This window comes from Schistocerca cancellata, chromosome 6 (assembly GCF_023864275.1).
Source record: "Schistocerca cancellata isolate TAMUIC-IGC-003103 chromosome 6, iqSchCanc2.1, whole genome shotgun sequence".
NCBI classification, from domain to species: Eukaryota; Metazoa; Arthropoda; class Insecta; order Orthoptera; family Acrididae; genus Schistocerca; species Schistocerca cancellata.
The window spans coordinates 484763815-485252165 of NC_064631.1; the positions used below are offsets into that span (position 1 = coordinate 484763815).

A 488351-nucleotide genomic window follows, 5' to 3' on the forward strand; every position below is an offset into this window, starting at 1 on the left:
CATTAGGGAACCATGGAAATCAGACCTGGTTCAGTAATGAAATGAAGTCTAATGCGGATTGTAAAGATCAGTCATCTTTACATGGAGCAGATACTCATTGCTATGCAGCTTCATTAGTGTTGCCGTCCAGTTTAGACGTAAAGTACAACACCTAGTTGCATTTTAGGTGATTCTTAAGTCGATCAGTAATTCTTAAATTGTACTATAAGACAAATAGCAAGCGAAGAATCGATAGTCGATGCTCACTGCGGGTATGAGCAGTAGGATTGTAGCTTCAGTGTGTCCAACATCGACGTAACTTTCCGTGCCTTTTGGTGATCGATAGTGATGCTACGATGAAACGACAGAATGCAGTGTTTTGTCAGAGACTAGTTTTGTTCAAGAGACACAACTTTCACAGCCAAGTGTCATACAAGTCAGCATAGCAGTCACCTCTAAAAACCGTCTGAGGCCAAAATTAGGATCCAAATAGTATAAAAGCTTTAAATAGCAGTTGCACTATGAAGACCTCCTGAGTTTCATTACGGATGGTTTCCTTCCTCTTACAGCACGCCGAACATAGTGAACAAAATGGCAGGATGACAAAGATAATGCTTTCCTTAACAAATTTCTCATGCTCTTTAAGAGTCGCTTTCCATTAGAACGTTCTAAACGGGGTATTAGCAGTAAAATGCAGTCTCTGTGGCTGACTAATAAGAGAAGGAATCAGGTAGATCAAAGTGGGAATTATATCAAAATGTTAGAAGTAATCACAATCAAGCTACAGTAACCCATTACAAACAGTATTGTAAGGTGCTTAAAAATGTTATTAGGAAGGCAAAGGGTATGAGGTACACAAATAGCATAGATACTTCACCGGATAAAATTAAAACCATATGATCTGTTTTGAAGGAAGTGTCTTGTCAGCAGCATAAGGTCGATGATAGAAAGTCAATTCGTAGTAAAAATATTTCTGTTACTGATAAGTCAGATATATTTAACAATCATTTTTGAGCATTGCTGCTGAATTAAATAAAAACTTAGTTTCTATAGGAAATCATATAACTCTCCTAGAAAATGCCTTTCCAAGATTGTTGCCTGAAATACTCCTTTGTGATAGTGACAAGAGGGAGATTGAGTCAATAATTAAATCACTGAAGACTAAGGACTCTCATGGATATGATGGCGTGCCTATCAGAATACCAAAGTACTGTGCTGCTCATCGTAGCCCAGTACTTAGCCATATTTGTAATTTTTCCTTTAGGAATTGTCAATTTCCTGAACGATTAAAGTACTCCATAGTAAATCTGCTTTATAAGAAGGAGAGAGGGATAATGTGGACGATTTTAGACCTATTTCTATGCCATCAGTGTTTGCTACAGTTATTGAAAAGTCTTTGTATGTATGGATAATTGATCATTTTATATTCCATAATTTGCTATCAAATGTACAGTTCGGCTTTAGAAGTGGTTTAACGACTGAAAATGCTACATTCTCTTTTCGCTATGAGGTACTGGGTGGATTAAACAAAAGGTTTCGAATGCCAGGTATTTTTTTATTTAACTAGGGCATTTGATTGTGTTGATCACAAACTATTGCTCCAGAAATTGGGCCTTTATGGACTACAGGGAGTAGCTCACAACTGGTTGACCTCTAACTTTAACAGCAAACAGGAAAAGATCATTATTCACAGTGTTGAGTATAGCTGTGACATGGGGTCTGAGTAGGACATTGTCAAACGGGCTGGGAGGGGAGGGGGATGCCGCAGGGATCAGTGCTGCGGCCACTCCTGTTCTTTATTTATGCTAATGATATGCCTTCCAGTGTTATATGTAATTCTAAAATATTTCTGTTTGCTGCTGACACAAGCTTGTAGTAAAGATGTCGTGTGCAACACTGACACTGTTTCAAATAGTGCAGTTCATGACCTAAGTTCATGGCTTGTAGAAAATAAACTAATGCTAAATCACAGTAAGACTCAGTTTTTACAGTTTCTAACACACAATCCAACAAAACCCGACGTTTTTATTTCACAGAATGAGCGTATGATTAGTGAAACTGAACAGTTCAAATTTCTAGGTGTTCAGATAGAAAACTGTTGTGGAAAGCCTATGTTTTGGATCTTGTTCAAAGACTTAGTGTTGACATTTTTTACTATTTGAGTAATGTTTGAAGTAAGTGATTGTTAGACACAAAAAGTAGCTTACTTTGCGTATTTTTTGCATTCGCCTATGTCGTATGGTATTCTATTTTGGGATAACTCTTCCCATTTTCAAAGGATATATTTGGCTCAGAAATGGGCAGTTTGTGTGATAAGTGGTGTAAGTTCGCGAACCTCTTGTAGACACCTGTTCAAATAAATAAATTTTGACTAACTAATTCGTAGTTTAACTGCTGCCTCATCACCCTCGGAGACTATTTCTCACATATACTCCACAATTTATACAGTGCTTGCTCTCACAATACACATTTATATGCCTCGTTTTCTTGGTTTCTAATACTAAGTTTATTTATTTATTCACCCTAAAAAAGTCAAGGTTCCACAATAGACCTAAATCATTGGTTTGCACACACACACACACACACACACACACACACACACACACACACACACACATGGTAATCAATAAATAAGTAAACTTTTATTTTCGCTTGGTTGTTACAGCAATATATATATATATATATATATATATATATATATATATATATATATATATATATATATATACAAGAAACATTAGTTCAGAAAAGCTAAAACCACAATAAATTACAACAAATTTCCAATAAAGTAGAATATTAAGCTAAAACAATGTGAATAAAGCATCTAGCACTAACAATGTTAAAGAAATTGTGGTACACTCTCCAATACTACACCATCACATTTTCATATTCATAAAATTCATTAACTGAGTAAAAAGGATTAGTGAACAATTAACTGCACATTCTGTGCTTAAATAAGTCGAATGGAGCTTCTACCCATTCTATAGGCAGGTTTTTTGAACATATTCACACCCACCACTTCATAGCTGTTCAGTGATTTACACAGTCTACAGTAAGCTACGTCAACATGTCTATTATTTCTAGCAGTACTAGAGTGCACATCCTGCCAAAGTTGGTATTCTGATTAGTTATTCTTTGTATACTCTGGAACAGTGTAAATGTAAAAGTTTGTTACAATTAATATTTTTAGGTCAATAAACAATGGTGTGCGGTTGGCAAGTATTTCTAATCGTAATAACATTCTACTGAAGTACTAAATTATCTGGAACATCGGCGCTATTGCTCAAAAATAAAAGCCCATAGAATACACCGTACAAAGTAACATAATCTGACCTTACAAAAGCCAAAGGTAAATGCTTTTCAAATTTCTTAACAAGCACCTGTCACATTCTATATGGAATCTGCAGCTGAATTAGCCACTCTTCTAGCTATAATTGGTCCTAGATCCCTTGAACAAAAAAACCCTGTTCAATTATTGGAAAAAGGCACAGGTCACACCTGTCTACAAGAAGGATAGTAGAAGTTATCTGCAAAATTACTGTGCAACATCCTTGACATCGATTTGTTGTAGAATCTTAGAACATATTCTGTGCTCAAATATAATGAGGAATCTTGAACAGAATGATCTCCTCAACACCATCCAACATGGTTTTCGGAAACATCGATCATGTGAAACCCAACTCTCACTTTTCTCACTTGACATACTGAAAGCTTTGCATCATGGCAACCAGGTAGACGCAATGTTTTTTGAATTCGGAAATGCATTTGACTCAGCACTGCACCTACACTTATTGTTAAAAGTACGATCATAAGGTTTATCAAGTGAAAATTTTGACTGGGTTGAGGTCTTTTTGGTAGGAAGGAAACAGCATATTATTTGGGACGGACTGTCATCATCATATTTAGAAATAACTTCGGGTGTGCCCAGGGAAGTGTATTAGGACCCTTGCGGTTCATGTTGTATATTAATGACCTTGCACATAATATCAATAGTAAAATCAGGTTTTTTTTTGCTGATGATGCAGTTATTTATAATGAAGTACTGAGAGAAGCTGCATAGTTATTTGTCAGATCTTGACAAGATTTCATCACGGTGTAGGTATTGGAAACTTGCTCTAAATGCTCAGAAATGTAAAATTTTGCACTTCACGAAATGAAAAACGTAGTTTCTTATGTCTATAATATCAATGAGTCACTGTTGGAATCGGTACAAATACCTTGGAGTAACACTTTGTAGGGATATGAAATGGAATGATGACATAGGTTCAGAACTGCAGAAGTGCAATCAGTCTATAAATGAGATCGCTTGCAAATCACTTGTGCAACCCATGCTACAATATTGCTCAAGTGTGTGAGACCCATACCACATAGGACTAACTGGTAATATTGAATGTATACACAGAAGGATAGCACTAAGGGCCACAGGTTTGTTTAATTCATTGGAGAATGTCACAGGGATTCAAGAGGAACTGAAATGGCAGACTCTGGAAGCCACACATAAACTATCCTGGAAAATTCTATAAACAAAGTTTCAAGAACTGCTTTAAATGATTACTCTAGGGACATACTACAACCCCCTATGTATCACTCACACAGGGATCGTGAGTATAAGATTAGAATAATTACTGCACACAAAGAGGCGTTCAAACAATCATTCTTCCTGTACTCCAAGCGTGAATGAACATGAAGAAACTCTAATAACTGGTGCGATGGGATATACTCCCTGCAATGCACCTCATGGTGATTTGCAGAGCATAGATGTACAGTCGTGCTCAAAAGTATCCGAACGACCTGAATTGCATTTCGCCTGATTGGCATGCAACTAGCATAACGCAGCTGTCTAGCAGGTCCTCTAATTGCTCCTTGGTACAGTCGTTTGACTATTGAAAATGGCTCCAACAAGTCACCCCTAGAAAACTCGGCTCTGTAACGCAATAACTCAAACTGCAAAGTCATACCACGATACTACAAATATCAGGGAACACCTTATCACAGATATGACTGTCCTTAAGGCTTGTAAGCTCACAGTTATTGCAATAAATGACATACCTGAAATGTTACCACTCTCATTATTACGTCAGATAGGTAATGCACGTAGTAAGTTCGTCGTATTCATGATTTCCTCTTCAAAGTAACATACAGTACTTGTTATTTAACACAAAATGACATTAAAAATTTAAGTTTTTCAGGAGCATCTAGTTGAGAATATGTATGAACTTCAAATGACATAACTAATCGTCTCGTTCTGCATATGGATTCAAACACAGGTCATGCAGACTAAGATTTCGTGACTTACGGAAACTAACAGTCATTCCTGACTAGGCATACAGAGAGTGATAGACCTCGATTTTAGACAGTATCAGTTAGCAAATATCAACTTTAAATTACATAACGTAAAAATTTTAACGGACGCAAATTCCTACTGAGCATCTATTGTCCCTGTTAACGAACTACGAGAGATGTTAAATATTGCTTCTTCACAGGTAATGTACTTGAAATGCCGTGAGGTACAGCTTTGTGTTGGGCAGGGATTTGAACCCTGAACCTAATCGGATTGTTATCAAAGCACAATCAACTGTGAAATATCGGATTTTTTCGGCAGTAGCTAGATGTTTTAACTGAAATGACGAGACGAAACATTAATCTTTTGCTTCCCAGGACTCCAACCCAGAACCTATTGCTGTTATATTCTAGAGAAAACGAACGTTAAATATGGGTTTGTTACATCAGCAGTGATATGTGAGCATGTTTTAACTAGAAATAATATGACGAAGAGATCAGTGCTGACTGGGAATCGAACCCCACATATACCGTTGTTGACTACACACAAAGAGACGATAGCTACCGAATTTTTCTCCACCAGCAGCTCGAATAACATCCTTGAACTTACAGTGGTCTCTCAAATAGTCCTGAGTCTCACTGGGAGTCAAAACTGTTGGATATCGTTAGTGTTAACAACGAATGAAAATTCATAAAAAATCAAAATTATTATCCACCAGCAGACAGGTAATCTCATGCTAGAGCCTGATAATACATAATGAAAACTTTAGTGCCGGGCCAGCATTCGAACCCATTCACGCTCAATATGTAGTCGAGCTGTGTTGTCACGAAGGGATCAAATTCCGCATTAAGGGCGGTCTGAGTTGCATTCCAAGTTCAGAACCAATTTTCAAAAAATGATTCAAATGGCTCTGAGCACTATGGGATTTAACATCTGTCGTCGTCAGTCCCCTAGAACTACTTAAACCTAACTAACCTAAGGACATCACACACATCCATGCCCGAGGCAAGATTCGAACCTGTGACCATAGCAGTTACGTGGTTCCAGACTGAAGCGCCTAGAACCGCACGGCCACGCCGTCCGGCAGAACCAATTTTATCGACATACACAAGCTCAAATAAAAGATGGAATAAGAGTCCTGTGACCCTACATAGCGTTAGTTTCGTCGCTAGAAATAAATAACTAGTATAAGAAAAGTTACTGGTGATAGAGTTCCCACATTTCGCCAGTCCTGACTTTATTGTGGTTCAACCTTACGTCTACTTGGCAGAGAAGGAATATCGTGTTTAATGTGAATTTCAGACCACAATTCCATTATACCTTCTTCACTTGGTGTAGCCAGAAGAGATTAGAATCAGTCTCTCCCTATTAAAAATCTTTGGCAGAAGCTGGATTCTAACCCAGACCATCATCATAGGAACCTATCACCAATCCAACAGACCACCAACACCTCTTCTGTATGACTCATTTTCTATCATAACACCGCTGCGGCACACTCGATAAGAATTCTGACACACAGGCTCCCTGTAGTGGTTTGCAGCATGTTCAGTACATTCATTTACTTGGTTGACCGAATCGCCATGAACTAGCTGCCTCGGATACCCAGTGCATACCTTCGACTCTATTTTGTAATCACCGAAATAAAATCACGCAACTGCCACCTATACAGAACGTCCAACAGTGTAGGATGCAGAAATTTAAATAGGACTTGTTCCTTTCCAGTTGAGCTACTCTATTGCGCTATCTGTTTGTTGAAAACGTCCTGCAGTGCAAAAGAAAAGCTGTAACTGTCTGTCTCTCAGAAGTCTAGATCCGGCCATATGGGTTATCTCACAGCACTGTGGAATGCGGAAGTTCTGGAGTAACTGTTCTTGACTTCTGGAGGGGCTCAAGCTAGGTGACAGCTCGTAGCGTCTTGGGAAGTGTCGCGCACTGTAGCTAAGACGTCGCGAGTTCTATTGCATTCGCTGCTACATTTTTTACAACGCAATTCTGCTGTCTGCTGAAGTTACCAATTTAATGGAACTTTGAACAAAATTCCCTTCACTTCTCAAACCAAAATAGCTGCATGTGGAAAAAGGGCTAATTTCTGCGACATTTTGTTCTTTTCAGGTTTAATAGATGGCCAGGCAGCAGATGCATCTCGAAGCTTTTGTATTATGTATGGGGAGAGCGCATCGTGCCAAAATAGTCAGAAAAGTATTTTCTACCTTAGCTGTCGTCTGGAAGTGGCATTTTATTCTTCTTCAAAACTTGTTTGACAGCTTTAACTCAGAACAAGTTTTCTACATGCATGTAATCAATAAACTGCATGTGCATTGTCAGACTGTCATAGATAACATCAGGGAATTCGCATATATCGTTGATGATTAATTTGTCTCTCATGTTTAGTATTGTTTTAACAACACTAAAAGAAACCTTACGAAACTGCAAATGTGGCATTTCATAAATAAAGTTACATATTCCTAGAGACCCAAAATTTGCTTGTCAGCAGCGGAACGAGACGTTAACTGTTGTGCAGCATTGTAAGTTTTTCACCATTGCACTATGAGCTGAAAGAATTTTCTTGCGATTTCCTTCTTATCGATGTTTGATCTGACTGCTTGTAGCTCTTTCACAGAAGAAATAAAAACGTTACATTCAGCGAGAATGGAACCACGAACCATAACAGACGCTTTTTCAGAGGTCAGCACGCCACCACAGAGCTAGTGAAGAGGTATCTGTTTTGCAATCCTCTTACGAGGCTAATAGTGGCTAGAAGTCGTAAACCGCTATTTAAAGGACGAGTTTAGTTGCGATTTCCACACGTAACGACTTTCCTGGGCTCAAAACCGTAAATTTACAATCTTTTGTTACACCTCAAGCGATAATAACTCAGATTATTCAATGGAAATGACAGGAAAAATCAAGTGAACTTTGAGGCTTAATTCCGTGCACACCAGGAAGTAACTCGTCGACCACAGAGTTGCCAAATATACCTTGCCTTGTTGCCAAATCTGTTACAGTACTAGCAGGAAGAAGACGAACCAACGTGATCCAACTGCGGGCTGGGAAGTGACCATAGCTGGCCTCTGAAAGACGCGGCTGCTACGGCCTGGAATATGTAATGCGTCTGATTCGCATTTCTGTGACCAGGTTTAGGGACTGGAGCGTAGTTACAAATAATACTCAGAACTGACTGCAAACTAAGCACAGTGTGGCCGTGCAGTTCTAGGCGCTTCAGTCTGGAACCACGTAACTGCTATGGTCACAGGTTCGAATCCTGCCTCGGGCATGGATGTGTGTGATGCCCTTAGGTTAGTTAGGTTTAAGTAGTTGTAGGTGACTGACGACGACAGATGTTAAGTCCCATAGTGCTCAGAGCCATTTGAATCATTTTTTGAAAATTGGTTCTGTTCTTGAAATGCGACTCGGACCGCCCTTAATGCGGAATTTGATCCCTTCGTGACAACACAGCTCGACTACATATTGAGCGTGAATGGGTTCGAATGCTGGCCCGGCACTAAAGTTTTCATTATGTATTATCAGGCTCTAGCATGAGATTACCTGTCTGCTGGTGGATAATAATTTTGATTTTTTATGAATTTTCATTCGTTGTTAACACTAACAATATCCAACAGTTTTGACTCCCAGTGAGACTCAGGACTATTTGAGAGACCACTGTAAGTTCAAGGATGTTATTCGAGCTGCTGGTGGAGAAAAATTCGGTAGCTATCGTCTCTTTGTGTGTAGTCAACAACGGTATATGTGGGGTTCGATTCCCAGTCAGCACTGATCTCTTCGTCATATTATTTCTAGTTAAAACATGCTCACATGTCACTGCTGATGTAACAAACCCATATTCAACGTTCGTTTTCTCTAGAATATAACAGCAATAGGTTCTGGGTTGGAGTCGTGGGAAGCAAAAGATTAATGTTTCGTCTCGTCATTTCAGTTAAAACATCTAGCTACTGCCGAAAAAATCCGATATTTCACAGTTGATTGTGCTTCGATAACAATCCGATTAGGTTCTGGGTTCGAATCCCTGCCCAACACAAAGCTATATCTCATGGCATTTCAAGTACATTATCTGTGAAGAAGCAATATTTAACATCTCTCGTAGTTCGTTAACAGGGACAATAGATGCTCGGTAGGAATTCGCGTCCGTTAAAAATGTTTATGTTATGTAATTTAAAGTTGATATTTGCCAACTGATGCTGTCTAAAATCGAGGTCTATCACTCTCTGTATGCCTAGTCAGGAATGACTGTTAGTTTCCGTAAGTCACGAAATCTTAGTCTGCATGACCTGTGTTTGAATCCACACTCCTGGAAATTGAAATAAGAACACCGTGAATTCATTGTCCCAGGAAGGGGAAACTTTATTGACACATTCCTGGGGTCAGATACATCACATGATCACACTGACAGAACCACAGGCACATAGACACAGGCAACAGAGCATGCACAATGTCGGCACTAGTACAGTGTATATCCACCTTTCGCAGCAATGCAGGCTGCTATTCTCCCATGGAGACGATCGTAGAGATGCTGGATGTAGTCCTGTGGAACGGCTTGCCATGCCATTTCCACCTGGCGCCTCAGTTGGACCAGCGTTCGTGCTGGACGTGCAGACCGCGTGAGACGACGCTTCATCCAGTCCCAAACATGCTGAATGGGGGACAGATCCGGAGATCTTGCTGGCCAGGGTAGTTGACTTACACCTTCTAGAGCACGTTGGGTCGCATGGGATACATGCGGACGTGCATTGTCCTGTTGGAACAGCAAGTTCCCTTGCCGGTCTAGGAATGGTAGAACGATGGGTTCGATGACGGTTTGGATGTACCATGCACTATTCAGTGTCCCCTCGACGATCACCAGTGGTGTACGGGCAGTGTAGGAGATCGCTCCCCACACCATGATGCCGGGTGTTGGCCCTGTGTGCCTCGGTCGTATGCAGTCCTGATTGTGGCGCTCACCTGCACGGCGCCAAACACGCATATGACCATCATTGGCACCAAGGCAGAAGCGACTCTCATCGCTGAAGACGACACGTCTCCATTCGTCCCTCCATTCACGCCTGTCGCGACACCACTGGAGGCGGGCTGCACGATGTTGGGGCATGATCGGAAGACGGCCTAACGGTGTGCGGGACCGTAGCCCGGCTTCATGGAGACGGTTGCGAATGGTCCTCGCCGATACCCCAGGAGCAACAGTGTCCCTAATTTGCTGGGAAGTGGCGGTGCGGTCCCCTATGGCACTGCGTAGGATCCTCCGGTCTTGGCGTGCATCCGTGCGTCGCTGCGGTCCGGTCCCAGGTCGACGGGCACGTGCACCTTCCGCCGACCACTGGCGACAACATCGATGTACTGTGGAGACCTCACGCCCCACGTGTTGAGCAATTCGGCGGTACGTCCACCCGGCCTCCCGCATGCCCACTATACCCCCTCGCTCAAAGTCCGTCAACTGCACATACGGTTCACGTCCACGCTGTCGCGGCATGCTACCAGTGTTAAAGACTGCGATGGAGTTCTTTGAAGGGGAAATAATGAATACGACAAACTTACTAGGTGCGTTACCTTATTGGAGCCATTTTCAATACTCAAACGACTGCACCAAGGAGCAATTACAGGACCTGCTAGACAGCTGCATTATGTGGGTTGCATGCGAATCAGGCGAAATGTAATTCAGGTCGTTCGGATACTTTTGACCACGACTGTACATGTAGATGTTGATGCACACCAGTCTAGACAATCTTGCACTAACATACATAATGTTTGGATCCCATGACAATTTACTACCAATGATCATAACTAAAACTTTAACACTGTCTAAATGCCCACTAATGCTGTTCATCATGGCACTGTCACATCGTAGTACCGTCACGTCAAGATGTATTCACACTGTCCGTCACGTCACGTCACATCAAGTCAAGTCAATTCAAGTCATGTGACCTCAACTCGCATTGCTGTCCTCAACTGTTCTTTTTGCAGGAAATACAATCTTCGTAAAATGATTTTAATCTGCTTTTAAGCGTGAAGTGCACATACCCATTGTGGTAGCTTACATATGTAGATGCTGGACATGACATTTATTGTACTCAAATCGTTGGCAGCTTGTGGGGGTAGCTTGTGTATTAGAGAAGGGAGAAAGAAATGCAAAACAACAGAAAGAAAGTGAGTGAATCCGAAAAACTGTCATTACTTGGTACAGAAGGGGAATTCAACACACTATACAAGGAGCTTGAGGAAGAGGAATCTGCATTTTATATTTTGGAAAGTCAAAGCATCAGTTTTTCATTTGTTACATCAAACTGGATCCAGAATTGCTAAAAGGACCACAGTGTTATGAGCTGCCATCACATCCCACGAAAATCTGGTTTGTTCTAAGGTTAACTTAAGTTCCTAGTCCACTGCAAAATTTGGCCAATAGTCATATCTTCCTCTGTACCTTTCTCTTCAAGATATATGTGTTTTCATTGCATGTTGTATTTGGCTTTTAATAGTTCAAGTGCCTTATTTGTACTGGAGTTAGCTAGTGAATCCACATAAATACTGACCACCAATGCTTCCAAAACTGTTTCACTCCAGTTCAGAGAGCTACTCAACATAAATAGGCCTGCCGCAAATACATACTTAAACAAACAACTTGCAGTGTCTGAAGGTTACGGTGCATTTCTTTATGTAACACTACAGATGCCTGACAACATAAAATAAATTCCACACCTACTAATCAATCTGACTCTACCCACAATGCTTTCCTCACTCCAGGTTGCAGCCATGTTGCAATCCATCTCATTTTAAAATATTTAATAGGTAACTGCTATCTAAAAAAATTCACTTTACAAATGTAATAGATGGCAAGTAATTTTGTACGCTCACGTTGTACAATTCAAACTTCACAGCTTCAATTAATGTGTCATCATTAATTTTAATTTTTAACAAAAGAAATAGCGCAACGAAACAATGTGTAGCAAAAAACGAACAACAAACAACTGCTATCAGCCACAAAAACCACATCGAAACAAAATCTGGGTATCTACACATGGCCGTGTGTCAGGAGGAAATGAGATGGCTAATGTGGATGCTGCAACTTGAAATGCATTACAGAATATTTTGATGAGACAGTACATAATGTGGCATGATGGCCAGTCTGAATTGTCCTTAAACAGTCTTCTACTTGCAAATCTCTTAAACTAAATACAATTCATTGAGTTTCACTCTCACTGAGCAGGAATCCATTAACCCAAAACCAGACTGATACTTCTGATAGGATGTCTTCAGTCATAGTTTAAAAGGTAGCAAAGGCTGAACTGAACTGAAAAGTGATGTATCATCAGTATAGAGAATGGAGTGAGCATTCATGTAAAATGGCAAATCATTTATCATTAGAAAAAATAGCAGAGGTCTAAACACTCAATATTGTGGCACACCACTCTTAATTTTGGCTATTTGCAATCTCTCTTTCTCAATACACACAGTTTGTTAACAGTTATTAATAAATGATTCAAAATTGTTATTTATATTTTTGTTAATGATTTTGTAGTAAATTAATTCATTGAGAAAGGAATCATGATCTACACAGTTGAAGGCCTTTTTAAGGTAGCAACATGTACAAAAGTACAAAAAGCATAACTGAGGTGAATTTTCAGTAGCATAACAAACGTTGCATCTCTTATGTTGGGCCACTAGTTCACACATGCAACTGCATGGCAACTGCAATATGACACTAGCTGTGGCTGCACTTTTGTTATGCATGTGAACCTGAGGATAGCTTAGGGGCTGGTTTGATCAAGCTGCACTACTACCGGTATATCTCTGGAGGCTTTTCCATCTCTGTGTAATAGCCATGACAGAAACCCATCTGAACCCAGTTACTGCAGTCAAGTCTTAGCCTTCCCCTTAAATTTTATGCTCCACAGTTACTGGAATTACCAAGCTGGCATTTTATTGATGCTTCTAGATGTATCAACATCAATATTTATACTCAATGACCCACTGTGAGGTGCGAGACAGTGAGTAATTAGGCTTTTTCCACTCACTGGCGCTACATCCTACGTCTTTCATGTGTTGAATTATTCACTGAATGCCTCTGTGAGCTTTGTGATTAGTCTAATCTTGTCTTTACAGCCCCTATAACAGCGATTTTTAGTAGGCTGTGGCATCTACTTCTACATCAGTACTCTGCAAATCACCTCACAGTATGTGGTGAAGGGTACCTCTGGTACCACACCTACTCCTAGCTACAGCCCAAACAAAATCTAGTTCTTGAAAGTTTGAAAGCATGCTTTTGTGCAATGGCATCTATCTTAAAGTGTCAACTTGTTCAGAGATTTCAACATTTTCATAAAGCTCATGTGTAAAATAAACCTGTCATCAATAATGTTACCCTTCTCTGTATACATCCAATGTCCTCTCTTGGATCTACTTGGTACTGATCCACAATGTGTCATATTAGGGACTTCTAAACATTCCTATCGGTAGGCTGATTGTATTTACACAGATCCTAACAATGAACCAAAACTTGGCACCACCTTTACCAGTGACTGAGATTATGTGTTCATTCCATTTCACATCTCTGCAATTTTGTACATCCAGGTATGTACATAAATTGACTGATTCCAGTTGTGACTCAATGACATTGTAAATGAAGGTTACTACATTTTTACCCATTTTGTGAAGTGTGTAGTTTCACATTTCTCAGCATTTAAAGCAAATCTCCAAATTCAGCACCACTTTCAAATCTATTTAAATACATGTACAGATAATAGTAACATCTGTCAAAACTCTGAGGTTCTGTTAATATCTTCTACCACACCACTAATGTGCAGTAGATTCGTGGTTCTCTTCTGTTACCCTCCTAGTACACACAATTAGTGTACTGCATGGACAGCATGGAACACACTTCCCTGGTCTGCTTTCTTCCAACTTTCGGACACAGTTTTTTTTTCATTAACTGGCCTTCATTATATTATGGCTAAAAGAGGACGTAACTCAGCAGCGTATTCTCTATATGGACTCCATTGGGCCCTAGTGCTTTGTCTAGTTTTGGCTATTTCTGCTGCCTCTCAATGCCACTGATAATAACATTTATACCAGTAATTTTTACAGTATTAGGAGTATTAAAATGTATCTTCCTTTGTAAAGGAATAATGGAAAATAGTTAAGTACCAATGTCTCTGCTTTTATGCAATATTACATTGGTACTTAGAGGGACATAATATTAAAAACTGAAATACACAGCATTAATGTTCCACAATAAAATTTATTTTACATTTTATTGCCTGGCTTTCTAGCTGTAGAAATCTAAAAGCCAGTTCACAATGAAATAAAAATTAATTATTTTGTGAAACATTAATACTGTGTTTTTCAGTTCTTAATATTTCTACTTTTGCTTTTCTAATATCAATTTCAGTTCCTGTGTCTTTCATGAGTGTTCAAACACTAACTTTGATGCCACTGACAAACATTACATATGATCAGGATTTCTTTGGGTATTGTGAGAAGCCTTCCTACAAGATTTTGCTAAAGTCTTCATTGAACATGTCACACCTTTCCCTTTTGATGGCCAAATGCATTCCTTTCAACATTTTCTTGTAATAGACATATACCTTGTTTTAACATATTGTGCAATACTTGCTGATTCTAGAGATATTTCTTTACACAGGTTGTATTCCAAGGACTGTCTCTGCCAATATGACCTGTTGTACTGGGTTCACATCTACCCAATGCCTGGTCAGCTATTCTTCTAAACTTCACCTACAGTTCCTCTATGTGCTCCTGTCCTGAGTTAAATGTTTTGAGTTTCTCTTTGGTGTATGACATGACAATCTCTTTTCCTAGATTACTGACCATGGAAATTTTCCCGCTTTCTGTAGTCATTCTTGGCACAGGTGCCTCATGATAACTGATACCAGTTTCAATATGGATGTCCTCAAAGAGGTCAGATCTATTTATAGCCAATAGGTCTAATATATTTCCATCATGAGTGGATTTGTGTACAATCTGTTATAAGTAGTTTCAGAGAAGGTATTTACTATTGTTTTGCAAGATATTTTGCCACACCAAACTTTATTATCCCAGTCGATGGTTGGCTGATTAACAACTCCCCATATGATGACAGTATGACTGAGAAACATACACAGGGGGTTTTAAAAATAGTTTTCCAAACCTTGCTGACAGGTTCCTTACACCAAAACAAGACAATTTTCATATGTACATATGTCTGAAAATCGTTTGTTTTCGAGTTATCAGTGAAATCTGACGTTCATTTGCATCATTGTATCCTAGATGTTGGTATGTTGCCCAGGAGACTTGTTTATATTCATTGTTTGCAAGTCTTCATTGTGTCCATTGTGTACATGTTCATACTGGTGTTGAGTTTACTGAAAGTGTTCTGTTCAAACATGGTAAAATATTCGTTTCATAGAAAGGCAGACACGATTTTTATGTAACGCCTTCCGAATGGTAGTGGACACGAGACACCACGGCTATATCAAATGGTGTTTCCAGATCTAAGACAACTGAGTCATCAAACCTTTGGTACAGTGTATCATTGTGTTGCCAAGGCAGTATCCACACCACCATAGACTATTGACCAAGAAAGACCACTTCTTGCTCATACACCTGATAAGGAAGAAAGAATCTACCATTTGTTGAAGAAGAGCTAGTTATCAATGCAGGATAAATGGTGCTGGTATGTGGTGGATACAGAAGTTCAACTTGGAGGATACAGCATGATCAACTCATGTATCCATATCATCTTCAGCGTGTGTAAGGTGTTTCACCTGCTGATCACCCACCATGGGAGAACTTTTCCCAATGATTTGTTGCATAAACTGCCAATTCATTGTTTGTCTCTGTAATTTTGTTACAGACAAGGTAACGTTTGGAAGAGATGAAATAACAAATTCTACAACCAACACATACAGGACGATCGCAATCATCATGCTACAGTACAGGTTGGACATCAGAATCTGTTTAAGAGTTATGTGTGGGCTGGAATTGAAGGAATTTTCCAGCACATCTTACAGATTATGTCTACAAGGACACCCGCACATAAGAAGAAACATGTGGTTTACACATGATGGAGCTCCAGCACATTTCAGTCTCATTGTTTGAAATGCACTGGCTGGTCCTCTATCCTTTGGATTATCATCTCTGTGAGCACATTACTATGCAGTAGACCACCAGGCTGCAGAAACTCTTCTCTGATGTGCCATGGATGCCTGTAAAACAGTACGAAACTGTCAGAGAGTATTTGAAAAGATGCAAAAGTTCATGATTCGTTGAGTGCATGTATGTTTAGAAGCAAGAGAACGACATCTCGAGCATTTGTTATGAGTTTATGTGTTAATAAGCTCCAATAATCCAAATTGTAAACTCTCATTAATAACTCGAAAATGAAGGATTTTAGGAGATAAGTATATTTGAACGTTTTTCCTCGTCTTGGTGTAAGGAACATGTTTCCCATTACGCTCCTTTCGCTAATGTCAACATTAACCAGGTTTTCTAACATCTTTAGAACAAAGGACAAGTTGATTGTTCTCATATCCTTAATCTTGTTTTGATCAGTTCATCATGTCTTTGGAATGAAAGACGTTAGAAAACCTGATTAATGTTGACATTAGCGAAAGGATCGTAATGGGAAACATGTTCCTTACACCAAGACGAGGAAAAACGTTGAAATATACTTATCTCCTAAAACCCTCCGACCATTAGGAATGACTCCTGTAGTTGGACTGAATCTAAACAGTTTGTTAAGAGTCTAATTAATCCTTCTCCTGTTTATTACAGCAGAGCCTGGAACCATCTGGGCCTAGGGACTTTAAGATTTGAAACATTCTGCCTCCCACTGGATTTTCTTGTAATTAACACATACTTTGGCGGATTCACGGTTCTTCTGTTAGTTACCAGTACATTAGTACCTCACAGGGGCTGAATCTTGGCCTGGATTATCTGCCAGAGTGCAATGAGAGAAGCGAATCTTGAGGTACCCATCCAGCATCTCATGTGCTCAGTTAGTATACTCACCATCCTGCTTTCTTAGTGTGCCTCTTAGTTTAGTTGGTGTTCTTGTAAGGATTCTGTGAAGTCTGTCTCTTCCTCACAGAATATTTTCCGGGATGACTGTTTCACTTTTCTAATAGCAAGATTTATCAAGGGTGTTCCTACATTTTGTCCATTGACCTTTCCTCCCTGTAAAGAAAAACAGTCTGGTTACTTTCCTTCTCTGCAATTAAAGATCGTTGTTCCACCAAGATAAGTTCCTGTTAGTGCACCTTTGGTGGTTGAATAGTTTTGTAGTATGAGGTCATGGTGGCAGGTGTTATTTCACCAGTCATTTCCTTTAAGTTTAGGGGATTTATTGTCGAAGTTTTGACTTAAGATGAACGTGTGTTTAGGTCTTTCCTATGAGTCCAAGTCTCTTTTCCTAGGATTCCTTTAGGCTACAGTCTGTTTAACACCAATTTTCGCCTCAAATTTAATAGACATGTGGTCAGGTAGGGATGATTACATTGCAATCTGCTACTATCTAACATAAGTAGTCATTAAGATGGACACAAAAGTTATGTCTGTTACTTCTTTCCTTCGCCCTTCCCTGAAGGTAGGTTCCTGACTCAAGACCTCTAGGTACTTTCCAACAGATATTAAAGTATGTACTCACCTCTGCTGTTGGTGTTGCTGCTTCTCCACACAGGGTTGTTGGCATTGACATCACTGTCAGTCAGCAGTTGTTCATTCAGTTGCAAGCAGCTCTCTGTCAGTTTCCTAACTTCCCAAGGTGGAGCTGCTCTGTCCTTGTAAGGAAGGCATACTGAGGCCAATACCATTTTCCTCATACTGCTTCGTGTTGATGATCTCTAATAAGTTCCTGGTACAAAAGTTTGCCATTGGCATGAATGAAATTCCATTTTGTAAATAAATGCATGTCCTTGGGATTTTTACATTTCTAGCGTAAATCAACTTACCTCCAGTTCCTCCAAAGTCTGTAACGCCCACTTTATTTTTTTTATATATGGATAGGATTCCTGGCTCAGGGACATGTCCACCTCCTGTCTTCCTATAAGATGATTCATGGCGATATTTGCCCCTTCACAGATGCAGTCTCTGTCAACTTACCTCCAGTTCCTCCAAGGCCTAAAATGCCCCTTTTCTATAGAAAGTTTTCTTGGATGAGGGCCATATTTATTTCCTGTATTACCAGAAGGCGACTCGAGGTGGTAGTTGCCCGCTTTCTATGCTTCAAGTTATCTGTAACACTTCCAGCCACCAACTTGCTACCATTGTCGCCTCTGATGTTCTTGGTCACCTTGCCAGTAATCTGGAAGAACCCTTAATACAGTTTTAAGTCTCGCTCTCGCATTGTATTTAGGAATTTTACTTTGACTTCCCCCAAAAGGCATTGGCCATCAGTTCAAAGCTTCTGGTTAACAATCATCCAATCCTTTGTCGAGACTTTCTGGTTCTAAACCTGTGCTTCATCTAACAAATCCTTTAGATTTGTAGTAGTTTTGGTCTCCAGATTGATAGCTTAGCAGTGGAATTGTTTCACTGCTCAGTTCACCATGCAATATATGAAGGTGAAAAATGATTTTTGTGTGGGGAAGTTTGGGATGTGTATCGTTGCTTAACACAAGAAAACAGTATATCACGTCAGACTATGGGTATCCTCCACCAAATAAATATGATGCATCTTGTGTAATACACAGTGCTGCGTCTTCAGCATATCCAGAACTTTCCTTCACTGTGCCACAGACAAAGCTTTAGTCTTCATTAGGTGTAGACAGACAAAATCAAAGGAGCACACTGATATAACATATATGCCCCTCTTTGGGAGAGTGGGGATGAGGCTGGTAAGAGGCTATAGAATCCCAAAGGGTTATGGTATTACAACCAGCAACTTCACTTCATCTCATAGAGATATCTTGCCACCATCTCCATCAGCCAATCCACTGTTCCCATCCCCTCATAGACAAAGATTGGAGCGCACTTATCCATATAGACCTCCTGAATTCTGGGTGTTGAATTGTGTTCTCCACAATGTTTCCAAAGAGAGCTATCTAGACTAGTAACCGCTGCAGCAAGGTGATGGAAACCAGAGGGTATCGTTGTTAGATTACCACCATCCTGAAATCCAAGACTGCAATATTTTTAAGTCAGTTTGCATGTTTCCTGCCTCAGCTTCTTTTGGGTTTGGTTATCAAGTGAACTGCGAGTATCAGGCTCCTTCCTTGTTCGCTCACTCCTTGTCTTAGAAGTAGAAAGCATTCGTTTACTCCTTTCACGTTGTGCCAGTCTTTTCTTAGAGATCTTAGGTTCAAGACTGTTTAATTCCCTCCATTTGTTCTTAGGAAGCCATTCGTTACCTTCCTTTGTTTTTGAAGAACTTTCCTTCACTGTGCCACAGACAAAGCTTTAGTCTTCATTAGGTGTAGCTTCTCAGTAACACTTTCCACTTCTGCGACGTGTCTATCCCTCGATCCAGTTGCAGAACCATCTTCAATCGCTCCAATGCCCAATGTCCGGGTTTTTTATTTGTATAGTACTTGAAGTCCCTCGGTTTCTTATTTTCTTCAGTTTTCTCCAGTTTGGTCCCATAAGTATTTGGGAAGTATTGGTCCACATTAGGCTAACCACTAGCATAAGGCTAGTTATTAATGGAGGTCAGCTAGTATCTCTGAGGCTCTATTTATGACAGATCATCCCATGTCCCTTGCACCTATTGGCAACGATCAGGTCACAAAAGGGTTTGGCGAGTGCTTTCACTTCATCCTACTTTTTCCATCTGAGCCACTTATTGGTGTGAATCAGGTGGACAATTAGGGTATACTTACATTGCCCCCTCCCACTTCTAAAGCATCTACGTTTGCATGTGATCAAACTCCCCAGAAAAAACAACAATAATTTATTTTAATTCATAATGATTCAGAGTTAGCGACAATGAATGGTAGAATCATCTTGCAATTGTTGGATGTATGTAAACAGTTGTGGTGGCCAACTCACTGTCTATGGCAGCTCCTGCATAGACCCCACATTTGGCATGTTCTGTTGCTCACTCTCTACATGAAACAGAAAAACATAGACATTTATGAAACACATGTTCCCTATGATGTTACATTATATAAATAAAATAATTTAAATACACACAAAATTTCTTACCATATATTTAATTACTAGTGACTTCTCACGTGTAATCACTTTTCAAGTCTTCTCAAGGGTAACCACTTAGGTGCAAAGTACGAGGGTTGACTGAAAAGTAATGCTCCACCTTCATAACTCTTCAACAAATCTTCAAATGTGTGTGAAATCTTATGGGACTTAACTGCTAAGGTCATCAGTCCCTAAGCTTACACACTACTTATCCTAAATTATCCTAAGGACAAACACACACACACACACACACACCCATGCCCGAGGGAGGACTCGAACCTCCGCCGGGACCAGCGCACAGTCCATGACTGCAGCTCCATAGACCCCTCGGCTAATCCCGCGCGGCTAACTCTTGAACAATGGCAGCATTGGTATGTTCCGCAGCCTCTTCTCTACAGCTCCAGTTAGCGGAAGCCTTAACAATGAACTGTTGTGTTGTTACAGTGTAAAGTATAGAACCCTGCGCAGACGCTCTGCCAATGCGATTTAAGCAACGTGCATTCATTGAATTCTGGACAGCAGAAGGTGTCACCCCGAAGGAGATTCATCAGAGAATGTAAGCAGTTTATGGTGATTGTGTTGATGTGAGTACTGTGTGTCGTTAGGCGAGTATGTTTAAAGATGTTGAGGCGGGAACATCTGACCTGCGTGACAAACAAAGAGTTGGACGTCCTGTGACAGCAACCACCGAGTTTCACAAGCAAAATGTTGACAGATTGAGTCATGACTATAGTCGTATCACTCGTAGAGAAATTGCAAGCACAATTGGCGTTTCAGAGGAACGTGTGGGTCACATTATTGCTTTGCTTGGCTATTGGAAGATCTGTGCATGACGGGCACCCAGGATCTGACTCCTGAAATGAAAGTGCACAGACTTGAAATTTGCCAGGAACTCCTCTCGCGTTACGAGAATGAAGGTGACGCCTTTCTCCATTCAACTGTGACTGGAGACGAAACGTGGATACACCATTACGACCTGAAGACGAAAGTTCAGTCTATGGATATCGACACAAATACTCGTCCTGGAAAAAAGAAATTCAAGATGCAGCCCTCAGCGGCAAAAATCATGGACACAGTGTTCTGGGACGCAGTTAGTGTTATCCATGTTGATTTCCTTGATCGTGGAACAACAATAAATTCAGAGTGTTACATTACAAAGCTGCGCACACTGAAACGACGGCTAACAAGGGTCCGAAGGAAAAGGGAAATGTTTTTCTGCAGTATGACAATGTCAAACCACACACTTCACGTGCCACCATAGCACAACATCAGAGAATGAATCTCATCACTCTATGGCATCCTCCATACAGTTCAGATTTAGCACCATCGGACTTCCGTCTGTTCCCAAGACGATCTGCAGGGACATCATTATGCTTCTGATGAAGACGCTGAGAGAACTGTGAGATTATGGTTGCGAAAACAAAGTGTCGACTTCTTCCATGACGGCTTCAGAAAACTTGTTCATCGTTGACAGAAATGTATCCAATTGGCTGGTGATTATGTGGAAAAGTGAATATTGGTAATTAAAGATCACATTCTAAGGATTATTTCTGCGTTTGATTTATTAAAAAAATCCTATCCAAACCCAATTAAAAAAGGTGGAGGCATTACTTGTCATTCAACCCCTGTACTACAGCGTGAAAGCTCCAATATCTTGTCACACTACAAAGTCTAAAAAGAGCCTTGAAAACCTCTTATTCGAAACTTCCATTCGATTCAGAACGAGGAGGCCGTGGTCTCTTCTGGGAATGGACTTGGTGGTCTAGTGATAAAGCACATAAGTGAAAATGGCGAGGTCACAGGATTGAATACCATCCTGACCATGGAAATTTTCAGCCTACTGTCGTGTCCCAAACGTGGGTTTTGCCTGGGACTGAGTGACATGGTTCGTAATAAAAGGCTTAGCTGGTTGGCCATAATGAGTGGGAGACTTTGACCTGTCTGTTACAACCTCTCTGGTGTGAAAGGTAAAAGGCTTAGAGGTAACTGAAATAATTCTCCGAAAACTTTTAACAACCTGAGATTTATTCAGAAATAAAGCAAGTAAATCCCAACTGCTGTGGCTGAGATGCTTCCACTAAGTGGCCAAGTCTGATACAGACATGGTGAGTGACAAAACACCGTTCCACCTGTTCTAACATATGTGACCCACATGTCTGAGCTCAGAGTCCCACAGCTAATGCCTGAATGCCCATCAGCTCCGGTTGTTAGCTCTGCAACGAACTCTAACTAAATACACACGCTGCCTGCCTGCAGCTCCTGTCTACTACAGATTCTGTCCTCTCACGTTTCTCCCTCAGAGCGTCCTGATCCTGAGTTTTGTTACATTTTCCCCTTCGACTCCGCCTGTGCCTGTAGCGACTTGCCACCTTATTGGCTGTATTTTTGCACTATTGTTCAGCAGCTCTTCGGAGTTTGGATGGAGGCATAGAGACGCTTCTCGCAATATGGCCACAAACTGTGGCCTAAACCCTTCATTGGCTTTAGATGACGCTGTGCTTTCCCCACCAGAAGGCTATCTCTCTTTTTCCTTCTCATTCACACTCTGTCTTTAACCAGAAGTTATGACTTGCTATTAATTTTAGTTGCGGTCTGTATTAACAGTTCCACCGTCAGAATAAATAAGACCCCCTTTTATGTGCTGATACGTTGTAGCTCTTTAGCTGCCCATCTGCCTGGCATATGACCAGCCAGCTTTCAGTGCAGTGGCTATGCCTTACGAGGGGCGTTTGAAAAGTCCATGCAAAATCCCAGAGATGGCACCACCGGCGAGGTCATGTTTAGTTAGTGGCATCTTTGGAAAGAACGCACACCAAGTTTCAGTCTTATTGGTCTATTTCTTTGTGTTTGGCATTCGTGTGAATCAAGGAAGACGCGTGATTGTCAAAAAATGGACGAAAAAGAATCTCATGTGGAGACTAAACATTGCTTTATGAAAGGCAAAACGCCTCAGGAGACTAAAGAGAAGCTTGATAAACATTTAGGTGACTCTGCACCTTCGAAGAGAACAGTTTATATGTGGTTTCAAAATTCTTGGAGTGGCCAGATGAGCAGAAGTGATGCTGAACGTTCTGGACGCCCTGTGTAGGTTACGACTTCAGAAATGATTGATAAAATCTGTTACATGGTGATGGACGACAGAAGAGTTAAAGTGCGTGAAATTGCTAGTGCTGTGTGCATCTCGAATGAAAGGGCACATAATATTTTGCATAAACATTTGGACATGAGAAAGTTATCCGCAAGATGAGTTCCGCGATTGCTCATGCTTGACCAAAAATGGAATGGTGTGAAGTGTTGCAAGGATGGTTTGCAGCTGTTCAGGAATAATCTGCAGGACTTTAAGCGTCGTTTCGTCACTGTGAATGAAACATAGATACATTAATATACTCCTGAGACCAAACAACAATATAAACAATGGTTTACCAAGGGAGAATCCGCACCAAAAAAAGGCGGAGACCATTCCTTCGGCCGGTAAGGTTATGGCGACTGTCTTTTCGGATTCGCAAGGGATAATCCTCATTGACTACCTGGAAAAGGGTAAAACTATTACAGGGGAATATTATTCATCGCTATTGGATCGTTTAAAAACCGAGCTGCAAGGAAAACGCTGGTGATTGGACTGCAAAAAAGTCCTTTTCCATCACAACAATGCACCAGCACACATCTCACCAGTTGTGGTCGCAAAATTAATGGAAATAGGATTCCAACTCGTTTCACATCCCCCCTATTATCCAGACTTGGCTCTCCAATTTGAAGAAATGGCTGGTGGGAAAAAGATTTTGTTCAAACAAGAAAGTGATTGCAGCAACTAATAGCTATTCTGCAGACCTGGACAATTCCTATTATTCGGAAGGGATCCACAAATTAGAACAGCGTTGGACAAAGTGTATAAGTCTAAAAGGAGACTATGTCGAAAAATAAAAAAGGTTTATCCCAAATACGTAAGTAGTTTTTATTTTGTACAGACTTTTCAAACGCCCCTTATATACTTTCATTGCTGCCCAGTTACCAATATCTTCCCTGGTTTTTCCTTGACATTTTACTGTCTGACTTGACTTGCCTCATGCATGTAACACCTCCTCTGCCAGGGAAATTGCCGTAACTCTTCATAGTAGCATCAATTCTGATTTTTTTATTTACATTTCATATAGTTAAATTACAGATTTTGTATTTTCTTTCATTTGTTTCGCTTCTTTTACATATGTTTATTGAGTTACACTTCATCCATTATCTTAACACACTCATGGTATTACTTTTACATTACCACATTGACATTAACATGTTTACATTAAACATTGATATTAAAACATTCACATTTGATGTTAACACATTGGCCTTAACAGAATGCCATTAAAACATTGACATTGACATTTCATTTCATAAGCTACACTTGTCTATTTCACAAGTACATTTATTTCAATTTTGGTTAACTTTTGCTGTTGTTTTCCTTTTTTCTTTTAAACAACACCTTTTATTCACATATTTTAAATTTCTTTTAATCTTAATGTCTGTTTCTAAATGATTTGACTCACTTTGGTCCTTTGTATACCTTTTACAAATAACTACGTCTTCAGTCTCTCTACTGAGAGCATTCATTCACAATAGTGTTGCATATATAACAATCAGTATCATTGAAATATTTCCACATACTCTTGAAATATTCTTTAAACATTTACTCTATCTACAACATGTACTATAACTAATATAATTAATATCATGCTTACATATGTAGTGATTGAGTAATGTGTAAGATATCTTGTGTGTTTCAACTCTTCCTCCTGTATGTCAGCTATTCTGAGGACATCGTCCAGGCGTTTCCCTGTGATTTTTAAATCGTCCAGTTGTGTTACTACGTGTTCTAATAGTAAATCTAAGTTGAACATGGAAATGTTTTTCTTTTCCTCATTTGCGATACAACAATCAAATTCCAAGTTTATTTACAATATTATATCTTTTTTGGCTGTGTTACTGTGGTTCACTCAGTCTGTTTGTATTAATACCCTTGTTCCATAACCCCTACATTTACTACAGAAGCTTATTTTACCTATACCCTTCATTTCTAGATCATAGGAGCTTCTTTCCCATATAAAACGTTTAATGTTTCTTCCTTGAGAGCTATGTATAGCTATTCATTACTGTTCATATGCGTCCAATTGCTCTGACTCAGGGCAACTATTCTTCACATGCAGTCTTCCCGAATTTCTCTCACCAGTTGCAATAATTCTGCTTCACACTCCTTACGATCAAAAGTTGATAACAATGCAAAGGACTGTCTGCATAGTTCACTATTCTTACTTAATTATTTTCATTTAAACTGCTCCATTGAAAGTTTCACTTACTGGCTTTTGGACTCATCTATCAGCAAGAACTCTTTCTCTGGCTGTATGTAAATATACTTTCCTTTCGTTTCCAGGATCTCTCTTGGTATTGGAAGTACTCTATACAAATTAAAATTATTATTATCTGTCAATGCAATGTTGATTGTTGTTGTTGTTGTTGTGGTCTTCAGTCCTGAGACTGGTTTGATGCAGCTCTCCATGCTACTCTATCCTGTGCAAGCTTCTTCATCTCCCAGTACCTACTGCAACCTACATCCTTCTGAATCTGCTTAGTGTATTCATCTCTTGGTCTCCCCCTACGATTTTTACCCTCCACGCTGCCCTCCAATACTAAATTGGTGATCCCTTGATGCCTCAGAACATGTCCTACTAACCGATCCCTTCTTCTGGTCAAGTTGTGCCACAAACTTCTCTTCTCCCCAATCCTATTCAATACTTCCTCATTAGTTATGTGGTTTACCCATCTAATCTTCAGCATTCTTCTGTAGCACCACACTTCGAAAGCTTCTATTATCTTCTTGTCCAAACTATTTACCATCCATGTTTCACTTCCATACATGGCTACACTCCATACAAATACTTTCAGAAATGACTTCCTGGCACTTAAATCTATACTCGATGTTAACAAATTTCTCTTCTTCAGAAACGCTTTCCTTGCCATTGCTAGTCTACATTTTATATCCTCTCTACTTCGACCATCATCAGTTATTTTGCTCCCCAAATAGCAAAACTCCTTTACTACTTTAAGTGTCTCATTTCCTAATCTAATACCCTCAACATCACCCAACTTAATTCGACTACATTCCATTATCCTCGTTTTGCTTTTGTTGATGTTCATCTTATATCCTCCCTTCAAGACACCATCCATTCCGTTCAACTGCTCTTCCAAGTCCTTTGCTGTCTCTGACAGAATTACGATGTCATCGGCGAACCTCAACGTTTTTATTTCTTCTCCCTGGATTTTAATACCTACTCCGAATTTTTCTTTTGTTTCCCTTACTGCTTGTTCAATATACAGATTGATTACATATCATAATATACTCCAGAAATGAAACATCTAAGTCAATTATTCTTAATAGTAAATAATCAGATACTCAGCTAGAGGAACAAGAAACTTAACGTCTCTTAGCTCATCACATATCAAACTTAAATACCTTATAATTTGGACAGGATTGATTATGTGAGGGTGTAGAATGCTCTTTCATGCGTTACAATGACATTATTCATCTGCTCATATTCCTTCTCAATCTGACCAAATACTGCTGACAGTCGCAATACCTTTTCTGTTATTGTTACAAAAGAAGCTACCTGTTCAAATCTCATGTCAGTTTCTTTCACATGAATCGCTCTAGTCTTTCCATACCCATCTTTAAGACATTTTCATTTCATTCGAAAATATAAACAGTCCTGTTAAATCCTGCCAATGTGGCCCTTCCCACTGCCACTAGCTCTCCCATCAACCTCAGTAGCCCTTCTGAGCTCCCTACCGTAACATCTATTCATTCCTTGTAGTATACTCTGTCTGCTTCATCTGATATGCCAAAAAGTATTTTATTTAATTGGCCTACAAAGTTAAAGACTCCTTCTTTTCTTCTTGTCTCATGCTTTGTCAGCTGTTGTGCTAATCGCTTCAAACCTGTGATTTTCTCTACATGGTATGTTACCTGTTGATATAATCAATTACACTCTATGAAACTACCATTTAATTGTTGAAACATGTCTCTGCGCCACTGCGCCGCTGCTTTGCCATATCGTTCTGCTTTCTGAAACCTTTCTATTATTGAATCCAGACTTACGCTTCTCCAATTCTCCAGGTGGTGCTGTATATCTCTACTTGTCATACGTTATCATAGTATGACCCTGAAGAAGTTGGAAACTGTTTTACTTGGAAGTCAAAGTCATTCAGTGCATATGCTGATGCAGAGTTGGTGTATGTTGCTGTCACTATGAGGAGTTGGACTGTTCTCCAGCTGAATGCATACCTGAAATTTAAGAGAACTGTTTCAGTCTTTTTTCAAGACCTTTGTTTCTTTTAATCTTTATTACTACATTCGAAGTATCAACCTTTATTTCTTCATTTGCCCCTTGCCATTGGTCAACGTAGCTTTATAGATCTACCACATCTTACTGATTCATCATGAAGTAACACTTTATCGCCTGCACTGAATTGTTTTACATTTGATACTGCTCCTTGCTGGGTTCCTAATGTTTTACTATTGATTCTCTTGCTGTTCTGTGTGCCTCTTGAATTCTCGCTTTTAGCCTAGTGACATATGATTCGTAATCGTAACTTACTTGCGTGAATTCCTTTTACAGGACTCCAGGTATATTTACTTTCCTCCCATGCAGTAATTCAAATGTATTTCTGTGTGGTATACTGTCAAATACGAAAATTGCGAATGGTACCCACTCGTCCCAAGAACTTTGATCACCTGTTATAAAGTGTCTTAAATACTCAAAAAGTGTATGTGACTTCTTTCCAAAGCACCATTGGATTCTGGGTGGTAAGCTGTGTTCTGTATACACTTAATCCTTAACAATTTACACACACTTCAAAAAACACCACTTAAGGAGTTTGACCCTTGGTCTGTTAAAAGAATTGATGGAATTCCATATCTTAATAAATGTGCTTCACAAATGCTTGAGCTACTCTTTCGGCGTCTTGCCTTGAAATTGGAACTACTAGAGTAAATTTACTTAAATCTTCCTGAAATGTTAATATGTACCTCTTATCTATACCTCATACCGCTAAAGGACCTACAGTATCCACCAAACGTTTCTTATACATTGTCTTAGCTGTGTCAGTAATTTATAAAGGCATTCTTGTTGTTGCTTGCGTGTGCTTATTTTTTTGGCAGCACTGACTCATCCGGATATGATCTTCAATATCGATCGTCATTCTGTTCTACTGCTTGAAAGCCTTTATTCTTTCCAACGTCCTATGCATTCGCTGGTGCTCTCCCAAGGAATTATCATGCATATCTTTCAATATGTTCTCCTTCTCCTCGAGACTAATTTCCTCTTCGCTATCTGTTTCTTTTTCTGTATTTGCAATACTTGTGCTTGTCGCACATTCACGGGATTACGTTCCCTACTCGCTTTTGCTAAAGAGTTCTTCTCTGTCTCCACGTTCTGTTTCACGTCTATGTCTTCATACTCTCTCGGTCTTATTCTGCTCAGAACATCTGTGACACTGTTTATCCCTCCTGGTTTGGATGTGACCTCATAATCGTTTTCTTCGAGCTTCAGTCTCCACTTCAGGAGTCTCAAACTCGAATCCTTTCCACTAAATATCTAAGCTAATGGCCTATGGTCTTTTACTACTGTAAACCTTCATCCATAGATGTATGGTTGGAACTGTTTCACAGCATATACTACAGCCAACAATTCCCTTTCAGCAGTGCTATAGTTAAGTTCCGTCTTGTTCAGCGCTCTTGATGCGTGTGCAATGGGCAAGTCTTCACCAGCTTCCTTCCTTTGCGAAAATATTGCCCCCAAGGCTGCGTTCCTAGCATCGGTGGTGACAATAAACGACTTCGTACATGCTGGGTATTGAAGTAGTGGAGGCCTTATCAGTTTCTCCTTCAGCTCTTCAAATGCATTGTTAGTAGTAGGACTAAGTATGCATCACAACACCCTGCATTGTTGCCAAATTTATTCAAGATGGCGGCGATGACGTCATCCAAGATGATGGCATGTATACTTGGCAACAGCGCAAGACGTCATCCAAGATGGCGGCTTTTGGTGGGAAAATAGGCCAATTGTGCTACATCCACTAACCTAACTTCCAGAAAAATGGCGGGAAGTTTGAATTTTGGCGGGAAAATAGACCAGTTGTGCTATGTCCACCAACCTAAGCCTCCAGAAGAAAAAATTGCGGAAGTTTGAATTCCAACAGGATAATGCATGCAAAACTTTACTTGTCTTTATTATTATTCATTATTATTGATTATCATTTATTAACATTCATTATCGTTTATTATTATTGAAATAGTTCAATTGGGCTACGTCCACTAACCTAACCTCCAGAAAAAATGGCGGGAATTTTGAATTTTGCCGTCAAAATAGACCAATTGTGCTATGTCCACTAACCTAAGCTTCCAGAAGAAAAAAATGGCTTTAAGTTTGAATTCCAACAGGATATTGCATGCAAAACCGTACTTGTCTTTATTATCATTTATTATCATTCATTATCATTTATTATTATTTACCTGCCTCCACAAGAAAATTCCCTCCAAATTCAAATTCCATCACGATAATGGCTGCAAAACCGTACTTTTGTTTCTTATTATTCATTATTATTCATTATCATTTATTAACATTCATTATCATTCATTCTCATTTATTATCATTCATTCTCATTCATTATCATCGTTATCATTTATTGTTATTATTATTATTAGTATTATTATTATTTATTGTTATAGGCCCACCTCCACTAGAAAATTGCCCCAAATTCAAATTCCAATACGATAATGTGTCGAAAACTGTACTTGTATTTATTATTATCATTTGTTATTTATTCTAGATGTCCCATTTTCTCAGCGAGAAAGCCATTTTCCTTACATCCAAAACAAAATCTATCACAAGTTCAAATCCCAACACCATAATCGATGACACATACGAACTTTCTCTGTCACTTATCTTTTTTCACTGGTAACCTATCAGAATTGCGTCAAATAATAAACTGCACTTATATTAACCTAAGTCACATCCTTTGATTTTGCAGGGGGTAAGGGACTGAAGACTTTATTTCAAGCAGTACGGTCATCACTTGTTCTCCAACACAATCAGCACATATCTTTGATATCGCAGTGCAGTCACCACGACGTCCGCACTCCAACTGAATTTGTTCAGATCCTCGCCACCCCCGAGCCAGCGCGCGGAGCCACTGCCGACGCCTGACACGTGAGGCGGCCGCTGGATTGCCAGTACGCTGGGGGGCGAGCCCAGCGATCGCTCCCATGTCGTAAACATGTTTATGCTGGACACACTGGAACATGCCGAGTTTGACGTCACAGCTGTGCCTTGTCCGCTCACCACGTTTATTCGTCGTCTCCGCACGTTTCCCGCCAAAATTGTTTGCCTCGGAGCTGAATCACACAGCGGTCGGCTGCTCCCTGCCACACTTTTGGCGCCAAAGTTGTTTTCCTGGGCACTTTCAAACCAGTCGATGCCGACCGCTCACTGTCCACCACGTGTCCTTGTGCGAGCGAGAACGCAGTGCTTCACTTTTGGCGGCAAAGTTTGCTCGACAGTGGAATCCTCCGTGACTGTATAACAGCACGTTTGGTCGGCACTAGAACGCTCGCTAATTGACCCTCTCTCGCGCGCGTGTTACAACTGCACAATCGCTGCGCCGCCTCCCCACTTATGCCACACACCCTCCATACACGTGACGGACATAGTCTTCTGTAAATATGCTAACTCCCACATTGCTGATATAACCTATCAATTACCTAAGTACTTAATTCCATTTTGGTTTTAATCATATTAAATAATTCAATTTACAATTTCATATACGTATGCAAAGGTGTTCATCTACCTAATTTCAACTACTTTTCGAGGACCAGACAGCCACCTCTTCCTAGGAACCAGCGCCGAGTTTGAATTCTGGCAGTAAAGAAAGGTCACTTCTGCTTTCCCTACCAACCTAACAAAATTGTTGGAAAGAAAGGCCACTTGTACTAACTTCAGCCACCCGACCGCCACTTCCTCGTAGGAACCAGCGCCAAGTTTGAAATCTGTCAGTAAACAAAGCTCACTTGCGCTTCCGCCACCAACCTAAGAAAATTGTTGCAAACGATGCTCATCACCACTAAACTAAGACACCAGCACTCAACCTCTTCCTACATGTTTCGGGTAAAAGGACTCACCCTGCACTAGGCCCATGGATGGAGGAAGCAGTTTACTTTATTTAGGAATGGTGTATATGAATCACACCGACATGTTCCACACCATACAGACCTGCAAAACACTCCTACATAACTCATTTATAATGCTCTAGACACAAGATTGCTAATTGTAAACAGTTAAAAATAACTCATAGAACAGCCTACAGACATGCGAACCACTCATAAATAATGCAAAACATTTACGTCCAAATAGCCAAACAACTCCTAATTTTCGGAAATAATTTCAGTCCATAGGCTGATGGAAGGTGGAAAGAGTGTACTTTATTTATTTGGGACATATCTTTTTCAAACTTTTGCATCTCATAGGTTTCGATATGTAAGGGTGACATAAGGCAGGTTCTGAACTCCAGTAGTGCACTAAATGTGGCAACACAACCACACCCATCAAGATAATCATTCCAATCCAGGTGTCTAACTCCTCTACAGATAAATTTGTCCAGTTATTTGTTGACTCACTCATAGTCTGACTAGACTGCAGTTTTTGTGCAAAAACCACTCAGACTGCGCTGTGCTGCTCAGAGAAGTAAGGAAGGACTGCACTCTATTTATTTGGAGCCCTTTTATTTAGTCGTGGAGTATATTTGTCACAAACCACCCGCACTGATCCGACTGTAGTCATCTGACACGGGCCACAAACACGTAAACAACTCCTAATTTCACCACACAATAGCAAACAGCTCGTAAATAATGCAGTACATAATATCAGCAGACGAGCTCTGTACTCTTAAACTCTCCAAATAAAGCACAGCACAGTGCACAGACATGCTCGCAAAATAATGCAACAGACGCGCCCAAACACCCCCAGCTGCCAAACCGACCAAAAGTCTCTGCTCGTCCTCCCCCAAACATGACCTCAACACAGTCGCACCGGAGAAATTGATATCGCCTATGCGCCTTAGATTACGCTCCAAGGCAGGCCGCGCGCGCGTGTGGTCGGCTGGGGGAGGGGGTTCCAGAGCCTCCAGCCAAGTTCAGCTTCCGAGCGCTCGTGACAGCCGACCAGAGAGGTCACTCTCCTCTGACACATGTCAAAGCTGCATTGTTCTTCTCCTGTATACCGCCAGCGTCTCAGGTCTGGACCTGCCTTCACGTCTATTGTCAGAATAGCCCATAGCTCGTTGACACACACGATTAATGCGGCCGGGAAAGCATTTACTACTCGCATGCAACCGAGATAGTGACTGAAATCCAATCACTCTAATCTGCGCTGCAGGCGCGTGTAATTATTGAGAACACTCTATTTATTTTTTCGAACAACTTATTTAACCATACAGTATATCTATCACGCTATCACAAAACACCCACCCAGATGTGCCCTGGGCCATGTTGCACAGCCCACAGACAAGCACCCAATCATAATTTCAGTACATACTATAGCAAACTGCTACTAAATAATTCTTCACACAGATATGTAGAAAGGCTCAGTACTCGTAAACTATCCTAATAACGCGTAGCAGAGCCTGCAGATCCGCTCGCAAAATAACTCAGCAGACGCGCGCAGGTTACCCCCCTGCCCCGCACCGCGCCTACAGGATCGTGAAGTGAAGTCACCCATCCGTCTGATTTCAGACCTCGCATAGCCCCTGCTCGGCTTCCGCAAGCGTGAGTTGGCGCCGTCAATGCGCTCGTCAGCGGTCAAAGCACACACATACGTCCGTCCAGGACTGCGATCCGTCACAACCCCAAGCCGCCACCACCGAACGAGGGTGAAAGTCAACTTTAAATCAGCGCAGCATAATTACAAAGTGCAGCCTCCATACGCTAGACACATCATAGCAGCACATGTCTTTACCTCCTATGACACAGTAGCACACTGCGCAGGGCTCCTGACACATTACATGGCCCTTTAAGTAAACATAACTACACATCTCTGCTCTCGCCTTGTCGCGTGACCAGCCATCTAAAACCTTCTCAATATTATTCTTACTTTACAACATTTTTTAAAAAAAATAAGATCTAATTTACTCCTCCCACCGCACCTAACCTCACACCCGTCCCGCCATCAACATACGCAAACGTCCTCAACCCTACCTTGACCCTCATATCTCACCCCACAAACCAAGTCCGTCAATGAATTTACCATTCTCATCTCCTCTTTTCGAATTACAAACGTAGCCTCTATCTAAACACAAATCAACTCATCTTTCTCGCACTTTCAACACTAAAATTAATTTTACACACACCCAGAAATGCCAAACGCAATTGAACAGTCAAACTTTTATACTAAGCATCAAGCACATACGACGCTCACACCAATATTCAAAGCCTGGTCCATATTTACCACATCCACCTTGAATTAAATATTATTACCATTGCCTCAACATTCTGCCAGCGCTCGATTTGGACCTATTTTTCCGCTCTTAACTGTTGTCACTAGCGGTCGAATATCACTATCTATAGATTGCATAAATTTCCACATAAAAAAAATCTCTCACCGCCGTTTAGAGACTCCTATATCCGAACACATAGCAGGATGGCAGGGACAAAGAATCCAGTGAAATTTTTTTTAAGTGCTTTATCTGAAAACTACCTTGAGCAGTTAAACAGAGAACCGACTCGTGGCGATAACATATTAGACCTTCTGGTGACAAACAGACCCGAACTATTTGAAAAAGTTAACGCAGAACAGGGAATCAGCGATCATAAAGCGGTTACGGCATCGATGATTTCAGCCGTAAATAGGAATATTAAAAAGGGTAGGAAGATTTTTCTGTTTAGAAAAAGTGACAAAAAGCAGATTTCAGAGTACGTGTTGGCTCAACACAAAAGTTTTGTCTCAAGTACAGATAGTGTTGAGGATCAGTGGACAAAGTTCAAAACCGTCGTACATAATGCGTTAGATGAGTATGTGCCAAGCAAGATCGTAAGAGATGGAAAAGAGCCACCGTGGTACAACAACCGAGTTAGAAAACTGCTGCGGAAGCAAAGGGAACTTCACAGCAAACATAAACATAGCCAAAGCCTTGCACACAAACAAAAATTACGCAAAGCGAAATGTAGTGTGAGGAGGGCTATGCGAGAGGCGATCAATGAATTCGAAAGTAAAGTTCTATGTACTGACTTGGCAGAAAATCCTAAGAAATTTTGGTCTTATGTCAAAGCGGTAGGTGGATCAAAACAAAATGTCCAGACACTCTGTGACCAAAATGGTACTGAAACAGAGGATGACAGACTAAAGGCCGAAATACTAAATGTCTTTTTCCAAAGTTGTTTCACAGAGGAAGATTGCACTGTAGTTCCTTCTCTAGATTGTCGCACAGATGACAAAATGGTAGATATCGAAATAGACGACAGAGGGATAGAGAAACAATTAAAATCGCTCAAAAGAGGAAAGGCCTCCGGACCTGATGGGAAACCAGTTCAATTTTACATAGAGTACGCGAAGGAACTTGCCCCCCTTCTTGCAGCGGTGTACCGTAGGTCTCTAGAAGAGCGTAGCGTTCCAAAGGATTGGAAAAGGGCACAGGTCATCCCCGTTTTCAAGAAGGGACGTCGAACAGATGTGCAGAACTATAGACCTATATCTCTAACGTCGATCAGTTGTAGAATTTTGGAACACGTATTGTGTTCGAGTATAATGACTTTTCTGGAGACTAGAAATCTACTCTGTAGGAATCAGCATGGGTTTCGAAAAAGACAGTCATGCGAAACCCAGCTCGCGCTATTCGTCCACGAGACTCAGAGGGCCATAGACACGGGTTCACAGGTAGATGCCGTGTTTCTTGACTTCCGCAAGGCGTTCGATACAGTTCCCCACAGTCGTTTAATGAACAAAGTAAGAGCATATGGACTATCAGACCAATTGTGTGATTGGATTGAGGAGTTCCTAGCTAACAGGACGCAGCAAGTCATTCTCAATGGAGAGAAGTCCTCCGAAGTAAGAGTGATTTCAGGTGTGCCGCAGGAGAGTGTCATAGGACCGTTGCTATTCACAATATACATAAATGACATGGTGGATGACATCGGAAGTTCACTGAGGCTTTTTGCAGATGATGCTGTGGTGTATCGAGAGGTTGTAACAATGAAAAATTGTACTGAAATGCAGGAGGATCTGCAGCGAATTGACGCATGGTGCAGGGAATGGCAATTGAATCTCAATGTAGACAAGTGTAATGTGCTGCGAATACACAGAAAGATAGATCCTTTATCATTTAGCTACAAAATAGCAGGTCAGCAACTGGAAGCAGTTAATACCATAAATTATCTGGGAGTACGCATTAGGAGTGATTTAAAATGGAATGATCATATAATGTTGATCGTCGGTTAAGCAGATGCCAGACTGAGATTCATTGGAAGAATCCTAAGGAAATGCAATCCGAAAACAAAGGAAGTAGGTTACAGTACGCTTGTTCGCCCACTGCTTGAATACTGCTCAGTAGTGTGGGATCCGTACCAGATAGGGTTGATAGAAGATATAGAGAAGATCCAACGGAGAGCAGCGCGCTTCGTTACAGGATCATTTAGTAATCGCGAAAGCGTTACGGAGATGATAGATAAACTCCAGTGGAAGACTCTGCAGGAGAGACGCTCAGTAGCTCGGTACGGGCTTTTGTCAAAAGTTTCGAGAACATACCTTCACCGAAGAGTCAAGCAGTATATTGCTCCCTCCTACGTATATCTCGCGAAGAGACCATGAGGATAAAATCAGAGAGATTAGAGCCCACACAGAGGCATACCGACAATCCTTTCCACGAACAATACGAGACTGGAATAGAAGGGAGAACCGATAGAGGTACTCAAGGTACCCTCCGCCACACACCGTCAGGTGGCTTGCGGAGTATGGATGTAGATGTAGATGTAGATCATTCAGCAACTGTCACTTGCTCTTATCTAATAACTCATCCATCAGGTCTGGGAGAAAGGTCACCCATTTCTTTCTTTCTTTCTTTCAGCAGCAGACAGAAATTTTTTTACAGTGGTAGCTAAATTGCGCCATCAACTTAACATCACCAATCGCGAAACATATCTTCAAATACGTAAACACTCTTACTCAATTACACAGCTGTCCCGCTGAGGACATGACCATCAATATTACAGTTCTTAATCCAATAACCACCAAAAGAAGAACTAAACGCTCAAACTAATCCCTCAGCGCGTTACAAAGCGAGTGTCCGAGCGCCGGCGGCGGCATATCAAAGCCACATGGCTGTCCATCTAAACAGTCGTCCACTCAGCCCCAGGACCAGCATGCTGAAGTGGGCTCTCTCTATACCTGCTCTCCAGCTATTGTCTAACGACATACAGGGCACAAATGGATTCCTGAATAGCGCAGATCTCTATCTCCCCCTTGTGTCTCCAACAGGACATGTAAACAATTTCTCCCCCAGCCAGCGAACCCGACGTCATTCACCCTTCGCTGACAATTTCCACTCATAAATCTTAAACACTCGCATATATAAAACCATATTCACTCCTACCAAAACTCACTTAATAATAAAAAAAGCATTCTCCCTTTCTAAGCATAACATGAGAATGCATTTATCTTCACCCATCTGATCTCTGCAATTTAAGTCGGAGAAAGACATATCTATTACCTTCTGCAGCATGTCTATAAACAAAACGATCTGAGTTACTACAACAGGACCTTGTTTTGACCATTCACCTGAAATGCGCGTGATGTTGTACGCTACAAACTAGGTACAAGTACAACAGATCCTCAACACCCTATCATCTATATCCTCTACCATCAAACAGTGAAAAAGTCACGAAGGCACCAATGCGATCCACCTCCAGCGAGGACAAACCGAATTCACAATACTCTCCCCAAATAACTCAGAGTGCGACCATCCAAGAATTCCTAACAGCTCACCAAGTCAGACACTTCAAACTGCAGCTGCCTATACGAACAAGATCATATTAAATATACATACGCTGCACAGACCACTTTAAAGTTTGATCACCCATACTCTAAGCGAATGAGAAGCTACCTCTGACCCTTGTTCAAACAGAGTTTTCTAACATGCTTTTGGACACTGACGAACATCTCGTCTTTCTGCCGCGACTTCGAAGTCAGTGTTTGATTCTAAACAGACATTTATACGGACTGAATCATGGCCTCTCACAGGAAACTATACCTTGCAACTTGTAAATCATATTCTTACAGTCGATAGCATAACATTGAATGATTTTACATAAAGGACACCCACAACACAAGGAAACTAGAAGAGCCTGGTGGCGTTGTGGCGACTTCCCTCGAAAGTGATTGACCACCTGTACATTTAAACTCATATGTCGCAGTGACCGAATAGCTTATAACTCTGCGTTCTGTTTCTAGTGATTGGTCATTTTTGCACACAAGTACGGGATTACCGTTTTCGGTGCTAGCAACACTGGAAGTTGCGGTCCATTAACCAAATTTTTTTTTTCCAGCCCCATGAACCATGGACCTTGCCGTTGGTGGGGAGGCTTGCGTGCCTCAGCGATACAGATGGCCGTACCGTAGGTGCAACCACAACGGAGGGGTATCTGTTGAGAGGCCAGACAAACATGTGGTTCCTGAAGAGGGGCAGCAGGCTTTTCAGTAGTTGCAGGGGCAACAGTCTGGATGATTAACTGATCTGGCCTTGTAACATTAACCAAAACGGCCTTGCTGTGCTGGTACTGCGAACGGCTGAAAGCAAGGGGAAACTACAGCCGTAATTTTTCCTGAGGACATGCAGCTCTACTGTATGATTAAATGATGATGGCGTCCTCTTGGGTAAAATATTCTGGAGGTAAAATAGTCCCCCATTCGGATCTCCGGGCGGGGACTACTCAGGAGGATGTCGTTATCAGGAGAAAGAAAACTGGCGTTCTAGGGATCGGAGCGTGGAATGTCAGATCCCTTAATCGGGCAGGTAGGTTAGAAAATTTAAAAAGGGAAATGGATAGGTTAAAGTTAGATATAGTGGGAATTAGTGCAGTTCGGTGGCAGGAGGAACAAGACTTTTGGTCAGGTGATTACAGGGTTATAAATACAAAATCAAAATAGGGGTAATGCAGGAGTAGGTTTAATAATGAATAAAAAAATAGGAGTGCGGGTTAGCTACTACAAACAGCATAGTGAACGCATTATTGTGGCCAAGATAGACACAAAGCCCATGCCTACTACAGTAGTACAAGTTTATATGCCAACTACCTCTGCAGATGATGAAGAAATAGATGAAATGTATGACGAGATAAAAGAAATTATTCGGGTAGTGAAGGGAGACGAAAATTTAATAGTCATAGGTGACTGGAATTCGTCAGTAGGAAAATGGAGAGAAGGAAACATAGTAGGTGAATATGGATTGGGGGGAAGGAATGAAAGAGGAAGCCGCCTTGTAGAATTTTGCACAGAGCATAATTTAATCATAGCCAACACTTGGTTCAAGAATCATAAAAGAAGGTTGTATACCTGGAAGCATCCTGGAGATACTAAAAGGTATCAGATAGATTATATAATGGTAAGACAGAGATTTAGGAACCAGGTTTTAAATTGTAAGACATTTCCTGGGGCAGATGTGGATTCTGACCACAATCTATTGGTTATGAACTGCAAATTGAAACTGAAGAAACTGCAAAAAGGTGGGAATTTAAGGGGATGGGACCTGGATAAACTGAAAGAACCAGAGGTTGTAGAGAGTTTCAGGGAGAGCATAAGGGAACAATTGACAGGAATGGGGGAAAGAAATACAGTAGAAGAAGAATGGGTAGCTCTCAGGGATGAAGTAGTGAAGGCAGCAGAGGATCAAGTAGGTAAAAAGACGAGGGCTAATAGAAAACCTTGGGTAACAGAAGAAATATTGAATTTAATTGATGAAAGGAGAAAATATAAAAATGCAGCAAATGAAGCAGGCAAAAAGGAATACAAACGTCTCAAAAATGATATCGACAGAAAGTGCAAAATGGCTAAGCAGGGATGGCTAGAGGACAAATGTAAGGATGTAGAGGCTTGTCTCACTAGGGGTAAGATAGATACTGCCTACAGGAAAATTAAAGAGACCTTTGGAGAGAAGAGAACCACTTGTATTAATGTCAAGAGCTCAGATGGAAACCCAGTTCTAAGCAAAGAAGGGAAGGCAGAAAGGTGGAAGAAGTATATAGAGGGTTTATACAAGGGCGATGTACTTGAGGACAATATTATGGAAATGGAAGAGGATGTAGATGAAGATGAAATGGGAGATAAGATACTGCGTGAAGAGTTTGACAGAGCACTGAAAGACCTGAGTCGAAACAAGGCCCCGGGAGTAGACAACATTCCATTTGAACTACTGATGGCCTCGGGAGAGCCAGTCATGACAAAACTCTACCATCTGGTGAGCACGATGTATGAGACAGGCGAAATACCCTCAGACTTCAAGAAGAATATAATAATTCCAATCCCAAAGAAAGCAGGTGTTGACAGATGTGAAAATTATCGAACAATCAGTTTAATAAGCCACAGCTGCAAAATACTAACGCGAATTCTTTACAGACGAATGGAAAAACTGGTAGAAGCCGACCTCGGGGAAGATCAGTTTGGATTCCGTAGAAATGTTGGAACACGTGAGGCAATACTGACCTTACGACTTAACTTAGAAGAAAGATTAAGGAAAGGCAAACCTACGATTCTAGCATTTGTAGATTTAGAGAAAGCTTTTGACCAATGTTGACTGGAATACTCTCTTTCAAATTCTGAAGGTGGCAGGGGTAAAATACAGGGAGCGAAAGGCTATTTACAGTTTGTACATAAACCAGATGGCAGTTATAAGAATCGTGGGGCATGAAAGGGAAGCAGTGGTTGGGAAAGGAGTAAGACAGGGTTATAGCCTCTCCCCGATGTTATTCATCCTGTATGTTGAGCAAGCAGTAAAGGAAACAAAAGAAAAATTCAGAGTAGGTATTAAAATTCATGGAGAAGAAGTAAAAACTTTGAGGTTTGCCGATGACATTGTAATTCTGTCAGAGACAGCAAAGGACTTGGAAGAGCAGTTGAACGGAATGGACAGTGTCTTGAAAGGAGGATATAAGATGAACATCAACAAAAGCAAAACGAGGATAATGGAATGTAGTCAAATTAAGTCGGGTGATGCTGAGGGAATTAGATTAGGAAATGAGAAACTTAAAGTAGTAAAGGACTTTTGCTATTTAGGGAGTAAAATAACCGATGATGGTCGAAGTAGAGAGGATATAAAATGTAGACTGGCAATGGCAAGGAAAGCGTTTCTCAAGAAGAGGACTTTGTTAACATCGAGTATAGATTTAAGTGTCAGGAAGTCGTTTCTGAAAGTATTTGTATGGAGTGTAGCCATGTATGGAAGTGAAACATGGACGGTAACTAGTTTGGACAAGAAGAGAATAGAAGCTTTCGAAATGCGGTGCTACAGAAGAATGCTGAAGATCAGATGGTTAGATCACGTAACTAATGAGGAGGTATTGAATAGGATTGGGGAGAAGAGAAGTTTGTGGCACAACTTGACTAGAAGAAGGGATTGGTTGGTAGGACATGTTTTGAGGCATCAAGGGATCACAAATTTAGCATTGGAGGGCAGTGTGGAGGGTAAAAATCGTAGAGGGAGACCAAGAGATGAATACACTAAGCAGATTCAGAAGGATGTAGGTTGCAGTAGATACTGGGAGATGAAGAAGCTTGCACAGGATAGAGTAGCATGGAGAGCTGCATCAAACCAGTCTCTGGACTGAAGACCACAACAACAACAACAACCAAAATTTGTCCCGAAACTCAAACAAGCGTTGTCAGTCAATCAATATGTCCTACCCAATGCACAGATGCGATGGATAAGACACCACCGATCTACTGTAATATTATACATCACAGCTGATATCGAGAAAAATTTTACAGTAAGTCCAACACTGGCCAATCATGTGACAGCTTGTTTTCCTAATTTCAGTATCATAGCTAAACCATACATCTTCTACTTTGCAAGTATCATTGCGAACATTCGTAGATGACTGCTCAGCATGTCCATTCACACTTAATTCTCGAACACATAAAGACGTTCAAATTATACCAGACAACACTATAAATATTTCTAAGACCTCGCACATAGTACTCGATCAATCTCTCTGTGTATGGCGGTCACAGAGCTATCTAGCCCTCTTATGTTAAAAGACCATCCTCACCTCGGCATTGACCAACCTGCCCGACAACATCGCTACCCAATTATTCCTCAACCGAGCAGACGAATACAGCTACACTCTACCTCTCTTGACTGAATAGAGCTTTCCTAGTCCTAACCCCACCAAGTGCACCACGTTTCTCGAAATGTAACCAAGTCTTGGAGCTTAGCACACCATATTGATCTATAGTAACATATCTCAAAGTGCCTTAATTTAATAGCATCCAGTTAAGAAGAACAAGAACGGAGCGATATTTATACACAACGTAGTTCGACACATTTTTAAGTAAATCATCCAATCTATCATGTGTAAAATATTGTTCTAGAGTCCAGGATCAGTGCATCGAAGGTTCCGGAAGGAGAGAGAGAAAGAGAGAGAGAGAGAGAGAACATAAACACACACACACACTCCTAAGACTAGAACGTTCAGCACATAAAAAACGGGCGATAACCTAAGATCGCTTACTTTTCCATCCTGTCAGACATACATCCTTCTCCCCGGTTCCCCTACGCTGAGCTATCTCTCTCCCCAATCGTAAAACTCTCCTTTCTATGATACGAGCCCAATATAGCCCTGTGGACACGTCTAGTGCCCAATGATCACATCCGATCACGAGTCAGAAATAATACTATTGCTCCATCAGGTCTATATAAAAATGATACTTATTAGGAGCCGGTACATGCTAAAAGCAAACAGATACGCATAAGAGCAGTGTCCAACATGTGAGAATTCTAAGTCATCCATTCACCAACTCTGTAGACACCCGTCTGTCAGGTAAGTGTGAACACAATGATTACAGCCCCTCACAAGTACCCACAGCTAACTTAGTCATGACAATGAATTCTCGATTTTACACCAAGCATGTGACAGGGTGGGGATCGCGTAAATCAAAGTGCGTTTACAGGCATGTGTCAATTTTCATCAGACATGACATGGAAGTCCTCTGATGGCCGACGGGTACACCATTAACGATCGCAAGTAGACAGTGCATTAAACCACATACTGAAATTAGTCTCGAGGAGAAGGAGAACATATTGAAAGATATGCATGATAAATCCTTGGGAGAGCACCAGTGAATGCATAGGACGTTGGAAAGAATAAAGGCTTTCAAGCAGTAGAACAGAGTGATGATCGATATTGAAGATCATATCCGGATGAGTCAGTGCTGCCAGAAAAATAAGCACACGCAAGCAACAACAAGAATGCCTTTATAAATTACTGACACAGCTAAGACAATGTATAAGAAACGTTTGGTGGATACTGTAGGTCCTCTAGCGGTATGAGGTATAGATAAGAGGTATATATTAACATTTCAGGAAGATTTAAGTAAATTTACTCTAGCAGTTCCAATTTCAAGGCAAGACGCCGAAAGAGTAGCTCAAGCATTTGTGAAGCACAATAAAGATATGGAATTCCATCAATTCTTTTAACGGACCAAGGGTCAAACTCCTTAAGTGGTGTTTTTTGAAGTGTGTGTAAATTGTTAAGGATTAAGTGTATACAGAATACAGCTTACCACCCAGAATCCAATGGTGCTTTGGAAAGAAGTCACATACACTTTTTGAGTATTTAAGACACTTTATAACAGGTGATCAAAGTTCTTGGGACGAGTGGGTACCATTCGCAATTTTCGTATTTGACAGTATACCACACAGAAATACATTTGAATTACTGCATGGGAGGAAAGTAAATATACCAGGAGTCCTGTAAAAGGAATTCCTGCAAGTAAGTTAGATTACGAATCGTATGTCACTAGGCTAAAAGCGAGAATTCAAGAGGCACACAGAACAGTAAGAGAATCAATAGTAAAACATTAGGAACCCAGCAAGGAGCAGTATGATAGGAAATCAAATGTAAAACAATTCAATGTAGGCGATAAAGTGTTACTTCATGATGAATCGGTAAGATGTGGTAGATCTATAAAGTCCCGGTTTTGCATGTGTTATCCTGCTGGAATTGAAACTTTCCGCCATATTATCTTCTGGAGGCTTAGGTTAGTGGACATAGCACAACTGGTCTATGTTTTCGCCAAAATTCAAACTTCCCGCCATTTTCCTGGAGGTTAGATTAGTGGACGTAGCACAATTGGCCTATTTTCCCGCCAAAAGCCGCAAACTTGGATGACGTGTTGCGCTGTTGCCAAGTCTACATGCCGCCATCTTGGATGACGCCATCGCCGCCATCTTGAATAAATTTGGCAACATGCAGCGTGTCGTGACGCATACTTAGTCCTACTACTATTGATTTGTCGTTTGCCCCAGAGGTACTCCACTCTCTTCTGTAACAACTCATAGAACGGATTTGCATTTTTGCTAAAGTTTGCAATAAATCTTCGGTAGTATCCAATCAACCCTAGAAACCCTTTCAACTCCTTCGTTGCTCTTGGCTGTGGAAAGACCTTTACCTTCTCCACCTTTGCCATATCCAGTGAGATTTCCTTTTCAGTGATACAATGGCCTAGGAAGATCACTTCTTGCTTCAGAAACTCACAATTATCCAGTACCAGTTTCAAGTTATGCTCTCACAACCTATCAAAGATTTCATGGAGCTTCTCCTTACACTCCTGTAGGTTTCTTCCATAGGACGCTATATCTTCTAGATATACAAAACATTTTACACGTTGAAAATCTGCCAAGACTGTATTCATCGATCACTGAAACATCGAGGCTCCTTTCAGTCCCGTTGCCATTCTTTTATATTCATAACGCTGATTATTCGAACTGAACACGGTTTTTCTCTCTGTTCTTTTCGATTGATGGTATATGCTTGCAAGATCAAGTGTCGAGAAGTACTTTTCTTGTCTTAATTGATCTAAAACATCAGAGGTATACGGCACGATTCAACTGCGTGATTATGATTATCTACTTTTGTTTGCCACTGGTGTCTATCTTTTTCGGAATTAGGAGTAATGATGCGTTCCATGCACCCTTGCATACGAAATTTATATCATCTTTCAGTATTCGTTCAATTTTCTCCTTTAAAACTTCTTTTTGAGCTTCAGGGATTTGTTACAGTCTAGCATTCACTACCTTCCCTGCATGTTCCAGTGTTTTTTTTTTTTTTCTGGACTGCGGTTATGTATGTTATTTTGTCACCTGGTAGATGGAACACGTCTCCATACTCAGTACACACTTATACTAAAGCGCTCTTTTCTTCAGTATTTAAATGCTCTACTCTTAGCTGCTTCTGTAAGGTTCAAATGGTTCAAATGGCTCTGAGCACTATGGGACTCAACACCTTAGGTCATAAGTCCCCTAGAACTTAGAACTACTTAAACCTAACTAACCTAAGGACATCACACACACCCATGCCCGAGGCAGGATTCGAACCTGCGACCGTAGCAGTCCCGTGTAAGGAACTAACACGACTTCCTGTTTTCTTCATGGCTTCCTAGCTGCCTTTTACTTCGGGTAGTTTTACTAGTGGTTCTGTTTACTATGTCAGTAATCTGACATTCTGCAGCTGAACTCTGTTCCCTTACTCATTAAATGTACTCATTAGGCATTTCCTCTGTCTGGACACAAGCTCTATGGACTTCCGTCCCCAAGAATATCGCTCCAAGAATAGCCTGTCTGGACCTGGGGCAGTGTGCTCTGATTGTGAGACACCAAGTGTTTAGGTTGCATTTGTCCGTATAATGTTTATAAATAAATATTTTGTATGTGAATCAGTAACGTCGGCATTACACATCATGAATATCGTGTTCGTTACCCGAATGTCAAGCCCCTCTGGAACTGTCAGGTATATACACACCTTGTGCAATTTCCTCAATTTCCTGTCTTAGGGTAACCATTTTAATTTCGTTCTCTCCTGGCACCTTGCCTTTCACCCTCAACAACATTACTTTTTCTTCTTGAGGACCTATTTCTCCGTCGGATTCTTGATCTGCCTCGAACTCATAACCATGCGATTCCTCTTCTACTATCGACCGTATGTCTCGCCCTTGTAGTCTTGTAACTTTCCCCACAGAGTCTAACTTGACTTTATTCTCTGTTCGGAATTCTGTGCCTATCAATCCATCGTATGGAATGTCTAGTCCTGACCCATGGACATGAAACTTCTGCCCGACTTTTCCGACACCTTCCACACTTAAATGTCTTTACGCTGTACCTATTGTACTTACCGCTTCACTCGTTATGCCTTTCAACCGTAGCCTTTCTGCTTCATTTACTCTAATTATACACTTAACTGGAATACTTGTTTTCTTTAACAAAGTCAGCTGTGCTCCTGTATCTGTCAATAACTTTAAGTGCTTCCTTAACTCTACACAGTATAATACTAGAACATCATTCTCTGTTGCGTAGTCTATCACCCTAACTAAGGGTCCAATTACTGCGACAATGCCGGACTGTGCAGCTTTGTGGTCTTTTAGTTTCCCTGCGGTTTTGCCGGTTTTGTTGGCATCTGCACTCTGCACTTCCTCTGTGCATGTCATGGGCCTTCATATCAATCTTTTGTGTAATGCTCCGATCGCTTACACTTGAAGCAACAAATATTTTTTACTCTTGTGCACAGGAACTTACAATTACCTGGTCGGTTACATTGTGGAAATCACCATTGACGTAAACCTCCATCGGTTTCTCTGTGACTTCCGCTAAATTTTCTGACGTCTATAAGAGTTACTTTCCTCAATTTCGCCCAACATTCATCGTCAGTGCGACCCTGCTTGTCACATCTGTAACAAAATTTAGTGAACTCTTTACCAGTCATTACCCTTACTCTGCCCTGTTGGCTTATTCATCCTACATTTACTTGCAATATGCTCTCTCAAATCACATGTAAAACGTTTTAAATCCTTAATTTCTTTTGAGCCCTTTACTGTCTCCATTCCGCAGTTAAGCTATACCATCGAGGTCAGTCCCAGCTCTTTCATTGATGATATAGTACTTTCTTCTTGCAGTGTAAAATGGCACCCTTAAATGTGTAAGAGGAGGGAGCATTTTAATTGCCACTGACGCTGAATGAGAAAAAAGTTGCCATCATCCTGCACAGTGCGATAGTGCATTACGTATGTTACTTCATAGAGCACATGTGGTATTTGATTCTGAAAGCCTGTCGAGTGAAATACAACATTTGAGGACATTATTCCAACAAAACGGTTATCCTGAGTGACGGATACGTAGCGCATTCAGGCCCAAGCGAGTTTAATCTGTGGAGCAGAATGAAGATACGTAGACACCCACCAATTTGGCCTTTTTGCCGTCAAGGATCGGAAGAGTCCTCGGATGATATGGCATTAACTTTGTTTTTCAACCATCTGCAAAGCTGATAAATCTGTTGGGTTCGGTTAAGGATGATCTGGGCCTGAGGAAATATGGTGTGTACAAGATTCCTTGTCAATGTGGAGCAGCGTATATATGCCAGACATGTTGCACTGTACAAGAATTCTGCGATGAACATCAGCGTCATACACGCCTTCGTCAACCGGAAAAGTCGGCAACTGCAGAACACTGTCTGAATACAGGACATCGCATGATTTATGAAAAGACGGATGTTTCATCCCCGGTATCATCTTTCTGGGATTGCGTCATTAAGGAAGCAATATCCGTACATCCGATAATCTCATCAACAGCCTGGAATCCTGCATTGGCTGCTATTAAATGACAACACGAAAATCAAGATTTTTCGATAGCAGACCCGTCATAACATTGGTCTAGTACTGTCTTAAGTGAGTAACGTCTGGCCGCACTGTTAGTTAATGTAGCATACAGTGCATGCGCAGGAGACCCACTCTGCATTCTTCGGCAGACGGCGTTTGAGTATGGCGCCATCTATCTGCAAATCACTGCGCTTGCGTGATTTCCGCGCCTGTGCGTTCTTCGCGCGTGTTCTAGAAATGGGGCGTCGACGTGCGGATACAGTCAGTTGTATCTAGCCACCAGCAAGGAAGAACCACCTGAAGATGGCGGACAGTTGCTCTGAGGAAATGTTGTGGAATTTGCACAATGTGAACCAGCGGCAAACACGTATATATATATATATATATATATATTTTTGTAACCTCCCCACAAAAAAATAATAAAATAAATATTACACTACAGAAATTCATTCACATTTAACCTCCACATAAAATTTTTTTCCCATTTAATGTAAGCTCGAAACAGAAAAATTCCTAAACCTCGTAATAAAAAATAAATTCAGTAACCCGATAGAATTTGGACGACAGCAGTGCTGCGTCATGGCCCTGTAAGATCATTCTGAATAAAAAAAGGAAAAATTCTTACCTCAATAAAAACGGCGAATATATCTGCTCTTATATAAAATTTTTCCAGGACAGCTCTGTGCAATGCTGGCCGATAGATTTGTCATTTATGAAAGGAAGCAACTGATTTTTCTTTTGTAACAATAGGAATGATCATGGATTGAAGAAATTAGTAAATTCTTTACATTGAAATGAATGTTTTTTAGAAATTACTTTATATCACGAAGATTATTATTAGGACATTTTTAAAAGATTTACATGGGACTTTACATAACATTACTAGATATGTGCGAGGCTGCTTTTTACCTTATACAATAATACTCAGGCTCCGGCATCGCTGCACTGCGACCGGCCAAGCCAACATGATACACCAGACTAGAGCAGACAGGCGACTGCTCGCTAGCAACAACTTACTACTACTGCTACACAGTTCGTACTGCAGTCAACACTGCTCTTTGGTCTCAGATTCTCATAGCTTACATATCGCAGGCAGCACATACCTCTTACATAACCCTCCACTGGGGGGGGGGGGGGGGGGGCAAAAATTTGGCAGCGGTGGTGAGTCAATTGGACTTGCCATGAGCAACAAATTTTTCTAAAATCTACTTAATCAACTAAGTTGACCATCACAGAGTATATACATATATATAAGTACAGAACATAAAATGAAATAGAGTGCACATGCACTGAGTACCGAACACATCAAGAAATCACAAAATATATAGGCAATTTTTCTTAATTAACTAAGTTTACAGTCACAGAGTATATACATATATATAAGTGCATAACATGAAATGAAATATAGTGCACATGCACTGAGTACAGAACACATCAAGCAATTACAAAATGTATACGCAATGAGTACAAATCATATTAACAAATGACATAAAGTGCATACACACTGTAGTACAGAACATATCAAGCAATGACAAAATGTATACGCAATGAGTACAAAACATATTAACAAATGACATAAAGTGCATACACACTGTAGTACAGAACATATCAAGCAATGACAAAATGTATACGGAATGAGTACAAAACATATTAACAAATGACATAAAGTGCATAAGCACTGTAGTTTTTTTTACCATTTTACTAGAAATAGGATAGGAAAGGGAAGGATTGCATCATGGTTGTAGCACATTAGGTTGCACGTAGCTGCACTGAAAGTCCATATCTTTCTACAGAAGCACAACACCAAGTGAGACAATCTTAAGTTCTCTTCCCTGAAGTATTAATCAGTGTAGCCAAGACACTGAAATGTCGTATTAATATTCCATGTTATCATTTTGGTAGTACATTAGGTTCACCAAACAGTGGAACCATAATAACATCTCCATTGTTCAAGGTGGTGGACACCATGATGTGTCAACACCACACTCATTCACCAACGTAGACTTAGTGCAGAAACCAAATATAGTGCTCCATGATCATAAAGATAGACAGGACATACGTATATTGCAGTAATTTCTGGTAATTAGGTCAGAAGGTGAAGGACATTAAGTCTCATGCTAGTCATCATTGAGAATTACACTAGTCTATCAACCGATTTGACTAATTGTTGGCACTCTTCGCCTAGTTACTGAACATTTCTGTACTATGTATGAAGTATTACAGAATAATGTTCATAAATCATCTGATTACAGTGAACATTGGCACTCATTGGCCAGTTACAAACCATTTTTATACATCATTAATGGCATACCATTTACATAATTCATCTAGTTATAGTAATCATTGGCACTCATTGGCCAGTTACAAACAATCAGAAGTCATCATTCAAAACAGGAGCTAATGAATGGCATAGTATTAACATAATTCACCTAGTTATAGTAATCATTGGCACTCATTGGCCCATTACTAAACGTATAGCAAGTATTGAATATTACAAAACATTTTTCATCATTCAAGTGACATATGACATATTTAAAATAATTATTGGCACTCATTGGCCAGTTACAAACCATCAGAAGTCATCATTCAAAACAGGAGCTAACGAGTGTAGCATCAAGCTACTGGTATTCATATATAATAGCAAGTAGGTAACGTAATACAAATTTAAAATATATGAAACAGTGGCATTCATCAGCCAGTTACTAAACGTATAGGAAGTATTGAATATTACAAAACATTTTTCATCATTCAAGTGACATATGACATATTTAAAATAATTATTGGCACTCTTTGGCCAGTGACTAAACATATAGCAAGTATTGAATATTACAAAACATTTTTCATCATTCAAGTGACATATGACATATTTAAAATGTAACATACTGTAACTATTACTTAAGGTCTGTGGTTAGAAAACATTACTCAGAACTCATGTTTCAAGTGACATAGGACATATTTAAAATGTAACACACTGTAACTATTACTCAAGGTCTGTGGTTAGAAAACATCATTCAGTATTACTCAGAACTCTCTTAAACTGGTAGCATTATTTGGGACTGGTAGTACATTTTTTTTTTTTGTGCTAGCAATGCATTGCGTTGGGATCGATAATTAATTGCTGGGGCATGAAAATATTTGCTTTTGACTTATTGCTACAAATGTGGATAGGTAACGTCATTTGTCATGAGTCAGCTGTAGCAAAGCTATGAAACAAGTAGAGTATATGTGATCACATTCATGAATGACACACACAAATGGGTAAAAAAAATGCAAGTACTAGAACAGGTTTAATGACTAACTGCTTATAGCACATTAATTTCATGAATAGCTTCTCCTAGAAAATATACAAAATGGATTATTAAGCTGAAAGAAGAAACATATATTATGCTGAAAAGTAGTGAACTTCGAATTAACAGGTAATGAAATGTGTACTCAATATGTATGTATTCTAGCTGTCCTTTCCAAAACATTCAGTCATTATACCATGCAATATAAGACATACTGTCAAAATGAACTCCAACAAATACTTAAATAACTACATAGCATCTCTTAACTAATAGTAAATATATAAACTTTATCATTATTCTCATCTGCAAGGAAAAACTTCATTATTCATATTACCATAACTTCATTACTATCATCACCTGCAAAGAAAAACTTCATTATTCATATTAGCATATTCTTCAAATAACTATTCATCACCATTCATTATCATCTGCAAAAAGGACACTCCATTATCCATTATTCATATTACCATTTACTTCATATAACTATTCATAGTCTAGAGTTTCTTATTTCTAGCATATTTCATCACTAAAACTAAGATGTGTTGTTCCGTCTGACAGCCTGCATCAATCGCCTCGTATTCTGAAAGAAAAAATTAGTTAAGACTGCTATCATACGATGTGTATAGTATATTCTTGTTATTGCTTGTTAATTCTGATCCATTTACTCTTCATGACGAGGTATTGCATCTTCTTTCGTTCATTCCGAAGGTGAAATTCCCATTTCATAGTAATTTATTTCTTTTACACGTTATTGCTCTCTGAAAATGATGAACAATGATTAATGTCTTGCATTTAAATCATATACCCATTAAATAAAAACTGGTTTCTAGTGATATAATTAAGCATACAGCATAGCATGACAGAAAACGTATTATGTCAAAAACATAGACAGTTTTCAAGTGCAAAAAAATGTACACAGAGTATCGTAATGTAGTAGCAAAAAAAAAAATGTAAAATAGTCACGATGTTGAGATATGATAAGACAAAATGTCAAAGTCAACTGGTGTTTGTTACATCTTAAACATTTCATAGTGCATACAAACAAACAGGAAAACAATCATACAAACATGAAAAATGTTCACGGTATGATGTGTAATGACAAGAAAAGCGACCTGCTAACCTTATCTTGCCGGGCACTTGCCAAGAAAAAATACGATAATCATCAGTATGTGTTCATGTCAATATAATTGCATAAGTGGTCATAAAAAAATTAGGAAATGGCATTACAGTGTGATAAACCATAAAGTATGTTCATTCAATAAAGGGTTTAATATTGGAGACATGGTGATTGCCCTTGCTTTTTCTGGTTCTCAAAGTTTCGACGTGTACTACATTGAGGTGAGGAATGCTGCGAATTCGATATGGACCTGCGTATAGAAGCTCAAATTTACTGCATCTACTCTTTCCTCTGTTGGATAAATAGTGTGTACGTACTAATATCTTCTCTCCAATGTGAAAGTCACGGCGTGTACAAACCTGTTTTTGCTGTCTTCTCCGGCGCTCTGCGGCACGTTTGATGTTGTTCAGCGCAATGTCAATTATTTCATGGTGTCGTAGTCGACGAGATGTAGGAAAGGTTACTAATTTTTTAATTTTGTTAGGTGGTTCAACATTTTTCAGTATAACAGACGGAGATAGCATAGTAGATTCATTTGGTATGGAATTAATTACATCCTGGAATGAGAGTATGTATGTGTCCCAATCAATATGTCTTTTATGGCAGTATATTCTACACAGTTTACCAATTTCTTTCATTAATCGTTCACAAGGGTTCGAAGAAGCATGGTGCCTTATATATAGATCGGAGAAATGTTTCTAGCTCCTAACATACGTGTCCATATACCAGGTCGAAACTGTGGTCCATTGTCGGAAATTACTTTCAATACATGCCGTACATGAAATAGAAAATGTTTTACAAATGCTTTCGAAACAGTTTTAGCAGTAGTTTTGCGTAACAGAGTGAAGGTAACAAATTTTGAAGTGAGTTCAACAGCGACAAAGATGTAGCAAAAACCTCATTAGTTCTGGTAATCGGACCAAAAATGTCTACAGCGGCCATGTGTCTCAATTTAACAGGTACAATGGGATGTAATGGAGGAATATGTGAAGTCGTATCTGACTTAGCTTTCTGGCAGATTTTACATGACGCTAAAACTCGTCAAATACGTTTCTCCATGTTGGCAAAGTAACAGTTCTGTCTCAGTATAAGAAAACATTTTCTGGCTCCGTAATGTGCGTAACTTAAATGAGTATACCAAATTAATTTGTTAACAAGTTCGTCAGGAATGCATGGTAACCAGCTGTTGCTGTCAGGGTGAGAGCGGCGAAACAGAATATTATTGCGTACAGTGTAATGGTTTCTAATGGTAACATTATTCCTATCTTGCCAAAGGTGTTTAATTTCTTTCCATACGTTGTCTTTACTCTGCTCTTGTGCTATGTCTCGTAATGACGACGAAATGAAATTTTCAAATGCAACTTGTTGAATATACATGACGCTGAAATTTGCTTTGCAGAAGTTGGTTGCGATGTCTTGCTGATTGTTGCTGAGAGAACGGGATAGTGCGTCTGCAACAATATTTCGTGTACCGGAAATGTGAACAATTGTAAAATTAAATTCATGTAAATAAAGTTTCCATCTGCTTAACCTGTCGTGTGTAAATTTTGCGGAAAGTAAAAACTGTATAGCTCTATGATCTGTGTAAACGGTAGTGTGTCTTCCATAAAGAAAATGCCGAAATCTCGTAAATGCCCATACAACACATAATGTTTCAAGTTCTGTAACAGAATAATTGCGTTCAGCAGGTGACAGAATGCGACTCGCAAAGGCGATGTTTTTAATTACTGTACAACCATCTTCTTCAATTTTCTGAAAAATGCGTACGCCTAAAGCGGTGTTAGAACTATCGGTGGCAATGTAAAAATTTCTAGTAAGATCTGGATGTGATAAAGTGGTGCATTCAACAAAGCTTCTTTCAGATTAGCAAATTCAGACTATTGGTTTTTCGTGTAAAAGTGTGTCTCAGATGTCGTCAAAAGTAATAAAATTTTCGTGAACAAGATTCTGCGTATCTGAAGTATTGCTTGCGTTGCTGGAAGATGCAACCTGTACTGTATCTAGTCAAATTCTATATGACGTGCTATTATTTTCGGAAGGATGCTGTGGCATTTCCACTATTTGTACTGTTCTGTTATTTCTTCCTGACGTATTACGTTCGGGATGATATTTACTGTCTGGTTCATTCATGATAATATGTTGTTGCGGATGATCTTGCTGCTGGTAAGACCGACTGTTATAAACGTACGCTGAAAATTGTGCTCATTCTTTTTACGTCTGTCATGATAGTCATTACTATACGGTGCATTGCGATAGGAATTGAAATGATGTGTTTTCTGTACGTAGTGGTTTCCTTGCCGTCTGTGCGGTACTATTTGGTGTGGCCGACGCTATACGTGTAGGCGGCGAAACATTAAAGCTTGGTTGACCTTGCAGACTGCATTGTTGGTTAGGTATGCTAACCGGTTGGTTTTGTTGCTGTTGCGTGGAAAAGCCTCTATTGTTAACAAAATGTGGCTCCTGTTGCTGATAATTTTGACGATACTGATAATTAAAATTTTGTTTGTTATTAAAATTACGCTGGTAGTTCTTGTCGCTTCAAGAGTGTCTAAAGAAATTGTTACTTTCGGTAAAATTTGTCATATCGGGTTTTCTTTACACGTTTCTAACTCTAGATAGGTCGATAGTTGAAGAGCTGTTTTGATACATATAAAGGATAGTAGAAGAGAAGGCAGCAGTGCAGAAAACTAAAGATGAAATAGCACTACTATGGCTCGGGGCCCTGTGCACGCTACGGCACATATTCATCGAAGCGTAATGAATCGTCTGAGGTCTCTTACGCGTGCAAATAAATTTTAATTTCTGCATTACACGTAATGTGGGGTGAAAATTCAAAAGCAAGTTGTGGTATCCAATCCAATGCTAGTTTCTGCATTACAGGCCAAGCTGATGAAAATATAAAACCAAATTGTCGTATCCAGTCCAAAGCGTGACTCTGTGTTCTGTCATTATTAAGCACTTTAAATTTCCAAACAGATAGAAAGTGTTTGTAATAAAAATTATCGTCTCTGTATGTCTTAGGAGGTTCAGGATAGCATGAGAATCTGTTTGTGTCTCTTCGGATTCTAAGTCGCGTGGTCTCTGTAAATTACTTAAGTTATACTGGCTGTGTGAGTGTGACAAATGTTCGAAATGTGGCGTATGCTGTGACGTGTTAGTGACTGAAACATTTTTCATTTCTGTCACTTTAATACGTTCGTCAATTTGGCTGATCTGTTGTTCAAATTTCTTATCGACTTCCGTATCCAGAGTGCGTGAAACTTCTGCTGCCATTCATTTAAACTCGTCGCGTATCTGTGTTGCGTTTTCTGAACATTGTTCAGTGACTTCATTAATTTCATCTCTAAGTGATTCTGTTGTGGCTGCATGTGTATTATTTAATTCTTGTGCAACAGATCTAATTTCTTCACTACTGTTCCTAGCACAAGCCTTTATTTCCTCACGTAATTATTCTTTAGTATCATGACATTGCGCGGCAACGGCTGCAATCTGTTCACTAAGTTGTTTGTTCTGTTCATATAGGTTGTCGTGTTTTTCATTCAACTGTTTGAAATTTTCATTAATTTGTTGTTTGAGATTTTCATTCAACTGTTTGTTCGATTCATTGAGTCGTTTGTAATTGTCATCTTGTTCTTTCTTCAACTGTTTGGAATTTTCATTAAGTTGTAGCAATAATGCCATAACTTGATCCATGCAAATATTACCTACTCTATTCTGTGTGCGGTTTAATAGCGTACCTGCAATTGTCACGTTTTGTGTAACCATTTGGTCATTCTGTGATTCTTGAAAAGGTTTGCCAATCAGATGTGCACTGTGGGTCACTACCTCGGAATCAAATAAATCTGACATATTTTGACTACATTATTCATCTTTGTGAGAAAAATTTATCTGTTCACTATGCAAATTTTGCAAACCGGGTGTGTCAAACTGGGCAGCGTTCATTGTAACGGAACGTGTCGCGTCATCAATTGTTACATTTACTGTGGACATCATTGAATTTGTTTGCTCATCATTAGCATTAAAATTATTATTAGTGATCGGTAGGCACTGATTATCTGTAATTATCACTATTACACTGAGTGTCGCAAATATTATCGGTCAAACTATTCGAGTGGGCTATTTCACTCATTGCACATCGCGATGTACTGTTAACAGTTTTTCGCGGCATTTTTCACAAATCAAAATTAAGCACAAAGATGAAACAAAGACAAAGCAAAAATGGAACAAACACAATTACAACAAAGAGCAACAAATTGCCGATGATCTGTGAAAGAAAGAGTGACAAATTAGTAAATGCGTTGCGCCAGATGCAAACTACATTTAAGTAAATAAGAGCAGATATATGACTACTTCTCAGAGATTCACAAAGAAATACGATCCTGGCTGGTTGTCGCCAAGTGTAACCTCCCCACAAAAAAAATAATAAAATAAATATTATGGATAGTGATTCTAATTTTAGTGTAAGCTCAGAACAAAATTGGTTCCCATTTATAACCTCACTACAAAAATTCATTCACATTTAACCTCCACATAAAATTTTTTTCCCATTTAATGTAAGCTCAAAACAGAAAAATTCCTAAACCTCGTAATAAAAAATAAATTCAGTAACCTGGTAGAATTTGGACGACAGCAGTGCTGCGTCATGGCCCTGTAAGATCATTCTGAATAAAAAAAGGAAAAATTCTTACCTCAATAAAAACGGCGAATATATCTGCTCTTATATAAAATTTTTCCGGGACAGCTCTGTGCAATGCTGGCCGATAGATTTGTCATTTATGAAAGGAAGCAACTGATTTTTCTTTTGCAACAATAGGAATGATCATGGATTAAAGAAATTAGTAAATTCTTTAAATTGAAATGAATGTTTTTTAGAAATTACTTTATATCACGAAGATTATTATTAGGACATTTTTAAAAGATTTACATGGGACTTTACATAACATTACTAGATATGTGCGAGGCTGCTTTTTACCTTATACAATAATACTCAGGCTCCGGCATCGCTGCACCGCGACCGGCCAAGCCAACATGATACACCAGACTAGAGCAGACAGGCGACTGCTCGCTAGCAACAACTTACTACTACTGCTACACAGTTCGTACTGCAGTCAACACTGCTCTTTGGTCTCAGATTTTCTTATAGCTTACATATCGCAGGCAGCACATACCTCTTACAATATATATATATATATATATATATATATATATATATATATTGGTAATATCAGAGCAACTTAATAGTTTGGTCCTCTACCATTCACAAGTACAAAGACGAGTGAAAACTAGAAAATTTCAGTCACAGTTAATGAAATTTCGCATTAAAAATTTCGCTGCTCCATACTGCTGATGTACTAATTTTTAAATAAAACACCAAATTATGAGGGGGTAGTTTGTATTGTTTCCCCTGATGGTTATTACACGAATATTTTGTCAGTATTTATAAGCGGTGGGTCTTTGAGGTACGGCAATACTCGAACACGAGAAATAAGTTTAAACAGTTTTATTAACAAATGCCGGACGCGCATCTACTGACCAAGCAAATTGTCAGCATTCCAGACAGGTCGGCTGGCGAGCGCGTGTTAATGTACTGTATGGCTGTGCGCAATCCGTAGACCCTTACATCACTCTCCCCAGAGAAAAAGAGCAACCATAGGTGACTCAAAACGACCTCTTGGGCGTTATGAATCTATTTTGCCATTTGTGGCGTCAGAAGGCATTGCAACATGTATTTCATTTGCAGACACAGTAACGTTTGGTACAGAAAAGCGTGCCTTCAAGATGCCAATTCCATACATGACAAATGCTGTTGACAAAAGACAAATTAATAAAAGCAATAAAAACACAATGTTGACGATCAAGTATGCATTAACATTACTTGAGGAATTGAAGGACTTAATTCTATTTGCTGCTTCAAAGAAATTTAACTCATTATTGGAAGAGATTACATTTTCATGGACGTCCTTAATTAAATTATTGTCTTGAGAAAAACTTGATAAGGAATGCTTTCTATATGTTAATGTGTATGAATCATTCTAATAAACACATCACATTCTTGTTAATGGCGAATGTCCAGTTGCATGAAATGTAGTTGGCAAAACACTAGGCATATCAAATAGTTCACATGATAAATCACAATGTGTGGCATTCAAGATTAATCCACTATTGTTCAATTTTAGTGTAAAGGGTAGCTCAGGTGTATCATAGTTTTCACAGGTAAATGTGACATCAAGGGTGGAGTTAAATGAGAAAATTGTACCTTCAGAACATCGTTTAAGAAATGGATGATAAAGATGCGTTAAAATTCTAGGGCAATCATCTCTTGGGGGATGATTCATATACAATTCTTTCTCACAGCTGTACACTCTTCTATCTAAGAATACTGCTGATTCAGGGCAAATTAACTTATGACTACAATTACATATATGCAAATCATTTTAATTTAGGGACACAAAATATCTTCAATCCTTGCTGCTCAGTAGATAATCATTCAGTAAGTACTTTACATGAATACCTGCCTGTCTCCATTTCACAGGGTAAGTATAAATCTTATACATTTCAAAATTATGCTTTGATCTAGCAATGGGAATAGAAACAATAACAGTTAATTCATCTCAGTCATTAAGGACTGTGTGGTGGTTAACTTAAAGTAAGCATATAAATTGTAAGAGTTAACAGGGTAAATCATAGTATATATTGCATCTAGCTTTCATTCAATTGATAGCAGGATCTGTAAAAATTGTTCTGGATGTAGTAGTACACTGCTCAAACAATCATTTGAACTACTCTCTAAGGCTGTTCTTAAGTCAAGAGCATCAATTCTAGCATTTGATAAACTATCAGCAATCCTTAACAAAAGAGTATTTAAATGCATGTACTCACAGCATTTAATCCTTGGAATAGTTGTTGGATATTTGCGTTCGTTTCATTACGAAGTACATGGAAATGTGAGATAAATTGCTTTACAATCTGTTCAATGAAAGCTGTGTGGTTAGTAATGGTTCTTTGCATATTTTTTAATATGATAATTTCATTAGAGAGGTTAGTTGAATCTGTACTGGACTGTTGTTCAAGAGCTAATATTTTGCCTTTTCAGTAGATCTTGAATAGTTAAAGTACCAAATATAGTACGAAGGATACTCCCTCCAAAATCAAACCAGGCACGTTTATGCCTAATTAAACTTTCGTGTGGCAAAAGCTTTAAAAAACAGTAAATCTCTTGTTCATATTTAACAAATGTAGACTCTACCTGCGTTTTGGCTGTGATCCAGTTATTATACCAAGATGTATGCATTTCCTAAATTGTATCATTGCCCTTAACAGAACGAATGAGATCAATTTGCTTCTTTACAGAATTGGACTGTTCCTGGATTTCACTCAGATTGTACTTGAGGACAAGTTTTGTATTACTTGTTGAAACTACCATGTCTGATCGTGCTTCAAACAAAACACCTGTACTCTGTGGTACTATTACTACAGCATTAGTAGAATACGCTATCATAGCAAGCATTAGAATAAAAATGAACATGGTTGATTAGTTCTAAATACTAGAGTTAACAATGAACATAAAATAAATGAGTTTCTTGTGGTAACCTGTGGAATAAAAGGTTTAGTTTCACTTGTGCACTTGTGCAATAACTTTAATACTAAATTTTCACAGACATTCACATACGCACAAGACTGGAATAAACACACACACTGCACTCTCACACACTACACAGGTTTACACAGATTCTAGGGGTGTTTAGAACAGGATCGCTCGGAACGTGGCTATGCTTCGGCCTCGAAGTCCAGACTGCGACCTCGCGATTCTCGCTTCCTGGATTTGAGAACAGCAGGTCTGCCTCTAGGTCAGTTCTCGTCGTCTTGCGATACTACAGGAAATCTACCTAGAAATGGCTTTACACGATTGGCATGAATGACAATGTAAGGAAAGGGCAGTTGGAGCTTAAGAGTGACTGGTGACAACACCTCCAAGATTGGATATGGCCCATTCAAAAACTTCTTAAAGTTTTTGACTTGACTCTTCTTTAACACCACGTTGCTCAGATACACAAGATCTCCAACTCGATGCTGTGGGCACTGCTGCTTGGCGGTCATGTTGTCTTGCTTGCTGAAGAAAAGATTGGTGATTCCGCTGTTTCACTCCCCTCCATGATTCCTTAAGCTTGCGTGCTAGATCCCTTCCGTGTTCATTGCTGATTCTGGCAGTCGATCGTGCAAAGTCCAAGGGTGAATGCATTCTTCTTCCGTAGACGATTTTATATAGACTTAGGCCAGTTGAGCTGTGCATTTTGGCATTGTAAAAGCTTACGAAGTATGGTAAACAGACATCCCATTTGTCGTGTTTGCTGCTCACATAATGGCTAACCATTTTAATAATTGAAACTTGAAACTTCCTGGCAGATTGTTCTGTGGACTCGCTCCACTCTTCCATTTCCTTCAGGGTGTACTGGTGTAGTCCTTAACTGAGTTATTTGCATGAACTTACAAATCTGTTTAAGTAATTCACTCATAAAATTCGTTCAATGATCACTAATTATACTTAATGGTGATCCAAACTTAAGAATCCATTTTTTGACAAAAACTTTAGCTATAGTCTCAGCGCTCTGATCAGGTATTGGTATCATGAGAAGGTATCTAGGGAAATGATCTAACATTGTCAATACGTATTTGTTTCCATTTTTAGTCTTAGGCAACAGTCCTACGACATCTAGTCCTACTCGTTCAAATGGTTCACTTGTTTCTGGCAGTTCTTGCAATGGCGCGCTACTTTTTCCTACATTATTCCGTCTGTTAATGAAATCACATTGCGAAACAAACTCGAAAACGTCAGCTTTGCGGCTCGGCCACCAAAACATTTGAGCTGTTTTAATGTTTGTTGCCCTTTTACCACAATGTCCTAATAATAAAGAATCGTGTTGGTCTCTCATGATTTGCTCTTTCATGCTTTCTGGAATAACTAGGCGGTTTCCTTTATTAGTGATATTGTAGAATAATCCATCTATTTCGACAAAACGTTGATCATTTTTTCATAATTTGCATTGTGGATCTTCTTCCTGAGCTGCCTTTAACTCTTCTTCTTGACTCATTGTAACACAAACATTGACTTTTTGACGCATTGCATCAGCATTCACATGTTGTTTAGCAGGTCGGTGAATAACCTTAAATTGGCACTCACTCAGTCTTAATGGCCATCTTGTTAATCTGCAACTTGGATCCTTTAGGCTCAATAACCACTTAAGTGCAGCATGATCTGTAATAACTGTAAATTCTCTTTCTGTTAAGAAACATCTGTTATGTGTTATACCAAAAACCAAAGTACAAAGCTCTTTCTCATTAGTAGTATAATTACATTCTGCTTTGTTTAATTGTCTGGAAGCAAATGAGATTGGATGCTCATGACCATCAACTTCTTGAGACAAGATTGCACCTATGGCAAAATTGGATGCATCCGTTGGAAGAATAAAAGGTTTACTGAAATCTGGATAAGCTAACACTGGGGCTGTGGTTAGAGCAGTTTTAAGTTCTTCCATTGCCTTTTTGCATTCTGTTGACCAATTAAATGTGGCTCCTTTCTTCAGTAGCTGTATCATTAGACGTGCTATATTCGCATAACCGGATATAAATCATCTGAAGAAATTTGACAACCCCAAGAACGATTGTAGTTCTTTCAAATTCTGTGGTTCAGGAAAATTCTTTACATCTTCAATTAATTTTGGATCAGGTCGAACACATTCACTGGTTATAACATGACCAAGGTAGTTAACTTTTATTTGTGCAAAATTACATTTATCTGTTGATAAAGACAGGTTTGCGCTTCTTATACGCTCAAAAACAGTTTGTAGTATCTCCGTATGCTGCTTCAAGTTTTCACCAATAATTATTACATCATCAAGGTAAACAAGTGCTTGTGTTGGGGTGAGCCCTCGTAAAACTGAATCCATCAGGCGTTGAAATGTAGCTGGAGCATTACGAAGTCCAAACAGCATACAAAGATACTTGTATACTCCTGTTGCTGTTACAAATGAAGTTTTTGCTTGATCATCTGGATGCACTGTTAACTGGTGATTACCACTTGTTAAATCACATACTGAAAAAACTCGCCATCTGCCCAAGTAATTCAAAGTTTCTACTAAATTTGGTAAGGGGTAAATGTCGGGTGTGGTCACTGCATTCAAAGATTGGTAATCAACACAAAAACGGAAATGTGATTCTCCAGAAATTGATTTCTTCTTTACAATTACCACAGGCGAACACAACGGTGGGTCTGAAGGATCTCTTAGTTTTATAATTGCGGCTTCTTAACCATGTCTTCTGCCAACTCTCTTTGACTAAATTGTATTCGGTAAGGTTTCTGTGTGATTGGGGCTGCATTCCCTGTATGAATACGATGCTGAACTAAATGAGTGGCAGGTAAATTTGCACGTTCTCGGAATAAGTCTGCATACTCCAACAAAACAGGCGCCAAAATCTTCTGTTTATCAGCTGTCAAATGTTCTGTCTTCTTCCAAATCTTGCGCTTCAGTTCATTATTAACTTCGTCGCCCCATTGCAATTTTGCGGTACTGTTACAAAAAACTGTGTTTAGAACTGCAGCATTTGTTATCTCATCTGGAATCTGTATTACGTCACTTTGACTTATATTCGACACTTCAGCAACTTTTGCTCCTCGTGGCAAAACAACATCCTCATTGCTCATATTTGCTATTGTAACCGGGACTTTTGCAACATTCTGTCTCACCACTGTAGCGACACCTACACTTCTAGCAACTAACAATGCATTGTATCCAATAACTCACTTTTCTCGGATCGCTCACTTAATAACAAAGTTCCTTCATTGCAAAGGGGTGACTTAACTTCAACGTAGATTGTCTTTCCTGCTCCCTTGGGAATTTGCTGAGGCTTATCAATTTGAACAACGATTTTGGTGGTTTGAACTGATGCATCGTTTGGGCGGTCCATTCGCATGACGTCAGTATTGCTGCTCCTTTGAGTACGATCTGAAGAACGATTTCCTAGGTTGTAGTTACTATGACCTAGTCTGATCCTTCTTTCTGCGAGAAATATCTCTGCCTCGTTAGAGAACAGGAAATCAAATCCAAGTACAGCATCATAATGCATTTCGTTATTTGAAACTACTTGCACCTTTGCTGTGTATTTATCTTTATTTTCACCTTCATCTTGGCCTTGACCAAGAATTAATTCTACGTCAACTTCTCCATAGTTACGTAGCTTTCCTCCGTTTAACCCTTGTACTTTTAATAGCGGCGGTTTCAATTTTCCCCATTTATCTAAGCAGCACCACATTAATGAGGTCTGTACTCCTTTGTCAATAAGTGGTTTGATGTTTCTCCCACGATCCTATCACGAAGTCATTTTCGGTCTGTTTTTCGCTGGAACTAACAGGAATCACTGTCTCTGGCAAGGAACGGACGGAGTGGTGGCCCGTACGTCCCCGTACTCGTTTAAAGATCTGGCAGATTGTCTGTTGTTCGCATTACCTTTCCTCTTGTTGCGTCAATCTCTCGAAACATGACCCTGCATTCCGCAGTGATAGCAGATTCGATTCTCTTTACAATCCTTACGCTTGTGACCCAGCTTATTGCATGTGTAGCATTGTACTGTTGTGTTGAAAACTCTGCGTTCTTGTTTCTGCATCTCATTCGGTCGTCTTAGTGCTTCAACGAAACCAACAGTTGATTCTACTGATTCTTCCTGATCGCGCCGATCTAACAGCGTTGCTTACTTCCTCTCCGTGCAACCCATGAATGAATGTGTCCAAGGCTCTTTGCTCGGCTTCGAACAACTGAATGCGATTTTCATTTTCATCTTTTACTAACTCGTACGTTTGAGCGTTGATATTTCGAATTCTGTCGGCAAACTGCTCGATAGATTCGTCTCGTCGCATTCGCAAACTGTGAAGATGCTCTCTGTAAAATCTGATCGCGTTTTTACATTTAAATCTCTGAACAACAATTTTTCTAAACTCATTGTAATCTTGTGTTTTCACGCAAGTAGGCTCCATGCTAATGAAATCTTGTGCTGCTCCCTGATTTCTTAATTTGGCAACCACTAGCTTATCGGAATCTGTCCGTGATCCTAACAGGGCGGCACCTTCAAGTTTACGAAAAAACACTTTCACATCATCTTCGGGTTTCCCGCTAAACACTGGTACTGATGGCAATAATGAGAAATTCTTTATTGTAGTTGTACCTGTACTGCATGAACTATCATTTGACAAGTCTCTCGGAATGTTACGCTCGCTTCTTTCTGCTTTTAACTGCCGAATCTCTTCTTGCGGTTCATTAATAATAGTTTGTAGATCGACAACGTTACTCTGACTGGGTTGCGACATTTCGTCTACTTTAACGCCAATGAGTCACTCAAATGTAAAATAAAAATCCATCACTGCCTTTCGTATTCTAGCCAAGCTGGAGTAGACCAACCTGAATTCCAGCGTTGGATGTCCCCGCGTAGTTGGAAGATGTTCACGCTGCTGCTGCTCGAAGTTCACATTGTACTGTGCCTCTTCAGGACTGTAGATTTTCCATAATTATCCCCATGCTGACACCACTTCTATAACGGAGTAGTTTGTGTTGTTGCTCCGGATGATGATTATACGAATATTTTGTCAGGATTTGTAAGCAGTGGGTCTTTGAGATACGACAATACGCGAACACGAGAAGTAAGTTTAAACAGTTTTATTAACAAAGGAGGATTATAAAACACGCACGAGACACGCAACCATCATCACTGTGTCTGACATCCTAACACCGGCTAATTACGGTCGTATCTAAAGGCTCCTTGGTTAGCTGAGGAAAGAGACATATTCGCGCCCGAAGCCGCGCTAGTTAATACTGCCCGCTGCAGACAGTGGCCAGTCGCGGACTCCCAGTGGCAGTGTGGCCGGACGCGCGTCTGCTGACCAAGCAAATTGTCAGCATTCCAGACAGGTCGACATGTGAGCACGTGAGCAGCTGTACGGCTGCGCGCAATCCGTAGACCCTTACAGAATACATCACTTTTCTTGTCTTATATTGTGCCTGATTATTATATACATTGGTGGAATATACGCTCCTGGAAATTGAAATAAGAACACCGTGAATTCATTGTCCCAGGAAGGGGAAACTTTATTGACACATTCCTGGGGTCAGATACATCACATGATCACACTGACAGAACCACAGGCACATAGACACAGGAAACAGAGCATGCACAATGTCGGCACTAGTACAGTGTATATCCACCTTTCGCAGCAATGCAGGCTGCTATTCTCCCATGGAGACGATCGTAGAGATGCTGGATGTAGTCCTGTGGAACGGCTTGCCATGCCATTTCCACCTGGCGCCTCAGTTGGACCAGCGTTCGTGCTGGACGTGCAGACCGCGTGAGACGACGCTTCATCCAGTCCCAAACATGCTCAATGGGGGACAGATCCGGAGATCTTGCTGGCCAGGGTAGTTGACTTACACCTTCTAGAGAACGTTGGGTGGCACGGGATACATGCGGACGTGCATTGTCCTGTTGGAACAGCAAGTTCCCTTGCCGGTCTAGGAATGGTAGAACGATGGGTTCGATGACGGTTTGGATGTACCGTGCACTATTCAGTGTCCCCTCGACGATCACCAGTGGTGTACGGCCAGTGTAGGAGATCGCTCCCCACACCATGATGCCGGGTGTTGGCGCTGTGTGCCTCGGTCGTATGCAGTCCTGATTGTGGCGCTCACCTGCACGGCGCCAAACACGCATACGACCATCATTGGCACCAAGGCAGAAGCGACTCTCATCGCTGAAGACGACACGTCTCCATTCGTCCCTCCATTCGCGCCTGTCGCGACACCACTGGAGGCGGGCTGCACGATGTTGGGGCGTGAGCGGAAGACGGCCTAACGGTGTGCGGGACCGTAGCCCAGCTTCATGGAGACGGTTGCGAATGGTCCTCGCCGATACCCCAGGAGCAACAGTGTCCCTAATTTGCTGGGAAGTGGCGGTGCGGTCCCCTACGGCACTGCGTAGGATCCTACGGTCTTGGCGTGCATCCGTGCGTCGCTGCGGTCCGGTCCCAGGTCGACGGGCACGTGCACCTTCCGCCGACCACTGGCGACAACATCGATGTACTGTGGAGACCTCACGCCCCACGTGTTGAGCAATTCGGCGGTACGTCCACCCGGCCTCCCGCATGCCCACTATACGCCCTCGCTCAAAGTCCGTCAACTGCACATACGGTTCACGTCCACGCTGTCGCGGCATGCTACCAGTGTTAAAGACTGCGATGGAGCTCCGTATGCCACGGCAAACTGGCTGACACTGACGGCGGCGGTGCACAAATGCTGTGCAGCTAGCGCCATTCGACGGCCAACACCGCGGTTCCTGGTGTGTCCGCTGTGCCGTGCGTGTGATCATTGCTTGTACAGCCCTCTCGCAGTGTCCGGAGCAAGTTTGGTGGGTCTGACACACCGGTGTCAATGTGTTCTTTTCTCCCATTTCCAGGAGTGTAGATTGGTCATCTGACAGCATCCGAAAGACTCTCACACAAACAGCTTCTGAAAGGCAATAATGTAGACTGACATCGTGACTCATGCACAAGTTCCTTTTATATAAAACTAAACAATCGAAAACATTGTTAAATGTAAGATTTACAAAATAACAACTAAAAGTCATTACATGATTTTAGTTACTTACATCAAAGAATGGGCCACATATTGCCCTACATATCCTGATACTCAGTTTGGAAAAGTTTACTTAATTTTATATACAATTCAATAAATTTTATAGTACTGGTACAAATGGTTCAAATGGCTCTGAGCACTATGGGACTTAACATCTGTGGTCATCAGTCCCCTAGAACTTAGAACTACTTAAACCTAACTAACCTAAGGACATCACATACATCCATGCCCGAGGCAGGATTCGAACCTGCGACCGTAGCGGTCACGCGGTTCCAGGCTGAAGCGCCTAGAACCGCACGGCCACACTGGCCAGCAGTACTGGTACAACAATTTAAATTACATTTTAGTTAATTATAAGCAAATCACTTTGAATAAAATATTGTTAAGAGTATTTTGGTTTGCTCTCCAGTAGAGCTATCAAAAAACGATCATAATGAATAAACATCATAACTTTTCAGAAATAGTGGAGAAGTAAATTTTCAAGAACATGTGGTGCAACATGACTGCACAGCTCATATCACGAAATTTCGAAGTTGGATTATTAACAAAAGGCTTACTCCCCTTAATTGCTAATATAAATCACATAGCGTATTAAAATTAAATTTAATCTGATATAGAAAACGCATTTGTACTAATTTTTTAAAGGGCAGTTTAGTACTGGACCTGGAATAGACATAACAGTATAAAGTCCAGAAAGTTAAAAATTCGAGCTAAAATGACCTCTTCAGAGAATGTTGACATGAGGAAGGATGGTTCAAATGGCTCTGAGAACTATGGGACTTAACATCTGAGGTCATCAGTCCCCTAGAACTTAGAACTACTTAAACCTCACTAATCTAAGGACATCACACACATCCATCCCCGAGGCAGGATTCGAACCTGCGACCGTAGCGGTCGCGCGGTATGAGGAAGGAATTTTAGGTAGGGATGGGAAGGTAGTCCCATTTCAAGTGCTAACTCCACTGCCATTGCCAAACCGATTTCACCTCCTCGGCTTCGCACTATTGTATGATTTCTATCATTGCTTAGGTCCTGAATAAAACAAGCTCTTTCCAATGAGTCTACCAACTTCATGGCACCTTTCACATTCTCCTGACTTTTAACCCAACTTATGGCTTCTTTGAAATCTCTTTGCACCTTGTCAGTTCTGCTTGCCCAAAATGAGATCAGGTCACCTTGTCCTTTCCTTGCTTGGAATATTTTACATGTATAGTAATCTATATTTAGTTTACTTGCAAAACTCTCTTCCAGACCGCACTTTACTTCTTCCCATGTACCTGTTCTTTCACACACTTGCAGTCTTGACCAGTTATTTTAGCTTTAACAAATTTCAGTAATGTTTCATGTGCCTCCAGCTTAACTAGTACAAACGCCTCATCTACATTCTCGATACTCTCCTGAATGTCTTGTTTTCTCCCCTCGAATACTTGTGAAATAAAACACATAGCCTCGCTGGTACGAACGCCTCATCTACATTCTCAATAACCTTCCTAAGGTTTCGTTTGCTCCCCTCGAATACTTTTGATATGATACATATCGCCTCTTTAACTGACATTCTGCCACTAGTGGTGGACAAAGAAGTTTCATTATTTTGGAGCATTTAACGAAATTTAAGTCTTAACACTATGAAGATAAAATACAATTAGAACAAGTTTTGATATTAACCACTTTTCTTGTGGTGCGTAGAGTCGTTCTGTGCTGCGTCGCTCAGTGCTTGCGCGATGTCCGTATGCCCATGATGTCCTGCTTGGCTGCACCAACCTCGTCACTCACCTCAGCTGCTGCTTCTGTTATGGCTGTTTCTGCTGCTACAGAGCCCAGACCCACAGTCTCAAATCCGAGAACCACTGGCTGCTGAGGAACCCCTGTGCCTCGTGGATCTGCACTGCGCTGTCATTTTCGCTTATTGCTGTGCACCTGCTTCGACTTCTTTTCAGACTCTGCTATCAAGAAAAGGCTTCGCCCATTGGCCATAATGTGATGGAGACTTTGACCTGGCTAAGATGTTACAGTCTCTGGTGTGAAATGTAAAAGGCTGGGATGTACCTGAAGCAGCTTTCTGAAAACGTTTAACAACCTGAGATTTATTCAGAAATAAGACAAGTAAATCCTAACTGCTCTAGCTGAGATGCTTCCACTAAGCGGCCAAATCTGATACAGAGATGGTGACTGACAAACACCGTTCCACTTGTTCTAACAAAACGTGACCCACATAACTAAATTCGCCGGCCGGAGTGGCCGACGGTTCTAGGCGCTACAGTCAGGAACCGCGCGACCGCTACGGTCGCAGGTTCGAATCCTGCCTCGGGCATGGATGTGTGTGATGTCCTTAGGTTAGTTAGGTTTAAGTAGTTATACGTTCTAGGGGACTGATGACCTCTGAAGTTAAGTTCCATAATGCTCAGAACTATTTGATTCGACTAAATTCAGAGTCCTTCAGCTACAGCGTCTGTGCCCATAAGATCCTGTTGCTAACTCTGCTACGAACTCTGCCTAGATACACCCACTGCCTGCCTGCAACTCCTGCCTACTATAGCTTCTGTCCTCTCACACTTCTCTACCTCAGAGCGTCCTGCTCCCAAGTTTTGTCACATTTCCCCTTCGACTCCGCCTGTGCTTAGCATGATGTAGAGTCGAGGGCCATTTGTCACCTTATTGGCTGTATTTTTGCACTATAGTTCAGCAGTACTTCAAAGTCTGGGTGAAGAGGTAGACACGCTTCTCTCAATATTGTCACACATTGTGGTATAAACCATTCACTGGTTTTAGATGATGCAGTGCTGTTTCCACGAGAAGACTATCTCTGTTCGTCCCTATCATCCATACTCTGTCTTTAACCGAAAGTACTATCTTTCTATATTTTTCATTGCAGTCCATGTCAACTGCTCTGCCGTCAGAATATACAAGGCCCCGTTTTGTATGTTATGTCTTACATCTCTTTAGCTCATTATCCCACGCAGCTGCCTCTCTGCCTGGTACAAGACCAGCTGGCTTCCAATACTGTGGCTACACATTTATGCTCTCACTGCTGGACCAGTTACTAATATTTTGCCCGGTTTGTTCTTAACATTTGACTGTCAGACTTGGCTTGCCTCATGGATGTAACACTATATTTAACCTAGCATTCACCTCTCATGGCTATCAGTGATCCGAGAAGTTGTCAGGAATGGTACATGATTTAGATTACATGTTAAACTGTAGGTCTCCTTTCCCCAGGTGCATAACTGGGGTAGCTTAGGAACACACAGTCGTCGAAGTGGCACCCAACAGAAAGATTTGCATTCAGGCATTGAGCCAAAAGAAATCAATTATCAATTTTTGGGACAGCACTGCAGATTCTGAACTTTGATGAAATTCCATGACCAAGACTGATATCAGCCTTCTCTGCCAGTCATTGGAATGAGTCAAGTGTGAGTTTGGATTGTGCATTGTTTGTTCCAAAGTGTACCATTATATTTTCCCTGAATGGTTGCTGGAATAACCTCTTCAATGTGCTGAGTAAAGCCTGCAGGCATACATATGCACTACACAAAGTGATACATTTCATCCCTTGCTTCCATTTCCCTACTGAGTACCCTTACTCGCTATATGTTCAAACTGCTGGCAATTACAGGCCTCTACCCTTTTGCATTTGCCTCCTCCTGATACATGACAAACCAGGCTCTCCAACAGGTGAAATATATCTTACTGGGTTGTTTATAGTTTCCTGGAAAAATGCTCCTCAAACTTCTTGATTAGGGGTATGGGTGAGTAGGATAATAGACTTCGTGCTGGCACTGTCTGCATTGTTGCCAAACTTATCCGAGATGGTGGCTCATTTTGATTGGTCCTCCAACCTCCTCTTCCTGGAGTGTAGATATGGCAACATCGTAATTAAACTGATATGCAAATTGATTAAATTGATGAGTAAATTAATTAAATTTGAAGTGGCGGTAAATTCAAAAATGGCATAAATTTCAAAAAATTCTGAAAATTTCAAATTTTGGAGCCTTAGTCCTCAATACCACCACCTGTGGGCACTATCGGACTCCACCCTCTCCCCTCCCCCACTTCCCCACTTGTGAAATGGGGGGAAAAAGATGTAGTCTGTGATGCACTGCTGGAGAGGAAGGCACAATCTTTATTTACTTGCCAGGAAAGGTGTTCTTGGTGGCGCTTTCCAGCTCCTGGATTGTCCTGCAGTTGCCTCCACACTCTGCCGCCCTCTGTCCCCATTTTCTGCAGCCCCTCGCCTCCACCTTCCGCCGCTCCCACCCCGCCCTAAACTTTTCTGACCGCGTGTGTATATGTTCACTTGAAGTTCGAAGACTGACTCCCCTAGTTCGCCGGCCAGTGTGGCCAAGGGGTTCTAGGCGCGTCAGTCTGGAACGGCGCGACCGCTACGGTCGCAGGTCCGAATCCTGCTTCGGGCATGGATGTGTGTGATGTCCTTAGGTTAATTAGGTTTAAGTAATTCTAAGTTCTAGAGTACTGATGACCTCAGATGTTAAGTCCCATAGTGCTCAGAGCCATTTGAACCATTTTTTTGAACTCCACTAGTTCACAATACAGCCACCATAGTGACTTCAAACCGTTATACAATCACCCCCATACTCCACTACTCACTGCCCCCACTTTCTACCACCCCTGTGTTCACTCTTTGCCGATCCCGTGCGTGACTTAGGCAGAAACCACTCGAAACTGTTCTACAGCCGCCCCACTGAAAAAAAAGCTCAGCTGTTGGTGGACGTATTACTACATGTCCTAATTACGTAATTACATTGCTATAGACTGGTGGAAAATGCTGTGTGTGTGCTTGTCCGAGATGCACCTCCAAAATTTTCACCCTCAGTTCATTCACTTGCAGTACTGTATAACTCCCCTTGCACTCATACAGCGTTCAAGGCAATTAATAGAAAAGGATGGGACAGCAAACTATTACTGGAGTGCAGGAAGCGTTGTCTCCTACCAAACTACATAAGAACAGCTGCGGGGGATAGAACATATTCATAATTTCACATGTACCAGCATACTCATACATCGTTCAGGGCGAAGCACAGGAAGATTTGCATCCTGCCAATCTACATATGAATAGCTGCTGGGAGTGGAACATATTCATAATTTCATACATACCATCACCCTCACACATCGTTGAGAGCACTTGAGATGAAAGGAATGGGTAGCAATTGACTGGAAACTGTCCTCCTGCCACCCTTCCTTGAAAGATAGCTCAGCCAGATAGAAGTTAGCAGTCATAATTTCAGTAGCAGAAGCACCAAAGATTTACCCTGGCTTGTCTACATGCCACTGAGAAAAGAAACCGTAACAGATCTATTAGAATAACACATATAAAAGTTAGTAGCCATAGTTTCGGTAGCAGAAGCACCAGAAATTTGCCTGGCTTTTCTACAGGCTACTGAGAAAATAAACCCTAATAACCAGACAAACAGCAACAACTAGTAGAACAGTAATTGAAAGAATCATCAATTTAAAAAAAAATCATGTAATCCAACAACTAAACACCACTCCAAACTAAAGAGTCTTGTTGCTTCAAATAACACAGAGGCGCACACATACTCATAATGGTAAATGCTTCACTGTGCCCAGAAAAACAAACATCGAAACAAACGTGGAAAACCACCACCTGCCCTCCACTACTCGTAAACAACGAACCATGATGCAAAATACCTCGGAAGTTAACGAAAAAGCATTGTAATAACGTCACGCAGCCACTGAAAAGAATTTCCTTCCCACCTTAACGATGTTTCCTCTCTGGTGTGTGTTAGCTGACTAAGCACGCCAGTGTAATCTGGTGTTGCCACGAGGTGGGCAGTGGAAAGACAATGCATGCTTTTGTATCCTAACATCTACATCTACGTGATTACTCTGCTATTCACAATAAAGCGCCTGGCAGAGGGTTCAATGAACCACCTTCAAGCTGTCTCTCCACCATTCCCCGCGGGAAAAACGAGCACTTAAATTTTTCTGTGCGAGACCTGATTTCTCTTATTTTATCGTGTTGATCATTTCTCCGTATGTAGGTGGATGCCAACAGAATGTTTTCGCAGTTGGGCGAGAAAATTGGTGTTTGAAGCTTCATGGGAAGATCCCATGGGAACGAAAAACGCTTTTGTTTTATTGATTGCCACTCCAATTCACGTAACATGTCCGTGGCACTGTCTTCCTCCATTTTGCGATAATACAAAACGTGCTGCATTTCTTTGAACTTTTGCGATGTCATCCGTCAGTCCCACCTGACGCGGATCCCACACCGCATGCAATACTCCAGAAGCTCTATTATGTTGTTTATTTTGATGCTAACTGTCCCACCCCTACAATGGTGGTGGTTTCAAAGGTCCCCTAAGAGATGTAATGGTGAACACGGCCAAACAATGTTTTTTCAAAGGCATCCTAGCAGCAAAATACCAGGACTCTGGCTTGCCAGCAACGGGCGAGAGTAAACAGAAACTGTCTCACCCTAAAACCAGTGTCAGCTTCCTAGAAAACAAAAAAGTATGGCGAGCACAGACAAACAACGATAATTCTGTTCTTCAAAGTCGTTCATCGATCTGAGGAAAGCTGTAAAAGCCAACTGAAGTAGACATCAACAGCCTCTCTTGGGAAAATATCCAGAATTTCATGTATTTTCACATGGTTCGCGGAAATATCATAGTAGCAGGGCAAAGAGAGCACATCCCTACTCTGCATTGTTACCAAATATATTCAAGACTGTGGATCAAAGATAGCGGCCACAGATGTGGCAATGTCGCAATGATGTCATGGCAGGAAGTTCAAATTTTGGCTGGAAAAGTCAACTGTGCTAGAAGCTAAACCCCTCCTCTACTCTGTTCCAGAAGAAAATGTCGGGAAAATTCTGACGGGTAAAAATTGTGGGAAAATAGGTCAAACGGGCTACCTCCACTAATATGTTACCCAAACACTACCTCTTCCTTGGAATTAGGCAGGAAACGGTCAGTCTCCTTCCAGCTGCTGGAGAGGAAGGAGTGTACTTTTTTTATTTTATTTATATTGGGGGGCTGTAACAATTTCTTTATGGGGTGGATTTCCCATAGTTTATTTTTTATGCTGATACAAAACACTCGCCCTAATGTGCAGAGATCACATTACATAGCCTGCAGACCCAGAATCAGGATAGCAAGGTCTGTACTTTATTTATTTTCAGTTGGAAGGCTGCAAAAATGTATTTAGGTGGTGGATTTCATGTAGTTTATTTTATATGCTGATACAAAAGACGGGTCCTGACGTGCTTTGGGCCACAATAGCCTAAGAAGTGCAAACTACTAGTAAACTGCCAAAATAATGCAATACACTGATGTACAGAAATGCAAACAACTTGTAAATTGTTAAAATAATGCATGTAAAACCCTCTGCAAACACACAATGCTTAAACAGCCGGAATAATGCAGTGCACAAACACTCATTGCATGTAAAAACGCTTTCGAACCGTCATTAAGAAATTCGACCACAGCATTATCAGCGATCTATTTACTACAGAGGTGCAAGGCGGAATAATGATCGGCTGTGTTGGGCACGTACACCGCTCCAGCCTGTCCCACAGGTAAGATGCCTGTGGGCGTGCACGCCTGGAGAGGTTGGTAACGTGTTTACCTGGCTGGTGTGCTGACAATACGCCTTTGTACCAGCAAGTCCAGTACTGGCCTAATTGCCGAGTGAGATGTTTTCCTAGCGACCCACATTTGCAGGTGCGGCTAAAAGGTTGTCAGTGTTATACTGATGTCTCATGTCTATGTAAATGAAAGCCAAGGCTCCCTCTGGACATACTATAGAATCCTTCTGCACTGCTTTCAGAAACTGTTTACGAAAATACCCTAGAATAGCACAGGATGCATTCTTCCTAGCGATCCTAACGAGTCAGTACATCCATTACATATCACTTCTTCCTGGAAATTGTAAAGTGCTGCAGAAATAGTTAACGATCACTTATGCTGTAGGAGCTTTCGTGATGTCTCAGCTGGTCTGCATGGAAATTCTTGTCCTAACAGGACAGCTTGTTCAAAACATGGGTCAGAACATGTTATTAAATTCTGTGGCAACCTGCCTTTGCGGAACAATAGCATGGCACAGCTAAATGATTGTCAGTGTTATGCAGATGTCTCATATCGATGTGGCGCACAGCCAAATCTCCCTCATACTAAAGAAATCTTTTGCACTGTTTACAGAAGAAGTTTGCGAAAATATCCCAGAATAACAATGAATGCATTATTCCTGATGGTCCTAACAAGGCACCCCACCCATCACGTGCTACCCTTCCGGGAAATCATGAAGTCCTATTTTAACAAACGTCTCAGAAATGGTAAACTTTCGCCCTTGTTCTCACCACTAAAAGCCTTCATCATGTCTGTGCATGCTTGCGAAAACACCATTAATCATAAAAGCAACAAGAAACGTTGCTTGGAAAGAGAGATGAGGGTCACATCAAGCCCTTCCAGGAAATAACGACCTGTTTTTGTCTCTGAACACTCAAGCAAATAAGACATCACGTTCCTCTCAGAGCTTTCCGCAGATACCTTGCCTGCATCTTGTTCGAACCAGTCTGTAGAAGCTACTATCCCTCGCACAAAGAATGTCTTGTGAATGAGTAGAGCATTATGATTGGCTCTTATTGAATTTACCTGCCAAACTGCTGCTGTTGCTGGTGTGAGAGCACTGTCTTCCATTTTCTATAGACAATACTTTCATCAGCAGAACTATTTTGTACAGATCGATATATTGCAATGACAGTTAAGCCCTACAAAAGTGATCTACAGATGATGAAACATGGAATGACCCTTCCTCATACCATACTGATGTAGTTGACAATTCATATCCTGCGCCATACAAAATCATCACTTCTGCATTCTGCATTTAGAACCACGAGACACTAACACACTGGTAAGACATGAGAATCCCAAACACGAACATAAGCACATGTACCAAATATACTCCTTGCAGCACTAGATATTTCTCATGAGGTCGGGCAGTCTCCACCACAGCCATTGGTCATGAGGTAACTGTTCCTGCACACACGCTGGCTCGAGGTACGACCAGAACACCCTTCACAAACAGCGGACACTCTCCGAACTGTTGTACAAAGGCTTGGCTGGTTCTGTTTGGCACAGAGACGTTACTGTTTCTGGTCCCAACTTGCTTGCTTTCTTCGTCCATCTCCAGACTCTAAGATTACAAGAACATATGTATTTTCACATGGTTTGCCAGAATATCACACCATTTACGTGATAGTTCTCGATATCAAGCACATAGCAGTATGCTACCGATCACCTGCACAGTATAGTTCCGAAGATGAAGGCTGCAAATTATATTTCTAGAAAACTGAAATTTTAGCGAGGTGCATTGAGGTCGAACGTGCTGTAAACCACTGAGTAACAATAAACTTATATCGTCAGCGAAGAGCTTTACACGAAAGCCGGCCGGTGTGGCCATGCGGTTCTAGGCGCTTCAGTCTGGAACTGCGTGACCGCTACGGTCGCAGGTTCGAATCCTGCCTCAGGCATGGATGTGTGTGATGTCCTTAGGTTAGTTCGGTTTAAGTACACTACTGGAAATTGAAATAAGAACACCGTGAATTCATTGTCCCAGGAAGGGGAAACTTTATTGACACATTCCTGGGGTCAGATACATCACATGATCACACTGACAGAACCACAGGCACATAGACACAGGCAACAGAGCATGCACAATGTCGGCACTAGTACAGTGTATATCCACCTTTCGCAGCAATGCAGGCTGCTATTCTCCCATGGAGACGATCGTAGAGATGCTGGATGTAGTCCTGTGGAACGGCTTGCCATGCCATTTCCACCTGGCGCCTCAGTTGGACCAGCGTTCGTGCTGGACGTGCAGACCGCGTGAGACGACGCTTCATCCAGTCCCAAACATGCTCAATGGGGGACAGATCCGGAGATCTTGCTGGCCAGGGTAGTTGACTTACACCTTCTAGAGAACGTTGGGTGGCACGGGATACATGCGGACGTGCATTGTCCTGTTGGAACAGCAAGTTCCCTTGCCGGTCTAGGAATGGTAGAACGATGGGTTCGATGACGGTTTGGATGTACCGTGCACTATTCAGTGTCCCCTCGACGATCACCAGTGGTGTACGGCCAGTGTAGGAGATCGCTCCCCACACCATGATGCCGGGTGTTGGCCCTGTGTGCCTCGGTCGTATGCAGTCCTGATTGTGGCGCTCACCTGCACGGCACCAAACACGCATACGACCATCATTGGCACCAAGGCAGAAGCGACTCTCATTGCTGAAGACGACACGTCTCCATTCGTCCCTCCATTCACGCCTGTCGCGACACCACTGGAGGCGGGCTGCACGATGTTGGGGCGTGAGCGGAAGACGGCCTAACGGTGTGCGGGACTGTAGCCCAGCTTCATGGAGACGGTTGCGAATGGTCCTCGCCGATACCCCAGGAGCAACAGTGTCCCTAATTTGCTGGGAAGTGGCGGTGCGGTCCCCTACGGCACTGCGTAGGATCCTACGGTCTTGGCGTGCATCCGTGCATCGCTGCGGTCCGGTCCCAGGTCGACGGGCACGTGCACCTTCCGCCGACCACTGGCGACAACATTGATGTACTGTGGAGACCTCACGCCCCACGTGTTGAGCATTTCGGCGGTACGTCCACCCGGCCTCCCGCATGCCCACTATACGCCCTCGCTCAAAGTCCGTCAACTGCACATACGGTTCACGTCCACGCTGTCGCGGCATGCTACCAGTGTTAAAGACTGCGATGGAGCTCCGTATGCCACGGCAAACTGGCTGACACTGATGGCGGCGGTGCACAAATGCTGCGCAGCTAGCGCCATTCGACGGCCAACACCGCGGTTCCTGGTGTGTCCGCTGTGCCGTGCGTGTGATCATTGCTTGTACAGCCCTCTCGCAGTGTCCGGAGCAAGTATGGTGGGTCTGACACACCGGTGTCAATGTGTTCTTTTTTCCATTTCCAGGAGTGTAGTTCTAAGTTCTAGGGGACTGATGACCATAGATGTTAAGTCCCATAGTGCTCAGAGCCATTTGAATTTTTACACGAAAGTAGTGAGACTAGGCTGTCGTCAGCACACTCTCCATTGTTGCCAAATTTATTCAAGATGCTGGATCCAAGATGGCGGCAATAGATATGGCTACATCGCAATGACGTCATGGTGGGGGGTTAAAATTTTAGCGGGAAAATAGGGCAATTGGGCTACCTCCACTAACCTAACCCCCTCCCTTCCCTCCCTACCCCAAAAAATGGCGGGAAGTTCAAATTTTGGCAGAAAAAAGGTCACTCCACTAACCTAAGAAAATGGCGGGAAAAATGTCACTTGGACTACCTCCTCTAACCTAAGTCATCCGACCGCCACCTCTTCCTAGGAATTGGTGGGGAAAGGACTCAGGCTCTGCTGGGCTGCTGGATAGGATGGATATAAGTCTACTTTGCACGCAGTGTTTATTTAAAGAATTTGAGGCAGTTGCTCCATCCAGTGTGTTCACCATGAGGTCTGGAGTCCAACTGACCTAGTACATAGCACTACCACCAGAGGACACTGTCGTCCCTTCAGTGACATAATCCAAGATGGCGGTCTGGGCGGAAAAATAGCGGGAAAAGGACTCAGCCTGTGCTGGGCTGCCGGAGAGAGGAAGGAGTGTATTTTGGAGCAATTTATTTAGGGATGGATTTCACGTAGTTCATTTACTACATTGATACAAAACACTCACTTTGATGTGTTTGGGGTGACGTTACAGAGCCTACATATTTGCAAACTACTCGTAAACTATCGTAATAATGTAGTACATTGATGTACAGACACGCAAACAACTCGAAAATGGTCAAAATAATGCATGTAAAAGGTTCTGCAAACATGCTCACAACGCTTAAACAGCCGAAAAATAATGCAGTGCACAAACACTCATTGCACATAAAAAACACTTTCGAACAATCATCAACTGCAGTGGCCGGCCGGTATGGCAGTGCGGTTCTAGGCGCGTTAGTCTGGAACCGCGAGACCGCTACGGTCTCATGTTCGAATCCTGCCTCGAGCATGGATGTGTGTGATGTCCTTAGGTTAGTTAGGCTTAATTAGTTCTAAGTTCTAGGCGACTGATGACCTCAGAAGTTAAGTCGCATAGTGCTCAGAGCCATTTTCAACTGCAGCGTCTCAGAGACTAATGCACACACATGCAGTCACTGCCGACCCCACACAGGCGCTTTGCAGGGCCAGCCGCTGAAGAGACAAACACAAGAGCGAGTGCTATTGCTCTCAGGCTGCTACTACATACAACCAGTAGGTGAAAGTCGCATCTGTTTTCAGGTGTACAGTTAGAATTCTCCAAGTATTATACTGACATCACATGTGTATGTAAATAAGAGCCAAGTCACCCTCTGGATGCGCACGTTTACTGTTGCTGGCCCAATGCCTCTCTACCTGCAGTCCAGTGAAGACCTGATTGCTGAGCAACTTACCACCTTAGGTGCAGATAAAAGGTTCTCAATGTTATACTGACGTCACAGGTCGCGCTATAGAAATCTGTTGCAATGCTTCCCAGAATAGCACATGGTGCATTCTTCCTAGCGATCCTAACGGGACATGTGAGACACTATCTAGCTGCCCACATGTTTACTGTGACTGACGTCTACCTGCAAGTCCAGCGTCAAGCGGCTCACTCGTGCAGGTGCAGCTAAAAGGTTCTCAATGTTATACTGATGTCACATGTCTATATAAATGAAAGCCAAGTATACCTCTCGGAAATAGTAAAGTTCCACAGAAATAGTTAACTATCGCATTTGTAGGAGCTTCGTGATGTCTCAGCTTGTCTGTATGGAAATTCTTGTCCTAAGAGGAGTTCTTTACCAAAATAGCCCAGAATAACACCGATTGCATTCTTCCTGATGGTCCTAACGAGGCACCCAGTCTGTCACATGTTACCCTTCCTCAAAATCGCGATGTCCTGCTTTCAAGATACGTATCAGAAATGGTAAACGTTCTCGCCACTAAGCAGAGGCTCCTAAGTCCCAGCACAAAGAATGAATAGAGCATTCTGATCGGCTCTTACTGAATTTACCCACCAAATGACTGCTACTGCCACTGTGGAGGCACTGTCTGCCTTTTTCTTTCTTACTGCAGGCGAGACTTTCAGCGACAAAACTATTTTGTACAGATCGCCATATTGCACTGACAGTTAAACCCTGAAAAAGTGGCCTAATGGTCGTCAAATATGGAAAGGCACTTGCTCAATTACGCTGCTCTGCCACTGAGAACGGAAGATTGAATATTAGAGCGTGAAACTGATCTCCAACCTGGCAGTATATCGCTATGTCGATTTAGTAAACATGCAATTCATATCCTGCACCACACAAAATCACTCCTTTTGCATCATTGATACAGCTATCGACCGCCAGACACTAGTACATATACTACAAAGACAGACAGCAGAAGCACATGCACCATAGGTATACTCCTTGCGGCACTAGATATTCCCCACAAGGTACGGTGGTCATCCACTGCAGCTGACGGTCACAAATCATCTGCTTCTGACATGTGACCAGAGCGCCCCCAGCGGACCAAAGTCACTTCCAAAACTGTTGTACAAAGTCAGGGTCAGTTCCTCTCGGGACACAGGCATTACTGTTTCTGGCCCCGACCTGCTTGATTGCTTTCTTTCTTCACCCATCTCCAGACTCTGTAATTACAAGAACATATGTAATTTCACATGGTTTGCCATAATATCATTCCATTTTCGCAAGAGACTCGTACATATACCACAAAGACTGTTGTACAAAGGCTGGGTCGGTTCCCCTCGGCACAAAGGTGTCACTGTTTCTGGTCCCAACCTGCTTGCTTGCATGTTTTCTACACCAATCTCCAGACTCTGGGATTACAAGAACACTTGTATTTTCACATTGTTTGCCAGAATATTATACCATTTACACGATGCTTCTCGATATCAAGCACATAGCAATATCACTCGTGTAACATAATTCTGAAGATACAGACTGGAAAATACTTCTATAGAAACCCGAAACTTTAGCGAGGTGGAGCGTGCTGTAAACCACTGAGTAACTAGAAACTTATCCCGTCTGTGAAGACCTTTACGTGAAAACTCGAGAAAAATAGAGGAAACTGATATTTCCACTTGCGAATACCGATATCAGTGCTGTAACAGGTTCCAAATCATCCCTACAATTTATAAAGTCAACTAAGGTGTTTCTCATGTCTAGAGAACCAGCAAACGTGTCTTCCACCCATCTTTCACCTGCTTGATGCACATACCACAATCGATGTTCTCTCAACTAAATAAAGACAGGAAATGTGAAGAAGCAGTCAATCGAACAATTTACATGAGAGGGAATAATGATCCAGCACATACGCATGTCCATATTGAATCTTCTCAAATTTCCACGCAATCACGAAAGCTGTCCAACACATACTACGTATTAGTTCGCTATTCGGCCGCTTAGAGGACGACACAGTTAAGTCAGCTACATTCCTGCATCCCAACAGGCCTCTCCATTCGGACAGCTCCTACCGTTAGCCGGTAACGTGAATCATTGCCGCCACAAGCCACCGCGCCACACATCCCTAGACAGAATTATCGTATTAAACCAGTCACATACATATTTGATTGCTATTCTTACAATGAAATGTTACGATCGCAGTCTCAATTAGACGACATTCGACAATGAGCGAAGTATCAGAAATACGCCCTGGTGACGGCTGTGGCCCTGGAAATAGAAATATCTGTACCATGCTTATGACTTGACATACTTTTCACTTTGCTATCACAGTATTCCACGTGATATCCGTACCATCCTTACGACTGGACTTAGTCATTTCCTATGCACATGTCGGAACACACACACGTACTTTATAAGCCTGATGTTCATGGTGAAACTATCATGCACCCCCTACTACTAAGTATAATACTTCGCCAATAACTGATTGTTGGTGGTACGAAATAATACTGAGAGAAAATCAGCGATGGGTGGACATGTCTGATACGTTTTTCTTGCGAGTGGTATCACTGTGTCTTAGTGGCATAATCGTATTACAAATAGTCAGCTATTAAAAAAACACCATCGCAACGACCATATTACTATCCATGTTAAAAGCTATATTGGCTTTATATGTGGCATTACCTCCAAATGAAGTGGTTTTTCCAGACAAATACTGCGACACTGAACATAGATGGTGAGCTTTGGAGTGTATATTATCAGACCAACAGTTCGGTTCCACGTCGCCGATGGTGCAACCTCGTGATAAAATCACTGAATTTATAAAGTGATTCGGCTAAGGAATGTGGTATGAAGACAGTATTTCAAACTCTCTCACGCCACTGCTAGATATTTCTCCAGTATTTGTGACACATTCTGTCTCGATGCCACATCAGAGATTCGGTGATATATCGACTGGGTTATAAGCGATGGTTGATTGAGAAGGATAACAAACCGTAGATGGTGTGCTGATTGAGATCTTAAGAAATGTACCCCAGCTTTTCAGATCTCTAGTGCTACGCTTCCCAGTAGAAATAATGTCCATGATTTGGGATCAACTCTTTCCATTCAGCCACATACCTGCTTTGTATCCAAAGGTAATTCGTTTAATGATTACAGCCACTAGTGAATCATATTTCTGGCACTCTCATATCTCGAAACGAGTCACCTTTTTCGAAGCTACCTGCTACAGTAAAATTGTAGATAGTCGCTATGCCTTTTGCAACGGCTACCATTTCTGCAGCTTTGCTCATGTATCGTTCCAATACGAACTATAAAAGCTCCACTATCTTCATCCAACAGAGAACTTGATAAGATCTATACTGCATCTCTCTCCTCCTGTATATAAAAAACAAATACTGTCTACATGCCGGCATTGAGCACATGTGACGATCCTAATAAATATATGGGTATTGATCCATTGCACAGTCCAGTGTAAAGCTGCATCATCGATATTGTAGGAGGATGACTGTAACCCACAAACTATACTGTAAGTCACAAGAGACGCCCCCTGTGACCCTGCGTCATTTGAAACATTGTTTCTTTCTGCTGTAACACGCTTTGTACAGTGCCGTACATTTTTTTTTTTTTTCTCACATGACTTCGTGGTCTGTGTCAGGTTCTAAACTGACATTAACACGTTCTGACCCATTGCTCCTCACAGAAAACTAGACGTCGCACAATGTAAATCATATTGTTACTGCTGCTACCATAACACACCACACAAACTGGATGATTTTAAATAAAAGACAGTTACAACATAAGCAAACTGGAAAGGTTTGGCAGCGTTTTGGAGCGCTTCCAAACTGCTTTCCGAAGGTGACGGACGACCTCCACATTTACATCTACATCTACATCTACATGACTACTCTGCAATTCACATTTAAGTGCTTGGCAGAGGGTTCATAGAACCACAATCATACTATCTCTCTAACATTCCACTCCCGAACAGCGCGCGGGAAAAACGAACACCTAAACCTTTCTGTTCGAGCTCTGATTTCTCTTATTTTATTTTGATGATCATTCCTACCTATGTAGCTTGGGCTCAACAAAATATTTTCGCATTCGGAAGAGAAAGTTGCTGACTGAAATTTCGTAAATAGATCTCGCCGCGACGAAAAACGTGTTTGCTTTAATGACTTCCATCCCAACTCGCGTATCATATCTGCCACACTCTCTCCACTATTACGTGATAATAAAAAACGAGCTGCCCCTCTTTGCACCCTTTCGATGTCCTCCGTCAATCCCACCTGGTAAGGATCCCACACCACGCAGCAATATTCTAACAGAGGACGAACGAGTGTAGTGTAAGCTGTCCCTTTAGTGGACTTGTTGCATCTTCTAAGTGTCCTGCCAATGAAACGCAACCTTTGGCTCGCCTTCCCCACAATATTATCTATGTGGTCTTTCCAACTGAAGTTGTTCGTAATTTTAACACCCGGGTACTTAGTTGAATTGACAGCCTTGAGAATTGTACTATTTATCAAGTAGTCGAATTCCAACGGGTTTCTTTTGGAACTCATGTGGATCACCTCACACTTTTCGTTATTTAGCGTCAACTGCCACCTGCCACACCATACAGCAATCTTTTCTAAATCGCTTTGCAACTGATACTGGTCTTCGGTTGACCTTACTAGACGGTAAATTACAGCATCATCTGCGAACAACCTAAGAGAACTGCTCAGATTGTCACCTAGGTCATTTATATAGATCAGGAACAGCAGAGGTCCCAGGACGCTTCCCTGGGGAACACCTGATATCACTTCAGTTTTACTCGATGATTTGCCGTCTATTACTACGAACTGCGACCTTCCTGACAGGAAATCACGAATCCAGTCACACGACTGAGACGATACGGCCCGCAGCTTGATTAGAAGTCGCTTGTGAGGAACGCTGTCAAAAGCTTTCCGGAAATCCAGAAATACGGAATCAACCTGAGATCCCCTGTCGATAGCGGCCATTACTTCGTGCGAATAAAGAGCTAGCTGCTTTGCACAAGAACGATGTTTTCTGAAACCATGCTGATTACGTATTATCTGATACAGTGACGGAATAGCTGATGGCTCTGCCTTCCATTTTGACTTATTCCTCATATCACAGTCATCTACGCTATCACTGTCGGTACTAGCCATCCCCAGAAGGTGTTGCCGCTCCACCAAACCTCTTTCTCCAACTCAAACAGGCGACGTCAGTCAATTATTATCGGGTAACCAACAGTGTACCAGTGGACGGATGGGATGGAAAAGACACCGTCGATGTACTACAATAATAAGCACCACAGTTGACAGTGCGATCAGTTTTAGCAATTTTACAGTAATTTCAACACTGACCAGTGATGCGACAGCATGTTTCCCAATTTCAGTATCATAGAACTGCCCCTTATCTACTTTTCAAGTATCATTGCGAATACAGATAGATGACTGTGCAGTATATCCATTAATTTTTAATTCTCAAACATATACATCATCAAAGTATACCAGAAATTGCTCCACATATTTTTAGCATCTCGAGCATAGTGCTTAATTTCTGATCTATCTCTATGCGGATGGGAGTCACAGAGCATTCTTGCAGTCTTAGGATAATATTAGGGACTGAAAGACTCCCTCGCACTGTCTTTGACCAGCCCGTCCTGCAGCACAGTTACCGATTTAATCTGCAACCAACCAGAAGTAGAGCACTACATTCCACATACCGTGAATGAATGGAGCTTGCCGAGTCCTTGCCCATCCAAGTGCACAAGATTTCTCCAGATGCGCCCATGTCGAGGAGGTTAGCAACCCTTATCGGTGTATAGTAACAGATTTGCGGTGTAATAGCAGACGTTCAAGAAGAGCAAGAAAAAGTGATTATAATGCATGAAGGAGCTCCAGACGGATGGAGTTCGAAACATTTGACGTAAATCAACTACACTATCAATTTTAAAGTATTATTCTAGTGTCTGAGATCAGTACCAGGAGGGTATTGGTAAGAGATAACATAAACATACGCACTCCTAAGGCTACACGGTTCTGCACTTACAACAGGCTATAATGTTAGATCGCTTGAGTTTTTGAGCTATCAATTGCGTGGAATGCACCACTGTTAATATTCAAATGTAAGAAATATATTTCCAGCGCGTGACATACATCTTTCTTGCAGGTTTTTTTCCGATAAACTATGGTAACAAACTGTAAAACGAAAAAACTACTTCCTTAAAACATTGGGAGGAAGGGGGGAGGAGGGAGGAGAGGAGGGGTTTAGGTTAGTGGAGGTAGCCCAATTGACCTATTTCCCCGCTAAAATTTGAAACTCCCACCAAGATGTCATTGTGATATTGTCATATCTATCGCCGCCATCTTGGATCCGCCATCTTGAATAACTTTGGCAACAATAGGGAGTAGGGTGACAGCGGCCTTGTACCACTACTCATGAAAACTTATACAGGAAACTGATATTTCCACTCATGAATACCTATGTCAATGATATAACAGATTCCAAACCACCCTTCTGCTTTACAGTCAACTAAGGTGTTTTTCATGCCTACAGGACCAGCAAACGGGTCTTCCAGCTGTCTTTCACCATCTAGATGCACACAATACACACTACAATCGGTGTTCTCTCAACCAAATAATGATAGGAAATGTGCATAAACAGTCAGACAATGTACATGGGAGGAAATAATGGTTCAGCGCAAACGCCTGTTCATATTGAATCTTCACAAATTTTCATAGAGAACACGCGTGATCACCAAGGCTGCCCAACAAATACTGAGTATTAGTTTGCTATTCAGCTGTCTAGAGGGCGACACGGTCAGGTGAACTACATCCCTGTACACTAGCCGGCTCTCCAGTCAAGATGGCTCCCACCGTAAACCAGAAACGTCAATCGCTCCCGTCACAGGCTACCGCCACCATGTACTCCCCGCACACCAGCAAGAACCGTCCTAGGAAACCGGACTAATATATTTTATCTCTGTGCTTACAATTAACTATTACGTTTGCAACCTCAATTGGACAACACTCAAAAAGACTGAATTATCAGAAATCCCCTCTCCTGACAGCTGTGGCTCTGGAAATAGAATTATCTGTACCATTATTATCACTGGACATAATTTTTCCAAGTAAAATATAGAATCTCTCATTTTCCTTAAGGCTATCACAGTTTTCCACGTCAAATTCATACCTTCCTTACGACAGGACATCGTCAACTACTTTGCATATGTCGGAACACACACAGACATTATAAACCAGCTGACAGCAGCAAACCTGTCACGCACCCTTTACGACTGAGTATAATACTTCACCAGTAAATGAACCCTGGCGATACCAAACAATACTGAGCGAAAATCCGCGATGGATGGATATGTCTTACCTGCGTGGCTTAGAAAGAATGAGATAATCGTCTTATAAGTCACCCGATGTTAAAAACACGATCGCAACGACTATGTTACTGTCACAATCGGTCTTGGTTCTAACAGCACACACAAGTATACATGTTAAAAACCATACTGGCTTTCTAAATCGAGATATGTTATTGCATCCGAATGAAGTGGTTTTCCACACAAATACTGCGACATTGAATGTAGACGGTAATCACTGGGGTGTATATTAAGAAACCAACAGTGCAGGAACACGTCACCGGCGGTCCAAGTCATATAAAAAAATATCACCGGCTTTAGAAAGTGATTCAGCTAATGAACATAGTATGAAGGTGATATTTGCAACTCCCTCGCGCCGCCACTAGATATTTCTCCAATGGTTGTAACACATTCTTTCTCGATATCGGGTCAGAGGTGTTGTGATATATCCAATGGGTTATAGGCGTTGATTGATTGAGAATAATCACTTATAGTATATGGTGTGTTATCTGAGGAATCACTTTTAAAAAATGCAGTGCTAGACTGAGGTCGTAAGAAATGTACACTAGCTTTTCAGATCTGTGCTGTTATGCTTTCTGGTAGATATGCTGTCTGCAATTTAAAATCAAGTCTCTCCTTTCAACCACATACCTGCGTTGGGTCCTATGGAGAAGTCTTTTAATGATTAAGGCCATTAGTGCATCGTCTTTGTGGCACTCTTCATATCTCGGAATGAGTCACGTTTTTCGAATTGATCTGCTACAATGAAACTTCAACGTGTTTTTTTCAGGCAATCCGTATGCATCGTGCAACTGTTCCTCAGGCTCTGTCCTGCCATCTTTGCAGCTTTGTGCATGTGATAGTTCCAATTTACATCGGAACTGAGCGGAAGTCGGAGAGCCTCATATCTACCACCTTCTGCAACCTGTGCAGGAACAGGATAGGCTGAGTTAGTGCAGCAGGACCGTGTTTTGACCATTCGGTATAAATGGGAACATGTTCTCGTAGCTCTGCCAACTGTGTACGATGTGGAAGACCAGCGCTAAATGGAACTTTCTCCTGCAACACGAAGTCATAGTATAAAAAGAAAGTACGGGACGAGGATTTTGCTACTGCATTTTGGTGCGTCCCCAAACTACATACAGGTACTGCAGTCTGAAGGAGGTCTGCCTCTCTCAGGGTGCATCCACGTCTGTCACCCAAACATTCTCTCTATTATGTGTGCATGTGCCATGGATGGTAAGATCCGTTCTTCCCACTGGTGGATCCAGCTTAGAACATAGAACACATCTCTGGACGTAACGCCGACAGATCCATTTTCAAATCCTATCCCAGATGTGGTATATTGTGGATCTGCATTCCATCGTCACTCTGGATACAATGCGCGCGGATCCACATTCAAACCTAACTCGGGTCCACTCTGGGTCATTGGAGCCTTCCGCGACATATGCACAGACACAAACATACAGAAAACAGAGAAAACGCACTGCGACCGTAGAATAAGTGGTTGGAGGTGACTGGATGCATTCGAGTACAGTGCCAGAAAAAATAGTGCATTTGCGCTAGGTGTTGGGAACTGTGCTACAATTTTTAGAATTCGGAACGAGATGTCACGATCGCATGGGTAGAAGTGACATAAAATCGATAAAATTACGAAAAAGACGGAAAATACGTATAAATGAGGGAAAATACACCGAAATATGGGGAAATCGAGGGAGAACGTGCATGTCTTCTGGTTGGCGCAGAACAGTTCTTGTGCATGGGGCCGAATATGTGACAGCTAAAGGAATATGAGGAAACGTTGACATGGAAGCACCGGGAATCAGAGAAACAATATTTTTCTCGTCGAGACAACATTCTACTGCACACCTATTGAGGTAATAGTGATACACGAGAGTTGCCTGCTGTCTTTGATGCTTTCCTGGAAGAAAGAGAACCATCTGCCTTATTTTCAGCTGCATTAAAGGATGACAGAGAATGAATGAGTAGTCCGTCTGCTTGGTTGGGTGGAAACGTGCTTGCCTCCCATGCAAGCAGGCCTGGGTGCGATTCCCGGCCAGGTTGAAGATTTTCTCCACTCGTGGACTGGGTGTTGTCTTGTCCGCATCCTCAACATCTTCATTCGAGTCGCCCAATGGGGCGTCGACTGAAATAAGACTTGCACTCGGCGGGCGAACTTCTCCAGATGGGGCCTTGCGGCCAACGATGCGACACGCTCGTTTCAGTAGCTGAGTGGTCGGTTGAGTTGGAGTTGTAACGAGGCACGATTTAATGGTAGACTGATTATGCATCCTAGAAAGAGGGAGATGTTGCTACAGGTCATTTGATCATTTTTTCCGTTGTTCTTTCGGCATGCATCAATTTCGTGACATAATCTGCATTCGACTCATGTTCAACTGCATGTTCTGCGTGCAACTTAAGAGTACTAACTACCCGCGATCGTTAACAGCAGACCTGTCAGTCATCAGAGGACTTCCATCTCATGTGTGATGAAACATGACCATCCCGTTTCGACACGTTCCTCTAGAGAAACGAAGATTCATGCAATGTACTCCATTTCCATGCCGCATCTGTCCTGTTTACATAGTGATTGCATGGCGTGTAATTTCACATGTCCAACACCGCTGATATGCATTTATCTGTTTCCTTGTAGGAGGTATTCTCCGTTACTAACAATCATTTTATAGGAGTAATGCGACCATAGTGTAATTTCTGAACCAATATCGGATATTAACAGTGGGCGCTATACACCTCTGGAAAGCTATATTGTTCATGTATCACAAAGAATCGATGTTTTAGGGAAGTAATTTTTTCATTTTACGGTTTGTCACCGTAGAGAAACCTGCAAGGAGAATGTATGTCATGCGCTGGAAATATATTTCTTGCACCGCTCTAACATTATTGTGTGCTGTTAAGTGCAGGATCGTGTAGCCTTAGGAATGTGTGTGTTTATGTTCTCTCTTACCAATATCTTCTTAGTACTGATCCCAGACACTCGAACAATAGTTAAGCATTGATGGCGCAGTTGATGTACGTAAAATGCTTCAAACTCCATCCATCTGAAGCTCCAGTATGCATAAAAACTACATGTTTCTTCCTCTTCTTCTTAACCGTCTGCTATTACGTCACTACACTTTCGTATCTACTACTGCGCACCAATAAGGGGTGCTAACCTCCTCGACAAGTGCGCACCTGGAGAGATCTTGTGCTCTTGGACTGGCGCGGAAGAACAGTTATGAACTCGGCTTGCTCTATTACTTCACAAAACATGGAATGTAGCGGTCTAGTTATGGACAGTTGCAGAAACATGGAATGTAGCGGTCTAGTTCTGGACAGTTGCAGATGATGCTGTGGCAACATACTTTGTAGGTAGTGGCTTAATTAGTCCTTGTTTCCAGGTCTCAGGGAAAACACTTGTGGTCTAAAAGTGGTTGAAGGTATCTGTTATTGTGGACAGTAATGTGTCAGCAATAATAAGCTTTATCATTTGGTCTGTGATGTCATCACATCCAGTAAATGCTTATCAGATATGCATGTCGGTTTTTGACGGCACTGCATGTAACATATTTTAAATAGAGAGAGAATTTTTCATGGTTACAATAGTTTACCACTATGAAGTAAATAATGAAACACTGTTTCGTTTGTGGTTGTAGGTAATGTGAAATACCGATTCTGTTCTTTAGTTGGGACAATGGGACCAGCTGCAGCCTATGCCTAGAGGCAGCTGGTCTGTTTCTTTTGTTGGTTAATGTATAGGCATGCCCTGAGATTTGCATTTCTCACAGCTTGACTAACTCTGTTCTGCTTCTGCTTGTAAGCAATATAACTTCCAGACATGGGGCGTAGTTTCTATACCTTATGTGCAGTGTCTCTTAGATTCATGAGCTGTTTCAGTTTTCCAGTTAGCCAAGGTGCAGGTTTCTTTTTCCCTTTTCTTGTCTTTACGGGAGCATGTTTGTCATGTAGCTGAGTAACTTTGTTAGTAAATCCACGAATTTTTTCGTTTAGGTCCTTTACAAGTTCAGATAAACTAATGTATTTGAAGTCTTGCTATTAGTCAGTTGCGGTTTGTTTCTGGGACGCACTAGCAAGTACATCAATGAAAATTATGTCATGAGGAGACTTGTCAGATACAGATATTTGAAAGATATGAATTACTCTGTTGGGGATTTCATTGGAAATATATCTATGAGAGTGTGACTACTGTTCGTATGATGGGCAGGAGCAAGCTGAAGGACACATTTGAAGAAGAAAGCTTCCTCAGCAAATTTATGTTGGTGTCATCAGTTGTAATTACATGCTCGTATGTCGGTTCAGGACTTGAAAAAGCAGTTTCAAAACAGGCAAACATACCTACTTTAGATTTATAGTGGACACCTATCAGGCATTTTCTTTTAAAGGATTTGATCTCTATGAGCGTATATTCCGCTTGTTTACCTTCATGATCGTGCGATGTGTGTAGCACAGTATACGATAAATCAGAGCGTTTGTATGTCCCTAATCCACCCCCTCATCAGTTACATTTGTTGTGTCTCAGAAAGATGTAGCCTTCTAAATTTACCGAACTTATGGGAACACTTTGTTTAAGCCAAATCTTTGATAGAAGTATTACATGAATGCCTAAGTCTTGAAATATATGACGGAACTCGTCGATATGAGTTGGCAAAGGTTGAACATTTCTGTGTGCCATATGAAGCTTAGTGCATTCAGATGCAAAACGCAGAATGATGCCACTGGTGAACATTAGCGACTTTGGACCAGCGACAACAGGAACAGCGCATAACTGGGCGCTCTGCCGGTAGGGGAGCATACGTCCTGGAAGTGAAAGTGGCAAATAGACTATGCGATCAGAAGTATCCGGACACCCCAAAGACATACATTTTTCATATTAGATGCATTGTGCTACCACCTACTGCCAGGTACTCCATATCAGCGACCTTATTAGTCATCAGACATCGTGAGACAGCAGAATCGGGCGCTCTGCAGAACTCACAGACTTCGAATGTGATCAGGCGATTGGGTGTCACTTGTGTCATACGTCTGTACGCGAGATTTCCACACTCCTAAATATCCCTAAGCCCATTGTTTCCGATGTGATAGTGAAGTGGAAACGTGGAGGGACATGTACAGCACAAAAGCGTAGAGGCCGACCTCATCTGTTGACTGACAGAGACCGCCGACAGTTGACGAGGGTCTAATGTGTAATAGGCAGACATCTATCCACACCATCACACATGAATTCCAAATTGCATCAGGACACATTGCAAGTACTATGACAGTTAGGCGAGAGGTGAGAAAACTTGGATTCCATGGTCGAGTGGCTTCTCATAAGCCACACATCACACCGGTAAATGCAAAACGACACCTCGCTTGGTGTAAGGAGTGTAAACATTGGACGATTGAACCGTGGAAAAACGTTGTGTGCAGTGACAGATCACGGTACACAATGTGGCGATCCGATTGCAGGGTGTGGGTATGGCGAATGCCCGGTGAACGTCATCTGCTATCGTGGGTAGTGCCGACAGTAAAATTCGCAGGCGGTGGTGTTATGGTATGGCCGTGTTTTTCATGGAGGAACCTTGCACCCCTTGTTATTTTGCGTGGAAATATCACAGCAAAGGCCTACATTGATGTTCTAAGCACCTTCTTGCTTCCCACTGTTGAAGAGCAATTCGGGGATGGCAGTTGCGTCTTTCAACACTATCGAACACCTATTCATAACGGACGGTCGGTGGCGGAGTGGTTGCACGACAATAACATCCCTGTAATGGCCTGGCCTGCACAGAGTCCTCACCTGAATCCTGCAGAACAACTTAGAGATGTTTTGGAACGCCGACTTCGTTCCAGCCCTCACTGATCGACATCGATACCTCTCCTTAGTGCAGCACTCCCTGAAGAATGGGCTGCCATTCCCCAAGAAACATTCCAACACCTGACTGAACAGAAAATTTGTAATTAGTACTAAATAGAAAGTAAACCTAAACATGCGACAGATAATAACACGAAACTATTTTAAGGAACATATTACAACATAAATTATTTCTTTACAGAATAAAAACACAAAAATAAACACACAAACTAGCGGCAGTAAGTGTCGGCTAGTTCTTAGCTCCTTAAACACAGGCATTAGATTTAATTTGCATTGTAGACTGACCTTTTACCATTTCTGGTCTTCACCATTATCCTGCCGTAGTTTGTCCAAATGTTTTGTAGCCCACATCTCGAGCTCGCTCTGTTTAAATTTTCATTCTTTCAAGGGTGAGATCCTTTTGTATTGTCAGACCTGACTACGGAACTTTCTGCTTGACTTAACACTTCATACATTTGCAGTGTCAGAATTAAGTTGTTGCTGTATCGAAGACACTTAGCACATTTATGGCCTTTTCGTCACATACTGTTCAGATGACAATACACTTGTTGCTTTAGGACTAGCAACCATTACTGATCCCCGAAGTTAAATGTTAGATGCATCCTTTGGTACAATTAATAAGTCTTAGTACTAACATATAGAACCTATAAAGAATATTTTCATGAAATTTGCTTCTATGGCATTCGTATAGGCAAGAAACGTGGTTTACTATACTTTTGGCTATCTATGTTGCGACTAATTTTCATTCAAGAGGTCCTATTCACGATATATGTACATAATTTCGAAATCTGTGGCAGGGGCTAAGCCTACATTAATATGCTTTTATCTGTTAGCAGTCAACTGATTAGTGTTGAACAACAGCGCTGTAAAAACTTATCTGAGGCTTGAGGAGCGGTGTAAGTGTTGTACATAGTGGGAGCTTAATGTCTGGAAACAATTCCATGTCCCACTCCAATATATCGGTCGCTGCATCAGAGAAATTGTCTCCATGCTGACTTGGTTTCTGCCGCCGTTCAGATGAACTTGATTTCCACTCCAACGTGTTGGGAGCTGCATCAGGGAGCATGTCTGCATGTTGGTTTGAAATCTGTTGATGCTGCTGCTTTTGCTCCTGTACAAATGTTCCAGGCACTGCATACTACTGAACTGAGAGAAGAATAAAAGAAAACCACAGATAGAGGCCAACAGCCTTGCCACAGTGGTAACACCGGTTCCCCGTCAGATCACCAAAGTTAAGCGCTCTCGGTCTGGGCTAGCACTTGGATGGGTGACCATCTGGTCTGCCGAGCACTGTTGGCAAGTGGGGTGAACTCAGCCCCTGTGAGGTAGACTGAGGAGCTACTTGACTAAGTAGTAGCGGCTCCAGTCTTGTAAACTGACATACAGCTGGGAGAGCAGTGTGCTGACCACATGCCCCTACATATCCGCATCCACTGACACCTGTAGTCTGAGGATGACACGGCGGCCGGGCGATACCCTTGGGCCTTCCAAGGCCTGTACAGATGGAGTTTAGTTTAGTTTTTTAATCATAGAGAGAGAGGAATGTTTTAATACTTACAATCAAGTGTGCGAGTCAGTTTCTTCTGCCTTGTGTTGGTAGATCTCTGATGACTCTTCATGATGTTGATCAGTCTTTCAGTATGGATTATAGGGCACAAGTGATGCGTCTCCTTGATGGCTAATAAGCCTGGACACTGAGGATTGGAGTTAGGCGTGTTTGATGAATGCAGCACCATGGGAATAGGAACAAAAATTTTGGACTGCACTCATATCCCCAACTCAACAATCCTGGATTCTGATATCATTGAAGACTTGATGGATCGCCGTCTTGGATTCTAAATTTGGAACCATGCAGGTTAGTACCTGTAGGGCGACGTTATATAAATACCATTATACTGCTCAGTGGTTTACTGTGTTGGAATGTCACCTGTGAATGAAATGCTAAAAACTGTTATCAGAGGCATGTTCTGAAGATTTCTGATGGGTGAGCTCTATAAATTTTCTCCAACCAATTCCATAAAATCTGTACACGTAAGGATATCACACACTGGACTGATTTGCTCAAATGTGTCGTATTTCTGAAAGTGAGTGCACTGTATGGTAAGCGAGTTGTTGATGCATACTTTGGTGGTTATTGGATAACTACACACTGTAATCCAGTAACACTATCAGCACTTAAGAACTGAACATTGCAGTTAGTTATGCCTAGAACCATTGTAATTGATATCAATCATAATCTGACAGTGTTACATTAGGACTACACTGGTGACAATCCAATAACAACATATTTAACGTTGTGTAGAGCAGCACCACATTAATTTCTCTATTACAATGATAGTGGACTCAGTGATGGACATACTCGACACCAAAAGTCTGGAAACAGTTGTGTGTGTGTGTGTGTGTGTGTGTATCATGGATCTTGTCTGAAAGCAGTTCTTCATGTCTCCTCAAAATGTTGTTGATGGAAGTAACCCTGGACGCTGCAGGTGAGTGGCGGATAGAGATCTGCTGAATATGTTATATGTCCTATACAATGCGAAATGCATACAGTTTGTATGAGGAGATACTTAAAAATGCTGTGCCAGCTGGGATATTAGATCACATTCTGTTTATAGGAAGGATGGTTGGAGTATAACAAGTCGTCACCATCGACTTCATATTTCCATCATACCAAGGAATATCTACAGCAGAAATGAATAACAGTTAAAAAATGATACTGTCGTACATCAAAAGAGTGTGTGGATCACTACAATACAGTAGGCTTAGAATCCTACAGCTAGTTGGAAACCTGCTGCTATCTGAATTATCCAAGGCACCTGCTGTATGAATCTATTTCTACTACTGCTACAGTACCTAGTACTATGCCATTTGACCTATAGTGTTCCACACATCATTATTAACTTTTATAGCACAATCTCCTGTACAGGAAGGATGAATGAATTTTGTGTGTCCTAAAGAACAACTCAGTACTGCTGTCCTAGTTGTTGTGGTTTTGGATCTGTAGCAGAGATGGGAATACCTTAAAGTGATAATTCAGTGGATAGTACTGCCACATGTTATCTGAAATACATTTGATGATTTTTTATGTGCCTGCATGTTACTTCCATCTGCAAATCCTATAGAGATGTCTGACGTCATGTGTGCATCTTGGATGGTGAGGTGGGAACCGTTCGATGTGGAATTCAGTCACATGGTTCTTGTCATGTGTAATTTTCTGGATGTTTAACTATATTTGATTCTTCGATGCACACATCCAACAGTAGGGTGGGTCGATTTGACGCGTAAATTCTATGATTTATGTCGAAAAGTAGATACTGTAATGCAGTAGCGATCCATCGATTTCACTTTAATATATGAACCTAAAGACTCTTGGATAGCGTCGAACCATCGTCAGCATGTTCACATTGTGTTTTCCCCATTTTCACATTAAGTGCTTTTACCTGATTTAGTAGGATGCCTTTTCAACTTAATATATTTCCCTGAAGAAAGACGGTAAAAAATCGAGAGCTTGTCCAGTTCATGTTACACAGAATCGCGACACTGTATTGGGTGCGAAAGGAGGTGGACCAACACGTCAGTTAAATAGGTATTTCCACGTTTCAAGAACTGTTATCTACTTGACGCACGTAGCTAAATGTCTATATTCCTAGCGCTAGCTGTCTGTCCAATTTGGAACATGTCTTATACCCTTTCTAGGGACAGAACAACAATATCCGTTCCATAAACATTGACTGTATGTAGAACTCAGCTCGCTCGCTTCGTCCACTCGATCTTTTCGGGGCGGTCTGAATGATTGAAAAAATCTGGGTACCAATGGATATTCACTGTTTTGAATGCAACATTCAGTGTTGTTGCTACAATATTCGTTTTAAAATCGTAAGACAACTGAAAAGGTGCATAATACTTATTTAGGTGGGAATTTCTTTTTATCTCTATACATTATTCATTCATTTCACCATGAAACTGATGAGAAAATTCGATGATTGCTGTATGTTTATTTCCGGTCGCAATTTAAACATGCTAAGGAGACCTCTCATGTTTAGTATGCACTATAAAACACATAGTGAGGTGGCGCCCTTAGATGTGAAGTTCTGTTGCTTGGTTCTGTCATGTGTCGTTTGCTGGGAGGGTAATTCTATTTGATACTTCGTTGTGTAAGTTCAACCATAGGGACAAGATAGATTTGATATGGAGATTGATTATTTTGTGGTATGTTCGTTGATCTGAACACGATATTTATTACTGTCAATACGATATTCGTTGTAGCACTACGCCTAGAGAGGAGCTTTACCCATGTGTAGGTATAAATTTCATTGATTTCGGTGCAATATTCGCTGCTTTAACGCAAAACTGATGTGAAACTTCGATAGTGCCGTTTACAGCGATGTTTTGCTAAGTGAGGCATTGTTGTGTACAGTACAGGGAATAGCATACAAAACTTTTTTTCTTTATTGTAATTTCATGCCCCTGCCCAATATGGGCAGGGGAGAGCTGGCAGTGGCACAGTTCGCCGCTCTTCAGCTGAGTGGCTTTACAGAAACATATAAAAAGAGGAACTCATACAAAAAAAGAGGGGAAAATGGGGGACATAACAACACTGAAAATGAAGATAATGGAATTTAAAATATACACTAATATGGGGACATGCACTGGGGGCCAGTGAAAAAGTCAACATAAAGTTAAAAGAACACAGCTGGCAATTCATTGGGCACTTAAGATATACTGGAGTCAAATACAAGTTAAAAGTCAGCCACACTATAAAAAACACAGAGAGCGAGACACCTTAAAAAACCATTGGAAATGATGGAGCACTCATGAAGAATAAAAACCAGTGGTAGGGACCTGCTGAGGGATGGGAGGCTGGAGAGGAAGCAAAAAAGAAGGGAGGAAAGTGTGGTGGGAGCACTGGGGGAAGGAAGAGGAAAAAGGGGGGCAGGGAGTGCAACAAGGGGCAGGAGATGGGCGGGGTGGTAGATGAAGAGGGAAGACAAGGCAGGAGGGAGTGCAGAGACACAGAAAAGGGGCATGGGAAAGGGAGGGGGTGTAGGAAGGAGGAAAACCGCTCAGGGGAAGGGAAGGGGAGGGGAGAGGGAACCCTGAGGAGTATGGGGGAGGTGGGTAGGGTTAGAGGTGATAGGAGGGGTAAATGTCAGGGTTGAAACTCATCATCCAGGAGGAGTAGGTGCTGGAAGTTGCTGTGGGAAAGCAGGTGGAGGGTGTGGAGATGAAGAGAGGGTGGGACACAGTGGTAAAGGCATGGCAATGGGCTGGGGGTGGAGAGGAAGTGGAACACCAGGGGGTGGGGGGATTGAGTTGGCAAACAATGTACAGGGTGTGGATGTGTTCGTGGAAAAGAAGAAGGTGGAGAAAGGGGATGAGGTCGTAGAGGATGCGCATGGGGGACAGAAGGTGAGGTGGAGTGCATGGCGTTCCAGGATTTGGAGAGCTTTATAAAATCAGGGATTGGCGGAAATCCAAGTGACACTCACATAACAAAGGATGGGGTGGATTTGTAGGTGTAAAGGATGTAGTCCACATGTCCAGCCTGACAGGAATTTCAGGAGGCAGAGTCTATTGTAGGCTTTGTGTTGGATCGTAAGGAGATGGGGTTCCAGGTCAGGTGGATTCAAGGGTGAGGCCAAGGTACTTTAGGGTAGGAGTGAGGTGGATAGGACAACCATAAATGGTTAGGTACAAATCATGGAGATGGAAGGAGTGGGTGGCGAGGCATGTGATGTTTGTCTGGGTCTTGGAGGGGTTGATACGAAGGAACCAGTGGTTGCACCAAGTGGTGAACTGGTCAAGGTGGGTTTGGAGGGTGCATTGGGACCACTGAAGGTAGGATAAAGGGCCAGGAAGGCCATGTCATCAGCAAATTGGAAGAGATGGAGGAGATGAACAGGCTGGGGAGGGGTGGCTTGGGCTTATCGGCAGTATACAGGAGATAGAGGAGAGGGGAAAGAATGGAGCCTTGGGGTACACCGGTGGTGGGATAGAAAGCACAGGAGTTGGAATTGGTGATAGTGACATAGGAGGGACGATGGGAGAGGAAGGAAGCAACGAGATGGACGAAATTTATAGGGAGAGCATAGGTTTGGAGTTTGAAGAGGAGGCCAGGATGCCAGACACGGTCGTAGGCATTCTGGTTGTTGAGGGAAACAAAGATAGCGAAGATATGGGAGTTAAGATGTCAGGAAAGAAAATTGGTAAGGTTAAGGATCTGGTCATCAGCTGAGGAGGAGGGCTGGAAGCCACACTGGGTAAGGGGAAGAAGGTGGTGCTGGTTAAGGTGGAGATGAAATGGTGGGAGAGGATGGACTCAAAGACCTTAATGAACATGGAGGTGAGGCAGATGGGACGATAGAAAGAGGTGTCAGAGAGGGGTCTGCTGGGTTTAGGGAACACCAGGACACAGGCCAGTGGAGAGGAGGGCGTTGTACAGGGTAGCAAGGGCAGCCAGGAAGGATGGGGGATTCCTTGAGGTGGCGGTAGATGATACCATTGTGACCAGAGTCAGTGTTGCATTTAGAGCGGAGGACGAGTGTGATGTCGTGTGCAGTGATGGGTGTGTTTATGTCTGAGGGGGTAACTGATCCAAGTACCGGAAATTGGGGGCGAGTGGTGGGACAGAAGTATCAGTGCATTCAAGAATGATGGGGAAGAGGGAGTAATCAAAATGGGATCGTTAGGAACGGAGAAGACCCCAGATAGGTGGGAATCAAAATGGTTAGCCTTACTGAGAACGTCATGGAAGGGTCAGTTGTTGTGGAGAAGAGGGTAATGCAGGGTGGACTGGCTGCCAGTAAGGTAGTGGAAGGCTGACCAGTACTTGGAGGAGTTGACAAGGAGGGTGGAGTTGAGGCATGTGCATCTCTGGCGCCAGTCCTGGCATTTCTTTGCTGTAAGCAGATTCCGGATGTGTTGCTGTAATTGCCAGTGGCGGACGAGTGTATCCCAGCCACAGGCACAGAGGAAGGAGCGGTAGAGCCTGTGGGATTCATGAAGGAGGATGGCCTGTGGAAGAAGTGCAGGGCAGTGAGGGTGGATGAGTTTGGTACGAACGGGGCCTCAACAGCGTCAGTGATGTTCTTCTGAAGGAAAGAAGAGGCAGGATGATGTCAGTGGGAAGGTGAAAGGTAAGGGTTTGGCTTTCGACCTATGAGGCAATGGAGCCCCCGTAGGCATCCCAGTCAGCATGGCGGAAGTCATGGACGGACTTCAGAGGGGCTGCAGGGTGGGGGGCAGGAGGAGGGCCACAGGGAGAGGAGATGGTGATAATGACAGGGAGGAGGACATTCGCTATGATATGACTAAGGAGGTTGGGGAAAATGAGGATAACATCTGGGGTGGTGTTACTTTCAGGATGGGTATGTTGTGGGAGAGGAATGAGGTCACCATGGAGGGTGGCAAGGAACTGATGTCACTGCTGAGGGGTGGCAGAGTCACGGCTGTGGATTTTGAGGTCAGCGGCAATCACATAGGTGGAGAAGGTACAGTCAACATGGGAAATGAAGTTGTATAGAAGGGGAGCTGCGAGATGGCTACAGATAGTGGTACAGGTGATGGTGAGGGAGGGAAAAAAGATGCTGAGGAGGAGTTGTTCAGTCAGGTCATTGAGCAGGGGTTGTGGCCAGGTAGGGAGATGCTTGAGGTGGCCAATAGTGACCCTGGGTCGGGTGAGGGGAAGGGGATTGTCAGTTTGGTGAAAGTGATAGGAAGGTGTGCGGACAACATGGTTAGGTTCTAGGAAGGTTTCATTAAGGATGAAGGAGTCAACCTGGTGCTGGGATAGGGTACGCATGAAGAGGTATTTGTTGGCAGGAAGGGAATGAATGTTTAGGTAGAGGAGACAATGCTGTTGATGCACCAGGAGGTGGGTGGGGGAAGGAGATGGGGCAGGAGAGGGGGCTTCAATGAGGCTGTCCAGGTGTGTGAAGGTAAAGTGGGCCTGGTTGTGGGAGTAGGTGGCATAAGTATTCAAATGGAAAACAGAGTGGGTGGCAAGGGAAATCTGCTGGAGGGTGTGGGGGCATTGGAAGGGGTGGATGTTCAGGAGGACGATGGGTCGGGAACTGGATGATGTCTTCAGCCATAGAGGAGGGCAGAGGGAATTGCTGGGGTGGATGGGCAGGACGATTGGGCGAATGGGGACAGTGAGTTCAGGGTTGGTGGGAGGGGGTTTGGCTTTGCATTTGGAGGAGTTAGTGGGGTTGGGTTCATTGCAAGTGCTGCAGGAAGAGGTGAGGTTAGGACACTGTTTAAGGAAGTGGGAGGCTTTACAATGGGGGCAGGTAGGGGGGGTCTTGCAATTTTTTGAGTGAGATGGTCATTGTACATGATACAGCACTGGCAGCAGTAGGATTGAAGAGGTGAACGGGACGTGTCAATGGGCAGTTGAAAATCAGGGCTCCCTATGTGAGGAGATTATCTATGGAGGAGGTGGACTCAGTAAAGAAACACATGAGGAAGATAGGGCCAGAGAAGTTGTAAATACAGCAGGCCGAGTGGATTTCCAGAGTGTGGTAGGCGTTCGGTTCCACCAGCACCTCCACCTCCATGCCAATCCCTTAAGAACACAATTCGCAATTGGCGACAGCTGTGGCTATTGGGAGCATGGGCAGTTGAAAATCAAGGCTCCCTGTGTGAGGAAATTATCTATGGAGGAGGTGGACTCAGTAAAGAAACACATGAGGAAGATTGGGCCAGAGAAGTTGTAAATACAGCAGGCCGAGTGGATTTCCAGAGTGTGGTGGGCGTTCGGTTCCACCAGCACCTCCACCTCCATGATAACAGGACTGTTTTGTGAGCACGGTGGGTGAGGGATGGTGGATGATGAATGGGTTGGGGCTGATGAGGAGAGGAGGATGTAAGGAAAGGGGTGAGAATGCATGGGGCCAAAGTTGATGTGGGGAAGGCTCTACAGGAGATCAGTATGGAAAGAGGGAGAGGAGCATTTGATGAGGACAAAGTCTCTGTGGGGCATAAATTGGGTAATGGGAGCTCTGGGGATTTATTCTCGGATTTCAAGGCTGAGGGCGCGGATATTTAGGAATTTTGGATCAGGATTGGCAAGGACAAAGGTATACAGGGCGGGGGCTGGGGAGATGGGATCAGAGGGAGGAGGGGTGGATAGTGGCTTTTTTTGAGGAGGGGTTGGAGGTGAGGTCGCCACTTGGGCGCTTGGGAGGTTTTTTGGAGGGTGTGGCATGGGAGGAGGGGTGAACGACTGGATGGATGAGGAGGTGATGGGATGCAGGCAGCACTGGGAATGGAGGTGGGGCACTCTGTGGTGGTGACTGTGGCACAGCAGGTGGAGACTCTAGTGGGAGAAGCAATAGTAGTTGTAGCAGGGCAGGTAGGGAGGGAGGAAAGTTAAGACGTTATTGCGATCAATATTGTGTGTATATTCTACATTGCTAGTAGAAATACCACTCTATGCCAACCCCTTAAGAACACAATTCGCAATTGGCGACAGCTGTGGCTATTGGGAGCATGAGTTGTCAGCACTTGTAGGGTGCAGCAAGTCTGGTGAATCATATTAGTGCAGTGTTTTTATGGACATGCGACGCTTTCCCTTGTACTGAGCATACCTGTGAGATCTTCCATTAGGTCTCCGGCTGCACTCTTGAAGTACTGAGTTTATAGTCCTTCTGTCAGATCGAGGTAGTGGTTGTGTTGTGTCACTGGCGATAGCTACAGTCATCTGCCATCAGTTGGTGTTGCACTCCTTTTTGAAGGTAGTTGAGTTTTTTCGTCATGAAATATCTTGCACAAAAATCGTTAAGACCGCTACTCTCATAAAATAGTTTCCTTCCCCATGACACGTATTTGGCACGTTTTTGTTAGCTACAATTCGACTTGTAATTAAGTACAGGCATGTTTTGTTCACAAATGTTATTGCAACGTGCCTGGTACATGTTCACATGATTGACGGCTCTGTGGTGAATGGCTATGTTGCTGTTGATGAAATAGACACCATTGCACACTAATTTTTTGTGGTGAATTTACAAGCACAGTACGTGATCTTAATTCTTTGGTCAATGAGCCACTGCACAAGTGTCCACAGCCAGGAGGAAGAATATGCATCTCACGATTTTTCATTTTCCTAGCAGACCATACATGTGTGTGCTCATAGCTACACCCACTTCAGTGGAAAGCATCTTGTCTCTGTAAATACACTGTAGTTACATGCCCCCCAACACCAGCAGCTGGTAGCAGCTACAAATCGTGGGTGCACATGTCTGGTGATTAAGAACTTTGCCACTATGGAAAGGAGACTATCCTAGTGTGGACATCAGTTGCAGACTGGTGGCCTACAAGAGGCAATGTGGGATGGCAGCAGCAGTGTGGGTTGGGGGGCCCTTTCCCTCGCACAGTGTTAGTTTAAATAATGATGCAAGTGGAGAGATCCAAACTTAAGAGTTAGAAGAAGCAGTATGTGGTGGCCATACATCTCAGAGCGAATAGCAACTTGGGGAAAACATGTTAAGTAGGACATCCTTTTCCTAACAAACAATCCTGGATGTGGAGGGGAGACAAACATCCTTTGTCTAATACAGCAATCTGACATCATAGTACTGGTATTTGATGTTTGGATTCTGATGTCATAGAGGCTGTCCCAATATTCCATGTTGGACATCTTCGATTCTGACTTTATAGAACCTGTGCCAGTGTTTCAGGTGAGCCAGTATTACAATATGCCATTTTGGATGTTTGAATTTCCTGCCAATTTATACTTAGGACAACAGCTCTACTTTCATTGGAGAGAGGGAAGACCCCCCCCCCTAAAAAAAAAAAATTCCAAAAATTGAATTTCCCATCATTTAATACATAGGGAAATTGGCTATTGACAGTTGGTAGGGGAGGGGGGGGTGGGAACCCATGGCTCGTCTATGACGTCATCGATTACTCTGTGCTCATTCTCTCCTTGTCTGCCTACTGGGAGCAAGCCCATGACTGACTAAAATCCAGAAGTTCCAAGCCTATACTGACGAACACGACTTTTGTCACTGGAAAATTGCGAATCAGACCTTTCCTTTTATCATCCATTTTGATTTAAGCACAGAGTAGAGGCAGTTGTCAATTTCACGTACAGATTTTAGTCAAAATTTTTCATATGAAATTTCATTATTGCGCGTCAGTTTCGCTATAGTGCCTGATGGCGGCAGAACGACACTTGTAACTTCGAGAAGATGAAGCTCTTTGAGATTGTATGTGTTCATTGGCAGCCATTAAGAGCCAGTTTTAACAGGAGATACTTGATTTTTGATAGCATGGCTTTAGTAGTTTTGTAGATTTTTGCTTCAGTATTCAGTAAAGCGATTAAGTTGTAGATTAGACGTAGGTGAGAATGCCCCTGGTAGAATAATGGAGACCACAGACATCAATGATCTACACTTCACTGCAAGACGAAGACATCGGCCACACATGCAAACGCATCTTTAGTCAGTAACGAACTGAGTCCAAGATTGTCATAGAGCCTTAGTGCTGGCCAAAGATGTTTCTCGCTGAATCTCACGATTACTGATAGGCGCCACAAATTAAAGTGATAACGGTTTGAAGTAAAACATATGAAACATTTCATTATACAAATGCAAACGCATAATATCCAAAACTCAGATACACGAACATGGAAACTGACAGCAAAGAACAAATGTATCAGCAGAGGCACAGATTCTCATTTCTAACAACACCACTAGAATCAATGCTCTTTAAAAAAATCTTCATACTATCAGTCCACATTCCTCAATCTTGTTCTTGCAAATGATTTGTTCCACTATAACTTGAATTAAGCCTATCTTTTCTCTAAAAAATGATGTCTGATATCAATGCATTTTGTTTTTCCACTGTAGTCACTTGTTTTGGATAGGTCAGTGGCACCTTTGTGGTAGCAATAAAGGTTATTGGTGTCATTTTGAGGGCATATTGAGATGTCTGTTTTTAACCTTGTCGCCAAAGTGCTCTTGACAATCAGAGGGCAGGGCCATACATTGAGCTCCAGTAGTTGATGAAGCTGCTGTGGGTTTTTTCTTGCTGCTCCAGAAAATAACAGCTCTTTGTGATTTAAAAGGAAAAACAGTGAGAAACCTCTTATCCTGTTTGCCTTGTCCCCAGTCTGCATCACTAAATCCTGTGACGTTTCGGTTCTCTTCCACAGTAAATGTTGCTTGAGATCCTTAGTTCATTTCCGGTACTTTATGAGTCTTTTAACTGCCTGCCAATGGGGCAAGCCTGGATCGTTGCTGAAGTGACTTACAATTGCGACTGCCTGTGCGAGATCAGGTCTGGTTCACAACTGCACATGCATCAAACTGTCTGTAGCTTTTCCATAGGCAGACTTCTCAAGGCTTTTCTCTCTAATTGTCTTGGGGTTTTCATATGTACTTGACTACTGTCCAAAGGAGTAGATATTGTTTTTCAACCTTTCAAACTGTATTAATTTAATATTTGTTCTATATAATGAGTAGATCCATTCATAATAGTTACCTTTTGCAATCTCTTGTGATCCTGGGGCGCAATTAGTTTTACCCTTCTCCTAGCTCTTTCAGTTTAATTGCTCTTTGAGTTTCTTTTGAAGCTTTCCTGCTCATATGGGTTATTATTGTAAATTAACCTGCTGTCAACATAAAGTTATCAGTAACTATGTTAAATCCATTATTCTTCTGATAAACACGTGGATCTTCTATACTACTGGCAAAGTTCAAGTTTAAGATTGCTTCATTTTGCTTAATATTCCAGTTACGACTACCTTGTTTTAATCTGTAAACTGCTTTCTGAAGCCTCATGATGTATCTGTCCTTAATTGTTTAGCGTTACACTCAGTCTCTGGGATTTTGACCTAAATTTCCTGTTTCAAATTCGTATGTAGGAATGCTGGAACAACGCCCAAGTGATCTACGTGTAGGTCATATTCAGTAGCTAAACCAAACAGGTACGTTAAAGAACTACAGAGGATCACTTGTGCATACACCTCTACATAGTTTAAATCCTTTGTTTGTGTTCATCCCTTGACTACTACCCGCACTTTGTATCTAACAAGGTATCCTTGGAGATTCTTTTTAGTTCTGAAAATACTTTTGGTGCCTATTAGCTTTGTATCTGAGGGTAAAATTAGCTTTTCCCATGTCTGATTTTTCAGCATGTTTATGCAATTCTTCTTTACTTGCCTGAAGCCATTTATGTGATTCTCCTCCAGTGATGACGGATCTGAATTACCTATGTCGATAGAGTAATAGTTCACATAATCATTGATCCTTATTAGTTTCGGAATTATTGATATTATTTTGAGCGATTCTCTTTGCCGAATTTTTATTTACATCTGATGAATTTGAATCTTCTGAGCTGCTTTGATTGGAGCTACTTTGATCGTCAGGTAAAATAAATCACTATTCTCAATAATACTAGGCTCAGAGTCAACTATTCCTGATTCATCTTTTTTAATTTCGGGAATAATTCCTTCACATGCGTCTTTTTAGGAATTGAAAGCCGGCAAAAGGGAATGCAAACATCTGAGAAATGAGACTTACAATAACTATTAACTGGATAAACAGGAATGGCTACAGGCCAAATCTAAGGATTTAGAAGCATAGTTCACTAGGGGAAAGAAACATACAGCCTACAGGAAAGGTAAAGAGGCCTTTGGAGAAAAGTGAAGCAGCTGTGTGAATATCAAGAGATCAGATGGAAAACCAGTCCTAAGCGAAGAAGGGAAAGCTGCAAGGTGGAAGGAGTATGTAGAGGGTCTCTACAGTGGATATGAACATGAAAGCAATATTAAATAACCGGAAGAAGACATAGATGAAGATGTGATGAGAGATATGATACTGTGAAAAGAGTGACGGAGCACCGAAAGATCTAAATCGAAACATAGTCCTGGGAGTAGATGATTTTCTATCAGAACTACCGCTAGCCTTGGGAGAACCATCCATGACAAAACTCATCCGTCTGGTGTAAAAGATGTTTGACAGAGGCGAAATATCCTCAGACTTCAAGAAGTATGTATAATTCCATTACCGAAGAAAGCAGTTGCTGACAGGTGTGAATATTACCAAAATGTCAGTTTAATAAGTCATGGCTGCAAAATACTAACGCGAATTCTGTACAGAGGAATGGAAAAACAGGTAGAGGCCGACCTCGGAAAAGGTCAGTTTGGATTCTAGAGAAATGTAGGGACACACAAGGCAGTAGTAACCCTACGACCTATCTTAAAAGGTAGATTAAGGAAAGACAAACTTCTGCTTACAGCATTTCCAGACTTAGAGATAACTTTTGACCATGTTGACTGGAATACACTCTTTGAAATTCTGAAGGTAACAGAGGTAAAATACAGGAAGTGAAAGACTATTTGCAATTGTACAGAAGCCACATGGCAGATGTAAGAGTCGGGGAGCATGAAAGGGAAGCAGTGGTTGAAAAGGCAGTGAGTCAGGATTGTATCCTATCCTCAACGGTATCCTTTCTGTACGCCAAGCAAGCAGCGAAGTAAACCAAAGTTTAGAAAGAAGAAGTAAAAACTTGGTTTGCCGATGCCGTTGAAATTGCGCCAGAGACAGCAATGGAATTGGAAAAGCAGTTGAATGGAATGGACAGTGTCTAGAAAGGAAGATTTAAGATGAACATCAATAAAATCAAAACAAGGGGAATGTAATCGAATTAAATCAATTGATGCTGAGGGAATCAGATTAGGAAACGAGACACTTAAAGTGATAAACGAGTTTTGCTATTTTCGCAACAAAATAACTGATGATGGCCGAAGTGCTGAGGATATAAAATGTAGATGGCACTTGCAAGGAAAGCGTTTCTATAGAAGAGAAATTTGTTAACATCGAATATAGACTTAAGCGTTAAGAAGCCTTTTCTGAAGGTATTTGTCTGGAATTAACCATGTATGGATGTGAAACATGGACTATAAACAATTTAGAGCAGGAGAGAATAGAAGCTTTTGAAATGTGGTGCTTCAGAAGAATGCTGAAGATTACATGGGTAGATCACTAAAGTAATGAGAAGATACTGAATAATAGAATTAGGGTGTTAGGGAGACAAGAAATTTGTGGCCCAACTTTAGTAAAAGAAGGGATCGGCTGATAAGACACATTCTGAGATATCAATGGTTCAGCTTTTCAGTGCTGGAGTATAGTGTGGCGATTGAAAGTCGTAGAGGAATATCAATAGGTGAGCACTGTAAGCAGCTTCAGAAGGATGTTGGTTGCAGTAGTTATTTGGAGATGAAGAGGTTTGCACGTGATAAAGTAGCATGGAGAGCAGCATCAAACCGGTCTTCAGAATGAAGAGCACAGCAACTAAAATATCATTATTATTTTGAACAGTATTTTATTTAAACGCTGTATTTCTCGCTTTTATTAGTTTTCTTTGGTTGGACTGAAATAGCCGATGTGCATTGCTCTGTTCGCAATATTCTGCCAGAATGCATTCATTGTCCTTCTTATCCCATTTATGGCTGCTTATTTAGGTAGATGTACAGAGAACTTGCTGCTGAATGTTCTTAAATGTCGAAGGTTCTGTTTTGCTGCAACAGTTTCTTGCAATATAGCCATACTTATTCACGATTATTAGATCTCGGACCCTTGGAGAAATTTTCTGCAAAATTCTGTTATTTTTCTGGTTAAGTTGAAGTGCATCACTATTCATATAGTGGCGATATTTTTCGTACTTCACTTCCTGCAACAATTTAGTTTTCACAGATCTCCAGTTACATCTACATCTACATCTACATCCATACTCCGCAAGCCACCTGACGGTGTGTGGCGGAGGGTACCTTGAGTACCTCTATCGGTTCTCCCTTCTATTCCAGTCTCGTATTGTTTGTGGAAAGAAGGATTGTCGGTATGCCTCTGTGTGGGCTCTAATCTCTCTGATTTTATCCTCATGGTCTCTTCGCGAGATATACGTAGGAGGGAGCAATATACTGCTTGACTCTTCGGCGAAGGTATGTTCTCGAAACTTTGACAAAAGCCCGTACCGAGCTACTGAGCGTCTCTCCTGCAGAATCTTCCACTGGAGTTTATCTATCATCTCCGTAACGCTTTCGTGATTAATAAATGATCCTGTAACGAAGCGCGCTGCTCTCCGTTGGATCTTCTCTATGTCTTGTATCAACCCTATCTGGTACGGATCCCACACTGCTGAGCAGTATTCAAGCAGTGGGCGAACAAGCGTACTGTAACCTACTTCCTTTGTTTTCGGATTGCATTTCCTTAGGATTCTTCCAATGAATCTCAGTCTGGCATCTGCTTTACCGACAATCAACATTATATGATCATTCCATTTTAAATCACTCCTAATGCGTACTCCCAGATAATTTATGGTATTAACTGCTTCCAGTTGCTGACCTGCTATTTTGTAGCTAAATGATAAAGGATCTATCTTTCTGTGTATTCGCAGCACATTACACTTGTCTACATTGAGATTCAGTTGCCATTCCCTGCACCATGCGTCAATTCGCTGCAGATCCTCCTGCATTTCAGTACAATTTTCCATTGTTACAACCTCTCGATACACCACAGCATCATCTGCAAAAAGCCTCAGTGAACTTCCGATGTCATCCACCAGGTCATCCGTTACTGTTTTGCTGGAATTCATTAGGCTCAGAATCACTTATTTGTAGTCATCCAGTAACTGTGCCGGTGGAACGCGCCATACGCACTCATATTTCACTTCAAAATCCAAAGACTTTAATTTATTAAAAGTGGAAATTATTGTGGATACAAACGGTTCTATTGATCTACAATTCCCCAGTCGAGTTCTGAGGAGCGTAGTCAGCGAACCAATTCTTCTGTGAAGTTCTGAATCTTCATACATCTGTTTTAACTTGTCCTTGCCTTTTTTGGGGAGGTTGTATTTTGTAGGTACACGTAAATTGCTGGATCAACTGAGAATATTACTTTTGCTCTAATATCACACACTTTGGAGATGTTCTGTACTTCACCTCAGAGACATTCTCATAGCTTTTTAATGTTGAAGATACTTTTAGGTAGGATACTGCCATGTATGTAGATCTCTTCGTTTCCTTTTATCTATCAGTGGTGGAATTGGAACGTAATGCCATAATTCCGGCTGCAAATACTCTGCTGAACTTAGTTATTTTAAATTTCATTTGAATCAGTGTGATCCCGCTGTGTGCAGCGATCTATGGATACAGACAATGGGGAAAAGAACAGAAGTAGATCGCCAAATCCGTCGTTTTATTACAACAGATCTAGATTTGAACTATCATATAGTCACCTTCAGTGCTAAAAATTTTGAAACGGGACTCACAAACAAATATAAGATAAAATACAAGATAGTTAAGAACGAATCATAACTGCAAACATAAGCACACAGTTACAAGCTACACTGAAGAATCAAAGAAAGTGGTACACCAGCCTAATACCGTATAGGCCCCCCGTGAACACGCAGAACTGCAGCAACGCGACGTGGCATGGACTCGACTAATGTCGGAAGTAGTGCTGGAGGGAACTGACACCATAAGTTTTGCATGACTGTCCATAAATCCGTAAGAACAAGAGGGGATGGAGATCTCTCCTGAACAGCACGTTGCAAGGCATCCCACGCATGCTCAATAATGTTCATGTCTGGGGATTTGGGGGATAATATTTAAACTCAGAAGAGTGTTCCTGGAGCCACTCTGTAGCAATTCTGGACGTGTGGGGGAGGGGGGCGGGGCGGTCGCATTGGCCTGCTGGGATTGCCCAAGTCCGTGAGAATGCACAATGCACATGAATGGATGCAGGTGATCGGAGTGGATGCTTATGTATGAGTCACCTGTAAGAGTCGTTTCTAGACGTATCAAGGGTCTCATATCACTCCAACTACACATACCCAACACCATTACAGACCCTCCACCAGCTTGAACAGTCCCCTACTGACACGCAAGATCCATGGAGTCGTGAAGTTTTCTCCATACCCATACACGTCCAACTGCTCAAAACAATTTGAAAGGAGTCTCATCCGATCAGGCAACATGTTTCTATTCATCAACAGTCCAATGTCAGTGTTGACAGGCCCAGACGAGGCGCAAAGCTTTGTGTCGCGCAGTCATCAAGGGTACACAAGTGAGCCTTCGGCTCCAAAAGCTCATATCGATGATATTTCGTTGAATGGTTCGCACACTGCCACTTGTTGATGGCCCAGCATTGGAATCTGCAGCAATTTGCAGAACCGTTGCACTTCTGTGACGTTGAACGATTCTCTTCAGTCGTCGTTGGTCTCGTTCCTGCAGGATCTTTTTCCGGCCGCAGCGATGTCGGAGATTTTACGTTTTACCGGACTCCTGAAATTCATGGTACACTCGTGAAATTATCGTACGGGAAAATCCCCACTTCATCGCTACCTCGGAGATGCTGTGTCCGAACGCTCGTGCGCCGACTATAACGGCACGTTCAAACTCACTTAAATCTTGATAACCTGCCATTGTAGCAGCCGTAACCGATCTAACAACTGCACCAGACACTTGTTGTCTTATATAGGCGTTGCCGACCGCAGCACCGTGCTCTTACTGTTTACATATCTCTGCATTTGAATATGCATGCCTATACCAGTTTCTTTGGCGCTTCAGTGTATTTAACAACAGGTGACATTCGGGCTAAGTGCCACATAGTAAATAGTATTAGCTTATGTAGAAATACAGGAGCCTAAGATGAACTGAAGCTGTTGCTCACATGGTTGAACGGGAGGAATACAAGTATGCGACGTCATAGATGAGTGATGTCCTCTATTAAGGTATTAGTGAGTAATTAAGTAATACTGAAGTTATATAGTTTAAAACAAAGTTTTTAAATTACTGATCAATAAAACCACAATTAATGGTTAAAACACAGAAAACAAATCACATGTGTGGGGACAAGGTGTAAAACGCTCAATAACAGTAGGTACAGGACAGTATGTAATGTACTTTTGCACTACAAACTAATGAAATAAGATCTATTTACAATGCCATACAACAGCAAAAAGTACAATATTATAGTAATGTACCAAAATAATTGAAATATAGAGAAATGAAAATAGTATAATACAATATGGTATACTCTCTGTGGGCATAAACTAAAGTAATACATTTTTTTTAAATGGGCCCTTGGCCATTTCACTGCATTTTTGTTTATTTCTTTACGACCCAGGTTTCGGCCTTTTATGCCACTCAAGTGATTGAGTTTATGCCATTAACATATATCACAGGACATCAAGCTCGAAATAGTTCATAAATAAAGAAAAAATATTGGCTCCCCATGAAATGCCAGATGTAAAATCACCTTCTTGTAAAAAGATCATAAATAATAGTTGGAGCACGTCATATTTAGTGAAAAACAGGTTTACTTTGGTATATACTATAATTACAACTCGAGGATATGTTTTCATTTTTTATATACCGAAGTATACGTGGTATACTTTGGTATATACGTTGTATGTAGCCTACTATCATTACGACTCAAGGACATGTGTTCATCTTGTATATTTCACAGTAAACGTGTTTTTACTAAATATGACGTGCGGCCGCAATCTGGGTCGTAGCTAAATAAACATAGATACAGTGAAATGGCGGTTGTAAAGAAACTTAACGCTTTTTATTGATAAATGTATAGATATTTATTTGACTCTCATAACAAAGATTCATTTGAAAAATATTTAACGCTGACGGACGAAAGAAGATTTACGCTCTACGTTTATTAGTTTTAGTAATAGTTAACTTTCGTTGTTCTCATGTCCTGGTGATAAGATGTATAAAAGAAATGCTGTGTAATTTCAAGTGAAATTGTGCTAAATAATGAAAGCAATTTCTGAAAGAATACGATCTTATTTACAATGCCATGGATCCCAGCTCCTGCAACTCTGGAAGATTATTATTATTTTAATTTTGTGTGGAGAATTTAGATGGAGTCGACGATCTTCATCACGACGGCGCTGCTTAACAGCAGAGGTACGTGAATGTGTTCAATTTTACCCTTCGTGGCCGCCAATGTCAGTTTCAATATTTTGGTCATATTTGCCGCGACATCCGGAACCTGCATACTTTCTTTTCATTTAATTACGAAGTCCGATTATTTTCTTTCTCATATGAATAAATGCATTTTAACAACAATTGTTTTTACCCCGGCCATGTGGAATGATAGTACTTAACCCATTAAGTCCCAAATTATTTTTTTAAATTGAATTTTTTATTCCTTAATTATAATGTAGATAGTGTATGAACCACAATAAGTACAAAAATAGCCAAAGAATATTTATACATGCTGATATAATGGCCGTCCTCAAAATAGGACACTGGGATCTAACATATCGTATAGCATACTAAACTGTATTCTAGTCTCAACTATTTATTTCTTGTGAAATGGTAGAATCCACTTCACACACAATGTTACACGGCATTTAACACAATATGTTTTTGGTTTCCAATTGCATTTAGCTCTTACACATCTTCTTTGCGTGCTTCTTTTGTCAATCATATGACCAATTCCATCAAACCTGATGTCTGGTATCACTCTCAACTGCCTTGATGGGTATTCCATTGGACGTCCAATATTCGGTGTTCCAGTGTCCAATTTCAAGTATGTAACTGTAACAGCACGTCTGAAATCCAGTAAATCCTGTGCATTTTTCCCATGGACTAGGCTGTAGAAGAGTCAGGCATTTACGAGGGCCATTTCCAGCAAACGTGTAATATGACCCAGTACCATTTTTCCCTCTAATTACAGTCGCATATTTTCCAACTAACCAGTCATGGTGGTCAACACCTCCCATGTACGCGTTGTACGACTTCAAAACGGCAGGTTGTTGCACTTGTGTCTTCTAACTTGCTTGTCTACTGTACCGCGTAGCTGCTCCCAAAGGTTCAACATGATCAAAATTTGTATCAATTGTAACGCATCTGTTGTCGTGCCATCGAACAAATAAGACTTCACCATTCCTATCGAACTGGTAGTCATAGTTTCCTCGAGCTGTCTTTTTCAGTTCATTGCTGCTCAGTAGTGGACATATTTCTCAGATGAATCAGAAGATCTCTATTAGTGAAGAAATTGTCAAAGTACACACAATGATTCTCGGGTTTTTCAATGCAGTCCAACATGTTTAGGACTACTCTTGATCGCAATAGTAGGTCATCCCTTGCAGTATCTTCTGGACCCTTTCCACAGTATAAATCAAATTTGAAACAGTAGCCACTTGCTCCACAAAGAGACCACAACTTATAGCCAAATCTAATAGGCTAAACTGTCCATCTGGAACTGTATTATTTACTAATGGGTAAGATATTCATAAATATACTTACATAATACACTGTAAATTTCAAAGTAGCTTCATATCCTGTAATTTATATGTAGAAGAGGGGTCGTTACTTACCTCAGCAATAAATCTGGTAAAATTACCACGTTCTAAAAAGAAAATACATCAGCAGTAGCAGAGTTTCATATTGGAACGTGCAGCAATACAAATAACTGAAATGATAACACCAAGTCCCAGTGTCCTATTTCGAGTACACCAAATTTTATAACAATGGAAAACAATGAATATAACTCCAATTGAGCTAACAATGCAAGTAGTTTAAAATACACAATGTTGACTATAAACAGTCGCAAAAAGATCTTTGCCACATATTTCAAATATTAGTACATTGTCGATAAAGCAAATACCTGTAATAACGAAAAGTGTGCCTTAGTATTCAATAATCAATTAATGGTAGAATTTATTGCTTTTAATTTCCTCTACGCATAAATTTGTTATAAAAAGCATCAACAAATGACGTAGAACAGTAATAGATGCAAACTAATAATTTATTGTGTATTTATAAATAAATATGTGCTCTGTCCTCAAAATAGGACACTGGTACTTAATGGATTAAGAACGTACGTGCCTCTATCCCGATCGTACGTTCGCATACAACTAAGTGTGTATTGGCGTCACTATACTTATGACCCATTTCCCTTAAGTACAGGGTGTACATAAAGTCTGGCAACACTTGCGATTATTTATTGCACAAGAACCAAACAGTGTATAGATATTGAAGAGAAACTCTGAAAGTTTTTTTTTTTTTTTCATGTATACCGCTACAGCGCTAGTCGCAAACATGAAGGGGTTCAGGTGCGGAGCGAGCTTTCTGTATGTTGGAGTTCGATAAAAACAATTGTTACCAACATAACTATACTTATGGTCCATTTCCCTTACAGTACTAATTCTTATTTTGAACCCTCGCTCGCGAATGTATGTGCCCTCTTATTTTGCATAGTCAGCCGGGTGTATTCCTTAATATCATGACTTTTAATATTCAATGGCTTAGTTTGCAGAATTGACTTTCGCCTCCTCGGCGCTTCAACCGAAATATTTATTACGCGACATTTCAAAATTACGACACTAATCAGCTGTTTCTGTTACATTTTACGCCAGCTGCATACCAGACAAGAAAATTATTACTGAAATCAGTCCATAAAATAGACAAACATTTATCCTAAATATTTGGAAAAGAAGGATGTTGTGGAACATTAAACCTGCTACCAAGAAAACCGACCGGCAAAAGAAAATACGCAAGGTAAGAGCAACAGCGCTACAACGCTTTTGGTTGATCGTAAATGTGGTATAGAACTGCATTTTTGCGACCCCCACTGCGCAGCACGCATTTTTTTCTAAATTTCTGTTTCAGATATTTTTGTAGATTTTTGTAAATATATTTCGCGTGAATGTACCGCAAGGTGACGGAAAATTTTAAGTAGTTGCGCGCGGTATTCTGGATCATCAGTCTGTTGTTTGAGAAGAGAGATATTTTACTGCTTTAATTGATACGAATATCGCTACGTCATCTGTGATGTATTACGTGTTATGCGAATTACTGCAATAGTGAAGCTTGTTTATACATTGACTAAAGAGTACAGATAACGTTGGTGAAACTTAAGCATCAAACTAACACAAGGATAGTTCACCGGACGACGAATCTGTTGCTCAACCTTTAATAAATCCTGAGGTAGGAAATGTACACTAAATCAATACCACGGTCGCAGCGACTAGTGGGGCTGTGTCGCAAGCGGCAGGCGATAATACGCTAGAAACCATACCACACTCAGCACATACGCAGGTTCCAGGAGAGCCTAACTTATTCAAATTGTTGAAAGCTCTGCAAACTGACCTGTTGACGCAGTTTGCAAGTCAGATAACAACACAAAGGACTACACGGATGAGCAGTTTGGAAACTAACGCCAATACGCAGATGAGCAGTTTAGAAACTGATGTAAAGTATCTTACAGAAATGCAAAACAACTGTCAACACAGTTAAAAACCGGTGGCCGATCAGGTGATTGAAGTAATACGGGAAGATTTAAGTAATACGAATCAGAACATTGACAAATGAAAAACAACCGTAAAAGATGCACCTGACTAAATAAGAAAGCTAACTGAAGACTTTAATGCTATGCACAACAAACAACACTTTACACAAAAATGCAGCAAGCTGTCACTCTAACTGAGGAGGTAACTAAAAAAACAGGAGCGGCAGTTTGATGAATTTTTGCAGGAGAAAGACATTCATTTCAACCGCACTTCACGGTCGCAGGTTCGAATCCTGCCTCGGACATGAATGTGTGTGATGCACTTATGTTAGTTAGGTTTAAGTAGTTCTAAGTTATAGGGGATTGATGACCTCAGCAGTTATGTCCCAGAGCGCTCAGAGCCATTTGAACCAACCGCACTTTAGAAAGAGAATTACAGAAAGCTATAAATAACACAATGGGACAAGTTTACACTAAACAGAACATATCTTTTACAAAATTACTGACGGACATAGAGAAAATTAACAAGCAACTTCATGACTTAAGGCGAAAAGTAGAGACGCAGAAGAAGAGGAAGAACCTGAAAACACGCATGCAGGTAAGGACGACAGCGCACATAGTGACTGTCTCAGTACCAATGTTAATGTGTATTCGCGTAACTACGAGGGGTATGGCAATCAACGACACTAGAATGTGAACAGGAAACAGACAATAGTAGAACGAAATTTGTCGACTGTATTGCTCGAAGAGGGTCTCACAAAACATGGGCAGTTTCAGGCGTTTATCTCTGAACTCAAGTCAGTACATCCTGTTAGTTTTATTAAGGCATTCAGGGATGTGTTGCCTAAGGCATGGTCCGAACAGAAAAAGTCTCAGCATGTTTCGGGATACATTCAAGGCGATGGCGCGCTGTGGGCGACCGAAATGTCAGAAACTTGTCAACCATTAGAGCAATTCTAAAATGCTTTTCTTTCTAAGTACTGGTCGCGTTCTGTACAGTAACGATTGAGGAAATCGGTGTTCGCTCCTGAACAATACAATCCAAAGGTTGTATCTTTACGAAAATATTTCGAAAAGTATTTCGCGTGTCTGGGACGAACCGGTTGATGTTACACGGATTTTGAAAACCTACCTGCCCATTCACATTAGAGAAAAACTTGTACAGGTACTTGAGAGCAATTTGGAATACGTCTTATCGATCTTAGATTCCACAGATTTGATTTATGAAGACGCGAGGTACACCGGCAATAGCCATAATACACTCCTGGAAATGGAAAAAAGAACACATTGACACCGGTGTGTCAGACCCACCATACTTGCTCCGGACACTGGAAGAGGGCTGTACAAGCAATGATCACACGCACGGCACAGCGGACACACCAGGAACCGCGGTGTTGGCCGTCGAATGGCGCTAGCTGCGCAGCATTTGTGCACCGCCGCCGTCAGTGTCAGCCAGTTTGCCGTGGCATACGGAGCTCCATCGCAGTTTTTTAACACAGGTAGCATGCCGCGACAGCGTGGACGTGAACCGTATGTGCAGTTGACGGACTTTGAGCGAGGGCGTATAGTGGGCATGCGGGAGGCCGGGTGGACGTACCGCCGAATTGCTCAACACGTGGGGCGTGAGGTCTCCACAGTACATCGATGTTGTCGCCAGTGGTCGGCGGAAGGTGCACGTGCCCGTCGACCTGGGACCGGACCGCAGCGACGCACGGATGCACGCCAAGACCGTAGGATCCTACGCAGTGCCGTAGGGGACCGCACCGCCACTTCCCAGCAAATTAGGGACACTGTTGCTCCTGGGGTATCGGCGAGGACCATTCGCAACCGTCTCCATGAAGCTGGGCTATGGTCCCGCACACCGTTAGGCCGTCTTCCGCTCACGCCCCAACATCGTGCAGCCCGCCTCCAGTGGTGTCGCGACAGGCGTGAATGGAGGGACGAATGGAGACGTGTTGTCTTCAGCGATGAGATTCGCTTCTGCCTTGGTGCCAATGATGGTCGTATGCGTGTTTGGCGCCGTGCAGGTGAGCGCCACAATCAGGACTGCATACGACCGAGGCACACAGGGCTAACACCCGGTATCATGGTGTGGGGAGTGATCTCCTACACTGGCCGTACACCACTGGTGATCGTCGAGGGGACACTGAATAGTGCACGGTACATCCAAACCGTCACCGAACCCATCGTTCTACCATTCCTAGACCGGCAAGGGAACTTGCTGTTCCAACAGGACAATGCACGTCCGCATGTATCCCGTGCCACCCAACGTGCTCTAGAAGGTGTAAGTCAACTACCCTGGCCAGCAAGATCTCCGGATCTGTCCCCCATTGAGCATGTTTGGGACTGGATGAAGCGTCGTCTCACGCGGTCTGCACGTCCAGCACGAACGCTGGTCCAACTGAGGCGCCAGGTGGAAATGGCATGGCAAGCCGTTCCACAGGACTACATCCAGCATCTCTACGATCGTCTCCATGGGAGAATAGCAGCCTGCATTGCTGCGAAAGGTGGATATACACTGTACTAGTGCCGACATTGTGCATGCTCTGTTGCCTGTGTCTATGTGCCTGTGGTTCTGTCAGTGTGATCATGTGATGTATCTGACCCCAGGAATGTGTCAATAAAGTTTCCCCTTACTGGGACAATGAATTCACGGTGTTCTTATTTCAATTTCCAGGAGTGTAGTTATCGTAACGGTGGCGGAAATCCGTCTCCGCCGCAGCAAGCGCAATACGGCGTCAACAATGCCGAGCGCGCGGCTGAGCCACGATCGGCTTTTGTAGAGCCAGCCTCTGCAGCGCAAATGCAAAACCCGAATTCGGGAGGCAATTTTAATTCCAATTAGAATTCTAATTACAACCAAGGCTTTAAAAAAAAGAGGAAGAATGATGATAGGAATTACTCTGGCTATTCATGCAACGGAAATAGAAAATAGAATAGGCAGGTTGGAAGAAATCAGTGTGGAAACGCTTACAACCAGTGTCAACCACATCACAATAGCAATAACAACTTAAACGATCCGAGAAATACGCAATGACAATATGTTCAAACGAACCAACCGTTTCAATTGAGAGAAGATCTTGCTTAAAACTCATGTCAAATCATCTTTATTAGCTAAGAGAAGCGCTAATATACTGGCTCTTACACCATTGTACATATTCCACACGACGGATGTTATTTAATTTCGTAACCTCACAACGGCAAAGTCAAAGCACTTTACGCATACCGAGACTTAAAGAAGTTTTACCATATTTAAAATCACACGTTACACTTCTTTATGCAGCTAAATACGCAATGTACTCTATAATGAGGGAAAGAAAATCTGGCCAAGGTAAGTTACGTCAATTTTGTTTTCACGCATGTGGGCACGATACGTAATGTAATTAAACTAGGACACACAGACAGGAATTAGTGACTAGCGACGTAAGCACAGAATGTACTTGTAAGGTTTTGACTGATTTTTTTTTTTTTTTTCACGGTGGTTCTAATTTTAAGCTATGAATACAGGGTCCTGGAGCGAACAATTAGCACAGGCCGGTCTTAAAATGAAGTAGTTTTTTTCACTACTTGTGTATCAGGATAATGATCTGGGTAAGTTACGTAAAAAATTCGGGCTCCCTAATGCACGGTATTAGTATATGGCTATACAAGTACATGACATGGTGCATAGAAACTTTAACGAGTTATCCACACCACTACGCAACTTCGGTGCATCTTTGATTAGAACTGAATTAATTATGAAATGTTTTACGAGGATCAATTGATTTCGAGCTGCTGAAGAAAGTTTCTCACATCATCTACTATTTACTCTGCAACCTAGCCTAAATTATGTGCATCAAGAGAGAATACTTATGATAGAGAATTACGTAAACTGGCAAGGATATATTTATCTTTATCTGTTTATGTGAGAGGATAACTACGCCAATGAGATACGAATTGTAAACTGAAATAAGGTAAATACGACACTATCTACAACTAAGAACAAGGTAAGTTACCAACGCATACCTGGGGGAAATACTAGCTAACACCGAGTCACACACAATTATTTACGGGTGGTGCCCGTCTAAATTCTACAAGATTTCATCCGGCGATAAAAAAAACAGTAATGTTATACAGAAGGCACAACTATTTCAGGCAATGTTGTAAAGTTTATCACGAACATTGGCTGCACACAACATACCGCTCAGTAACGCCAGTCGAAACACGAGTTTTATGTCATGAAAACATGATATGATTACTATTTATTAAAAAAAAAACATGTACACACTTTGAGTTTTCTTATATTTATAGTATTTTACTCAACATAGGTGGGAGATATTTTATGTGTGATAAGAGTTGAGAGGTGGCAGAGGTCACAATGATTATTAATACATGCACATTCGAGTGCAGAGAAGAAGTAAATACAACATGAGAGACACTCAGAAGCAGTCCAGCGCACGGCGACCAAGCTCATTATTACTAATGTTATTCCTACTACTTGTCAGGTTATTCTTGTTTTTTTTTGAATTTATATGTGATTTTAGGTGTAGAGATTTGTTCTGTTTGTGTGTATTTATTATTTTCTTTCTTTGGTGCTTGTATCATGCGTTGTTGGTAGGTTTGGGTGACGTAAACATGAGATTCTTCCCCCCCCCCCCCCTCCCCACAGTAACTACGGGTAGTTAAAGCACAGATTTTGCCTCATTTGGGGACAATATCCATAAGCACTTTTGGTGCATTAATTTTTTGATACTCGTTTCGATGTAGAAGTGCATTTGTAGCACGATCCTAACATACTGTTGTTCTCGAAAACGTGTTTTCTTATGCCCTGTGAGATGTAAGATAGTATCGTGATCACGAAATGTAGTACTACAGTCACGTATTTTCTACGAGCACATTCACCCACCAACTTGCGTAATAAAATATTTTGAGCAGTATGTGAACAGTTAAAGTTTTGAAAGAGGATACAGGAGCAAACAACGAAAGTGGGGATAAACTACTAAAACCTAGCCAGTGGTCTCATGAGCTACAATTTTTTTAGCGGTAAAAATGAACGGAGCACTGTATAGTTACCCAATGACAGTGAGTTATTCAGTGATAGTGATTTATTCAATGACATGTTATACGCATAGAGGCAAGTAAGAGCAAGTTTCATACCATGAGCCTTCTACTTCAAAATAAATGAGACTTGGTGAATCGAGGATGTCTGCTACGGTACGGGTGTTTGTGCAGTACGACACAGTTCCGTTAGCAAGCTAAATAATAAAGTCCAGTAATTACCTTCGTGCAGTGAACGAAGGAGGTGCCCTGTGGTGCCTTCTCACAGCCAAGGTAAGGTGTACGACGAGTTGAAGCAGGTGCAGTAGATTCGTAAGTGTTGCGAACGCTGCCCAAAACACTTTATAAAAATGCATTGACCGTCACGCGCGGTATCGCTTCCCGGCGATGGGTGCGCGGCTACTGGTCTCCAAATAGTGCGTAGCGTGGTCCCACACTACTTGTAGCGTGTTTGACGCATTATTGACTGATGGCTTAATGCAGGAGGACAATTTGAATGGTAAGCAAAATCTAACTGCAAATGGACACACACCATACTGCAAAGAGATGTAGAAACACGATTTCCTGACCCACTAAATAAAATTAATTGCGAAGTCCAATTACTTTCTTTCTCAGATGAATAAATGCATTTTAACCACAATTCTTTTTACCCCAGCCACGGGGAGTGATAGTACTTAGAACGTATGTACCTCTATCCCGATTGTACGTTCGCATACAACTATTTGTGTGTACCGACATAACTATACTTATGACCCATTTCCCTTACAGTACATGGTGTACATAAAGGCTGGGAGCACTTGCTATTATTTATTGCACAAGAACCAAACATTGTACAGATATCATACATATATCATTTTGAAGATAAAACCTGAAAGTTTTTTTTTTTCATGTATACCGCCACAGCGTAGTTTGGTAATTTGCCGATAGTCAGCGCTAGGCGCAAACATGGCAAGTTCAGGTGCGGAGCGAGCTTTCTGTGTGTTGGAGTTCGACAAAAACAGATGTGCTACAGCTGTTCAGCTGTTCAACGGATGTTTAGAACCAAGTACGGTAATCAGCCATCAACAAGGAAGGCCACTTACCACTGGCACAACAATTTCGTTACGACGGGTTGCTTGTGCCCAGCAAAGAGAAGCGGTCGTCCCAGTGTGAGTGAAGTGAAGTACGAGAGACATACATAAGGAGTCCAAAGAAATCGGTACGTCGTCCATCCCGTGAACTCGAAATGGCTCCAATGACAGTGTGGAAAGTCCTGCGACAGGAGCTGTCTATGACACTATTCAAATTGGAGCTAGTGCAGAAGCTCAATAACGACGACAAAGACAAGCGTTTTCAGTTTTGTTCGCAGTTGGGATGGGGATGGCATTGTTTATCGCTTAATTTTTAGCGACGAAGCCACTTTTCACACTAATGGAAAATAGAACAGGCGTAATTGACGAATCTGTGGTACAAAGAAGCCACACGAATGCACTGAATTTGAGCGTGATTCCCCAGAGGTAAATGTTTTTTGTGCCTTGTCACTTCCAAAACTATACGGACCATTCTTCTTCGCCGGGAACACTGTCACTGGATATTCCTGCTTGGAATGTTACAGCAATTGCTGATGCCTCATATGCAATTGGACTCTCCGCTCATCTTTCAGCAGGATGGGTCTCCATTCCACTTTCATCGTAAGTTCGTGGGTACTTGAATACGGAGTTGCCGCATTGATGGATCAGCCGTGCTACAGAATGGGACAGCTGTTTCATGAAATGGCCTCCACGGTCACCAGATCTCACTCTGTGTAACTTTTTTCTGTGGGGACACATTAAAGTTCTGGTGTATGTACCGCCTCTACCACGTGATGTAGCAGAGCTCTGGGAGAGAATAAGGGAAGCGACTGCCACAGTCGACGATGCCATGCTGGGACGGGTATGGCAAGTATTCGATTATCGTATTGACATCTGCCGGGTCACTCCTTGGTTCGCATATTGAACGTTTGTAAAAGAAAAAAAAAACTTTCAGAGTTTCTCTTCAAAATGCAATATATATGACATCTGTACAGTGTTTAGTTCTCGTGCAATAAATAATTGAGTGTTCCCGGACTTTAAGTACGCCCTGTATTAATTCTTATTTTGAACCACTCACTCGTGAACGCATGTGCCCTCTAATTTTGTGCAGCCAGTCAGGCGTATTCCTTAATAATGATACTTTAAATATTCATTGGTTTAGTTTCCTCAATTGATCTTTGCCTCCATTGCAACGGCGCTTCATGCAAAATATTTATTACGCGACATTCATATTAACTCTCATTTCAAAATTACGACACTGGCTGACTAAGTTTTTAACAATTTAATAGGGCGGTAACACAGTGTGTTCATTTAAAAATTATTGTATGACTGTTGCTCAACAACATCAAAAACTGTTTAAAATAATACAGATCATAAAAATACATTAACGTCATATCCAGGCTTCAGTATATACATGAGGAATAAAGCAGCATTGCAATTTGGAAAGGTATGAAGCCAGCCAGTGGCGCATAAGAATGAACAAATAAGTTTAAATAAAGGAATGAAAATAATACACTAAAACGTGGGGCCTAAACTAAACTCATACTGATTGTAAAAATATATTAATGTCAACGTGTAACGCCGGAAATGCATATCCTCCTATTTCCATCTGTTGTACTATTTTTTTTCCTTGCTTTGTTACCTCAAGATATGACATTTCTGTCTCTTTGTATATTGTAATTGTTTTACTATTTGTATATTTATGCATTTATGTCGATGTATAATTGGTTTGTTTCGTAAATATTATTTGTATTTTTACGCTGGGTCTTGCCTAGGGAAAACTGCTATCGAACGATTACGTCGATAGGTCGTGTGAAGAATCAAAGTGTGTAGGATCTTTGGTAGTGTTAACTCTGCCGCGTGGAGCGCGGGCGGAGAGGAGTCTGGCTGGAGTAGCGAGTGGAGCAGGTGTGTTGTGCGAAGCTCCCGCGAGTTGCCGCGCTTTCGGGGTTTGGCAGCATGTAATTGCGCTCGACTTGCGATGATAGTTTCAGACATGGTGTCGCGGATGGGAAACATTAACTAGCGCACATCAAGGGCCCGTTTCGTCTGGTGACCGTGTCGAGAAGAAGGCGCGCCAACATCCAGCTTCTGCAACAGCGACGGCCGACAATGAGTGACTGTCGCCACCTCCTCGATCGACGGCTTCAAACCTTCAATCCACCAACAAGGAAGACTGGAAGCAAGTAAAGTTTTAGAACTGTATGGCAGACCTCAGCTTTTAATCTTGTTCCATTTGCCTCGCAAAATTACAGCAACTTAGCATGAACCTTTGTTGCTCATTGTCCCAATTGCATTACCAAGCAGGGTCCCTTCCTTTTCCGGAATGAACCCGAGTGTCGTTGAAATTCAGACGCCAGCATTAAAGTAACATCATTTCACTGCTTCAATCTCAAAGGTATTCATAGCTGGCTTCAATATTCAGATTACACAAGCACAAATTAAGAGTGCGAGTTTTGTTATCGTATTTTAGCTTACCTGTGACTGCAGCTCAGCTTGGTACGTACTAAATTTTACTATTGTTAATTGTTCAGAATCATTTAATTCAAGTTCAAAGTTAAATCTCTTATTTCTAAATTGCGTAGATTCAAGTAGCTTTTGAAATGATTGTTGAGGTAGTCCAAGACTAACCGTGTTTTACTGAATTTCGATGTGCTTCAGAAAGAAAGCTCACTATTAACTTCAGTCACTAAATTAACTTTCGATTTTCCTGTTTTATTAATTCTTTTGCTAAATTAAGTCAGAGTGTAGCGAAATTTATTACTTCTGACAAACTTTCAGTTTTCACACTACACGTGTCAACCTTCAGTTGCCACGCTTCTAGTGCTAATTATATGTGTAATAACCTTTCTTTTTCAGTTACTATAGTAATTGTCCTTAGGACTGGCAACCGTGATTTCCCCCAAATCTCAAATACCTAATTACCACTAGTTAATTGTTAACGTAACGGCTGCACATTTACTTTCTTTATTAACTTTACCCCTTTTCAAAATTAATTTCCACCAGTTTCATTAGCACTTTTCCTTTCATTAAGATGTAACCCTTTCCTCCCTCTTTACCGACAGGTTAACTTCGGTGACGATTGCTTTTCCAAAACTCCCATTAGGTACACGCGGTTTCATTTTTCATTGTCATTAAGGTCGGTAAGTGAGGGGGAGGTTACACGTGGCGACCTGGTGACAGGACAATCTTCGGATTTGAGGTTATTCTGGACACGAATTTTGCATTGTGCAAATCTCGTAACAAAGTACTGGTTACGTACAGGCCGTTACGTCAGCGAGAATAAGTAGTGGGAGTAATCCTAATTATATTTGAGGTTTGGCATTTATATTGAAAATTATTAAAATGAGTGAAGGCAACAATTGCCAAAATTTGGTAGACTTGGATACGGAACAATCGGTCGAACAGTGGGAAACGCGCACCGCGGTACCCATTGTTCAGGGGCAGGCGGCTAGCATGAAAGACGCGACCGCCGAAACGCAACAAAGAGCAGAAATGGAATTCCACACTTTAGAAAATGTTTCGGAATCGGAAGTGAAAATCAAATGTGAATCCCTTGATGACGAATACGGGGGGACAATTAAAGAGGAAGCCGCTACGGAAGTAAAACCGGTAGTTTCCGGGAATTTAACTGATTTATTGAATGTTTTGATTAACGAAATCAAGAGTCAATCGGCAGAAATTAAAGCTCTGTCTGCCAAGCAAGAAGATCAGGCCGCCAAGCAAGAAGCTCAGGCTGCCAAGCAAGAAGCTCAGGCTGTCAAGCAAGAGGCTCGGGCTGCCAAGCAAGAAGCTCAGGCTGCCAAGCAAGAAGCTCAGTCTGAAAAAATTGAACGGATGCTAGACAATCAGAACAAAGCTATTAACGTTGTTAACAACAATGTTGGAGTTGTTAATACAAAAGTCGATAAAATCAAAGAAGATATTGTTGTAATTAATACCGAAATCGGTAATCTTAAACAGGAAATGATAGGCGTTCAGGCGGAAATTGCGAGCATAAATACTCGTTTTGATTCCGAAATTAGCAGAATCGAGAAAAGTGTAGGAGAAGCAGTTGCTCCGATCATCGAGAATAAGGTGACGGAACAAATTCAATTAGTGAAAAAAGAGGATCAACAGAAGGTGGAAACTTTAAAGGCTTTAGTGTCCGAAGTAGACACTAAAGTGAGGGAGCAGGCTAATACCTGCGAAGAGAAAAAGAGGGAAGTGGAAACGCTTGCGACAACCACTTGCCAAGTAATTACGAGAGTGTCGGAATTAGAAAAGAAACTTGACGAAAAACAGAGCTATGTGCCAATCTGTGCACATAGTTCGGAATTGTTGACGAAAGAGGAGCGGTTCGACCCCTTGAAAAAAGGCGGTATACACGCGACGGATTTCATTAAAAATTGTGAAAGAGTTTTACTCAGATCATGGACTAATGATAGAAAAATTAATGCGGTTATTGATGTGCTGGCTGGTGATGCCAAGCGTTGGGGCTTAAACCTCAACATTACGAACCTGACTTTTGACGAGTTTAAAAATTTGTTTCTGGCTGAATACTGGTCAGAGCAAAAACAGCAAAGTGTCTGGCGCGAATTTGTCGTATCGAGGCCTTTCGATGCGAATTCGCGCGGCCCGATGAAGGAGTTATGTGAGGGCTGGATCCGCAAGTTGGAATATTTGCGTGATCGCCGCACGGAATCCGAAATAGTCTGGGAACTCTACAAGAAGCTTCCAGATGATACAAAACGCTACGTAGGAAGCAATTATAGGACAGTGAATGATTTCCTGGAAAGAGTTGAGGACGAGGACAATTGGCGCAATAATCGCGACATTGGTAGAGGCCGTGGTAACAACAACGAGTACCACAGCAACCACAACAATGATAACCATGGGAATAATGCATACCGCAGCAATAACAATAATGGTTCGGACCGTAATAACAATCGGTACAATGCAAATAATAACAGGAATGACAGAAACCAGTATCATACTAACGTGATACGGGCTTCACAGAATAGTAATAACGCCAGAGGGTGTGATCAGCCGCCTCAGCAGCATCCGGGGAGCGTATCTGCTGGGACGAGACAGGGAAACCATTAGCCGCGCCGGTGAGGGGCCGAGCGGGCGTGGAGAAATTTTGGCGACCCAATAACAAGAGAAAACCCAGGTGTCGCCGTTATGAAAATTCCGTATGGAATAATCAACGGCGGGAGAGTGTGCCAGTGTTAAGAGAAAAGAGTGCGCCCACAAGTAGTAGATCAGCTGTATACACGGCAGTAGAAAATACATTCGCTGTCAGTGAGAACAATTTAAGTAGTGTTCCGGAAATCGATCATAAAGTGGCAGCTGTAATACCCACAGCGGAACTGGAGATTGAGTTTAATAATGATTCACAAGAGTTGAGAGAAGATCAGATGTCGGATAAAACGTCCGTCATCGAGCGAGGGGATGCAGATAGGGATGAGGTCTGGTTAAGGCAGTTCGGTCGCTTATACGAGGAACTAAGAGATTATAGGGGTCTGTATGGGAGAAGCGTTTGTGGGGAGCGCGTGCAGGATTTTCCGCGTCTCGTCCCGCAGGAAGATAGTGTTTGTGAAATGATAGAAAGTTCTGGCCCTAATCGGCCGACTTTACTAGAAATAGTTGATGTTAAGGGGGAGCACGAGCAAGATTCGTCGTGTTTCGTCCCGCAGGAGTTAGATGTTGAAGTAGTAACGGAAAGTTCTGGCCCTAACCGGCAGACCTTACCGAAAGTTTCAGTGGTAGAAGTAACCGACCCATCCGACGCAAACCTCCAGTTCAAACATTGCGAGAGTATTAAGGAGAAAGATTGCGAAAATTTTAGTGATAGCCGGACACGATTGGTAGAAAAGCACATAGATTACAACGTGTATGAGGTTAGAGCTGACATTATACGGTCAGACGATAGCAGTGTGGGTTGTGCAGATCTAGCGGAAGAAATTGCAGGAACTACTGGACACATTCCTCCAGGTAGATTGGCGGATGAGATTAATCTGACCCAAGTGGAATCAACGAAGGTGACAATTAATGAATTGATAGCAAAGCAACACTCACTAGTTGACGAGTTACAGGAAAAGGTTTCGGTATTGGAGGCGAAGCTACAGGCTAAGCCTCAGGACAAACGTGTTGAAATTAAAACTGTATGTGAACAGAGGCTGAAAAAGCCGCCAGATAAGTCGGATTTAGGGTCAAAGCCGGATGGTTTTTTCTGGAATGACCTGGATATAGACGAGGATTTACTGTGGGAAAATAAAGAAACAGTCGAGGACAAGTGTAGACAGATAGTAGTGTCTGCTAATATGCACGGCCTACAACTAAACGTGTTGATTGACACCGGTGCAGAATTGAGTGCTGTATCTGGGAAAATATTTGAGTTACTGAAAGACAGACCTGGCATCGTAGTTATGCCAGTAAGAGGAGTGAAAATTATCGGTGCTACTGGGAAGGCCAGTAAACCGGTCACAAAACAGAATTTTGTCCACTTCGAGATATGTGGGGCACGATTTGAACAAGAGTTTGTCGTCGTGCCAGACTTGACTACGGAAGTAATTATCGGGTTAGATTGGCTATTAAAGTACCGTGCAGTGATTAATTGCGAAAGTAAAACTTTGACATGTACGTCACAAAATAAAACAATAGTAGTTAGTTTTGACGAGGCAGGAGACGGTGTGCATAGGCAATACCAGCCTATACACATTGTTAACTGGCCGGATGGTATTGATGTAGGTATGAATTTGAACTACTGTAATGTGAGGAATCTCGGCAGTGACAAAAGTGTAGAAAGTGAATTGGAAGAGATAATCAAATTCCCTCCACGGATTGACATTAGTATTGGTGTGAAAAAAGATCGTTCGCGAGAAGTAATGAAGCTAAAAGCCGATGCTCGCATACGTCGTCATGACGCAAAAGCGCGTTTTGCTAAGTTTGCAATCGGAGACTTAGTACTTGTAAAAGCTCATGAGAAATCGAGCGAGATAGACAATGAAATCTCTAAATTTAAGTTTGTTTATAATGGACCATATAAAGTCATTGGTATACCTCACACAAATGCTTATTGCTTAGAGTATCCAAGCTCTGGAAAACGATTAGGTATACGGAATATTGTAGACTTGAAATTGTACCAACCTAGGATCGATTAATACCACACAATGGGTAATTTGTACAGTATGTAAATATAGAGTGTAAGATTTAAGGATGTGCCATGTTACAATGCTTTTGCCTGACCTAGAGGTCATTAAAGAAGTTGTAATTAATAAGTAATTAATTTTGACTAAATGATTTAAGAGTAACTGACTAGTAATCATCTGAAAAATCCAAGCTGCTAGTTTAAGTTTTCAGCTGAGTCACAGTAGATTAAGCAATGTAAATATGATTTTGTAACTTTCTGTAATATTTCATGAATGTGTGTTTTTATTAGTCATTGCCGATGTACTTAGACGCTGTTTTAAGTTTCAGGCTAGTACATGCGTGTGATGATGGACAGTGTTGAGTTATCCACTGTGATAGTATTAAGGGACTCCTTGAGATTACTCGGGAGTGAGTTTTTCCTAAAGAATTCAGTGAAACGGACGTTCTGGAAATGCCGTCACACAGGCAGGTGAGATCAAGCGTGCCGCACAGGCGGGCGCAACAATACTTGCGAGGCGAAGCCGCTGTCGGCTCTGTGCCGCTGTCGGCTCTTGTGCCGCTGTCGGCATTCTTTGTACTTGCGGGTACGGAAGGCGGAACTGTTTTTCTTCCTGGACACCTGAAAGAATTCTACTGTCAATATTTATGTTTTATTTTATCTGCTGTATATTATTTTCTTGTTTAGCGTTAATTGGACATGACGAGAATATTAATTATGAAAAGGTTACATAAAATTGTGTATTCTATGTAATTAATTATTAGTTTGCGTATTTTGATATACCTGTTTTTTATGACCATGTACTCTGATCAATTTTGCAAATAGTATTCCATTTCTTATAGTGTTACGAATTTTAATGATTTTGGAATAGCTAAACCATTTTCTATGTTTTCTATGAATTTTGATATGTTGTCAACCTGTTTTATTTTGTGCAAGATGACAGAGTGGAATAAGATTAGGAGTGTCTCCACTCAATTATTATTGTCTAAAAAATTGGGTTATGGTTAATTAGACGAATGCTATATTTTTTGGATGTTTTGAGCATATGCATTTCCGCTGTTTCTTTTTTGGGACATTTTCTGAGTCTGTTTACGTTACACGAACATCCTCAGACAATGTGGGGCACGTGTAGCGCCGGAAATGCATATCCTCCTATTTCCATCTGTTGTACTATTTTTTTTCCTTGCTTTGTTACCTCAAGATATGACATTTCTGTCTCTTTGTATATTGTAATTGTTTTACTATTTGTATATTTACGCATTTATGTCGATGTATAATTGATTTGTTTCGTAAATATTATTTGTATTTTTACACTGGGTCTTGCCTAGGGAAAACTGCTATCGAACGATTACGTCGATAGGTCGTGTGAAGAATCAAAGTGTGTAGGATCTTTGGTAGTGTTAACTCTGCCGCGTGGAGCGCGGGCGGAGAGAAGGAGTCTGGCTGGAGTAGCGATTGGAGCAGGTGTGTTGTGCGAAGCTCCCGCGAGTTGCCGCGCTTTCGGGGTTTGGCAGCATGTAATTGCGCTCGACTTGCGATGATAGTTTCTGACATGGTGTCGCGGATGGGAAACATTAACTAGCGCACATCAAGGGCCCGTTTCGTCTGGTGACCGTGTCGAGAAGAAGGCGCGCCAACATCCAGCTTCTGCAACAGCGACGGCCGACAATGAGTGACTGTCGCCACCTCCTCGATCGACGGCTTCAAACCTTCAATCCACCAACAAGGAAGACTGGAAGCAAGTAAAGTTTTAGAACTGTATGGCAGACCTCAGCTTTTAATCTTGTTCCATTTGCCTCGCAAAATTACAGCAACTTAGCATGAACCTTTGTTGCTCATTGTCCCAATTGCATTACCAAGCAGGGTCCCTTCCTTTTCCGGAATGAACCCGAGTGTCGTTGAAATTCAGACGCCAGCATTAAAGTAACATCATTTCACTGCTTCAATCTCAAAGGTATTCATAGCTGGCTTCAATATTCAGATTACACAAGCACAAATTAAGAGTGCGAGTTTTGTTATCGTATTTTAGCTTACCTGTGACTGCAGCTCAGCTTGGTACGTACTAAATTTTACTATTGTTAATTGTTCAGAATCATTTAATTCAAGTTCAAAGTTAAATCTCTTATTTCTAAATTGCGTAGATTCAAGTAGCTTTTGAAATGATTGTTGAGGTAGTCCAAGACTAACCGTGTTTTACTGAATTTCGATGTGCTTCAGAAAGAAAGCTCACTATTAACTTCAGTCACTAAATTAACTTTCGATTTTCCTGTTTTATTAATTCTTTTGCTAAATTAAGTCAGAGTGTAGCGAAATTTATTACTTCTGACAAACTTTCAGTTTTCACACTACACGTGTCAACCTTCAGTTGCCACGCTTCTAGTGCTAATTATATGTGTAATAACCTTTCTTTTTCAGTTACTATAGTAATTGTCCTTAGGACTGGCAACCGTGATTTCCCCCAAATCTCAAATACCTAATTACCACTAGTTAATTGTTAACGTAATGGCTGCACATTTACTTTCTTTATTAACTTTACCCCTTTTCAAAATTAATTTCCACCAGTTTCATTAGCACTTTTCCTTTCATTAAGATGTAACCCTTTCCTCCCTCTTTACCGACAGGTTAACTTCGGTGACGATTGCTTTTCCAAAACTCCCATTAGGTACACGCGGTTTCATTTTTCATTGTCATTAAGGTCGGTAAGTGAGGGGGAGGTTACAAACGCTGAGTTTACAGTATTAAAATGTGAAATAAAACAGCAGTACAATGGCTAAAGGTATGAAGATAGACAGTGGCGCACCACACTCAACACTGTTATTCTCGGAGTCAGACTTAGTAAGTCAAAATGAATATTTTACGAACTGGTTGCATTACGAACACTGTCAGTATTAGTGAGTATTGTACTTTTTCATACGATATCGATTATGGCATCATTCTTTCTTAAATGTTGATTATTTTTGTTATAACTTACTTCATCGAAGTATGCAACGACTAGAGATGTTATATCTATCCTTTCTGTAGAAATCAAGATTCTTGATCATTTTCTTTTCTTTAAATCTCTAATTTGCACTTTATTAGGCAGGATACTTTGTTAGAAATTCAAAAGTGCAGGACGATATTCACTTACATAAAAATCCACTTGCAAAATATTTTTCATCACACCAAAAGTTCCAATTGATTTATTATAACTTAGCATACATAATTGCATACGATATCTCCCACAATAAAATTTTAATTTCATTCAGCAAGTGAGTTCTTTGAGATTCGAAGAAAAACTAATTTTAGTTTCTGATGTGACCAACTCTGAAACCGAACAAACATACATGAGGTCACCTACAGCAATACAAAATATGCACATAGACAACCGACATGGCATTATGGAAGATGTATCAAGGGAAGATGAGCAATGTGCTAATGATGCCGTTAAATCGATCGTTACTAAACGTATGGGGAATTCATGTTGATATCTTATTGGCCTCACGATCAGAGGCCAGAAAAATAACAGAGAAATTATTTAAAGCCCTCAATGATAATGTATAATTGGATATTTTCCCAGCAAAAGGACTAACACCACAGTTCAGAATCGAAGCAAGCAGAGAGCAACTTCTGTTCAAATCATATTTCAGGAAAAGATTTTCAGTAGCTTGAGTTTATTATTATGTTTTTGAGTGTCGAGTCACATTTGGTACAGAACAGATGACAGAAAGATGTCGCTAATTACGTTTTGTAGGAGGAAGTACTTATGTGAAGAACCGGGAAGAAGAGATGAGGATTTGCTTGCATTGTGAACATGAGATTTCATTTTATTTGCGTGAAAGCAGAAATGGAAATGCAATTCCGCAGTTTCAAGGGAAAGATAACGACGTGAAGACACAGAAATATATGAATGGCACCACTGCAGATATTCAAGCAGAACTAGATAAATTAACAACACTTGCAAAACATTAAAAGGAAGAGCTGAGAGATGTATTGTGGTATCACCAGCCTGGGCTAATGAAAGAATGTGTTTGCAAAGTATTTTGTATAAAATCTTACTCTGTGCCATCTGCCAAGAAACCGGGTGTTGACAAAGATATTCAGAGAATAAGGTATAGGAAACATCCAGTAATCACAATGTGCATACAGCAGTCCTATTCACACAGTAATGAAGAAAAACGAGACTTTCAGAATTGTACTGGATGCCTGAGCAATTAAAAGAACATTCTTCCACAAAGGGAACATCCTGAGAATTTATAGGAGCCATTATAGTGGTTTAATTGTGTCAAGTAATTGAGAAGATTAGAACTCACAGGAGGTAACTGGCAACTTTTGTTATACCCAGAAAGCCGAAAATACACTGCATTTTCACACAGTGGTGGGAACTATAAATTTATGAGAACCATATTTGGTTTTAATGTATCTTCGGCGTATTTATGAGAACATTTGATCACGTATTACGGGCAGGACTACTTAAGTCCCTTACTGCATGTGTCGATGATGTATCTTCAGCGCATTTAACGGAGCTAAGGTTATGTTAAAGTTGGTAAAGTCAGAGTTTGAAAAGAAATAAAAGCTTTTCTCCGACATTTGAATACTAACTACAGAAGATGAACACAACTGAGATCTTCCCTGTACCGATATCTCGAAAGCAGCTTAAAGAATATTTAGGATTCAATGTTACAATCGCTTCCTTCCTAGACACAGTCTTCCATCACCTCACCTACTGAAATTACTAAGGAAACACGCACTGTGGGTCAGCAGAGGGGAGTAGTAGAAACGTTTTGAAGGTATTCAATCCGATTTGTTATCAGCTCTAATCCTCTACCACCTATATTTGACAACAATTATACCCACACACAGATGGTTAGCAAGCATGCGAATGATTTCTATCTATTTCCACTCTACGAAATCAACGATCGAAGTGAGCACTGTGTGACTCCCTTTGCCAGCAAAGCATTAACTGTATAGGAAAGAAACTACGCTCGAACTGAACACATTTTCTTGTATTTGTTTTTATAGTGCACTTTTTAGTACCTGGTCAGTGTTACAAAGAAACTAACGTATAGATGAAGTGCGACCTGTCTTTACTTTTTCAGATTTTGTGTTTTTTTCTTTTATGTTGTTTTCTTTTGGCACTGTCATAAGTCCCATTCCCTCAAGTAACTGTTTTCCTGTAACTAAAAATTCCGTTAAGATAACATTTCAGATATTCTATGATTTTGAACCACTGCCACAAGATTCAACATCGATTTTCAAATCGATTACTGTAATGAGGAAAAAACATCGTTTTTCTGCTGACGCACAATGTGTAGGATAACACATAATATAAAGCCCCACAGTTTGTTTCATAATCTAATCATTTTGGGTTACAGAAGAAATAAAGATTAAATAGGGGCACTTTCAAAATGTTTCGCCATCTGGCTGGCTATAAAACTGCAATAAATAATTAAAAACAGCACTTAAATTTGTTCTTCCTCTTAATGACAAGACATGTAATTGAAGGTTGGCTTATTGATAAAATGACATAATTGTACTTATTACTGGTTGAGGAAAAATCAGACTTCGATATTTAGATGATACAGGTTGCTGATCTGAAAGGACACATACTAAAATACGAGACAGCTGATAAAATGTAAGTTAAGCACCATAATGCTACATCAACGACCTTGGATGATTGCTACGAAATATTGATGTACAATGCAAATTCTTGATGACAGAAGCAAATAGAGTCGTCATACTTTCTTTTTAAATAAAACACGATGTTTTCGATGAATTGCTTTATCATTTAAAATATGTAAATCGTCTGCTAAATTACGGTAATACCTTCCTCTCCAAACTTTGACAGAAGAATAATTATTGCAGTTTTTTTTTGCTTTTAGAAACAAAAATTACCTGATATGCTATCTCATACACTTGTCTCATGTGTATACATTAATCTTTGTCGCTACTCGTCATATTTATAGAATTTTTTAAAAAATGATCTACTATGTAATGCAGGAAATAATTAATTTTAGCTTAGTACAGCTAGTTTGTACTAACTTTGGAAGATTCTCATTGATGAGTTCTTCTACACTATTAGTTTTGTTCGTCATATTATTAACAAAAGTATCTGACTTTTCAGCTGCTTCTTTATGCCATTCGGAATTCATAAGAATTTTTGCAGATTCGTGAAACTGAAATTAATGAATGGGCAGTCGTGATGACTGCCATGTGTTATACGTGGATAATTAACACACACAGCTCATAAACTGCAACTTTAACTGCTTTAGAATAAGCCAAATATAGATGTAATGACAGCTAGACCAATATAAATGTTTCGTTTATGCCACTTATGTCATTTTTGAAATTATAATTTTTGTCAAGTTATCATGTATTCAGTAAAATCTTATACTAGGGATCTGTCAGTCTCTCAACGTAATTTACATCAGAAATACTGGACAGGAGACTACTATACTTGAGCTCAAAGCTCTTGAAGCCAGCAGAGGTACTGGCTAGATCTGTATTTTCTTCATCAGCACAATTGCTGGGATTTGTAATAGAGATATCTGAGTTTGACTTGTTGTGGCTCATGAGAAATTAACTTCAAAGGAACATTTATTGCATAACATGTTCATACAACACAATCCGAGAATATATCAACATGAATAATCAGTAACAGAATAATTACATAAAAAACGAATAAACTGTGTCAAATGTGTCACGTTTAAGTTAATCACTGTACGGCTTGCACTCTTCCACACCTTGATGCAAAACCACATAACCACATCACTCCTCCCTCCCTCCTCCAAGTGCTAACCAATGCGTAGCTAAGGAAGGGGGGGGGGCGGTGGGGGAGGCCCGCCCCGTGCCCTCAAGTACTCGTATTAGAGTGACACCCATATGCGAGTAATTTTTTTATATACGTAATAACTAGAGACCGGATTATATGTATCATAAAAAAACTTAAAATATGCATGAAAAATGCTTATAAATGCATGGAAAGTGTCGAAATATGCAACATCAAGTAATAGAGAAACGTGGTAGTTTCTGAGTGCATTATATCTCAAGTCGAAGCTGTGCTTATCAAGAGAGCCAGCCATGTGAAAATCGGTACATTTAGAATGCTGATATCATTTTCTGAATACTATATGGTAGAGATTAGGAAGGAGGCCCTTCTGGGATTATTTTCTAAAAATTTTGAAAATGGGGACGCATACCGTGTTTCAAGAATTGTTCCTTCTTTGCTGTTGTTGTTGGTAACAAGCAGATGCGATGCGAGTGAGTCGCAGCGAAACAATCGATATGTACAAGACCAATTTCGATATATATCGCTCTCAGGGAGGCACGCTCGAAAACTGCATAATATTTTATTTAAAAAAATAACATACAGTCATGATTTTTTTGAACGGCATTAACTTTTAATTAATACTATTGGACCAAAGCATCATTTACAATTTATTTTACAATTTTCTACTGTTGTAAACATAAACAACAAAGTGCTGTTCCAAATGTTCAGTAGTAAGATTGTGTCTTCGAGCACTCAAAACATTTTTATAAGTCGAAAAGTACCGTTCAACAACAACTGAGTTAACTGGACAGTATTTGAATTACGGTGCTAGCTTGGCACTTATTGTTTCTGGTAAAAGTTCACCTATCCCATTAATAAAACTACCAATTTTGCACAAGGTTTCAAAGCCTGGGTTAGTGTTTAAAATGTTTTGAAACTTTTCTTTAAGTTTTCTTGGGAATACCTCTGGCAGTGAGTTCACTATTATAATTTTATTCGTTAACTGAATAGATCCACTCAGCGCCAAACCTTGAGTTTCAAGCTTTTTAATACTTGCAGTTATAGGGGAAAATGAGTGTTAATCACAGCAATGTCTTTTTTAATACCGGAATCATTAAAAGCTTCCTTGCACTGGCAAACTGCCAAAGCCTCGAAATGTTCATTGTAAAACAACACAGCTTCGACTCACGTACCCCAACGAGTTACCACTGGTTCTGGAGGTTAAGGCCCATTTGGTGGTTTTTCTTTGTAGGTCGTGATGCGAGCTTGAGACTTTAAAAACACTTTCTTTGTGGATGAAATTATTTACATTCACAAACGTGAAACGTACTTCTTCAGCAAGTCCATGTGCTCCATGAGCAAAGCACGTCACATGAATGAGATTGGGATAAAATACTTGGAGGACTTTTCCTGCTTTGATTATATAGGGAGCAGAATCTGAAATAAACACAAACACCCTTTAATCTGCAAAAGATTTTGGAAATATTTTTCTAATACTCTCATTCACAAATCTGGTGATCGTAGAATGATTTACTTTTTCAAGTTCTTTGCAGGCCGCCAAATAGGAAGGGGAAGGCTATTCTTTTAAAGCATCAACAATTAAATTTGCACTGTAACTGCCACAAGTATCTGCAGTTTTGTCAACTGAAGTCCAGATAATGCTGTCCTTCAGTTCATTGCGTATTTCTTCCAGAACATTTACGTAAACTGTCAGTATGTAATTTTTACGCAATGTTGATTCATCTGGTATCTTTTGATTTAAGCAATATTCGCGTAGGAAGCCTTTGAGGATAGGGTTTGTAAGTTTGTGAAGAAGAATATTGCTTGCAATGAATGCTTTACATAGATCCATGTTAGCCGACTTTTTTGGTTACCTTAGGACTTGTCTTGACATGCAGTTATTTTTGACACTTTTTTTTGCACGAAACGTTTTTCTCGCAAACTCGACGATATAAAACAATTCCGTCATGTGTAAATTTTCCGGGATGGTCAGCTATCCACGAAACTACGTTCTTTTGCCGGGCGGCATGACGTACAACACTTTACACACCACACGTCATAAACACGTTCAGCTGTGTATAAATAAATAGAAAGTTAAACTGAAATAATAGACGGGCGACTGAAAGCTTGCGTAGTTTAAATTAATTGTTGTCGCTACGACAGCGGAGGGGATAAACCGGGGGCGCGGGCGCTGGAGCATCGACTCTGTCTGCCTGTTCCTCTTCTGTAATCACTTCGCTATGCAATGGCCTCTCCGTTAGCGATTGCACGCAGTTCTAGGTCGCGGTCAATCTATGAGACATCAAAACTAAATCGAGCTAGAGACCGCCAACTAAATTTTTAAAATACTGTAAATATATCTCGAAAATATGCATCGTCACTATTTTTTAGTTAAAATATGCAATAACCGTTGAAAAGGAACCAAATAGGCAAATACATATGCAACATGCAAATGCATACAATCCGGTCTCTAGTAATAACTAAACATCGTTTTTTATTTCTTTTGATTAAAATTCTGTTCATGACTTCGAGAGTAGGTAGAATAAAAAAGCCACTACGTCTACAGGCCGCAAGCGGCCCATCGGGACCATCCGACCGCCGTGTTATCCTCCGAGGAGGATGCGGATAGGAGGGGCATGGGGTCACCACACCGCTCTCCTGGTCGTAATTATGGTATTCTTGACCGAAGCCGCTACTATTCGGTCGAGTAGCTCCTCAATTGGCATCACGAGGCTGAGTGCACCCCGAAAGAGTAGGTAGAATACTGACACAAATATATAGTCAGTGTATCTATAATGAGCGCACCACATTGAATTTTGCAGAGAGAGGGGAAGACTACTTCCAGGCGAGGATTGGCAATGCAGGGTACTGCCAACTCAGTTACAGGAATGTAGCAGCAGTGTGTGATGTTACAGGGTTGCACAACTCCCAATAATTTACGCTTCGTATGTTTATTTGTATATATCTGTGTCATTTAGGGGGAAATATAAATTCAGAGGCAGACTTGACTAATTTAGGACCCCTCCCCATCCCCTTAACCAACTGTTCTGTTAAGCAGTTTATGTTGCCCTCAGGGTTGACTTATGACCTTGTGGGGATAATACATCTTTCTGAGAAGCCTCTACCTCTCTCCCCTCTCCCTCTACGATACACACTTCTGATATAAAATTAATTGATTAATTAACTAAATCGGCCAATTAATTAACCCCTCCCCCTCTTGGAAATCCCACAGCCCTTCCCTCCTATCCCTCAGTCACCCTCCTCTCCTCCATCTGGAAGTTGGTAGGAGAAGGACTATCTGTGCTGGAGAGGAAGTATCTCATAACACAAAATTCAAGTCAATGTCAATTACATAGCAGAGGGTATACTGTTTGTTTATAAAATTCAATTCTCAGCGAATGAGTCTCTTTATTTGGCAAGAAAAGCTCACATCCAGTAACTACATGTCCTAATTATGTAATTACACTGCTACAGATTGAAGGTGCTGTCATGTTGGAAAATTTTCGTATGTGTGCTCACCTTGGAATGCAGGAACCGACTGAGCTAGTGGACAGTGCTAGTGCTGGAGAATGTCCCAATCCCCCACCCCTAGTCCTCTCCCTCCCCATCCCTCCCTGAAAAAGCTGATTGGAGATAGTCTGTGTTGGAGCGGAAATTCAAATTAATATCAATAATATATTGATGCATATTCTCTATTTAATCAGTCTGTAGGAGACAGGGCTCCCCTATTTGGATAGAGGCCACGTCTGTACCTTCTGTCCCCCTTCCCCATGATGTAATAACCGTAAGCACCAAGGAATGGAATAAAGTGTGATATAGTAGCCGTTGATTTGGGTCTTCCATCCAGGAGGTGCCACGGATGTCAAAAAGACCCAGTGTCCTAGTTACAGATCATGATACTAAATACCACCGATCACAGACCAGATATTGGCTGCTTTTGATCTCACATCCCTGAACAAAGCATCAAGTGGTGACATCCTGTAGATCGGGAAATTCCAGACTCACTTCCTGTCGCTGTCCACTCAAGCGACTACTTTCTGTCTGTATGCATGAACCAACGTCTCGAAACATGCAGGCAGAGGGTTTCATATCTCCTATTGGCTAATGCTGGGGATAAAGGAAGAGCTGACGCAATTTCGATATTAAAATAGAATGGAACAGCCCATTTTCACTACCCTATCAAATTAATTTTTTGCAAACTTTCAGGAGTCAAATAGATCTCTTTAAATATTCACCATCACTTTATGATAATCCTTCTTCATAATAAAAACATATTCTCAACGTTTGAATATCACACACAAACATTATGCAAGTCAAGTAATGAAATATCCGCCACAAATAGACTATATCGCTAAATAACTCTAAGGGTTTTTTATGCACTGCCATTTGAGAGCACAAGCACCCTCCTCCACCCCAACGCTTCCACTAAACATATCTGGTGAAAAAAATCCACAACAGATCACGAGGAAAAACGACACAGACACACAGCATTTGGATGTCTAGAAGATTCTCCTAGAATTCGAGACACTGTCCTACAGACGAGAAAAACGGCTGCAATTTTCGGTGACTTTTCGATTCCACAACTGTTGGTATGGAGATGTTCTAAATCCACAATGGCAAGTGGGAGACATCATTCCACATGTCTGAAACAGAGGAGGCTGGTCTGCTTGGACTTGTCTCTGAACACTCAAACAAAGAAATCGCGTGACTCTCAGACGTCACGGAATTTTCCATAGATACCTCGCTTCTGTTTTGTTGGAACCAGTTTGTAGAAGTTCCTACGCCCCACACAAAGCATGTCTTGTGACTCTCAGACGTCATGGAGCTCCCTGTGAATGGAACATTCTGATTGGGTCTCAGAGAATTTACGCGTCAAATTGCTACTGCTGGTGTGGGAGCACTGTTAAATGAACAGTTAACTGGAATTTTAGCAGCAAACTATTTTTAGCAAATCAAAAACACAGATCATGAAATACGGAACTATCGCCAACGACATTTCCACAATTACACTGGTCTGCTACTGTCGAGGAAAGCTTGAATTTTTCGGCGTGAGCATGAAACCTATTTCCAACCACGCTACATCACCAAAAACTATTGTACCACCATACCATAACGTTGAAGTAAAACACATTTCGTATCCTGCAGCATACAAAATCATTGCTTCTGCGTCCTGCATATATAGCTATCGACGACCAGACATTCATACATGCACCGCAGAGACATGCAGATCCCAAAAATATAAGCACTTGCACCGAGTACAGTCACAGCACTAAATATTTTCCGTGAGGTCGATTGGTCTTTCACCGCTGCCAGCAGACACGAGGCAACTGCCCTCGCACGCGCTGGCCTTCCGCGTGATCTGAGCGCCGTCTGTGGACAGAGGTCGCTCTCTGAACTGGTGTTCAAAGGCTGGGATGGTTCCCTGGCATGAAGGCGTCCACTAACGGTACTGTTTCCGATCAGACCTGCTTGCTGCTGTGGTTTCTGCAACGAGTTGCTTTCATCTCCAGACTCTGAGATTACAAGAACATTTACTGTTTGAGCACTGTCAGTGAAAAATGCTTCGTAAATCACGAATCAATTTACCGATTTAGAAACCGATATTAGCTGAAATATCCGATTTTACAAGCCAAAAAACAACGTATTTATGACACTTTTATGCTGAAATCATCGAGCAGCAAATAAAAATTTGCAGAATTTCGTGTATTGTCACGTGGTTTGCCAGAATAACATGCCATTTTCGCAATTCTTGTCGATATCAACCACATAGCAGTGTGCTACCGATCGCTTGCACAGTATAATTCCGAAGATAAAGAGTGGAAATTATACTCCTAGAAACCAGAAACTTTAGTGATGTCATTTACGTCGGATGTGCGGCAAACCAATGACTAACTAGAAAATTATCTGGTCTGCGAAAATCTTGACGTGAAAACTCAAAAATAGAAGAAACTGGTAGTTCTACTCGTATTTTTAATGATTACTGATGTCAATGATAAAACAGATTCCAGATCATCTGCGTACTTTACAAAGTCTATTAAGGTTGTAATGCATATACTCTTATGTCTTTCTTATGTCTAGAGAACCAGCAATGTCTCTTCCACCAGTTTTTACCATCTAGATGCAGACAACATACATCACAATCGATGCTCTCTCAACCAAATAAAGATGGGAAATGTGTAGAATGGCAGTACAAACAGTCAACTGGTCAATTTACACGGGAGGGAGTAATTGTCCAGCGCAAACACTCGTGTCCGCCGCTCGTGGTCTCGCGGTAGCGTTCTCGCTTCCCGAGCACGGGGTCCCGGGTTCGATTCCCGGCGGGGTCAGGGATTTTCACCTGCCTCGAGATGACTGGGTGTTTGTGTTGTCCTCATCATTTCATCATCATCCAGGAAAGTGGCGAAATTGGACTGAGCAACGGTTGGGAAATTGTACGGGTGCTGATAACCACGCAGTTGAGCGCCCCACAAACCAAACATCATCATCATCATCATCAAACACTCGCCATATCTTCTCAAATTTCCACGTAAAAGTCAGGTAATACTCGCAACACGGACAGCAGCAATTTGACGGCTAAATTCGGTAAGAACCAATCAGAATGTTCCATTCACAGGAAGTTCCATGCCATCTGAAAGTCACAAGACATCCTTTGTCCAGGTTGTAGGAACCTCTAAGACTGGTTCGAACAAGACAGAAGCAAGGTATCTACGGAATGTTCAGTGATGTCTGGGAGTTACGTATAGTCTTCTTTGTTTGAGTGTTCAGAGACAAGTCCAAGCAGAACAGTCTCCTCTGTTTCGGACAGATGGAATCCTCTCCACCACCCTCCATTGTGGCTTTAGAGCATCTGCAGAGCACCCGTTATAGTACACTGAAAATTCACCAAAAATTCCAGCCAGTTTTCTCGTTTGTAGGACAGTACTTCGAATTCTGTCTGTGGTCTTTATTTCACGATCTGCTGCGGGTTTCGAACTGTGTCATGAACTATTAGATATGTAATGGTTCTGATTTTCCCGTCTGTACTAAGACACCAGTGTACTTCGAGAAGTGAGGAAAAGAAAAAGTAAGAGCTTTAACATCCTTGACTCCAGCAGCCCTAGATCTTAGAAATTTTTCTCATCCTGGCAATGCGTTCAAATAAGCAGCTAAAACTCGGAAAGCGGTGAGCGTCCTATTTAGTGTTACAGAGATATTTATTTCGACTTCCAAATATCATCGTTTTGGTGTGTAAAATCAGATATTGCAGCTGGGTTTCGGTATCGCTAAATTGATTCTCAGCTGACGAATCATTTCTCACTGACATAGCTTAAAAAGTAAATTATTCATGTTGTCCCAGAATCTGGATGGCCACAGCTCCAACTACAGCTCTCACCATGCTTTGTGTACAAGTGTGGTTTGAGTAGTAGTTTTGTGATATATATTCGGTTTGTGAAGTGAACTGTTTAATTAACATTTTCTGTCACACATCTTCTGAAGCAACATTTGCATAGTTTTGTGACATCTTCAGGATATGTATGTTACAATATTTTGCAGACTTCATAAGCAGCAGATTTAATAACTCCTATAACAGTGTGTGTTCAATGTCAAGGGGTATGCAAGTGCCACAAGAAAGGGTGCCAGGGAGGAGGAGGAAGGCTGGGGTATTTTCCGGCTCTGCAGCTGCTGAGTGTCGGACCATGGCCAATGCTGTGAGCCCCTCACATGGCTCATTCCAGCAGGTGCAACTTTGGTGGATAGCGATTTGCGATCACCAGATATATTTTGCATAATCTATGTCAGTTTAACTACATGGTTCCTTTTGCTATCAGAATAAAAAAAAATGCCACATTTTTTATCGTCGTCTAAATTGTTTAAACACCAGTGTCAATTTCGAGGTGTAATGCGATTTCAGAAATAAATAAACAATATTTTTGAACAAATTGTTTATACAATGCCTTAGGCTTGCTGTATTAGCCTACCGTCATGAGCTTCTCCCAGATCAGCAGCTCAACACAGGCAGAGCGAATTTACCGCCATTTTTCTCTGGGCCGCCATCTTGGGTTACGTCATGGAAGGGTAGGGGGAATGAGGAGGGAGGGGCAACAGTGCCCTATGGTGCTGGTGTTGCAAACTAGGTCAGTTAGTCTCGGCACCTCGTATTGAGTACATAAAATTAGATATTCCTGCCAATAAATTTCGATTTCCCGACATAGATTTTAATTTCCCGACATTTTCAGTAGTGGGAGTGTGTGGTGTTAAGTTGGTGGAGATAGCCTAATTAACCTGTTTTCCACCATTGCATTTTCCACCATGATATCAGTGCAATGTTGCAATATCTATGGCTGCCATCTTGGATCATCCATCTTGAATAAATTTGGCAACAACGCAGAGTGGGGTGATGCTTCCTTTACCCTATTACTCACAGCAATACAGAAGAAAGGAAATAGAAATATTCGCTAAATAGCAGACCTATATCACTGACAGCCGATTTGCAGCAGGATTTTTTAACATACATTGTGATCCAACAATAAGAATTACCTCGAAGAAAACGATTGGCCAACACATAGCAAAATTTCAGAAAATATTGTTCTTGTATAACACAACTGCTTCTTTATTCACACGATATAGGGAGTGCTGTCAATAGGGGATCTCACACTGATTCTATATGTCTGGATTTCCAAAACGTTTTTGGCATCATTCCTCATAAGTTGTTTCTAATCAGATTGCTTGCCATCGTCTCAGTTGTGCTACTGAATTCGTGACTTCCCATTGGAGAGGTCATAGTTCATAGTAATCGACAGAAAGTTATTGAGTGAAAAAAGTGATATCTGGGACTACCCAAGGAAATATTATAGGTCCTCTGCTGTTAGTGATCTATATAAATAATTAAGGAAATAATTTGAGTAGCCCTCGTAGATTGTCTGCGGAGGATGCCGCCTTTTATCGTCTAGTAAAGTCATCAGAAGATCGAAACCACTTGCAAAATAATGTAGACAATATAGCTGTATGATGTGAGAAGTGGCAATTGACTATCAACAACAAAAAGTGTGAGGTTATCCATATGAGTACTAAAAGGAATCCGTTAAATTTCGCTCATAAGCAAACTGCACAGATTCAAAGGCTGTCAGTACAACTCAATACCTAGAGATTACAATTATGAAAAACTTGAATTTGAACGATCATATAGATAATTCTGTGTGGAAGGTAAACCAAAGACTGCGATGGGATCCTTTCCACATAGGGTTGACAGAGGAATCGGAAACGTTCGAAAAAGGGCAGCTCGTTTCTTATTATCGCGAAATAACAGAGAGAGTGTCATGCAGACGATATGTGGGTTGTGATGGCAGTCATTAAAATAAACAGGGATTTCGTTGCAGAGTGATCTTTTCATAAAATTTGAATCAACAGCTCTCTCCTCCGAATGCGAAAATATTTTGTTGATGTCCACCTCCATAGGGAGTAATGATCATCGTTATAAAACTAGAGAAATCGGAGCCCACAGGGGAAGATTTAAGTGTTTTCCTCACACATGAATGGAGCAGCAGAGAAACACTCTGAAGGTGGTTTGATGAACCCCTTCCAAGCACTTAAGCGTGAATTGCGGAGTATTAATGTAGATGTAGATAGTCGTTGTCACATCATTTACTGTTGTTAATTTGCGACAGCTAAAGGTTCTGAAACAAAAGTATCGATATTTTTATACTGTGTCAAATGTAAGACAATTTGTAAAATATCTATGCTCATGTGTCCATTTTTTTAGATTTGTTTTTCTGAGCTAAAGGAAAAACGGAGTTGCACACTCCAGTTGTTTCGTTAAATGTTGAAAGTTTTTCCACCAAAAAGCAAGTGTTGTGTGGCAATGTACATTCCCTCACTTTCGAGAACCTCTGCATGTTGACTATAATACATTACAACTGCTATAAGGTGGTTTTACGACATTTGTAGTTCATCTTCAAATAATGAGATTTCTTTTTTTAAAAAAAAGCAATTTAATTTAACTAACATTCCTTTTTGTAATTCCAGTTTCTAACACCTAAAAAGTTTTTCATTTTATAACTCTCTTTACACATGTTTTACATCATTTTTGCGTCATTTTATCGATATTTTCAACTGATTTTAGTGCAAATTTTCTGGATACTTTAAGTCATTAAATTTTGGGCCCTGTGGCTATAGGTCCTTTTTCATATTTGTAAACAAAATAAATTCTCAGTAGGGGCAGTTGTCCCCATTGGCCCTCACAGCAGGTGCCTCTAGTACTGAAAGAGAAGCATTGGCTATCACATGTAGTTTTAGTAAATTTTGGTTCTATCTGCTTGGAAGACATGTCATTCTATGCAGAGGCTGCAAAGCATTATCATTTTTTATGAAATGTGAACTGACACAAACTCTCTGACAAAATGAGCACTTCTACTTCAACAATACGACTTTTAAATTGAATATATATCAGGAAAAAATATTATTCTCACTACACTGTCACGATTACCGAAAAATCTACAGGAAGTAAATACAACACAGTCAATGATGAAATAATTTTTTGTGAACTATATGAAGAATGTGGCAACTGAGAGTGGCCTTAAGAAATTACTGAGGAACTTTAAGATAGAACGAGATGCAGATGAGATCTTGAAGATGATCAAAGACAAGCGTGTTGAGCCCTTAGAGGTGTACTCATATTTTTGTAAGCATGAGGAGGTTGCATGTGAATTCAGGTCACTGGAGATTACACTTCTACAGTACTGCAATGGATGATTTAATTAAACATATACACATCAACAATGCACATTTTGAACAAAAAAATAAAGTTGCAAGAACACATGATTTCTTAATAACATTGATCATAGAGTGTGTGCAGTGCTCAAAACCTTTGATCTCTGACAAAAACTAAATTCCGATTTTCACAACACAAGGGATATATGTATCATTTGACACCTGATAAACCAGGTCTGTTAATAGTATTGGATATCTATGGTCTTCGCTGAAGTCTAAGGAAATTTTCATAAGTGCTAGTAGTCTTAGAGTTTTTCTCATAACATCAAACTCTACCCATTGTGAAAAGTCACCAGTAAGCTAATGATCAAGAATTAATGGAAGATTATTTTGAGCATACTATTAAGGCAGACAGTATTTTTATGGGCAATGCCTCAATGGTCCAATCATGTGAATGGTAAACAATTCAAAAAGAATAATGTCAAACAAATCCTAATCTCTGCTTATTGTCTTGGATGCAAGCCAATAGATCATGCATTTCGTGAACTTGTATGGTTGTGTAAGGCACATAGTGACAAAATCATAAAAACTAGACTGAAAAATTACTTGATTTAGAAACTGTAAGTAATAACACAATGCATATTGGCAAACCAGTACTAGACTTGTTTAGGTTATTAAGTACCTATGCCAGTCTAATACTGGTTTCCCACCATATATCGTGTTATTTGGAAGAAAACCAAGCATTACTTTTTCACAGCACTTTCAGTTTCCACCTGTTCTGAAATTCATGCAAGAAGGACATCAGAAAACGGCTTTTGATGCTATGAATCAGGAAACGATTTAATACAGACGTGTCCTTGATAAATTAGTGCAGCTTATTAAGTATGTAGCTGACAATTTGATTCTAGTTAAGTCACATGCCGAATCAAAGGACCAGGAAGAAATCTGAAAATTCATCATATTACATTGGTCAGTTTTGGATTAGAGAAAATGTGCATCCAAATTTCATAAGAGTAGTGCATATTCATACTGGGAAAAATTATGGAGTGTACCATTGGGGAGCGCTGGTTGGTGAGTGGAACACTGAGTTAAAAGAATACTTCATATGTTCAAGAACTTCCTACTTTGACTGTAGTATACTTTATGTTCATTTACATGTGGACAGAGTGGTTGCAGTAGCTCCCGCGAGTTTAAAAAAGGGAATGCTGTACCATATAAAAAGCTAGTACATGTGGAGAACACACTAAGTGTTAAGAATAGTGACCGCCTTGCAATAGGAATGCAATGACCTCTGTCAGTGTGCTATGAATGAGTGTATTGTTTATGTGTATCTGTTGTTGTCAAAACATGTCTGTTTGGGTCGATATGACGGAGTGCTGCTGTTGCTGGCTCACTTCTGTCTCCTGCACTGAAATTTAGCCACTTAACCGTCGCTGGTCTCCATGTGCTGGGACTGATGCGTTGCTATCACATGGAGGAAGGTCACCTTCACCCATTATCCATCAAGAGTACACCTCCACTTGTGTCTTGCACAAAGTGGATTGGCCTGTTACATCACACCACAGGTGGGGTGCAGTACAAGGATGCCACCACATCCCTCTGTCTGTCAAGCATGGACACACGTCTCATAGTTACACAGATCCCATATTGCTCCATGTCCTCATGCTTGATTAGTGATTGTGTGTGGCATTGCTGTGTGAAAACACTGGAAATAGTTGTACTTCGCTAAATCAGAACTCAGTGTGATCTGTGTTTTCTCAGTGCTTCGAGAAAATGCTCCATATATGGTGAGGCAAAAGGATTTTAAGGATAAATGAGTATTACATTTTTGCTTTCTCGCGGGGTAAGCTATGAAGACGCGATATTCCGTAGAGGAAAAAAAGGAAGATAGCTGTCTGGATGGATGTCTTTCAGTCCTCAAGCATCACACATGAAAAATTCAAGACCGCAGCCTGACAGGATCCACCATCATGCCTGACAATTGGTAGGATCTATGAGAAGTTTGTACGGAAGGGGTCCATTCGAGACAATTGCAAGGAAACAGTGGTAGAAAGAGATCTGCCCGAATTGAGCAGAATATCATTCTCGTCCAAGGAGCACTGATAGCCTGCCCAACCAACTCCTAGTGCAGACTTTCTGTAGAGATTAACTTTCGTCAAATATCAGTCGTTAGAATTTTTCACCATGATTCAGGAATTGAGCTGTACCACTTGTAGATAGTTCAGTAACTCACTAACATAGTCGGCAAGCACATGTAAGGTTGCGCAAAGTATCATGGAAATGGTGACATGAGACCTGACATTCTGTACTTGTTTTCTGATGAAGCAACATTCCCTATCAACAACCTGTGCACAAGCGCAGCTATGTCATCTGGCCAACCAAAGATCCCTGAAAGCTCGAAGGCACATGTGGGATTCCCCCAGGGTGAATGCTTGCTATGCAGTGAGTAAATGTGGAGTGACTGGATTCTCCTTTTTCAAAGAACAAACTGTCAGGGGAAAGAATTACACTGCCATGTGTGACCAAACCATCACGATTTTAAATATAATCTTTAATTCAGCAAATGCCATAATCTAAATATCCATGTGCTTAGCATATTAAATTTGAACAACTATTTAAAACCGTTCCCCTTCTCACTTGCACAGTAGCTGACACTTCTCTTTGCAACACTAAATAATATGTTCCTTTGTTAAATAACTTTGCTTTGTACTCCATGTTCAGTGTGACAGCCTACTAAAAGCGTTTCCGCGCCTTGCTGTGCATAAGGGCGTCCCATAGCTCGACCCCAGATGCATACACACAAAAAAAACATGCAGCACTGCGCCACAGCCCCCAGCGGCAACCGGCTGCTACCATTTTCACTGTTCTGTAGCTCACGTTTAAAACTGTCACTTAACACAGACAAAATCACTGCTCCATAGTTTATTAGATATTGTCTACCCTCTTTTGTGTACGATTGTGGTGTATTTTTTTAAACAACTTCTAACAGCATATATTTCGTAAGGTGTAAACAGGTTCACAGGTGAAATTTTCTTTACTCCTGATAAAAAGCTCATCATTTTCTTTGTAATGCAGAAAAGTATATATTTTACTGTACCTAAATTCATAAGCTTACTGTTCAGTTACCATTATGATTTACGTTATTATTAGTATTTCTTTCTGTGTTGTTGCACGAGATTTGATTGTGAGTTGGCTGACATTCTGTGTTGCATTACTGATAATACTAGACACTGCGAGCTAACATCCCAAAGTCATTCAGGCTCACATGCAGTTCCTCTTCGTTGAAATGTCTTGGCTCATATTCGTCTAGGGGTTGAACTGCATGTGTCGCATTACACGCCCTAAATTAGACACTTGTGACTCTTTGGTTAAATTTGTCTGGCTGATGGCAAGTTTGCAAAATTGTATTAAGTTAATATAACATATAATAACAGTAATAGTAATATTAGTAAGTAAATTAACGACCCATAAATGATGTAGGCCACATAGTTGCGATTTGGTTAGAATAATGTTTATTCAGAAAACAAACTAATAGCGAAATTGGTCGTATTTAGAATTACTATTACACTTGAGCGCATATCCATTTGACACAGTTCGATCATTCACAATCTCATCGTGAAACACAAGTCCAATACTCCACCTCGATATTCACACGAAAAGTTAGGGTTCACACCAGGCATGCAGTTGCTCACTGCTCAGAGACTAAGTACTGCGATACCACACAACAAGAAATTTTCTAAGTTGTTTCACTTCCTAGCTACCTAAAGGCCAACTGTCCACTTTCGTGTCTCCATCTTTGGTGTCTAGACCAGAACTGTCCCTCTGCCCGTGTCCGGCCGCGTCCCCTGCGTGCCAAACATCGTCGCTCAACTGACTAGTGGAGTTACTTTTCCAGAAGCCGTCCATCTGATTGGCTGCAGCTTATTCTACATTATTTTACATTTTAACATATTTAAATAATCAAAGTTTGACCACTTTCAGGTTCTAAATAAAGTAACAGTAATATCCATTAATAAAAAACGTAAAATTGTTTTACATAAAACCAATACAACTTCCTTCTTAACTTTGAATGTCACAGCCAATAGCCCTGCACCGATTTTATGAAGGATGGTAGATTAAAATTACTGAGACCACATTCCCAGAATTACTTCAGAATTAGATAGTTTTAATAAATGTCTCCCTTTATGGACAATCTTAGGTCCGCCATATTTAAGACCGCTACGTCTCTCTGGCCACAAATGGCACCTCGTCTGTCTCACTCACACACTACAGTACAATAGACGCCTGTGAATTTTCCCATCTCGAGGTGAATCTGCGCTCTTTGAGGCACGCGGTCCTGGACGACAGGGTTCGTTTCACAATTCCTGAAGGCTGACTCTTTTGGCCATACACCTAAATGAGAGCGAAATGCTCGTTAACTCACAACACATTCACCCTTGAACAATGGTTTGTTATGCTTAGGTAGAGTATAACCATTACATGCTGATTACTGCTAAAACGAAATGCATTCATCCATATGCTAAAAGACTGATGCAAATGAGGATTTCACTACCACTCCCTGCAACAAAATATTCACATTCTGTAAGCACCACAACTTGTATTATCACTTACATCAATACACTGTTTAGACTTAGGCACACCAAATATTAGTTATAGATGTGACATATTGTTAACATTAATTGAACTTTGTTACAGTTGTTTGATCTTTCTTGGACGGTTTCGATATTTTCGGTCGTGGCTTTGTTTCAGCCTTTTTACCTTGGAGTTTTCATTCACATGAAATATCAGATACGAAAGTTTGAGAGTCCCTATCATAGTGACATAGTCACATTGTTAATGTTGTCTCCTGTCCTTGTTGAGAACGGCTTGTTTCATCATTAGTATTACTTGATGATCATTTTGATGAAGTTCATTGATAACAATGGATTAAGACACCACTTTTAGTTTACTCTGTATTTTGTAGAAGATGTCATTCACTTACTAATTCAATCATGCCAAGGGATTCGAAAAAACTTCGAGTTATGTGCATTCCCTGCTTGCAAATTGTTGTTCAATATTCTTTTGACAAGTGACCATAAAATACAGTGCAGTACTTGGTTTTTCTGTTCAGTACCTCCTCTGACTAAATAACCATGACCGACCACATCTAAAAACTCCATATTAATTACTGCTGCACTGACATGTGCTCAAAAACAAGCAGCTGTAACACTTGTGTTGAGCCCAGAGGTGCTAACCATGCATAGCCACATCTCATGGAGGTTATATTTGTTCTCGTATTGATCGAGATACAGCTGGGTGACCTCATAACTTGATAGTAATGTCCAACTATTATGTTGTGAGATTTGTTTGCAGCTAGGAAGCAGCCTATCTGCTTTGATTTTGATATCTGAGTGGCACCTGCGCTTTCAGCTGAAATAATTCTGTGCTTTTATCAATATTTGTTCTCAAATCGTAGCTGATATAGGGGTAAAGAACACTTCTGTCTGGAATGAACTCGGCATTAATTACAAAAATACTTATTGTCCTCAGGAAACCATGCTCTGAAACACGTGTGGGTGTTCGTTGACAATCCAGATTTGCTCAACTTCTTACAGAAACATTCACTCAATCAGGGCATTTTGTTAGAGAACAAGGCAGTGTCTAAAGCTGCGTTCGAGAAACTTTTAATTTTGGACAGTAGGAGATGAAAATACGCCCCCCCCCCAAGTTAACTCAGTAATATATTACAGTGAAGGGAAAGGAACGATAGTGACTTCACTCAACAGTTCAACTGCTATCTCACACATCAGCTCACACAGTTCGCTGATTAATGGCAGAAGAAGGACGTGGTAATGATTTCATGTAGTTGATGGATTAGATCTTTGATACATTCAATTCGTGAGAGTACCAAGTCATTCACCTGTGGTTCGGCATTCATTTCTAATGCCCAAGAACATTAAATATTATAAACACTGTGAAGACATGCATGTTGGATCCTCAAAGCATATTCCACCTTTGAGGAAAGATTTTTGAAAACTATTCGTTCAATTTTGTGTCTGTTCGAAGAATTAGTGGCTTATGATATTGAATGTACTCTCACTGCAAGCCTAAATGTAGACATATTTGAGATCTTCTTGTTCCCTGTATATTTTTGTGATCCTCCCTCATCTGTCGATGTAAAAATCTGTGTAAAGGTGCGTTTACACTGCCATTTGTATCGGCACATGTATGAGATACATGTATATGCGACTTTTCGACATGTATCGCGACTTGTATGAGTTGACAAGTATCAACCCCATACATGTATGAGCGTATGTTTACACTGGTTGATATGTATCACTGTGCGATAGCTTTCGACGACGATTTGGAAGATTTCACATTTTTATGTGCTGGTACACTTGCTCTTTTGGAAGATGATAGGAAGAAAAGGCGGAGGAAGCGCAGATGGTGGGAGAGAGAGTTTCTCGCGAATTAACGCTAAAGGATGGCGCATATTTTAGAAATTATGTTAGGATGAGTATGGACGATTTCCGCGGTTTGTTATCACTTGTGGCTCCTCTTGTTTCCAAAACCAACACAAACTTTCGGGAAGCGATTCCACCAGAGGATCAGTTGGCAGTAACACTCCGTTTTTTGGCCACTGGGGATTCCTCTTGAAATGAAGATTTCATTGCAAAACATTTGCATTGTCGCGCGATTGCTAATGCCAACGTCTCACACACGATTATCGGCATCCGTTGTCAACATTATCACGCGAGGCCGCCGGAATAATAGCAAAAAATTGATATACGTGCCAGATGCATGAAAAAATTATAGAATGTATTACATACTCTGATATACACTCCTGGAAATTGAAATAAGAACACCGTGAATTCATTGTCCCAGGAAGGGGAAACTTTATTGACACATTCCTGGGGTCAGATACATCACATGATCACACTGGCAGAACCACAGGCACATAGACACAGGCAACAGAGCATGCACAATGACGGCACTAGTACAGTGTATATCCACCTTTCGCAGCAATGCAGGCTGCTATTCTCCCATGGAGACGATCGTAGAGATGCTGGATGTAGTCCTGTGGAACGGCTTGCCATGCCATTTCCACCTGGCGCCTCGGTTGGACCAGCGTTCGTGCTGGACGTGCAGACCGCGTGAGACGACGCTTCATCCAGTCCCAAACATGCTCAATGGGGGACAGATCCGGAGATCTTGCTGGCCAGGGTAGTTGACTTACACCTTCTAGAGCACGTTGGGTGGCACGGGATACATGCGGACGTGCATTGTCCTGTTGGAACAGCAAGTTCCCTTGCCGGTCTAGGAATGGTAGAACGATGGGTTCGATGACGGTTTGGATGTACCGTGCACTATTCAGTGTCCCCTCGACGATCACCAGTGGTGTACGGCCAGTGTAGGAGATCGCTCCCCACACCATGATGCCGGGTGTTGGCCCTGTGTGCCTCGGTCGTATGCAGTCCTGATTGTGGCGCTCACCTGCACGGCGCCAAACACGCATACGACCATCATTGGCACCAAGGCAGAAGCGACTCTCATTGCTGAAGACGACACGTCTCCATTCGTCCCTCCATTCACGCCTGTCGCGACACCACTGGAGGCGGGCTGCACGATGTTGGGGCGTGAGCGGAAGACGGCCTAACGGTGTGCGGGACCGTAGCCCAGCTTCATGGAGACGGTTGCGAATGGTCCTCGCCGATACCCCAGGAGCAACAGTGTCCCTAATTTGCTGGGAAGTGGCGGTGCGGTCCCCTACGGCACTGCGTAGGATCCTATGGTCTTGGCGTGCATCCGTGCGTCGCTGCGGTCCGGTCCCAGGTCGACGGGCACGTGCACCTTCCGCCGACCACTGGCGACAACATCGATGTACTGTGGAGACCTCACGCCCCACGTGTTGAGCAATTCGGCGGTACGTCCACCCGGCCTCCCGCATGCCCACTATACGCCCTCTCTCAAAGTCCGTCAACTGCACATACGGTTCACGCCCACGCTGTCGCGGCATGCTACCAGTGTTAAAGACTGCGATGGAGCTCCGTATGCCACGGCAAACTGGCTGACATTGACGGCGGCGGTGCACAAATGCTGCGCAGCTAGCGCCATTCGACGGCCAACACCGCGGTTCCTGGTGTGTCCGCTGTGCCGTGCGTGTGATCATTGCTTGTACAGCCCTCTCGCAGTGTCCGGAGCAAGTATGGTGGGTCTGACACACCGGTGTCAATGTGTTCTTTTTTCCATTTCCAGGAGTGTATATAAAACTTTTACCTTCACTTCTTGGAATAAAACTTGCACAATGGCATCGCAAACACGAAGAATAATGTTGCATATGGCGCTTTTTGATGTTCTATGCAGATACATTAACGTCGAAACGATAGTCGGCACCTCCAAAACTCAAACAGCTGCCAAAGAGCCTGGTACTACGCATGCGCTAATCGTCAAAATAAGCGGCAGGCGACAAGACGACAGGAAATGATAGTACTGCGCATGCGCGAGTTCAAATGTCTCTCATACATGTCGCGTATATGGCCAAAAAGCGATATACAAAATGCATACGCGACATGTATGAGCTCGAGGGTCCGCATACAAGTTCCGTGAATTTTTGTATGAGGTGATGTATCGCGACATGTCAAATTGATATGTCGCTCATACATGTCGCGATACATGTATCCCAGTGTAAACGTACCTTAACACTGTTTTTGCTGGGCATTAAAGGTTCACAATATTGCTCTTCCCAGTGCATCGTACGTTGTGGGAGGTGAAGAACGAAAAATTGTAATTTCAATGGTGTTTGGCAGCATCCAGGTCGATATGTCTGAGGCACTGGCAATGCCGAAGGAGAGAAGGATATCGAAAACCTAGAATTCGCCCAGCAGATTCCATTATCCTATCAGTGTCATTGGGCCGACTTTCTAGATTGGAAGGAATTAAATACTTTGCTGAATATATAATGTACAGTGGAACCTCACTTAACAAGCACCTCCTATAAGGCGAAATTCGCATAAATTGTAAAAAAATTGCAAAAAATTGTAAAAATAAGACTCGTTTAAATAGCGATATTTCGCATAACGAGTGACGACGATTTAGTGTGACGTCACCAGCCGTCCCGCAAGGCTAGGAAAACGTTCAACAATATGAACACCTTCGATTGTTCACAGTGGCTTATGAACATTGTCTTAAATAAATACTGCAGTCTGGGTTTAGCGATCTTTCTGCTACCACCTTAGTGCAGCTTGTGATGATACATTTTTCTAAATCTGCGTTCACACAGTGTTTTTTTGAGTGCAAATTTTAATAACCTTCGTAGAAATGTCCCTGAAGATAAAGCCGCAAGAGAAAGAAAACGATCTTAGAAATGAAACGTAAAACTGAAAAACAAGAACGTCACACTGCTCTTCTGTGCCAGTGCAAATGGCGATTTGAAAACTAAACCGCTGCTTGTTTAGCACTCAGAGACTCCACGTGCCTTTACGACGTCTAAATTCTAGAAGACCAGAATAAATGTCGTATGAAGGTCCAACAACAAGGCTTGGGTGACATGTGATCTTTTTTGTGATTGGATCAATGAAGTGTTTGGTCCTTTGGTGAAAAAATATTTACTTGAGATGAATCTGCCAGTCCATGTCTTGCTTGTTACGGATAACGCTTCTGCCCATTCTCCAGGCCTACAAGACCACCTCCTCGAATGATTTCATTTCATCGAAATCCAATTTCTGCCTCTCAACACTACTCTGTCACTCCAACCTATGGACCAGCAGATTATTTCTAACTTTAAGAAGCTCTACACTAAAGCACTCTTCGAGCATTGCTTTGGGGTGAACTGAAGCTACCAATCTCACTCTCAGAGAGTTTTAGAAATACCAGTTCAACATCACTGCCTGCATGAAGGTGATGAAAAGGCTTGGGAAGGGGTTACCAAGAGAACTCACTTCCGCTTAGAACAAGCTTTGGCCAGAGTGTGTCGTCGAATGTGACTCTGAGGCATTTGAGCCAGTACCTGTGGAGCCTGTAGTCAACGAGATTGTGTCTTTGGCCAAGGGCATGGAACTAGAAGTGGATAACAATTATATCGATGAGCTGGTGGAAGATCACAGCCTAGAAATGACCATCAAAGAGCTTATGGAGTTGCAGTGTGTTTCACAGCAGGAAGTTGTGGAGAGGGGTTCAGAGGAGGAGGAGGAGGAGGAAGAGGAGGCAGTAACAGTAAAACAGCAATCTTCTGATGCAATAAGAGAAATGCTGAAAGCAATGGAATTGGTCATCGTACATTGAAAATCATCACCCCAATAAAGTAGTGGCCAATGCACTACAAATTTTTTTGATGATAATGCTGTGTCACATTTTTGCCAAGTGCTGAAGCGTCAGCAGTAGCAAATGACTATAGATAGCTTCATACTAAAAAAGAATTAGTTGTGTATTGTGAATAATAAAGTATACAGTACTGAATGTATGATTTTCTTTAAATAAATGGCATGAATAACATAAAACATTTATTACTTTTTCTGCATGGAATGTATTATCATATTTTACATTATTTTATATGGGATGAATGGTTTCGCTAACGAGTGTTTCGTACTATGAGTAAGATTCTGGAACGAATTATGCTCGCTTTGCGAAGTTCTACAGTACTAGTGCAGACAGTATGACAGATCACAGACCATACCTACTGTAGACTAACTAGCAGCTGCTGGTGATATGTAATTAGATGGATGGACATAGTTTATCGCAGGAGTTTGCTTCTTTTCTGAGAATAGTAAGGGTTAAGAGTCAACAATGAGCTGTGACTCTGCCCAGAACTGGATGCCGGATCTCTGCCTGTGTAGTTATCTGATATTACCCAACTGGAACTGCAGCATACTTTTTGGTATACAATAACTACTTTATTCATATTACTTATCATAAACACAAGCACTCTTTTGTGTTAACAAAGCAGAACTCTCCTCCCAAGACAATTCACTTCCCTGTCTCTTTGCATGGGAAGATCTTGTTTTTTCCATACGTTTATCCTAATTAGTTCGATTATCTTTAAATTTTAATATTATTATTGTTACTGTAATTGCTACATAGCTGCCCCCTGACAGTGCAGAGCACTAGGGCAGTGGAATGGGTGATATAATATCGAACATGTAGCGTTTTCATCACACATTGTAAGAAAGGTTAGTGGAACAATAAAACATGAAATGCATGAAGGCCCATCAAAACAATTATATATACAAGTTCAACTATTCTGCAGTCCAATTAATATGAGATGAAAGATAGACACTGTATATTATATAATTGTTACACACTTCACTGACAAGTTAAAGTTTGACAGTACTGGCAACAGAATCAGTCCATTAGTTGTGGCAAAGCCAGCGACATCATCTAGATGATTGTTCCCCTAAGAATCTGTATCCTCTGCCTGAATAATGTCGAAATAATTATACAATAAATACATAAATATAAGTTAACTACACCTTATTTAAAAACTTCATCTTGAAGAGTAGAAGGAAATATATATGTGTAAGAGAAAATAAAGGAACAAGAATGATAGCTATTATAATATGCTTTAAAATGTCTCTTCGCTATTTTGATAACAAAAATTTGAGGAATAAATTGACAACATATGCACTGGTAATTGGTGCACAATTTTGCCCTGTGAATAATAATTCTTCAACCCATTTGATGAAATAGTCCTCCAAGTGGGCCGGTGGTCTGCGCTAGTGCCCATAGCATGACTGTTGCATCAGGGGTTGTAGTGGTAAGCATGTAGTCTAGGGCAGTCAGCTGCTATGGTGTATAGTGTGAATCATCTAACTCCTGTAAGGCAGTCGTGGCTGATGAATCTTGCTCATGTCTCCACCTTGCAGTATTCAATCGATATACTGAAACTGTTGATGATGTTCTGTAAATCATAGTGTTTCAGCTCTTTAAGTGCAAACATCGTGGAGAAACGTGAGATTGGGGGTGGGAGGGGTTGGGGAGGAATGTGACGTTCGGCAATATGATGTTGAACACATTGTACTAATTCTGGCAGGTCGATGGAATCTGGTAAGGCTGCTGGTTTGACGAATTCTGCCAGTATGTTTAGCGCTTGTCCATACAGAATTTCCATCAAATATGGCTTGCAGGTCCTCCTTGAAAGCAGATCTCATGCCCACTATCACCTGAGGAAAATATCCATGCTGCTTTCCCCCTATGACAGTAACAGAGCTTTTAATGTGTGGTGCCACTACATCCATTGCTTTAGTGATGGTAGGTAGTGATTCTAAAACATTTCACTCCACATATTTTACAAAGGTTCAAAAACAGGGACAACTCAGAGTGTATCTGTGGTCTGCTGTGGTAGCTGTGGGGCATCCAAAATGTGCAGTCCACATCTCTACAAGTGCTTTTTCTGCTGATTCTGCTGTGAGTCAGGCCTATTCTGACACTCTGTGAGTATCTGATAAGATATGTCTAACCCCCCCCCCCTCCCCCACGAAAAAGGAAGAGGTTCAATAAAATGCAGATGTACATGCAGTAATCGGCCAACTGAGATGTTGAACGTGTGTAAAACTGGGCTCAAGTGACATCCTATTCTTCTCCTTTGACATTCCACACATGTCAGTGTCCAAAGTTTGCAATCATTTTTTATATCTGGCTACAAAAACGCTCTATCACCATCCTGATTGAGCCAGTTTGTGCATATTCTTGAAGATGGTTTTTCTGTATACTTTGGGTACAAATAGTCTGATGTGTCCCTGTAATATGTCAAATCACATGTTGTTTACTGTACCATTCATCTTCTAATGTTCTGCTTTTAGACTCCTTGTATTGTTTTTTTTAACAATGTTGAAGTTCCTTATCATTCTCTTGTACTGCTGCAAGGCAACCTGATGGAGAATTGATTCTGAAAAAGCAGTTGGCAGCAATATTATCCACCCCTTTAATGTGTACTACATCCATGGAGAATTAGCTGATGAAATTCAAGTTCCTAAAGTGTCGAGGTGAACAACCTTTACCGTGAGTCTTGATTACCTCCACCAGGGGACGATGATCTGTAAATATTTAAAACTCTGCCCTTTAATGTGTGCCTTAAAGCGTCGATTACACTCATAAACTACTGTCAAATGTGAACAATTTGAGTTGTGCTGTAATTAATATTTTTGAAAAGTATCTCAATGGATATTGTTTTCCCACTGTTATCTTGTGCAATACAGCACGAATCATCACATCACTCACATCAGGTATCAGAGATAATGAGGCACTTTCTACTGTGTTCACTAGTGTAACAACCAGTTCTGAGCTGAGTTAAATCTTATCAAATACTTGCTGCATGTCGTTTGTCCATTTACGCACATGTTTCCCCTGATTATCTATTCCCATCAGTGTATCAGTCACTGGGGATTTGCAATTGCACTGCAAGTGGCAGATATCTACAATAAAACTTGATTGTGTACAGAATTCAGCGCAGTTCCTGAAAGATTGTAGGTCTAGGCATGGATTGTTTCAATTTGTTCAGCTGTGGGTTTAATTTCGGTACTGCTTACAGAATGATCTAAGAAGATTACTTCATTTTCCCTAATTCAGCACTTCTCTTCATTGACTATAATTCCATGTTTCTGAAGAGTTTAAAAAAATATTAGGTGTCTACTGAGCTTTTCAGCAGTGTTTGAGAAAACCTGTATATCTTCCAACTGGCAAAAAGAGAACGAAAAATCCTCTTAGTATTTAGTCGACAAAACGCTGCTATATCTGAGCAGTATTTTTTAACACATAACACATGTCCACAAATTCAAATAGCTTGAAGAGGGTGATGATCGTCATTTTTGGTATGCCGTCTGAAGCCATTGGTAGTTAGTAGTAGGGCTTCTTGGAGTCTATCACACTAAACATGTTCGCACCTGCCAGAGCATGTGAAAAATACTGTCACTTTGGAATAGGATATCTGTCTGGTACAGTATGGGAGTTACACGATCGGTAATCTACATATAATCTAAAAGAAATGCCCTTCTTAGACACTAAGTGAATCGGCTGTGTTCATTAGCTGGCTGTAGGCTGTACTTCTCCTGTCTGCAAAAGCTCCTATACAATTTGTTTAGATGCTTGACGTCCTGCTTTTGTGTAGACTGGGGGGCCTTGCGACATGTGAATGTAACGCCTTGTCCCTCATCTGACTTCCCCAAACTGTACGTCGCTTTCCAATCGTGTGACTGAGTGTATCACAGTTATCCTTCACTCAACTAAAGCTATCTGCTCAGCATCTGTTGACTTGGTGTGTGGTATCATCTGTGGTTGAGGCAGCTGCTCCCATTGCTGCAGATCTTGACGATGCTTTATTTTATTCCATATTTCCGTATTTTCCAGACTTAATAACAATTTGTGTTGTACCACCTCCTGTAATTTGTTGTTAGTAGTTGCAATATCATGTTTCATATTACTTATCAGCCTCTTAATTTTTTCTTTTACTTTTCATCTGGGTATCAGATAGATTATATAATGGTAAGACAGAGATTTAGGAACCAGGTTTTAAATTGTAAGACATTTCCAGGGGCAGATGTGGACTCTGACCACAATCTATTGGTTATGAACTGTAGATTAAAACTGAAGAAACTGCAAAAAGGTGGGAACTTAAGGAGATGGGACCTGGATAAACTGAAAGAACCAGAGGTTGTACAGAGTTTCAGGGACAGCATAAGGGAACAAATGGCAGGAATGGGGGAAAGAAATACAGTAGAAGAAGAATGGGTAACTTTGAGGGATGAAGTAGTGAAGGCAGCAGAGGATCAAGTAGGTAAAAAGACGAGGGCTAGTAGAAAAACTTGGGTAACAGAAGAAATATTGAGTTTAATTGATGAAAGGAGAAAATATAAAAATGCAGTAAATGAAGCAGGCAATAAGGAATACTAACGTCTCAAAAATGAGATCGACAGGAAGTGCAAAATGGCTAAGCAGGGATGGCTAGAGGACAAATGTAAGGATGTAGAGGCTTAAATGTAAGGATGTAGAGGCATATATCACTAGGGGTAAGATAGATACTGCCTACAGGAAAATTAGAGAGACCTTTGGAGAAATGAGAACCACTTGTATGAATATCAAGAGCTCAGATGGAAACCCAGATCTAAGCAAAGAAGCGAAAGCAGATAGGTCGAAGGAGTATATAGAGGGTCTATACAAGGTCGATGTACTTGAGGACAATGTTATGGAAATGGAAGAGGATGTAGATGAAGATGAAATGGGAGATATGATACTGCGTGAAGAGTTCGACAGAGCACTGAAAGACCTGAGGCGAAACAAGGCCCCGGGAGTAGACAACATTCCATTAGAACTACTGACGGCCTTGGGAGAGCCAGTCCTGACAAAACTCTACCATCTGGTGAGCAAGATGTATGAGACAGGCGAAATACCCTCAGACTTCAAGAAGAATATAATAATCCCAATCCCAAAGAAAGCAGGTGTTGACAGATGTGAAAATTACCGAACTATCAGTTTAATAAGTCATGGCTGCAAAATACTAACGCGAATTCTTTACAGACGAATGGAAAAATTAGCAGAAGCGGACCTTGGGGAAGATCAGTTTGGATTCCGTAGAAATATTGGAACACGTGAGGCAATACTGACCCTACGGCTTATCTTAGAAGCTAGATTAAGGAAAGGCAAACCTACGTTTCTAGCATTTGTAGACTTAGAGAAAGCTTTTGACAATGTTGACTGGAATACTCTCTTTCAAATTCTGAAGGTGGCAGGGGTAAAATATAGGGAGCGAAAGGCTATTTACAATTTGTACAGAAAGCAGATGGCATTTACAACAGTCAAGGGGCATGAAAGGGAAGCAGTGGTTGGGAAGGGAGTGAGACAGGGTTGTAGCCTCTCCCCGATGTTATTCAATCTGTATATTGAGCAAGCAGTGAAGGAAACAAAAGAAAAATTCGAAGTAGGTATTAAAATCCATGAAGAAGAAATAAAAACTTTGAGGTTCGTCCATGACGTTGTAATTCTGTCAGAGATAGCTAAGGACTTGGAAGAGCAGTTGAACGGAATGGATGGTGTCTTGGAGGGAGGATATAAGATGAACATCAACAAAAGCAAAACGAGGATAATGGAATGTAGACGAATTAAGTCGGGTGATGCTGAGGGAATTAGATTAGCAAACGAGACACTTAAAGTAGTAAAGGAGTTCTGCTATTTGGGGATCAAAATAACTGATGATGGTCGAAGTAGAGAGGATATAAAATGTAGACTAGCAATGGCAAGGAAAGCGTTTCTGAAGAAGAGAAATTTGTTAACATCGAGTATTGATTTAAGTGGTAGGAAGTCGTTTCTGAAAGTATTTGTATGGAGTGTAGCCATGTATAGAAGTGAAACATGGGCGATAAATAGTTTAGACAAGAAGAGAATAGAAGCTTTCGAAATGTGGTGCTACAGAAGAATGCTGAAGATTAGATGGGTAGATCACATAACTAATGAGGAGGTGTTGAATAGGATTGGGGAGAAGAGGAGCTTGTGGCACAACTTGACTAGAAGAAGGGATCGGTTGGTAGGACATGTTCTGAGGCATCAAGGGATCACCAATTTAGTATCGGAGGGCAGTGTGGAGGGAGACCAAGAGATGAATATACCAAGCAGATTCAAAAGGATGTAGGTTGCAGTAGGTACTGGGAGATGAAGAAGCTTGCGCAGGCTAGAGTAGCATGGAGAGCTGCATCAAACCAGTCTCGGGACTGAAGACCACAACAATTGCGATCGTATCCCTATAGCGTCTGTGTCCTTTGTTATCTGCTCTGTTGTCCCATAACAGTACATCTAATCACTGCCATACAATAGTCTAGTGAAAGTTTGTGATGGCGAAGAAAATCCATCCCCAATGTCGGCACTGTCATATCCCCTACCACAAACTCCCAGCTGAAGTTGCGGTGAAGACTGAAACCTACTGTCAGGGGTCTTATTCCACAGTGATGAATAGGTTCACAATTAATAGCACATAGAAAAGTCTTTGTTAATTTGCTGCCTAGACGAGATTGCTCTCACAGTATGGTGCTAACTGCCAAGCCAGTGTCTACCAGGAACTGGTAGCCTGACACCCGATTCCACATGAAAAGATTGGGTCTGTAAGCTGATAGAACATAATATTGTTCGGAATCTTCACCTTGTAGCCTGCTCGCATCTTGCCCTGCCTTACATCGTCCAGCACCCATATTGTAGGCTGTTGTTGGTGATATTTGAAACTGTAAGGTGAAATACATTTGCGCGCCTTCTGCCAAAATTCTCATAACACCAACATAGTTCTCAAAAAGGTAAGTCGACAGTGCATGATATTTTGTTGTGATCCATTTATTAGACCAACAACCTCAGGGCAATGTGCTTCAGTCGGGAGGGATCGGTTGTTTCTGCGATAGCTTGATCAACTGTCGTTCCACGTTGTCACTATGGGTGCCATGAGCATTCGGTCTCGCACGACTGGCTTTGGGTGGGTTCGTAAGTGTTCGTATTTCACGAGGGCCTCACCCTTCTTGAGTTATTGCAGTAGAAAGATGATTGACTGCGTAGCATGAGGAATATATCTGATTCTCGAATCTGGCTTGGTACATTACTGTATGGATTCTACTGGCCAGCTTCACCTCTAAAGGTTCCTGCACTCTTGAAAAAAACGTGGCCTGTCGTGAAGATGGAAGTTCGAGTATCCATACTCCACAAGGTGACACCTGAAAAGATGTCGGATCCTACAGCTCATCTACGGCTCTTCCATATCCGAGAAGGGATTCTGTTGCTGATTTCTTCGTCATACAAGACCTGGAGTATTTGTCGTTCTAGTGTCTTCGACAAACGTAGCAGTAACCCTTTTTTGTTGTATCAGTCTTGTTTGATGTAAGTGGAAAGCCAATGATATCACTAATGAGGTGAGAACATTCAGTTCAGCACCGCAATGAACTTTTGTGTATCGTCTATCATTCTTTAACTTTGTAGAATTATGTGGTTGCTGTGCTGGGGTGCTGTTAATTCTGAAGAGAATCTGATCACAGTGCCTTGTCGCTAATCACTTTAAATGGCATCATTCTGCCAGATTTAGACTACGAAGTTTCCTGGCACACTCACGACATGATAGTACACCCAGTGCACAGGTCGTGGGGCTGTGCAGCTGTTTCTGGTGATTAGTAAAATCGAAGCACACATCATGCGGCTCCAACGGTTAAGCAGTGTGGTCTGAGGCGAGTGGAAACGTTAAGTTATGATGTGGCGGGTAAATCCGGTGGGACTTTTCCAACAAACTGACTTATCGCAGAAGTGTCCCAAATGTGAGATTTTGTAGAATATTTAACGGTCCGTGGCACCATTTAACGTGTTGTGTCCATATTATATGAGAATTGATAGAATGATAATGATGTACAGTTCGGCATTTGAGTCTTTTGCCATTGCGGGCAAATGTTCAGTGTTGTACATCACGCTATTCGTACACCTGTCTGCTGTCTTAGGATCATAACTGTAGTTTTCAGCTATTAGCGAATCGGAACTAATGACGGCACACAACAATTACTTTATTTATATTACTTATCAGAAGCACAAGATACTTTCTCACTCTTTCGTGTTAACAAAGGTGATACAACTTCTCTTCTTTCAAGACAGTCCACTTCCCAGTCACTTTATACAGGAAATTTTCGTTTGTTTCCACATATCGATCCTAATCTGTTCGATTATCTTTGATTTTAAATATTTTGGTTATTGTTGCTGCTACGCCTGCTCTTGAGTGACATTACTTTTGTTGCAGTTTATCCTTAACAGTCACAGCAGTAAATGAATTTGTACACGTTATTTAGTTGTATAACTTTTCATAGGAGTGGTTGAATCATGCTTCTTGTATCCCATTGTAATTAGGCGTGATTTTCACGCTCAATTAGTATTTACGCAAGCAATGACATAATAATTTTTGTTCTTTTGCCGGAGATGCCATTTGCAGTGTTTCCCTGAGAGCAGGCTTTCTTTCAGGTAGTTTTCGGTAACGTTGATTCCAGTCAGAACCGAATAAATTTTTATCAGTTGACAGTATCCAGACGAGAACTCATGAACAACGCAGCATCAATCTGAGGCTACTACGTACCGAGTACCTGCGGCAACGAAAATTACGAACTGTCATCTTTAGTGATGTAATGTCTAATATATTTTCACTATTGTATAGTAATTTAGAATGAATTTCTTCGTTGGCTTCCAGTTCAGAGAAAAATCGCGGCAAAGCACAACAGTTGAAAAATTTAAATCGTTGTAATAAATCGTTATGCGAAGTTGGAGAATATCTGTGGTCATGCGCTATCATATCGTTGAAAGATAATGGACCTAGCTTATCTTAGGTTTTGTAGTTGATGGTTTGGGCAGGTGGTTGTGTGTTTGTTTGTGATAAGTTCTTTTTTTTTTTTCGAACAGTAGTGTTGTGGTTAAAGTGATTGCTCTGTATAACGGCGGCCTGCAGTATTAATGTTTTGACTGACCCATTACTCAGCGGTCAATGTCATTGAGCGTTTGAAAACAATAGAAAAATGAATAAAGCTATGTGTTCAGCAGAAGTCAAATGGCAATTTGTATCGTAGTCGTGTGATGACAGTATATAAATATTTTTTGTGCGAAATTTCGTGAAATATAAAAGCAGAATGGATGCGAATTTGAGCAAATTGAATCACTTGCGCATCAGTGACAATACGATTAGCGCCCCTCAAGAAATTGACAGAAGCACTCATAGGGTTGTGGCATCTGAGTCTGGTTATGGACGTATTGTGCCAAAGTCGGTCGACAGTCAAGGGAAGTCCCTGTCTAGTTCGGCAATGTGTGGTGTTGGTGTTTCTGGAACGCCTGCCGGCTATGAAGTGATGACATCGGGATCAAGATCTCTTCCTTCTAGTTCTGTGGCGTCGCCAATCAAGAGTGCTGGACGTCACCATGATGCTGGTAAACAACGTTCTGTCGGTGCCATAGAAAGTTTTGTTGTTGAAGGCTCTGGGAATACAAATGTTAAGGCACAGCCAACAGACTATAAAATATATGAAAGAGGCAACATCATTGCAGCATCAAAATTTGCAACTCCAAAACAGGTTGAGACAATAGCCTCACTCTCAGGTACCAAGACAGAAAATTCGGCTCCCATGCGAACTCCCCAGATTACTGATAATACTCCATCTGATTCTTGCAAGTATTATACAACTAATAAATTGACTAATAGCCCAACCCATAGTCATAGTGGTTCTAGTAAGGATTCACAACAGTCAAACAGCCCTCGCAGTAGCATGGTATGCCCTGGACAAGGATTTGCTAATGTGTCCACACCTTTGTATGAAAATTTGGAATACTACACTTCTGGCCGGAATGTGCCAGCAGGACCTTATTACCATCAGATGTCTCCACACGTAGGAAGTTCTCATTCCAGTTTTGGCTCTCAGGACTCGAAGCATTCCAGCCCAAGGGCTAGTATAGCGGAAGGTGTTTTACAGTATGAATCAAATTACCGAAAAGCCCAACCCCAGGTTCCAACTGGTGGTAGGTATGCATCTCTTTCTGGGGTGTCAAATAAGGAGTATCCTCCCTATGAAGCACCCCCAGTTTATGAGAATATCCAAGACCTCGGTCTGTCAAACGCACCCTCATTAAGTAAATCTGCTTTAAATTATGAACCAGCAAAGCCGGGGCCTCAAGTGGCAGTTTCTGCAGATCAGAGATTGCATGGAAACCCTTCAACAAAACATTCCTTGAACTTTGTTCCTCCTATGACAGTTGCAAGGCCAGGAGCAACTAGTCCAGCAACATCACAACCCGTTTCACCTAGAACGAACAATCTCCCTCCACCACCACCATACCCTGGTAGTGCAGCATCCAATGTGGGTGGTGCCATGACCTTAAATTCTCCAGCAGGTCAATCGCAACCATCAGGTAATGCCAATGTTCCACCTTATTCCAGCAATTCATCAGAGGGTTCTCATAACAATCGTGCCAATATTCCTTCTCGAAACTATGGAAGTAATGCTGCTAATGCTCCACTATCTTCAGGCGAAGCAATTCGTACTATGTCACCAAACACAACATATGTCCCTGCAACATCAAACATTCCATTAGGTGTTCCATCAGCATTGAAATCTAATTTGAAAAATCATACTGGAAATTCTTATTCTGCAACTAGCAAACCAAATGTAAATGGTAACGGTGATTATGTTGTAATGACTGGGAACAGTGGTCAGGTGGCACCGGTACAGCTTGCAACTAGTTATCAGAGGGGCACGTCATCTGGTGTTGCGAATGCAGTGTATGTCAGTATGGGACCCTCACCACCAGCTGAAGTTCAGTCTTCAGGCCCACAGAAGCAGCAGAGTAATTCACCAGCAACAAATAAAACAAAACCGCTGATGGGAAAGACACTTTTGCCTTACAGTGTCACACCACCACGACCAATGGTTAGTTATGTTTGTAAAGTGCAGGTGATTTTGTCTTGTAACTACTTTCGTTCAGGGAATGAGACATTTTATTAGATACAGTGATGGGAAGTATTTTGTTTGTGATTGCATACCATGGTTTTGTTAAAGGGTCCAACAGAAGCTGAGAAGAAAATTGAAGAGTTGACACGCCAGTTAGAGGAAGAGATGGAGAAACAAGAAGAAGAAGGGGAGTATTTTGGTAAGTATTAATGCAAAGAGTATTTTGTGCATCTAGAACAAGTAAGAGGTATTTCATCATAATGAACTGTAAAACTTTTTGTTACAAACTTTCTTTGTGTAATGGTGAATGGTCGAAAGATCATTCAGTTTTGGCAATCCCCCTATGACGATCTTGTTTTACTCAGTGTAAGTCTGTTCTTAGCAGACTTTTATGATAAACGTAAATATGATGGAAGTGATTAGCAGTGTAGATAACAGTTGTGTTACCTACCCTGGGTAACATGATTGCTTCTGGGTGCAGGGTTACACCGGCTCTGTATCAAATCTGCCCAGCAAATTAATGATGAGAGTCTGTGTGCTGGCCAGTTCCATCTCAGGCAAAAGTTGCACAAAAATTTAGAACACCTTATACTTGCGCACAGAATTTAGTCTACACACAGACAGGTTGGGGTACACTGCTTCTGCCCTTGGGGGTGAGTAGGAGACTTATGATCTTAGTTGCATGGGATCCTTAAACACTGAACCAGCTCAGCTGACATTTGTGCTGATGATATTGGAGTATTAACAGAAGGATGAGATGCCTGTTTATGATAGTTGCTGGTCAGGTTACCACTTCCCCACATATCATTTAACTAATGGAAAGATTTGTTTTGTGTGTAATACAATTGTCAGCATGTGATACATTTAAAAAAATACACTGCTCAGTATGCAGGGCGTAGTATTGAAAGCTATGGTCTGATGCAGTTTATACCAGTACTTTTCCAAGTATGCCTGTCAGCTTTGCAGTTGAAGACTGAAGAGCTGGGGAAATAACATTAGTGATGTGCTCTTGTATAACAAAATATTTTCTCTACTCTTAGCTAACACGATTACTGTAATTACATGGTCTGTGTGGAAATTATTCACTTGATGCTTATCAGGAAGGAAAAGATGTTTCCCCTTAAGAGCATGTATCTAGTATAAGACCAATGTTTTTGCATTATATACCTTGGTGGTAAAGACAATTTGCGTGCATTATCACTATAGTATGGAAGGGAGGATATGCTTGCTATTAAAACAGAGAAAGAGAGAGAGAGAGTGAGTGAGTGACTCTCTCTTGTGTGTCTGTGTTTATTGGGCAGCAGAGTAGTTGTAATCGTAGTTTATTTGGCCAGAGGTCTGATGTAGGATCTGTCACCTCAATATGGAGAAAACATAAGTCATACACACAGATATACACACATATTTAATGAGGCAAGGACAGGTAATAGATTGTGATGTGCTTGAGAGAACTATCCTGGCATTTGGTTGAAGTGATTTAGGAAAACATAAACTATGCTGGCTGAGCAGAGCATGAGCCTCAAGCCTCCCAAAACAGAGACTGTTATCTTAACAAATCCCCTAGCTCATTCAGTTAGACCTAACATACAAGTTTCTTAAATTTGTAAATGAGGTGGGTCAAAAGACACTACCCATTATAACCCAATGAAAACAACTTGTTTGTTTGTGATAATTATAAACACCAGAGTTCACTGTTAAATGTTTTTCAGATAATTACTGATAGAAACACCAGATTGCACTGCTATTAAATCAGATATCTGTGGCATTGTTCATCGTTGATTCTAATCTGTTGTGAAGGTGTTTCCTAATGAAAAAAAGAGGTATTTGTGGGCAAGTTATTAGATAATCAGGGCCAACAAAAATGCCATCCAGATCTCCTGACCTTACACCAATGGATTTCTTCTTTTATGATTATGTTATAAAGTGTATGCTACCCAAAATCACAAATTGAGGATTTGAAGGAAGCAATCTACAAACCTTTTTAAGTGTCCCGATTCCATCCATCTGCTTTGACCCACAATGTCATCAGTATGGTGGAAATGACTGTACTAAACATCTCCAATATAGTGGCTATGACATCACTACATACACACGGCAACAAACATGAAAATACCTGTAAATAAGAGAATAACATTTCCCTCCAAAAATACAATTAAACTAACGAGAAAACTGCGGGATATTGGGGGTTTTTAGGGTGAGGACAAGCTAAATATAAGCATGCACACACCATGATCCCAAAACACAACATGACGAACAAAAAGAGAGATAGAGAGAGAGAGAGAGAGAGAGAGAAAGAAAGAATTACAACTTTCTGCTACACCAACTAAATCTGCAGGAATGGGACTTCCATTGACCTATATAAGTCAACCACAGATGACAGTACCATAACACCAATACCTACAACTAAAACTACGAAAATTGGAATCTGACATTTTCCTTGACCTATCGATTCTAATAAAGTACTGTGTAAACAAATTGCTTAAGTGCCCCAGGTCATCTAAATAATCCTGTAGCTTCAATAAAGTGTTCAGCTATTTCAGAATTCCAGTTGTTTGTTTCGTATTAAGGTAGTTTACGATGGGGTAGGGACTCTTGGCCCACTCTGAATACTTGTAACAAGTTAGCTTAATGGCATGAAAATTAATTACTCTCCTTTCTTATTTTCCCTCCATACTTTCCCACAAATGTCTTTAAGGACGTGACCATGCTGTCACACTTCAGTTACATTTCCATTTCTTCACTTCGATCTGTTTGAAAACAGAGGCAACTTCGCCTCATTATGATCATAAAAATTGTGAGACATTAGTATTGTACAACAGCAATCCCATTTTTATTATTATTAATTCCTGTCTGAGTTCTCCTGGTAAATTTTAATTTTATAGTATGTATTAACTAAAAGAACAACAAAAACAATCAATTATTGATAAAAAAAAGTCTACTCACCAAGCAGCAGCAGAACACACATATAAAAAACTGTTGTGATTGGAAAGCTTTCGGAGCTCATGGCTCCTTCTTCAGGCAGAAAAGCTGAAGGGGAAGGACGTCAGGGGAGACTTACCATACAGGACAAGAAGATGGTAAGTCTCCCCTGATCTGCAGTTCTGGGTGACTTTCCCAAAATCTACCCCTTTTCCTAGACCTCTCCAGTCCTTTTCCTTCACCCTTCTTCCTTCCCCTTCAACCTTTCTGCCTGAAGGAGAAACCGCTGGCTCCAAAAGCTTGCCAATTACAACAATCTTATATGTATGTGTTCTGCCGCCATTGGTGAGTAGATTTTTTATCTATCCAATCAAGTAATTGTATTAACTAAGAGATATGCTTTAAGTGCCTTTTTAAGTAAATGTGTTTTAGATCTCTTGTGACTCCTTGGGAAAATTATAACACACCTTTAATCTCTAGAAGAAAATGCTGTTTAGAACTTTTCATTTGGCTTTTGTTGACAAATCTAAGTCCAAACTGACTCTTGTTCCATGATCATGCAGAGAACTATTTGTGATTTACTTACTAATGTTTTCTTGATGTGCGCCGGCCGAAGTGGCCGTGCGGTTCTAGCTCTGCAGTCTGGAACCGCGAGACCGCTACGGTCGCAGGTTCGAATCCTGCCTCGGGCATGGATGTGTGTGATGTCCTTAGGTTAGTTAGGTTTAACTAGTTCTAAGTTCTAGGGGACTAATGACCGCAGAAGTTGAGTCCCATAGTGCTCAGAGCCATTTGAACCTTTTTTTTTTTTTCTTGATGTGCACTACAGGGTGGTAAATGCACGTCAAGAATACCTACCAAACTTTTTAAAAATAATTTCTTGCAATGGGCTCAGCTACAACTTTTAGTTATTATTCTTATGGATATTTTCTGCTTTTTGAAAATTACCTCCATATTTTTTTGCACTTTATCCTCAGAAAAGAATTCTATTTGCTGAGAATTGAGTGTACGTAGGAGTAATGTCACCAAGAGGCACTGATGATATGTTCCTAAGGGCATGACATGCTGATGAGTCACTTCCCAGTATCTTCACCCTGTTTGTACATAGCCTATAGATTTATAAGTTATGTTTAATGTCATGGTGTTTTTTTTTCCCTCTTAAAGCTGAAATTTATGCTATTTTTCTTTATGTTCAATGTTAATGTATTACATATGGCCCAATATATGGGAATGCAAGATTTTTGGCAAATTTGTTTGATGGAATATTCTCATATTGTCAGCTGTGTCGTGGCATTGTCTTGTTGCACTGTTTCGAGTTTCCTACTCTTCATTGTTTTAGGTTTATGTCCCATTTGTTCCTTTGTAGCCACTGGACCACAGACTCATCCTGAGAGCCCAATGGGTGGACTAGTTGTGTGCCTCCAGTAGAGATGTTGCAGCCAGTCATGACCATTATGTAGAGGCACATCATAAGAACTAAATAACTTTTTTTGCTAAATGATTAAAAACAAAAACATGCTTTGATTAGTCAAAGACCAACTAGGAGTATGGGCATGTGACATCTATAGCATCTCTTGTGAGTGTGGCACTTAGTACATCAGCCAGACACTGCAGTGTGTCTCGCAGCACTGTTCAGAACATTTTAGGAGCATTTCCCTCAGCCATACCAACAAGTCTGCAAAGTTGTAACAGAGCATCTGCATACGTCCTCCACAAACCACTGTATGGTGCATGCTGGAGGGCATCAAGCACCACTACCAGTCATTTCCTTTCATTCTCCACTCGCAGGTAGAGTGAGGGAAAAGTGGCTATCCGTAAGCCTCCGTATGAGCCCTGATTTCGTATATTTGTGATCATTATGGGAAATGCATGTTGGTTCAGTAGAATCGACCTGCACTTGGCCTCAAATGCCAGTTCTCTAAGTTTCACAAAAGTGCCTCATGAAAAAGAGTGTCATCTCCACTCTGATAACTCTTACTTGAGTTCATGAGGCATCTCCATAATACTTGTGCACTGATTGAACCTACCAGTAACAAATCTAGCAGAACCCCTCTTAATTCATTTCATGTTTTCCTTTAGTCAAGCAATACTCGAGAATAGGTGACAGTAGTGTTCTATAAGCTGTCTCAGATATAGAGCGCTACACTTTCCTAAAGTTCTCCTAAAAAAATGAAGTTGTGCATTCGCCTTCCTTACTACCAACCTGAGGTGCTCATTCCATTTCATATCTGTTTGCAACACTATGCCTAGGTATTTAGTCAACATGACTGTGTCAAGCAGCACACTACTAATGCTGTATTTGAACATTACAGGATTGTTTTTCCTACTCACCTGAATTAATTTATATTTTTCTACATTTAGAGTAAGCTGTGATTCACCACAACAACTAGTCATTCAACGAAGACACCTTCCTGTAAAATATAGCATTATCAGCAAACAGCAGTAAATTGCTGATCACACTGTATGTTGGATTATTTGTGTATATAGAGAATAAAAGTGGTACTATCACACACCCCTGGGGCACTCCTGATGATACCTTTGTCTCTGGTGAACATGCGCTGTCGAGGACAATGTACTCAATTCTAGTACTTAAAAAGCCTTCAAGCCACTCCATATCTGGGGCCCTAATTCATGTGCTGGGACTTTGTCCTCAGTTTGCAGTGGAGCACTATGTCAAATGTTTTCTGGAAATGTAGGAATATGGAATCTGCCTGTTGCCCTCCATAAACAAGAGGTCATATGTTTGGTTTCGAAAAGACAGGGGTTCATATGGGTTCTGGAATTCAGTCATCAAAGACGCTGCGGAAATAAGAGTACATGATGATCTTGTCAATCAGTGCAGTGATTTCCAGTGAAGCTCCATATGACATGCGGCATTAGCAGAAATATGTTAGGAATGCTCTGATGTGAAAGCGGTGGTGGCAGAGAGCGGGACAGACAGGCAGTGCCAGTGCTTGGCGCCTAGACTCTCTCCACCCAACCAAGGGACCCTGCACCATCGGCTATGAAATCTATTCTGCAGGCACATAATTTGCCCTACTGGTGGGCCCTTGGCAGAAGAGTCTGTGATCCACTAGCAATAAAGGAACAAATTGAACACTTTTGCCGAAGGTGACAATTGGGCAACTCATTGAAACATTGCAGCAAGACAATGCCACAAATTTGGTGATGACCTAAGACATTTAATCAATACTCCCCACTTTTACACATCATTGAGGTTTTCAGATGCCTTTTCAGCTAGGAGTTCTCATTTTGTATCAGTGGCTATGATGTTGCTGTCATCAGCAAAGAGAAGTTGTCACTGTGTCTTATTTTGCCTTGAATATCAGTGACATATATATAAAGAACAAAATTGGTCCTAATATACTTCCCTGAAGAACACCAAGTTAATGTTTTGAGTATGATAATTGTTTATTTAAACATTTGGCTTCATCACGTGATGGCTATTTCTACTTTTTGCACTCATTTTTAACTGTGCATTAACAGAACTTTACAGACAATTGCACCAGTAACCTTAGATAGTTCTAAAAATGTGCCTGTAATGCAGTCATCCCTATGAAAAGCTTAATTTACCACTTTTGTGTAGTTCTTTCTTCCATCCTTCTTGAAATGGAAGTGATATTGCTTCTGACTAAAACAGGAGATACGTGAATTTTACAAGTGTTCAGGGGTGATAGAAGATGGGTAAATCTCAATTTGAGATAAGGGATCCTGGTCTGGGAATGATTGATGCAAAAGTTATAAGTGAAAAACGTTCTGATACCTCTGACAGTGGAGCTCTTCTATTGCAAATCCTTTAATTTCCATATTTTGGGAGGAGGTAGTATGGACCAAAACTAGAAGAAAAAAAAAAGCCCAGTAAACATGAGCTGTAAAATGCATACTTTAAGAGCTACAAGCACTTGTTTGTCTTTGCTGCAGTGTAACACAGTTCTCTTATTGAAACAGATGCTTACAGCTCTTAAAGTATGCATTTTAGAACCCATGTTTACTGGACAATTTTTTCTTGTTTTGGTCCATACTACCTTCTCCCAAAGTTCGGAAATCAAAATGCTTATAGTAAAAGAGGTACTCTGTCAGAGGTATGAGAATTATTGTCGCTTATAACTTTCGACTCGGTCACTTCTGGACTAAAGTTCCTTACCTCACGTTGTTACATTTACTCTTCTCTGTCATCCCTGAAATTTTGTTTAGTCATTGTGGAGTCACCCTGTATGTCACTATGAAGAAGAATTCACATTAGTGATCAAACTTATTACTTCTGGATTGTTGAGACTAATTTTGTGCAGTTAAATGACTGTAGGTCTTTCATCTGGCTATGTGTGTGCTCAGATTCATTCATATTAATTCAAATTTACAGACGTGTTGGCAGCAACATGAGATTGAGTATACAACAGTTCCCAGAAGAAAATATATCTAGTCCTGGGGGAAAATTATGAACTTACACAAAAGAGTGAAACTAGGCTGAGAAATTATGAAATGTGCCTTACTGAAGTTGAACACAGAAATAAAGGAAGAATTTCTCACTAGCATATGTTCTTTTTATGTTTCCTGTGTGAGTCTGGACAACTAACACCAAGTGAGATGACTTGTTGATCAAGACCTAACTAATATTCAGGAGAAATGTCTGGTCATCCAGGTACTACCTTTGCTGGTTCTACTGAAGTGATCCCAGACAGATGATCCAATTGTTCTTTCGCTGGAGCTACCATAATGCAGAACCCTTATACCGTGTGATGAAAGATGTAATTGGAGGCTTAAAGCTGGAAGCCAGAAAGTGTGATGAAGCGGAACATGGAGATTGGTGGAAAACAGTGTTGTGGAATATAAGAATGTTTCTAGTTTTGTCCACTAAAAGGGATGGCAGTGGGGGAAAGAAAGAGAAGAATCAGTGATACTGTAAGAGAGAGGACTCTAAAGGTGAAAGTAATCTAAGGAAAGTTTTTCAAAGAAGTTTTATAAGAAAGAAAAAGTGGGGAGAATCTGAAGTTCAGAAAAAACTACGAATAGAATAGCAACAGAAAAGGCTGCTGCTGCTGCTGACGACGACGACTGTGATGATGGAGGAGCAGAGGAAGAAAGACAAGAGATAGTGAAGGATCAAACTGTAAAAATTGCAGGAGCATATAGTAGGCTGGAGACTTGGTTCTCATCTGTGCATACCAGAGCATCTTATATAAGAGCAGTGTACATACGCACATCTCTTCCACCAGAAGTTGAGGGTATTGATAGTGTTCTAAGCAGTGTGCTCTCCAATTTGGTGCTGACATTTGGCCATTCATCTGAGTTAATAATTGGTTGTTTGTCATCCTCCTTGTAATAGTGCCTAGAGGTTGCTTTAGAGATTTTCTCAGCCTGCAAACATTTTGGTTGAATATGTTTAAGAAGGCATTGTCATAAATTTGATATTCTATAAGAATTTTTATTGTTAAATGTGGTCATTTCCACATGAAACTGTCAAATTATTTAAATTTTATTTATGGCAATTTTATATAGTACCTTGTTTGATAATTATGTGAAGCTTTGGCCCCATCCCCCATCAAATATTTTTATTTTGTTTGTGGCACAGTTAGCTGAATGGTCAGCTTGTCTGTCATATCAAGGACCCAGGTTTAATTTTCATTACTGCCAAGAATTTTTCTGTGGTGGGAGGAGTAAATGGGACACCCTCTGTCATGTGAGGACAATTGAGCAGTTGCTTGAATAAGAAGTAGTGGTTGAATGGTTTGGAAAGCTGACAGTGACTGGATGATCAAAGACCTGAAAAACTGCCCTTCTATCTCTTGTGGTATTTTATGCTTTCAAGAATGCTAAGTATGGCAGAGCACGTGCTCGCGTTTCCTTTTGGCAATTCTGTATAGGTCGGAGGAGGAGATCCATCTATTGTATTGGAATCTGGCTTTTTTATTCTATGACATACCACCTTTTAGCAGTGTTTTGTTCTGATGGACAATGAAAGTCGGGTAAAAAGTTTCCACGCTTTTCTCCTCTAATGTTTTAGTTATAATACCCAAAATTCGAAGTTACTCTGTTGGTTCTTGTTGATATGTTGGTACTCCCTCAACACCTGTGTCACACACTGCCACCAGTACTTCAATAAGTCAATGAATTATTAAGGCCAGAGCCTATGTTATTCACCTATGGAAAATTTAATTCTGTGTGTAGAAAAGTTCCTTTCAGCCTCTGTAGTACCCATTTCAATTTTTGTTTCTTTTGCTGCCAAAAAGGAGTACTAGTAGGGGAGCTAGCCACATTTCACTTACTTTGAATACTTTGATTTAATAGCAGCAGAATTTTTAGCTCAGCTGTTAACAAGTTTGGCATTCTCTGGTTTACATTGTTTGTAACATTGGTAGTTACAAAATTCTTGTTGAAATTTTATTTAAAATTGTTGACAAGATTATTGTTTTAGGGTTTGTATGTCTGTAATTGCCAATTGGTCACAGAATGCCGAGACTGCCAGACACAGTGCTCGTGTGAGTGTGAGTAGAGTTTGCATGAGTGTGTGTGTGTGTGTGTGTGTGTGTGTGTGTTTAATGCAGGAGGAGGCCTTTTGGCCAAAAGCTTAACTTGTCAGCAGTCTTTTTGTTGTGCCTGTCTGTAACCCAGCATCTCCGCTATATGGTAAGTAGCAATCTATTCTTTTCATAATATTGCCATTATTCCATACTGGATTTTCCACTGTTTGAGTGAATGGAAGTCAGACATTTGGCTTCATTGCAAAATTCGCTTGAGCATTGCTGCATATGTTATTTTGAATGGACGTAACAATACACTTGACTGATATGAATAGATGTGTTAAGTAACTCACTCTCTATGTGTTTCTCATATGGTTCTACACATCAGTTTTCTTTGCTTATATTTAGGGTTAGTGTCACTATTCCAAATACGGACTTGTTAGGAACATTTTGGAATGTGCTAATAATAATGATAAGTACTCCGAATACTGATTTTGTAAGAGTATTTTGGAATGTGATAATATTAACGACAGACTTTTTTCACACAACTTATGATTGTGTCTTATTGTAACAGTAAAATTGATAGTAAAAGTATAAAAATAATTTGTGAATGAGGATATGTCATACTTCTCTGAAGCACAACTAAAAATGGCTCTGATACAATATACAGTGGTAGAAGCAAAGGTAACGTAGACCAGCAACAGGAGTTGAATGGTTGGTGCTTGATAGACATGCGGGGGCAACTTTTGCACCTTAGTGTTTCACAAGGCCCTTCAGGCAAGGTTCTGAGAGCAGCAGTGGTATAGGAACAGACAAGAACACTTCGTGGATTGTGCAAAGAATACCACTTTAAAGGGTTTTGAGGTGGATTTTTCTTATCTCAGTGTGAATGTGGGTAATATTTCCTATAGAAGCACCAGCAGTGTCATCTCCCAACTTCTCAGGCTTAAAATGATGGACTGTGTGTCACTCAGATATCAGACATCAATTTTCGCCCTTTGCTGAAGCCTGCAGTCATCTATTTATTTTTCCGACACTGCTGTTGTCGGAACACATTGCTTCGCTTCTGCAATATACAATATTTTGACCTGTATCAGCTCATACCTTTATTGTATGATAAAGTTTCAAGGTTTGTTTTCGCAGTGTGGTAAGTGAACTTTAATATCAATAACAAATATTTTTTAAATAATGTAAAAGAAAACATAAAATAGAAACAGGAAACACTGTTCTTTTTATGTGTAATGGCAACACATAACAGCTCGCAAAAGGGAAGCGGGAAATCCATTTACCACCATATTTGTAATACCTCACAAATGTGCTGTGCTTGGTGATATATGTACCACCATAGTCTTTGGTCCTAAATCACAAAAATACAGTTATCAAAAAATAAAGTAAGTCAGTGAATTGCTACAAAAAATGTGCCTGCAAAAGGGTTAAGCAGAGGTACTGGCTACACCTTAATACACTTTGTTGTCTCATTAACACCAGCTGAGATGCAGACTGCACTACCCTTCTGCAGCTTTACAAAGCCCTGAGCCTGTCCCGTCTTGATTATGGGAGTCTGGCATATGGTTCGGCATTCCCCTGAGCATTATGGTCACTGGACCCAATAGACCACTGTAGAATATGACTTGTAACAGTAGCCTTTCGAACTATACCTGTGAACAGCCTACTTATGGAGGTTGGGGTCCTTCCACTACGGATCAGCTGCCAGCAACAGCTACTCAATTATGCTATACATGGTCGCAGCTCCACTAAGCATCCAAACTACCATGCCCTTTTTCCTAGTAGGGAGGTCCGCCTACCAAAACAGAAACCCAGAACTGGGGTCAAAATTACAGTTCAACAATAGTGTCTCTGCTATGAACTCCAACTTTCCCCACTGTCTCCTCTTCTCAGGGAGCAATCGCGTATGCCTCCATGGCATGTACCTCAACCTTAGATCAGTCTCGATTTATCCTTTGGACTGAAAGATTCAGTTGACCCCATGGTGTTTCGTCACCTGTTTTTGGCTGTGCTCAATGCATTTTCATGTTTGGAAGTGGTTTACATTTTCATGTTTGGAAGTGGTATACATTGACGGCTCAATGGTCAAAGTACGAACTGGTTTTACACACACCCGTGCCCTTAGCTATACTCACTGTTGCACTGGCAAGATGCTTCTAATAAGCAGCGAGTCCCTGAGCAGTCTTAAGGCTTTAGACCAGTGCTACCCTTGTCATCCATTAGTCACGACTATCCAGGATCTTCTTTCTGACCTCCATCAGCCTGAATAGCCAGTCATCTTTGTTTGGAACCCTGGACATGTTGGGATATCAGAAAATGAACATTGTGTCCACTAGGCAAAGTTGGCTACCAGGATTGGGGGTTCCAGTATGAGCTTTATTCGAATAATTCCGGAACTTTGTCCACAAAATTTTTCTTCACTCACCTTTTACTTATTGTGCGTGGTCTCCTTTGAAATTCTCCCCTCCACAACTGATAAACCTCCCAATGCCGTTTCCACGTTTGGAGGCAGTCTTGGAATGCCTCTTGCTGGATCGTTCAAAGTGCTGTCTGTGAATTTTCTTTTATCTTGTCTATCATTGCAAATCTTCATCATTTCAACAAGGTTTCAACTTAGGAAGTAAAAAAAAAGTCCACAGGAGCCAGATCTGGAGAGTACGGAGATGAGGCAGCACAGTGATTTCGTTTTTTATGCAGCAGTCACGCACTAACAGGGATGAATGCGTGGGTGCATTATTGTGATGCAGAAGCCATGAGTTGTCCCACCACATTTCAGGTTGTTTCCTTCTTACATTTCTCGCAGGCATCGCAGCATGTCCCAATAGTATCATTCATTAACAGTTTGTCCCTATGGCAAGAATTCATGATGATCTAATTCTTCAGAGTCAAAGAAAACTATCAGCATGACTTCGACATTTGACCTCACCTGGTGAGCTTTTTTTAGTCCTGGATAACCTTTCCCAACCCATTGTGAAGACTGAATCTGGGTCTCAACATCATAACCGTAGACCCTCGTCTCATCACCAGTTACGATTCTCTTGAACATCTCGTTCTCATTTTTTCGATCCAAAAGTTCTTCACAGACTGCGAGGCGAAGGTCTTTCTAAAGGTTTTCTCAGGTTTCATGCAAAGTTTAATGCAGACGCGTTGTTCCTCTGACTCTGCCATCTTGAAATTCGCAAATTGTGCGACACAATGTTCTACTCAATACAGCACTGAACAATAACTAACAGACATACAACAATCTAACTTCTGACAGTTACACATTGAACATAGGTGTGTGCGGGAATTCCAACCACATTTTGCTCCAACACACCATTGGTGCGAAATTATGAATGTTCCAGAATTTTTTGAACAGACCTCGTACTGGACCTTAGGTCATCTCTACACCATCAATTGTTGGGTGTCTGGAACTTGGAATGGTTTGCACTGGACATTCCAAACAGATTGAAGGCAATAAAGGAGACCACAACAACGTTGCAGTCTTCCCTTCATGTTTCTCGCAGGGAATCTACTTTCCTTTGTCGGCTATGTATTGGCCCCACTTGGCTCACCCACAACCACATTCTCCAACACGAGGACCCACTTTACTATTGATGTGGTGCCAGCCTGATGGTGTCCCACAACCTACTAGACTGCTGCAGTTTTGCTACTTTGCAGCAATATCTTAAACTTCCTGACACACTATGTCTGGTGCTAGTGGTCAGTACCAAAGTGGCTGACCTGGTTTAATCAGGGTGAGTCACCTAACATTACCGCTGGATATATTTCGTAAACCACATCAAATACTGACGAATCGATTCCACAGAACGTGAGGAGAGGGGCTAGTGTAATTGGTTAATACAAACCATAAAAAAATGCACGGAAGTATGTTTTTTAACACAAACCTACATTTTTTAAATGGAACAACGTTAGTTTTGTTAGCACATCTGAACATATAAACAATTACGTAATCAGTGCCGTTTGTTGCATTGTAAAATGTTAATTACATCCGGAGATATTGTAACCTAAAGTTGACGCTTGAGTACCACTCCTCCGCTGTTTGATCGCGTGTATCGGAGAGCAACGAATTACATAGGGATCCAAAGGGAACGGTGATGGACCTTAGGTACAGAAGAGACTGGAACAGCACATTACGTCCACATGCTAACACCTTTTTATTGGTCTTTTTCACTGATGCACATGTACATTACCATGAGGGGTGAGGTACACATACACATGTGGTTTCCGTTTTCAATTACGGAGTGGAATAGAGTGTGTCCCGACATGTCAGGCCAATAGATGTTAAATGTGGTGGCCATCATTTGCCGCACACAATTGCAAACTCTGGCGTAATGAATGTCGTACACGCCGCAGTACATCAGGTGTAATGTCGCCGCAGGCTGCCACAATATGTTGTTTCATATCCTCTGGGGTTGTAGGCACATCACGGTACAGATTCTCCTTTAATGTACCCCACAGAAAGAAGTCCAGAGGCGTAAGATCAGGAGAACTGGCTGGCCAATTTGTGTGTCCTCCACGTCCTATGAAACGCCCGTCGAACATCTTGTCAAGGGTCAGCCTAGTGTTAATTGCGGAATGTGCAGGTGCACCATCATGCTGATACTACATACGTCGACGCATTTCCAGTGGGACATTTTCGAGCAACGTTGGCAGATCATTCTGTAGAAACGTGATGTATGTTGCAGTTGTTTGGGCCCGTGCAATGAAGTGAGGACCAATGAGGTGGTCGCCAATGATTACGCACCATACATTTACAGTCCATGCTCGCTGTCGCTCTACCTGTCTGAGCCAGCGAGGATTGTCCACGGACCAGTAATGCATGTTCTGTAGATTCACTGCGCCATGGTTTGTGAAACCCGCTTCATCGGTAAACAGGTAGAACTGCAACGCATTCTCTGTTAATGCCCATTGACAGAATTGCACTCGATGATTAAAGTCATCACCATGTAATTGCTGATGTAGCGACACATGAAACGGGTGAAAGCGGTGACGATGCAGTATGCGCATGACACTACTTTCACTCAGTCCACCGGCTCTCGCAATGTCCCGTGTACTCATGTGTGGGTTCATGGCAACAGCAGCTGACACACCAACTGCACCCGCTTCTCCTGTGATGGGCCTGTTACGGACCCATTTGCGTGCTACGACCATACCTGTTGCATACAGTTGGCGGTAGATGTTTTGCAATGTGCGGCACATTGGATGCTCTCTGTCCGGGTACCGTTATGCATACACCCTGCAGGCTTCAGCTGCATTTCGTCGACACTCGCCATAGACGAGTATCATCTCCGCCTTTTCAGAGTTCGAATACACCATGCTCACAGTTCCTACAACACTACACTATCACAGAAGTCTGGTAACACGGTGTACTACTGTTGGTCTGCGTGCGGAGACGAATGCAGAATAACAATAGCAGCAAGTGCTACATGTGGACACTGCGACAGCTAGACCAAACCACAACAGCGCACCACAGCCACACTCGTAAACACGGTCGTCATTGTAAACATGTCCCTGCAGATGCTGCTCGCCGACCGTGGCCCATGTTTGTTAAAACACGCAACTGAACGTCGGAGGTTTCAAGCGTCAACTTTAGGTTACAATATCTCTGAATGTAATTAACATTTTACAATGCAACAAACGGCACTGATTACGTATTTGTTTATATGTTCAGATGTGCTAACAAAACTAACGTTGTTCCATTTAAAAAAACGTAGGTTTGTGTTAAAAAACATACTTCCGTGCATTTTTGTATGGTTTGTATTAAACAATTACACTAGCCCCTCTCCTCACGTTCGGTCTGTGGAATCGGTTCGTCAGTATTTGATGTGGTTTACGAAATATATCAAGCGGTAACGTTAGGTGACTCACCCTGTATTTCACCCACGAAGGTGGTTTCTACTCGTCTCTGTGAGGTGGATGCTTTGGCCTCATTGGGTGCCTGAGGGGTTGGAGAGGCGCCCCTCACCTGCTCTGTATTTCCAACTGCATTCTGGGCAGAGCAGCGTGCCCACCTTATCCCCTCTTTCTCTCCTCATCTACTCCCTGATTTTATCTCTGTATCTTGCTTACAATCTGGATTCCCACGATTTGCTTTTTCTATTCTTCTTCTGAGGGTTATTCCTGGTTTTATACGTATGGGATGAAGGGACTGATGACCTCTTAGGTTGGTCCCTTTTACTCCATCAACCAACCAAATAGCTGAACTCTCGATCACAAGTCAACAGATTAGTACCCCAGATGACAATCAGACTGTGACTTCTGAGCAAGGAAACAGTTCTTGCTCCCAGTTAGATATCGGTAAACAGACAAAAATTAGTTAGGAGTCAAGAAGTAGCATTCGTTCTTTAGATAATATGAGTTCCCCTAATGTGTCCAACATTTCACTTGGAAAGCTGTGATCTGTTTGTGTATCTGCCATACATCACAGATACTGCCCCACCTAAGCTTTGGTATTGCTCCCGTTCATGTTTAAGTCTTGTCCAGACAGTGGGATGTGCCACAAGCATCGCCATTGTCTGCATTTTTTCGACACATGCTGTGCATGTGCCAAGTAAGGCCACTTAACAGTGGTGTGCCAGGGCAGGAGAAAGGTACGGTGGGGCAATATGCCAGTGTTCATCAGTACACTATGGGTAATAGAAAATGACCAAACATCAATGTTTGCGTAAACTCCGTTCTCAGCAGGACCTGTCCAGGTCTCTAATAAACTCTTGATTGAGTTGATTATCAGTAGTATTACAATATCAGTTTCAGATTGTCACGGTGGCAATACTTTAACAAGGAAAACTATTAACATTTGGGCTCCCCCCGTCCATAGCTGCTCCAGTGGGAGGTTATTTCATAAACCGAGCAAAGATTCCTTTGAGAGGACAAATTACTGTATGGGCGAAATACAAGAATGTGGAACTGTAAATTGCCTTGTTGGTTGTAAGTTTGCGGGCAGCTGTAAGTGTTTTTGGTTTAGGTGCATTCATGGCATTTGGTTTCCAAGTATTGGGTAAGAAGATAGTGGTGTCAAGCTCGATATCGTTCCAGGAATTATTAGCAATTATTCTAGTTGACATTGGTATGTCTAAAGAGTTTGAAGCTCGTATTTCAGTCAAGTAGACTGCTGTGCCTAAATTTTTTCTTGCACAGCCAGTCCCGTTTGCAATGCAGGATGCAGTAAAGGCTTAATTAAACAGGTTACAGGAATTAGAGGTAACTGCACCAATCTCTACTAGTCAGTGGGTGACACCCACAGTTATCATAAAGAAAGAAAACAGGTCTGTAAGAATTGTGGTGATTTTAAGATTGTGATTAACACACTAAGTGAAATCTACATTTACCCAATTCCTTGGTCAGAGGAGCTTTTAGCAAAATTAGCCGGGGGAAATAATTTTTAAAGATTGACTTGGTGGATGCATATTTTACAGCTACCTCTGGATGCTGCCACACAGAAAATTTGGTAATAAAGATGTCTTTTCGAATTTATCAATACAGGAAATTACCATTTAGATCGCATCAGCACCAGGAATTTTTCAAAGATATGCAGAACAACTAACTCAAGGTGTGTAAAGAACTTGGATGACAGGTGCAACCAAGGAAGAACATATGCAAAACTTACAAACGCTATTCCATTGGCTGCTAGAGAAAACGGGCTCTGTTGTAATCTGGAGAAATGCATGTTCTTTGCACTTTCTGTGCAGTATTTGAGGCATATGTTACCTACCAAAGAGGTCACACTGACGGCAGAGAACATTAAGGTGGTTGAGAAACTGTCAGCTCCAAAACTTCAAAGCAACTGCAGTCTTTCCAGGGGAAAATGAACTATTATGCATTTTTCGTTCCAGGTAGCTCTCCTCACATTCCTCAGTTACTACATACATCCCACTGGGTGATGTCAAGGGAAAGAGCTTTAGCTCAGTGTCACATTTATAGGCCAGAGAGAGACAGCACAGTCAAGCATGAAGTGCTCGAGTGGCTGGCTTGCACTTGCAAAAAACATCCTTAGGCACATCGACATCGTTGACCCTTTTTGATGTGCAGCGTGTTTGCCGGTAGTGGATGCGCTCTCCAGTTTTCTTTATATGGTGCAAGTCACTTCTATGACCACATATGCTACAGTTGGAGCTCTGGCTACAGCTTTGGCCATAGTGCCTGACCCCCACACCTTGGTATCTGGCAATGCGTTTTTTATTTATTTATTTATTTTTTTCCTAGGCAGAATTTGAGCCATTCCATCAAAGCAGTGGAATACAGCACCTGACCACTGCTCCTTTCCTCCCAACATCAAACTTGGAAGCTGAGCGAACTGTCAGAACTTTCAAGGCATGAATGAGGAATACACTGACATTGATGCCTGTTGAAGAAGTCCTACCAGAGTTTCTTGCAACACACTGATCTATCCCAATAAATAACCAACTGTGCGTGGGCACAGTCTGCACCTGTTGAGACCACCCAGAGCCTCGAGCCTAAGTTACACATGCTGCTACCAGCAGCATGCTGCTGTGTGGGGTCACACTTTCTGGTGGAAGCTGGGTTGGGGAAAGAGTGTTGTTCTCCTTGAGCCAGTGCAACCTCCAACCCCACCACCTCCCCACTGACTGCTAGTGCAGCTAGGTTTTCACTCTGGCTGCAACCACTGTGCCATTACAACTTGCACTCATACCATTGATATTAGCAGTGACTGCAGCTGACGGTTGAGCCAATGCAGGACTGGCAACCCAAGGAGATTGAATCACTCTCTCCACCCCTGCAATCACTGACTGTCTCTATACATCAGCAACAACCACAGCAAGAAGTGGGCGAGTCAGCAAACAAAGAGGATACCACAGGGGTGGAAGCCGCAGAATTTGAAATGTTACTGGAGCAGCCAACGGCAGGGCTACCAGGACAATGCTCCCTTTTGCCCCAGTGTGTAAAACACAGTTTTGGTAACTTTTTACCCTGCGTGTCTGTTATAGGGAAGAAGTGTGAAGTATCCTCGCCAGACTCTGACATCCAGATCAAGGCGAATGCACCAATGTAGGTCATTCAGAATTGTTCACTTTTGAATCAGTACAATGGACAGAGTTGATTTTGCTTCAGTTTGCAAGACTCTCTGGTGGTGTAAGCCAGGAGGAAAGTGTGTGTTCTGCCCAGTTGTGTTGATGTTTCCGAAGCTTTCTGATTGCCAGTGTTACATTCTCTCACAACTACTCACTTGCTAATGATTTTCTCTTGGTTTGCAGTCGTCGCATTGTACAATGTCGACTGTTCACATTTGGGTTTACTCTTGGGTTGTCTTTTTAGATTTGTGTATGGTTTTTGCCATTGACCCCTCTGTCCTTTCTCAGAAACCATCTTGGGGCACTCCCGCACTAGATTTGTGTGTCACTGAAGTACTGTTATATCATAGTAACAGAACCCCCAGAAAGCATTAGTCATAACTTCTCTGCTTGATGAACTCAACTTTGTCATTATATTGTATGGGATCATGGGCTTCGACCCACTGATTTAATTAGTATTATGTTTCTAGTCTGAACTGGAAGGAAAATTGGTTGAATTACTTGATGTTGTGTATGCATTGCTCAGTAATCTACCTCGCCCAAAGCTTTCTCATAGTTTGTTTCACATGTAACATGGATAGCAGACTGTCTTCTTATACACCTGTTTGATTTGCCTTAAGTCTCACTTCATATCATATCACCTAGTCTTATATTTTACAATTCTTCAATGTTTCTTCAGCTGTTGCTTCATTTGTAGGGTGTCCTTTACATGTTATTTCCAAGAGTAATATGTCACATTTGAATTAAGAAGTCTGTGTCGCAACTATTTTCACAGGAGGTGCAGACTACAAATAAAGTTTCAACAAATGTAATTGTATCCCCACTGCTGATAAGTTATCCAGAAAAAAATTATAATTATATGGTATTCCAGTTTATCCATTTGAAAACACGCACACACACACGCACGCACGCACACGCGCACACACACACACACACACACACACACACACACACACACACACACACACACACACAAAAAAAAGCAACTCTCACACACGACTGCAGTCTCAGGCAAAAAAGCATTTACTTAACTCAATGAGTTGCTGAATACAAATGCAGTCAGATCAACAGTGCAGTTTGGAGAGTCCTGTTCCATTGCCAAGTCCATTATAGTGTAGTCACTGACAGAGAGAGGCTGTATACTTGTAGGCATCATTCACGTTCCAGAAGGGAACTGATAAAAGCCTGAGGCAGCCTCTTATCCACTTTGATAGGGGCACTGCCAGTGCTGGCCAAGGGGGGCACATTTGTAGGGTGGTTGTTGGTTGGTGGCTGCAGTTGCTGTGTGGCTGCCTCTCGCAGCAGTACTTGTAGCATCTGGTGCCAAACTCAGAACTATGAATTGACATGTCTGGCGTGGTGTCTGTGATGAAAACCACCACACACTCTGTACTTGAAAAAACTTAGAGACAGGATTATTCTGCAGGCCATGTTGACAATGGGCATTTGTTACTGGGTGTATAGTACATAACAACATTTGAAGCAGTAGTACCAATCACCACTAACTGTCCTCTGGTGGTTTAGAACTGGGATCACTTCCAAACTACCAGAGGGCAATTAAGTGCTTATTGGCAGATTTGACAAGTAAAACACTAATAATCATACAGACAGAGAGTAATAGTGGCCACTATGGGTGCTTATCTTCTCTGAAACATAACATCTACACTCCTGGAAATGGAAAAAAGAACACATTGACACCGGTGTGTCAGACCCACCATACTTGCTCCGGACACTGCGAGAGGGCTGTACAAGCAATGATCACACGCACGGCACAGTGGACACACCAGGAACCGCGGTGTTGGCCGTCGAATGGCGCTAGCTGCGCAGCATTTGTGCACCGCCGCCGTCAGTGTCAGCCAGTTTGCCGTGGCATACGGAGCTCCATCGCAGTCTTTAACACTGGTAGCATGCCGCGACAGCGTGGATGTGAACCGTATGTGCAGTTGACGGACTTTGAGCGAGGGCGTATAGTGGGCATGCGGGAGGCCGGGTGGACGTACCGCCGAATTGCTCAACACGTGGGGCGTGAGGTCTCCACAGTACATCGATGTTGTCGCCAGTGGTCGGCGGAAGGTGCACGTGCCCGTCGACCTGGGACCGGACCGCAGCGACGCACGGATGCACGCCAAGACCGTAGGATCCTACGCAGTGCCGTAGGGGACCGCACCGCCACTTCCCAGCAAATTAGGGACACTGTTGCTCCTGGGGTATCGGCGAGGACCATTCGCAACCGTCTCCATGAAGCTGGGCTACGGTCTCGCACACCGTTAGGCCGTCTTCCGCTCACGCCCCAACATCGTGCAGCCCGCCTCCAGTGGTGTCGCGACAGGCGTGAATGGAGGGACGAATGGAGACGTGTCGTCTTCAGTGATGAGAGTCGCTTCTGCCTTGGTGCCAATGATGGTCGTATGCGTGTTTGGCGCCGTGCAGGTGAGCGCCACAATCAGGACTGCATACGACCGAGGCACACAGGGCCAACACCCGGCATCATGGTGTGGGGAGCGATCTCCTACACTGGCCGTACACCACTGGTGATCGTCGAGGGGACATCCAAACCGTCATCGAACCCATCGTTCTACCATTCCTAGACCGGCAAGGGAACTTGCTGTTCCAACAGGACAATGCACGTCCGCATGTATCCCGTGCCACCCAACGTGCTCTAGAAGGTGTAAGTCAACTACCCTGGCCAGCAAGATCTCCGGATCTGTCCCCCATTGAGCATGTTTGGGACTGGATGAAGCGTCGTCTCACGCGGTCTGCACGTCCAGCACGAACGCTGGTCCAACCGAGGCGCCAGGTGGAAATGGCATGGCAAGCCGTTCCACAGGACTACATCCAGCATCTCTACGATCGTCTCCATGGGAGAATAGCAGCCTGCATTGCTGCGAAAGGTGGATATACACTGTACTAGTGCCGACATTGTGCATGCTCTGTTGCCTGTGTGTATGTGCCTGTGGTTCTGTCAGTGTGATCATGTGATGTATCTGACCCCAGGAATGTGTCAATAAAGTTTCCCCTTCCTGGGACAATGAATTCACGGTGTTCTTATTTCAATTTCCAGGAGTGTATGAAGACAGAGAAGCTTTTAAAGTGATCTTTAGTGCTGACAACAGTCCAGTGTACTGTAATGTGGTTAGTCAAATAGAGCTGTTATAGAAATGTCAGTTGTACAGAGGAGTGTACTGCCTCAAAATTAAGCTTATTAATGATACTTTGTGTACTGCATCATCAAGAACCATGGTAGTAGTGTCTGTATCTTGCTATCTAAAAATTCATTAGCATGTATTAGATGAAAGTGTGACTTGGATCGTTTTGTAAGAGCAGCTAGAATATTTCTATTCATTCTCATTTACAATAGAAATGTGATAATTGTTAACCCTTAACTACTATCGACTGTCTCTCAGACCGCTACTAATTTTTGTGTCGAGATATTTCTCACACCCCTGCAAAGCCAAATGGACTCTTCCGTGTACCTTCCTATTGGCTGTCAAGCTACACATGCCAGCATTCTTGCATTGTTGCTGCTCTTTGTTTCGTAATTATTAGCCTTCAGAGGTCTCACAGACGTACCATAGTGTTTGCGTGCCGCATTTTTATTGCATGCTACTGTTTCTCCATGGCGGGGAAAGCTGGGCCTTCTGTGCAACGTGTGCTATGTGAGACAGATGTCTTCACTTGCAAGATGAGCCTCAGACACCGAAAGAAGAATTTGAAAATCGAAAAACGTGTACCTTTTGCCCTCCTTGTCTGAAGAGAAAAACAAGGTATCCATGTCAACACTGTGGTGGTCCGATTTGTTTGGAGTGTTCCAGGAAGGTCTGCGTGAAGTGATTGCAGGTGGAAATTGACTAAAGTATGATTCAGTGGCACATGAGAACAAGTATTTAGTTTTTTTACTTGTAATTTTAGAAGTAAAATGTGGCAAAGTTTCTCCATTCATAGACTTATGGACTGAAATATTCGCTCTACATCGCAAAGTGACTTACAATAAATTGTGTGCAAAGTCAACTTTCAATTTTGTAGGTCATGTTGGATTTTTCCACCCAGTTATATTGCCAATTTGTAATATAATCCCTCTGATGAAAATCTGTATGTGAGTAAAGAGCTAACTATTTATTTGCTGTTATTTTCGTAACTCATAAAATAAAAATATACCCCAGATTTCGCTTTGTTTTAATTGTCGGAGTGTTTAAAATATAGTAGTGTTTAAAGAAAATCAAATTTCTACTAAGTCCACCTCTAAGAAGTGTAATGAATGACTGGAACTCAAGAAACTATATATATTCTGCAAAATTCTGGTTTGATATATAAAATAGAAAAATGCGGTCTGCAAGACCCCTCCATAGTAATTGTGTTCCTGTGAATGACCATAGTAGTTAAGGGTTAAATAATATTTACATAATTTCAATAGGTTGTTGACCACGATATGTTAAAGGATATTGACAGAAATAACCTGACAGATTCAGGGTTTCTTGATTTATGAAGAGCTTCTTTTACCCTGACATGTACTAAAGAAAATGTTTGCTTGGCTTACCTAGTTGTTTGAGTCTTGGTTGACATCATCTTGACAGGCTGAAGATAGCATATTCTCCTCAACAAAGATGCCCACATACGAGTTAATTTTGATGTGCCCCAAGAAAGACTAATGGAGTCATTAGTTTTAATTATATATTAATTATTTTGCAGATTGTGTTCGTTTGGAGTTCGCATGTTTCACCCGTACGCAGCTCTCATTGAGAAAGAGTTGCCTCATAGAAATTGAAATTGTCATGTCTGTGAAACATCATTGTGCAGGCACATGTAGTTACTCATTTCTTTTTCAGCAAAATGTTATGCTGTTAACGTCAAGACACTTAAAAATGGAATATGTTTTAACTGAACAATAATTAATCGCACCTGGAGTCAGGTCATTTTGTAGAAATTTCTGGTAGTAACATTGAGAATTCTTGCATATGTTTGTGAAGACCGAACAACTCCTGTGAAATATTTAGTGCTGTTCTCAAAAGTGCCAATCCTGTGAAACTCAGTTTGGTCTGTTCATTTGTGAAATAGAGCAAGCAGTAGAGAGTATATTTCTGGTTGATTCCGTGTTTGTTGATTTTTCAGAAAGCCTTTGATACAGTTCTGCACCGTTGTCTAGTGAACAAGATATGTGTATTCAGAATCTCATAACAGTTAAGCACTTGTGTTGAATTTGTTTGGGGACAGATCTTCTTAGTCATTCGTAATAGGGAGGCCTTGTCAGAAGGGAACTTAGCTTGTGGAGTGCCTAAAAGTAGTGTTTTAAGGTTGTTGCTGTTCATGATGCATTGTGATGTGATGTAAATTGAATTGTAGTTCTTGCGCAGGTATGCAGTCTGATGTAAGTAAACCAATAGGAGTTGTTTATTAGCTTATAGAAATTAATATACAGCATACAAATCTCACGTTTTTAACAGTGAAAATACACAACTTTTATAGCATAAATTCAATGACAGTGTACTGAAGCATTTATTTGACTAAACCCATTGTTATGATCCCCAGATGTGATGCCTTGTTTACTGCAAAGAATAAGTCGTCTTACATCATATATCCCCCCATGAACCATGAACCATGAACCATGGACCTTGCCGTTGGTGGGGAGTCTTGCATGCCTCAACGATACAGATAGCCATACCGTAGGTGCAACCACAACGGAGGGGTATCTATTGAGAGGCCAGACTAACGTGTGGTTCCTGAGGAGGGGCAGCAGCCTTTTCAGTAGTTGCAGGGGCAACAGTCTGGATGATTGACTGATCTGGCCTTGTAACACTAACCAAAATGGCCTTGCTGTTCTGGTACTGCAAACGGCTGAAAGCAAGGGGAAACTACAGCCGTAATTTTTCCCGAGGGCATGCAGCTTTACTGTATGATTAAATGATGATGGCGTCGTCTTGGGTAAAATATTCCGGAGGTAAAATAGTCCCCCATTCGGATCTCCGGGCGGGGACTACTCAAGAGGATGTCGTTATCAGGAGAAAGAAAACTGGCGTTCTACGGATCGGATCGTGGAATGTCAGATCCCTTAATCGGGCAGGTAGGTTAGAAAATTTAAAAAGGGAAATGGATAGGTTAAAGTTAGATATAGTGGGAATTAGTGAAGTTCGGTGGCAGGAGGAACAAGACTTTTGGTCAGGTGAATACAGGGTTATAAATACAAAAGCAAATAGGGATAATGCATGTAATGCAGGTGTAGGTTTAATAATGAATAAAAAAATAGGAGTGCCGGTAAGCTACTACAAACAGCATAGTGAACGCATTATTGTGGCCAAGATAGACACAAAGCCCATGCCTATTACAGTAGTACAAGTTTATATGCCAACTAGCTCTGCAGATGACGAAGAAATTGATGAAATGTATGATGAGATAAAAGAAATTATTCAGGTAGTGAAGGGAGACGAAAATTTAATAGTCATGGGTGACTGGAATTCGTCAGTAGGAAAAGGGAGAGAACAAAACATAGTAGGTGAATATGGATTGGGGCTAAGAAATGAAAGAGGAAACCGTCTGGTAGAATTTTGCGCAGAGCATAACTTAATCATAGCTAACACTTGGTTCAAGAATAATGAAAGAAGGTTGTATACATGGAAGAACCCTGGAGATAATAAAAGGTATCAGATACATTATATAATGGTAAGACAGAGATTTGTGAACCAGGTTTTAAGTTGTAAGACATTTCCAGGGGCAGCTGTGGACTCTGACCTCAATCTATTGGTTATGAACTGTAGATTAAAACTGAAGAAACTGCAAAAAGGCTGGAATTTAAGGAGATGGGACCTGGATAAACTGAAAGAACCAGAAGTTGTAGAGAGTTTGAGAGAGAGCATAAAGGAACAATTGACAGGAATGGGGGAAAGAAATAAAGTAGAACAAGAATGGGTAGCACTGAGAGATGAAATAGTGAAGGCAGCACAGGATCAAGTAGGTAAAAAGACGAGGGCCAGTAGAAGTGCTTGGGTAACAGAAGAAATATTGAATTTAATTGATGAAAGGAGAAAATACAAAAATGCAGTAAATGAAGCAAGCAAAAAGGAATACAAACGTCTAAAAAATGAGATCGACAGGAAGCCCAAAATGGCTAAGCAGACATGGCTAGAGGACAAATGTAAGGATGTAGAGGCTTATCTCACTAGGGGTAAAATAGATACTGCTTACAGGAAAATTAAAGAGACCTTTGGAGAAAAGAGAACCACTTGCATGAATATCAAGAGCTTAGATGGAAACCCAGTTCTAAGCAAAGAAGGGAAAGCAGAACGGTGGAAGGAGTATATAGAGGGTCTATACAAGGGCGCCGTACTTGAGGACAATGTTATGGAAACGGAAGAGGATGTAGATGAAGGTGAAATGGGAGATATGATACTGCGTAAAGAGTTTGACAGAGCACTCAAAGATCTGAGTCGAAACAAGGCCTCTGGAGTAGACAACATTCCATTAGAACTACTGACAGGCTTGGGAGAGCCAGTCCTGACAAAACTCTACCATCTGGTGAGCAAGATGTATGAGACAGGCGAAATACCCTCAGACTTCAAGAAGAATATAATAATTCCAATTCCAAAGAAAGCAGGTGCTGACAGATGTGAAAATTACCGAACTATCAGTTTAATAAGTCACAGCTGCAAAATACTAACATGAATTCTTTACAGACGAATGGAAAATCTGATAGAAGCCGACCTCGGGGAAGATCAGTTTGGATTTGTAGAAATGTTGGAACATGTGAGGCAATACTGACCCTATGACTTATCTTAGAAGAAAGATTAAGGAAAGGCAAACCTACGTTTCTAGCATTTGTAGACTTAGAGAAAGCTTTTGACAATGTTGATTGGAACACTCTCTTTAAAATTCTAAAGGTGGTAGGGGTAAAATACAGGGAGCGAAAGGCTATTTACAATTTGTACAGAAAGCAGATGGCAGTTATAAGAGTCGAGGGGCATGAAAGGGAAGCAGTGGTTGGGAAGGGAGTGAGACAGGGTTGTAGCCTATCCCCGATATTATTCAATCTGTGTATTGAGCAGGCAATAAAGGAAACAAAAGAAAAGTTCGGAGTAGGTATTAAAATCCATGGAGAAGAAATAAAAATATTGAGGTTCGCCAATGACATTGTAATTCTGTCAGAGACAGCAAAGGACTTGGAAGAGCAGTTGAACGGAATGGACAGTGTCTTGAAAGGAGGGTATAAGATGAACATCAACAAAAGCAAAACGAATGTAATGGAATGTAGTCGAATTAAGTCGGGTGATGCTGAGGGAATTAGATTAGGAAATGAGACACTTAAAGTAGTAAAGGAGTTTTGCTATTTGGGGATCAATAACCGACAATGGTCGAAGTAGAGAGGATATAAAATGTAGACTGGCAATGGCAAGGAAAGAGTTTCTGAAGAAGAAAAATTTGTTAACATCGAGTATAGATTTAAATGTCAGGAAGTCGTTTTTGAAAGTATTTGTATGGAGTGTAGCCATGTATGGAAGTGAAACGTGGACGACAAATAGTTTAGACAAGAAGAGAATAGAAGCTTTCGAAATGTGGTGCTACAGACGAATGCTGAAGATTAGATGGGTAGGTCACATAACTAATGAGGAGGTATTGAATAGAATTGGGGAGAAGAGGAGCTTGTGGCACAACTTGACTAGAAGAAGGGATCGGTTGGTAGGACATGTTTTGAGACATCGAAGGATCACAAATTTAGTATTGGAGGGTAGCGTGGAGTGTAAAAATCATAGAGGGAGATCAAGAGTTGAATACACTAAGCAGATTCAGAAGGATGTAGGCTGCAGTAGGTACTGGGAGATGAAGAAGCTTGCACAGGATAGAGTAGCATGGAGAGCTGCATCAAACCAGTCTCAGGACTGAAGACCACAACAACAACAACAACAACAACAACATCATATATATATGCTACTTGAACACTGTTACATATTTCTGATGAATTTATGTAAGAAAAATTTCAGCTGTTTTATAACTTAAAGTTTACTATGTTTGCAAATGTACCAAAATATGCAGATTAACCAAAATTTGTTCACATCTTTAATGCAATATTGAAAAATACACTACTGCTCAAAAGTATCTGGACACCTGTTAGTAGACATTCATATGAGTTGTGTCCACCCTTCGCCTTTGTGATGGCTTGAACTCTGGTGGGGACACTTTCAGTGCGACGTCTGAATGTGTATGGAGGAATGACAGCCCATTCTTTCTCAAGACAGCCTATTATCTAGAAAGCTAACAAGGTCATATAGTCACATTTTTGTGGATAGTGATAAATGAGTGTATTAAGTATTTGTTTCTGGTACTGATAAATATTTTTAGAAAACTACTAATTCTGCAAAAAAATGCTGCTGCTGATACTACTACTACTACTACTACTACTACTACTACTACTAGAGTGCTTGTCGCTGGTGCAGCTATTTTTAATTTGCCTTTTAATTTACGGAGCATATGGGCCGTGACCAGTCAGGTAATGTATCAGCCCTCTTGACAGCTGAAGAAATTTAATTTTTAGTCTCTCTTTGATGTTAGGGAGAAGTCAGTATGCTCTCCTTTAGGATCCTGAAGAGTCCCATTTATTTAGTTACTGTTGCAATATACGATCTTGTATTAACTTTTTCATACTGAACTCAGTTCCAAGTATCCTTCATTTGATTACCTTTCTTTAACCAATTAAGTACTCCCTTTTTCCTAATTTCCACATCCAGTGGGCATATTCCTGTGCAGGATAGTGATGCATCATTTGGGGTAGTGAAGTAGGTGCCCATTAATCTTAGTAGCACTTCTCATTGAACTCTTCCGACTGATAAAAGTTGGCTTCACGAGCTGCAATCTGTGAGCCCAAATGCTCGAGCCGTATCGCACGAAAGCTGGTATACTCTGATTGTGTTCAAGGGGAGTCAGAATGCCCTATTTGTGATGGTTATAATTTTGTTTGTCGTGTTTGTACCTTTTCTGTCTGCCTCCTCTATATGACGTGCAAAGTTAGACGTTCATCCATGAATACCCCTGGATAACTCCTTACTACACATCTTGTAATAGTTATGTTGTTTAATTTTATCTCGGGATTTCTTGCTACATTCTCTTTCAGCAAAAGATACATTGTTTTGTGAGGTGCCAATGACAATGTGCCATTTCTGTGCTATTCTCCTGGCTCATGGAGTGCTGCATTAAATTTTCTTCTATAACTCTTACGGAGTCACCGCTTACAGTGAACAGCACACCATGTACAAATGCTACCAGTCCGCGTATGCTGCCGGTGCCGTGTAACTACTGTAGTATGGATTCCAGTGCTACATGTCAAAGCTCCAGATCATACACTGATCCCTGCAGGCAGCCTTTTGTTATGGACTTTGTTATCTCCTTTCCTGGGCATATTAAAAGTTGCAGGCCTCCCACAGCAGTAGCTCTTCAGGAAGATGTACAGAGACTCGGGACACTCCAACTCCCTAAGATGACCGAAGAAACACGGACACCGTAAGTTATCGAAAGGGCCAGTAACATTGATCATCGTTGTTAGAGTGTACATAAAATTAGTATCTGCTGTCACTAAGTCAACTTAAGTTGACTTGCCTCTTCTAAAGCCGTACTTGTGAGGGCTCAACCCTTGCAGTAGTCTGTGATCTTATAATTTTTTGTATAATATTTTTTCAGATATCTTCCAGGAATGTTCAGAAAACAAATTGATTTGTAGGATTTTGGTGTTATTGGATCACTGTCTTCCCTTTTAATGATATTCATTACCTTTTTGGCATTATCCCAAGGTGCAGGGGCCTTTCCTTGTGAGGAACACTCATTGTACAGTTCACACAAACCACACACACACACACACACACACACACACACACACACACACACAGTCCTTGAGATTTTTTTCTTTTTCAGCTTGAGAATTATTGCCTAATTTATTCCTGTGTGGAGGAGTACAAAAGCTTATTGTTTCTAAAATTTTGTTAAACTTACTGGTTCTGTAGTCTTCCTCTAACATAGTTTGTAATGTATACTGGTCTTCTGTCTCACCTCCTTCTTCATTGTCAGGAAGCAGTTTTTCCATTAGCAGGGCTGCTGACTGTTCACAACTTTGTTACCATCTCATCATTTCTTTTGAATGTGGACAAGATTGTCGGTGATAATATTTTTGCACAGAATTCCATTTTTCCATTGTTCCATTTTTGTTTTCTATAACTCTTCCTCGAAACATTTTTCGACATGTCTGTATCTGTGCAGCCCCCGTATTCTTTCTTCTTGGGTCGTATTGCTCTGTCATAGCTTCCTAGCTCTCCTTGTTTCACATTTTTATTTTTTGCAGTGTGTCAATCCAGATGCGGGTACTCCATTAGAAGGATCTCTCCTAATAGGTATGCAGTATGTAAAATGGTGATGTTGGATGCTGGGATCTGGAGTGAAGTTGACATTCTAATACATCACAAAGGTATTCCATTGGGTTCAGACGGGGCCTCTGGCCAGGTCAGTCGATTTTGGGAATGTTTTTGGGGTCCACAAACCATTTCCTCGCAGCTACTGCTTTATGACTGGGTGAATTGTCATGCTGATACAATAATACATAATTGATTGACCATTCGTACAGTATAACACAGGTGTTTCCATACAGGTGTTAAAATATAAAACTGAGAACTTCAATTGTCTGCAATAGCTGTATTCATTGAAATAAATTACACTTACACAACAGGTTTCACAATCTTTAAGTTGCTTCTTCTGGTGGTGTACATCTGTACAGATTTTTTTTTATATATAAATTAATGCTTTGATAATGGGGAAATAAAGTTGTGAGGTATCTTTAGAGTACTAGATTTAAATAAGGAAGAAAATATTATGCAACTGGTTATTATGTAAATTACATGTGCCCCACAAAGAATGGGTCCATTTGTATATAATAAATAGGATATGTAATTTCATACCAAAAGAAGGCTACTCACAATCCTATTTCACTTGATATAGGGAGCTATTACAGAATGCTGGAGAATAGCAGTTGGCATGGCTCGGTGAAGTCCTCTGCCTATTGGGGACTATCTCAGCCTATTGTGGACTGACAAACTGCCTATTGGCTTCTGTCTCGGGTTCTTCGGCCGACGTTCATCTAATGATTTTTCTGACGTTTCGCCAGCACGAGTGGCTGGCATTGTCAAAGCTTCACCCTCCATTGCCGGTGGTGAACTGGAGGCGAGCTCGCGGCCGCAGACTATATGTACCTGGCGCGCCAACGTCCGAGGGCTTCTCCGCGGTCATTTCCGGTGCGGTTCTCCTCTTGCTATCTGCGACGGTCGTTCGCTGCAGTACGGGAAGCCAGGATCCGTTTACCTTAAGGCTTTCCTCTTTCTTGTTGAAACTGTTCGCGTGTTTTTGGATTTCTACAGCTTCTCTGAACAAGCGCGTGTGATAGTGCTTCTCTACAGCCAGAACTTCCGTGTCGGCGAATTTTATTACGTGGTCGGTCTCATTCAGTGCGTGCTCTGCCACGGCCGATTTCTCCACCTGCCCCAACCTGCAATGTCGCTTATGCTCTTTGATCCTGGTGTTAATGGATCGCCCAGTCATTCCGTCCATGGAGCCATGGTGAAGAACAGCTCGGTGAATTCCTGAGACACTTGAACAGCCTCCATGCCAACATAACATTTACCATGGAAGTAGAAAAGGACAAGAAACTGCCATTTCTAGATGTGCTGGTCACAAGGGACGGCGAAAACCTGGGGCACAGCGTGTATCGAAAACCGACACACACGGACCGATATCTGCACAAACTGTCAAACCACCACCCGAGCCAGAAAAGAGGCATGATTAGTACGCTCGTAACGAGAGCAGGACGAATATGTGAGCCTCAACACCTCAAACGAGAAATTCAACACCTGGAAACTGTTCTGAGGAGCAATGGGTACTCCACAAATTACATTTGAAGTGTAACAGAGCCAAACACTCGGCGAAGTAAGGAACCAGAAAAAGAAATATCGGGTACGGCCTTTCTGCCATACATTCCCAGAGTGACGGACAGAATCGGCCGTATATTGCACAAACACGGCCTAAAGACGATTTTCAAACTGACAAGGAAGATCAAAGAGTGTCTTAGATCGGCGAAGGAGAAAAGAGACCCACTTGCAATGTCGGGAATATACCGCATACCATGCACATGCGGAAAAGTTTATGTCGGAATGACTGGACGATCCATTAACACCAGGATCAAAGAGCATAAGCGACATTGCAGGTTGGGGCAGGTGGAGAAATCGGCCGTGGCAGAGCACGCACTGAATGAGACCGACCACGTAATAAAATTCGCCGACACGGAAGTTCTGGCTGTAGAGAAGCACTATCACACGCGCTTGTTCAGAGAAGCTGTAGAAATCCAAAAACACGCGAACAGTTTCAACAAGAAAGAGGAAAGCCCTAAGGTAAACGGATCCTGGCTTCCCGTACTGCAGCGAACGACCGTCGCAGATAGCAAGAGGAGAACCGCACCGGAAATGACCGCGGAGAAGCCCTCGGACGTTGGCGCGCCAGGTACATACAGTCTGCGATCGCGAGCTCGCCTCCAGTTCACCACCGGCAATGGAGGGTGAAGCTTTGACAATGCCAGCCACTCGTGCTGGCGAAACGTCAGAAAAATCATTAGATGAACGTCGACCGAAGAACCCGAGACAGAAGCCAATAGGCAGTTTGTCAACAAGTGGCCACGAAAGCCTTAACAATTTTCTATTGTGGACTACTGGACTTTTCATTCAGTTTCATATTTAACACTTTTAACACCTGTATGTAAATATCGGTGCTATTCTGTATGAATGGCTAATCAGTTGTGTATAATTACTTTAGCTGTGACTGCTGTAGTTTTAAAATTATCTGATACAATCGGTCGTCGTCTCCGAACTGTTCTTCTACTGTACTCAGTACCCAAAGCTGTAAAATTTCTTCGTATCCTCCCGCACGCAGCAGCAAGGGAACAACATCCTAACCACGGAAAACATCCTCATACTGTAACACCAGTTCTCCGTACTGCACTGTTGGCAGTAAACGTGATCACTGGTAGTGTTCTCCAGGCATCCAAACTCTCACCCTTCCATTGTGATTCATCACTCCAAATCACTCTTTTCTAGAGGCAACATTGCTTAGCATTGGCACAGTAATGTGTGACTTATGAGGAGCTGCTCAACCCTTGTATCTCTTTGTTTATAACTTGCTGTGGTCTGTTATTGTGCTACCTGGAATGCTGGTAGCTGTATGGAACTCGGGAGTGATTGCTTCTACTCATTTTATAAGATTTTTTACTATCATCACCCTCGGCAATGCATGATGCTACCTGTCTGTCAGTACATGAGGTATACCTTATCTAGGAGCAGCCATGTTTCCACTTCACTTGGGCAGCTTTAGAAGGGTTGAATGGCTCTGATATATTTGTTACTCAAGTGACATCCAATGACTAGTCCGTATTCGAAGTCACTGAGTTCTCTTGACCGACCCATTCTGCCGTTACTGCCTCTCTGCTGGTAACACAATACTTTCTGCCTCATTTTTATACTAGTAATCTGCCTCTCGTGACACCTAGTGGATCTTTTCTGCTTTACATAGGAGTGTCCGGACTCGTGTTCCCAGCTCCAAGAATGGGAAAGCCAGACTAAGCACTGTATTTGGTCGGAAATTTTGTCCTAAAAACGGGACTACCCATCTTAAATAGAAACGGAGTCAGCCGGATATTTTTAATCATTTATTAACAGTCAGTTTTTGCGAGATCGACCTTACATTTGCTTAAACTAAAAACTAGTCAGCAAACGTTCTTATAATTTGGCTAATTTGGTGCTCAGTCTTCTTAATAGCTCAGTTTTCTTTGTGTGCCAAAATAACCTGAATGTTTCTCGTTATACAAAATAAATACCTATCTATTCTTCTGGGGTGGAAAGCGAAAATGTATTCAATAACTTTAGTCATTTCAGTTAGACTTATTTAAGACGTAGGACACGGACATAACAATAATACTGGAAGGTATATCTATATATCCTGATTGTAGGAGGGACGTTCAGTAATGTGTTTTTTTCTGAAAGCAATTTTGTTCTATTCAGGATTCTAATACACCATTAATTCCCCAGTCTTGTGGCTACAAAACCCTATTTTTCAACATAATCTCCGTTCAGTGCCACGGCCTTACTCCACATTACTGGACTGGCCTGTATGCCCGTGTGGTAACACTACTGGACGACGTCGAAGCCAGTTCTTTCTCCATCTGTAAGCTTCCCACCATCCGCCTACTGCTTCCCGCGGAGTGCATCCGTCATTGTGTCAAACCGATGGAAGTCGGTAAGTGCGAGATCCAGGCTGTAGGTTGGATGAGGAAGAACAGTCTAGTGAAGTTTTGTGAGCTCCTTTCTGGTGTGCAGATTTGCGTGAGGCCTTGCAAGGCCTTGCGTTGTCATGGAGAAGTAGTTTGTTTGTATCGGTCGATCACCTCGCCTGAGTGTGACCGCACATCCAACATTGCAGGAGTCACAGATGTGTGCGGCCAACCGGCACGCGGGAAATTGGACAGGTTTGCGCGCCTCGTTGCGATGATGACAGATGTACCACCCAACAACTCATTGGCAGCTCTCCGTAGATATCCTGCAAATGCCTATGAATACCTGAGATGCCCTGGCTTACTGCCAAAAGAAACTCAATGACATCTTTGCTTGGAACGCATCTCCGTTACGAAGCCATTTTGAGTATGTATAGCGCCATCACCTATCGGAATTTTACGAAACTTCCAAAGCGGGAATATTCCACGAAGCCCCACAACAAATTCCACATTTTTTCAACCGAAATTGGCCAGGAAAAAAAATTGTTGCCTTACATATTGAATTCCCCTTATAAATCTTCTTAGGCTGTGGTTACGGTAGCACCGACATCGCTGGGGTCTGCCGATGACCGAATTCGGCCGAAATCAGCGTATCTTTTCAAATCAGTACACCAGTATATGCACGGTCGCAGTACAATCGTTCTTCTCACCTGAACGTACAGACTTTGGTAGACGGCCTGTGAATTTCAAATCAGTTTTTTTTTTTATTTCTTTGGGTGAATCGGTCATCATTCCCACAAGCAAAACATGTATTGTAAGGAAATTTTAAGTTTGGTACAAGAAAGAAGTTTGTAGCTTTCTAAGGATGAGAACAGTCCTGTTCTTCTTACCACAACACTTCACAAATTCCCAGTATATCTAACTTAACCTGTCCATTTCCCTTCTCAAATTCTGTGATGTACCTACCAGATCGAACGTTCTGCGTGCTACTCGTAGAATCCAAGTCGTGATGAGGTTATTATCCTGAATAACCCAAACGGGGAATATTTGATCCAAGAGGATGCCATCCTCTTGAAGCCAGACAGTAGTGCCATCCTCTTGAAGCCATACAGTAGAGCTACATGCCTTCGGAAAGATAGGGACGGCTATAGTTTCCCTCATTTATTGTATCATCTCAGAGAGGCCATCTTGGCTAATGTTAAAAGGCTATGCAATCATTCAGACTGTTGCCCCTGCAAGTACTGAAAAGGCTGCTTTACCCTCTTCAGAACCCACGGGTTAGTTTGACCCCTCTATATGTGCCACCCTGAAATGGTTGCACCTATGGTGCGGTAGTCTGTATCGTTCAGGCATGCTAGCCACACCCCATCTCTGCACGGAGCGAAGTAGCGCAGTGGTTAGCGCACTGGACTCGCAATCGCAAGAACGACAGTTCAAATCCGCGTCCGGCATCTTGATTTAGGTTTTCCGTGATTTCCCCAAATCGTATCAGGCAATTGCCAGGATGGTTCCTTTGAAAGGGCACAGCCGACTTCCTTCCCTGCCCTTTCCTAATCTGATTGGACCGATGACAACACTGATTGGTCCCCTCTCCCAAACCAACCATCTCTGCAACGTCCGGCCGCGCGGGATTAGGCGAGCGGTCTAAGGCGCTGGGCGCTGCAGTCATGGACTGTGCGGCTGGTCCCGGCGGAGACTCGAGTCCTCCCTTGGGCATGTGTGTGTGTGTTTGTCCTTACGATAATTTAGGTTAATTAGTGTGTAAGCTTAGGGACTGATGACCTTAGCAGCTAAGTCCCATAAGATTTCACGCACATTCTGCAACGTCCCTTTCTCTGTAACGATGGGGTAGGAGGGGGAAGGACGATGGTCGCAGAGAAATGGCGATAATAATGGTATTGTTAGGGTCGGCACCGTACTCGCATGAGAATGATTCAGTCCCTTGAAAGGGAGGACGTACTATTTAAATCCTTACATGATTTAAGCTGAGGAATAACAGTGCCACAGGGAATTTCTGTGATACGTGTCAGAGTCATAACACGGTGGTGATGGGACGGGGTGGACTATTTCTGCGTAATTCCGTGGTAAAGTGCCAGACTACAAATCCAAAGGTCTCTGGTTCGATCCCCCGTCAATCCTGGGACTTCCGTCTATCACTTTTTTCTCCTCAGGCAGTGTTTGTTGATGTGACAAATTCCGAGTTACATCGTGGTTCGGAATCCACGTTAAATTGAAGGCTCCCCCTGTAACTGACAGGGTCAGTCAATTCAAAGGCCTGCGCTAAGTAAAGGCGTACTGCTTCTTGCAAGACAATGCCTCGTAAAGCACTGTGGTCGTCAAATCAATTGTCGGATTGATGATAGCTTTACTTATTGGTACGAAAGGCGGGTATTAATGCACAACGCGATCCTTGTTTAGCCACCTATGTTTTCAGTTGATTAAAAATCTTCCAGTATGGCTGTAAGTCGTGCTGGTAACACAAAGGCTTGGTCCCCGCTGTGCTGTTTGTTGGAGACCTGTGCTAGGAGAGAAGCGGGGACGACGAGGCTGGCTGTTACGGCAGAGGGCGCGGCCCGGCACGGCTGCCTGTGGGCGGCGTGCCCCGCGCCGCTCGGTTTGAATATTCAGCGCCGGCCGCCGCCTACTCAGTTGCCGCTGTCCCTTCACTTCAGTCGCGGTCTCCCTTCTTCCTGCCGGCCGATTCTGACGCTGCCTGCGGAATAATGGCCGGTTCCCGTGTTGCCGGCAGTGGAAGATGCTCTGTAGGCGGATGTGGGCTCAGCCAACTAAAAGATCCGCAATTGTCGATTGGATCTAAATCAGTAGAAGTATTACTGCTCTCAAGTATGTAAGAGCTTCTGTTGGGAGCAATTTAAAGTGGAATTACCAGATACATTTATTTAATCGTTGGGAAGGCAGGTGTCGGATTATGATTGATTGCAAAAATACAGGATGTTTCAAAGAATGACCTGATTTCAGTACTCCATATTTATTGATAAAAACCTACTACAAACATGGGGTGAGTAGCAAAATACAGTATTTTAAAGTTGTAGCTGTGGTATTGCAAATGCTCTATGTGTCCACCACCACCATCACGGACATCATGTAGACAATAGCTTCATCATGAACTTCACAAATGTATCTGCAGTTACAGAAGTTATGGCGGCTGTTACTCTATTATTCTCTTCTTCTATGTCACGAGGTAAGAGGGAGATGAACAGTTTTTCCTTCACATATACCCACAAGAAAAATTCGCATAGGGTCTTGTCTGGCGATCTTGGAGGCCAAGAACGCAGAGCAGTGTCTCGGGGTCCCGTGCGCTCTGCCCAGCGTTGAACTGTCTCCAGGAGGACTCTGGTGACTTCATTTTCCAACAGGATGGAGCTGCACCACACTGGCACAACATACGTAATTTTCTCAATGACACTCACAAGGGGAAGCCACGACGTTCGGATTTACTGCAAACTTCGTACACTCGTAGTACTCCATGAGGACTAAAAAATGTGTAAGCAGTAGCGCGTACTTCTCAAGCGTTATTGAGAAAATCGCAAGATAATTTCGGTCGTCAAATACATACCTGCGCGTGGCCATTTTCACCATGAAGCTGCGATAGCCGAGTGGTTAGCGTTCAAGCACCGTAATCAGTGTATCGCTGGATCGAGTCCCGATCGTAATTTTTTTTTATTTTCAACACAGTCATTTTCTTTACTATTTACATTACAATTGATATAATGGGAAAAATTTATGTTTTCCATGTTTTGACGAAAAATACCATCCTGCAACTTGTAATGTCGAAAGCGACGATTAATTGTACATCTTTCGAAAGCCGTGTGTGCCGGTCAAAACTTGCAGGTAACAGGTAGTTTCGGACTCCTTCCAGGTATAAGGGATTTCTCAAATCACGAACAAGCGTAAATTTTCAGTATCGCTGTATGCGTTTGGTCGTTTACTAGTCGATAGTTATGAATATTATATTATTTGTGTTGATAAAAATTTGTAGACAGCCGAATAACATTGGCAGTTTAATAAAAGTTCATTCGATTACACGTATTTTCCCATTATATCAATTGTAATATAAATAGTACAGAAAATGACTGTGTTGAAAATAAAAAAAGAAACTGATGAACGGGACTCGCTCCATCGATCCAACCATTACGGGGCTTGAATGCTAACCAGTCGGCTGCCGCCGCTTCACGGTAAAAACGGCCACGCGCAGTTATATATATTTGACGACCGAAATCATCTTGCGATTTTCTCAATAATGCATGAGAAGAATGCGCTACTGCTTACTCATTTTGTTGTCCTCATGGAGTACTACGCGCGTACGAAGTTTGCAGTAAGTTCGCGTTCCAAAAGTCGTGGCCTTCCCTTGTCAGCCTCAGCACTGGATAGGCCATACGGAGACGCTGACCTTCATTCTTGACCTCCAAGATCGCCATACATAACTTCATGCGATTTTTTTCTTGTGGGGATATGTAAAGGAATGTGTGTTCATCTTTCCTAGAATACATCACAACTCCTGTAAAAGCAGGTGCATTGTGTAAAGTTTGACGTAATTAGCAATCGTCTACTCGTAGATGTTGTTCATGCTGCTGCTGGTGGTGGGAACACAGAGTATGTGTAATAGCATAGCTAAAAAAGATTTTTTGAGTATTTTGCAATTCATTCCATGTTTGTAAAATGTTTTTTATAAATATATGTGGAGTTTTGAAATAAGGTCATTCATTTTTGAAACACTCTTTACTATTGTGTTCTTCAGTCTGAAAACTGGTGCGATGTAACATTCCACCCTAGTCTATCATTTCCAAGTGTCTTTCTCTCTGCGTAAGAACTGCAACATACATTTATCTGACCTGTTTGCTGCAGTCAAGCCTTGGCCTCCCTATAAAATTCCAAGCATTCCCCCCTCCCCTCCCCCCACATACACATTCTCTCTTCTCTCCCACTCCCCCTCCCTCCCTATTACCATACTGATCATTCCTTGATGTTACAGGATGTGTCATGGTAATCGATCCCTATTTTCTAGTGAAGATATGTCATCTGATCATTCCTTGATGTTACAGGATGTGTCATGTTAATCGATCCCTATCTTCTAGTGAAGATATGACATACATTTCATATCTTCCAGTTCCGGTTTTGGAAAGAACAGATAAGCAGTTTTTAGCATCCAGCTTAGACAACGAATGGACATCATTTCGTTCCATTATGATAAACATAGACGAATTATGGACAAAGTTTGAAATGATTGTAAATCGAGCACAGGAGAAGTATTTGTCGAGTTGAGACTCATCGTGCTTTAATATCAACATTGAGAAAATGCTGGGGTGGCAGAGATTGTTGCACCTTTTTTCTAAAAAAAAAAGATAAAAAACCACGAGTCGACAAAAATTCGTGCGTCTATAAAAAGATCGATGCGTGAAGCATACAAAAACTTCCACAGTCATCCCTTAGCAAAAGATCTGCCGATTACCCGAGAAAATTCTGATCATACGTAAAATCACTAAGCAGATCGAAGGCTTCCGTCGACCAGTCTGGGATGATGATAAAAGACAGCAAAAGGAAAGCTGAAGTTTCAAATTTCGCTTTTAAAAAATTATACACGTTTGAGAATAGTGGAGACATACTATTGTTTGACTATCGCATAGAATCATATGGAGGCATTGAGAAGCAACTGAAAGAGTTGAAACAAATATTTCGCGTCCGCATGGAGTCCCAACGCGGTTTTACGCAGAGTGTTCTACTTGGCTTGCTTTTTATCTCCAACCTCTCTTCCACCCTACAACACCTTCGGAATCTGCGGAATGTTTTCGTGGTATTCCTTGAATGATCTCGTCATTCTGGAAGGCGCAGGGGAGTAACACACAAGTATGCATCTATCCTTGGGGACCACGTCTATTCCTACATGCAGTTTGTTTTTGCTCAGCACGGTGGCATCAACCAGCAGGACAATGCAACGTGTCATACAGTTCGCAGTGTACGTGCGTGGTTCGAAGAGCACCAGAATGAGTTTACCGTACGCTGCTGGCCACCAAACTCTGCGGATTTAAACCCATTCGAGAATCTGTGCAACCACTTCGTTTGGGCTGTTCGCGCCCTTGATCCTCAACCGAAAACCCAGTGCAACTGGCCACGACACTAGATTCCGTAAGGCTCCTCACCACAGTTGGTATCTTCCAGAACCTCATTGACTACTGTACGCCACGCAGCCGTCCTCGCTGTAAAGGGGAGTTACTCCCCTTTTTGACAGGTGGTGACACTAATATGACGGGACAGTGTATTACAGTTAGATTAAAACTCTGTGTATCTTGAGGCTGGCGTAACTCATGGCGCGCAAATTACCTACACTATATTCATCCAGTATTTGAGAATGAGAGCAAATAGCGACTTCCAACAACATTTACGAAACTGTTTCTCGCTGCACTCCCGACAAAATGATGAAATGAAAAAAAGTTTATCGCATACACATTTTGTTGTTCATGCAGTAAAAGTACAGCATCTGGCATGACGTTTGAGTTCGGTGAAAAACGCAAGTTTTCTTACAACGAAACGCAAATTATCAAACTTATACTCAACTGTAGTTTGATGATGAGAGCATGTAGACTCTTACTGTAAACTTCAATTTCAAACGTTTCTAAACTTTTCTCGTTTGAATGCTTAGTCAAATATTTAAGACATTAACTCATCTGTAAAGTAATCAGATGTTTGAAGCTGTTTTTTACATGGAGTTCGCTTATTTGAAGAAAAGGGGTGGGAGGTTTACTGGTGATAGAGCATCCCACTGTCCATTACACTCTATGCGGGGCTCATGGAATACAAACATGGATATAGATGCTCGAGCATGCAGCTCCCAGAGCACTGGGGAGCATGGAAGTGGTTGAACGTTCTTTCACCAGTTCGCTGATTGGTCCAGAACTATTTGTACTGTCCGCATTGCTTATGTGACCAATTGAAGAATACATCAGGAACAAAATAATTTCCTGACATCGCTTCTGCGGTTTTGTTTCGGACTATGTAATGTTCCTTCAGCCTCTCGGAACTACCAGTCCCAAGATATTACGAGGAAACAGGTTAGTGACAATAGCCGTTTTTTAAGGCGTTTATAACCACGCTATAAAATAAACGTAAATTCTTAACAACCGGCCACGTTTGAGACTACCGTATAGTCGAAAGTCGTGCGGCGACAGCTGCAGCATGTGAACAGGGCCTGCTGTATCTGCGCATGGGGCTGAAATACCTAGTGGACCCACCCACACGTAAGAATTATCGATGATCTCACTGGAAAAAATACCATAATAGAAGACGGTGTGAATTTATTTTCCTGAATACTAAACCTTGCACTATGATTGTATATTGACATAGATCCTTCGTTTGCAAATGTTCACCGTCTTATTGTCGTTCTTCTCACAGATCTCCATCCTCAAAAATGGTTCAAATGGCTCTAAGCGCTATGGAACTTAACATCTGAGGTCATCAGTCCCCTAGAACTTAGAACTACTTAAACCTAACTAACCTAAGGACATCACACACATCCATGCCCGAGGCAAGATTCTAACCTGCGACCGTAGCAGCAGCGCGGTTCCGGACTGAAGCTCCCAGAACCGCTCGGCGACAGCAGCCGGCTTCTCCAAATTCTTACAATGGAATATTTACTCTGGGTGTCCGGCATTAATTGATTGTCGTGTCCATTTAGTGTCTTTGCGCTTAGTATCATTCATGTTATTGACAGGACACCTAGTTGAAACGGTGTGCCAGACTGGGCCTGGCATCCAGATGTTAGCCGTTCGCGGGTAATACTTCTTCTATCACAGATATCTTAACTTTTTTCTGCCAGTACTGCGTTACCGAAATACCTCTCGACCTTTCTTTTCTTAAATATAATTGCTTTTCACCGGGCATGATGCTTAGATTTTTCTTCCTTCCAAAAGGGGTCTCCACTTGGGCGGAAGACTCCAATTATTGTTATGACTTCGCTTCCCCGCACCTTTCTCCACTAATTTTTTTTCTGTACCACGATCTTTTCATTTAGCTACTTTTATATAAATTTTCAGCTGGCACCTTTTCGCAAGCCACGAAATAAAATACACAAAATGTCATCAACGATTACCACACAAGATTAAATTTTTTTGCCAATAATCCTGTAACCGCATCAAGTTTCCATGAGGGGTGCCTGCATGTATAACAAAAGAAACCTAGATTATTGCGCGCAATCTGCCTGTGTTAATCTCAAAAATCAGAGGAAGCTTTTTCTGTTCAGCTTGGGACCGCTAGCAATATGGGCATAACAGAGAGTTACGGGATGTTACAGACGTATAATCACTTAATTTCCTAAACTTGTTTGACGTTGTTTTCTGTCCTCTCAGTGTATCGAAACCTCTGGGAGAGTGTTTATCTTGCAAGTACTACTTAAATCGACTTTGTGTTATGTGGATCTGTGGTCGGATATTACAGATTTCCAACGAAGGGAAAATGTTGTGGCCTTCGCGTCCATGACGACAGTCACAGAAATCTCCTATGGGTCACAACTAGAGGTGCTCTGTCTAGTGTCAGGATTACCGATAAAATTCGTGGGAATTCCGTCTGCTAAACATAGTATTGGAAGAGAAACAAAGCTTAATGCTGGAAACAGCCGTGATTTCTGCCTAAACTGGATGTTGTAATGAAGCTGTCTGAATGTTGCTGCTAAAGAAGTTCGTACATTGTAGCTGCCATGTTGTAATGAGACAAGTAACGAAATGTGACCTGAGATCAATGTTGTTACTAGAAGATACCTTCCGATTCTTTGCTCATATGAATCAATTACTTTGGAGTTCAAGATTTCTGGACCTAGGTTATACATTGATAGACTGACCATAAATTTAAATTAAGCTTGATTGTCACTGTCATTCCGTTGTGTAAAACAGTGCCGTGAGATTAAATGGAAATCTATAAATTAGATTTTTTATTATCCAAAACCTTGAAGCGTGCATATTTTTAAAATCTAATGGCCCTTACTTGAACAAAACGGATTTTACTTATCTGGGGAAGGTGCGTGGCCGGCCCTAAGTAGCCGAGCGGTTCTAGGCGCGTCAGTCTGGAGCCGCGCGACCGCTACGGTCGCAGGTTCGAATCCTGCCTCGGGCATGGATGTGTGTAATGTTCTTAGGTTAGTTAGGTTTAAGTAGATCTAAGTTCTAGGAGACTGATGACCTCAGATGTAAAATCCCATAGTGCTCAGAGCCATTTGAACCATTTTTGAAGGTGCGTGGGAGAAGGGAAAGGGGGCGGGGCGGACGTCACTATTCAGGTAGTGTAAATATAAATGGAAACATCACTAAGAGAAAGATAGGGGGGAAGGGGAGAGAAAGGATTGTTACCTCTAGTAAGAAGAGAACTACGGTGATAGTGGATATACGTCTAAGGAATAGTGTACCAGCAAAAAAAATTGTCATGGGAATTGCGAAAATAGAACATTCATGGGGTTACTAGACTTCTTTTAAGTAAAGTAAATGCAGAAAAAGCTTCTGTGGTGCAACAGCCTCCAAACCCGCGACCGGCGGGAACAAAAAAATCCGGGCGAACAAATGTACACTGTTCTCTTCCATAAGAACAACAAAAACTAGGACAAGTATGCCGTCCGAAATCTCGTCTTCCAGTTGTGCAGCGTATGGCAACTTCTGCAATGGCCTGGACGGGACATATCGTCGTTTACAGTGAATAACGTGCTCATACTTCAAGGTATCTGCCCCCGGTAGCTGAGTGGTCAGAGCGACAATGTGTCAATCCTAAAGGGCCCGGGTTCGATTCCCGACTGGGTCGGAGAGTTTCTCCGCTCAGGGACTGGGTGTTGTGTTGTCCTAATCATCATCATGATTTCATCCCCATCGACGCGAAAGTCGCCGAAGTGGCGTCAAATCGAAAGACTTGCACCCGGCGAACGGTCTGCCCGACGGGAGGTCCTAGTCACACGGTACCGACCTACTGCAAGGAAAGCTGACTGGTAAGGTTTGGAAGTCCATGTTAGGTAGCAAAGTTTATGCTGTTGTGTAGCTCGTAGCATTGGAGTGGTCGTCTAATAGGCTGATGCAGTATCCCCTACCCCCCCCCCCTTCCCCAAACCCTCTCTACATCACATCCCACCTCTCACACAACTGGAAATATTTGTTTCGTGGGGTGATGATAAGAAAATAACACATCATTCTTGGTCTTTACAATTGCCAGCTAGATCTGAATATAATGTAAGCATAAAGTGCCCATTATAGTCGTATTCATCAAGCATCCCTAGAGGAAAGGAGTTGATCTCGATGCCGAAGGTGACCCGCCAACATGAAATGTCTGGTCATATAGATATGAACAACTCATTCAAGACTGCAAAGACAACAGTGCACTTCAGTAGGGCTGTAGGAAGAATTAAATTTTCTTAAGGTTCCATATGGCTGCCTGACGTCGCCGATGCTAGGACTCCGTTTCCCGACATCTCCATTGTTGCTTAACTAAACTGTTAGCTCAGTTTTGCCATTATGAGCAAGCGCCAGAAGACCATGGAGCCTTGTGTTCCTTGTTTAGATGTCTTATATGCCAGATAATGATTCGAAAGTCACCTTTTTCGTTTTAGACTGGAATTCCATGGGCATTGCGAATCGCAGACACCCCTTCTCCCTCTCCCTCATCCCTCTGCCTCTCCCTCTCCATCCGTCCCCCTCCCTCCCTCCCCCCACCCCTTCTGCCTCTCCCCCTCTCCTCTCTCCCTTCCCGCCCCACTGCCTCTGAGCTGTGTCCACGCCCGCACCTTTAGTTGAAATCAGCTGTCTACCACTTTTTCGTGTAGAAAGACACTCTCTGTCCTGGAATTCTCGGTAAGAGGGCACGGATACGTTATCATTTCTTTCTGAGAATCAACCTACACTGTGACACCGTAGATTCCAGAACGCCTTTTGCAGAGAAGTCGCTTATTCGTAGCGAAATACGCACTTCGTGAGCCAGTGCTGTCTTGGATGAGGGACTCCATTTGTAGCCTGAGCCGCATTGCTCTTCTAAGACACAAATTAAGAGGATTTTTTTCTATAGAAACACGTGAGTTGCCTCTATAGAAACACGTGAGTTGCCTTAATGAACAGTGAATTTTCTTAATAAATATGGCTCCCTGAAATTGGCTATTTTATTTCGAACAGCCGGATGTTACTCTCTTCTACTCATTGTTGGTCTATATTGCCTTCTTGTTGGCAGAGATTTGAATGTTCCAGTCTGTCGAGGATGTCCAGCTTGTGATACCTCACAGAAACAAGTCAACTGGGGGGCTGTTAACGCCATTTGTGTTCCGTCAGTTTTGTTGTTGTTTGAGATACTCTCTACGGTGTTCGACAATAACTGGACAGCGTTGATATAGATACAACTACCACAGTGGCAGTGTTCAGTATACTCGCTCCATCTTACTGTATACCAGCAGTGTGTCCTCGTTGAAACACGTTGCTATCTCTCATTTTCGCTTCAGGTATGCTGTGTATTCAGATGGCCAATTCAATTTGTTCCAAAGACGCGGGCTGTTAATTGGTAGCTCATTAGAGTTGCTTCTGTTCAGATTACTGCGTTAATGTCGCGGAAGGCTTTTTACTTACTGCCGGTATACTGAAGGCTGTGTTCATTTACATTCTTCATGGATCACGGTAAACTGTAATTACTGTCCGCTTGAGTGAAATATTCTGGCACGTAACCGACGCTGTGTTTTATCCCAATGATATTCTGAGCCGGCCGGCCGCTGTGGCTGAGCGGTTCCACACGCCTCAGTCCGGAACCGTGCTGCTGCTACGGTCGCAGCTTCGAATCCTGCCTCGGGCATGGGTGTGTGTGATGTCCTTAGGTTGGTTAGGTTTAAGTAGTTCTAAGTCTAGGGGACTGATGACCTCAGATGGTAAGTCCCATAGTGCTTAGAGCCATTTGAACCATTCTGAGCCGACCACTCTAGCAAATCTGATTTCCTTCGCACAACGACACAACTCTTGCTTTGCAAACTGTTACTGCCACAGGAAAGATCCAATTATTATCTAAAAATGTTTTCATTAACAGTTAACCGTAGATCACCAGAGAAAAGGAGTGTTGCAAGTGATTGAAGAAAAGTGCAGATTGTTCACAATTTCTAGAAGACTTGTAGGACATACGCATAAAATTAGAGTACTATAATACTGAAAGCAATTTGTTGTAAAATTATGGAGTACGTTATATGATCGCATAATATTAACCGTTTGGAAAACAAAAATCTCCTCTAAGAATCAACATGGATTACTCAGAGATCTTGTGAAACTCAGATCGACTTATTCGTCCATGAGATCCAGAGAGTCGGAGATATCAGCTACGAGATCTGTTTCGTGTTCCTGGTCTTCGGGAAGGCATTCAATACGAACAAACTACGATCTTACGGAATATCGAAACGGCTTTATAACTGGATAATGACCTTCCCACCAAATAGAATTCCCAGTACGTTGTTCTTAAAAAGGGCGAAATTTTTAGGACTGGGACACACGTGAGAGTTTTTTGCCCTCAGACAGTTGCTATTCTCAGATAGTACTCGCATAATTGTTTACATAAGGGGCGAATTTTCGCTGATGGTCACTGTATGATAGCTCTTTGCGAGTACTTTCTGTAAGTTTCTGAGAATCCTGCGAAAGCAAGTGTCGGAAGCGATTACACACAGCAGGATGAGGGTGTTTGTGAGAGCTATCACTTCCCGCGAGATTCTTTTGTCGTAGTTCTGTGCGTGAAGGAAGAGGTTGCGATGGAAGAGCGTCGGGCTGTAGCTGCACTTCTAATGCTTTGTGTCAAAGAAAAAACTTGGATGGCCGTATTCGTGTTGGATAAGAGAGCGGATTAGGCGGCGATATGATTTTGCAACAGGCAAGAGTCTCATTGTAGAGTTTGTGATGGAAAATGCACAACAGTATCGAAATTTTTCTCGAACAGCAGCGATAGAGGTGGAAGAAATGTTCTTTTTAATTGGACCTATAATTGTCAATCTAGATACTATGTAAATCCTTGATACCCATAGACACTCAAAACGAAATAGTGCTGGTATCTGGTAAATGAAGCATTTCCGGACATACATTTATTTTAAAGTTTTTGCTTGTATTGACTTCAGGAACTACTCGTAAATTATGAGGTTTGATCTTAAACACCCAGTTTAGTAATATAATCAATAAATACCGCGACATGTAAAATTATGGAGACAGCCGTATGACTTAAAATTTTCCGAGCTCCAAAAGGTTTACTTTCAAATAAAACTTCACTTGACAAACTGCCTGTTCGATTCTGTCTCGATTTCGACGGTCGTCTGATGATTTTTCTGACGTTTCGCCAGCACGAATGGCTGACATTGTCAAAGTTTCACCCTCCATTGCTGGTAGTGGACTGGAGCCGAGCTCGCGGCCGCAGACTATTTGTAACTGGCGCGCCAGCGTCCAACGGCTCCAGTCCACCACCAGCAATGGAGGGTGAAACTTTGACAATGCCACCCACTCGTGCTGCCGAAACGTCAGAAAAATCACCAGGCGAACGTCGGCCGAAGAACCCGGGACAGAAGCCAACAGGCCGTTTGTCAACAAGTGGCCCCGAAAGCCTTAACGATTTTGTTCAACCTCATTTGTTTTTCTATACTTTTTATTGTCATAAAACTGTTTTGTCGGAGTCCTTGAATTGTGGATATTTTGGTAGATTTCTTCTGCGGAGGCGTTAAAAACTGTAGCCATTTCAGTTAACAAACGTTGCTTTTTATCTCAGTTCCTGTAGTCCAGTTACTGTACTTCCCGTAACTCTGGTCTCCCCTTGTACAAACTAATCATATCCACAACTTCGTCTTGAGTGCACTTCGTGACAGCTTTCTTCATTATTTTTTCCCTGATCCATCGTGATAGTAGTCTCAATTGTCATGACAATATTGTTTGAAGTGTATAGAGTGGCTTGTTGCAATGTTGATGTAGTGCAGTGGGTAGTGCGCCAGTCTTCATTCATATTTTCGTGTAACGTGGGCTCTAGTCTCTTCTGTATAATATGTCTATGATGTTTTTGTATGTTATTTACTGCGTAGCATTTTTTAAATCTAGAACTTTCGAAATAGGCGAACTGCTCGTGCCCTTCATTTAGAGGTAAAACGGGAGATTTCCTGGCTCAGAAACATGTCACGGCCACATATTACGGCTCAAAACACGCTGTTTCGTGTGTGCCGGACCGAGACTCGAAATGGGGACCTTTGCCTTTCGCGGGCAAGTGCGCTACCATCTGAGCTACCCAAGCACGACCTACGCCCCGTCTCGGTCCGGCACACAGTTTTAATCTGCCAGGAAGTTTCATATCAGCGCACACTCCGCTGCAGAGTGGAAACCTCATTCTGGAAACATCCCCTAGGCTATGGCTAAGCCATGTCTCTGCAATACCCTTTCTTTCAGGAGTACTAGTCCTGCAAGGTTCGCAGGAGAGGTTTTGTAAAGTTTGGAAGGTTCGGAGACGAGGTACTGGCAGAATTAAAGCTGTGAGGACGGGGCGTGAGTCGTGCTTGGGTAGCTCAGATGGTAGAGCACTTGCCCGCGAAAGGCAAAGGTCCCGAGTTCGATTCTCGGTCCGGCACACAGTTTTAATCTACCAGGAAGTTTCATAAAATATGTCGTTCTTGTACCTCCTTAGTTTAAAAGAGAAAATTTGCTTCTCCTCGATTATAGGAAATGTGTTACTACCAGTCCAATCCAATAGTACTACAAGTACATTCTCATTATTCCACACAAAATTACGTCGTCCTGTCCGCCTTCTTAGCGTAGCGGTAGCGTTTCCGCCTATTACGCAGGGGGCCCGGGCTCGATTCCCGGCAGGGGACTGGGTGTTGTGCGTCCTTCATCATCATTTTCATTATCATTGACCCGCAAGCCGCCGAAGTGGCGTCAACTAAAAAGGACTTGCAATACGGAGGCCGAACTCCCCCGCATGGGGCCTCCCGGCCAACAATGCCATACGCTCATTTCATTTTTTACGCCGTCCTCGGTAGCTAATGTGTTACGAAATAAATGGTAACGTGAGAATCCGATCACTACTGAAGTGGGTTAGACCTTTTACATGAGGTGCATACCTATTGTGGGTGCCGAAATCCGGCAACCAAACCTGCTTTTCACAACCGGTGTCTGAGAGTTCACAGAACTACTCATAAGCGGTCATGGGAAACTGACTTCCAGAACTCATGTAAACACGACACCTCTGCGCGGCGGTTGTGTGTGTCGCAGCGCTGCCCGGTCTGCCCACGGCCCCTGCTGCTGGCGTGGGCTCGGCCAAGGCTGGCTGGAGAGGCTGCAGGCTGCAGTTACTGGCTTCCGCCCTCCGTGCCCAGCTCAAGGCTTCTTGTGTCGAGACTTCGTCCAACACAACTTAAAACTGAACAGGCTACTACTTTAAAAAACTGAATCGTCATTTCTGTAATGCAGCTGCGCTTTACTGATTTCATAGCGCTAATTCTTTCGAATATGCGACATGAATATATTTTTTAACGTTGTTTAAAAAGGAGAGTTAAAATTTTTTCTCGCAGAATTTAACAGTACTGCCTCATGAGCAGGTGTTCGATTTTATTCGTACTTACGGGATTTGATCGCCAGTGCTCGGTTATGGATTTCCTGAAGCATTAAGACGTAGTTCCCAAACAAACTCGAAAAAATAACCTCCGAAAATGAAGGTTCTGTGGCACTGTCAAATACAAAACATTGCGAGTATTTCCCGTTAGCCGCACGTGTAACGTAGTAATCATGTAATTGCGAAGTTCCTGGCTCGATTCTCAGTGTTAGTAACATTTTGTTTTACTTTTATTTGAATTCAGATTTATTTTGTTTGGAAATGTTAATTATCAAATATTGAATCATATTTTTGGTAAAATTCTCTTATTTTTAAGTACTGATCGCATGAAAATAAATTAAAATTTTGTACAGAAATGCAGAATGTCTTATTTTAAACGATAAAATTGTACTTTTTTAATATACTGTTCAGCATCTATGAATAAAGTATTTTGTTCTCGGTGAATGGCAATATTAAATATTTTATTGTTTTTGTTGCACACTGGTTTTATTAGCACGTTATTTACATACGAAGAGTCTGGTTTCGACAGTTTTCCATTTTCAAGCAATCCTACAGCATACAATGTAAAGTATCTTCGTATAAAATTATAAGTTTGATAACTTACATTTAGTGTGTGACAATAAAGTCGTTTGGTGTGTGTGTGTGCGTGTGTGTGTGTGTGTGTGTGTGTGTGTGTGTGTGTGTGTTGATTATTTCTCGGGTTTCGTGCTGCTGAAATTAGTCAGAACTATTGTGCGCACTTAAACTCGTTTGACAGCACAGTTCACTCCAGTATCACATATATGTTCACAATAATTTACAGTTTATGTTCGCGGTATTTCGATGATAATAGCTACATAAAAAGATCGTGTTATTCTGTGCTTTCATGTCATAAGGGTATCATATACCGTAAACACAAAGCGAAACAAATAGAAAATGTAATGAAAATTCTATATCTTGTACCAAAAGGAACCATAACGAATATTTTGAAATATCTTGTAATTTATGCCCAGACAAAATCGTTAATGAGCAAACAGAACTAAAGCACAGTCAATATTTCGAAAACTTTATTAACTTCCTACAAGAGAAAGCGTCTCACGGTGTCAGTAAATAAAACAGTACAACTCTCAACATAAATTATATTCTTGCACAATAAATGAAAACCATGTAGGTAATAATATTTTTACCTCCATGATGTAAACATAGAGTTGTACGATCTTTGTATTTAGCTACTATCGCTGAAATTCCGCGAACAATATTGTAAAATAGTGAACATATATCAGACACTGGAGTGGATTACGCTGTCAAACCACTGACGTACCATACTAGGCTGGTAAAAGAGCATCTTTTACTGAAGCCTGACGTTTGGTGAGGTAAGATGGCGGCGTCAGGAAGTTTTATGTATAGTACGACAACGATTTTCGGAAACGAAATGACGTTGTAGTCTTTACGAGGTTGCCTAACAAGTTCTGCAGTTGAGCAGATATTTGCATACTAGTTCAGTTTAACACATACATTCTAGAATCGCATTATGAAAAGAACGTGAAGTTTTATAAAGCAGACTGTAGTTTTCGTAAGAATACTCAAATGAATAAAGATGCTTGTTAACAACAACTAGCACGTTCTAGCTATAGGAGCAATTTCCCAACGAGATTACTATTAGAAGAAAAGTTAAAGTTGATCAAAACTGGTTAAAAACATAATCATTATGGTAAACTATTTAATGCCATTCTTTGGCCTAATGCGTGCAGCGGGCCCATATCAAAAGAAAATATTTTGTTTCCCATTTGATATTTCGCATTTTTGTACCAAATTTTAATTGATTGTGAATATTCCCATTTTATGCGATTAGTAACTAAAGCTAAAAAAGTTGCTTTATTAAAATTTAATTCAATATTTGTAAGCTAAACATTTCCATCTGAAAATAAATATGGACTTTATTTAAAGTAAAAAAAGTCTGTTACCTAGAATCGAACAAACAACTTCACGACTAACAGGCTACACACTCAACTAATGGCGGCTGTGTTAAAATATTTGAAGTATTTGGTAATTACCAGTGCTCAAAAATATTCAAAGGCGATATTTTAGAGTTTGAGAATTGCATGGTGCTGCTTTGATGTCTAGGTACTGATTTCAAATCTTATAGGTACGAAGACAATCGAAGAGTTCAGAGCAGCTCTTTTAAGGTCCCCTTGTTACATGGATCTTACGTATCGACCAAATACATGGCGAGGTTTTATACATTTTTCTCGGTTTCCTTGCCGCCTCATTACGACGTAAATGTGGTATTAATTTAATAAGCAAGCAAAACACGTAGAAATATTTACGACATAAGTTGTGGGAACAAGTAAACTATAGCTAAAAACAGAAGTTCTCTTCGTTTTTGAAAAGTAGAATTATAATGACGATAAATTACAGGCAAGTAGAAGTAAGCTGTGGGCACTGGCAGCAATGTACTTGAGAAGGGCGGGGGACGGAGAGAAAGAGGAACGTGATAGAGCACAAGTAATGCAGAGCGGGGGAAGGAAAATGGCGTGGACGGCTGGGAAATAAGTGTAACTTCGAAAATAAGTAAGCACTTCCTTCACCATGCAATTCGCAAGTCTAAAATATCGCCTCTGAATATTTTTGAGCACTGGTAAGTACAAAATACTTCACGTATTAACAAGGACGTCAGGGGTGCTTCACTATTTTTCTTAAATGCAGGACAGGACATTGAAGTGTGCGTGGAGTGCATGGTAGCTTGTTCCAGAGGCGAACAGCTTCAGTGGAAAGATAGTTTGCGAATATTTGTGTTCACTGGATACAGGTAAGATACTAGATAAGCGAGACGTTGTGTTTCTATTACGATGAGATGACAAGTACTTGATCTCTGATGCAAGGTACTGGGGCGCATGCACCCTGAGGAGCAGATGAAGACGAGGGAGCGTTTGGTAGTCAGGTACCTTATTTGGCCACAGTGATCCCATCGGGGGGTATGGAGCACTGACGTCGGTGGTTACGACCCTGACTCGTATTCGGGAGAACGGCTGTTAAGATCTCCGTCTGGCCATTGCGGGGTATGAGATTTTTTAGATGTTTCGTAGCCAAAGTTTTTGGAAATAAATCATTTCGCTGATTGGGGGTGAAATCTCGTACTAATTTTGAATGTAAATGAACTAGCTTTATTAGCTGAAGATCTGTTAGTTTTCTATTCAGAAAGGCTGACAGGAACCTAAAAGTTTAATTATCAAGTAAGAGGACTTACTAAGGAGCAAGTCTTGTTTCGTATGTTCCACTAGCTTAGCGCCCGCTGCATCGTTGCATATTCTGTAAGATCTAGAGTAATTTTTTTTTTTTTTTTGTTTAATCAAGTGTTTATGTTGATCACAAACTACACCACCTTCTAAACTTTTCACGCTAATTAATGCCATAGGAGCATGGGCTTTTCCGAATGTACTTCTGACCAAACACTTATTCTAGTAGCTGGGGTCCAAGGTTTTTATTAATCATGGCTTTTGCTTTCTTGTGGTGATATTTACATTCTTTATATGTAACCGGGAAGAGAAATACCAATTTTTATAAATTAAGCTAAACAGTTTTTAATATAAAGAAATATTTCTTAATTTTCAACCCCCTTTTTGCCCCACAAGGGTTTCTATTTCCAGAAACATTGAAACGCGTATTTTCTTATTTCTGACAGAGAAGCCAAATACAAATTTTCATAGATTTAGCTTTGAAAATGTTTTCATAATGAAATAATTTCATAATAAAATAATTTCATAAAATTTTTCACCCGCTATTTCAGTCCCTTAGGGGACAGAATTGCCAAAACCACCGGAATACAAATTTGTTTTGTTTCTAAGCGAGAAGTCAAATACTAATTCTCACAGATGTAGCTTTAAAAATGCTGTATTGGTTTTTTAATTATGATTTATTTCTAAAAAAACTTTCACCCACTTGATGATAAAATCTCGGGTTGACAGCCGAGTCAGTTCGTTGTTCTCCAGCAACGTTTAGCAAGTTTCTTTCTTGCCACCTTCAGGCGAAGTGTCGGGTTCACGTCTCGTCCGGATCTTTATAGCCGCTAGACCACGGGCTTCTGTGCATCCTCGGCGCCGTGGTCCAGCGGCTATCAAGATCCGGACGAGACGTGAACCAGACACTTCGCCTGAAAGTGGCAAGAAAGAAACTTGCTAAACGTTGCTGGAGAACAACGAACTGACTCGGCTGTCAACCCGAGAAGCTTTTATCATCGAGATTCGCCGAGAAATCCTGCATTCTCATTTTATCCTCTAGTGGTTGAATTTTCAAAAATGTTGAAACACGTATTTACTTATTTCTGACTGAGAAACCAAATATAAATTTTTCGTAGGCTGGCTTCAAAATTACCTCAACAGCGAGATAACCTCAAAAAAGACATTTCATTCCCTGTTAACCCCTTAGGGGTGGAATTTCGGAAAATCCCGTCTTAAGCCACGCGTACATTATAATATCAACACCCTCTCCAAAATTAGCAGTTTGGGCTGAGCAATGACGGAGTCAGTGAGTGACTCAGTCTGTCGGGACATTGCCTTTTATATGTAGAAATTTTGCTGTCTGCGGTATTACACGTGGGCTCTGTGCCGTTCTAAGAGCCTTAAAGCTATACTTGGCATCATGATGTGCAAAGTAATCGAAGGAGGCAAAGAATCTTCTGCGCGAACCATGGGGTTAAGGAATACCAGTGACCAGAATATTATAACATTGACAACGTATTGAATCTCTTGCTTTTTTTCGGAAGTTTGGAGTTTGTTCAAACGAGTTGTAATTAGATGATTAACTTCTGATCACATCTTATAATCAAAGGGGCAATAAGAGCCTTCTTATAAATGAGAGAGAGACTTCGCAGACTTCTCGAAGCGAAGACTAGCAACGAGGAAATTTATAAATTAGCTGAACCCTCGCGGCATCTAGGTTTAGGTTTTCCGTGATTTCACTAAAAGACTTAAGATGAATGCTGGGATGGTTTCTTGTAAATGCACGGCCGATTTCCTTCCCCAGTCAGATCTAATGCCTAATATCTAATGACCTCATCGCCGAAGAGTCGTTAAACCGTAATCTTTCTACCTTCTTCAGTTCCAACTGTCTAATTTTCACTGTTATTGTCGGATTACATCACAATAGTGGACATTGAGCTGCAAGAGATCGTGTCGACGTCTGCGTTGCTATTCCCACCTGCTGGCACGTAAGCTGCTCAGAGAATTTATCTGTAGCCTCTCAACATGAGAGCTCGCTTTGTTCCATCACGAAGACTAACGTGAAAGACGGAAGCGTTCGAAGGAGGCAGTGACCGGTAAGGAGCAATATGGATGTGGCTGTAGTCTCATAGACTATATCTGTCCAGTAAAGACTACTTTTATGCTTCTCGTTAATGGTTATTGGCTCCCATACTATCCCTCTTTTCAAGTTAATTTGGCCAAGGTTCGTAAACTAGTTGCTATTTGTACCGTAAAGATTGCAATTGCTTCCCTAGAATCTTCCTGCCTGTTGATGTTGACTAACGCCAATTGTCGGCTGATTCTCGCAACTGATTTCTGCAGTTCCCGTTAGTGGAAATTTCCACGACTGTAAAGTCACTTAAAATTGTTCTTAGTGCGCGTCCTTCTGTTGATGACAGTAATAACCTCTTCACAAACTTTTTAAACCGCTTTCAGATTACCACCGTAAGAGGAACTCGAAGTCCGCATCTCCGTCTAAGCACTATTTGTATGGAGTGTAGCTATGTATGGAAGTGAAACATGGACGATAAATAGTTTGAATAGACATGTTCTGAGGCATCAAGGGATCACCAATTTAGTATTGGAGGGCAGCGTGGAGGGAAAAAATCGTAGAGGGAGAGCAAGAGATGAATACACGAAGCAGATTCAGAAGGATGTAGGTTGCAGTAGGTACTGGGAGATGAAGAAGCTTGCACAGGATAGAGTAACATGGAGAGCTGCATCAAACCAGTCTCAGGACTGAAGACCACACAACAACAAGAGTGACGTCTTTTTAAGTTTTTAGTATCAGCCGCTGTATGACCCTGCTGAAATTTGACATAAATATTGTTTAAAATTTGTAATTTCTTATTGTTAAAACAGCCTACGAGGGGCCCACATGGCAATCGGTGTTTCGTAATTTTTTAAATATATTTATGTTACCTGATGTACAGAACTCAGATAGCAATCGCCCAAAGCTGTTGATGATGCTCTCAAAAATTCTTGAGCAAATCGACTTTGAGGTTTTCAGAAGGTCGTTGAATGCCCTAAAGCAGTGCTCGTCAAACTACGTAAGGCCCGAATCGAGTGTTAGAGCGGGCCGCGATTCTCAGCCGTATTTCGTAATAACATGCTTATTATAGCAACTAATAGCAGACTCCATAAAGTCAACTAACGTTAAGTTATTCTTAAGATTATATTTTCTCGCTTAGTAAAAAATAAAAAAGTTCAGTAATATTGTAGGATGTAGTTAATTTTAATCGACGTTGGTGAATTCGGCCGAGCTTACCTCAGGCGCAGCGCGGCCACTGCAGGGTAAGTAAGAGGCGGGATATTTTAATGTTTTTCAGTGCTGACAGCTCATCATCAGCTCCGCAACTAGCGCCGATCAGCTGCTTTGGCGTAAATGCCAGACAGAAGTAATGTGGATTCGTGCATGTGCATTATAGGGACGTTCATCTTCAAATGTGGTACGTAACGTGAAATAAAATTAAGGCTGTTGTACTACAATGCAGTGAGGAAAAGGAAAACAACAAACAAAACATTTAGTAAACGTTTGTGATCATGTTTCATATTAATTAATTCATTAATCTAACATACCAATTTATGTAGGTTCACAATTAAAATTAAGATCGATAGGGGAAGGTATGGTAAAGAGACCAGGACGGGAAAAGCGGTCTCTGCATATATTTTGTCCTGAACAACGCTGCTGCCTGCCGAGAAGTGATCAGACTATTCCCAGTATACATCGCCATTGTCTGTGAGATTAGCCAAGGAAGCTTGTTCCATTAGTTTTCAGTAAAAACTTTTTTAATCGTCTAATGTAAGATAAGTCATTTATATTATTCTTGTTACCTCACTAGCATGGAGAGTAATGATTTTTTATAATATCGACGTATAAACAACGTCTTTTGACCTACAAATGGAGTTCTCTGTTATTTATTTCGCTTTGATAACTTGTGCTGTGGACCACTGACGCCGAAATGGCCAAAGTATTCACCCCAAAAAGAGTTAGTTACTTCCAAAAAACGCGCATTACGCAACAGATAAAACTGACTCTTAAATCCTTAATACACAAAGCTATCATCCGCCATTCTGTCCCCTTGTGACAACTTTGAAGTACTGGTGATTAAATTATAATATTTAAAACCATCCCCGTTTTATTTGGCCTAAAATAAGACTAATTGAAAACGGACTGCTGCAAGCGCTTGGCGCTCTTTCAGATACTATGGTGTGAAGGTGCATAGAAAATGTGTCAGAAAAATAATCATGGGATCCTGTTGCCGTGGCACTGACCACAGTCACAGTATCCGATTAGGAATAGAAAATTAGTCACTATGTAAGTTTTCAGAAAAATGCAGTTCCAATATATTACTTTCTTTTTCAATTATTAATATTTGGTGTTTTACCTTTTAATAGGTAGATTCAAAATTATTTAAGTGGTAAGCTTCCGTCGATAACCATGGTTTGATGAAAATTAAATTTTTCTTTGAATGGCCATTTTACTCCTCCATTCCCCCCTCTCCTTCCTATGGGGCTAGAGCTGTCGCTCTACAATGTCAGTATTGACTCTTAAGCTAAAAAGTCTGGCGACCGCCGCCTGAAAACAAGGGTTTTTTTGTCGCGTGGCTGTGTAGTAGAATGCTCGCCTACCACGTGTGAGGCCTGGGTTCAATTCTCAGCCGATGCAAATTTTTAAACAAAAGTGCATGTTCTAAGAACATTTCCCTGAAACGTAAAATAAATAAAAATGGAGAAAAAACCAGTAGCACTCGAGTCTGGTATCACAGGTTCGAATCTCCTTTCGGTCATTATTTTCATTCACTTAGATTGCCTGTTTCATTTAAATATAAAATTCATCAATTATGTAATAATTAACACACATCTGTCTGGTTTCTAACTGCAGCTCGCACACAATAATCTATTTCTAACTGAAAATATAAATTTTTAATTATCAATTTTTCATGAAACATTGTTAATAAAGATTGTTCAACCTAAAAACACATTTCAGATTAAATTTTTTCACATTTGTGTATTTTACACTTCATGGAAATGCTCGTAGAACATGCACCTTCGCTCAAAAATTTACTACAGCCAGGAATCGAACCCTGGCCACTCTCTTAACAGGGGAGTATTCTACCGCAGATCCACGTGACCCGTTGTCAAAACAACCCAACTTCAGAGTATTAAACACGTTCGGCAAATTTCAAAGTCGATTTTTCTCGAGAATTTTTGAGATTTGTTTTTAACTGCTTTTGGGGACTTACTTGAGTTCTGTACTACACGTACCATAATTATAAAAAAAAATTACAAAAATCGATTGCCGTGTTGTATCCTTGTTAGAAACTGGCCGAATAGTTTGTTCACAGTGAAAGTTTGAGGAATCATTTATTTGAAAAATGGGATTTCGCATGAGTATTTTCGCTGGATAACTGTTTTGCTCTTTCATAAAGGTTTACCTCAACAAAAATCCCTCGAATCGCTACATTCAGCTATTGGCCATAGATGATCTTCGGAAATGTATTTAGTGAAGATCGACAAAACTCGATCGTTACAAAACAAAAACTGATGCCATGAGCTACATGATGCTCGGCGTGTGACTTACCACCTCGAGACCGAAGCACCGTTAGCCAGTACATTCGATTGTGCATCAACTTGCAGCTGCGGAGAACATCCGTTCCAGACGGATTTCGCACAATTTGATCGAGGCTCGAAAGCTACTTCGTGTCAGATGGTGTAAGACAATGCTCAAATGGTTTCGACCAAGGAAATGTAACTTCCGTATACATCATCTTAACAGGAAGCGAAACTTGGATATGTGTATGCCCTATAAACAATAGTTAGCTCTTATGTCGCCCCAAGATAAAACTGAAAACTTAACAAAAGTGGTCCACGATGCACCTCCGACAAAGTGAACACTCTTTTCTTTGGTTACATCGGCCAAATCGCAACCATTGCTCTAAAGGATCAAACAATAGTTAATTTTTAATGATACGCAAGTCACTTATTAAACCAGGAAGAACAGCAAAAAACGTCACTTTCATTATCGTGATATTAGCTGCTAACACCGCTTCAGACAGTTAATTATTTGACGGAGAAAAACTTGGAATTAATGTCTCATAGCCCGATTTCACCAGATTTTTAGTGTAGTGACTTTTTTATTCCGCTTATGCTAAAGAAAAAAAGCTTGGGGCTAGAGAGTTTTGTCACCTACAGAACTGCTGAAACCTCCCAATATTAGAATGAAAAAAAGTCCTGAATTGTACAGAAAGCATGCAGAAGTGTATAAATTTTAAAGGCGAATATTTTTGTGAACAATAATACTTTTTTGTAGTTTTAAAATCGTAATGCAATTGCGTACCTTCGTCCAAATTTCTGACTTTCCTCTTTGGGAAATGCGTAGGAGTACTTGGGTTTAGTGTTGGTGAAAATTTGACCTTACACAATTAACCAATAATTTATATTCACCCTGTAGTTTGACTTCGTAGTATGTGTGAACTTATCAAAGACGTCTGTGACAACTGCTTCGTACGTAAAATTTTTGTCTCCAGAAGATACTCAAAGCGAAATAACGTGATTCGTTGTCAAGAGATAATATTAGGATGAAGAATGTGGCTGCCTCTCTTTCTGCAAGCCTTTTGGTTTTCATCACAAGGGGCTTCATATTATCGTGGCGTGCTAAATTCCGCTGACCAGTTAGGCTACGTAACACATCATCCAGAAGAATGTAATGTATCTCTGTAGTCTCGTACAAAATGCCATCATTATTTTTTTTGGATTGGAAATATTTCGGTGTCTTCGGCACCGCATAAACTCTTGTACAGCATCTCCACTCTTGATGTACTTGATAGTGCCGACAAACTCTGTAATAATGATAGTGTTGTCTCTCTATCGTTTGGAGAGTGTGTATTTGCTTTCATCATCGATGCCAATGCAGGTCCTTGCCACCGTCTTTCATCTCATATTACTTTTCTTCATTATCGGTGCCAAGTAACAGTTTCGTGTTGGTATGTTCCTGGTTCCATCACCTGCTTCGTGATCTAGTTTTAATTCATGATGAAAGAGCAGGAGTATTTGACGCAACATGCGTACTCTACTCTTATGAACTGGTGTATGGACGGCAGTCAGCTGACTGCTTGTCCATTTGCGAAGTCAGGGATCGTTTGCTTTCCTGCTCATGCTGCCCCACGAAACAAAGGCTCCCTTAAATACTTCATAATAGGATCACTATTCGATTTCGTGGTTCAACATAACACACGACAGGCAATTTATATTCTGTGCTTGTTTATGAAACTTACTTTTTGTTGCGGTACTGAAGCATCGAAGTTTTCTTCTGTAATGAAATGATATACTTTTAACGATTTTAAATAACCCCAAAAAGAGGCGTAACGTGAGGTAGCAGTGGTAAATGTTTACAGGGAAACGCCAAGCAAAAGCAGCTGTCAAATTTGCTAAACGTGAGATGGAAGTCTGTCGGCACAGGGCATATTCATCCCCTCTATGCAACGTCTATGTGGTAACTGAGCTGATTCATCATATGTGGTTGTCATTTCTAGAACACCACCGTCCACATGACTTTTGCGGAAGGTTTCACTTAAGACTTTGTGCGCTATATCCCTGTACTACTCCTTTCAGATAACGTAAAAGACAGGACGCCATTCGATTTAAAAGAAGTCTTGGTTGCTTCAATATGATAATGGGAAATTTATACAAGTTTATAATGCAAAATATTCGCATCTTTGAGTATGATATGGAAACATTAATACCCTCTTTTCATTTGCATCAGGTTCTCATTGGATTTCGGTTATCGGTTATGTTTACAAGGAAATGAGAAAGGCGCATTCCTCAGCTGAATTTCGGGCGCTTACGGCTTTTTATCTTCCCTGTTTGAGAACATGTGCTCCACCCCAATTCTGTCGACTTGTGAAGTGGAACCTGGTGAGATCTTTGAACTGCTATCAGAGCAGTGGTTTCGATGTGCGAAGTTATTTTACAGCAACCGCTATTGCTAAGTAGCTATATTAAAACGTTTCTTCCCAACTCCTTCCTCTCGCAGACTCTGTGAGGCTATGTTCTTTTTCATATGTAAAGCGCATAAAGTGAAATTAGTGGGTCATAAAGTAACGTGTGATTACCCAGAAAAAATACGGAATGATCTCCTTGGTGCTATGTATTTGAACTGTAATATAGCTTGCTGGAGCCATTTTGTTGTACGTCGAATATTTTTGACGAAGCTGGAGGTTCTCTATAGACGGACCATAAAAGTGAGCTTCACAAATTTCTTAAGACGCCCGTTTGAAGGTCTCGGCGCGAACTGCTGAGAGACGCTACGCTACGAGGAATAGGGGCCGAGAAATGAGTTTCGAGACACGAACGTGACAGCGTGACTCACTGGAGATAAGCTTGCAGCCACTGAGAAAGTTGTCGCCCAGATACACATCCGTAGGCCTTTGTAACACTGGACAGACCGACAGTCACACTGTGTTAATCAGAAATAGCGTTGTAGTGTTTATTACCCTTTCTGACAACTTGATAATATTGTCATCAATAACTTCTAATGTGCGATTCTACAGAACTTTAAGGTCTTATTGAAGGACTGAAAGTTGCTAAACCAGTGAGGTGGTGGCCTTGCACCAGTTTTCAGGCCCGCAGTTTGCGTGATATGAAAGGTGCATCTCAACATCTTTAGGTCTTCGTTAAGGTGCAGCGTAGTTAACTATGCTTTTACATGTTTTGGTTATAGTAATGGAGTCCCCTTTTGACGAATGCGATTTTTTGTGAGCTTATTACATTGCTACACCAAACAGAAATTTCATTGCAGCGGCAGTTTGGAGAAAGTCCTAGGCCCGTAATGAGATGCTTTTACAAACGTATTCAAACAACAAATTTCTTTAGATGTGGGATAGGTTGAAACCCGATGTCACCAAATTGCGTGATTAGTATAAATGTACCGATGATTCGTCTTTCAAATTATTCAGTTTTTCCCGTTGCCAAATCAGCATTGTGAGCAAGTGTCTTCATATGGCAAAAAATATTGTTTTTCCAATCCAATTTTCACTTTGCATTAATTTTTCATTAACTTGGGCCAGTTATTATTTTCTTCGTAGCAAGGCAGCCCACAGGGTAAGTTTCCCAGCGAGCACCCGCTGATACAATCGACTTAGTCATTTTTAGAGCGGGGTCACAGTTTTCGCACCACTGTATTGCTGTATCGTTTCTGTTGTGATGTGGTGTACCCATGTCTCGTCCACATCAATCGGGCAGCGACCATAGTCAGAGGGATTCTCTCTATAGTGTGCCGAACGTTATTTTCCGCATTTGATTTTTGTCAGCATTCAACAAATGCTTCACCCATCTCGTATAGAACTTTCTCATGAAAACTGTTAATGTAAAATATACAGTACTATTTCTTGGCGTGTCTTTGGCGTCGTCTATGTGACACAGTTTTAATCACCGATGCTGCTGTATCATCTTCCGGAGTTACTCACTGTTTTCAGCTGTGTTCGAAGTTTTGGGATGTCGTTTATGTGGTTTATGTATGGACGAGTATTAAGTTGCCACCACTTTTTTCACTGTTGACTTTTCGTTCGCTGTAAGTCGCCGAAAACAAATTATATGAAGGTATGTCTTTGTTTGCAGTTTTGAACTAAATGCGCAGAATACAAGTACATTAAAAATCTGTTTGAAAAACAGCTCCCCTTCTCTGGTTAATACGCGACTGCAGTTAGAATCGACATAACAAAAATTAACCTTCTTTTGTATCAACTCTGTCATCTTGATAATTATGTCCCCAACAAAACCGTACAACTTGTGGTTCTTGTTTTTACTGAAGATCAGATAACGTGGAAGACAACGCTATACACTCAGAAAGCCGTAAGAGGAGTGCGAAAAATGAGAAGTAAGTGTGAGGCAAACAGAACCATTGACATATCAGATTTGACGCACGCAGCATTGAAAGTTGTGGGAGCGCTTAAGTACTTGAGAGGCACTGAGCCATCAAACTGTGAAAGTATGTGTGGGGTAAAAAAATCTATGAGACATGTAAAGGTATAATACGTGAAATATATTTTGTGCTTTGGATCACCAGTTGAACAGGAGACATGTGGCACATTATCCATGCTCTACTAGACAAGCATTCAGACTACAAGCACTTAAGGAGCAGAAACTTGAAAGTTGGAGGAGGAGCAGCACTGAAGATTATTCACGTTGGAAATGGGGTTGAGGCAGGAGCTGTAGGATCTCTGTGATGAATTATTTGTGTGTAATTACCCAGTAAGAGCTTGTATTTGGTAAAGGGAGACAATGACAAGATATTTATTTTGATATAGATCATTTTCACCAAATTTAGTTCGCATGTCCTATTGTCTGGAAAGAAGTGCTGAAGGGGTGAGACCTAGCTCCCTTAGTGCTGGGAGTGGGAAGAAAAGGCTTGGTAACTCCTGACATCTTGTCTACCCTGCAGGACTGGCGTATTGTGTGGGTGCATACCAGGCGGTCTACGTGCAGACAGACATGGCTGAGCTGAGATGTGGGAGGTAGAGGTGAACAGTGAGAGGAGGAAGGAGGAGATAAACAGAGAGGTGGGAGGATAGGCTGTACAGATAAGCAAATTGAGAGGGAAGTGCAGCAGTCAGATGGAAGATGGAGAGTAGTAGTGGACAGGTGGAAGTGGAGGAGCGTTTGAAGACAGAGGTGGAAGAGGGACACGGTGTGGGGCGGTAGGCGGAATAGGACCAAGAGAAATAAAAGTGAGAAGATACATTGGGGGAGAGATTTAAATTTTTCGTAATTATTTTCACCAGACAGCAGAGAATCAACATACAATGAAGAGCAAAAAAAAAAAAAAAAAAAAAAAAAAAAAAAAAAAAAAAGGGTACACCTGCCTAATATGTAGGACATCCGCGAGCACGCAGAAGTGCCACAACATGACGTGGCACGGACTCGACTAATGTCTGAAGTAGTGCCGGAGGGAATTGATACTATGAATCCTGAAGGGCTGTCCATAAATTCGTAAGAGTATGAGAGGGTGGAGATCTCCTATGAACAGCATGTTGCAAGACAACCCAGATATGCTAGTAATGCTCATATTTGGGGAGTTTTGTGGCCAGCGGAAGTGTTGAAACTGAGAAGAGTCCTCCTAGAGTCATTCCGTAGCAATTCTGGACGTGTGGGGTGTCGCACTGACCTACTGGAATTGCCCAAGTCCGTCGGAATGCAGAATCGACACGAATGGATGCAGGTGATCAGACAGGATGCTTACGTACATGTCACCTTTCAGAGTCGTATCTAGACATATCAGGGCCCCATATCACTCCAACCGCACATTACAGAGCCTCCTCCAGCTTGAACAGTCCCCCGCTGACATGCAGGGTCCATGGAGTCATGAATTTGTCTCCATACCCGTACACGTCCATCTGCTCGATACAATTTGAAACGAGGCTCGTCCGACCAGACATCTCTCCAGTCATCTACTGTCGGTGTTGACGGGCCCAGGCGAGGCGTAAAGCTTTGTGTCGTGCAGTCATCAAGGGTATACGAGTGGGCTTTCGGCTCCGAAAGCCCATGTAAATGATGTTTCGTTGAATGGTTCGCACACCGACACATTTTGTTGGCCCGGCATTTAAATTTTGCGGAAGGGTTGGACTTCTGTCACGTTGAACGATTCTCTTCAGTCTCGTTGGTCCCTTTCTTGCAGGACCTTTTTCCGGCCGCAGTGACGTCGGAGATCTGATGTTTTACCAGATTCCTGATATCCACGGTACACTCGTGAAATGGTCTTACGGGAAAATCCCCATTTCATCGCTACTTCGGAAGTGCTGTGTCCCATCGCTCGTGCGCAGACTATGACACCACATTCAGACTCACTTAAATGTTGATAGCCTACTATTTTAGCAACAGTAACCGATCTAACAACTGCACCAGACACTTGTCTTATATAGATAGGCATTGCCGACCGCAGCGCCGTATTCTGCCTGTCTACACATATCTCTGTTTGAATACGCATGCCTACACCAATTTCTTTGACGCTTTAGTTTGTGTGTGTGCAATATATAAGATATAAGCGTTCGCGGGAAAGACATAGGCAAAAGGCTAGTACATTATAAAAATGCGTGTATGTATGTCCCACATCTCTTCGTAAGCCAATGGATCGATTTCAACCAAATTGTGTACACATACTACTTACTATCTGGAAAAAGTATTGTAACATTAAGAACCACCTTCCATTGGGGGTGGGATGAGGGAAAAATGGGATGACGTCGATGGACAGAGAGAGGGTAGAGGAGGAGATGGACAAAAAGAAGAAATGTGTAGGATTCAGTTGGAAGATGGAGAGAGATTGTAGGCAGGTGGAAAAAGAAGGAAGATATTGTGGAGAGGCAATTGGAAGAGGGAGAGAAAGTGAAATGCAAGAGGGATGGGTTGTTATGAAGCAGGTGCAAGGGGGGGGGAATAACACAGGGAAAGAGGGAATATACGTTAGAAGGATCAGACATATATATATGTGTGTGTGTGTGTGTGTGTGTGTGTGTGTGAAATATATGTGACTTGTACATACACAGATGAAGCTACAGGTAAAGATATAAAAATGTTATTTATGTGTATAGGTACATATGTTCCACCTGTCTTCTTAAATCACTTAATAGATTACAACCAAACTTAGTACACATATCACTTACTGTCTGGAAAGAAGTTCTGTTGAGAAAATTCCATCTATTATCATTGCAGTGGGGATGAGGTGAAAATGGGGTGATATAGTAGATGGACAGAGAGTGGTGAAGAGGAGATGGACATGGAGGGGGGGGGGGGGGAGAGTGAAGGAGTAAATGAAAGTTGGAGAGGGGTTTGGAGGCAGGAGGCAGGTGGAAGATGGAGACTATGTGAGGAGACAAGTGGAAGATGGATATGGTGTGAGGAGGTAGGTGGAAGACAAAATGGAGATAGTGTGAGAAGGTAGGTGGAAGATAGAGACATTGTGATGTGGCTGATGGATGACGGACGAGGTGTAAGGAGGCAGGTGGAACGAAGATTGATGTAGCGAGAGGAAGAGGGAAGAGAGAAATAGATGAGGGAAGAAGATATTTTAGGCGGGACGCTTCGATTTTTGCTGATTATTTTGTTGAAAACATAGCTAACATTTACCATCATATAGACAACTGGCCGTGCCCCCCCTCTCTCTCTTTCTTTCTTTCTTTCTGTGTGTGTGTGTGTGTGTGTGTGTGTGTGTGTGTGTGTGTGTGTGTGTGTGTGTGTTTGTTTGTGTTTGGGAGGGAAGTATGGTGAAAAACTCTGTGATGCATTAGCCTGACTGAAATAATTCATATCAAACTTAGCTCACATATCACTCACAACATGGAGAAATATTACTGTGGCAGTAAAACTCCTCGTAGCGCCCCTACAGCTGAGGATGAAAGTAAAAAAGGTGAGAGGCAAAAGCTCCAGGGACGCCTGGAGCAATTTCAACTAAAATTCCTTCATGCGTGACTCAACATTTGTACAAAAGTACTTTGGGAGTAAGATACCCCACGATCTTTTTCCCTTGCTTTTGCTTGCTCGAGATGAGCTCATACAAGAATTTATTCATCGTAGCTCGTGTGGGTGAAACTACAAATATTGTTTAAAATCAAGTTTTGAGTTAAATCAATATTACGGTGACCTGTGTAATTTGCGTACCATGTTTCTCGGTTTGGGTACTGCACTTGTCAATTTATACATATATATATTTATATTTCTTTATTCGAATGTTTCATATTTTTATGCTGTTTTCCTGAGTACATGTAATACCACAAAACAATTATTTATTTCCTTCGTAATAAAAGATTAGAATAGATAAATACCCAGCCAGTGCCAGGTATTGAGCTAGTCGAGAAAAAGAAACAGTACTGAATAGCGATTCCGAGGGAGAAGAGAGCGAGGACGTTGGGCGATGACCCCAAGAAGGGGACTGTCACGTTGTTCATAGTTTTCAACTTGGCTACGTACAGCAGGACTCGGGATAAGTCAGTTCCGGTTTAACCTGAATTTGACTGATTGCATATCATACGAATCTGCAAATGTCACATGCAGTTTCAATTTGTTTCCGTTATGCCAGAAGAACACATCAATAACAGCAAATGATACAGCCACTTGATTTTGAGATAACTCGTGAGATGAATCACATGGAAAGGGGAAGTCCATTTCTCGATCCTTATGGTGAGTGACTGTTGCTGGTTATGTATTCTGTGAAAGATAAGTTGAAAAAAGAAATGCCTATGCTAATTTTTTTTCAAAAACTTAAGATAAAGTCGGAATACCGAGTCAACAAGCTGCATCGGTGCAGCCGCCCGTAAAGCCGTGCTTGCTTGCGCGCCGATTCAGGGATTCGCGACAGACGGCCCGTCCCGGATCGAATCTGTCCGGCGGATTAGGAGGGTCGATGTGCCGGCCACCCTAGAAGTAGTTTTTAGGCGGTTTCCCACATCCAACCAGCTGAAAACCTGGCTGGTACCCACGTACCGAGTCTGGTGCACGATTCGCAAATGTTTAGAAAATGTTCTCGCACTTTCACGAATAGAGAGTAGGGATACACAAATTCCGACCAGGGGGTGAAGAGGTGGCGCTAGGAAGGGCAGCCGACCACCATCTAACAATAAGAAAGCCAAATCCGATAATAACCATGCCTACACCCATGCAGATAAAAGATAAAGGTAAAAGAAAAAAGATTCTGCATTGATGTAGCAGTTGCGTGTGTCTGTTTATATCCTTTTAGCACTGCAACGACTAGAATTTAGGGAGAAAGAAAGTATTTCCAAGGTAATTTTTTATTGTTGTAAATTTCATTTTCACATATACAATTTATTTTCGGATCTGTCTTTTACAGAGCGAGCTCTTTTGCCTTGTTTCTCCCAATAAAAAAATCATCAAGAAGCCAATTCTGCTTTGGTTTTTAAAAATTGTTTCAGGGCCTAAAAATCGTCTCTAAAATGACACAAATTTCATTCTGTTGCAGTTCATACCAGTAAACAGGAATGTTAATATACAGAACAATAAAACTATTTCACATTCAAAAAAATCAAAATTTTGTGAACCGACTTTGCGTTTAGGTAGTCTCTCGACATCGCAGCGTGGTTTGTCGGGTGTTGAGGGCCCCAGGGGAACAACATCCCATGTAGTTTCTTTTTTCAGAGTTTTGGTGTATCGATTGTTGGTAGAAGAGCATTACTGAAATACAGACCTTTGATGTTCCAGGCATGTTTAAGGGGTGACATGTCTGTCGTTAGAACGGAGCAGATAGTAGTGATCTCTGCCGCGTAGAATATTACTTGTCAAGTGTAGAGAGGTATTATCGCGAGGGAATACAGGATGTTAAAAAAACTCTTGGTGTGTTGTGCAGGACTACCGACTGATTATTTTTTCAAGGGAGACTCCAAGAGAACATCGTATGGGCGCTGTGCGGCGTTCAAGGTTCATCCGCTTATCTGATGTCGTAGTTAGTTGCGCAGTGTAAAGTGAACATAAGAATTTCGCCTGGGTAACGCTTATTATGTTGAGGCGGAGAGGCAATTCATTAGTTTTCAAGACAGAATTCGTATCTTGAAACGTACACGGTAAAAAAAATTGGTGCTTTGTGTTCAGTGTTTCAGTCACAGCATAGATCTGTGCTGTAAGTTTCCTCTGATGTTCCTGGAGCAGCATACAGCATAGACGTCATAGTCACCACAGAAAATAGCAGATCCGTAAGATCTGTTGTCATGCAACAGGTCCGCCCTCCATCAGTCCAAAAATTAGTGTCTGTGTCGTTCATGTGGTGTTGCTCATTTGCACCCAAGTGAGCTGGAGCTCCATCGTCTTGCCAGTTCGTAGTGGCATCTCATCCAAAACGCACGGAAGAACGTTTTTGTGAGAAAGAAGGTAGATCGATCCTACTAGTCTGGTTGGCATTACATATGTCCCTGTGGACAGATCAAAAATATTCCAGATCATACATTGATGTTCAACTATAGTTGCACGCCAAAATGTGGATATTGTGCAGGTTCACAACGCTGTCTCCGGTGAACGTTCATTCATCAGTAAATAGAAGCAATGTCCAGAATTGTGGATGGAGTATTCAACGCTTGAAATACCATTGGGCAAACTTCTCATCGTGCGTAGTCTTCCATTACAATGCCTGAACTTTTTGCAGATGATATGGGTATAGCTTTTGTTCAGACAACTCTCCATACGCCACCATGTGTATGCTGTCTTCGAAGTGTTGCAGATGCCTACTTCAAAGACAACTGAACCTGGACGGCTGGCATCCGACTTTGATATCTAACACATGCAGAATAGTTGTTGCAGTATTGAAACGGCGTACCGTACGGGCAGTAAATTTGTCACTATCACACAGTGCTTTTCTGCATACAAGAAAACACTGAACACAGAAATCATTTCTAGAAAGGGATTACATCTTGAAAATTACCTGTTTGCCGTACCGCACAACATGCTGAGTGTTGTCGGTAGTATTTTGTTATAATGTGCAAAAGGAACGGTACCACTTCGATCTCTGTAAATTCCAGGATGCATTAAATGCTCATGTATAGCCATTCGGACCTGCTAGTACTGACCGATTGCGAAGCAGTTGCCGCTCCAGGCATTCGTTCGACACGCCATCGCTATTTTTGTTTTTAACCGCCTTTACTTACTTTGTTACGTGTGATACGATAGTAAATACAGGCTGTTGTTACTCCAATTTCTAGAAGTAATCTTAACAAATTTAATATTATTGCGTTTCTGTTCACTTTGATGCATCCATTATTAATTAAAAAAAAAACTAAATTTCGAATTCAACCATCTGTGAATCTTTCGCCAGACAACCAGCACCGCTGTGTAGTCACTACCTCGTCTGTCGAAACATATGGCGCACATACCCAAAGGCTGGTTCGTAATAATTGCGCCCATCAAGAATTATGTACTACGTAAGTCATTGTGAAGCGGGGGACGGCCTCGAACTTTACTTCTCTGACGCTATAACTCATATGACGTCAGCACCATCCGGCGCTAAGTAGTAAAATAATCAACTGTCGCGTTTGCAGCGTGTACTACGAACCTCTGGCCACTTTTTTCCGGCGTTTCTACCTATAGAGACCTAAGCAGACAAGTACTGAGATTTTTGGGACCGATGACCACAGCAATTTGGTCTTTAGGAGTTCACACACACACACACACACACACACACACACACACACACACACACACACAAGCGCGCGCGCGCGCTCGCTAAGATTTTGGATTTTCCTGTTGTCAGTTGCGGAACGACCACATTAGGCGAATAGTATTACTGTACTTGGGAGATAAGATACTAATATAGAACGACGAGAGGAAAATATTCTTTGAATGTGGTTACATTAGGATCTGTGAAGATAGATGACAGCAGATCATAGCAGTATGTTTCCTGCTAGTGTTAGTATTAGGTTACGTTGAATTATTCGAATGCCAAATCTCCTGATTTTTATGTTAAGCTCTTTGGTAGAATCACATGTGACGATTTTTTGATGCGACCACGGTGCTTGTATACAGACGTAGGCCTAGGCACCATTGTGACCTCTGTAGTTTCTCAAAGCAAGAGCTATGGTGGCAGGCGTACCCATTCTTGAAAAAGAGCTGTGCGGGGTTGTCGAAAAGCTATTGGTATCTGCTTCCCAACGCATCCCGTGTTTCTATAGGTTTCAGGTGTGGAGACCTCGCTGGCTAGTCCATGTGGTAGTTTCACTTGGGATAAAGTCATTCACTAATGCTGCTAGGTACAGGCAGGCATTATCTTCCACGAAGAGGAAGCCTGGACTAATTGCACATTGGACAGCCACTCATATCTTTGCAATACGTTCTCTCTGTACATTTGGGCTTTACAATAATTTTTCGAATCTGCATCCCCTCGGAGAGGTCACCACCACCACCACCACCACCACTATCGACATAAACCCGTCCAAGCGATAGCAGAGTCACCTGGCGAGAAATGACTGCTAGTCTCACACACACACACACACACACACACACACACACACGGTGCAACGATGCATGTAGTATCAATGAGCTTGCTGTCAGTGTGTAGAATGGGGAAGGCGCGTAATCTGAGTTTGACCGAGGGCAGATTGTGATGACCTGGAGGCTCCGCACGAGAATTTCGCAAACTTCACGACTTGTCGGGTGTTCGAGGAGAGCTGTGGTTAGTGTCTTCAACACGTGACGAAACCAAGATGGGGCGGCGAACTGTGTCGGAACTAACATCAGACTTTAGTGCTGGGCAGAGTACAAGTGCGTGTGAACACACAGTGCACCGAACACTCCTAACGATGGGCCTCTGCAGCCGACCCATGCGTGTTCCAATGTTTACACTACGAATCGGCAACTACGACTGAAATAGACACGCGACCATCAGCACTGTAAGTTGACGCAGTGGCAGAGCGTTGCATGGTCTGATGAATCCTGATGGGAGAGCGCGCATCCGTCGTTCGTCTTTGAGGGAACGGGTCCTTGATATCTGTGCCGCGGGACGGAGAAAAGTTGCGGTGGTTCCATTATGCTCTGGCGAACATTCCCGTTGGCGTCCATGGGTCCAGTGGAGCTCGTGCAAGGCACCATGACGGCCAAGGTGTATCGCACACTGGTTGCAGATAATGTACATCCCTTCATGACGATCATGTTTCCCGATGCAGTGACATTTTTTCATCAAGATACTGCGCCGTGTCACAAAGGCAGGGATGTGATGGAGTGGTTCGAGGAACACAGTGACGACTCCTAATTGGTGTGGTGGCCCCCCAGATCAGAACGTGATCGAACATGTCTGGGATGTGATTGAAGGTGGCGTTAGAGCTCATCGCCCCCTCCCCGGAAGTTTCGGAAATTAAGTGACTGGTGTGTGCAGATGTGGTGCCCTCCAGCGACCTACCAAGGCCTCATTGCTTCCATGCCACGACGTACTGCCGCTGTTATCCGAGCCAAAGGTGGACGTACCGGCTATTAGGTAGGTGTTCATAATTTTCCTGGGTGATCAGAATACATATTGCTGGACACGTGACCTGCAGACCAACTTCTCTTTCTCCCGTACAGCGTTTGTTGGGAAACTGCAACTAAGGCAGCTGCCGGCTCTGCAGATGTCGTTGGATTTCGCCTTTGAGTTAGGCCAAATATCGGTCCTATACTGGGGTGGTCGTTTTCTGTCGACCTTATACTGATGTACAATCAACATTTCCTGATTTGGAACAATAAGCGATCATTGAATTGCACTTCATGGACAAGCCAGCGTTAGTGAGCCAGCGATCTGTTTTCGACTTGCTTAGAGACGTTTGAAGGTACCATTCCGCAAGGGTCCAAATAGTGTTCATGTGCCAATTGCAAGCAGAGATTACTCCATTCCTAACCAGCCAATGCAGTTCTGGTTCGTGGGGAAATCTTCACTGCAATTTACAGTGATGGCTCAGCTTTCTGTTTTGCCCTTTTTCTTAATCATACTTAACATTTGGACGCTAATGTTGGTCGCAACCGTTTTTTCCCCTCGTTATTTATGTTCCTTCGCCAAATAGGGACGTTAAGTCTTCAGGCGGCTTGGGTGTTCTCTTAATAGGGTTAGTTCTGTATTGGGCTATGTCTGAACTTGAAAGTACTAACCTCAGTACCGTTGACAAATTGAATGACAATTATGGGTTTAGTTTGTTGCATCACAAGCCGTTATAATGAGAACTACGTGAACGTGGAACCAAGTAAAAAGAAACAGATACACTTTAAAAGTGCTCCAGTGGTTACCTGCCAACACAGTTGTACTTAGACTATTTATTTTGTAAGTTATGCCGACTGAATTTTCCATTGTTGATAAGTTTCTCTACCCACTGCCTAAACACACACACGCACGCGCGCGCAGGTTTAATTGATTTTTGCGATTATTATTATTTTTGAGCTTCCAGATTAAGTAACGATCTGTTTTTTTTATGGCTGCACGCAATCACTTTTTTTACTAATAGTTCTGTGGTGTCACCGCCAGACACCACACTTGCTAGGTGGTAGCTTTAAATCGGCCGCGGTCCATTAGTACATGTCGGACCCGCGTGTCGCCACTGTCAGTAATTGCAGACTGAGCGCCACCACAAGGCAGGTCTAGAGAGACGTACTAGCACTCGTCCCCAGTTGTACGACGACTTTGCTAGCGACTACACTGACGAAGCCTTTCTCTCATTTGCCGAGAGACAGTTAGAATAGCCTTCAGCTAAGTCCATGGTTACGACCTAGCAAGGTGCCATTAGCCTTACAGTGCTTGTAGTTAAAGACTCTCAATTGTATCGTCAAGAGCGATGTACCACAATGATGGAATAAAGTTAAGTATTCGAGGAGCTACGTACTTTCCTTTATAGCATTCATGAAGTATCCTGTTTCAGACCTCACGCCAGCCGGCGTGTGTGTACGCGTGCCTTTCGGTTACCCGTCACTGTGGACTGGCTGTCTTGTCAGTCCACAACAGTTTGGCGACGAGGATGGGATCAAACTGTTGTGGACTGACAAGACAGCCAGTCCACAGTGACGGGTAACCGAAAGGCACGCGTACACACACGCCGGCTGGCGTGAGGTCTGAAACAGGATACTTAATGAATGCTATAAAGAAAAGTACGTAGCTCCTCGAATACTTAACTTTATTCCATCATTGTGGTACATCGCTCTTGACGATACAATTGAGAGTCTTTAACTACAAGCACTGTAAGGCTAATGGCGCCTTGCTAGGTCGTAACCATGGACTTAGCTGAAGGCTATTCTAACTGTCTCTCGGCAAATGAGAGAAAGGCTTCGTCAGTGTAGTCGCTAGCAAAGTCGTCGTACAACTGGGGACGAGTGCTAGTACGTCTCTCTAGACCTGCCTTGTGGTGGCGCTCAGTCTGCAATTACTGACAGTGGCGACACGCGGGTCCGACATGTACTAATGGACCGCGGCCGATTTAAAGCTACCACCTAGCAAGTGTGGTGTCTGGCGGTGACACCACATGTTCAGTGAAACTCAGAAAAAAGCCTGTACCTTGCAAAAGGTGGGGTAGAAGATTTCATTTTTTTAACTCGTTCATATTGTTGGAAAGGTTAGAAAACAAAGTTTTGCCAACAAAATTTCTCTTGGGAAAACTTTCTGCAGTCAAAAAACCTCGAAAAATTCGGACTTTTTCAGTTTTTTCAAAATATCTCAGTTTCATTTGCTCCTATCGCTTTGACGTCTATTTTCTTTTTTAAAGAGCACAAAATTCTTTACAAATTTGATTCTTACCATTTTTTTCTACTCCCAGTATCAAAGGCGCTACAGCGCGTCAAAAAATACCAATTTTTCAAATTTCGAGCAAAGAATAGTTGGTGACAATTTCCACGATGTAAAGTTCGGTAGAAAAGATAAAGTTGTGACTCTCCTTTCTGCTTTCAATTCTGTAAAAGCTGGGAGCACTAAAATTACTCCTGTTGATCCTTTAACTCTCTTCCAAAGGATTTGTTTAATGAAACAAAGTGAAGAAGTGTTAAAAGCCTTTCTGAAATATGAACTTGCTCCTTACCCAATGTCCCTATTCTCAGAAAAAGGCATGCGAAAAGGAACAAAATCTTCATTCAACAATGCCTTCGTTCCAGTGGAAGATGTGAAGTCAGGTGGACCGAGTAAATTTTTTGTCATTGATGGAGGGTACCTTATCCACAAAGTGACTTTGACTCGAAATGTTTGCTTCAAATCAATAGCCCAAAGCTATGTTTCTTACCTGCAACGTCCTTTTGGATCTCAATTTGCTATTGTATTTGATGGGTATCCATGTCAGGGAGACAAATGTAGCACAAAGAGTGCTGAGACGATTCGTAGGTCCAAATAACATTCTTCGGTTGACGTCGTGGTTGAATCAGAAATGGTGAACCGGGTCCCTCAGGACAAGTTCTTGTACAACGAACGAAACAAGATGCATTTGATCACACTTCTTAAAATGGAATTTCTGGAGTGTAGCATTGAAGTGCACCAGGCACAAGAAGATGCTGACGTTATGATTGTAACATCTGCCAGTTCAAGAACAAAAGATTTTGGAAGTGTTGTCATTGTAGGAGAAGATGTTGACTTGCTTGTGCTCATGACCCGTTTGGGGCAAGGCGTTGAAAACTTATTTTTCTTAAAGCCAGGAGGAGGAAATGCAGAAGACAAGTGGTTTTCCACTGCATCTTACAAGTTTGACAGTGAAAATATTCTGTTCACTTACGCCTTTAGTGGATGTGATACAACATCTGCTTTTTTTGGTCAAGAAAAAATTAAGTGCTGCAATATTGTTGCGAAAAATGAACACCTACCTTCAGCGCTTTGCACGTTCAATAAACCACATGCTACCCGTGAAGAAATAACTGCAGGAGAACAGGTTACTATCGCATTGTATACTGGAGGTGTCAGCAGTTCCCACACACTAGACCATCTGCGGTACCAGCTATTCGCCAAGTCTGCCACAAAAGCAAACTGAATCTTGCACGGTTGCCACCTACACAAAATGCTGCACAACATCGTTCGTTGCGGACTTACCAACAAGTCCGAAGTTGGATGGGAAACTGGGAACCTCCTGAGAAATGGGGCTGGAATCACAGTGACCACGGTCCAATATCCGTTATAATGAGCCAAGATCCAGCACCTGAAGCACTTCTTCACATTTTCTTGCTCATGCAAGCTGAACTGTGGCGGAGCGTGCTCCTGCAGAAAAGTGGATTTGAAATGTGCTTCAATTTGCAAGAAATGTATTGGGGTCGACTTTGAAAACGTGCCAAAATTTTTATATGAAGACAGTGAAGAAGATGTTATGGAGGATGTTGAGGAAACCGCTGACGAAACCAACGAATTTGCTGAGGCTGACTCGCTGTTTAAAGAAGAGGTCAATCTGGGATCAACTCTATGTACAGACCCTGAATCGGTAACTCAAGGTATTTCTGGTGACACTAAGGAACCTGGCCCATCAAAACGTTGGAAGTGATGCTCATATCTGTCTCAAGTGCGCTTAAGTGCAATATTACAAGTATTACACACCCAGAACTGTCAACATTTTTTAGTAACTGACAATGCATTTTAATTGTAATAAAGCTGCTTATTTTTAATGTCAACTGTGTGGCTTTTATACACGAGAATAATTACCTACCTAATTAGGTAGCCTATTGCAGCTAATAATAGTTCAGTTTCCTGAGACAATTTATTGTGTGTGTGTGTGTGTGTGTGTGTGTGTGTGTGTGTGTGTGTGTGTTAATGATGTATTTTTATATTTATAGTTTTACAAATACCAGGGCTGAGGTGGCCCATTGTGAACTTCAGGTAGTGATGTAAGAATCACAATAGTTGGGTGCCCAGCAATCCTCATGTTGCATACAGAGAAATTGAATACCTGAAAGTGAGGTGGTAAATTCCAACTTATAAGATGATGTATAATATATTTATACTACAAAAATAGAAACTGAAAAAATAGTGTTCAAAAATTAGGTATCTTGCCACTATGCTCAAAATTTGAAAATTGATATTTTTTGAGGCACTGTAGCGCCTTAGATATTGGAAGTAGAAAAAAATGGCAAGAATCAAATTTGTAGAGAATTTTGTGCTCTTTAAAAAAGAAAATAGACGTTAAAGCGATAGGAGCAAATGAAACTGAGATATTTTGAAAAAAACTGAAAAAGTCCGAAATGTTTGAAGTTTTTTGACTGCAGAAAGTTTTTCCAAGCGAAATTTTGTTGGCAAAACTCAGCTTTCTAATCTTTCCAACTATATCAATGAGGTGAAAATATAAACTCTTCTACCCCACCTTTTGCAATGTATATCTACTATTTGACTGGACTATAAATGCTGGAGAAAGTCCTTGTTCCTTCTAATGTTATTTTTATTGTAAAGTAACTGAACTGTTGCAATTGTACGTCTACCCAGTTGTCTAAGGAGTTGTGTACGTCTGCTTAAACAATAACTTTTTTACACACTTTAAATCGCCATAGCGACATGCCATCGGCTGGAGTACATTCTTAATCCCAGAGAAAGCATATTATTTCCCTTCTTGATATCACGTTTATTTTCGGAGTTACTGTTATTAGAGCGGAAGGTGGTAAATGGTTTGTGGCTATTTTTGTAATGTCTGATTTATGGGAGAAACGATGCTGCACAGTGAAATTTTGGAAGGAAGCTTGTAGCTCTAAGTCGAACGCATTGTTAGTGTTGGGTCTCGCCGACAATCAGTTGATGACCTCAGTAAGGCCTAGGTGACGCTCCACAAATCAACGAATTAGTTGTACGCTAACTGATCTCTTGTCACATCGCTTCCAGAAGGGGTGGGACCTAAAGTGCAGTTAGTGTAATGAATTATTACCGGAAAATTTTTTCCTCATTTGACGGCAGAAGAGCAGAAGGATCATAAAGTGAACATTTGCAAGGAATTCCTTGAACAAGCGGACGATGAAGAAACGTTCACGCAACGGATCATCAAAGCAGACGAGACAGTTCGAGACCCCAAAATCATTCAGAGTGCTTTCGTAGAGTATCTTCACGCCCTAAAAAAGCACAGCAATCTTGAATCATAGTTCAAGTGATGCTCACAGCTTTGTTTTTTGATGTCAGTCGAATTGTGCATTTCGAATCGTCGCAAGGTTAGTCAAGAGTCATTATTTTACACGCGCATTGCAAACGTAGTACGAGAAAACTGGCAAAATCAGGCTATGGTGACAAAGCAAACGTTTCATTCACTGTGACAGCGCTTTTGGCCTGTTTTGGCAATTTTCTTGTTTTGTGCCAAAGCCAGATACCTGATCTTCTTCAGTCACTCACTCTACTTCACAGATCACACTTCACGTAATTTATTTCCAACATGATGTTTGTTGACCAATTATGGCACTAAGAACTTTTTAGGATAGTAGAGTGCATTTTTGGAGTTTTCCAGAAATACGTGCTGAAGTGCAAACAGCGGTGTACAAGAGTGTAAATAGAGAAAGGTGGGGAAGGGGGAGGAGAGACGAGAGGAGATTGGCTGTTTTCAACAGACCTCATGAAGTCAAGGAACGGAAGCTAAATATTACCCATATCATAACGCGTTTCTGAGGAGCTAATACTGCCCCACCCCTCGATGTTGAGATTCGACAAAATATGCTAACACACTTTTCAGCCCTAATTTCTTCTGTTATTTGCAGTATAAAAGTTTGTATGGGATTACAGCGTTCGGCTCTGTTATATTCATCTGATTCACCATATACTCTTAAGTTTACAGGTGTCGGAAGCGGTAGCCGTCACTGAGGTTTTTACGTGGAGGTAAAATACACCATCTCCAACAAAATCAAGAAGTCATATCAGAAATGGGAATTCGTAACGAAAATATTTTCACAGCGATAATCCAGTTATGGTTTATTCCCTTGACTGGTACTTACTCCTAACTAAAAAGGCGGAATTGGCCGCGGAAAGGGTAAATGTGAGCTGTAAACAGAGAGGACGGATGAGGGAGCGACCGGCGTCTGTTTATTTTGGTTACTGCGCTCATCACTGGGGCCGGCTTGTCACAGCGCGCGTGACGTCATGCCCACCTTCACTTGTCATGCTTTGTGCTGCAGCTGCAGCCGCAGCCGCAGCATCTTACTTCCCACAAGACTTGGCACAGCTTTGCGGCAGAATTATTACGGGTGTTACAGAATAATTGTAAACGTGAAGGTCACATGTATCATTTATTTCACGTCTTTTGTTACAATGGCTAAGGCCCAGCCGTATAATTATTCAAAATCGCTCACTTCTTTTCAAAGATCTTCAGTGAAATACACGTCAGCTATACCCTTTGTGAATGTTGATTCTTCGACTAAAATAACATCGCTTATTTTTGATGGTTGACTACCGGAGAGTGACGAAAAATCGTAATTTCGATAGTGTTCCAATTCTGTTTTACACGGTAGTAGATTGGAAGCGTCAAAATTGGATAAATCCAGTTTTAAAGCTGTGTAATAATGTTTATTTTGTGTGTGTGTGTGTGTGTGTGTGTGTGTGTGTGTGTGTGTGTGTGTGTGTGTGTGTAAAAAAACACTTATTCCAACCGAATCGACAGCATAAATTATTTTTCATTGTGTAATCCGCACGTGGATTTTTCTTCGACATTCAGTACTTTCCTGTGTCAGAAGTATATCTGCCTGAATCTGTGAAATCATTTTGATGGCGTGTAGAATTGTTCAGCATAATCAATGGCTTTTTTTCCCTTCCGACAGATGCGGGATTGTAATCGCAGCTGGTCATAGCATGCAAAGCAGGTAAAGATTTTGCTAGAGCAATTAGATTATTTCATTCAGACGCAAAACGTCAATATAACGGCGGGAATTACCGAAGCCAACAACGATCCAAACTTTTATGGAACGTTTTACAGGTTCCATGTTTCCAAACATTATAGTTACAATGTCAGTGTTGACATTGACCTTGTTAACTGATTTGACATGCATAATAAATAACCTTAGTATCCGCTTCCATATTCAACCCAATATTCGTAGCATATGTGATTAATATGCATGGTTCTGTCCACAATAATACGTGTCTTGTCTTGTTGTGACAAACTTTTAATTAAAAATTCGACCAGAGATTCTTTAAATTTTATGCTTTTCAATTCTTTTGCGAAATCCAAAGGCCTCACACCAGACCAAAATTCTCAACTTATCCACACTACGAATGTAGTACCCTTTGCCCAAAAATATCGTCATTGCTCGCGGCGTCTCGCCTATTCCCGTAGGAGTTCGAGCCTGGTGTGCATGTGCACTGAAGAGATCATAGATCATTGGCCGTCTTATATATATACAATTCACAATTTCCACAGTTTTTGGTCTTGCAAACCACACGTTTTATACGACTTGCTGTTTTTGATTGAATATTTTATTTATTTATTCATCCAAAACTTCTCAGAGATTGTGGAATAAGGCGCATTATGAATGAATTAAAAGGTCATTGCAAGTCGATCCTTCTATAAACATACAGAAATTACGAAACTGTCGCTATGAGCACTTTTTGTACCTATTTTGTGTAGGAAAACTACGAAATTGTCACTGATGATCACATTTTACACATCTTTTTGCAAGAAGAAGAAAATACTCTAAAATTACACAAAACTGGGGCAGAAGGCTGGTGTTTCGAAATACAACGACCAGGGAGCAGTCGAATAATGTTATTCAGAAATAGGAGGAGGTTAACATAACCGATTATAACTTTTAATGGGACGGCAGAAGGCAACATTGCAGTATTCACACATGCAACTGTAGTGTCACTGTATTATGCCACGGGCAGTGGCGTTGCTTTAGTTGGGTAAAATGCAAGAGCTAGAATATACGCCCTAAAGATAACCGAAAACGTGGTCATTCCTGTTGAATCTTTGGATGCTGTCGCAAGTATATTCTCCTAAGTATTCGGGGCATACAAATCAACGACGAGAGAGGCAAATGGGACTTGCTTTGTGCTTCATAGTAAGAACAACGTACAAAGATATCATATATCGAGGTAACGAAGACTTGGGTTTCGTAGAACAACTGAAGCTGAAGTCACTTCACATAATTATATGTTAATTATAAATATTAAAACAAGGTCTGCTCGTGCGTGCAGCATCATTATTTGATAGTTTAGGTGGGTAGGAGGAAACAGAAAAAAGGTAATGTGTCTGAAGTGTTAAGACTTCTGCAGTTTCTGAAGACAATAAAGCTTAGGCCCAATGTACGCACATTGTAATTAAAATGTGTGGCGAAAAAAGGGGTTTTTAAATGCAACCCGTTGACAGACAAGGCGACATTTGTGCTACACAGGCGCGGCATTTTCACCCGTGAGACAATTTTTATTTCTACTTTTGGTTCGATGAACCACACAAACACTCCGATGGAGAGCGTACGAGCATATGAGGAACAGACAGATTCACGAAGCATACTCGATAGGTGTCATATTGAATTAAGTCCGGTTCGTTGGGCTTTTCATACGGTGACTGGTCTTTCCCCAGGCTGGCGATCGATGTTGCCTGCTCGTTGAGTTCGGCTGTGAAATTTCTTTAGATACCTCACCTCACACAGGTATGTGGCTACATCGTTCATTTTTAGCTTATACAACAGCCTTGGGCACAGCTTGGCGCTGCCAGTCGCAGTGAGTGAGTTGGAGATGACCACCTCGTCCGATGCACATGTAGGTGGAAAAATATAGGATTGTTTTGTTACTTTGTTAGAGAAAGATTGTAGAAACTTTTCTGAAGAGTATAACACAGTCGCCGGCACAAAACCATTTCTCGCTCATGTATTTGCTAATGACGTTATGGCTTGGCAGCGATGCTAAAATTTCATAGTGAGCTTTCGAGCTTAGGGCAACTGTGTTGGAACTCTGCAACTAGTTCTTTCTGGAAGGGTAGACAATTCCCTCCTTGGCACCAGGGCGCGGTTGCAGAGTTAGGATCGGGGAAGTCGCTATTTGTTCACGATTAGAATGATTTTCAAAATATGTTTTGTGATCTGTTGGGGCGTATATAAATGAGATCGACTCCTACACGCCCTCCAGATCTGTAGCAGCCGCCGTCGTCGATACCGATGTTGTTATCGTTTGGTAGTAGATTTCCGAAGTCCACGTGTACCACAACAAGCACAAATGAAAGTATAACATGCCGTCACAAACCCCCCCCCCCCCTCCCTATTTTAATGTGCCACAGAAGGCTAAGATTTTAGTAATAACAGTAAAATATATAAAGATTTTGTAATATAATTTGTTTACACCAGTGGTTTTCCATAAATTTAGCCTAACTTCCAAGAAATTGCAATTTAAAGAAATGTCATTTGAAAAACATTCGTTCGAAATTTTGAAAAGTCCTTGCATCATGCAACTAATTTAAGAACTAAATTGCAACAAATTATCACACCAGTGACAAGTTATAATTTATTCGATATAACATCGAAATGTCCATTTATTATAATCAGAATTCCACTTCACTCTAGCACCATCGTGGACACAGGTCTGGTCTGCAGACTATGGCTGTGAAAGCATGTCATGGTGGGTGGGTGGGGGGGGGAGAAAGAGGCGCCATAGTAAGGGATTTTACTATTCTGGTTTGCCTTCCCTGTTCACTCACGATACGTGTCAGATTTGTTGTTGGCAGTGGGTATGGAAATCTTGCGAACAGGTGCGTTTTAACTAGCTTGAAAGTTTTCTACACACTGTCTGGTCGGAAGCACACCAACGTGAGCTCAGGCAGTCAGCTGAAAAGTCTCCTGCGTTAAAAAATTTTTTCAGAGTTCTTTGCTATTTTTGTACCCATTGTATTGTATTGAACAGGGGACCTAGAAACGACGGAGAGCCTTAGTCCTGCAGTAGCCCGCAGCGGTACACCACCCCACAACAGGCCACAGCAGTCTACCCACCCCACCCCACCCCACCCCGCGCCGGGAACGTTTCACACAAGACGAGTGTAACCCCCAAATGTTTGCGTGGTAGAGTAATGATGGTCCACGCCGACTTGGAGACAGTGTTTGCACAGCAATCGCCGACATAATGTAATTGAGGCGGAATAAGGGGAACCACCCAGCATTCGCCGAGATAGAAGGAAAACCGTCTTAAAAACCATCCACAGGCTGGCCGGCACACCGGGCCTCGACACTAATCCGCCGGGCGTATTCGTACCGGCGACCGGCACGCCTTCCCTCCCGGAAAGCAGTGCGTTAGACTGCACGGGCAACCCTGCGGGCTTTTGTACCCATAGTTCCCATCCTACATTATTCTCCGGAAATTGACTGAAAAAAATTTGAATTTCAAAGTTGTAAAAATATTGTTTTAGGTGAAAGTATCTTTTGGGGGTGGAAGGGGTTGATGCCATGGAGCTGCGCCTGCCTCAACTGCGGATCGAGTTCGGTGCAGATTCAAAAATTATACGGCGAGGAAGTAGTTTTGTGAAGTTCGACGTAACTGAAAATATTTAAGTAAAACCATTGTTCATGTATCTTGATGGAATGTTATCTTGCGAAATTACCTGAATTTTGAGAATTAATGTACCCTACAACCCTTTTAAATGAACGTGGAGCAAGGCGGGGGTCTTGGATTTAACTGAGGAATAAAGCTTGTTTGTTGATATAGTTCTTCCTTTTATGGAGCTAGATTATTCAAGTTCTTGGGTCTATAGCGATTCTATTAGAAACTTTCTTTCTTTGCAGAACTATAAGCGGTTTTGAAGGTTTCCGATACTGGTTTGTTTTTACGGAGACGCCAGTTCCCTGTAAAGTTGGAAGGTGTTGGGAGAAACAAGCGAGAAGCTGAAACGTTGAGACTGTACGCCACGCATTGAAGTCCAAACTCCCAGCCCGGCACACAGCGTTAAATTGTGACGAATGCAATGTCCTTTTTGTTATCAGGTCGATACGTGCTGCTTTCCTAATACTGTACCCACAAGTCGTAGGGCATGATGGGGTTGATAACTTTCTGCTCCACGTTCTGTGCAGCTAGGCACGTGCTGTTGTGGGGATGAGATGAGGAAGGTGAAATGGTGCAGGTCAGAGGCGGACCAGACTGGCCGGCCCACGGCACCAGGGCGTAGAAACTTCCCTCGTCAGCATGTTAGTCCCTCCCAGAATATCCTCTCTGTTGAAATTATGAACAGGAAACTGGATACAGCTATGAGTGGAAGAGCCAGGCGATATTTTGTTGTAATCTGAATAGACGAGAATTCGCAGAGATAGAGCGCTTCTACACGAAGCTTGCCGCAGCTTGCAGTGCCTGACCTTTGCAGCGCTTGGGTTCTGTTCCCTCAGCGTCCCCTGGGGCATAACTGGGACTCCTACGCGCTGCCGCGGCCTGCGCCTCGCCGCTCCGCCGTAATTGGCTGCCAAAATAGCGCGCTTCACTTCTCACTCCCTGCAGCCTTGTTAATGTTCTCTTCCTGCGTGTCGTCACCGCGTCACCCTTCAATTGCGACCTCTGCCGGCTGTGTCGGAGCAGGAGAGACCACGGTGAGGGACGTCGGATCTTTCTTCATGCCGGATTTACAAGATTTGCCCTAGGTAACGTGAGATTATAATCTGTCATAACGCACACACACACACACACACACACACACACACACACACACACACACACACACACATATACACACACGAATCCTTAAACCAATCAAGGAATCATGATCTGGTCTTTAATGATCAAACACAGTTCCATTACTCACCTCTGCTAAGGTAGTAGCAGCCGTTTAATATTTCTGTCATCATTATATAATACGCTTGTTACAGCTGCTCCACACCCACATTCCATAGACTCCTTTGGCCCCTCTGCTCCTCCCTCCCTCCTCCTTTTTGATCTGTTCTTCAGAGAGAGAGAGAGAGAGAGAGAGAGAGAGAGAGAGAGAGAGAGAGTCATACACACTAACGGTATAAACATCGTGAATAGAAGTTAGTCTTGAACATATACTTCATACTTCGTTAGGTTGGCAACAAGTAGGTAAACACGGCAAAGAGGAGGAAACATGTAATGGAATCGCAATACTTACATTGTGAAAAATAGTGTCCGGCGAAATAGTTATATCGAGTGACAAAAAAAGCAATAGAACACCACAAAAAGAGTGAGAAACATGGTGAACAGTATGAAGGAGGTCAGAACGCAAAGTTGTGCTTGTATGGAAGTAATAAAAGTGGCAGCGGGACCTTCAGACCAGATATGAGGAAACGCAGATCAGCAAATCGTAAGTAATTACTTTTTTACAAAAAAATCGGGACGTGAACTGTCAAATAATCTAAAACCAACCAAACTGTATCTTTATAGATCCCTCTGATGATGACTTAGAACACGATAAGGCGAAACGCGTATGGGGTAAATAATAGGTAGCAGCAGGAAAAGGCGGTTTTATTTACAAAACACGTATTTATATGCTTGCTGCGGAGGATGGCCACACAGAGGAACGTGTGATTTTAAATTGGGTTTAAAACTTGCTTCACTACCAGTCAGATATTTTATCACCAACTGCGACATAATCGCGTATACAAACAGTGATTCCAGTCTCTGATCACAATATGAATTCTTTAGACGATGACCGGTTTCAGTCTGTAATGACCATCCTCAGATCTTTTTCACACCATGTCCTAAAGTGATACGGCCATAATGACATCGTCAAAACATATAAATTTAATCAGCATATCATATTTTATGTTATTGGGCAATTGACCAAAAATTTCTCGTATCAAATTGTGATGGATTATTTATGACGAATTTCATTAGCGAAGTCTGTCAGAGTTAAAATCCATAACTCCTTGAAGATGTACCTACATGATGTCCGTGAATGTAACACCGGATATTATTCTATACATTAAATGCATTCCCAACTGCCAATAATTACAACCATTAGCTGTAGAATGGCATGACGACACTGAAAATTTTTGCCGGAGCGGGACTCGGACTCGGATTTCCCGCTTATCGCGAGCGGTCGCCCTACGTTTGGCTATCCATGCACGACCCATGGCCAGATCCAAACTTCCCCACGCCTTCAGCCATGCCTCTACGACCTGTACTCGTACATCCATTACGTATATTCCCGCACAGGTCAGACATCGTACTTGAAATCAGTTGCCGGTGTCGGCAGATAAATACGATATTACAGTGTCTGCAAAGGCGCCTTGGACATGCATGCATGTCCCTGTCCGGCACATATTTTCATTGTCGTCGTTTCATTCTACAGCATTGTTGTCCTTATTCGCAGTTGCGAATACATTTAATATATTTCATAACGGCTAAAGTCGCCGCAGTGCCTGTTCCTTTGGATATTCATTCATGTCCAAAGGACTTTTGCATCGTAATCCGAATAACACAGGCACTGCAATTTCATACATATTATTCTTGCCGCTTTTTCGTGCAATTAGTACTTTCTTTCTAAGTCATGAGTTATCCCAGAAAATTATTCCATGCAACATTATTAAATGGAAATATGCAAATACGTCAGGCGGTTGATACGTTTGTTTCTGAGATTGGCAGTTATACGAAGAGCAAAAGTAGCTGGACTTAACTATTTGAGAAGCTTAATCATACACTTCTTCCAGTTCGTGTGTTCATGACTATGTACAGAAAAACATTTTGAGCATTCTGCCTTACTTACTGACTCTTGCTCATGTGCTTTATCAGTTGGTGGTATGACTGTTTGTTGTACAGAACTGAATGTAATATATTTTTTTCAAAATTTAGGAAGAGTCAGTTTTCGGACAACCACTTAATACTTCTTTGAGAAATAGCATGTACCAACTCTTATGTCGATTTCTCTCTAATGGGATTTATTGCAACATTAGTATTTACTGCAAAAAATAATTTTGCTTGTTGAATGTTGACCGAAAGTTGCATATTTTAACAAGACTGGAAAAATTTCCTTTGCCAGTGGTGCATTGCATATGTCACAGAGGACATTCTTATTAAGTTGGTACAACCTTTCTGAATTCTGTTTGAAATTTCATCAACTCTACAAGAGCTTTTGTTTTTTAGAATTTTTATGGTTGTATTAATTTCAGTGAAGGATGTTTGTGCTACTTCTGATTGCTTAAAGTTTTGTGGAATGACGTTAACATATTCCCTCGCTTCTTCAACTTATCTACAGAATACTCACTGAATTAAAGAGGTCGAGGAACTCAAACTCAAAGAATAGAATGTACGAAAGATGTCGCCCAGCCTGGTGTGTCTTCTGCTAAAAGATATTAGGGTTCCGCAGAAATCTTATTTGAATAAAATGGTTTATTTGTCACTGTTGACCAGTTGTCTCCACGTGCTGCTTATCGGGTGCCTTTTACACGTTTCGCTTAATTAGATTGGGATGAAAGCTGTGCACCAGTATATCGTCAGAGATAATCTGGAATTCTTGCTATTTGAAACAAGAGACACTATGCCATGAGCCTCGATTCGGGCTAAACCACCGACACCCAAGCGCGACTACCGCGGCTATCAACGTGCGTATGGCGCGAGTCGGTAGATAGTAACGGAGAGCAGCTAATAACTAGTTAACTCAATGCTTAAAAACAACAGTTATACTTTATCATTACTACAGTCCAGAAACACCTTCTCACAGATAGGTCTAGCCGCAGGGAACAGAAATCAGCATGATTGAAAAGTTGTTGTCTACTTGCTGTGGCACACCGTAGCAGCGAAGCAGAAGTACGTCGAAATCTCTTCTCGGCTTAGGCTAGTGGTCGTTTTAACATTATGAGAATTTTTACGTGGGGGAGATTGAAACCTCCAGTATAACTGCTGTCCCTCGCAGGTCAACATTGCAGGCAACTGCTAAAAGACTTTCATCTATTTGATGTTTACGGCATCTAATTGTTCGTCCAACTATAACCGTCATTAAACCATCCATTAGTCCGAAATGGCAGAGTTTTTATGGGCGTGAAGGTGCTAACCAGGCACATAAAATCACGTAGTCCCCATTCCTGTTGAACATAGCTGGGATACATGCGTCTGTGGGATATAGGTCCAATTTCTGTGAATGGGGCGGCCCTGGATCAGTTTATTCACACAACGCTTACCGTCTTTTGTAGAATCAATGCCACGAGAATGGAGTGGCGTCATTAGTGTTAACGACGTGCTAACTGCCAACGGAGATGTGCGTCTCGTTCAGTTTTACTCCAACGGTGAGGACAGCTGGGAAAACGACACAAATGTGTCTTCAGTAACTGTCGGTTTTGTGACAAGTTTGGTTCTGCTTGTTTGAAACTAACTTAGAGTAACATCCAGACATATTAATCGAAGTAACTGATCTGTTCTTCTCATGTGTGTCCTCACTACTTCAATGCTTTGACTTTGTGGTACTAGCGTGATTGCTGTGTTTTGTGAAATGCGGCATTTGCGAACATTTGCTGATACATGGTTTCGAAATTTTAAAACATCCTCATGTTAAGCAAAATACGAATCAGAAGATGAGTGGCATCAAAAACGATTTGGCCTTAACAGCTATTTCGAAAATATCTATTTGTCGGTGATTGGCACAGAAAATACGCTGTCACTACGTCACGCAAGCTAGTTTGAAGTTGTACCGCGATCCTAAATTACCAAAACGATTTATGGAAAGATACATACCATAAGTCTCTTTCTACGACTATAATCTAATTCAATTTTTAATGTCACTGTTGTCAGCAGTCATTAGTGTGTATTAACCATACTGTGACAGCCTAGAAAGGCTTATATTCAGACTGACTGTGGTTACCTTTCTTTTCTGCATATATTCAGCGCTGCCAGTTCTCAAAATAAAAGTTAATGCTGAAATTTGAAAATCCTTGAAGTTTTCTCCGCGTAGTTAGCAACGCTAATACTAGACAATCATAACCAAAAACATACACAAACAGAAAGTTACACATCGTTTCATTTAAGCAACATTTGTGAATATAAATTAGTGTGATATTTACGACTTTTGTCTTTCCGTAAATTCGTTAATGCAGTGAACAGGCCATTGACCAAGTATTGTGCTTCTGGTAATCTTTTCATATTCTTGGGCTATAGACATGTAATTATGTTTGAATAATACTTCCGCCATTTGATTATACAATCTATTTTATATTACTATCATGATTTCGGCCTTAATCCATTATCAAGTACAACTGTATTTGGTGTAATTACACTATGTTGAATAAAGTCATTGTCAAGATCTACTGAACTGATGACTTCACTTAACATAGTGTAATTATGCCCAACATTCTAGTACTTTATGACGGCTTAAGGACGAAATCGTTATAGGAATATGAAATACAGAAGTATGTACAGTCATACGGCGGTAATATGATTCAAATATTGTGATTTTATAGTACGACGTATAGGCCTAAAAACAAATATTGTCGGTATATTGTTAAGTGTGCGTTTACAAGTTTCGCGCTCATTAACATCGTACATTGTTAATAACAATACATATACTGATTTTGAAGTGTCTTAACTGCTGTAGACAGTCTTTTTCTGTGTATTTGTATTGTGTAGAAAGGGAAGCAGCGGTTGGGAAAGGAGTGAGACAGGGTTGTAGCCTCTCCCCGATGTTATTCAATCTGTATATTGAGCAAGCAGTATAGGAAACAAAAGAAAAATTCGGAGTAGGTATTAAAATCCATGGAGAAGAAATAAAAACTTTGAGGTTCGCCGATGACATTGTAATTCTGTCAGAGACAGCAAAGGACTTGGAAGAGCAGTTGAATGGAATGGACAGTGTCTTGAAAGGAGGATATAAGATGAACATCAACAAAAGCAAAACGAGGATAATGGAATGTAGTCTGGTGATGCTGAGGGAATTAGATTAGGAAATGAGACACTTAAAGTAGTAAAGGAGTTTTGCTATTTGGGGAGCAAAATAACTGATGATGGTCGAAGTAGAGAGGATATAAAATGTAGACTGGCAATGGCAAGAAAACCGTTTCTGAAGAAGAGAAATTTGTTAACATCGAGTATAGATTTAAATGTCAGGAAGTCGTTTCTGAAATTATTTGTATGGAGTGTAGCCATGTATGGAAGTTAAACGTGGACGACAAATAGTTTAGACAAGAAGAGAATAGAAGCTTTCTAAATGTGGTGCTACAGACGAATGCTGAAGATTAGAAGGGTAGGTCACATAACTTATGAGGAGGTATTGAATAGAATTGGGGAGAAGAGAAGTTTGTGGCACAACTTGACTAGAAGAAGGGACCGGTTGGTAGGACATTTTCTGATGCATCAAGGGATCACAAATTTAGCATTGGAGGGCAGTGTGGAGGGTAAAAATCATAGAGGGAGACCAAGAGATGAATACACTAAGCAGATTCAGAAGGACGTAGATTGCATTAAGTACTGGGAGATGAAGAAGCTTGCACAGGATAGAGTAGCATGGAGAGCAGCATCAAACCAGGCTCAGGACTGAAGACCACAACAACAACAGCTACTGTTTACAGTAATGAACACAGCAGCAAAATATTTTGAAAAGTCTGTGCTTTAAAACATCCATTGCACCTTTCACAACGAATCAAGATCGTGCCACAACAGTAGAACGTATGTATAAGTACTACTATTTATATTGTAATACGCATCCTAGGAAGGTTTATGAAAAATTTCCTACCTTAAGAGTAGGAGGTGTTGCATTCGGTTGTCCACATGCTTCAGCGCAAATCTTCGGATGTTTCTGGCTGGAGTTAAGATGGCGGCTTCGATTAATAACGTTAGAAGTCCAGATTGTGCACCTATAGTTCAACTAATCCCGTAGTGATTAAGAGCCACTAACCTAAGCAACACTGCTGCTGCACTGTGTGTCTCACCGTATTTGTAAAAGGAGGTATTAAGACCGCAAACGGACAGACTCAGGGCTATTTTCAGCGTTTTAAATAGTTCACCTTCGATCGTTAACTTTCATCGTGCAGCACATCTCTTTTCTTGTGGTTATTCTACACCCATCGCTTCAGGACATTTCTTCAAATTCAGGCAGTTTTGTATGGACTCTATCAAAGACGAAACTTTCTAATTCTGAATACCGGCAAACAGTCGCCTACGTTCATTTCACGTTGCACGGTCGTCTGTCTTTATAGATCAACGTTAGTCACGTATATAACTTGGCTTAATTCATTGGTCTTTGATTTACATTAATTTTCAAAGGAAAATAGTCATGTCCGCAAAGTAATACTGTATATACAAAAATTTATTTCATAAGAAACGAAAAATTTCATCTCTGATTTGAAAAGTTGATAATAAAATGCCTTAAATATGTGATTCAACACTTTTTAACAGGTACCTTAAATTTATGACATTGTACGCATTTCTGTTACATCGTTCTGTTCGCGAACAGAGCCTCAGAAGAATGAATCTTCTTGCATCCGTGGCGAGTCAGTAATATGATTTAATCGTAACAATGTCTACAAGACAATACGAGAAAAAGAAAGTTGCTACTCACCATATAGCGGAAATGCTGAGTAGCGATAGGCACAATTTTTGGTCAATGTCTACAAGAGTGGTTTATTGGGGACGGAAGACTATTTACTAGTGTCGCAGTGAAAAACATGATTGGATTTTGTAAATAAGTTTCTGCGAGATATGTCCTCTTTCCTAAAGTCTCTGCCTGATCCAATGTTTACGAATTTTGGAATCATTCGTGTCTGTTGTTTCCTAAACGCTGGATGTGCCCTTTAAATCCAAGATGACATCGGTCTCCCAGCCTTGATCAAGGCTGTAGTATTTGTTGTACAAGTGTTCTGTAAACAAGACCTTTCGGAGAAAAATTTCAGTTTCATAATATCCTACCAAGAAACCTCTGCCTGCAGTTGCATTGTGTGCACGTGAACTTGTGTGATCATTTGTTTTACTTCATATTTTCATGAGATGAGATCGACAGCTATTTTAGGTCTTGATAAACTCATGTAAAACAGAAAAAGAAGAAAAAAGTAGCAGCCTTGACTACAAGATTAAGCTGTTACAATATATTTCTTGGAGGTAGTCTACACCTCTGTATATTATTTGTATATCTGCGCTTCTGTGACGCAGATATTTTGTCGATGTATGATTGAATTTTATCAAAACTTGTATCAGGTAATAATTCCTCTACTATACTCATTCATTTGAATTTTAAAGTGTTTAAATAATACCCTTCTCCCCCGCCCCCCGCCCCCTCTGTCCCGCGCCAGACCCACCCACCACACCATCACACACACTGCCCCTACATATGCGAAATATCGCCGTATTAGTATTTGATTTTAAATGCTATACAACGATACTTCGCATATGTAGGGGCAGTGTGTTTGACGGTGTGGTGGGTAGGTCAGGTTTGCGGTAAGGGACGGGGAGGAAAGGAAAAATTCCATCGTCCTGGAAGTAACTGTTCCAAGTTGTCAGTATGCCTCAACATCACTAGAAACGCATCTGTTAGTCTATTAATTTCCAGTGGTGTTATCTGCAAGAAACTGCGACTTATGCAGATACCGCCAGATGACATTGTTCCGTAAGCGTCTAACGTTTCCTGCAAGTCATGGCAACGATTTTCCGAGCATCATTAATTAGAGTTTCGCCCGTCCGCTAGTTCTCTCAGCGTGCGTGTGCTTACATCTGGGCATATAGTGCTATAAAATTAATTGGGGTGAGTGTTGTACTTAACACGCATTAACTTAACACTATTGTAGTTCTCTGTCTGGATCATGTCTCGACAAACCACACGTCGGACGTAAAATGTTAACATTGCGGTACGCTGAATTATCGGAAGCATAGTGTCTGAATATTCCGATGTCGTAGTACTTTGGCTTTGTTTCACAGTGAGAAACACACTAAACATTGAGATCGGCCACAGACTGACCGTGCATTTGGTTTTAATCTTACAATTATAAATAACCGCGTGCTAGAGTGGAAGCGACATGGGAGTAGTTCCTCAGTTCACATCGAACAGCGCTGACACCACTTAGCAACTCAGTTTTGAGGCAGATATTCTTTCTTCTTTGTTTAAGATCACGATACGGACTTCGTCGTGGTCTTTCTGCCGTCGCGTCTTAGAGTTGGCGAAAGATCGCTGACAGCTGGCAGCACTGTTGCCAGCTTCCTACTGCGAAGCGCAAACGGCTGCAGGCGAAAACAAGTCGTCTGTAACAGCTGCGATAATACTGAAGCTGTGCAATAGAAAAAAATACAAAATTATACGAATATTCTCGTGTTTCGTGATTAGCCGAGGTAGACGCGTGAAGCAGCGCGCCAAGCCCATTCTAATTTTCAGGATTTCTTTCGCCGACCTAGCTGTAGCAAGCCTCTTTTACTGTTGTTGTCGGTGTTGTTTTCAGTCCAAAGACTGGTTTGATGGAACTATCGATACTAGTCTATCCGCCGCAAGCTTCATCTCCTTACAGCTACTTTCACCATTAACATAATTATACCATTATTGGACTTCTTCCAATCCACATGTGGCATACAGCAAACCAGTGCTTAAGAGTATTGGTTAAAAACAGTCTTGGTTGCAATTTTAGTTTTTTTTATTTTTCAACGACGCGTTTCGCCTTATTTAGGCATCTTCAGGTTATCTACATAGAACAAAATAGATGTATATCTATTTAAGGATCGCGATCGCTTTGTGCAGACTTGGATAACCTATAAGCATGTATAAACAGATCACCTATTGAAAGAGCACAAATACCTTAATTTGGTATTTCTTAGAAGAAACCTTTAGTCAGTGTAGCCAAAGGGCATCGTCAAATATATCAGGCCAACATCGCCTTCGTTAAACTCCGTAAAAACTAGAAATATAAAATAGTAAAATCATTACCTTTTCTAGATGGACGCGAGAGGCACCAAGATCTGCATAACGCGTTCTCGTTCACAGGAGCGAGCAACACGACGCTGTGGCGCATTATGCTTACTACCTGAGCCCCCATCTTACTCTGTTATTCGCTCCTGTGAACGAGAACGCGTTACGCAGATCTTGGTGCCTCTCGCGTCCATCTAGAAAAGGTAATGATTTTACTATTTTATATTTCTAGTTTTTACGGAGTTTAACGAAGGCGATGTTGGCCTGATATATTTGACGATGCCCTTTGGCTACACTGACTAAAGGTTTCTTCTAAGAAATACCAAATTAAGGTACTTGCTCTTTCAATAGGTGATCTGTTTATACATGCTTATAGGTTACCCAAGTGTGTACAACGCGATCGCGATTCTTAAATAGATGTATTTGTTCTCTGTTTTCTATGTAGATAACCTGAAGACGCCTAAATAAGGCGAAACGCGTCGTTGAAAAATAAAAAAACTAAAATTGCAACCAAGACTGTTTTTAACCAATACTATACTATTATTGTTCAAAATACGTTTCTTTTCTTGTTTGATGTGAGTGTGAAGTAACATTTTACACACACACACAGACACAGAAAATAAATTATTCAATCAATAAATCATTTTATTTATCGCGCAAATTCATTGCATTTAATATCTAGCCTCGTAAATTTAATTTTTTCGAAGAACGCTATAACATGTTCTCGTATTCTTTCGGCATTGTTTCTCCTTGCTACTTTTTCTTCTACGGCGGGAAATGAGTTGAAATAGCTTAAAGGGAAGTCAGAGTGTCGTAAGAGTTAAACCCTCTCTGATCTTACTACCAGCTGCTGTTACTGTCAGTAACTGTATCACGTAGAGTGCCTTTTCGTGTGGTAGAAGGACTAGCTGAACATTGGAGGTGACTCTGCTTTAGAAGTGACGTTGTATTTCCAATTTTGTGGCTCCAAATTACTTGATATTTATGTGCCGACGCGCTGAATAAACGGAATGTCCGGGAACCACCCTGCCCTTATTAGGCAGCCTCTCGCGAGCTCGGTCAACTGGACAAGAACCGCGAAAGAGCAGACTGAATTTAAAATATCACTTGGAAACTTCAGGAAACTGGCGTATATCGCAGTGTATTAAACTTCCCAGTAATGGAAGTTTCGCAGCATCTAATATGTAATTAAACATTGATGCACACTTCACATTTTGTCACTTCGCAAGGTCGAGGAAAGTGCTCTTTGCCTTGCACCTGAAGGCTATTGGTATAGCACACAAGGTACAGTATTACGTGACAATGTACAGTACCTTCTTTGTTACACTGCTATTACGGAACAGATAAAGGTCAGCCACTATAGGCCGATTTAAATTATTTGGCACTTTACTACCAGTGATCTGGACTGCTCCCGCCAGCAATACGTCAGGAGCATCGAATTATTAGCTCCCTCTGTTTTCCCACTTCCGCGGCGCAAAGCATTGTGCCTGGTGTTTCTGAAGTAGGAAACTTTTCCTGATGCGAAATTTTCACCTTTACAAAACAGAGAAAAAAACTCTGGTCGTAATTAAAATGCAGAATACTTTTTTTGGTACAGATACAGAACCATACTGATAGCACACTTTTACTTCGCCCCTTAGCGTAGGATGCTGGGAGCGGGAGCTAGCATGCGGCTCGTAGCGCGTTGGCTTTGGGATAATCGCCGCCGCCTTGCAGCCAGCTTACAGCATGAATTCGGTTTGAATAACAGCCCTCCTTTTTCCCAATGGTGTCCTCGGAGTATGTGAAATTGGCGGCGAGCCTCTAGGTAGCATGACGAACTACAGCCTCTTCGCTCATTTTCGTAAATGCGAATAAACAGTAGATTAACAGTGGTTACGGTGCACCATACTTTTACGTAGCTGATGATGGCAAAGAGCATGAACATACCGGAACCGCAAAATGTCAGCCGACTTCCACCGATCACAGAGGTCCAAAATATAGTGTCTGACCAGTACGTGATTCATAGCTTTTACGTGATTTTTGGAGGAAATTGACTTTTAAACTGTTCTGTATCGCAGCGGAGAGCGAAGCTTGGCTATTTGCAGACAGTACTCGTCACAACGACACAACTTAGGAAGTTAAACGCAACAAGCTAATTTAAATCAGACTATAGTGTGTTTTATCGAAAAGTTGAAACGTCATGACTGCTAACCGCATCTTCCATACGTCTTGTTACGGTGTTTCAAAACCCTTAATGGTGCTTCAAGATTTTTGAACCTGTGCTACTCAATTGTTCGGAAGTTGTTGTGGCAGGTTTGTAGATGGTGGAATAAAGATAGCACACAAAAATAATCATTTTTCAGTTAGCGATACGTCTGGCTTATTGGAGTAGCGCAGATGGAAGTTCCGGTCTGGAAAGATAAAAGCAGGGTGTCTGAACGTGAAGCTAATATTTTAGAAAGGAAGAGAAGAAAGATTGAGAAGGGAGATTCATAATGGGAGAAGAATTTGACGTAGAACTGAAAGTCCTAAACCGAAACAAGGCCCCTGGAGCCGACAACATTCTCTCAGTTATTGAGATCATTGGCAGGTGCCAGGCGTGATAAAGCTATTCCTCCTGGTGTGCAAGATATGAGACAGGCAAAATACCCTCAAACTTCGAGAATAATGTAATAACTCCAATTCCAAAGAAAGCAGTTGCTGATAGATGTGAATACTATCGACATAGTAGTTTAATAAAATATACTTGCGAAGTACTGACTCGAATTATTTGCAGAAGACTGGAAAAAGTGGTAGAACCTGATCTGGATTCCAAAGAAATGTAGGAACTCGCGAGGCAATACTGTCTCGACTCCTTATCCTAGAAGCTAGGATGAAGAAAGGCAAACCTACGTTTATAGCGCTTGAAGGTTTAGGGAAAGCTTTGGACAATGTTCACCGGACCACGCTCTTTGAAATTTTGAAAGTAGGTAGGGTGAAATTAAGGACTGGAAGGATATTTACAACCTGTACAGAAACCACACTGCAGATATACTGTATAGGCGTCGGAGAACGTGAAAGGATAGCCGTTGTTGAGAAGGAAGCAAGGCAGAGTTGCAGCCTATCCGCGACATTTTTCAATCTGTACATTGAGCGAGCTGTGAGGGCAAGGAGGAGATACTTCAAAAGGGAATTAAAGTTCGGGGAGAAGGCATATAAACGTTGAGGTTTGCCGATAATATTGTAGTTCTGCCAGAGAAGGCGAAGGAGTTGAAAGAACATTTGAAATGACTGGGTAGTGTCTTGACTAGGAATAAGATGAACATCAACAAAAATAATTCAAGGATAATCTAATGTAGTTGGATTAAATCAGGCGATACCGAAGGAATTATATTAGGAAATGAGATACTAAGACCAGTTGAGAAGGTTTGTTGTTTGGGCACCAAAATTATTGATAACGACCAAAGTATAGAACATACAAAAGGCAGACTGGCTGTAGCGCGGAAAGCATTTTTGAAAAGGAGGAATTTCTTAACATCAAATACAAACTTAAACGTTAGGAACCTTTTGGAAGTGTTTGTGTGGAGTGTATCCTACTACAGAAGTGAAACATGGACGACAAGCAGTCAAGGCAAGAACAGAATAGAAGCTTTTGAAATGTGGTTGTATAGAATAATGCTTAAGATTAGCTTTGTAGATCGAGTAAATAATGAGGAGGTACTGAATCGAATTGAAGAAAAAATAAATTTATGGCACTACTTGATTAAAAGAAGGGATCAGTAAGTACGACACTTCTTGAAGCGCGAAGGAATCATGAACGCGTAAAGGAATTGTGAACTTGTTAATGGAGAGAAGTGTGGAAGGCAAAAATTGTAGAGGGAGATGAAGGGATGGATACTCTAAGCAAGTTCAAATTGATGTAGATTTTGGGGGATGAAGAGGTGTGCACAGGACAGAGTAACATGGAGAGCTGTGTGACGGGACTGAAGACAACACCTGGAGGAGTTCGAGCGGTGTATTACGTCGCCTAGTTGGACAGGTTTTCTTTCTTACACGTTGGCACCATTCTTTAGCCTAATATGAGTGTTGAGTTTAGGTGACTATGGAGTGCCGCCGTCGTATTTGTATTGTTGTTGGCGATGGGAGAGGGACGGCCACCATGCGAAGACGAAGTCAATATGCCTGCTCGCGGCAGTTTGAGCTATCCGCATTGGCCACATATCCCGTCTGTCCCTTGTCCCTGTGGATTATGGAGGTCGACCGGACTGTGCGTGTTGTGTGCGAACATCCGTCGTTTGACTGCCAACAGTGCGGTGCTGTCCTCGATCTTGTGGCAAACAGTGTGGAAGAATATCTTTCCGACCTGCCGCAGCAGTAGGATGCGACTCCTGTGTAACACGCCGAACAGATTGAGTAGCTGTCAGAATTTTCTATCTCATTGCATGTTATTGGTGCGATTACGGACGTCACTGTGGGAACACGCTCTCAAATAACGATAGGCCCTTCTGCTCAGACGCAGTGTGTACTGTCTTGTGAGATACGAATCATCACGATGATATTCTTCTCCAAAAAATTTGACTCGCTTCTGATGCTTCCGTGCTTATGAAGTGAAAGTACAATGGATGAAATTTCAGTTTATGAGTGTCGCTTATGTCTTTTTTTCTGTTGATGACAGTCTTATTTCTGTTGAGGTTGAGGGAGAATGCAACTATATACTCATTTGGTGTATTCTATACAATTTTGAAGTACCTGTGCTGATGAGCGAGTGAGAAACTACCGTACGAGTGGGAAACGACCGTAATAAATCTGTCTTACGCTCGCATAGACTAATTGATCACTGAAGTATGATCTGGAGTTCCTTACCGTCACATTACAGCGCTCACTTAGGAAGCTGTTATTTGACAAGGAAAATACTGTTCTACCAGCTAGCATCGTCTTCTATTCGATAATTCGGTTACCACACAAGGAAAGTATTATGTACACAACTTTTTTCAATCGTTACTGCCTCAAGAACGGCTTATAACATCTTCAGGCCGCACGTTTGGCTCCTTCCTCCATTGACTGACACTTTAAGCGACGTGATCGCGTGGAGATACTTCATATCATATATATGGCTCGGTATCTGATACTACATGGTTAGATTTTCGCTCCCATGTAAACGGGCAACCATTTTTGAAACGTGTTTGGGTTGACAGGTTACATTTACGTCTTGGTTTTAAAAGTTTTAACCTAATCTGGGGAGTGAATTTTGTGCAGTGACGGGGCAATTTTAGACTGAACATGAAGTTGTCAATCTGAGATATTTGAGGACAAGCAGCCATTGTGCTGAGACTAAACCAGAAACCGCAACATTCTAGAGGCAATTTGTATAAAACAGCTGGCGATCAGAAATCTGATATTTAAAAGGTCTAGCAAAACCGTTTCAGGCCTTAACATGTAAAAATGACAGCGAAATATGGTGTCCGAAATTCGGTTTCCGTGATCCGGAAGTTGTCTCGTGTCGTGTAAACGTACCGTGTATGTATTTGTGTGTGTGTGTGTGTGTGTGTGTGTGTGTGTGTGTCAGCCGCCTACCACACGTTATTTTCGCGTGGCGACTACTGGACACACACTGTTAGCCGACACTCAGGGCATACAGTAACCTGATACAGCAGATGCGCAGATAGCGGCAGGCTGATGTATGTGCGCATTATTGTCCGTCACTAGCTACTTTTTACACATGCCTCAGCAGGCCGTGAGTACCATGAGTATCCTAACCTTCTTGGTACCGGAGATTTGTGTCACGTCCTGTCAGTGATGATCGTTTTCAATCCCTGTAGGAATACCTGTTGGTAGTGAATGTGATGCCTCCTCGATCAGTTTCCGGACGAACATTGCGAAGGGAATTGCATGCAGCGAACATTTGTAGTCGGGTGCTCCTTTATATTCGCCCCATCACATAAAGTTATACCACTGCAGTAGGACAAAAAACACGAAATTGGTTATTTTTCAGAAAGGCGTGCAATATGGCCCGACCAGTGCTTGTTTTCAGATGGTACAAAACTTGGAGTGTACCGACGGACCAATGACACATTTAACCCGTTGTTTGTGGAAGGTGTAGTTCAGACCGGACGTGGTTCTGTGATGTTTTGGAGGTATTTCTCGAACCGCGAACATGAATCTGGATTTTTATTTCAACATTCTCGGTGACAGGTGTTGCCACTACTTCTACGAGAAGCATTCGTTAAGTAATGCAACCATTTTTTTCTCGGCCAGTTTCGGTTGTAAGAATGCCGAATTTGTTCTGGGACATCGTGGAAAATTCCCGCTTCAGCCCCTAAAGTTTAATGTGGTTGATGAAGTTCCGGTAGCTGCGGCGCTATACGTAGTCTCCAAAATAGCATCTGTAACGGAGGTGTGTTCAGAGTAGAGAGCTGTCATTGGGTTTCTTTTGGCGGAAAACCAGAGCATCGCAGATTTTCATAGGCTCTTGAAGAATGTCTACAGAGACACGGTAAGTCGTTGGGCAAGGTGCCTGTCATCGTCGCAACAAGGTGGCGCAAAAATCTGTCTCCCGCCTGCCAGCCGGCCGTACACAGCTGTGACACCTGTAATGTGCAGCGAGCGGACACTCCCATTCGAGGTTATCGACGGATCGCAGTCAAAAGCCTTGCTGCATAACTGGACGTCTCTTTTTAATGCTGACACACTCGTACACTAGTTGGGGGTAAGGAAAAGTGTGTGCCCGTTGGGTTTCTCGCCGCCTAACGGAAGACCGTAAAGAACAGCGAAGGACGATCTGTGCGGTACTGCTTGCGCGTTAGGAGGCTGTTCGTGACAAATTTTTCGCGAACATCGACACAGGCGATGAAACAGGGGTTCGTCACTTCGAACCGAAAAAATCAGCAATCCATGTAGTAGCACCACATCACCTCTCCTCCGAAGAAAAAGTTCAAGCCGCATCCTGAGCCAGTAAAGCCATGGCGACGGTCAACCTTCAGAAAATTTAAGAAACGAATTCAGCGTTGTTCGTCCACAAAAATGCACACTTATTCTCCACGACAACACAGAGCCTCACAGAAGTCTGCGCACCCATGAGGGGCTCACAAAATTTCATTGGACCGTTCTTCCTCATCCACTCTACAGCTCGGATCTCGCACTTTCCGACTTCCATCTGTCTGGCCCAATGAAGGACGCCGGAAGCAGTACATGGATAATGGGGAGGTTATCGATGCAGCAATAGGTTTGCTCCGAAGTCGACAAGTGGAATCGTGCGGGCATAAATGCCTCCCAGTAAGGTGGCGTGAGGTCGTCGTATTGATCGGACATTGTGTGAAAACTAGGGTTTTGTAACCAAAAATGTGGAGCATAATATGATGTATTGGAATCCTGAATAAAACTAACCTGCTTTCAGAAAAACATTGTGTTTCATTACTTACGGAACGCCCCTATTACTTACGGTGATTATGCTATGTACATTCCTGTATTCTATGGTAAGACACGTGTTCTCAGGGCTACGCGCTACGTCCCTGGTTTGAGGAACACTTCGGCACCGTATCGCACTTGAATTGGCTCGATTTTATCCCATAAAAAATGTCTGAGACTATTCAAAAGAGCGCGTGAATCGGATCGATCAACATCCCCACAGTTCGGTAGCTTTGGGGGTGAGTAATTTCTTGTCCGGTGAGCTTAAGAGATCGGTCTGTGAAACTGTAAGTGTGGTCATTTGCGTCCACAGCTTCCTTGTTAATACATTGCGAGCCTCCGTTGTCCATATTTGGTGAATGCAGAGATAAAATATTCAGATTCTACCACGTGTACACAAACCCCTGTAAACCTGTGACATTAGTTCTTTACAACCCAACATTTTGAGACGTTTGCTGAGAAGCTTCCTAGACTCATGCGCTATTTAGAATCCGAAGTAGCCGCATGGTTACCGAGGCTTAATATTCTATCTCAGAGTTCTTTTTACTCTCTATAATAACTTGCCGAAGGTTTTTCACCGTAGTTTTTGCCAGTACTTTGATAATATACAATTTTACGTATCTATACTGTAATTGATCTTTTAAGTCGCTTTAATGTTCTTTAATTTTCTATTGGTGGATGTACATGAATGGTACACGGCAGCCGTGCAGGAAACAGATTGATTCCCAGAATGTGTAAACATGTAAGCTGTTGCTTATCCGTGCAGTTCTCCGGGGAAAAAAAGCTGAACGCTTGATAAATTCCAAGAAGCAATTTTCTGACACGACAAATATTTTGCGTAACAGCACGCAGTATGGAGATTTTCCAACTGAGTTCAGACACAGGTCGTTACAGTTGCAGTCGAGATATCTCGAGAGAAAATGATGGTATTTAAACATTTTTTCTATGCTTTACATTTCACCAACCAGTATAATCTAACTTTGGTAAAAGGGGGAAGGTTGCCGTCGACGTCACTCATTAGCGACTGAACAAAAGCTAATGGACAGAGATGAGGCAGGAAATTTGCCATGATCTGTGAAGGCATTATCCCAGCATTCGCGTGAATTTTGGGAACCGCGGTAACTCTATGTGGCTATTCCTCTCCATTTCCTACCACAGCCTTTGCTGCCTTGTCTCGGACCCCACAGCGGGAGAAGAGGAAGCTGTTACTAGTAAGCAGTTTGTGTTAGACGTTTGATGGCCCCTTTTTGGGCAATTGCGTCATTTCAAGGCAATGAACCAAATGCGCATTCCCTGTATATCTCGGGAGGAATTGTCAGCCAGGTGGAACAGCCCACCTTGGTACATTTGAGTCCACAGGTTGCAGTTACCTGCAGATCGCCGCCGATGTCGGCACCAACGACATCAGCTGGGTTTAGGTTCTCAGTTCTTTCCTGGGACTGATGGAAGTGTTTAAGACACTTAGCGTCACTCGTGAGGTTTCCGCACACATGTCGAATCCTCTCATTCTTCTAAGGCCTAGATCAAAGGCTTTTTTGGTTCTGTGACGAGCTCGGCTGTTGACTCCCCGACCTACGTTACACAATGAAGGCATATAAGTTGTCTGGATAGTTAAAAAGTGCTTTGTATGTTAGCGACTCGAAGACCCCAATAACAAAACGAGCATCACATACCACATATTAAAACAGACCGCATAGCAAATTTACAAAATTAATTATCTGCCGACTTGTTTGCAGCTGAGTCCGAGAACTCTTGTCTTTCCTTGAAAGCAGCCGCCCCAAGGAACTGAGGTGTGCACTGGAGATTTGTACCCATTCTAGCGGAGTTGGGCAGTGGTCAGCGCACCCGACTCTCGGAACGACAGAGTTTGAAATCCATTGTTCAACCTATCCGGTTTTACACTGAAGAGCCAAAGGAACTGGTACACCAGCCTAATATCGTGTAGGGCCCCCGCGCGCACGCAAAAGTGCCACAACACGACGTGACACGGACTCAACTATGTCTGAAGTCCCGGCGGGGTCAGGGATTTTCTCTGCCTCGTGATAGCTAGGTGTTATGTGTTGTCCTTAGGTTAGTTAGGTTTAAGTAGTTCTAAGTTCTAGGGGACTGACGACCATAGATGTTAAGTCCCATAGTGCTCAGAGCCATGTCTGAAGTAGTGCTAGAGGGAATTGACACCATGACTGCTGCAGGGCTGTCCATAAATACGTAAGAGAACGAGTGGGTGGAGATCTCTTTTTTGAACCGCACGTTGCAAGGCATGTGAGATCTTCTCAATAATGTTCGTGTCTGGGGAGTTTGGTGGCCAGCGGAAGCGTTTAAACTCAGAAGAGTATTCTTGGATCCACTCTGTAGCAATTCTACAACGTTAGGGGTGTCACATTGTCGTGCTGGAATTGCCCAAGTACGTCGGAATGCACAATCGACACGAATAGTTGCAGGTGATCAGACAGGATGCTTGTGTACGTGTGACCTGCCAGAATTGTATCTAGACGTATCGGGGGTCCCATATCACTCCAACTGCACACGCGCTACACCATTACAGAGCCTCCGCCAACTCGAACAGTTCCCTCCTGACATGCAGGGCCATGGATTCATGAGGTTGTCTCCATACCCGTACATGTCCATCCGCTCGATACAGTTTGAAACGAGACTCGTCCGACCAGGCGACATGTTTCCAGTCATCAACAGTCCAATGTCGGTGTTGACGGGCCCAGGCGAGGCGTAAACCTTTGTGTAGTGTACGCATCGAGGATACACGAGTGGACCTTCGGCCCCGAAAGCCCTTATCGATGATGTTCCGTTGAATGGTTCGCACACTGACACTTGTTGATGGCCCAGCATTGAAATCCGCAGCAATTTGCGGAAGGATTGCACTTCTGTCACGTTGAACGATTCTCTTCAGTCGTCGTTAGTTCCTTTCTTGCTAGACCTCCTCCGCTCGCAGTGACGTCGGAGATTTGACGTTTTACGGGATTCCAGATATTCACAGTACACTCGTTTGATGGTCGTACGGAAAAATCCCCACTTCATCGCTAGCTCGGAGATGCTGTGTCCCGTTGCTCGTGCGCCGACCATAACACCACGTTTAAACTCACTTAAATCTTGATAACCTGCCATTGTAGCAGCAGTAACCGATCTAACAACTGCGCCGGCTTGTCTTATATAAGCATTGCCGACCGCAGCGCCGTATTCTGCATGTTTACATGTGTCTGTAATTGAATACGCATACCTATACCAGTTTGTTTGGCGCTTAAGTGTTTTTTTTTTTCGTGGTACCCTAAATCTCTTACGGCAAGTGCCGAGACGGTTGCTTCGAATAGGTCATGGCGATTTTCTTCTCCAATTCGAGCACATACTTCGTGTGTAATGACGTCGTCATCCTGGATTTCGTCGTCATAAGCGTCTATCATTTTCGTAATTGGTTTCCCAGCCATCTAGATGTGAAATCCCTCTACCACAAAGATGATGTCGTTGCAGGGATAAATATTGTGCTGGTGTGGAAGCTGTCAGCTGTGATTTTTGGCCTAGTTTAAAATTTTCGTGATATCTTGTGTAACAACTTCGTGGCATAACACTGTCGCCAGTTGTTTCTGCTCGCCGTGCTTCGCTTATGTCGACCAGTCGTTCTGGTAGATGCTAAACGATGCTACGTAAAAGAAAGCCTTATAATCTGGTCGTTGCCCAGTCACGTTTATACTCGGTGCTCAACAGTCCAGTTTCTGTCATTACATTATGAAGAAGTCATTTGGTAGTCTCCTGTTTGGATATATTGTTCGGAAGACTGTGCCCTAAACGATGCACTCTTCGGCACCTGTTTCTGTTCGAGCATTTCAGTTGCTCCGCAATGTTTTACATGTTTTGCTTACAAAAGAGGTTAAATTTGTTACGTCGTATACCCGTACGAGGTGTGAAGGAACGCCCAGCGATTTGTCGCCAAGGACCGGTTGTAGTCGTTCGTCTACCTTAAGTAAATGCTAATAACGACGTGATGTGTCATAAGCATCTGATTTACTATAAACGTTTTGTATCTCGTCGTATGCCCTCAACATAACGACGACGTCCCGGTTTTGACACTAGAGGGGCTCCCCAGCACCGTGTTTCTTTTTTCTTTTTTGTAAACTGTTAAATAAGGCATGATATCCGAACGACTGGCACTCAAGTACTCGTACTTTTCGGCGCAAAGTTTATTTCTGTTACATTCCCCGCCATGTAACAGTGGTATCTAAAAACGTCAACTACGCTAGGAGCTTCGTAAGAATATAGATTTTTTACACTCTGACAAACAAAACTACTTGTAATGACAGTAATATTTTTAAGACGTGGTTAATTTTAATTGACATTGGTGAATTTGGCCGTGAGGTAAGGAAAGTTAGTCGCTTACCTCATGGACAGAGGAGTAAGTAGCGTGACCAATGCTGGGTTAGAGATATGAGAAGGGGATTTTTTTAAAAAATTGTTTATCCTCCAGTACTGACAACTGAAGTGCGTGAAGGGCTCAACCGATCCACTGCTGAGATACAGACACGGAAGAAACATGGATTCGTTAAAGCGCAGTATGGAGATAGTCATGTCCATATGCGGTACTTATGTGTAGCAAGGAAAACGAAGTTAAATGAAGATGGTTGTAATACAGCACCATGAGTAGAAGAAAAATTACATCCAAAATATTTAGTAACATTTGTGATCGTGGTTTATATTCATTTGTAGATATAAGTAGAGGTACTGTATCATCCACCAACGTAGATAACACATCAAAACTTCCTCAGGCAGTTACAACACTTTGAGGCCCCTCAGGGTGACAGCAATGTGAAGCAGACACAGTAGACACGAAGTGTTCCGAAAGATACCGCCTTTCGACGATCAATGCTTGGGGACCGGGTGCCAGCTTATCGCGCCCTTACCATAACTAGTCTATTGGGGGCTCATAACGCACTAATTTATGTAGGTTACCAGTTAGTGATAAGATCGGTACATATGTGGTCCGACGTGCCGCCCCATAATGTCAGTATTGGCTCTTGAGCAAAAAAGTTTGAAGACCATTGGCATACGCGTATGTTGCGAAAGGTGAATGGCTGACTGGCTTGTTTCGCAGGAACATACACTCCTACGCGAGATAAACGATGCAGCCAGTCCACATTCTACCTCGAACATTTTTTTTTTTTTTTTTTAATTCAGCCAACTGGTTTCGCGAAGGCATCATCACATATATTTCAAAGATTCCCTTTTAAATTCTATCGGTATGTCCTTCACACTTACTCATAAGCTCTGCCTATCTGCTACGGTTCTAGTAGCGCGTGTAGGAATGCCAACGATGTCTGATGTCAGGCGTACCCAAGGGCCCAGATACTGGACAGTGCTTAGGTCGAACTAGTGACTTACAAGCTGGTTATCTCAACAGAAATTTTGCACTTTGCATTATTCCCCCTAACAAATCCTAATCTTCCAGTTGCCTCCCCAGCTACAAACTGTGTATGTTTGCTCCATTTCGTATCTCGTCGTAGTGTTACCCCTAAGTATGTACAGTATGTGACATTCTCCAGTAGTTTACCGCTAGCCCTTTTTAGCTCATAATTTTTAACTTTCTTTAAAAGTTACCACTCAGGGCAGAAAGTAGAAATTTGTATTGGAGATTCTTTTCCATTCATTATGACTTGCTGGCTTGTATCAGACAAAAATTATATGCACACATCGTAACTATTACTTTATATCAACATACCTTGTGTGTCGATAAAGTGCTTGTGTAAAACACCTTTCGGTAACCTAGAAAGATTGAAACTACCTGTTCTCTTGCGCCTGTTTCCAAGACAGCGTGTCTTAAAGGGGAGTGCTGTACCTCATAGGAATACTTTTTCCTGAACCTGTTCCGGTCCTTTCTTGTGTCAGAATGTTAATATTTCGAACTCGAGATATGCTCTTGAGTCATCTAATAAGCAAATCGGTCTGTAATTCTGTGCGTCTTTTTATATTTTCCGTACAAGCTTGAAAGACTTGCACTCTTTCCCATCCATGTTGGAAAGGGGCTATTCCCGCTACGTATTCATGTAAAATATAGCAGGAATCCACCAGGGACTGATTTTTGTCGGATCTGCTTTTGCCTGGCGTAGTGCAGCAACTCGACGTGACATGGACTCAACAAGTCGCTGGAAGTCACTTGCAGAAATATTGATCCCTACGGCCTCTATACCTGTCCATAATTGCGAAAGTGTTGCCGTTGCAGGATTTTGTGCACGACCTGACCTCTCGACTATGTCATATAAATGTTCAGTGGCATTCATGTTGGGCGATGTGGGTGGCCAAATCGTTCGCTCGAACTGTCCAGAAAGTTCTTCAAATCAATCGCGAACAGTTGTGGCCCGGTGACATGTTTGGGCACATGAAGTCCATGAATGGCAGTAAATAGTCTCCAATTAGCCGAACATAACCAAGACCCAGTCCATATATGTAAACACAGCCCACACCATGATGGAACCACAACGAGCTTGTACAGTGCCTTGTTGACAGCTGGGATCAATGGCTTCGTGGGGTCTGCGCCGCACTCGAACTCTAACACCAACTCTTACCAAATGCAGTCGGGACTCATTTGACCAGGCCACGGTTTCCCAACTAGGGTCCAACTGATGTTGTCACGAGACCAGGAGAGGCGCCGTAGGTGCTGTCGTGCTGTTAGCAAAAGCACTCGCGACGGTCGACTGCTGACATAGACCACAAACGCCAAATTTTGTCGCACTGTACTTGACGGATACGTTCGCCATACGTGCCACATTGTCTGTCAGCAAGACAAATGTGCGCAAACGGTATCCGTGGTGAGAGATAATGTCTGAGATTTGGTATTCTCGGCACACTCTTAACACTGTGGATTTTGGAACACTGAATTCCGTAACAATTTCCTAAATGGAATCTCCCAAACGTCTGGCTCCAACTGGCAACGTGATTTCGAAGTCCGTTAATTATCGTCGTGCGGTCATAATCACGTCGGAAACTTGTTCCCATAAATCACATGAGTACAAATGACGGTTCCGGTAATGCACTTTTATACCTTGCGTATACCGCCATTGGATATGTGCATATATCGCTATCACATGGTTTCTCTCACCTCAGTGTGTGTACACACACACCACTTCAGATATTTGTATTATCATTCGTGTTTGCACTATGGATTCCCACCTGCCTGTCTTACCGGCGATTGCATTACAGAACTATCAGGACGCTAGGCAGAAGCAGAAACTTGCGTGCGGCAGTTTTTTCGAGGCGAGCGGGAGCAGAAAGGAGGTGGTCTTGCTCGGCAGCCGGCCTGGTCGCGTTCGCCTCGCCGTCTATTATTGTCAGGTGGTGGGGGGCAGTAGCAGTAGCAGCAGCAGTGGTAGTTGCATCTCTGCCGCCCGCGAGTCATCTGACGAGCCGTGTCCCTGCCGCCTCCCGTCGCGACCTCCCCCTCTCCCCCCCCACCCCCCCCCCCCAGCTGCCAAATTAGTGCGAGGCCGCCAGAGCGCGGCAGGCAGAGTGGCGGGCAGTGCGGCGCGAGGCGTCGGCAACGTCGGTTGGCGAGGGCGGCGCGGCCATGCTGATGCAGCAGCCGCAGCAGTCGCACGAGGCAGAGCAGCGCCGCCCGCACGCGCTCGTGCTGCCCCTGCAGAGCTGTGAGTACCGTCTGCGTGTGCCATCCGACGGCAGTGTTACACTCACGTGCTGACCGTATCTTCCATACCACCGAACATTCTGCTTCAGAAACGATTTTCCACCGAAGATGACAAAATCGCTATGGAGACTAAATCTGCAAGGAACAACCATCAGAATGATTTTTACTCTTCGGTATTTTATATTCGCAGCTTGTTTTACAACGTGCGTAACACCCTGACATTGCCCAACATAACATCTCTTGAAGAGAACTGAGCTGACAATCACTGAATGCTGTGGTGTTTTGTAATTCTGCCGTAACGTCGGATCTTACAGACCATACGCACTGTGCCCTCTTAATTGGTGCAACCGTGATAATCTGTTTTAATCGTCTGTTCGTAGTGACATAAGAGCATATAATGTTCCTGGAAATATTTCGCCAGTCAACATCATACAACAGTGAAGCAAAAATTAAATTTACGGATATAGACAGGAAGTCATCTACATGGATACTCAGCAAATCACATTTAAGTGCCTGGCAGAGGGTTCATCGAACCACCTTCACAATTCTCTATTATTCCAATCTCGTATAGCACGCGAAAAGAATGAACACCTGTATCTTTCCGTACGAGCTCTGATTTCCCCTATTTTATCGTGGTGATCCTTCCGCCATATGTAGGTTGGTGTCAACAAAATATTTTCGCATTCGGAGGAGAAAGTTGGTGATTGGAATTTCGTGAGAAGATTCCGTCGCAACGAAAAACGCCTTTCTTTTAATGATTTCCAACCCAAATCCTGTATCATTTCTATGACACTCTCTCCCATAATTCGCAATAATACAAAACTTGCTGCCTTTCTTTGAAATTTTTCGATGTACTCCGTCACTCCTACCCGGTAAGGATCCCATACCGTTGTTGTTGTGTTGTTGTGGTCTTCAGTTCTGAGACTGGTTTGATGCAGCTCTCCATGCTACTCTTTGCTGTGCAAGCTTATTCATCTCCCAGTACCTACTGCAGCCTACATCCTTCTGAATCTGCTTAGTGTATTCATCTCTTGGTCTCCCCGATTTTTACCCTCCACGCTGCCCTCCAGTACTAAATTGGTGGTCCCTTGATGCCTCAGAACATGTCCTACCAACCGATCCCTTCTTCTAGTCAAGTTGTGCCACAATCTCCTACTCTCACCAATTCTGTTCAATACCTCCTCATTAGTTATGTGATCTACCCATCTAATCTTCAGCATTCTTATGTAGCACCACATTTCGAAAGCTTCTATTCTGTTCTTGTCTAAACTATTTATCGTTCACATTTCACTTCCATGCATGACTACACTTTCAGAAACTACTTCCTGAAATTTAAATCTATACTCGATGTTAACAAATTTTTCTTCTTCAGAAACGCTTTCCTTGCCATTGCCAGTCTACATTTTATATCCCATACCACGCAGCAGTATTCTGTAAGAGGACGGACAAGCATAGTGTAGGCAGTCTCCTTAGTAGGTCTGTTACATTTTCTAAGCGTCCTGCCAATAAAACGCAGTCTTTGGTTAGCCTTCGCCACGTTTTCTATTTGTTCGTTCCAGTTTAAGTTGTTCGTAATTGTAATACCTAGGTATTTAGCTGAATTTACGGCTTTTAGATTAGACTGATTTATCGTGTAACCGAAGTTTGACTTTCTTTTAGCACTCATGTGGATGACCTCTCACTTTTCGTTATTTAGGGTCAATTGCCACTTTTCGCGCCATTCAGGTATTTTTTCTAAATCGTTTTGCAGTTTGTTTTAATTTTCTGATGACTTTATTAGTCGATAAACGACAGCGTCATCTGCAAACAACCGAAGACGGCTGCTCAGATTGTCTCCCAAAACGTTTTGGTTTATTACTTCGTGTAATAAGAGGATCACTGCCACGAAAATGATTGATGGCGTAAATAAGAGTGTAGAAAACAAATGTAAACGAGAAAAGTGTGACAGCTGCGAACGCAAAACATTCAGTGCAAAACTGAATTGCCGGCCTTTTTGGAAACCAGGTGAATGGAAAATGTTTCGCCATTGCAAAAAGTACAAAACCTGGAAAACAGGCCTGTACAAAAAAGTAATATTGTCCGGCAGGTCTAAGTTTATATTCACTTTAGCAGAACGGGTTAAACCATGAACAGGGGATGCGAACAAGTGAGATTATGTTTTTCAAATATCTGAACGCAGGGTGGGTTTTGTGAAGATTTGAACGACCACAGTGCCTTATTTTCAGTGGGAGTGATTTTCATTGGCTGCCGCTCTCAACTTGAGATGTGATATAAGATGATGCATTCATTAACATGGTTAAAACAAAGAACAGAATGAAATACGAGGGTCATGCAGTAATTAGAGAGACAGATTGGTCTGGAGAAAAAAGCGTTTATTTTCATAAAACAATACTTCATCTACTTTTCAACATAATCCCCTTGAACATTTATACAGTTGTTTCAACGGGCAGCAAGCTTTTTTTATTCCGGGTGCAAAGATATCTCTATCTTGATGTTTGAACAAATTTCCCACAAACTTTTTCACGTCCTAGTTGTCCTGGAATCTCTTCCTACGTAATGCCTCCTTCAGTACACCAAACAAATGGAAATCACCAGGTGTTGAATCGGGACTGTAAGGAGGATGAGGCAATACTTTCCAGCCCATTTGCCGATGGTTTCACGGGTTAATTGAGCAATATGAGGACGTGCGTTGTCTTGTTGAAGGATCACACCTCTCCACTGGGATCGACGATGTCTCTCTCTCCTGGCTGGCTTCACCTTGTTTAAAAACAAATCCGAGTGGTATTGGCTGTTCATTGTACGCCGCTCTTCGAGATAATCACAAAAAATAGACCTTCAGCATCCCAAAACACCGTCAACATGACTTTTCCTGCTGATGCTTGAGTTTTTAATTTTTTCTCGACAGGTGTGTTGGTGTGTCTTTTTGATTCTGGCTATAGTAGTGAATTCAAGTTTCATCCCAAGTTAAAATTTTGTTGAGGAAGTGCTCTTCTCTTTCATAACGTTCCTTTAGCTCTGTGCACTCTCTCAACATTGTTTCCTTGTGTAGCCGCGTGAACTCGTTTGGGACCCATCTTGCACAGGTTTTGCGGTACTTAAGCTTGTTACAGATAATGTTACGAACTGTACCAGTACTAACTTGAAACTGCGACTAGTCGGGTAGGACGGTGTTTGTCAGTCACTGAGTCGCGACTGCTTTTGAACTGCTGTACCCACTTGTAAAAATTTCCACGATTCATACAACCTTCCCCATAAACTTTAGACATTCTACAGTATATAGTCACTGTTTTCTCGCCTTAGGCTAGTAAAAAACGAATAACAGAACGTTGTTCAACTAATGTGGACGTTTCAAGCGGACTCACCATCTTGAAACGTATTGTTAAGGTTATAAACAAAACAATGTCGATACATCAGCTGATCAGGGCTCATCCCTGTGATGCCAACTTAAAGGACCAAACTTGCTCTACTAACAGTTTTTTTCCCAGACCAAATTGTCTCTTTAATTATTGAATGACCCTCTTCGATCTTTCCCAACTCTCCACGATCACCAGATTAGAATATTCTAGAGACGTTTGGGTTTGTGTTAGAGAGCTGTCGAAGGGACAGTATACTAAGAAAGTTGGACAGTAATTCGGAATTTACGTGCATGAACTCCTGGGACGCTTTCTTTCTATATTTATCGCGATGGATAAGCAACGAAATGATTACACCGTAAGTCTCGCTGTTCAATCAAAACTATATTTCAGTATGTGTGTCAACTTAATGTTGCTGCCAAAATTACCTAGCTGCCATTTTCTGTTCTGAAAAACTAAGTTCACTTCTCATTTTCTTTATAAAAACAAGTTGGTCGTACTTCCTAGAGTCCACAAAACTTCGGTGGTCTCAAGCAGAAAATAATCTCCTTACAGAATGGTGAAATCGCAATAGATTTCATCCACGAAAAGGAAACACATCTTACCGAGTGAGGAAAAAAAAAGCTTTTTGTGCAGAATGTTGGTTAAGCGTGCTGGACCAGGCACGTGAGATAGAGGTCCCTTCCTTATAACTAACTTCTGGGTGTTCGAATTCTTTTTAATTTTTATTAAACTCAAGTACCATTGTGTGTTGTTACGGGTATTTAACTGCCTACGCGTATCTGGGTTGAGTGTGACATGGACACAGTGAGCTTTTCAATTGAATCTGCGCGCAGTGTCGTCAGACAGTGTCCCTCTTATTGGTCTTGTTCTGTTGCCAGATGAACACCCGATATGATGCCAGCACACTTTTTTTGTGGTCGTTTAAAGACGTTAGAGGCGTCATTTGACGCTTGCGTGGAAGGACTGCCAATTCGTTGTTCGCATTAAGAAATCCGTGATGAAACTAGCGGGTGTGTGAGACATTTTCGACAGTGGATAATCTAATAACAGTGTAACAACAAATACCAAAAATCTATTTTTGTATCATTATTCATTTGTACTCATCGTAGTGCTGTATTTGAGGAATGGCTATTAATTATGGCGAGTAGTTAACACAACATTCCAAACAATCCGACAGCAGATACAGCTCTCTTGCGTACCACAAAGACAGTGCTATGAAAGAAGTGTGCCAGGTTGAACTCAAAATTAGTCACCCATGGCACTTGCAAACACAATACCATGCAGTATTCATATTTTATTTGGTTATCAGCGCAATTCAGACGTTACTAGCGCTGAGTCTAGGAGAACCCTATATTCAGCCACTCCATCATTATGAATAATCTCAGAGAAATGCATTGACAAGGAAAATTTTCATCCTCTAAACTGGTACTTTCTCTGAAACAGAATCAACCACGCGATGCTGTGTTTTTCCCACACCATCAATCCGTTTCAAGATCCATCAAGTGCCATTTCGGCCCTAAAGCTTTGCTACAACCCTGTCTTGCAGTGCAGGCTTACTCCAGACGTGTTGATTATGAAGCTGCCACCGGACTGTTTGTGCGATAACAGGATCTTGAAAACACGCATCGAATTCCACCCTTGTTTCGCAGATTTTTCTCTGTCGGGAGTGTTGATTTGCGTAGGATGTCGTAACTTCACATGCCTTCCCTGATACCCAAACTACACTCCTGGAAATTGAAATAAGAACACCGTGAATTCATTGTCCCAGGAAGGGGAAACTTTATTGACACATTCCTGGGGTCAGATACATCACATGATCACACTGACAGAACCACAGGCACATACACACAGGCAACAGAGCATGCACAATGTCGGCACTAGTACAGTGTATATCCACCCTTCGCACCAATGCAGGCTGCTATTCTCCCATGGAGACGATCGTAGAGATGCTGGATGTAGTCCTGTGGAACGGCTTGCCATGCCATTTCCACCTGGCGCCTCGGTTGGACCAGCGTTCGTGCTGGACGTGCAGACCGCGTGAGACGACGCTTCATCCAGTCCCAAACATGCTCAATGGGGGACAGATCCGGAGATCTTGCTGGCCAGGGTAGTTGACTTACACCTTCTAGAGCACGTTGGGTGGCACGGGATACATGCGGACGTGCATTGTCCTGTTGGAACAGCAAGTTCCCTTGCCGGTCTAGGAATGGTAGAACGATGGGTTCGATGACGGTTTGGATGTACCGTGCACTATTCAGTGTCCCCTCGACGATCACCAGTGGTGTACGGCCAGTGCAGGAGATCGCTCCCCACTCCATGATGCTGGGTGTTGGCCCTGTGTGCCTCGGTCGTATGCAGTCCTGATTGTGGCGCTCACCTGCACGGCGCCAAACACGCATACGACCATCATTGGCACCAAGGCAGAAGCGACTCTCATCGCTGAAGACGACACGTCTTCATTCGTCCCTCCATTCACGCCTGTCGCGACACCACTGGAGGCGGGCTGCACGATGTTGGGGCGTGAGCGGAAGACGGCCTAACGGTGTGCGGGACCGTAGCCCGGCTTCATGGAGACGGTTGCGAATGGTCCTCGCCGATACCCCAGGAGCAACAGTGTCCCTAATTTGCTGGGAAGTGGCGGTGCGGTCCCCTACGGCACTGCGTAGGATCCTACGGTCTTGGCGTGAATCCGTGCGTTGCTGCGGTCCGGTCCCAGGTCGACGGGCACGTGCACCTTCCGCCGACCACTGGCGACCACATCGATGTACTGTGGAGACCTCACGCCCCACGTGTTGAGCAATTCGGCGGTACGTCCACCCGGCCTCCCGCATGCCCACTATACGCCCTCGCTCAAAGTCCGTCAACTGCACATACGGTTCACGTCCACGCTGTCGCGGCATGCTACCAGTGTTAAAGACTGCGATGGAGCTCCGTATGCCACGGCAAACTGGCTGACACCGACGGCGGCGGTGCACAAATGCTGCGCAGCTAGCGCCATTCGACGGCCAACACCGCGGTTCCTGGTGTGTCCGCTGTGCCGTGCGTGTGATCATTGCTTGTACAGCCCTCTCGCAGTGTCCGGAGCAAGTATGGTGGGTCTGACACACCGGTGTCAATGTGTTCTTTTTTCCATTTCCAGGAGTGTACATGCCAGTCCACAACGCAATTCTCACCAAGTCTTTTTAGTTAAGTGTCTTATTCCTGATGACGTGAGATTAGTTATACTCGTGATAAAGACACTGTTCCCGGGATAGGATCGATCCAACGTAAGCGACAGGAGGTGGTACGTAGCGCATGGGTTAGCTCACTGGACTCGAATGCTGAGGAGCTCCGTTCAAAACGCCTTCCGACCATCCAGACTTACGATCCCGTCGTTCCCTAAAACGATTAAATCAAAGGATGCGACGGATTTCGTTCCCCTACGTTGACCTGTCAGAGGCTGAGCTCCGCCGTTGATGGGACGCCAAACTCTGATCTACCTTTTATAGTACAGCTGAGTAGAAATCAACCTGAAGTCTGATTTGAACATCTCGATACTTCACCAGCTGTGGATCTATTAGAGCAGATTTCTTCCTAAAGCTGCTACCCACTCTCCCTTCGATCCATGCATTCCAAATCGAAGATTAGTCACCTATTTTAGGGGGAATTGGGAGGGGGGACGTAATTACATGTAAGCAAGGTTCAACAAAACGTCGTAATCACGTTTTTAAGTGGAAAAAAAGGAAGGAGGGCAGATAGGTGATCGGGCCACCACGTCTTAGGTTGTTTACTTGCCTCGGCAGCCTCTGTCGCGTAAGATCACTGTGTACTGCTGTGGCCATAGAAATACAATAAGGGAAGTTTTCATGGCGTCACAGACTTAAAGCCGACGTCTGCCGTGTTAATTGCCCCAAACATTAGCTTCTGGCCGAAGCGTTTTGATCAGAAAAGCCAGCTTGTGACATTTACGGGTGTACTAATCATTCAGATTGTAGTCTAAAGTGTAAAAGAATCACATTTCATTTGTAAGTGCCATCGTTCAAGCGGTGTTTTCTTTTATATACATTAATTTTGGTTCCGCTGTTAAATTGTAATGTAGTTGTTTTATTTCTAGCATTTGATTTTAGATTGCCTATCAGTCCAACTCGAAAAGATCTCTGGGTGGACGCTGTGTGTGTGTGTGTGTGTGTGTGTGTGTGTGTGTGTGTGTGTGTGTGTTTACGAAAACAGCCTTTTCGCTTCATATACTTCTCGTCTTGGTCATTCGAAAGGTATAACAAATACGAAGTTACATTAACGAGGCGAAATCCGTCGTATTACTGGATCAAAAATGGTTTTAAGGCAAGGAAAAGTCTGAAAATGTCTTCCTGACACCATGTTATCCAGGAAAGCACTGTATATTTTTCGGTTTATTCAATTTATTCTGTTTATATAAATTGAGATCAAGAAGCAATCGTAAACAGTAAGTCTTTAGCGCCATCTCCTCGTATTATACCTCCCTGACTGTTGCGCTCGGCCCGCCTGTGCCCATTTACGATTACAGAGGGAAACAAAAATAACCAGCGTTTTATGATTTGACGGACAGGGAAGGACAGCTGCGTCAGTGTCCTACGTTAAACTGCAAACATCTCGCGTCCTGTCGAGTGAGAGTCTGCGTTAACAGTGATCCATCTGCGGCGGCCTCCTGGTTCTTGTTCAAGAATGTCTGTGTGTCAAATCTCGCTTCACCTTCTCCTCCTATGTTGTTCCGTACTCGCGCATAACAAAGCATCCGAAAGCAGACTGATTAAATCTTACAGTGTGCCAGCTGAACCTACTCCCCCAGCAAACTGTCAGGAGAACCAGCTCTCAGAAGAATAATCTGCCGGTAGTACTAGGTTTCTGCTTTCACAACATTTTCTTTTTCCCAAACAAACTTCGCATCGTCATCGCTGATAAGTTAAGGGTATAGTACGTTGCCTGCAACCATCTGCTCTGCTGCATACGTGACCTTTGGTGTGATGTCACGTCTGCGCCAAGTAGGCGTCGTCTTCGCAGAGCCGTTGACCTTGTTTGTGGTTCGGCATATTTGTCACACTGTGCCGAAACCACTGGTCGCAGCCACATGCTACGACCGCGACGCAGTTTCCATTCTGGCATCTAGACCTGCTAAACCAAAAAAGGCAAACTTAATACACTGCCGAACAAGCAAGTTGCACTCTTCACTAAAGCATTAAATTTGTTTAACACGTGTCCAACAATGATAAAAATTAAGATTTCTCTAAATGTGTTGTAGGGTTGCGGAATCTTAGGCTATTTGCGTTTTCTTCCCCTAATAAACTCACAACAGTTATGAACACAGTTTCAGCAAACATCAGCGATCGTGAGGATTTTGACAGGCCAAGCCATCTGTATAACCATGCACTAGAGCCTCATTCACATGGATTGTTAAAAGACGTACGGTTACGTTTGAATTTAGCTTCTGATTTTTTAATCGTTAGCGATAAACTGCACAAACAAGAGTTCTGACTGAAAGACTTTTCAGTTAAAATGGATAAACTTTTAAATTCAGTGCAAACAAAAATATTCCTTAGATGAAGTTGACAGCTGACTCTCGTTATTGAGTAATAGTACGTACAATATGTATCGTCGATAACGCCACTTTTGTAGCAGACCGAACTAACAACGTCGCCAACGTATTTCTCCTCACACACAACGTAAGCAGTAGCGATTGTGAAATTACTCACATTCTCAGGCTTGTGTGCAAGCGCATCGACAGCTGTTTTTTTCTGCGTTAATGCTCAAAAAAGTGAAACTTCCAGCCGCACTTGTCTTCCTGGGTACAGATATGGAGGTTCGTGGCACCAGTGATGTTATGGAACCAGTATCAATTACTTTACTTTTTAATATAATTTCCATTACACGTCTCTACTTTTCATCGGTTGAGAACTATCGTTAAATGACTTTTTACTAATGTATCATGGTAGCTGAGAGCATTTGTGCGTCCGACTCTGCAGATATTTTCGAATGTAGAAAATGCTCGTCTCCAGATGTAAAAATTACTAAGACATTAATACTGTAAAGGAAGTAGTCAACCGCCGTGTACTCTCGTAAAAAATTCAAACTGCCATCAACCCGAAGGTTTGTTTGAACACCACAATGCTTTGCTAGGAATGACGCTATTGGAGGTGGTATGCATTTTCATTCCTTAGGTCTTTGAGCTGACTTAGGCAGTCAATTATAGCAGGACCTGCAGATTACATTAAACATTGCAAAAAGTGAAAGAATTGGTGACTCAAAACTCCTCGGACTGACCTCGAATTTTACGCTAGATCTTTTGATCTTCACCACTGAGCAACTATTCGGTGGCAGTAGGGTAAAATACCCTACTGCCACCGAATAGTTAATACTAATTTTCATTTGATGAACTGGAGAGGTCTTACGGTGAAATAACCAAGTGTCGAATTCCGACGTTCGATGTCCGATACCCCCGCGACTTGCACATTGTCAACGTATCAAATTCCAGTGATTTTTTTTTTCTTTGGGAGCACATTTCAACAAAAAATTAAAAGAAAATACTAGTTTCTTCTTGACGAAGTTTGTCGTACCGCGATGTATGATTCCTCATCTCTTAACATCAACTTAATGGCATTCCATATAGTAGTGAATGAGTAATCAGTTCGATTCCTTTCTCTCTGTCACCCCCGATCGCACGTGTGTGCATTTGTGCTGGAGCAGCAGGACATATAAGGGGAATATTTATGTCTTGCTGCGTCAAAGCAAAACGCAGAATTTCCAATCCCTCTACCAACATGGCGTCTCCAACTAATGTCGTCCCAGCACAGAGGTAGTACGTAAATCTGGAGCTCACTCCTTTAACGGAACTGCAGTGAAACAGGCTAAGGTTCTCTGTCACTGAAATGAGTTCCGTAGTGTATAGAGATGCCAGGTACGTTTTTATTATGCACATTGCTTCAGGTAAAATAGCGAACCGAATAATGTATTGTGTAGTAATGCGTACGCCTGCATGAATCACTCACATAGTTACCCATCGTTCTTGTTGGTCAAAAGACACTGGTGTGCAAAAGTTAAGGGCGAAAGTAATATTCACATCATGTGTCATCCCTGAAAACAAGCAATAAGGGAAGGAGTACAGTGTCACAATAACGTTGACCTGTGGGTGTACCCTGTTCAAAGGTTTGAACGTCAATACACCCATTCAACATTACTCCGTAACACTTAGACCGCCAAAATGACCATGTTCAACAGTGTTCTTGGATGCATTACGTGCACTCACCTCCTGCCAGATGAGGTTACGTCGGGAATCGCTACTCAGACTGAATCTACCATTATCCGAGAAGAGCGCCCGACATTACTCCTCGTTGGTCCGGTACCTTGCTCTTAGTACAATCGCGTCGGCGCAACGTTCTGGTTGTTGGCCAAAGAGAGAACCCCCAGGTAGTTGCCGTGCCACGGTGGAGCGTGAGATTGCGTGCCTTGCAGTCCAGTTAAATGTGGTACTCGTCAAACAATGCTGCGAGTAGTCGTCTAGTCGCCAACCACACTTCGTCGTCCTTCCACTTTCCACATGATTCTTCTCTGCGTGAAGTAATAAAAGTTTTACCTCCAGGCCATATTTAATGAAGAGCCACACCATAGCTAGACCACTACTGCTCGCTGACTGACACACGCTGTCTTTTTCCGTTCCTTCAGCTGCCTCATGTTGCGGTGTCAGCCCCCATGTGGCATGCTGACCTCACGCCATGTGACGTCCAATTTTCTGTGCACGATTGGGAGACGTCCGACAACATGTGCCCGCACTTTTCATTTCCAACTAGTTGATAATATGGTATGTTACTTTATCGATCTCGTCCTTAAATTTTGCAAAGCAGTGTACAGTGCTTTATCGCTTTTAAATTTAGTTACAGTTTTATCAAAAGCCAAATTATATTTTCCTAAGCTCAATAATAATTTTCATTGCTCGCAGACTGGCGATCTCTGCATTCCATACAACTGTGAGCTGCACTCCCTTCGACTTTAGACTGAACTTTCTGTCGCGAACCACATCGCTAGGCGGTCATTCGATACGAAGTCGGTGACATAGGATATGATTTCTCTCTCTCTCTAGTCATGCAGTTGTCCCCTGAAAGAAAGTAATAAAATGTTTCTGTAACGTAATGATAGCACGCTATTAGGATGTTCTCCCACATTATTGTGAACAAAATCTGAATATTGATTTTGTTATCTGTATTACCAAACGGCTAGAACGCTGAACGCTAACCCGGTTCCAGTTGCCTTCGTAACTTTAATTATCAGTTTTTCGTATCAAATGACCGAATTTAAAAAGGTGTTATAATCTGCTCAATACTGGGTGTAATCTTATGTTAAAGATTTAACACAATAAGCCAATTATTACAGTTCGAAAATGTGTATATTCCTTGAGGCATCATCAACTCGTCGTACGCAAATACCCAGACTCTTCATCCCAGTATTTGAGAATGAGAGCACTTACCGACCTACAACAAACTTTAAGTTTATCGCTTACTTCATTTTGGCTGTTCATACAGTAAAACGTCAACATTAGGCATCACGTTTTATCACACTTTTACTTATAAATCAGTTCACAACACATTTTGTTGACAGTATCCACACATACCACGGAGTGTATCTGCAAAATTATATCATTGTATGACACATGCTTCGGGAGATATGATGTCATAAACACTGAGTTGCATGAAAAACAAACTTAAATGGAGCGCAAATTATCCAGTCTATACTCACCCCCGGGTATTCAATTTCTTTTTAAAGAACCAGGAATGGGGGGGGGGGTGTTACTAATAATTAATAACCGAAAGTAAGAGTTTTGGCGTGCGTTTGTATTTTATGCTTGACATCTTATGACGTCATACGTCATACGTCAGCCACTGTATCTTCACATAACTAAGACGTGATGCGTTGGAATAGAATCATGGCTCCCAAGAGTCAGGAACGTTACACACACCTTGTTTCTCTGTAGTTAGTAACAGGGTAAACCCTTTTCGAATATTGTTTTTCTGCTGCGAGATACCCTAAGCTTTTGCGCGTAGTTTCAGACCCGCGACCCACGAATTTATGTGAGCATGGACATACTAATGCTAGTTGAGCGCCACTCGAAATTAGCTCCTATCAATGGGAAACGTTACTACATTTCAGTTTTCGAAAAAAATTGAGGTAGGATAGGTTGCGAACCATGTGGAATCATTAGAATCTTGGGAGTACCAAGCATTGGCATGAGAAAGAGATGTAAGGGAGGGGTTCTCCTCCCTCCCCCTCTTTCTCACGTCCATCAGATACTGATTAGTACCATGTCCACCCAGAAACATTTGTTGTGAAATGTCAAAACCATTTCGCCATTCACTGCGAAAGAAAAATGAGTTTTATCTCCTCCTCTCACTCCCTTTTGATCAGAAGATAGGTACGCTCTTGTTTACAAATCACGGAGATAGATAAATTTTATTATGTACTAGCATTTTGTCAGCAGTTTGCCCACATATGCATACAGGAAATATATATTGCACACATTTCCTCCACTGCATCCCCCCTCTTTCCATCATCTCATCCCGCTCCCTCTTTCCATCGTCTCCTCCTCCCCCTCCCTCATTTCCATCTCCTCCTTCTGCCTCTCTCTTTTTCCATTTTCTTCTTCCCCTATCTCTTTGTCCACCTCGTCCTCCCCCTATCTCCTCCTCCCCTATCTTTCCGTCCCCTTCCCCCTATCTTTCCATCTCCGCTCATATCTTTCCATCTCTCCTCCTGTCTTTCCATCTCCTCCCCCCTGTCTTTCCATCTCCTTCCCCCTGTCTTTCCATCTCCTTCCCCCTGTCTTTCCATCTCCTTCCCCCTGTCTTTCCATCTCCTTCCCCCTGTCTTTCCATCTCCTTTCCCCTGTCTTTCCATCTCCTTCCCCCTGTCTTTCCATCTCCTCCCCCCCTTTCTTTCCATCTCCTCACCCCCTGTCTTTCCATCTCCTCCTCCCCCTATCTTTCCATCTCCTCCTCCCCCTATCTTTCCATCTCCTCCTCCCCCTATCTTTCCATCTCCTCCTCCCCCTATCTTTCCATCTCCTCCTCCCCCTATCTTTCCATCTCCTCCTCCCCCTATCTTTCCATCTCCTCCTCCCCCTATCTTTCCATCTCCTCCTCCCCCTATCTTTTCATCTCCTCCTCCCCCTATCTTTTCATCTCCTCCTCCCCCTATCTTTTCATCTCCTCCTCCCCCTATCTTTCCATCTCCTCCTCCCCCTATCTTTCCATCTCCTCCTCCCCCTATCTTTCCATCTCCTCCTCCCCCTATCTTTCTGTTTCCTCATCCCCCCTCTCTCTGTCCATCTTCCCTCCCCCCCCCCCCTTTCTATCCACACATTCCGATACTACCTGTACAACGTTTCTGTTATGCCAGGCAGCCTCGATATCAGGTGTTACCAATGCTTTTTCACTACAGCCCATGCGTGTTTAGGAGCTAAATGGTACTTACCCACAAAACAGTTCTTTCCAGAGAGTATGTGTACCAAATTTGACTGAAATAGGTCCAATGGTTTAGGAGGAGAGTGGAATTATATATAATTGTCTCAACCTAACAGATTCTGGGAAATCGGAAAGTTAGCGATTTCGATCTATTGCAGATTCCTAGAGGAGGAAAGCCTTTCCCTAGGGGCAGTTTGCTAAATGGTATAATCCTATGTCCAGATATCACTCAACTTGGTACATGTGGGTTGGAATCAAGTGTGTTCTAGTATTTACTACTCTTTGGCTAGATAATTAAAAACTGTCGCGAAATTTAAATATTTCAAATAAATAAAATTTTGTTGTGAACTAAGGAGAAAAAGTGAACAGCTTACATGTCTACAAACCTGGACATGGTTTTTAACGCTAAGTGCTTCATAGTGGATATATGGGATGGACAAACTGACACCTATTTCATATCCATGTACCGAGCGAAATGACTCAGTGGGAAGACTCGCATCTGGCTAGATGGCGGTTCAAATCCCTGTCCAGCCTTCCAGGTTTCGGTTCATGTGGTTTCCAGCCCAAATCTAGAATGAAAATTCCGGGATAGGTCCTTTGAATGAAAAAAAAAAAGACTCCAATTAGACTTTGTGTTCAATCTGTAATGACTTCTTGGTTTATGGGTCGTTAAACCCTATCTATATTCCCTTTTCCTCCCTTCGGTTCCACATATATGGACGACCATATCCTCTCGATTGACATTGTGAAAGTCGTTCTGGTGAAGTGCACAGCCTTGTTCCTGCTGATTCGTCAATGTTTCATTATTTCATTACGAAGTTGCAAAACAGCGACACACTTCACAAAACACATCAGAACTGCTTCATAGAGATGATCCCTTAAGGATCCATAGCCATGTCCGGCAGTTGTGAGTCCCAGTACCTCACACGATGTTATCGTACTAATGGTACGCGTCGAGGTCATCCACCAAGAGAAGTGTCTTCATAAATGTAGACTAAATTTGGTTTGTAGCTTTCTGTGCGCAGCCAATGTCATAAATTATTAATTCATACGTTTTTATTGGATATACTGGCGTAGCACAACGCATTTCAGGCTATCGTCTGTCATCTGTTGACTTGTTTTGTCTTAAGTTTTAACGCACGACATATCTACACGTTGTCAAAGAAAATAAGACGAAACCAGTATTAGTTTGTTTGCAGTTGCCGATGTGTGTCGTTTGTTTACCATTTGCACGCTATCTTTAATTGATGCGTGTATCGTCAGAAAGCAGTGCCACGCTTTTATATCAGTGTCGTCTTGTGGTGTGAAGACGTAGCCTAACATGGACCATTTTGTAACAAATTCTGTGTTTTTGCAGGCGTAAATAATGCATCTCACAGTTAATAAACACCTTTTATTTCGGCATGTCCACTCATTTCAGACAAATTTGCCTACCGTCGTGAAATGGGCTGGAAAATGACTTTTATGCAATATGCTTGGTGCAGCGAATTTGTCAGCTTCGATAATATCAGTAATAATTACGTGGCAGTTCTGACTGGAATGAAACACAGTTAATCAAGCAAGAACGTTAAACAAAATAGTTTAAATGGCTCTGAGCACTATGGGACTTAACTTCTAAGGTCATCAGTCCCCTAGAACTTAGAACTACTTAAACCTAACTAACCTAAGGACATCACACACATCCATGCCCGAGGCAGGATTCGAACCTGCGACCGTAGCGTCGCGCGGTTCCAGTCTGTAGCGCCTTTAACCGCTTGGCCACCCCGGCCGGCACGTTAAACAAATATTGGCTATAGACCTCTCGTTCATTCGTCGTGTAAAGCAGGCTTATAGTGGCTGCTGACACGAACTGATCACCAAACACGTCTACAGTTCTTCATTCCATTTTAGAAGATTCTTAGGAGAGTTCTTTTGTGGTTAAAGTGAGAAAAATTGTTAAACGTGGTCGTAGAGAATTGAGTTATTTGTATTTTTTTTAACAGGACTTTATTTTATTGTCTCCTCTGAGAAAGTGTTAAAACACGCGACTATAAAAGATCTCAGTTTTTCGTAAAGCAATTCAAAATATAAAGACTTGCGCAGAGTCAAAAGAACGTCGTTCCTCAGCTGTTAGATGCGCAAATCCTTCAGCTGGTACGTGGTAGTAGACCACATTCCATCACGCAGCTGATAGCGGGAACAGTACAAAACCGTGTTTTCTAGTAAACGGCGCATTTCCTAGTCACTTGTTCAGTGGACTGTAGGAATTATTCCTGGAAGGGTGTGGACGTCGCCGTATTGACTTTTCCATTTCAAACTAGCAGCTGCTTTTCTTGGCAACACTGCGAGTCGTGTAAGGCGATGAATTCACGAACTGAGACGAATCTTTAGATGTGTGGTGAATTGTTGGAATGCAGAGGGTATGCGAATCGTAATGCAACTCCTATAGAGCACCTTAATGTAAAAATAATTACGCAGCTGATTTAACCGTGTCGTATTTTGTTGTATGGGAGTGCTGTTAGCCGACATACTCAAGAGACGGCACTACAGCGGCAAATAAAAAATACGTATCTGATGTGCCTGACGCGAAAATACTGTTTGCGGTTTATTGCCGCCGTAAATTCAGACATATTAGGGACTCGTCCGTGAAAGCAGAGAGCATTGTCGCGATGTTCTCCACGCATTATAAGACGATATTACAGGAATCGTGAGCCCGTCACGACAAGGTGGGCATTTCGCCGCTACCAGTAGGGAGAGCGCGGTACCGACATGGTCACCGCACGTACTGAAGGCTCTCTGCGGCACGTGCCCATTATTATGACAGGTAATTACAGAAATGCTGCAGTGCGCCTGATTTACGTATCCTGCTGTGGCAGGTTCAATTTAAGACTGATCTTACTCGAATCGTAATTTTCTTTGGGCAGCTGCAATTCCACAGTGCTACCTATGCTTTTGGGCGTCAAGATAAATTTTAGAAGACGAGTAAGTATTTTACGTGATCCCATCATATGCCCGTACGTTCTGCTGGGTAAATTAGATGACATACACGTACCAGGTGAATTACTTAAAGATGTTACACTTCAAGAAGGGTTGGAAACTGGCTAAAATGTGACTGCGCGACAGTAAAAGTCTATCTGCAAGTGCTGAATTGCCCGCAGCACGTGTTTGCTTGCTGGCGGATTTCGTAAATGGGCCCAGTTCTGTGCCAATTAGGAGTGACTACATTTGTTGATTTAGGTTTTTGGACGAAAACGTGCTCTATAACAATGAACATGGCTTCTCGAAACAGAGATCTTAACGAAACTCAATCCTCTCTGTTCGTCCATGAGAACCACAGCTACGTAGACGACGGTGCCAAGGTTGATGCCGTATTTCTTACGATATAGTTCCGCACTGCCCTTCTCTAGTGAACAGAATACGAGCTTACCTAGTCTCTGACCGGACATGTTTGGATTCAGGTCTTCCTAGAGGATTGAACTTTAACGTTTATTTAAATGGGACGAAATCGACAGAAGGTAATTCCAAGAGTACCCCGGACCTTTTTTGTTTGTAATATATTGGGTGCTTCACAAAGCATGCTACATACTTCTAGAGGTTGTAGAGGGGACTCAGTAGATCAGATTTCACACATCGTCGTTCAGTGATAACAAAATCGAATCAGATTACAAAGATCTTGGCAATATGAATCCACTTACCAGTATGAGTTTGAGCTTCAAAATTATAGGCACCGGCGCCGCCTCTTAATGTTGGTATATACAGGATGAGTCCATGATGATTATGATAATAATAATAATGATAGTGATTATGATGATAACGGATGAGTGGATGGCGCTGCCAGAGTAGCCTCTGTCAGTGCCAACCGTTACGTTGAAACTCTCATCTGCCGACAGGTGTTATTGATATATCTTGATGGGGACAGCTGAAAATGTGTGCCCCGACCGGGACTCGAACCCGGGCTCTCCTGCTTACATGGCAGACGCTCTGTCCATCTGAGCCACCGACGACACAGATGAATAGCGCGACTGCAGGGACTTACCTCTTGCACGTTTCCCGTGAGACCCACATTCCTAACTGTCCACAATCTACATGTGTAATGCTCCTAATAGATATTTGCCCATCCACTCGTTACTCGCGCCCACTAAGGTGACGATTCCCATAAGAGTTTGGGCAACCTGTGCAGATTCGCACAGACGAAGGTCAATGGCTGGGTAGCCTTTTAACTATATATGAAGATAGTAAATGTTCCCGAAAGAACAGATACCAATGATGACCGCGCAGCTTCTCTAGAATAAATAATTAGTTGAAACCCTAAGCTGCCGACAGGTGTTGTTGAGTAATGAGTAGATGGGCAAATATCTATTAGGAACATCACGTATGTAGATTGTAGACAGTTGGTAATGTGGCTCTCACGGGAAGTGTGCAAGGGATAAGTCCCTGCAGTCGCGCTATTCACCTGTGTCCTCGGTGGCTCAGATGGATAGAGCGTCTGCCATGTAAGCAGGAGAGCCCGGGTTCGAGTCTCGGTCGAGGCACACATTTTCAGCTGTCCACATCAAGGTATATCAACAACACCTGTCGGCAGCTGAGGGTTTCAACTAATTATCATTTATTCTTTCGAGAACATTTACTATCTTCATATATAGTTACTTGAAGTCATATCCGATGGCTTGACGCCAGGAGTAACACCGCTGTCGCTCTCAAAGACATTGGAAGAACTGGACCTCTCTCTAGGTCGCCACAATACTCGCCGTCGACTGTTTTCCGGTGTAGCGTAGAACCGCGATTCATCGCTGAAATCAATGCGACGTCATTCATTAGCAGTCCATGCTTCCCATTACTCCAAACGAAGCCGTTCGTGTTGTGCTGTTAACGGCAGCCTGCACATGGGAAGGTGATTCCCTAGTCCAGCTGCTGCTAGTCTCCGACCAGTGGTGCGGGATGACACAGAATGTTCCAGGGATTCCATTACTTGCTCTCGCATGGCAGGCGGATGACGATCCTCCCTTGTGGCGGTGAGGAGCGGTCGTCCGGAACCTTGACGACGAGTGCGCCTACCTTCACGGTCTAATGTAGTTCAACATCGAGGTACTGTCACACTCGAAAGCCCCACTAATCTGGATATTGCACGATTCGACCAGCTGGCCATTGGAGCCCCACAGTGAAGCTTCTTTCAAACTGTCAGGTGCTGATAGCGCTGTCTCACATGAATACGTGGTATCTCAGAGTTCTTCAGTGATCATTCAATATCTGACACTGTTCACACCCCTTATATACCCTTCCAGGTCTGGTGACAACCCTAAAAACGATCAACTTTAGTGATCTCTGGTGGCCGTTCTGTCACAGAGAATTGTACCTCTAAATCGTTTACGTACCCGCCGATGGTGTGTACGTGGAGGATGTTATTTTGAGATTCGACCATTTCTGTGTGCTTCACTTTTCTTATCAGACAACCTATATTTTTGTTTTCGGCGGAGGAGGAGGAGTAGGAAATTAATGTTTAACGTCCCGTCAACAACGAGGTCATTAGAGACGGAGGACAAGCTCGGATTAGAGAAGAATGGAAAAGTAAAGGAATCATCCCAGCATTTGCCTTAAGCGATTTAGGGTAATCAAGGAAAAACCTAAATCAGGATGGCCGGACTTGGGTTTGAACCGTCGTCATCCCGAATGCGAGTCCGCTGCGCTAAACACTGCACTACCCCGCTCGGCGTGTTGTCTTTTCTTTCATTTTTTTTTCTCCTCCATGAATGAAATGTATCATCATAGTTTCTTAATACTTATTCTGTTTCCGCCCTTTTGTAGGACAGACAGTCTGTCATAACTTCACTTGCGCCATGTAATACTAGGTAGTGCGAAATGACGTGATGTACGCGTTCCGTCTTTTGAACATACTATTAGCCTTCCTGGCAAATTTAGTTGTCGTCCTGTGTGATGAGCGTTGACCTGCAAAGCCTCCCAGCCTTAACAGCGCAAGTCGCCCAGCTGTTTGAAGTCCACCCCCGGATTTGTAGTCGCCAAGTTGCGGCGAGGCAAGGTCGTGGCTCGGCGCTGTGAGATGCACAGCTAGTGAAGCAGGCACAATATTCAGCTCAATACCATTGCAGTGAGAGGCCATCGCATTATTGTCGGACTGCCGTTCACGTGTAGTCAGTCGCCCCTCCTCGCGGGTAGCCGCAAAAACTTGGCTCTGCTTTGCGATAACCACCGGCTCTCCTCTCGTGTCTTCTATTTATGGAAGCTAGGAAGTACTCGCCTCTCTCTTCCCTGCCTCGGGCTGTGCAGCTGCTATATACAATAGCTGGACCCAGCTATTGTTTCTCAGGAGACCGCGCCGCTCAGAGGGGAAGAAGGAAAGTCTTGCAGGATTATTTGGTCGTAATGTTGTCTCGGGCTGTAAGTGGAAGATTCGTAGCAACGATTTATTACCAATAGAATTGAGTACAGTGGAAACAAACAAATTATCTAAAGCACAATACAAACGCATATGTCGGGGAAGTTGAGAGATGAGACGACTTTTCTTCTGACAGTTTGTAAATGTGTAACAGATTGTTACTCGAACTCGGATCTCTGCCTTCGGAGGGCGGTGTGCTACCAAGTGCACACCCGTGTACTAAAAACAAGGACCAGCACAAAGTTTCGGATTTCCACTTGTTTCATTCCACAGATTGCAAATTCTATGCTCATTCTGAACCAAGGAAAAAAATAAAATAAATAAATAAACCTTCAGTCGCTGCCACAGTTACTTTCATGGAATCGTCGATCATATAAAAGTTCTTGTTTCCATCAGTTCACTGCTACTACGATTCCTGAATGAGATTTTCACTCTGCAGCGGAGTGTTGCGCTGATACGAAACTTCCTAGCAGATTAAACTGTGTGCCGGACCGAGACTCGAACTCGGGACCTTTGCCTTTCGCGGGCAAGTGCTCTACCATCTGAGCTACCGAAGCACGACTCACGCCCCGTCCTCACAGCTTTATTTGTGCCAGTACCTCGTCTCCTACCTTCTAAACTTTACAGAAGCTCTCCTGCGATCCTTGAAGAACTAGCACTCCTGAAAGAAAGGATATTGCGGAGACATGGCCTAGCCACAGCCTGGGGTATGTTTCCAGAATGAGATTTTCACTCTGCAGCGGAGTGTGCGCTGATATGAAACTTCCTGGCAGATTAAACTGTGTGTCGGACCGAGACTCGAACTCGAGACCTTTGCAATGTTCGCAGGAGAGCTTCTGTAAAATTTGGAAGGTAGGAGCTAGGTACTAGCAGAAGTAAAGCTGTGAGGACGGGGCGTGAGTCGTGCTTGGATGGCTCACATGGTAGAGCACTTGCCCGCGAAAGGCAAAGGTCCCGTGTTCGAGTCTCGGTCCGGCACACAGTTTTAATCTGCCTGGAAGTTTCATATCAGCGCACACTCCGCTGCAGAGTGAAAATCTCATTCTGGAAACATCCCCCAGGCTGTGGCTAAGCCATGGCGCCCTGAAGAGAACCTCGTGAAGTCAGTCGAAACGTCGGCTGTTTAGTTGCTTTCTTGTTTTATATGAAGCGGCATTATTATACTCACAATCTTCCAATCTCTATTTTCCCTCACAGATTTTACCACCTGTCATTCCCTTTAGTTGCATGGAAGTTATTCCGTCATGTCGCAACACACGTCCTATCATCGTACCCTTTTTTCTTGTCCGTGTTTCCAGCATATTCCTTTCTTCGCTGATTCTGCGATTAAATTACAACATACCTTATCTTCGCATTCTAACCAACCGCAGCCATACTTCTATAGAGCCATATCTCAAAACTTCGATTCTCGGCTTTCCCATGATCAGTTTCTATGTAATGCTGTGCGCCACAAGTATATTCTTAGAAATTTTTTCCTGAGTTTTAGACTAGTGTTTGATACTAATAGACTTTCTTTGGCTAGGAATGCCCTCTTTGCCTGTACTAGTATCTTTTTTATAGTATCCCAGCTTCGTGCATCAAGCGTTATTTTCCTTCCTATATAGCAAGAATTCCTTTACCTTATCTATTTCGCCATCCACAATTTTGATAAGTTTATCGTTAATCTTATTTCTACTAATTCTTATTACTTAGTATTTGCTCGGTATACTCTGTATTGTGTGCTTAGTAGACTTCATTTCTACAGGACCTGTGATTCTTTCTCGCTTTCATTGAGGACAGCAGTCTCCTCAACGAATCTTATCGTTGATATACTTTCACCCTGAATTTTAATCTTACTCTTGAACTTACAGCGATTTTAATCCGAGCACTTTGTTCTTGATCTTGAATTGTTATTCATTTTTGGTTCTTTATATATTCCCCGACTTTCCGTACAGCTTACATCTACTTTTCTGAGAATTTGAACCATTTCACATCGTCGAAAGCTTTTTCTATGTCGACAAATTCTATAAAGCTTTTTTGATTTTTCTCAAGTTTTTCTAGTTTCTACCACTATCAAGAGCAACCCTAGAACTGCCTTCTTAGTGCATTTACCTTTGTTACAGCCAAACTGATTATCTAAGAGAACCTCAGTTGAGTGTTAATACACTTGGCTTGGTCACCTGTACATATATTTTTTTAAGTTTTTCACCTCACTATGCGTTATGAAATAACTCCATCATCAGATCTGTTAAAATTAAGTTTTTCAAACTCTCTCATTTTTGTTTTTGCACAAAAGTTGAGACAAGACTGCCGTTGTAACACATACTATTCTCCTTAGAACAACTGCTTAACTCCGGTCTGATAACTAGTTGACCTCGTTATCGATACGTGTGGACTCCGTAACGTTAAAAATTGTGGGTGCGCTTGGAACCCTCATAGTTCGCGTTTTCCAACCGTGGCGAATCCCAGTGGTACTGGGAGAAACTTTGATTCTCGTCGATACGAATCAAAGATGAAAGCGCTCTGTCAGTTTTTAGCCGAGTCATTAATATTTAAAATTACTTCCGTTGAAACGGTCGCTCAGTGGGATACGATTGTACATTCCTTCCCCTTTTTTTTCTTCGAAATAGATTTTAAAGAAATTTTCCCCATCAACAGGAGTCGGAACATTTAATTCAGCATCAGTAGCTACCGTGCAGCAGCCTATGCGACAGAAGAGAATCTGATGAATGTCGTAGTCCTGTTTCGATCAGTGAAATGAGCTCCCACGTAGACATCCTGCAATTGGTTTCTCTGAGTCATTACAGACAAACTTCCTGGCACGTCGCCTCCGTTAAACACCGACTGTCTGGTTATCGAAACCTTGCCCCACCCGACTCCTTCTCTCTTTAATTGTCCTGTAAAGCTAGAAAAGTAAGCAAATAATCTGAGTGCTGTTGCGTGACCACTTTACCGTCGATGAGGAGTAGACATTGTTATCAAAACTGTTATATTCGTTCCTGTGATCGACTGTCGTGTTGTTCTGATCCGTAGGTAGCACTGCGTGGCCTTTCTCATATCGCAAGAAATGTAACTTGATACATAATATGTTTTCCGCTGATTTGAGACTATTCCAAACTATGTCTAGACCAAATTTATAAAAATATCTACGTCCATATTCTTAAATGAAGCAAAGATCACGGAAACAACTATAACGCACAAGCTGATGTATCGGTTGTGATAAAATACACCTGTGGCAACTCGATGTGACATCCTTAAAATATCGGAACACAATTCTAGACAAAGGATCTGTATCGAATTTATAGGATTTTTAAGGGTTAACAGCTTTGAGCTGTTTGTCAGATGAAAACACTTAGCCAACTAAACCAGCACTCATATGCCGAGAAAACGGACTTGCAACTGTTGTGTACAGTGCTACATCGTGCAGTGCCCGACAGAAGATCGCTCGTGTGACAAACCCACTCGTGTCTGATCACCTTCTTTACGTAACGACTTCCATGAACTCTGCTCAGTTTCCTTCCGTACAATTCTTCTCGCATCAGGCCGTAGCGTCTGGTGTAGTCGGAATTAGTCCGCGGACCTTATTCCTCAGAAAGCAAACAGAAAATATCGGTCGTCGACCTACATCGTCCTTAGCTGAATCTTGCACACGCACACGCACACGCACACACACACACACACACACACACACACACACACACACACACAGCGAGCGAGAGAGAGAGAAAGAGTAGAATTGCTGTTGCTATAACAACTACTTCGGCGCTGTTTGCTTTGTTTTCTGGCGTTGTTGTTATTTTTATTTTTTACGATTTTTTCTCTAATTTGTGAAAATTCGTGTGTTTTCAACAATCTTATTGCTTGTCTTCATGTGTACATATCAGTATCGTTCTTTTTAATATCAGAAAAAAGAAATCCTGTCAAATGGTACGCTTTCTTATGCTTTTAGACAGCTGTCATTCCCATCTAGGGTGAGTTTGTGTTGTGGAAATGTGTTTGGTATTCGTAATATCTTTCTGTAAAATGAAATGAAGTGATAGCAGAGCATTCTTGGCTGGGAGATGTTCAGCCGCATGGTGCAAGTCTTCCATTTGCGCCACCTTCGGCTATTTGCGCATCGTTGAGATGAGATGAAACCATCAGGGAAAACACAAACACCCAAATCCTGAGCGAAGAAATCTCCGACTCGGCCGAGAATGGAACCAGTAATGTTAACCAGTAGCCCAAGAGCTGCGAACAATCTTCATGTGACCGTCCGTAACTGAAACGTCTGAAAAGCAAACACCTTGGACCAGGAGGAAGCGTTATGGTCTGAGGAATGTGTTCGTGGTGTTCCCTGGACGATCTCGTCATTCTGGATGGCACAATAGATCTACACAATATGCGTCTATCTTTGAAGGCCATGTTCATCCCTACAAGCAGTTTGTTTTGCCTCGGCACAGTGGCACCTACTATCGAGGACAGTGCGACATCTCACACTGCTCGCAGTGTGCTTGCCTGGTTCGAAGAGCACCACATGAGTTTACCGTACTCCCTGGCCACGATACTCGCCGGTCGAGAATCTGTGGGACCACCTTGATCGGGCTGATCGTACCATGGATTCTGAACCGAGAAGTGTAGCGCAGCCGGCCACGGCCCTAGAGTCGGTGTTGCTCCACATCCCTGTCTGTACCGTCAGCAATTTCAATGACACTCTTTCTGCACGTCTTGCTCTGCAAAAGATGGTTATTCCGGCTTTTGACAGGTGGTAACATCATTATGTCTGGACAGCGTAATAAAACTTAATAATCGAGTTCCAGAATGAATATTCGTTCTGCAGCGTAGCGTGTGCTGATTTGGAACTTCCTGGCAAATTAAAACTGTGTGCTAGACTGGGGCTCGAACCCGGAACCTTTGCCTTTCGCGGCAAATACTGTACTGAGTGAGTCATCCAGGTACGACTGAAAACCTGGCCTCATACCTTTACTGTCGACAGTGCCTCTCTCTTACTTTTCAAACTTCACAGGAGTTCTGCATTTTTAGTTCCGTTTTCTGCCAGGTATAATCGTAGTGGTGAGATATGTCTGTGCTAGCCATGCGTACATTGTGAGATGCCACAATGGAATGTGGCGCAAAGCATGTCTATAATAACTAAAGGCCTGACTAAAATGTAGGAATTCAGTTAAGTTACTGTTTTGGAATTGAATTGGTTATTTGGGTTAACTGTAAGCAGACTCGCCCAAGAACTACTAAGAAAACACTTTTTTTGTACTCTTCGTGGCAGAAAATGACATAGGCATTGATCTGGAAGTTCATTTATCTAGATGGAGGTGTTCGCTACGTGGTAGCAGTATTTGAATACAACTAGAGATTTAAAAATCTGATTTGCTATACCATACAGCATCGTGTACTTCATACTTATCATGGGCGATCATAATGGAATGAATCCGGAAATACCTAGAAGCCAGTTAGAGTCACAGCCCACAGGTTTGTATAAAACCAGACAGTGCTGACACGCCTCATTTGACGTTACGCTGAGCTATCTTACCGGATATTATAGTGGAATGCGTCCTCGATCAAAAGTAAGAATCTCTTCGATGAAGACAAGTTAATGGGAACATGTTAATATTGTAAAATTAAATATCATAACGCCCATAACTCTTAAAAGAACATTTTATCAGACGCCTCTTTGCTCTCAGTCTGTTACGCGGATAGCATTGGGATGATGGCGTCGCAAGTAAAAATGGGGAAAAATGTCAGAAAATAATAGGCTGCAGAATATCGAAGTATCAAGGACGGCGTCTTCATCTGTGCTACCATCAGTGCATTGTGGTTCTTCTCTCAGTGAGCAGCTTATGACAGATCATCACGACCCTCTTCATCCGACCATAAGGATAACCATCAAGCTGCTGATATGACTTTGACGAAGTCTTTGCTAGAGCTTTATGTGCTTCATCTGCTCCACTCTCCCTGCTGCGTTCTAAATATTGTCGGGAAGCATTTTGGAACCACGCGACTGCTACAGCCGCAGGTTCGAATCCTGCCTCGGGCATGGATGTGTGTGATGTCGTTAGGTTGGTTAGGTTTAAGTAGTTCTGAGTTGTAGGGGACTGATGACCTCAGATGTTAAGTCCCATAGTACTCAGAGCGATTTGAACCGTTTGATTCGGGAAGCATTTCAGAAAATACGGCCTGGCTATGAGCGTTCTAGTAACCACATGCTTAGCTCACCTTTGATTTCTGCCGAAGATAGTCGTATGAATACATTTGTCCCAAGGGGGTTGGACTGTTCAACTGCTCTTGCATTGATTTCGAATGGATGGGCTTGATGCATCATGGAATAATGTTTCTATAAAGGTATACGACCTGTTGAGGAAAAGGAAACTGCGCAGTATGTAGCTTCGCAACTTATTGACGTTATTAGTGAAATAGGTGCATAGTTTCCTAGCAGTGATCGCACGTAACGCGCGAAATGTGCGTGCCGCGCAGAAAATATGCGTGCCGCAATATACACTCATCCTGCATTGGTTGTGCAGCACAGATATTTAATCTACTAATAAAGCACTCCATGTCACTGAGAACGCTGAAGAGTGCTTACATCTAACGAAAAACAGTAAAATTCTTTAAGGAGCGCCCCATGTTTTATTGAAGCGTAGAGGAAGGGAAATGCGATCAGCAGCTCGTAGGGTAGACATCATTATTTGTCTGGGCACTTTACTGAAGTACGAAGAGACTGTGTTGGTAAGTGTTGTATGACTAACTGTGCAGTGCGACAGTGCACTGAAAACTTCTGTGTTTGCAGACGAAACAGGGCAGCAATTTGAGAGGCATGGTCCCTTGCGACCAATGTCAGAAAACTATAAGGAACGTTGGAGCCGATAATGCTGTACTTTCGGATGTACATGAAGTCTCTGATAGGATTTCTAGGGAAGTAGACGCCGTACTCCTAGAATGTAATACGCTTTCTCCAATAGACAAATCTTCCTTTAAATATACTGTGACTCAGAGTTACAAGTATGCATATAAAGTTATTCATGCTGCGACAGATATATTCGATTTCTGCTTTTAGGGGAAAATTCCGTCAGGAGGAGTAAAGAAAGGCTTCACCCCAACAATGAGTGTAGTATTGGGATATGAGAATGGCGTTATTATCGTACATTTGGCGTCATTTCGGGCATCCGAAGGCTTGTTCCTACAGAATGCGTTATGGCTGCTGCGAAACATGCATTTCCTTCTGTCTGGTGGAAAGGCTAATGTTGTTAACAATGTCTGTTTCCACTTGCTTCTAGAGTTTTGAATATACAACCTTTCTCAGCAGCAAGTGTGCGTAATTGGTCAGCTCATATATGAATTCACATTCCGTTGCGAAACGGACTGTCTCGTGATACAACTAAAAGACTAATTTATATACAGTGGAACCTCAGGTACATGGGTGACACACAGGTCATCGAAATATACCAGTCATCATGTGAAGACTAATCTGATCAATATTGTGATAAGAGAGTACCAGAAAGAATATTTGTTCCAGAAATTACCTGGTAATTTCTTTGTTTTTTTTTTATTTTAATAAAATTTATTTCTTTATATTTTTGATATCACGTACAGTGGCCTGTATGAGGTTTTGGAATATAGAATGTATCAAGGACATATTTTGATATGCTATTTTTCTTTTCACGGATTGAAATTGCCACTGTAACTAATTATACCAATTGCACCTGATATTAAGAGGTTTAAAACCAAGGTTGTCGTGTCTTACTGAATATACCTTACTGGTTTTAAACATCCTTGCAACTCTAGTTTGTAGTATAGTAACAGGTGTCGTTCGCATTTGATGAAAAATTAAGTTTTCCCCTACATCTATGTCTGTATCGTTCATCTCTGTTGGGTCCGCACGGTCGATCCCCGCAGAAAGCGCTCTACAACTGAGAATAGCAAACTGGTGTTACAACAGCACAGATGATCACCATCTTATCTACATCCCTGTAACGGACCGTACAACTTCGTCTACCGGTTCATTGCAACGAATCTAGATTTGTCTGTGTCTGGGTGAACAGGTGGCAAGCACGCCATGACACCGGCTTCCACTGTACAGAAACCATTAAAGTCTCAGGACTTCATTGGTCACGTGAATGCCATTCCGTGCTGAGCAACAAATGTATCCCAGGATGTATCACATTTAGCCTGAAGTACAGTGATTGCTGTATACAAACTGCCCAGAAAAGCTTTGTACCACCTTCATAACCCGTACTTCTTTTAAAATCGGTAACGACTGTAAGGGAGGTAAAAGTAAATCTACGTTCTTAGTATACGTCAGGAGCTTGTGTTGTTTCAATTGCGAACAGAACGCTGCAAACTTTACAGTCCGCCAGCATGGCTGAAAGGGTCATTTTAAACATAGACCGTGCTGCGCAACAGGGAAGCATTCTCATCACTGGAATTTGCGCCACAGTGAAGTCATTCGAATATTCAGCCACGATCGTCACACTAAACATTGAAAAATCTGCCTCTTAGTGGTCGTCCGCGATCATTGCCAGTTGATGATGATAACTGCAAAATCTGGTACGTTGGTACCCAGAGGAGAATCAAGAGAACTGCGCACTGCCTTTTTCTAAGAACAGGGAGGACTGTGTGGTTCCAGGCAGCACGCAACAGTTTCCACAGGGTTAATTTGGGCTCTAGGCATCTGTTGCCGTCAATCGTGCAAATCCCCCAGCGATGTCATGTGCGAAGAAGATGGACATTGGAGGAACACCTTGAATGGGTCATGGACTAATGGCGCCGAGCTCTCGTCGGCGAAGAGCGTAATGTTTATCTGAGGCCTGATAGTCGTCGTAGAACAACGGAGAAGAGGCCAGATGCCAATGCACGTTTTATTTATGGAACCCCGTGAGTTTAGTAGGTGTCAGACTGGTTTGGGTCGTATTAAAGTGCCTGGCAATAAAAGTGAAGCACCCAGAAGACTGTCGGATGTCAATGTAACTCCGTACACGTACACATCAGCAGGCATGTAAATTATTAGAGCTGCAGTCATCTGTGATAGGTAGAACGGCTACCAGAGGGTATTAATGTTATTTGTGTTTAGTGTTGTTACCACGCCTAATAGAATATATAAGGGACGAACAGTGTCAGATGTTGAATGATCACTGTGAAGCACACGGAGGTGCCGCGTTCTTGTGAGAGAGAGCGTTTTCAGCCCATGACAGTTTGAAAGGGGGTCATTGTGGGCCTCCCTTTGGCTTGATGCTCTAATCGTGAAACATCCACATTTGTGGGACATTCGAAAGTGGCAGTGTCCCAATGATGGAGTGCATGGGAACGTGAGAATAGGCGGGAACGTGAGAATAAGCATACTCATTGTTCGGGTTCCGGTCTACCACGTTCGATCACCACAAAGGAGAAGCGCCGTATTGTGCACCAAGCACATAGTAACCCTTTCACATCAGCACATACCATATAAGAACAGGCGATGGACTCCCTGCAACATTGTTTCATCCCGCACCATTGTTCAGAGAATCGCAACTGCTGACCTGTAGAATTACCGTCCCATGTGCAGGGTGCTGTTAACACCATAACACAGATGGCTGCGTGTGGTGTGGTACCTTGGAAATTTGTGGTAAGGTCTTATGGGACCAAACTGCTTAGGTCATCGGTCCATAAGCTTACACGCTACTTAATCTAACTTACGCTAAGGACAACTCTCACATCCATGGCAGAGGGAGGACTCGAACCTCCGACGGGGGGAGCCGCGCGGACCGTGACAAGGTGCCCTTAAACCGCTCAGCTACCCCGCACGGCTTGGTACCGTGACCAAGAGTTACAGATTGCTGTTGAATGGCGTCACATTGTGTTCAGTAACGTGTCGCGGTTATGCACTACTCTGGATGACCATCGTTGGCGAATATGGTGGCGACCTGGTGAGAGGATCCATGCTTTCAGTGCTTTGGAGAGGCACTATTGTGGTACTCCTGATGATGTGCTGTGAGGAATTATCTGGTATGACATGACTTCAAGTCACAGCTGGTAGTGATGGAGAAATTCTGAAGGCACAAAGGTACGTCAAGGACATTCTGCGTCCTCATGTCTTGGACCAGTTATGTGGCAGTATCGTTATGCCATTTTAACAGCACCATGCTCGCCCACACATGGGACTTGTCTGTGCGAACAATCTGAATTGAGGACGGCCTGTGTCCAGAAAGCTCTCTAGATATGCTCCTGATGGAATTTGCGTGGGACCAGCTCGGACGTCAATTCCGTCCATAGCTAGTATCCCGGATATCAAGGACAAGTTAATGCAGTTGTGGGCCAGCTTGCCACAGCAGAGAATACAATGGCTTCATATAATCCTTCTTGGCCTAATTGGCGGATGCGTCCAAGCCAGAGTGTGCAACGTCATGCTGATAAGTTGGTTCATACTGCCAATTTCTTTGCAAATTTGATTCGATTTTGTAATCAATGGAATAATATTTAATTTAATTTCGTTTCCTCCTCCCCTTCTAGACGCTTCATTCTTTCGTCAGACAATGTGTGCACGGATGTACCTGTCTCATCTTTGATGGTGGTGATTTGAGGGCTGTGCAATACTGAGACAGGATCTTTCATTCTATCCCTCAAGTCCATTATCAACATTACGGCGATGGGTCCGACTTTCAAGCTGATATTGATCGAGCTCATTGCACTTACAAGTGCACACCTTCCTGCATGAGGCAAGACTCTACCGAATGGAATAGCCTACTATATCTGCTAACATCAACCATAATTGAGCATGCTTGGGACCTTTTGAAACTTGGCAACGCGTCGTCGCGTAAACCATCGTGGATGGCGTCAGCAGTGTCGCCGTAGAAGAGTTGGATGGACTCTTAAGTGCGACGTCGCGCTCCTGGAGGAAAGCGCGCCAAGGAGGATGCAAACTAGTAGTGAAAATAAGTAGTATTCAAAGAAATGTGTCTGACGCCCAAACAACATGGACTTACATGCATCGAGAATAGAAAATAGTGCATTGAGGTTGGCTAGCCACTAGCCGAAATCTGGATTGGCGTGATAAAATCTAAAAAAGGACGACTGACTGGTGCACTCTGTAATTTATAAGCCACGTAACAGTCGCTGAGTGCACCCACTTTCCGAATGGAAGGTAATCTGATAGTAGTGAAAAGTTAACATTTTCACCAATCAGTACGTATCTCCTGTGACGATACTCTGATATTCGTTACGATAGTATGAAATTATGGAATGCTTGGCATCGGTAGTGTCGATACTTATATCAGTAATACTGGAATGTTCCTACACCAGTGACGCCGCCACGCGACCGTTTTTATTTTATTTATTTTTTATATTTTTTTTGGGGGGGGGAGGGGAGGGATTTGATCTCAGTACAGTTATATACGGAATCCCGAGAGACACATACGGTGAACTCCGCATAGGGATTGTTGATGTCCGTACTGCCATTTGCAACAATCGATGTTGCATCACCTGTCATGTGTATGGAAGCTTGTGATCACCATTTTGAACATGTAAAACATACAGAAGAACCAGTACCTACATGCAAATTATCCCCTTACAGTGTTCATGTCGGTTTTTTCAAAATCTATTCGTCTGAGACAGTTACGTTACGTTTACGTTATGGGTGCATCCACCTGTATGCTGGCTTTAAATGTAATTAAATGTTTGGAGTGAGAACATTAATTTACGAACCACAGCTCTACTTGCGTCGATTGCCCATTGTTACTACTGGCTCTAATACGTAGAATGCTTTCCGTATCATTTTGCGCAGGGTATCGTCTCACAGCGTTTGACATATAGTTCTGTATCACTCTGTATGTATAAATGACCTGGAAAACGTCTGTAACTCTCTGGGACTGATTCCAGAGGATACATTTGTACATCAGGAGGTCACGTAGGTTGAAAGTGGTTACGAAATGCAGGAAAAAGTGCAAATGATCAGTGCTTGGTACAGTGTTCGTCAGCTGACCTTTAACGTAATGAAATTCAATGTAATACACGTGAACACACGAAAAAAGATACGTTTTCACTAAGCGATCTCCAGTCAGTCACTGGATAAGACTTAATGTGGGGTGTTCATGATTATTTGACGGGGCGATTGAAGGTGTAACGACCACGGAAACCTAACCATGGAGAAGGAAGATGCCAGGTGTGATTTATCGGCAGAATGTTACGGAACATTAACTCATCCGCAGAGGAGTCCAGTTCCAGAACCCTCGGTCTACCGCACTTGAGTGCGGTTTGTAGTTCTGGAACCTTTATCGAGCTGTATTAAGGATGAGTTGTTTCGCCTTTCGTCACTGGTTCATTTTGTCAGCGCGAGAGGGGTCATAAAAATGCAACAGAAACTATCATGGAAGAACCTGTAAGAAAAGCGCTGGAGAAAGTGTTTCGTATTTTGTTCGGAATCGTGCTCAAATTACTGATAAGAATATTGTACCGTTTCTCAGAGTAGCTGCTTCATCCGTTCGTAGTCGGTGACCAGCCAGCAAAGTTCATTTGAACGATAATTTTAAAATTTTTATTGGTTGACAATTTCCTTTATAAGTTTTTATACTGACTCTGGTTTTTAATTAAAGCTATTTGAATCCCTAGTTCATATTTAGCTGAATGTGCTTGTGTCTTGGACCATCTTTTATTGTTATGTATTTGAAACACATTCGTGTCATAAATATGGACCGTAATGACCATGTTGTCGTACGCCATGAATATAAATCAAAATCCTTGAATCTCGAAGAGCTTTAATCTCAGCATTTCTAGAGCCCACTTTCGATAGGAATCATTTTCGCGCAGTTACCACGAGAGTAAGTTAGATAAACTAGAGTTTACATAGAGGGTTAACAACAGTATTTTCGACGTGCCGTACTCGAGTGGAATCGGAAAAGGAAGGGGTAAGGGCAATTAAACAAAAATAAAAAAATAAAAAAATTTCAAATGTGTGTGAAATCTTATGGGATGTAACTGCTAAGGTCATCAGTCCCTAAGCTTACACACTACTTAACCTAAATTATCCTAAGGACAAACACACACACACACACACACACACACACACACACACACACACACATGCCCGAGGAAGGACTCGAACCTCCGCCGGGACTAGCCGCACAGTGGGCAATTAAAGTCCAGCATGCCCCGGGCAGGTATGTCACACAACGTACGGTCACTTGAGGAGTCCAGGGTTTCCCTAACTGTATTATGCTGGAAGTGAATAAGTGCTCCGCTAAAAACTATTAATAACATGACGGTTATTCAGACACTTCGATATATTAATAATTTTTTAAATTTTATTATGATATCTGTGCTACTAGTTACAATTAAAAATTGAAGTAATCAACGAATAAAGCAAGTTTATCTCAACTTTTGGAATTTTACTAACCTTCGGAATAAATATTACCGGCATTCTCAGAATGTTCCGTCAGAGGAAAAGTTTGGGAACCCCTGCTGTAGATGAATGGTGGCCTGCATGTGACAAATGTAATCTTCGGGATGAATAATTCTCATCTCTAGAAAATAATAACGGTCTTGGCTGTGATAAGAACATCGCTTTAATCGTAAATTAACTTTTTTTCTGTTCCTGTTGATCACTTCATAGTTGACGCGCCGCTTAGTTGACGCGCCATGAAAGCGGCTTACATGTCGTACAAATTTTGTCTTGTAGTGTATTGGTTTACTTTTTAATTAGATGAAGAAACAATGCCAGGTTCGCTTCTCGGGTTTGTAAAATTCTGAGATTTAACACAGGAAAATAAATATTTAAAAATGAAAGGAAATCAGTAATTCAGGAAGAAAATAATGAAGGCAATGCGTACTCAGCTAGAAAGATACTACGTAATTGATGTAAACAACTCGTGCAAGAGATGATAGTGTCCTAAGCAGCGAATGAGCTCACCTAAGGATTGTCTCTTGGCCAAGTTGTATGGCGTAACGCTTTTTGCGTTTAAATTCTTGGCAGCTGCCCTTATCCGCCCAAATTACGGACCTTATTCATACCGTCCCGGGCTCTCGAGCGGTTACATACTGCAGAACGCATTTTACAATCTAATTGTTATGGGGCCCTTTCTCTTTTGTTATTAGCCGCGAATTAACAATTGAATTGATAAGGTCGAGTTTTATAACGTACTGTCAAATGTTCGCGACATTTTTAATGCTGGCGTCGAATGGATCCTAAGGGGTGTTTTAAAGCCTTTGTACTGGAAGACTGGTCCGTAGGAAGAAAAAGTCCTGTTTCCAAAATATGGCCCAATGAAGAAACCTCGGTTGATTGTGAGGATCAATACGTACGGAAGTGAATTGACAGTATTTTGCAATCGTAACACTCGGGAATCCAGTATTGAAGTAGAAAAAATTAGGCGTATTGCCGGTTAGATGATGCTACATTCTAAAACAATGTGTGTACGGTGTTTGCAATGTGTAAGTGAAGGAGTGAGAAGTTTGAACAGTGTAGCACTGGCCTTTTACAGTATTAACTACCTTATCTGTAAAACAGTACTGTACATCAGGGGCAAACCAAATTGAGTAGGATGGAGGCACCAAAGTCCATCCGGCTGCCCTGATTTAGGTTTTGCATGGTTTCCCTAAATTACGCCGGGCAAATGCCGGGATGGTTCCTACTTCAAGACCACAGCCAATTACTTGTTCCATCCTTGACCATCTAGATCTGCAAGTATATTTATGATACTTTGTTATTCTTAAATTGTATTACCATGACATGTCCAATATCCTTGTAAAAGTGATGTTCTACTACTACTATATTTATGTAATGAAACAGGTGAAACATATATTTATTGATACTGGCATACAAAGATAGGTAATGATGAATATAATTGAAACTGCGCACAGAATGAATTGAAAAAGAAAGCAGGTGTTGACAGATGCGAAAATTACCGAACTATCAGTTTAATAAGTCACGGCTACAGAATGCTAACGCGAATTCTTTACAGACGAATGGAAAAACTAGTAGAAGCCGACCTCGGGGAAGATCAGTTTGGATTCCGTAGAAATATTGGAACACGTGAGGCAATAATGACCCTACGACTTATCTTAGAAGAAAGATTAAGGAAAGGCAAACGTACGTTTCTAGCATTTGTAGACGTAGAGAAAGCTTTGGACAACGTTGACTGGAATACTCTCTTTCAAATTCTGAAGGTGGCAGGGGTAAAATACAGGGAGTGAAAGGCTATTTACAGTTTGTACAGAAACCAGATGGCAGTTACAACAGTCAAGGGGCATGGAAGGGAAGCAGTGGTTGGGAAGGGAGTGAGATAGGGTTGTGGCGTCTCCCCGATGTTATTCAATCTGTATATTGAGCAAGCAGTAAAGGAAACAAAAGAAAAATTCGGAGTAGGTATTAAAATTCAGGGAGATGAAATAAAAACTTTGAGGTTCGCCGATGACGTTGTAATTCTGTCAGAGACAGCAAAGGACCTGGAAGAGCAACTTAACGGAATGGACAGTGCCCATAAAGAAGGATATAAGATGAACATCAACAAAAGCAAAACGAGGATAATGGAATGTTGTTGTTGTTGTTGTTGTTGTTGTTGTTGTGTGGTCTTCAGTCATGAGACTGGTTTGATGCAGCTCTCCATGCTACTCTGTCCTGTGCAAGCTTCTTCATCTCCCAGTACCTACTGCAACCTACATCCTTCTGAATCTGCTTCGTGTATTCATCTCTTGCTCTCCCTCTACGATTTTTACCCTCCACGCTGCCCTCCAATACTAAATTGGTGATCCCTTGATGCCTCAGAACATGTCCTACCAACCGATCCCTTCTTCTGGTCAAGTTGTGCCACAAACTTCTCTTCTCCCCAATCCTATTCAATACCTCCTCATTAGTTATGTGATCTACCCATCTAATCTTCGGCATTCTTCTGTAGCACCACATTTCGAAAGCTTCTATTCTCTTCTTGTCCAAACTATTTATCGTCCATGTTTCACTTCCATACGTGGCTACACTCCATACAGATACTTTCAGAAATGACTTCCTGACACTTAAATCTATATTCGATGTTAACAAATTTCTCTTCTGCAGAAACGCTTTCCTTGCCATTGCCAGTCTACATTTTATATCCTCTCTACTTCGACCATCATCAGTTATTTTGCTCCCCAAATAGCAAAACTCCTTTACTATTTTAAGTGTCTCATTTCCTAATCTAATTCCCTCAGCATCACCCGACTTAATTCGACTACATTCCATTATCCTCGTTTTGCTTTTGTTGATGTTCATCTTATATCCTCCTTTGAAGACACTGTCCATTCCATTCAGCTGCTCTTCCAAGTCCTTTGCTGTCTGACAGAATTACAATGTCATCGGCGAACCTCAAAGTTTTTATTTCTTCTCCCTGGATTTTAATACCTACTCCGAATTTTTCTTTTGTTTCCTTTACTGCTCAATATACAGATTGAATAACATCGGGGAGAGGCTACAACCCTGTCTTACTCCCTTCCCAACCACTGCTTCCCGTTCATGTCCCTCGACTCTTATAACTGCCATCTGGTTTCTGTACAAATTGTAAATAGCCTTTCGCTCCCTGTATTTTACCCCTGCCACCTTTAGAATTTGAAAGAGAGTATTCCAGTCAACATTGTCAAAAGCTTTCTCTAAGTCGACAAATGCTAGAAACGTAGGTTTGCCTTTCCTTAATCTTTCTTCTAACATAAGTCGTAAGGTCAGTATTGCCTCACGTGTTCCAATATTTCTACGGAATCCAAACTGATCTTCCCCGAGGTCGGCTTCTACTAGTTTTTCCATTCGTCTGTAAAGAATTCGTGTTAGTATTTTGCAGCTGTGGCTTATTAAACTGGTTGTTCGGTAATTTTCACATCTGTCAACACCTGCTTTCTTTGGGATTGGATTGGAATTATTATAATAATTCCAATCCCAAAGAAAGCAGGTCTTCTTGAAGTCTGAGGGTATTTCGCTTGTCTCATACATCTTGCTCACCAGATGGTAGAGTTTTGACAGGACTGGCTCTCCCAAGGCCGTCAGTAGTTCTAATGGAATGTTGTCTACTCCGGGGGCCTTGTTCCGACTCAGGTCTTTCAGTGCTCTGTCAAACTCTTCACGCAGTATCATATCTCCCATTTCATCTTCATCTACATCCTCTCCCATTTCCATAAAATCGTCCTCAAGTACATCGCCCTTGTATAGACCCTCTATATACTCCTTCCACATTTCTGCCTTCCCTTCTTTGCTTAGCACTGGGTTTCCATCTGAGCTCTTGATATTCATACAAGTGGTTCCCCTTTCTCCAAAGGTCTCTCTAATTTTCCTGTAGGCAGTATCTATCTTACCCCTAGTGAGATAAGCCTCTACATCCTTACATTTGTCCTCTAGCCATCCCTGCTTAGCCATTTTGCACTTCCTGTCGATCTCATTTTTTAGACGTTTGTATTCCTTTTTGCCTGTTCCATTTACTGCATTTTTATATATTCTCCTTTCGTCAATTAAATTCAATATTTCTTCTGTTACCCAATGATTTCTACTAGCCCTCGTCTTTTTACCTACTTGATCCTGTGCTGCCTTCACTACTTCATCCCTCAAAGCTACCCATTCTTCTTCTTCTGTATTTCTTTCCCCCATTCCTGTCAATTGTTCCCTTATGCTCTCCCTGAAGGTCTGTACAACCTCTGGTTCTTTCAGTTTATCCAGGTCCCATCTCCTTAAATTCCCACCTTTTTGCAGTTTCTTCAGTTTTAATCTTCAGGTCATAACCAATAGATTGTGGTCAGAGTCCACATCTGCCCCTGGAAATGTCTTACAATTTTAAACCTGGTTCCTAAATCTGTCTTACCATTATATAATCTATCTGATACCTTTTAGTATCTCCAGGGTTCTTCCATGTATACAACCTTCTTTCATGCTTCTTAAACCAAGTGTTAGCTATGATTATGTTGTGCTCTGTGCAAAATTCTACCAGGCGGCTTCCTCTTTCATTTCTTAGCCCCAATCCATATTCACCTACTAAGTTTCCTTCTCTCCCTTTTCCTACACTCGAATTCCAGTCACCCATGACTATTAAATTTTCGTCTCCCTTCACTATCTGAATAATTTCTTTTATTTCATCATACATTTCTTCAGTTTCTTCGTCATCTGCAGAGCTAGTTGGCACATAAACTTGTACTACTGTAGTAGGTGTTGGCTTCGTATCTATCTTGGGCACAACAATGCGTTCGCTGTGCTGTTTGTAGTAGCTTACCCGGATTCCTACTTTCCTATTCATTATTAAACCTACTCCTGCATTACCCCTATTTGAGTTTGTGTTTATAACCCTGTATTCACCTGATCAAAAGTCTTGTTCCTCCTGCCACCGAACTTCACTAATTCCCACTATATCTAACTTTAACCTATCCATTTCCCTTTTTAAATTTTCTAACCTACCTGCTCGATTAAGGGATCTGACATTCCACGCTCCGATCCGTAGAACGACAGTTTTCTTTCTCCTGATAACGACATCCTCTTGAGTAGTCCCCGCCCAGAGATCCGAATGGGGGACTATTTTACCTCCGGAATATTTTACCCAAGAGGACGCCATCATCATTTAATCATACAGTAAAGCTGCATGCCCTCGGGAAAAATTACGGCTGTAGTTTCCCCTTGATTTCAGCCGTTCGCAGTACCAGCACAGCAAGACCGTTTTGGTTATTGTTACAAGGCCAGATCAGTCAATCATCCAGACTGTTGCCCCTGCAACTACTGAAAAGGCTACTGCCCCTCTTCAGGAGCCACACGTTTGTCTGGCCTCTCAACAGATACCCCTCCGTTGTGGTTGTACCTACGGTACGTCTATCTGTATCGCTGAGGCACGCAAGCCTCCCCACCAACGGCAAGGTCCATGGTTCATGGGGGGGGGGGGGGGGGGTAGTCGATTTAAATCAGGTGATGTTGAGGAAAATGAGACACTCAAAGTAGTAGATGAGTTTTGCTATTTGGGGATCAAAATAACTGATGATGGTCGAAGTAGAGAGGATATAAAATGTAGACTCGCAGTGGCAAGGAAAGCGTTTCTGAAGAAGAGAAATTTGTTAACATCGAGTATAGATTTAAGTGTCAGGAAGTCGTTTCTGAAAGTATTTGTATGGAGCGTAGCCATGTACGGAAGTGAAACATGGACGTTAATTAGTTTGGACAAGAAGAGAATAGAAGCGTTCGAAATGTGGTGCTACAGAAGAATGCTGAAGATTAGATGGGTAGATCACATAACTAATGAGGAGGTATTGAATAGGATTGGGGAGAAGAGAAGTTTGTTGCACAACTTGACCAGAAGAAGGGATCGGTTGGTAGGACATGTTCTGAGGCATCAAGGGATCACCAATTTAGTATTGGAGGGCAGCGTGGAGGGTAAAAATCGTAGTGGGAGACCAAGAGATGAATACACCAAGCAGATTCAGAAGGATGTAGGTTGCAGTAGGTACTGGGAGATGAAGAAGCTTGCACAGGACAGAGTAGCATGGAGAGCTGCATCAAACCAGTCTCTAGACTGAAGACCACAACAACTGTTGACTGCCATGTTTACGCCCTTATAAATTTGATGTCGCTGATATGAACATGGAGTAATATGAGCAGTATAAGAAATTCGAGAAAGCACCCAAAGTTCAGTGCGTTCAACCAACATTTACATGTCTTCTAAGTTTGTGTTCGCTTAAATAAAAGACACTAGCTCAAGATTGGATGTATCTGACCGTTTGTAAACGTAGGTGTTGGATACACAAATATTAAACGTCAGCTCGTATTCACTTATTGGGTGGCGGATTTTGATGTACTGTATTTAAGCTGTGCCTCTTTAGTGGTATATCTGAGGTGTAACGCATGTATAGATTATAGAAAGTGGGAAATACCAAAATATTAACCCGCTATTTAACTTTTCCACACGCCGGCTGTTAGATTGAGAAGACATTTGGTACATCAGCCCCCCCCCCCCCCCCTCCCTCCTTCGTTATCATTGCTCAACTGGATGAGTCCATGGTTTGTAATGACATCAAAGAGACGTTAACATTAAACACTTGCCGTACTTTGAAGTCATTTAAGTGAACATCCAGGATTATGAGTTCTGTTTTCTAGTATGTTTGATGACAGATTTTGAGAAATATTTGTTATAGAAACAAATCTTTTCACACGTCAGATAATAGACTAGGAATGGAACAAACGGAAAGTGGACGACACTTTGTTGTACACTGTTACCTTCGACAAAATGAAGGGCAACTATGCAGTGGGGATTTTGATGGCTCGAGACAGAAAACCAAATGTGTTGGTCCGAAAGGCCATAGTAGAAACGCCAATATTGAAAAAAAGCAGTGCCTTTAAAAAGATTTAAACAAATTTTGAGACTCCAGCATTTTTGAAATGATGAAACTGCTGATTGTACAGACCGGCTTCGAAAGATAAGACCTATCATCAAACTTTGGAATGAGAAATTTAAAGAAATTTTCGCATCGGACAAAAATGTCAATACAGACGCCGGCCGGAGTGGCCGTGCGGTTCTAGGCGCTACAGTCTGGAACCGAGCGACCGCTACGGTCGCAGGTTCGAATCCTGCCTCGGGCATGGATGTGTGTGATGTCCTTAGGTTAGTTAGGTTTAATTAGTTGTAAGTTCTAGGCGACTGATGACCTCAGAAGTTAAGTCGCATAGTGCACAGAGCCATTTGAACCATTTGTCAATACATACGAATCCTTAATGAAATATAAAGGACATTGAGCATATGAGCAGTTAATTCTTCGAAAAGAGCGGGACTGTGATTAAAAATTTACGAAGCATTTTGAGACTAGTAACTGTTATTGTTGCGGTTTCAAAATGTGTAGTCGCGGCAAAATTGGACGGAATACTGCATTAGAGAATGTTGTCATGTACTTCTCAAAATCCGTACTGAATAAGGGATATACTTTGTTTTTTCAAACTTACTACTCCTCTCCTAACCACTTAAAATTATACCATGAGAACACAGATGTTATCGCAACAGTACGCTGCAATGGACAAAATACGCTAAAAGATTTTCAAAAACATATTTTAAGGAAAGGAGAATATTTATAGAGAAGTGGTAATAATTTGTTGGTTCTCAGACAGACATACATGAGATACGTCTCTATGACATAAAAGAAACACGAAAGTGGAGAGATGGGTGAATATTTTGACAACAGTTTAGGAAAACAATGAAACCGAAATGCGACTTCAAATACAATAAAGGAATAGTTGGAATTGATCGTCAAGATCAGGAACTGACCTGTTTCCCAATCATGAGAAAAATCCTCAAAGCCTACCGAAAACGTTTTTATGTATGGGATATGAATCTGTTCAATCTCAGCATTATCCATAAAATAATACACTGTCAAGGAAAGGAAACATACTTTATTACCGAGTAAATATAGTAGAAGTAATTTTAGAAAATGTCGAATTAGTATCGCGTGAAAAAACTGTGTAGAGCTACAGAACAGGTACCCGCATGTTGTCTAGGCTTGAGATAGTCTTACATATCACGCTGATCGGTTTGGCAAGCGTCGTCTCCAACCCCTTGGGAACGGATATCGTCGAACAGTCGCATGGCAAGGAGTTAAAATTCTTTTGTTTCATACGAATTAAGGGAAATTGTTTCAGTTAATTTTCTTCAGGCATCCGGCCGCAACATGCGGCCTCTGGCTAGAATGCTTCTTAAACAGAAAAAAAAGAACTTCCCTATGTAGCTTCTACTCTCTGTCCCCCCCTCCCCCCCCCCCTCTATCACTGTGACTTTTATTTCCAACTGTCGAAAAATAACGGTCGACAACGATTAAGCTTACAAAACATTGTACAAAAAGATATGGCAGAAACTTTTCAAGCGCATATACAGATACAAGGCTGTTTTCTTTGTTTTTCGGCCTCTTTTATTCGCAGGTGCAGATATACAAGTTGCGTAGGTTAATTACCGTCTTTTGCAACAGCAATGAAAGTCGAATTAAGCCCAGATGAGTTTCACTGTATTCTAAAGCACATTCAGTGGTCACTGTAACAATGTGCTTTTTTTCATAACAGAATTGTAAGACCAAGGAAAAGTGTTACAGTGGCCACTGAAGCTAAACGCGTCTGGTATTAATAAGACTTTCATTATGCCAGTATTGCAAAAGATGGTAGTGAACCTCTACAATAGATAAATGTGTTTGAGAACGTTTTTCGTTGGTGGGAGAGAAGATGGGGGGAGGGGGGGAACACGTTCCATATATGAGGGGCAGTCAGATGAAATCCAAACATCCGCCACAGCCGGATCATGGAATGTTTCGGTTAAAAAGTAATCACCAAACACGTTACGACATTTATCCCTCTGGCAAACGGGCCGACCAATTCCTCTTTCGTAGAACGCGGTTGGCCGTTAACGTATCCACAACCGCGCACGCACTCCTGCACTTCCTTGACCGACTGAAACCGACGCCCACGCATGCCTTTCCTCAGGTCGCAAAGGTGTGAAAATCACATGATGATAGATCCGGGCTGTACGGAGGATGTTGCAGGTTTCCCAACCAAATGGCTGAAATGTAACCTTCGTCCGATTGTCGGTGTGGGGGCGGGCGTTATCGTGCAAAAAGCTGATTACGTCCGACCGCATTCCTGGGCGTTTTGACTTCATGGCACTTCGCAGCTTCTGCAGAGTGTCGTCATAGAGCTGGGCCTTGATTGTGCTTCCACGCACGAGGAACTCTACGAGCAGAGGAAGCATCCTGTTGAACGACAATTCCCGCCCCCACTCTGCCAATCGGCCGATGGCTACACTTCGGCGTTTTGGTAGGGAAACAGTGCAGCATCCACCGTATAGCCCGGATTTCTTCCGTGTGATTTTTCACATCTTTGGCGACCTGAAGAAAGACATGCGTGAATGTCGGTTTCAGTCGGACGAGGAAGTGCAACAGTGCATGCGGTTGTGGCCACAACGGTCTGCCGCGTTCTATAAAGAAGAATTGGTCATCCCATCTCCCAGTGGGATAAATGTCGTAACGTATGCGGTTATTACTTTTGAATGAACTATTTCATGGTCCGGTTATGGCAGGTGTTCGGTTTTCATTTGACTGCCCCTTATATCTTAATAATGACTCCATCGAAGGAAGCACAGCTCTCCCGTTCGTTGTATCTGGTTACTGAGGCTTTGGGAGAAATTTTGTGAACAGTAAACGGGAATTAATGTGAGCATCTGGATGTCGGGCGCCATGAAGGCGAGGTCTGACGAAGCAGGTTGGCACGTCGATATCCGGCCCACGGCGAGGATTCCTGCCTGGATTCCAGGAAAATCGGGCACTTAGGCAAGGCGACCTGGGAGCGGAACGTAGCCTACGACCAGGACTGGCAGGCGCGCGACGGAAAAAGCGTCGGCATTTTCTTTTTGACAGTCTTTTCTTAGCGCCGTCAAAAAAGATTTCGACGACGTTGGTGTTCCGTTGTTTTGTCGTGGGCTGGGACAGCGTATTTATAAGTGGCTCCTTGTTGGGGTCGCCATTACGGAAGCGGAAAATTTCTTGTAGCGGCGAGTGCAAGATGTGTCCGTGCCGGCAGTTAGAGCGTTTTGCGTTTGATTGCTTATTCTGCTCTCTTTGTCAGCGAACCGAAAGATTGTTGTTGAAAATTCCCCAGAAGGGGTCTTAATCGTCGCTGTCACAATCACCACCTGTTCTGTGTTGTGCCGTAATTACATTATTAGTAATTGCTCTCATTGATTTACCTACTGAACGTGGCAAGAATGATTTACTATCCAATGGGCCTGCAATGTAGCAGATACCTCTTAGAGACATTATGTAATAAAATCCAGACTGCTGCTATAGTGTTTTCAAGATGCGTTTATTCTGATGGTTCTATTTTGGCTAGATTGCCATCTTCAAATCATCTGCAAAAGTTGCTTAAATTTTTTTTTTTTTTATATCATAATGTTGGTTAATCATATTATCGGATATACAGAGATTTTGTAATTCAGTCCATACTCACATACACATCATTGGTCACTGGCAGTCTGTATTGTAGTACAACTTGATGTAGTTTTCGGGCTCTTATGCAACAAGCTGCAAGAATGGTTGCTTGTTTACATCTCGCTAACTGCTATTAGTCAGATTTTATCTTCCCTGCCTTTATGATAAATATGGGACATTTTTTCATAGATTCAACTTAGAGAACAGAATCTTGAAAATTTCCGAAATGATTATATACAATTCCCAAAGCGTTTTTCAGTTAATATTTTTACCCCATTAGCTACTCTCCTTTAGAACACTCGTGAAAACATATTAACACTTTTCGTAGCAATCAGGCTCACTTGTGAACATTTACACTTTACTTCTTTGCTTAGCTCAACTTAAACCCTCTAGGTTCAAAATTATGAAATTGTGAAGGATCGTAACAAAGTGCGGACCATCAGTTCCAATGCTTGCGCAACAAAGACTCAAAAAATTTTGCTGCTCTCTATGAAATGTCGCTCTGGTCTGTTGGACAACGAGATAGACAGAAGAACCTGCCCATCCAGTCCCTCTAAAGATTCCAGTATAGTTTCTCACGCCAATAACTTCATTTAACTCGATACAAAAAAAAATCTACCATGGATACATCACATACAATCACATAAATTGTATTCTGGAGATACCACAGTAGTAGTATCTGGGATGTAGAGAGAAGTCGAAGATGTACATTTTATTTCAGTTCTGTACAATGAAATAATTGAACATTAAAAATAATATTGTATTACAGTGCTAATTCTAATTATAGAATAACTTAAAAATTACATGTAATAATTCCTGTAAACATACTCCGTTGAAGACTAGAACAAGCTGCCCAGCATAAAGTTCTTTGATTTTTGTCTTAAAGTCCCGCAGCGTAGATTGTTGAATACATGTGTACTCATGTTTGACTACTAATATCAACCCCTTGAAGTCTTTGTAGAGGTTGTTCTTTGTCCAAGAATTCCATACTCTCTTCTCTTTTGGTCTTAGAAATAACAGTAAGGACAAAGGTCAGAAATGAATGTAAATATTGTGAAGTAGTTGCCAAAAGACCAAGATTTTTGTGGACATCTCTGCAGGGCATTCTAGAATTGACATAAAGTGTAATTCTTATGACACAATTCTGTATCCTGAAACTACTGTCACTGTAAGTTGTGTGTTCTTTTACTAGTTAGCATTATCCAACAACGATTCAAAGATGTAAGCAATTTACTAATACATGCCTCACACACATAGTTCATTCAAGACATGAGATCATCAAAATATTTGCTACAGATCATGAGTTCCTTGTCTCAAAATATTTAGTTTAAGATCCTCTGTTGTTTAGATGATCTTCTTCATGAAGCTTTGCGATATCCAGTGACTCTCCCAAGTCCCCTTGTAGTCTAACCTAATGCAGGTTGAACATAGTCAATCTCTGTTCCAGCATAGTTAACAGTTACATTTTGTAAGTAGTGTCTTCCATAACATATTGCTATTCCCAGTATCTCACTAGTAAACTTGATCCTGTTGTTTGCTTTCCCCATAAAAGATGCTCAGTAATGCTGTCAATTCATAATAGGCTACATTGTTACTCCATTTGTATGACTTGATTGATCAGCAACTTATGTATTGAGTCAAACAAATTGACGCACTGGTTGAGAGATTGTACTTACAATGATATCTTTTACGGTTATCCAGACTTGCAGCTTTCCAAAATTAACATTTGCTAGAATGGATCTTTCAAGATATGCAGTGCACAGTTTCCAGATCCATCCTTGTCCAACCTAGTTCATGCTTCCTCTCTAATGCTTACTATGTTCAACCCTAACTACTCTTCCTTCCTTTGTTGAATATATAGGCACACATTTTATCCATGAGATTGGTATTTGGATTGTGAACTTGTCTAATATGTATTCAACATAATAATATTGTCACCAGGGCTCCTTTCCTGTTGTCTTCTGGGGTCAAGATGAGCTCGAAAGTCTGTGATGGTACTTCTACCCATTTCAGTGTTGTCCATGACACCTTTTTTTGTTATCAGTCTAATTATGGCTTCCCCCACTCTTGTGGCTTCACGGCATTGGTCACTACATATCGATCTTTGTGAGAATGTCCACTTCCTGATGATCCTGTTGCTTCCTTGCCATCTCCAGATGGACTGCCTGCCACGTTGGGTGCCTCGAAGAGGTAGTTGGCAGTTGTCTTTGTGCTGATGGGTTGGTTCTTGCTGAACGCACTTTGCGACCCAGGTGCCTTTTTACTGCAGCAACAACAAGGCGAAGGTGTCCCCCTATCATCATTTCCACACACCCCCTCCACCCCTTTTCCCCCTGGCCAGGTCGAGTCATATAAAGACATGCAATGACTGCTTCAGGCAGTCAAGGGACCTTGCTACTCTTGAATACTTTCATCATCAGAGCATCTATTTCATGGACATCATTAACTCCAGATGAACTACCCCCGGATCAAGGGACTGATGATGTTGCTGTTCAGTCCCTTAACTCCCAACCAACCAACCCACCAACCAAACACGATCACCAGTAATGTTTGCTCAGCATCTCTCATCTCTACATGGTACCTTATATATTTGAGTGCCACATGCTGTATCACCTTACTATTTCTCAATTCTCCCACTGCTCCACAAACTAATAATGACATAGTTAGTATCTTCTCAGTTGATGTAACAAAATTGTTCTTATGATTGATAGTTTCTGTGCAGCAGCTTGACTATTAAAGAGCTATACAAGCCTTGACAGATTGTGTGGTTGCTTATAGAACAACAGTTATATCCTGGTGTTCACTTCTTCATCCTAAGCAAATCAAGAGCCATGAATGTATGTCTTCAGGGCTCCAAAAATATGGAAATTGCCTGGGGGTCAGATCAGAACTGTATGGAGGATGTTTAAGGTTTTCCCAGCTAAACTTCTGCAGCTTAGTGTGACGGACCCCTTACCCTACCTCCTTGACATGCTCATTCCTTTACCTCTCTCTTACTGCGTTTTAACTTCTTTTACTTGCAGTTCGTCTCCTTTGTGCTGCACACTATTTCATATTTTAGGGGTAGCTCTCTGTTGAGTAATGGATGCTCTTTAACACATTGACTACACTGGAGGAGGGTGGGACAGCTGTGAGTGGGATGATTCCCATCCGTGCTGAGCCCCAAGGACAGCCACATACTGTCTTACTTAATGTTCTCCTCTAATTTTTATTTTTGACAGTTCAACTGATGTCCATCACACTTTTAGCCTTCTTGTTTTTACATTTTGAATCTGCCAACTTGAAGACATTCTTTGCTCTGTAACTGTCTTCACCTTTGATGGGCTGGCAGTGATCAAATGTGGGGTGGGGCTGATTTTCTTGCCATTGGATTACCCCTGGAGAACCCTTGTCTACTCTGACTCTTTCTCCAGCCACTGTCAATTAGTTGCAATAAAAATCACTGTGATAACTTATTAGGATGTCTGGCAGCAAGTTTGTAAAATGTTTTTTGCAGGTTGGTTGCCACTAACATCTAATTTTGTATGCGTAGTGGAGCAGTGACTGGTTCAGTGTTCCCCTGATGGTTTCTTTTGACTGTAGGATGGTAATTCACATGGGCTGTCTCTCTGATGGAGTATGCATTGAAAGTGCACATTTGAGATTAATGTATTGTGCCTGTATGTGTATACCCTTGGAATTAAAACAGGATGACATGAAACTTAACGACATTCAGTGCAGTGTTTAGGGGCTTTAACCCAAAGAGAGAGAGAGAGAGAGAGAGAGAGAGAGAGAGAGAGAGAGAGAGGGGGGGAGGGGAGGGGGGGCATAAACTATTCAGTGTCTTGTTACATTAGCCTTGTATTTATTTTAATCTGTAAATAGTCATGACGATTAAGAATACTACCCGCCAGGGTAGCCGTGAGCGCTAATGCGCTGCTTCCTGGACTCATGTAGGTGCGCTGGCCCCAGATCGAATCCGCCCGGCGGATTAATGATGAGGTCCAGTATGCCGGCCGGCCTGGATGTGGATTTCGGGCAGTTTTCCACATCCCACTGGGCTGGTCCCCACATTCCGCCTCAGACATTTGAAACACGTTCACACTCTTCCATGATTTACACTAGACGCAGACAGCTTGAGTACACTACTTCGGGGTGACAGCAGGAAGTATTTGAAAACTAAGTTTTAAATTATACATGTTACCAAAGTGAGCATTTTTTTCTGTGAAATCTCTTTCTCTAACCTCACCTAGCTTTTTCTTTTATACTGTGAAAAGATTTTAATTTGTTTCCTATGCATAATTTGCCTTTCTATTTTGTAGGTATATGTCACACATGTGGTGAAAAAGTAACTGGAGCAGGCCAAGCATGCCAAGCCATGGGTAACCTTTACCACACAAACTGTTTCATTTGTTGCTCATGTGGTCGTGCTCTTCGAGGGAAAGCATTCTACAATGTTCACGGACGTGTTTATTGTGAAGAAGATTACTTGGTAAGTTGAGGTTTCAGATCTTTTTAACATGCTCATTGTATGTTGCTCCTTTCATCATTAGTTATGTAGAGTATTTCTTTCAGATCAGTGAGTACCGTGGTGTAATTAATATAATCAGTGTCTTGTTACATTAACTTTCTGTTTATTTTGATCTATAAATTATCATGATGATTTATTCATGACTTGTTGCTTTTTTAATTATTAGAAAACTGAGTTTTAGATTCTGTGTGTTATAAAAATGAGTGTTTTTTTCTGACATTGGTAGTGAAATCAAAATTAGACAGATGGAAAAAAGTAAGTAAATTGTTCAAAAGTAATACCCATAACTGTTAATAATTTCATCCCAAGAGAAGAGGTGGTCAGTGCCTTCATGGAAAAATGCTTACAGTTGCCTATGGAACCATGATTGTATCCAGGTGTGCACCTCTTCATCCAAAGCAAATCATCTGCCATGAATGTGTTTCTTCATGGCTCCAAAAATATGGAAAATGCCTGGGGTGAGACTAGGACTGACTGTGGGGTGTGTAGGGGTTTCCCAGTGAAACTTGTGCAATGTAGTCAAAACAACCTATGCAACACGTAGCAGTCATCGCCAGCCATTGATCTTTGTTTTTGCTTCCTAGCTATTACAACTTCATTTGATTGGGAAGTGGCCAAGACCAAAAAGGTGGATGCTTCAAAGGGCTAATTGGTTGCGATATAGTCAGCAGGCTATATTTGAACAACAGGCATGTGTCCAGGAGGTGGTGGACCATGTCACCTTTATGATTCAAGGAGCTAGCACCGATTCCACTCCTCAGTCTAGCAGCCAACTCATACAATGACCTGTCCCTTGGCAAGAATGTCACTTGGCAATCGGAGCCACGTGTGCAGCTTTACAGTAATTCAAACACCATCAAACTACAGACCTTCATGTCTTCAGGCATGTGAGGGCAACAGTGTGGCAAATGATAAAACAATGGAACACACACTCCTGGAAGGAATTTGTGACGTCCATTAATTGGTCCTCTTCCACTACACAAGTTTGGCAAGTGCAATACAACTCCCCATATGACCTTGTTGAGAAATGGGGGTCTTATTGGACACACCTAAAGACATGACTAAGCTTTTAGCCGAAGAATGTTTTACTGTCAATTCGTCATATTCCTGAGTTTCAGATGTTCTGTAGGACTGTAGAAATGGATAGCTTCCATGTCTTTTTGTGTGATAAGGTGGCGTACAATCTTCCGTTCTCCATGTGGGAATTGGTATCAGCTCTGTCTACAGCCAGGGAAACTGCTCGTGAACCAGGTCAAATTCGTCACACCATCTCTGTTATCTGTGACTGCATCCAAAGACAAGCTCCTGTCTTGTTTCAATCAGGTCTAGTTTCATTACTAAGAATAAAGTACATGCAGTAACATCTAACGGTAATCCAGGCTTCATGTCATGAAAAGGAACCAGTTTCTATCGCTCGACTCAAACCCTTAGGTTTGGAAGTGATGAATGTACATATGTAATACAGGCAAATGGACAAAGGGAACTACTAACCACTGTACAGAGTTATATACAGGCAAGTTTTTACAATTTCTTTTAGCTTAATTGAGTATACTTCTCACTGATAATAGTTTCCGTTGTCGAATATTGATCATCTGAGATGCTGGCAGGGTTGAACTTCGCTTCTAGCTGGAAATCAGTCCTGCTCCACACTTTGTGGCCTCTGTGTGTGGCATCTGGACCTGTTTGCTTACATGTAGTACACAACTGCGTTGTCTTTTGCATCCAATTCGGAATCAGTGAGCATGAAATCAGTGTTTCTTAATATGTGTGACCCCATACGGAACTGGCAAAAATGACTGGCACTGTATGTCTTTTGTGTCATCCCCTTGCATGCTGATATCTCATTATCTGAAGGATGATAGGGAATTCAGTATTCTGAGATCCACAGTGTCAAGAGTGTGCTGAGGATACCATATTTCAGGCATTACCTGTCACTGCGGACAATGCAGTGGTGGCAGACAGCCTTCACTTAACAACTAATAGCAGTAGCATTTGTTTAGAGTTGTCAGTATTAACAGAGGAGCAACACTGTGTGAAATAACCACAGATCAGTGTGGAGCTACGACAAATGTATCTGTTGGGACAGTGTAGTGAAATTGGCTACGGCAGCAGACGATCGATGTGTGTGTTGGCTAATGGATTGACTTCACCTACAGCCACTTTCTTAGCTCTCGGTCATAACATTTGGACCCTAGATGACTGAAAAACTGTGACCTGGTCAGATGAGTCCCAATTTCAGTCTGTATGAGCTGTGGAGTTAGAATGTAACACAGACCCCACGAAGCTGTGGACCCAATTTGTCGACAAGGCAGTATGCAATTGGAGACCATTTGCAGCCATTCGTAGGCTTCAAGTTCTCAAACAATGGAATTTTTATGGATGACAATGCACCATGTCACTGGGCCACAATTGGTTTGAATAACATTCTGGACAATCCGATTTGGCCACCCAGATTGCCCTCAGTGAATCCTATCAAAAGTTTACGGGACATAATCGAGAGGTCAGCTCATGCACAAAATCCTGCATCAGTAAAAGTTCGGCAATTATGGATGGCTACAGAAGCAGCATGGCTCAGTATTTCTGCAGAGGACTTCCAGCGACTTTTTGACTCCGTACCACTTCGGGATGCTGCACTACGCTGGGCAAAAGGAGGTCCGCCACAATATTTGGGGTATCCCATGACTGTTGCCACCTCATTGTATAATGGCTTCAGGGCAGCCCTTGGTTTGGCTGGAGATCTGCCCACTATCCTGACCAACACAAACACCACTCTCATATGAGTTTCAAAATTTTGTAAACTGTTTTGCAGGTGTAGGCAGAGTGTTGCCAAGCATTGCTGGGTGCCCATCAATCAGACACAGAGCTATTTTATTCCATTTATATAGTAAGTAAATTGCTTTGTTGGAAGACTGTTACTTAGGGAGAGGGTGAAGTAATCTGAGCAAGGAAGCTTAATTGACTAAGTAGGTATCAGGTGTTATATTCCTAGGTTACGAGGCACTAACACAAGATATTTTTATATAATTTCTTATAAAAATCTTGTTTATTTTGTAGCCAAAGCAAGTCAGTCAGTCTGGCTAGCAAAACTAAGAATGAATTTTTGTTTTTCAGTACTCGGGCTTCCAACAGACAGCTGAAAAATGTGCTATCTGTGGTCATTTAATAATGGAGATGGTAAGCGAAAATGATTATTTGTACTTACATATGGAATTAGTACTGAAGTTATCCCTGCAAATCATATTTAGTCTTTGTTGTTGGATGCTCCAGGAATAACTTCACTGTGTGTGTTGAGATTTCTTAGATTGGTTTTTAATGCAATGAATTCAGGGTTCTTTTTTGAAATAATGGAAATACCATATGCCTCCTGTGCACCACTTTGATTCACAAAGTACTTCTGCTCCCCCCTCCCTTCTCTCTCTCTCTCTCTCTCTCTCTCTCTCTCTCTCTCTCTCTCTCTCTCTCTCACACACACACACACACACACACACACACACACACACGGATCCTCAACCTTCAGGAAAAAATTGAAATAAATATTAATTCTTTTTCTTCTACAGTTACAGCTTTTTGGGCCACAGTTGATGAAATTTTGTAAAATCTGTTTTGTGTTACAGATCCTGCAGGCTATGGGAAAATCATATCATCCTGGCTGCTTCAGATGCTGCATCTGCAATGAGTGTTTGGATGGTGTTCCATTTACAGTGGATGTTGATAACAAGATATATTGTGTTAATGACTACCACAGGTACAGTTTAGTGATGTGTAACCTCCATCCAGACTCATATAAGGAAAACATTAGTTTTGGTTGAAACTTATTTTGTATCCAAGAACGCATTATTCAGATGGACACACATTATAAAATTTATTAATTGAGATCTGGACCAAAGACCTTCCAGATAATATTCCGTATTGACCATACGACCATAAGGTACAAACTCATGTTGCACTATCCCAATGTAATCGATGAAAACAGTGAGAACAACCTTCACATGAAATTGAACTTGTCATTTTTTTAAAAATTTTTTGGTCTTGGCTCTTCAGGCAGTTTCCATTGAAATTGGGCCTTGGTTTCGATGTCGTACCCATGGTTTGTCACTTGTTACAGCCTTCTTTAGGAGATCTGGCTCATTGTTGACTTCATTCAGCAATTCCTGAGCCATGTCTACACAACATTGTTTTTGGTCAAAATTCAGCAATTTTGGAATAAACTTTGTTGCTATACATTTCCTGCACAAAACATACAAAAAAAAAAAAAAATGCTTGGAATGCACCATATGATGTGCTGACATCATCTGCAAATCTCTGATGGTGGTTCAACGATTTCCTATAACCATTTTCTTTACTTCTTCCACATTGTCGCCAGTAATTGATGTGCCAGGGCGTCCAGGGTGATCATCGTGTTAAACGTCTTCTTGACCCTTTTTGAAACGTTTATACCACTCATAAACTCGTCTTACGGATAGGAGATTCACCAAAAGCTACAGCAACATTTTGAATGCTCTGCATTTTGCAAGCATAATTTAATGCAGAGCCTTTGCTGCATCTTTTTTTGAAAGCAAAAATTCACTAAGCCCCCAAAAACACATATAACCTTTTCGACTGTCAACAATAAACTAAATATTCAGAACTGCTGAAAACACACATATACATCAGCAACATGTGTACCAACAAGACAAAAAAACTTTTGAAAATCGGATGTATGTAGCCTTCGAAATTAAAAAAATTCCTGTTACTTTTTGATCGCATTTTATACTTTTAGTAGCGACATACTTATTAATTATTTTCAATAGTTTTCATATAATTGGATCAGCTCCATACAATTGTTAATAACTTACTTGCTCTGAATTGATTGGTTTTGTGTCTGCATTCAGAAATAAGTTGTCCTTGCTATGATGAAGTAGTTATTTTACTTCACATTAATTTGACACTGTTTTCACAACAGAAGTTCAAGTGTGTCACGTGAACATAAAGTCTTTGTAATTCCATTTCATGATACTAACAGTCAGTTCAATTAATTTCTCATAATTATATTTCACTGCAATTGATTGAAATGTCAGAGTTTTGAAAGGAACAGCTCATAAACGTTACAAAAAAGTCAGCTTATTATTTATAAATTACTGATGTATCACTGAAATTAACCTATTGTTCACAATGAAATTTTAGCATGGGCTTACCCTCATTCGTGCACCTTTTCCTGTTGTGCTCTACAGGAACAGTAAGCAAACCATTCCCATCCTTCCCACATCTGCCATACAATAGTGTAGAAATTATTTTATTTATTCCATATCATTCCGGACTACAGAACTTAGGAGGAGTGAAAGAAGCAGTAGCATATTAATTATTTTGTAAATACATATTAGGCTTTTTTGTTTTTTACTAGCAGATGCCGCATCTTGAGGATCTCCACACTGTAGGGCCACAAAGCAAACAGTGGCATGTAGTGCAATTTCATTTCACTTATTTTGTACTTTCACTGAAATTTTGACAGCAAGAATGCTTTTCTACATACAGTTTTGTCTCTTTGAACTGTTACTTTGTTGGCACTTCATGAAAATGTCAGTCTCTTCATTGGCTGTGCACATATTTGTTACTATGTTACACACAATTTTCCTTTACTGATTCTTTTTTTTTTTCTGTTGCAGGATGTTTGCTCCCAAGTGTGCGGCATGTGGGAAAGGAATAACACCTGTTGAGGTACATATTCTTGTAATGTAAGACACAATCAACAGTAAGACCCCATTGAATCATAGGTTATTATTCTTCCACATGCAGCCAGACAACTGTTGAGAATGTAGACACAGACATAGAAACAATCCATGTACTGATACAAGCTGTTGCTGACAATAAGTAAGAACACAATATGAGAGCAAGTGCCTGCTGCACTCACTTATAAAGAGGATGGCTACGGTAGACGGCACAGTGGATGCACGAGTCACTTGGCCAACCAAAGGTGACCTCTGGTGACCAGCCCATGCAGATACTGTTGGCAGAATATTCGAAGTGTAGCGTACTCCACTGATGCGGGCGACTGGTAAAACATCCGAGGCCTCTGCAGCGGACGCCAAAGGCAATGGTGTCGAGATAGCAGGCAGGAACCGGTGAGTAGGAGCAGAAGTGGCGCAGCCGTGGACACATGTGGCAGCCGCTCTCCTGTGAAGTACTATAAGAGAGGACCAGTGACAAGGATGCTGGCAGCATCACAAAATGTGCTCCCTCAGTGTGGTGGGACTGTGCCAATGGATAAGCACTGACCACTTGGTCAGGGACACATGTACTGGAGGAACCAAAGGTGCCGGCCCAGCTGGCAGCAGAATTGCTGGTGACAGCAAAGCATCGTGGGAAGGCCTGGCAGGGGTTGGACCTTGAAGCAGAGGCATTAGGTGGCGTCATCCAAAGGTGGGCGAGTCTGCCCCACAGCAGGGATGCATCACGAGGTGGAGGTGGCGGGCCCATGGCCCACTTCGTGGTGCATGGGCGTAGCTGGTCATGGTAGCAAGCCACCATCACTGTTATGCCCTATACAGAGGCAGTGGCCTCAGCAGCTCTCAGCTGTGGCCAGAATCCACTTCAGTTGGCAGCTGAACTCCCAAGCTTAGTCCATGGAGGCAGGTGCAAACTGCGACGAGCCGTACTGACAGGTGTTGGTGGGTCAGCATGAGCTGGTGGACGAGGGTGCATGTCTGGTGACTATGGGGCATCTTGGCTGGACTCTTATCCCTGCTGTCATAAACCTTTGGGAACTCGAGAAGTATGTCAAGGGATTGTCTGTGGAGAAATCTGCAACATACTTGAACGTGCGTATGAGACATCCCACTTCATCATTAGATTGGGGATGAAAACGAGAAGGTGTCATGTGGGGAATACCCTGATATGCACAGAAATCGTGGAAGGCCTGAGTCACAAATTCAGTAGAAAAACAGTTGGAGTGGTCCTGAAACATAGCCATGGCTGATGTTGAAGAATGGTGGATTATCAACAACAACCAACAACCAGTAAGAATGTAGGAAGGGCCCTGTGGAATCAATGTGGGCAGAGTGCCACAGATGCTGTGGTGTGGGCCATGGAGAAAGCATTACCCAAATTGCGGCGCCACCTGTTGGATAGCACACTGAGAGCAGACTGTGGCAACACTTACAATGTCACCATTGAAGCCAGCCCAAAACACATGCCAGTGGGCCAGTAACTTAGTATGCAAGACGTCCGCAATGTCTCGGATGTAGGAGTTAAAGCACATACCACTGTAGGGGTGCCGGGATCACAACACTGAGTGATAGCCCATCCGTAGCTAGAACACCACCACCATCAAGTAACAGAAGGTGGTAAGTGATAACAAAATAGTTATGCAAAGGATCAGAAGACCTGCCTGGATGACTGTCTGGCCAACCATGCTCAACAAGGTGAAAATTTGACACAAGACCAGATTGGCAGTGACAGCAGCTGCAATAAGGCAGCCCGTAATAGGAAACCCTTCCACTGTATGTTGCGCTTCAGCATCTAAATGAAAACAGAGTAGTTAATCCTGATCAAAAGTAGGATCTAGCCCCTTTGGAAGCCGGGAGAGAAGGATTAAACAATGAAACTAAGGGCTTGTTTTCAGTAATAAGTTGGAACTTAGACCAGTACAAGAACACATGAAACTATTTGAGGTTGTAGTCACTGCCTTTTCAACGTGGGAGTGCGAGTTCAACGTTTTTGACGCATAAGCTATCAGACTTTTAGAGCTACTCTCATATTGATGTGTGAGAATGGCCCAGAGTCCATACTGAGAGGCATGCATAACCAAAGCTGGGCAGTGGTTAGAATGTACAGTAGCCAAACAAGGAGAAGAACCGAGCAGGGTGGCACAGTGGTTAACACACTGGACTCGCATTCTGGAGGATGAGGTTCAATCCCACATCCGGCCATCCTGGTTTAGGTTTTCTGTGATTTCCCTAAATTGCTTCAGGCAAATGCCGGGGTAGTTCCTTTGAAATGGTACGGCCGACTTTCTTCCCCATCCTTCCCTAATCCGATGAGATTGATGACCTCGTTGTTTGGTCTCTTCCACTAAATCAACCCAGCCCAAGGAGAAAGTGTAATTTAGATTTCAAAATTGTGAGCATTGCTCGCAGGCTGGCATCCACTGAAAAGGAATGTTCTTGTGGAGCAACTCATGGAAGTGGATTCCAGCATGACCACACTATTTGTGGTAGTAATCAATTTCATCTGAAAATGCATGGAGTTGTTTGATATTGGTAGAGTGAGACAGAGCTGTGACCATGGCAACATGCTAATATAAAGGCATAACACTATCCCGAGAAACCTCAAACCACAAATATGCAGTGGATAGCTGAAAAACATATGATTTGGCCAAGGTGCATTTCAACCCTGCAGTATGAAAGATCTGAACAAGGTGTGTAAGTTACGTAAATGGTCTACAGTGGTTGCATCCATCATGATATTGTCATCACGATAATTGATATGTCCTGGAATGGACATGAGCGGTTTTTCCAAAAAACACTGAAAAATCACAGGGGCAATAGCCACAGAAGTCGCTAATATTGTTATATTCTCTATGATGCCCTTTAGAATCCTCATTCAACAGAACCTATAAATAGGCTTCAGATTAATCACTGTTCGAGAGAAACTGGCCAACAACTTGCCTAGACAGGGAAAAGGGTAGATTCAGTGAAAGATTGATTATTAACTGAAAATTTAAAGTCAGCTCTGAGGTAAAGCTGACCAGTTGGTTTTTTAACATCCATGAGGGAGATAGACCACTCACTCAATGTAATAGGCTATATGACCCCCAACAATGTCAGCCTGCCCAATTCTGATTTCACTTGGTCGTGCAAAGCCAAAGGAACAGGGCACACGTAGAAAAACCATGGCCACGCTATAGGTTTCAGGGTAATGGAAGCAGCAAAATTAGTGGCACAACCTAACCCATCAGAGAAAATGTGATTGATTGATTGATATTTAACAGGGGAGCTAAAACAGCTTAGGTCTGACTCGCCACTGCCCGCACCGAAACTAGGTTTATTGTGCGGTATCGCACCCTGTATATCTAGTAAAGCCAACCAGTGCCCTTAAAATAGTGCAAGGAGTCCCTCTACGTTTTTTGCTAGACACAATTTCTTCAGGTCTAGTTGTCCTGAAGATTCTGTATCTTTTACTTTCCAATGCCATGCATTTTAAGATTAGGTGTTGATGCAGTTTCTTCACCCTCATCACAGATCCTACATTTAGGGTCCTCTTCTGTTATACCCATTGTGTGTAAGTGTTTTTTGAAATTCCCATGGCCGGTCATCAGTCCAGTCATGAGTTTTATCTCTTTCCTGTTCAATCCTAGGATTACAGAGCTTCTTTTAAAGCGTGGCTTGGGCATCATTACCTTACCATGTTTTTGTTGATGGACCTTGGTCCAATATCCTACGTGCTGTTTCCTAAGCCAGTTCCGTAGTTCTAATTTGATGATAGCCTTGGTGATTGTCAGGACAGATTCCGGCCCAATAAATGGAGTTGTTGCCCCCATCCTAGCCAATCTATCGGCTTGCTCATTGCCACAGATCCCTGAGTGGCCAGGCCCCCAACACTAGGTTCACCCTATTGCTTCCCCCTAGCTCCACCAGAGCCCTGTGGCAATCTGCAACAATCTTAGATCTTGTTGCAGGAACTGCCAATGATTTCAGGGCTGCCTGGTTGTCTGAATAGATGTAGATTCTACAGTCATTGTAGCACCTCTGCATTTCTCCTCCACACATGCCCTGATTGCAGTAATTTCAGCTTGGAATACAGAGGCCAGTTTCCCTAGAGTGATGAAGCTCTCCAGCCTTGGCTGAACCCCGTACAACCTTGCCCCAATGCCTTGGGCTGTTTTTGACCCATCAGTGAACCAAACGATGTCCCCCGTACGGTGTCGAACTGTTTTTTTCCCACTGCTCCCTACTTCCAATTATTATGTCGTAAGGCTTGGAATCAGTTGGGAGTTATTATATAGTCGGCAGGCATTTCCCCAGCCATTCCTATATTTACCTCACTCACTATGTTAGTGTGTGATTCTGGATATCCAAATGCGACCCAGTTTTTGCCAGTTTTATGTCTACGTGCCTCAGCTGCTGCCTCCATCTTGGCACAAAGGTGAAGTGGAGGCATATTCAGCATGGCTTCCATTCCATAAGTTTGTGTGCTGCTAATTCCGCCCGTTGTGGCTAAGCAGGCCAATCTCTGCACCTTAGCAACCTCCTTAGCAGCAACCCGTTGTTCTACCTTCTTCCACCACACTACAGCACCATAGGAAATCCTAGGTCTAACCACTGTGGTGTATATCCAATGCATACCCCTGGGACTTAGGCCCCAATCCAAGAAAATAGCGAGATCTGAACACAGAGAACTGCCGGTAAGAGACCTGGTTGAAATGAGGCATACTGTCCCTAAAATGGTAAAACCAAAAGCATCCATACTGGACAAATTTGCAGTGCCAGCATCATCCACTACCAGAGAAGTCTAGGAATGAACCACTGCTTATACATAATGGGAGCCATAAATTGCCCCAAAATTGGAATGTGCTGCTTGTTATAACTTGCCAAATGTTGAGTGACACGAGGCAACGTCAGATATCCCAGATCCACATAAGTTCAAGAATTCAGTGAAGTCATGACTGCATCCGTGTTCATGTGTAGTCTGAGTAATCTGTCTATCACTCGCACTGATGAACAGTTTGTTATGATTCACACTGTATGGTTCTTCTTCTTCTTTTTTCTTCAAATTTTTTTTTACAGTTGTTACGAATCACCTAGTGCTTAGAGTACAGTTGCCACATCGTCATCCTCCCCTCGAGAACCGACTGGTGACCAGGGCAGGAGCCACTGCGGCAATGTCACACCAAGTCTCAATCAGATCATCCTCAACACTAGATACCTCAAAAGATTGAGCAGTATTTAAAATTTCAGCCAAAGAGGGATTCTTGTAGTGTGTGTTGGTGCACCTCCTTGTCAGGAGCTAACTGAATGATGGCTTCATGGCCCATACATAAAATCAGCATAGAAATCATGATGAGCATTGGTAACAAACTGACATTTCTGACTGGAATTTGGCCACCCAAGCACCAGTAGGACTGGTGAGGCTGTTTACAACAATGATAGTTTTTGGTGATAATTTAATAACAGTCTACACATTTTGTCAAACAAACATGATGCATGTTCCTGGAATGGTGTTAACTGGCGCAACAACTGGTAGGCCCAAGGAGAAATCCAAGAAAGAAACCACGCCTTATACATGTTTGAATAGCTGATGCCAAAGATGGGGAAGTGTTGGTAAAGTCCCTTCTCATAATCCTCCCAGTCTTTGGTCTCATAATTGTAAGGGGGAAAGGGCAGCAGGTATGCCGATGGCGTGGAAGCCTTCATATTCAGTGTGGGTGACGAAATTCATGATAGCAACCACAAGAGTCTGCTGCTGCTGCTGCTGCTGTAGAAAATGTTTGAACACTGCCTCCACGCCCAGAAAAACTGAAGGAACAACAAGTAGTTGGAGTGTACAGAAGTGAACACCACACTAATCACCAGATGTATTGTAATGTAAGACACAAATGACAATACGACCACAATGAATCAGAGTTTATTCTTCTGCTGCTTACAGGTGAACAACTGTGAGAACATAGACTTAACCATAGAAACAATTCAGGTACTGATACAAACCATTGCTGACAATAAGTAAGAACACAATATGAGAGCGAGTGCATGTTGCACTGCGCTTATAAAGAGGAGGCCGTTTGCATAAGTAATGTGGCCCACCGCAGGCAGCCACTGCTGGCTGGCCCATGCGGATGCCATTGTCAAAATATTCAAAGTGTACTGCACTGGTGGCTTCAAGCCATGGCACATATCCAGGTATTACATATGGGGTTATAGCACATATCATGTTTATAGTGCTGTGATTGTTTTGAGAAATTTGTGGTTCTTGTGAAAGTAAATTCTTTTGTTTCCAACCAAGTGTCAAACTATTTACATAGCAGAAAGTACTGCGCCATACAAGGAATTAAACAAAAAGTTACAAACATTATATAAATAACATCTAAATTAATATATAATGGAAAAATTCTCAGTCCAATACAAACTGTGGTATGAAGAAATACAACCTTACTCATCACATAGAACTGTTAAATAGAAGGTAGTGTGCAGCTACATTTAGAGGCTTATTCTTTATTATAAGTGATGATTCTGTTCAACTTTCTTGAAGTAAAACTATTGGAGATACTGTAAACTGGTAACTAAGACTGTTATTGTAATCTCTTAATATTCTTCTCCCTTCTCAGGTATATGCAGAACTTATTGTTTGAAATATGCTCCAATATTGAAGTAGCAGAGTTCTCAGTATTTTGAATGTTAACTTACTCAAGTGAAAATCATTTGATAGTATATATATTACTTATTTGTTCATACTTTGATTTTCAAATTGATGTATATTCAGCTAAGTGATTTTCATTCTTCTCAAACTTTCAACTTCTAATAGTGTACAACTTTGGGAAAAAATTGACAATTCATCTAACATAGTCTAGGAGAAGAAAAAGGGTACAGAACCTTCCATAATACCGAGCGAGGTGGCGCAATGGTTAGCATACTGGACTTGCATTCGGGAGGACAACGGTTCAATCCCGCATCTGGCCATCCTGATTTAGGTTTTCCGTGATTTCCCTAAATCGCTCCAAGCAAATGCCGGGATGGTTCCTCTGAAAGGGCACGGCCGACTTCCTTCGCTGTCCTTCCCTAATCCGATGAGACCGATGACCTCGCTGTTTGGTCTCTTCCCCCAAAAACCAACCAACCAACCTTCCATAATACTTATTTGCATTATCATGTCAGAAATGTCATCATTAACCCTTTTGCTGCTACAGACATGCTCTTTGTATCCCATGCTGAGGCATCTTTTGTTATGGCTGTACTACTCGCTAAATGCTGGTATCTGTGCTAAGAGACAGACGATATGAAATACTCATCACCCAATTTTTTGAAAAGTATTACATGAAAAAATTTTATTTGTGTGCATCTTGCAGTGTGATATTTTTGCTTAAAGGACTGAAATTTCTCTTCATTATATGCCATAGTTACTATGTTGTATAAGATTAAGTAAAAAAATTGTGCAAAATTTTAAAGATTTTGCAGAGGGAAAAAGACATTGCATAAACTGCAAGAATACACATCCACAACACTTGCGGAATGGTGCAGCAGGACATGTATACTCATCCACAGCAGTGACAAGGTTAATAGTTTTTAATAGCTTCAGTAGTCAATTTTATACAGACAGTTGTTACCAGCCCACTACAAGTTCCCCCACTGCCCCTGTCTTGTTGCTCTTTTTGTGCCACATACAATAAATCGTAAGAATATTAATGTAATTATGTAAATGAGAATATTCAATTGAGAAAACCACACATGCACACACACTTTAGTAGATCAAACTCTGTGCAGAATCTGGCTTAAGGTGATTTTGAATGCTACATGTCCCTGCTTGTTATTGGATAGACTGAGGTGTAGAATTTAAATCCTACTTGGTGGTGCCAAACATCTAGGGTCCTTCTACATCTACATATATATACTCTGCTCGCCACCAAGCGGTGTGTGGTGGAGATAAAATTCGCGCCAAAGTCATATCCCCGCCCCCTCTGTTCGATTTGTGGATCACGCAAGGGAAAAAACGACTGTCTGTACGCTTCAGTACAAGCTCTAATTTCCCATATCTTTGAATGGTGATCATTGCGTGATATGAAAGTTGGTGGTAAAAATATATGCTCTACATCCTCGGTGAAGATCGGATTTCGGAATTTAGTGAGCAGCCCCTTCCATTTAGCGTGTCTATCTGTTAGCGTGTCCCACTTCAAACTTTCTATCAGATTTGTAACGCTCTCGTGATAGCTAAATGTACCAGCCATGAATCTTGTTGCTCTTCTTTGGACCTTCTCAATCTCTTGAATCAGACCCAACTGGTAAGGGTCACATACAGACAGACAATACTATAGGACTGGACGAACTAACCTATTTTAAGCTATTTCCTTTGTTGAAGGACTGCATCGCTTCAGGATTCTACCAATAAACCACAATCTAGAGTTCGCCTTACCCATTACTTGTGTAATCTGATCATTCCATTTGAGACCATTACGAATAATCGCACCCAGATACTTGACGGATGTTATCGCTTCCAAAGATTGGGCATTAATTTTGTACTCGTACATTAATGGGGATTTTCGCCTTGTTATACGCATTAGGTTACACTTACTAATATTGAGAGATAGCTGCCAATCATTACACCACACATTTATTTTCTGCAAATCCTCGTTGATTTGTTGATGACTTCCGTGTCAGACTACTTTCCTGTAGACTACATCATCATCAGCAAACAGTCTAATGCCACTGTCAATACCATCAACCAGATCATTATATATGACGGTAGTATCTGTTCCCGAAAGAACAGTTCCCGTGGATGACCATGCAGCTTTGCTAGAAATGAAATGATAATTAAATGGACACCCTAGCTGCAAACAGGCGTTGCTGTACTTCATTGGGGACATGTTGAAAATGTGTGCCCCGACCGGGACTCGAACCCGGGATCTCCTGCTTAAATGGCAGACGCTCTATCCATCTGAGCCACCGCGGGCACAGAGGATAGTGCGTCTGCAGGGACTTATCCCTTGCACGCTCCCCATGAGTGGTGTGGACATGTTGGGAATGTGGATCTCACGGGGAGCGTGCAAGGGATAAGTCCCTGCAGACACACTATCCTCTGTGGCTGTTGATATACTTTCCGGGATGTGAGGTCGTGGTCCAAGAACTTTTCTGCTTCTTACGTTTCGTCCAGAACTGCGCTGGACTTCCTCAGAGGCACTGCTCCGCTGAGTCTTGCCGCTGCCCTGTGGCACACCTGAAGTTAAGCTTGTTTCTGTTGAAGTCACCCTGTTCAGGATGACATACTACATACTGTCTGTTAGAAAACTTTCTGTCCAACCACATATGTCATCAGATAGACCAGAAGCGCGCACTTTTTGGAACAAGTAGATATGTAACTCAGATTTCAAACTTGCATTCATTTTCATGTAGGTCTGTGTGAGTTTCCTGACAAACAACACAAGATGTAAATTACTTGCATTATGGCATCCACAGCTAAAGGAATTGTCAATTTGTTTTTTAATTATGTAATTTAGTCATTCAGTCATCATGTTACAAAATGGTATAGTGAAACTTTCACATTTTATACCATGCAACAGCCATGAGTGGCTTCACAGATCTTCACTTAAAATACAGGGACACTTACAAAGGTCACACTGAGTGTTTGTACTGAAGACTGCCACCTGCCACAGGAAATAGAAGCAATGTTGATTACTTCAGTAATGGTGATAGTATTTAAAACATTACTGGCACAGTGCAGTAGTTATATTTACAGTGCAACAAATTGACCTATCGACAGTGCGATGCTATTGACTCTGATGTCCAGAATAGTTGTTCAAGCTTTCCTCTTACAGAGTTCCCTCTTGTATTCAGATTCTCACTATCTTCTACCAGTAATTAAATGAAAGTCCAGAAACTTAGAATCAAGCATTTGCCTCCCAAGCATGACACATAGTGATTCAATAGCTTCTGAGTAGGGGAAAGAGCTAGATAGTGTTGCCAGTGCAAGTATGTTATGTGTGTATTACATGATAATAAGGCAAAACCAAAAAAGACAATGAACAAAGCACGGCATAGACTAAGTATTTTTATTGTAATGCCTGGTTACAGTTGAATTGGGCCATCTTCAAATATAAAATGCATGAAGTTATTACTGATATCGGCTATTACTTTCAGCGACTGATGCTTGTGATAGCTTGTAATCTCTCTGTATTTTAGAATTGAAGATGGCCCAAGATGGCTCAGTTCAATAGAAACCAGCCATCGCAATGAAAATATTTGTTCTAGGCATTGTTTTGTCATATAAATATGAAACAAGATCATAGTTTTCTCCTTATTGACACAATGCTGCCTGTCTGTGAATCAAGTCACTCACAGAAAATTGGGTTAGTTTGCGGTAATAGTGATGACTTACAGTCAATCCAGGCACCTGCTCTTGTAGGTAGTGCTTTTCTGATTGAGCCATGCTAGCATACCTCTTGGACTTGGAATGTAACAACCACTTACGGCTTTTCCTGTAACTCGCACTACTGAATTTTGTATATTAAAAGTTGTTTACATAACTAGCATGTTCACTAAACACATCCTGCAGAGCAGAAGCACACTTTGAAAGTACTGTAGTTCCCTTAATGTGCCCTGTAACACAGTATCCCTGATATTATTTTCCCAGTTGTTTGTTGGGACATTATTCATCTGGTGGTGAATGGCAGTGGAGTCCTTCCACACAATGCACTAACTGCTGTTGAAAGATAAAAATACATAACAAAAACAATTCAAATAAGCTACTTAATAGCCATGTTTGAAACTGCAGCAAAACTTTCTCAGGCAGAGAAACTGTATTGGAATTGTTGATCAAATAGTGACCGACAAGTTCTATAAAAACATAATCTGGATTTTTACCTGCCTGTCTAGATGAACAGACATTGGTGATGATAGACAGCCATCCGAAATTCATTCAAAATAAATTCACTGAAGGGAAATAACTTTGCCTCAACTGTGAAAATTTGTGCCAGACCAGGATTCAGACTTACATTTCTCGCTTATCATGAGCAGTTGCCTTAACCATTTTGGCTAACTGTGGACACCTTGTGGACTGACCCAAACTTCCACATGTCACACATGCTGAGAAAAGCAAACAGGAATAAATCACAGGTTTTGATTCCTCATAGTCTCATTCTCAGTGGTGCGGGAATAAGGAGTAAAGCTGCGAGTATTTGGCGTTGAATATGGGAGACTATGGTAAAGGAAAGTAGAAAGGGAGACACGTGGAAGTTTGGGTCGGTCCAAGAGGCGTGTCAATATGTAGCCTAAGTGATTAAGATGATTGCTTGCGTTAAGTGGGAAACCTGGGTTTGGGTCCTGGTCCGATATAAATTTTCAAGTGTCACCCATACATAGTGCATCTATACCTAATAGCTGAGGCCAAGTTATTTTCATTCAATGAATTCATTTTGAATTATGATCTGAATTGTTCTTAAATTTTGTTGCAACAGTGCTTTGTTGTTTCGTAATTAGGCCCTGGCAGAAGCAGCAGGAAATATCGCTTCCCCGTTACCTCATTAAACATCGTCCTGGGATAACTGCAGTCTTTAGCTCTGTGACTGTGAGCAGATCTTTGCTCGTTCAGCACAGTAGAAAAAGCACTGCATAAGCCCTTCAGTGGTCACTGTTGTGGTGTCCCACTGTTAACCGTTGGGCTCCTCCTAAGCTCAGTTGGTACAGACCTCCCCTTCTGCAAAATCCTGTCATTAATTTTTTTCTACCTTGTACTACTAAAATTCTTCAGCTTTTGCCCATTTCCACTGTGGATCAGGCTGCTTTAGGAATGATTCAAAATGTATTGAGAGTGATAGAGTTACAGGCTGATGTATAGCAGTTAGCTTACCATTTGGACCCTTCCATTCCTTCCAAATTCGATAAGAGGATATCTTGTGGTACTATAGTACCTGAATTCAATGAAGGTCTGATAGGCCTATCACAACATGGTCTCTAGAAAAGTTTCTGCATTTTCTTCCATGCATGCATGTTGCCCCTCCCTCCTGACACACACACACACACACACACACACACACACACACACACACACACACCACTTGTGTTAGCAATGGGGCTGCTACTGCGAGCAGGCAGGCATGAGCGCGCGCATGTGTGTGTGTGTGTGTGTGTGTGTGTGTGTGTGTGTGTGTGTGTGTGCGTGCGCGCGCGCGTGTGCGTGCACGTGCACGCCCCTTTCCATTATTTTACATACTATTATTGAATGTATGATAAGAAAGAACAATGAATATATATAGTGTACCTCTATTTCTTTATGAGATGTTTTGCTTCCCTTGTCTTTATATGTATGATATTTGCTGATGTGAAACATCATTAGACAAGTCTCCATTAGTGATAAAAAGCTACGAAGAATATTATGCATTATTTCTGTAGTTGGTTCATGCAGTAAAATTAATGATACAAGCTCTGTTCAAAATATTGCAGAACATTTTTAATTTTGTGCCAATAGTGTGTTGGAGTGAGATACAGTTGGCATCCTTATACATGCTTGTGTTTAATGTATAACTGCCGCAAGATTCATTGTTATATGTCTGTTAGTTATTGTTCAGTGCTGTATTGAGTAGAACATTGTGTCACACAGTTCGCAAATTTTGGGATGCCACAATTAGAGGAGCAACGTATCTGAATTAAATTTTGCATGAAACTGTAGAAAACCTTTGCAGAGACACACTAAATGATGTAGGAAGCCTACAGTGATGAGTGCTTAAGCCGTTGCTTAAGCCGTACTTGGTGTTACGAATGGTTCACTTGGTTTAATTATGGCCAGACAGAAATTAAAGATGACTTTTGTGAGGATGCCCTTCAACGTTTTACTGATGATGCTTATGTCAGGAACGTCAACGAAATTGTGCATGCCAGTCGAAGACTGACTGTCCGAGCGATTGCAGAAGAATGTAACATTTCAGTTGGATTATGTCATAAAATCCTGACACAGCATTTTGGAATGCATTATGTTGCCACCAAGTTCGTCCCACGGCTTATGAGTCAAGACCAAAGATCTTTGCCTTGCAATCAGTGAAGAGCTTTTGGATCTCACAAATGAGAGACCTGGCCCCTGCGGATTATTTTTTTCTTTTTTTTTTTTTTTTATTTCCAAAGTTGAAAACCACATTGAAAGGATGGATATTTACAATAATAGACGTGATATAAAAATTTGCAGACTGTACTTTGCGCGATCCAGCAAGAGCCATGCCAAGACTGCTTCCAGAAATGGAAACTGCATTGGGAATGGTGTATCTATTGTGGAGGAGAATATTTTGAAGGAGGTCATGCACAATAAGTAAAATGTATGTGTAGAAAAAAATTTTGTGGACAAACTTCCAGAGGTTTTGAACAGGTCTCTTATATTGTAATTTGTTAATATTAAATTAATATGGGCACTCATTTCAGGATTATCCGCCAACTCTATGCCTACATTAAGGCATGGGGACTCTGTACACAGTAGAGCACAGTACAGCTCGAGCACAAGTTGACTGCATTGTTTGAATTACAGTTTTCTTAAATATTTTCTGGTGGATTTTTGGACTATTTAATTTTGTGTGCTCTAAAAAATTGTGTGGTTTTGGACACACAGTAATTTCCCATTAAAGTTGGTGATTTGCAGTCTAAAATATGGAAACTCCATGTTATTGACAGTCTAAAATATATTATGACTTATGACTGCTTGGTTTGCTACCTGTAGTTGGAAGCAACTGAGTTAAAAAGGAATTTTCACTGACATTTTACTGAGCTAGGTCATTATTGTTTCACTTAATTGGAGAGCGCTTGCATTGAACTTTGGTCATTTTGTGAAAGTGGTGAACGCGGATAGTAATAAAAAATCAAAAGTTCAATTGTGTGATATTTACTTCAATGAAAATATTGATTTATTGTTATCTCATTCAGTTATTTTAGATAGACTTATTGTGCTTTTTACGTGTATGCCTGGAAAATGGGAACATACTTTGTGGAATCCTTGCCGTAGTTTTTACTTGAACAAGTGTGGCACTTGAACAAGTGTGGCACATTTGTCTTTTAGGGTTTCTATGTGCCCTTTCCCTTTAGCTTGTGGTGTGCTAGGGTGTATCTGAGAAAAGTTCATCTTCTTGACACATGGTGAATTACTAATACTACTACTACTACTATTAATAATAATAATAATAATATTATGAATTCACAGCTGAAACATGTACTGAGAAGGGACTGGGGTGGGGATAATAAGTGTCAGGTCAGGTCTCTCGCGTCTATGTTTTTGTATGTGTTTCCATCTTTATGCCTTGTGGAGGTGAATACAATATATCATTATGGTTGCTGCTGCTGCTGCTGTTGTTGTTGTTGTTGTTGTTGTTGTTTGCTTTAGTTCAGGTATTAGTCTGATGGAGTTCTTCACACAAGTCTGTCCTGTGCAAGTCTTTGCATAACTTTTGCACCCTTAAATCCATTGGAACCTGCTGTAGGAACAGCAAGATGTGGGATTATAGCTCATGGCTGACTCATTAGACTATATGCTTCTAAGAATTAATGATGATATGGGTTTGTAGTGTTCCCATATGACTAACTGGGTCTTCTACCATTTAGTTCAGCCGTCCTACCCAGAAATATTTTGAAACTCCCTTACTAAAAGTTTGTCACATGTGAATCAGTGCATAATTTTAAAGTTTTCATCCCTTCCTCTGAAGTTTTGAGGTACAAACTATTTGTCATTAGTTTGTAGTGATATTCTCGGAGAGGAAAAATAATTGTTGGATCTTCTGTGTGTATAAATGATCATTCAGTACAACGTGTAACTTTTTGGAACAATGATAAAGTTATGATGATGATACGAACTATTACAGATGAAAAACAGTAATGAATATCACAACTACATTATACGTCTATGCTGTACAGATCAAAACAAGTGATACTGTTGGATCAGGACACTCATAACAAAAATTATGAGGATGACAATTCTTTTAAATCAGCGCATCCTATACCACCCATTCTTTTGCATCTCTTCATACACTTGACCAGTGTGTCCTTTGGAAAAATAGGCACAAATATGTTTTGACTGAGTTTCCTAAATAACCAGGCATTAAAAATTAAGTATGTGGACTGTTAATAATGCATGAATATATTTCATAAATAACATTTTATGAAAGGTGTACTTACACTTATGCTTTGATTTCAGGGTACAGAAGAGACAGTAAGGGTTGTGTCTATGGATAAGGATTTCCATGTTGATTGTTACATATGCGAGGTAAGAACCATCGGTGACAGCATATCAAGTCAAATTCTTATGAACGTAGTCTGTATACTGGTTTGATGAACCTGTCAATGCTAGTCTATCCTACACAAGCTTCTTCATTTCTGCATTGCTGCTGCAACTCAAATCTATTTTAATTTGCTCACCCTATTTGAGCCTTGATCTCCCTCTTTAACTTTTACACCCCTCTTCACACTTCCATCCATTGCCAAATTAACCATTCCATGACAACTCAGGATGTGTATCCTATCAACTGACCGCGGTTGTACCATAAACTCCATTTTTCCTAATTCAATTAAGTATCACCTCATTTATTATTTGATCTACCCATTTAATCTTCAACATTCTTCTTTAACAGCTTCTAACTATTCCTTTCTTTTCTGAACTGCTTATTGCCCATGTTTATTTCCATATGAGGCTACACTCCAGATAAATATGATTAGAAAATATTTCCTAACTTTTTAATTCCTGGTTCATGTGAACAAATTTTCTTTTTATCAAAAATGCTGTCCTTGGCATTGCCAGTCTGCATTTCATATCCTCTCTAGCATCATCAGTGATTTTGCTGTCCAAAGCAAGAGATTAATGTGTTTTGGTACTGATTTGTTATAGTTTTTCCATAATTTACATTCTGTTAATATCATTCTAAAATTAAAGATTTAACTGTGAAAATCCTAGTTTCATACGAAAACATGAATATAGTTAGGTTTGTGAGACACATGTCCCACTTCAACGATTCACGAAATCAGTCAGCTTAAAATCTTTTTGGTAGTGAAAGTGCATTATTTATCACAAAGAATGACTGTTAGATCTATTATTTTTCAAGTATTTTCAAAATAAATTTTAACCACAAAAGATTAATGTAGTTCTTTCTGAAATCGAGGGTCTGGCTTTGTATTTGTGTTTTTCTTTGCCACTTTTCCATTTTACCCTCCTTCTTTGATTACACTCTGAACAGTGGTCATCAAACTTGTGGCCCAAATGAAATATTTTTGTGGCTTAGGGATCTCAGCCATATTTCATAATAATATGTATCTAGCAACTAAGAGCTGAAACCATACATGCTAACTAACTTCAAGAGCTTTTACGAGTGCAGTATTCTTGCTTAGTAACAACCAAAAATATTTACAGGTTTTACTTACAGTATTTTAAAATGTGCTTAATTTTAATTGATGGTGAATTTGGCTGTGAGTTTTGTGAAGTTGGCTGCTTGCCTCAGGGGAAGAAGGGTAAGTAGTGGGGTCACTGCAGTGTTAGAGGATGTGAGAGGGTGATGTGTAAGTGCTTGTCTTCCAGCACTGACAACTCATGGTGTGGCACAACTTGTACCGATCAGCTGCTGTGGTATAAATTTTGATATGGAAATAATACAGATTCATGAATGCATGTTACAGAGATGATAATCTTCAAATTAGTATTTATTTCTGACAAGGAACCTTAAATTAGTTAAGGCCGTTGTAATATAACACAGTGACTAGAGAAAACTGACATTTCACTGATTTGTCAAACCTCGTGATGGTGCCTCATATTCAACAGTGCACTGAAATATAACTGCAAATACTTATGAAACACTGCATGAATTACAGGTTGAAAGTTTCCACCAGGAACAAAGTGTTAAGAAAATTGCCCGGAACACAGTGGGCAGTTAACTTGAAAACACAGTGGGGCAGTTAACTTGAAACATCCAAACCTCTGCACTTTCTTTAGCTTATTTTGCAGTAGAATAAATTTATCCTGTTTGTTATAATTCTTCACCTGCCAAACAGGTAGATGTACCTCTTAACAACACATGGAGAATTATAACAGGTTGCTTGAAATCTTCTACTCTCAAATGGATTTAGCACCTTGCAGGAATAACACCACCTCTCATTCAAAGAGAAATGGCGGCAAATAAGGGACAAAAGGAGGTGGAACAAGAAGAAACCTATCCCCTGTATACACTTAAACCACATTCACAGCGATCGAAGTCAAGGAAGAGTTTCCTTACAACATGAAAGGTACTTACTACTACTGCTGAAAATGCCAGTCTGCAACTTTGGAGGGATAAAACTTCCATTCCCTCTGGTTAGAAGAGAGTTTTTGAAACTCTGCCTCCAGGAAATGACGAGGATGGATGATCTGAAAATCATTGAATAGGCTGAGATGAGGAGTGGGTAGGTCAAGTTTTAATCGGGCAAGATGGGGCTACAGTACAGAAAACAATATTAAAAGTGATTGTGGAGAAGTCCAGACTGTTGAGAATATGCTTCTTTGTTGACTGCATTAAGCCTCCTGTATTGCAGAGGTTGGCCAAATTTTGGTCAAAGACTATATGTATTAAATATTTGGACGACATGGTTATGGATTAACAGTGATTAATATAAATTAACTTAGTATTAAGAAAACAGCCTTAATCGCATTTTTTATTATTTAGTGCCGACCAGTTTCAGCCCATCGTAGGGGCCATCTTCAGGGCAACTGCTGGTGGCGTCTACCAAGGTGTGGCAGGAGTCTCCTAAAAAATAAATATAAAAATTTGATTAAGACTGTTTTCTTAATACTCAGACTACATGTATGTTTCTGACACGAGAATAATAATAATAATAATAATAATAATAATAATAATCTAACTAAATTATTTAACAGTTACATTGCAGACCCATACACATTCCCTGATACACTTACACATGGAATAACTTATCTGAAACCTAAAGATCAAGCAGACACAGCAAACCCAGCAAAATATTGCCCCATAACATGCCTACCAACAATATACAAAATATTAACTTCAATCATTACACAGAAATTAATAACACAACACAGAACAAAATTATAAATGAAGAATAAAAAGGCTGTTGCAAAGGAGCATGAGGATGTAAAGAGCAACTGATAATAGATGCATAGGTGACATATCAAGCTAAAACTAAACAAAGGTCACTACACTACGCATACATTGATTACCAAAAAGCTTTTGATAGTGTACCCCACTCATGGTTACTACAAATATTGGAAATATACAAAGTAGATCCTAAATTGATACAGTTCTTAAACATAGTAATGAAAAATTGGAAAACCACACTTAATATCCAAACAAATTCAAATAATATCACATCACAGCCAATACAGATTAAGCGTGGAATATACCAAGGAGACTCACTAAGTCCTTTCTGGTTCTGCCTTGCTCTGAACCCACTATCCAACATCCTAAATAATACAAATTGTGGATACAATATTACTGGAACATACCAACACAAAATCACACATTCGCTATACATGGATGATATAAAACTACTGGCAGCAACAAATCAGCAACTCAACCAATTACTAAAGATAACAGAAGTATTCAGCAGTGATATAAATATGGCTTTTGGGACAGACAAATGTAAGAAAAATAGCATAGTCAAGGGAAAACACACTAAACAAGAAGATTACATATTAGATAACCACAGCGACTGCATAGAAGCGATGGAAAAAACAGATGCTTATAAATATCTAGGATACAGACAAAAAATAGGAATAGATAATACAAATATTAAAGAAGAACTAAAAGAAAAATATAGACAAAGACTAACAAAAATACTGAAAACAGAACTGACAGCAAGAAACAAGACAAAACTATAAATACTTATGCTATATCAATATTGACCTACTCATTTGGAGTAGTGAAATGGAGTAACACAGACCTAGAAGCACTCAATACACTTACACGATCACAATGCCACAAATATAGAATACATCACATACATTTAGCAACAGAAAGATTCACATTAAGCAGAAAGGAAGGAGGAAGGGGATTTATCGACATAAAAAACCTACATTATGGACAGGTAGACAATTTAAGAAAATTCTTTATAAAACGAGCAGAAACTAGCAAAATACACAAAGCAATCACTCATATAAATACATCGGCTACATCATTGCAATTTCATAACCACTTCTACAACCCTTTAGATCACATAACATCAACTGATACGAAGAAAGTAAATTGAAAAAAGAAAACACTACATGGCAAGCACCCGTATCATTTAACACAGCCACACATCGATCAAGACGCATCCAACACATGGCTAAGAAAAGGCAATATATACAGTGAGATGGAAGGATTCATGATTGCAATACAGGATCAAACAATAAACACCAGATATTACAGCAAGCATATTATTAAAGATCCCAATATCACAACAGATAAATGCAGACTTTGCAAACAACAAATACAAACAGTAGATCACATCACAAGCAGATGTACAATACTAGCAAATACAGAATACCCCCGAAGACATGACAATGTAGCAAAAATAATACGTCAACAACTTGCCATACAACATAAACTAATAAAACAACGCGTTCCCACATACAAGTATGCACCACAAAATGTACTGGAGAATGATGAATACAAATTATACTGGAACAAATTATACTGGAACAGATAAAACACCACCACATAACAAACCTGACGTCATACTCACCAATAAAAAGAAGAAATTAACACAACTAATCGAAATATCCATACCCAATACAACAAATATACAGAAGAAAACAGGAGAAAAAATTGAAAAATACATCCAACTGGCTGAGGAAGTCAAGGACATGTGGCATCAGGATAAAGTTGACATTATACCGATTATACTATCAACTACAGGAGTCATACCACACAATATCCACCAGTGCATCAAAGCAATACAGCTAGATCCAAACTTGTATGTAATTACTGATACATGTTCAATTACCCGAAAGTTCCTAAATGCAATGTAACATATACCGTACAGTTAAAAGGAAGTCACGCTTGACCAAGGTCCGTGTTTCCATTTTTAACCAGACATAACGTCTGAGAAATAATAATAATAATAATTAAAGTAATTTGCACACACAGTAAAACAAACAGTCTTGAACTGTACAACTATAGTTACACAGCTGTTAGGTTGCTGAGGTTGACAGCAATCTGAAACAGTCCACATCAGCGTGAAATGTTCCAAATAGTGCAGACATTTAACAATCAAGGGGTTGGAGCCAACTTATTGGGTCCTTGCTGTAGCAACTCTATTGGGGGCTCAATGAGTAATGCAACACTTTTTTCTTTTTTTTCTGGAAGCAGGTTGGTTTTATTTAGGATTCCAATACACCATATTATTCCCCACTCTTTTGGGTAAAAAAATCCTATTTTTCAACATAATCTCTGTTCAGTGTGACTGCCTTAGGCTACCTTACTGGGAGAGCCTGTATGCTCACATAGTACAACTCTGCTGGTCAATGTCAGAGCCGCCTTGCTGCGTAATAACCTTCCCATTATCCACATAATGATTCCTGCAGAGTGCATCCTTCAATGGGCCAAACAAATGGAGGTTGGAAGGCATGAGAATCTGGGCTGTAGGGTGGATGAAGAAGAACAGTCCAATGAAGTATTGTGAGTTACTCTCGGGTGTGCAGACTTATGTGAGGCTTTCTTTGTCATGGAGAAGGAGAAGTTCGATTTTCACTTTTGTGACGACGAACACACCGAAGTTGTTAGGGCTGTTGCCATGACTTCACCGGTGGAGGGTATGGCTTTGAACTTTTTCTTTGTAGGAGATGTGGTGTGGTGCCACCCTCTGGATTGGTGTTTAGTTACCAGTTTGAAGTGATGAACCCAAGTTAAATCGCCTGTGATGATGTTTGACACAAAATTGTCATGATTAGCCTCATAAAGCACAAGCAGTTCTGCACAGATGGTTTCTCTTTGCTCATTATGGTCTTCTGTTAGGCAGCAAGGAACCCAGCGAGCACACTTTGAGTACCCAGCTGGTGGATGAGTTTGTCAGTAATACCAACAAAGAAGTAGAGTTGTGCAGCGTCATGTTTGATTGTGATCCGTTGATCACCTCAAATGAGTGTGTCTGCATGTTCCAACTTTGCAAGAGTCACAGCTGTGTGCAACTGAACACACAGGCATTTGGACAGTTTTCCGCAAACTTGTTGCGATGATGATAGACGATTCGCCCAACGACTCACTGTGCTTTAGTTCGTGCTTTGGTCCACTGCCAGGTCTGCAAGATCCTATGAATATCTGCGATGCTCTGGTTTAGCACCAAAAGAAACTAGATGACAGCTCTCTGCTTGGGATGCACCTCCGTTACAGGCACCATTTTGGAGGTTACGTATAGTGCTGCCACATATCAGAACTTCATGAAACTTACCGGGCTGAAGCAGGAATATTCCACAGTGTCCCACAACAGATCCACAATTTTTTCAACAAAATTGGCTGAGAAAAAAAGTGTTGCAATACTTATTGGATTCTCTACCCCTCATAATTTATGTTGTTGTTGTGGTCTTCAGTCCTGAGACTGGTTTGATGCAGCTCTCCATGCTACTCTATCCTCTGCAAGCTTATTCATCTCCCAGTACCTACTGCAGCCTACATCCTTCTGAATCTGCTTAGTGTATTCATCTCTTGGTCTCCCTCTACGATTTTTACCCTCCACGCTGCCTTCCAATACTAAATTTGTGATCCCTCGATGTCTCAGAACATGTCCTACCAACTGATCCCTTCTTCTAGTCAAGTTGTGCCACAAACTTCTCTTCTCCCCAATCCTATTCAATACCTCCTCATTAGTTATGTGATCTACCCATATAATCTTCAGCATTCTTCTGTCGCACCACATTTCGAAAGCTTCTATTCTCTTCTTGTCTAAACTATTTATCGTCCACGTTTCACTTCCATACATGGCTACACTCCATACAAATTCTTTCAGCACTGACTTCCTTACATTTAAATCTATACTCGATGTTAACAAATTTTTCTTCTTCAGAAACGCTTTTCTTGCCATTGCCATTCTACATTTTATATCCTCTCTACTTCGACCATCATCAGTTATTTTGCTCCCCAAATAGCAAAACTCCTTTACTACTTTCAGTGTCTCATTTCCTAATGTAATTCCCTTAGCATCACCCGACTTAATTCGACTACATTCCATTATCCTTGTTTTGCTTTTGTTGATGTTCATCTTATATCCTCCTTTCCAGATACTGTCCATGCCGTTCAACTGCTCTTTCAAGTCCTTTGCTGTCTCTGACAGAATTACAATGTCATCGGCAAACCTCAAAGTTTTTATTTCTTCTCCATGGACTTTAACACCTACTCTGAACTTTTCTTTTGTTTCCTTTATTGCTTGCTCAGTATGCAGATTGAATAACATCGGGGAAAGGCTACAACCCTGTCTCACTCCTTTCCCAACCACTGCTTCCCTTTCATGTCTCTCAACTGTTATAACTGCCATCTGGTTTCTGTACAAATTGTAAATAGCCTTTCGCTCCCTGTATTTTACCCCTGCCACCTTCAGAATTTGAAAGAGAGTATTCCAATCAATATTGTCAAAAGCTTTCTCTAAGTTTACAAATGCTAGAGACGTGGGTTTGCCTTTACTTAATCATTCCTCTAAGATAAGTCGTTGGGTCAGTATTGTCTCATGTGTCCCAACATTTCTACGGAATCCAAACTGATCTTCCCCGAGGTCGGCTTCTATCAGTTTTTCCATTCGTCTGTAAATAATTCATGTTAGTATTTTGCAACTATGACTTGTTAAACTGATACACTCCTGGAAATGGAAAAAAGAACACATTGACACCGGTGTGTCAGACCCACCATACTTGCTCCGGACACTGCGAGAGGGCTGTACAAGCAATGATCACACGCACGGCACCGCGGACACACCAGGAACCGCGGTGTTGGCCGTCGAATGGCGCTAGCTGCGCAGCATTTGTGCACCGCCGCCGTCAGTGTCAGCCAGTTTGCCGTGGCATACGGAGCTCCATCGCAGTCTTTAACACTGGTAGCATGCCGCGACAGCGTGGACGTGAACCGTATGTGCAGTTGACGGACTTTGAGCGAGGGCGTATAGTGGGCATGCGGGAGGCCGGGTGGACGTACCGCCGAATTGCTCAACACGTGGGGCGTGAGGTCTCCACAGTACATCGATGTTGTCGCCAGTGGTCGGCGGAAGGTGCACGTGCCCGTCGACCTGGGACCGGACCGCAGCGACGCACGGATGCACGCCAAGACCGTAGGATCCTACGCAGTGCCGTAGGGGACCGCACCGCCAATTCCCAGCAAATTAGGGACACTGTTGCTCCTGGGGTATCGGCGAGGACCATTCGCAACCGTCTCCATGAAGCTGGGCTACGGTCCCGCACACCGTTAGGCCGTCTTCCGCTCACGCCCCAACATCGTGCAGCCCGCCTCCAGTGGTGTCGCGACAGGCGTGAATGGAGGGACGAATGGAGACGTGTCGTCTTCAGCGATGAGAGTCGCTTCTGCCTTGGTGCCAATGATGGTCGTATGCGTGTTTGGCGCCGTGCAGGTGAGCGCCACAATCAGGACTGCATACGACCGAGGCACACAGGGCCAACACCCGGCATCATGGTGTGGGGAGCGATCTCCTACACTGGCCGTACACCACTGGTGATCGTCGAGGGGACACTGAATAGTGCACGGTACATCCAAACCGTCATCGAACCCATCGTTCTACCATTCCTAGACCGGCAAGGGAACTTGCTGTTCCAACAGGACAATGCACGTCCGCATGTATCCCGTGCCACCCAACGTGCTCTAGAAGGTGTAAGTCAACTACCGTGGCCAGCAAGATCTCCGGATCTGTCCCCCATTGAGCATGTTTGGGACTGGATGAAGCGTCGTCTCACGCGGTCTGCACGTCCAGCACGAACGCTGGTCCAACTGAGGCGCCAGGTGGAAATGGCATGGCAAGCCGTTCCACAGGATTACATCCAGCATCTCTACGATCGGCTCCATGGGAGAGGTGGATATACACAGTACTAGTGCCGTCATTGTGCATGCTCTGTTGCCTGTGTCTATGTGCCTGTGGTTCTGTCAGTGTGATCATGTGATGTATCTGACCCCAGGAATGTGTCAATAAAGTTTCCCCTTCCTGGGACAATGAATTCACGGTGTTCTTATTTCAATTTCCAGGAGTATAGTTCGGTAATTTTCACATCTGTCAACACCTGATTTCTTTGGGATTGGAATTATTATATTCTTCTTGAAGTCTGAGGGTATTTCGCTTGTCTCATACATCTTGCTCACCAGATGGTAGAGTTTTGTCAGGACTGGCTCTCCCAAGGCTGTCGGTAGTTCTAATGGAATGTTGTCTACTCCAGGGGCCTTGTTTCGACTCAGGTCTTTCAGTGCTCTGTCAAACTCTTCACGGAGTATCGTATCTCCCATTTCATCTTCATCTACATCCTCTTCCATTTCCACAATATTGTCCTCAAGTACATCGCCCTTGTATAGACCCTCTATATACTCCTTCCACCTTTCTGCTTTCCCGTCTTTGCTTAGAACTGGGTTTTCATCAAAGCTCTTGATATTCATGCAAGTGGTTCTCCTTTCTCCAAAGGTCTCTTTAATTTTCCTGTAGGCAGTATCTATCTTACCCCTAGTGAGATAAGCCTCTACATCCTTACATTTGTCCTCTAGCCATCCCTGCTTAGCCATTTTGCACTTCCTGTCGATCTCATTTTTGATTCGTTTGTATTCCTTTTTGCCTGCTTCATTTACTGCCTTTTTAAACTTTCTCCTTTCATCCATTTAATTCAATATTTCTTCTGTTACCCAAGGGTTTTTACTAGCCCTCGTCTTTTTACCTACTTGATCCTCTGCTGCCTTCACTATTTCATCCCTCAAAGCTACCCATTCTTGTTCTACTATATTTCTTTCCCCCATTCCTATCAATTGTTCCCTTATGCTCTCCCTGGGACACTGTACAACCTCTGGTTCTTTCAGTTTATCCAGGTCCCATCTCCTTAAATTCCCACCTTTTTGCAGTTTCTTCAGTTTTAATCTACATTTCATAACCAATAGATTGTGATCAGAGTCCACATCTGCCCCTGGAAATGTTTTACAATTTAAAACCTGGTTCCTAAATCTCTGTTTTACCATTATATAATCTATCTGATACCTTTTAGTATCTCCAGGGTTCTTCCATGTATACCACCTTCTTTCATGATTCTTGAACCAAGTGTTAGGTTAGATTAAGTTATGCTCTGCGCAAAATTCTACCAGGCGGCTTCCTCTTTCATTTCTTAGCCCCAATCCATATTCACCTACTATGTTTCCTTCTCTCCCTTTTCCTACTCTCGAATTCCAGTCACCCATGACTATTAAATTTTCATCTCTCTTCACTACATGAATAATTTCTTTTATCTCCTCATACATTTCATCAATTTCTTCGTCATCTGCAGAGCTAGTTGGCATATAAACTTGTACTACTGTAGTAGACGTGGGCTTCGTGTCTATCTTGGCCACAATAATGCATTCACTATGCAGTTTGTAGTAGCTTACCCGTACTCCTATTTTTTATTCATTATTAAACCTACTCCTGAATTACCCCTATTTGATTTTGTATTTATAACCCTGTATTCAGCTGACCAAAAGTGTTGTTCCTCCTGCCACCGAACTTCACTAATTCCCACTATATCTAACTTTAACCTATCCATTTCCCTTTTTAAATTTTCGAACCTACCTGCCCGATTAAGGGATCTGACATTCTACGCTCCGATCCTTAGAACGCGAGTATTCTCCGTCCTGATAACGACGTTCTCTTTAGTAGTCCCCGCCCGGAGATCCGAATGGAGGACTATTTTACCCAAGAGGACGCCATAATCATTTAATCATACAGTAAAAGCTGCATGCCCTTGGGAAAAATTACGGCTGTAGTTTCCCCTTGCTTTCAGCCGTTCGCAGTACCAGAACAGCAAGGCCATTTTGATTAGTGTTACAAGGCCAGATCAGTCAATCATTCAGACTGTTGCCCCTGCAACTATTGAAAAGGCTGCTGCCCCTCTTCAGGAACCACACGTTTGTCTGGCCTCTCAACAGATACCCCTCCGTTGTGGTTCCACCTACGGTACGGCTATCTGTATAGTTGAGGTACGCAAGCCTCCCCACCAATGGCAAGGTCCATGGTTCATGGGGGGGAGGGGTGGGGGGAGGATAATTTATGTAGGTTACCATTTAACAATAAAATCGTTATATATGTGGGCCGAGGTGCCTCCCATCAATGTCAATATTGGCTGTTGAGCAGAAAAGTTGATAACTGCCTCTATTCGGCTAGTTTACTTACTTGCTAACCACAACAGCTGGATTGCAGTTGCAGATGTGTTTATTCAAGGATTAAGTGTAATATTTTTCTTTTGTTTATCATCTGTGGCTACCATTTTTGGAGGGGACAGATTCTATATAATCATCTTCCACAGATATTCTTATAACATCCACAACTGTACTTCTGGATATATTAAACAAACTACGACTGCGACCTTCCTACTGTAAAAGTGACACATTGTTACTAGTTGAACACAAGAGAAATCAAGTTGTGCTCTTTCATGACCAAATATTAATGATTAATTCCTTTTCAAAACTTCAAAATAAAAGTATTTTCAAAGACATGATTGTTAACAGTGATTCAATGACACTTTTTTATTTAACAGCTATCTCCCAGCTGATCTGGATAATTTTTATGTTTGTTTGATATATAATCACCAGGGTTAGGATGTTCAGATGCAAATTTCAGATGAAAGAAAGGAAGGGAAAAGTTGATGAAACAAGGTAAAAAAGGGACAAAAAGATGCTTATTTATTCAACTAATTCTTTCTCTTCTTCCAGTTTCTTGAGCTACAAAGAAGTACATCAGTTCAGAGAGAGAGAGAGAGAGAGAGAGAGAGAGAGAGAGAGAGAGAGAGAGAGAGAGATGGGGGGGGGGGGGGGGAGAGAGAATCATGAAGCTGTTGTACTTAATGACATTAAGCATCTCTACATTTTTAAAAATAAGTCATCTACTATTAGAAGATAGAATGTCTTTGTCAATGCTAAAGCTTCTTTTGACGTCCGCAGAAACCAATGGGGGAAAACTTTGTATTCACTTGAAATGGCAGCTCTACAGATGTGGCAAATTCCTCAATACCTATGCTCTTCTGAATACTAGGCTCAAAGTTTGTCTTTGGCAAAACCATCTAACTGTTCCTTCAGGGAAATTAAAAATCACATATTCTTCCTTTTAAAGAACTGGTGCTTCTAATAGTTTAATAACTGCAGTCAGGTACTTGTAACTATGGACACAACATAGTTCTATCTGCAAACTATCTCTTTTTCTCTGGTAGCAGAAATTTCTGTGCCTTGGAAATTGCACCTGCATTGGCTGGGCCAAAAAAAAATGCATACTCTGTTATCTTCTCAGAATTCTCACACAATATAGCAGCACACCCCATCCAAGGTCCCCAAAAAGCAATAACCGGGAAATTAGGAAGAGACAGGCCAATGATATCACTGTAGACAACAACACAGCTTGTAGCTTTCAGTAGACTTTCCTTCATGGCAGAGATGAAATGATTTGTGAAGTCATATTAATTCCTTATGGATTCACAAATCCTGTGAAGTGCATGGACGAAGCATGTTACATGCTCCAGTTTAGTGAAGAAAAGCTTGGTCCGTAACTACCACAGGATCTTTCTCAAACTAGACACCACTAGCCCACAGTTTTGGCACAATTTCATGATTGACTGCATTTCCGTACTGGGATTGGATTTCTGCAACGCATGGGCCTAGTTTTCTCCCCTACTAAGGGAAAGCTAAAATGTTCAAAACATATTGTTATATCAAATCTACGGTTTCGACTGGAGTGATTCTCAAATCACAGTCAGACACTTGAGATTCTTTGTATGCTTTCTTGGTACACAGGCTCCATCTTGTTTTTTTCTTAAAGTGCTGTCATCAGACATTGATATTCTTGTGTATTTTTGCCGAAATTCCTTGAAGGCTGGATGGTTCACATTATTGAGTGCAATTCCTGCTTGGGTAAGAGCTGCACACAAATCAACGTTGAATTCCTTTAAACTTTGGCTTATTGAAGAACACTGTTCAAATTCATTTCATAATAGAAGTTCTGTGATTTGTTTGAAGAGTCTTGTTCTTTTGATGCTAAGCTGGAAATTTTGCTGTTTGATGTGATCTCACTGATGTTGACAAAATTTCTGGATCACATATAGTACATTGCATAAAAGATCCATCATTTTATAAGGAATCGTGTTTGAATTCCTGAGCCAGAACAAAAAATTGGGCAAGGGGCACCTTCAGCATGGTACAATTGAGTAATATATCATTTAGTAACAAACTGAAATTAATAGGATAGAATTAAATACACTCAATAGGTGAAATTAGTCTGATAGAATTAAATAATCTCATTGTCATTTACATTGTTGTAGGCTGCTTACAGTAGAAAGTGAAAGAAAGAGGAAATGTTGTACACACAATTATTTTCCATTGTTGCAGGGATGCTTTTAGCCTTATGTTTACTGAAGGAGAGAGGCTTACTTTCTCATGTTAACTGCAAGCTGAGGAGACATTCATTGACAGTTAAATATTTTATATTGATTCGACACAGTACATAATTTGAATTAAACATGCAAGTCACTTCTCTTGCACATAATAAAACGCACCCAGGATAATTACTGGAAAGCTACAGTAAAAGAAAATGGGGAGGAAGGTGATAATAGACATGGTTGGAGGAAGAAAGAGATAAAGTTCCCAAAAACGGGGAAAGTAGAGGCAAAATTTGACACTGTGGTATCTTCCGAAAGAGCTTTAATTTATCTTAAGAAAAAAGTTGTGCACCTAAAAATTCTGACCCTGGTAATTATTAAAAACAGTGTGTAACCCAATATTAAATTCAGCCTCTTTATGTTCTCTCTTGTATTAAATGAAACCATTGTTTGTCAGCACCGATGATGCATGATGTGTTCTTGGCACACTATTTTGAATATATAACTTGTCACCATCAGGTTCTCCCTGACATACTGAATTATTTTGAAGCTAGTAGCAATGGAATCTTTGCAGTCACCAAAGATGGTGGTGCAACGGCAGGACACTGGACTTGTATTTGGGAGAACACTGGCCAGTCATCCAGATTGAGTTTTCTGTGATTTCTCAAAATCACTTTAGATAAATGTCAGGATGATTCCTTTGAAAGGACACGGGTATGGCCACAGCCAATTTTCTCTCCCAGTCCGAGGTTAAGCTCCGTCACTAACAACCTTGTTATCAGCAAGATGTTAAACCTAGTTTTCCTTCCTTCCGCATTATATATATCATTATCTTTTGTTGTGATTTCATAATTTTTAATGCTGACTATTGTTTCATCAGATCCTTCCATTTTGTTTTGGCACTACAATGGATTTTGAATCACCCTGGGAGTTGCACTTCCCCTTCTTCCTGACAACCTAGGTCTTTGTGCCAGAATTTTTGTGGCACTGTAATCTATGCCATTTTGAGCTCTAGACAGTGTGAGCAACAGCAGTTGACCTACTTGATTGCTCCGGACTAGTGTGTGGCATTCTTGCTTCAGTCATCAGACCTATTCTTGTTGTTGTTGTGCCTTAGTAATTTGTTCTAATTGTATCATGGGAAGGGAAGTATTTGTATGTTAACTGTATCAGAACAAAACAAAATGTCTCTACAGGACAATCAGAACAATTTCTTTAGTTAAGACTTCTTTAGAACTCCATAGTACCTTTGCTGTGAAACTGAAGTCAACTTTGTATGCTCAGCAGAGACCATTGTGAAGTTTTTAGTTCAGTAATGAAAGCTGTCTCAATAGTTGTCTGAGCTTTTGTTGTATGTAGGCTTTCTTAAGAGAGTGCTATCAACAGACTTATTTCAGTTGAAATAGTTGCATCTGTAATTAAACACACAAATTTGGTATGTAAATTGCTTTATTTTTTCAGTTACAGCATTGGATTTTAGTTGTGAAATGCTATTACAGTAGGCACTACATTTTGCAATTTTCCCCCTTAGATTGTGTTGCCGAAGTGATAATACTTGTTCTAGAAGTCACTTTATTTCCTCTATTTGTAATTTTCTGGGTTTCTTTTACTTTTCAGCTTTGTAGATTTCTTTGAGATGCAGTGATCTAGAATTATGTTGTTGGAAATCTGTAACAAAAGAAAGAGAATATATACAGTTTGTTTAAAGTTTTTACATTTTCCAGCTGTTGCTCCAAATACAGTGGAGTACATTTAGACAGTTCAAAAGAAAGATTCAGAAGTCTGAGGAAGTGATCTAGTTACCAGAACAATAAAGTTGATATGATGATGGTCGTTCTTTCTTTGTTGAAATGTGTATTTTCACAAGCATTCTGAGTACTTCTCATGATCAAATTAAAGTAAGTTTATATAATCCAAATTAATAACAACATTGCAGAGAATGTCAGATCATCCTGTTAACACTTTAGTCATTATATGTTGTCTAAATATATTAGCATGGTGCTACCAGCAGTTCATTTCACTGCTTCAGAGTATGATAATGATGATGTTTATACTGTTATGCATGATGAAATTAATTTTTGTTGCATGGAACCAATTTATTTTTGTGTTCACACTTGAGAAGTATTATTGTGCTCTTGTAAATGTGCTATTTTACATAGACTTGACAGACAATATATAACACAAAGGGAGGTACTTATGGGCAAGAGCTAACTACTATAATAGGATTCCAGATTAGCAAACGGCAAAGGAGGTTAGCAACAGATCAAACTTAGTTATATAAATAGTCGATTTTATTCCTTTGCTTGAAAACAATAACCATAATTAACCTTTGTGTATGCCCATAGTTTTTTTTACATAATACAGAACTACTTATACCATACTTAATTATATTTTTTGCTTCTAAGTATCTTCATGCCTCAGATTTCATAAACACACTGAAGAGCCAAAGAAACTGGTACACCTACCTAATATTGTTGAGGGCCCCCACAAGCACGCAGAAGTGCCGCAACACGATGTAGCATGGACTTGACTAATGTTTGAGGTACTGCTGGAAGTGATTAACACCATAAATCCTGCAGGGCTATTTATAAATCTGTAAGAGTACAAGGGGGTGGAGATCTCTTCTGAACAGCATGTTGCAAGGCATCTCAGATGTGCTCAGTAATGTTCACGTGTGGGGAGTTTCCTGGTCAGCAGAAGTGTTTAAAGTCAGAAGAGTGTTCGTGCAACCACTCTGTAACAATTCTGGACATGTGGGGTGTTGCAGTGTCCTGATGGAATTGCACAAGGCCATCAGAATGCGAAATGGATGTGAATGGATGCAGATGATGAGACAGGAACCTTACGTGCATGTCACCCATCAGTCATATCTAGACGTATCAGTGGTCCCATATCACTCCAACTGCCAATGCCCCACACCATTATAGCGGCTCCACCAGCTTGAACAGCCCCCTGCTGACATACAGGGTCCATGGACTCATAATGTCTCCATACCCATACATGTCCATCTGCTTGATACAATTTGAAATGAGTCTCTTTCTACCAGGCAACATGTTTCCAATCGTCAACAGTCCAATGTCGGTTTGACGGGTCCAGCAACGACGTGTAAAGCTTTGTGTCGTGCAGTTATCAAGGGTACACGAGTGGGCCTTCGGCCCCGAAAGCCCGTATCAATGATGTTTCATTGAATGGTTCGCACATGACACTTGTTGATGGTCCAGAACTGAATTTGAGGAAGGGTTGCACTTCTGTCATGTTGAATGATTCTCTTCAGTCGTTATTGGTCTCCTTCTTGCAGGATCTTTCTCTGGCCCCCAGACTTGATGTTTTACTGGATTCCTGACATTCACAGTACACTTGTGAAATGGCCATACGGCAAAATGCCCACTTCATCGCTATCTTGGAGATGTTGTATCCAATGGCTCGTGCGCCGACTGTAACACCAAGTTCAATCTTGATAAGCTGCCATTGTAGCAGCAGTTACCGACCTAACAACTGCACCAGACACTTGTTGCCAACTGCAGTACCATATTCTATCTGTTTACATCTCTTTGTATTTGAATACACATGCCTATATCAGTTTCTTTGGCACTTCAGTGTATATAAGGTTGCTATATATATTCATTTTAATAGCTCTATATTTTCCAAAGTATTACATGAACAAATATGATTGATGCATGAATAGACCCACAAATTCATGAAGTTTGCATTTTCCGCTCTACAAGAGTCCTACAAGTGCCCCTCTTGTTACACAACACGTCCTAGCAGTAGTGAAGTTCCTGTTGTAGCAACAGGGGGGGGGGGGGGATATTTTGTTGATGGAGACTCTTACTATGACTGACTTTTCATAATTTTTGTTTATTTGTTTCATAAAGAAAGTGATTGGGTCGACAATTATAACCAGTTTAAGCCACAATGGCCATCTTCAGATGCTACCAAAAATATATATAAACAAAAAGCTTATATTAAGACCTTAAAGAAGTAAAATGGTTTGAACTATGTCTGCTCGTGAGTCTAAAATGCATGTTGATCATACCTAAGAGTGGCATTTACAGAAAAAGTGTTTGTGAGTTGTCAAACTGACTATATTATGAAAAATTCAGGGAATTGTGTAGATATAACCAAGTGTATCTCTCTTTCCATAAATTTGGCACTAAATGGGTGCATCATCTGTAAAACAATCCTAACATTTGCTAACCATGAAATATGCAATTATTACAATATTTCAGTCAGTTTATGTAAAACATAAAAATAGAATACATGTCCTTTAGTCAGTAAAGCTATATTTAAAACAGAGTAAGTTCTTTTAGATAAAATAAAAGAAACAAAGGAACAATCTTTATGGTGCAAGTTTCCAAAGACTTATGCCACTTTAATTCTGGCTGCTAGATGCCTACATCGCTGCCCATAAACTTGGAAGCGACACAATGGACTAGGGCAGCTTACTGCTACGACTTGCTGGCACTCCTCTTCCCGCTGCATGGTTTTCCAATCAAATGTAAACATAGAAACAAGGAAATATTGTGTAGTAAACATGGGCTACAAACTGCAGACTTTAAAAGCATTTGTTCACCTTTGCTACTGTGAAACACATCTCTTCTACTGAACAAGTACTCATATCTTGTAGGGAATGATTTTGGAGCCCATGTTTACTAGACTTTTTTTCCCCCTCAAATGATCGTTCCTGTCATATCCACGAATACTGACCATTCCTCCTGGCACATCCTGTATAATTAACTGAATTTTTCATAATATTGTCAGTTGGACAATGTATGGAAACTTGTTCAGTGAATGCTACTCTTAGATAGAAATGTACCTCTCTCTCAAGCAGATGTAGTTCAAACCTTTTTACTTGCTTTAAGATCTTAATATATTATTTTGATAGCATCTGAAGATGGCCAATGTGGCTGAAACCTTTTATGATTGGTTCATAAAATAATGGTAGTGTCAACAAATAAACAGAATTGGTTATTGCAGCAGCATTGATGCGTTCTCTGAGCTGCTCCATTGTTCTTGGTAGTGGGGGTACTCCAAAGGAAAAAGTCACAAGGTGGTAGGTCAGGTGATGTGATAGGAGTGAAGGTAAGAGCTACATCATCTCCACCACTATGCCCAATCCAGCAAAGTAGAAGTTCTTGGTTTAGGTGACAATGAACATCAGTGTTCCAATGAGAGGGTGTCCCATCTTGGTGGAAGATGAAATTTGTGGAAACAGCTACAACTGCAACATCCATCAGTCATCTCACAGTAGAAAAATGACCCATACAGCTTCATCTGTGACATTGTACAGGAAACATTAACCTTCAGTGAATCTAATTTGTGCATCACAATTTCATGAGGTTTATCAGTGCCCCACATTGTGGCAGTTGACCTTTTCAGATAGATGTAAGTTGCGTTGTCGCCATTTTGTCAAGGCACTGCATTAGTATGCCAACTGGTGGGCTCAATGCAAACTCGGTGAGTTTGTTGTGTTCTTGCATCAGTCATATTTGTATATGTAGGACTTTGTAAAATACAAAACTTTGAAAATCAATGAATCATTTGTAGTAGCCCTGTATATACATCATACTGCCAAGCGCAACTGTTTACTGCATTGTTAGCTTGGGAGACTCCATGCCTCCACTTATAACAGAATTTTTTCTTCTAATATACAACATTGGAGAGAGTGAAGCTGTACAATTAAGCAGTTGATTCAAACTGCTGACAGAGGCTCCCTGTACAATATATTATTGCAGGCACCACTGTTTCTAAAGATAAAAATGTTGTTTTATTCAGAACATTTCTCGTGGAAACATTGGCAGCTGTGTATACAAGTACTGTTTTCAACGTCATTTTGATCAAAAATATACTTACCAGTTGTGCTAAGGACTCTATCTTCAATGATAGATTTGTCAGCCACAGTGCATTTTGTTTAATGCACCTGTGCTCAAGTAAATTATGTCAGTCGGAAGCAAAAACATGGAACTGTGTTACTTTGGATTCATTATAGAAGTTAAGAAGAAATACAGTTCATGTAAGTGGACAGTTTCAGCCACATTTCATTTATATATGTTTTTAATCTTGTGAAATAATTGCAGCAAAATTAAAACAGAGCAGTTCTCAGCATATTGAGAGGTTTCAAATGTAAGAAAACTTACTCAAAGAGGACAGACCGATTAGTTATTAGAATGTTGAAGACCCCTTCCCATAGGATATTTTTCTGACAGTGTTGCAACAAGTTTACATGATTAATTTTTGTCCACAATGTGTGTTTAATTGTGTTGTTTACATCAGTAGTGTGAAAGTAATGAAGTGAGGTTCCATTACTTATGGCAAAGGCATCTTGTTCCTCTTGTACAAGGGATATTGTACGCACACATATTTTACTGGAATTATTGCTTTCTGACCCTAGGTTGTGATTTAATTTGCTGAGTAATAAAGTATGTAGATGATTCTTCAATTGACAAAATGATCAGTTCTTTTTGCAATTTTAGCGCAGCACATAAATTTGTACACATTAGTTACCACCATCTGTTTGCATTTTGTTCTGTGTTTGCTTTGGTAGACTAAAATATGGCAAAAGGTTTAATGCTGATACCATTAGTATAGAAAGCTGTAATAAATCGTTTCCCAAAACACTTGGCCTTAAAACATGTTTTTACTCTTTCAGGATTGTGGTATGCAGCTTACAGATGAGCCAGATAAACGTTGTTACCCACTGGATGGTCACTTGATGTGCAAGTCGTGTCATATTCAGCGCTTAAGTCACCAACCGAGGCAACTTCAGGTTGTGCAGCAATTCAGATTGACAATTTTGTATTCATATCTCCAACTTTCATGTGAGGCTTTCACATTATTTGCTTCTATTACAGGGAGTTCCAGCAAGTTATCAGTATCTGGGTTAAAGTACACACTGTGTACCCATTTTATGGAATGTTGATTTTACATCCAATTTCCTTCAGTCTGATGCAGAAGAAAAGCACAGCTGCCCAGATATTTCATTGTACGATAGCTACGTGGCTTAAGTATAAGTGTTACACTTTTTGTGAAAATATTCTGTTAAAATATTTTTAGTGTAAAACTTGGACAGAACCTGAGTCTAGAGTGCTCTAAAAATGAATTTTGTACCACTTTTTTTAAAATTATGTAACTTGTGCATGCATGTGTGTGCGTGTGTGTGTGTGTGTGTGTGTGTGTGTCTCCTAGTGTCAGAAATTGTATTGCACAAGGGGGGATTAGTGAAGTTCCTCCAGTAAGTCATACCATTGGGTGACCTACAGCTCACTCTTTCAGACTACAATAAATTATGCATTAAACTACCATTACAGATGTACCTATAATCATTACTTATCTTAGGACATTCAGATAGCCCATACTGATGCATAAAAGGCCCTATGATTATAGTCATTTATGTAACATTCCTTATCCAGTTATCTACAATACATGTGGATAGGTTTTTTAGACCATCATGTAAATAAACGGATTTGTCAGGGATCTTACAATTAGTTGAGCAACAGGCAGATCTGTGGGAAGCAGCTGCCAACAGCACGATAAAGACACATGTGATATAACCTACACCAGCTGAGGCTGCATCATCACTTGATTTTGCAGGATACAGTTTTGAAGAAGTGACAGAGGTATTAGATTACATTACTTGGACATTTGTAGTTTCCACTTTTCTCTTTAATCAATGGAAAAACTGTTTCAGCATGGGATACAATTCTCACTGCAGATGCTCTAGTTATAGCCTTCAGAATTTACTTGTTTCAACCGAGCAATTGCTGTGTTGCTTCATATTGGCAATACACATTTTCTTTCATACTGCTGTTCCTTATTGTGTCTGGTATGAATATTCTAAAGTTTGCAGGAGCACTACCAGCCTTGATTTCTACATCAATATTGGTTTGGAAAATTTCTCTTTCACACTTCAGGAAGTAGTACCACATACTGTTAAGACCATTCTTTCATGTTACACCTATTGAACCCAACTTTATTTTATGAAGGCCATTAATGGTCTGGCAAATTTAAATACAATCAGTACAGCAAAAAATTTTGGCATTTACAAATTAAAAAGACTGCCCTGTACCCCATAATAGATAAGATTTTCATATTGTTGTGTAAGGAATGATAAAAGGAATGTTTACTTTTACTGTAATAAACACATGTAGAATCTAATTCACTGTAGTCTGCTATAGCAAGTAAGGCTGATTAAATTTTTTGCTTAACGCAGCTACGGAGTATGTTCTACCATGAAGTTTTAAAGAAATTGTTGGTCTGTTTAAAGAAAAAAAAAAAACTGCCTATGTCTGTACAATTATTGAAAACACTAGACTCAGTATATAAACATGCTGTAGAATAAATAACTTTTACATAGCACATAATGTCCTTTCTGTGATATGCATAAGCAGGTTCTATGTTTCTGAATTAGAAAATATATGTATTTGGTTGTGACACACAACTTTAAACAATGTAAGGCAATTAAGCAGACCATTTATGTGTCAATCTCGAAGGGAAGAGCTTTAAGTTATCTGTTCATTCCATGATACACAGATGCATAAATGGTTCATATGTGTACAAGATGGAAATGGCTTTATATTTTTTGTATAAAATATAAATTACTTGAAAATAAAGTGAATTTATTTAAACACCGTACAAATTTACAGGTATTATCTACAAGATTTCAGTCAATCAGCTTATTTCTTACTACTTCGATCCCTGAACTCACGCATAAAAGCTTCTCCTTTTTCCTTAAGTTGGTCTCTCCTCTCTTTTAGATTTTCTTTTCCCTCTTCATACATCTCTTTCAACTTTTCCTTTGGAGGAATTGGCTTTATGAGACCCCATTTTGTAAGATAATTTATGGACACAGTAGTTCCACCTGAAAAAGTGAAACAAGTCTGTATTATGAAAACAATGCATTCAATCTAGTTTGCACCTCTGACATTAAAATTGTAAGTTCACTAAGGAAGTAACGTTTTCTATCTCAATTTAATGTTATATTTTACCTTGAGTCATGTTTTGCTGACCTGGCCAAATTTCAGAACTAAGAATTGAACCTAATACCTTGAAATAAGTTTTTCTAGTTAACTGCTTCATCCTTTTATGAAGTGTAATGAAAATTACAAGGAGTTCCTAAACATTTTGGGGTTCTAAATTATAATTAACAGAAATCCTTCCAAGTCAGTTAGAATAATAAAACATGACACTTCATATTTCAGAGAGCTTTAAAGCTGCAACGTAATCAGTTGAACTAATAATAGGATAGAAATTTTTTGCCAAAGTCTATCCAACAAGTGGTAGTCAGGAAATTCTAAGGAGCTTTGTAAATCTGTTGGCTGTGTATGGCAAAGATACACAACTGCCTTCTGTTACAAATACCATAATGAAAGGATTTGGTGACCAATAATATTGTTTCTTATCTTAAGTATTTCTACCAAGTTTCATATCAATGATATTAAAATTGTTACACAGCACTACTTACTACCTTTGTTCTTGATTAGTGAATTTTACCAAGGTCCCACCTTCATTACTTGATAGCCTGTTAAGCTGAATGAACCAGAAGTAGTTGGTATTAACATGAAATAGTGAAGGCAGCGCAGGGACAACGTGCATGTGAATTCTCCAAGGTTATGTCACTCCACCTACAATACGCAAAACCACTGCTATATGAAGGCTACATCAGTCAAGCAGTCCATCATGAAACATTTCAGAGTTACAGATGTAAGTGGTAGTAAATTGAAATTGCAAGACAGTGAAACTGTGGGAAGGTGACAAGTGACAATGTGCAGGTTGGGGGCTCATCCACTCTGTAAGGCAAGATAAGCAGCAGTCTGATAACAATGCTGGTATAGGTACAAATGTTTCGGAGCACATCATCATTCAGTGCAGATTGTTGGAAATGGAACTCTGCAGAAGATGTGTTCCATGTTGACCCAACAACATCATCAATTACAATTGCAGTGAACACAGAATCACTGAGATTTCGCCATGTATCAATGGTAACATGTCTCCTGGTCAGATGAAGCATGTTTCTTGTTGCACCCCAGGTTGATAGTCGTGCCTGAGTATGCTGCCATCACACCGAATAGCTGCTCGAAACCACCATTTCATGAGCACATGTCGGTGGCAGCAGAATTGTGCTATAAGGTCAATCGCTTGGAACCTATGGCAGTAATCGAAGGCACCATGACAGCTTTGGACAATGTGAACATTACTATGGGCCACGAACACACTTTCATGCTTGAAGTCTTCCCTGACGGTGATGGATAACTGTCCATGATACATGGCGAGAACTGTGTTACAGTAGTTCAAGGAGCATAATACTGAATTCATGTTGATGCCTTGGCCACCAAATTTGCCTGACATGAACATGATACATCACATAAGACAGGACCATAATTTACAAGAATTGTATGACCTGTGCAGAGACATGTAGTGCCACATAGCTCTGGAAACCTACCAAAGATTTATCGAATTCATGCCATGCGGAAAGGCTGCTGTATTGCGGGCATTCCAGAGGTGGTCCAATGTACTATTCAACAGGTGGTCAATGTCATGTTTTGGCTCTTAAGTGTACATAGCTGAAGCAAGTATATGGAAAAACAGAATTTTGTTTTAACACAACTCTAAAATTTTTGTGATATTTTTTAAATAAAAATTCTAAGCTTTCAACAACGGATTTCATTGCCATCATCAAGAGTATGTGTGTCTTAACAGTTGTCAACATACACTCCATCTGTTTGATAATCCAACTCACAGTAATTTGAAGAATGGTTTAGAATCCATGTCTGCTCAGACCAGATACTGTACTTACCTCTGAGACTGAGTTAACACTAGAACTGTGGAATCGTTTAAATTGACTGTTTTGAAATTCTTCCTAGAACAATACATAAAATAAAGAATAAACAACCACTCACCTGTAGCCAACTAATGTGTGGTACACAGAAACATGCATTAACATAACAAACAATCCAATACAGACTCCCATGGTCACAGGAATCTGTAGTAAGTTTCAGAGCACAAATCCAATGGTAGCGAAACTGAATGACAGGTAGAAACTAGTAGTGATGTGTCCAGAGAAGTTAAACCAATAGCCATTACAGCAGCAAGACAAACTACTGCATCAGAACTAACTTGTCATTCAAGAACAGATGGTAAAGACAGGGAGGAAAAGTAAGTGTCAGTTACTTTCACCATTTTTTGATGGCGCAGGATGAGAGATATTGAATCAAATTGTGAATGCAGTTAGAATACTGTAAAAGAAAGTGTTTTACACCAGACTATTGAACAAACACCACTGAAACGTTGAATTTTAATGGTGTGTGTTCTGGGCAGCTCTCTGTAAATGACATAATATTAAAACAACATTCCTTCTCATACTATTGTTACATTCCATCCTGGATTTTCCATTGTTTGATAATATTAAACCATAAAATACTGTGCAGGGAAACGGAAGCCCAAAGTTAACTTGGATTTTTATTTCTGAGCTACATGCACTCACTGCAATTTTGTATGCTTGTGTCCTTCCTTGTGCCAAGGCAATTGAAATTGATACCTTTTGTTCAGAAAACTGGGAACCATAGTTCTCTCATAATACAATGTCAAGACATATATTATGAAACATTATGAAATTACTTACATTTAGATACCAGTGAACAATGGTCCACAAGACTGAAGAGAGACAGTTTCCTTTGGCAACAAAAATTAATTTTATTTATTATTTAAAAGTTTTACTGAAAATATTCCCTGCTTTACAATATGGGACAACACTTCACAACTGTATAACTCGACACAGGATTACACAACAGAGGGTTAGTAAGTCACATAAATTTAGTATCAAATTTGAGTTAGCAGAAAATATCTGTTCAATGTATTTTCCTACTCGGAAAAGAATGAACATCAGCCAGTCTAAATATATTGTAATGAAGCTTATTCCTTAGAAATGAAAGGAATGTGACTACAGATAATTTTTTCACTTCTTTGCACCTGGACAAAATATGGAAGAGTGAATACATAAGCTTTGTGGGTACAGTAAACTGTTTGGGGAAGAAAGATACAAATTTCACTGAGAATGCACCACTATATGAAACTACTGTATTGAAGTACGGACACAGCCTTAGCCTCTCTCTCAGTATGCTTCACTCCAATGTAGAAACTGGGGCCGATTCTAAATCTCTTCCAGAAAATTCAAAATCTATTCTAATAATAAAACTGTAAAACTAATGTGTTTGTGCAACTGTCTGAACACACTAATCTCCAAAACTACTAGATGAATTTCCAGGTGGTTTTCAGAGGTATCTTGAGCATCGCTTGGGGCAACATAAAGGCTTTATTTCCTCAAAATCTTAACATGGAAAAAAATGAAAGAAAGAAAAGAATATTGTAATGTAAAACTGTCTGCTCCGCTTAGTAGTTCGGATGTTTAATCATCATGTCATAGTATAACAAAGAACAAATAGACAGCACTGTTAGTTTTGTAGAATGGTCAAAGAACCAATAGATGGTGGTGTTAGTTTTACCTTTTTTTTCCCAACTCAATGACAGATATATTTTCAGTAGTATACATCACTGGCACAATTAACGCTTTGGAGACTGGCAGAGCAGAAGAATCCTGGGTCTAGTTAACCAGTCACTTATGCCTTTTTTAAAGCATTACTGGCACATGTGTCACTGATGTATCTTCAAGAATAATACACTCTAAAAATGGCCAAATTTCAAGATTTACTTCTCATATTTATTTTATTTCTTTGATAGATCACAAATTTTAAAATAATGGCAACAGGAAGTAAAAAAAAGTGTGAGATGAGTTACTGAGAAACTTTTTCCTCTTGAGCTTCCAAAATTTCTCATTCACTCAACACACAAGATGTATTTGTAGCAGAATTACAGCAAACTGCAAAATCTAATGAGTACATGCACGAAATTATGTCAACATGGTCATATTGGCTCAGCCATTCACGACAGCAGCTATTACATTCACTAATGTTTCTTTTGAAATAATTGTAGAAATTGACAACAGAAGGCAGCACCACTCAAGGGGCAGGTCACAAGACATCCATACTCTGTTCTCATATGAAATGAATCCAGTTTTTGGGTGATAGGTGACTTGTGCATCAAGAAAATCACAGCACAATCTACACTCAGGTGCGGTCTTTTTAACATAAAGTTGCAGCCCAATCTATGCTCAAGGCTTGGTCTCCAGAGTTAAGCACAACAATCTTATTTTTACAAATACAAAACTAGCACTGAATTTACCCACCAACCTGTGCTCATGAAATGGTGGTTTCGAGCAGCTATTCGTTGTGATGGCAGCATACTCATATTTAATGACTATTTTGTGTATTGCAAAGTTAATGACAGTGCTTTGCTTCTGTTGATAGATTTTATTCATATTCTTTGCTAGGAAAAACGAATTTATTAAGTTTGCTTTGTGATTTGAGTGCCTAGTTATTAAATTTGGGTCATTCCACGTCAGATCATCCAGAAATTTTAGGAAATGACACCCATTGTCACGCAAATCCTTGAAATTTTGGGTAGTGGAAGTTTACCTAGATATATTCACATTTCCAAAATGTAAATGTTGCAAGTCAATTACTTTCTTCTGTATAGATAAGAAATTCAGGCTTTCATAGACGAGCTCCTTTACAGTTTAAAAATGCAAGAGTTCGTACAGTTTTTGCAGTGGAAGCTTGAAATTTTTTTAGTTAAAGAGGAAAGTTTATACTTTTATAGTCATGCTTCTTGTAGTGAATATCCATCATCTACATCTCAGAAAAAAATGTAAATAATTTCTTTTAAATAAAATCCATGCATGGATATTATAATTTTTTTATGGTATACCTTTGAAAAATTTACAAAATTGTTGTAAATATTCCGTTATGTCACACAAAAAGAATCGGTTTGTAGAAATAAATTACGGTAAGTGTGAAAAAAATATTATTGTAAAAGAAATATTGAAGTTGCTAATTCATGACTACAATGTCACCACTAAATTGCTGGAGTTGGCTACAGTGGATTTCCATATCAACAAACCACGTCTGAGAACACTGTTTTATGGCCACTACATTTATTGCATCATCCAGTTCCTTTGTTTTGAGTCTTGTTCACTGAGCATGCAGTTCTGAGCTCTTGTACTAAGTTGTACCCAGAGTCAATTATTGGTTAAAAATTCAATTGTTGCAGTTTTTAACTATTCATTCCAAAACGAAAGTAAGTCCCCTAATGTTACAATAATAATGTGAAAAATTTTTATAATGAAACAATGGGATAGAATGATTTTTCATTATTTAATTACTTTTTAGGTTACACCAAACATCATTTGAATTATTTATGACAAATACTGGTTTTATGACTGAAGCAGCATGGAAAGTACAAGTAGGCAGTGTTTTCTTGGACAGTATCTGCAAGATATGTGAGATAATACCCCGACTTGTGTGAATGAACTGATCAGTGAAGAACAAGAACTTTTATTATGGTGAAGCAATGGTAATTCATACTGTCATTTAAGTGTTTCGTGTGTGTGTGTGTGTGTGTGTGTGTGTGTGTGTGTGTGTGTGTGTGTCAAGCACAAAGACAGGTACCTGCACAGATTCTCTCTACATAGGAACATTTGCTGTGATCCATTCAAGCACCATAAACCATCAGTTTCATATGGATAGCATGAAATTAGTTTAGAAAAGGCACAGACCTTCAAAATGAGAGGTTTTAGTGTTGTTCCTGGGGAGAAAATATGCCCAATCTGTATCAAACTTATTAATGGAATACAAGCAAGTGACGACTCATCACCAGACTATATAAATGACAGTAATGTGAGGGTGCAGACTCTTCAAAAATCTGTGCTCAATACTAGCTTAATTAGCTTAGGAGTATCTCCTGAAAAGCTGCATTCATTTGTTCAGCATAGTCAGTATGCAGCAGCCAAACGAAAATTGGAATCAGCAGCTGGAGCTCTGAAAACTAAAATTTCACATACATATCAAGTCGAGCTGCTGCTGATGCAAGCACTATCCCTAACAGTGATTTAACAGAACTGGAAGAAAAGGCAAAACATCATGATGAACTCATGGACACAACCAAACACAAAATTGAATATGCACATAATCGTGAAAAAATTCAGTTACTTTTGTGCCGCCAACTTGGTGTCGACAGAAAGTCAATTCCAAATTTTAGGTTTCTGAATATTTGGTATGACAAGCAAGAGCTCTTTTAATGGAGAAGGGTATTTTATCAACAGCTGAGCAGAAAAAGAGGAAAGACATTGCCACACGATACAGTGCAAAAAGTAAAGAGTTTTTATTTGGATGACGAAAACACAAGAATAATGCCTGAGAAAAAAAACAAAGTGAGCACCAGCAAAAATATCTATGAACAAAAGCGTCTTGGTTTGTAATTTAACTCAACTGTATTCTTTCTATAAAAAAAAAAAAAGTATACTGAAGACAAAGTAGGATTCTCAAAATTTGCTTCTCTTCGACCAAAACAATGTATACTTGCAGGATCATCAGGAGTACATACCATATGTGTGTGCATTTACCACCAAAACGTTAAATTGCTTCTAAATTCCATTTCTATTAAAGAAACATACCAAGATCTAATTAAAATAACAACATGATATAAATAACCAAGCCTGTATGCTTCGTCTGTGTGAAAAATGCCCCACCAGTTCATTGCTTCAAACCCACTTAGAAAATGAAATAGATGACTATGTTCCTGATGAGACAATTCAGGACAGTCAATGGGTATCAGTTGGTTGGTTTGTGGGGGTTGAAGGGACCAGACTACAAAGAGAATCTGTCCCTTTTTCCATGACCATGAAACACCCGTAAGGAAGAAAAACAAGCAACGGAGATGACAAGGGACAACACATAACAAGAAATACATAGACAAAGACCAGAAAAGAGAACTTAAAAACACACAGATTGTAGCAGTGGTTGGCCAACCATGGGGGGGGGGGGGGGGGGGGGGGGGGGGGCCAACCACCACGAGGCACACTAAAATCCCCAATCTAAAACTGTAGGCCATCAGATTGAGTAATAAAACTCCCCAACGTGAATAAAACTCAAAACTATGCCTCCTGTTGCAGCGACATCCGTTAAAAGTGCAGGGAACGTATCAGGCAGCGCAAACGTCTGCCTGAGTGCAGTTAAAAGTCGACATGCCAACAAGATGTGGACCACTGTCAACACTGATCCACAGCGACATATAGCTGAGTTCTCGCAGCGCAATAAATGACTGTGCCTCAGCCAGGTGTGGCCAATGCTTAGCCGGCAGAGAACAACTGAGTCCTTGCGAGAGGCTCGCAAGCAGGAGTGCCACACACCTACAGTCTCCTTGATGACCCAAAGTTTGTTGGGGGAGGCAGGGTGCACCATTCATCACCGCAAGTACCAAGGACTTTTTGCTGCAATACTGACTGGAGATCACATTCCAGAAGGCCAATCTCCAGGGCCGGTGCACTGATAGTCTGGCCAGCCTGTCAACACGTTCATTACCCGGGATGCCAACATGACCCAGGTTCCACACAAAAACCATGGAACGGCCACAATGGGCAAGAGTACGAATGGACTCCTGGATAGCCATCGCCAGATGAGTGAGGAAAACGCTGGTCGAGAGCTCATAAACCACTCGGAGTCACTACAGATGACGAAGGACTCACCTGCGCAGGAGCAGATATACTCTAGGGCATGAAAGACGGCTACAAGCTCCGCAGTGAAAACACTGCAGCCAGCCAGCAATGAGCATTGTTCAGATTGTTCCCCCAAGAGTGAAAGCATAACCACCTCAACCAGCAACCACCAAACTATTGGTATAGACTACAGAACAGCCGGGAAACGCGGCAAGGCTGGAAAGAAAGTGTCAGGGGAGGGCCTCAGAAGGGACTGAGTCTTTCGGGCCTTGTGCCAAATCCAGCTGAACGCATGGGTGGGGCACACACTATGGGGGTATATGTATACGGGCCCAGAAAAGAGGTGGGAGAGGAAAAAACACAAGCCCAGAGAGAAGAGACCAGACACAAACCGCAATCAGACACCCTGATCGGGGCTGCCGTTTGGAAGATGGAGTTGGGGAATAGGAGATGATAATTTGGATGCCCGGGCAAGCTACAAACACGTGTCACATAAGCGGCCAGTAGTTGTTGGCACCAGATCCGTAATGAAGGGACACCAGCCTCCACAAGTATACTGTTTACAGGGCTTGTGCGGAAAGCTCCAGTTGCGAGTCAGATCCTGCAGTGAAGTATGGGGTCAAGCAAGCGGAAGGCAATGCTGAATCGTAAGCCAGGCTCCCATAATCGAGACAGCACTAAATCAATGCCTGATACAGTCATAGAAGGTTAGACCGAGGTTTGCCGTCAAGATAAAGCCGTGGTTCAGGGTGAACAGTACAATGCCGGCAGAAATGCATGACGCAGGTCTTGGCAGCCGAAACTGGAAGACGTGCGTCGCGGCCCAAGACTGCGCCTTGCGGATAGCGTCCTGCAGTTGCTGTTCAGTAACTGCAATCCTAGTGGAGCTGTAGTACAGGCAAAAGTCATCAGCATACAAAGAAGCCAATAAGGACATTCCCACAGCTGCAGCTAGCCCATTGATAGCAACTAAAAAGAGGCAGACACCCAAGACAGAGCCTTGCGGGACCCCATTCTCCTGGACTCAGGAGGAACCATGGGAGGGACCAACTTGCACGCGAAAGGAAAGAAGTGACAGAAAATTTTGAATAAAAATGGGGAGCGGGCCCCTAAGACCCCACCCATGTAGTGTGATGACGATGTGATGTCACCATGTTGTATCATATGCCTTCCACATGTCAAAAAAGATGGTAACCAGATGCTGACGGCAGGCAAATGCCACACAGATAGCAGACTCCAGGGAGACCAGATTATCAGCAGCAGAGCAGCCCTTACGGAAACCAGCCTGAGACGGAGCCAGAAGGCCCCGAGACTCATGTAGACAACTCAGCCTCCAGTTCACCATGCATTTGAGCATCTTGCACAGAACGTTGGTGAGGCTAATGGGGCAGTAGCTGTCAACCTCCAGTGGGTTCTTGCTAGGGTTCAACACCGGTATGATAATGCTTTCCCGCCACTAAGCCAGGAACTCACCCTCAACCCAGATACGGTTGAAAAGGTCTAGGAGGTGCCGCTGGCAGTCCATCAAGAGGTGTTTTAGCATCTGACAGTGGATGCGATCCGGCCTGGGAGCCGTATCAGGGCAAGGAGATAGGGCACTGTGGAATTCCCACTCACTGAATGGATCATTGTAGAGACTAGGTGGCACATATGGAAGGAAAGGCTCTGACATTCCAATAGTTCTTTCAGGGAGCTGAAGGCCAGCGGGTAATTTGTAGAAGCATAACTCTGAGCATAATGCTCTGCGAAGAGTTCAGCAATCGTGTATGAGTCAGTACAGATGGCTCCATTCAGGGAAAGCCCAGGGACACTGACGGGAGCCTGATATCCATAGAATCACCTAATCTTGGTCCAAACCTGCGATGGAGAGGTATGGGTGCCAATAGTGGAGACATACCTTTCCCAGCACTCCTGCTTCCGTCAGCGAATAAGGCGACGGGCTTGGGCACAGAGTCGTTTAAAGGCAATTAGGTGGTCCAGGGATGGGTGTCTCGTATGACATTGGAGGGCCCGCCTGCGATCTCGAATAGTCTCAGCAATCTCCGGTGACCATCAAGGCACTGAGGGGACCCGGAAAAACAGCGGATTGCAGATTCTGTTGCAGAAACGATGCCGGTGGTTATCGTGTGAACCACCACATCAATGGCGTCATAAGAAAGAGGCGCAATAGCGGCAATGGAGGCAAATGAGTCCCACTGCCCATCTGGGGAGGCGCCCAGAAGAGTGACACTGTGGCAGTGACAGAAAAATCAGAAAGTGGTCACTACCGCACAAGTCATCAAGAACACTCCAATGGACGGATGGTAGAAGGCCAGGGCTCCAGACCGAAAGGTCGATGGCTGAGTACATGCCATGTGCCATACTGAAATGTGTGGAGGCATCAGCATTTAAAAGAGAAAGGTTGAACTGCGCCAACACCTGCTCAACGACAGTGCCTCGGTCTGTTGCCACCAATCCACCCAGCAAAGGGTTTTGGGCATTAAAGTCGCCCAGTAACAGAAAAGGCGGTGGCAATTGGGCTACCAGTGTAGCCAATACATGCTGCGGGATATCACCATCTGGTGGAAGATAAAGGCTACAGACACTAACATCCTGCAGTGTCCACACCCTAACAGCGACAGCCTCTAAAGGTGTTTGAAAAGGGACACACTCACTGTAAAGAGAGTGAAGAGTGTAAACGCAGACTCCACCAGATACCCTCTCATAAGCTGCCCGATTCTTGTAATAACCCCGATAGCCACGAAGGGCGTGGCTCCGCAATGCCAGAAACCAAGTTTCCTGGAGAGCAATGCAGAAGAAAGGGTAAGGCTGAGAAGTTGTCGGAGCTCAGCAAGGTGGTGGAAAAAACCACTGCAATTCCACTGGAGGATGACATTGCCTGCTGCAGAAAAAGACATGAAGGGACCGAGGAGGCAGATTACGCCACTGGGTCATTGACCATCACTGAAGGAGAGCCTGAATCCAGAATCAGTGCATCTGAGGTAGGGGCGAGATTGAGATCATCGGGGGACACCAAAGTCTGCAAATCATCCTCAGACTCAGAAATGGTAGGAACAGGGCTGCACAGAGGCAGCCTGAAACTCGCCAGCCTTACCCAGCCTATTCTTCTTCTTCTTCTTCTCCTCCTCGCACTGCTCCTTAGGAGCGACCTGGGAGGGAGACTCAGAAGGAGCATCAGGGACAGACAAAGAGTGGGAAACTCTTTGATCTGCTGTTCATGGCTCCTTGAGCTACTGACTGATGTCAGCTGTTGCGCTGGAGGAGGCCTTAGAAGGGACCCTTTCCGCGTGAGAGAAGCTGAAGGAGGCTGGCTTACCTCCGGTGGAGGGGGGTCCGATATCTCTGTCAGTTTGGGGGGTTGGTCTCCCAAAGTAGGTAGCTTGGGAGCACCAGAAGAAACAGCGTCCCCCATCACAGACACAGGGGAAGAGTCAGGACAGCCCTGTGGGCCCACTGGAGGCTTAACAACAGGCTTCGCCACCGGGGGCAATGAAGTCGCAGTCACAGCATACGATGTAGTCATCTGCACAGGATGAAGTCGTTCATATTTTGTCTTTGCATCCTGATAGGTGAGCCTGTCCACGGTTTTTATTTCCATGATCCGTCACTCCTTATGGAACAGGGCTGTCACTCCTTATGGAGAACAGGGCAGTCAGGCGAACAGGGGGAGTGGTGCTTCCCACAGTTGACACAGGTGAGAGGAGGCACACATGGAGTGCCCGGGGGCAGAGGACAACTGCAATCCCTGCATGTGGCGCTGGAAGTACGATGAGATGACATGTGACCAAACTTCCAACACTTGAAGCACCACATAAACCTAACTAACCTAAGGACATCACACACATCCATGCCCGAGGCAGGATTCAAACCTGCGACCGTAGCGTATCGTACAGGATTTCTCAGATGCACTTCCGTCACTACTGCCAGAATGCACTATGCAGCCCAACTGCTATGTTGCACGTGCATATGACTCTTCTTGGGAACCGTTGAGAAGGTGAGTTGTGAAGTTGGAGATGTTACAGTAAGGTTCATGCAACCTCATGGACCATCCGCGTCCTTCTATTGGCCTGATAATGATGTTTCTTTCTCTCATATTCTGTGTGAAGTTGATATGACACAGCAACAGGCCGTACTTATTCTCTGAGCAAAGAGTCCTCACAGTTGGTGGAAGAAAAGTGGTTTTCACACAAAAAAAATATTACCTAAGCATCAAAGTGTCTTGTCATGTGTAGTTCTGAATCAATTTGAATGCAGATTGCAGCACCAGCATCTTGTGTAGTGTTGACAATATTGGCTTTTGACAAAATGCTTAAATATTATTAACAAAATGCTATGTATTTTTACATTGAGTTAATTTAGTTATGTAAGAAAGTGTTCATGTGTCATGTAATGTATAAGTTGCCCTATATTTTATAATGTGTAATTTTGTTTCATATATTGCAATTTTTGTTCAATTTGTTTTATTTGTATATCACTTTCTAATTTTTTCAGTGTTTTCCAGAAGGGGGCAATTGTTAAAAATATTTTTTCTAATTTAACAAAAAAAATTAAATAAAATTAATTTACAAAAATTTAATTGGACAATTCTATCATGTTTTCGGAAACTACATGTCTGAAAGGATATTCAGGGGAAAAAACTGTAGCATACCACTTTTTGTTTTAAAAACTGCACCCAATTTTCAAATTTTTACAGTTTGCTTTTAAGTAAAGCATTGATCAAACTTTCAGCAATTGCTACCAACAGAATGTATATAAAGCAATAAAAATTGGTAAAAGTTCATGATACTAGATACAAAAGCAGTACACAAAATATCAGTTCACAACTAGATAATGGGTGTCATTGCCTGGATGACTTTACACTGAATGACCCATTTTGATGTTGTTTTGTTTATGAATAAAAATGCCTAGAAAACTGCTGAGTCTTTCTGAATATACTACAAAGTCTCAAGAATCCAAAGAAGATCATGTGGTGATACTTGCTGCAGCTCGAGACCATCATGCTTGAAGTCCCTCTTTGGAAATTCCTTCCTAAAGTGAGGGACAATGTAACTCTAATCGATAGTGTCAGGCATTATCTTGCTCCTCAGAACGCTTCACTCACTAAGACTTAAAGCTACTTCTCTCCAACATAACATCATAGAAGCAGAAATTTTGACAGGAAGTGGCACAGGCGAGAGTTCTTATACTCCAAATACTGTTTATTGCTAACAATTTACCATTTTGCTTTAAACAAGTACAATTCCCAGTCAACATATATTACGCCGTGACCCTAAACAAAGCACAAGGCCAGATGCTGTGAGTTGTGGGTGTGAACCTTAGTGTTAGTTGTTTTACGCACAGCCAGCTCTATGTGGCTCTCTCCCATGTTAGTGTAGCAAACAAGCTCTTCGTTCATGTCCCCACTCATACTACTTCAAATGTCATACACAAAGCACTTTTATAATTCAAAACTTAACTCCAAACATACAAAGTCTGAGGCACAGCTATTAATAAATACCCGGGCAATGCCTGGTTTCCAAGCTAGTTTCATAAAAAATCTAAATATGAAGTGAATATACTGGACATGACTGGTACAAACTATTCAGCTGAAAGATGCGTAGCACGGATGAAAAGTACAAGTGTCTCATAAAGTTTTGAACTCTGTCAGAATATTGCATATGCATGGATTCTTCAGCAATTACAGGGAAAGTTACTAGCCACAAGCAGTTTTTGCAGGATTTCAGTGAAGACCTAAGATATGAGCATGAAAAAACAGCTGCAGTGGGACAAATAAAGAAAACGAATCAGGTAGTGGAAAATGTAGGCAGCAGTCCAGAGAGCCAAAATGAAAGAATATGACAGGGTGAAATATTTGACACTTGTGAGAAACCTGTATGTAGGAAATGTGTGGAAATGATCTCAATGCAATACATTGGTTGCCATTCATGACTCATGAACATAAGACACAAAATTTTAAATTAAATTGTATTCTCTTAGCAAAATTAATCCAGTCAGAAATAAGTCATAACTACAAATGAAAATAATGTACAACTTCAGTCTGAATGTTCTTATCACAAAGAAAGGTTTTTGCAGTCAACAACGTGCTGAAAAAGAAAAAAGAATAGATCTGCCACTATAGTAAATTTGAACACTGCTGTGGTTTTAGGTACATGAAAAATCTTATGATTCTAGTATCCAACAATTGAGATTGTTTTAAACTTCTGGACTTTGACATGTCACTGCTACTTGGTAGAGGAATAGTTTGAACACACTGTCCCACACAGCTACTACAACATTTAAAGGGATTATTTTCAATATCTCTAACTCTGGAACCATAATTACCCTTGTGTAGCTGCCAACAGTAGTATCTAGTTTCAATAAATGAATGTATTTCCTAAATCCACACTGAAAACTAATGTGCAATACAAATTTCAATACACAATTTGAGTTTATCCATATACTCCAAACTATCTGCTATTCAGTTAGTGTTGACCACCTTTCAATAACTACTTGCACTGCCACAATAGGTTCAAATGATTTCTTGCTTCAGGAAGATTTTAACAGTTTCTCATGTTAAGTTAAAATTTTTCAATGTTTTCTCTACGGAGGTATAACAAAAAGTAATAGCATTAGGATCCAAAATTATATAACACTGCAAAAATGCTAAAAATAAATAAATAAATCTAACCTACACATGGAAAACTGGTTGTATTGGCTATTCTTTCCTTTCGATGAATGGCAATGCTCATATCTAGAGAGCTCAGTTAGTTAAAAAGGTGAAGTTTCCATTCATATTCCACACCCAGCATCCCATGTGAACTTTGATGTGATTTACTACAACTGTTCTACAACTGGAGATCAAAGAATGGTCATAGTTTCTCAGAAACTTCAATAATTTCATTGGATCCACTGTACAGGTGGAGACACTTACTGCGGTTGAAAAATATTCATAAAAATTTCATTCATTAAGAGCACCGCCCATGAAATAGTGATACAAACAATACAATGAAAATGATCAACTTTTTACGTTGCAGGTTTATGTCTTGATTGAATTATTTATTCATTCATTCTTCTGAATGAAACCAATCTGTAGTACTTTCATTAGTTGAACTAAAGCACTGGTATACAACTCAGTACATATACTGTCGGAGGGCAGCCTTGCCCCTGGAGGTAAGTGAAGTGATCTCAGATCGCAGGGGGTACAACAAAGTATTTTACACATTTATTTAATTACATACTGAATAGACTACTTTTTTCTAGTCACTGAAATTACATTAATATACTACTGTGGATTGAGTTGTTTCAGATGTAATTAATATATAACTAATAATGCTGATGTATTGTTAAGGATACAAAGTTGAGCATAAAAGTTCCGTTGGGGTACATAAAGAAGAAAAGAACACTGCCAAATTTTTGTGACTGACTGCATTCTGTTTTACTGAAAATGTGTGATGTCTGTCCATTAACTGAAATCCATTTGACTCTAGCCCTCACTCATTCCTCCATTAATTTCTATGGAAGTAAATACATTGTGTAGAAAATTATGTTACTAGCAGTGTCTGTGTAAATCTTATGCACACAAACCTGTTTCCATTTTAATGCCTCTGAAAAGTAGCAGGTATAGTAATCATAGTTATGAAGAAGTATTTTTACCATTCATATATTTGGTACTATGTAGTTACTTCAATTTCACAGTTGAGCCTAGACTAGCGATCACTGTAAACAGTGTAACACCACCAAGCTACTGCCTGTGTTCAAGCTGCTCTCCTGGCCGACCAGAAGGCTGGTTGCGCAGCAGGAATGCAAACTGCCAGAGGAGGAGGAGGAGGAGGAGAGAGAAGGGGGATTAATATAAGTAATAACCTTCTGCTTGTATGAAGCGGCTCTCAGCCCATACAGTATCCAATAATTACCTGCTGAGAGCTTCTTAATGTGAAATGGCAAAATGAAGTTTCCCCCCAAAAAACTAATAGTTTTAGAAATATACTTTCTTTCCATCTCATCTTCAAATAAGATACGTTACTCACCTCTAAAAAAAATTTTAAACAATAAAAAAAAAAGTTGGCAACTTTGGTCGTGGTGCATGTATAACTGAAAAGGCTGAAAAAGTTCACAATTGAAATCCTCTAATCAACACATTGAGTAAAAACATTCATACAACATTTTTAAATGAAATCATTCCACTATAGGCTTTTAAAACATTATTTATTGCCACTGCAATTTTGACACAAGGTCATTTTCAAGCACTGTAGAATGCTTAACCCACTCAATAATACAAAGATGCTTCTTTGCCACTTTTGTGAGCCATTTGCCATGACTCCAACATGAAAATTAAACTTGAGTATTTATATCAATATTCCACCAGCTTTATAACATATTATTGTGTGCAACAGCAGATAATCTCACAACAGCATATGCAACTGCTCTTACGAAGTACGTCACAGCTTTACATTATTGGGTGGGTCGCAACATTCCACAATGCTCAAAAATGACCACATGTCAAAATTGGAATCACAAAATCACAATAAATAATGTTTTAACAGCCTAAAATGGAATGATTTCATTTAAAAATTTCATTAAGGTTGTGGACCCAGTCATCAACAAACTTCTGGGTTCACGTAACAGATATCCCCATCGAGATACTTGTGCCAATCATTTCTCTCTCATTAAGTTAAATGACAAACTTGGAGAGTGGGTGAAAAACATTCATATAGCTGACATGGCCACATATGCCAGTTTCATTCAGGTGTTATATCTGATTTGGGGGGGGGGGGGGGGGGGGGGGAGATTGAACAAAAAGCAATCGTCTGGAAAATCAGTTGTTAAAACCACTATTTTGAAAAGCGAACTCTGGGTATAAATCATGGCCTGCAATAATTTTAAGCTATCAGAAAATTTCACTATGGCAAATACCCTAATGCAGAGTGAAAGGTCCATTTTGGACTAATCATGATTATTTTGCACATTTCTGAGGTACAGCACTGATTTTCCTGAAACTGTCCTATAACTTTCCCTGCACTGGACTTTTCCACCCCATACAGTCTTAGCCAGAACAATGTCTGGAAAATGTGAACTGATACTTACTAGTGTAGTGAGAGTGGGAACAGGTGTGCAGTTTAGAATCAGTTCTTGTATAATTCACACTTACGAGAAGCAAAGTTCCTTCCTATGAAATCATCGTCAGTTACTTGACATCCACTGCTGCATACATGCCTATCTAAACTTTTCCACACATTATAGTACTCTACAATAGACATCCATGGCACTCCAACACGTTTTCCCATTTCATCTCCCATCTTCCACTAGGCTGTCATCTCTATTTATTTATATGGAAATCATAAAGAACTCTTTCATCTACTTACCATCCATCCATTTGCCTACATGCCCCATTCAACTCCATTTTCTTTACTGGCATAGTTAACTCTTATGCCTATGTCTTTGTTGGCTGTTCCGCTTGTTTGATTTTCTGCCAACATGCACCTCCCTGTTGTTCACATAACAACATTCGGTTTGTTAATGCTTTTCAAATTAAAGTTAGTATCTCACTGCCATTAGGCAATACTGGTAACCTACTTGCAAATTTACTCTATTAGTTTTACCATCTAAGTGCACTAGAAGTCAGGCATACAGTGCCATTAGCAAAATTAAAGTGCTTCAGATATGTTCAGTTAACACACATTTATCCTTTCAGGTTTACGGAAGTACAAAATTCATATGTAACTGCTGAGAATACTTTTGGTGATATGGAATCAACTTGCCTGACTCCAGTTTCATTTCTGAATTTCTCACTGTGCTGATGAAGTCTAATGAAAGTTGCAGTATTGATGTAAATATTCTTCAGAAAACCGACTTAAGTTGAACACATGTCTTGTTTCTCAATGTCTGTAAAGATTTACTTCAAACTGAGTGAAAAAATTTCATAAAATCTATGAATCACAGACAAAGTGGCAATTCACATGCATTGCTCCATTCTGTAGTTTGATCATGACATGAAAATTGTCCATCTGTGCTATATTCACTTTGTAAGCCATTTCACTCCTTTACCTGATTAAAACACAGTGTTTGTTGGGGTACAAAAAAGTAAAGCACTCATAGTAAAAGCTGACATAGGAAATTCTTCAATCGTAATGCATGAAAGAGAATACATAGATAACACCTTGATTTTTTTTCATAGCAACAATATTACTGAAATAAAGTCAGACCCTACAATAAAATTCCAAACTAAACTCCGAAAGCTACTACAAAACTGTAGCTTTTTACTGAACAAATATGAAATACATAACTGCATAGCAATGAATCCCTCAGCACCAAAACTGCGTTCACAGCCAAAGGTTCATAAAGAAAATTGTCCCATTCTCCCGATTGTTAACTCAAGAAACAGCCCTGTATACTTCATAAGCCGTAAACTAAAAGACCTCATTACCAAATACTATACATCTGAAAATAACTACACCATACATAACACACATGAACTCATAAGCTTAATTAAAGACATCCACATCCCACCAATAGCTAAATTAGCATTACTAAACATAGTCAACCTATACACGAACATCCCTGTCAAAGAGACTATTAACATTATAAGAAACAATCTGCTTAAATATAAGAAAATTAGTATTGCAGAGATCTGTGAACTCAGAGAAATACTTTCACTTATTCTAGAGCATAATTACTTTAGCTTCAACAACAAACTGTACCAACAACATGATGGTTTGGCAATGGGAAGTAGCTTAGCTGGGATATTGGCTGACATTTACATCAACCATATACAACAAAAATTCTTCTCAACCAACCAGCACGTCTCAAACAAAATAATCTACTACAGAAGATATGTTGATGATATAATCTTGCTTTTTGATGGTACAAGCAATGAAATAGATACGTTAACAGCAGATCTAAGCAAAATGTACAAAAATATTAAATTCACAGTTGAACATGAAACTAATAAAAGCATTAACTTTCTTGACCTGAAGATTTGCAATAGTAACAATAAACATCAATTTACCAGAAAACCTACCACCAAAGATGTCAGTATTGACAACTCATCTTGCCACCCCCACCAACAAAAAATGGCATATTTCAGAACGATGCTACACCGAACTAAAAAAGTACCAGTGAGTGACACAGACCAACAAAATGAAATCAGTATAATTAAAACAGTTGCTCATAATAATGGATATAAACCCATAATAATAAAAAAACTCCACAACAAAATGCAGACAAAAACCACAGATCCACTTCACAGCAGTCACTTCAAGCAAAATCAGTGTGCCACAGAAGCCAAACCTAAATATGCTACTCTCCCATACATAGGCCCACTATCATACCAAATAGCAAACTTATTTAAAAAGAAAAATATCACAATCAGCTTTTCTACAAATAATAAATTACAACAAAAAGTAATCCCTGATGTAAATACCTCCAAGAGTCCCTACCGTAAATCGGGAATATACAAACTCAAAATTCTACATTGGACACACAGGAAGAAGTTTTGAAATTAGATACAAAGAACACATTGATGCTTTAAGACTTGGAAACTTGAACAAATCTGCATTTGCAGCCCATATTGCTGAAGAAAACCATTTAGTGAGAAACACTGAGAACAGCTTAAAAATTTTACATCTACCAGAAAAAGGAGCCACCATGAATACATTAGAAGAAATAGAAATACACACACACAAAAACACCACCCCAGACTATATCCTTAATGAACAAACAGAGTTAGCTAACAGCCCTTTCCTGAAAATTTTCCTAAAATTATTTTCCAACCTCCATAGCAAATAATATTAGTACGCCTATCTGCAGATCAAGTAGCAAATTTATATGTTACTATACTTCTCATGATGCTAAATTTACTTAAATAATGTACTATTTTACCTACAGAGTACTAAAAAAAACTTTATAATTAATGCTACAGTATCAACTCAAAAAATCAATGTCTCTGTACTAGTGTAAAATGTATTTCAGTTGCGTAAGTGAAAATATGATCCTTTCCAAACATAGGACATCTTCAAATGTTACGATATATCATAGCATCTTTGATACTCATAAGTTTGTAAGCTCTTGGTATGTATCTAAACATGTGGTGCATGGTAGAAATCTTCTCAGTGACAAATCTAAAGTGTTCAGTGAGAAAAATTTACGTGTGCAACAATAAGAATGCAGTGGAAATGTATTCACATCTGTTGGACGAATGTTATAAAAACAAACACTCCAAACTGACATTTCATGCAAGTCACATGCAACGAAAATCTGTAACGCAACCATCTTTGTGTGGCGTGCTTATAATCATGTATTATTTATATTTTAGGACAATTAATCTGTAAAAAACACACCACATGTTATAAGGAAAGCGTGTAAACCATCTGACGATGAATCACAACGTTTCGAAACCGGTAACGGTACCCTTTGAATAAAGGAACTGAAAGTAAATTTGTGGCTGGTTGCTGTCCCAACACAATCAACATTTGCCTTCACTGGTCTGTGAAGTAATGGAAGAAATATTGTGTAGAACAATGTCCAGGAAGAAATTATACAACTCCTGCCTCCAATGTATAAAAACTTGAAGCTAAACATTGTGGTGATGTAAAAACAGTTCAAAGTTACATGTCTGGAATTTTGTAATGTACAGCAGTTGCTGTCCATAGTCTTTGGTGGACCACATATTACATGTCACTCTACAAGGGTAATCCAGAAAATGACTGAGCACCTCCATCATTTGTTTAAGTATTTGTTGTATCTGCCTACACGGTTTTAGAATTGCCATATCATATTCAGCTACTGACAGTCCAGTAAGACAGTTCGTTACTGTGGCATGACTTCCAAAATGTTTACCACTTAGGGTTAGTTTGACCTGTGTGGAAAGGTGAAAACTGCTAAGGGCAATATCTGTACTGCAGGGTAGGTGACCAAAATATTCCCATCCAAATTAATTCAGCAAGGCTCTGGTTACAACAGCAGTAGCAGCACAAGGGCAGGCATTGTAGTGAAGAAGCACAATATTTCAAGAAAGCATTCTATGCCTATGATTTTGGATTTCTCCCATTTGTTTTCCTTACAATATTAATCTGCATTTATTGTACAGTCTTTTGGCATTAAATTCACCAAGAGGACTCCCTGAGGATTCCAGAAACTTGTTGCCATTATTTTTCATGTTGACAGAGTTAGTTTGAATTTTGGAAGTTTTTTCAGTTCATAGAGAATGATATTACTTGACTGATAGGCCTCTGAGGTGAGGTAAAACATCCACAACAATTTGAGCAAAAAAGTCATTCCAATCCACTTGGTACTGCGCCATAAAACATCATCAGTGCTGCAGCTATTCCATGTATTTTGTGTTGGCCACACAGTTTCCAGGAAAACCATATGCAAATATTTTGTTGCTAAAAAGTATGGACCTAAGTTTCACCAAGCAAAGAATGAGAGACTCTTGGAAAGGAATGTGTAGCTTGTCTAGAGTTAAGTGCCTAACTTCCAAAATTTTGTTCTTCATTTTATTCTCCAAACAGTGACGAGACAGAGAGTTATCCAATTCAAGTTCCATCATACCAATTTCTCTGTCAACTGTTGAACATTTCACATCACTTCCTCATATTTCTTTTGTTCATTACTTTATAAACAAACATTTCCTTTGATTAATAGTAACTTTTTGCAGGCTTCAGATGCAGAGTATACAAAAATCAAACAATATCTGTGACCTTACAATTGATGGGATTTTGCATCACACAGTTCATTTTAAGCAATCACATAATAAACAACTATCCACAGGTCACATATTTTTTAACTTATTATCAATAGTTTTGTTCCGACAACAAGGGCATCTTCAGATGTTCACTGCTGATGACAGCGTGTCAAAAGTTCACAACTAAGACCTAGACTGTCATCAAACAGTAAGAGGAGCATATTGGATGCATTATGATTACTGCTAGCTCCTGCAGCTTGTAGTAAACATTGCACATCAAATTTACACCACTTAGTGCCTGACGATGTCACTGAGTATAGCTGTGAAATCTAACACATTGCCATCAAGAGATGACTTCAGTTGGCAAAGCAAAACTAGTAACAAAAAACTGAGTAAAGTTACCTGTGGTAGTTTGCCCTCACATTAATTCCTAACAGTCAGTGTGCTCCCTGCAGCTGATGCCTGGATTCATTAACAACTGGTTTTGACTGACACTTGTACAAAACTAATAGAAATCTGCATAGCAATCTGTCACAACTTCCCAGATTATTCCTGTACATCTCTTGCTCTTGCATGACTTTTATTTTGTAATTTCTTAGTACTGCATCAGTAACGTATTTGTAACCCCAAAGGGACTATTTCATTGAACACAAAGAGTCTGTACTTTTTCTTTAAGTCATTTGGTTATTTTGCTTCAATTTATCAATCTGTGCTCTAAAAAGACTTCCAAGTGAAACAACATCAAATTTTTGCTTTAGTTTTTCCTTTCACTGTGGCTCTCTGATGTCTGATGTAAAGTCAGTGTTCACATACTACTATTTCTTTTATGGGAGCACAACTAGCAGTTATCAATATTTCTTAACTGCACATAGAACAAACAATATACAATATGAACATACACACAAATTCTGTCATTGTTTTCTGTGCTTGACAGTTTCAACAATAATATGGCAGGTTTTACTTACCTAATGTGACAGTATATCTCACTGGAGTGGCTATTTTATATAGTGCATAAGCTACAGCAACATATCCCGCACTAGAGTCTCGCAGAGGCTTAATGATTACTTCGCTGAAATTCCAGCTTTCCAGGAGAGATACAACATCAACACCACTGCAAAACAAGGCACAGCTGTTTCAATATGAGATTAATAAGTAATACTACATATCAAACATAAGATCAGTAAATTGAAATGCTACGACGACGATAAGATGCATTTATCTTAACAATGCTGATGAAATAAAGAAAAAGCTTCATTGATTTCAATAAATGTGTAGTGCAATCAGATAATGTTGAAGGATATGGTTAGAGAAGAGACTCTTCTTATGAGACTAAGGTTGTGTCAACATTGATGTATGGAAGCGTGATGTGGGTGAATAAAATCATTGAAAACAAAATGTGACCATCTAAAATGCAATTTTCTGATTGGTAAAAGCATCAATACTATCAAATAGTTAATGAAATTCACAGTATGTCACCCCAGTTGCAGGCAGCCTACCTAACACTTCCAGCGGCAACAAAAATTTGAGTTTAAATATTTCATAGAGCTACTGAACAAATTTAAAAAATTAAAATGGTGCCACAACCTACTCATTGAGAGCTATAAGCTTATGTTAAACTTTAAAAAAAGTCAGTCAAATATTGCAGTTAGAAACTATGAATAAGTCTTGAGGCAGTGTAATTTATGGTGTGCAAATTATCTGTCTATGTTCATCCAGTATTTGAGAATGACAGGATCTATCAATTTCCAACAAAGTTTAAACATAATTTCAAACCTCTTCAAAATTTCTTCTTGCTTGCAGGCTTAAAGTTAAATTTTAACCCACTAACTTATTCGTAAAGTAATCGTACATTCAAACCTGTTTTATGACATGGGCATTCAATTCTTTAAAGAATGAGGGTTTACTGGTACTGTCTAAAAGATAAAATCACAATGAAGAGATATGGCAGTAATTAATTACTGTATCCCCAAATTCAAGAATAGTTATTTTTTCCCAAAATGTTGTGCCCAGAAGTAAGGGAGGTTGTCTTGCATTCGCGGCATATGATGTGGAGTTTCTTTTCTTTACCGAATACAGCCTCAAGCTTCCATTAAGCTGTAACTCTAGTCTCTGCTGCTCCTACCACTTTAAATTTGAATGTATGCATGCGCTTTGAGCATTGTTATATGACTAGCTGTAGTTTGACTTTGAAGATCCCACTTATAAACTGCATAGTAAAGTGTGTAATGGATCGTGGTGTGGAAGAACATGGGTTAACTACATTTAGCGGGTCGCAGGGGCTGTTATGATGCAAAATTTCAAAATCGTGGTTGTTTGGCATGCAGAAGCAACAAACAATCGTGCAGCTTTGAGGACGTATGGAGTGACAGAAGCCAGAAGCCAACATTTGGAGGTGGTGTAAAAACAAAGGATGTCTGAAACTTGCAAAGTCAACAAGGAAAGCTTTCAGTGACCCACAGAGTGAAGGTTTTGAAAGTATTGAAATCGAAGGAGTTACATTTGACATGAGATACATAGAGAAAGAATGGCAACTTCCCTCCATGTCATACAAAATAAAGCACTTGAATTGGCACAGGAATGTGGTGTCCAATTTAAAGTCAACTGTGGGTGGTGCACAAGTATGATGCAACTGCAATGGACACATGTTATGACGTCAAACATCCCTTGCTCAGTGTCTACCAGCATCATATGTGGAACAATTATCAAAGTATCAGCGACATGGTGTAAGACTGAGAAAGGTGCTTCTCAGAAACCCTGATGAGACTCCCATTCACTTCTACATGCCATACTGTACAACAGTTGAAGAGAAAGGCACTATATGTGTACTGGTTCGTACTATGGGCAATAAGAAATTGAGAATCACTTTGACAATGCGTGTGCTTGCCAATGGAACAAAGATATGACCCTACATCATCCTCAATCATTAAAACTATGCCAAAGGAAAAGCTGCTGCCTGGTGTCATATTTTGTTGCAACAGAAAAGGATGAATGACCACTGGGATGGTTATAGATTGGCTCTGTATAGTCTGGAGCAGAAGGCCAGAGCCTCTTCTAAAGAATCGTGGGTTGTTGATCCTTGATGCTTCCAAGTGGTATCCGACATCTTGCATAGATATCATCCTACTGGAAGGAGAGAACTTGGTTGACCCATGAAGAATTAGTAGGTAAGCTAAGGTTGCAACAGGCTAATAGCCTAACCCTGGAAGAGGAAGTAAGTAACAATTAGCTGCAACAAACATAATCTATAGATGAGTATATGAATAAGATAACAGGGTAAATGCAGCATTACTACCAGGCACTTGGTCACACTTCCATTATGGTCTGTATCAAAAACACCGTAGGACAAGTGTAAATAGCAAGATTAACCGTAAAACATGAAACTTAAAAAATGCAAATGGCAATATTGTTTGGATGAGGATCTTGTTAACTGACAGTAGGTAGGCTGTAACACTGTTCTTACACAAAATGTTACGGGAATGAAAAGAGCTAAAGTTGGTTAATTCCATGCCACTAAATTTGAAACTGACATTACAATTCACATGCTATTCTCGTTTTCAAACTGCAGCCATTACCTAAAATTACGCATTTTTGTCACTAAATAAAGAGTACACAATTGGCTGCACTGCATGAGCATGTCATCATTCTCACAGGACAGTATCGTCATGTGATCAGGTACATCCGCACATACGTCCATCACATCTTTCAATGGTTTTGTGGCTGGATAAGAAGCATTGTGGCACATATTATAAATAAAATAGTGGTCTTGTTTCGAAGTGCCTCGAAGTGCTTCTGTGATAATTGGGTTGTGATACCCTTCCAGATGACAAACTACTATTTACAGGCAAGTATAAAGTATCTCATGAATGCATAAATAACCAAACATATGCTTCTTGAAAGTGTCAAATTATGCCTTCTATAATATATTATATTTTGGCTATAACGTAAGAGTGCTGCATAAAAAAATGGGCACCACATGTACGCTGCATTACATATTCATATGACCTGAATGCGTGGATGAATAGAAAAAGTATGCCATACAGCATTTGGAGTCCCCATGATTTGGGGGGAGCACCCCATCCATATTACTTACTGTTATTTCTCAATGGCTCCCCCAAAAAAATAAAGGAATATAAATGAAGAAAAGATCAACAGGTGTATACCGTAACATACCCTCTGCAACTCGCCCTGTATCTTATAATAAATTTCCTGTTCCTGAACCCCCAGAAAATGCCTGTGAGAGCTATGATGAAGATAACTGCGCTTCCATAACTGAATATGAATTGCCATCAATTTCAAGACATGCAAACCTCTTTCCAAGCACATCACCCTTGAATCACAAGATGACATGTTAAAGCTCTCATCACGAATCTAAACTTCCTAAAAATACGGCAGAGCTTCTGGCATCACAGTTACAACAGTGGAAGTATCTACAAGACTTGGCAAAAAAGACAACATTTCATCCTTAAATAAAGAATTTGTGCACTTTTTTTAAAACTGAGGGAGACTTCACATTCTGCAAAGATGTAATTGGTCTGATGTAGGCATTGAATACGAAGCGCAGTCTTGATGAATGGTGACTTTGATGCTTCGAAGACAAGTCTTGAAGTCAACAAGTTCCCTTCTGTTCCTGTAGCATATGCTACAAATACAAAAGAAACATATAAATATGAGAAACATCCCCATAGGATTAGTCTACGTGAGATATCAGTGGAAAATGTGTGGAGATTTTAAAGTTATCATCATTTTATTAGGGATGCAATCTGATTACACCACATACTGTTCTCAGAAATGGTGGCCCATGAGACAGTCATTAAATCCCAGAATGAAAAATGTATTGTACAAACCACTGATACAAAGTTTTGCTTCTAGCACTTCATATAAAACAGGGGCTATGATAAATTTTGTAAAACATTTAGATGCAAATGGTTCTGCAGTCAGTTAATTACGTGAAAAGAATGTTTTGAACAGCTTTCTGGTAAACTTCAAAGCTAAAAATTTCAAAGGACTTTGAGATGATTTGATGTGCTTGCATAAACAGCTCAAGTGTAATAAGTAACTAAAGAATGCGCTTTTTGAAATCACACCAAGGTTCCTTGCCGCCAAATTGTACTGATGGGATTAATGAACATGATGAGTGGTTCCACCATGATATTTCAGTGATTGAGCAAAGATATAAAGAGAAATGGAATGCTGTCACACTAAGTGATTACTGCTGGATGTGAAAGGGGATAGTTTTGGAACACAATACGAAAGACAGACAAAAAAAAGGTTTTTAAGGTAACTGACTCTTTTTCATGTTTACATGTTTTTTCACATATTTTTCATATTTTCAGTGTGATTCACGTATTCAATATCATTATGTCAAAAGCAAGAGCTAATAAATAAATGTAAACATAATTTTTGTTCTGTGCCCCTTAAAACTTACATGAAACTTTTCCTTCACGATAATGTTCAACTTTTGAAAATTTGTAGGACAGCGTAAGGGGTGTAGAACTTGCCACACAACAATCTGAAGCACTGAGAAAAAATGGGAGGTATATCTTAAATATACTTATATGGACAGACACCATTGATGACCTGCAGCCGTCTACAATGAAATTAGAATTATATTAATACTGTCAGCTGCGCACGGGCTTTGATATAGATCAATGGGGACAGGTGAAAATGTGTGCCCCAACCGGGACGCGAACCCAGGATCTCCTGCTTACATGGCAGACGCTCTATCCATCTGAGCCATTAAGGACACAGATGAATAGCGCGACTGCAGGAACTATCTCGCGCACGCCTCCCGCAAGACTCACATTCTCACCTTGTATGTCCACACACTACATTCGTAGTGTCTCACCCCAACACACTCATTACTCATGGAATGACATTCTTCCAAGTCCCGTAAGAGTTCAGGGAATATGTGTGCATCCGCACAGAAGGAGGAGGTCATGGCTGGTATCGCCAGAACTATTTACTTATATGGATACGGTGTCTGTTCTTTCGGACATGTTGAACTCTTGTGCAGCAAAATTACTTGCTATCAATTCAAGTGGTGACAACACATGCTTGTTTCCTGTAATAGGTGATAAATTGAAGGTGCACTTTGCTGTCTGTGCCCTCATGTAACAGACATGAAAACCTTCAATAAAGACAATTGGTCAAAAATAAAAATATCTGAGACTCTATGTGGTGTCACCGCCAGACACCACACTTGCTAGGTGGTAGCTTTTAAATCGGCCGCGGTCCGCTAGTATACGACAGACACGCGTGTCGCCACTGTCAGTAATTGCAGACCGAGCCCCACCACACGGCAGGTCTAGAGAGACGTACTAGCACTCGCCCCAGTTGTACAGCCGACGTTGCTAGCCATGAGAATTACAATAGTTAGCATAGCCTTCAGCTACATTTGCTACGACCTAGCAAGGCGCCGTATTCAATTGCTATAATACTTCTGTGTCATCAAGAGCAATGTTCTACAAATGTGAATTAAAGTTAAGTATTCCAGAAGCTACGTACTTTTCTTTATAGCATTCATTACGTATCCTGTTTCAGACCTCACGCCAGCCTGCGTGAGCTTATAGCGTGCATTTCGGTCTCCTCAAACAAAACAGTGTTGGCACTTCTGCCAACACTTCATTCTAGCATCTGCTGAAACAATGTCACTACGAAGATTCAAGGCTATATCTAGGTATCTGCACTTTGCTATCAATTGACTAAAACATAACATTATAAACTGTGGAATGTAAAACTAGTTATTTCACAATTGATCAACAGATTTCAAGTAGTATTGTTCCTGGCAAAAATGTCAACATCAATGAATGCTTGATGAACTTCAGTGGCAGACTTCCATATGTTCAATATAATCCATTAAAGAGAGCTCAGTTTGCGTAAGCATATATGATGTTTATGCTCGTCAAAGAATGGGTAATGTTATAATCTGAAGACATATACTATAAAAGAGGAAGAGAATGGTGATGTGGCTGTCACATTCCCATCAATAGAAAAGATTTTGCTCGAATTCTGAGAGACTGTTGGGGCACTGGAGAACTATTTACATGGACAAAATGGTACAGCTCTCCCAACTTGTCCAGGGAATTGCTAGAAAGTAGCAATCACGCTGTCAGGGCTGAGAGACCAATGAAGAAAAAATTGCCACCCTTGTCCAGAGGAACTAACCTGAGAAAGGGTGAACTAACATTCATATCATTGAACAATGTTCTTACAGTGAAATGAGCTAGTGAGAAATTATTTTTTTTTTTTTTACAAGTCAAGAATGAGTGCAGTTGCATACGCGACTAGCATCTGTCCTCATATCCACTTATGAGAAGGTACATCAAGTGGTGTAAGGAAACAGACTGCCATATGAAAGTGTAATTTATCACATGCTGAACCCAGCACCCAAGAGGATGAGGTCAACAACGTTCCAGCTAAATGGGGTAGAGCAGCTTTTGAAGAATTTAACTATCCCTACACTTTGTATAGTATAACTGAACAAGGCAGAAAATCCACAAAGGCTTCAAGCCAAAAGATGGGGATATCTTCAAATGAAAATAACACTGTTCAGGAAAGTGCAAAGTTTCTTATGATTGAGGGTGCCATGGAGAAACCTGTTTTGAATGCAATACATGTAGACTTGGCCTACATATGGACAATCGTTTCATGATACAGGACGCACAACTAAACTAAGTGTGAATATTTATGATGAATGCATAACACTTCAGGGAGTACCACAAAAATCATGAGATACCTCCTAATACAGTGTTGGACTTCCTTTTGCCCAGCATAGTGCAGCAGTCTGACGTGTGATTGTAAAAGCCGTCGCAGGAGATTAGAGCAGCAGTTTCCCGCCATGTGGCTGGCGGTTGCTATGGGGCCATGGCAAGTGGCTAGCTTGTATGCGGCGTTGGAAAAATCCGTGTGGACACTTGGCAGGGGCGCATATGGCCGTGTTTGTGCTCTTGGAGAAATTTATAAGCCACAGAAAAATTAATGAAAACAGAACTAAGAGTGACATGAAGGTGCGAGTTGGCACTCATGGACAGAAAAATATGTAAAGCTAAATTATCTAGATGTGGCACAAAAATATGCAATAGTTTAAAAGTTACTGTTGCCTACAAAACTGTAACCTTATGAAAGTTCAAAAGCTAATATTTCGGCAATGCTTTGGCCGAATGATATAAACAAAGTCCCTACGGATGCGACTAGTAGAGCTGCATCGAGCAATCATAGCTGATTTAGCAGTATCTAGACCATTTTTGAATGAGAGGTCAGAATATAGGTTTCAACTGAGAGAAACTGTGTTTTCGGTAAGAAATAAATTTGAAGAGACAAAACCAGCGGCAGCATTCTAAAGTTTAAAGACATAATTAAGTATCAAAAATTCAGGAAAAGCAATATCATGCCACAAGAACATTATCTGTGAAAAATGATGGCAGGTACAGAAAATTTTCCATTTTTTCAATGTATAATAAATGTTTTTGTGTTTAGTTTTTAGTTTTACAATATTTGTAATTACTTTTGTCAAACATTGTTTTGAGTTTGACAGCCATTTCGAGGGTGCATAGGGCGGCCATCTTTGGTGACAGGGGACTTGGTTCTGAGCAACGCTAAGAGCTGGACATGCCGTGCATCTGGGGGTAGTAGTGGGTTGGTAGCCACATTCGAAAGCGATAATGTTCAGAGCAATATAGTGGTTTAGGACAGCAGAAAAGAGTGTATTTTGTGATTTGTGAACAGACTGTTGAGTACCGTGATCGCGACATATGAATTTTATTGTGAAGTGTTGGAGCATCAGTTGTTAAAGGCTGCCCTTACGAAAAAGCCCCTCAAACTGCATTTTAAGTGTTTAGTGACTATATTGAAGAAAAATAAACTACTTGTTCAAATTATAAATCAGCACGAGTGACTCAATATTTTAAATCTCACCACATTACTTGCCTGCATTGTTTTATTATATTTTATTTCAGCTTAAAAACTGAGTTTATGACAGGTGTGAGATGGCACCCTATGACGAAAAATGTAGCCAAACACTGAGACCAGCCACATCTCTGGGCCACTCAAATAAGTAGAGTGTAACAAACATATAAAGGATGAATCAAAATTTACACACTCGGGCTTCGCAACGCGACTCCTCGCATGCCAGCAACAAAAAACATCTCTTTCAAAATTTCATCTGGCGAGTACAACCAGCAGAAAAAGGATGTTAAAGACTGGCAATCTGGCAACACAGTAGTCACATGAATGGTAACTTCCTCTGCCAGCACATATTACTCATGCTGTACAGTTGGTGCAGCGGATAGAGTTTTGGGTTAGCATGTAGGAGGTCGAGGGTTCGATCCTGGGTTGGAGTACATTGTTTTTATTTGATAATTTCATTCTGAAATTTCAGGTTGTAATATGCACCGTTCCTTAGATCATATGTATCCCAAATTTATAACATTTTGTAAGGCTGAACATAACAAATATGTGGTTACACATACAAGAAGTAGACAGCTGAGACAAATGACCTGCCATAGGACAGAATAACTACAAAAACAATATCAATTTCAAGGTGCTAAAAATGATAGCACAGTACAATAACACAACTTCTACTTGCCATTTATACTTCAAGTAATATGAGTGCTCTGATGTTGCACATTAGCATCAAGTGACAATAATAATGTCCTTATTAATGACCACATGACCATCACAACACAATACGTTGTCCTCTGAACAACAGATGCTCAAAGCAACCTCCCTGCATGTTGAAACATTGCACAACCCGCCGGATCATACAGCTCTGGACCCTTCGCAGCAAAGCTGCCCACAGTAACAAGAGCAGCACGAACACATGCTACTAATTATTCCACATTCGTCTGCGGAGTAGAGTACACTTGCTCCTTCAGGTGTCCCCAGAGGAAGAAATCCAGGGGATTTAGCCATGTAGTGGAACACCTTCCAGCGCATCGGGCAGATTGTTTGAGAAGAATGCATGATACCTCTGTGCAGTCAACTGGTCAGGCAACATGAAGGGGCCCAAACATCTATCACCCAATATTCTGGCCCAGACGTTGACGCCAAAGCAAACTTGATATCCGTGGCTGCGGGTGGCATGTGGGTTAACCTCACACCAATGGTGGGCATTGTGCATACTGAAGACACCATCACGAGGAAATGTTGCTTCATCCAACCATACAGTGTTCCTGAAGTCATCATTGGCTTGTTGTAGGAACCATTTACAGAATTGCATTTGCTGGCGGCAATCGGCAGGACGCAGATGTTGCATGAAAGCATAATGATAGGGGTGCAGTTGAGGCTCGTACAGCATATTAACAACCATGCACTGCGAGACACGCAGCTGCCTTGCTAAGCTTCATGTACTTCGCTGAGGTTCTTGGTGTATGACCTCCAGAATAGCTTCCTCAGTAGCTGCAGTACGGCGAGTCCATGGACGACCTCTGTCAATTGATGGTGGAAGGAGATAACCTGACTCCCAAAGGCACAGCCCCAGATGACAAAACACTTTTATTTGGATGATGTCAATGAAGATATCTAGCAGCATATTCACAAGCAGCAACACTAGCCCGGTTATCAGATGCATCGAGGACCAGAGGCATATCTATATATTCATCATTTGTGTATGCGTTACATCTGCCACACTGGTTTAGAGGTTTGCAATGAGAAAATTCGATGCGTGTACACATATACATGAGATTCTGTCACAGGTGTGCTACACCGCTCTCAACTAGTCCCTGTCTGGAGGACAGGGCATACAGTATAAACAAGCCATCAGTCCTGTGCACTGTTCCACCTAATGCGCATTACCCTCTCGCAGGTATTGTTCTACATGATTATCCCGACACCACCAATTGTGAAATGTTCAGTTTCGAATTACACTGTTTCCCTAACGGTAATAGATGTGAAGTTTCCACAATCCCATCGACAGAATAATAATAATAATAATAATAATAATAATGATAGATTGAGATACATACCAAACAGTATGCGGTTACCAGTGTTGAAAGGCATAATTAGTGGGACCATGGTGATAACTCATAGAAACAGTAACTGAGTTTGGGCATTATCCACAAAGAACGTTGCTAGTCTTACTGGAAACGTAAGGCCCTAACGAAATGTAATTGACCTTAACAAGGCAAGAATAATAGTTGTTACTAATCTACGGGACCATTGGAGGAGGGTACAAAGAAAACAGGTTTCACATCTAGTAGATGAAGTGGTGCGAATAAATTCACACCTGCGACATGGGAAGAGCTTCTTTCAAAGCTGACCAATCTTCCATTTCTACAATTGCAGTATGTAAGTTCAAATGTTTTCTAGAGGACCCGCTACAATTACTGTTGACTATTAAGATGCCAGATACCATACCACTTGGACTGCATTTATGAAATAAAAAACATTTACCCCAACCCAGGATCAAACCATCGACCTCCTGCATGCTAACCCAAAACTCTACCAATTGCACCGACAGTACAGTACAACAAAAATGTACCGACAGAGGTAGTTACCATATGTGTGGTTGCAGTGTTGCCAGATTGCCACACTTTAACATCCTTTTTCTGTCGGATCTACTCGCCGGCCGAAATTTTGTGAGAGACATTTTTTTATTGCTGGTATGTGGGGAGTCATGCTACGAAACCCGAGTGCACGAATTTCGCTTCACCCTGTATATTTCCGTGCTATAGTATGTAGGGGCTCGAGCCAAAGTATTCAAACTTCAATGTGTAGTGCCCAGTATCGTCGTACATGGCATGGACTCAATAAGTCATTGGAAGTCCCCTGGAGAAATGCTGGGCCATGCTGCCTTCACAGCTGTCCATAATTTCCAAAGTGTTGCTGGTGCTGGATTTTGTGCACAAACTGACCTCTCAATTATGTCCCATAAATGTTTGGTGGGATTCATGTCAAGTAACCTGGGTAGCCAAATATTCACTTGAATTGTCCATAATGTTCTTCATACCCAATGCAAATAACAGTGACCCAGTGAAATGGCGCATTGTCGTCCACAAAAATTCCATTGTTGTTTGGGTGTATGAAGTCTATGAATGGCTGCAAATGGTCCTCGCGTAGCTGAACATAACCATTTTCAGTCAACAATCAGTTCAGTTGGACCAGAGGACACATTCAATTCCATATAAACACAGCCCACACCACTAAGGGGCCGCTACCAGCATGCACAGTGACTTTTTCACAACTAGGGTTCATGGCTTTGTGGGGTCTGCACTACACTCAAAATTGGGACTCATCTGACCAGGTAATGGTTTTCCAGTCATCTTCTAGAGTCCAACCAATATGGTCATGAGCCCAGAAAAGGGACTGCAGGCACGTTGTGCTGTTAGCAAAGACTCATGTTGGCAGTCTGCTGCCGTAGTCAACTAACACCAAATTTCGCTGCACAGTCCTAATGGATACAGTCATTATATGTACTACATTGATTTTCGTAGTTATTTCACACAGTTTTGCTTGTCTGATAGCACCGACAAGTCTGTCGAAACACTGCAGCCCTCAGTCATTAAGTGAAGGCTGTCGGCCACTGCATTGTCCACAGTGAGAGGTAATGCTTGAAATTTGGTATGCTTAGTACACTCTTGATACTGTGGATCTCTGAATACTGAATTCCCTAACAATTTCCTAAATGGTACGTCTGATGTGTCTGGCTCAAACTACCATTCTGCATTAAGTTTGTTAATTCCCACTGTGCAGCCATAATCACATTACAAACATTTTCATGTGTATCAACTGAGTGCAAATGACAGCTCCTCATGCGTATGCGATACTACTGTTATTTGTATATGTGCACATCACTATCCCATGGCTTTTGTCATCTCAGTGTACATGTGAAAAACAAAAACATATGGTAAAAATAATCATATTCCTATTATAAATTTGTCGTCAAAAAATTGTATACAAATGGGCTGATCAGCTGTGGCACATGATAAGTAGATCACAGACCTTTCGTTACAAGCTATTCTTTTCCTTAGTTCCTAGTTTCCAATAAATTTGTACTTACACATTTCATGACAAATTAATCTCGAACAATTAATTTTATAGCACCTAAAAAGGCCTATTTTGAAGCTGACACCTACCTTAGCTTTAAAATCCTAAAAGGAAACTATTTCTTTAATGTAACATAACATTCTAGTATTTTCAAAAGATTAGAATTGCTTACAATGATTGAAGAGTACTGAAACCGATATTTGAGGGGGGTGGGGGGAAACCTGTAGCTCATAGAATTCTGGCCACTGAGTGTTTCTATAAAGCAAGATATTCATAGGCCTTGAATTGACCTCATATAAAAAGACACATACACAAGGGGAGAGTTAAAGCTGACTAGCCATTGTGATTAAAAAATCTCTCTCTCTCTCTCTCTCCTTTGTTATACACAGAGTCTCAATTTACGAAAGTGAAGCAATTGTCGAATTTTTGTTATCACTGGACAAACTATAGTAGTACATATGGTACTGATGGATGTATAAAGTGTAATATGTTCACCGTTCAAAGTCTAATCTAGTTTCAGTGTGTGAATAGTTCAACCAAAGAAAATGGTGAAAATAACTAGTTCAAAGGCTAGTCATATAAAACAGGTGGAAAAATTATAGTCTGCCAAGTTTGCAACAGTGAAGTTAGTGTTTATGCTTTTTAATTCTTCCTGCCAATTCAGAATTGTGAATTTCTTCTCATATCTTTTGACAACAACAACATTTGTGTAGCAGATCGTTTTGTAAATATTATTTGAAGCGTTACTGAGAGACACACAGATCCAAATGCTCACTCTTATAATTTTTAAGATGATAAGTTCAGTTTTGACATAAAGGAAAAGTAAGCAATGTCAAAATGTAATACCTATAGGACAAATTGCACACCAAGTTTTGATTTTTTTAAAGTTCTGAGTTGCAACAAAAATCTGTTCAGTGACAGGACGTTGGAAAATAAAACTGCTAAACTGTGTCATTTTTTTATTTTGCAAAAATTAAGTACCAGAGTCCTTAACAACACAAAATAATTTTATACACACTTCTGTACAGCATCCTGTTTCTTTCTGATATTAGGCCTTGAGTGATAAAAAGTCCCACTTAACTCAGCATGCTGATGGGGCATTACATAGGGGCAAATTTCGAATGAAAATCAAAACTGAAGTGACTGCTTTTAACATGAATCTGACGAATTGTACAGCAGAGCACATAAGGATAGAATTTGCTATGGTATATTAATTAATCTCTGTGGTAAAGAAAGTTCTTTTTAAGGCACTATCAAGATACAGACATTCAAAGGACAACTTCCAGATATCCCCTTGCCACCTGAACCTGTTGTTATCTGCTAGGACACGTGGTCGACAGCAGCAGAATACCATAAACATCTCCCAGCAGTCCAAAAGGTAACTGAAGACCTACCGGAGGATGCCACCTCTGTATCTTCCGCAAAACAATTACTGAAAGAGTCCCAGTCGAATAGGACTCTATCTCTACCTCTGGCTAGACCACAGACAGCTCCCCTCTCTCCCATGAACATCTAGATGCTCCCCCCCCCCCCCCCCATCGCCCTCCCTGTCTCTCTACTTGCTGACAGTTTGCACCAGATATAAACTTTATTGTGTCTGCCACAAACCAAAAGTAATTAAACGATGAAGAAAATTTTGTTTTGTCGTGATATGTTTTTTTGTAACTTGCGGCCAAGGCACTGCTGGTATTCTGTTTTTGGCTGAAGTATTTGTTATAAGATAAATATTGCAATGGTTTTTAAGAATACATGGTAGAAATATACAAAAAGTGTTGGTACAGTTATTTAACAAAAGTATAAATTGCCTTCGAACATATATTGCATCATAAGGAGAAGGGGTCCTTGAATTCTACATTCAAGATAACAGTTAACTACTTAGGAAAGGGATATCAGAATAGCATCCGAACCACACTCATTGAAAGCAGAAAATTTTAAACTTTGAAATATAATGGGTATAATACCTTCAGGTGCCTTAGAGCAGGACGCAGACCAAAATAATGTTGGAAGAGAATCATGAAATAACACAGCAATCACAAAATGGAATCATTTAAGAATAATAATACATTTTGAATGAAGATTTATTGGACTACAGTGCGGCTGCCACTGACAACCAAGTGATAACTGATTGACAAGAAAAAGTGCACTGGTAAATCCATGTACTAAAAGCCAACAATTAAAAAAGGAATATATTTTTGATGAATTACAATTAAAGTTAACAGCTTTACATATGACAAAGAAGAGTATTAACACAGCTAGTCTAAGGAGTCACAGCTGTTATGTACGACAACAGTTTTTAACAGGAGATTGGTGACTCAATAGCAGCTAACAATACAAGTGGCAGTTGCTCCAAATTCTGCCACTGGAAGGAAGGAAGGATGATACGGGTTTAATGTCCCATTGACATCGAGGTCATTTACACGGTCTACAACTAAACAGCATCAATGAGTTTAAGTGACACAGCATATTCTGTATCATGATGTAGTGTGCTGCATGACAAAGTTTGGTACGAGATATTTATGCCAAAGCAATGTTGTTTTTAATTCATGGAAGGTATGTACAAAATATGTCATGTCAATTACTAAAGAAAAGAAGAAATTGCTGTATGATAATGCCTTCCAGCATATATTGCATCATAAGGAGAAGAGGTCCTAGAATGCTGGATTCAAGGTAACAATCAACTAGGTACGATAGGAGAAGCAGGTTAAGATCAAATCTCCACTGACTGAAGCAACTGAAATCCAAAATGAAAAATACAGTGGTAATTTCAGTACATCCACCGTGGATGACGAACTGCGACTGTGATTTACAGTGGTAGTTAGGATGCACATGATTTTAGTGAAGAGGGTATTTGAACTGATTCACCTTTCCCTCATTAAAATCAATAAATAAAACATAAAAAAATATTGTATGTCTGCTGTGTGAAAAGTCAATAAGCAACACTGAACATAGGACATATGCATGATTACTTTCATGTATTTACCCTTAACAAAACTGAAGTTTACAGTTTAATTTCTCGAAAAATACACTGCAGTTGGTTCAGTCTAGCAGAAATGTTCCATGTAATGATAAGACAATGAAACACATGTTAAAAATATTGACGGAAGTACAGAGTCAAGTTTAAAATCATTGTGGGCCTCTGAAGTAACTAGGGCAACAGTTCAATACTTGGCTCCAACACCTTGAGATCCCATACACTCAGCACCACTGTACTTTGGAGCACTAAAAGTTGTGGCTGAGAGGAATAGAACAGTTCTCTCACTCCTCACTTCCCTCCATTTCTGCGTGCCAATGAGAAGCCTTTGGCCTGGTCCATCTTGCTTGAGCTCACATTGTTGTCACAGAGTCATTTCCATGATGGGTGCCATACAGAGAACACTGTAAGAAACAACAACTACCAAACAAAAAACTATCATAAGCATTGTTTGTATAGCAATGCTGTGCTCCATTCACACTGCTGCTGGCACAGCTTTGCAACTATATTGCTGCCCTATAGCCAGGCTTTACTTGTGTACGTACTGAATGGAAGTGTCTGCCCGCGAAGAGAGCAGTGATTTTCATCGGGTACTATTACTGGATGCGAGTTAAGATGATCCGAGTTCCAAGACACAGAGAGCCAAACAAAAAGTGTTGTATACAATGTATACGAAGTTCTTTGCAACCTTAAAAACAATGTCAGAAGAAAGAAAATCTTACTGGCACTGTGGGCTGCAACAGCAAAGGTGTGGAGTGTTTCACTACAAACTGTACAAAGAATTTTTGCAGAACCATGAGCAATGGAAATGTGTGGTCAAATAATTAAGTTTCAAACTGTGTGTGTGAAGATATTAGTGAAAGAAGAATTGTCACTGATTTGTATGATTTCCAGAAAGATGATGTTCATTGTACTACAGTGGAATTTTTGACTGTGGTGAGTATCCTACAAGGCAAAAGATAGCAGATTTTTAAACAACAGTTGTGCTTTCACAGGGGGCCACCATTCGAGTGAAAGAATTCTGAAATCTTTGTTGTTTAAGTACAGAAAGTGCAACAATGAAAGATGCACTCTAGAGGAGAGATTTGATATTGTAGCAGCTAGGGCTAGTTTTCTGAGAAAAATTCATGTCATCAGAACAGAAAATTATCGTCACCCTAGCTAAATCTATACCATGCGAGAAAGCACATCTGGCAGGATTCGAAGGCAATGGCTGGTTGAAAGTATTGATTGCCAAACAAAATAAACTCATTGTCTGTCATGATGGATCACATTAACATGGCTTTCTCAAAGCCACAACACTAATATTTACATACTGAAAAGCCACTGATTATCATGAAGAAATTAATAGCAATGTATTTAAACACTGGTTTTTGGATTTTTTACATGGTTTAGAAGAGGGTTGTGTGATCATCATAGATAACAGCAGTTATAATTCAAGGAGAAAGTTCCTAATTCAAATACAAAGAATGAAGAAATTGCAGTGTCTAGAACAGAAAACTATTTCAGTTTCTGGCCATTATACAACAGCAGAGATGTTGGAGGAAGTCACATGCCACAGTCACCTTTATAATCAATATAAACTTGGCAGATTAGCAGCAGAAACGGTCCAAAAGGTTGTGAGGTTACCCCCGTGCCACTGCCAATACAACTAGACAAAAGATATGTTAGCCCTAGTGTAAGGAACGGCAGGATCCAGAAATTGCACTTTCAGACTGAACGATGTGGAGTTATTTGAGTAAGCAAAGTCACAGCAGAAGGCTGGAGTAAGTACACACTCAACCCCGAAAATCTGCAAGAAAATGACTTCCCGAAGGAAAGCACCTAAGAAAAGTTCATGAAAAGCCTTATCATTGTTTCAAATGACTCCTCAGATAATGTATCTTCAGGACAAATAAACAGCAATAAATTGCATTAAATTTTATGTCCCCTGCTCCAACCCCTCACAAAGCTGTGAACACTGTTCCCTCTCTCTGTCTGTCCCCCCTCACCACCATCACAAAACACTGTCATTACAAGGCTGAATGGCCTCTGGGTGTACAACGCCTGTGTTGGTATGTTTGTCGGTGTTGCTTGTAGTTACTTGTAGGGACCAGACGACCTGTTTCTTCTGCTTTGTACCGAGGTTGAAACTAATGTGCAAAGTCGCAGAAGGTTTAAATGTTCACTCAATAAAAGCTAAAATAGGTTTATAATTTAATAGATGAGAAAATTATGTATTTGACTGTAATGTTAAGTCTAAAACAAATGAGAATCCATTAATATGGGGAGGCCGCTGTTTCACTACAGTATTTTCTACGCATTTGCTGATGTATGGTTTTGCAGCCGTAGTAAATTGTTTAAAATAAGTCACTGTCTGCTTCTGATTCTAAAATCATTAATGCAATGTGCTTTACATTAATTTCAGGCAAAAATAATTTTCAAGTGAATGACATGTATGAACTTTGCATACATGTGCCAGACAGCATTGTCTGTTGGTGTAATTTGCCAGATGTGGCTTGACATTTGGGCTGAAAGCTTCCAACTTGTGGCAACTAAAGTGAGAACATGAGAGGGGAAAGTGTGCATAGCAGGTGGAAGAGATGCTTCTACACTTATCCCTCCAGCTGTCTTATGGGCATTATTTAGAAAGTATTCCAAAAGTCATGGCTGCCATGTACGATTATTTCTGAAACTCTCCTGTACATTTTGGTGGATGATGGCACTAAATGTTAGTTGCTGTGGTAATGCCAATATTTTCAGAGCTTGCTTGCCATGAGGAGATACTGCCATATTCAAACCAGTGGTCCACTAGCTTCTGCGCGCAGATGTACTACTGCACTTGTCCAATATGCACCATATGACAGTCTGATGCCTTCATGTTTGATAGCGTCTAGTATCTTCAGATAAGAGGTCTGTGCTGGTTCATAAATAGCACTAGTATAATCAATTTGTGTTTTTAAAAATGCAAGAGACGAGACATGTCAGTGGCCTATGCTCATTTGTATTTTCAAATGTTTCATGATTTTATGCAGTTTCTTCTTAGATCTTTCAGATGTGGTAACCAAGTCAATTTCCCATCAAAGATTAGACCCAGAAATAATATACATTTATTAATTTTAATTTAGTGTCCCTCATTTTGAGATATGATGGCCACAAAAGCGATGTGAACAATTAAAACTTACACAAAGCACTTTCTAAACTGAAAAACATAAAATCAGTGTTTTCTGCCCTTTACCAGCTTTTAGATTGTCAGCTGAATCAATCACATAAAAGTTGCAAATATGGACCAAAAATCTGAAGACTGCAAAATTATTCATGATCTGTAAACACTTAACAGGATTTCTTATTATGAATGATACACTGATGACAATTGCAGCAAAAAACAGTTATAACTGAAACACTCCCATTCTCCCTTGAAAATAACTCCGAGATGAGTATCTTTGACATAGTAGCACAAGTAATGTTTCCCACGGATGGACTAAATAAGAATTGGCAGACTTCCATAAACACTGGTCAAGTCTGTGGTACCACCCGAATGCTCTGACTCATAACGTAATTGTGTTGCAGTGTGCAGCATCATGTTAGTGTGGTGTATCTGAAATGGAATGAATAATATTGCACGAGTTAGTGGCAATTTGTTAGTGACTTATTGGATAGTGGCAGTTAAGGGCAATTGAGTCATTTACAGGTTTGGAATTAGTAGTCTTGTGCATTGCTTATGGTTGGAGATTTAATTTTACGTTTTTTTCATGAGCAGGTCTGCATGTCGCAATGTGGAACAACATGTTGTCCATAATTAAGTTCCTAAAGTTATTTGGTTTAACTGCTGCGTGTATGAAGTTTCCCATTTCAGAGGAGATATGAGATTGACCAAAATTGCTGCATCTCGGACCAGGGAGCAATGTGCGGTGTAGTCATCGGGACAATGCATCCATGCATGGCGTTCTATCTGGAGGGGTTCTTGGTTCACGAACCCTAGCTTGGACATTAGAGAGTGTTGATGAGTATTCTTTTTGCTATCACTAGATTTGTGTGTTGGCTGAATTTGGTTATGTTGGACTGTGACTGGTATGTATCATGGAATTTGTTTCACCTATATTGGTGAGGTTATTTTATCAACATTAGTTATATGGAAGTGTCTTGGTTCGTAGTACTGTGGACCTCATGTAAGCTGTATAGGCCACATCAAGTGAAGTGTTTGGAGTTGTGTGTGGTTTTGTGGTATCATGGATTTTGTTTGAGCTATAGAATGGAATTTCTAGAACTAGGTTTTGAAGCTATCTATTGGTCTGTGGTATCATGGACTGACATCGTGGGTCTGTGGTATCATGGACTGACATCGTGAACATCAAATTGTATAAGTTTGAAACAGGGATGTCCTTCATCCTGGTATCACAGGTCAAAGCCCTAATGGGTGGCACCACAATCTTCAGCTACGAAGCTGTAGGAGGAAGTCATCCAAGCAGTTTTGTTCTCCTTTAAAGAAAATGCTAAAAGATGGAACAATACCAAAACAACATGAGATAGCAGCCAACCATTCACTCAAGCATCTTTTCTTCGCAGCATTGCTCTAGAAAGTATTTAATTTTGTATGAATTGTGGCATGTTTCAATACAGGAATCATTATTGCCTCCTCCAAGCAGTGGGATACTATACACGAGGCCAGATTTTATTAAAAGAACTCTGGAGCATATATTTATGCCCAAGCACAGATGATGCAACATGGAGCAATGAATCTGGTTTGGCCATGGGATTGTTTCTTGTCTCACACAGTGGAATCTATCTCCTACTGTGAGAATTGGTTGGTTGTACGTTTCCTCATAGTTGGAAACGCAGCTTTACCTTCTTGCCTCAACAGTGCTGCAGATGATTTGGAACACTGGCAATCTTGTCTGCAATTAAGAAGTACTCTACCATGAGTTGTAAACAGTAGTGTCCTCACCACGATACCCTTTCTAAATGCGACCTTATGAGGAGATTTCTTGTTGTTACCCAAATCATCCTTACTCAAATTTAAGTAGCTGGTTTGTAATGATTAATGGAATTCAGACATTATTTCCAAAATGACTTCTGCTCTTACACTTTCAAAGCACTGACAGTTTCTGACCATGCGCTAAAAGAGAATTTCTGCTGGGTCTCATGTCTGTCACTTATTTCCAAGCAACATATCCCACTCCATTCACAGGATACGTTGTCTTTTAAGCTGACTGGATGATTTCGTGTTGTAGAAATGTAGAACAAACATGGTCACTGTGTTGGTGGCAATTTCATTTTAAACTGTTCCCCCTGTGTCCCAACATAAGCAGAATCTTTGACTGGCACTATATATTCCAAGAAACATTGGGGAGAAAACAAACTGAGAACTCTACTGAAGGCTTTCTGGCTCACCACTTAAAACACTTCTCATTGGTTAAATAAGATTTACAGAATAAGTGGAACTGAAATGTTACTTAAGATAGATTTTCTGCATTTACCTCACAGTTTTCATGTTTATGGTGAAAAGTGTGTTAAATAATGCACAAGTGTAAACTTTAAGCTACGTTACAGATTAATCTGTTACCACAATGTTTACTTGGCAGTCACATTTATTAGCTTCACCAGCTTGCAACCAAGTTATCATCTACTAAGCTAACTTAGACATCACTTATGATAGTACAGATCAATCTGTCGCCACAACCAAGATTTCATCAAGACACTCTAGCCCAAATTTAGAGTGTTCATAACATTTGATTGAAAAACTAGCAGCATGCGTTTCAATATATACATTAGCCAATGCAACATACATTCAACAGAGAGCATTACACATAACGTGAATTTAGTAGATAGTTCCTATTGCTTCATGAGAAGAATATGTTAATAAAAACCACATATAAGCTTCTAAAAATATGATATAATAGTTGTTCCATTCTGTAGCAAAAACATTAAAAGCAAACGAAACTGAAACTTTTAACTTAAATTTATATGTTTACAAGTAAACAACAGAATCAGTATGTAAACAAAGTAGCACCATCCATGTGCTGTATAATTTATTATGAAATATTGCCTAAGCCAAGAAAAAATACCTTTTTGCTAAATAATAAAATCCACCAAACCAGCCAATGGACGTTACAAGATGCACTGGTACTAAAACATACCAATACTTCTTGTACATTACTTTAAATTTCTGGAATATCGAGAGTTTCTTTTCTTCTTCAGCTAACACTGGGGCATCTGTTTCTTTCGCGTTCTTGTCGGGGCCAGTGGTGTAATGTCTCCCATTCCAAACAGGGAAATTGCCGTATGTACATGGTTCTATTTTCCGAGGGCATCCATTCACGTACGACCAGTGATGGTACGGGAGTCTGTCTGGACAGAATCACAAAAGACAATTACGGCACTGGAGTCTATCTGTACAGAAGCACAAATGGGTAAGATTTGGATACCAAGTTTTAAGAGAGATATCTACAACAATAAAGGCTGGTCGAAAAAAATGGATTTATCGTTTGTGAGAAATATCAATATCATTCAATTTATGGTTTACAAAACGTGTAAGATGTGCATCAAAGGCAAACAGTGCTCTTAACTGGGCCCTTTAAATTTTAATCTGGTGTTAGGGGCATTTGTCTGCGTTAGTCACTCTCACTCTATGTATAAGAGTCAACATCTTTTATATCGTTCTTATACCTGCATATGTGTAGGAGACTGAAGTTCTCGACGTCGTTAACACCCTTCTTGAGTAAGTCGCAGTTATTTCAGCCCATGAGGTCTTCAGCAGGCCACATTTGGGATTAGTTACGCCTAGTACAAATTTCATTACACTGTATTTAATCGCAATGCACAACAATACGTTACGCCAACTGATAACCTGTTACAAGATGGGGCAGCATATCTAGATTTATCACAGCTAACGCAAGAAACCTTAATCCGCTTTTACAAACAATAACATAACACACACCACAACTTCACAGCTGTATTCATAGATACTATAGAACGGATTATATAGGCAAAGATATACTGCATACAAGATGGTTTAGCTTCTGTCTAGGAACAGCAAATTTTGGTGCCGATAGGATGCGCTCGACTGGCCTTTGCTATGTTGTTCGTAGCACTTTCGGGTGGCGGACAACGAAAGCTTACACTACTCGTCTATGAACTATTCCGCGTTATTAGTTATTGTGCTTTTATGGTAATACAGATAAAATTTGAAGAATAGAAAAATGTAGTTGCAACTACTGCACTGTAACATATTGCAGTAATAGAAGCTTATATCACCAAACTGTCCAAGATACAGCCCTGATAAACAAAACTTCCTAAAAATCAACAAAACTTACAAACTGCCGTACCTGCAACGTTTCCCTTTCCCTTAGGAGAGTGAAAATCAGCTGAGAAGCTAATGAACACGGGTTTCTAATTAAACTGTAACTCCTTCACTACAGATTGCGTTTTAAGATCATTCTCCCGGGCTTTTAATCTCGATTGTCTCAAACCTTGCTATCCCAGAAAATTATGGAAACAACGATGTTGCCACAACGTTGTTCTACTCTCATACCAAACAGTAGGCTTCTCATGTGTGTAATTTGTACCACATTTCATCAAAATAGAAACTGATGAAATAAAACAATTATTTATTTGAACAGTCTGATATAGAATCTCTCATTTCTGAGACAATTATAAGTTGATAAATCATATCAAATATATATATACTGTCACCTACTTTGTCATGGTTCTCACCCTAAAAAAATGTGCTTTGACTGCTTTATTTTTAACTCATTGTTAGCAGTGACAATTTTCATTTGCTTTTTGTTTATCAGCAAAACCAGTAATCTCAATTAGACAGCACAGCCAGTTTTTATTCTAAACTCACACTATTGCAGGCTACTAACGTAGTCTTAATAACCAGTAATCCTGATTTCCTGCAACATAATTTCACCTTAGTGGCAAATTTGTTCATCCAATAGATCTCTTACCAAATTTAGTAGCTCACTACTACTGCGTCTATGCAATATATAACAGTTTGCGAGTTTTCAAAATATTTCAAACACTGACAAAAGTTACATAAACAGTGACATGGTATAGATCTCGCTATAATAATAGACCCGTCAAGCTAGCTTGTTTATATCACAAAGCCTGATTCTCCGCTCCAGTATGAAACATTAATAAATACCATAGTTCTTCAGCTCCAGGATTGTGAAATATAAGTGCGACAATCTTTGTGTTCTTGGCAGGTTGAATTCGCTGAAAGGAATGTTAGATAAAAATAGAAAGCTACTTGTAAACAGCTGTATTTGGATACGAACTCCTCAAGAGAATTACAAAAGTCCTCCTACTTAAAGATCAAATTCAGCTCCAGATTAATGAACGAAAACAGTCTCTATTGCGTTTGTGCAGCTGTTGGGGATAAAGATGAGATTCAGACCAATATGTCTACCTAGTCCTCTGCAATCAGAAATCGATAGCATTAGTCAGCCAGGATAATAAAAAATTGAACAATTTTCTCGTAAAACATTGCTTATAGTTTGGGGAGAACTTACCTGTTTCAGTTATCAGAAACATTTATGAGTTTTTTTTGTAAAGTTCTTCATAACTGTAAATTGTAGGTCCTAAAAATTTCATAAGCGGCCTAAGGACTTTGAGACATGGTGTTGTGGATGTGATATCACTTAACAAGCGATAAAAATTCTGTAAAATAATGATCATCCTAAAAACTTGCAAGAAAAAGCGCGTTTTTATTGGAGATACATAACTGCGATTTTACATGATAAAAGCAGTGTAATCTTTGAAAATGTCACGCGATCATAACTAGAGTAGAAAAAAATGAATCTTTACAATCTTTTTTGTTAGCATTTCGAAATAATCTCTTCTCTTATTTTGACGAATGTTTGACCTGTACAAGCCTCTTGATTTGTATGAGAAGATGAAGTAGTATCTTGTGTAACCTACATGAAAAATATACAGTATGAAATATACAAGTGTTTGTGAATTAATACATAACAGAATACTGTAGTCAGAACAGTTCTAAATTAAGAAGATTTAGCAATATTAATGTCCGATTTGCCTCCATTATGGCTAATGTGGGAATAGCTATTGAAAGGATCACCCAAAAGTAAAAGGTAAGAAGTCCAACTTTACTATATTTATGGACACTGGATTGCATGAGTGCATGAATGAACCGATATACACATCTTCTCAAGATGTTATTTTATTCGTTATGACTCATCATAGACTCATAATATAACATAAAAACAGTTTTTCAGTTAGTAATGCTTGGTTTCCTTTTAGACATAAATTTTTTCTTTGAAATTATTTTATTAATTAATTGTATGTGGCGACCATGTCAGAACTGTTCCTTTAAGCATAAACACATGTTTATATGTGTTTGTAAAAGACTGCTTATTCACGTAATAATGGATGCAAATTTATTTCTGGTTATGTGCTACAAAGAGTACGAGGATAGCAGAAATAAGGAGAAATGAGTATGTGAAGGAAGAAAGAGATGGGAAAGGAAGTTTTTACAAAATTATAATACAACAGTTATATCTGCAATGGCGAATGAATAAGGTGCCATCATTCAAGGTAAGATGAAGACTTGATATTTATTCGCCTATAGTCAGTCAAATGGCATGCAATAGCATTCATCATCGAGAGCAGGCTTTCTTCATGTAGTTTTGTAGCAGCAAGCTTCAGCAGTATTCTGCGTCTTGAGCTATATGGAACATTCACATAGAAAGTACTGGCCACCTCGTTATGCATGAATGCTGCACAAAAATTTTCCAGTACATAAAGAATAATTATGATCCACAGTGATATTTTCACATGTGAACATCTGTTTAGCCATTAAAAATGGAACAAACAGAAAGTGGAGTAAACAATATTAATGCATTAAATAACCACACTCTGGAAATAGTAAATGTTGGTATGCGGTTACAAACAGTCGATATGGTACGTCATCAGAATGATACACCATTAATGGCAGTCACAATATGGATTTAGGAGAAAACATGAATGAGAGCTTTGCTAGGTAATATTTGAATGCAGACAGGAGATGAGTTATCATTACAATCAAATCTTGAAAGCATTTTTTCCCCCCAGAACGTTATGAGAAAGGTAATGTGAAACGAAAGGAAATTTCAAATAGTCTGATATCCAGTGTATATGGAATGTTTATGAGTGGAGAAGCATCACAAAAATTAGACAACATTTCTTCATTTCAGCTGATATGAACAGTGCGAATGAGATAATACAATTTCTGAAGGATATGTTTGAAAAATTCAATAAAAAATTTAGAAACCTCATCAAAAATCCGATCAAAAATTTAGAAATCTTGATCAAATTTTACGAATCTTGATAGAAAAAAAAGCAGAAATTTTCGCAAATATTAGACGAACAAAGGAAAACGGCAGCAAGATTGGGTGAACTAACTGCAAAATAACATATATTACAAACTATGCATGATGAAATAACAAGACCTGTGATAGAAGGAAAGGTAGAGTTTCTGAACTGCAAACAGTTTGCAGATATCTTCCCAACAAGATACAAAAACTATGGAAGGAGGTTAGATTAATAAAGCTTGAACAAAAGGATGTTACTGCCTGTGTACAGGTATGGAACGTCCATGTAGTTGTAGGCGTGTTTGACAGTGATACCAAACTTGAACAAAAATTTGTTATATGACACAGAATTACATAGATGAGATAAAAAGGTGATATCTCAGATATAAAGGAAAATTGTTGATAAAGCAGACATGATATAAAAACTGCACTGCAAAAAAATTCGTTTGGAATTAATCACTGATACGATCAATTCAGATAACTCAAACAAAGTTGACACAGGACCATGCCAGACGGTTTGCTTTGCAGGCAAGGGGATAACTCTTCAGTCATTTTCGAGAGAAATTCCGGTACATATGTTATTATCAATTGCCTCCATTAAAGACGAACCGAACAAGTTACCACACATCACCACATATGTCAATGTTACATCCACCAGGGGCAGATTCCTATCTTTTTTTCGATATTAGCTGCTGAAAGATTTTTGAAAATCAGGGAATGTCATTTGTTTATACTGGATCGAAAAAATTATACTCAGTAATATTCATAACAATATTTTGTAAAGTATGCCAAGTAGCTGGTCAGAAAAACAATAAAATACTCTATGTGGTGGGGTTTATTCAAGGTGACCCCTTGACCTGAATGACAGACAACAGACCAATGTCATCCTGCGATCAGTTCAAGCAGGCGTTTATGGACAAATTTTGATCGACAGCTATTCAAGAACGATTATCATGGGAAATACTTGAATCACAACCATTTAATGGCAAAAATGAGGAGGATTAAGAAAATATTTCCTGTAATATATTGATATATTAATAAAACAAGATATTAAGATAAACTATATCCCTTGTGGATGTATTGAAAAGGTTGAAAGTTCGATTGCCAACTCATATTCGAAGCTTCTCACAATACTACAAACAAACCTGGAATACTTTCTTTCCAGATTGGACTTTCTTGATTTGATTTTTGAGGGCAGTCGACGCCAAGTGAATAACTCAGGTGTGCAACCGAATTTCCAAAGTAACGGAAATGCACAATCCCACAATAACAACAATAATAATGGTCATGGTCGGCATGTGTATGCACTGCCACAAGACAATAGATACGGAAACAATAGGAAATAGTCAATATCAAAGAAAACGAGATCAGAGATATAATCCTGGGTACCAAAGGTCACCCAACCATGATAACAGAGATCAGTATAACCAGTAGTAAGATAATACAAATATATGGTGAAGAAATATGTAATAGTACAGACCAATGAATACTGGAATTGGAGGATAGGCAAATGGACTAAGGTTTGCACACCATCCAAAACATAAATTGCTGCAATACAGAAAATGTGGTATACATAGTCGAGGTAGTTGACAATAGTAACACTGTTAAATCGCTGCTGATGGAACACACCGATTGTTAGTGGTAAACCCCCTGATGACGACCGATAGGAGCAGTGGGGGCTTACAGAATGAAATGAAATTCGATGGTAGGCAATGAAAAGCGTGTAACTCCATTTTGCTAAAAGTTACAGAAGAAGCAAATGCTTTTATAAAATATGTAAAATGATACAGATAAAGTTGCTACATGTATAACTATATAGTAGAAGCCTAGTTATTAACAGATTAGAGAAACTGACACGCTTTCAAACCTCTGTTTGACAACGGAGTTATTGGTTACTGGAGTTAAGGATTTTCATGGACAGATGGAGTTATGAGGTCTTCATTGCCTACCATCAATATACATTTTTGAGGTATGACCAGGATAAAGATGCAACAGATGAGTTGCATTCTGATGAGGTATGCAATGGCAGAGATACAGGCAATAATAAATGTAAAAACAGATGGTATGCATATACACATTATTCTCGACACCACTGCTTCAGTGAATGTAATATCAGTTTATTCAAAGAAATCAAAGCAAACATATGTGTACCTACCCTACCTGTACAAAATTGTAGAATTCAATCAGCAATTGTAGTGAGAACACAAGCACATATACCTATTAAGATAAATGATATAATTAAGGTCTGACTTTCATATCGTTGAAAAATTAGTAGTCATCTTCATTCTAGGTATGACACCATTTCGAAATTTTGAAGTGAAAATAGACCCAGGTAAAGCTAAGTCTCATTTTTAAATTGAAGATTCTACAATCTCTCTTGACTTAGTCAAGATGAGCAAAAAAAATACCAATCAACATGAAGTAAATGTACTAGGTATTTCTCCAGAGATATTTTTCGCAAATGAAAAGTCAGATACACCTATTAATGTGCGAATTATGCAGGATAAGGTGCAAGAGTCTTCTCAGGCCACTATCACACTACCAGATTTTCTTTGACAAAGAAATGTATCAAATATTCATCATATTTTCTTTCACAAAGATATCTGTTATGGCGCAAATAGGGATATTACACTGTCATCACTGTTTCTTTGACAAAGCTCTTTGACGATACATTCCTTTCAGAATGGGCAAAGAAGACTTATTACTATGCTCTGTAGGTGTGTGACCACAATATGAGTATGTTACAGAATGAAGATGCACGCTGGTGGAATTTGAAATGGAGACTACAAGAAGATAAGACCGACAAATTGGCTAAGTATTGTACCCTGCGTCAGAGAGTGTTGTTTCGTCGTTGCACACCAGAGTTCTTGCAGTGGTGCGTATGTTTACCTGATACATATATTGATGACTTTATCGAATACACCCAACACATTTGGGGAAACTATGGGCTGTCAAAGTGCAGAGACAAAACCATTTTGTGCTGTTGTTTTACTAATATCCTATGAAGGGTACACTGAGTCAAAAGAAAATGTATAATTTGTCAAAAGATGAGGCACATAAATTGATCAGATGTAACAGAGCTACATCCAATTATTCCTACTAAATCACTGGAACTGGTGTCCCTAGGCACAGCTGGCCCACTACCATAAGCTAGGGGCGTGGTAAAATATATAGTTGCATTACATGACTTTTTACTATGTACCGTCACATGTATGTGATTAAAATAGGTATTTGTGCGTCTTTTATCAGGAGAATTACAAATGATTATTCACTGAGAGTTGGCAAACCGGTAGCAATATTAACTGACAACACTTCCAACTTTACAAGCAGTAAGTGCAGAGATTTTTTGAAAGAACAACAAATAAGACACTTTCTAGTTTCAGTGGTGAAAGATTAGGGCTTAAATGCACTTTTAAAGTGTGAGAGGAGGTACTCTCATACATATACCCTAAATCCTCTAAATTAAAGAAAGGAAACTGAAAGTGGGCAAGTGCTATATGCAGGGCAACACATGACAGTCGACAACCTATAAGCTGGATGTTGTCTTTCATGTCAACCCAATTCAGGAAAGATACGGGGATTAGATCCACACAAAGAACATAAAGAAGTTTATGTGAGAAAACCAACTGGGTTAGGATAAAATATCCTATTGCTAGGTACAAATAATTAGAAATTACAAAAAGAAAATAAGAAACCTGTACATATGCAAATATTAATTCTTAGACTTAGGTTCAGGAAGCAAACTAAAGAGAAAAAGAAAGAAAAGAAATGTCCACAAAAGAGGCACTACACTACATCAGTACATAGCTAAAAGTATACGACACTGCTGGAAATAGTACACTATTTTAGAGGTTTCCAATTCACACAAGATTTATTGTTGCAACAGGGCACGTGGCGTAAATGAAATGATCACATTTACAGATCAATAGCACAAGTGGTTTGAGGTACCAGGTATCGACCATGCCAAAATATCCATGTTAGTACGTGGTGTAGCCTCCAAGGTCGTCAATGTAGGTGCTGACGGATCCAGTCGATCGTACAGATGGCAAATACTGACATGGGATACATAATGTCACACCTGCTTGACCTGTTCTTGTAGTTCTATAAGAGTTGTTGGCTGACGAGTTGCATGAGTCATTTCTCATCCCATTATATCCTACAAATGCTCGATTGGAGAGAAGTCCGGCAATTATGCTGGCCAAAGAAGTTGCTATCCTTCTTCATACCACATTGAGTTTCCATGAGCAGTGTGTGGGCGAGCATTATCCTATTTGAGCAACACAGTACCTTCCTTTTGTAAGAATGGGAAAGGAACGGGTCTAACAACATTCTGCATGTATCGAGTGATGGTTGGTGTTCCTGCAAGAAACACCAAAGGTGAACGAGAGTTGAAGCTTATTATAAGACCAGGGGTAGGGCGGTATGCTTTGGACGAATGTACTCTACGAGACAGCGCTCACCAGGCTTATGTCGCATGCACAAACGGCCATCACTGGCTTGCAGGCTGAATCTGCTTTCATCGATGAAGACCACAGTGCACCATTGCGTACTCCAAGTGATCCTCTGATGGCATCAGCTGAACCATGCACATCAATGCTGTGTCGTGAATGGAAGATGGGCTAGATGTACACATGCCTGTAGTTCCAGTGCTAATAACTGGTCCACTACAATTCGTGTTAACACATCTGGGCTGACAAGCCCTCTCATATGGTAGCTGTACAATCTGCCACTGCTCCCCTCAGAATAAGACGATCCTGGAGGGCGTCTGTGCTGCATGAGCATCCAGAACGTCGTCTAAAGGTGTGAAAATGTTCACGTGTCTACTGATACCACATCGTTGAACAGGTGATACTGCACTTCCAACTTGTGAGGCAGTTCTCCGAAAGGACCATCCCACCACTCAGAAGGCCACCATCTGACCCCTTTCAAACATGCTCAGTTCACTGTAGGAGGCACGAGTGCATCTCTGTAGCATGGGTGCCTGCTTGTTTCACGCGTCTGCACGTCACTGAGCCTACTGGTTGTGTGCATTCCCCATTAAAAGATAGACACAGATGGAGCTCGGGTAGCTATGCCTCTACGCTATCTGCTGACAGACGACATTGAAACCGTTATCAGTACATCTAGCACACTCCAGGTGGCATATGCCGTCATTGTAACAAAATCGATGAAATCTTTCCAGTTGTACTATTTTTCACCAGAAGTGTATTTACGATATTTACGCTAACCACTATAAGGAGTAACTACGATCAGTAAAAGGTAATACACTCCTGGAAATGGAAAAAAGAACACATTGACACCGGTGTGTCAGACCCACCATACTTGCTCCAGACACTGCGAGAGGGCTGTACAAGCAATGATCACACGCACGGCACAGCGGACACACCAGGAACCGCGGTGTTGGCCGTCGAATGGCGCTAGCTGCGCAGCATTTGTGCACCGCCGCCGTCAGTGTCAGCCAGTTTGCCGTGGCATACGGAGCTCCATCGCAGTCTTTAACACTGGTAGCATGCCGCGACAGCGTGGACGTGAACCGTATGTGCAGTTGACGGACTTTGAGCGAGGGCGTATAGTGGGCATGCGGGAGGCCGGGTGGACGTACCGCCGAATTGCTCAACACGTGGCGCGTGAGGTCTCCACAGTACATCGATGTTGTCGCCAGTGATCGGCGGAAGGTGCACGTTCCCGTCGACCTGGGACCGGACCGCAGCGACGCACGGATGCACGCCAAGACCGTAGGATCCTACGCAGTGCCGTAGGGGACCGCACCGCCACTTCCCAGCAAATTAGGGACACTGTTGCTCCTGGGGTATCGGCGAGGACCATTCGCAACCGTCTCCATGAAGCTGGGCTACGGTCCCGCACACCGTTAGGCCGTCTTCCGCTCACGCCCCAACATCGTGCAGCCCGCCCTCAGTGGTGTCGCGACAGGCGAGAATGGAGGGACGAATGGAGACGTGTCGTCTTCAGCGATGAGAGTCGCTTCTGCCTTGGTGCCAATGATGGCCGTATGCGTGTTTGGCGCCGTGCAGGTGAGCGCCACAATCAGGACTGCATACGACCGAGGCACACAGGGCCAACACCCGGCATCATGGTGTGGGGAGCGATCTCCTACACTGGCCGTACACCACTGGTGATCGTCGAGGGGACACTGAATAGTGCACGGTACATCCAAACCGTCATCGAACCCATCGTTCTACCATTCCTAGACCGGCAAGGGAACTTGCTGTTCCAACAGGACAATGCACGCCCGCATGTATCCCGTGCCACCCAACGTACTCTAGAAGGTGTAAGTCAACTACCCTGGCCAGCAAGATCTCCGGATCTGTCCCCCATTGAGCATGTTTGGGACTGGATGAAGCGTCGTCTCACGCAGTCTGCACGTCCAGCACGAACGCTGGTCCAACTGAGGCGCCAGGTGGAAATGGCATGGCAATCCGTTCCACAGGACTACATCCAGCATCTCTACGATCGTCTCCATGGGAGAATAGCAGCCTGCATTGCTGCGAAAGGTGGATATACACTGTACTAGTGCCGACATTGTGCATGCTCTGTTGCCTGTGTCTATGTGCCTGTGGTTCTGTCAGTGTGATCATGTGATGTATCTGACCCCAGGAATGTGTCAATAAAGTTTCCCCTTCCTGGGACAATGAATTCACGGTGTTCTTATTTCAATTTCCAGGAGTGTATTACTAAATGTCACAGTCAACCTGACTCTTCAGGGAATCAAAGTGAGACTTTAAGTGCGATAACATTAAATGTAGTTCTAATGAAGCCCTCATTATACTATCTGGCGAGTAAAATGCTTAAAAGGTAAGTTTTTTATTGTCTGTAAATGTTGCGTGTTGCAACACTAATCTGTCAACACACAAAAGACAAGTACATAACTTCAACAGCCAGAATTTCGTCTGAATGAACTTAGTCTATGTACTTATGGACTGTACAATACATGAAATTAATGTTTCGCAAAAATGGAGAATAGAGCACTCTTAAACTACTCTACAAATGTTGTTCTTAGATATGAATGATGAGCAGACTATATTACGAGTAGCTGAATGGTTAAATAGTTTATTTAGTATTAGTTAATGGGAATGATGTCAGTGCATGTTCCAGTTAAGAGGAGAGTACATGTGAATACAGTAGTAGGAACCGTGAGGCCCCACTATAGTACTATCCACGAACAATGACGGTTTGTGCAGGTCTAGCCACAGATGGGGACTGCATTGTTGACGATTCCAAAAGACAGTTGCGGTACACGCATGCGAGTGCTTTCCGTTGAAGAAAGCGCATATCCTGAAAATTGTATCTCTCGCTGGATTCTGCAGAACGTATCACTTATCACCTCCATCAGCGATGACAGTTCGCAACAAATAGAATAGAAATTCAGTAAACAACTCACTACGATCACGTTTAATGTACGCATTAGCTACGGCGGTAACAGTACAGTGCATACAATACTATGGAACACCCATTGGCTTTCAGAGAATGCGTGATGTAGGTGTGCAGGACAAGCCTAAACTCGACTTCCACCGTTCGTTACTCCAGCTACAGTTGAGAATATAGTTATGTGTAAATGTGTAAGTTTGTGTGATGACAAATTATATGTAGAGTAGTGAAACACGCATGGACGCTCATTACTGTGAATATGAAAATAGTAATGAATGTAATGTAAGAAAACATACCAGTTCTGATGCAGATACAGTGAGTTGCATATGAATAACTGAAGCACGTAGCTATGCAACATTTGACAACTTATGCCATAGCTGATTAGCGAAACGCAGTTCACAGTAAAGAAAAAAGTTAGCCTTCACCTTTTCTCCATAAAAGACGTTGTTATAAACATTTAACAAAAATTTAACAGATAAAACCACTAGCAGAGGGTAAAATGTTTACACAAAATTACATTTTAAGTGTTTTTACAATGTATATGTTAAGTAAAATACTCTGTGTTGCACATATTTGAAATCAGTGCATTAGTACTAATGATGTAAGGCCGAACAACTAGTGACATGAATACTTGTAGTTACAAGAGAAATTGATAAAGAATAAATAAAAATAAGCAAACATTTACGTCGCTATCTGAGGGATAGATGACCATTACAGTGAGGATCACATATTCACACATACTGCAAATACAAAGTACAAACAAGACCAATGATGGAAGAAAACATTTTTTGACATAACGATATGAGTTACACTGTCACTTTCAATATGGAGACAGATTTATATAAACCTATACATAGTATAAATAGCAATTACATAAATGTTAAAGTAAATTCTGTACTGAATTTGAATATTCGTCTATAAAGTCACATTTCTAAAGTATTTTATAGCATCTTTTTCAAGTAGCAGTCTATATATCTATCTTATGTTACTTTTTGCCTTATCCTTTTACTATCAAAGGACAATGTGGAAGCAGATTTCATGGTGAATTCTTCTGTAGGCATTGTTGAATTTAACTGTCACTATGATCTGTTGGTTACGATTTTAGCAGCCCCATGAGTTTGGCAATATTCAGGACATTTTTTGCCTAAAAAGCAATAAACCGGAGTCAACCTAACTCTTCACGGAATCAAATAATATGTTTCAGTGTTAGTAGAGCAGTCATGTGTTATGCCTGCCCAAAGTAAATAAAGAAAACAATTTTTTTAAACGTATTTAAAGCACAATATGATTTTATTGTAACTTGAATATAAAAAGAGAATTATGTGTGTAAGAGTGTGTAAAAAATAATGTTAACTGCTGTATCAGTGACAAATTTACCTGTTTCCCATATAAACATGAGGTGGACATGATCTAAACACAATGGAATTTATAAGAAAAGGAAATTGCTACGATTATGAGTAAAGTTTATGAACAAGTTTAAAGAAATTTAATTTATGTGATAGTGAAATTCTGTGGAGGTATGAGAAGAGGCAATTTGTGTAATAACACGAAATTTGGTGGAGATTGTGGATGTATGAGAACAGTCAAGAGAAACTGAGTGTGTGCGGTACATTAAAAGGACAACCGCCAATGCCATAAGGTGCACTGCATCAAAGCTAATTACAAACATGTGACATACTTACCAGACTGTTGTCTTGTGCAAAAACACCATGTCATGTTTCACTTTCGGTTTTCACTGTGCCACAATTGAATGGTCATAGCATCTGGGGATGCAACTTAAAGGCAAAAGGCAGAATACGGTGTTTGGCTTGACTGGTCTACTGTATGTATTCATTCACGTTAGCCTGAGAATCAACAACTTCGGGAGTTTCAATGGCCAACTCACAACTCAAACAATGCAATGACATGAAGACTGATCTTGAGACCAATGTGGCTCAGAATATTGTAACTGTAGTGTTTAAGGGATATAAAATGAGTAAAACGTAAATAGGACCAATTCATCAAATATGACAAGGAACACTGAATAACAAAAACAATCATGTTATACGTCAAAATAATTATAAAGACAATGATGGGTACCTAATATTAAGTATTTTCTTTCATTGCATGCAGTTCTTTGAATAATATTATTGTATAGAAAGTAATTTTTGGTTTTCAACTGGGGAAAAACGTTACTCTGGTGATCAGAAAAAGATAATAAATCCCTCACGCCGTTTCCTATTCTCTGGTCCTATAATAGAAATTACTTCCCTCTACCATATTCGTACATTCCTCGTAGTTAAAAACCTATGATTTTCAAAATCATATATGCAACATGTAATTTTTATAACTCCTACTATCTGTTGTCATAAGCAAGAACTGAAGTATGGACTTGCAGACGACAGTGGGGAAGATGTGATGTTACTTAATTTGTGACAAAAATTTCGTAAAAAAATGATCATTCTAAAAATTTGTGAGAAAGAACACGCGTTTACTAGAAAACACATAACTGCAATTTTATGTTACAAACACAGTGTAATCTTTGAAAATGTCAGAGGATCATTACTGGAAAAGAAAAAGTAAATCTTTATGACCACTTTTTGTTACCAATTTGAGATAACCTGTTCTCTTGGTCTGACGAATGTGAGCTGTACATACCTCTTGTGTATGAGAAGATGAAGCAATATCTTTTATAATCTATGTGGAAAATATATAGTATAAAATATACAAATGTTTGCGAATTATCTATCACAGAACACCACAATCAGAGCAAGTTCAAAACCAAGAAGACATAGAACCATTGATGTTCGATTCGCCTGCATTATGACTAACATGGGAATAACCATTGAAAGGAGTGGCAAAGTAATAGGCCTTACAACGATTACAGGAAAATAAAAGGTAAAACGTCCAACTTTACAATATCTACAGACACTGGACTGAGTGCATCAACGAACTAATATCCAGAGCTTCTCTCGATAGGGATGTCGCCACAGCCTCATAATGTTGTTGTTGTGGTCTTCAGTCCTGAGACTGGTTTGATGCAGCTCTCCATGCTACTCTGTCCTGTGCAAGCTTCTTCATCTCCCAGTACCTACTGCAACCTACATCCTTCTGAATCTGCTTAGTGTATTCATCTCTTGGTCTCCCTCTACGATTTTTACCCTCCACACTGCCCTCCAATACTAAACTGGTGATCCCTCAATGCCTCAGAACAAGTCCTACCAACCGATCCCTTCTTCTAGTCAAGTTGTGCCACAAACTTCTCTTCTCCCCAATCCTATTCAATACTTCCTCATTAGTTATGTGATCTACCCATCTAATCTTCAGCGTTCTTCTGTAGCACCACATTTCGAAAGCTTCTATTCTCTTCTTGTGCAAACTATTTATCGTCCATGTTTCACTTCCATACATGACTACACTCCATACAAATACTTTCAGAAACGACTTCCTGACACTTAAACCTCTACCCGATGTTAACAAATTTCTCTTCTTCAGAAATGCTTTCCTTGCCATTGCCACTCTACATTTTATATCCTCTCTACTTCGACCATCATCAGTTATTTTGCTCCCCAAATAGCAGAACACCTTTACTACTTTAAGTGTTCCTAATCTAATTCCCTCAGCATCACCCGACTTAATTCGACTGCATTCCATTATCCTTGTTTTGCTTTTTTTGATGTTCATCTTATATCCTCCTTTCAAGACACTATCCATTCCGTTCAACTGCTCTTGCAAGTCCTTTGCTGTCTCTGACAGAATTACAATGTCATTGGTGAACCTCAAAGTTTTTATTTCTTCTCCATGGATTTTAATACCTACTCCGAACTTTTCTTTTGTTTCCTTTATTGCTTGCTCAATATACAGATTGAATAACATTGGGGATAGGCTACAACCCTGTCTCACTCCCTTCCCATCCACTGCTTCTCTTTCATACCCCTTGACTCTTATAACTGCCATCTGTTTCTGTACAAATTGTAAATAGCCTTTCGCTCCCTGTATTTTACCCGTGCCACCTTCAGAATTTGAAAGAGAATATTCCAATCAACATTGTCAAAAGCTTTCTCTACGTCTGCAAATGCTAGGAACGTAGGTTTGCCTTTCCTTAATCTAGCTTCTAAGATAAGTCGTAGGGTCAGTATTGCCTCACGTGTTCCAATACTTCTATGGAATCCAAACTGATCTTCCCCGAGGTCGGCTTCTACTAGTTTTTCCATTCGTCTGTAAAGAATTCGTGTTAGTATTTTGAAGCTGTGACTTATTAAACTGAAAGTTCGGTAATTTTGACATCTGTCAACACCTACTTTCTTTGGGATTGGAACTATTATATTCTTCTTGAAGTCTGAGAGTATTTCGCCTGTCTGATACATCTTGCTCACCAGATGGTAGAGTTTTGTCAGGACTGGCTCTCCCAAGGCTGTCAGTAGTTCTAATGGAACGCCTCATAATATTACTTAAAAATAACATTTCACTTAATAGTGGTTCGTTTCCTTTCATATATACATTTTTTCTTGTAAGATTAGTAGTGAAGTAATGGCAGCATGAGAACACTTTTGACATCAAATTGATGTGCAAATTAATTAAACAAATCAATTAATTGATGGCTACCTCGCCCAGGTGCTGCTTGTCTAAAAGTGCAGCTGCAGACCCTATCAGACATGCCACCTGCATCCCACCTCACAAGAACTCACCACTTTGAGAGAGAGAACATTTCTTCACTGTAACAGTTGTATTTAACGTCAACGCACCTCTTATAAGCAAGTGTCTATTAAAAAACACAATCACAACGTCAATAAAAAGCAGTCTTGTTTCCACGAAATTAGGCGCAGTCCATTTTATTTTAGTTTTATGAGCAAAACCGGTATAGCTTCAGAGCACTCATGGAGCTCAAATTATAAATTGTCATGTGTGAGGGCATCACATTCTTTTCAGCTTGCTGAATTATCAATACAGAACGGCATCTATACAGTCATTCTTTTATGTTCGACTGCAGGATACAATTCACTCTTTCTCCGCACCTCCCGTTATTTTGTGATATCCAACGATGTGAAAAAAAAAAACTGCAGCACTGCCGCCGATCACAGATGTCCAAACTGCAGAGGTTGGAGCTCTATAGCGACGCATCTGACAGCTGCATAAACTTATCTCACTTCTATACATGTCCACCCTGCGTAAAATCGAAAAACCCTTCCATTATTTTGCTGCGAAAACCACCGATCACTGCAGAATGCACTCATTATTTAGAAACTTTCATTGGAGTAATGAAAATGCGAAAATTTAAACTCTGAAGTACACGATTTGAGAGCGTCCCTGACGTTCAAATCAGTATCTGTCAATAAATTGTTATGCACATGGGTATTACAAACATTTCAGACACATGAAATGACATTGCAGAATACTTCCATTCCATTTGCTCAGATGTCAGAAAATAACAGAAGAAACAACAAGCTGGACTTCAAGAGGACGTTGCCATTTTGTACACTATTGCAGGCCATGTTTTACCAATGTGATGCTATATCACAGAGGCGTTTACTAAACATAAAAATACAAACGTGAGAGCATGCCTTGTAATAGAACTTCCTACTAGAGAGCCCTGTAAGATTCCTCTGACACATTATAAACAAATACCGGTAGCATGCTGACATCTGACATTTCTACTCCATAGCTACCCTCTACTGACCTGTGTGTGAATTTCCTGTCACCTGCACTTGAAGAAACAGTCCACATCCAGCAGACTATCGTTCACAATAGCACCAGATTCTTGAATTATGGTTTCTAAGCAATTTGGTCATCACAGACAGCCTGTTTCATGCAATCTACTTACATGTCAGGAAAAACACATCATTCCTAGGTTCCACAATGAGTCATAATTCAGGTAGTGTCTACTTTGTAATTAGAGCTTATGAAGTATGAAATAACACAGGACTTGTGGTAATATATATTTTTAAACACATAATCGTGATGATAATAATATTAACAGTCATGTTTCAATGACAATAAATACAGTCGGTTTTTTTTTTGTTTTATGAAAAAATGGTGTAGTTTGTGAGCATTTCGTATGTTCAAACTACAAATTGTCATCCGTGAGGGCATTACATTCGTTTCAGACATATGAAATACTGATATAGATCAGCATCTATATGGTCATTTATTACGTTCAAGAGCACTCCTCATCATTATTTTGTGACATCCAGCGTAGGCAAGGAAAAAAACTTACTGACTATCTGCACCCTAACTTTAACCAGTCGTATCACTATTTGTAATAGAACCTTCTATAAGATTTGACTGTGTTTCTCTCTTCTGATATATGGAAAAACAAATACCATCAGTGTGTTGACACCAGCAATATTACACGTACACATTTTGTTCCACTGGAGCAGGTGAGTGATCAAAGCCGCTTGTACAGACTTGTGTAACGTTTTGTCACCTGTACTGGAAGATGACCATATCTCGCAGGCTGTCAACCACAAGAGAGGGTTCCTGTGTTGTTCTCTCATAAGCATTTTGATGCACTGTGTTTCTCCTCTAACACATCCAAGCAGTGTATGCCTATGGCTTTGTACAGTGCCATACATTTTGTTTTTTTTTTACCATGACTTTGAGGTTTATGTCAGGTGCTAAACTGACATAACATGTCTCAATCCATTGGCTCTCACAGGAAGCTGGAGAATGCATGGTATAAAGTATATTTCTCCCACAACACACAAGATGGTAGAATTAAAACATAGAGATAATGTTCCTTATTGCCAAAAATTTGAAAGACATCGCATCATATGGAAACTGCAAGAGTTGGTGGCATTATGAAGCGTTTTCAAATAGCTGTCTGAAGGTGATGACCTATACGTCTAATCTCATCTTCCGCAGTGATAGGGTACCAGATGTCTTGATGTTCCATTTTAGAGACCATTGCATCCCCATTTTGAGTCATGTATGTACATGATCGCTGTTCTGGTGTTAACCATTCCCCAGTAGGTGCTGTTCACAACATGTGTGGAGTAGTAGATCTAAAAAGAAGTATAGTTATGTTGTTGGTAAAAAGAAAATGTGGAGTGCATCACAGCATATGACAATAGGATGAGTCTGCAACATGGCCCCCAGAGGCTCAGCATTCATTTGCTGAGTACGGGCTTGGCGAGCCCGGGGTCCTGAGCTGGGGACTGGTCAGCGCCGCCAGTCTCCTGTCACCGTAACCCCCGGACATGCTCCAGCGACCACCATATGGTGCGGAGGTGGAATGTTGTGTGCTGTGGGGAATGGTTATCTTGGCTTCACCGCCTGGATTGCGAGGAAGGTCAACCTCTATAAAAAACCCTCAATCTTACGGTGTGCTGCGCGCCTATAAGATGCATGGCTGTTAGGGTGGAACAGTAGCAAGCGGGCAACCTCTGGGGCACCTGCCGCACCCCAGTTGTATAAGGCTTACTCAGGCACACGGGGCTCTGTCTGAGTGGACCTTTAGTTCCCTAGCTGCTCGTGGGACCGCAATGGACCTTTGACCTCTACATTTCCCTCTACCAGTGGATTGGGTTGGCCACTGGTAGGAAAACACACCCCATCGAAAAAGCGACTTCGTGCTGCGAGTCCCCCAGCGCCTGGTGTTACTAGAGATTTATCAGACTGTCGTAACAGAGCACATGCTGATAACCAGAATGTGTTTTTGATTGTCAAACGGAAGGAGGGTAGCTTTGAGAGGGTTTCTCCCTTTTAAATCCACAAGGGTCTTGAGGGAATTGCAGGAACACTGAAATCTGTGAAGCGACTGTGCAATGGGACTCCGTTAGTTGAGACTTCTAGTTCCTGTCAAGTCGCTTCTCTTCGGAAAGCAACCTGTCTTGGAGAGTACGCTATCGAGACCGAGCTCCACTCCACTTTGAACTATAGTAAGGGTGTTGTGACATGTAGGGACTTGGTGGATATCCCCAAAGACGAGTTGAAATCTGAGTGGGCTGACGAAGGTATTGTTGACGTGCATCATATTATGAAACGATGGGGACCTAGTCAAATCCGAATCGCTTATTCTCACATGCAGTTGCCCAAGACTCCCAGAGCATGTTAAAGCGGGTTTCTTATGTTTGCCAGTACGGCCTTATTTCCCCAACCCAATGTGCTGTTTTAAATGTCAGCGCTTTGGGCATACTACGTTGGGGTGCAATGGGATAGCCACTTGTGGTAAGTGTGGTCAGCCTGCCCATGAAGGAGCCGATTGTTCATCGCCTGTGAAGTGCACAAATTGCTCTGGGAGTCACCCTGTCTGGAGCCGGGTCTGCCCCATCTATCTCGAGGAATGGAAGATACAGGAGATCAAAACATCTAAGCGCATCCCCTATGGTGAGGCCAAGAAGCTCTTTAAGGCCATGCAGCCTTCTGTGTTTACATCTTTCGCTTCCGCTCTGCAGAAACCGGTACAGTTGGCCACTGTTGCCACACAAACGGCGGTTGCTAGTGTCAGCACTAATACCTGCGTTTGCCAGTGCACTTGTGCTGCTGCAGTTGTTTCGCAACCTGCAGTTCTCCCCACAACGTCAGACAAGGCCGTGGTTGCTGACATTGGGGTACTTCCTGCCTCTCCCCATATAGCGCCTTCTGCCCAGGCGGGTAAAGCTCCAACTGCTGACAAGGTTCTGCATTCTAAGCCCCCCTAGACAAAGACGCCGAAGGTGAAGGTTTTGCCACCTGAGGAGACTAGTCAGGGTCAGTCCGATGACGAGTCCATTGTACTTTCTGACATCTCCGTTGGGTCGGCATCGGAGCTGATGGACATTGATGTCGATCGGGGGAGATCTTCTCGCCCCAGGAATAAATCTCTAGCCAGTACGGGCTCTCCTCCAAAGCACAGAGGCAGGGTGAAAGTTCAGCCACACTGATCACTGGCTCCCATATTACAGTGGAACCTGAATGGGTTCAGGACGCATGTGGCCGAATTACAACTCCTTGTACGACAGCGCCCCTTGTGCTTATGTCTCCAAGAGACACATTTTCAGGCCACTGATGCTCATTCTTTACGGGGCTGTACCATGTATCGAAAAGATGATCTGATGGGGGAAAGAGCAAAGGGTGGTGTTGCGGTTTTTGTTCGTGACATGCACCACTCATCTGAGCTTCCTCTCGTTACGGACTTGCAAGCAGTTGCAGTTGACCTTCTTGTGGGGCGGAGGCTCACAATTTGTTCCGTTTACTTACTGCCCCAGGATGAAATAGACTCTGAGGCACTCACAGACCTTATTAGCCAACTCCCCCGCCCATTTCTCCTTCTGGGGGACTTCAATGCTCATAATGTCTTATAGGGCTCTACGACTACTTGCCCCAGGGGTCGCGTTCTGGAAAGCCTCATGACGTCTGAAGAACTGTGCATCCTCAACTCTGGTGCTCCCACTCATTTCTGTACTGCTTCTGGGTTGTCGTCGGTTATTGACGTTTCCTTTTGGTCTCCAGCACTCGCGGATTCTTCTCTGTGGGAGGTTGCTGCTGACCTCCATTCTAGTGACCATTTCCCCCTTTCGATTCGCCTCCTGGATGAGGCTGTGGCGTTACCAGTGCCGCCCAGGTGGCACCTCTGCAGAGCTGACTGGACACTTTTCAGCCATTTGGTTGTTTTGGAACACTGCGCCAGCGTCCACGAATGGGTCGCCATGTTACAGCTGTGACCTCCCATGCTGCTGAATTGTCGATCCCACGGTCCTCAGGTCATCCTAAGAGGCATCCTGTCCCTTGGTGGACCACTGAGTGCCGCTCAGCCATCTGAGCCCGCCGTGCAGCTCTGCACCGCTTCAAGTGTCGTCCCTCAGCTGACAATCTTGCGGCTTTTCGGGTGACAAGGGCCAAGGCGCGGCGAGTGATTAAAGGGAGCAAACGACAGTCATGGAATCGTTCTTGAACTCCATCCCCCACTCTACTAGTTCTACGAAAGTATGGGAAGCCATCAGGAGGATTTCAAGGAAATGCAGCCAACTACCTGTCACGGCATTGCTGCATCAGGAATGTCCCCTCACGGTGCTGAGAGACATTGCCCAGACACTGCCCATGCATTTTGTGGAATCTACCGCCACTATTAACTCTGATCCAGATTTCTGCCGTTACCGCACTGCCATCGAGAGAGGTCACTTGGACTTCCGGTCTCCAGATTCTGAACCCTACAACTGCCCCTTCACAATGTGGGAACTGGATTCGGCGCTGTCTGTGGCTCATGATACTGCGCCCAGTCATGATCAAATCCGGTACAGCATGCTGCAGCGCTTGTTGCTGCCATCCAAGGAACTTCTCCCGAATTGTTTTAATATGATATGGTTATCTGGCACGTTCCCTGACTCGTGGAGGGAGGCGATTTTGATTCCCCTCCTCAAACTGGGGAAGAACTGAACGCATCCCAGTAGTTATGGGAGTATTGCTTTGACGAGCTGTGTCGGGAAGACGTTGCATGCATGGTCAACCGTCGCCTGGTTTGGCTGCTCGAGGCCAGGCAGCTCCTTAGCCACTCTCAGTGTGGCTTTCGGAGATGTTCAACTATACACAACTTGACCCTACTTGAGGCGGCCATCCAGCAGGCCTTCCTACGTAACCAGCATTGTCTAGGTGTATTCTTTGACATTAATAAGACATATGACACTACTTGGCGCCGCCTTATCCTCAATCAACTCCATCAGTTGGGCTTTCGTGGCCATCTCCCCATCTTCATGCGGTCCTTTCTTTCTCACCGCCTCTTTCGATATCGGCTTGGTAATGTGCTGTCTGATTTGTACGTGCAGGAGAATGGTGTTCCTCAGGGAAGCGTTTTAATTGTCACCCTCTTTCCCATCGTCATTAACAGTATCACGTCCACTATCAGGAGTCCTGCCCAGTGCTCCTTGTTTGTGGACGATTTTGCTGTTTTCTGTTCTACCTCCGGTCTTGTCACTGCTAGTCGGCAGTTGCAGCTTACGATAAAGCGATTAGAGGCATGGACTGCAAAGACGGGTTTTACTTTTTCTGCAGACAAATGTGTGTGTGTTCATTTTAATCGTTCTCGACGTCTTTTTACATCCCCTGAATTTCGTCTGAGTGACACCATTCTTCCTTTTAGCGACACTGTGAGGTTCCTGGGCCTCACTTTTGATTCCAAGTTGTCGTGGTTGCCGCACCTTAAAGACCTCAAGGTGCGGACCCTGAAGGCACTGAATATTTTGAAGTGTCTGAGCGATCGGTCCTGGGGAGCAGATCGGGCGCGTCTGCTGCAGTTTTATAGGGATTTCGTGCGGTCGCGTCTTGACTATGGATACACCATGTATGGGTCAGCGAGGCCTTCGTATCTGAAGATTCTTGACGCAGTACACCATGAGGGTATCAGGCTGGCCACTGGTGCCTTCTGTACCAGTCCCATCCCCAGCCTGTGTGCTGAGGTAGGGGAACCGCCGCTCGCCGTCTGGAGGAAACTCCTCATGGTGCGACGGGTGTGTCAATTCCTTGCCTGTCCTACCTCCCCTGCATACCCTACCATTGCCCGACCGCCTATGGAACGTCTCTTTTCCAGTCGTCCCAGGGCAATGAGACCATTTGGGATTCGTGCCAAGAATTTGCTTGAGTCCCTTGGTGTGGAGCATGTGGCACCCCAACTCCAGGGTTTTACCCGCTTGCCTCCCTGGTTGCTCCAGAGGCCCAGCGTTCTTTTAGAGTTGTCAGAGTACCGGAGGAGCTGCACTCCTGCGATTGTTTTTACCTCCTTACTTTAGGATATTTTAAACCAGCATTCCGACCATGTACCAGCTCTAAACAGGGGGACTCTGTTGGTTGTGATGTTGTTTTCCCTGATCGAGTCGTCAAGTTACGGCTTCCTGCGGCGTTTACCATCTTTGATGCCGAATTGTTTACGATCTTGCGGGCATTGAAGCAGATGAGATGTGTTCCCAGTCTTAAGTTTCTCATCTGTTCTGACTCCCTGAGTGCCCTTCAGACCATGCAACACTTGTACCTAGCGGATACGGTCGTCCAGAACATCCATGATGCCCTACTCCACCTGCAACGGCAGGGGAAGGAGGTTTCTTTCTGCTGGGTGCCGGGGCACGTGGGTATTATGGGGAAACGAACTGGCGGATGTGGCTGCCAAAGATGCACGTTCCCTCCCTCACGTTGTTGAATGTGCCGTCCCCCTCCATGCTGTTACCTCCCTTTTGCGTTTTCGTGTTATGCGTCAATGGGAAGAGGAGTGGCTGGCAGTCGGTGAAAATAAGCTGCGTCTGGTCAAGGCCACCACGCGGCCATGGCGTACATCCTACCAGTCATGCAGGCGGGATGAGGTTCTCCTCACTCGCCTCCGCATCGGGCACAGTCCCTTAAAGCATGGTTTTTTACTCTGATGGGAGGACCCCCCAATCTGCAGATTACTGTGCGCCACATTTTACTTGACTGTCTTTTATTCTATGACCAGACGGCGGTGGTTTCCTTGCCGCCGGATTTGCCCTCTATTTTGCAAGACGACGCAACGACTGTGGTTAAGGTCTTACGGTTTTGTGTCCTGTCCAATTTGTTGCCTCGGATTTTAGGGAGAGGATTTTAATGTGCTGCCGGGTGACTGGCTCGTCCAGGTTTTAGGTAAGAGGTCCGTCCGCCATTCACTATTACCTACTTGTTTCACTTCGATTTCAGTTCTCTTTTCCTTATATTTCCTATCCTTTTTTAGTGCGTTTCTAATCCTCTTGTTTTGCCTCTGTATGTGAGGATTTGGAACTGCGTCATGTTTGTGTCTTTTAGCCGTTCTCCTTGTTCGCTGTCCGTCTTCGTCCCTTCACCGCATGTGTTCCTGTCTCTATGCGTTTGGGCGCTGATGACCGTGCTGTTTAGCGCCCGAAAACCACACACACACACACACACACACACACACACAGTCTGCAACAATTAGGAATGTTCCCAAACAACTGCCTGAAGGTGATTGTAGGAAAGCAGCCTACTCACGCCATATGGAAATCATATGCTTTCCATTGTGTGCCAGCCTAGTCCGCCGTAAGTAGCTATGATGTCACGAATGTTGAGCAATACCTTAAAACTAAATTAAATAATTTGAAAAGTTAATAGCACGTCAGGAATGATACTAAAATGATAATGTGTTAAGTTTCTATTTAGTATCTTTAACAGTTTTTGAAATTTGGATGTTTTGCATAAAAATCATCGGCGCAATAGGAAGGAGCTAGAAACTACAAAATTTATATTTGGATTCCTTCTTTATTTTAATTTAATGGAAACAGCATGCTGGATCACACAAAGTAATATTTTGGTTGAAATTCATGATTTTCTGCTTTTGTGTCCTAAAAGTACACATGCAAGATAGATTAAGTAAGTGATTAGATAAAGATAGGATGTTTAGATTTAGGTAGAATAGAGATACGCTATAATAACAAAGATTTGAGAAGTTTCCAAAAGGTAGCTATAAAACTATAGCTGTAGCGTCTCTCCAAAGGGCAAGTTCAGAGTTCATCTATTGCGTGCAGTACAACTAAAATAATTCTCTCGCTAAAAGTATTTAACCTAGCCACATCAGAATTTTATTACAGATACTTACCTGTATGCTAATAGCAAAATTAAATTGAGAGCTCCATAGGCCTTCAGCGAATGATGCAATTAATTATTTAGTAACTTGAAGTGGTGCTCTACTAGCCGAGCAGCTAGTTAGGAAGGCAGATTTTGTCAGCTGCGCCTTCAGCGGTCCGCACCGCGGCCATACAGGGTGTTACAAAAAGGTACGGCCAAACTTTCAGGAAACATTCCTCACACACAAATAAAGAAAAGGTGTTATGTGGACATGTGTCCGAAAACGCTTAATTTCCATGTTAGAGCTCATTTTAGTTTCGTCAGTATGTACTGTACTTCCTCGATTCACCGCCAGTTGGCCCAATTGAAGGAAGGTAATGTTGACTTCGGTGCTTGTGTTGACATGCGACTCATTGCTCTACAGTTCTAGCATCAAGCACATCAGTGCGTAGCATCAACAGGTTAGTGTTCATCACGAACGTGGTTTTGCAGTAGTGCAATGTTTACAAATGCGGAGTTGGGAGATGCCCATTTGATGTATGGATTAGCACGGGGCAATAGCCGTGGTGCGGTACGTTTGTATCGAGACAGATTTCCAGAACGTAGGTGTCCCAACAGGAAGACGTTCGAAGCAATTGATCGGCGTCTTAGGGAGCACGGAACATTCCAGCCTATGACTCGCGACTGGGGAAGACCTAGAACGACGAGGACAACTGCAATGGACGAGGCAATTCTTCGTGCAGTTGACGATAACCCTAATGTCAGCGTCAGAGAAGTTGCTGCTGTACAGGGTAACGTTGACCACGTCACTGTATGGAGAGTGCTACGGGAGAACCAGTTGTTTCCGTACCATGTACAGCGTGTGCAGGCACTATCAGCAGCTGATTGGCCTCCACGGGTACACTTCTGCGAATGGTTCATCCAACAATGTGTCAATCCTCATTTCAGTGCAAATGTTCTCTTTACGGATGAGGCTTCATTCCAACGTGATCAAATTGTAAATTTTCACAATCAACATGTGTGGGCTGACGAGAATCCGCACGTAATTGTGCAATCACGTCATCAACACAGATTTTCTGTGAACGTTTGGGCAGGCATTGTTGGTGATGTCTTGATTGGGGCCCATGTTCTTCCACCTACGCTTAATGGAACACGTTATCATGATTTCATACGGGATACTCTACCTGTGCTGCTAGAACATGTGCCTTTACAAGTACGACACAACATGTGGTTCATACACGATGGAGCTCCTGCACATTTCAGTCGAAGTGTTCGTACGCTTCTCAACAACAGTTTCGGTGACCGATGGATTGGTAGAGGCGGACCAATTCCATGGCCTCCACGCTCTCCTGACCTCATCCCTCTTGACTTTCATTTATGGGGGCATTTGAAAGCTCTTGTCTACGCAACCCCGGTACCAAACTTAGAGACTTTTCGTGCTCGTATTGTGGACGGCTGTGATACAATACGCCATTCTCCAGGGCTGCATCAGCGCATCAGGATTCCATGCGACAGAGGGTGGATGCATGTATTCTCGCTAACAGAGGACATTTTGAACATTTCCTGTAACAAAGTGTTTGAAGTCACGCTGGTACGTTCTGTTGCTGTGCGTTTCCATTCCATGATTAATGTGATTTGAAGAGAAGTAATAAAATGAGCTCTAAGATGGAAAGTAAGCTTTTCCGGACACATATCCACATAACATATTTTCTTTCTTTGTGTGTGAGGAATGTTTCCTGAAAGTTTGGCCGTACCTTTTTGTAACACCCTGTATATACAGGGTGAATCACCTAACGTTACCGCTGGATATATTTCGTAAACCACATCAAATACTGACGAACCGATTCCACAGACCGAACGTGTGGAGAGGGGCTAGTGTAATTGTTTAATACAAACCATATAAAAATGCATGGAAGTATGTTTTTTAACACAAACCTACTTTTTTAAAAATGAAACCACGTTAGTTTTGTTAGCACATCTGAACATATAAACAAATACGTAATCAGTGCCGTTTGTTGCAATGTAAAATGTTAATTACATCTGGAGATATTGTAACATAAAGTTGACGCTTGAGTACCACTCCTCCGCTGTTCGGTCGTGTGTATCGGAGAGCACTGCAACATACATCGCGTTTCTACAGAATGATCTGCCAACGTTGCTCGAAAATGTCCCACTGGAAACGCGTCGACGTATGTGGTATCAGCATGATGGTGCACCTGCACAATCCGCAATTAACACTAGGCTGACCCTTGACAGTATGTTCGACAGGCGTTTCATAGGACGTGGAGGACGCATAAATTGGTCAGCCCGTTCTCCTGACGTTACTCCTCTGGACTTCTGTCTGTGGGGTACGTTAAAGGAGAATGTGTACTGTGATGTGCCTACAACCCCAGAGGATATGAAACAACGTATTGTGGCAGCCTGCGGCGACATTACACCTGATGTACTGCGGCGTGTACGACATTCATTACGCCAGAGATTGCAATTGTGTGCAGCAAATGATGGGCACCACATTGAACATCTATTGGCCTGACATGTCGGGACAGACTCTATTCCACTCCGTAATATATATATATATATATATATATATATATATATATATATATATTCTAATTAGCATTGTAGTTCTAACCTGAAACATCAAATTGAAGAGCTTATGAGACTATACTCGTGAATGGAGTAAAAGGAGTTACCTAATAGTAAGTTATTCAATTCAGCCTTAAACTCCACTGTGTTATTTTAATGTTCTCTGGCAAGTTACTGAATATGTGTGTAACCATGTATCTGACTCCCTTCCATATATATATATGGGCAGGAGAGTGATGTGCTGACCATATGCCTGTCCAATCCACATCCAGTGATGCCTGTCAGTCAGTACCATGGGGCCTTCTGAGGCCTGTTTGGATGGAGTTACTCAATGCTGCTACACTGTCCAGTCGTATTAATATGGACACTATCTACATTCAATGTCAATGTGTAATAACTACTCACAGACAGCAGGTGGCAGCACTAGCAGTGGAGGGTATATAAAGAACACTGAGGGGATGCAGAAACAGTGCAATTATCGTAAAGCACAAACAGAGCGATTTTCTGACGTTCAAAATGGCATGATCATTAGCTTTCGGGCCAAGGGTGGAAGTATTCGTGAAATGGCTAAGTTTGTACTGTTTTTGTGCTGCCTTGGTTAAAGTATATTGCGGATGGCAAAAGTGCGCTATAGAGACCTGCACCGAGGCAACGGTGGTGCACTTTGGAGCACAGAAGGCAGGGCTGAACAATGGCTGTGGAGATGTGTATGGGCGAATAGATGTGCAATTGTTGAGCAATTGACAGCCCAGATGAACCAAGGGGCTTTCATCAGTGTTTTCTCAATGACAGTTCAGCAAACGTTGCCACATATGGGACTCTGCAACAGGCTCTTGGTTCATGCACCCAAGCTGACTACTGTTCATTAGCGACAAAGGCTGGAATTTGCATGTTAATACCGCAGCTGGGCGTACACTGAATGGCAACAGGTGAGATTTTCAGGTGAATCTCATTTTATGCTGCATTCGACAGATGGCCATTGGTATACACCGTGATCTCGTCATTCTGAGAGGTACTTTGGGTCAACAGGAGTATACATCAATCCTTGGGGACCATGTTCACCTTTACATGTAGTTTGTTTTTTTATTAGCACGATGGCATCTACCAGGAGGACAATGCAATGTGTCACATAGTAGCACTGTTGATATTATTAAAAATATTGGGAATCAGATACATCGATGTTCAAAAATACCGGATGATCAAAAAGTCAGTATAAATTTGAAAACTTAATAAATCACGGAATAATGTAGATAGAGAGGTAAAAATTGACACACATGCTTGGAATGACATGGGGTTTTATTAGAACAAAAAAAAACATCAAAGTTCACAAAATGTCCGACAGATGGCGCTGGATAGCAGGTAACTGCTACCGTGACGGGTGAGAGGTACGCCGATAGGTTACAGAATCGCATCATCCCCAGGGTGGCTGATAAACACCTGCTGGAACGTATGATGTTTATGCAGGATGGCGCTCCACCCCATATTGGTAGACGCGTGAAAGATCTCTTGCGTGCGTCGTTTGGTGATGGTGGTGTGCTCAGCTGCCACTTTCGTTATGCTTGGCCTCCCTGGTCCCCAGACCTCAGTCCATGCGATTATTGGCTTTGGAGTTACCTGAAGTCGCAAGTGTATCGTGATCGACCGACATCTCTAGGGATGCTGAAAGACAATATCCGACGCCAATGCCTCACCATAACTCTGGACATGCTTTACAGTGCTGTTCACAACATTATTCCTCGACTACAGCTATTTTTGAGGAATGATGGTGGACATATTGAGCATTTCCTGTAAAGAACATCATCTTTGCTTAGTCTTACTTTGTTATGCTAATTGTTGCTATTCTGATCAGATGAAGCGCCATCTGTCGGACATTTTTTGAACTTTTTTTTGGGTCTAATAAAACTGCATGTCGTTCCAAGCATGTGTGTCAATTTGTACCTCTCTATCTACATTATTCCGTGATTTATTCAGTTTTCAAATTTATACTGACTTTTCTCTCACCCTGTATATTGTAGCTGGTCCTCAATATGACAGATATGTATCGACATACTAGCCTATAGGAATATTGACTATATATTGTAAACATACTGTCGATTTTTTATATTTAAGTAATGAATAATTATGAGATATTCTGTACATCTACAAGCTAGCAGCCTGCTTATTCTCCTTAGAGCAAGAACTGAAAGGAAAATGATACATGTTCACATTTGGCAATATGCACTTTGCTAACAATGGTAACCGCATGTAAGTGGCACAATAAAGGGTGGCCAATGGGTCTGTCGTTCAGTTTCGTCACACATAGGATTTGTCCGCAACACTACATGACGACTTCCCTGTTTCTTCATATCTGCAAACGTCAGTGAGCATGCAGTTGTAGTGTCAAACTTGTGTGGTGAAGTTAAACGTTTCAGTTTCTATTGACTGCGCCATGCGCCGATTACGTCAGCACGCCGCTCTCACGTCTCCGCCCACCGCAAAGATCAATATTGTAATTTACATTCTTGCTCATCATTTTCAGCAACTGCTTTTGGAGAATACCAATATGAAGAAATAGTACATTAGTTCCGTTAAAAAAAATTATTTTACGCAACTGGTGTGCTATTTCTTCACATTAGAAATCTTGTTATCCCATTCACACTGTCAACGACCAGTGTAATCAGGCTTCTCCTTTGTGACACTTTTACTTGCTTCCCACAGCTCAAAATTAGTATGTTCTGACTATGCTTATCCATTAGGGATATTTTAGAACCGTGACTGTATATTGAATGTAAATAAGTTATACACAACTGCAACCAGTGACTGGTTGCAGTTGTGTATAACTTATTTACAGTAGTATGTTCTACTACAGTTTCAAACGTTTACCGGAAAAAAATATCATCACTCGATATTCCCATTTCGACGTCGATATATTGGCGTAAAAAGGACTCCTCTGTATATCGATATCCTTTAGAAAACGTATCGATATATCGATAGTACAGCAGCAATCCTGTCACATAGCTCACAATGTATGTAAGTGGTTCAAAGAGCACTAGAATGAGCATGGCCACCAAACCAGATTTAACCCCAAACGAGAATCTGTGGGGTGCCGGCCGCTGTAGCCGTGCGGTTCTAGGCGCTTCAGTCTGACACTGCGAGATCGCTACAGCCGCAGGTTCGAATCCTGCCTCGGGCATGGATGTGTGTGATATCCTTAGGTTAGTTAGGTTTAAGTAGTTCTAAGTTCTAGGGGACTGATGACCACAGATGTTAAGTCCCATAGTGCTCAGAGCCAATCTGTGGGGCCATCTCAATTGGGCTGTTAACGCCATGGGTCCACTATGGAGAGACTTGATAAGCTGGCCACAGTACTGGAGTCAGCATTAGTAGACATGCCTTCCAGATCCTCAATGATTCTCTGCCTGCAGATATTGCAGCGGTACACATTGCAACAGATGATTGATTATTCAGGATTTTGAAGGTGAGCACATTAATGTGACTGGACAGTACCGTATTACCTGTACTAAATCAGTTTTATATATCAACATGGGCAATAGGTTCATTTAAAAGAGGGACAGACTTCTAAACACAACTGACCCACATGGTTCGAGCTTCTACAAACCATAGTCAAAATTGGCAACGGTTTATAGAAGCTCGAAATTTAGGGTGGAATTCAATGTGAGATGCTGTTGATAGTATCTACAACGAAACTGTCTCGAAATCTGACACAAAATCCGAAGATATTCAGCTCGTGCGTAAAGTAAACCAGCTACAACACACAGTCAATATCTTCACTATACAATGGCAATGGTAATGTCACAACTGACAGTGTAACTGAAACGGAGTTACTAAACATGGTTTTCCGACATTCCTTCACGTAAGAATATGAATTCGAATCAAGAACAGCTGCTAAAACAAGTAACTTGAAGCAATAGCTTCTGAACAGTGAAGCAAATTAAGTAACTTAATAAAGGTCTTCTAGTCCAGATTGTATAGCAGTTAGGTTTATTTCACAGTATGCTGATGTAGTAGTTACATATTTAGTATCAATATAAAGCTACTCGCTCGACAAAAGATCCGTCCCTTAGAAAGTTGCATAGTTCACATCAATAACAAGAGAGAAACTAGAAGTAATCCACTGAGTTATAGAGCCATATTATTGACATATACTGTATATGAAAATTCTAAAGTATCTCTAAGAAAATGAACTAATAACACATAATCAGCACGCATTCAGAAGCTATCCTCCTTGTGAAACAATTGGTTTTTTATTTACACAAAGTAATGAGCGCTATCGACAGGTGATCTCAGATTGAATCTGTATTTCTAAGTTTTTTAGATGGGTTATGAGTCTGTCCCTCACGAGCGGCTTCTAATCAAATTGCGTGCCTGTGGAGTACCGTCGCAATTGTGAGACTGCATTTGTGATTTCCTGTCAGGAAGGTCAGTGTCCGTAGTAACTGACGGTAAGTCACAGTGAAACAGAAGCGATATCTGGCGTTCCTCAAGAAAGTGTTATAGGCCCTGTGCTATTCCGAATTTACAAGGTCTTTCACAGTTACAGTAATAGACTTCTGGTGGATGTAGAAAGGGCATGTAGACTACAACGCCGGCGACAGAACTAGAAGAGTTGACTGTGGTGCTTCACAGACGAACCATGCTCTCGACTTTGGAGAGGACATCCTTCGTCACGTAGAACAGAACATGACGACAAATACACGAAACATTGCCCATGCCTTGGGCTCCTTTAGAGCACATGGGTCAGAACTCGTTGTCTCCACCAAGTGCATATTATGAAGCAAGAGATTTGAAAGCGATCCGGTCTACAAACTGGTACTTTTCTGGACATGGGTTCCTGTCTAAACTTTACTACTACGTTCTCCATACAACCCCTAGAAGCCTGTAATATGAATATTGTGAAATACCTTTATATGAACGATTTTGGAGATAATCTGAGGACTCTGAGAATGTTTGCAGGCGATGCCGTCATGTACAGTCTAGTATAGTCATCATAAGATCAAAACCAATTGCAAAATGATTTAGATAAGGTAATGTGCAGTGCAAAAAGAAGCAACTGATCCTGACCAATAAAAAGTGTGGTGTCCCCGGAAGAATACTAAAAGGATTCCATTAAATTTCGGCTACACAATATATTACACAATGTTAAACTTTGTCAGTTCATCTAAATACCTAAGGATTAGAATTACCAACTATTTAAACCGGTTTCACTGCGTGCTGTAGGGCAGGTGAACAAAAGACTACTAGGTTTTACTGGCAGAACACTTAGGAAATTGTAAGAACTCCATTAAAATACTGCCTAAACTGGTCTTGTCCTTCCTCTTCTGGAGTATTAGTAAGCAGCATGGGATCCTTACCATATGGGACTAGTGGAATACATAGAAAAAGTTCAAAGAAGGGTAGCTCGTTTTTTATTATCGCGAAACACGACAAAAGGGTCATTAATAAGAGAAGTGCATTGGGGGTTGCAGTCATTAAAACAAAGAGGTTTTTCGTTGCTGCAAGTTCTTTTCACGAAATTTCAATCACCACCTTTCTTACCCAAATGCGAAGATATTTTGTTGTCCTCCACCTACATATGAAAGAAATGAGGATCTTAATTAGATAAGAGGAATCAGAACTCACACTAAAAGATTTAGCTGCTCATTTTTCCCATTTGCTTTTCGAGAGCGGAACGATAGACGAAGAGTCTGAAAATGGTTCGACGAACCTTCTGATAAACACCGAATTGCAGAGTAGTCGTGTCTGGAAATAATCGCATTCTTTACTGAATAAAGCCTATAGAAAGGAAAGGAAGCGCCGTTTGAAGCACGCCAGTCAGTTCCGGAGCAAGGCAATAAATAACCTTTGTAAATGATGACACTTCTGCATCATTTCTGGCCCGCTGTTAGAAAATTTCCGTGTCCCCGCTCGCTGACTCTGCAATTCGTGTGTGGATGATAAAGTGCTTAACGCAGCACTCATGTTCAGGCAGCGAACAAACGTCTCCTTTTGTGTTGGGTCAACACGAAAGTCGCTCAGGTTTAACTACCTTTGTGTCAGATTTTTTTATCACTATCGTAACATTGATTTACAAGATATCTGCAGTAAAGAAAACCTAACTAACCTAAGGACATCACACACATCCATGCCCGAGGCAGGATTCGATCCTGCAACCGTAGCAGCAGCGCGGTTCCGGATTGATGCGACTAGAACCGTTCGGCCACGACGTATGGCAGGTAATAACATAGATCTTCACAAAAAAAACTAGACCTTAACCTATGCTCATTTTACGTTCCCTGAACAGCACACAGTCTCAGTTTACCAATGAATAATGACGCTTGAAGTTAACTAGAAATAACAGAATTTTTTTTCTTTATCTTAAAAAATTTGTGCGTTTTTTTGAAGCGTCCACGGAACGTTGGCAAATACTTATTGGCAAAGTATATTGTTAATCATCAGAAAAGCAGATGCCAGACTGAGATTCATTGGAAGAATACTAAGGAAATGCAATCCGAAAACAAAGGAATTAGTTACAATACACTTGTTCGCCCACTGCTTGAATATTGCTCACCAGTGTGGGATCCGTACCAGATAGGGTTGATAGAAGAGATAGAGAAGATACAACGGAGAGCAGTGCGCTTCGTTACAGGATCAGTTAGTAATCGCGAAAGCGTTACGGAGATGGTAGATAAACTCCAGTGGAAGACTCTGCAGGAGAGACGCTCAGTAGCTCGTTACGGGCTTTTGATGAAGTTTCGAGAACATACCTTCACCAAGGAGTCAAGCAGTATATTGATCCCTCCCACGTATATCTCGCGAAGAGACCATGAGGATAAAATCAGAGAGATTAGAGCCCACACAGAGGCATACCGACAATCTCTCTTTCCACGAATAATAAGGGACTGGAATAGAAGGGAGAACCGATAGAGATACTCAAACTACCCTCCGCCACACACCGTCAGGTGGCTTGCGGAGTATAGATGTTGATGTAGATATATACTTTGATTTTAAGGTTGTCGTCCACAGCCCAGTGTTAGTGCAGAGACGATGTATTAAAAGCACATCGTTTGAACTTACGAAATCTATGAGATACTTTACATAAAATTTACTCTGATGAGTACAAAGAAACTGAAATAAGAAACATAATCAAGTCTTTGACTGCAAAGTTAGAGTCGTTAAAATTAATCAGCTTGGTGGGTATTTGGTACGACATACCGCTGAAGATTGAGATCGTCATCATACCTTTACAAAAATCGTTCTCTAAGGCGCAGTCAAAGTGATATCTCGAGAAAAAGATGACTTAGTCGGATTCCAGACTGAATCCACATTCAGAAAGCACAACAGCAATACAATAGAAGGGACAGAATTTCCTTCACTACCCCAATTTCTCCTCCAGACCTGCAATTATCTGCTGTTGTTTTTCCCACAGACATAATATGTATGGCATTGTTTTCTAACTATTATCTAATTTTGCCTCACGCTTCATTAAAAATACCTTCCAGACAACCAAAGTTTACTGCACCTTTCATACATGGGTGTGTATCTGCTACATCTAGCATACTTACTGCAGCGCTAACTCACTTTAGCCAAAGCTTTTCATATATTTAATTCCATTCTTTCCAAAATGCTGGCTCTTTTCAACACACACAATGGTGCCTCAGCCTCTGTCAGTAACTTCAATCCCCTTTTCACTTCCACGCTACATACGTTATGCACATGGGTTTCGTTTGCACAGTCTATAGCCATTACTATGGAGTATTGTGACAACGACATAGTGTGTGGACCTGTCGCTTTTTAGTTTCCCACATACTTGCAAGCACCTTAAAGGGCAACTGCACATTAAAAGCAGTTTTCATGTGCACTTAAAGTGACGGCACAGAAACTGGTATGATGACTAATCTGGCAGTGGAGCCGTGTTCTGCTGTTTTCAAACCCCCCTGTCAAAATTGTAGTCGCACTGTTTTCATTATGGCATCAAATGGGTTTCTTCAGACAGACATTGATGTTGTCATTCAGCTTATGAAGTTATATCTATGTCAAGAATTCAATGAGAAGAAGAGAAATCATAAATGTTGAATTTGGAAGTGGGTTATGTGCAAAAATAGCAGCCAGTCATCAAAAACGTTTATAAACGAAGTAGTTCTCATAAACGAAAATTCATTATTGAAGCACTTTTGGATAACAAATATAAGTTTGGAGTAATGTTGAACTGCATACTGAGCTTTATTTAAAAGAAATCTAATACTGACATGAGAGCTGCAGTGCTTGCTCAAGTGGAAGTACAACTGAAACTTTAATATTCGAAATCTGGCGGTTATCTGTCATCTCTCCAACATCTATACTGTGTCCTCAAAACTACAATTTCAATGTTCTTGTGTAATTTGCTGGATGAGCTAATATTTTCACCCTAGCACTCTACATCAGTTAAATACGAGGAAATATTAATTTTATTCTATACCGAATTTTGATGATATGCTTTGTGTAAGCTGACTGAAAGACACTGTGATATAGATGTCTTTTGTTATTTAAAGCTACACTCTATCTGAAATTATACTGCAACCAGAAAAATTGTTACTCCCTTTATCAAATCCAGTGGGCAAGTATTCATAGTATTGGAGTTGCCAAAACTAGAATCTGAATATAATACCAATAATGCATTAATTTTCGCCATTTGTAGAACTAAGTGAGCTTCTGTGAAACTATAAAACACTTTTCCTTAATCTCATACACACACACACACACACACACACACACACACACACACACACACATATATATATATATATATATATATCAACTTCAGCCAAATTTGGCACAAAAGCATTAGGGGCCACGAGTATCAGCACTGTGGGGGTTTATGACCGCCTAGCTCCAATAGGAGAAAAGATATGGCCAAAAACATGTTTTTCCCAGCCCCTGGCAAACAGGCTGCCCTGTGCGATAGGCATGTTGTGTGAGAACAGTATTTCGTCGGTATTACGGTATTTGATGCCCCAAAAACTGTTTTCAACAGCCTGCCTCCTGTGTCTAGCCACCCTCTGTTACTCCATTACTATGTATGATTCACCAAATCCACCACCTCCCGTAAGTGATCCTGCAGCCATTGCAGGAGAGAGTTAGTTAACTACATTTCTATAGACAGTTTCAATGATGCTTTTACTGAAATAATATGGAATGAGTCAGTTTACAGGATGTGTATACATATTTAGAGTTCACATTAATGAACAAATTACTTTGTAGTGCTACACATGCAGCCGCACAAAACTAGTTTCTTAATTATTGCATTTTTTACAGGATAACAGTTTTTAAACAGAAATTCGCCCACAGAATAGAAGGAGTTTCTAAAATAAATGGTTTAGATTAGATTTAAAACATTTTGGATTACTGGACAAATGATCAAAAAATTTTGATGCTGCAAATTGTAATCCTTTTTGAGCCACTGACAGCTTTGTAGTGACCATCGATCACTTGAACACTATCATTATCTTTGATGTTATGATCTTTGACTCTAGTTTCTTTGTCTTTGCGTCAGCAAACCATTATGAGTTGTTAGATTGTATTGAGCTTATATGTTTCATTGAAGTTTTTGATAATGAACCGCATGTTTGTGATTTCCATCCTCTACTATATTATCCTTAGGACTGGAATTACCACACTGGTGCCCTGACGACGCTCATGAACATCGTTTTTTATACCTACAACGCGGATCTGTACTTTGTCATGGACTGACAGTGCAGCTGTCTTTTGTTGGACTTCTACATTCACCAGTTTTATAGTCTACCGTATCTGGGTACATTGTACTGGAAATGTAATTAGTATGTCTTTTATCAACAACCCCAGACTCCCCTAAATTCTGTCCAGATTATGCTAGTGTTTGTTTATTCCCGCTTGTGCACCTTACTAACTATGAATCCTGCAACATACAACATGTCAAACCCTGCACTGTCCTGTTTCCATATACTGTGAATCTCAAATGTGTCACACTATGTATTCTACAGTTAAACTGGAGCAGGAACAATTCCGCCCTTATGTGATTTGGACAGATGCTCTAACCTCACCAACTACATCAAGGTGCGATAACAGTGCATTGACTTCAGTATCCACGCAGTAACATAGATTTCAGCACTATGCATGTCATGCAACCTGATGACAATGTATGTTCTGGACCTACAGCTTCTGCGATGTACAACTACTGCTTTATATCCTTCACCACTGCTGCTTGGCAGCCTGAGATCTGTGCACTACTTGCCTTCTACAGATACCGTCTGCTCTCCTTTTCCACATTCTGCAGCCATGTCTGTACTTCCTGCAATGGTCAAGCATGCTTCCGCACCTCCCTCGTTGTGCATCCTCAGCCCCACTCCCCCATCCAATGGGCCTTGGGCGACACATCGCATTGCATTCACCTTCTGCGTGTTCACGCAACACTACCCTTAACAACCACAGTCGTTCCCACCATGCTCGCCTACCATGCTCTCACGCCTACCATGTTGTGTGCTGCATGCAGTCATCACATCAACCTCCCCCCCCCCCCTACAACGACCTCTGGCGATGTCTCACCTGGTCATCTGCAACTAACCAATCAAGATTTCGTCACTGCTAATGCAATGCTGTACCACCTTCACTGGTCACTGTAGATCACCTCCATTCTGTCACCTACACAAACGATCTTATCTGGCAGGTTTCCTAAATTGCCGCCATTACTGAAGGACGATCCAAAAATGTTGTTCCCCTTGGGAGATAACATCTTCATTCTTCATAGCATTATGGACGAAGACTCCCACTTTATTTGCTGGTTCACCCTCTGCACACCCACACAGACCTTATCAGTGACTTAGTCCTCTCCACACTTGCTCATCACAAATAACATGTGGCATAATTATTATTATTGAATGTTTGTCATGTCCTCCTTCTAATGTTGTTCATCATATTATACATGACAAGAACTTAGGATCTAGGACCCCACCCCAACTTTTGCAGTACCTCTGCGTGTGAGTGGATGTTGAATTCATGCTGGACATAGTGTTGTGGACATTGTGGCTTGTCAAACTCCTGTATGAATTGCAATTACAATTATTGTCACATGATTCCAATCCACTGAAAAACAAGTTACACCTCACGAAACCAGCATATAGTATCCTGCACACAGACACATTCTCGCTAGCTCGAATGGTCATTTGAATAATGATGTTGGCACTAAGGGCGACTCTCCCCATCCCACTCGACTTCGCTTAGTTGCAGAGGCCATGTAAGAGCATGCATGATTGCTCTGGACGACACACAGCCACCTGGCGGTAACTTTTGTGCACTACTTGCAAAAACTCCCCAATTGCTTCTGACAGCTAAACAGCTGCACACCTCTCCACACAATCCAACAGAGGGCATGCATGTGGCACAGCTTACTCCTCACACCATGTATCCCCTCCGTTGGTTGCACACTTCATTTGGAGATGCTGCTCAAGACTGCCACCTGCCCTCTGCAGTTAACTTTGAGCATGGAATGCATTAGGCACCCTGGCCGGCACCCATCATACATTGTGCCTCGTCAAGTGGTAATCGGTGAGTGCTTCCTCATCTTCCGGTGGTTATCTTTACATTATGAACCACATGCCAGGCCTATGATTTATCATCGATACTGATGTGCAGGCTAATATGATACCTATGGCACTGGCCCCACCTCACACATTCCTTGGAAGACTGACATTGTGCACAGTGAACAACTCCCACATCAAAGTCCTTGACACAGCAGATACACAGCAGATCCAAACTGTGTTTCCCATTGACATCTCACATCACTGATGTCTGTCTCATATTGGCGATGTAATGACTTGTACACTGATGTAAGCTCATAGGCTTTGTAGACTTGTATATTGTTAAGCTTAAGATAATGAAATGCAGCATGTTACTATGAGATAACATTCGTTGCAGTAAGGCATGCAGCAGTATAGTACAGTGGCTGCAGGATGGCTATGTTCCTTTTTTGTTTTCGCTCTGCTCAGAGCACACTTGACGTTGCCGTGCGAACTGCATAGCATAACATTCAGTCGATACGAAGATTCATACCCTCTACGAATCTAAATAATTCATATGAGTAATCATCCGATTTTGTTCAAATTTGGTACACAGCCTTTTGTTATTAATGGAATGATGCTCTCAAAATTGCAGATTTTTATGTATTATAGTTCCGGAAATAAAGAGAATTAGCTAAAAGTCCTAAAACCCACGCTTGTTTTGTAAAACCAAGTTAGGAACAATAGCAGATTGATTTTCATTATTATTTGAAGCCTTTACAAAGTTGTCAGTGCATAAAAATCAATTAATTAGAATTTTCTTTTTAAAACTATAGTCACTTTGCATTATGTAACACAAAAATCGGTCAAAATTATTATTTGATTATATTTTGTTGTGTGAGTGCGTGAGATTTTTTAAAAAAGACGTGGAGCCACTCCACGCTCACACCCACATGATGGCCAACTCAAAAGCTCTACTGCCATCTCTGCAGAAGGATTAGTTTGCACTAAAGAGATGTGTCGCAGTATGTGAATACTGCGATATTTGCGTACGTCTGGGTAAGATTAACCATTAATATGCGCTCATCAGGATATAGATTGATTCTAAGTCGAATGAAGGGTAGTGGTTTGAAGGGCAGGTGAAAAAAAGTGCCAAGGCAAGAGAAAGGGAAAGAAACTTCTGCGATAGTTAGGTCGGGTGGTAAGAGCAGTAGCGGATGTCTTGCTGCCTGCGATAGGTCGTGGAAGGGTAGGCTTTGTCAGTAGTGGGCATCATGCATGTCGATACCTTTGACGTTGTGCGGTGCTGTTGCTCAGCAGCTCACGCTGGATGCCAGTGTTGAACTCTCGATCAGCGTCAGAAACCTGCAACAGTTAGGTTTATCAACGTTTTTGTGTCCGATAGGTCATATATCGGATGCACAGTAGGGTGATGTCGAATCGTTTGACGGTCAGTAGGCGAACTCGTCTGTTTCCCTGCTGTGGCCTGCTGTCGGCTCTAATAGCAGCTGGTAATTTCCAGTCAGTGTTCCTGATATGCAGGGGCTTGCTGACGTTTGTCGTTTGTTGGTGTATGTCAGCTTGCCATAGGTGACTATGCCCTAGCTAGTAGAGTCTTTGGCCGCCTGTGCTTCCACCTATGGTTGTGGTTGTAGTTTCCCAGAGTAAGGATGAAAGGATTGTTCGAGTGTCTCGAGTTCCTGTATAGTCGTGTGGCGTGTTTTTAGAACACTTCCTTGAGGGTTTCAAGGCGGTATTCTTGGTGAAGATCCACGGTGCGTGCGCAGCGTGGAGCGTTGCTTATGATTCATACCACTTTGTTGTGTATAATCTGCAGGCGGCGCAGTCGTGTAGGAGCTGCATATCCCCAGACGAGAGCTGCGTACGTCATCAGAGGTCTAATCGATGTCATGTAATTGGACCTCGACACCCTCCTATTCAGCGTGCTTTCCCTGTTGAGCATTGGGTAGAGCTGTTTGAGCCTCGCGTGCGCTCTGTTGGCAACGTATTCGATGTGGTTCCCCCATGTAAGTTTCCAGTCCAGACAGACACCAAGATATCTAACTTTCTCTCGGAAACGTATTGGGCGTGTATGTAGTGTTATCTGTCTACTGTGTTGATGTCTGCACAGTAGTTTCGGTCTGCGTGTAAACAGAAGAGCTTCGCACTTGTCGACGTTTACTTTAATACGCCATCGCTCCAACCAAGGCTCGGCAGTTCTGAGTGCTGTCTGTATTAGTGAATTAATGTTCGCCGGTTTCCAGTCTAGCGCAAGGATGGCGGTGTCATCTGCGTAGATGGTGTTTTGTGTAGATGGTGGTTTGTGTTACTGGGAAGTCGTTAATGAACAAGATGGGCCCTAGGATGTTCCCTGGGGTACTCCAGCTTGGATACCATGTTGTGTTGATTGTCTGGCCTGCACGCCAGTGTTGAAACGTCTGTTCGTGAGATATGAGTGTATGAGACGTACGAGTCCGTCCGGGAAACCAGCTTCGCTTAGTTTACATATAAGGCAGTTGTGCCAGAAACGGTCGAAAGCTTTTTCGGTGTCCAGGAACACGGCCCCTGTGGCTTTGCTCATGTTGTAGCCATGTGTTATATGTTCGACTACGTGGAGGGCTGTTGTGTTGTCGAGTGGTGATTCCTAAAGCCGAATTGCTCCGGTCTTAGCGTGTTATTGGCGATGCAGTGCCTAGTGTTGCATTTTAATATTACCTTCTCAACAATCTTGCTGAGCGAGCACAGCAGACTGATGTGTCGGTAATTATGTGGGAGGGAGTGGTCGTGTTAGCGGCCGCTGGTGCCTGTGTTGGCGTTTGGTGAGGCCTGGCTTGTGTGTCAGCTGTTCGTGTGACGGTTGTGGGCGCCTGTGTGTTGTCATTGGTGTGTGGGTGTGATGTATGGGTTGTTGTGTTGGTGTCTGGGTTGTGTTCGTAAGGATTGTTGTCCTGTTGTCTGTGTGCTTGTTGTGGTATGGTTGTGTCCCTCCTGTTTCGATTGTTTCTCCTTCTCCTTCTCTGATGCTGCGGTCGTCCCTGTGATGGTGCGTCTTCCGTAGCCTGTGGTGGACTGCAGTCCGCGATCTCAGGGGGTATGGTGGTATTGTTACTGGTGTTGTGTGGTGTACCTGATGCAGGTGTGGTATTAGGTGTTGTGTGTGTCTGTTGTGTGTCTGTTGCTGGGGATGTCTGTTGTGCATGTTCTGAGCTCTGAGGCTCCACTGACCGGCCTGCACTGCTGGGGCTGCCAGCGATCACTCCAACGAAAGATATTCCACTTCTTACCGAGCGCGGGGGTGGTTTCGGTGCTGTGATGGCGGTAGTTTTGGTATGTTTTGCTATTTTGCGCCTCAGAACTTCTTTGTACGCAATGCATCCTTTGTTGTGGGCTGGATGGGCTACAGCACAGTTGGCGCACTTGCGAGGTGCTGTGTTGGGGAGTTTGCACTGTTGGGTTTTGTGACCACTGGCGCATTTGTGGCAGTGGGGAGCGAGACCGCATCGGGCACCAGTGTGCGCAAAGTGCTGGCAGTTGTGGCATTGTTGGGGGGTGCTGTATACTCCTACACTGACGACCATGTGAAGAAATAATTTCAACTTCAACAGGTCGCGGGACTTGGCCGTGTCGGCCAATTCCACTGTGTAGTTGTGCGATGGGCTCGCTGTGCCAAACTCTGTCATTTGGTTTATGCGAATGCATTTCCATCCGAGAGTGGCGAGTTCTTCGTGTTCCATCTCGATTGGGGTTCGTGGCTCTACCCCCTTGATCACGTACTGCTTTGTCTTTTCTAGGACTGTTCTGTACGTGAAATGTTCTGGCTTCCTTTCTTTTAGAAAGTCCATCAGATTCGAGTAGTCTGTTTTGTTTGCCACGTACAGAGTGGCTTCATCTCCGGTGAGTTTTGAGTAGTATGTTGTGAGGTTGTGTTTTTTGTTAAGCTCTTTGTTTAAGAGACTAAGGTCTCCATAGTTGTGTATAATGACTGGTGGGTAGTCAGCCGAGGATTTGTTTGGGATCTGCATAGCTACTTGTAAGTTTGTGAGTGCTGCAGTCGGAGGGTTGTTCGTGTTCGTCCCTGTGTTGCTGGTGTTGTTAATTTGCGATGTTGTTGGCGTTGGCAACAGCACTCGGTGGTTGCCTCGTGAGTTTGTGGGCTCACTTCTTTGTGTGTTTGTTGGTTGTTTGCATTGTGGACCGACCTGCTGCCACGATCCGTCTTAGGTGTTGATTGTGTCTTCCATCGGCTCTGGCTCCGATTCCGTCGGTGCCTGAGCCGCCAGAGGTGAAGGCGAGGGCATATCTTTCGTGTTTGCAGCAGGCGCTTGTGTGTGGTGTGTGTGTGTGTGTCTCTATTAGTGAGTGTTCACTGCCCATCAGCAGTTCGATCAGCTGTTGCTGTTCTCCAATCTGCTGGTCCTTCGAGGCGACTGCCTCTTAGAAGGTGGAGAGCGGGACGGAAATACTGGCGGGCGCAGCCGGCATCCCCGCCTCTTGTGCTGCAGCTTTGCTGCGGGTTAATGGTGTGGATGTGCAGGAAGGATCAGACATCTTTTCTGCATAGGGAGTTTTATTTGGACATGGATGGGTTACGAAAATTTTGCTATTTTTCGAAACGACAATTATTGCTTGAGAATGATTGAAAGAGTGTGTGTGGGACATATGTTAAAATTTAATATTTCATTTTACATAAACCCTTGTACAAACAAACCTTGGGAAATTTATGTTGCAACCATGATTCAGGTGACGTATGTCTGGGTGAGCATGCTTTTGTATAAAAGCAGCCGGGATGGCAGTTAGAGGCGGAATAAGTTTTATTTGTCAATTTGAAGAATATTTCACACTTCGCTTATTTTGATTAACCTTTAACTACACGGGCGGGGTCTCAGCAGACCCCACGCTACATTTTTGGTTTATAATTTCCATTGTTGGCACACTACAGTCTCGTCATTGTAGATATTCTCAGTGTGCCGCTAACGCTTGCAATAGGTGGACGTGCGCCGCGCTCTCGCAACAGTAAGCGCCTGTTTTTCATTGTTGGGGTACCTGTAGACCCCACATGTGCTTTTACGTAGTATTTATTTACAATATGCTAATACAGTAATTTCCTCTTATTTCAGCATATTTACAACAATGACTCGCTTTCTTCGTGATGAGGATATTTCACGACTGTTGGAAGAAGGCACTGACTCCAAAGGTGAAGACACAGAACTAAATGACCCAGGCTAAGATGTTAATGACATCAGTGATCATGATTCGATACACAGTGAACACCTTTCTGGTTCAGAGATGGATCTAAGTGAAGGCTCTTCTTCTAGAGAAGAAGACAAAGAAAGCTCAGGGAACTTTTTTTTTACAGTGTACGATAACACGTGGGACTGAAAGGACCTGCTGCTTGTAAACGTGAAATGTCGCCTGTAGAGAGTTGGGAACTATTATTTACCGATGATGTTATTGAGATTATAGTGCACAGTACCAACAAAAAACTTTAAGGACAAATATTCACCTCCATTATTATGTCTGTTTACGTAGATATTCAAGTCAAATCATGAAAATGTTAGATCGCTATGGGCGATTGATTTTACTGGAAGAGACATTTTTCGAGGTGTAACGGGGATAAACAGATTTTTATGCATTCATTTCAATGTAACCTTTGATGACATCAGCACACGAGAAGAAAGAAAACCTACAGATAAACTAGCTTTGATAGAGGAATTTTTGAAAAGTTTATTAGCAACTGTAGCGCAAAATATTCTTGTTCAGAATAGCCTATTTATGTGTTGATGAAATGTTGGTAAAATATCGAGGAAGGTGCTCATTCAGAATGTTTATCAAAAGTAAATCTGGAAAATATGGCCTGAACATGCAGTGTATTTGCGATGCGAAAACTCATTACTTACGTAATGCGTTTATATACTCTGGAAAACCGCTTACCCAAAGAAATATCCCTTTCTCAGTACCAACACAGCATGTGCTAAAATGCGCAGAGCCATTTGATGGAACTAATAGGAATATCACTGGAGACAGTTGGTTTATGTCTGTTGAGTTAGTAGATGAATTATTGAAACGAGAACTAACATATGTGGGAACTATACGAAAAACAAACGAGAAATTCTTCGTCAGATTTTGCCTGATAAAAGAAGACCAACTGAATCATCTTTATTTGGATTTGTTTGGGACAAGACCTTGTTATCATTCGTTCCAGAGAAGTATAAAAGTGTAGTTTTGCTATCTTCATGCATCACGAAGTGTCTGTAAATCAACAATCGAAGAAACCTGCAATTATAGACTTTTACAATGCGACTAAGGGAGGAGTTGATGCCTTGGATTTGAAAGGCTCAAATTTCTCTTGCTCAAGTAGAACAAGACGATGACTGAACGCAATCTTTGCTGCAATGTTGAATATTTCTCTTGCTAATGGATATGTTCTTTGGGTCAGTTCTAATCAAAATAAAAAAGTCAGCAGAAGAGAATATATAAAGTCCACTGCAATGAGTCTTTGAAAGCCATACGTTTGCAGGAAATTGGAAAATAACAAAAAGCTGACCAAAGATGTACGGGAAATTATGTGCAAATTGGTTGGCAGATAACAAATGTTTTCAACGTCTAATGCTTCTAAAAAGTGAAGGTGTTATACTTGCCAAAGGTCGAAAGATAAAAAGAGCTCTCTAACATGAAACACTTGCAAACAATGTATTTGTAAGCCTTATTCAAAGGCAACCAATTTTTGTTTATCCTGTGAAGCCAAAGGAAACGAATGATTTTGTAGGCACACAATGTGGTGTCATTTTTTTGTCTTGTTAGTTATTTCTGTTTTATAATTTTAATTTGATTTTATGCTCCAATTCTGTACAAAATAAAAACAGTTTAGTTAGAAGTTAGTATTTGTTGATTTTTATGTCATTTTAACTGAGCTATACAAACAGAAAACCAAAATGACATGATTTTGTAAATGGCTTAAAGTTTCTGATAAGACTGATTAATATAAGCACAATAAACGACTTTTATTATGTAAATATAAAAATATCCAAGTTATGTCCAGTAATTACTTGTAAGCACACCTAAACACTGTTGGGGTACTTCTAGACCCCACACGTGACTGTACATTACCAGAAACAGCGCGTGTACTTGAAGGTTAAACATAATACAAGAAATTAAAGTTTTGCTGACATTAATTACTAGCAAATTAGTTATTGGATAAGCAAGATTTGCCGCGAGACTAATCAGGAAGCAACGTATTGATTAATCATTTAGATCAACAGCCAAGAAGAATTATGCTATTCCCGCGCGAAAAGAGGAGCGGGCAGAGAGGAGAGTACCTCGAGAGAGTCGCTTGCTAGCTAGCCTATGGATAACACGATGTTACATCGCTCCTTGAAAATACTCTGTAAGATGACGAAATAGTGAGCTAATTTCGGTTCGAACACATCGTGACTGAAGCGACTGGAGTTACGAACATTTTAATGAAAGTTTGGTGTTTTAAGTTAAATAGTTTGAGAGATAGGAGCGTGTGAACTTTCTGGTCATAGTAACAACTCCGTGTGGCGTGTTTCGTACTCTGTACAGAATATTTTGGTGAGCACTTCTTATGAAGAAGACCACTGAAACGACCGAATGTTTAACTCGCGAATAGTTGTGGGTTTGTGACTGATAAAACGTGAAAATTAGTCAGGCTGGACTTGCTAAAATTCTGGCTGATTTTTCTAGTGAATATTTGTTATACACATAATGAACTTTCAATGATAACGTTTCACCATATTAAATACGGACTTGATCGACATTTCATGTGTTTCAATAAAAATAAAAAACAGAGTTAATCTAAATTTAAACGCTTTTCTGCAAGTAGACTGAATATCCCGAACGCCCGATTTTTTAATCATGAATTTTCATGAACTGACTTTCAACTAGAGATACGCGGCCGCTGTGTGGTAGGTATTAGGTAGTGGTTTCATCAACGCTGCTTTACACTGCCTAGCGCGTATCTGCTACCACAGAGTGGAAGGACATCGGCAAGAATCCTATCGAGGTAGGTGGTCGGAACGATAGCCTTAACAACAACACTGCCGACCGACCCTGCCCCTCCGCAATAGGGCTATTGATAAAAATCGATAATTCTGTATTTTTTCCAAAAATAGATCATGTATATCGGCGATATATTTTTCACCAACATATCGGTTTCGAAAGGGCAGTGTCGAGTGGCGACATTTTCATTTTATATTGTATTTTTCCGCAATTTTCGGCAAACATTTGAAACTAATCTTTTGAAATTGTAGCAGAACATAATTTTGCTTTCACTGTGTGAAGGTGTCTTACTACTTTATGAGTTTCCACACGTCCCGTCTTTCTCTTTGACTGTGTGAAGTAAGTATGGGTGGCACAAAAAAGAAGTCCAGTTACACAGGGGCTGGTGGTGTGAATAGAATAACAGGATTTCCGATGTGAAGAAGTAGCACAACAGCTACCATAAAAAAATTTTAACACAGCTAGTGTGGTATTTCTTCACATCGGCATTCTCCAAAAACAGTTGCTGAAAATGATGAGCAAGCATCTAAATGACAAGATTGGTCTTTGCAGTGGGCTCTCGACGCTGCCAACAGAAAATGCAACATTCAGCTTCAACAAGCAATTTGTTAGCAAAGTGATTATCGTCAAGTGTGAACGTGCATCGTTTTTCTTTCAAATCTTGCTCTAAGGGGTATAAGAAGGCTGATAGCTTGTTAATGTAAAGAATACCTAATAATACATGAATGCATAAATATACAGCACTAAAACCGACAAAATATTTCCAATGCGCAGTCGTTATTGTTATAGGTCGGACAATCGACATATTTGTCATTGATATATAGATACATTTTTTCGATATATCGAGTGCCACTAATGATATTCTTTTGAACATCGATATATCTGACTCTTTGTATTTTAAAAATATCAACAGTCCTAGCTTAAGACTGCTGGAAGCCAGCAAAGGCACTCCAAGCTAAGAAATCAGAGACATGAAGCAGAAAGCAGGCAAAAGTGGTAACGTTTAGGTTGCTGGAGGTCAATAGTAACGCTACAGTGCTGCAAACTACAGACACTGTGGGCAGCTGTCCCAAGTGAGAAGTTTCCGTTTATAGAATTAACTGCTAACTCCATCCATCGCCTAGATGCTGTTGTAAGGCGTCATAGTAAAAGATGGTCACAAAAAGGCACACTGCAGCAGATGTAGAAAACTTGTGACTTCATAGGCTTTCTCGGCGTAATAATTTATGAAGCTTGACACTTGCCCATGAGAACCATAACCTCCGTGGCTTTACTCAGGTTGGAGAGCTGCACCAGTGGTCACCATTCATGAAAGACCTCTGGATGGGGCCAAGCGAGGTAAAACACTATTGTTGCTGGCTATAAGAGGAATGGCTGTGACATTTACCTTACAACCGAATGCTGTTGCTATTAAACTTGGAGTTTGTTAGTGTTAAGTACAGAAACTCCTACTTACCTTCTAAATAGGAGAAGGGGAGGAGTCTCAATGTGGTTGGCCAGAAGTGCAGAACCACTCATCAGATTGGCTGAAGCATGTAAAGTGCCATTGGGTCAGTGGACCAACTAAAGGAGGGGGAAATGGAGTGCCACCACCATCCTTAAAAATCTGTTTTTGTATTCTGACAGGGTTCTTGAACTTTGTGTTGCTTGGTCAGCCTCGGTAGGATCCAACAAGTGTGTTTCTCTCACTTGGAGTGCTGCTCTGAAAGTTCGTACTTGAAATGCTCTGGTTTTCGCTGCTTCTCTTAGTGCTCATTCCACAGACTCAGACACCAACTTCCGTTTCGTAACCAGTTGCACGCTTTGCTTTTTATAATGTTTAGAATTACCCTTCAGCTCGGTAATTATTTTGATTGCAAATATACAGTGTTAATGAGACCCCTGAATATCCTTGATTCTCCTGCTGCGAGCATTCCACTGAGTCGCCTCTCATAGGTGCTTGGGACAGTGTTTGGCGCTCATCCATGCAATCAACCTGTCTGTACTGGAAGTTTGCCTCTCTGCATTTGCCCCTAATCGCTCAGAAATAGCAAACTGACCTGTAACGCCCTGTCTTCCCTCTATCCTATGTTAGGACATGACACAGCAAACATTTTCTGATGCCATGTGTGGGGTGTCGTTAATGGTTTTTGAGATACTTCACACATACCCAGCCTGACGTCAAGACCAGACTAACGGCGTTGAGACCCTTATGAGAAGCAGCACTTGAACTTAAATGACAACAGATGAAGTCAGAAGAGCAGATGAAAGAAACAGAGGACTGTAGATCAACGCTAGACAAGGGGAGACGTGGCCAGGGCAGCCTTTGTCTACATGACCTCATAGTAACGTGGGGGTTACAGGAATGGCTGGGTCACAATGACACAGAGTGGTGTTCGCAGTCTTAAGAGGACCACTAGGATAATGACATACGGTGGTAGCACAGTCCAGCAGCAGAAGGTGCACAGAGTCTGTACGGGCTTCAGCAGCAGTGGTGGCCAGCGAGCAGCTGGCAGTGGGTAATGCCCTGGCACAAGACAGCTGAAGGCAACACGACACTGTGGGCATCATAAGGCAACATCCTGCTCATGTCACCTAAGCACAGTGCGGCACATTGCTTTCAGCAGCAGTGCTATCTCAGCTCAATTCGCTTTGCCTCGCTTCTACACATCTCATCAATAACCAAAGTAGGTCATTGTGTCAACTAACAAGCTGTTGCCAATAATGGAGCAGCCACAACTAAAATTATTCTTAGTGATGCCCTTAAACTCATTCCCCAACCATTTGATGGTTCGAAATTCATATTAAATGAGTTCATAAACAATGCACACATAGGTTTTGAACCAATGCATGAAGCAGACCGTCCAATATTGTCAAAGTCTGTAAAAACCCTTGCTCAGGGTCCTGCACAAAGTAAGCTGCTCCTGCATGAATTATATTCCACAGTGGAAGAAAAAAATGTCTTGTTGGAAAATTATGCACGTATTAGTCAGATAGATTTCTGTGCTTGTAAAATGTTTACTAGTAGGCATTCAAAATCGGAATCGATTGCAGATTGGGCCTGTAATGTAGATTCACTTCAATATCAGTTTCGTGAGCTGTCCATGTTGCAATCCAGCATCAGAACTGGTAGGAATTTTGCCATTAGCAAGAAAATTATGCAGAGCAGGATTCATCCAGGGAATCTATGATGACCACATTCACCATTCAACTTTTGAATGTTTTGTAGTTTAAAGTGGAACCCTTTACTGTTGCCTCTGTGCTTTTATCGTTTTCTGAAAATAATAGCTTTTTGGTCCAGTCGAAGGCCAGTTTGTAATCCATTTATTGTCTCCTAATCCATCAATTCATTCATCAAGCATCCAATCTGTTTCCACAGTAATCAACACATACCATACTGGCCATATCAAAATATATAACAGCTTTTCCTAGCTTATCTAACATATAATATAATATGAGCCTTGCACTGCATGCTGCTACAAAAATATTTGTAGATGTATTAGTTTGTACATAATAATCCTTAAAATTATTCATCTGTACCATATGGTCATTAATAAAATTTATGTCTGTATACACTAATCGACCATCCAATAGTATCTCATAGAGGTAAAAAAATCACTTCACTTTACTTTCAGCTACCCAGTTTCAAGTAATTTTCGAACTGTTTAATTTTATGAATTTTGATGTCATTTAATAATAATTTTTCATATCTAATTCTAACTATTTTTACACAAATCTAATAAAAATTTATCTGTATAAATGGAAGCTGAAAATAAAACGTATGCTACAAAAAATGTGTGCTATAAATAAAAAATATTTTCATAAATATAAATGGAAATAAAACAAAACTACCAAAAGAAAGATTTGGGATTTGCTTATTTACAGAAAATTTAAATAATAATAACCTTATTAGAAATATGGCAGATATTATCTACAAAAGAGGGGAAAAAATTATAAGAATTTGCTTGGAGAAAATAAACTAACACTAAATCACAATAAGAATCCGTTTTTACAGTTTCTAACATACAATTCAACAAAACCCGATGTCTTAATTTCACAGAATGGGCATATGATTAGCGAAACTGAACAGTTCAAATTTGTAGGTGGTAAACTCTCTTGGAAATCCCATATTCAGTATCCTGTTCAAATACTTCATACTGCCATTTTTACTATTTGAATGGTATCTGAAGCAAGTGATCGTTCGACACGAAAATTAGTCTACCTTGTTTATTTTCATTCGCTTGCGTAATATGGTATTATAATTTGGGGTAACTCTTCCCATTCTAAAAGGATATTTTTTACACACAAATGGGTGGATCAGGCAATAACTGGTGTAAGTTTGTGAAACTAGTTTGGGTGTTTTGACTCTGGCATCTCAATATACATATTCTTTACTGTCGTTTCTTGTTAACAATATCAGCTTATTCCAAAGAATAAGCAGCTTTCACTTAGTTAATACACGGCAGAAATGAAACCTGCATTTCAATCGGACTTCCTTAGCTCTTGTGCAGAAAGGTGTGCAGTATACTGCTGTATCTATTTTCAATAAGCTACCACAAAAATTCAAAAATATTAGCAGTAATCCACATGCTTTCAAATCGAAACTGAAGATTTTCCTCATGGATCACTCCTTCTACTCTGTTGATGAGTTCCTTGAAAAATTAAGCTGATTCTCAAGTTATATTGTTGGTTGCTTTTACTTAAACTTCTGGCTTGACTTTTTTTGGGTTCATAAACATTTTCTTTTTATCTGTTATTACTTTTATGATGTAATTTCATGTACTGACATGTTACATGAGCTTGGAGGTTTGCTCCTCAATTTGGTCCTATTGAACTTGATGTGTAAATAAACAACAAAATAAAATTTATGTTCGTAAGAATAACAGATTTTATAGATTGCGAAGAAGAAGTGAAAATGGGAAATTTATTGTTAGTTTTAACAGTTTTTAGGTATAGATTTCTAAATTTCATTTGGCTAAAGTGTATCTAACTTAACATCAGCTAATTTTGTAAGTAATAATAACAGGAGTGTTAGCTTTTTCTTTTGTAATTTTTGTATCTTTGGTAATAATTTGTTTAGTACCTTTAATTGTTTTTGTATTTGAATCTATTAAATATGGAATTTTTTCTTTAACTCATCGACTAACCAGATTAAATTTAGAAAATCTAGATCTTAAAAAACTGTTAAAAACTTCTGAAAACGTTGTTCCATTATACCATGGAATAAACTGTACAATAGACTACCAGCAGAAGTAAAAGAAGTAAATGTTCCTCACATCTTTAGCCAAAGGCTAAAAAAATATTTATTAAAGACCAGCTACTGCATTTTAAATTAATACTGAAAATAACTATAGATACTAACTTAATGTTCTTGAACATAGTACTTAGTTATATGATATAAGTAAAAGAACAGGGCTGAGAATAGAAGCTGTATATACTATATGAGGCATGTTTATTTTAATAAGAAATATTTTACTAACATTTGACAACATCCGTACAATGAATATTATTCAACAGATGAATGAATAAATGAATGAATGAATCAGTCAATCAGACCTTGACTTCTGCTGATGCACTCATTTATTTGTATAAAATTTTTAGTTTCTATTGTATATTTTCTCCTTTTATCTTTCAAGTTTCCTACTGGGTTTTTGTTTTCCTTCTTTATTTTCTTGTTGTAATTTTTTTGATTATTTCGTATCATCCAACCAAGAAAATACTCATCATTATTATGTGAACAACAAAATTCTTTACAATTTCTTTGCGTTTGCACACAGCACTTTCGCTGCACTTAACACTGTGTGCAAATGCAAATACTCATCACAAACATGTAGAAGATGCAGAGGAATAGAATGAACAACAAAAAACCTTGAGTAACTAAAAGAATAAAAACTGTTTAAAGTAATAAGTAAAGCATTTGAACCGTTAATGATCAAAGCAAACGAAACTGTAAGAGAAAAAAACATATTGTTACAGAGACCACTGAAGATAATTTAAAATAAAGCAAAACACATCTGGCCTTAATTAGACTTTTATGGCAGTTACTAAACATGACAGTAAACCTATACAACTTGCATATGTGCAACTGCAGAAAAAAGAGGCCAAAAAAACAAAGAAGACAACATGTAATAAAATTCATCTGAGGAGCATGATGGTTTTGTCGTTATAAGGAACTGCTATCTTCAAGATTCTGTTGAGGGCAAGAACTACAGCTCTTGAAACCAGCAAGTCTACTTTGCCTGACTTCTGCTCAAAGTGCTACTGAACATTTTTATAGAATCGCTGTTAAATACTCTTGTTAACACCAAATGAAAGCCCACCAACAATAACTATGGAACACGTAGTACTGTAGAACATGTAGTGAACGAAATGGCCTCGAGACTCTTGCTGCTGAGGAAAACTTCTCCTTTCTCATGGCATGATTTTTTTCACATCTTTATGAAATATACATCCACTGTACATTCTTGGAACATCAGCTTTTGGATGTCGGGAATGTGTTGGGAGATATTCTAGAGCTGTAATATCCATCGTTCGCATCACTTTCATTTTTGTTGTTGTTTGGGCTTGCATGTATTTGAGTAAAAAAGTGGACAGGTCTTAAGACTTTATTTGCTTGTAGTTCATAGAGGTTTTTCAAATGAGACTCACTTGTGTCGTCTTCTCCATTAAACTGATCTTCTCCAAAAATATGTTTCTTATTTTTTTAAAATATGGCATTGATCAAACTCAAGAAATAGTGGTAGGTTCATATCTTTGGGTAAGTAATTTGTGACTTAAAATATCATCATTGGAAAGGCGTCTCATTGTATTTACTATGGTCTTATTATTGTCAGTAACTAGATGTACTATAAGAAATCTTCCCTCCTCGATTTCCCTCATAATGGACAGTGTCAAATTATAGCTTCTTGCCTGAGATTCATTTGGTGAAGAGGTACAAAGTGGGCAGCCTGTCCTTAGTGCATAAACTGCCACTGTCATGAAATATGTGAAATTGTTGGAGAGAACTTCACATTCACTCACTTTCTTGTCATTCTTAACTTCGGATGTATTATCGCTAGTATTCTGATATCTTTTGTTCACAGGCGTCATTTTATAAAGAAAGTATCCAGCTTTCTATGACATTGCAATTGTTGTTATATTGCCATTTCATCCACTATCAAGGAACAAACTCTTTTAGCCTCATTCACACTTTTAGTCTCTACAGTTAATCTCTCTTTTAAAACGTTCGTAACTCCTGTTTCTCATGAAATGTTACACAAATAGCGGGATTGTGTGCTCTTAGACAACTGCAAAATATTTTTTCTAGCATATTTGTATGTTTTGGATGATACTGCTTCCCACACTGAACTATGTTTTACAGTATCTTGTGTCCATCTGGGAGAGGATTTCTTGAAATTTGCTATCTGGACAAGAAGAAGGAAGATTTTGCATTTGGTAGATCTAAGTCTGCTGTTTTAATTATATGTGACAAAGCTTTGTGATCATAGTTGTTATACGACTCCATTTCTAAAAAGTTTAACCCGTGTCTACACAGCTATAGTGGCAATTTATTTTTCTCTGTTGTGATAACCTTTTCTTCTAAAATGTTGCACTATATGTGAATGGAAGAATGGCAATTATTATTACCATAATATTTTTCCAGGGAGACACCTAAACTAATGCTTTATTCAGTGCTTTTATATTTTCGTTTTTTGTACATCACATTCAATAAATATTTGGTACTATACCCCGTTCATGTTTGACTTGTCCAACTATATAGGCTGGATAAAAAGGAAAAATCGAGGGAACAAAAGCATCCTGCAATTTCTTAACTTTTAGTCCATGTCGACAGTCAGATTCTCGGAAATGAAAGCTACATACCACCTAAGCTCTAGAGTTTAAATTAGGTGTAAAACCTGTTCGTGATGTTGCTTTAAGTCATTGTTCTCTGATGTTAGTTTTGCTGGGAAATTCGTGAAATGAATCCTCTTTTATTTTACCAGTTTGACTTGTGCAAAAAGACACACAGCAATTCACCACTGTTGTCAGTAAAGTGAAACCTGTAATGAGATGTTGCTGTGTTAATGTAATGTATGGCAAAATCATAAGAAATAACTCATTTGAACAGGTGCCAATGGAGTGACAAATGAGAGGGCATTTGAAACACGAAGCGTACATCAGATTTATGCGAGATCTGTAGTGGTTTCTTATAATAAATGACTATGGTTACATTTAATGAAATAAATCTACCATAGTTCCTTTATCACATCTCAATAATATACTCTCACAAATGTAGACAGACAAACGATGAAGCACAATGTTTACTCCGTTTGCACTGTTGTTTCTTATATTTGTCCAGTGTGGGTTACTGCATGCTACTAGCGCCACAGCGGCCAAGGTGGTAACTCCGATTTGCATGCATGCCAAATACAAAATAATTAAGTTTATTGTCAAAAAATTCTTTCTTCTCTCATCTTTCGTAGATACATTACATAATTTTTAAAATCTATGTTGCTTTTCTGCCTCATTTTCTCACAAATCGGCGGAAACAGTGTTTCTATTAACAGAGCCACTGATCGTTATTTCGTTTGAATGTAGACAGGACTTATTGATTATATCATCTCAATATTTTATGTGATAATCCCAAGAAGTCTAGCTCTAGGTTAGCATCCATTGTCTCCATCATTTCAAATTTGTTGTCCACAACTTTCTTTCGAATGTTTTTCAATGTGTGTAATCTGTACACTCTTTGGATTATTTTTATATTTGGGAGCTAGTATGATTTTTGGCTCTGCTTCAATCGAGATATAACATAAAACTCTACAAGAATATTTTACGATAGGTATTGACAGTTCTTACACATTCAAATCTACACTGTCAAGTTGATCAGGGACAGACTTCACAAATCATAAAAAAACGTGTCTAGTTTCATCTTAGAGAATTCTTACAAGCATGTTTCAGGTGTCACTTGAGTTTCTTTTCCAGTGATGCTATAGTGCATCATATTATGCTCACATAATGTCTTTCCACTTTCAACCTTCTAAAGAGTAGGGTGCTGCCATTTTTACAAGTTATATCTTTGTTTATAAGTCTCCTGCTTCTCTTTTTACAGAATGGATACACGGTTCCCATCAGATCACTGAAGTTAAGCACTGTCAGGTAGAGTGGGATGTTCCCTGCTCTATTTGACAAATATTCAGAGAGGAACTTTGTGTAATGATTCCAATGCTGTAGTGCATGGAACTGTAATTCCTGACTTGTTTATCTGGTATTTATATCTCGTCCTGATATTTTCTTTCTTCTTTTTTGGACTTTGTCTCCTATGCAGTGTGACCTGTGCTAGAGCAGAAAATTGTGCTTTTCCCAGTAAGCTATCAAGTACCAGAGGCACTCTTTCAAGACACACATATATTCTTCCACCTTATACAACTTTCGAATAGCCCATACAACTACTGTCTGCAGTTACATTAAGTATTACAAATTGATAGACAATTCAGAGTCAACACCCTATCATCTTTCAGAGCAGACTGACTTGTCTTCTCCCTTTTTCATGTCCATTGTATTGTGTGCACTATTACATGGAAGGCACTGTGCCTCAGAGCCAGGTGTGCAGCTGCATGTAGTAATTGCCAAACCAGCAGGTACCGTGAAGTGTGACCAACTGCCAGTGCCTCCACTTTTTGCAGAAATACTGCGACTATCACGCATGTTAACATGCACAAACAATACAAATTTTCCACTCAACACATGTATCCAAACTCGCTAAAGCTACTAATCAAATTTAATTGTTTGTATGGTGATCATTTGTTGGTACTATAAACATTTTATTTTAGTGGAATGTTACACCTCAATGTCTGCGTTTGGACATGTGACTGTCTGCACTGTCATATGCTGTTGATCTACTGTGGTGCAATCAGCCTCATGAGGCCTGTTGAGGAGCTACTTAACTGAATAATAGCGGCTCCAGGTCACGAAAACTAACAATGGGTGTGAGAGCTGTGTGCTGATCCCCTGCCCCTCTATATCTGCATCTGTTAAGGCCAGTCATCTGAGGAGAACATGGTGGTCAGTGGGCTCCACTGTGTCTTTTAAGGATTGTTCCGGTAGAGAGAGAGGAGTTATCTCTAGATTGACTTCCATGAAGCCTTCTTTTAGTTGCCTACCACAGCCAGACAGCTATGCCTTAATACAAATTTCGCATTTGAATGAGTGACATGTAAAAGAGCCTAGTTTTTCCTAGGTGACTCATAGTCTTTAGTCTTGTTATATACTTTCTATCACATTGTTGAACTGAAAATACACAGACACCAGACTGCAACTCTCTTTTCCAGTTAACATGTCCACAGTTAATGTGTTCTGAACAATACTGTGATACTTTGGTCACTGTAAAGGTCTTTTGAAATAATATTAAATACTAATATTTCTGCTGTAGGACTTTGTCCTTGGGCAGCTATCTGGCCAATTAATGAAATACCTGGAATCAAAAAAAAAAAAAAAGGTTCAAATGGCTCTGAGCACTATGGGACTTAACGTCTATGGTCATCAGTCCCCTAGAACTTAGAACTACTTAAACCTAACTAACCTAAGGACAGCACACAACACGAAATACCTGGAATCCTTGTTGCATTAATATGAGGTAGTTGAAGCTACAATATCGACAAATTTAGATCTTCTGCCACTTTTCAAATCTCGTGCACTTCTCATTTCGTAATTCGTGAAATGAATCCTCTTTTATTTTACCAGTTTGACTAGTACGGCTGCAGGCATGTGCCAAACAGTCTTGCCATGTTTGTCCATAATTCCATGCTACGTTTTCACACATCATAACAATGTACATGTACAATGAACTCAGAAATACAATATGTTTCTTCAGCAGAAAACCGTTCCAAAAGGTTTCCCAGCTTAGTCTCATGTGATAGGAAATTATTTACTTCGAGTTCAATGCAGTTTACGGAATTAGGTACAAGACAGTTTATAAATTTCTCCTTTAGTGCATATTTGTGTCTAGATTTCTTAATACTCTTCCACACTAGTGAGTTACATCAGTGTATGTTTTCATATGCCTTTGCTTAATCTGTTCTGATGTGTTGCTTGCTCTCCATAGTAAGTTTATGTTTACATGAGATGTATAAAATTCCATTTCAGAAAAAGGAATACAACGGACAAAACTTTTATTGTGGCTTACAACACAAAACAACATATGAAGATAAGCGGATACGCATAGAATAAACAAAAGCGGCTACAGCCATGGAACATCTACATAAATGCAACCACAGAGGTATAAAATGAAGGGAGATACCACAATGGACTTAAGCTTCATGTTGTTTTGAAGCCAGAGTGGGCAGAGGCTGCCACCATTTTAAGTAGCCCAAGACATGGTTACGATTGTTTCTTGTTCATTATGTCTGTCATGTGTACGGAACATACATGAATGACATAGTGTGAGGAAGGTAGCTTCGATCGTTTTTCTGTTCTTTAACATGTATTTGCTCTAGTAATACGACACATTTGACCTCGTTAATCTAACTCGTTTTTTGTTGATATTTTTCGAATAAACAAGAAAGGAAGTATGTAACATCAAAAGGTTGCTTTCATAATCTATTTAATTCCACTTTTACTGCATTTGTATCGATACCAAATGAAGCTGGAACTCCAAAACCAGTGACCGATTGCTTACTGGTACTGCTTCTCATTGATTACATTTTCAGCTTTCATGTGCAGTGTTACAAGTGTGATTAAAGGCATGATTTCGAACATTTAGACCCTGTAAAATATTGCTTGAACAGTTCCACTTACGACTGAAATGTGATACCTTTAAACTTTAGTGGGGGTCTGCGCAAGTATCATGTAATTTCTTTTTCGACAAGAAACTGTGTAAAATTGCGAGAAAACTGTTAAATTAAGTAAAACATGTTTCCCCACCAAAAATGGCTAAATCTTACACTATAATATTTATCGCTGTTATGCGAACACCACAAAGTAGTACAGTAGACCCTTGATTGCCTAGTCGCCTACCAACCAAACACGCGACTCTATGAACACGGCGGCGTACTAGCCGGGTGGCAGCCATGAGCGGACAAGTCCCGACCTATTGTGTTTGCACTCATAAATGTTTCGTTACTAGACGGTTCTGTCAACGCTGCCATTCATTCAAAATGAGTTATCGTGATTATTACGTTGCATGGTGTAAAGACACATCTACAAGACGAAGAAGTGCTGCCAGGGCTGCTGCAAGTGGGCATCAAACTATCCTGGACCCTGAAGAAGGCAACAGAAAGTCACTTGCTCTCTTCTTGAATCGCCACTGCCTACCAATTCATCCTTTGCACGCCTTCATCAGCGTGCCCTATGACCTCTACTGACAAGTGTACGTGGTGGTCTAGAACAGAGATGTTGCAATACATGTGCTATCTACTTTTCATCCATCACAAGAGCTGCAGAGCATCAGTATGTGGTCCATAGTGCACCAGCGCGACTCTCGCGGATTGTCACATGTCGAGGTACTGAGCTTCTGTATGCAAGCGGCAAAGATTTAGAGTGGCTAAATAAGAGTAAGGCTGAAGGAGCAGATTATCTTACTGAAAATCACATGGACATGCTGGTTTCAGTAATCAATCTTGAGACTACATGAGCCTCCTTGGACTGAATTAGAATGAATATTCTTTTACTAATTTTAGTAGTTCCTTTTATTTAAGTGTTTTATTGTTCGATTTTCTCACTGTGACTCCATACTATGTTCTGTCTTAAATAAAAATAATTAAACAAATTATATTTTTTTAAAAATAAATCAAATGCAGTCAAGTACAGATTAGCATATTTAAACTAACAATACGCATTTTGAAAAATATCATGCGAGTTTAGGTAGGCAGAGGAGAGGGTCAAGCCAAATCTCAAGACATCTCACCAAGAGGAAAGGGTGGCTCGAAAAAATGCCAAAATCAACTCATGTAATTAATGGAAGTTCTGGAAATGACGCAGGCTGACATTTTTGATGAAACAACTACGTCTCCATACAATCAAAATACGAGATGCTATTTGGAACACGACTAAAAAGGTCGATAGATATCCCCAGCGGTCGAAACTGGGGAAAGGAACATCAGAGTCCATGAACGCAACTATCAGTGCCTTAAGGCGGGGAGATTTTAAATGCGAAAATAAAATTTCAACTCTCCCATTCTTTGGACATCTTAAAATCCAGTTTTGACTATGTTCAGTCTTGTATGCAGCATCACAAAACTAGTGTTGTTCAGTGGTTTGGTTAAGATGGTCGCATACTGTTGTTCACTTGGAACATAATCACTCCCTCTTCATAGCTCTCTTTTAGGAAATGATGCCTAATATCGATGTCTTTCGATCTTTTGCGAAATTCCGAACTTTTTATGAGTCTTATGGCGCTCAGGTTACCCACATAGATTTTTGTTGCTCCATCACATTGATTTCTGGAATCACATCTTTTACAGCCATGATTTTTCTGCACAGGATACCAAAGTCTTTCGTTACCTGTAAGTACTTGAAATTGCGTATGATACTTTGACAATGACTCTCATCATAATTGTTCAAGTATTCACTGCATACACTGTCAAAGCCATATCTGGTTGGCTAACAGTCGCGAGAAATAAAAGTCAACCAACTGCTTCACTGAATAGAAATTTCGCTATAACTGACGCATTTTCGTCCGCTGAGTATAATTTCACATTCAGTACAGGACAGATAGAGTATTCGAATGCTCCTTTTTAAAACGTTTCAAAATTTGCGTTGCAAATGTTGTTTGGTCCCCGAACAACGTTTTTTTATTCTCTATTTCGCTCAGTTTCCATTCCGCAAAAGACTCTCACTTCAGAAATTGTTATTAGAAACGTTTTTTGCCATTTCACTTACAATGATTGTGACAGATTCTGTGCTGTTTCCGATCAACAGCCCACCTTCTACACACAAAGCGAAGAAAACCAAATCATTTCCAACTTCCCCTATGAAAATATATTTATCTGCATCGCTCGCTTTGAAATCAAACTTCTTCAAGAACTGACAAAATGTTTGGTTTCAACAATGTGGGGCCTGCTTTAAACTGTACATTGACTTTTTAAACTTCCATTCATATTTGTTCTCGTCCAGCATTATACCTTGTCTCATCGATATATAAATTTCCTCGTTCAATTTTCCAGATAAAAAGGCAGTTTTTACATCGAACTGCAATATTTCAGAATCTTCTTCGGCAGAAATCGCGTAGTGAGTCGTATCTCACAACTGACGAGAAAGTTTCGTTGTAGTCCAGTCCAGCACGTTGAATAAACCGTCGAGCGCCAAGTCGAGCTTTAGGTCGGGGACCACTTTTATTTTTCCGTGCTTGAATTTAAAAACCCAGTTTGAATCTGTCACCGTTAGGTCTTTCTTGGCACGACGACCCAAGTTTCATTTACTTCATGCGCTTCAAGCTCCTCTTCAACTGCTTGTTTCCGTATTTCGTTGTTAGGACACGAGATTGCCTATTCAAAACTTTTGGTTCAAAACAGTTTGCTAGGTCGCACATATCTGGCTGGAGGTTGAATCTGCCTCCTTTCATGTAATCTGTAAGACCGCTGTTGATCTCCGAGTGGTTGTTCATTATTTTGATCCTTCTCTACTTGTACTTTCATCTCATCTTCAGCTGGCAGTTGGACATAATGTTCTCCATCTTCGCCTTCAGATTTTTTTTTCTTGACTTTCAGTTCCAGCTTCTTCTCAGCAATTTAGGAGCATGGACGAATGCTGCTGTTCTGAAAGTTTTCATGTGTGAGATTTGGGGTTTTCTGCCTGTCCATAATTAGCATGGACTCGCATTTCTTCCCTTTTTGACTGGATTCCGATTCACGATACGGACAGCGGTGCTAACTGTTCTGGCCACAGAATTTTCGGAGCGTTTCCTGCAACAAGTATACACCTTGCAGATTCGACAACTGTTCTTGTTTTCGTGTACAACATTCCCATTCTATTGGGGAGTATGTGGTGCCGTTGTCTCGAGCGCTATCCCACGTTTGACGAGATACATCTTCATATTCTTGTTCAAGCACTACGTCCCTCAATTGATCCTCATGGTCTTCATAGTTTTACACAAATTTCTCGAATTCCTTGAACCTATCAAAAACGATGGATTTATTTCTCAAAAAACATACATGACGGAAACCAGACAAGTCGTTCATGAATGGTACAAAATAATTTCCACCACCAAATGATTCGACCTGCATTGTGCCACATACATCACCGATTTCCGAATTTCTCGTTTCGATTCCCTTGTTAAAAGACAAACGCTGAGACGTTCCATGTTGATACGCTTAACAAAAGAATGACTACGCTTCAGCTATGCTTATTCCGTTGATAAGACCTGTTTTGACCAGTCACAACTGATTTGACATTTGTATGCCCAGTCATTCGTGCCAAATTTTGAAATTATTCGTGGCCGTCAAATTTACGTCACATTGGGTGTTTGATACCAACAACATACTGTAAATTTGGTTTTCTTGTTTTACTCCTTGAGCAACGACACAACCATTGCGAGAAATGTTAACAAACTTATCGACAAAGGTCACTGCAAAACCGTTCGTCGTACGAACACCGACAGAAAACAAATTCTTCCTAATTTTAGGGACGTGCAACATATCATATCAACGCGTCCGTCTTCCCAACGACAGTTTACGAATTTCTTTATTTAATTGATCCGACTCCTTTCGTTTCGCATTTAGCGTTGTCTCCAAGTGAAATTTCAGTGTTTTGACATCCGCGAATTTCATTGAACCACTCCCAACGAAGAGGGATGTGCACCGATATATTGCTTATATCAGCATTTAGCACACTCTCACAAATCACTTTATCATGCGGATGTTTTCGCCTGACCTCCCGCCCCCCCCCCCCCCCCCCCCCCCCGCCTGTAACAACAAACGCATTTACAGTATGAACATCAACTTACCTTTATCTTGCTCGCTGTTTTATCTTCTTGTTAGAGCGGCACTTTCTCGACAGATGTCCTCCCTTCCCACAAGTCTAGCCAGTAAATTTTCCCGTCGAATTCGCCTGATTCTTCTTCTTCTTCGGACCCGTCTGCTATTTCTTCCGGCCTTTGAGACGAAGTCGCTGCCAGGACTCTGGACGCCTTCTCCATGTCGTTCAAACTGTTTCCTCGGCCATGAGTCGTTCTTGGAGTTTCAGAATGGTTTGCTGATCCGTGGGCGCTCTGCCCGGAGCCGTGACTAGTGCGTGGAACTTCGTCGGAAGGCTTCCGAGAATCTTGGCGATGATCGCTACGTCTGACACGTCCAAATTTACATTTCCAGTTTTAGAATATTTTAACTTATAATCAGCAGTTCCATTTAAATATCTGAATATTCTTTTGACTGCCATCCAGTGCTTTTATCTCGGATCACTGCAAAACTTGCTTACTGCATTTGTGGCAAATGCAATGTCTGGTCTGGAAGTACAGTAGACTTCCTACAGCTTCCAAATAGAGTACACTTTCCTTACATTCCTTGTAATCATCAGTTATTAGCAGTTTTGCATTGTTTTCCATAGGAGTAGAAACAGGTTTACTTCCATATTGAACTTTTCTAAGATCTTCATTGTGTACAGAGATTGATCAATCCATAATTCTAATCTGTTGGCACTTCTTAGAGTCTTCATGCCTAAGTATTGATTAATTTCCCCTAAATCATGCATATTAAATTCTGACCGCAAATGTTCATTAAAAAAGTCCATCTGGCTTTCACTATTGATTAAAATAAAAAAAAAAATCATCTACCTATATGGCCATGATTGCAATTTCTTCATTGCTGCTTTTATGATATATACTGGGATCTGCCGTTGACTGTAACATGCCTAGTTTTATCAAACATTTATGCAAACATTTATTCCAGCAATGGCCACTTTGCTTTAATCCATATATGCCTTTCTTCAAACGCCAAATTCTCCTTTTCCCCTTATAAGGTCGCTTAACTTCATCATGTGGAATCACATATATTTCCTCTTCCAGTCTTCCTTTCAGGTAGGCAGTTTTCACATCCATTTGATGAATTAACAACTCTTTCTTTACAGCCAGAGCTAAAAGGTATCTTAATGACGAATACTTCACCACTGGTGAGAAAGTTTCATTGTAATCTATTCCTTCTTTCTGGGAATATCCTTTAACTACCAATCTGGCTTTGAATTTTGGTATTGCACTCTCAGGATTTTTAATATTAAACACCCATCTTGTTCTTAGTGGCTTTTTATTTTCAGGCATGTCAACCCATTCACATTTATCACTATCCACAAAAGATTGCAGCTCCTTTTCAATAGCCTTTTTCCAATCTTTAGCATTTGAACTTGCTAAAGCTTCATCAACTGTGATTGATTCATTGTTGATTGTCTGGGCAGCATACATTTCATAATCTGGATATTCTTTTGGTTTCGCTATACGTGAAGACTGCCTTAAAATGACTTCCTCTGTTGAATCTTCTTCCTCAATTTGATTCTTGGGTAGCACATCAGCTTCCTCTTTATTCTCATCTTCCTCTGTTTCAGTTTCATTCTCTGTTGCAGCACTATCACACGTTATGCTTGGTTACATTACTGTGTCGTTTTGACTACTTTCCTTTATTTTAGGTCTATAATCCTCCAAAAATACACATCTACTACTTATTATCTTCTTATTCACAGGATTATAAAATCTGTAGCCTTTGGAATCCTCACAGTAGCCAACAAAAATATATTTTTGAGATTTTGCATCCCACTTTCCTCTTAATGGTTTCGGAATCTGAACCTTGGCTTCACATCCAAAGACTTTTAAGTGCTTTTGATGCGGTTTCTTCCCAGTCCATATTTCATAAGGTGTCGTGTCTCTCACAACTTTGGTAGGTGATCTGTTAATTACATACACTGCTGTTGACACAGCCTCTGCCCAAAAACACTTTGGTAGCTCAGCATCGCTTAACATACATCTACATCTACATCTACATCTATACTCCGCGAGCCACCTTACGGTGTGTGGCGGAGGGTACTTATTGTACCACTATCTGATCCCCCCTTCCCTGTTCCATTCACGAATTGTGCGTGGGAAGAACGACTGCTTGTAAGTCTCCGTATTTGCTCTAATTTCTCGGATCTTTTCGTTGTGATCATTACGCGAGATATATGTGGGCGGTAGTAATATGTTGCCCATCTCTTCCCGGAATGTGCTCTCTCGTAATTTCGATAATAAACCTCTCCGTATTGCGTAATGCCTTTCTTGAAGTGTCCGCCACTGGAGCTTGTTCAGCATCTCCGTAACGCTCTCGCGCTGACTAAATGTCCCCATGACGAATCGCGCTGCTTTTCGCTGGATCATGTCTATCTCTTCTATTAATCCAACCTGGCAAGGGTCCCATACTGATGAGCAATACTCAAGAATCGGACGTACAAGCGTTTTGTAAGCTACTTCTTTCGTCGATGAGTCACATTTTCTTAGAATTCTTCCTATGAATCTCAACCTGGCGCCTGCTTTTCCCACTATTTGTTTTATGTGATCATTCCACTTCAGATCGCTCCGGATAGTAACTCCTAAGTATTTTACGGTCGTTACATACATACTTCTTGCTTTTTCTACAATTGTTCTGTTGGCTCGTTCTGCAACTCCATTCTGAGAACGACTGTAGCGAATGGTAGTCTGATGCCTAATACCCATCCCATTCAACTGTTCCTTAAACCGTCTGTTTACATATTCTGATCCATTGTCTGATCTAATGATTTTAATTTTCTTCCCAGTCTGTCTTTCGGCCATTTTGCAGTAAACAACAACTACATCATTCACTTGATCCGTGCTATTTTATAACATGTATATATCTAGAAAAATCATCTATGAATGTCAGGAAATAGAAACTACCTCCTAAAGATTCATTCTCCATAGGTCCACAGAGATCTGAATGTATGAGTTGCAAGACTTCGGCAGATCTGCTCTGACTAGATTTAAATGGCAATCTAGCCTGCTTCCCTTGCAAACACGCCTCACATTGAACATTTTCCATTCCATAATTTTCCATCCCAGTTGCCATATTCTTCAATAAAGTCATATTTTCCTATTCAATGTCCAAGTCTCCTATGCCACAAGAAACTTTTTGCAGCATAAACAGAGTGATTTCGTGTTTCAGCAGTACTTTGAACTGTATTCACTTTCTAAATACCTCTTACATTACCTGCAGTAGCTACAATATCACCACAAGAGTCTATCACTTTGGCTCCCTCTATATCAAAGATAACTTTATTACCCTTCTTTACTATTTCGCTTACTGACAACAAATTAGCTGCAATATCCTTTACATAATGTAGATCATGAGCAGTAACAATTTCTTTTTCCCCATTCACAAGCAAATTAAGATCCACTTTTCCTGCGAGTTCACACCTTAACTTAGATCCGTCAACTGTAGAAATTCCAATGTCAGTCCTTGACTGAACATCATACAAACCTGACGGAGCATTGGTAATGTGCACAGATGCTCCTGAATCTAAGAACCATTCTGCATGGTCGTCACTCAGTTCATTAAAAGAGTAAAAACCAGAAAATGCCTTACCTTTATCGGTAGTGTGTCTCTCAGGACTTCTTTTCTTTTATACTTAACTTTTCATTACACTTTGAAGCAATATGTCCAATTTTATGGGATCTGAAATATCTTATTGGCTTCTTCTTCTTGTACATAGAGTATACAGCCGACGCTGTTTCTTTTTCTGAAGCATTAGAATCTGGGAATTCATTCTTCACGTCCTGTAGAATCTTTACCTTAACACTATCCGCTGTAATGGATATTCCCGAACTTTCCAAACCCATAATCATTGGCGAATATTTCTCAGGTAGTCCAGCTAACAATACAGTTCCAACCCATTCATCCGCAATTTCAAAAACAATATTCCTCAGACGATTGGAGATTGAAATTATTTTATTCACATATTCATCGACGCTTTTACACATATTCAATTTTGTGGTTATCAGCTCACGAAGTAATCCTACTTTTCTAGTTAAACCACCATCTTCAAATGCGTTTACAGTTTGTCCCATACCACCTTTGTTGACGTAGCCTTTTCTATGTGAACATAATTCACTGGATCAATCAAATGGATTAGTTTTGATTTCGACTTCCTATCCTTAGGAGCAAAACTTGATTCCGTAGGTGCCAATTTACCGTTCACGACGTCCCGTAAGTCATCCAAGCGCAAATACGCCTCAACGACAAATTTCCAGGTCGCGTAATTTTCGCGCCCTACAAGCCGCTCTATTTGCAGTATCTGTGTTGTACTCATTTTACAGTTATTTTCTTCTTCGTATAGCGTACACAATCCAAGTTTATACGAACTTCCGCGCAAATACACATCCCCTTAAAGCTGATTACTTCGCTTTAATCCAGTACCTGGGCCCATAACCTGTTTTAGATTATGCAGGTTGTTAAAAGAAAAGAAAAAATTCCTTGACGTCTATATTTATGCGCTGCTCCATGACTCTGCTGTCAATATCTTTATTCTTGGCTTGTGTGTAACTTCTGTGTTTTTCTTACAGTAAATGTGTTGTTTTTTTCCGTATCCAGGGTGTAATTACAAAGCTAATAAAATGTTTTCTTGCCTTTAAATAATATTTTTCATCAGGTTATGGGCCCAGTACACGTGTAAAGGCAAACAACACAGTTTAATTAAAACAATATTTGAAATGAGCGTATGTCTGTAAAGAAACATGACTGCTAGCGGCGATTATAAGGTCAGCATTGATAAGCTTGAAGGACCTGACGACTGGGCCAAATGGAAATGACATATTTCTATGGTGCTACGTTCATATGGACTGGAAGATATTATTAACGGTACACGTGAACGTGTAGAGTTGCCGCAAGATGCGACAAGTGAACAAAAAGAAGCGTATGTGGAATGGCTCAAGGACGACGCAAAGGCAGCAAGTCTTATAGCAAGTGCGCTAAGTAAACCTGTTGCAGAACTCGTCTTAACGTGCAAGAATGCTAAAGAAATCTGGGACAAATTACGCGCCCGATTTGAACGTAGCAGTACTCAGCGTTTGAATATGTTGATTGAAACATTTTTCCGTGTTAAACGTGATGAATCGGAAGATATTAGGGCACATGTGGGCAAACTGCAAAAGTTATTTGTGGACCTGAACGATGAATTAGCAAAACATGAAGAAAATACGCTATCTGAAAGAATCTTAAATGGTCGAATTTTGTCTACACTGGGAAAAAGACTACAACAATTTTAAGGATCTCTGGGATACAATACCGACAGAAAAGCAAAGCTTGAATTTATTGATTGAAAAACTCTGTACTATTGAACTGCGTGAACAAGACGTTAATGGAAGTGCAGCTTTTGTCGTTTCTAAAACAAGAAAAGGCAAACAAGTAATCAGCAAGTAAAGATGACGAAGTCACAATTAAAACAGAAGTTTCCGTGTAATAAATGCAAACAATTAGGTCACTGGGCAGCAGAGTGTCCACAGAACACTCGTGACAGCAATAAAAGAAAAGAGAAGAAGCGAGACAGTGAACACGCTGCATTTACTTCGTACGCTATGGGTGTGTGTACCAGTAATCACAGTGACCCAAATAAATGGTATTGCGACAGTGGCGCTACAAATCGTATCACTCCCAACAAACAGTATCTTGTTTCGTATAGTGAATTTGATGTTCCTCAAGCAATTTCATTGGGAAAACAAGATGTCAAAATGTGTGCGTACGGTCAAGGAACAGTTTACATCCAAATCCGACGAAACAATAAATGGTACAATGCTAGAATGGACAATGTTTTGTACGTCCCTGATGCAAGTGCTAATCTGTTCTCTGTGAGAGCCATTGCCTGCAGAGGCTACAGTACTAATTTTAGTTATAATAATGTCTGTTCGAAAACAAGTCAGTGGCAATATTGTTATGACAGGTTATGTGAAAAATGGACTTTATGTGTTGAACATGCGTGTTGTTAGAAATGCAAAAATGAATCGTATGAGCTTGATGACTTCATCCGAAACATTGCAAGTGTACCGTGAAAGGTTTGGTCATCAGAATAAACAACATGTGAAGAATATTTTAAAAGGAATGAACATTAATGTGGAAGATGCCAAGAGTGAATTTTGTGACGGCTGTGCGGTTGGAAAGATGCATAGGCTGCCATTCAAAACACGAACAATACGCGCTACCAGTACTGGTGAATTAATCCACGCGGATGTAAATGGACCAATGAGTACGAAATATTTTGGAGGCAAGCATTATTATGTATGTTTAAAAGGCGATTTTAGTAAATTAGTCGAACTTTCTTTTTAAGACACAAAAGTGAAGTGTGTACTGTGCTTAAGCAGTTTTTAAATGAAGCACGAACTAATGGACATGTTGTCAAACAATTTAGATGTGATGGTGGCAAAGAATTTAACAATAAGAATGTCAGTGAACTGCTTGCAGACAGGGGAATAGAGCTACTGATTCCTCCTCCTTACACTCCTGAACAAAATGGTGTGGCTGAACCGGAAAATAGGACCATTGTTGAAGCTGCCCGTTCAATGCTAAATCCGAGTAAATTACCTACAGGGTTGTGGGCAGAGGCATGTAACACAGCAGTCTACCTAATAAATCATACTGGAAAATCATCAGTTGAAAATAAAACCCCTTATGAACTATGGTTTAATCGACCAGTAGGACGACTTGATCATCTCAGAATTTTTGGCACAGGCTGCTATGTTCACATTAACAAACAATTCCGTTCCAAGTTTGATGATAAGGCAGTTTTTGGACAACTTGTTGGATATGTTAATGACAAAGATGGGTTCAGAGTTTGGATTCCATCTAAAAGAAAAGTGGTGTTGAGTCACGATGTAAAATTTAAGCCAGAAATTGTTTGTGATTTACATAGTGATCATGTTGAATTTGAAGTCCCTCGGGAAGAATTTAATGATCCGAATTCATCTAAAGATGACCAATGTAAATCTCCTAGGCTGTACACTTCTGGAGGAAGCCAAACTCAAGAAAAAAATTGGCACTCTCGATTCTAGAGAAAGTCAAGAGTCGAGTTAATCTGAAGAAAATAAAGAATTAACAGAATTTCTAAAAGCAGAAGCTGCTGAATCTTCTAATGAAGAGAAACAGAAGAATAAAAGACAACGAAGAAAACCAACCTGGATGGAAAGTGGTGAATTTTGTATGGCAACGAAAGTTGATGCACTTGGATACAAAGATCCAAACTGTTTTTCAGAAATATTGCAGTCAAACGAGAAGGAAGAATGGATGCAAGCTATTAGTGAAGAACTTCAATCACTTAAGGAAAACAATACCTGGGTGCTTTTTGACCGTCCGAAGAATGCCAAAGTATTGCAAAACCGCTGGGTTCTACGGCGAAAGGTCGCAGTCATTGGAGGTACTCACTTTAAAGCCAGATTGGTTGCAAAAGGCTGTATTCAGAAAGCAGGAATTGATTATGACGACGCCTTTAGCCCTGTGGCACGTTATGACACCATACGAACTCTGTTGGCTGTAGCTGCTTCAAAGAAAATGCTGCTAGAACAATTCGATGTAAAGACAGCTTACAGCTTTTTTGAATGGAATACTTGAAGATGAAGTATATATGGAACAACCAGAAGGTTTCGAAGATGGTACAGGCCGAGTACGTTTCTTAAAAAAAGGTCTTTATGGGTTGAAGCAAGCGCCACGTTGCTGGAACAAACGTTTTGTTGAGTTCATGAAGAAAGCTGGTTTTTCAAACAGTGATGCAGACCCATGCCTATTTTATCGTAGACAAAATGGAAATAGCCCTTATGTGGCAATCTACGTTGATGATGGCCTGATTGTCGGCAGTAACAAGAAGAGTTAAAGATTTACACTGATGCAGATTTCGCAGGTGATAACCGGACAAGGCGCTCAACAACTGGAATACTTGCAAAGTACTCAGATGGTGCAGTGTCATGGACAAGTCAGTTGCAGAAAGTAGTGGCCACATCCATTTCCGAGGCGGAAATAATTGCAGCTAGTGACGGAGCAAAAGAGTTAGTTTGGTTACGTCGTCTGCTATCAGAATTAGTGGAAATGTCGGGGCAGCCTCCAGTTCTTTACATTGACAATGCTAGTGCATTGAAGTTGGCAAAAAATCCAGAATATCATCGACGTTCTAAACATATAGAAGTCCGACATTTCTATGTTTGTGAAAGATATCTGAACGGTGAGATTTTCTTGGAACACATTGATGGACACAACCAGTTGGCAGATATTTTGACGAAACCTCTTGAACGAGTTCGATTTAATTTTCTATGTTCAGAAATTGGCATGCAAGAGACAAAGCAATAATTTCATGATTTTTTCTTTTGGAGGAAGTGTTAAAAGAAAAAATTCCTTGACGTCTATATTTATGTGCTGCTCCATGACTCTGCTGTCAATATCTTTATTCTTGGCTTGTGTGTAACTTCTGTGTTTTTCTTACAGTAAATGTGTTGTTTTTTTCCGTATCCAGGGTGTAATTACAAAGCTAATAAAATGTTTTCTTGCCTTTAAATAATATTTTTCATCAAGGTTAACGCAGGTAAATGACAGGTAACAAGTTATTTACAGGAAAAAAAACTTATGCTTTATTCGCACAACACATATTAATACATTTGAATACCAAATTATATTACGTTGCCCCATCAACAAACACAGAACATGTATATTCCATAGAGTCTAATGCACTCTGCACATCATATCTTGTGCGCCACTATGCACGCTGGAAAATGTTTGTTCACATATCCCCAACACTTTTCGACCCCCCCTTCATAAAGACATATGCAAGAAGGCTTCACAAAATGTTAAAAGTATGTAAGGATTAGATTTCAATAATAACAAAAAAGACAGGAATGAGAGTTAATATTTATATACATTGTATTTATATAGATTAGATTGCGAACTTATTTTTATGGTTGTGGACTGCATAATTTTCAAACGGCCTAAATGCTATTTCATGTAGTGGAAGCTTGGATGTGCACTGTTATCCCCAAGATTTAGCAATAATTGCCAAGAAGCTATAATTTTCTAATTGAATAATTTCATTAATTAGCATGGTATACATAATAAAATTGTACATTGTTGGAAGCAGAAAAACTAGGATTAGTAAAAAACGCCACTTACCATACATTCTACGACAGAAATATTATGGAAACCAACAGTTTTCAGTAAAGAGAACTTTTTGATTGCATTGCGAAAGAGTACAGAATTCAGTAGTATTAAATTTTATTTCCCTTAGTGTTAAAAGTTTCTGTACGCAGATTGTCTATAAACGAGCGAGTGTGTGTAAAAGCAACTGTACTGTCTAATTTCATAATAAGCGAAAGGGAGGCAAAAGTGCAAGTAGCCCAGGAAACACTGGATAATGTTTTCTGTATTATGTTCCGATCCTTTTTTTGTGTTTTAATATTTTGTTTGAGATACTTCTGGGATAATGTGTCCTGGATGGAGTTATGAGAAATCCTGTCATCACAGCAGAGTTACTAATGCCGTACGGAGTGCCCTGTGTGGCTTCAGAGTGCTCCATTCCAATCTACTTCCTTGGATGTCAATGATAACAGTTACACAAGTACTGCATGTACAAACTGAGAGCTGGTAAGAGTTAGTACCTTATGGAACGTAGTCGAATTAAATCGGGTGATGCTGAGGGAATTAGATTAGGAAATGAGACGCTTAAAGTAGTAAATGAGTTTTGCTATTTGGGGGCAAAATAGCTGATGATGGTCGAAGTAGAGAGGATATAAAATGTAACCTGGCAATGCAAGGAAAGTGTTTCTGAAGAAGAGAAATTTGTTAACATCAAGTATAGATTTAAGTGTCAGGAAGTTGTTTCTGAAAGTATTTGCATGGAGTGTAGCCATGTAAGGAAGTGAAACATGGACGATAAATAGTTTGGACAAGAAGAGAATAGAAGCTTTCGAAATGTGGTGCTCCAGAGGAATGCTGAAAATTAGATGGATAGATCACATAACTAATGAGGAGGTATTGAATAAAATTGGAGAGAAGAGAAATTTGTGGCACAACTTGACTAGAAGAAGGGATCCGTTGGTAGGACATGTTCTGAGGCATCAAAGGATAACCAATTTAGTACCGGAGGGCAGCGTGGAGGGTAAAAATCGTAGAGGGAGACCAAGAGATGAATACACTAAACAGATACAGAAGGATGTAGGTTGCAGTAGGTACTGGGAGATGAAGCAGCTTGCACAGGATAGAGTAGCATGGAGAGCTGCATCAAACCAGTCTCTGGACTGAAGATCACAACAACAACAACCACCTCATGGGTAAGAGTGGAAATTGTACTTATGAAAGATGAGTAAAATTTCCTCAGTATAAGGTTGTCTAGAATAAATGAAAGGATCAGTACAAAAATGATGATTGTAATTGTAAATATAAGGGAACTCAGCTATGTAGCTATTAGTTCCTCGATCCTCTCTTGGCACCCGAAGATATGGGTATGAAACCTTTTTTGGTCCTCCTATTTGTTTGACAGTAATATAACTACCACACATTTTGTACTAGGTACATGAAAGGGTAACTAGCCTTCTAAAATTCAACTGTCAAAATACAAGCTAAGATCATTGTAATGATGCTCAAATGGCAACCAAATACGTGTAGTTGGTATCTTATGTTTGGAGACAAGAAATAGAGATACTTTGTCATCCACGGTATGTTCAGGTGTGAGGAACAGACTGGGTCTAAATCAGTTGTGACAGGCCCATACTCCCACCTCGGCCCCCTAAGATGACCTATAATGGTATATCTTTAAATCTTATTTTAATAGCAAAGTCCTTATAGGAAGTGTACCATACAACCTGTAGCTGCCCCATCATCCATTAGAATCTCTGATAAGTTTTGTCCTAGGTCCATTTAACATCACAGATGTCAGATAGTCATACAATCTTTGATGATGTGGCAAACCATTGATCTCTCTCCACAGACACACCATTAGGGTTCTTCCTGTCTTCGTAGAAATTCATGAGTTATTCTGATATGTTCAATTCTGAGACAGCATAAGGCAATACTTTTGCCTTCTTGAGCTTCATAGCAAAGACTGCCAAATCTTGTGGTGTGTTCGATGTTCTGTAGTTTATTGGAGTGTGTACTATCTTGCCAGTTGTCTTAAGGATGTGCTGTTGAATGTGGTTCCGTAACTCAGCACTTTGAATATATGTTTCACGTGTTTCCATCCCCGTTGCTTGTTTGGTTAGTTTGTCAGCCAGCTCATTACCTGGAATGCCAATGTTACTCGGTGTCCAGAGAAAAATGGCAGATATTTCTTGAACTGTGGAGGGTTTACAGTTGGTCATGGTTGCCACGGACCAATGGGTGTTGTAGATAGAACTTGCCTATTGTTTGCAAAGCACTCAGTGAGTCATTGCGTATAATGAAATTCTGTCAACAGGAAGTCATTACGTTTTGTAGTGCTCTATGGATGGCTATTACCTCTGCAGTACAAATACTGCTTTCTTCTCGTAGAGAACTTCATTCTCAGTTCTGTTTGTGTCCATATGCATAGCCAACTAATTCATAATCTTTGGAGCCGTCTGTGTAAATAAGATTAAAATGTGAATATTCTTGGATGACCAAGTAAAAGGCACAACAATAAAAAATCAATACAAATTAGGAATCTGTATTTTCGGTAGTGGTGCTTGGCTTCTACAAGAAGGTTATTGACTGGGAATATTCAGAAAGCTCCACCTGCCAAATGGAGTCCACTGTGGTGGACAGGGTCTAATATTTCTGAGATGGATGGCGCTGTTGGCCCACAGACAATGCTTCCACAGTCTGATTGGGATAAAATGAGTGTTTTATAAAATTTTAATAAAACAATTCAGTTTGCACCTCAAGAACTGTTACCGAGGAAATGGATGGTACAGAGTATCTTCATGCAGCATGTGTGACACTATATTCCGCCTTGTCTTCTATGACATTTATTACAAGTAAAAAAAAATGTGGTGCTTAGAACTGATTCATTTGCGACTCCATTTTCCTGCTTGTATTGGTTGCTAATGGTCGGTTCCACCCCGAGTCTAAACTGTCTCTGATGATAATTTTTGTGTGAAGACACACAAATTTCCTCAGTATCCTGACTCCTACAGATATGATAAAATGCGATGCCACCACATTGTATCATTTACCTTATGTAAATAAAAAAATGTTGTAATCCATTTCTGGTGGTGTGCAAAGGCATCTCTAATTGCAAACTTCAGTCATACAGGATGATTATTGGTGGTTCAAGATCTTTGGAATTGGTAAAGATGATTTTTAGATTCCAAACATCAACAAAGCCACACATTAACCATCCTTTCTAATAAAGTTACTTGTTGGGTAGCTCAGTCTGCAGCTAATTCTAATTTTTGGGCCCTGTCTTGGCTTTGGCATACATGTTGCATTACTGTCCCTCCACTGCAGTAGAAATTTGGTCATGCTACATCTTGTTAAAAATTTTTAATAGAGTTTTTACTAATTTTCCCAAGATGTTGAAACATTTTATTATGGAAATTGTCTGGTCCTACATTGTTTTAAAGTATTATTTAATCCCCTTGCTGTAAAGATTGCATTGTAGGTTGTCAGGTCTGTTGAAATAAAGGGTGTGATATTATGTTCTGTTAAAAGGTGACGTTGAGCAACAGTAGGATGGTAATTCTTAGATGCTGACATTACTACATAATATATTACTAAAAGTTCAGCAACATCAGAGGAACTGCTGTTAATTTTCCTTTTGTCAATGATTCCCGTGGTTCTATTAGTTGCTTGAAATCGACTAATCCGCCATAATCTTGACCACACTTGTGAAGCTGGGGTATGTACTGTCATTGAAGACACATATAGTTCCCGGCATTATTTCTCCTTTTGTTTCACTAAGTAATGCGCTTTTTACTGTGATTTTCTGAATAAACTCAAGGTTTTGGAAGAGGGGTGATGTCATTATAGAGCTCATTATTCATCTCTGATGGCATCTGCAATCTCTCTACACCACCATGGGACAGGTTTTCATCTAGGACAACCTGAAGAAAAGAGCATTAGTGAGTTCACAGTTCGGATGATCATTTCTGTTGTGTCCTGTACTTCTCTGTTGGTTACTTTATTTATTGTGATCTGTGCTTTAATGGTGAAAGCATTACAATTGGCTTTCCACAGTGACCAAGGTGGTAAACAATCAGTGCAGTGCAAATTTGGGACCAATACAGCAATCAGATAATTGTCACTATCGCAAAGGTTGTCGTGAATGTTTCATTGGGTCATAAGTGTTAATTTAACACTACAGATTGTCAAATCCATTGAAGAATAGGAGCCATAGGTGGTGCTGAAATGTATTGGGGCTTCCTAGTTGATTAGGCAGATACCAAGGTCCGAAATAATCTCTCTAGTATTTGCCCTCTAAGAGGCACTATCTCCCCGTCTCATACCTGATTATGAGCTTTAAAATCCCCCAATAAAATGATAGGAGAATTAACTGTTTGATTAGCTCTTCCATCTCTCTGTAGGTGAAATGTAGGTAGTACAGATAGTTGTCATTATGCCCAGCTGTACTCTAATGACTATTGCTTAGAGTGTAGTGTCCAAGGTATTTTCTCACTGAAGTTGTTTGATTTGAATAGTGTGTACACACCTCCAGATATTTGCTCTGTATTTGCCCTATTTTTGCCATCTAATTATATCCTTTAGGAATCTGGTCTTCCAGAATCTTTATACATGCTGTGATATGGTTTGTGATTGTCAAATTTTTTCCAGATGGTGGTGCTAAACACAACAATTCCATTGTAAATTCGCTTAAAAGGTGCTGTCTTAGTCAACAAAGATGAAGGTGATACATGTTAATCTGTAGAGTGTTTCAAGGCCTTCCGTACAGTTGGTGTAGTGCCGACAGAATCTTCTACTGTTAAGGAGAGCACAGTTCCATCAGAACTGACAAATTTAGTTCTTTGCTTTGTTCGTTTCCTATCCTTTTTCTTTTTGCTGCTTTCCTTTGTGTAATTTTTCCAGTTGTAAGTTCAAGTCAGAATATGATCGAACATTTCTTTGACTTGGTGTCTTAGTCTCTTTTAGCTACTGACTAGTATCTGACTGTTCATCAATCATATTTTAAGTGAAGGACACTGTGGTGTGAGTCTTCCTCTCTTGTGCCCTTGAAAGGCTATGAAGTGTCTCCTGCTGGCTCTGTAGAAGTTAAGAGGGATGAAGATGTCTCTTGCACATAATTTTTCATTTTGGTTTACAGCAGCTGGTAGATTTGGTTTTAAAGAAACTGAGGTAGGTGGGGTGACAGCTGAAACTTTAATATAATTGGTCCACATATCAACTGGATGCATATGTTCATACTTTCTCTCTCTGTAGAAGTTAAAGGGATGAAGATATCTCTTGCACATAATTTTTCATTTTGGTTTACAGCAGCTGGTAGATTTGGTTTTAAAGAAACTGAGGTAGGTGGGGTGACAGCTGAAACTTTAATATAATTGGTCCACATATCAACTGGATGCATATGTTCATATTTTCTCCCTTGCCTCAGGATATGACAAGCAGTCCGTCATTTTATAATCTTGTATTTTCTTTTCTTTTTTAAATACTGGGAAAACTGTTGAACATGGGGGATAAAGTTCCATAAAGTTTACACAGAAAGGCAGTTGCCCACAAGAAAAACTTTCATTAAGTGATTTCTCAACAGTTTCCACATTTTGAGTCTGCCATACAGTGAGATGACATAGCTCCAATAGGTAAGTATTGAAAACATCTCATGGCCGATGCAACATAAGGTTTCACAGCACATCTGTACCTCATAACCTTAAATTTTTCTAGGACATTTTGTTCAAAAGCTAATACGAAAGCACCTGTCACAGAATGTACACCGCGCTGTTCTAGATTAATTCATAGCTCCTCATCTGTGGCATATAACTTCTTGTAACATATTCAGAGTTTTGTGTGGAGTAATAGTCACTAGTATATCACCCAGTCTTTCATATCTGAAATGCTTGAAACTGTGGAGCAGAAGTGGCTTAAATCTATAGTGGACCATTTTGCACTTTTTCCAATGCATCTACTTCTCCAAATTTATCTTCTGTTTGTTCTACAACAAATAAAGGCTCTGTTTATGTAAGAGTATCTCCATCTTTTTTAGTACACACCTGCTATTGAATAAATTGTTTTGTTTCCAGTCTTCTGGCTTGTCCCTCTTTCCATGACATAGCCAGGGTAGGGAAAAT

The 488351-nt window shown here is 41.1% G+C and overlaps 2 protein-coding genes and 2 non-coding genes across 5 annotated transcripts; 1 reads left to right on the forward strand and 3 right to left on the reverse strand.

The window, feature by feature from the left end:
* The first annotated feature begins 165292 nt into the window (after positions 1 to 165292).
* LOC126088606 (LIM domain-containing protein jub) lies at positions 165293 to 366088 on the forward strand. Its single transcript, XM_049906822.1, has 9 exons — positions 165293 to 167375; positions 167505 to 167595; positions 323366 to 323535; positions 326686 to 326748; positions 327189 to 327319; positions 329217 to 329268; positions 344413 to 344481; positions 364415 to 364531; positions 364617 to 366088. The coding sequence occupies exons 1-9, from the start codon at positions 165588 to 165590 to the stop codon at positions 364647 to 364649; spliced, it is 2514 nt and encodes an 837-aa protein (XP_049762779.1). The 5' UTR covers positions 165293 to 165587; the 3' UTR covers positions 364650 to 366088.
* On the reverse strand, positions 292733 to 292807 carry Trnat-ugu (transfer RNA threonine (anticodon UGU)). The gene has a single exon. It is a non-coding gene; the product is annotated as a tRNA-Thr (tRNA).
* Trnak-uuu (transfer RNA lysine (anticodon UUU)) lies at positions 338132 to 338206 on the reverse strand. The gene has a single exon. It is a non-coding gene; the product is annotated as a tRNA-Lys (tRNA).
* LOC126088607 (uncharacterized protein C18orf19 homolog A) lies at positions 359197 to 410924 on the reverse strand. 2 transcript variants are annotated; one of them, XM_049906824.1, is made up of 5 exons: positions 410626 to 410924; positions 410025 to 410307; positions 388994 to 389139; positions 366470 to 366622; positions 359197 to 359433 (listed from the first exon to the last, which is right to left on the reverse strand). In XM_049906824.1, the coding sequence occupies exons 1-5, from the start codon at positions 410753 to 410755 to the stop codon at positions 359372 to 359374; spliced, it is 774 nt and encodes a 257-aa protein (XP_049762781.1). In that variant the 5' UTR covers positions 410756 to 410924; the 3' UTR covers positions 359197 to 359371. The 2 variants fall into 2 exon arrangements, with proteins under 2 accessions (XP_049762781.1, XP_049762780.1); XM_049906823.1 differs by having other exon boundaries at positions 366449 to 366622.
* Positions 410925 to 488351: the final 77427 nt, after the last annotated feature.

What these genes read in the sequence shown, in the direction of transcription:
- LOC126088606 (XM_049906822.1), top strand. Translation starts at nt 165,588, where the DNA reads ATGGATGCGAATTTGAGCAAATTGAATCACTTGCGCATCAGTGACAAT. An exon ending in GTCATTTAATAATGGAGATG is followed by an intron (nt 326,749 to 327,188) that starts GTAAGCGAAAAT and finishes TTTGTGTTACAG; the next exon opens with ATCCTGCAGGCTATGGGAAA. An exon ending in AAGGAATAACACCTGTTGAG is followed by an intron (nt 329,269 to 344,412) that starts GTACATATTCTT and finishes CTTTGATTTCAG; the next exon opens with GGTACAGAAGAGACAGTAAG.
- LOC126088607 (XM_049906823.1), bottom strand. Translation starts at nt 410,755, where the DNA reads ATGAAATTTGTACTAGGCGTAACTAATCCCAAATGTGGCCTGCTGAAG. An exon ending in AGTCTCCTACACATATGCAG is followed by an intron (nt 410,308 to 410,625) that starts GTATAAGAACGA and finishes GATTCTGTCCAG; the next exon opens with ACAGACTCCCGTACCATCAC. An exon ending in TGAGTTCAGGGATCGAAGTA is followed by an intron (nt 359,434 to 366,448) that starts GTAAGAAATAAG and finishes CTTTTGTTACAG; the next exon opens with ATTTCCAACAACATAATTCT.